Source organism: Mastacembelus armatus, chromosome 3, assembly GCF_900324485.2.
Source record: "Mastacembelus armatus chromosome 3, fMasArm1.2, whole genome shotgun sequence".
Classification (NCBI taxonomy): domain Eukaryota; kingdom Metazoa; phylum Chordata; class Actinopteri; order Synbranchiformes; family Mastacembelidae; genus Mastacembelus; species Mastacembelus armatus.
Genome location: NC_046635.1, coordinates 7,363,053 through 7,914,261, shown reverse-complemented (window position 1 = coordinate 7,914,261; position 551,209 = coordinate 7,363,053). Strand labels below are relative to the sequence as shown.

Sequence of the window (551,209 nt, the reverse complement as noted above, 5' to 3'; positions counted from 1 at the left end):
TTAAAACCTGTTTAACTCTTCTACTCACTCTTTTTCAGCTTCAGGTGCCCCAGCACATGACTCTAGAAATACTTGAGGTACGTTTTGCATGTGTTTTTTTTTTAAGTGTTTGCAAATTCTTCAGCTACGTTGATGAAATGACATTTCAGAGAATGATTTTAGGCATGATCAAAGTGGAAATCTTTAGATGACAGTCAGTTGTGTACAATAACATTTGGAAAATGTTGTCTATAAGTTAGTATAGTTACATTTTTATCGTGCGTAATTTGAATTTTTTACGCGTAAGCCTCCTAATAGAAGGAGATAGAGAGACAAATAAGAATGAAAATATTTGATGTGGAAAAAAAACTGAAATTGAAGATCAACTGTAATAATTTTCCAACCAATTCTCACAGATTTGCTTGATTTGTTTCTACTTATGTGGGACATTATTTTATTATTAAGATTCTTATATTATTATCATTATTGAACTATGTAGGCACGCACTTTCACTGGAAAAGGCAGTTTTCGGGACTAAAACAATCGACAGAGAAAACTAATGATTTTGGACATTCTTATTATAATTTTCTACTTCGAAAAGTAATTTGTGTTTGGTTGGTTGAACCTCTAATCCAAATAAACCCATAAACAAATCAAATGTTCCTGTCCAGATGTAGTAAACTAAATATGAAAGGACTGCTTATACTGAAACTGCTTACTATCCTATTGCGTCCTTTTCGTGCGTTAAGCAGGTCTCCATGACTGCCCGTTCCTAGCGGTAGACCGGTGCGACAATGACCATCCATGTAGAGGGGCTTGTGGCTATCGCGTTTTTCTATGTGTTGATCCTGTTCGTGGGCATCTGGGCAGCATGGAAGAACAAGCACTCCGGGGAGGCGGAGGGCACCGACCGCAGCGAAACTATCATGGTCGGTGGGAGAGACATCGGATTATTTGTCGGTGGATTCACAATGACAGGTGAAGTTGTAACACTTGGGTTGCAGTTGTTAAGACTGCTTCAAAATAGCACTTTAGTCTTTTTTCAAGAGAGTTTAACCTTTTCTTCTACTATATATAAGTGTCTTTATTTTGTAAGAGCATCACTCCACCGATTTGGACTTATAATTGGTTTACATTGCCAGAAATTGCCTCATCCCATAAATCCCTCAGAGGTGATACGCATTTCAATGTAATAGTTTAAATAAATTCTTTATATTCATTTTGCATAAATCACTAATTTAGATTTTTTTTAAATGTACACACTAGTTTAATATTTATTTACTTATATATGTTTGTGATTTCCAGCAACCTGGGTTGGAGGAGGATATATCAATGGCACGGCTGAATATGTGTCTCTGCCAGATTCTGGCTTGGCTTGGGCTCAAGCACCCTTTGGATATGCTCTCAGTCTTGTTGTGGGTAAGTAGTAACTTATGTTTAAAATAATGTAAAATACAGATTTAAAATAACTTATAAGCAGGCACATGATAAGAAATTTAGGTTTTGCAAAGTCATCAGACAACTTTTTACTCATTTACATTACAACAAAGAAAAGTAAAACCATAAATGCATATATTGTATATATGATGTGTACACTACACAAGAGGACTAGAAAAGGCCCCTGATGGGCTTTAGGGACGCTCTCTCAACCAGGGGCTCTGTCTGGTTGGTGCCTCAGTTCTCAGTGGCCACTTTTTATGCCAGGTGGTCTTTTTTTCGCTAAACCCATGCGTTCAAGGGGTTACGTCACGATGTTGGACCCTTTCCAACAACTGTACGGGAAGCGCATGGGTGGCCTCCTCTTCATACCTGCACTCATGGGTGAGATATTCTGGTCTGCAGCCATCTTATCTGCACTTGGTAAGTTCATGTTTCTATCTACAGCAAAATAAATGACTCTGGTGGGAAATAAAATCAAAATGTATTTAAGTTTTTGTCTGCATGATTTGCAGTGGCCATAATGTCCTTTCATCTGTTTGCTCATGATCCTAGGTGCTACTCTGAGTGTCATCGTGGACATTAACATTAAGATGTCAGTGGTTATCTCAGCGCTTATTGCAATCTTTTACACCCTGGTTGGAGGACTGTACTCTGTGGCTTACACTGATGTCGTACAGCTTTTCTGTATCTTTGTTGGCCTGGTAGGTTTCATACTGAGCTGCAGGTGATAGCAACTTGTGTAATTAGTTCTTGCTTTTGAGTAGAATTTCCTGCCATACTGACAACTTTCAATCTGAATTTATATTATGCCAAATCACTTATGACAGGAGACTGCTAAGATTTCAGAAGATTTGGTGTCCTGCTAGTACTGCTGTAGTGATAAATGTTCTCCTGCTATCAGTAAAGTTTGATTTTATTTTATCTTAATAACATGAGCGACAGATGAGGTTACTTTTGAGGGTTTTTGTTTGTAACGGTATGCTATACTTGATTCTGGTTGTCTGCAGTGGATCAGCGTCCCCTTTGCTTTGACCAACCCTGCAGTGTCAGACATCACTGTTACAGCAGTGAAAAAGGTGTACCAGGCGCCCTGGATAGGCAGCGTCCACAAGAGCGACACTTGGGTCTGGATCGACAACTTCTGCCTCTTGGTGAAGTAACCAAAGTTCTTCATCTCTCACCTTATTCAACCTTAATACACTGAGACCATTTTTCCTGTTTTTGCAAACTGGAAAACGGTTGGATTTTATTCCTGATCCAAAGTGCTATCAGACTGAGAGTACTAATTACTCTTGTAGTTGATGGTCAGAATATGATTGATAATTTTGCTGAGCAGCTAAGTCATTTATGAAGTGAAAATACAAAACTTTGCTAGTACATTCATTACTCTCATTAGAAGCTCTAGATAACCATTGTTTATTGCAGCCATAAATAAATAAATAATGATCGGACAAACCTCCTCTACTCAACATTTACTGTAGCTGAACCTTACTGCAAGGAGTTTCGTACATTCTGTTTGTGCGCTGCAATTTCTGTAAAACCGAATTGAAATTTGTTTTGAAATTTTTTCGGCGGTCTACTTTATCAACTCTTTGAGTAAAACTATTGATTTTGGTCTAGGGAAATAAAATTGTCTTAGCGTGACTATGTTATTTACTAGTGTGTAATTTTGCTACAGATGCTTGGAGGAATACCCTGGCAGGTGTATTTCCAGAGAGTGCTCTCTGCCTCCTCAGCTACCTACGCCCAGGTCCTCTCCTTTCTGGCTGCTTTCGGGTGCCTCATCATGGCTGTGCCCTCTGTTCTCATCGGGGCCATTGGGGCCTCCACAGGTTAGAGCGCTCACAGTAGCTTGCATATGCACAGCCAATGTGTATGTATGTATTTGTTTGAGAGGGAAGAACCTGGATGGGTCCATGTTGCCCTTAGATCTGAGAGCGCCTGGTAAATAGCAGCTGGTTCACTTCATTCATAATGAAACAGCAGACCGTTTAATAACACCCTGCTGCTGCCTGTGTAAATATTACATTAGAAGGAGGCAAGGGACCAAATTAGAGGTTTGATATCCAGATTTTTATGCATCAGGTTCGTCTGTGAACATGTGAATACACAAATCCTGTCATGTCTTTTCCTGAACTGAAATATGAGGTTAATAAAGAAAACAAAAGCTAAGAGGAACAAATAATGTTCCCTAATAATAATGTGCCCTAATGTGTTTCATTTTTGAACAGATATTCATGCCCCTTGCAGCTTTTCTATTGTAATTAAAGGGTTTCACTTATACATTGGGTTAAATACTCATTCAGTATGCAGTGTATTTAATGGAATGTTTAATCATCAGTCATTTCTGAAAAATTTGGAAATGCTGGGTTTCTCTGGAGGCCATGTGCTTATTTACAGTATGTTCTGTGTCATTGGTGTGCAGCCCTCTGGGCTATGGTTAATGGGTCTTATCCCATTCCTCATGCTAAGCACTGAAGAGAAAATTGTCTATGGCCACCTAGGCCTGGGCCCCACTCCATCTGAAGAGACCTCATCACATCCACCCTACCCATATATAAATGGCAGTTCAGGCCGTATCTTCCCTTCTTTTCTTAAGCTATTGCACTAAGAGTAAGTATTCTGTCTGAAGACTATTCATTCCTGTAAGATGGTTTTGCACAACGGTAGTGGTGCCAGGTTTGGCATCGAGTGTGGAACTGGCTGCATCTTCCTGAATGATACCACCCCACCCCCTTCCTCCCAAGGATGTGTTAGCAGTAACCTAGTGAGTAGGTAACACCGGGCTACCTATCTAGCTGAGGTCTATGTCTCAGGGTCAGCCCAATGAGCAGCACATATTAACAGGCTCGAGCTGCTCACGGTGTGGAAAGTGTTTCAGCATTTTCCTCTGTTTTTGAGCGGCTGTCAGGTCCTGATTTGGACGGATAACACAGGGCACAGTGTTTTTCTCTGCGGGCGCAGGGCAGTCCCCAGATGTCTATGATCCTGCCTCTGCTGGATCTGATTCAGGAAGAGGACTGGGGAGTGACCCTGATGTTTTCAGACCAGATCGCAGCATCAAGTTTTCCAGTTCTATAGCATTTTCTGAGGAGCACCCTTGTTAGTAGAAAGGCCCATATGGGTCTGGCCACCATCTAGATCATTTGCATAGTTTATATTACTGTTACATATGCTCTTTCACATAAATTTTCAACATGGCTACAGAGAAGGGCATCTCTCAGTCAACATGACCATTCCCTCTGGTTTTGTTTGAAAGAAATGTTTTATTTCCCTTGCACAGACTGGAACCAGACAACGTATGGTGCCATTCCTCCTAGAGAGAAGGACGAAGCAGACATGATCCTACCCATCGTGCTCCAACACCTTTGCCCACCTTTCGTCTCTTTTTTCGGCTTGGGTGCAGTGTCTGCAGCTGTCATGTCATCTGCAGACTCGTCCATCCTTTCAGCAAGCTCCATGTTTGCAAGGAACATCTACCAGCTTGCGTTTAGACAGTCAGTAAGTATACTGTGATCTAACAGTTTTTTTGTGTGTTTTCTTTGTTTCTAACTGTTCTACATTTTTCACAATCCTTTATACACTCTGCTTTGTCTCCTCAGGCCTCTGACCGTGAGATTGTATGGGTGATGCGTATTACTATTTTTGTATTCGGGGGCCTTGCAACAGTGATGGCATTGGTGACTGGGACAGTTTACGGCCTATGGTACCTGAGCTCGGACCTGGTTTATGTCATCATCTTCCCCCAGCTGCTCAGTGTGCTATTTGTCAAAGGTACCAACACATACGGCTCAGTGGCTGCATATCTTTTTGGCATGGTGCTGCGTATAGGTGGAGGTGAGCCCTACCTGCAGTTGCCTCCTTTCATTTATTACCCTGGCTGGACCACTGAGAAACGAATGGATCACATGACTGGAGAAATGGAGGAAGTTATAATTCAGAAGTTTCCCTTCAAGACGGTCTCTATGCTCGCCTCCTTCCTGGGAAATGTTGTTTTCTCCTACCTGGCCAAGTACCTGTTTGAGAGCGGCAAGATTTCACACAAATATGATTTCCTTGATGCAGTGGTGTCCAAGCACAGTGGAGAGATTATGGACAAGACAACGCTTGTAACTCGTGGCAACAACATTGGGTTATCAGAGATGGTGTCCGTCAAACCGCGGCTGAGTGTGACCTTGGCAGCCGCCTTTGCACGCCGTGACACACTGCCTACAGACACAGTAGAGGAGGAGGAGGAGGAAGAGTCTAGCCCTGACTCATCCCACCATGATGAAGAATGATGAATTCAGGATGTAAATATATATTAGAAACTTAACACATGACTGAACTGCAGGACAACTGGTTGATCAGATATTCCAAAAAGAACAAGTAACCACTAAGAGACATCAAGATCAACATCCTTTGCATTTACAAAGTACCACATTGCACTTGTGGTGTTTGGATAAGAGCCACATATATGGATATAGATATATAGTGTAGCAGCTTGCTGACTGTCTGGACATGAAATTGTCTCTGTCAAATATAACTACGCACATACACTTATATAGTACCTATATATATGTACTGTATAGTCATCCTTTTCTGAACTGGATTTACAGACTTAATTTGATCAAGTTTTTTTTTTCACTGATTAAAAAGCAGACCATTGTCAAACTGCAGACAAGTGGAGGTAAGAGATGCTCTATACAGTTTCTACACAGGACGGTGGTAAAATATTTAATAAGATAATTACATAAAATAAAAGAAGTCATTGACAGCACAACCATACTTTAGAAGGAGGGTATTTTCTCTGTACCAATTAGATTAAAACAGTAACACTTTCACACACTTTAACAACTGTACAATGGTGTTATATTATTAAAATCTAATTGAGTTAAAATGATGGAAGACACAAGATTTTATACACTAAGCCATTCATGTGTAACATAAGTCTCATATATGAAACTGAAATTATTTAGATTGATTTATAAATGACCAAATTAAATTCCTTCAGTGCCATGAAGTGATAATATAGTGTATATATATATATATATATATATATATATACATATATTTATATACATGAACCAACACCTAAAATAATTATGTTTGATATAGATTTGACAAGCAATCATGTCTCTCATTATGAGTATGAATCAAGAAAGAAACAATCCATGTATCATGCTGAGTAGAGTACTATACAAGTAATCGTGTTAATAGTTGACATTAGGTAATGCTCTCTTTAGTGTCAAAGCAGTTTGAATCATAAGAATCAGTGTAAATTAGTGTTTAAAATGATCCTGTATTGGACTGCCTTAATGACTGGACTGCTCATGAGAAGAGGTCCTTTAATTCCCTTGATTCTGCCTAGACTGGTCAGACTGCAGCAAACAAAGACTTGAATGTATCCTCTACATTATATGAAATAGTGCTGTTTGTGTATGTTTATGTTTGTGATTTGCAAAAGTCAAACAATAAGTGCAGACGGTTTTGATTTACAGATCTTTATTTGTTAAGTGTGCAGATTATTTTCTCTGTGATGTGTATGTTTATATACTCGAGGGAAAAATATATAGATAAATAATGCTGGTTAAGATTACTCATAGAAGATGCAAAAGATGCTGTCTAAATGTTTATTTATTTTTGATGTCAAAAAAGATGAAGCAATAAAACATTTAAGGAAAATATTTAAGATCGACTTTTGTAAAATAAGATAAAATTGGTATTTCACATTTTGTCTTCACTGATTTGTTAAAAATATACTTTAAAAATATTGCAGATTTACTTTTCAAAATTTTTACTGTATTAGATTTTAGTATCCGTAGTGTTTTGTTTTTTTTTTGCTGATCTGATGTTTTTTATTGGTTGTGAAGGTGAAACATGGGCTTTATGATTTTTAGCAAATATGACCAATATTTATGGCTGGTGGACTCTTAAAGGTCTTTTAAAAAAGATGCCCATAGACTTTGCATCTAGTCCAACCTCTTTCTTGTCCGCCAGGCCCTTTAGCCGGATGGAAGCCAGAGATAAAGAACGTCTCTGAAAACGTGACTGAAATTACAATCGCTTGGCTTGCGTCTTTGTCCCCCTCCATGGCCGCAGTGATGATGGCATCTTAAAATAGCTCTCTGTCTGGTTATGTACATTACCTAAAGTGCTGTTCTCTCTCCTTTAAGACTTGGGACGGAGCCACCCAGAGGTTGGTGGGGTTGCTGGTGGTGGTTAGGCAAAGAAGATGGATTTGGGTGGGGGCTAGAGGGAGTGTAACTCACTGTTGCCTGTTTCCAACCCTGATGCGCAATAGTGACGCAGGTGCCCCACCCATTCAACTGCTCCTCCCTCCATCGCCAGTGTCCTTTTTGATGCCCTTGAGAGCAAAGCACAATCCCATAAAAGCAGGGGGTGGATAAAGAGTGTCCCATCTTCATTCATAAAGTACAACAGAGAGCACTCCTGATAATTAACAATTATGAAGGAAAAGTCACCTGTCCAAAAGTCAATCCATTTATTAGAGTTTAGGAATGAGGAGGAGATTGTTGGGGGATGGTCAGAGAATGGCCTATGATATCTTCCAAGGAGCCAGTGATAGTTTGGACAGATTTTTTTGTCTTGAATTTGTAATAACCTATACATAGTGAATTTGCAGGCATTTTTTTTTTGATAGTTCTTCTAAATATTGACTTAATTTTTATACATTTCAGTGATTTTGTTGCACAGGTATATACATCCCATTACCCTTCCAACCTGTGCATGTACTGGCCCATGTGGTCCTGTAGCTTGGCAGCTATGATGTCTGATAGGACTGATAGAGAGCAGGTTATTGGCCTGTAGTTGGACAGTACTGTTCCCTTGCGGTGGGGGGGCTTTCATGATCTGCACTGTCCGTCCTTGTGATAGCCAATCCGGGTGGAGCTTGTTGCTTCTGCTGCTGGGAGTTTATGTGGTATTGATCATGTCTGGGCTACGAAACCCAAAAGACCTGATTGACTGATGATATAGACTAAGAATTATCCTCCCAAGCTGCATTATTTCTTTTCTTCTTGGTCTGGAGGAAAGTTCTTTTAATTAGATCCCAAAAGGAGAACCATTTGACTCTAAACTCTGGTCGATTGACTATTAAAATGTCTGTAATGTGAAATTAAAATGTTTTTCCTTCACTACATTTTATCTGCTACAGCTGTCAGTTCTACTTTCTTCTTGGACTTGTTTTCCCAGACCAACCATAAGAGATAAAAGTGTATTCTGGGAATTAAAGTGCCAGTAGACCACTTTACCTCAATGTGGACATGAGGAGATGAGATTACAAAGGGTGCATTCAGACAGACATCTCATGTGAGTCAGGGGTCGCTTTGAAGTGACTCTAGATAAGGTGATGTGAATTCATAAAATCATGCTGGTACAGTACATTCATGTTTAGCACAAAGAAATGTTCCATCTTTCTGGGTAGTAAGTCACACAAGTAAAGTAACAATATGCAAAACATATTTTTAAATGGAGCCAAATAGTGTTTTTTTATGTAAGCCCAAAATGTGTGATTTTATAAGGAGCATCCAACATGGTTTGTGGCTCAGTCTGTTCTCAAGACAGTGGGACACAAGGCAGCTCATATCTCATCTGAGATAGCTAAGGAACTGCCAATACATCAGCCAGCCACTATTTTTGTCCTTAAGTAATGTCTCCCATAATTTAATTTCAGGACGCCTAATTAAAACACACAAAGGCAAGGAGTGGAGAAGGGGAGAAGAAGAAGACATGTTGGTTTAAGAAGAAATATGTGTGTGTGGTTGGAAAAATATTTTCTTGGTTTTTGACATTGGAACAAATATGCAGTGTTTTTTTAAACACAAAGACAGACACATGTACCATATGATAATGTCATGTCAAACTGCTTCCCATATATCTCTTCATCTCCTCCATTAGTCCCTCCAAGCAGCTGAGGAGCATCTTCAGCAAAATGAATATAGCGGCTGGTCTAATCGAATCAGCCATGACAACCTAATTATAGATCCAGCTTTGTTCCACTCTGGGCTGGCTGCAGGTACACCGTCTGGGGGCTCACCACAGGAATGAGATGACTGCTACGCAATCAGCAAACCCACTGATTCCTAATGAGTCATGAATCAGTTTCATTCATTTGGAATTAGAGCTTCTGGTCAAACAGATGCTCAGATCCAGCAAGACAAGATTTTGCAAGGGTTTGTGAGTTGTGATGGATCAATGAATATTGAATTATTCCATTGGACATGTATGTGCTGAGAGAGTCAGTGGTGCAAAGGCTGAGAAAAAAAAGGTCTTGCATGTGAAATTCAAGTGGAAAAGTAACAGTCTTTGTCATGTGAAGATCCAAATTCAACCTTACCTGCAAAACATCAGTCCAGATCACTGAACTGATGCAACATTTTGTCATTTGAATATGACTGCTGGCTAGCACTGCAGCATAACTGCTAATGACAGTACCACATTTCAGATACATGGCAGTGTTGGAAAATAGAAGCAAATGCAATTTCTTTTCTCTGGATTACTTTCAAAATGTAGTTCACGTTACTTTAAATGTACTTACTAAAACTGAAACCTTGCTTACTGTATTTCAGATAAACTGATAACTGCCTGATATAATTCCTTATTTGATATAGACATTTTCATTTTGTGTACTTTGCAAAGTCAAATTCATGAATATTGTATATTGTGTTGAAATGTGAAAGTCTGAAACTTTAAAACAAACAATTTCTATATTCTGACTTTGTCAGTCTTTGTATTAGTGCTCCTCTGCTTTACAGCATGTTCTCCTCAGCCATATTTTTCTAAAGACAGGAATAAAGCGGCATGCAGGATGGACAGCCTTGTTTTTCATTCCATAGAAAGTCAGCAGGGAGAATAATGTACCAGCCACATACACACACAAATACAAAAACACACATTAGCCCCAGGGACCTGTTCAGTTTGAATGAAGAATCTGAGGGAGGGAGGGAGGAATGGACCCATGTGAAACATCCACATGCACACACAAGAGCCCTGATGAGGATGATGGTGGGGGGTGGATGACACAAAGATGAAGACAAAAAGAGGTGACATTTCTCATGAAAATGCTTTTTGTATATCATCTAATTTTATTTTTATGGAATTTTTAAGAAACACCAGAGATTTGTTTGAATTTTATTTTATTTTTTTCTAAATACATTTATTGGTTACTACAGAATTACTTTAAACTGACTGCAGGAGCTTTGAGAGATGGTGACGCACAAGAGAAGAAACAAAGGACAAAGAAAAAAAATGTTTGGGTGGCTGTCGCATCACGACGCACATCTGCCTCCTGCCCCACCCTGTCTTGCCTTGTGTGTGTGTGTTTAAGTGTACCACAATGAGCGCCCTGGCTGAGTCTGAGCCAGAGGATCCATTAGACCTAATTGAGAAGCACAAGGGTGCAGACGTAACCCTGAGAGAAGGTGACAAGAACACACACACACACACACACCCTCACACACACACACACACACACACACACGCACACACACACACACACATATTGAGTCCAATCTCATAAAGAATGAGTTCAACCAGTGCCACATGCAACTATGTCACAGGCGTGTAAAGACGCACGCAAACATAGAGATGGTCACATACAATTATATTCATCATGTACACTACAAAACAAAAACACATACTATCCAGATCCCAGTTTTTCATTAACATTTAACTTCTTCTATTAAGCTGCATTTACCACCTGTGGCCACAGGGATGTGCTGTTTGTAAATATTTCTATGGTCATGTATGAAGGGACAGTGACAAACAGTGTCACTTCATATTTGTTAGGGGGCCAGAAGCACATCTCCAACTCCATGAATGCTAACATTACTGTGTCTGACAGATGCATAAACAAACATTGTTCCCACACTATCTTTAAGTGGCCAATAAGATTTGGTTATTGCAGTTTTAAAGAGAAACTTTACAGCTCCTAAAAATGTTGTTTTTGCATAGATTTACCTTATCACCTTGTTAAAGATATATATAGGTGCACATAAAGTCCCCTGGAGTCACAGTTGTGTATGTTCTGGGTGTGACTGGTGCACGTGATCAGAGGTAAAACAGGACTGAACCTTTAGACCAGAGGGGGCAGTGGAACAGTTTGCAGGATTGTGTTAAACTACTCTTAATGTGTTTTTTTCAAAGGAGACTTGTAAGTCAACTTTAAACTGTGTTTTTTATTGGAATTTATTGTGTTTAGTACTTTTAATAACTGATTTACATGGTGAAACTGTCGGAGGAGGCTGAGTGTGCAGTGCCTTGCAATCACACCAATGTTATGTGGCTACATGGTCATGTTGAAACCCTTGTATGGTAAATAGGCACTGTCAGCAAATGGTTCATCATAAGATAACTGAGCGTATATGAGTTTAAATAGTTTGTGTTGTATTGTAAATAATTCAGGAAGGCACAGAAGTTATTTTAGAGTCACATGTTCCATATAATAGACTCCAGCAGATCCCTGTGACCCTAAATAGGAATAAGCAGGTATAGATTGATATTCCATTGATCCTTCAATCATATGATCTACCGTATCTCTCACAGCAAGTGATCCATAGAAGCATTTGGACTTTAGTGCCGAGCTATGTATCTTCACTGCTACACCATTCTATTAAAGTTCACTCTAACATATGAGAGTTATAATATAATATGAGGAATCAACCCTGTTCACAATAAGGAAAGCGAGTAAAGTACAGAGAGAAGAATGTGGCTACACTGTCTGTGTGTACTGAGGTTAAGTCAAAATAAGAACATAGTCACATGTTTTGGAGTAAAAGAAAAAGAAAGAATAAGAATGAGAGATTTCCTGTTGACAGTGAAGAGACGGCTTCTGCCTGCCAACGTGTCAGACGGGAAATACTAGAGAGGAGCTGAGTGAGGGCAAGCGAGGGGAGACAACACACTGGTGATGAGAGCACAGAGACAAAAAGAAAAAAAAGAAGAAAAAAAAGTCAAATCAGGTGACCTAAACCAAAACTTCCCTTAACATAAAACATTTTTTTCTTTATAAAGATAACAGTTTAGGGAGGCTTCAAGTGGCGTCTGTATTATAAACCTAAAAAGATCCAGAAGTGAAGTGGACTGGAAATATGTGTATTTGCAAGAGAAGTCAAATCTAAATACATTTACTTGCATTTACAGTTGTAATATTATTTAAATAATGTCATTGAACTCAGCCTTTATATTGGTTTCTTCTCAGTAAATGACCCCCAGCTACCCTAATTAATCATTCTCACCCTCATCATTTCACCAGTCTGAGGCTCAGTCAGCGAGTGACTGAGCAGTCCCACAGGTTTTGTCATCTGTAAAATTTTAATAAAAAATATAAATTAAAAATTGTAAGTAAATGAAATTACTTTACTGCTCTGAAAACTCACCAAACTAAGATATAAACCAACATGAACTAGTCATTAATATCACATAAGATTATAATCACATCAAAGGATGCTGATCTTTCTTCTCTCTACACCAAAGCATCTTTTGGTTCTTTGACCAAAGATGGTCTAACCATCAAACTTTTTACATCAAACTGAAAATCAATGAATAATACTTAACACAATGCATTTGCTCAAAACATAAAGTAAAAAATCTCTGGATAAATACATGAGCTGTCTTAGCAGAGACTGCTATTAGAGATAATGTCACGAAGAACTTTTTGCATATGGTCAGTAAATGAGCTACCATAACTTTCATATGCTCTATGGAAATTGTTGGACAGTTAAACTTTACAACTTCCTTTAGCCAATTATCTCCTGCCAGAGTGTGAGGAAAATGGTAACCTTTAACGGTGATGACACACACATGAAGTCAGAACTGGACAGAGGACAATTTTGCTTTGGTGTGCACAGAGACAGTGAGAGACTCAACTGTTTAAAACAAAAAGTGACCAGTGTTTCTGATAAATCTGCTTTTCAATAGCTGTAATAGATAAACAAACCAGTATCCTTCAAATAAACAAACAGACTGCTTCTATTTTATGCAATGGATAAAAAAATATAAGAACAACTAAATAAAAGCTGAAGTAGAGGAACTGAGTCAAATTACTTCTTTTGTTTTCAGTTTATGATGTTAATTTTGTACCTGTGGCTTAGTGCTACAGTAAATATCTCCTTCACAGAAACTTCATTTACTGTCCACTAGATGTCACTCTAATCCAACATTTGGAAGGAGGAAAGCCTCCTACCAAAGGCCAATTATAATGCCTAATATGAGGGAAATGGAGGTGTGCTGGGGAAAGGCAGACCAAGGCAGTCACACAGAGAGCAGTTTTTATGATGTCGACAGTAAGATCATGATAACTTTATATTTTTTGCCACTTGTGGAACTGAATTAAAGAAGACAAAGTGATGTTAAAATTTCTAACTTAGCAGAGAAAGTGCCAATATATTGGTATATATCACCATTAACCTTGAAGGATTTTTTTTTTTTATTATATCTAGAACAAAGTGCTCCACCATAAACACGTTTTAAAGTCAGTAATCCAAAAGTTTGTTTAGTGTATTTATATTCAGACCTTATTTAATTAACATTCAATTTGGACTGAATATTCAGATGTTTGCTTTTTGCTTCATAAAACGTTCCCACATGTGCACACTGTTTTATGCCCTTGAATTAGCAATTGGTCTATTTGTGTATTAGATTATCTAGCTGGCTACAACAGTTTGCAATTTGCAAAAGTTTATAATTATTGTGCAACTGTATCAACAGCAATTTTGCAGCACCACCATTCTGATTGGCCTTGATTCCACACTCAGTCATTATGATCCATTTATGCAGGCTGCAACTATATCTCTAAATATTTCTGTTCTCTCAAACCATGTTTGTTGCTGAGAGATATTATGAGGAGTTGTTTTCCATAATACAGATGGATCTTATCCACAGTCTCTCAAATGAATATTGATGCTGTTTGTGAATCAAGGAAAATTCAACATCTGAGATAACAGTAATTACATCTTCTGCTGCGATTTTGAGCGGTGATGTCAGTAGTTGTCCTCACCAGAGGTATGGCCTGAAATATGAATACACTGCACATCAAGACTATTGATCAGAGAGCTCTTCTGTGATAAGTTGAAATCGATCCCATTCAGACTAACTTTATTTTATCTTTAAAGTAGAGGGTTTTGCTTCTTTGTATGTGCTGAACTTTGCCTGTTATTCTGATTCAGTGCAGGCTCTCACCCTCTCAGTCCCTCTCAGAAAAACTGGGGATTCAATGGCAGAATTCCATTTGTTGTATTTCATCTTTAAAACAAGGGATTGACTCCTTGCTATAGTCATGGTTTTAGACTGCATAAAATGAAAGCAAAATTTATTCATTCTGTCAAACACAGTGCAGAGCTCAAATGCTCTACTAAATCGAGGCAGGCCTGAGGATGATTTAGATTCCCAGGAGAAGCCCAAGGGGAAAAAAATCCCCCTCCAGGGCAAATATGAGAAATAATGTTATGCACTTGCCCTCCTGAACACTGGAAATATAATCTTAACTGCTGATTCCTAAAATAAACCCAAGTTATCGCACACGTTGAAGCCCATACTGCATAACTGTTAACAAATAATGCAAAAACAATTTCTCCACAAGGCACATTTAGTAGCTGTTCAGGAGCTTTCAGTCATATCACAGTCTTCCTGACTGTGTATATACTGCTGTCTCCAAATTCAAGAGCAAATTTTAAACTTCGGTTTATATGATTGTTTATAACCATTCAACTCACATTCTATTAAACAATTTATAATGTGTTAGTAGTATCAGAGTGTAAACATAATGAGAGGAGAGTGTTGTTAAGGTTGACATTATAATCTCCTTATCTTTTTGTAGCCAGTTAAGTGTGCATTAATGCTGGTTCAAAGTTTCTGCAGCCACAAAAAAAGGCATGGTCTTAAAAATATGTTTTATATATATGTTGGCTTTTCTCACTGCCATATGTGGCAAAAAGACTCAAACATCCTGTTACAGAGCTTAACTTTACTTAAAACAGCCAAGGAACTGTCATAAAGGCATTATGGCAGGTAATAAAAACATTCACCGTCTATGATGATTACACAACATAAAGCAATGTTCCCACGTCTTTACAAACTCTTCTGAAAAATGACTTCAGTAAAGACCAAATGTATTACTTGATCTGGGTTGTTTAATAGGCTTTATAGCAATTATTAAACCTTAGAGGCTTTGATGCATATGTGACTTTCACACAAATTCATTGTTAAACAATTTTGAAAATGTTACTTAAGTAAAAGTAGCAGACATCTCCCTTACAAATAGAAGACCTGCATTTATAATTCTACTTAGGCAAATGCACAAAAGTACATGCAGTAAAAAGTACTCATTAGCAGGATGTGCCCTGTTAGAGTGTATATTATATTATCTATGTTTGCTTCAACTACTATATTTAATGCTCTTAGTTATAACAATGCATCAGATTTTGTGAGCTGTGTTTTGTATGTAAAATCGTAATCTGTACAATAACGATAGCTGTCAAAAATGTAATGTAGTAAAAAGTACCTTTTCCAGTTCCCACTGAAATGCACATTTACTCAAGACATTTTGAGATAGCCCTCTTGCTTCAGAATTTTATGCATGCATTAGTAGTTATAATATTTTTTTCTGAAACGAGCCATTTTTTTAATGATTAAATTACTTTCAAGTACAATGTACTATTTTAATCGAAGAAACGTATAGTAGCATAAATGGGCATACTCAGGTAAGGTATGAGTACCTTCAAATCAGTGGTGTCTTAAAATCTGGGCCTGTACATTTGCAGTCCAAGTGGGTCTCCTAAAACATCCACTTGTTGGACCAGTACATACTCAACAGGTAAACACACGTTTCTATTGGTATTTTAAGATAAGCTTGAACTCTGTCTGATTCTGACATTGAGATAGGAAGTACTGTATTTCAAAATAAAAGACTTTGCTGGAATCATGTCTTATTTGCAGACTTAAAGTGAATAATAACTTTATTTCAAATCAACCAGGTGCTGCCTGGGTCTTTGTAACCTAATTAGGGTGGTCAGTGTTTACTAGTCAGTTGTTCAAACAAGTCCAGCTGTGCCATGGGACTTTTTGACCACATGTAATTTTTGCAAAATGTCATCTCTCCTTTTTTTCAGTTCCATTAATATCTAATATTGTGACCTGTCTGCCTTTAAATTAGTGTGTTGCTGAACTGTCCTTAAATGAATTCTTGAATTATTCAGTTAAATGTTTCATGATTATTATAGTAATTTGTCAATTCTTATTTGGCAGTAAAAATTTGTCTAAAGTATAAAGAATAACACAGTTTATAGAGGCTATTTTGCATGGATATGAATACAGGCGCGCACTGATAATTTGGCTTGACCTTTGATGTGCAGTGGACACAAAAAGTTTCAAGTTTAAAAACCTGTTTCTAAATGTATTTTTCAAAAGTCTAACTATTCTTCGAAAGCCTATACGGACCTCTAGGAGGATATCAACATGGTGTCCAGGTGTTTACAAGTTTTAAAGTGGAAAGTGGAGGCTTACAGGGAGCCCCTGAAGGCAGCATTATGGTGTTCTTTTTTTTTTTTTTTTTTCCGCGGAGCTTTCCACGGAACAGTTAATGTCTCTGCTGGCCGTCCTTTTTTTTCTCCTCCCACTCAGCCAGCACGATATAAACATTTCTGTACCGTGAGGATACTCCCCAAACATTCATCCCTGTTAGGGCACGTACAGGGACACCACCTGGGCAGAAAGACTAAGAAAAACAGAGAAGAGATGGCACAGACCGACAGTCAAAGTTCAACTTTCCCTGAGATAGTGGAGCTAAACGTGGGTGGGCAGGTGTATGTGACCCGACTTGAAACTCTCACCGCGGTCCCCAACTCCCTGCTGTGGGCCAAGTTCAGCCAGAGCTCCCCGGGCGAGCTGCCAAAGGACAGCAAGGGCCGCTTCTTCTTCGACCGGGACGGCTGTCTCTTCCGGTACATTCTGGATTATTTACGGGACTCTGAGCTTTTCCTGCCCGAGTATTTCAAAGAGAGGAGGAGGCTGCAGAAAGAAGCAGACTTCTTCCAGCTGCCGGAGCTGTCGAGGCGCCTGGCAGCGGTCAGCAAAGACAGCTCGTACACGGAGGACAGCGGGGAGCCGGAGGAGGCTGAGCTCAGCAGCCCGGTCACCTCCTCCTCGGACAGAACCCCGGTTTCTCCCGGGGCTAACTCCGGGTACATCACCGTCGGGTACCGAGGCAGCTACACTATTGGGAGAGACATCCAGGCGGACGCCAAATTCCGCAGGGTTGCCAGAATAACAGTGTGCAGCAAGATCTCTCTGGCTAAAGAGGTCTTTGGAGAAACCCTGAATGAGAGCCGAGACCCTGACCGACCGCCTGATAAATACACCTCCAGGTATTACCTCAAGTATAACTTTCTGGAGCAGGCGTTTGACCGGCTGGCCGAGGCAGGTTTCCGCATGGTGGCATGCAACTCCACCGGGACCTGCTCGTACGGAAGTAACGACCCCGGGGAAGACAAACTGTGGACCAGCTACACCGAGTACGTTTTCTGCAGATGAAGGGCTGCAGGAGTGCATTCATGCTCACGACTCATTTCAACAAGCACTGGGAGAAATCATCGGCTACATTAGTTCTTAACATGCATTATTATTATTATTATTATTATTAACAGCTGGTAGATTCAGCCTAACCTAATTTCTTGTGTTTTTGCCACTCCCTGCTGTGTGTTAGGATAAGGTTGCACCCAGAGTTAACTTTTCTGCCATTTTCTCCTGTTGTGCAAGAGGAGGAACTAAAATGTAAATGGTTAGGGAGGAGCAAAAGCAAAATATAGCACTAGTTCCTTAGCTGGGTTAGTTTTCATGGCCCACTTGGCCTCATGGCCTTTATGACTTTCCCAAAGACTCTTAGTGCTCTTTAGTAAATGATCTAAATGGTTGCTCAGGGTGGCAGAAATGTTAGGAGCTGGTTTCCATCCGTCCTTACTGAGCTGTGCTTGCATTGCCATATAATTGTAGAGTGGCATATTAGAGTGATAAAATAACTAGGACATATGGATCTGACCTACAGCTCCTCCTGTATTCTCTTTTTAACTCTCAAGTCTTAAGTCTTGATAGTTCATGATGTAAGTTGCATCGTTTGTATGATACATATTTGATTTGATTTTGTTTTAATGAGATGATATCGACCTCATACAGTATCACTGCTTTCAAGATAACACATTTTACACTTTTTCACAACGCTACATTGCTATGTGCCATCTTTGAGCTGCTGTCATTGTTTTCTCTTTAGATATACAACAAATAAAGTGTGAAATTATAGCATTGTCTACCTCATGGTCCCCTTGAGCTCAGTGTAACTGCTTTAAGATTGATCATTTTAAAATACATTGCTGCTTCTTTTGAAGCTTCAAACAGATTTTTTTCTTCTGAAATAACCTGTGATTTCTCTGTGATGAAATGACCTTAAAGAGAGAATATATTTTTGAAGTTTACAAGCACCCCCCCATCACCACCAATAGAAAGAGCAATGACCTCTGTAGACTGTAATGCCACCAACAGGGTTTGACAAGAATTTGACCTGAATTAGGTCACATTATGTTGTTTTTAATATTAAATGTGACATTTATCATCTCATAAATCAAGAAGAGAGCGAGATGATGCTACGAACAACTTTCAGTTGAAGTGCAGCATAGAGTTGACTACACCATACATACATTATTAGGTATATATATATATATATATATATATGCCATCAAATCACATGTTTTCCAGGAAAGGCTTAGTCATGGTACATGGTACAAGAAGCAAAAATTGTCAAAGTCAAGTATTCTGATTTCTGCATTTTCAACATAATTCAAACCAAACTGAGGAAGAGGAACTTTTTGTGTTCTAATTTCTCCTCGCAGAGGTTTAGTCATTCCTATTAATTTTATATGTTTTCAGTAGAATTTAATTTAACCAATCTAAATTTACCTTAAGAGTAGATTATATGTGACATTAAAGTTAAAACCAAAATCAATGCAGTAAAATGCATCCCCAAAACAGAAACTGGGTGCCGATGTGATAGAGCAGAGCAGAGGGTTCTTCTCTACAACACAGAAGAGCTCTGTTATCTCTCCTGGGCAGGATGGGGAGGTGGAGGAAAGGGGGAATTTCTCTTTGGCTGACAAGTACAGTAATCAAATGTCTGTTCCCATGTGGGACCCTAGGGCACAAATCCAAGCTACAAAAAAAGGCTTTGTGTGGGCTGTGTTAGAGTGTACTTGAAAATACAAATGTGCAAAGAAAAAGCAGCAATATCAAAGATTTATTTGTTAGATATCCACAAACACTGAAGCTGTTACTGTAAAATAGATTTGGGGGGAGGGATTTTTCCCCAACTTTCTGCATGCAAGCAAAATGAAGGCCTATACGCCCACAAAGACTCACTCTAATGTGTACACACCCTTTCCAACAACCCAACCTCCCACACACACCGTTCTGCTACCAAGCAATGCCTCGTAAGAGCTTCAAAGATAGACATGTCTACACAAGAGACTTTGTATCTACTGTCAGCTGATGCTGCCATCTGGACAGGAAAAAGGAAGAATCGACCGCAGCTCTTCCTCTAGTGTGATCTTCAGAAACAAGACATAGTGTTCACTGTCCGCAACCAACAGGGGCCAAGCAAAATCACACGCATTTATCCTCATCATATGTTTTGTTTCGCATTATAATATGATGCAAAAACAAAATGGGTGAATACTAAAATTAGTTTCCTTTTTCTGTTCCTCTTCCACCAGGCAGCTCTTTCTAATGCAGGCTTGTTGTGTTTGTGCGTGTGTGTGCCCTTGGTGATAAAACACCTCAAAACACATTTCATTCGATGTGTGCTTTTTTAATGTAAGAGAACTCTGTTGGCCAAATGCTAAAAATGTTCACACACACATACACAGAGGAACACACAGAGAGCAGGAGGGAGGCAGATAAAGAGAGCCAAATTAGCCAATTTGTGGAGTTGGAGATAACACAGACATGCTGGCTTTCTTTATATCAGCCTCTGTGTGTTAAATCTTTCACACTCTCTCTCAGTCTCTGCTTCTAGCTTACTGTGACCTGCATGTCTTTAGTACAGCCTTTTTTTTATTCAGTCTCCAGCATTTCTGATAGAGACACATCACACTGAGTGTTCACAGAGAGAACACCACATGCATAATTAATACAAGCTGTGCTTGTCTTTGTTTAGATCAGGTGTGAGAGCAGAAAATGACTCAGGGTGGCTCTTAGATAGCTAAATGTAAGAATATTCTCACTTTATTTCCATGTTATTTTAGCTGTACCATTCATACTACAGTACAGGTTTGAGATTGGTCAGCACTCTTATCTATCACAAAATGATAAGCTGTTCCTTTAAAGGCACAATCCAAATGTAATAAAAAAAATCTCAAGACAGGAAGTTATCTCTCCCACTGATGATTGATATTTAATCTATTACTCAAACTCTTAATTTTTCTAAACCTGAAATATCTGTAGTCAAAAAATTGCGCCTTTAAACATCTTCATTTTCCGACATAAAGCTCTAATAATGGAACTAGTCAGAGCTCATTATTTGACAAAATTATCCCAACTTAAAGTTCACATACTTACTCCCTTGTTCTGGGTCTTTTGGTGGTATCACACAGTCCTCATTAGCCTATTGAGTTCAGTTTCTATTGAAACACGGAGACTGTCCATAAATCTGAGTGCCTTCAGGACTTCTCATCCATGTCCTTAAAAACTGAAACTGACATTTCACTCTTGACCTTGGAAACAGCATTTGACAAAACAAGCTCTACTCAGGGTCTGTTTAAATGTTCTTAAGCTTTTTGTAGATCTTAATCTCTTTGGTTATTGTGGTATTACAGCCAACACTTGTACAAACACACCCACTGAGTAAACCTTGAGAAGTTCTGCAGTGACTGGCTGCTAATGCAAAGTCCACATGTTGTAAAGAAAAGGCTGACTGTTTGCCAGGCACCCGAACACAGTTAAGTTTTTGTGTTACCAAGCAGTGAAGCCAATAAGGGTCCAAACAGCCCTTGAATCATTAACAGTTCTCAAAATTGTGTTCAACTAAAAATAACAAAAATAAAGGCTCTTGTGTATTTGTGCCCTATTGTAAATATGATGAAATAGTGACCTTTTCTGTCTCTCCAAAGCCTAACAGCACTTCACAAGAAAATAAACACCCTCTTTCACAAATTCTTCCCTGGAGCAGCGGTCTGTCTGAGCCACTAAAACACTGTTTAGAGCCACAATCCATCATTTGAAAGCTACACTCTTGAATTGTGACACTCTAATCCATAGCAGGTTGGTGCTGATATATTTTATTCAGTAGCATCATTCAACTTTACAACCTGTCAGTTTTATTAAATCATAGCTTATTTCCTCTTCAATTATAAGAGGTGAGCGATAAGCAGGGCAGTGCATTCTGGGGGTTAGGGTTCTTTACACCTGTTTGTGTCCAAGCATACTATGAAATTCAATCAGCACACTGTAAAAAAGGTAAAATTTAGGAATTGAAAGCAATAATAAAGGTTCATAAAAACAGCAATAACACATACACACCTGCACCCCTCAAGATTTTGTTATTCTACTGTACTTTTTCTTGCTTGAAATATAACAAAAAAAACACAAATCTGATTAGATCATGCTTTTAATCGTAACAGCCTCACACAAAACCTTCTTACATTACACCATGGTTTTATTTCAAGGAATTTCCTCATATTAACTCCAGTTGCAACATCACTAAAACTTCCGGAAACTTTGCCTCAAGATCAGGCTTTTGCAATCAGCGGTATGGAAAAAGGCAGATCACAAACAATCATGATTTAATTCATGGATTTTGTTTGGTTTGTTTTTTAATGTATAGTTAAAGCAAATGTTAACAAGACCCAAGAAGTACAACATTGTCTTTGGGTTTAATTATATTTCTTAAATCGTTCCTTGCCTTGAGCAACACTTTTCTTTTTTTACCAAGGAGCCGAATAAAGTGCAAATTATGCACATATTAATATGAAATAGGGCTCTGTGTGTACAGTATCCATCCTGAAGATTGCAGCTGCTATCAGCAAAAAGGAAAATAAAAACTCTGCATACAGATCTGTGATTCTCCAGTGGACATGTCTACTGCCACCTTCAAGGAGTCAACGTCAGTGCCTCTGACCATAAAGCTTTTTCTCCCTGACTGCTCTGTGTAGTTTTGTTGGGTAGAGGGAGGGTGTAAATGTCGCCAGTCTCCGCTGAGCTGCTTTCAGCGCCCAGCGGCAGACCGGAGATTGGTGCAGCTCCCAGTGACAAAGCTCAGCCTTGCACTGTACCGTTAAACTAAAAGGTAAAAGGCTGCCAGCATCAATCAGCTGCAGGGAACAGAGAGGACGAGAGGGAGCATCCTCCTCCCCTGCTGTGGCTGCACTGGGCTTCCTTTCACAAGAAGTGCAAACACCCCACTCCCCACTCCCCACTCTTTCAGGGCTGTCTGAAAGGGCAAGACACGGAAGAAGCTGATTTAAAGTCCATCACTGAACCGTCTTATCATCGTCTGTGTGTGTAAGTGTGCCTATCCATAGCGCTATAAATTCAAGCTGTTATGCCATCTCATGAGATACTACATTGTTTTTGTCTTTTGTGTAAGGGTTTAGAAAAACAATTTTCTGTCAGTAACCAGTAGTGGGGGAAGTATAATCTGACCTTCTTTTGTTTTTGCACTTGGTCTGGTTTCAGTGTTTTCATAAATTTCAGGCCTGTTCCTCTTAATGTAACATAACACATAATCATTTTAGCAGTGGTTCGGATCTAAACTGTCAGTCACGCAGTCCACCACTTGAGTGGAGACTGAAATAGCTCTTTTGGGTACACTGCTGTGAAATTTACCAACATTCACGAACCCCAGCATAATCAACCTAATGATGGTGACAATCCCTCAGCTTTTCTTGTAGTCCCACCAGCAGACTGACATGAGCAGACTGACACAACTACTGTTGGATGGATTTATCACACATATACATGTCCACATCAAGTTAAACTGTAATAATTTGAATCAACCTACTTCATGATACTTTAGGACCAAACAATGATTACCATCAACCTTAGCTATACTCTGCCTGTTTAGCCAATGTTAAAATGGAGAACATTATGGTGAGTGGCAGGAGAACATTAGCGGCTACTTGCTAAACTTAAACAGGGCCTTGTCAATATGAGCATCCATCCATCCATTCACTACACCAAGTCCAATTCAGGGTCATGGTCAGGTGAAGCCAATCCCAGCTGACATTAAGTGAGAGGTGGGCTACACCCTGGATAGACTGCCAGGGTGATGTCTATCACATGACTAACAAAGTACAACAATTTAGTCACCAACCTAAGCCCAGTCTGCAAGTCTTTGGACTCTGGAAAGAAGCTGGAATACCCAGAGGGGAGAACATGCACCTCCACAAAGATCACAGGTTTGAATGGGGTTCAAACCCAGAACCTGCTGTGAGGCAACAGTGCTAACCACTGTATTGCCATGCCACCCACATTATGGTTATGTTACCTCTGAAAACTACAGTGCCTGTTGTAAGAAAAGCCTTATAGAGTCACCACCATGCTGAGAGAAGTCTGGTAGTCGTTAACATTATATTACATATTTTTAAAAAACCAAGTGAATAAATGTTTTTAAATGTGATTAACTGACTTTGTTTGACTTTGTGTTGTATCCTGCTGAGTTGTGGCCATAAAACATCACAGGACTGCAGGTCGTCCAGCCAGTGTGTCTGCTGGGGCTCTGGACAGTGTCACAACAGCAGTGGTTCACTGAGGAGACACTCGGCAGATTATCTGCAAAGTGCAGACACAACCACGTCTTCCTCGCTGCTTCCTGCGGCTGCATCTCAGTTCCTTTAACTGCATCAACATCCCCACAATTGCACGTCCTTTCCACGCGTCTTCACGTAGGAAACATCATATTATTCATAATACATATTAAAACAGGAGTAGCAGGTGTACAGAATAGTCTGTCTAATGGTTGTTTGTCTGAAAACCAATAAAGGCTCAGTCTTGGCACTTTGGCGTAAAGGGTTGTCATGAATCGGTATTAGCGCTGACACAGGCCCCTAATACCGCATGTGAAACTTGAAACTCTTTCTCCCTGTAAAGTTCACTCTGACAAACAAACCGTTGAGGAAGAAAGGAACTTTCTCTAAAACCGTGGTTGAAAAGAATAGCCAAGAGGGTTACATTTGCAAATGTAAACAAACTTTAAAGTGGATGGACCCATACAGGACCAATAATAGTCAGGAAATGTTTAACTAATGCTAAAATATGCAGCCTACTGAACAGAGAAGCTATAAGGACACACTGTGGGGAGGGTTTTGCATGAAAAACAGTTTCCTCTAAAGCCAGCAGTGAAAGCTGTTTCGAATTAGTACCATAAATAACAGAGTTGGGGCATCTCTGAACTTCTCCCATGAAAAAATGTAATCTTGAGGTGCTTTCCTATACCCAAAGGAAGCAACTGGGTCTTAAAAATTCTTTGACAAAGACCAGGGTCATGATTTTCCATTTGGCTGCTGCACAATCACATCTTAAACACGAAAAAACAGCAACAGTAGCTCTATAAGCAAATGTTCTGGTGATGCTCCAGATCCCAGCATGTTACTTGGTTCCATTTACACTTGTCAGTTAGATTTAAACACTTGCCTCTGTCTGGCAGCCTCTCTAAACACAAACATCTAAATCAGCATTATTCAACAGCTGTCCATTTGCTTGTTGTCCTGGTATTTTCTAGCACATTAAGATAACACTGCTGTCTGAGCACAACCCTTCTATTAAGCCTTGCAGATTAGGTTTGGTTCATTTCTAAGATACAGACACCTAAACAACACTTAAGTGTTAAGTCTCTAGTAAGATAAGGGACAACATGCTGCAAACTGAAGATATCCAAACTGTTCTGCTGTAGTCTGGATTTGATTAACCCACTGAGGAAATAAGTTATTAAAACCTCACTGCTGAGGTGAGACAGTTTAACTATTACTGCAGGGGAATGTTTCGGTTTTCTGTAAACATCAACTACATGAACAATCTGGTTAATCTTTCAACTCTCAAGCTAAATCTGAAGTAACTAATGTCTCTGCATTTGCAGGCTGCTGTTCAGTGTGACCCTAGATCTTTTCCGGCTTACTGTACTTGTGGTATTTAAATGGGTCAGGCTGGAGTCATCCTAAACAGATGGAGCATGTTAGAAAATTGAAAAATGGCTCTACTTTTGCCTCTGGGGAACTGAACTCTCTCTTCCAAAAGGACCAGGTCACAATAAGCTATAAAAACATTTCCATCCGTCAGGCCAAGAGTGCTGGACTGCCAGGGTTTAAAGACCTCTGTCTGTCTCAGTGAGTTCAGTTCCCCAACAACCAATACAATAATTTCTGCAAAGTAATAAAAAAATAAAAACAAAAAACATCATATAGCCAATATAGACAATGAAGTAGATATCTTTGTGATGCTGTTCTTGCAGCCTCCTTTTCTCATCTTAGATCGCTGTCATTTAAAAAAAAAAAAAACAAAACAAAAAAAAAACGGCATATACCAGGAGTGTGGGCTGCTGCAAATGTATAATTTGCATTGCTACACAACTTCCTCATGTGGATGAAATACAGCTCATAATGCTGCAGTTGTGCTGCTTTAGTATGCAGAGTATTCTTCCTCATGATTCAAACAATAACCTTTTAACTTTTTTTTTTAACCACAGTGAGCAGACAAATGATTAATTTTGCCACTGATTTTTGCCATCAGTGCCTCAAACTCATTTTAGACCATGGCACTTCCTCCCATTAAAAGCTCTGAAAACAAACTTTCTCTTCCCTTTTGTTGCTTTAACCTTACTACGCACATTTCCCGTAAAAGATCAGTTCACTCAAGCAGCACATTTTCTCCCTTATCCTAACACAGGAGAAATGAATGGAAGTTGATTTCTACTTCTTGAATATTAAAAAAAAAAAATCAGAGCTTTATGAAGGATTCGATGTACAGGAAGAGCACACTGTTTATGCAAGTGGTTTACAGTCATTATAGAGCACTGTTATAACAGGTTATAAAAACATTTCTGTCCATTGGTAACTGTGGCCAAAAAAGGAGTTCAGAGCAGCTGGACTGAGTAGAGTAATGTCACTGAAGAATTACCTGACAGAAAATCTCTGGGAATAGTTTTGGATAAAACACTGAGCAAACACCACTGTAGTAGAGTCAGATAAAGAAATTCTCAAAGTATTTGATCAAAGGCATTTATTGGTGCTGTAATTCAGTGGCACAGATAAGGCATATTCACAACAGCAGTTAATTACAATTATATTTCAATTGGAAAAGTAGTTTGTAAATGTAAAATATAAACGACTAAATACTTACGCAGGTTAACAGTATAGATTTAGTCGCTGTTCCTTATGCATATTTTACTACACAAATAGAGAAGCAGACTTTTTTTTTCTCCAATTTTTATTTCTAAGAAAAGTTGACATTACACAAATGAAATATTTTTGTATTACACAGCAGACTGGAGGATTAGCCAGAGGGTATCCTCTTTCACATATAAGGATGGGGAGAGGATCTGTTGACATTTAAATAATTTTGTCCAGTTTTAACAGCATAAAAACACCACTGGTGTAAACTGGTGTATTACTGCAGCTGCTGTTAAACCTTTTCTGCTTAGTAAACAAACACCCACAACCTAAGTCTAAGTACCCATGCTTTCACCAAAATATTAGGCATAATAGAAAAATAGAAATATTGTACACTACAAACCCAAAAGATGTTAAAAATGTTGTCACTGCACCAAGTGTGATCTCAAACAATTTGCACATATTAAAATGACATTTCAACCAATGCAGCGCAAGATGAAATTTCCTCTTTACTATGAGACCAATGATGCCATCATGTGGTGCACAAATGAGTAACAGTAAAAACCCTTACACACCATATTCAGTCTGCTTTATTTACAAAACATTTCACTTAAGATGCCCATTTTCATGTGAGAAGTACATGTGTTTCATGTACTGTGTGTACCAGTGTATGCATACACTCCACTCCTTTATCCTCAAGTGCACTTGGTGAGATTACGATCGAATAGAAAGTGCACCAATACAATTTAGATTGTGCCTCCATACATAGGCTATAGAAACAAGACTGCTGATAACGTATATTGGACAAATATCAGACAGCACAAGGATATAAGGCATAGCAACACTAACATTAAAATCAAAGCAATCAAATTATTTCCATCATTACTTTATTTCATATATTAATCTAAATGACCTTGGAAATAAGTTAGCAGGAAAAAAAAAAGGACAGACAGTATCACATTAACCACACTTGATTAGAAACAGCCATTAAGAGTCTACCTTGCATCACGCACAAGATTGACAGTTTTACAGTTTTATCAGAAATTACTTTAAAACACAACCCATTGTTTAGCTTTGTAAACCATGTTTCCATTGTGTTATAGTTTCATCCAAAGAGGAATTCCCACTGATTTAGCCGTTTACTCTGCTATGTGGAGTATGGTATCTTGGTCACATGAAGGGGGCACCAGAGCCTAAAATATTAATGCATATTAAGAGCTTGTCTTTTACATGGCAAGTAAATGAAATGAAAGTCACATCTCCTGGACAGTAATTAAACAAACTGCTTCAGTGTTGGGTGCACAATTCATTCCTGTTTTTAATGGTAAAGAATGACCATAAAAAGTAAAAAAATATATAAAAATCTGGGGACGCTAATGACGAGGTGCAGAAACGGAGGTGTATGTGTTTATGAGGGAAGCAAAGTTATTGTCTCAAAGACTAATACTCACACTTGAGTTGGAAATAGCAGTGCTCACAGTAGGGCTTCTCGTTTCGGATTTGAACCTGGACTCCAGTCTCAGTTCCTTTGAGATATCGGTGGCAGCCCACACACTAAGAGGAGGAGTGAGAAAAAACTATTTAGGAGAAATCCACCAAACCTGTGACGTGGGTCTTTTGTATCCAAATCGTTTCAGCAGATTGTCCGACACCCAAACGCAGAAAAATAAACGAATAACCCTTGTGTTGGCAGAAAAAAAAAAAAAAAAATATATATATATATATAGAAAATGTTCTCCAAGTGCTATGTGCATCTGTAGCTCGTAGAGAACAGTGAGCTGCAGAGGTGATTAGACTTTACATTTACATGCTAATGAATCTAGGCAGCTATATTTGGGGAGTCCTTTGCCAGTGAGATTTTCACACATAGCTGATATCCTTCAGTCAACCAATTATATGCAGGAAAAGAACAAGCATGAGAGGACTGCCCCACCAGATATGACAAACATTAAGAAACAGACTGGATAGGAAAGAGGCATAGGTCAGAAATGATCCCTGCTGGCTGGTGCCTATACCACCAATATGACTAAGTCTACAGATGCCAGAAGTCTTGTGATGGCCTTATTAAATGTAAGATATGGTCAGTCTGTTTAAAGGTTTCACCATGATAAGCACCCACAAAAAGGGTTAGAGGTGTGATGCGGTCACTTTTTAAGTGAGAAATTAGGATCTTTTTGGGGTTTAGCTGCAATTTTTGTTTTCATTGATACACCAATTCTTCCACTTCAGCAAAGCCTAAAAACCTTTCAAGTATTTAGGACTTTTGTTCAATTTTCTATTAAGTTTTTAAATGAAGAAAAATAAAACCAAGTGTAAGGAAACACTGAGTGACCTTTGTGTATTGTAATATCAATCTGCACCTTAACCTTCTCATGACCTCTCACCTGCAAACAGGTGAGGTGGAAGCAGAGACTTAGAGCCTCTATAACCATGGCTGCCCCACTGCCCAGGGCACGCTTGCACACAGAGCAAGTCGTCCTGCCACTCACCATCCTGGGGCAGTACATGTTAATTGTGAGGCCAAAATATGTAGAAAAGATCTAGAAAGTAAACACTGCATGAGAGAGAAAGGCTTTATGTTACATAAATAGACCTGGCAGGATGAGATGAGTCTGTGGATGTGTTTCTCTGGGATAATATTGTTCCAGTGCTGTAGCGAGAGGAGGACTTCCTACTTGGAGCACAGTAACCGGCAGCAGCTGAGTGTGGGCGAGGGTAGCTGAATGTAGTGGCTGAGACTGGGGACTGTTGCAAAGTATCCAGATTGTCCAGAGAATCACACCTGAAGAAAATAAGACAGTTAGAAAATGGTAACAAAACAAAGGAAAAAGAAAAAGTTAAGGTACAGTTGAGTCCAACTTGAAATCCAGTTTGGAAGATGTACAAACACAGGACTCGCCTCTTCAGAGGAGCCCTGTTGCTACGCTGACGTATCCAGCTGTTGTCAGTCAGGAGCTGAGTCCTTTTCTTCATCTCCTCCAAAATTTGCTGCCTTTCTTTCTCAGCCTTTGACTTTGATCTCCTTTCACCTGGAGGAAACAAAGCTGGGGATTAGTTTATTATGTCAAAAAAAAAAAAAAAAAAAAAACTGATGTTGGAATTTTAAGAAAAAAGGGTGGACGAACCTCTTATGTGTTTGTTGGGTCCAGATAGTGCTGACATGGACTTTGACCTACAGCAGAAAAACAGAACAGAAAAAAAAAAAAAAAAAAAAAAAAAAAAAAAAAGACAGGTAACCCAGGGTCCACATCGACAGGTTGCATGCTGATGTTGGCTTATGCGTTCACAAGATAAACTACACTAGGAACCTTTTTATGGTAAGAAGGCCCAAGCAATACCAAGTGTCTGAAATTGAGGGGGAAGATAGCTTATTTTGATCTGACCTGTGAGCAGGAGACAGCTGAGCAAAGCCACATGAGTCCTCAGACCTGAGGTACAGCATGGAGAGAATTAAGGCCCAGAAAAACAGGAAGATGAGCAGATTCACCAACAGCAGCCAGAAAACAAGTAATGTTAAGAACTACTAAAATAAAACTTCCGAGGATGTATATACACACTATAGAAGACTATAGCAGCATAGAAAGAACAATTATTGCACTACTTATAAGACTGATTCACACTCAGTTCCCAGAGCTAACAATACTGGCACTGTTAAAACATTCATTTACCAGTTCTCATCACTCTGCGATGATCTAGCATTACTTTGAGGTTTTGATCGTGCTTCTTCCAGCTCATCTCTGTCAGAGCTCCACTCTGCTTCAATTTTATTTGCCAGTCCATTCACATGGAACTGGACGCTGGCGGGCTTCTCACCATTGCTCATCTCAGTGGTGTTCTGTAAATACATGACAAAAAATGTATTTTATCAAAACCATGTACAGCGTTGGGAGTTAAAGTAGACCTCAAATGGCACCAAAAAGACTGAAAATTGTTTCATAATGAAGCAACAACAAGAAACGTACATCTTATTAGCAGTAAATATGTTGGATAGCAGGGTGTACCTGTCAAAACTAGTCAGATGTAGCATAACTACTGCTAATAGCTCTTACTTTAACCAGCAAAACAATATCACAATGCTAAGGAAACCATAAAATCTTAATTTAGAACTACTACTATTAATAATAATACTACAAGCTCAGGTGGTTTTGCAAATGGCTACAAGTTGTAAAGGATTCACTTCAGCACATATTACCCCTGACTCTCTGCACTCCCCCACTGCATCTTCTTGTGCCTTCTGCCACTCTGCTTCCAGCCTCTCTTGATCCCTCTGGTACTGCTCCTACAGAGAAAAATAATGCATATAGAAGCACTATATGAAATGTGCACTACGCTTTAAAACAGCTTTCTTTAGTGTAGTTCTGTGTTGGAGAAAATGTCTTCACCTGTAGGAGGCGCTCCTGCTCTTCCTGCCATTTCTCCTGACGCCTGCGATCCTCCTCATGGTCCCACAACCAGCTGGATGAGGGGGGGCTGAGGGATGGCACCTTGAGCTGGTGATGTACAGACAGACTGCAGGCTTAAACATGATTACAGTAAAGTATGGTTCACAGACTCCTTCAACAAATATAAGTTTGAACATGCATGAACATATCTTTTAATGAAATGGCATGGAAGCTTACATCTGATATTGCAGATTCTGAACCTCCTGCAAGAGAAAAAAAAAATGTTCAAAGTCAATACCATAAAGTAGATGACTGTAATATCAGGTCACACATACACCACACAAAGGCTGGGGACACATTAGGAGAGTATTTTGAAAATCCACTGAATAACACTAAGGATAATCTTTGTCTCATGCATTGGTCTTTGCGCAGTTGACACCAGATAATAACCAACAAACTTTGCATTAAAATCAGCGGTGGAGGTTATTAAACTGCTTTATAATAACCAAACTCATTACAAACAAAAATAAATAAATAAATAATGTAAGATATAACATGATATGAAATTACTAGTGCTGTCAATGCAACAGTACTTGGTAATATTAACATGATGTCTAACTTGACCCTCATTTCCCAAACTAATGGTTGGGCTACAGGTCGTTATGTCATAAGACTACTGTAACCGTCTATGAGGGTGTTGAGTGAGAACTAGGGGAGGGAGAAGGAGGAGTAATGCCACTGTAGTGGAACATGGTAAAACAGGTGACTGGAGCGGAGAGGTTAGAAGTACTGCAGACAGAAAATTGACAGTTGCAATGTGTAGTGTGCATCTAATAAAAGCTACAGCTCCTCAACAGCCACACTAACTCTCCGTTTGCAGCACTGGGGAAAATATTTTGTTATAATGTTCGGGTGCAGGTAGCATGGTGGGGCAGTGATAGAGCAATGAAGGGACTTTCTTGTACTCCATTGTACATAGGTTCGCTCCAGGTACTCCAGCTTCCTTCCACAGTCTAAAGACATGCAGATCGGTGTTAGGCTAATTGACGACTAAACTGCCTGTTGGTTTGAATGTGAGTGTTTGTCTCTGTGTCAGCTGTGGGATAGACTGATCTGTTCAGGATGTACCCTGCCTCTCACCCAATGTCAGCTGGGACTGGCTCCAGCCTTCCTGCAACCCTGAAAGGATAAACAGTAGCTAATGGATGGAACTATCAGGTGGCTCTCATGTCTGAGTAGTTAAGAGCAGATGAGATTAAATCTGTGGAACACCAAACCACAAGACTGTATGTAACACACTAATCTGTTAATGTATCCCCAGCCTAAAGACACTGCACGCAAATACTGAAAAAAAAAAAAAAAGCCAGGCAGAGTTAAACATGCCACAGTTGTTAAAAATAAAGGGCATATTAGAAAGGAATCCCATGAAGCATAACAACAGAAATCTACTTCATTTTTGCTGATGAAGCTCCACAACAAGCAAAGCAAAAATATTTACCACACAGGTAAACCCATGAGCTGAATCCAGCAGAGCCTGGAGAGAAGCCATTGTTGCACGAAACAGATTCATTAACAACCACAAAGGACAGCACTAGAAATCAGTCACTGTGCAAAATAACATGGAAGTGACCAATTAAAAATTGCAACCCATGAACACAAAGAAGAGCATGGAACACTACAGTAAAAGAAGCATCTGTTGCAGCACACAGGGTACATTAGAGCCCCGATCAATGCTGTCAAGCTCTGTGGTTGTTAGGTACAGTTATGCCAAGAGAAGCAGTGTTATTTAGCAAATGCCACAAATGGTTTTTTGACACAGAAATATATTGAGCATTCATTTTTTACAGTTACTCTGGTTAGGCTGATTTAAATAAATTATTGGACCAGCCTAATGTTCTTATGGTTGCACTAGAGCAAAAGCTCTCCTCTAATCACTGCATACTTTCCCCAACCAGCAGAACCTTTTTAAAATTCTACTCAAAATGTGCATTTTGATTAAGCCAAGCATCAGCCACCAAAGCTGCTGTACAAAGAACCAAAGATCAAACTGAGATGTTACCTTTGTGTTTGAAAAAATCTGCTCTCTTTTTCTGATTTGTCCTAACAATTTTATTATCATCTACATGAAGAGGGAGATGGTTAAGGTAAGAGGATGTTACTGGATATGTTTCAATTTGTAAAGTTACTGCTATTTCAAACTTTATGGCTATTATTACCTTTATGTCTGGCTGTCTTGTGGATGTCCCCAAGCTCTCCATCCATGTCTTTACCTTGTAAAACCTGGGCAGGTGAAAGAACATCAATACTCACATAATGAGCACCACACACCTTTTATTAAGAAGCATCAGAAGAAAGCACTCATTTTTCCACTCAAGTGTTAATTTGCTAAAGCACTGCTCACGTCTGTCTGGCCATTGATTTTTGACAGTTTTGTGACTGTGGTGTCTGCGGGGGCAGCACTGATGGCATGGTGATCAGGGTATCCTGTCAGAATGGGTGCTGCAGCTGTCAGATTGAGGGTCATCCTGCTCTGGCCTGCCTGCTTGTGATGACTCCCTTCAGTGGTGCTCCAATCTAATGACAACCACCAGCCATCAAAACCAAGGCCATGCTGGGGATTAAATTATAGCTACAAATACTAAATTTAAAAAAAAAGTTTTTTTTGGCTCATTGTCTTACCCTTGTTGCCATAGCGTCGAATGTCCATGGTTAGGTTGCCAGTTTGCAGGGCATGTGTTATTTTATCCATCCACTGGCTGTAGCTCATGTGCATCACTGCAACGCCATCAACAGCCATAATCTCATCATCCACACACAGCTGGCAAAGCTCTGCTGGACTGTCTGGAAAGGAAGGGAAGGACAGTGAAGAAATATGAGTGCAAAGACAGCACAACATAAAAAGGTATCAGCAGCTTAAGGGTTCATTCGCTTAGCATAAACTGGAGAAACAAGGTTGATGCTCAAAGTTCAAAAGTAGGCCAGTAACATAAAACTACACAGCAGCAAGTGACCGCTTTCTCACATCTAATTAAATATTTATGGTTGAGTTTTAAATCACTGGTGACATTTTATAGTTTTTTTTTTTTTTTAATGCAGTCAGTAAATCCATTCTGAGATAGGATGTTAGGGAAATGATCATTGGGATGTAAATTTTCACAGCTCAATTATTCCAGTATTTAAAAAGAAAAAAAAAACTGACATTCTGTGTTAAAATACCAAATTACATCAGTAACCTAATATTTTGATACTGTTGTATCACTTTGCAGTTCTGCTGCGTCTTTCATTACTCTTCTTTTTCTAAATGCAGGCTGTAAAAGCACATTTGCTCCTGGAGGAGCCAAAAAAAAAAAAAAAAAAAACACAAGCACAATGTGGCATTACCATTCAGTCCTTGCTTCAGGCTACAGGGTTCAAAACAAAGACCTAAGTCTCAATGCTATGTCAGCCTAGCCATATAGGTGCTAAAACTGCAGTAGCCCAGAGTTAAGCATAGCAAATATTACATCTTACCAGGTTCAATGAGTTTTATTCTCACCCCTGTAGAGTCCCACTGACTCTGGAAACCAAAGTCTGGTCTGCTGTTGGGTTTCAGAGTAAGGCTCAATCTCATATCACTGTGATCCATCTGAAACACAGACAGACACGCACACCCACCCCCCACAGGTAAAGGTGACACCCTGTGATCCAATATGCATCCTGGGTGAAATTAGAACCCTCAGGAGCCTGCTACACAAATATGGTAAGGGATACACTAATTAACTGTTATCTGCAATGCTGTGCAATCATTATAGCAGTGCTGTAACAAAATGCCATCTAAATGAAGTTACTATTGTTCAGGTTTTGTTGACTTTGTAGACTATATCAGTTATTCTATACTATATCAAATTGTGACATAGCATTCATTATGTTGAAAGGTGTTCCTGACATGGACAAACTAGAACCAACATACATTTAAAAAAAAAAAAAAAAAAAAAAAATGTAACCATGCTATTTAGAAGCCTCTGAACATTCATAGAGAGTCCCCAGAGACTTAAGTCACTAAAAGCCAGTAATGACCAGTGCCTGATGAACACCGAGTACTATGTATCAGAAATCAGTAAAGTTGTTGATGGTTGCAGTGTAGAATTTCATACAGTACAGGATTCTTGGAGCTGAAACATAACACAACATACCTTTTTAGATGGGAGAGTTGAGTTGTTACAATTGGAAGATGGGTTTGAATAAGGTTGCAGTTGGGTTTGGTTGACAATGTCATAGTGACTGCTGTTGCTCTGGAAGGAGGTCTGGTTAGGTGAAGATAGAGAACCTTCTTTCTCACTATTTAAAAGCAACCCTTGGTTTTCTACCTGGACATGAACAAAACAAGACATGCTCAGCAGGGCAACATAGTTAGCCAGAATTGAACTGAGACTAATGATGTAAGAGTCTGTACTCAGTATATACAACCAGCAGATGTGAAAGAAAATGTATAATGGAATTGACACCATTTACAACAGTGTAGTGGTGTTTCTATTATTAATGAGAAGGGTGATCCAAGAAAACAAAGGTAACGCTAGATCACTGATGCATATGGCGTGTGTGTGTGTATACAGACGTGTGTGTGTGTGTGTGCCCTAACCCCCCCCCCTTACAAAAACTAAGCTTAATTCTATTTGGCTCTATTGCACACTATGCACCTTACTGAGCACTAACCTGCCAATAATCTACAATTACAATTGTCTAGACACCAAAATAAAATGAACAGTTGGCAGGTCTTTACACACTGTTAGATTTTTTATGAACACTTTAGAGACAAATCTCCAATTGTAACATTCCATTTCCAAAATACCTAGCGTTTTGAGATATTGTGATGTCATGGCTGAACACCGAGTTAAAACAGGTTGTGATGCAATTTAAGTTGGTAATGTAAAAATCCATTAGACAGTGTATAAGTTGAAGAGAGGGTATTTTTCCCCCACTACATTGAGCCTTACTGTGAAAGTCATTTGGTTAAAACTTACACTGGACAATTTTGGCAAAGAAGACACCCTGGACTGCTTGGTCCCAAAGGGTCTAGCTGTGATTGCAGAAGAGAGACGGGCAGAGCCCTCAGACCGCCGGTAACCACGAGGGAGGCTGGCTGAGCTGGACCATGACCCAGTTCTGGACAAGTACTTGTAGACGCCTCTGCCCTGCTGGCTTCTACCTTGCTCTACAGTTGGTTCCTGAGTTGCATTCTGTCTGTCTTCTTGGGATTTCTGGTGGGACAAGGCCTCCTGAACCTTAACTCCTGAATGACTAGCTGAATCAGGTAAAAAGGTGAAACCTTTTGGAACCTCCTTGTGACTCATAGATGCAGGAGAATCCCTGGTGCTGATTGTTTTTGTGGTGCCCTTTGTCTGTATGGTTGTGACCAGAGTGGAGATTTGGTTTGTTATGTTTTCCGGCTTGGTCAGTTCAGATCTGGGCTGGTAAGAAGCCTGGACACTCTGGGCTTTGACTTGGGTTTGGGAGCTAAAAGGGAAGTCTAGAGAAGGTGTGATAACTCCTGCTCCATCTGTGGCTAAGGACGCAAAGTGGCTCCCATCTTCCAAAAGGTTCCTATCTACAGTAGGCATAGCTCCAACTAATGATTCCTAAGAGGAAACAAATTAACAAGTGAAGTGAATGGCTATTGTGATAGCATGACAGTGTAAATGAAAAGGATGATGTTATACAACTTGCACAATACTGTAAACAGTCAGTCATTCATTAGTATCAGCGATGCAAAAGAGGGCATAACTAAACTTACCTGAGTGTCAGCTGAGTGATGGGGGCCAATTGGAGCTGTAGGGGTGAAAGGTGCATCAGTGGCATAGCTGCGGGCCAGCAGAGCTCGAGTATGTGGCTGGAGATCAGAGCTTGATGGTTTTGATGGAGGAATGTTGGAGGAGGAAAGGGGGGCAGGGTTACATCTGTGAGAAGACTGTTGGTCCCTGTGGAATTGACATGTAAGGCGAGAGCAGAATCAAAGAATGCAGGGAGAATGTGTCATATTACATACGTATTTAAAATAAATATGTGGTAGCAGCAGGGTGTAGGATTTAAGGTCATCAGATTTGAGGCAGGAGCATACTTTCTACATAGTCCATCTTCATTCTTCTCAAAGGTGGTAACAGCCCCATTGGTCATCTGGTTAACAACATGCTCTCTGTCCTCCGACTTCCGACGGAGGTCAGACTTTGTGCTCCTCCGACGATTCTTCCACTTTGTCAAGTCCTGAAAAACATATGAACCAATAATATATTTGCAATGTAAAATCCTAATTAATACAGGACTCAGATGCTGTTTCCAGTGATTATAGTATAATTTGTTCAAAACCTGAGTATAAAATTTATTTTTGACCTTGGGAAGAGGAGTTCAGAAAATCTGAAATTAGTTGACAGGTTTAATCAAGTCACATCACTCTCAAGGCTCCTTAAATCTTATGAACTGTGTTGAAGTTCAAGGATGATCTTAGAGAAATCCTTGAAATGCTCAAAGAAAAGGATGGACTTGACTTACAGCGTGCCACTGAGCTTCACCCTCCTCGGCAGAGACACTGCTCTTCCGTTTGTTTTCTTGACTCCCCTCCCTTGCCATATTAGCGTCCTGGCCCACATCATTAATGGTATTCTCATTAGGAACTTTACGCACAGGGTATACCATTGGGATGTCACTGAGCGATTTGCTCCTGGTGCAAACAGACAACAAAACAGGATATGGAAATAAATAATGGATATAAAGAGCAAAGAAAGACAGCATTTAGGACACTGCAGATTGATGTTGCATTAAAGTGTCACTTCAGCACACAATGGAGCAGAAGAAGCATGATAAATGGTATCAGAGCAGTGTGCAGAAGCATACAAATATGCTATCCAGTTTCCACGTGCACACACAAATATACATGATGGGTCACAATATTACCAGCTGCAAGCCTGCACATTCTGCATTCAAACACAACCCTTGGCCAAGTGCGAGTAGGATAGTAGCATGCAAGTCGAGTAACGCAGCAGTATAAATGGCAACAGATGTTGCCGTCTGAATAACACAACAGCATTGACTTGTAACAAGTAATAGCATTGCTGTGGGTAACAGAGGATGTCAGATGTGACATTCAAATAACTTACAGCAGCATTTAGCAGGTGGTATATCAAAACTATGACATTTGACAAGAGGAACAAAGACTGTGATTACAAACAATCCTGTAGTTTGTCATAAATTCCTCTGACAAGTCTCTGCCCAGAAAATTACTAGTGAGACAGATACTAAGAGCTCCAGCTTCAGGAACAACTGAATGCTATTTGCAGAATGACTGCTTTTGCAGCTAAGAGGAATACAACAAAAAGCAAACCCATTGAAGCAGCAACAAAAGCAGTTATGGTCAGAGCGGTTTCGGACACCTTTGCTCCAATTTTATGCCACAAACTATGACTTACCAAATCCAGCCAGGGTTGACCTGAACAGGTTTCTCAGGCTTGCCCTGGTTTTGATTTGTTCTACAGAACCAAAAGAACAGACATCAGGGCGGACGACTGCCATTACACACGCAATTTAACAGAAGTAATTGTCACCATAGTAACTAATGGTAGACGGAAGAAATGACGACACAAATAAGTGAAGAGGCCTTGCAAAGGTTACACAAAGATGCCAGTGTTGACAGTCAACACATATGGCTGCAGTGTCACATCTGTAGAATAAGCATACAAAAATACAAAAGATCTTGGCAGAATGAATGTGTTTTATAAACAAATTGCATAGTTTATTGACCCACTATGACAGTTTATTTTTCTTCACCAAACCGTATCATTGCGCAGACAGTGTTGGCACAGAAACCAGTGCTGGCACAAAGATGCTATAAATAACACCACTCTGTTATAGCTCCCAAAGTATGACATAGCACATGACTAATCTGTTTAGCTTATGAACTAATGAGTCACTCAGCATGATGCTGTCAAAAAGTCCTCACATCACCAGCAATATAAAAAGGTGCCAGAGCAAATGCCAGATAAAACATGCAGCACATCAGTAACTGCACAAAGTCTGTTTAACTTGCCTGATAATTTCATAAAACCCTATTTTCATAGAGTACAAATTTTGCATATTATGAAGTCTGCTGATGCATCAGAGATTTGCAAATGCAAAAATAACAGGTGCACTTTGCCTCTGTGGTACACTATGAGATAACGAGTAGGATGGCACATTAGAGGTTGAGTCAACAATCTGTACATGTGTAATGTTTGTGTGTGTCTGGGAGAGGAGCGCATATTCAGGTTTGGAGGAGGGCTCTTAGTGATAGGTGTGAGACTCTCCAGATGGGGGTGGAAATGTGCTGCACAGCAGCAAATGTCACAATCCAGGAAATGAAGTTTTCCCTAAGAAGAACCTAAAGTTTTATGGCTATAGACAAAGAAGGAAGAGAGGATGTGTGAAATGATTATGTAATTAACAATAATAAGTCTCAGACTAAAGTCTCCTAAGAATAATGTTATATATAACAAGGTTTAGTTTTGAGTGGTGCAGTGTAGTTGAGATGCATTTTTATAGCCAAAATCAAGAATCAACTACATGCCATGGATAATTTTGGCACAAAATCAGACTCAGTCCTGCAGACTAAGATAATTTAAGTTTTTTTGTTAAAGTTTTTTGTTTGAAACTAGATGCTAGCTGGTCAAGCACTGCATCAAATGGAAAAAGTACAAAACTGCAGTTTTTTTTTTTTTTAGTAAATCTGCTTTCACACTTGCACTGTTACACCTGCCTTGCATCATAGACTAATGAAAATAGCCAACAGCCCTTAAGCCTAACATTTTACAATACCAGGGCCTTCTATGGGAGCCGAGGCAGATTGTGCACACACAAATCTCCACTTCAGGTGTCTAATATCAAGGTAAGAAGCGGTCATAGTTGGGGTGGTACATGTTTGATGAAGGCTCTGCTGTACATGGCAGATATACCAGTGGTCTAGGATTGGGTCTGCCTCAGCATAATTGTAGTCTTCCTCACAAAGAGCCCACAGAAAAAACTCAGGAGTGTATCTTTGAATCAATTCCCTTAATCGATCATTCCTCACGTGATCTTGGGTCCAACAATTTGAAGACCATCCCAACTTTGGAAAATGCAGAAATTGTGAACAAAGTTGTACCCTGAAGTTGCTCAGTCTAGGTAGACAAGAGTAGTTCTAATGTACTGTACTTCCAGCAGGAAAAAAAAAAAAAAAATGCAAAGCTCAAGTCATAAAAGCATAAAAACCGATATCACCTTGGGTGAAAACAGCTTTGCATACAGGATCTTTGATGGATGTGTGCATTTAAACCATGCACATTCATACTAAGTTCACTGATCTGAGCTTAGTGCACCATAAAATGCTCTGACCTGTAAACTTGAATAAGAAAGTTCAAACTGTTTAGAAACAGAGCAGACAAACTGATATGACTGAACTCAGGAATAAAATTCTTCTTTGGTATTTCCAAAGTCCATTTATGCATTGACCATGTGCATGTTACTACTGAGGAAAACTGAATGTGGAAAAGAGTGAATAACAAGCCAGCCGCTGTCCACAGACAAGGCTGTTACATCAAGGATAAGTGAGTTAGTAGGAGCATGTAGACTTCTGTGTAAAGTGACAGAAAAATAGTACCTGGCAAGCGGACTGGGGCAGCCCTTTCCATTCTCTTCCCGTTGCTTTTTTCTTCGTAGAAGTGGTCTTGGGGTATAGCCTTTGCTTTGCTGAGCTGAAGACAATGCAGTCTCCAACTTGAACACCTGCTCAGCTTCTGCGTCACTTTCAAAACCTGGAGGCCGTACAGATGTACAGAAAATAGGCAAAAGGAAGGGGAGAACATTGAGGCAAAAATGCATTACTGTGTGTTTACAATAAAAAGAAAATCTAAATATCAAAAGAGGAACCTGTAAGTGGATGGATGGTGTTCCTGTAGGCATGCCTCAAGAAAAGTTTGTATTTTACCTTCTTCCCTAACACAAAAACTTATCACCAGTGTGGAACTTAGTCTATCATGGACACGCACTCACACCAAGCATGACAGAATGTAAACACCACACTGAATTGGCATCTGCTGCATCTAATAAAAGTAAGTTGATCCAGCGTAACATGGGTGCATATGAAATGGAAAGGTTATTTTTGTTTTTGTAATTTTTTCATCTTTGGGAAAAGGCAAAAATTGTAAAAGTGATAACTGATTCCTGTAAACTTCAGTGCATAAAGTTTGCAATCATTTATGCGAGGGTGTGTTGTCCAACTAATGACGTGAAGACTGTACAGAGAATGAAAACTAAACATGCCTTCGCTGTGTGGGCGGAGGGCCCTGGAGTCCAGAGAGTCAACGCCGTCCACAGAGTTCTCTCTCTTACAGCTTTGTCCCATGTGCTGACATTCCTCTCTCTCTGAGTACCAGCTGTCTTTCACAAACACATTGTTCCCCTCATCTAGAACCTGGATTCATAAGGCAGCATTAATCTAGATTTAAAAAGAAATGGTGAGTACAACTGTGTAAAAATCATCTAAAAGAGCAGCTTACCTTGGACAGGGCCAAGCCCAAGAGTCCTTCAAAAGCCTTGAAGTTAAGCTGTGGACCACTGTATGAGTCTAATTGAGCTTTACGGCCCAACCAGTAGATCGTGATCAGAACCTATACGAGTGGACAGAAATGTTAGGACTACACCTGCCACACACACACACCTTTGTTCTCACTCCCTGCTAAAGATCTAGGTTTACTAGAAACTGAATTTGTTCCTGAGCCAACTCATCTTGATCTCAAGTACAAAACAGGCTAATTTCTGATGTTAAATTGCCTGTTTAGTTACAATTTATTCAAATGATAATTTACAACAGGGAATGCCAGCATAAAAGAAACACAAATTTTAATAAATGAGTAAAAAGGTATGACCCTAAAATTCAGGAAACCATGCTACAATCACTTTTCAAACCAAAATAAACAGGAGAAAGAACAGTCATCTAACCGTCAAGCCCTCCATTATAAGTCGAACAAAAAAAAAAAAACTATCACCATGACAGAAGACTTTCTCCTTATTACAAAAAAGTGACATTAAATTGCTGCTCAGTGTGACACTATAGTTCTGCAGCCCCTCCTTTCTCACATAGCAGATTTGAGGAGTACCAACCTGAGCCTGCTGATTGTTTTTCACTGAAAGGGAAAGAATGGTATACTATGAAAGAAAGGCTGAGCAGTACTGTCTTCAGAAAATTTTTGAAAAAAGTTAAAATGATAATGTGTATACAGCACATTATTACATTAACACAGCTAGTCTACAGCAATTCTAACATCTGCCACTGTATGGCACACAGAGGAGTTTTAAGATAAATGCCGATATCAGCACAATGAACAGTGTTGACATGATAATGTTTTAGCAGGTATATTGTTCAACAGCTTAGTGTAGTGGATAATGCAGGCTAACAGTTCGGTTTTATTATGACAATAGATAAAAAGTCAGAGGCTTATTAAAGTAACAATTCACCCTAAGAAAGGGTGGGAATGTGTGTATAAAATTTCATTCAAACCACAAATGTCATCCTTGTAGTGGCAAGAAAGGAGATGTCAACAGACCTAATTGATTAGGGTCAATTCTCTGGGAATTATCTGTTTGTTCCAAATAATTTGTGTTAGTATTAGTAGTATTGTTATCTGCTATAGTGATAGGTCCCTGCCACTAACTTGGCCAAAGCTTAGCTACAAGCAGAACTACAGAATTTGCTTTTCCCATTTAATACTACAGCGTAATGGATGCTAATTCCCCCACAGCATCAGCACCAAGATGAACTGTTGTGATGAGGCGCTTGGTCTTCACAAGGCAGCTTACACTATCACTTTCCATGGTGCCAAACACTACTGAGAGACACACATCCCACAACCATTAGTAACAGTGGTGAAAAACAGGCTTCGTCTAGGCACATAGGCACATTATTGCAGCAACCAAAACATTTTGGATACAATCTATTACTCATTTGCTCTGAGGGGAGATAATATATTTTTGGCAGATTGCCTTTTTTCCTGGCAGTTCAGCAGTCTGTACTGAAAAGCATATTCAAAACACTACAACTCAAATTTTCCTGATCCACACTTTAACCAAGTCATCATAAAGCAGTCAGCAGAAGAAAGTCCATGTAGGGCCTTGAGAGATGATTAAAAAATGACTAAATATTTGACAGCACAATGCACGTTACATGAAAAGGATGAACATTTTGAATGGTAATTGACTCTACATGGATTCCAATTATGCTTCATAAGTCTACATAGCAGCTACCAATTGAATGCATTCAGAGATCACAGAAATGATCATTCTAGCCATCAGTGTCATTGTAGAGTAGCAATATGGTCAAATAAAGGGCTACCTAGGGATTTGTTATGGACAACTGATGTACAGAGACCCACTAAAATATCAAGCTTTTCAAAATAGGCATATTGTACAACCAGTCAGCATTAAGGGATTACTTCAACCTTAAGCAGATGAATAGAACATTATTATGCTCTAATAGCTATGACAAATATTTCATGGGAAGAAAATGCTCACTGCATTAAACATGTCATGGGTTAATCCTTTTCAGTGGTGTTTCCCACACATTTTTTTACTGTATGTGGGGAAACTAAGGAACCCTTAAATCACTGTGTATATAAATAAGCCTTACCAAATGTTGCTGCAACAGCAGTTTGTGAATTTTGTGCTTTGCCACCATGAAAACTGAAAATATCCTTTAGACTCCATTTGCCTCGGTGATATGGATATGCATATTAAGATAGGCGGCATGATGTAATTACAGGTTTTACCTAAATACCTGCCTGATTATTTCCCTGACAACTCAGCTGAAAGTTATACTTATTGCATACATCTTTATAGTGGTTAAAAAACAGAAATAACACTATAACACATTCTAAGAATAAATACTGGCAGCTATAACCTGTGTGGTATAGATATTACAAAAATAGTCTAAATTCAAAACTGCAATATTTAAGCAAAACATTTTAGAAATAAAAGCCATTTCAAAATGTATGAATATAATAACCCAGATTTTATGTGATCAGAAACCTACATTAAACCCTTGGGTTTCAATGGGTGCAAACTGACCCTAATTGGGTAATTCAAAGAAAAATGCTACATCCAATTCAAAGAAAGAGAGCTCTGACAAACAGCCTCATTACTGAGCTCAAGCTGCCAGCTATTGTGTGATTCGAATGAGGCTTCCCAGATAACCAAACAATTTCATAAGCTGTGGAACATGTAAAATACCAGCAGCGCACACAAGCATGTAAACAATTATCCACATGTTCCACTCACACAAAACACACCCACATCACAGTGGGGATGAACTGCATTACAGATACAGTATATGGCCTGGTGACAAAACATACAACTACATTTTAGCACAGGTGATTTATTACTAAAATTAATATTAATACTAGAATCACTGATTCTGGATGAGCCTGGATTCTTATGGGATGTTGGCATCAGCATCAAGAGCTGGAACTGATGCACTACAGATACTAGTGATTGGGCAGATTAAATGAGACATTTAGTACTGACAACTAATGTAGGCAACTTCAGTGGTAGCATTACAGTTCCCTTACAAGACTGTGGGTCAGGGTCAGTTGACTAATGCTTTAAAACTCATTGGGTAATAGAGGGAAATAAGGAAAATATTTAATAGAATAAAAAAAAAAAAATTTTTTAAAAAGCAGACAAAGCAGCAAACTTACATTTTTGAGTCTTCGGTTGCTTTCATCTTTCCTAAAATAAAGTGAAAGGCAAAAATAAATACTAAACGGATGAATGCTGACTGGATTTGGGGGGGGGGTCTAGTGACATTTCAAACCTTACTTGCAGTGCTCTACTAATCAATTGCTTATCAGAAATTAAAGTGAAGAGACTACCAGCTTGCACAGCATAAAGCAGCAGTTTGTCAGGCAAAGCTCATACCTCTTTAAATGCAAAGCAGCTATGACACAACTTTTACCAGAACATGAACAGAAGTAACAATACATCAGTGTTACATTTATTCACTACAGAAAAATAAAACATTTCAGATATTACAGACTTTCATTTCAATACATCTAACCAACCTGTACAGTTTCAGACAGTTGTTCACATACACTTAACCTGACATGACACTATTTCTTAAAGACAACAGTACCTGAGAGTTACACGGGTAGACAAGTCCTGCAGATCTCCTGGATGAAACAGCTGCGACTCATTCAGTCCCAGTTTCCCACAGGCTTTCAGGAATACATTCACATTATCCTGGTCAATAAAAACCACAGAAACAATATTTTATAAGGGTGTGTGTGTGTGTGTGTGTGTGTGTGTGTGTGTGTGTGTGTGTGTGTATATATATATATATATATTATATATAAATAAAGAAAAACATGTAGAGAAAACTTGTAGAGAATTAGAAAAGGTTGGTTACCTTACCACCAGGGTTGGGACCATATGTTTTAACAGCATTTAATACAACCAAAACAAGTAATAAATCTTTTCATTGGCTGAAATTACATATCTGAAGCTGTTTTTATGAGCCTGAGGCAATAAAAGTTGCCGACTTGTCGGAGTTGATTAAACTTGGCTGTTGTCTGGAAACATTAAGCTTGCTCTGCTAGGTGCTACCTGCAACATTATGTTAAAGACAGGGGTGGGGAGAACCCATATACCTTTTTTTATGTAGCTCTGTTAGCACCTAGCTAACATTCACCATTTGAGACTCACTCGCTGTGTCAGATCCACCATCCATGGCAATATCCATTTAGCTGTAGCCAAGACAGCTTAGCTAAACAATCAATCAACTGATCTTATGTATAGTTAAAAGCTTACACTGAAACATCAGGCTACAAAACTATCTGAGTATAACAAAAGTGAATCATCCTGCAATTCCCAGGGCTAATTGCATGATCAAGGATTTAAAAGAACCTGTGTGACTTTTGGCCAGTTTATGTTTAATGCTGTGCAGATCCAGCATTACTCTCAATGAGTAATAAACTAAAAACTAAGGACGGAATAAGGTACAGGAGCAGAACATTTCTCCACAGGGTTATGCACAACGGTATCACAAAACTTAATTTTGATTCATAACAGACTTTTCATAATAGTTGAATTGGCAAAATTTGCTTAATTCTTTGGGTTAAAAAAAAAAAGCTTTATTAAACTGACAGGATTGGCAACTTTACATTTTTGTGATGTTGACCAGAGGTTCACTAAACTTTGTTGCTTACTGTAAGTATGGAAGTTTAGTCACTAATGTTGTGGCAGCCTCTAGAGGTAAACTTACAAACTGCAGGGTGTAAGATGTAGTTTTAAAAAGAAAATCACATGATCAGTAATTTTGTATGTAAAATCTTTTTATTGTATATAATTTGAGTTTCAATGTAAAGATACTCTAACTACTTAAAAAGTATGCAATGTCTTTAATTTGAAGACTCTAGAAACATATTCCATTTTTCTGGGCAATGGCAGACAATCAGTAGACACCTATGTTAAATGTCAGCACTATTTAATTTCTAGTCAACACCAAAACTATGGTCCTCTTGGCTGTCAAGGTAGCTGCTGTTGTTCTCTGCTAGTTGCATCTCAAACCTCACCACCAACACCACTCCAGCAATGTTCTGTCCACTTACTGGCTCCTGATGGGTGGTTGCAATTGATCTTTCCCTGCTCTGCCTTTAGGCGGTTTTGGCAATTATACTTGTATGAAGCCATCAAAACACAGCCTGAAGCCAAAATAAAAATCTGCATTGCATTTATGCCCACAAAAAAAACAACAAAGAAAAAACATCACATATTCAGCAGTTGGTTTGTTGCATTGAGAGACAGTTTCAGAAACATTCAAGCCATGGTAACACTGTCTCTTGGTGCCTTTAACAGGAAACCACACTGTGTCAAAACTTCCTGGCTAACAGGTGCCTTATTTTCCTTTTGTGCTTGTAGCTTGTATTCTAGACCCCCCAAGATAAGGAAAGGGGAAAGAAAAGAAAAAAAAAAAAAAAAAAACATTCATCAATCTGAGTCTAAGCCTATAAGCCTCGAATAATATAATCTTCCACATTATGATATGTAAGGTAAAGAAAACAATCTGTCTCACAATATGGCTACATGCTCCACAGACACACACAAGGTAACTGTGAAATGTAACACTCACCAGGCCAGCAATGGGAGTAGAAAGCCTGTTCACTCTTTTAATGATGCCAGGTTTCAACTGGTTGATCAGGCTGCAAGTAAAAACAATACATTAGCCAATTTTACAAACACTCCAGATTTATACTGGACACACATTTAAAAAAAAAAAAAATAAAACATATGCCACAACAACAGTGTAATATAACAGTCATGCACCAAGTCCTCCTTCCATGAAAGTGTTAACATTCAGTTTTTGTTCTGCCATGTGTATTGTATCAGCAGGATCCAGTCCCACAAGAAACTAAACAGACTGGGTTTTAATAAGCCTGACTTCAGATACAGGAAGAGAAATTTGGTGTAGGAGAAAAACTTAAATGATCTGTGGGGCAGCAGGGTGCTGCACAGCAAGGCACATTTGATTGAGGGCATTTCAATATGGACTTTGCATGTTCTCCCTGTGTCCATGTAGATAAAATTACCATACAATTATACTGTATCTTTTCATGGGAATTTAACATTCTGAAATTAGGTGTGATAGAGTAAAAGTCAAATAACACATCTAAGCTTGAGAACCATTACTCACTCACAAAGCAGGACACCGTTCTCTAAGGAAGCACGAAAGTTGTTGCAACCAAATGATTTTCCAGTCACTTCCTAAAACAAAAAAAACAGCTATATTTAGAATTTAGCCTTTTTGCCACCATTAGTGTGTATATATGATTTTTTTTATGCAGTTAATTTTATTAGTGAGATTAGTTGCTTTCAAATAAGAACTTGAGATCCAACACTGTCTTCAAGCATTGAACCAAAATAGCAATGAACACATTTCTACAACTGCATTTTCAACTGTTCATTACCTGAAACCTGCAAATATGTCAATTACACATTCTTTTAATTAATGTAGGTTATAACAGCTGCCAAGTGGGATGCTGAAATGATGCCTATATTCTTCCCCCAGCAGATTTGGAGCTGCTTATATAAACTATATACAAGTTGATATATAACTTGACAGAAATATGAAATATATTAGTCAATAAAATCAGAAACAATGATACCAAAGTGTATGTCCTGCAGACAGCCCTGAAAATACATCAGACTTAAACCAACAGTCTAAATTGTAGTGTTGTTGAAACAGCACAACATTCAGGATATTTTAACATCCTGGCTGGTCCAACCAGAGCTCCAAAGCAAGTCACTACAAAATGACAAAAAGGCATTAAAGAATGTATACAGTACAGACAAGAAAAAAATGGTTTTGGTCAAAATAAAAAAAGAAACATAACCTAAATTATTTTATGAGCACAAGGCAAGAGGGCTTTGTAATGAGGGCATAAAAACGGGGCTATTAAGGTTTGGCTCCATAACTAACAGAGGGGCCCCAGAAGACTATTCTTCTCACTAATTAGTCCCCCCAGGAATCCACAACCACATATCTTTTTTTGGTAGAGCTGGCGCTTCTCAGTAGAATCTGACAAACAATGCAGTGGCAGGTTAACAACAAAATACAATGTGGTCAAGGTACTGTCTTCTTTTACAGCAACAGACTAACTGGTCATTTAAATAATTACCCTTAAGAAACTACAGATTTAATGAATTACAACCATACATTCTGAAATGTGACTTGCAAACTTCAGCAAACAGTCTGGAATGAAAATATGGGCATCATAACCCAAGCTATTCAAATCACTAGGTGATTAATGTGCAGCCATTTGTGTAACTGAATAATCGTTTCACTTATTTCTTTATTAAAACAAAATGCCAACTATTTGCTGGTTTCAGCTTCTCAAATATCACAAAGCAAATTTTTGAATTTTGGATCGTTCACCAGATAACACATCCACCACTTAAGACCTCATGTTGGTCTTTAAGGAATTAGAACCTGGATTTTGTGGAAAATCATTACTTTGTTACTTTTTTTTTTTAAATAATAAAATTAGTTAAGGAGATGCCTTGCTTTATAATTTGCAGACTGTGCTGCTCCTGTTTAACTAAATGGCCTGTTTACATAATGTAGAAGAGGCCAATCTATTATTCCTTTTTTTTTTTTTCCAGGAGTCCAGTATGCACAGAGCAAACATTTGTGTGTAATTGCTGCTGGTCCTGTGCCAATGATAAACAGCAACAATTTCTAGATACTTGCATATGTAATATATGGAGGCTCATTACCCTGCAATCTGTAACACTGAATATACTGCTAGCACATTCCCATTTGTCACATGGAAGACTTTATGACACCATTTAACAATTCCTTAAAACCAGCATGCCTTGCTTCTCTTTCTCTCTCACACACGCACGCACAGCCACGCGCGCGCGCACACACACACACACACACCTCTTCACTGCTCATCCATCCTTTCATGCGTCAGTGCAGGAAAATGGACGGGTAAAATTGGCATGGGCTTTCTGCCAGAGAGCTCTGGACAGAATACTCATAATGATCCACTCAGACACAGTTGACATTAATGGTCCCATTTAGACTTGGTCAACATTCAGTGGTCACAGTCTACAAGTTGTGTTCACTGATTTTAATTTGAGAATCACAACGTCTGCAAAGCTGTGACAGGATCAGCCAACAACAGCAACACAGAAAACCCACATCCGGGCGCGAGGACTTTTATACTGACTAACTGTGGCAAACCACGTGGGTAAATTTAACACATCCAGTACATGACATCTGAGCAGACAGACATTATAGAGAAGACATCGTATTGTAAGGCATGCCGTTTCCTACTTTCAGTTTCTTTTAAGCGTCATCTGCCTTAAGTTCTGTGCGCACTTTCCTCTGAAGCCCTGGGAGTCCTGCAGTCAGCTCATCTTTATCTAGTCAACCACAGGAGAGCCTCACATTGCAGCTGCCTGGTGTCAGGAGGCGAGCTCTTACCTCAGTCTTATCAAGTCAGTGCTTTGCATTTGAACTCAAAGTTAAGCCTGTAAATGCGCCTCAGTAAGTTTGAGCGTTGTGCCCAAGTCATTTACAATCACCACAAAGTCCTAAATATACAAACAAGTGATTTCTAATCAAACGACTGACACTGACTAATATAAGAACTTCCCTGGGTTGATAAACTGAGACTTACACCCCACACACTGTCTAACTTAGTCGCACGTCTCTGAAGCAAATAAAGCGGAAAAAAGGTGCAAGTCACACATGTACCTCAATCCAGCGTTGAGCCTCGTTAAACGCGTCGGCACAGCTTACACTGGTCTGCTGGCGCCACTCCATCTTTACCTCCTGCACAAAGCAAAAGGCACAACTCAAATGGAAGAGCAAGAACTAAACTAATTAAGCACTGAGCCACCAAACCTATAAAACCAGTTCACTCGGTGCCAGCAAATGGGCCTATGAGGAAAATGGATGGTAAAATGGAAAATCAAGACATATTATGGAACACTCACCTGCCGCGGTTTGTTCAGTCACCTTGTGCGGTGATCAGCTGCTCACAGGTGAAAAGTGTCCCCCTGATTGACACCCAGGTTATCAGTGGACAGTCTGCGCTCCTGCCACCCCCTTCCCATCGCTAAGTTTATTGGGTAAAGTGGAGCGGAAGGTCTCCGCCCACTTCAAAACTACAAAAAAAAAAAAAAAAAAAAAAGTTTTGAGGTCAAGTGATAGAAGAAAGATGAGCAGTCTTGTCGACCCTCTGCTGGTCTGTCGGTGAACGACACTGTGGCCTCAGGTTGACTGTGCGCAAAGGCAAGGCAAAGACTGTGCAGGATGTTCATGTTACCGAAGGCAGCAAAGCAGAAGTTTATCTTTTCATTTACACTGCGTTGCACAACGCGACGGGATGCAGCAGCATATTTACAAACAGAGGGAAATAAACAACATTCTAATACAAAAACTGTTGCTACGGTTTTCAGGAACAGGGTCCTGAGTGTTGTCTGTAACCCTGTCTACATATGACCAGAGAAAATGGCATGTTCTGGTTTGTTTTAGCAGGCTCCTCTGGTCTCAGCTATCAATAGAGCCTGTGAAACATAAACCCATTAACTCCAGATAATTACAGGCATTCAAATGAGTGAAATAGCAGGGTTTTTTTTGCAACAAATATGTAAAACAAGCCACCCTGTCTCTTTATTTGTTTTATCACCATATTCTCTGTCCTTCCTTAAAAGACAGCAGCAGCTTGATACTGTATGCAAAATAGGACAGCATGTTTCAAGGGCATGGCTCCTCACTCTCTCCTCACACTTTTTATATTGAAGGATGGCCTGTGACACCTCCATTTTCACACATGAACTGCATAAACTGCGTCTATGTCCATACAACTGTTTTTATTTATTTATTTTTATGTATTTGAAAGAAAAGCACACTCAGAATCTGGGGGCTAGGTCTAATTTGTATTACACCATGTGCTTGCTCCAATTCAATTTTCTGCCAAATGCCCGAAGAGGTGCACTATATGGGGAGCAAGGGCAGTGATGGAATTGCAGAATTTTAAAGTAAAATGAGGTGCAGAGGTGTAGGAGACTGTAGAAAATTTAATGAGAAACCTAATAAGTAGACAAAGAACATTATGGGAATCAATAATCTTCACAGACCTTAATAGCTCATTGAGAGAAATCAAAAGATAATTTCCTGCATCATCTGGTGTTATTATTACTCCAACGGAACGGGATTATCTTTTTTGCTCAAATCCAAAACATCTACTTCATTTCTAAAAGTAACAAATAAGAGTGAGAGGGTTCTGAGAATATTTATTGATGCAGTTCACGACACTGTGCATAAATCATCTTTAAAAATACACTTAAGGGCACATCCACACGCACACTTTGGCATTTCTCCACTCACTTCTGACAAAAAGAAAAATCAGGTGGACACCTGGAAGCAGTACGTTATGGTAGAAGGAGAAGTGCACCGTGTTCTGTGTTTGCACATTGTTTGAATTCACTGTGGTATTAAAGTGCAAAGGTTTCTGTTCACCTTTTGGTGTTGTTTTATAGTACCTGAATTATCTCAGGTTGTTACATCCCTGAACTGTTCAGTCTTTATGTGAGATTGTGAGCACAGCTGTCTTCAGTGTCAGCAACATGCACTTTCCAAACTGAAGAAAAACATACTCCACCAACTCTGGTGCATGTGATGCCAACTGATCTTGAAACTGAAGAGTGGCACACTTGAGAAAACAGACTGATGGTCTTTATTACGAGAGTGAGGGTTTGTTGCACATACTGATCAGCTCGTGATTAGATGAGGAATATGATTAGTCAACATCAGCCGGTGTATGAACAGCTCATACTGATGAGTAATGATCACAATAATGCAAGCAATATTAGCAGTCCTGTGACAATTCATTCAAATTCCGCACATTATATGATGTGATGTGTGTTTATTATGTTTGTTCAAGGGCAATTGTTTGATAGATTGATGACAAAAAATATCAACCCCTCAATCACACATCACGTAATAGATATGTAGTGCGTATGTCAAATAGTTTCTAGCTACTTGGAATAAAAAAAAAAAAATTCTCGTTGTCATTTTATATGCACAGTCTTCACCAATTGTCTGCTGTATCTGCCATTTTTGCTCCTGCGGTCGACAATGTTTGCATTATCTTATTATCAAACGTCATTAAAAGACTAATGAACAGCAAAAAAAGAAAGGGGTTATAGTGCAAAACATAACAGAGCAGAGAAGAAATGCATTTCATTTTATTTTTGTGGCAAGTTTCCCTATGAATGCATCATCTTATCAGTTGACGAAATTTTATATTGCATTTGTTCTTGACTGCCACCAGGTGTTGCTGTAACTCTGCATGTACATGCCTCATTTTGGGGGTGGTGTGGGAAGGTCTTGTAGTGGGTTAGGAAACTGGGGATGGTAGATATTGTAGAGTGAAATGGACAATGACGACAGTCACATTTGCCTCCACACGAAGCAGTTGTTTCCCATATTTTCCATTTGCATGTTCCCCTGGGTCCAGTCCAGAAGAGTGATGTGAAGCTGCTTAGAATACTCAGTTTTCAATTGCATCCACTATCATTACTGCTATCAACAGCAACAGCATGAACAGTTAATCTGCTTTCCATTATTTTCCAGATAGAATTTGAATTGAAAACCAAGTGATTTAGACTTAAACTCTTAACAATATAAAAGAGACATTTAGAATATTTCACACATGACTACTTGCATTTCTTTGCAATACTCACAGTCAAAACATTTTTATGTTGTGAGCGGGAATTTCCCCTCTATGAACTGTTCAATTTTCTTGCTCCAGCTCAGCACCCTGGTAGATGAATAAGTATACAGCAGTGCGCAGGATTGTGTCTATTGATTTTTTATGACCATTTGGGCCTAAATATGGCTGGGTTGGTAATGTGTGAAAACAGTGTGAAAGCAGAATATTTTTTAATTAATGGATTTTCTAAAAGAACAAAAATGTGTGGATATTGTTTTGAATATACTAATTGAATTTAGATCATTTTAAAGCTTTACCATGTGTTAAACTCTATGTCCATGTTACTGAATTGTGCCAATAGATAAGTGCTTTAACATTTTTTTTTCTCTTATTACAGCACTGAAAGCTTTCTCAAGGGCATCTGGTTTATGAATAATGTACTGTATGCATTAAATGTATTTCACAATCCAACTTCAAGACTTATACCACATCTCACTCCAGCTCCCGTCTCTGTGGATACTGGTGGCATCAACCTGATATGTCTGCATAGCCAAAGTACTTTCTGTACTGTGTTGTATGAACTATTTTACGAGATGTGAGACCTTCTGTTGTAATATTATACTTAATACAGAGACTGCATTAGTGAATCATTAGGGTCATGGTGCTCAAATCTGAGATCATTAGCTGAAGGGTTTGCCCTCTCCTTTATGAAATGCACAAGAGGCACTCTCCTCTTACACTATAAAAATCATCATTTACACATTTTTCATTGAAAATCATGGACCAAATTTTAAAAAGTAACATCTCCTTTTTCTTAGCCATTCTTTTTGTAGATCAACAGACCCATCAGCTCCAAATGGTTTGATGTTATTTTTTAGTCATCCAAGGAAATGATAACTGACAATAGCTATGAGTAAATATTAATATACTTGGCATGGAAGGGACTAAAAAAAAGCAAACATTTAATAATCCATGCAATGTAGCACCACCAGTATTGGTATGTATTTTGATTTCATATAGTAAACCCCTCAAAATTACAAAAAAATTGTTTAATTTGAAAGAGAAATGGGTTTTAATAGCTTCTTTAGCTACAGCCTTATGGTTTAGCCTTATAGTTTAGCTTCTTCACCTCCACTGCCCTCTCCTCCCTAGTGCCTGTGTGTTGTCGCTGCCAAGGTCTGAAACATTATCACAACAGGATGTGGGCTGGGATAACACTGAGAGTGCTTCCTCTGCAATGCCAGTCACCTGGGAGATTCTTCAATTATCATTGCATTTTAATGTAACTTCTGAGTCTGAGCTCTGCTGCAACTCAGAACAATCACAGGGGGCAATGTGCACATTAGACTCATGGGAAAAAGCTGAATTGAAATAGTTTTGTCTTTCCAATGGCCTTTAAAGTGGTTTTGAATGAGTGTTTTTAATAGGTAAGGCACTGTACTCTCAGCTAATCCATCAACATCTTATGAACTCCACTTCAGTCCAATCAACAGATATGCTTTAAGGTTGCATCTGCTATACACTGGGATGTACTGCTCGATATAGCTCTAAAATTATTACAGGGCAGTTTGGACAGATCACTTCTCAGGCAACTGGCTATGTAGGAGTGTATGCTATTAGCCCCTGTCCGAAGCAGGACTGTGTTTATGAATGCCTTTGTGGATTCCCATATCATTTTGTTTATAGTTTTACAGCAAATTAAGTTTTCTATTACTTTTATGATGTTTGTCCAGAATGAGAAAATGTACTCCTATTTTACAAAATCACACATTTAAATTGGGTATTCATTTATTGCCCTTGACCAGGGGAACAATACAAATTTGCTTTGGGACATGTTTACCTTGAGAGACCATGAGTTTTGATCTTTTAAGTTCAGTCTCAAAATACTGTGGGAGAACTAATGGCATCCAAAAAACAAACATGCCCTTAAGAAATGCAGACTCACAGCAGCTCAAAATATGTTTTCCTGTTTATAGTTTACTGCAAGGCCTCCTCCTGAAAAATAAGTAAGTAAGCTAAGTAAAATTTTTATTGTAGTGTGTTCACACAAAATAAAAATAAATAAATAAATACACATTCTAATGTACAATATCCATCCATCCATTACCTATACCCACTTATTCCTAATTAGGGTCACAGGGATCTGTTGGAGCCCACCCCGGCTCTCTTTGGGTGAAAGGCAGGGGTACACCCTGGACAGGTATGTACAGTATCATACAGTGTATATAATATATTCAAGTTATACAAAAAAGAGTGTTTAGAGTGGTAAAGTGAATAATGCATAGGTCCTTGATATAAAATACTGGGGAGGAATCCAAATCACACTTAGGTGTTAATGGCAAGTACAGTGTGTACTTGAAGGCGACGTCAAATAAAAAGAGATATAAATGAGTTAGTCAGATACTGTGCAAATTGTGCAAATGTATCTTATTATATATTATTATTACTTATGTTGTTGCCATGTTGCATTTGAACTAGGCTATCTGTATCTTCGTATCATGCCAAGATGGTAACACAAACAAACAAACAAAATAGACAAAATTATGATAAAGTTCCTGTCAGGAGCTAAGGAAGAGTTTTAAAATCAGTAGGCTGAGGTAGCAGAGGTTGTTGCAGTGTGGTTCCCAGTCACTGTTGGCATCAATGACCATCAGAACAGCAGTTAAGCTGGTGAGCAGCTAGAACCACTAGTCCTTGCTTTATTTGCCCATTTATTTATTTTGGTTAAGTGTGCTTTAATGGTTTAGTTGGTTAAATTAGGCTGAACAGTAAAGTTGACAAAAAACATAACAGTCAACTTTATTGTTAATGATTAAACATAAAAATACAAATGCAACAACATATTTACATGCTGTTAGAAAATGTGTTAGACGCATATTAAAAGTGCAGTCACTGAGGCATTTAGGTACTGCAGTTTGTCTGCTGTATGTAGCTCTGCTAGAGTTTGTTAGTACCAATGCATTTATGATCAGTCAATACCAGCCTGCCAGTACATCAGCTCAAAAACCAGACTGCTACACAGTGAAAAAGTGCATCAAAACAAAGGAGGTAAAATACTTAATGTGTTTGATGTATTATTATTATTTTATTCATGTTTAAAAATCTTACTACTGATGAATGCTGTCTGACATGTATGTTGGAAGCTCATGAAGTCCACCTATAGCCATTCAGATAGCGGGCATAGATTAATGCAAGGGTTTGCCTTAGAGAGAACATGTGTGGAATAGTAAGAAATGTGCTGCTGCTGCTCTGGGATAGTGAAGAGTTGATGCAAATTCTATATGATAATGACAGACCCAAGAAGAAGAGCAGAGGAGGCATTAGGATGTGTCAGCACCTTTGTGTCTATAGATGAAGGGGAAGTAGAGTTTAATATGGTAAGCCTTTTGTTTTGTTTTCCAGCTACACAGTGTAATTTTTGAGATAGTTCAAAAACATTTTAAAGTGTCAGTTGCATCTCAGGTGAGAGATAAAGCAGTATACAAAATATGATGCACCCACAAGTTCAGCAAATTAGAATTTTTGGTGCACCCTCTACTGCACACTACAGAGCGCCACATACACAACAATAGTAAGATGCACACAAAGACTTGATAGTGCCAATACACTTTTATTCAAACGGGCCTTCCTTAATCGTGGTTTACAGTTTTGCTGGTACCTGAAACAAGATGTAATGGGCTTCCCTTTTAAACTTTTTAAACTGGTTAACGTGGCTTATAGCAAGTTTTCATACCATTTATTACTTACAGTATCACTGACCTAACAAGTTGAAGAGCCAATACACAGAATAACATTAAATTACTAATATACATGGCACTGTCACTCTGTGCACTTTGTTTCATCAAAGCAAATGGCTCAAAACTCACGAATGTGTAGGAGGATCATTTTCTGGCACAGGTAAAACTGGTAAAATGATGGTTGGTCTAGGGGATTTAATCACCACCCCATGACTGTACCAGTTACTAACAGGGCAGACATTCTCTAAATACATCTGTCTATCAATCAATTAAAAAGGACAAATGACCACCGGACCACACAGAAACAGAAATTTAGATGAGTTACGTTTTTCAGAAGCAAGAAAACATGTTTTTGATTAAATTAACATGCCTTGGCTGTTTTGTTACAAAATGGAGTCAGCACAGACCTCTGCCTACGGTGTAATATTACAAATTCCAAACCAACAATTAAGTGTCCTACATGGCTTTTTGTTGGCTTAAGTGCAGAGGAGGGTTTGTTTTTATCTCCACCTAGCATGCGTGGGTAGCTGCTCTGTGTTCACTCAGAATGCTGTCATGCAGTGGAAAAATAAAAACAAGAAATAGGAGAGTTAATACAAGAAAGGGTGCAAGAGGGCATACTAACCTCTGTAAACTCTGCATGAATGATCTGAGCACAATGGTGAATAAGCACGTGCAGGATCAGATTTTAAAGAAGTGGGTAAACAGTTTTTACTTGCATTTACTCTTGAATAAAGACATATCTCTCATGGTTATAATTGGAGTTATCTTCTGCTGTCACTTCTCAGTGTTTGTGCTTCTCTGTTTCATAAGGAAACCTGCTTTCGTGTAGAATCATTATAATTTGAAAAATTACTTCTACTGCCTACAAGAAGAGCTGAGGGCCATATTTCATTAAAACCAATGATGCCTATGAGCTTGCACAGCAAATCCAAAAGTGAGGCAGAAATAAATCCATGCAGCTCACCAAGTAACCGAAATTATACAGTGCAACCAGAATATTGAATGTGTACTTAAAAGTAAAAATTAGTGCATCAATAACTTGCCACTTAAATTATGCAAAGAGGACTAAGTTGCTGCTTCACAATACAATATATCCTCAGAGGAATGAGGAACAGGTTGTTTTTTCTTGTGTCCAGACCAGGATTTGTACAACAGTAACGCATAACACAATGTAATAACACTGCAGTTCAGCTAATCTTGTGACTCCAACTGCTTTACACTTCTCAGAACATGTCCTGAGACATATGTACAGATAAGTGACAAATTAAAGGAAAAGCCAAGACGATTATTATATTCAACATACTTTATACTAAGAGAAACAAAAATGTGTTGGCCAAATTTAATGGCAACCCATGTAACAGTTGTAGAGACATTATGCTCAGCATCATAAATGTAGGTATCCCAGGGACCACTGTTGCATCTCCCTCTCATGTTTCCTGCCATATCTCCACTATAACTTCCTGATGAAGTGCCCCTGATGATCAGGCCAGTACTTTGCATGGCAGCATGCTGCCAGTCGTGTGTGTGTGGATGAATATCTAGATGAAAGATGTAATGAATACAAGTACCAAAATGATTGCAGTACTGAATACCAGTACTTATAGGTATACTCAGCATCTTGGATATGTCACCTGAGTCTTTGTCCTGACATGTGAGACTGGTTACCATGTGTGGCCATAGATCTGGCAAACTAAATAAATTGGGTTTCTGTATCAACATATAAAAGCTCAAAATGACTCTTTTTGTATGTGACCATGTTATACTTGTATTTTGAGTAAATACTTTACCGGTTTATAAGATAAAAATAAATGTTTTGATTTCCTCACCATTATTCAAATGCTATATGTCTAAAATCAATAAGCCACAGAACCCTTATAATTCAGTTTAGACACATGCCAGTAATATCTATTTACCTGATAGTGTCTATTGATTGTCTGGAAAATACAACAGCAGTAGGATAAATCAAGGCCCTTCAAATGGGCTCTTCTATGGCTTTTGGATACAAAACACCATGAGCCATTTTCATTACAGTAAAAGGAAAGTTGAAACTAAAGCAAAAAATGTTGATATTGGCTCTTGCTGTATTTGCAATTTTCTTCCAAGAATTTCTTGTAGCCTAGTCTGCAGTGAGACAAGCAGGGATCCATTATAAGCCAAATGAAAGACACATGACCATGTCAGTCAAGGGTTTCTGCAGAAAATGTTTGTCCCCTGAACAATGTTCCCACTTTTTACCAATGGGAACCTGCCAGAAAATTCAGGTAAACTTAGCAGTAAGGCTATAAAAACCTCAAAAGGGTCAACAAAATAAATATGGTGTGAATCTAAAGTAACATTGGAAATATATAGTTAATATATACTTATATCTGTAAACACATTGTTTTTTAAACTTTTTTATGACAATGGGGATACATTAAAATGTTTAAATGCAGCAGTGGGTTTCTAAAGCCTGTAGTAGTAAATATGAATTGACAGGGTAATCCAAAAGATCTAAGCTGTCAGGAAAATGTAGAAGTTTTGTTGCAGGTCACAGAAGAATTCCACATAAATTAATCTTTTCAAATTGAATAAATGTTGCACTTTAACCACTGAACTGTTATTTGGACACTATGAGAAAAAGCATCAATGCTTCAGCTTTCAGCAAACATAAATTGCAAGCCCATCCGAGACAGTATTAAGCACTATACAGTAACCTTTGAATGATAACAAGTCGATCAGGGATTCAGCCTGCAGCACATCCCGTCACTTACTTCAAAGTCTTCAAAACTTTAAAAACAGCTTACTGTGGTTTGGACGCTTGAAGCTCTTTCTAGCTCTAAATTCACATTCATGAGGATAACTGCAAGGTTGACACCCATGAAAGTCTTTCATTAAAGAGCAGCAATTAATATTTAGGTGGAGTTTTTAAATAAACTATGTTGGTTGCAAATATGCATCACAAAAGCTGCAAGACAGTTTAACATTTTCCCCGTTACAGCAATCTGGGTTGTTTCTGTCTTTAAGTGCAAGAAGGTAAAAAAAAAAGTGGCACATTATTTTATTTTGAAATTCTTTTTACTGTCGCCCCACTCAGTCACATAATTTCTACCGTTGCTCATAGTTTTTAGGACCACACACACACACATCCACATTGCCTCAAATCTGATGTTTTTATTTTGTGATATTTATCATCAGAGTTTAATCCAGCAATAATAAAATGTCTGTTTATTATATGAGTATTTCAGGTGCTTCATCATGTTAAACTCTTCATGCCTATGGCTTTGGCTATGTATCGTATTTCTCATGCAACACATTCATAAAAACTTCATTAATAGCTAGCGGTAATCACCTGACTGAGCATAGATTATTTACATCAAATAAGGTGATCCAGGGGTCAGTGCCTTGCCTGTGCAGGCAGAAGAAGAGTCGGAGGTAGATGCAGGTAGAATAATGATGCTGCTGTCAGATACTGTGCGTGTGTGTGTATGTAAAATGAAATGAGGCAAGGACAAAATGATAACTATTAATATTGAGTTGCTGAAGGTAAGCTCACTCTCTGTTTGGTTAATCTTGCAGAATAATAACTAGCTTCCACTGCTGACTTATACTTGTGATACTAACAGCAACAAATGAATATATGAATATTCAACCAGTCTGAATTGCACCCTTCAACTACAGCTACAAAAGTAAAAGGTCTGAGGTAATGCAAAAAAAGCTGAGTTTTACAGTTATATTAATGATAGTTTTGAGTCACATGGTTCTTTGCACTATGAAGCATCAGAATTCAGAGAAATTGGCAGGGAGATGATGGTGGAAGCAAAGGACCATTATAAAGTCATTTACCAGACAGCCCCCTGCACAGTAACTGGGTAATGAACAGGACTCAACTGAAGAGCTCACTACATTTACTATTTCCATTGAGACAGATGGAAAAACAAAGGATTACCCCTAGATTCAGTTGGGATGGGCTTCAGCTTATATGACACAAAGCTTGGAATAGGATTGTTACACCTTCTACTACAGCAAATTGTCCTCCCTAAACAGAAGATTGGTTGTTGTCAGGGCTTTTTAAAAAAAACACCAAAATCACCTTGATGGTTAAGGTATGTATGTTTTAGGCAGCTAAAAGTACTAGAAACAGAAACCATTGTTGATTGTATTCTGTGTCCAATTCAGATTTTTCCAGCCTTCCTTTCTTAACGTTTCTGCATGATTTTCAGCAATCACAATATATACTATCACAACAGTATTTATTTAAAGCTGTTGGTAAAAATAACCAAAACGGTAGATTTTCTAGAGAGGACACTCTGTCTGCTACATAGTGTATAATTATTTCATCATTTCACTCCGGAAATGTCTTTAATGAGGTAAAACAGTAAGTCTGTGAACACCACACTGTTGACTAAGAACAATTTACAGTCTGTAAGATCGAGACTGCATGTTGAATTATGTATAATGCTCCGTCTGCACTGAGGCCACACAACAAATGCACCACATCAGCAGCACAGCAGCAACAGCTGCACCCTCTGTCTGTTTGCAGCATGCTGCCACTACATGCCACGTTGAATTTAAGTCTCCTATGTTGCCTTACAGTATATTTTCTAAGTAACTCTTAATAGTATTAATGTCAACCTGAGATAGAATAGAGTCAGAGACAGAAGACGGCACTCAAACACTATTTGATAGGCCATGCGGTAATATATGTTGGTTTAATCTTAAAAGTCTAGCAAGTAGAGAATAATAACGATTTTCTGAGGGCATTACCAGGATCTCATTCACTTTTTAAAGTAAACATTCACATTCTTATAAATGCAAGCACAGTCCACGTAGCAGACACAAACTTGTTTAGCTCCTAGCAGGAGGTAAACACCTGTCCTGGTAATAAAACCATAAACTTGTCAAGTCATTCATTTCTCCCACCCTTACCTGTCTCTAACCTGTTTAATATGTTCCCTCAGCTCTGTTGGTGGGGGGTTACATCTGTGGAAGATGTGGGGTTGTCCCCCTCCTTGTCCCCCTGCCAGATGTTTCAAAGCCTGTAAAAGTTCATTAACACCAATCCCTACATTTTACTTTTTCACTCATCCTCAGTTTGACTTTGTTTAAAGTATGCCAGGATGATGCACATGCTATCCACTCAAAGTGAGTTAATGGTGGTATGAAAGCCTTGACCTATTGAACTAGGATCCATTTATTTCACTTTTATAGAAGGATAATGCTAATTATGTGCCAGGCCCCAAGACCATGTGTGAGACCACACTTGAGTACTAAGCACTGACTCTGACTTAGATATAAATCTATACTAAAAACATTGTTAAATATGATTAAATAATAGAACAAAGAAAACATTTTACAGACCACCGCATATGACAAAATACCAATCGAAGCTGTATCTTTCTGAAATACACTGTACACTGAAATAACACAAAAACAAGAACATGTTTATTAATTAGTAGTTTGTGCTGTTGAATGCAGGATCTAACTACTCTGCAGTTACTTTTGTTTAAGTTTAAAACATTTTACTAAGGCTGCGTTCAGATTTTTAGAACTGCCTGGCAAAAGGTAGCTACCTCATTTATATCAGTGAGACCAGTGCATGGTAATCTTTTGAATAAATAAAATGAAAGCCAGCTTCAATGTATCAGCCCTTGTGTGCAGCAAAGCTTTCCGAGTGCCTCTTGTTAGATCTCTTTTGTGCATTTTAAACTATGTAAATAATAAGTAAATCTGAAATCCTATAGGTTCAGATTCATAGCTAAAGCTTAGGATTGGGAACAAGGCCTCTCAGCTTTATTTGTAATGGAAGATTGTCCATATGAACCCTCATTTCTTTCTGATCGCCATTACAATCTGCTACTCCACCTGATTTTCAACGATGCTGAAAGGTTTTTGCTCATTCACCTTCTGACCCCCACTTTCTTTACTTCTTACTGTGTATATATTTTTGTACTACTGAACATACATCTGTTGTATTTTTTGTATTTAACAAACATAATGTGCAACAGAGAGTTTTTGTGCATTTAATCTCCAGTTCAAACACATTGCTGCATCTGTCGCATTGATCTGTGGGTGCTGGGTATGTACAGGCTGCTTTGTAATTGTGTGTGACTTTCTATGCATGCTTTAATTCATATACTCAAATCGTCATATTAAATATGATTAAAATACTTTTTAAGTGTAAATGGATTATTCAGTATGTTGAAAAATACATTAAAACTCCCATGAACTGTGTGATTGTAGGGCAGGTTATGTTACACTGGGCCACAGTCCATGCAATTAAAAAGAAATGAGAAAATAAAATCAATGCAGATCACTTACACTGTGGTGACAAAAGACTCAACAGGGGACAACAGAGACCTAAATCTTAATTAGCAAGACTATTGATGCTTTAGTGCAAAGGGCAGACCAATACAGGAGCACAATGTGCTTAAATCAAAGTACCTAGCATGTAATGCATGTTTTGATTCAGAAGTACTGTATCAGGTAAAGAAGAGAACACAATTTTGAAGTGTATGGTAAAATGAAATTTAAAGAATAATATTTAGTCTGTCCTATTTTATAAATGAAAATGAAATGGTGACTAAAGGTGAAGAGGTACTCCCAGAACTCATTTTTTTCACATGCCCCCAAGTGCTTGACTTGTAATAGAAAAATCTACAGTTTGAGTCTGCCTGAGCTATCTGGGCCAGCATGATCCAACACAGCATGGAGGAATTTGCTGGTTGAGACATGAATCCTTTGTGGGAGTTTAGGTTTAAGGTGTTAGCTCAGTATTCTGTTAGGTCTTGGCAGCCTTGTAGTTACCAAAAGGATACTTTTTGGTGAAAATCGCTCAAGCTTGGCTTTGTCTATCTTAAATTATGTTTACGATTAGATAATTTGTAAGTCTTTTTTAACAAGTGGTGAACTGAATTAGGCAGTGGTGTTACATTTCCACAACCCTCTAAGTCTGACAATTTCATAATTTGATTCCAGTTCTTGGTGTCGCATTTCTATCTCATCCGTGATATGAAACTATTTAGTAAATAGAACACTACATGTGACTCCTACTTCAGTGCACTGTTTGCTGAACCATCTGTCATTTGCCCATTGATATGCAAAGAAAACACAACTGACAGTGGAGCTATCTGGTTTTGATGATGGTCACTGTCTGAATATCAGAAAAAAGAGAAAGATATGTGAGAGAGCAGTTTTTGTTTGTTGGTCTTTATTTGATTTAACTGCAGCAACTTGGAAACATGTTACACATGAAATTGTGGTACAAAAAGAGACAGTAATGTGTGTTCTCTGTGGTAAAGACGGAAAATGTCTTCATTAGTTAGCACATACTGTAGTTAAAGTTCTTACGTTTAATATCTAAGTGAGTTATGTATCTGTTGTGGTTCGGCAGTAATTGGCTTAGCTGTTGACAGTGGCATCTGGTTTCACTAAGAGCGGGTGATTCTGGATATGTCCAGTGCGATTGGTTCTTCATTTTCTTCTTAAAATACCTTCATATTGTGGTAAATACCATCCCCACTGATTGCAGTCTGGTAATGAACTGTTTTCTGGTCAAGCATTATCCAACCAGTAAGCACTTGAAGCCTGATGGACAGAGACACACAGAGGTGAAGCTATCCTTCAGAATAATAAATCCCTGCCATGTGGGAACTACACTGGTCTAAAAGAGCCAGTTTTGCTGAAGGGAAGAGGTGACTATTTTAGACTATATTATTGTCATTTTGATGTCAGTAACAAAGAGTCCTTTCTCAACCTGCCATGTATGTTATAATATTTATTTATTTAATTTGAATCATACAGACATTCCCAGGATCAATAGATTAGATATACAAGGATTGGTAAAAATTTAGTTATATGTATTGTATTCAGACAGTTGCAGTTTAATTCTGTATATCTAGTGAAGGACAATTCTACTGAAAGACAAGAAGTAAAAGCTATTTCTGGCTGAAACCTCCTCTGTGTACCACAGGAAACTGAGGTACCCAGTATAATGACATGCAGGTCACACAAAGAATCAGAGATTGCCAGTGGAGCTGAATGTGTTCATCTATCTGTCCCTGTGAGGGACTGGGGAACCAGACCCCTCAGGGCTACATCTTCTTTATAATCAAAAATCCATGGGAGACACAGCTTTCTGTAGATTTTTACAGTGGTGCCAGAAGTTTGTGAACTCTTTAAAATGTTCCATATTTCTGCATAGTTGACCTAAAACATGATCACCTCCTCAAGTAAATCCTAAAACTAGATAAAGAAAAGACAAATGAATAAATAACACCAAACATAATACTTATACTAATAATTTACATTTTGTTCAAAATGTTCAAAATGGAATAAAATATTGTACAAATCCAGTAATCAGGTTACTGGTTTATTTAGAAACACTGTCACTACATACAATACTTTTTCCACCTGAGAATACTGACAAGTCTATTTGTAGTACTATGTACTATGTGCTGACAACAGTGAGTAGAAAACAAATGGAACTGCAGTAAAGTAAAGAGGTCTTAAGAGGGTTAAGGGCTTACTCTCATGTGTTCAAAGGTGCACACTGTGATGCAGGTTACTCTCACTATAAATGTTGCATTAATACAGTATGATTACCACAAACAACAGCAGCTCCCTCTAAGCCTTGTCTGTGGGCATGATATGACTGTAGCAAATGGATTTAGTCTGTAGGATTAGACCACCCAGACTGCCCAGCATATATGTCTTGTTGGCCAAAATGCCACTGTGCACCACAACATTTTTATTTGTAGTCATTTTTTAAAGATGGTGTGGCACTGTGTACTTTAAAGTGACTGTTTTTTATGGCTAACTAACAGAAAATAGGGCAACTTTGATAATGTCCCATTTAGTATGCGCCCTTATATAAAGTTGACTGGTCCCCTCTTTTTAAAGGTCAGTGTGTTGATACTGCTTGGACCTGTGTAAAAGACAACATCAATGATGCCATGGATCTCTTTGTATCATCCAGGACCTTCAAACACATATTCTGATAAGCCATGGCTCAATGACAGATGTTATGATGCTGTCAAAACGAAACAGAAGGCCTACAAACAGTGGCAAAAGAACTGCACAAGAGAATTGTGGATCCTATATATGGAGTCTGAATGCCAGCGTAGCATACGTGCATGCAGGGTTCATATGCAGTTCTCACAGCATCTAGAGGTGGAACTCAAGTATGCTAACAGCAAGCAATTGTGGAAATTGGTTAAATCTGTACCTGGAAGCAACAAAACATCTGCCGTTCCTCCACTAAAAAGCAATGAGGGACAAATCATCAATGCTAAAAATCAAAGCTAAAGACAAGGCTGAGCTCCTGAATGATACCTTCGCTGCTAATGCTCATCTTGATGACAATGACAAAGCTCCTCCCAAGCTACAGTCAAGAACCCATGAAGCAATGCTCAGTATGGGTTCTGTGAGAATAGATCCATGCTATGCTCTTTTACATCACCCAGTGGTGGAATGACTCCCTAGACTCACAACAAGAAATCAGGGTAATAGCTGTAGATATCAAGAAAGCCTTTAACCGTGTATGGCACCCCAGCCTTTTGACCAAGCTGATGCCCTTTGGCATACATGGACACATACATGGCTGGATTGCATCATTCCTAGCTAACGAGCATGAGGTTGTTGTCTTTGATGGGTTCACCTCATCCAAATTCCTATCTGCTGGAGTGCCTCAAGGAAGCATATTTGTGCCCCTGTTCTTCCTTATGTACAATGATGAGCTGACTTGGATCACAAAAGTAATATCGCAACTCTCTGTACTTTTTATCGACACTTCTTCTTGAAACCATCCCTCGAGTTGTCAGGAATACTACCCCCATTAATATCTAATGGTCGAACAACATGATCTTCTTCGGCAGCCCACCCATATACTGTCACCATACCCAAGTCCAATACAAATCTTCACCAGTCTTCTTATATATCAAGGACATCTCAGCTGTGAAACTTACTCCCTGTAAACATATTTCCTCAATATAATTCATATTTGATTAGTATGTTGTAAGAATTTTTACTAGCTCACGCATTTTAATTTCACATGCTCTTTTCCTGATTAAGGTGTAATGTTGAACTTTTGGACCACTTTTCATCAGATTCTGATGGTGTCATCTGGCCCAAAACAAGAAAAACAAACAGATGGAAAAAAAAAAAAATTTTGGGAAGAGAGCCCAAAACTTCCCCTCTTGGCTGTTGCTTATGAAGTGAGATAGTACTAATCTTTTATGGTGCTCTTTGTAACATCAAATGCACAATATACTAGAATGAGACAGTTACAAAGATGGGCACCAGAGTAGATGAATCTTAACAATCATCAGGTTTTTAACCACAAATTCTGTTTGGAATTAGAGAAGGCAGAGGTCAACATGTCAGATACTTTCACAGTTCCTTTAAAATTCAGTCACAGTGTAGTTTTTTTATCAGTGTAAAGAAATAATTACAGTTACAATACATCAGCACAGCTGTGTTCTGCTGCACATATTAAATATGTACGGGAAGTGATCCAACTGTGACTGTGTGACATGTGATGATAACTAGGAGTGTTTATGGCCTGACAGTGTAAAAATGGATTACGTTTTAAGTTGTCTTGAAGCTCTGACATCCTAGTGGAAATGATTTATTATTTCATATAATTCTGCATGTGCAAACCATGAAATAATGTTTGATCTTCCCTTGGGAGAAATGAAGAATGATATTATTGTAGCAAAACATGTTAGAGCTTCCATGATAGAATTTCAGAATATATTCACATATTTTTGATATACTGAATATTTGACTGCACAGGAAATTCAAGGGAAAAACATAACCAGCTGTAGGTAGCGGTAGCAACCTAGTTTTACTGCCCCCATCCATTGATTCGTTGACATGATAATAGTTAGTATAGGAACTAAGGCTGACTTTGACTGTAGAGAGTGTTGTTTTTGTCTCTGGGGTCATTGACAGCTCAGTCTGTTTCAGTATTGAGACACTCTGTGATAAGCACATTATGGTCAGCCAAAAAACTACCTATTCAAAGTACTTCATGTTTTTCAACTTGTCAGAGATAAAACAGGCTTACGTGTGCACATCTAATGAAATACTTTAAACAAAAGCAAAGGTTTAGGGTGCCATTAATAGTGGGGCTGCCCAGGTAATGGCCAATTCGTCTGAGTAGCAACCAGCCAAGCTGGCTACAGACCAGCCTTCTGACTGGCAGCTATTCTGGATGGGCAAAAACTTAAAGCAAAGGACTGCCAGTCTGTGTGTATATAAGAAAGTGCAGAGAAAATGCACAGCCTAATTTTCATTGGCATTCACTGATAATGTGTGCATTCTAAATCTGTGGTATTCACAATGCAAATAGAAAAGTAATGGAAAGGGTTCATTTACAGTTCTTTCTAGTGCCAAGACAGTTTATAGGCTTAGTATATTAAAACTGTACTTATAATACAATTAAACATAATAACATTTTTATTATATATCTGCTTACCAAAAATAAGACACTAGCTTAAATTGTGTAAATATCTTTTGTTGCTTAACTAAAAGAATATTAAGCTAAGACTAAAAAATAAACACTAAATAAAAAGGATTATACTTCTTTACATGAAGTGCTTCAGTAATATTGCCCTTGCCTTTGAGATATCTATATCTATATCAGTAATTTATAAACTTGTATCTCCTTCCAGCATATAATTCCAGTGTGTCACTACATTTCCCTATAATGGAAGAATACATTTCTAAAGAGCCAGATTATTAAATGTGAGATTTTTGCTTTAAAGTCATTATGTGATAAATTAAATGTAAAAGTAGGTAACTGTGCTTACCCCTATTACTGACATGAAAAGTGACACGTAGCCCTCTCTTATGTAGTTCCCATGGTCTTGTGTGTATGCTGATATGTTTTATTGCCCCTGATCCTGAGCTTTTCACTGAAAATACAGTTGCACACTTGACACTTGACATGACATATCCTCCTGAGAACCAAGGAAAATAAGTGTCTTCCAATTTCTTGTTTTTTGTAATTTCCTACCTATTTTTGGTTAAAAAAAAACATATTACAATTTAGACTTTTTAAAATTTATTTTTATTTCTAATTTTATAGCATGTCCACTGTAGTGGACCATAGGACCGTTTGGATGTGAACAAACTGTCCACTACAAGGGACACAAGTCAGTGGGCTGGGTCTCAGGAGGATAAAATGATCCTTGATTAAAATGGATGATGCAATTTCTCCCATATCATGGTTAGCAGTGTCATTACATCAGTATGTTGTAACTCAACCAGCAGCAATCTAGAAACTTAGAAACTTAAACTAGTGGCTGCTGTTTGCTTTGTGCACTCATTATTTACATGATGACAAATTTGTGCAGTTCTGTTTTTTAGAATTAAAAAAAGTGCAAAAAATAATCATAGACTAAAGAAAATACAAATCTTTTACTTGAATAGCGTTTTCCTACACTTAAGAGCACTCAGACTGCTTTTACACTATTTTCCCATTCACTCACCTACGCACACAATCACTCACACACTCATACACAAATGAAAACTGTCATTGAGGACAACCTTGGGTTCAGTGTCTTCCCCAAAGACACTTTGACACGTGGACTAGCCATGCTGAGGCTCAATCCACCAACTCTTCGGTTCATGGCCGACCTACTCTACCTCTTGAGCCACAGTTGAGAAGAAGATGAATCACATGTTGCATCCAGGTGAAGTTATTTAGAGGTTGAGTCATGGCAACTGGACTCAAACTAGAAGTCCAGTTGCCATGACTCAATCTTTAGATAAGATGAATTACAGAAATGTATACAATAATGTATTATAACAAATATAGATTGGATGTCTTGATAGGGTAGCACGGTGGTTAAGTGGTTAGCACTGTTGCCTCACAGCAAGAAGGTTCTAGGTTTGACACTGTCCTAGTGGGTCCACTGGCTAAAGTCATAGGCTGTGAGTGACAAATATTCACAGTCTCAAATGACATCCAAACTAAAAGTTTTTATATCTGTTCCAGGTTCTCAGGTCAAAAGACAAGTAGACATCTAGAAATTACTTTGTTGGCTGAAAATGGGGTAATAGATTTGATGAATTGGGTTAATGTAAAGCCAGGTAGCCCATAGACATTGACTCTAAATTGCTCATAGGAATGAGTGTGAGTGTGTGTGATTGTTTGTCTCTATGTGGCCCTGTGATGGACTGGTGACCTGTCCAGGGTGTACCCCTGCCTTTCACCCAAAGAGAGCTGGGATAGGCTCCAGCAGATCCCTGTGACCCTAAATAGGAATAAGCAGGTATAGATAATGAATGGATGGATGGATGGATGTCTCTATAGACAACTGTGTGTATTCATATTCAACCAAACAATAACAGAATTCACAGGAATAAGAATGTTAAGGTGAATAGTTAAAACCACTTATGTACAGTCAAATTAAATTCACTGAATTTAGTGTATACCACAACCAAAATCATTACATGAAATATTTTCATGTAATGAGTTTCATTTTAATGAGCACAGTGTCATAAAGACAACACATGACTCTCAGCCAGTTAAAAAATCTTGTATCACGATGACTGGTTTATGTTGAAACATTAATGACGGTGTCAAAGCAGTAGGCAACACTGTAGAACACTAACCAAGCCTTCAGTCAACATGTGCCCATATAAGTAATCCCTGTGAGACAGTCACTGGCAACATCCTTTCAACAAGTTTAAATCCAGGCCTGTCTAATGAGACAAATTGCTTGAAGTTTTTAAAAAAAAAAAAAAAACATTCTTGCATTGTCTGACACTTTCTCTCTTTCTGGTTCTGTCATAGAAACACTTTCGGTTTCATGTTTTTGTTTGATTTGGGTTATTATTATTATTTTCTTTACATCTCCTGCTTTATTCTATTTGTTTACAGTTGATATTTTAATGCCAGTTTGCTTTCATTTCTGTGTTTATAGCACAAGCTTTCATTTTTATTTGCATATAAAGAGATTGCACTTTAAGTTATTGCAAATGCATAAGTGGATGTAAGCAGTCATAGATTTGCACAAACAGACTTCAAAAGAATTCCAGGGGTTATAATCAAATAGAATAAATTGATATAGAATATATTAGATCAAGGAGAGAATTTTCTTGCTTTTATTCTGCCAATATTTAGTTTTATCTACATAGTAATAAACACCTATGCTGCCACAGTGACTCTCTAAACAGCTTCAACTTGCTTGCTTCAACTAGTAGAACGAATTGTTCAGAACTGATTTTAGTCACTTGATAATAATTTTATAATGTGTAAACTGAATGAAGTCTTGCTTCACTTCCCTCCTAGTTTAACACAGCATTTGGACATGAAGAGTAATAGCATAATATAAGCCTAGACTTTGTTACTGTACTAGACAGTGGTTCTGAGTGTTGAAACAATCGGTACTGCCCAAAACCTTCACTTGCAAGGAACCCTGGAGACTCTAGACTATTTCACAAACCATTCTGACCATGGGGCTTCTGTGTTGTTTTATGTCTGTCCTACAATGAAGAACAAAGCCACTTTGTAAGAAGTTGAATTGTCCTGCTGATTCCCTGGGTGTAGCAGAACATGCCTATTTTGTTGCCGGTCTACAGAAATGATGGCTGAAATGACTGCCTGATTTTTACTACAATTCTTCAACCCAATCTCACTTCAAAGCATACAAATAACACGCTTTGGAAATACTGTACAATATGTATGACAAATGCCCATTTCACATGCCTAACCTGTTTATGCTACTATAGGAAGTGGTTCTTATTAGGAAAAGATTTAGGGTTCGGGGCAGGTGTCATGGAGATTGAAACCTTTTGACCAAAATTGAATTTTGAAATTGACTTTTGATGTAGGTATTGCTCTCTATTTCCAAAGCATGTTATTTATACACATTAGAGTCAGGCTGGATCCCTTAAGAATGCACAACCACTGATAGCCATAGACACCGACCACCCTCAATTCATTGCACCCATCAAAGGCAGTGTGGTTTGGTTCTCCAGGTGGACATGCTGCACATCCAGACTCCACTCGGGGCCATGTTGGCAGGTGGTCACATGAGATCTTTTTGAGATCACTACAGTGTGCAATTATTTATCTATGTTAGACTCAGTCCAATATGTTTGGTTACTTGAGTGTTACACAAGTATGTGCTAATTAAGCTGCCAAGTCTTATAAAAATGACTGTTTTTCACTGTTTCTTACTGTTTCTCACTGTTTCTTACAGTTATTAACTTTCTGGGGAGAGGTTTGCACTAAAATAAATGTTTTGGGAAATTTTTTGTTGCAAATACTTTGTCTACTTTTGACTTTTTCTATTTTGGATATAGTAATATCATCTTCATAATCATACCTGACGTATTTGTTAATATCATTTGGATAAATTGCCATTTCCCTCAGTGATTGAGCTGATTTTCAAATTTTAAAGGCAATGCAGACTCTTACGGTTAAGAAAGTCCTCTGTTGCAGCAATTACCAGGTATATAATAGCCATGACATTTTTATTATAGCATAAATATCACCCTATCATGCACAAATAAAAGAACCAAAGTTTTTATTTGATTTTGTGCTCTTTGCATTACAATAGAAGATGTTCAGTATGATGCTGTAAGTTTAACTGTGACAGCTTCAACAATGACAGTTAGACAAATGAGGCAGAAACATCTAATTGTAACGGGAAACAAGATTTCCTGGCTGCATCAGTTAAGAAAGACTTCATAAATAATTTCTATTGAAACGACAAGTCTCAAAGTTTCAACAGTAATGGATAACATGACTGTAAGGAAACCACTTCTGGAGGGAAAATAATCACTGATGTACTTTTAAATTGAAGAAGGATGACACTGCTATGAAATGGTAATGACCCATCTTCTTCTATGAAAAGAGACAGCAACTGTTGCGGCCATGATAAGACATTAATGGGAGTGTGAAGGCCAGGGCTGATGGACATGAGCTCAGGAAGCCATATGCGGTCATTGCTCATGTGCATACATCCCAAGCATGCCTGGTTAAGGTGGTGAAATAAACAGTTTCTGTGCATTTTCAGATGTGTTTTGGAAGCAGCAGAGCTGTGTGCGCATAGGCCGTTTCACAATCACTTCTCCAGTAGTGATGAGACCATTGACGCAATAGAGGGACAGTGGGGTGGAAAATAGTAGCCTGGCTGACAATTGATACAAATTGACTGACTAACCTTTTTAGTCATTGTCTGGAGGAGTCTGTTAAATTACTCTTATTTATATGTAATTTTATGCAGTTGCGACAGATGCTGTATCAAGAATGATCCTCTACATTGGACTAGGGTAGGACACCACTGTAGTTAGAACTCCCAAAAGCCCAGTAGACAATTATTAATTATTTAATACAACTCATTTTTACTTACCGTGTGAGCCCTTGAACATTATGATAAAAAATATATACTTACACATTTATAATGTGCCTCATTATTACTTTTACTGTGATGTTTCCTCGCACCAGTGTTTCAAGTTTAATTGGAGTTTTCAATATGATGAATGCGACCTGTTGGGGAGGACCAGTGCGCACATAAGATCACACATCTCACAAATTGCCATTAATTGTCTGTACTGCTTTCTGTATGAGTGAGTTACCTTCACAAGTGTACAAAGTGTAAAAGACTTTCGTACAATAGAGCTTCAAGTTTCTGTTTAATGAAATCAAAACAAAATGTAAGCAGTTGTATGAAAGGACCTGCAACTATTAGAGAACTATTATGGTACAAAAAATGAATAATCAGAGTAGCACTGCACTGTGGCAGAAGAGGAAATGTTTTTACAGGTTAGATGCTGAAAATATGTTTCTAAAGGAAGCACTCTGTAACTGATGAGAAGTAATCAACTGCATATGAGATTGATGCAGATGTTAGACAAGAGAAAACTATACCCTATAGCAAGTCATGTTATACTGTGGGACTGTAAAACAGTGTGGTACCCGACAGTGTCCAGAACTGTAGGTAAGGTTCAGTGGTGAATTATGCCAATAAAAGTCTAAAAACAAAAACTCTCAGTAAAATGGCAAACTACAGTATATTCTTGATGATATTGTAGACAAAATGTCTATGGGCTACCAGGCTTGTACAGCAGTTCTTGCTTCTCCTAAATCACATGTATGTGCCACTTACAAATCTATTCAGTGTGATGCTCTGTCACCAATATGTAAAGTAAATATTTTAAATATACTGATACATGCCCTTAAAATCATTAAGGGTTAACAATACCACCTTTTAAAAAATATTGCAAATATTTTAAAGATTAATTTCCATAACCCTGAGGTGCTACTATGGTGTAGTGCTTATGAAAGCAGGAGTAGCTGTTCTTGGCTATAGCTAATATTTGTCTGCTTAAAAAAAAACACACAAACAAAAAAACCCAATCAAAAATAACGTCATTGATCATAATTATTGTCAAACAACTATTTTAATACTGCTATTAATCAGTCAATTTTGTTTTTAAATAATTGATTAAGTTGACTTTTAACAAAGACTACGAAGACATTTCAATATTTTATTGTCAAATTATGACCCTTAAACAGACAAACTCAAATTATTTCTGTTTGATGACATTTTATCAGAGCATGAATTAAATTAAATAAGGTACTTGTTTACTATAATTTCACACTGAAAGCAAAAGTTTCTGGCACACAAACCCAAAGGTAGCAACCTGCTTCCAGGTATGTACTTAATCACAGCTAGAGATTATTCTGTTTTTATCCTGTCCTGTCTTTAGAAATGCAGTAAATTCACTAAAACAGTGCAGGTTTAACATGGGTCTCATGCTGCATCTCAAGAGTCAGTGTGAACCGACATTAGACAAAACAAAAGTCTGTCTGCTCAGTGAGATGGCCAAGATACTGTGTCAATTGGCCTGAGAACTGCAAACATTTTACTGGATGACTGATTATCTGACTATAAAACAGAAAACCTACACCAAAAAGGCACCACCACAATCCACATGTAAAAATTATTTAATTATGAAAAACATGATTTTTACTCTTCTTTGCTCCTTCCATTTTTATCTCTGCAACTGCTCATTGTGTCACTGTGTGATTATAGACACCTAACATCACTGTCAGACCGTCTTCACGATGCACTATGTTAACAGCTGCATTACTAGATCTAACAAATCATCCAATGATCGATTTGTATCAATTTTATTGATTAGTTGCTGCAGCCCAACAGCAGTGTGTCCTCAGGTGAACTGGATGTGTTTGGCCTTGGCTGTGGGAGAAAGTCAATAGTGTTCTATAAGTTAGGCTGTTTACCAAGAACACTTTGCCACTGCTGCAGACACTGGAGCTGTGAGTCTGGCAGTCATCTCAAGCTACTGCATCTTTAAAATGCTTCATTGTGAAACTGTGATGACAGTCACACTCCATCTATATCTGCCAAATATATGTCGTTATTTCTGAGGTGAGGTTTGGTGAATGCCTAGTGACAGACTAATGAGTCAGAGGTTTCTGTAATGTGTCAAAAAATAAAGAGACTTCCTTGCTTACCATTTCACCAGACATAGTGCATCATGAAGAGGGTCTGACACTGATGTTAGGAGGCTATAATCTCGTTACTGCATATTTTGTAAAAGTCATATGGTACTAAAATAAAGCAAGCAACAATATGCTGGTTTATTTTTAGAAGCTGTAGTGTCAGAAGCTACAGACGGAGGAAAATGCTACGTGATCAATAATCCTCCATCAGGCTAATTGATTATTATTCACTGTGTATTTTGTGTTGCTACAAAAATCAATACATTTATAGTAAGTACTTGGTGTCTTATCTTTAAAATAAAAGATGGACAAGATAAAGACATGTATCAGGTAAAATATTCTGCAGAAATCAATGTAGGGCTTGAAATCTATGTCCTTGAAAGGAATGTGCTTACACAGACATGGATACCCAGCAGAGATACTGGCTTTAGCATGAGAGCTGGTCTAAATGCACCAGTATATGGGGTTTGAATGTTAGTTTATCAATAGGTAGCTCTCTAGAGTAGCCCAGCTTGAGCACAAGTGTGTTCACTGGGCTATCTAAAGTTCACCTGCAGCAACGTTTATGTGTTTTATGTACTAACTCAACACTATTGTGTTGCCCGACTGACCTGAAATCCAAAGGTTAGGTGATTATAAAATGCCAAAAATATTTCTGTATTGCTAATTCAGCTGCCATTTGTTGTCACTGGTGGGTTCAGCAGAATTTTAAGATCATGTTTCTTACCAAAACCTAACCTAACCTCAAACTGCATGTCTTTGGACTGAGAGGAAACCCAGTTAGACAGAGGGAGAACATACAAACTATACACAGAAAGACTTCAGGTTTAAACAGGATTTTAACCCAGAACCTTCTTGCTGTGCCAACCACCGCACTGCTGCACCTCCCATCATGTCATATTTGAGCAAATTATTTTCTATTACTGCAGTATTCACTGTTGGGTTTGTTTTCTTTTAGTGGGTATCTTGAAATATTTTGTCAAACTCCTTATTTTTGATTTATGGGTGTATAATTTAGAGAATACATCAGTGGTCCAGTAAATGCTGACCAAAATTATACATCTTAAACTATATGAGTCCAAGGCATTTGTTGCGAGCACACACACACACACACAAAAAAATCTCCCACAGACAGAATAATGATAAACAACACAACTTCACATTGTAGGGTCCAATATTGAAGTGTTTCCCCCTCCTATAACACACAGACTGTGCACCTCATTAAAATAACATTGATTAATAGATCAGAGATTGCTGTGGAAAATGAGCAGTCCCTTGGAAGACTACAAGTCTCACATGTGTAATGGGAAGGTTTATGCATGTCATCCTTATTAAGAAAAATGAATATACTTAACATCGTAGTAATTCTAACTAAGCCTGAGGCAAAGGGTATCCGTTGACAAGGTTATTGAGAGCTTGAACTTCATGAGTATATCTCTGATTTGGCAAAGTCTGAATGGTTTTGAATAATTTTTACAATAAACAGCTGAAAGTTGCCCTGGAAAAAGTACAATACCGCAAAATACACATGCTCCTAAGGATCTTTATCTTAAAAAACAGATTATATTAAACATCTCTGATAATAATACCAACAGTTGTATTTAAATGTACTCTACATAAGTTTGACTTGACTCTAATTGGTGTGAGGTTGATTTGTCAATTGCAGTGGAAGGTGAAGGTCTTGTTAAGGTTTTATGGTTGTACAGCAGCACAGAATTCAACTTTATATGGCCAGTTAATCTTTCTGGCAGTGATTAACCCATAGTTACATAATTGAAGTACTGTTCAGACTTAGTTTTTGATTTTATCTTTATTACAATGCAGTATTATGCTTTCTGGTGAGGACATAATCCAAGATAATTGGACGCCACAGCTTGCAAAATGCCCAAACTCTATGGAAACAGTTCATCAGTTCCATCTGTTTTATTTCTAATGGCTGCTGACCAAAAGGGCAAGCAATGATATATTCATCCCTGTCACACCCTCACCCCTCCACACAGCCGTAATGAGTGAGTATTCCTCTGAGCTCTCTCTCACACTTGCTCTGATGCACTTTCTTTCTCCCTCTCATCACACACACACATACAGTTATGTACTCAAACAAAGCTTGGCTAAATGTGGTTCTCCATCACATCTGCCACCATACAAGTCCCAGGTTTCTGCTGCTGGCACAGTGTCCAGCTCTCAAGCCCAGTGAGAAGCCCTCTCAAAATCAGCAATGTCAACAGAAAGGCACATGGAGCGCACACACTTTTTGGACAATTACCACAGCAGAAACCTTCCATGTTTCACTACCCTTACTCAAGAGATGCTTGTGTTGCATTGTCTTACAACATGTCAAGAGAGTTGAATTTACTATCTGGGGAAAGCTTAAATGGCAATAGCCTTAAACCTTTGCTTATGTAATTATTCTGACTTTTATTTACTATGAACTATGCATTCTTAATAGTTTGGAGGCTGAGGGAATGCTTTTTGCAGAGATGAGCTATTACATTTATAAAGACTCCACAACATAGTCACTTACTACACTTCCATGAAATATTACATGAAAGAAGAGGGGAAGACACCAGAGGCACTATCACGTAGCAGGGGCTAGGTATTGTGAGTGAGGCATTTGTTTTGACTGATCTTAAGAGACTGCAGGTCATCAGAACTCATCTCAGAAGATGACAGTGATTGATCGATCACATCCTAATTTGCTTCCAGGTAATTAATCAAAATGTAACAATGAGATGTTTGGTGAAAACGGGAATCTTGGCAAATGGAGGAAAATGGTTTAGTCACAGTCAGTCTGTGTGGTGAATAGTTATCGTCCAATGCAGAGAAACGCAAGTGCTGTCAGCCAAACACTAGGCTGAAGTTAGTTTGAATTTTGGTGATCATCAATCAGGCAACATTAGCCTTCACATGAAAGTAGCTCAAAGTCAGATATTAACAGGTTGGTGTTGACTGCATCAGTGATTCTCCTCAGAAGGTTATTTTAACGCACTGCACACAGCTCCGCCTCCCTGTCTGCCCACAGACATATTCTTATACACAGCCTCTTACTGTATAAACATACACACATATTTCTTACAATTCATTTTCTTGGACATCATTGATCCCAGTCATGCAATTTTCTTTGTAGGGATATTTTATTCGTTTGGAGGAAAATTACAATTGATCACTACACTGTAGCACTTTATTTTTATTAATGCAAATTGTATTTGATAAATGGATTGATTTCTAAAAGAGCCCAAATGCTTTAAATTGTAATTTTCATCATTTTCATTAATTATACAAATTCAAAACAAACCAACAAATATTAAAGAAGACACACACAAACACAAAAATAAAACAAAAAGCTGTAGGATAACACCACTGTGGCTTTCTGGATGTAGTGAGTGTATTATAGTGAGGCATAAATTCTAAAAACTAAGAATATGTTTAATAAACCAAATGAACTAATTATTATCATGTTGTGAAAACCGAACCAGTAAAGCACAACACACATCCTGACCACTATGGACATTTTTTCACTGAGCCTTTTCCCCAGAGTGCTGGGGACCTGATCTGATCTTAAACTAGTTTGAAGGCAGTGTGAAGATTGCATTCTCTGCTGCAACTTCTCTGTGGATCCTCCTTCCTTCGTATTATGTTTCCAGTGCCATAATCTCAAACCACAATCTATTAACAAGGAGCCTCATTACTATAAATATTGAGTGTTCTCTGGCATATCATACACATAGCATTTTCTCTCATATCCTCGATTCAATGTGTCAATGTTGACAGTTCATGGAATTTATCTTAAGGTGGAAATTTGGGAACGTTATTTTAGCACTGCAAGTTGTAATGACTGCATAGACTGTGAAATTATCTGGTACAGTATCTCTGCACTTCTAATGCTCATATGTCAGGATATGTTGTCAACACAAATTCAACTGTGTTCATAAAATTGTATGTGGATGATATCTGTGGGTTTAGTATTGTAATTCTAAAAATTTAACACTACCCTAGAAAAATCAATGGCACATCTCAAAAGGAGAATGGCTTAGAGCTTGAGGAAGCATAACCAGAGTACAGTTAAACAAACCAAAGCTGTTTAAAGTACAGAATCATTTCACTTTTTATGTAAAGAGGACTGTAGTCGCTCAAAGTAATTTTGCAGTCTAAGCAGTGTTTCTGGAAAGGGTGTTATTTGAGATTCCCAATCGGTGTAACTAAACATATTTATTCAAGTAATGTCAACTACAAATTTTGTGTACCTATACTTTATTTCTGTATTTCTGTTTTATGTTACTGTGCATTGAATATTTAGTTTTACTTTAACTATATTTATTTGCTTGTAATAGCAGATTTTAGTTTTGCTACATTTACTTACATATAGAATCTGAATACTTTCTACATCTTAAAAAGCTTAAATTATTTTTAAAAAGTAGCCACAGAAGAAACTGGCTGACAGTGGGCCCCATTTCAAAGGTCTGCTGGCCTTTCTGGGGGTGTTATTGATTGTATAAATAGAACCGGCTAGTTGCGTTTACTGTAAATATTTACCAGGCAGTATATTGAAAGATTCACCAACTCCATGCTATTAGATTTTTGAGTAATCTCAACATACTCCTCCACCAATATCTGCACCTTAGGAGCCTATAGCTGCCTGAGCATACACATCTCACCCTCTCTCACACACATACACACACAAACCACATCTTCAGCAAGCTTAGATGGTTTTCAATCTTTGGATGGGTCCTACAGTAACAATATGTTCTGTGCATGGTTAATGAGAACATTATGGAAGTGTCCACAAGTACTTAACAGGTTCAGTGTAAACATTTATTAATATAACAAACATATTAAACAGTCAGCATAAAATATCAATAACTGTGCTTTTGTTACAAGCAAATAACATCAGGCAAATGAAGCTTTAAAGCTCACCATTTACATCAGAGGTCATACAAAACTCATTAGAGTATTATGATATATGTATTGTTGCAGTGTTGCCATCATTTAAAAACCATTACTTCGTTAACACATTTTGAACAGTTCCATGAATAAATCTCCAGAAAACTAATTGGAAGTCAGACTCCATGTCCATGGTAGACACCCCTTTGGCTAAATGACAAGTATAGGTGTGTCAGTATTGGAGCACATCAGCACTATAGGGTGGCAATGATGCATGCACTGCCTTATATCGGATTCACATTTTATTGTATTCCTGCTACAAAGATACTTATCACTGTTTTATATAATAGATCTACAAAAACTATTGGGAATATGTATGAGACTGTGTTATAGTCATATGACAATGTTATGTGCTGTATGGCTTTGTAATGCCGGATCAAATTGGGGAATGCAGGGTAATTTGTGAAGTATTAACATCAAATGATAGTATCTAAACTTTAGAATCTGGTTGTTTTCTGTAATGAGCAACAAAGTATGATAGTCATGCTTCCACAAATGTCACCTCTTTCGGTTTCGGGAATTTTCTTCTGATTAAAAAAATTAAGGATAGCACCAGTTTGTAATGTAATTAAATTCTATTCATCCACCTACATGATTCAGTACACCTTCTTTGAATCTAGTGCAGTGTAAGATTATTTTCTGCTTCAATGGGGTCCATCAGTTAAGTCATTATGTCCTATTAGCATCACAAGTTTTGACTGATTTCTTGAAAATGTGAAAATGAAGCTTCATTACTTCAGCATGTGTACCAGGTTGCTGTCATGGTAATCAGTTTTCACAATTCCTTAAGGCTTTTGAGAAATAATGTTCTTTTCATTAAAGTGTGTTTATTTTTTTAATCTAACATCTGTTATTCTCCAATTACTGAAGTGTGAGTGTTGCTCTTTTGGTACTACTGTCATCTATTTTCAAAGTTACAATTGTAATGTTGTTACAGGAAGTGAATTTGATTCTTTTTATTTGAAATGTGCAAACAGTAAAGTATAGCAGCTGTAACTTACAGCCACCTAGAGTTAAGAAACACTTTTATATATATATATAAAAGTGTATATATATATATATCATTACATGAATAAAAACATATACATGCACAAACAATAAATTACTATATCATATAAATAACATATAGTCATTTTGTTAAAAGTTGTCATGTAGGAAATTATCTGCCAGAGGCTAAATGAGTAGTTTTCATTCTTTAACATGTAGCAATAGCAAAATGCCTAAATCAAATATTATTGAAGTATCTTTCTGTTCTTGTTTGACCCACTGCTGCGGACTTTCATTAATACTTTAACTAATAGAATTTAAGAAGTTTTTACGTTTGGCTATTTTGAAGTAAATTTTAAATTATTGTGTTAATATTGTACAACATTATATTGTTGGTTCACTCCATTCATGAAGGGAAAAGAATCCACATCTGTCAAAGCAGAGTTTGCTCATTAGTAGGTAGACCAGCAGATAAAAGGTTTTCATTTAAATGTAAATCAGAAGGTTAACAAAATCCATTATAGTCATTTGGAAGAGGACAGCTCTCTTTGCCTCCTATGCTATTTTTCTGACTCCTATTCCCAGTCAGAGTGTTTTTTACTACTTCTCATTCTGGTTAAAGAGATTCCGGTGTCTGAAAGCTTCAGTGACAACAAATTACCGCTGGATGGTTGTGGACAATGCTCTGTAGACGGATGCATTTGAAATTCATATTTCAATAAATATCTGTATAGATGGAGGCGGGCTTGTCATTAATCAGTTGTAGCTCAACAGCTCTGTTTTTTTTGTTTTTTTTTGTTTATTTTTTAAATGTCAGTATACTGTATGTGGAATCCATTAGTCTGCCCTGCTGCACATCTGAATAGCACTTTCTTTCAAATGGGTTCAACAAGCTTCTTCTTTGGGATGCTGTTTACACAGACATTAGCTTCTGGGTATTGCTGAATTGACCAGGTAATAAGTGATTCTTTACATCATTAATTATATGTAATATTAATACAACCTATTAGCATGATACTGTAACAGGCCAAACTAAGATGCTTGAACCTGATAAATGTTACTTGCTAAACATCAGCATGTTGTATTGAGGGCTGCAAAAACTTGACAAAATTGATAAAATAGATTGTAAGAACAATTGGCAGTGAATTTAACCATAACCTGGTTAGTTAGGTCTAGCCACATAGCTGTGTGACATGACAATGTGAGTGTGTCACTGAGATGATTCCAAAGAAAACCAGTGGAAGCGCAGGACTGTTAACTTGGTAAATCAAACAAAAATGTTCACAACCAAACTTGTTTAAAACTTGGAACCAGTTTGCATTAGACCAAAATGAATATTAATATGGAAGTCTGGTCTGCTGTGGCAGTGGGGGCATAACAGTAATACCCCTGAAGAGAGTTGGAGTTATAGACAGGGGATTCAGTTAAGCACAGACTTATCCTGGTGTTGGTCAGAAAACTATCCCAGCATAGAAAAATAAATGCGATTCTCAATGACTCTCTGCTAACTGAATTCTTATTATTAACTACAATACAAACTCAGACTTCTTCCTGGACCTCAACGTGCTGCTGTGAAAAATAGCAAAGATGAATATAATACCAGAGGCTGTAAACGGCAGATGAAGTAAGGATATGTTTGTAAACTTTACAAATTATCTTGTGAAAAAATGTTGCTGTGTATATGTGTCAATATAGCCTACACCATGTGGTTAAAATGTTTCATTTAGTGGTTAATACCTTCATGCACCAATCCACATATGCTCAAATAGACAGACACGTGTACATTAAAGTGGGCCCATTTATTCATTCAAATTCCCAGTCCAGCCTCTTTACCAGAGCTCCCCTGAAGGCAGATGGAGAGTGTGTTTTCCCATGGTTGTGTTAATAGGGTTATTGATCATTGTGGCAACCGCAACATTTCTATAAACCAAATGAAGGCCCTGCTCAAAGCGTGCCATGTCAGAACAAAAATGCATTTAGATTACTTCATTCCACAGAATCTCCTCAGAGATAGCTATCTCCTACAGTCACATTGCCCCTTACAAGATGCGTGATATACAATGTCCAAGATGAAATGTTTTGAAGAAAACCCTTGTCTTAAACTTGAAGTGTTGTTATTTCCTTTGGTTGGCTCTATCCCCTTGAGGCTGTGTTCAATATCAGATCATTATTAAAAAATAAAAGATTTGTAAGAGGACATATTAAAATGGTATAATTATTCACTGAGGACATGTTGGAGAATAATACATGTCACTGTGAGGATCACTGTGGTTGCATTTAATGTTATTTGCATGCATCTGTACAGTATATTGGTGTAATAAGATATAATAAGGTCAGGAATTTAAACATTTTCTAGGTAGTGCAATAGAAAAGCAAATGTAATATTAGTATTTGACCTTGCAGCATATTGTTTACACTGTATAATACAGTAAGCCCAAGATAGGAATGTAAAGGATGTAATTGTTTTAGCTTTAGCATTTTCACAAACAATGTGAAAACAGATACACACCTAAAACATCAGAGTAATAATGCATACAGAATAGTAAAATTATTAATCTCAGACAAGGTGGCCCAGAAATTGAAGGCCTGTTATGTTTATATCTGTGATATAACATTTATAACAACAAGGGCAGGGCTTAGAAAATCAAAATAATGGTCTTTAAAAGGTTTATTAAAACTCATGTTAGAGACAACAGGCAATTTGACCTTCCAGTTTAGCAGCAGGTTTAGAATAAATCCATGTAATTTCTATGAAGGTTGGAACAAGACTGCAAAAATGAGTCATCAATTTAAGTTTTAAAATCAGATCACTGATGCCTGGGTTATGTCTGGGAACAACACAACAAACCTTTGGCCCAAACATGCTACAAATTGATGACCAGGCATCACAAGATATTTACCTCTGATGTGTATTTATGTATTTAAGTGTGTGTGCATGTGTATATGTGACTGTTTATATACTGTATACATATATCTATTGTAAATTCTTACTACTGTTTATTTGACTCACTTTACTGCAATAAATATAATCCCTTGGAAGGCAAATATTAGCAGAGTGAGTAGTGGTGTCAGTTTAAACTGACGGCTGCACCAGATACAAAAAGGTGATGGGGACTTGGACTTGTTCTCAGAAATTTTCAGCCTCACGTAAAAAAAAAAGCACTTTCAGGATGAGCCTATTTTGAGAATGATGCAGCAGCAGTTCTAAACCTCTATGAAATCATAATAAAACATGTTAACATTATCTCTGCAATAGTTTAATCTGATAAAGTGAAACAGAACAAAATTTGAGAGGTTTTAGTAGAGTTTAGGCAGTAAAGGCAGTAAAGTTTAGGCAAGATTACCAAGATGGCCATTTTGGCACAGTTTGGTACCATGTGTATCATTTGTATTTTCTAATGTAAAAAACTATATTTATATAATTAAGTGAAAAGTGTTGAATCTGCGTCTCCTAAATCCCACTCATTCTCTTCTCTCGCCCGGATTGATTTGAGTGTAAGACGAGACATCCACCTAAACACAATGTAAATATGGAATATGGATTTACTGTTAAAATACAGCTTTTCACGGTATAAAGGCAAAGGTAAGACAAATTTTACAGTTATCGTTTGGCAAAGCGATTTCTGTGTGCTGTGTTTTGGCTTCTATCTTCCGAATGCTTTGTCTTACCGTTCTTCAGAAACTGCGGAGTCTCTGCTTTCATTTGAGGTGTATATTGTGTGTTTTGCATAAAGTGCCGTAGCAGTAGAACCAGAAATGTGGCAAGTGTGTTGAGTGTGGTATTTAGTCATTCATTTAGTTGTCATTTTATTTGTGTTTGGAGCATTATAGTCTTGTAGCGCAGGTTCTGCAGTCCAATCTGTTGTGAAACATCCTTATATTCTTTCAGTATTAGTGCATTGTTTCATGTTGTGTTTACTAACCTCTCCTCAAAGTCCCCAAATTTGGGTACCTTCTGGCTCAATGATACCAAACAACCAATCAATACTGATACTGTTGCTATTAGATAAAGGAATGATGACAATGCTTAGATATATCTATACTTGTGAGCATCTTTGGTGTTTGGTAATAGCTGATTGTAATATTTGATCAGTTTCTTGCTAAGATACTGTAAGCAAGCCTTTTTATTCTTCCATTTGTTGGAACAACTGACACTGGTAGCACATTAGCCTCTGTTTGTCATGATTTAGGATGATTATGCAAAAAAATGCCCTTTTACAGAGACTAAACATGTACAACAATCAAAGTCAGAACAAGGACCATTGGTGAAAATGGTATGATCACCAACATAACAATATATGCAGCTTATTCTATTCTATTCATAGTTTACTTAATTAGTAGTTGTGAATGCCAGCAAAATGGCAGAGGATTGTCTAACAGTTACACTTTATATGTCAACTTGAAATTACTTTTCTATTTCAACAAATAAATGAAAGTACCATGTTTATCATATGCTACTGCAAATGTCTTTGCAGTGTATTTCAATACAGTGTTTTTTGAGTCATTCTAGTTAATAAGTTAGCTTCTAATGCACAGTATTGAGTTGTTAGTTCTCATACTACCATTATTATCCTGCCCAAGGAGCTCATTGTAGACCTAAAGGCCAACAGAACTCAATTTCAACCTTTTTGTGTTTTTTTTAATGTCTTGCTGTAAGAAATTTGTTCTCACTAAATGCTCGCTACTGTCTTTAGAACAAAAAATGACAGCTGAACCCACAATGTTGCTTTTTAGTTGATAGTTTAGTAAAACAGGTTCATCTAACTGTTCAGGTCTGGGGATGATATGCATTTGCGTCTCCTCTGTGTTTTGCTCTTACAAATAAAAAACATTTTTGTAGGTTTCCTTGAGTTATAATGATTAATTCGTTGTATTGTGATGTTGCTGAAGAAAATAGTTGGATTAAGTTGCGATGTCCTCAGCCGTAATCAGTATAAACAACTTTTAAACACACTATTTACAACTGTTACGCTGTCATATTCTTCCTGAATAGACTGTGTTTTTCCTTGGAGTTATATTTGGTAAACAGTTTTTATTATCAGCAGGAGCTGAATATTGTAGTGGTGACTATGATTTTGCTGATTTAGGGGAGATTGGATCCTGGTAGACACTGGCTCTGTCTGAGCGAGAGGAGTTTATCCTGCAGGTGTCAGGATTTAAAGAATATTGTTTTGTTTTTGAAGTGTTTGTGCTGAAAATCTTTATAACCAATAAATAACCATCCTTCCAAGTTGTCTGAAGTGAATGCCCTCTTAACTTTATTGTTTGTCTATAACATTTTATACTTTAACACCTATTTGACTGCCAGGAGTTCTAACTTGCATGGAAGATCAAGAAGCCAATACTTCAACCAGCATCTCACGATGCTTTGCAAGTCCAGCAGGAAGCAGAGACCATACAGGAAATATGATCCCTGTCTCTGAAGGTGTCATCTGGCCCTGCACAGTTCAGCAGCAGACACAGAGACTGCTCATAGCGTGAGGGTTGTACTGTAAAAGATGTCCGCCAGACACATTGGCAGCAGAAGAGACACAAATCGATTTCCTTCAAGAAAGCACACAGAGCTGAAGTGGAGGAGGGCCTCTTTAGCAAAGCTCTTATTAATTAATAGTGTCTCGTGAGGGGATTACATGATCTGATTCCTGCTTCCTCATCACAGCGCAGCAGCTAATGATATCTGAGGGAGCTCTCCTGCACAACACACCTCCACCCGGCATTGTATATAATCATTACAGTGGAGTATCCAGCACTAGTCAAGCATCCTCTTTGCCTTATAAGTATCATATGATGAACATGCTTACATGTATTTCTCTTCACACTGAGAGCTGAGAAAATGAATAATGAAGTGAGCCAGCTTTGCAGTCCGTATAATATCAATGATCTCAAGGACATATTAAAGAACAGGCTCACTGAAATTCATAAAACCTTTTGTTATTAACATACACACACACACACACACATACACACACACACAGTAAGCAGTAAGGCATGTCAGATGCCTAGTGCAATGTCAGCTACCAGTTCGCATTGTACATAATTTCCCTTATTAACACATGCATATGTCAGTGTTGTAACACTGACAAGGTGCCGAGATGCTTTCTAGAAAAAGTATAAAAATGGGTTGCTTTTGTTGAAAATGACTAATTGTGCAATCCTTTTAATTTGTGGGGAGGTGTTTGTTTCTCTAAGGGCCAACGATGATGTGACACATTCTGCCCTAAACACACATACTATATGTATCATTAACAGTAACAGTTGTCACCAGATTGTAGTTGCAGTTAGTTTCTCATTTATGTGACTGGAATGTACAGCTCACTCCTCACTGCATATGAATTTAATGGATGATCAAACATATAATAGAAGGAGACAGGTTAGCACAAGATGATTATGCATCCTGCTGGATTTATATTTGTCACTATCAATATCAAGACACATGCATAAACAGTGCAGATAAGACTTACAAGAACCAAATCTAAGGTTGTAGTGGTGCAGATACATTTGCATTAAGTACAGTAAAAGATTAACCTTTATGTAACTAAGACCCAATTCTTAGAAAGAAAATGAAGCCGTTGGGTAAAAATATGCCTTTGATTTGTCTTATAGTTCATAGCCTTTTTGTTTACCATGAATGTCTTTGTTGTCTCCTAACAGTTGCAAATGATATATATGCCCTAGGTTATAATATAATAATTTATGAGTAATATTAAAAGTATAAATAATAAAAGTATGTTTTACTCGTGGGATTGAACTGTGGCCAAAATAAACATTTTGCTAGATCAAAATCACTATGTTATAATTTATTCTCTGACCTTACTAATCATATAGAAATGTTCCGTATTGACTGCATAATGAGCTCCTTTCTGAAGAAACTGAATACTGATCACAGTTGCAGTGAAAAGTCTGCACAGATTTGTGCCATTTTCCAGCCACTCTAGACAGCTATGTGAGCAACTCGCCAAATTTAGTTGAATGTTGCTATTGTTATTGTCCAGTGACTGTGATTCTATAAGTCTTTGTTGTATTGAAAGAAAGATGCGTGCTCTGTGTGAAATTTTGTTTTTTGAGCTATAGTGACAAACTAAGCAAAGGATGTGCTGACCAACACATCTTACTGAATGAAATGAACTGTTGCACAATGTAAAAGTTCATGCTGGTGTTATCATGATGCATATTATGTGTTTTATTTCCCCTGCTTACTTTTCTCCATCCATATTTCACAGGCAGGCTAAATGAGCTGTAGCCTGTTCACAGCAGAACACATCAGCGTTAATAAACCATGAAAAGGTCAATTACACGTCATTCTGTGAATTGTTGTGACCATTTTTAATCAGCCTTATGTCAGATCCACTGAAATTACCCAGACTCCTTACATCATTAGTAAATGAAAAGACCATTCTCTTTGCTTCCCAGCAGCCATTTTCTGCCAAATTCAGCAACTTGTGTCTCCAAAGTGGTTGATGTTTTAAACCCATCACTGAAACAAACATAGCGTGTTCTTCAGAAAAGGTAAAATATAAGTAGCTCAGTTAAAAGCTGATGCTCATGCCCTTTTTGGACTGTGGGAGGAAACCAGAGTAAACTCACACAAACACAGGAAGAACATGCAAACTCCACACAGAAAGGCCACTGCTGGGTTGCAAACCTGGGACCTTCTTGCTGTGAGGCAATAGTGCTAACCACTCATCCACCATGCTGCCTGAAACAAAACATGTGATTACAAAAAAAACTAACTAAAATTTCTTTCACCTGCTCCTTCTGGGCTGATGAAATATGCAAATATGCAATGGTGTTCATATAGTACAAATGCCATTACATGTATGTCAGCTATCTTATCTCCCACTCCTATCTTATCTCTCCCACTTTAAGGAATCCGACATCTCCTCAGCTTATGACACTACACCCTGACTCATATAACCTCCTATCAAGGCTTAACAGCCAGGACAGGAGGATTTGATGTTTGGCTACCCTCAGAAACATTGGGGTGAAGGGGTGACAAACACACACTAATGGTCACAAACAAGCACGTACTTGTATTAGTCAGACCATAAGCCCATCATGGGTACCAATAGGTCAACAGTGTGCTGATTCACTTTTTACATGTTAGATAAAAGGAAAAACTGAGTGTGGCCTTTAGTGACATTTGTTAGGTTGACAAATAGCTTTATAAGGACAGGTGACGACAGCCATTTAGCTGACGAGGGCTTTCAAATGAAGGCAATGCCCTAGAGAGCACTTCATTACATCAGTGTTTTCTTCTACTGGGCTTTGATAGGATGTTTGGCAACTTGAGTACTTGTACTTTCACACAGTGTCATGTTTTGCCTGATCAGCGCTGCTTAATGTCTATTCATTTGTTTTCAGTGCCATTGCCACTGAATAGCAAGAATGATACATTGAATTTTAAAAAGAAGTGACATTGCGCTGGCCTGTTTTTTTGTGTCGTGTTTTGTCAGTGCAATCTTTGAATGTAAAACTGCTGTAATTAATGTTCTTATATTAAATATCAATCAAGTGACTGTGGGCGCTCATTTCATGGCAGTGCAATGACCAGAGCAAGAGGTGCTCCTTCTAACCTTGGAAATCACCTTAACTGTTTATATGGCATTTTGGCAGCACACAGTGCAGAGGTGGGAGGAAAGGTGAAAACAGCTGGGAGCTGCATTTAAATGAGGTAAGTTGGTGCTGTGGTGAAATATGACATCAAATCATCATATGTATTTATTTATCACAGCAATCACAGTATTTGCAAAATGGTGCAAACACTTGTTTTGGATTTAGGATCTGTAACATTACCGTTTTGGTCCACTCTCACCACCACTTTATAGGGTGATAGGGTTTCCACTGCCCTGAAGCAGACAACAAAGAGTTAACGCAGGGTTATGACTGATAGATCTCATATAGTGTGAGTGCTCAAGTTTTCTTTAGTTTTGATTAAAAATGTATTACTTTAATAATTATTCATGCTGCTATCAATAATGCCAGACTTTGTTTCATAGAATATGAATATAAGAGCACAACACAGTTCGCTCAAAGGAGGCATCATTATGTCTCCAGCTGTCGCTTATTAAGTTCATAAATATGAAATTCATTGAGGTGAAGGAGCTGTCAGACGCCCACCACCCTTTTCACCAATGTGGCTATAACAGCATTAATAAATATGTGAAAAACACAAGATTGAACCCCATAATCCACTCATCAAATCAATTTATTGTCATGTATTACATGCATATTATTTGAATAGGCACTTCAGAGGGCATTCAACAAAAGATGGTAACTAACTGAAATCCCCAGAGAGGAGTTCCAGTTTACCCACTAAACGTTTTTCACTTGTCAATTGCCATGACTGAAAGCAGCAATTATGAGCAGCTCAATATGGCCTGTATGGCTGTCCATTAGCATTTTTCATTACAGATCCTCCAGGTGAACAACAGTTTAAACCATGGAAGCAGCAGCATATCAGTCTATTCATTCTGAGACTGTGACTGATCAATGAATTCATCCTTTTTCTTTTGGTTCATGTTATTATAGTACAGCGTTCTACGAATAATCATGGACTGTAAGATGTGATACGCCTTTACGATATATTTAACTTCACTAATCAGTCATGTTTAGGATGTCTTAATTGGTAAATCCATGGACCCATAATGCCCTTTTCCCATCTGCTTTAGTCTCAAATGAAAACAGGTTTTTTGCACATCTTATTCAATGGGTCAAGCTTCTTATTCGAGAAATGTGAGTGTGCTGAAAATTAGTCATCATTGATTAGACACCCTGTGATTTGAATCAGTCCCTTCTCCAGATTAGTTAGCAATTGATCTGTGACAGCAATTTCACACTTGCGACCAACCAATCGACCTGGTCATAATGTGTGGCCTCTGCCGGGCTTTTTCCTGACCTTCTCATTCATCAGAGTGCCATCTGCAGTCACATTTACAATGTCTGTGGACATACAGGGTGAGAAAAGTGCATATGCCTTTCTCTGCGTTAGAAATGTCCTTCTTTGTTTGTTTACAATGACTTATCTTTTAAGATCTAGCTGTTAACATTGTTGCTGTTTTCACCAGCTGGAAGTCAGGCTGAGAGCAGAACTGGACCCGGAGACCTGGTGCTTGGCAGCTTATGTAAGATTTTCCAATGTGGCACTAACCTTTAGACCCAGTACTGATTGGGTGACAAGAGTGCTGATTTAAAATTGCCTCTCAAGTGGCAGATTGGGTGGAATAACTGAATTATGCTTCTTTTGATTGCAGCCCCTATAAAAATAGACTTTTCCTTTGATAGAACATTCGGGCTTGTCTTTCTATAATAATGTACAACAATAATGTACCATGCACTTCATTATCCTATTGATTTATTATTCTATTAAGCCAAACACTAAGCCTAATCCTTTTTCTTTTTGCTGAGGTTGTTGCAAGTTGACCTAATTTAATTTAATAATTACTAATTCATGTTCTCATTCGATGTTTAGTGTGTTGGATACATCACTCGCTATTTCAAAATAAAAAAAAAAATCTACCAAACTGAAAATAGTCTAGGTAACATGAACATGATATCAGTCCACAAAATGAAATGAAATGAAAATTATGGTCACAGAACACCTGGGTCACAGAATACCTGGTTGACAACCATGGCATTATTTTCTGGTACTGGGTCACGGCAGTTACTTGAGGTTGGGTACAGGTGGTCCTGGGTAAATGTCGGAAAATTCAGCTGTGTCTTCCAAGCTTAAGACAGGACAAGTTTGTGTTTTTAACCTATAGCCACAGTCACCCTAATCTGAGCCAAAATACCTGTGTTGCTTAAACCTATGTCAAAGCAGAGCTCACTTCCTTTTGAGAATTGCATGTGACTCAAACACAGAATTCCTGCTCTGGAAAAAATCCTATTAGTAAAGCTATTCTTAGTCAACCCTGGGAGTATGTTAAATGATTGTATTGGCAAAAATAAAACCAATCAAATTCAAATTTGCCTTTACTCTGACTCTATTGCCACAGTTCTTAACCTGGCAGTCTCTACTTCTCTCTCTCCTTTCGTCTGGCACATCCCTCTCTTCCCTGTTCTCTGTGTAGACAAATAATGTAGCCTATCACAAATTAAACATTCATGTGCTCTGACAGCCGAATATCTATTGTCTTTGGGCTCTGAGGCTTCTTTGCAAAACCTGAACTCACATATGTTAAATAGAGGCTGCTTTTAGCTAGAGCTAGGCTGATAAATCTCCCAAGCAAATATACTGGCCAATATTTGTTCACTTCAGATATATTGGGGCTGGCATTTACGTTGGGCATTTGTTTCCTGACATAAATTTACCAGAGTCCACCGATGAGCTAATTTTTCTGTTGTAACATCTTCAGCTCAGTTTGCATTGGTCACAATTTTTATTTAACCAAAAATAAGGAATCCATATCCCACATTTGTTTTTTTTTTTAATCTGTAAAAAAATTAAAATAAATATGTTTTGTGCAGATAACTATGATGTGTTGAAGTGTTTATGTATGTTTGAAGTGGCAAATGGTCTAATAATTTAATCTATATATTGAGTTTAATTGTTGCAAAGGACTTTGTGGACAATTGTATTGCCTAAAAGCACTATATAAATAAATTTTGTTTAGATGTCTCAAAAATTTAACAAATGAAATGTGTTGATGCTTTCTAAATCCTTTAGATTATTTGTTTGTTTTATGGGAGCGCTTCTGCCATACAAGTCTGGGGTCTTTAGAAAATTTATTTTAGACTTTTTTTTAATTATTATTTTTGTGCCATAGGTCAGGCTCAGCCAGAGGCGCTAATGTCTGTGCTTAATTAAGTTGCGATAATGAAATAGTACTCTGTCTTGCTGTTCGGCCTGGGGAGTGGTGCACAGAGAGAAGGACACATCAATGTAGATTTAAGTGGAGTTATACTTTTAAACACAGTGAGTGAGTTGAGTGATGTCAAAAATGTTCACTTATGGCCTCCTGAGCACCTTTTACATGTGGCACATGGACTGGGGAGGTACCCTGAACATTTCTACTTGTCTTGGTGATTTGTTAGTGAGGGTCCTACACTCCCTGTTTGAATCACGACTCTGATGAAGTTGCATATTTGCACCCAATGAAACGTGATTAAACAAGCCCTAGTGTGCTCCAGTTTTCTCTTGGACTCAACAACCCATATACTGGGATCTGCTAATGTAAGTGCATTATGGTCACACATGGTGGGAGATATTTCTCTGTGCATGCGCTGAGTGAGCAGCTTTCATGGAATAAATTGGCCACCTTGTTAGGATTCCTCTTTGTTTAATACATCTGTGGATAACACTCCATTAGCAGCCTAATGCAGAGCAGTGTTTCTGTTTGTTTCTGAAACACTGGTGATGGTTGGCTGAAAATAATATCTGCTATACTGACAGCACTGAAGATTACACTCTGACTCTTTGTTTTTAAGCTCCAACCCTTGGAACTCTTGTCCTTTCTCTCTTCTATATAGAGAGGAAAATATCTGACTCAGTACTGTGATTCTGATTGAGTTTGAATTTTTTTTTTTATATATATATTTCATGAATGTCTTTGTTAAAGAAACTTGCACAGTTTTTTTGTACTTTATTCTTTAGCTTCTGTCTGATTAGGCATTGAGGCTTCATCTCTGGTGCAGGGTGGCTTGCCTTGATCTCACCTATGTTCTGTATCTGATATGTTTCAAAGTTTTAAAAAACAAAAGCAAAAACTGGGAGATTCCGACTACTATTCACCATCTGCCAGTTGTCTGGCATCTACGAAACTAGCTGTTAGATACTTAAAAATATCATATTGCCTGTAAAATGCAGGGACATGATCATAAGTACTGTAGCTACATAAACATGAAATATTTCTGCATTGTTGTTTTCATTCTGTTTTATTGTCAGGAGTGATGATTTAGCAATAGTGTTTCCTTTTTCATGAGGCTTTGAATAGTTGAGCAACTATCAAATACATACACACATATGAGTTGTTTAGTATGCTTACCATCATGAAAAGAATCTACTTCAGTGTCATTCATGGAAAAATGCCTGAAATGTGCTCTGGCATCCTGCTTGCTTTGCATTAAATTAAACATCTCCAAGCTTAGAAACTCATTTCATGCCACATTCCCACTTCTCCTGGGTCAATATGGAACATTTCTCTGTACTGCTGCTCTGACTCTTCCAGCTTACTCAACATTTATCATCCATACTTGACCTCTCACTTTGCTCAAGAGGCTCAAAGCACAGAACACATTGGCCTTCCTAAGGAAACAGCTGAGGAAAACTGAGATTTCAGATCAAAGTTATTCAGCTGTAAAAATGGATATCTCAGTCACCATCGTTGATCTGTTAATCGACAATCTGACATTCACCTTTTTAATGTTTAATATTCCCTCATCTATCTATACATTGCATTGACAGGTCTGTTTTGCCCATGTACTTTTTTTAAATGCAGCTCAGACTAACACTCTATATGACAGGGAAAGATAAATGGCATTTGTCTTGGACAAAAGACCAGGAATAAGAAAAAAAAGGTGCACACGCAAGAATGACATTAAAAGGATTATGTGAAGATTCCTACAAGAAGTCACACTTTAAATAAAGACACAAGAACCTCAGATTGACCGTGAGATACCCAAGAGACTGTAGAGAAATACGAGAGGAAATTTATTCACTCAATAGGTGAATCTCTCTTAGTTAAACCTTAATAACATTTATAGTATATCACCACTAGATCAAACATGTACTGTGTAGCATGTGTGCTTCACTCACTGTTTTTTTTACATGATTTGGCAGCTACACCGTGCATCGGTCCCCACAGGTTATGCAGTGGTCAGGTGGTTCCCTACAGCCAATCAGAAGCCAGAGCAGACAGAAGGCAATAAAAATGACAGAAGCACTTGCATTATGATCAATTTGTAAAATTTTCTCCTCTCCTGTTCCAGTCATGTGATGAACAGTGATCAACTAACCTCCTGTAAGAATGTTTTACTCATTGTTGAACATTGTGGAGCATTTAGCCAGCTACCAAGATCATCTAGTGAGGACCAAATGTTTTTTTTCTCTGTAACTGGTGGTGAATAAAAGAGATTTAAAAGCAGAGTGACTTGGATTCCCAACTCCAAGTGAATGCTAATGTAGCTCAGTTTCTGCTGACAACATATCAGCCCTTACACCTTTATGTGGTGAAAATATAATGCCATATAAAGGGAATATATTACGGTATATGTCTCCCTGTTTGTTGATGAATTCTTCTGTCCCTGAGTAGCCAACATATAGTAACATAACAACATAGTTATTTAAGGCAGTTTTGCAATCAAACCGAGCCCCAGTTATTCCATGCAACCACAAACCTGCATATGTTAAAACCCACCAGATCAAAAGAGGAGACAGGGTATGAATGTAATTGTTTTTCATCACCAAGCCCTGTGTTTATATCCTGTCAGTGCTTTGCAGATGCACAGATCAGAGCAAGGTTAGAACAAGATTATTCTCTTAATTCTTGTGTGATATGGACTGTTCACTTAGAGAGAAAGATGTTCCAACTATGCCCTTACTGTGACACTTACTGTAAGCACTTTTAATGTTTGTACGTAGGTGCTGAGATACTGAGCCTTTTTGACCTTTTCAATCAGTAATGCTAACCATGGTGTCTGGAAACTGACAGAGGATAAAAGTGAGTTTTTATTGTTGCATTAGCAGCCTTTGTTTTATTCCCTTGACCTATTCCCAGGCAACATGGACAGAGCCACAAAACATGAATATGAGAATCAGTGTTTTACCCTTAATAGAGTGATCTCTCAGAAAAATACCCCCAGTAATGTTACTGAAGAAAAAGCAGCATGTTAAGTTGTTATAGCTCAACACGTTTCTGACAGCAATGCATGAGTTATTAATTGAACTCTGTCTTGGTTTCCATTGTGAGATTACACAGAGGATATCACAGAAAGGCTGTTTTCCATCACTGAGAAGACACAGAGTCTCCTAAGCAGATGGAATTTTTAATTAACACAATGCCACTGACTCTGTTAAAACACTGGGATGTCTTATGGGAGCAATCACAAAGTAGTACTCTAATGTGCTGTCGATACTCCTATGTCATGTACATGTAAAATTATGTGATTTATATTTTAAATTCACTCTTTAAAAGTTCTAAATTTATACTAATTAAGACTTATGGTGGATTAGAAAACAATGTGGGCATGAAAAATAAAATGTGTGGGTATTTTGGAACATTTTCAAAACAAAAGGAAGTAAAGTTAGAACCATAAAGGGATCGTAGGCATGAAACTTGGTTAGCCTGGAAATAAGACTAAGACAAATGTTAAGACAAAATGCTAGGCAAATTTAGTTTAGTGGTGACACAATTGATGTGACTAGCTGCATATCAAGCTATTTTGCTAGACCTTTATCTTTTTTATGTAGAGGTGGGGTATATTAGAATGCAGATATATAACATTGAAAACAGTAAGCCTATACTCAACTAAAATTGACACTTTAAAATATCACTCTAACAACACATGTCCCTCGGTACCAGTCACAGTTCTTGAGTTACAGATAAATTATTATGCCGCAATTATGTTCACATACATGAGTGCTGTTGTCTCTGAGGTTCTTCTTGTTTCACAAAGTTGTCAGAGTAGGAAATTATAAGGCCGTTTACTGCAAAAGACCCCTTTAAGAAGGAATTTTGTCCTAAACAAGGTGCTTCAAATGTAAATGACTCTGCTTTGTAGCAACCTTTTTAAACAACCATTAAGGAACTTTTTCCCCAATGAGAGCTCTCAGAGACAAGTGGTTCCAAGTAGATCCTTACTTTGACACACTGCTAATCAGAAAGGAAGAACTGGTGGGCAGCATAATAGAAATGTGCATGAGCTTTTGTCTGCATGACTTACCCCTTTCCATCTTTTCTCTTTTTTCCTTTGCTGTAGTCAAAATACAACATTTACTAAGTGTAAGAATTCTCATATAAAGATAAAGTAGTTACTGGTTTTGATATAGTACATACACTGTATATCTACATATTAACATGAGCCAGATATACCTCTGTTCATATAAGACAGACTTGCTAAACCTGATTTAAAAAAAAAAAAAAAAACATTTACTGTATTTGGAGTGTTTACAGATGTTTATGCTAATGCTTCCCTGTATAGCAATGTCTGAAAGTACAATCATTAAAAAAGTCTACAAATTATCAAATAAATACACTTTGAGGAGCAATAAAAAAACAGTCAAACTTGAAATGCTGTGTGTAGGTGTGTGTGGAGTATTCAAAAACAGCATGCATGCTCAATAAATGCTCAATGGGCCAATAAAGCTTCAAAAACCCTTTACTATTCATTTTTATGAGATAGTACATGCAGTCTGAATGTAGGGTTTCTTCTCCTGCAACAGAGCGTTTCCTGGACCGGAGCCCGAATCTCGTATTCACAGATGCTCCGCTTGTGAGAGCTGAGCAAAGAGCTCCCACCACAGAGGTAAACTGAGGGCAATTGCTCAGTGTGAACACAGTAAAGTAACTCATCAGCAAAACAGCAGCCTGCCACCCTGGGACAGCAACCCGGTGTGCTCAGGTCACGCTTTTCAAGAAAATTACAATGGAGAGGTGTGCAATCTGTGAGGAATCTGTGGAGCATAATTCTGTTCATCAGCTTGAGCATCCCTGAGAACAAACTGGATCTGCCCTTGGGAAGTCATGCTATCAGCCGATGGCTAACTGTCGCTAACTGGGAAATATGTCGAGAACACACACATTTCTACATTTCAAATGCATATGTACCTGGAGTCTTCACTTTAACAAACTGTGTTTAATCTTTAGTTTATTTTTACACTGTGTGTATGTGTATAGTGTAGTGTCAGTGTGTATCACATTGTGCAGATGTTAGCACAATCAAAACATTAGTTAAAGTCACATTGAAATGGAAGTTAGAGCATTTATGGCTTCTGTAATATGCGTTTCCAAGTGAAATGGAATATGTGGGCAGAGTGTAGCTATGAGAGGGATTTAAATCAAATCCTTCAGACTCGGTCACTTAAAAGTTGAACATGGCTTAGCAAATATAGAGTGATACAGAGCTATGGTGAAATACAGAACTAAATATGATTGTTGTGATTTACATTTGCCATATGACCATAACTGCACATTTTACGTATGGACGCAGAAATAGATTTTGTATTTAAACATACTAATTTAGCGTAAATGAACATATTTACATGTAGTATATTGAAATAGATCATAACAACCTTCCTTAAATTCTCAATGGTTATAAACTGTTAAAGTCAGTGTATTTTTAGTACCTAAATGCAGTGCATTGAGTTAGCTGTGTTGTGTTATTTGCTTCGAGGCTTGCAGCTTTATGAAATTAGGCCACAGGAAAACAGACATGAAAAAAAATCATCAATCAATCATATAGAAGTAGAAAATATTTCAATTTGACCCCTTAACTATAAACTATTTTCAACCTAAAAAAAAAAAAAAAAAAAAATTCTTGCTGATCTCTAGTATAGAGGGTGATTGTTTCTGATCTAAGAATCACCACATCATTTGGATGGCAAACAAACTAGAATACTTTTCAAGCTGATGCAATTTGAACCCTGGAGAAGCTTTTCAGTGACCAAGGCAGTTTGCCATCTTTATCAAGGGAACACAGACTGTGATGAGAGACTCACGGTCCTCACAGGGTCTGTGCTTCTTGCAGCGAGAACATATTTCTTTTAACAGCTTCTCTGAAATTGGACCACCAGATGGCATCTCTGCATCTCTCTCGATACTTAATTAACATTCGATGACTGTGGTCTATCCTCTCAAGAATCAGGGCCTTCATGAGTGGAATCAATATTTGAGTTCCTCTTCTAAGTGGTGTTCATTGAAATATTTTTTCTTCATTAAAATCTCTAAGGCAAATACAGATGTTCACATGGTGAACGCTATATGAGCAACAGAAGCACTGCTTGAATGGAACTACAGGTCTATCCTTTTAAAGCAGTTGCATCTGAAGATAAAATGGTACATTTACCATGTAAACACACATTTACCATTTACCATACACTTACAGTTGCGCTACGAATCACCGAAAGTAAGAAACTGGGATTGGTAATTACTTGTGGAATCTACAGAAGATATATAGTCCATTTGTCTTCCTTATGATGGACAGAGCTGTGTTAGAAAGCACTGGGGTAATTTTTTTAGGAAATGATCCTTTCCCCTTCTTCGCCCGACTGGTGTAAAACTGAAACTCATTTCACATTAAAAGTACCATGTTGTTCTTAAAGGGATTATGGGATTCCAAGTGATGTGGAACAGGATCAGTAGTGATACATTACATTTTAAATGTCCTTGGCGGCTATGCAGTGTTTTTCTGAAAAACTGATAAGATGTAATGCATGGTGGACTAGCATTCTCAATGGTTAGCCTCCTTCGTGTGGATAGAAGTCTGAGGAGATACACTTTCTAGGATTCTTCTCCAGGATTACAGGTAAAAAGAAAAGGCTGTTTGGCGCAATGGCACATACATTGTTGTAGAAATTGCAGATTGTTTGTTTGCTGTTTGCTAACGAAGAAGCTGCGTGACAGTTTGCAAATGATAAGCAAGTGGCAGAGGCAGTAATATGTGATTTGTTTGCTTCCTGTGGGTCTTCATAGTAACTGTTCTTTAAATAAAGGTCCACATTTTTAAATGCATGCTGTGCACTGTAGAAATGTCTGGTTTATTTTAACAAATGATGGAGTGATAGTGATGCTGTACTGTGTTTGTATTTCAGCCTTTAGAGAGAAAGCCTAAAACAAATTCATTTGATAGCAACGCCACAGTCTTTTCATTTGTAACCAATAATAATAACCTTTGCTATATATGCAGAAATTGTTCATTAGAAGAAATGTTACATAGCAAAATCTTAAAACTAATACTAAAAATATGTTTTTGATGTCTTTACAGACTAAAATGTGAAAAGACAGTGGTGCTGGCTGTTTTGTGTTTTATGTTTGCTGTCAGGATGACAAAAATTCAAATGGAGACCATTTAAAAATACTTAGCAATGATCAAACCATAAAAACAGACCAAAACAGAGTGAAAAAGCTGTTGCCCATGTTTTATAAGGAATACTAAACACATATCTCATATAATAATGATAAGCCTTGTGAAAACATGCTTCTACACTTTATCAAGTGGGTTAAAGTCTCATGTTATAGTGTTCAGTTCTAGTCTTTTGTTATTAGTCATTCGCATTCATTTTTTTTTCTGTCTTCCAATGACCTTTGCTTATTGACCCAAACCTTACAGGTGTTGAATAATTATTTTCACCTTTTCACCAGCGAGCTCACTGTGGATGTGTGGGAGACGAGAAACCAATTTGTGATGATATCCATCGTGGCAGAGGATCAGAATGGCAGGTCTGGGACTAAGAGCTACTGGAGCACTGTGTGTTGACAAATTTTAGTGTTGAGAGCTAAAAGGTCTAAAGAAACCAATTCTTGTCAAACACAGTCATGCAAATGAACGACCTCCAGGGTCAAATGCAGCAAATACTATTTGAACAGAGTTGCTAAGTAAGCCAGATACAAAATGTCAACTGGTTGATAGTCACCATAGTTTTATTTGGGAACTGAGTAAACTGAGCTATATCTTTCTATTGAGAATCTCTCTGTCTGTCAGTTAAAAAAATAATTTTAATAATTAATAATCATTTGGGAAGGTATTGCTCTGTACAAGAACTGACTAGTTCTGCAACTTAATAGACAAAATATCTGATAAAATTAAACATATGCTCTACAGTGTGTATGTAAATGTAGCAGTCAATGGATATATGAACGCGCTTCCAGTACGTTGTTACTCTTACTACAAGGTAATACTGGCTAGCAAGTATTGTACTGTACACACAAGGAGGCTGTAGGGTGAAGAGGTCGGGGAAACATAATGGAGATGGAGGTGAAGAATGAGCAGAATTGTTCTTTTTTATTATCAGAATTGGATCCATTTGGTCTCGCACTTGTAAAGTCTGGGCTGTAGAATTATTCTATTTTATCTAATTAATGTGTGTGGGGGAACCAATGACAAGTCAGCTGGCTCTGTGGAAGAGTACACAACATGCAAGTAACTTTCATGCCAGAATTCAAATGTGTGAAGAGTGTTTTACCACGAGCAACTTTAATACCAATACTGTAAACAAGCCATTCTGTGACCTTTGCTGACACTAATTGGTAATTTATATATGAATAATAAATTATGTGGCTATGTGCCATGTGAAAGAGGAACCAACAAAATATACCCACTCTGCAGCATTTTAGGACATTTTAAGCAAATATTTTGGATTCATACAGTAGTTCACAGCAGTTCTGGATAGCTCCTTTTCACTATCCAACAGCACAAGATAAATACTAAACATGAGCATCGTCTGTCTGCTAGCTGTGTAAAGTTGCAGGCTAAAATGACTTCACAATGCAATGAAAATATCATGCTAATGGTTTTAAAAGCTTTGTGTTAACTTTTTTTCTGCCCTCAAGTAGCCTAATGGGATGTTAACATCAGTTATGCTTCTACACAATATGTTGATGAATTTGATCAGTGTTTCATATTATACAGTATATCTCATTGACTGCTCTGCATGCCCCTGGAATAATGCATACAATCAGTGTTGCAGGTAAAACCTGGAAGGTTGATTAACCTGAGATGATGCAAAATAAATATGGGACAAGCTGTTCTACAGTGCTAATGGAACAGATTTTCTGTACTCCTCCATGTGTGTAGACTTTAAACTTAGTGTCTTGATACCAGAGGAACATATAGACAGACAGCACCAACAGTGCTATTTCTTGGCTTCCCTACTGATCTAACTGTGTGCTTGAGAGTGAGTGCTGTTCAGAGCACATTATTGACCAGTCTTCAGATGTAATCATGGAAACAGTGATGGGATGAAGGAAATGAACTAGAGCTGCAGTAAATAGAAAATTGTGGTGGAGGAAAAAAATCACTTTTCTCTCTTTGTGTAATTTCATGATTTGTGATGGCTGGTACCCTAGATAGAGGTCAACACATTTTGTAGGTAGGTCAGTAGAGCTGATGTGCAGCCCACTCCCTGTAAAAGCACATTTTAAAATGATGGATAACCTTTGACAGGGAAGTTACTAATATATCTAGTGATTTTTAGGTATGGAGTTACTAGTGTGATGAGCCATGTGGCAAGTCATTCCACCAAATATGAAACATGTGCAAGCATTCATGTGGACGTCAGAATTTTCTATAAATAATAATGATAATAATAATAATATGTCAATCACACCTCCACACATATGACAACTAATTAGAGGAGAACCTAATTAGTGGAATAGTGTAGTGAAGAATGTCTTCTAATTAAGCTGGTAGTTGTGTTTATTGGTACTCACTGGAAAGACCACCCAGAATCTCTATAGCGCTTGATGTGATTTTAGCCCCTGCGCCATGTGTAGGACCCTTCAATTCGGGGAACTACAGTTAAAATTTATTTTTAGAAGCAGCATCATATGCATTTTTTTTAACATTCAGCAGCTCAATTCTAATAGTCACCTTAATACCTTCGCATTTGCTGTTCGCATGACCTATTTTATCCAATGAAGGTGTATAGCGTGAGCTACCTATCACATCAGTGAACATCCCTGGGGCTACCCTGCCTAAAGATTACCTCAACTTGCAGTGAGTGACAGGCAAAGACACAACTCAACCCAGGTTAAAAGGAAACTATAGAACTTTCTCATACTGTGCAGTTGTCTAGTGGTGTTTTGGGAGATTACATAATAAGAAGAAATGATGGCCTGATAAACAGGATCAATTCCAATAAAGTTTTTGTTTCCCTATTGACTGTCTCATTGTGTTCATTTTGCAGTTTTCTGTTCTGGTGTCCACATGTCAAAGTGTTTATGGGTGAGACACCGAACTCCAGGTTGCTCCTGGTTGATGTTCTATTGGTGTGTGTGTGTGCGTGTGTGTGCGTGTGTGTGTCTGTGTGTGTGAATGATTGTATGGCGCCATCAGTCTGTGAGTGTGTGCAAATGGGGGAATGGGCAAATAGTATAAAGTGCTTAAGTGTGCTTGATGCATAGAAAAGTGCTACATAAGTCCACTTATCATTGTACAGCAACATCAGAAATTTTGGTGGGAACAAATGCTGTGAACATTTTCTGAGATTTTCAGTATCAATATATGTGCATATCAGTGCTATACATGGTGCAGACTACATGCCATGTGAGTTATATTTATAGTGTTGCTGAGCACCATTAGTATTAATCTGTTCCAGTCTTAATAGCACCACCAACTAACATGACATGACTGCAAAGAATTCAGACAGTTTAAGAAATACATAATGTAGATCAGTCAGGCTCTCATTAGGTCATAACCTGTTAGGTAGAAGATTCCATAATCAGATCATTTGCACGTGGCAGTGATGATTCAGAAAGACTGAACTTGTTTTATGTCACGCAATTGGTGGGTGATTGGCTCTGATGTCGCCTCAGGGTGCTGAGCAGAATCCACAGTTTAGTGTGTCTCTTGAAAAAGCTTGAGGAAAGGCTTATTTAGGCACCATGACACAGTGAGTGAAGTAGGAGGCAGAGGATAAAGAAGCTAATCTTGTCAGCCTAAAGCCTGCTCCTCTTTCTGAATAACACTGCAGTTTGGTATTCTTTGTCCTGGCATTTAAATGAAAATATTATGAGACTTGAGCTTGTTGAGGAACATTTCGCAGCTGTCTCTGCCCTGAGAGAAAGCAGACAATTTGGCATTAAGGATTCTGAAAATGTGCTGCATGTGTTTATCTGTTCTAATGACCTTAAAAGTATGGATATTACCAGCATACTAATGACCTGAGTGTGCTCTGCTGCTGTTCTGCATTTAGGTAGGACACAACATACATAGCGGCAATACCATTTGTATCTATATTTTTCTCACCTTCCGCCTTCATTTGCTTAAATGAACAAGAATACAATATACTGCCAATGTCCAAGGAAATGCCACAGTGAACAAGGTAATAAAAATTTCCAGTGAGCTGAACCTCTTGTCATCATGAGAGAGGGGGTACAATTAGGTTGATTTGCAGCAATTAAAATGTCACGTGAGTGCATTCCAGTCACATCTTGTGGGTGATAAAAATATGACTCATACACACTGTAAGACAGGAGAACCTACAGCCTGGCCTGCTGTCACTTGGTGTGTGTTTAAGCTGAAAAACATTGGCTGTAGCTGCCTTTAGACAACCATTTTTCCACTGCGTACACTGTGGGGCTACTACTTCAGTCTTTTTTTTTCCCTCCACATTAATTGAACCTTAAAGAACCTTAAACCCTGTAATGCTTTTGTGCCTCCCTGATTATTTTGCCTTATAAATCACATGTACAATATTACAGCATTTTCCTATTAATAGCTTTTGCATTTCAGAAACATTCACTACTTTACCTTTTGTAAAATGTATGTAGTTCAAGATTCTTTCTTTTTTGCTCCATCACTTAGATGAAAGTATTGCTGGTCTTAATGCCACTTCAGTACAACAGCCAGAAACAAAAGTGACGGACCACACACAGACAAACCACAGATCCATAAAAAAATCACTATAAAAGCAGTACCAACAGAATATTTATTAACCTCAAAGGTGTATGATACAAGGTTTCATTTTAAGACACTGCAACATACTTTTTGCTACGCATGTATTATTCATACATTTTAGCAGCACAATAAGCAGTTTGTAGATTTCGGGCTGCCAATCATTGGCATTCTTTAAGTGGTCTGGCTGCTCATTGAGTGGGAGATACACAAGGATGGGGTGCTTCATCACTCTTCTCCTCTTCCACTAAAAGGCTCTGACATATCTCCCTGGAGGTCTGCAGCCAGCCTAGTGCTCTCTGTACACAACTTAATGGCTGCTGTCACTGCGCAACTCATCCATGATAGCCCACTCAGCAGCAGCCCAATTACCAGTTTTTGAAGACAGTTTTGATATGCATGTTATGTTATAGCAGTATTACACAATGAATGTCATTGTTTCCTTTGGTGTTGCCTACAACGTAAGAATAGTTAATATATGTAGATATTAACCCTTTATAGCTACATACAGTAGATAATTTACCAGATACACTGCCAAATTCATGTCTTCTAGAAGTTATGAATATACTTATTTGTTTTATCAATATTTTCTGAGAAAGAAAGATTAGGTTGGCTGACAACATTTTTCTATTCTTGACCTGCACATAAATTTGAAATTAGACTTCTCCATAGAAAGCCCACATCTGGATGTCTTTCTAAACCCATGCAAAGCATTCACATCATGTTGGGAGGCAGGTTCGACACTGGAACTGAAAAAATAATACTTCATAAAATCCTAAATGAAATGGTCACATGAATGTGTATAAGCCACCTCAATGCACATTGACCTATTCCAGTTTAAGTTTTAAGTTTTCAGGGTAGACAATTGAGCATTGTTTTGATGAGTCAGTCCCTGCTCTTGTTTGTATCTTGTATGCACAATGATGCACATACAGTATATGCCCATTTTTGTAGAAAACACAATACACATGCCTGGTGCCAGTTTCACTCTATTCCCCTGGTATACCTACCAAAGTGGTGGTAATCCTCTAAAAATGCAGCAATGTGCAAGGAAGAATGGAAAGAAGAGTGCAATTTTGTGTGTAAACAATACAGGTTTTAATATATTCAAAAATCAGCTTTACAAATGTTTGATGAGAAAGGAAGCACACTGACCTGTTTGTTAGGTGTAAGGAATACATACAGTCACAGTGAATGTAAACATACTTTGGTATGTTTACAAAAAAGATTTTACAGTGTACGTTGATCCAAGAATTTTGGGCACTACATAGCCATAAAAACAATCACAGATGCTAAGACATATTGCATGAAAAGCAAATGAAATACATACAAGTTAACATTTTGCAACCTTGTGGATATATTAACAGTACTGACAGTACAAACAGTCTTCTTGTGATGTTGATAAACTGTATTTGTTGTAACAAATTTGCAGTAAACGTCATCCTAAGGGGACAAGGTGAACAGTACAGTGTTAGTGGCTTCTGTGTCATTGTTGTATTGTAGATAGGCTCTTAAAGGGACAGAAACCCCAGACTCTATGGCCCAGTAAAGACACTCTAGGTCACTAAATGGTCTGAATTCAGAGAAGAGGGCTGCCAAACTATCTCTATGCTATACTTTCAAATAGCTGTCTTGGGGACTGTTCTGCACTGAATCAATATCTAGTTAATTTCAGGCCACATTCTCCTCCTTCAGCAATAGCTCATACATACAGGTCTCCTCTCTGGAGGAAAACTGTCAATGAGCAGAACACTTGTTGAAGCTTTAGGAGAAGAGCCAGCAAACATTAATGTACAAACATGATGTTTTGAACAGTAATGACCAGAGTTTGGTCAGTGGTCATGGTCAGTGTCCTATTATCAGCTGTTTTCTTTTGCTCAGTAATTGATTATTTGACATGGAACAGTCAAAGGTGTAGACCAGGTTCCAGTGTTTGCATCTGCTTAGCATCGTACTTTAACTACAAGGGATTTCCCTTCAGGGATGGATAAAGTTTCTATCATGTCACCTCACCTCATCTCATCTCACCTCATCTCATTTCACCCCAGACTTGTTTGAAAGGAAGCACTAAAACAATTAAGTTTCACCATAATTAATCCCTGAAATTCATTATTTCTGCCTTCACTGTGATTCACATCAACAGAATCATTTCTTTCCATAATCTTTAAGAACATAGGTTCTTCTGAAGATCTTAAGTATAGCTATAACTGTCAAATAAAATGTGATAGTTTGTTATTGCTGAAATGAAAAAAACATGTAATCTGCTGAAATAAAGCTGCATACATGCATATTCAGAAAAACATTGCAACAAACTTAACAAAATCTTGTTTAATCTCAACAAGACAATAAGGTACAATATTAGTATGAGATGGGAGCAAAACCTGATGTTGAATCTGTGCAGTGGTGAAACTAATGATGCAGCAGTTTGTTCTGATTCTTTCCTGAGCACTCATTTCTCTCGTATTGAATTTTTTGAAACTCATGTACTAAGTTTCCATTAATGATTAATTAAAGGATCTTTCTATTTGTAAACTTATTATTAATATTATTATTACATGTGTACATCACACAGATACAGTATATTGTACACATAAAATACAGGAATTGCCCTGTGAAAAAACAAAACAAAATTTCTTTTGTATGTAATAAATTCTTAATGTGAAATTCATGTTTATGGCATTTATTTTGAATTCTGAACTCCAAAAGGCAAAGTGGTCATAGAAGTTATTAGAAACATAATAATAAGTGATGTTTAAAGATATTAGATATCCTTCAGTATTTGTGGTTTTACATCATCTTAAAATAAAACACTGCGGCATCAGAGTGACTTTATATTGGAGAAAGTGTTTTTATCTGATTGATAATTGTTGAACTGCAGTGGCTAATGGGGTGAAGCAGGAAAAAGACAGGACAGGGAGAAGACAATAGAAAATGATTAGTCTTGCCCAGATGTTTGCCAAAGCAGGAGGTTTTTGGAACTATTGCTGATATGAAGTTGGCTTGGATCTCATCCAAGGGAGCTGAGTGTTATTTATGACAACAACAGGAATCACTTGCTCATCATCAGGTGGAGAAGAGACTTCATAAGGCAACAGCAGTATTAACTGAAGGCGAAGAGTTCAGGCAGTGTAGGTGGTTTGAGCCAACTCCATTAATTACACTTGCTGTTGTCAAATACCAGATCCACTTCTGCAGTCTGTGTGCCTGATGGTGTGGTAATGTCAAACACATTGTCCTAGAATATGAATTTTCATGTGGACATGCAGGTGCGAGCTAACACTAAGGATACTGGATTTCCACATGAATGTTATTTGTGTAGGAATAAGCAGGTATAGATAATGGATGGATGGATGGATGGATGTTATTTGTGCTAATTGACTTTGATATACTATCAAATCTGTGCTCATCTCTAACAAAAGAGATATCATAATTATAACTTAGAATTAATAAAAATCATACTGCCCATACTGTGTTTATAACTCATCATGTTTTAACTTCTGTGTGCAATGTTAGGATTTCATCAGTTTTATTACTGTGGCACATTCAGCCTGTGACTTGGTTTTTGATGTTCTTATTAGTGAAGTCACTGTGCTTCTTTTAAAGCTTGTGAAAGCTTGTTTTGCAGGGAACAGTTTATCCTTAAATAAGGACGTTCTTTCATTATCTGATCATATCAGTGCAAAGAAACCAGCTCTTACATTTTCATCATATTTTTTTGTAACTGTTGCTACCTTTTGGATTTGACCTGTATTAGGCTATCTGATCCACAGTCATAAACATAAGACCATTGAGGGCACCTTAATATCAGCAGGTCTATTGAACTATAAAACCAAACACATTACATGAATAAAAAGCAAAAATCCAGCCAAATGAAGCCAATGTTTGGATCATTGCTGGTGTGCTTTGTCTCTGTGTCAGACTGTCCCTTAGGAAACAAGCGAAATAGTCCTTTAAATATTAGATGTTTGCTGTGTAGCCTACTTGTCAGTTAAAGTAAAATAATAATATATAATATATGTGTATATATATATATATATATATATATATATATACACCCAGTGATCATACCAGATATTAGGGAAGGCAGTGTTTCATAGGTTTTTCCCATAACTACTATTTTCTCACTCTGCTTTTCAGTTTTATCTTGTCCTGGATTCATAACAAATGTATTTGTAGTCACATGCATACACACTTTTAAGCTGTATTCATTATTTTTCCACAAGAAAATAGAGACCTTAGAAACCTACCTTCATCCGGATTACTTTTTCACCCCGCTTAGAGAGCAAAGAAAAATAACAAAACAATAATTATGACTTATATCCTGTATATATATATATACAGTGGGTACGGAAAGTATTCAGACCCCTTTAAATTTTTCACTTTTTGTGTCATTGCAGCCATTTGCCAAAATCAAAAAAGTTCATTTTATTTCTCATTAATGTACACTCAGCACCCCATCTTGACAGAAAAAAAACAGAAATGTAGAAATTTTTGCAAATTTATTAAAAAAGAAAAACTGAAATATCACATGGTCATAAGTATTCAGACCCTTTGCAGTGACACTCATATTTAACTCACATGCTGTCCATTTCTTCTGATCCTCCTTGAGATGGTTCTGCTCCTTCACTGGAGTCCAGCTGTGTTTAATTAAACTGATTGGACTTGATTAGGAAAGGCACACACCTGTCTATATAAGACCTTACAGCTCACAGTGCATGTCAGAGCAAATGAGAATCATGAGGTTGAAGGAACTGCCCAAGGAGCTTAGAGACAGAATTGTGGCAAGGCACAGATCTGGCCAAGGATACAAAAGAATTTCTGCAGCACTCAAGGTTCCTAAGAGCACAGTGGCCTTCATAATCCTCAAATGGAAAAAATTTGGGACGACCAGAACTCTTCCTAGACCTGGCCGTCCAGCCAAACTGAGCAATCGTGGGAGAGGAGCCTTGGTGAGAGAGGTAAAGAAGAACCCAAAGATCACTGTAGCTGAGCTCCAGAGATGCTGTAGGGAGATGGGAGAAAGTTCCACAAAGTCAACTATCACTGCAGCCCTCCACCAGTTGGGGCTTTATGGCAGAGTGGCCCGACGGAAGCCTCTCCTCAGTGCAAGACACATGAAAGCCAGCATAGAGTTTGCCAAAAGACACATGAAGGACTCCCAGACTATGAGAAATAAGATTCTCTGGTCTGATGAGACCAAGATTGAATTTTTTGGCGTTAATTCTAAGCGGTATGTGTGGAGAAAACCAGGCACTGCTCATCACCTGCCCAATACAATCCCTACAGTGAAACATGGTGGTGGGAGCATCATGTTGTGGGGGTGTTTTTCAGCTGCAGGGACAGGACGACTGGTTGCAATTGAAGGAAAGATGAATGCGGCCAAGTACAGAGATATCCTGGAAGAAAACCTCTTCCAGAGTGCTCAGGACCTCAGACTGGGCCGAAGGTTCACCTTTCAACAGGACAATGACCCTAAGCACACAGCTAAAATAACAAAGGAGTGGCTTCGGAACAACTCTGTGACCGTTCTTGACTGGCCCAGCCAGAGCCCTGACCTAAACCCTATTGAGCATCTCTGGAGAGACCTGAAAATGGCTGTCCACCAACGTTCACCATCCAACCTGACAGAACTGGAGAGGATCTGCAAGGAAGAATGGCAGAGGATCCCCAAATCCAGGTGTGAAAAACTTGTTGCATCATTCCTAAGAAGACTCATGGCTGTACTAGCTCAAAAGGTGCTTCTACTCAATACTGAGCACAGGGTCTGAATACTTATGACCATGTGATATTTCAGTTTTTCTTTTTTAATAAATTTGCAAAAATTTCTACATTTCTGTTTTTTTTCTGTCAAGATGGGGTGCTGAGTGTACATTAATGAGAAATAAAATGAACTTTTTTGATTTTGGCAAATGGCTGCAATGACACAAAGAGTGAAAAATTTAAAGGGGTCTGAATACTTTCCGTACCCACTGTATATATATATATATATATATATATAACAATTTTATGTGGGCTTTTGGCTGGGTCACTCAAAGACAGCCAGAAACCTGTTCTGAAGTCACATAGACTTGAAGTATGTTTCAGGTTGCTGTTGTCGTGCTAAAATGTGAACCATTGCGCACCCCCACAGCATAATGTTGCCAACACCATGCTTCATTGTGGTGACGGTATTAGTCAAGTAATGAGCAGTGTCAGTGTTTGTCTGAAATAGTGCTTGGAGCTCTGCCCAACGAGTTTAGTTTTTTTCTCATAAGACCAGAGAATCTTCCTCTTGCCCTCTGGGGTCTTGACATGGGGGCTGTCATATGCTTTTTAGTCAAACTGACTAACTGTCTAACACTCTACCATAAAGGTCTGGTTGATGGAGTGCTTCTGAGATGGTTGTCTTTCTTGTAAGTTCTCCCATTTCTGTAGAGGACTTTTGAACCTCCACGAAAGATCAAGACACATATCAAAGTGTAATCAATGCATAAATGCTTGACTTTGAAATTTAGTTGGTGAAACCTACTTTCATTTCCAAACATCAAAACAACAACAACAGCAAAATTGCGACAGCATGAACCCTGGAGATTTCTTGTGTTGTCCAGATATGAAGGATGAGTGTACAAGCTGGAACATGAGTATAGACATGTCAGTGAGGGTTATAACCACTTCTTCTCTTACCACAGTGTTGCTAGTCAGATGGCTTGGGTCAGCTGAGTTGAGTGAGTTCTAAATAACAGAAGCTATAGGCCCTTGATGTGGGTCAAGCTTAAAGATGTCATCTAGTGGTGTGGGGACGAACTCTTAGGAGACTGGAATTGGTTTTGAACAAAATGGCTGATTGGGAAGAAACAAACTTGATATGAGTTAAGTAGACCTAAATGTCTAGTAAGGTTTGGAAAAGATAAGAAATTCCAATGTTGTGCAGGTTGTTTATGGCATGTATACCCTTTACCCCTATGCAAACTGTATTAGTCAGTGAAAGACTGGTCTGTGTTTCGAGGACAATAATTAAAAAATTTTCAGCTCTAATTTGCAGTTTATATAATGAGGGAAATTGGTCTGCACTACACTGCTGGACGAGTTCCTATGCAATATGCCAGAGGTTAAGATAACCAGGTCAAACATGCTGTTGCTTTTCAGTTGTCTTTACCTATTAACCTAAGTATTGCCATTTTTTGGCCTTTGAGCTAATTTTTATGGCAAAAGATGTGCTGTTATAAAATATTTCCGAATTGCAAAATGGAGGTACAGACACAGTTTTACTGACCACTAAAAAAGACACATTTTGTCATGACTTTCAAGGTATGAAGGCCCACTAACTCGACTGATGTCGCTGGGTAGCTACAGAACTTAAACTAAAACACCTTACATCAAAAAAGCCATTAGAAGGTTTCCACTCAGTAATTACAGTTTACACCACAGGATGTGAAAACGCCATATATGAAAACATCAAATTTAACTCCAATTTGTTTTTGACAGTGATTTGTGAAATGCGATGTTGCTGCTTGCAAATTGCTTTTGTGAAGCCCTTAAAAACTTTAGCCCACTTCATTACCCACAGAAAACACTGTAAAAGCGTTACAGTAATGTAGTTCTCTTTGCAGCACTGTTTATGTGTGTCTTCACCCACAGTAGACACGATGGTTTCCACTGATAACTGTGGTGACATACAAAACATTAAGCACCAAAGGAATTGGATTAACTGACCAGCCAATGATGTTTCCTGTTGATGGGTTTGTAGATTTATGAGTCTGATGTCCTCTGTTAAGGTCCTGTAATACAAATACACTTTGGACCTCTTCCAGCAAGCGTTGTCTTATTTTTACCATTAGTTTTTTCTGGGCTGTAGTCCCACTATATTGTGATACCTTTACTGGTTAAGGAGATAATTGACTTGGCAGAGACAGGACACATTTAATCCACCTCCTCAGTTTTCCATCATGTTTACATTTCTCACTGGACCACAGGGATGTTTTGCAGCAATGGCGTAGGTTTGATGTAATTTATGTTGTTTTTAATTATTATTATTTTTATTATATTATTTATTTCATTATATTATTGTTATTAAGTACATCAGGCTTTTGAAATTTTAGTTGCCCCGTAATACCTCCATGGATTTTTAAGCAATGCGGCAAAACATTTATCTGTCCTTTTTAGGTTATTTTAATTGCTTACAGCAGCAACCTCAGTATTAACAGCCATGGTATAATCTTGTCCTTAAGCTTAGCTTCATCAGCAGAAGTTTACTCAATGCAGATTCCCTGAAAGCTAAACTGTATTCACTTCACCATTGACCTGTAATTCTACTGCTTTAACAAGAATTCCCTTACAGCAAGCAATTTATTATGCTCCTTGTTATACTTTTGCAATTACACCTCCAAAGTATACAATCACAGCCTTTGTTATGTAGCAGTAAACAAGAAAAACTCAATTACCTAACTTGTGTGCACACAGTGCAGATGTTTTTTAGGCCTTCATGTCCTTTTAAGTCTTATTTGGAGGACCTGTGCTACAAATTTGTTGCTTCTGCTTTAGGAGAGTGACTGGTTTGCAGCTATAGTGAACAGATATTTCTCTGAGCAGACCTGACAATTGAAAGACTGTTCTTATTTGTCTTTTCTGACATTTTTAAGCCATCATTTTGATGTCATGTCTCTTTTGAGAGAGTTTTGTATTTACAGTGGAGAAATGTAGAAATTCAGCTTCTGATCCTGATTTTCAGGATATAAAAATATTATTATCATCTGTTATACTACAATACAACATTACAATACTACAACTACTACAATATAGTTCTATCTCCCCAAATGAAACTGGTTCTGGACTGAACCAATCTTTACCTTCCCAAGTATGTTTGAGAGCTCAGAGTGATGCATTTGAAGTTTAAGGTTTCCCCTATTGCATCTGTAAAGGTCAGTGAAATCACTGGAGTTCTGGGCCTGATCTAATGCATGCTTTTTTTTTCATTCATAGCTTCACAGAGTAGGAAAGGCCAACCATGTCATTATAAAGGAGATACAAGAATGAACCATTTCAAGTGGGACTAAATAAAAAAACTACACACGGGGAATGAAACTTGATCCCCTTCTGGTGATTTGATCTTGGGCCTATGGTTTCTTTTCTTGTGTTAATCAAAGCACTTATGTTTTGTTTTGTGTATTTTCTGTCATGTTAATGTCTTCTGCTTTATGGTTGTCTTATGTTTGGAGAAGCATTTTAGGTTGTAAATGTGTGCGTGAAGTGACATGTCATGCCTCCCGGGGGTTGTGTGGTAGTTATGAGAAGCCGTGGGAATGGATTACTAGTCTGTTTGCTTGGTTTAATAATCCGAGAGATTACCAAATAACAGACTTTTGGCCATTTTGTTTCAACAGTATTAATTTTATACATTTCATTAATCATAAGATTCTGTTGTAGGGAATACATTACTCAGTAGCTAGAGTCAATTCTACGAAATAATGGAATCACATTAACACTAAAGTTGGGAAACAAATTATTTGCAGTTAAACGTCGTTACACTTCAATAAAATTGTCTGAAATGCTATGCTTAAAACACATTTATTCTACTTCTAAAACACTGATGATTATATACTGGAGATTTTTAGAGATCCTTTATTTTCACTGATGAATGCAACAAAGAAGATTACATTGTTTTAATCACTAATTTACTTTAGAAAACATTACACTGCCTGTTATTTCTTTAGCTATGAATGCGTTTGCAATTGGTATACAAACTCTAAAACTGCTGGGCAGATATTTGTCAACCCTTCTTTTTTTTTCAGATGTCAAAATTCTCCCACATTTCTTCTCATATATGATTAAATTTCATGTTTTCCCTTCTTTCATAATCACAAAATGTTCCTGGTACTGTGTTTTGTAAGATTATTGTTTCCACCTGGACAACAATACAGCTATACCTTCTTGGCATGCATGCGAGCGCTGTTTGTACCTCCTCCACCCACCCCGAGTGAGAAACGGAGAGCAAAAAAAAAAACAAGTACTCATGCAAATTTCAGAGGTACAGGCTGCACGGCATTCCACTTTTAACTGCAATAAGCATTAGTAGATGTCCACAGAGGAAAGTCGTATTGACAGACTGTTCAAGCAGGCAGGAGAAAAACAGGAACAAAAGTTGCTACTGTACTGCAAAAACATCTGATTTGTAAATTGTTTGTAAAACAGGAGACAACGTTCTTTCACTTTAGCTCATTAGACTAATAAGAAGGTAATGGTTTATGCACATACTAATTCACAAAAAGCACCATTGTTGTATTGAGCTGAACAACATAAAGAAGTTAAAAAAAGAAAAACAGGGATGAGAATCAATAAGTCTATATGTTCGGTGCACTTCCACACAGACTGAAATTTTGGTATGCACACAGATGTCCACAGGGTTGGTGGATGAGGAACTTGACATCACACAGACCCTGTGTGGACACAGAAAGCATGAATTACACTTTCAGCTCAGACTTGTATTTTCCTGACAAATGTTCATGCGCATAACATCTGTTCTTTCTCGGAACAGAGGGCAGATCACAGAAAACCTCTTAGCTAAGAATTTGGTTGTGATGATCTATCCATCCATCCATTATCCATACCCATCCATCCATCCACCCATCCATCCATCCATCCATTTTTGATACCTGCTTATTCCTTAACCAGGGTCACAGGGATCTGCTGGAGCCTATCCCAGCTCTCTTTTGGGTGAAAGGCAGGGGTACACCCTGGACAGGTCCACAGTCCAGATTGGGATGATAATTTTTTATTTAAAATTTTGAACAAATTTTACTGTTCAGAATTTAAAAATTTCCAATAATGCCACTATTGCTCCAGTGCAGTACATATTATATGACCAGGATACCAGTCCTTTATGCGTTTAGGCAAGAATTATGAGGTATGGGCTGTTTTACATATTTTTCTGTTGACATTTCAGGTGAGGGCAGAGACAAAGTTAATAGAAAAAAGATAGGAAGTTTTTTTTTTGTTTTTTTTTTAATGAAATTTTGAGCCCAAGAGATTGAGTAGCATTTTAAAGGAGAGAGCCCATCCTGGCAGAGAAGATGAAATTTCCCAAGATGATCTCAAGAATTTTCTTCTTCCTGTAGGGTTGAGGGACGGGTGAGAGAGCCTAAAAGACTTACAGAAAAACACTGTAAAATCTGACTGGTGGAATAAAAGATGAGGTGGAGTTAAAAATTCCCTGCTTGTCATGATAATGACAGCTGTAACATTTTACCACAGCTAGCATCATCAGTATTTCATTTACTATAGTGAATTACTTTATTTAAAAAAAAACAAGACTACAGCACTTGTCAAAAAATAAAAAATAAAGACCCCAAGAAGTGCTTGGGGAAAAATTAAGGCAGCATTGACATTAAATATATTTAATATATATATGTATATATATATATATATATATATATATACATGTAAAATTTAAAAAACACAATGATAGTTAAAGATATACATTTAACACTTTTAGATGGAATCCAACACAGGATTTAAATGATTCAATATTAATGTAATAGTGTTGAAGCAGTCAAAAATCTTGAGAAAAACACTTAACTCTAATGTAGGCTAAGAGATGGATTCCCAGTACTCCATTCCTGAACAAAGACTCAAGTAGCAGTATCTGAAGCCGAGGGGATCAATACAGCACAGATTTACATTAACCCATCTATCCATGCATCCATCCATCCATTACCTATACCTGTTTATTTCTATTTAGGGTCACAGGGATCTGCTGGAGCCTATCCCAGCTCTCTTTGGGTGAAAGGCAGGGGTACACCCTGGACAGGTCACCAGTCCATCACGGGGCCACATAGAGACAAACAACCTCACAGACTCACACTCACTCCTATGGGCAATTTAGAGTCACCAGTCAACCTGACATACATGTTTTTGGACTGTGGGAGGAAACAGGAGTACCTGGAGAAAACCCACACAAGCACAGGGAGAACATGCAAACTCCACACAGAAAGATCACTGCTGGGTTTTGAATCAGGACTTGTCTTGCTGTGAGGCAACAGTGCTAACCACCAATCCACCGTGCTGCCCTTTTACGTTAACCCAATTCATCAAATCTACTATTCCATTTTCATCTAAAAAGGTCATTTCTAGATGTCTACTTGTCTTTTGACCTGAGAACCTGGAACAGATACAAAAACCTTTGGATGTCATTTGAGACCGTGAATCTTTGTCACTCACAGCCGATGACTTAGGGTAGTGGACCCAGTAGGAAAGTATTGTGTGTATATTATGTACTATACCAAGTAAACTTGTGTGCACCCAGAAAAGATACAGGGAAAAGCAGGTAAGGTGGTAAATACAAATATAATGTGCTGTCACAGGCAGGGGTAGAGTGAGATGGAAAGCTGAGTTATACTGTACAAGGATCTGGGTTTGGTTCAGTGTAAAATACCCATGACTTTCTGACCAGGGTGGAGTGGGAGTTTCATATATATATATATATATATATATATTTATACATAACCTGACACAGTCTTCTCATCTTGAAAAGAAAGTTGTACAGACCAATGTTGGGAGATATATTTAAAGGACAGGATTCCCTAAGCAAGAAATTACCAGACATTGCCTCACACCTAACTCTATCCTCACACTACAGCTCAGTTTTAGGATATATGAAATCTAACAGGCTCTGCTTTTGCCCACCTAGTTGCTTCCTCTATGAGAAATTTCACTACTCCCAGACACCTTCAAACCCGGTTATGCAGATCATCCCAAAAGACACTTCCACACCTGTGTCATTCATTTCCATAGAGATATATTTTTTACTGAGGTATCACTTCATTCTGCAGTTTGATCAGTTTAACACCCCTAACCTTGCTGTTAATGATTATTTGAATATGAATTGAATCTCATAGGTTGTCATAGACTGTGCATGTTTTTTTGCATTTCCAGGACAGTGGGTTCGACACAAAAGGTCTAATTGTGATAGTCTTTCCTGACCTTACCTCAGGATCTGAGTAAAGCTCACATATAAAGCAAAAACCGCAGCTTAAAGATTTGGCACCTAGGACCATTTCTCAACCTGACACATTTTCCTTTATCCATTATTAAAACACATAAATAAATGTACAGACAGAAAATCATTTTATGATGAATAGCTGCAGTTAATCTCTGTAGCATTCATGGGCATTTACAGTGCCTAAGAACAAACCCTGGTTGAGTTCATAAAACCTGCCATTTTAGTGTAGATTCATTTATCTGAGTGACAAGTTAACAGGAACAAATGCCTTTATTTACGTTTATAAGTTGTTGGTACATAGCAAAACTCAAAGGCAGAAATTGCTGCAGCTGAGCTACTACTTTTTTCATGTAATCAAAGAGGTAAATTTAAATATTGAAAGTCACACAAGCCTTTAACTTGTATGTCAGATATTCCTCCAACATATGTTGATGGTCAGTGACCCATATCACCAAGTTTTTCTCATAGACTTATTAAAACCTACATTAACAGATCTCTTGGGCACTCCTGGTTTGATTTAAGATTGACTTTGTTTTAAAAAATTGAAATGATTTAACTGTTCATTGTCATCTAATCTTCCTACTCTGGAGAGCCCATGCAATGGGGTGACAAACTCTGACTTCTGCTCTTGGACTGTGGAACCATTTCTCACCCGGTATTTTTTCTATTACTGGCATACTTCTTTCAAATTAAAAACTCATTTGCTCAAATTGACATGTTTATTGTATTGGCTTTGGTGTTATTGTGAGATGCCCTGTTCTTAGCTCTGCTTTCCTCTGTCCTGTGGATTTTACTATTGTTTAGCAGTTAGACTGACCTTTGTCTTGTTAAAGGCTATAAACCTAAAGTTTTTAAATAAAATTAAATAAAGCGACGGAAAAAAACAGCTGTTGTTAACTTTGTCTCGCTTCCATTTAGGCAGTGGAGAAGTGTTTTTTTGTTTTGTTTTTTATTGGTTTGTTTGTTTTTCAGAGCCTTTTTGCTACAAAGAGCTGTCTGTCAAAACTGGAAACACAGTTGGTGAACGAGATGAGGGTGAACCAAATCCGTAAACTAGTTGGTCAAAAAAATCAAAACAGTGAACTGAAAGATATAAGTATCAGGTTTGATAGATCTGAGGAGAGCTGCAAAGTTGCCTGATAATTCATTGTCACTGAGCAATGTGTTTCACCTTACACATAATCATGTGATTAATTGTTTATGTAAAAATATTGGTTATAGCTGCTTACTAATCATGCCATGTAGCATTAATAATTTGTCTTTAGTAGTACTATGTTTATGACTAGTAATCAGTAATGAAACAAGGTGTTTAAATTGTGAAAGAAATATTGTCTTTCTGTCACAAACATAAACAGTGGAGACCGTTGCTGGGGTTATGAATGTTAATGCTGTACTTTAGAGGTAAAGGTCACAGACTAATGTAGGATTCCAGTTAAGTGCGACTCTGTGTGCGTGTGTCTGTGCGTTCATGTTTAAAATCTTTCTCAGTGATCACCTTGATAAACCTGTTCTGCTGGCTGTTGTGTGAAAACAAGAAAACTGCCAAAGCTGAACAAAGTCAGTTTTTTTGTTTTGTTTTATTTTATATTTCAGACTCAAACCACTGGATCAGGTTAAAAGCATGAAATCTAAATTTAAACCTACAAATTCAACTTTTTGCCTTGAGGCAGAAAGCACATGTGTTAGTCCTGCATGCCACCACGTCAACTGGTCAAATATCCAGCACTTGTCACTTATTTTGATGACTTGCCATCTTTAAAATTACATTTATCCTGAAGTGTCAGGCATCTATAAACCACACATCAGGCAAAGGAGGCAAATTGCGTGTGTCAACCTATTCATGGGTAATCTGCAATAAAGCAAGGGCATTTTTGCTTTTGCATAGCTTGTCTGCCCATATGTTTAGCATGTAAATGGATATTTTATTACAGTTGTTATTTATTGCGCTTGACAGCACTAAAGGCTACGTCACCACTTTGTCTCCACAGCACAATCTGTCTTTTGGTTGAGGCTTTTTCGTGTTAAAGGATAGGTTCAGATCTTTAAATGGCTCTTAATATAATACTCACAGTCCATATGCAAAAAGAGGTACAGAGCAATGTAATCATTCCTCCTGTCTAAAGCAATATCACTGTGAAGTGTCTTCTCTGTTCAAAATTTTCCTTTTATGTGTCCCTAGACAGTGTTTCCTTGCCAGAGGGATGCATTCTGGTAGTTGCATGTGAAGGTGTGTTTCTGGGACAAAAAACAGGCATTAAACCTACACACGTCTGCCAGGATAAAGATAACTCACTTCAATTTGCTAACCTAGACCAGTGAAGCTTCCCATAAGCCTTGGCTGAAGTACCGTATGCATTTTGGATGGAACAGTTATTCTGAATTTAACCCCCATTTCTTCGGTTTCTTACAACAAAGGTTGTGCTTAACAGTCAGCTTGGACAGGAGGAGCATGAATTTTTTTTTACTATGCATATTGCTGGTTTGTGCTGTAGGCAGAGAAATATTAAAAAATAAAAATGAAACCCATCCTTATGCTATGTTATGTTGACATCCAAATGTAAAACCACAACAAACTATATTCACATCAATACATATTTTTACCTTTTACACAGTGGTTTCTTTGTAAAACATTTATGTGTAACATTTGCAACACTTGTATGTCAGATAATGGAGTATCATCTGCTCACTGGTTGCCATGGTAATTGTAGTACTGCATGTCTCCTGTGGGTAAACAAAGGTTTTACATTACTGATGTAAGAACAGTGATAACCTGAATGTTGGCTACGGTGCATATCAGACAACTTGCCATACTTACACAGATAAAAGTCTATTAGTTCTTCTGTATAACTGTAGTTTGTAATGAGGAAATTGTTTTGAAGTTAAGTTTTTTTGTTGTTAAATTGTACTTTTGAAACTTTTGTGTTGAATATTTAATGACGCCCTCATCAGTGCAGGATCAGGAGACACAGACAATAATCTCTTTTTTCCCCCAAAATTACATTGGAAAATACAATAATGTACATTTGAGAACTCGACTATGACGATTATTCACAGTATTATTCTTTGTAAATGGAAATAGTGTTTTTCCATAGAACATGTTGCATTATGGGTGCTTTGTGGCCTTATTGGTGTTCAGCTATGATCTATTTTTCAGGTTGGTAGCTAAAATTGTTTGGAAGCTCTGTTCAACCGACAGGAGTTTCTGACAGCTCCCATAATGTGTTTTACTGCCACAGAAGAAATAAATTCCTGACCAGTGAAAACAAGTCAAAAGCATCTCCCAGTGCCCTTACTGTCAAATCCCATTTCACAAATTCACATCCTGCAATGCAGTGTAAAGCTTGTAATACTTGCCCCATGTGTGATCAACAAGTCCTGTGTAATAACTAACATCCTGGACAACAAAGCTTTAGCTCATATATTACACATCCAATTATTATGTTGTGATTATTACGTTTCATCTTCAGCCACACTGTAAGTTGTCAAGTCCCTTTTACAATAAGATTCACATCCCTAATTACTAAGCCTTAGGACATCATTAATTAGTGCAAAACAATTTTCATCTCAGGTAAACAACCACCTGAAACTGTTTGAATTATGTATGATACAAAGAAATGACTCACACTGCAATGATTTGAATAAATTATCAGGGCTTAAACTGGTATCAGAGAAAATGAAGTGCTATGTTAAGAATCAAAAGAAACTTGCATTTGCATCACAGGATGTTAACCTGGCAAATTAAATTTGAACATGAGTAACATGAGTAAATAGTTGTTAAGATAGTGGAATTGGCTGTCTATTTCTAATGGCGCAATAAGTGGCAGGCAATGTAAGATGTTCTACTCCCTGCTCCTTTTCAGTCAGGGAACATGTTCAGCAAAACTGAATTACACTGTGTTCATGAAGGACATTTTCTTTTCTACATGGACATGATTGGAATAAAATGAATAAAATAAATACGCAGACAAAATTGTGATAGATGCAACTTACGTGGAGAACATTCTTATTAGGCAATTGTTTATGGATACTGATATTTTCTGATGCTGCTGAAGTTAATGACTATTGTAAAGTTCATACATTTAGTAGTTTCAGCCAAAGCCTAATCAGAAACCAAGAAATTTGTTGAAATAATAGGTGATCTGGGGTCTGCTTGTTAAATTAAAAAAATGCCTGTCAGCAGTGGTTTGATGCCTCCCTAATATGACATTTTCTGTGTTGTGTGAAAATGATTAAGGGCCGGGCATACTGTGATTTAACATTTGAGCCAGCATGTAGCTTATTGATTGTGTGTCTGCACGTCTTAAGTCACTATTGCAGACATTGTGGAATGTATTAGATTTTCTATAGATTGCTTTTCATTCTACATTGTTAATAAGACTCATAATATTCATCTGAACTGTTTAATTTCACATGCCTCCATATGCTAATGAAATATTCCGACTGTCAGAAATTTAGCACAAAATTTTCACAGTGCAATTTCTGTTGCAACCCACATAAACATATCAATTGAAATTGGACATAAAATTATGTGAAATCTATTGGAGGAAGCAGCTATATTATAAAAACTGTTGTTATACCTGGGACTATTGCCAAAGCTTGTTAATTGTTTGCTAAGTGTAAGAGCACCATAAACCAATTCATGCTGAAAACTGATATTTTAGAAATATTTATCTTTTAGTGTCATAGCACTAAAGTGCACTGAATGCCCAGTCTGACAATATCAGTACACTAACACAGGGCAGTTAGACATGGATTGACAGTGTTTATAGGGAACTTAAACCACTTTCATATTATCCATCTACCTATTATGTACAACTTATCATGTACAGGGATCCAGCTGATTGGCCGGGTGCAGCCTTAACAGATCGCCAGTCTGTCACAGACTGGTTGACACAAAGAGACAGACAGATGTTCACATTAACACCTATGGGCAAATTGGAGTCACCACTTAACCTAACCTGCATGTGTCTGGGTTGTGAAAGGAAGCTGGAATGCACTGCATGTAAACTCCACACAAAAACACTCCACTTCAAATGGGGTTCAAACCCAGATCCATCTTGCTGTATAATTAGAGTATCTGTCATTTTTGAAAGGTCTGCTGCTAAACTCTGGTGCAACAACAGCTTCCAACCATTTAAAACATTAAGGCCAGTGAATGAATGTGATGATTGTCCATAAATAGATACTGGCGTTTTCTCTCAGTGTGGCTTTTCGGCTTTGGATAGTGGCTGAAAAGATAAGATTGTCTTGGCAGGATGTCTTGTTTCAACTGTAGAGATAGGATGAGGGGACTGAACTGCTTCTCCATCAGTTTTAAAAAAAGTGTATGTTAAGATGATTTGGGCATTTAATTAGTATGTCTCAACATTTCCTCCATGTGGGGATATTCCAGGCATATTGAGCAGACAGGAGGCCTTTGGACAGGCCAGAGGTATATTATATCTGGGATTACAGGGGCTGGGAATGCTGATATCACCTGGGACATGCTGGAGGACATGGCTGAGGGAACTGGATGCCTGGGCTACACTGTTCATTTTGCTGCAACCACTAAATGTTCCTAGAAAAGTCACATAAAAAAGATGGATGGTCATTTTTATCCCAACACACAAAAGTTTCACAAGGGTTTCTTTAGGTAGAACCATTTAAACACTCCCCACCACAAATGAACGTACAGTGAGTGGCATTACATATTTGAGGCTCCTTGTTAAGTGGTATGATATTAATCCGAATGGGTAACAGTTATGTTTAAATTTGGCTAATGGTTACATTTCTGCCTTTTGAAAAGGAAAAACATCACGTGTATTCTCAGCTCTCCAACATTTTGTTTGCTGGATATTTTTGTATTTAGTACTGCCATCAAAAAGCCACAATCTGAAAAAAAGAGTTTACCTCTTTACAGTAATTGCACATATTTGTCTTAAACATTCATGCATTATAAATATATGATTAATTATTCATCTCCTTGCTTGCTGCTAATGTGAACAAAGTGACCTTATTCCTCATCTGCTTGCAGTGTATCTCCCATACAAGCTATGGCATTGCATGCCACATTGTGAAAACCATGCAATAATTTAAAACTTTAAAGTAATATTAATTATAAGCATCATTAGAGCAAACACTGGCATATATGTGTTGCTTGTTTGCTTAAGTACAGTCTTGCTTTTTACTTTAATGCATCTTGGGTTTTTTAACTATTGTAAGTCTTAAAAGACTTAAAATTTTAGATGTGAATGTTGCCTCTGTACCTACCCCCTGTTATCTCTAGCCTTTAATTGTTTCAAGAGCATGACAGAGAGTCATACGTTCATTAATCCATCTATTGGGTAACTGGCTCAGTCAGCTGTTTGTCTGACTGTGATCATTTGGTTGATATATCTTTAGCTCTGTCTGTTCATCTGCCTTGCTATAGATTCAGACTTAAAACGCTGGAACATTAATATACCATGAAAAGGTGAAATCAAATTAACACTGCTTTGTGAAGCAAGCAGGCCTGGATGGTGAAAGCTGAGTTTTCCCTGTGGTGCACTGAGTATGAGTCATGATGAACCCTGTGCTGACTCCTCGTGGTGAGCTATCGATCCACTACAGGGATCACCTTCTGGATATCGTCTCTAGGCCTCATTAGCAAGGGCTTATTAGCTGAGTAGGGCTATTACAGTGCTGTGCAGATGAAACCAATGTTGAATGGGCAGGATATATTTGATGTTGGACTTTCATGCTTTACTGGCATTGCTATTCTGAATAGAAATAGCTAATTCAATAAAGTCAAAAACAGTATGACACCTTGGATATCAGTGTGACTTTAGTGACATGTTGATCACAAACAACTGAGAAATCTAAATACTCCACACAAGCTGTTATTTTGGAAATCTTTATCTATTTATCTATCTATCTAAGTTGTATTTAATTTAGTTTAATTAATTAGTCCATTTATTGAATTAGTCACTTTTCACAAGGAAGAAACAATTTTTAGCTAATAAAAAGTTTAAAAATACAATAACTTCCCAAATAGAGAAAATGGAGAAATTATTTAGATACAACTGCCAAAAAAGATAAAAATATGTTTCTAAGACATCTCTAAATAATCACCAGTATGTTTATTTTTCAGCCAGTACTGATCTTCACAGTCCCCTGTAGACACAAAAACAAATTTCCCTCTTCATTCTATTATATAAAGGCCTTTATAAAAAGAATAATATGAAGCAAAATTAATTTCATTTCTATTTAATTTAGATCACACAAAAGATTGAGTCTGTTTCCCTCAGGAGTACTAAGATAATGTCCGGATCTGACGTGGAGGAGTAATATCCTCAGTCTGAGGTTGGCCCAAAGACATCTTCTGTTCTTGGGCAACATATCATACAATTTTTGACCAAAGTTTGTGTTTAATTTGTATTCATATATGTTTAAAACATTAATAAATAAATAAATAAAAATACAATTAGCCAAGTAGGGCAGGGCAGGTAGAGAAGGTTAAAGCTATAATGGCAATAGTTACTGTAAAATTACAATAATGACCCATTAATGACAGTGTATGTATTGTACAGAATTAGAGCTCCAAAGTCAGAATCACAAATCCACAACATTTGACAACTATGCATATCTTGCACTACAGTTTTATTCAGTGTGAAGTCTAGCTAACATGTTGTTTGCACTCTGTTGAGCTCAGTTTAGTGTTTTGGCAGCAATTACAAGTTTTACAAATCTAACTTAAGATTAATCCGTTTTGGTGAGAAATGATGTGAGCTAAGTGAGGGTGTTTGATGCTCATGGCTGACAGCATCACAGGCTACTTCATGTCTTCCTTCAAAATGGAACTCTAAAAAAAAAAAAAACCAAAAGCCCACAAAGTGTGTATTTAGCGCTGTAATTATCAACTTAGTAGAGATCAAGCTTTTGAATCTTAGAAGTATTTCTTTTCAGGAAAACTGTTATGCTGTATGCATCTTTATGCTTCTATAATAGGGATGGGAAGATTAACTGATTCATACTGATGCACAATGACACAGACATGATGTGTGTTTACTGGTGCAGCAGCTGTGAATGGATGTAGTTTTGGAAAGAAATTGAGAGTCATCAGTTATTATATGTTTGCATTAATAAAATCTTATCTGTATGATTATTAGATGCTTTACGCATTTCCTCCTAAAGTAGAACTACTATATATTAATGTGCCGTGGATGTATGCTATTGTATTGAATGTATATAGATATAACTGCTCCGGGTTGAGTTAGCAAACCTGCTGTTTAAAAAGTGTTTAGTATGTTACAGACATGGTATGTCATATCGCACTAAAGTGTCCTTGTTAATCTTGAGTAAACTTAAAACCCACAAGGAATAATTGGACAAAACTTGTGAAAAAGGCCAGTTTGTGAAAGATCTTAATTTTATTTGACTAATAAATAATCAAACTAATTGAACTGCATAGCATCATTACGTTGCATCATCGAGTCACATCATATCACATTGATTTTCATTGTGTTATTATCAGATTGCGTTGAACAGCACCACATCATGATTGGGGTGTTAACTGTATGGCAGTGGTAGCTGCTGCATATGTATCTTTAATGTATCAGTGTTTCAAGAATATGTGTCGTATTGGCCTCATACCAGAGATGTATGCCCAACCCCAGTCTCTACACAAAATGGATAACACTCTCTGTACAGTCACATTTTACAGTTGTCACACCAAGAAACTTCTATAGCAGAGGTGACCGTTTTAGGGTCTGACTCTGTTTGGACTGTGACCTCTGCTTTGTCTTTGAATGTATTGGTAATTGGTGAGCCGTTCAATGTACATTTTCTCAGCTAAAGCAGTTTTTATGCGTGGTAATTTGACTGAATTGAAGTCTTGAATTATTGAATTTCAATGCTCGAGAGCACAAATAGATAATTGCTTTTGCCAGTATTCCATAATATCTTGCCAAAATGATTTTCTATCGAAGCATTACTGTAGGTCTGTTTTTTGTGCTCACAGAATTGAGGTGAGCTGCCACTTTAATCAACAGTATGATTTAGAAACATACATTCATTTACCCACACTGGAGATTCAAAGAAAGATGACACACCTGTTGGAGGAGGTCTGGTCCACCTCAGCAGCCAGTCACCCAGGCCGTTCATTCTCTGCTGCTGACTTTACTGCAACTGAACAAACTGAGCTAAGGTGATACTACTCTGTTCTCTGTTCTGTAGATATTCTGCCGCATTCCCTCACACAATTAATGTCTGTATGACAGACAGATTCATGTGTTTGCTGTTTTGCTGTGATCTGGTATCTTTGATCAACATACCTTTGCAAGGTCAGTGGAAACTATTGAGCACTATGTTTGGAAACAGATAAATCATTATTCTAGCAACAGACTGAAGCATCACACATGCTGTTAACACTTTGTCATTGATCTGCTCAGTGTTTATTCATTACCCACATCAAGAACTGCAATAGCACAGGCTTTGCTTAGGACGTTTTACTGCAGTTTCATTGGCCTAACGACCAATGTGGTTGTATCCTTACAGAGGTAGCACCAATAATCTAACAAAGCTATTTAATTCGTGGGAAGATGGCTTGAATTATTTTGTTCATCATTATTTATTAACTTACCTGAGTTAACTTTTTATTTTTGTAAATTAATTTATCGAACACTTGACTCATTCTGCCAGAACTGAGCACTGAAGTCTTATAACTTCTACAACTCACTTTGCATGAGGACGACAATATTTTTGTATGTGCTCAGTTTACTTTAACTTCCTAAGTATTCATAGGGTTTGACCACAACTACTAGACTGGACAAATTTACACCGCAACATTAAAAGTTGAATTCCTTCAACATGAGGAACAAGGAGAGTTTTGTATTTTACACATAATTGACACTAACCGTGTAAATCCAGCATGCTTGATTTCAGACTGGGACCTCTGTCATCCTCTCTTTTTTTTTTTCACTTTCACACTTTTCTTTGTCTCTATCATCTATTATCTAATAAAGGCAAAATGTTTCAAATGAGATGCTAGGAACTACTTTATCTCAGTGTGACAGCCAATCAAATATTTAATCAAACATCTTGAATTACTTTGTCACCTTCTTTCTCAGACAGAGCTGCGGAGCAGACAGCATCATTCACAAATGTCCACAAACTGATGAATCCCATTATGCTTAGCACGAGCAACATTTCATAATTTATAAGCCCTAAAGAAAGGAAGACGTGATAATTTTCTCAAATTTTCATGCTCATCTATTTCTGTGGTTTAGCACCAGCAACATCACTCTTCTGATTTTCCTTTTTTTTTCTCTTTCCCAACCCAGCACTATAGCTAATTGCACTTTTACAGGCAATTTTAAAGTTGATTTTAACAAGCCAGCTGTAGTTCCCAAAACCACAAAAACACACTCTGAAATATTATAATATGCAGTCTACTTTTATAATCTCAAGAGAAGTTTTTTTCTCATTATAACAAGACATTTTTCTCGTTAGATTTTCTTTAATTACAATAGGAAAACTTTCCTTTCTTCTTCTAACAAAGAACTGAGAAATTATGTTTTAATATAGAAATGTGTTGCTGCCATATGTGATGCATTATTTGTGGCTAGTGAATCACACCACAAATCCAGAAATGCATCTGCCCTGTTAAAAGCCCCATGGTTTCATGGCATGAACCCTAAGAAACCCTGTGTAATTTGACCAACAACAGGCACAAAGAGGCCAAGGAAAATGATTGAGTAAAATTGGGGAAAAATAGCAGATACCTGATAGAGACAAATAACAGACAAATAGTGTATAGTGTAGGATAACTGTCAATGCAATCCGAAATGATTTGTGTGCATGTGCCAAAAACCTATTGAAAAAAGAAAAGCCGACAGCTGTTATGTGTTCTGCCCTAGGTCAGTTATCATATCTTAGGTATGGACAGAGCATGAGAAAATGGGACCCTGGCAAAGGCCCTTATATTGCCTAAATTTGTAGGCACAACTATGTGACTTGTCATCAGTTTGTGCCTCTTTGTCGTTTTGTGTCTTTTTTGCCTCTTTTGCATATCTTTATAGTCACTTGTTTTGTATTTATTTTTGTTTTCAATTTTTCATATTTTGGTCAAGTCGCAAATGTTCAGGTTGTTTTCTTTTTCATCCTTGTCTGTTTGTAGTGGTTTTTGTTTCTTTTGTAGCTGTTTTGCATCCATGTTTTCTCTGCATTTCGTTGATTTTTGTTGACTTTCCAAGGGAAAGGGCCCCTGGACCCCTTGCCCCCCCCAGGGCCTGTGCCATGTAGGTCCATTTAGTGATTTATCTGTGATGATTGGTTTGATTTGTAATCAAAAGACATTGAACGGTGAGGAAAGGCTTTGTGAGTATGTGGACTTGGTTAAAACCCACAACAAATAAACATGTGTTGCTCTGCGACCTCCGAGTTTCCGCGCGTCCAACATGTGCCTAACGCACTAAACGCGCTCTGGTGCGCATAACCAAAGACGCATAAAGGCAGAGGACAATACGCGCCCCTGGATGAGAGCTGCTGAAGTCGCAGCCACTCCACTCCGTGTTTTGCCCTGCCCTTGCGCGCTCTGCTCGCCGTGCAGCGTGTGTCTCCGCTGCATTTCTCTTTCCTCACGCTGACACAAACACGGGGCTGCTGTGTGTGCGGGAGAAGTTGTTGGCACAGAAAGCACCAGGTAGCAACTGCCTCCTCTGAACGGATTTGTTGAAGCAATCGGACTCACTGGGTTTCTTCTTTCTTTTCGAGTGGAAGACAAAGCTTTTGGGATGAGGTGGACGCACTACTATCTAAAGTGAGGAGTATTTTTTGTTGTTTGTTTTGTCCTAATCAACATCGGACATCGCGCTCAGTGGAGAAATCTTCCAATCATCCCTTTTGGATTTGTTTTATTTTGACGGAGCACGTATTTCCCCCCTAAACACTCAAGGATTTCACTGATGTATGCGATGTGGAGACTGCAAGTCGCCTTATGTACTCTGTCGGTGCTGTCCCTGTCATCTGGTGGTGAAAGCAAAGCGCGGAGCTGTAGCGACGTTCGACAAGCTTATAACGCTAAAGGATTCAGCCTCGTCAATGTACCTCATCAGGAAATATCAGGTAGGTGAACCTGACAAATCATCGCCCCCTTTTCACCACGTGTCATGTCTTCTTCCCCCTTTTAAAATGAACCTATTTGATGATCGACACGGATACCCCGAACTATTGTGTGATCTTTGTCCAAGCCCGGAGCATTTAATTCGCCCCTTAGTCTACTTACCCCCCCACCCCTCTTCACTTTCATCACGTTTTATTAGAGGATCCAAATAGAGTCCACCCTGGGAATTAAAAGTATGAGCCTGTGTTCTGCAACATGCCACGTTTCACGAGAGGGACTTTGCAAAGAATTAGTTTGAATTTGATCTATTCAGTTGCCTGGTTATTGGGCTTACTGTGAGGCACTTCAGATGATTTGTGGTATTTAAAGGTCAGTATAATTCCCCCTCATTTCCACATGGCTTACTGATAAATCACATTATCTTCAGACAGACTGGATTGAATATCCATAATACAGCTAAAATATAAGATCCTCCTGTGTAAAAGCAACAGTCTGATGGCTCTTCAGATGTCTCTAAAAAATCACAACTATACATCCCATAAGTTTCTATTCGTTTCAGAGGTTTCAGATGTGACATTTTAGAAGTCAAATTGATATTAGTGATAGTTTCGTACTAAAACTGCAAAACAAAATCACTTATTACATTTCACCTGTTTTTAGCCTTTTGACCATTAAAAGAGCAGTCTGCTTCTCCTCAAAGAAGTGACTTCACCCACAGGTTAGAAATTGCTAAACAGAAATCACCAGAACTAACAGCCCAATAATTGGATGGGGCTCAGCTGTATGTGAGCAGGCTGCAGTCACTCCAGTTCAGGATCAATTAGACTTAGAGCTGTTTAAACGGAGACAGTAAAAGACTGACTTTGTAAGAGTCACACCAGAAGATGCATTTGTAAAACTGGCTGCATACCTGTTGCTCATATTCAACAGAAGATCATTTAGCTTGTAGTCTTGTATTTGGCTAAATGGTAAATAGTGTTTACCAGTAGGGGGCTGTATGCACTCAGCACGAAGCCCTCCTTTGCCATGGGTTTCTTTTTTGTCTTTCTTATATTCCTCAAGGCTGCAGCTTAGGTTTTAATTCATGCTCTTTGGTACAGCAGAGATATGGGGTTTTATTATCTCTTGTGTGGTGGTAATCACATTTATGGTCAAAGCAGGAAAGGAGATTAGTCAGTAAACATAGTCTGCTTCACGAAAGAGAAGAGGGGAAGCAGAGAGAGGCCTGAACTTAATCCCTCTATTGCCTCTTCCAGACAAAATAGAGATGCTGTATTGGTAATTGACAGTGTCAGGCAGTAATGATCACAGAGCCACTTTATTTGTTTTTAACGTGGTCTTGCCTAGATGGGAATTTGAATTTGATTTACTGATTTAGCGTGTGTGTGTAATTCTGTGATGTCTGTGTGTTATGTGTGAGGGATTCCACATAATGCATCTCATTAAAATCCATATTTAGCATTGATGTCCTTATTGTCCTTATTCACCATTCAATTACTTCAAACAATGCAAATATCAACATTTACTCTATAAGTTCAGATAATACATACAGTTAAGCAGACATCAGAAGCTGTAGTGTAATCTGAAAAAGCAGAAAGCAAAGCTGCGCCCATACTGATTCTACTCCAGTAGCAATATATACTCAGTTTATCAGCATCTCAAAGGGAGATGTCTTCAGCAGACTAATCAGATACAAAGGCCAGACTATGGGGTTAGGGTAATTGGTCTGTTTTTCTTAAGCATGCACACGATAAGGTTACAGAAGCAGAAGCTGCTGCTCTGTTGTTTTTATGCCATCGTTTGTTTCTGATGTTACAGAGAACAGGAAGCGCAGACGTACTGTTGTCCTGTTTCCTTTTTGTCATCAGAATGCAAAGTGATGGTTTGTGATGGACTCGGCCTTGTACAGTGGATTCAAAAATGTAAAATAGCCCTGGATATTTTTTGGCATTTCCTGAATTCCTTGGTGGAGAACGAAGACTGCCCATTCACTGAGACTTTTGTGCAGCATATTTAGTGTTAAAACATTTACATGGTTCATTTCACAATTTTCCAAATATCTGGTTTATATTTGGATTTTTCAGTTCTGACACAGATTCTTGGACCTCACTTGAGCAGCTGTTTATATTTTGTTTGGCAGCTCCTGTAGAGGTGAAAATCATATAGTTTAAAAGTATTTGACCACAGAGTTTTTGCTGGCTTCCACCTCCCTTGAGTGCTGGACATGTTCCATTTACCACAACAAATATTCAGATTGTGTCAGATAATATTTTTTAAATCATCTGGAAATACTTAAATTTACTTTGATTAGATTTTGCAGAATTTTCCAGTATTTATTATTCTGTCTCATTCCTCAACTACTTTGAGTTTGATCAAGTAAAAGGGAGCGGACTGAGGTCTGTTGGCGATGTTACAGATCAAGATTTTTTGGGGCTATGGTCACTTCCTAATTACAATTCATGTACAGTGCATACACTATGTTTAATTGGAAGTTGTTGTTTCCAAATAAACTTTGCATCAACACAACAGGGGTTAGATATAGGCCTCAAGAGATAGCATAATAGAAAGCATTCAATTATGCCTGATTACCTATGCTAATACTAACATGAGGTAAGCTGCATGAGCAGCGTTGGAGCCCACCCCTCCATCATGTGCTGTGTCATGGCACGGCTCTACCCGTAGATAAAAGACACAGGTTTAATATGTCTGTAGAAGTGGCTACCTCAGGTTATAAGCTTTCATTTGCATAAGCTAATTATTTTTGACAGCTCTGTGTTACTGACAAGCTTAGCTGCATTATTTAAGTTGTGGTAAACAGTTAAGGTAGTTTTTGCATATTAAAGTGAAATGCTACTTATTAAATCTAAAGTTTATTTATACATATATTTTATAGCATGGGCAGCATGGTGGCTGAGTGGTTAGCACTGTTGCCTCACAGCAAGAAGGTTGTGGGTTCGCATCCCGGCCTTTCTGTGTGGAGTTTGCATGTTCTCCCTGTGCTTGCGTGGGTTTACTCCGGGTACTCCGGTTTCCTCCCACAGTCCAAAAACATGCATGTCAGGTTGATTGGTAACTCTAAAATTGCCCGTAGGAGTGAGTGTGAGTGTGTGAGGTTGTCTGTCTTTGTGTGTCTATATGTGGCCCTGCGACAGACTGGTGACCTGTCTAGGGTGTACCCCTGCCTTCCACCCGAGAGAGAGCTGGGATAGGCTCCAGCGGATCCCCGTGACCCTGAACAGGAAAAGCGGGTATAGAAGATGGATGGATGGATGGATTTTATAGCATTTCTAGTCAATAAAGTTACATATTTTTAAAGATAAAAATACACCTTTTGTATATATGTCTGTTCTGAGTTCTAAATAAACTTTTTTTTTTTATTTTGCTGCCTTTGCCTTTTCCATAAGTGCATTTATGCAGCTACTATCTATATTCTGCAGGGCATCCATTACTGAAGTATTACAGCAGTGTTTGAATGGGTCTCATGGGCTCCACAGTCCTAAACGGTATCCACAACATAAAGAAACTGGTAAACCATCATAGCAAAAACCCTAAATTCATATTTCAAGGATTACGCCCAGAGGCCAGGTCATTTTTTCTTATTTTGCTTTCTTTTAATCTAATTCTGTGACATTGTTGCTGTGGGAAGACATTTTTTTTTCAGTACTTGCCATTCACTGCATATAATTACCCCAATCTACGCAGTGATAGAGTGGTACAATATGAAATAACTCCCACAAATGCAAATGTTTCACTGTTAGAAGGCAAAAATGTTCATTCTACAGTCTCCTACTGCCAGTGACACAGTCAGATTTCAGCGTGTGATTTAGCCATAAAAAGACGTAATGCCTGCTCAGCAGGATAACACTTCTGTCATTCTGCTGCGCTTGGCGGATTGTCACCGTACAATATTTTTTTTTCTGAGATTGAAATAACTTTTTGGCACTGATGTGTAACACATGTAATTAGCGGACCTGGATAGAGGTGAAACACACTACCAACATCACTGATTAAAGAGTACTAGTATCTCTTCTTGCTTAAGAACCCTTAAGTGCCTCCTCTAAGATGAATCTCTTTGACTTCAGACTCGTTCCCATACAGTAAGCGGTCTCTTGGAGGAGTGCCAGGATTCTTTGCAGCGAGCAGGTGGGTAGGATAGAGCGGTTGTGCTGGCAAACGCATCTGTGGTGAATCTGAAAAATGTCTGAAAGTGGCTGGTGGACAACTTCATTAAACTCCACCAGAGTGAGCTTGTGATTCCTCTGCCCTTGTGTCCTTGTTGTCAACGTACCATTGCCTGCTTGATGTGTTGCACAGCAGTCAGCCAACAGTACAGCTTGCCTGTGAGGCTCACCCATGTGTGCATCTGTCAGGCTTTAGTTACAGTGTCAGGCAGACAATGCTTCTTGATTGTCGGCCCTTTGTACATAAATAAAACAGCCTCCGAAAGCTTCAGTCAGGCCGTGACACTGAACCGCTTTGCTTGTTAATATCAGCATCTACCTACACAGAGCTTTAAGATTCTCATGGGTGGACGCGGCTCTTTGCTAAACCCTGGAACCAGAATCACTTGTTGTGCTGCAGTTCCTATTAATGCAGTGCCTGAGCCTTCTATTTGCTTTGCCAAGGATAACAATTACCTTTGGGGTTCATCTGTGGCAAGTTTAAAGAATATTGTTTGATTTTTCTTAAAAGAAAAGTTATTAGCTGTTATACTATCCAGCATAATTTTTTCTCATGTGAATTCCTGATGCTACATTTCTCTCTGATCGTTGTGATCTGTACTTGGCTGTTTGCAGGTTGTGGGATGTGTGCAATTCCCTTAAACACAGCCCAGACATCAGAGACTTTGCTGTTTATTTATGTGAATGTTAGGGCCTTTCAGTATATAGCACTGTTATTCTTGCCAGTGTTCTGGCATCACTGTAGGTCTTGAAGAAATCAACACTAAACATCTAAATGTAAAATTCTTATGAGGCTGCTTAAGATTTAATTTAGCAAAACAAAAAACTGCAAAATGTTGCATTTATAAGTTTTTAAAGCCCAGTTTTTCACAGATTAGTAAAATATTTTAGGATCCCAGGCTTATTGAAATTACTGGACAGGGCAACATTTATAATTAAAAGTGTAAATACAATTTATCAGTGTAGTATCCACTTAAAAATGAATTGCAAGAATCAACATTTCAGGTTTTGAGCTATTTAGCAATATACTTCAGCATCACACACTGTCTGTCCTGTCATTTCTGTCAGGACGTCTAAACATAGTACAAGAAATTTGGCGACAGTTCAGCTATGGCTGACCTACTGGCTTCACCTTTTTGCATGTTGTTAGAAAACTGTGTGAGCAACAGTCTGTTAGTTACACTGATCTGTTTTTGCTGTACTTGCTGTAGGGCAGGTACGCAAAATAATTGGGGGTAATTGTGGATCTGTTCATAGCCAGATGCTTAATCACTAAATAATAGAATGACATGAGACCCTTGGTGAAAGTGTGGGAATACTACTCTAAAAGCCCTAGACCAGCAAATATCCATAAAAAAATTCAGTGGGGCATTTTTTTTTTCCAGAGCACATTAATATGCTTTTGGCTCTGCCAAATTGAAAGTAAGTCTCTTGCCAGCCTGTATACATCTTCAGAGAGAACAGTTAATGAGATGTGAGGGAGATTAGGTTGTATGTGTTTGTGTGTGTGCATTTCAGTGTGTTTGTAGTATTTTATCCTCTCTTTCTGGGTCCTTCATTTTCTTTGCATCTCTATTCTGGTAGAAAATGACAAAAGTCTTTTGTTTTTCATTGGACAAAACTGACTGTGTGTGTGTGTGTGTGTGTAACATCCAAATGGGTTTGATTGTGAATCCTCCAGTTGTGTATATATATATATTTTTTCATTTTCAGATTTGGTGAATGAAAGCATCTGACACTTGTCCTGACCTTAACAATGTATCAGCCCTCTGTAGGCATTCATGGCTGAAATGCATATGGTCTGCAAGCTTCCTGCAAGCCTTCCTCAGCACCATGTATGGTGTTTTCTGAGTAGTGTGAAAACCCTCCAGCTAGTGTCAGAAACTGCTATAGTACTTTTTCCAGTTTTCAATCAACTGCTGGCCTAAATCAGTAATGGAGGGATTAAAGATCTCTACCCTCTCAAGCCTCAGTAGGAACTAGGAAAAAAAAGCAGAAAGTTGAAATATGGGTGTGATTGTATGTTTAGGGATTAGCATGGAGAGTAAAGGGAGAGCACAGAAATATAAGCAGGAAAAGAAATATTTTTTACCCACTGAAAGAGACCATATCAGCGTGGAGACCGTCCTTGACTAACCATGTGTTTTAAAATTGTTGTTTAGTGGTAACTGTGTGCGGTGAGAGAAAAGCTCAGGGATACAGGGTGGGAGTCAGGTAAGGTGTAATCCATCTTAACTGGAGCGACTGGTGATCTGACTTGCTGTTTGCATGGCACAGAAGTATTGCTACATGCAGCCTTTTATGCTTGTTTCTTGGCAAAAAAGAAGCATTCAACTTTGCTTCTCTAGTTACATTAGTGAAAGAAGCAATGCCGCAGGAGGTAACAGAAGGAGAAGCTGCACGTGGGTTTCCTCCAGTGGGAAAAGGGTTTCCCCTTGGATTTCTCTTTCAGTTGGGGAGTGAGATGCAGGAATGTTGTTGAGGGAAGTGGGGGTCACTTTGGAACATAATTGTTGACAGTGGGGAATAATGGGTGGGCGGCTGTTCGCAATTATAGGGCAGATTTCATACTAATGTCTACGTAGGAGAGACACCTAGGATTGACCAAAAACCATATAAAACATATTGTTTACTACACAGACAACACTAATCACTTCCTCTCTGTTCACTCTCTAGCCAAGTGGGTGTTTGTGGTTTTTCTACTTTTATTCATTATGTATGGCAGAGAACCAAAGCATTCTGATGTGTTTATGATCTTTCTTTTTACCCACAGAGGATGTGTGCCTCTGGAGGGGAGTCTCTGAATAGAAGTCCCAAGCTTGACACCAACGATAAGGCTCAGACAGATGAGAGCCACACAGCGCTTTAGGAAAAGCCACATGGGTATATCATATCGAGGTGTCAGGGATGCAGATACATTTCACACTGGGGACTTTTTATTTTTGTTTTTCAGACACAGACAAGTACACATGGCTGAGGTGATTTGTTAAATCAGCTGCCCCTGAGAGACTTGGAAGTAAACAAGCATTAAGCACAGTAAACATGTTGTGTCACAATTGTCATGGAAACTTCAGATGCTGTCAACAAATGCAGACAATAATGGCAGAATTGGTGTTATAGACCAGGCACTGTAGATGACACTTGATGACATTTTTTTTTTTTTTCTGTTGAAGAAACAGTGGTGGCTTCACTACAGTGGGACCCTGGGGGGCTTTTGATGTTTCAAAATCAATAGTGCAGATGCTCCAACATGCAGACGTTTTTATAGTACAAACAAACTCACAGCAGTACATCAGTGGCTAACTTTAACGCCTCTGAACTTAATTCAAGTGTCTAAATATAGTGATACTTTTGTCGCTGAATTGTTGAAGCAGAAAGTTCAGTAGTACAGAATGAGATTTTTGTTATTCTCAAGAAATCCCATGCAAAGACCAAAACTGAAAATGCTTGTAGTCTGTCTTTCAATATTTTCTGAAATTCCAGATAAACCAGATCAGATAAACTGATGTTGCCTTGGACTTTAGATCATGGAGTGCAATGCCAAGTCACAGATTTTTCTTTTCGTTGTCACATTTCCAATCTGAAATGAGCCCCACCTAGAAAGTGAATCAGTGAGGAGTGGTGACTTATATTTTATTCTTCTTGACTGGAAAAACCTCTAGAAGAATGGTTACAACTTGGCACAGTGTTTCTGGTGGTCATCCAGGATTTAGATATGAATGTATTTACTGAATAAAAGGGACTTAGCACACATCATGGCTGGAATAAGGATCTTAATTGAAATATACTACATGTATTGAAACATTTTTTGGCTCTGTTGCTTTGTGGATGCTTGTCTTTTAAGGGGTTCAGTGGAGGTTCAGTTTATGAGATTCACTGGTAAAGAAAATAAGGCCTTTATGCCCCCAGCAGTATGTTGTGTATTGCTTCTATTTGAGTCATTATGGAAAATTGAACAGTAAGTCATATGCACATTTTGAACATGTAACTCACCCTCATATTCTGTGGCAGCATGTTGCAACATTTATCTAAATTATCTAATTATCAGTAAACTAGTTTTCACATTCAGTCATTTCATGTCAGCATCGCAGTAGGTTTAACAAGAGAGCTCACAGTGCAAAACTGCATCTCTCAAGTGAATAAATGATAATGACTCACCATGACTCCTAAAGATTTTTTTGGTGAGTTGACTTTTCAGAGAGCAGTACAGTGGCTGTTTGTCATGTTTGTCATGACATGAAAAGAAAATTAGCAAATTTATACTGATAACATAAGTTCATGACCCAATTCATTGTGATCTCATTTGTGACTTTAAGGTGGAGAGACTAATTGGGAATTTTTATTATTTTTATGTTAATGCAAAAAAAAAAAAAAAAATGCAGCGGCCTGATTTTAACCCTGGGCCATGTTTCTGGGCTTTAATTACGACATTAAATAATAGACTTTGCAGTGAAAGGCCTTGGGGGATAAAATGACACTGCCACATGTTTCAGAGGTCTGCCCTGCTACTTCACCCTGTGTTGCTTCATTTGCTTTTTACTCCAGTTTAGGACGTGTGTTCCTTTTTGCTCGGTGATCTGTGAGGCAAAATTATACTGATGTTAATAGATTTTATGATGATTGATTTAAACAAAGATGATGGTGAGGCAAAAGAGGTTTTGCAATTTAAGAGCTATTAAAGTTATGTTTAAACTGCTGTTAAAAGTTCAGTTTGCTTGTAATTTTGCAATTTTATTATAGTGACTCAAAACCCAGCGTAACTGGGTGCATTTTGCCTGATGATGCTGTATGTTGTTTTGATGTAATTGGCGTGTAATGAAGCATGCTGGATGTTTGACTTGCAGACTTCTGCAGGATGACATCAGTTCATCTGGAACAAGAGAAGAACAGCAGGGGTTAATTAACACTTCTTTAAATCACCTATCTTTGTAACTGATGAGAGTGCAGAGTGATCTTGCAGGAAAAGAATCTGACCTTACTAGGCTCACATCACTGACTTGAATGGCGCCCCATAGTGCATCTACAGAAAGATTTGCCATCAAGACAAATGTGACAAGCTCATATAATTTTAATGTCAGGACAGAACCAGTTTAAAATGTTATTGATCTGCGAATGTTGATGAGGCTTGAGAAAAAATATCTCCCACCTTCACAGTTTCAATTTCATCAGTTTAAAACCTAAGGGAAAGGAGGAGCCAAGCGTTTGGTGAAGGCTTGATATCCATGTGTTATTGAACCTATGTCCAGTGTTTACATTTGTGAGATCCTTGAATTTCTGTCAAGTGAAACATCTGCCATTGTGATGCTCCTTGGCACATCTTTGTTCTTTCCTCCTGATGCTTGAATCTAAAAGGAGCCAGTCTCATCTGCTCCTCCCAGGACTCCACTGTTTTCTCTCCCCTGTGTAAGTTGCTGTTAAATTTGTGGGCTGGTCATCTCACACCCTGGGGCTTTACCTCAGGCTCTTCAGACCAGCAGCTGTTGTGTTTAGGACTGAGTCATGCACCAGTTGGCATGATGAATCCAGTGCTTTAACCTCACCATATGTCTCTTTCTCTAATATGTAGCAAGTGTACTGAACTGCACTAAAAAAACTGGGAGATAATATGACGCAGTGCAATTGATTTTAGCAAACATCTGGAGCTACATTTTTATTGTTTCTTATTAGAGACTTCAATTATCAATGACTGTCAAAAATTTGACAGATCAATAACAAAAGCTTACAGTTAGTACAACCGAAATTATGAATAGTGGGGCATTGGTTCTGGACATTTACTCAGTTCCCAGTCATTTTGCTTTGGGAACTGCACCATATGCACTATGAGCTCTGGTTAACACAGCCTATCAGACAGGCGCTGCCTGAGCGGTTTTGATTCATGAAGTTTTTCTGGTTTTCAGTGTGCATCTTTTGGGCCACTAGACTGCAGGGTTCACTAACAGGGTGTGACTTTAAGGTGAAGTAAAGCAGCTTATCCTTCAAACAGATTATGTTCCAGGCTACATAGAGCCAATAGCTTAGGTCATTGAGTATTTGCTTTCATTACTGTATTGATTCATATTTCTCTGGTAACTAAGCAAAACAGCACATATGGATGAGAGTATTTCAGCACCTTAAAGGAAGGTAAACCCTGTACTTGAATTAATTTGTGGTGTACATGGTCCCATTTATATGGCTGACAGTTAATCAAGTAATTTTATAAAAGCTAAGTAGGCTGGAGAAGGTGACAGCCTTTGTAAATGTCGGAGTCAAAGTGCAAAGCTGTGGAAGTTGCTCGTACCAGTGTAGACCTGGCACAACCTTAAAAGTGCCTGCTGAAAAATATCTTGGGTTCAGTTTTTCAAATAACTGTATCACAGTTAAAGGTGTTGCTCTGATAAGATACATGATAAACTTATTTCAAGAGATAATGCTGCCACGAACATTTTTTTTTTTATTCATTTGAATTTCTAATACATCATTTAGCTCAAAGCATGTTAAGTTATTAAACACTTCAGGAAGAACTAATAATTTTGTTTCTGTACAGTGAAATAAACACGAATTAAACTCCTGCAAGTTAAATGTTTTAGTCAACCTCATTGGGTATTCGCAAAATATAGATTTGCATTTAGCAGATTGATGTGCTTAATACATATGACCTATTTTAATGTTTTCAATATAACGGTAAAAATAAAAAAAAGGATTCAGAAATTCTGAAACATTTCATGAGGGTATATGTAACATCTCTTCCCATGGGTGTGATTTGGAATTTCATATCGTGTCATGTCCTTGTTTCCCCACCCACGGTTCAGCCCATCCTCTGGTGTAAATTCTGTTCGGAAAATTGGTCACAGGCATTACCAATGGAAGAGGCATGAAGCTATACAATATATTAGATTTGCTTTAATAGACTGCATGCATGACTAAAGTGAGTGGCCTGCTGCTCCACTCAAGTGTAGTGTAATTTTTACTTATTGCAGTGTTTCCCTTACCATTCATTTGGCAGGGCCAGCCTCCTGCCCTCCGAAAAGAAAGGCACAAAGCAGGCGTGTCTACTAGGCATATTACTGTCCTCCTCTGTGACTGCTATTAAAAATGTAATATTTAATTATATGAAAGGTTAAGCTTTTATGGAAGATTAAAATACATATGAGTTCACACTTATGAAATCACAGACAGAACTTTTTACAGTGATAGTATTTTTGTGGAACTTGCTCATGCACAGCTCATTCAGCTGCAGTGCAGTTGCCTGAACGTGCTGCTTCTCTTTCCCACTCACAGGCCACAGTGAAGAAGGGAGTGACTTATTCAAGCTTATCCATAAGTGTCAGAAAAAAGTGATAGACAAACGTCATCCCCCAACCTCTGGTGAAACCCATGAAAAAAAAAAAGGGGGGGGGGGTTCAACAGATTTGGTGAACCTGAACTTTTTTATTTTTCATCTTTGTTGAGAACTGGGCACTTTTTTATCGTTTTATCTGTAGTCGTGATAAAGTCTATTCTTACTCAGTCATTAGAAAATGAGTTGATTTAAACATCGTGAACATCTGAAGTTCTTAAGACTAAATATATAAAATCAAAATAAGCCATGTTGTATGATTATGATTGCGGCTTTGAAGAGGGTCACTGACCTGTTACTTGATAAAATAATCAAGTTTGGAAAGATACAAATCATTACTAAATCTAACTCTTGCAATATATGAATCTTTGCCGTAATCTTAAATTTCTGTTGCTAAAAGACTTGCAATTGTTATATGTTTTTTCAGGACTGTTTCAAGAAGGTGCTGCATTTATTTTATAACAATTTAAAAGTAACTTAACATTACTGAATATGTTAACATTAGGTTAAATCAATTTCTGCATGATGTGCCTGAGGTGTCTCTCCAGGCTTGTGTTTCTCTTCCAAGTGATTTTGTAGCTGCAGGGCTTCTCTCCTGACAATATTACACACAGTTTTTCTAAGAGCGTTATATTTGTAACTTGTCCAATGAGAACCTGTTTTTTTCTAAACAAATGTCATTGTTGATGTTATGTTATGAAGTGCATACCATAGCTTAGGTTGAGGCTAGCACTGCTGGCACTGTGTTTATGCGTGTGGTGCTGGTGCACCTTGGAAATGATTTGGGTGTGTACAAAGAGAGATGTGACATGAAGCCATCTAATAAAAGTACATCTGGATATATCATTGTTTGGAAAAAGAAGTTCATTTAATTTTGTTCTCCATATTCATCAGTGATAAGAGTGATGGAGAGTTGGCTTTTATTTTTTGTCAGTGCGGATATATGGAGATTTAGTTAGTTATTGTTTCATGATGTATTTATCATCTTTTTTTTTTTATCTCATCTTTATCTCGGGATATAAGGTTGGTGAGTAATGTATTTTCTCACAGATTTATTGACAAAATGAACGCTGCTCCAGTGCTTGCCTTACAGAATATGATGGCTTACCTTTGATAACAGCCAGACAGGACAGGTTTCAGATATTACGTTTATAGTCAAGGAACTGTATAAATGCTCATTAAAGCATTAATGCATAAGAAATAGAGTTAAAATTAGTCAAAGTGCAGAACTGAAGTGTCAGATGGGAGAAAAAATTGTTTAAAAACAGCTCAAATGAGCGGTCCAACCTGTAAATCAGAGAGTGAGTGCAGCAGGTCTTATGCTGATGTGATTTCAAAGTGTATTTGAAGTTGCCTGACTACAGTTAATGAAAAATTTAACATCCGTTGCAGTATTACTTTACTGTAAAATAGCCAAGGCTTGAAGAAGTTATGTCTCTATACTGTACAACTGATTTGCTGTAGTAAAAATTCCACTAATTATGCATGGATAAAAAATAGAAGTATAAAATGATATCCACTCTTAGCAATTGCAGAATTGAGAAAGATAATGGTCTTGTTTTAATACCGATAAATGTCCATGACGTGTTTTCACATTTAACCAACATACCATACCACAATATGCAACATACCATATTCATCTCTGTCTCCTAGAAACCATGTTTATGTATGATTACTTTGCAAGAGCAACTATGTTTTTGCAAAAGAAACAAAATTGCTACTGCATCAAATTTTCTAAGTGTTAACTGAAAAAAGTTTTTTTCTTTTCTTTTTTTTCCCACTGGAATCTAATCCTGCAACGTAATATCCACTTGTAGTGACTACAGCATTATGTAACTTATTTACGGTTATGTTATGGTATTCACTCAGTTAAGCTCAGGGAAAGATTGTGGCCTTTAATACAGACTTCAGATGTGTTTATATAAATTTAACCCACTCCACAATCTGTCCATAACCTAATCTAAAAGGCTTTTGTTGCCTAATCCTAACCAAAGATGAAACTGCGGCTTTGGACTCCAGGCTTTGGTGTGGCCATTGTCCTCTTTGTATGCCCACCATCAACCCCAGTCATCTCTGAATGACTCTGCAGACGTTAATGCAACAGTTAATTTATTCATCAAAATACTGCCACTGTATGCAATCCAATAAACATTTTACAACTCTTACTTGACCAACATGTCATAAGCCCAGTAATGCAGACTTGCCTTATTTATGATTTACATATCTTTCACACACCTCTGCTAAATTCACTGAAATGTTGATTTCCATTCTCCAGCCTAGAGTTATTTATTATCTTGGAAAAATAAGTATACATATAATCCTTCCTTATAGGAAGAGGCTTTAGTAGGTTGTCAAACATATTTTCTGCTCATTGTGTAAACAGTGAGGGATTCCAATGATTTAGAGCAGAGTTTTTTTTTCCACACATCTTTGAATCATAGTTTAGCCCATCGCCTACAGTTTCAGATATTGCCTAGTCAAATTTTCAACTCAGTAATAGATTCTCATTTTAACCCAACTGGTTTTTCACTGAACCTGTCTGGTGCTTTTCTGTCATTATACAAAATGGAATGCCTCCAGCACTTATCATCTTTGGGGAAATTCAGCAAAAGATGTTTGGTGAACTGGTTTTTTCTTTCCCCCTTGGGTATTGCAACCCAAATAAAGCAATAGTATTTTCTATAATACTATACTACAATACTATATGTAGCCATATGGTAAAGCTGCTCCTTTGATAACTGCCATTCTTAACATACTGTAAATGTTAATTAAAACAATTGTTATCTTATTTTCTGCTATCCTTTTTATATGGATAGATTTTACATGCCAATAGTTGATAACTGTAAGTAAAAGAGCATTCACATTACATTTATGTGTAAATATGAACACCTACACTGCTGTCATGTTTCAAGCACGCAGGCTGTTGATCAGACTAAAACAAGGCTAGAGAAGACATCAGAATAGCAAATTCCTATAACATTATAAACTTGAAATGGCTGATTTTCTTCAGGGCATTAAGACTTACCTTACTGCCTTTATCTGTCGGTCACTGCCATGAAAATTTCCAACTCTGGAAGTTGTTTGAAAGTAAGAACATTTTTTTAACATATGGTCAGAGGGATTGTGGGAATTATCTGTGTCATCTTGTTTGCACATATTCAATTTGGGTCTCAAGCCCCAGTGGAAATACTGTAGTTGAAAGTGGGTGATTTGGGTGATGGAGTGCAGATCCAGATGGCAGAGCAGCAGTAAGATCAATCGAGCTTGATGCATTTTTCCCACTTCAACATGCAGACAGATGTGATTTAACACAGTAATTGGGTTTACTTCCAGTTCATGGCTTTTTGTTGACATATAATAACACCTTAGAAAGCATGTACAACCTTGTTTGTAAAATCTTCTAAGTATTTATCTTATTTCATCTTAATAATAAATTACTTTCCAGGCATAATATGCAATAGTATGCAACAATTGTTACCATATTGGTTTTACTTTTATGTGCAATTCAGCCACTCTCTCTGAGACACTTATTTATATTAAGATGTATGTGATATTAGTCCAGTAGTAGTTTCTAATACAGGGGTTCAGTCAACTTACTGCTGATCAGATACTTGTCATTTATAAAATTAATTTTGAATGATTTTGAGGTTAGAGGTCACTAGAATTACTGTAATTAGAATAGGTGATTAAAATATATTGTATATATATATTTTTTTTTGGATAGTTTTTAACAAGAACTGAAAACTACCCAGAGGATCATATGACATGCTTTTGCAGCTCAGGTGTGTTTAGAGGAAGATGTCATTCTGTTGCATTCACAGCATAGTTAATTGCGGGAATCCTTCATTATGCTGATTACCATTTAAATAGGTAATAAATTGGTAAGGCTCAAACATATCATCTGCTGTATGATGCTGACAAAGGTACCTACTCTTGTCAACAACAGTACCAACTGGTACATATGGATTTTACAACCAAAGCTGATATTTCTCCCCATTCATGTCACATAACAGCATAAAATCTTCCATCACTCAACAACCTTTAATTCCATTTGTAATGTTGGTTGAGCTCCATTTTGCCCTCTAATCTAGGTTGTGTCAGCTGAATAAAGGGCCCTTTAAATGTGCTGCAGCCCAAGAAAAGAAAGGACAGTCATAGCCCAGATGGTTGAGGAGCCCAAGCTATACCTGAGTCAATAGATCTCAGAGATAGAGGTGTCAACCTTTCACAGGGAGCTGAGGCTGTGCCAGCCATTTAGCTTTTACTGTCCGGTGTTCTGAAGTTGACTGAACCATTTATTCCAAAAAGAACAGTGATAAAGAAAGTGAATAGACAAAAACCAGCACCGTCAGGAACTGTCATTTAGAGAAAGTTTCGGGATTGTTCTTCCTCTTCTGGTCAGGTGTGGTTGTCTTTAAGCAGGGCTTTATTGCAAAAGATTCTGCCAAAGTGCTAACTAGTTGTAATTTTGCTACTTTTAAATGGCTTAAATCAAGTTTGGTTACCTTAGAAACGCAACAGCATCATCATCTAAAAACATCCCAAAAACAAGCCTTACCTGCCTTTTTAAAACAGTACCAACATTGTTAAATAATATGATAAAAACTGTAAATATTAATTAAAGTTTATTGTTTGCAACACTTTCCCATGGCTTCACACACTGTCGCCATGTCCAGTAGCATCACTATTTAGCAGTACCCTTCAACATCAGTATAAGACACAAGTGGGTACTTCATAAAAACAATATAGTTAGGTTCAAGTTTAGATTAGTATGGGCTGGTATGTAAGTACATACTGTACATCTATGATTTATGATAGCTGGACACCAACATAAAATAGATATATATTAAATATGAAGACATATTTATCAACTCTAAACCACAAACGTCTCTCTTTAATTAGTAAAACAAAGCAAGAAAAATACAGAAATTAATGGCATGAAACTTAATAACCATTATTTAAAAAGGGAGTATACAGACAAATATATGGCTGTCTGAGTTTGAATTGTTTGAGTAATGTTTTGCCCAGTGTGTATTGTGGAGGGCAGCATAATTCTAGGCGTGTAAACATTTTAGAAAGTGATGTATTTTGAACAGAATCAGTGCTTTAAACATTCAAAATAAATTGAATTATGGCTATCATAGGAGACGTATAGCTCGAGTAAACTCTGAATTTGCTGAATTGAAATGTCAAGCACATGGACCTGTTTCCACAGGCATCTGCTCTTATTTGAAGGCAACACGTTTCTGTGCACACTGGGGCGCTGTGGCAGCTGGACTACAAGTGCAGAGAGCAGGAAATATTCTAGAGGCAGCTCCGAATGATGCTGTAGCTGGGATCTGGTGGTAGATCAATGATAATAAGTGTGATTCATTCACGATTGTGCTTCTCTGTTACCTTGGCTCAGCTGTGGTGTGAAAATCCCATCAACAGGCAATGGTCTACGATATCCATGGAACCAGATAAAAACAAACCCCAGTTCATTCTAAATGTAGTTTATTGGCACAGCATGCAGTGCACTTTGACTCTTTTCAGTAAACTGTTCTCAGAAAAACTTGGAATTAAACTCAACCACTCACAGTACAATAGATTCTGCCACACTGCAGAAATTAATTTCATTTACTGCATCACTACACCTTTTTATGAATTTTCAGCATGGGTGAAAAATAAATTTTTCTCTCTTGACTTCATGATCTGTTGGCTTGTTTGGCATGAAGGTCTGGTGAGCACGTCCTCACTTTATAAATGCTGGCAAGAGTGGTCAAGGGATGTACCAGATGGCATGGCCCATATGCAGTTTTGCCCTTTGGCCAGGTAGACTAATGAATCCTTTCGGGAGTTAATCACACTATCTGGCATCAAACCTTTTATGGACAGAGAACTGACTTTTTACACGGCTTTCAAGAAATATCCTGGACCTTTGAACATTTGCCTGCAAATTACGTTTCTTGTTACGGGTATAAAACCGAAATAAAAATGTTTCTTTAGCATTTTAAATCACTCAAGCAGAAGAAATATGTGTGGTATGTATGTGCCCTTTTCAACCAGCTCTGTAAGTGAAACATGTTGACACTATTGCACTGGAACTTTACCTCTGGCGTTTTTATTCATTCTGTTTTATTTGATATGAGCAGTTCTGTTTCCTTACATCTTGAGGTTAATATCTGTGCAAGAATTCAGACTAATGAATGTTGCAGTCTCAGGCACTATAGCTGCTACTGCAGTGGCACCGTGCAACTGAACACATTCACCCTGATAGTTCAGAGATGTTTTAGGACACACACTTTGGTAAAATCTAACGTTTAGGTAGCATTTGTCTGACTTCCAAAATGCATATAAACTTGCTGTACGGAGAAGCTAGGTAAACCCAGCGTTAATTGCTTACCTGATTTCTTGTAATCTGGAAAATACATTTATTAGTATGGGGTGAAATAATTATTAATTTTTTTATAAAGTAAACTACATTTCTAAACAGGAAATGGTTTTGCACCATTTATTTTTTTATTTTGATTCTTGCTTCATATCTTCAGTTAATTTAATCTACCACATTGAAGTGGAAGCCTAATTATCAGCTTTGAAGCCTTATCTTCAGCGTTTCCTTTGAAGCCTTATCATGAGCTGGCAAAGTGACTGAGACTACTTGGAGGAAAACTTACCACTCTGACTGTTGAGGTCCTTCACACTGTAGCGAAACAACACATTATACAGACACACCTACTGAAAGCCATTTAGCAGATTAGCAGATGAGTAAGCAGAATGGCTATTCAGAAACTGCAGGATAGGTTTGCAGCCCTGTATGTTTGTGTGTGTGTGTGTGTGTGTGTGTGTGTGTGTGTGTGTGTGTTTATTCCTCCTCTGTGACCCTGAAATGATTTCGTCTCTTTTCTTTCTTTCTATACAAGTAGAAAAACATTTGGAAATTTGGCAAATTTTGTTAACATGGCAGCATGCCATTCACAGCTCAACCCCTGCTACTTTGCAATACATAATAATGACCAAGATGTTTTTTTGAACACTGAACGTTTTTCCCTTAGTGAAGCACCAATTTTGGAAAAATCTCTTTCATGTAATTTTCTTAATTTGCATTCTCTTGTGTTACTGTATTTAGAAAAATACTCTTATCAGTCTATAATGCTTAATATCTAATCTAAGATTCATAAATGTTGAGCTAGGTAATTTGCTTAACACACAAACCCAACTGATGACCAGATTTAGTTTTATAAAACTAAATGACCAGATTTTGTTTTATAAATATTGGTGCTTAAACAGTTTTTAAAAAAAAAAAGCTGTATATCCAAAGTTACGTTGCTGTGCAGCAGAGGCCTGTGCTGTGTATGCGCAGCACTGTGCTTCACTCCAGGCACAGTTTTTTGTTTTTTGTTTTTTTTTTTCTCTCCTGCTTCTCTCTGTGAGCTCTCATGGTTAAAAAAAGTTATGGCAGCAACTTTCTGACGATTTACGGTTTGTAAACAAACCAAACACACAAACTAAAATAAGGCATTATTCACTTACGTAGACGACAAACCCTGTGGACACAGCAAAGCCGATTGGTAAAAGACATTTCAAAGCTACACCAACTTTTCAAAGCACCTCCCTGGCTGATGTGCCAATTTGCATAAATTATTTAAAGAGTGATTATTGAATGTGAATCATAAGATTTCCTAAGTCAAAGGACTGTGCAGTGGTGTCATTATATTCTTTTGGGGCTTCAACCCTGAATATATTAAGCTGAACTGTCTGATTGAACTTTTTAGCCATCATTGTGATTAATAAAATTCACTCTTGTTTTATAGCCTCTTTTCAAACATTTCATGTTCTGTCACATATAAATCTATTGCTTTTTCCTGATGCTTCAATTTTTTTCTGTGATACTGTTTCAGTAGTGGTGTCGAGATGGCAGGTATTGGAATCAAGGTCATAATTTTGGTATTGTGACAACACTAATTGCATGGTAACAGTTGAAATAGTTAAAACTCAGATGAGTTTATCAAGATTTTTATCATCACAGCACATTTTCTTAGCTGATATAACGGCTTAAAATTTGTTAAAATACAAAATCTGTTTACAGTGCTTTTGTTTTTTTTTGTTTTTTTTAATGAATTGATATTAACCAGAGATTTTGGAACATATATTTTGTCCTAAAAGTGCAATGTAGCATCTAGTGGTGGAGATTAGCTGTCATCTTTAAAACAAAATGTTTCCCACTCTAGAGCCAGTGTTTAGTTTGTCCATTCTGGGCTATTGTAGAAACATTGGGAGCACAACATGGCCCTTCTATATGAAGTTTTAGCTTGCTAACGAAGGATCAAGAAAGCAAAAGAGGACAGGGGAAAAACAGGGCAAAAAGCTCAGCAACAGCGCTCCATTTTAGTGCATCTGAGGCATTTCTAAACTGTAAATCAGATACATGTCACCAGGGCATCAGCTTGAATTGTTGAGCTTTAACATCACACATTCAGCTGTCAATTTTAATAATCCGCTACCAAACAGTAAGAAAAAGAAATATGCCATCCTTTGTGCCTGCTTGTTAAACATAATTGCACCATATGCCTGCATATGAAATGTCAAACAGGCGGAATGTGTGCTTTAACGTCAGTGGATGTGAACCCAAAGGAAATAGGTGAATAAAATATACCGTATACTGTTTGTACCTCAAAGGTGGTTAAATATACTGTATGCATCTCACCTAACAATCTTAAAAGTAACATTTGTACTGGGTTTAGAGGCTTTGGTACCAGCATTACACCATACAGACACATCCTTGTCATTTCTTCACCCATTCGTAAGCATCGAGCCGCCCTAACTGAGCGTTCTCTGAAAGTGTAGTCAGCAGTTTCAGCTAATTACAATATTATGCTTCAGTCATGTTTTGAAGTTACTTATGCCACAGAGCCAAACACATCTGTGTATAAAAGAATCGGAAAACAAAACAATTATTTTGTGATTGAATTTGTAAGATGAACAGTATTTCTTATGCCTCACTTCCATTTGATTAGAAAACATTTGGGTTAATGCCAGAACATTCCATAATAAAATCCTCAAGGAAGATTAACATTTATCCTCAATAATTGTGCCTTCTGTAATTACATATATTTAAATCTCTGATCAGCTCCTTCTGAAAGATGGCAGCTCTGCCTTCTGACATGTATGCTCGAGGCAGCGACAAGGACGGAGTGCTACATTAGTATGCCGAAGTGGGTTAAGCATATGAGTGAAGACATTTATCTGCACTTTTCTCACAGCAATTACATAACGATTTGCTCATAAGTCATAGATAAACCTGTGAGTAAATAATGTATTATGTATCTGTGTTTGCGTGTTTGCCTGTGTGTGTGCTGATCCATGAATTTGTCATCAGGCTAGTGAGTGTAATGATTAATGAATGTGGGTGGATGTGTCAGACCTAAAGCTGAAGTTAAGATGCGTTGTTCTACATCAAAATGGATACAGGCGTCTTTGTGTGGAAAAGCTGATGTGACATGTATCGTCTTTAGTATATTAGCACTTCTGTCAGTGTTGTCACCCTAGGCTTACATACAGTATGCATTTGTCTGCTGCTCATTCAGTTCAAACTTCACATTCTCACTTTCATCCTTTACCTGATGTTTTGTCAAAAAAATAAAGGCTGACAGACAGAATATGTTACCAAAATGGATAAAGTGAAGGTGCTCCTTGGGTTTTTAATAAATATGGCAAAATTTCAGCAACAGTGAAAGATTTGGTTGCAGTAGTGATTTGGCAAGCATTTTAACAGATGCCATGGACATGTTCTGGGACTGTTCCCACTTGCCCCTCTTCACCTGCGGCCTTTGCAAACACCACGGTAGCAATAAAAAAAAAATTTAAAAAAAAAGCTTTTTGTACTCAGATTTCCACTTGCTAACAGCTCTGCCTTCTCAAAATCCATTTTTTTTATGTATGTAGGCCTACAGTAACAGCAAGCTTTATTGGTTTATATCAGTGTGCTCAGAGATATTGTTTGAAGTTGACTGATTCTGATTTTGTTTTCTCAGTAAATGAGATCTCAAGTTGAATAATATAATATAAACAGATTCCTACAATATACTTGTAAGTCATGAGAGTGGATATTTTAGGGTAAATCATGCACAAGTCTATTTTTTATATTTTAAGTGGGCAGTGTATTGCATATAAGAGCAATAAAGTGGAACTTAAATTTATAAAATCACATTGTATCTTACTGCTTTGGTGTCTGTTGGGTCCTGTTGAATTGTCACTGTTGCAGAGGTGCATTGATTCCTTTTATGTCATGTTTAATATAGAAAGTTTTATAGTGTAGATCTCCTGGAGTATCTTCCTGGAGGCTGTTGACCTTTCATGAATGCACACACAACCTTTGTTTAATTCTACCCTGGAACTGTATTTTCATAGCAACAGGGCTTGTGCTTTCTGCCCAAACAGACTTCTGTTGTGTCCACCTCAACAGCATGTCCCCATTTCTCTTGGCACTGTGGGTATTGAATCTTACAAGTTTAAGTCTGCCTGACAGTATCTGAGCACAACTGTGATCTTGCAAGCATGTATTGACAGCTTGGTTTCAAATTCCATTTTAGGTGCAAGGCAACCAAGTAGACTGCACAAATATGGTTTATTGAGCCAAACTCCCATGTAGGTTTGGGAATGATTAGTCTGTAAATTCACTAAGCTAGGCATTTATGTTTTGTTCTTTTTAAACAGAATTCACAATGAATAAACAGCAGAAAAATGGGCAGGAAAATTTTGTGTGTAAAAATGTCAAATATATTTGTCATGGATTATTTTGGTATTACAGTTATTTATATTCAGCTTTTTGTTTTGGTGTCTGTATTACGGAAAGAAGCCAGGAAAAATAGACAGGTGAGAAAGGGAGAGAAGAAATATGGTGTGATGAACTCAAAGAAACAACATCTTAAACATGCAGCTCACACTCCTGCCTGCTGCTCACAAAACCCTACTTTATGTCAGTTTATGTAACAGCAGAATCACAGTTTTCAAAACGGTGAAAATAGCTGGATACGTGAAATTATATGTTTATAAAAACAAGACTGAAAGATGAAGAGTGGTGCACAAACTATGAAAGGTGAAAGCACCAGTTTTCCTTTTATGCTGTCATTCACACTTAAAAGCAGTTTTACAGATTTTCTTTTTTTGTCAACTTTTAGTGACCAACAGAGGTATTCCACTTTTTTTTGACAAGTTAACTCAATTTATTGCATGAACGGAACCTTGAAATTAAAATTGACCTTCTTTAGAGTTGCAGGGGCTTCTTAATGCAGTAAGAAAATGTAATTTTCTAAAGTTATCCATCATTGTGACAATAAACTATTTACTCCTGTGCTAAAACCTTACTTGGGCATTGTTTCAATTATTGCAAGTTGCAGCTGAACCCAAGTCACTCTTAATAATCCCTCAACTCCTCGACATAAATGTCTTCCTCAAGAAACAAAATGTGATTGACTGCATTGTACTGTGCTGATACTTTAGTGATATATTTGTTTCAGTGACTGATAACTTACATGCAAGCAAAAGTGATATAATGTAAACAGTGACTGGGACATTGGCTGAAAAATAGGCAGTTGGGTTTTGATGAAAACACAAGTTACTGAAATTCTACCAGTATTCTACACTTCCCCAAAGCTCCACACAGTATTGCTTTCTCTGCAGGCATTTTTTAAAGTGATCACAGTTTGGTATAAAGATTTTCACACAGTGTTGCATCTACCCACATACTGGAAATAATTTTTAAGTTAAGAAATGGTGTTGTATTAAAGATTACAGCATTTGTGTTTAATAGAGAAGCAAAAAAAGCCTAAAAGAATCACCAAATAGAAATTGACTGTTGTATTTCAGCTTCATTTTGTTGTTTCAGAAAGTTTGGTGAGTGTAGCCAGGAGGCTTGTGCATTACTCTAGAGACAACGAGCTTGTGTTGAACTGTTGATGGTGCACCTCATTACTGTAGCTTGGTGCCTCTCTGAGGACTGATTAAGGATTAAGCACATTTGAGAGTGCCAGCACGTACATACTGTATCCTTGTTTCATTATCCATGCACACCTCCTCCATCTATACAGCTTACTGTATATGCATACAAATATCATGTGCTGCCACTGACTGCATATTATAATAGAATACATCACAAAAAATGTTCTGCAGTATGAGTATGGGGGGGGGGACCTCACAATACTCAAAATTTCTATCCAAATGCTGGACAGACGTTTTCTTTTTTTAACCTCTGATAATTATGTCTGATGCTCTTACATGTAGCACAGGAGAGGAGAGATAAAGAAAATGTGGCATCGCTAAAATTTCTATATTTATATCAGTAATAAAACAGACTAGTAAGTAATTATTTCCACAAGAATTTGCACAGCTACTTCCTTCCCAGACAACACTTTTGCTGCTTCTGCAGATGTTGGTGCCCAAACAGGCAAACAGATGAAAGCATACATTATGACCAGTTGTTTCAGAGCATCCACAGACTCAGTGTTGTTTGTTTTGTTTTTTTTTTGTTTATTGTTGTTGAGTTAAGCGCTCATAGATGTAACACTGAAATTCCTTTGTTAGAAATAGTAGTAAAATTGAACCTGTGATGGAAATCCTTAAAAATCTTGTCTCTAAAAGGAAAACATGTCTAGTAAGTTTGTAATTGAGCATGTTTTGGAAACGGGGTTCTCTGACTCTTTGAAGTTTTGTCACATTCATTTTCTCATAGCTCTGCAAGTTGTCAATAGTCAATTCAAGGTGGAATTTCTGGTGCATTTTAGATGCATAGCAGGCCATTTCTAAGACCTTAATGGCCATGTGTGATGAATTCAGATGCCATACCTACCATGATACTTTAACATCAGAATACACTGAAAATCAATACTTACTTAAATCAATACAATAGTTATACTACTTACTATACTTTTCCACTCCTAAAACTTTCCTTACCTTCTTTTTTTAGACATAGTTGTCTCAACCAAAAACCTTTAGCACACTTGATAGGTTTCCTTCTGTCTCATATCTTGCACAAATCAGTGTTAACTTCTAATCTCACATGTCTCCCGGTCCCTGACGCTAAAGCGCGCACCTGCCTGGCGAGGCAGCCATCCTCATGTTCAGAGACAGTGTGTTAAATGCATGATGGGCTAAACCTGACAGACGGTGTTGTACATTATTACTATAGAGTTAAATCTTTCATTTCATCAGACTTCAGAATAGTTCCCCCCACCACCACCACCTTTTTATGCACACTTTTGCACACAGAGAATAATGTCAAGATATGAGAGTAAGCCCTCCCTACAACAGCTAATTTTTAGGGCTGCAACAAATGGCCAATTTATAAATATTGTTATCCATTATCCATATGTTAATATCCATTACTATACACTGATGAACCTCTAAACCTGTGTGGCCAGACACCAAGCAGCAGTTTGTTTGAATACACAAACTGTTTACTCAAACATTTGCTTAAGAGATAATAATGTGTCAGTCTTTTGTTTACAGCTTGTTGTGCTGAACAAACATCAATTAATACAGGTTTAATGACATTTTGACAGATACCTACAATATTTTCCAGACTATTATTTGCACCAGACTATAAGTCTGTTTTAGCAAAAGCAGCCTTGTGGAACAAAAAAAAACATATAAGTTGCTTCGATGTATAAATGGCATTTCTAATTAAACCAGTTAAAGTCTAAATTAGCCTTTGAAGAACATAGGCTAGGTGAAGTATTATCTTCAGAGTCAAGAGTGCCATCTAAAGCTGTGACTACTTGACAAAATCACTGTAAATATACACATATAAGTCACTTTGCTGTATAAGTCTCAGGACAAGCCATAGGAGTAAAAAAAAGTGTGACTTATAGTCTGGAAAATACGGTACTACTTGGCATATTGTTATCACTTTTTAAAAATTCCATATAGTTTCTGAATGCACAGCCTTTCTTTTGATGTATATAATGCTGATATATTTATGTGCTCAATGACCATTATTGCAGCGCTTTGGACTGTGATATAAAGAAAATCCTGCATGAGGTGTATGCACTGCTGTATCAAAGTCTCTGTTTCACATGATAGCAAGCTAGCGACAAATATTATCTTTCCCCATTTGATACAGTCTGTCCCTCTTTGATAGCTTCAATGATGAGAGTTCCAAAATCACAGGAGAGTTTTGATCAAAGACTCAGCTCAGCCTTTTGAAAAACCGAATCCTGTGGCAGTGATGTGTGTAGAAATTCTGCGTCTCACTCTCTCTCTCTGTCGCTCTCAGGTGAGCACCTGCGTGTCTGTCCTCAGGGATACACCTGCTGCACGTCCGAGATGGAGGACAAACTCAACCAGCAGAGCAAACTGGACTTTGAGAACTTGCTCGAAGAGAGCAGCTACAACATGAGGACGACATTTGTCTCACAGCATAAAAAGTTTGATGGTAAGATAGTCTTTTATCTATTTAACATGCAGAGATTGTGACACATATGAGCTGGTATCCCAGATGCCACCAACAAGTGGATGTACTCTAGACAAGCACTGCCACACTTGTATACACAGACTACTGATGTCATGATTAATTAACACTATGTCTGCTATTAATAAGATATGACTGATTGACTTTAAGATAAAGTTGTTCTGGCATCTCATCTTCAGAAATGTTGTCTCTGCTGTTTTTTTAATACAGTGCTCTCTTCTGGTGCAGAATTATTTTTCTAGCTAGCTGGTATTTCTGCTTTAAGATGGGTTTTAAGATAAAGTTGTTCTGGTGGTCCCCTTTTCATAAATTTTTGCCCTTTGCCTCTTCAGTTCAGTTCTCTTGGAGTAGAATTTTCTTTATCCAGAAGACTGTGTAACGAGCTATCGTTTCTGCTCCTCCACCCTCACAAACATGCACTTTATGCTGACTGCTGGAGCGGTGCTTGCTGTGTAAGTGCTTTGTACAGTTTGTCCAAAATGAGCCACTGTACTCACATACTGAGAGAACAAGATGCCACTAATTTGGCTTTTGTGGTAAAAATGAATGTTGGTGTTCTGTTTATCTGAATCTGTATCTGACAGTCTGTAAAACTAGTCATTATTAATAGCAGAGCTCAGAAACAGTAAAAGATCAAGGTGCTCGTGTCTTCAAGCCACTTTCAGTTGGTGTGTGATTTTTCTACCTAATAATGAATCAGTTGCCAAATTTAACTTTTTTTTTTTTTTTTTTTTAATGAACAGGTTCATATCAATAGCACTGACAGTGTCTCGTTTTGATCAACAGAATGTTTTCCTTGCCTGTAAAGGCCAAATGAATTCTAGGTGCAGCTTAAAAGAAGATCAGTGCATTGCAGCTATGACCCTACGTACACTAGCTGGAAAAAAATCTGCTGTATGAGCCTTTTTTCACAGACTTCTGGGATTCTACACATGTATAATCTGTGGGCAGGTGGGAGAAGGAATGGAGCTCTTTAATATTAAAAAAGAGACACTAACGAATCTTGAGTCGGAACATTTTCCGTGGTCCTTGAGTAAACAGCATGTCTGAAATCCACTTTTTTTTTTTTCCTTTTATGTGACATCAAGTGTGATACAAACTAAAAACCGTATACTAGCATCAGATGGGAACAGCAGAAATGGATGTTTCACCTGTCCAAAAACCACTAAGAATAGATTCTTTTAACCTTGTTACTGCTGAGTGTAAAATGACCCATCTGTCAGGTTGGCAGTGTATTGAGTACAATATCTGCATGTCCCTGGAATTACAGTAGAGTTAGAATTCAGTTGGCAGGATTAGTATAATTGTTAAACTAAAGCTGAGGGGCTGATAAGTAGGGGTAAGTACTCAGTGCTCGAATAAAGACTCTAGCTAATACAGCTTATCCTATCCCAGTACAAAAAACTGCATTTACATGTTTATGAAAATTACCTATTTGAATCCCAAACACAGTGATTTCTATTTTTTATCATAATAGGTTTTATGCATTAAACTTTGAACTACATTTGTCAGAATTCACTTAAGAGTTTGTTTTTTTTTTTTCTCTGTTGCTTGCGAGTGAAATCCGAGCTATATAGATGGATGATTATTGCCAACAGTGTTGCAGATGCAAGGTCACTAGAAATCTAATCTGAAGAATTGGTGTCTGGACCAATCTGTGCATATTTTAATGGCTCAGTGCAACTAAAATGAAGTTAATTTTGATCCGTCCTGCTGGTGCTGCAGTGGCCCTCACTAGTAGATGTGAGTCAAGATTACTCTGTTAGAAACTAAGTAATGAATGATATTTCTTCAATATTACTCTTACTGTCAAAGCTAAGTATACAAAACAGGTAGCAGCTTAAGCAAACTTTCACCTTCACTGGTTAAAATGACAAATATCAGCAGCAGCGTGGCACATCAGCTGCTATTGAACGTTTATTGTGAGAGAATTTAACAACAGGCCAAATTTGTTGTCAAATTCTGCTGTGTGATTGAAGTGCTCTCCACACTGTGTCTCTGCCAAAGATTATTTGTGAGGGGAAAAGCTCCACATTGTAACACCACTGTACAACCATGTCTCTGACAGCTCCCACAGTCTCCCACAGCTCCAACATAGTGATACACATTCTTTCTAGCTAATCCCTTTGCACTTGGCTCTGGTCAAGCCCAATCTTGACTGTCCTCAGGAGGCAAGCAGGGTCAGGCTAGTTAGTACTTGGATGAGAGACAAAACACCATTCTTCATGGACAACACTGCAACATAAAACAGGCTACGACACCGCTCCTGTTCCTGCCCACCTCCCTTGGATTATGATCCTGTCGTCCACCAAGATGGCTAGTTAATCCTATGCTTGACCAGCCTCTATGGACTGGATCTGACAGGTCTGCTGTATGTTAGTGTCGCAAACCTGACATGCTGAATCTGGAAATTCTGCCAATTCTTTAAATTTGCATGACTGAAGTCACCACTGATAATGAAACATCTGTATGGGTGTGTGGTTTGTTGTTCACTGATTACTGTACATCCGTAGCAGTTCCTTTGTAACATTATTGTTTAAGGGTCATGTTTGTTAATCCACAGAAAACAGCTTTCCTTGTTGATGGAAATACAGTTTACCAGCACAAATCTTACTGGACCTGAGTACGAGGTGACCTAACACTGAGTCACCTCAGCATTTTTGAATTTGCAACTTAGAACCTTAGAACCTTAAAATCATATTGAAATAATAATAGTTGTTACTGTAAGATGTACCAGAAAGTCAAGAGACACTGAGTTTTAAGGCTCTTATGAATAATTGATGTAATCCACAGGATTAGAAAGAGCCAATAATTGAAACATAAAAAGGTCCGGCTCTTCTGTACTAATTTTAATTGGTAGCCAAAGATTATGTAAGCATTGGCAGATAAAATACTTAAAAGACTGGACAGTGTTTCTGCATTAACAGTACTGTTTCACAGACACCGCCTGTGGAACAATGTCCATATATCACTACAGTTACATGTTAACACTTGTGACACAAATCACTTGTGCAGTTCCATGGTCTACACGCCCATATCACCAGACCACTCAACATCACATTCCTTTTCCTTGCATTAAGCTCTCTCCACCTCGTGGGGTTTGAATCATCTCTCATCAATTTTTCATGCCCTCATTTCTGTCCCCTGTTATTTATAGGGCCCTATTATGAAAACCTTAACTTACTTTTTGATTACTGACTGCTTTCCCTAGAGGTCTGTGGGTTTTGATGCATTATTGAGCAATCCTGAAGCCATAAATGACTGTTGCACACTAGAATTAAGGTTTTAGTATTTTGAATGTCCAATCATCAGGCTGAAAAATCTTTTCCCTACAGTCTCTTAGTATGCCTTATGTTCTCCCAGAGACAATTGAAGTCTGGTCATAATCCATCCAGTAGTTGGCACAGAATGGAGGAGGAAATTCACAACCAACTATGTGGTTTGTAACTCTGCATTTCTTTGCCTCAGTATTCAACATTCACTTGCAACATTTTTTTAAATTAGTCTCTGAAACCAATCTGTTACCTTGCAAGTGCCCTTAAGTAACCTGAATTAAGAACAAGAAATTAAATAAATATTTACAATGTTTATGTGTGTGAGTGAAAGCTGGACAGGCAGCTGTAGATATGGAACGAGTGGATATGTGAAAGAGGCAGAGGGGAGAGTGTTCAATCACATCTGGTAAAGATTAATTGCGGTGGATGAACCATGATAAAGAGTGCCTCATGCTCAGTCAAGTGAGCTTGAAATCGCTGTACAGAGCAGTTTGTGGCTGTTGAGACTTTTCTTTTGTTCATCTCTTTGAGTTCTGATCCAGGCTGTGGATTTAAAGGGTTACAGTTTTCATGACAATTGCATTTTAAACATACTGTAATCAGTCTGTCTCTTATGGTCATTCTTGGTCTTTCTTGGTCTTTCTATGAGTCTCTTAATTCCATGGCTCTAATTGCTTACTTGGACATGTTGATTGAAAAATGCCTACAATGTAGTATTATGATTTAGAAAGTGGTTTTATGTCATATTTATGGTCAGTTGTGATCAAGAAAAAATGTTAAAAAAAACACCTGGTCAAATTACAGAAAGTGGCATGAATTCAAACCTCATGAAACTGGTAGATTAGTATATTCTGGCAGAGAAGGGTTATGTCTGTATTTTTGTGCCTGTAATGTTTTTTGTTTTGTTTTGTTTTGTTTTGTTTTTGGACTAAGGACTAGGGACAGCCATTCTGGGTCAAATTTAACCATATTGGAACTCATTGCATAGGTTTTGCAGAGATTGGCTCATACCAGGGAATCTGCCTATTTTTGTGCTCACATTGAAAGTGAGGTGGTACATAGCATGTTTACCTTTTTATTTTGTCTTGTTAAGCAATTTGTGTTAAGCAACTAAACTCCAATTGTTCTAATTTGACTTTGTTTTTTAACAAATCAATTGATGCAATTGATGTAAAGTACATGTGTAACATGGTGAAAGAAGATTTTCAGTTTAAATTTCATCTGAAACAGCTTCAAGGTATAGAAAAAATGACAATTTAATTTTGTATGTCCCTAAGCTTTGCTTGAATATTTCAACTTAACACTAACTGAAATAATAATGATAAAAATAATCAAATATTAACATTGTTTTGTAACTCCACCATTACATCAGTTGGAAGGCCTAGTTTAATCACCAGTGCAGTTCAGCAGTACTACCCATAGAGACAGAGACAGTAGGCCTGTAGGTCTGTTAAAGTTTAAAAGGTTTACTGGAGAACTGGAGAGAAGTGGGTCTACATTTTTTTCTTTTTCAATATTAACCTTTCTGCTTGTCATTTGTTTTTGTTGTATGGTAGGAGCTTATTAGATTCAGTTTGCTTAATGCCATTTTGTTCCCTTGTGAGACTTTGGTAAGAGATTAGTGTGAGTGGTTGGTTGACTAAAGTCTGGGTTGAGCAGCATCCTTGGTTGGCTGAGTTCTTTGATCCTGCCCCAGTAGAGCTTCTCTGCACAACGATGAGAGCTGCAGTGCCCCTCATACACTTCAACAATCCCTTGTTCACACCTGACTTAAACCAGAGCTGACTCAAACACAACGGCCCATTCTCTCTAATCTGTGGTCTCTACAAATTCTCCTTCTCTACAAGCTCCTAGTGAACTGTACATGCTGGCAAAAATACAGGGTTTAACACTACTCCAGTTATTGCATTTCACAGATTCATTCTTTATCCATAGCATTTTATTTCAAGGTAAAGTCCCACTGGAAAAAAATAGATATTTTTTGTTATTAGGTTTTAATTGAAAATAATAGTATCTGTCTTTCTTCTGTCAGATACTGTAGTGACAAGCATATTTTCCTGGGCTCATTATTCATTTCTATCTTGATAGTTTTGCAATTAATTGTTTAGTGTATTAAAGTTGTTTGTGCACCAAAAAAATAAAGTACAAGGTTCAATGAATTAGCACAAAACATATGCATGACAAGCAGTAAATGGGAGCTGAAATATTTTACTCTCCATAGTCAACGCATTGGTCCTGTGCCTGATACTGTGACCTATCTTAAAGAAAGAGGAGAAAAAACAGCACTTTGGTTGGAAATCATAGAGTGATGAGTTAGTCAGTAGTGCACTTCGAGATCTGCCCCATTAAACAGAGGTTGAGATAAGGATCAATTACAAATATAGTATGTGTGACATGTATTTGTGACCAGATTATGCTGTGTTTTCTTCTCATCCATTCTTGATGCGTTTAGATGTATTTTATTCGGTGATTATCCTGTTGGAGGAACCAGGACCTGTAAATGAGACAGAACTCTGACACCAGGCAGCATGTTTCTCTCAAAATGATTCAGTGTTCTGATTTCATTGTGCACCCCACACATTCAAGGTACCCTGTACCAGCCACAGAAAAAGAGCCCCATAATATAACTGAGAACTCCTTCATGCTTCACTGTGGGGATGGTTCTTTGCTTTTAAAGATTCATTTTTTTCTTCTTTGGACATAGAACTGATGTGACCAAAAAGCTGTAATTTTATTTCATCTGTCCAAAGGACATTCTCCAAGAAGCACCATGGCTTGTCAACATGTCTTTTTTAAACTCCAATTTTTTATGTTTTTCCTTGAAAAGTGGACATTTCGTGGGATTTCTTCCACAGAGCCACTTTCATTCAAAAGGCAATATATGGTGTGACTCTGACACTTTTTTGTTTTGAAGTTTTACACAATTCAATCTGTCCTTTTCAGTCTGTGGTCATATTTCTTTTGCAGCCACCTTACAGGAAGGTTATAGTCTCATTGGATCTTATAATTCTTGATATTAGTGGTCTTGAAGCCTTTACCTTGCTGGGCAATTATTTTCTCCCATATCTCATCAGAAAACTCTTTCTCTTGCTTTTCTTCATTGTGGTGCACAAAGTTACACCAAACAGAACAATGACTACTTTTCTCCATTCAAATAGGCTGAATGACTGATTATAAGATTGAAGGCACCTCTGACACCAATAGTCTGCTTGAAATGTCATTACCATCCACTTATGTATCACCACTTCTATGGGATATAAATAATTTTGTTCAGACCATTTTTGAAGACCTTTGTAGAACAAGTAAGAATTTAGCTTATTATTTTCAAAGCATTCTGTGGCAAACCAAAGCCATGCCAGTATGCCAGTTTAAAAAAAAAAAAAAAAAAAAAAAAAAATTAATTTCAGTGCTTTTCAGGAGGAACACACCACTGTTGCAGCTGCCACCTCTGTTTCTTCAGAATCAGAATCAATTTTATTAGCCAAGTTTGTGCACACAGACAAGGAATTTGACTCCGGTTCATTAAGCTCTCTCTGTAATATAAAAATTACACTTTAAAAAAGAAAGAAAAAAAAAAAGAAATCAGAAGTGATGTGTACAAGATTCTTAAATGAATATTTTTATGTATACAATCTTTGGACTCATGGAACTAGGAGAGTGAGGATTTAAGTATTACTGTAAGTATTACTGTAACAGTGGTGGGTGACAGATGTGTAAATATGCATGTAGTAGTATTGCACAGTGGTTTTTTTATGTCACTGCATGACATTAAAAGTTCATCAGAGCAACAGCCTGGGGGAAGAAACTGTCCCTGTGCCAGGTGGTTTTGGCGTATAGTGCTTTGTAGTGCCAACGGGGGGGGGGGGGGGTCTAATTGTTTTTTGTGGGACTGACAAAGAATATATGTTTTTCTTATGAGATCTGATTTAAAAAAAAAAAAAAAAGACTAAGTCAGACTACAGATTGATGGATTGTCCCTTTCTTCTTCATTGCATCTTGTTTTGTGTCCCTCCTAAAGAAAACAATTCACCCTTCTTCAAAAAGATAGTTTTTGTTGTTGCCTCAGTGTGATTGGTTTTTGTTTAATGTGGCTTCATAATCTAGATTTGCTTAATGCTCTATGTTTAATGCTGTGTCACAGAGAGCAAACACAATACAATAAATAGTTCTGACTTCCTCTGGCAATATGCTAACTTCCCCAGACATCACAAACTCAGTCTTTACATTTATTATTTATGTTTGACATTCATTGAAGAAGTACTTACAAAGTAAAACTTTGAAAATGCCCACAATTCATAACTGACATCAAATGGTTTTATCAAAACAGGATCTCAGAGGTCCTCATTACACTATACTTGCCCTAGTTCAGCTCTGAATCTATGAAATAGAATTATTTTTTTTTGACATAACAAGCATTATAATCCTTTTAGAAAAGTAAGCAATTCGTTGTCTTAAAATTTTGATAGATCATCCTTAATATACTCAGCAAATTATGTCTTGTTTTTGCTTCTGCAAACTTGAACGATAGCTTGAGCATATTTAATTACACCATGCACAAGCTCCACTGTTGCCAGCAGAGTACTTGAGTTTGTGGACTGATTTGTAATTCCCATTATCCTTTGTGCATAATATAATAGCTAACATTATTAATTTATGCTATGAATAAATTTAACATGGAGGTTACACTTGATACGCAGTGCAAGATTCTGAACAGATTTGGCTCAGTTTAGAGAGTACACTCTGGTTGAGAGTTTGGCTGCTCTGGTCAGTTGGACACTAATTTTATTACTGTCTACCAGCTTGCTAAATTACATGCCCTTACTTGTCATTGGCTTGCACTTAGTACATAACAATATAGAGAATCACCTCCTATAAACTAATAGTACTCAATTATTTATTTTAGTTAAACACAATGACAAAAGTAAAGCTCGTCATGCTATCTGTTGTGGTATGGTGGCATTAATTAATCTTGGACAGTTATTTTAGGAACGGAGCTAAGAAGTTTAAAGGTTGTTCGGAGATTATATTGATTCCACTGTAATGGGAAAGCCAGTTATTAAAATCAAGAGTTAATCATGTTGGGAACATCAGAACACATTTTGAGAAGTCCATGGTGTGTCCACAGTGAAAACCTTTTATCAAATAGAAAAGTGGGCAAAACATTTCATGGCATGCTGCCTCCTGGACTTTGAAATGTCTTGTGTGCAAGTGGACAGTTGCACAACATGGTGGTCCTAGATTAAATGTCTGGGTATCACCAAAGTAATGAGGAGATTTCCTCTGTGACCTGTCCAGGCAAATCAAATCAGTTTGATTTATGAAGTCCGATATCAGATACTTGACTCAAAGGGCCTAATAGTAATAGATCCTCCATTTTGATAAGGAACATCTCCCAGGTATGCCTTTTGAAAATTATTTGACAAGGTTTTTTGTTATTTGGTTAGAGAAATTGTTCAATATGTTACTTAAAATATGCCATACAGTGAAGTTCCCTTTTGATCCTCCTTTTGTGGTCACTGCTTTTTTTTATGTACTTTTTAATTGTTTTGCATTAAAACAAAAAGAAACCTGGGTCAGTGGCAAATTTCCTTTTGGCCTACAACAATACATCAGTGTATAGTCACCACTTATGCATCCTCCCCATTCGATTATGTCTATTTCAATGCTGTTCTCAGATTTTATAGCGGAGTAAGAAAAACAGGACTTTGAAATGAATACATTTCAGATAAAAGCTATAAACCCAGCTGGCATTAAAGGTGCCCTGTGGAGTTTTCTTGTAAACAGATGTTATGGTTACATTTAGTGTTTCATATCAAGATGCACTGTGTGTGACCTTGAGGCCTAACAAATATGAAGACTGCATTTTCTACCTCATGGAAAATTTGCATTTCTTTGTTTGAAACCTGAATTACATACCTCCATATTTATTAGAATACGGTCTCCTTTCTTCTCCTCTTTGCTGGCACATATTATGGCGCATTACTACCACCTGTGCCTTAGTATGTAGTGTGACACCATTAGCACAAATGTGTATCATGTCACCCATGTGTATGTGCATGCATGTGTGTTCTCATGTATGTGCAGACAAAATACGGACGCCCATCAGCAGCTTTTTTACATACATGTCAAATAAAGTTCAGTAAGTCTTGTATGCACAATCTGATATTATAAACACAAAACTGCCTCAAGTGGTTTTACAATGCTTATGTAGTATACGCCTAGTATTTATAGGCTTTTGATTGAAGTTAAAAGCCCCTGGCTCCAACCCTTTAAATGGGGAAAAAAATAGCAGAAACAATGACACTGAAACATACACCTTCTACTCCAGGACACATTATAGAAGACATATAACAAATGTGCAGGACGTGAAGGACACCACAGGATTTGGTGAACATCTGATGGTGCAAGACCTTCATTACACAGGAGATGACACTAAATTACACACACGGCAGGGCACTGGTGAGGAGAGGGCACACATCGATTCAACCCCTCCAGTCTGGTGATGGAGCTGAAACCTCTGTGACAGTTGCATGTCCATTTCTAATGAAATCTAAAACCTTGTGGACACGCAGTTCCTGGAAGTGTTCATAAATAAATAACCTCTGTTTTTGTGTCCCTGTGTTATCCTGAGTGAATGTCAGGAAGACTCTAATTCTCTGAGGACCGAGGGAATGGAGTCTGTCCAGCAGTGCTTCAACTGAGAGTTGGTGGCAGACTCCATCATCTGGCACAGGCTACAGCCTGGTGTCACTTTTGTACTTCAGGATGGATGGGTCTGTATGGCCCGGACACTTTTAACTCTGTCCCACTGGCAAGCTTCAAGGAGAAGCTCTATAAGACGTACCTTTCCACAAGTCACTGTAGCAAAAATGGAGGCGGAAAGCCATGGGCCTGGTGCAGCGATTCTTCTTTTCAGTATATTTATTAAATTTAAAACTCTGTGTCAGATATTGAAACATATATACCGTGAAAACTCACTTACAAAAAGAGAAAAAAAAAACTTTCCTCTGGATATTGAGTTTGGGCTACAGCTGAGATTGTGCCAGCTATCGAGACAGAAGAAAAATGTTACCCCCTCCTGCAAAGGTGCTGATATGCTTCCCTCCCAGATTCCCACTGTTCCATCTCCTTTTGATTTTCATGCATCATTTAAAATTGACTGAATGTGGTGACCGTGAAGATGGCATAACTTTTAGTTTAGCATTCACTTGAGATGTGACAGTGACTAATTGGCATGTCATGCCCTACGTATAAATTGCAGCAGGACAGTTTTGACAATAGTAGTGCTTAAAGGAAAGGCAGTGATTGATCTTGCATTGCAAAACAAACGCCCTTTTTTCTCACTTTGAAATACTTTTTTACTGCAATGTGTAGTTATCCATTCTACTGATGTATCATCAGTCTGTTAAATGTCATGAATTTTGCTGTTTACGCTGTTTGGTTGTTCTTATGATGAATATGTGAATTTAAAAACTAGATTAGGAGATACATCAAAGAAGCTCAACAGTACCCTGTCTATAGGATAGTGTTTTGTGACATATTTTGGTATTTTTATAAAATGGCTAAAAAGTTATTTGATTCTCTGCCAATGCAGTGATTGTATGTGTAACCTCCCAGATAATAAGTGGACAATGTTGGTGCTTTTAAGTTTTGAAATACATGTAAAATTAAATTTATGGTTCGTTTGTAATTTGATTGTAGGAATTTTCAGAGGTTTCTTCTTACTTTTGTGTGGGACATGAAGTAGTAAAATATTGTAAGTGAAAATGGAAATACTTAATAATGATGAATGACATACTGAAGAGCCAACTAACTCTTGACCAGCACTTGAAATGACCAAAGCAAACTGGCAGCCTGAATGTGTGAACCTAATTATACATAAAAATGTGCAGGGTGTTTTCATACAACGTCCTTGAGTGCATAAATGTGACCACTGAATGAATATGGTGTCTGACCATGTCAGCCGTCCTGCTCCTGCTTAGCCAAAAGCTAACCATCATGCAGGAATGACACAGCTACAAACATATAAATTAACAGTACACAGACTTTTTTTTTTTTTCCGTCTCAGAACCTCAATATCCTCCTCAGGCACAGGAGAGACTCTGCAGGTTGGATTAGTCTGACAAAACTCTGCATGGAAGCTTTCATGGGGAGAGGCACTCCAAAAGCCAGGTTGAGACAAAGCTGTTATCCACAGGGTCAGAGTAATGTAATGGTGTGTGCAACCAATTTGCTCCTTGCTATTCAATGGGTGTGAGTATCATCCATGGGAGGAAACCACTTTGATTTCTGAACCTTGCTAATTGACTTCTCCAGTGGCTCTCAACACCAAACTGTGTAAGATCTCAGAAGGCAAAGAGATGCTCTCAGTAAAGGCACCTTTTGTCAATATAATTAACTGTACAGATCAGACATAGCTTTGCTCCAAGTTTTTGTATGGAGCCAAGTGTTAGGAGAAAGGAGAGAGTGGTTAGTTAGTAACTATTTTAGATTTCACTGCTCAGAATTAAGTGTATCACACATTTCCTATAGGATAGTGCCTCACAAAGTGTAATTGAATTGCAAGGCCCTTGGCAAGACTGCTGATGAAGTACCATTATATTGTAGTATGGTAATTATATTAATTGTTTGTCATTAGGGTAAAATACTGTAATATTCTATGAATGTAAACCTTTTTTAGGATTTAAAGTAGGATTTAAACTGGGTTTCAGGAAGTGGTGCTACCTTCACCTAATCATATTTGGCTTGTTATACTTCAAAGAGTACTGCAAATGTTTAGCCCCGCATTCCGTTAGCATTGTTGGGCTCACAATGAACAGTTTTTAAATAAGGATCAAGATTTCTGCAGCAGATTGTCACAACCTAGCACCTACATTACCCACTGCAGTTTGGTGGGAGATTTGCATTTGTTACACCAGTAGTGGTTTATGTCACCACAAGCCATTAGCCTCAAGCAGAGAGGAGCAGAATACAGAGGTCTCGTAAGCTCACTTCTTTCTAATTCCACACCCCCACATTTTAAATCTTGTTGTATTTAGGCCCAACGAACTCTGACTGAAGTGACAACACTTCACACAGTTTATCTGATTTTTTTCATACCCCCTTTGGAGCTGCAAAAAGGCTTTGTACAACGTTTTTTCACATTTGCACTTCTAAATGTAAACAGAATTAGATGTGTAAAATCAGTTCTGCTTTCACGAAGCAAGAATCACGCATTTGATTAAATGAGACATAAATAATCTGCAGTTAAAAAAAAAAAAAATACTGGTATTGTCTTGAAATCCACACAAAATGTTAGAAAAAAAGCTTGAAGATATGCCATCACCGTAGCAAAATGCTATAACTGAATAGGCAGAATTAGACATGATATTTTAAAATAAATCAAACATTAAGTTTATTTACTTAATTATTAATTCATTCTCCTGTATACTTTAATATTCAATTTGCAAAGGCATAATCACCACTGTAATCAAATCATGTAATATTATACAATTGGTAGACAGTAATCGGTTTTTACAGAATTAATTTACTGATTGAAGGTATTCCTCATTACATGAAACCAAAGGCTTATTAGAGCAATTGTGCAGTAATAGAGTTGCTTGTAATACTAACACAAACTGAAGTCTAACAAGTCAGTGATGCATTCATAAGAATTGTCAGTATTCTCCACGTACTGGTTAGAGGACAATGGCAGAGCTTTGCTGCCTTCATTGTTTTAAGATTTTTGTTACCCAGTATATCAGTGGCTTGTGTGTGAGCTTTTTTTTTTTTTTTGCTAAACATTATCTTAATATTTATAATTAACATATTTATGCAAGTTAATGATCTGCAGGCAGCATGTGTATATTTCCTGATGAATGGTTCATAGCAGGGGTGGGATCCTTTACACGAGTATACATGTACACGACGCTGCCTATGGCGTAATCGTTTAGACAACAATCGGCTCAGCCGAAATGCTTTTCTCATTTTGTGAGATAAGTTCGTTTTTAATCATGATTTTTCTTCTTAGTAAAACATACTGTATTTTTATGTACAGCTTCAAAATCTCTGCAGTAGTTGCTGTTGTCATCACCAAAAGGTGTACACATATACATGTTGTCAAAAATCTGTGATTGTCCCCACCCCTAGTTCAGAGGAGGGTCAGTGAAGTATTTAGTGAAACAAAGTAAGATCATGAACCCATAACACTGCAGGTGTGTAAGTCAGTTAGCCTCATTTCTATCTTCAATCCTGGGCTTTTCACTGGCCTCCCACACTTGACACAGTGATTTAATTGCTCTGTTATAGGCTTTAACAAATCTCAAATTGATCCTGTCTTTCGTACTTCTCAGCATCAAGACTCAGGAATTTCTCTTTTATAACTTTTATTACATTTTACGCATTTAGTGTAACTGCATAATTACAGTGATGGACAGTCTTTAGACAACAACAGGTATGGTGGCCTTACTCAGTGCACTATGGAAACAACAATAGCTGGAACATTAATCTGGAACCTTCTACGTTTGATCCTATGAGCTTCAAACCCTTGGCAAAATAAATGCACCTTTTGCTGCCCACGAACTCCTTTGAGCACCCCAGCAGTGTCCAGCTTTTAAGTAAACTCTGAGTAAACTCAGACTTGGAGAACAAAAAAAGTGGAAAAAACATGGATCCACCATTGTCAGTATTTTGTCTTAATTCAAGACTCTATGTTAGTGTGTGCGTGTGTGTGTATAATGAAAAATGCTAAATGTGTGGTTAAAAATGCACTATTAGAAAACATCAACTCAACAATATCAGATCAGAACGTAGACCTGCCTGTCTCAGAACTCAGAAAGCCCTGTGATTAACTGCTCACTCACATCAAAAACTATACAAAGGTTTTCCACCTGAGACAAGTGGGAGTTGTGAGCCAAGAAAATCCTTCATCACCTCACTAGCTTGTGAGGAGCTCTCCTCCATCGGACCCCATCCAAATCCAGACTCCAGGCCACTCGTTCATCACCTTTCTGCATGATATTCTGGCCTTCCAAACAGCCCAGCACAATACAAACCCAAAGGGACTTATTGTTTGGAACCAACTTTGTATAAAAAAAAAGAAAAGAAAAAAAAAGACAAGTCCCGGGGTGCACATAAGTACTTCTTCAAAATCTCAGCTCAGCTTGTTCTGCCAATAACAATTCACAAGTATGCTGTTGTGCTATGCTGTTGTGCTATTTATTTCATCTGTTTATTCAGTCACCCTGTCCTTTTATTTTGACCCTTTACTTATGTGTCTTAGTTTAGTTGCAGTGTTTAGTATTTGTCACCATAGAGTTAGTAATATATGTGTGTAATCAAAGTGAGCTTGTTTGTGCTATTATGTGTTTGCATCATGGTCACTTAACCTGGAAACAATCTGGGCCTCAGAAATAATTAAGATTATTAAAGAGACTTGCTTTCATAAAAACATAATTGAGTTCATCATCAATCAGAATTTGAATTGACCTCTATTGTTTGGCCAGCAAGAAAGACTATTCCCCTATTATTATGCATATTAGGAGTTGCTGGACTAATCAAATTATGTATAGTCATTATTAATATTACTTCCTGCTTTCTTTTGGTCTATCAATGTTTATGGAAAACCCTAAGTACTATCTTATATAGGAAGGGAACAAATTCACAAATTTATGTTTCTGTATCTGCTCTTTTGCAGTCCATTTGTCCTGCAGGCTGGGGACTATCACAGCATAGCACATCATAGAGCAAAGGGTGGGGAACACCCTTTATTAATACTAAATGTAGATCTTAAATTTCTCGTCTTTATGTTTTTGCCTCACAGCATTTATTTCAATAGCCAAATATGCACACTGTCTCATTAAATCTGAAGCAAAGTATGACCTTATGCAGACACAGAATAGTGTCCATTTCTCACTACAAAACTGAGGAGGTGTGAGAATGTGCTCTACTTTTCTCATTTCTGAAACTCTTCAGGCCTCATTAACTAGGAAAACAAGCCAACTAGCTGCTGTGAATGGTTTGTAGCATTTTCTTGAGCCAAGAAAAGACTCTCTACCTCGCAGAGGGAGACAGAGTTCCTGCTGGATAAGGTAACCACTGAAGCAGATTATAATGGGAAAAGTTTTATGTGGTATGTGCTTCTAAGTGGTAATGGTTGGAGTTCACTACAGGTGGGGTAGTGAAACTTTTTGATGTGTTGTTAGATCATAGGCGAATATTTTCACATTTTTAAATATAATGATGAAATATATAATATATAATGTTAGTATATGCTAAAATGATCATATTTAATGTGATAATACCTTAGCATATTATTAGCATGCTAACATTTTCACTAATGTTTCACCTGATGATGGTGCGTGATTAAAAGTTTACTGTATCACTAAAGTTGTTCATCCGAAATGGGATATAAATGGATGTATCCAATTTCATGGCAATCAAGAAAATTAGCTTAACTGTTCAGTACGTTATGTTTACAGCAATATAACATTTCTAAATATGTTGTCATTAGAATAATGGTTGCATTTTCTTAATCTTAGAATGAGCCTTTTAAATTTAGGGAGCAGGTCTCCTTTCACAGAGGCAGACACGTTGTGCCGTCATGTTTCTACAGTAGCCCAGAATGGACAAACCAAACGCTAGCTTTAGACAGGGAATCATGTTTTGTTTTAAAAGTGATTGGGGATGAGGAAGGCTCAGAAGGTTGCATTCTGCATTCTCAGCATTAGAAAAGTTAGGACATCTGCAGTTATTACATTACTACATTTACTTTGACCCATCTTCATAAAGTTTTGTATGGATGCACGTTGTAGTTGTCTAGAAAAACAGACAGAATGACCCTGCCATCCCAGGAGCCAAGGCACAAGTAAAACCTGCTTTAAAACCTAAAACTTCAGACCTTGAATTCAGCATTCGACATTCGGCTGCAAACAATGACTGAACTTTTCACAACTGCTAAGCAGGTGGTTCTCTCAGACAGTCTTATGCACATCAAACTCTCACCAGACTTACATTTGTCACATGTCTCAAAAAATTTCCAAGCAAAAAATACTTCATGTCTGCATGTCCAACACAGACGATGACGAATGTTAGAGAAAAGGTTAACAAGTGTTCTCTTCCTCCACTACCCTTTTCACCAGAATGCTCACCCCTCATGCTGTATCTGTATAAGCAGAGAAAATTAACATCCATTGCTTGCTTTCATCAACAGTCCACTCTCATTTCTTTATGTGTCTCTAAACCATATAAATTCACAGCTCATGTGAATTCACATTCTAGTTTTATTTGCTTTGCAGCTGCACTGATGTATTGGTAAATCTCAGTTTACTGAGTTATCCAGAGGCTCCTGTAGAGAGATTGGTGAAAAGTCATAAAAATAGTGTTTGGTGGTGTAGGGAATGAGAAAAGGGTCTGCATGGATAAGATGTAATGCACAAGAAAAATGAAACTCACCAAAGGTTAAACAGGCCAAAGAAATGTCATCAAAATGCCACTTAGACATGATTTGGCCTTTTGGATTCTTTCATCACATCAGACTTTGTGCCAGCACAGTGGCATGAATATGAGAGAAAATGCAGCGTGGTCTTGAAAAGGTCGATCAAGATCTGTTTTGAAGCACAACCTGGAATTTAAAATAAATAAAATTATAGACAAATATATTTTTATATTTCAGAATGTGTGTTAATTGAAATTAATATGTGGAATTTAAATTGTCAGAAGACAGTGGGGGGAAGAAAACAACTTATAACAATCCATGTCTTTTTTATATTAACAGTACAAAGGAATGGATGAATGTGTCAATCATTTCTTTTTTTATGAATTGCCCAAGAGATTATGTTTACGTTTATCAATAATAACTAATACACAACATCTAATGCAGGGCTTAAGGATGCTGGGTTCTTGCAGCTAGGCAACTGAGTGAGAGGCACTGAAATGACTGGTTAATTAAATGTTTATACATGGGATTATTCTGCCTACTCACATTCACCAACCTGCTCAGGGCAGTGATGTTCTAAACACAAGCATGTAGGTCTGGGGGGACCAGGGAGGATCAAGACAGAAAAATAATGGCATATTTTCTTTCTCTCTCTCTCTCTGAATACAGCATATTTTCAGGACTATAAATTGCACCAGAATGTTAGTCACTTTTACCAAAAATACCCTTGTTGAACAGGAAAAAACATGTAAGTTGCTTCCGTGTATATCTTATTATACCAATTATAGTCTAAATTTGCCTATGAAGAACCTTGGCTAGACATAACAACAAGCAGAAGTGCATTACCGAGTTCATTCATCTGTGTCAAATAACGTTAAACAACTCCGCTTGTATTGGCTGCATACTTTTTTATCTGCACTTGGAGGTCTGCAATATAGCTCTTTCTTTGGAGCGGCATTTTCATTTGTGTTATACTAAGAGAACATAGTTTATCATGAACAGGTGGACACACATCTGGACAGGTCACCAGTCCATCACAGAACCACATAGAGACAAACAACCACACACACTCACACCCACGGGCAATTTAGAGTCACCAATCCACCTGACATACATGTTTTTGGACTGTGGGAGGAAACCAGAGTACCTGGAGAAAACCCACACAAGTACAAGGAGAACATGCAAACTCCACACTGAAAGGCCGGGTTGCGAACCCACGACTTTCTTGCTGTGAGGCAACAGTGCTAACCACTCAGTCACCGTGCTGCCCTTTCTGAAAACCTGTTTCTGTTTATTATAAATATTACTGTAAAGTTGGGCAGCATGGTGGCTGTCTACTCCGGGCACTCCGGTTTCCTCCCACAGTCCAGTTACATTTGCCAAAACATTAATAATGCTCATACCCTACTGCCTGGTAACAACTGTAGCTGTTAGGAACTCCAACTCCATTGATGTTCTCCCATTCAACACAGTCCGTGCTAATTAGGCTATGTCTGGCAGTCGTCCCTTGCCCGCGGCCACCGTATCTATCCCTCACCTTCATTTCCCCTCAGGTACTAGACACAACAGTCACTGAAAGTGGATGATTTCATCCCTCCATTCCTAAGCCTCAGGCTGATGGGCCCTATTCACAATAAATAGGAGGATCAAACTGAAATCAGCGTGGGGGTACTGCAGTCAGTCAGTATATCAGGAGGGGAAAAAAAAACGTATGTATATACCTGTTTTCTCCCAAGTTGGATAACATTTCTAGAAGCAGTTAAGTGTGGTTGGGCAATTTAGAGTGCTATTAATAATAGCACTCAATTCTTTCCATGTCTTTTTGTATCTTAATCATCGTGCTGTACTTGATTGTTTCCATGATGGACATGTGTGATTATGTGAGGGTGCAGTCTTATCATCCAGTAAATAGTTCATACTAATTTCAGATTGGCCTTAACTTTCCCACACTGGTACACTGCCTGACTGGAATACACTAACAGCAGGTTCTTAGATTTTTTTAAAAAGTCGACATTTAGCTGAGACAACAATATGTCACATCCTTCTTAATCTTATCTTAGTGTAATGCAGTTGGCCATCACTGATTCCATTGATCTCTTCTCATTGCTAAAATTCTGCTTCTTTGCTTTTTTTTGTCACATACACATCAAACATGAACCTAACTGAGATGATTTCATACTCACAAGATGGCTGAAGATATATTAAATGTAGGGTTTCTTTTGTTGTTGTTTTCCCCCCTAATTTTGACAACAAAAGAGACAAAACAAAGAAACTGTTAAATTCTCATGTGCGCAGATATGACAAACATAGTGTGCTTTGGAGCAGCTTGGAGTGACCTATTAGTTCAGCTGACTTTATTAGCCTGAAAAAAAGGGACAGTGGGGGGAGATGACAGTACTTCAGCTTTCATTAACTCTAAATCACTTTCTACAAACAGTGCAACAGTGCACAAAAGTAATTAATTTCCTGAAGGACGGTTATTTTAGTGCTTTGAGATAATGACAAGAACTCTTCAAAGTTCAGTCTTGGTAGATACTGTAGGTGATTTTGAAGGGAAATTATCCCCAAAAGCCAAATTGAGAGTTAATATTGCACCATCTCTAGTGACGAAGTTAATTCACCATGCAGCTAATATTTATTTGAGCTACAGTGTTTAATGACTTATACATTATATGCACATTATTATACAGCAATAAAAGCAATTATCATAGTTACAGTATATTGATACATGTAACAAGGAACGCAGTGCATAAGTAGACCTACTTCTCACAATAGCGTTATCTTCAAGTAGAGTTCCAGTGTATTGTGCTAAATACTTTATTTCTACCTGTTGCCCTGTTCTTAATCACTCAAACCAACTTCCTCTGTCACTACACATTCATTTTTAAATATTATAATTAGTAATAAAATGTTCATGTTCAAATTTTTATATATTTTTAATGTATTTTTCTAGTTGAGGAATAACCTCAAGGGTATGCTACCTGACATTTCACTGTACATGTGATATGACCATGTGCCAAATAAAAGTTTCATTTTTTTTTTTTTTTTATATTTATCTGAGGGCTTAGTAAAATGAAAGTATGAAATGTAAGACTGAAACACACCATCCACAGTAGAGGTTTTATGTGTTAGCTGGTATGGCCTTGTTTTGTGAGGATAAATCAGGGGCATATTCTCTCTCCCACAGTGAATGCTACATCACAACACAAGGCAGGGTGGTCATGGTTGCTATTTTTGATGATGGAGACTCACATCACACCTGCAGGGGGGGAGTAGGTTGGGATAAGGAAGAATATATTATCAATTGCTGTGTTAGGGCATATTAGCATCAACCATGGTCTATCAGATCAGTTTCCTTTCTTGTGAAAAAGCAGACCTCTTTCCTGTAGTACATGGCGTGCCACCAGTTTTGCAATGGAGGGTAAAATTAAGACTGGATTCTCTGGAGAGAACAGATGTCTGTTTCTGAAAGTTACAGGGCACAAATGCCGTATATGGCACATACAAATTCAATTTAAATTCACTTTTCTGAAGATAATGAAATCACATGTTCTCCACATGTGGACATTGACACCAAAGTTTTTGTCTGGATAACACTGCACCACCAAATGAGATACCTTAACAGAAAAACAGCATTGTTTTTTATGGTTGAGATGACAAGTTTACAGTTTCCTAACAAGCAGTAGAGAAGTCGGAGTGGATGGTTGCTCAGACAGTCAACATTTGTTTCTTTCTCCCATGAAGGCAATCTCCCCCTAATCTTTTCTGCCTAAATCAAATCATCCCTGATCTGATTTGATTCAGGCAGAAAACTACTTGTTGTATGAGGTTGTTTTCAAAAGGCAATGACAAAGATTTCACATATAATGTATAGTATGTATAGTACTATGCAAAGGTTTTAGGCACTAAAACTTAGAGAAGCTGCTGCAATTCAGGCTGTCTCAGTGTCTTCGGTCTCTTCATTTGATCCCAGACTGAGTCCACACTGCTGACGTCCGAGCTCTGTGGGGGGGGTCAGACCATCTGCTGCTGGACTCCTGGTTCTTCTTGCCTCAGAAAATAGTTCTTCATGAACTCTAGTGTGTTCTTTATGGGCTGATTGTCCTACACAGTGAACCTGGGATCAGACACCTTAGAAGAATCTAAAATATCTAAACAGATCTAAAGTGTTAACTTCTGCACAGTACTGTCTGTATTGTATTTCAGCATTTTATTTAAAAACCTGGATTTTAAAACAAAACTATCCATACTTCATAATATTATTTGACCTCCTGAATGTAAGGAGGTCTGTGGTTTGTAATGAAAGGCCAATGTAAACGCCATAAAGAGCTCTTCTGCTTCCATCCATCACACTAGCTGCTGATGGATGGCAGTACTGATACATGTGGGAATGGATTACTTCTTTCTTTAAAGAACTTTCTAGAACAGCTGCGAGTTGTTGATTTTGACACAGATCAGAGAAAAAGGTCCAAGCTAGAGGGGAATGTAGGCTAGCCTAGTAACAGCCATCCGAAGGATTTAAGATTCATCACTGTGTGTGTCATCTTCTCTGTGTGTGCTTGTTAATAACACTGTCCAATGTTTTTACTGCTTTGTTGGTTTGCTGGTCTCCTCTTTTTGATGAGGTTGTCAGAAAATGTTGATGTTCTGGCATTTAGATTGGATTAGACAGTTTGCCAGCAGAGCTTCAGCCATGCCGTAGTCACACAACGTGAGGGAGGAAAAACAAGCCGTTAAAATATGATGATGGCATTAGCAATTACAAAGTTTAATATGTCTGCCAAGAGCTCATTTTTAAAGATGTATTCAGGCTAACATTGTATGTAAAGCTAATTAGTTTGTAAGAGTCATTGTCATCTTGCCTCATGCACAAGCATCAATAAATATTGTTTTGGTCATATTTGGTACTACTGCAAACTATTGTATGTGAAAGCATTAATAAGTAAAAGACAAGATTGTCTGCATTCATCAGACCTCCATGAAAGATCAGTCAGGGAGACTACTTCCTTCTCTCTCCTCTGCTTCTGTCATTACAGCAGCTAAGCCATGCCTATTGGCTTCAGTCCTTTCACACAATTTACCACCATCCTTTATTTAAAAGGCAACTCCCTCCTGGTTCCCGCCATCATTCAGAAAGTCTTAAACTATCATTGCCTTGTCTTATCCTCACCAGAGGCAACCACAAATCATTGTTCTCTTTAAATGATTTAGTTGTCCTTTTATCATCCTGCCTGCTGGGGCCACCATCTCACTATATAGGTTTGGGTTCACAGGTTCTCTGAAATGGAACCAGTTTCAGATTAATAAAAACCGGAAATGTGAGAGCATGCATTTTGGCTCCTGCTTGTTAATTCCTCAAACAGACGTTTTAGTAAGGAAGGATTCAGATCTTTTACTGAGGTTAAAAATCAACGGTACACTAAAAATGATTCAGACAAACTGAACTCGGAAGTCCCAGTCTCAAAATACCCCAAGATTTATGTTTTATCCCAGCCTAAATTTGCTGATTCAATGGATTTTAGTGCTCAACTACATTCTACTCATATAACCGAAAACAGTAAGTAAATTCCACTTGTATCAGACCATCACCAACCAAAAGTTTCTGTATTTGTAGTAGCTGAGTATGGCATTCATTGCCAAAATCAAATTTATCATATTTATGTAAAACTAGTCTGGAGTAGTTGGCTTGTAAAAATGTAGGTCTCAAATTCAGTAAATCACCATATCTGGTACAAGCTATAATCAGGGACTGAGCAAGAAACAGGATGTAATACAGGATCAGTCCTGTTCTGGTTTTGACAGTGTCACTGAAAGTACAAATCATTGCCTGCCTTCAGGGAGCCTGTTGAACTGTACAGTACAAGTTTTTTCTAGCATGTAGCTTCTGTGTATCTCTCACAACATACAGATACTGCAAAGCTAACAGGGTCTTATATATTTCAGTGATTTATCCTCTTACTGAGACATCCTGTATTTCTTCCTCTACCTATGCAGGTATTACTGTCGCATGGAGGAATATAAATTCAGAGTACAAGGCATCAGGATTTAATGACAGCAATTCTTCATGTAGAAATGACGTGTGTGAGACTCTACAGTGATTATTCTGTACATATCTTTATTTATACTGCTGTTGTGGATAGATGAACGGAAATGAAGAGTTTCATCAAAGAGGAGTAATGAATCGTTATCTCAGATTTTTTCACGTCGCCATGATTAGTTACTAGATGTAACATAATTTATTATAATTCATTCTCTAGAACCTCACATTATCCCAGTGCATGATGGCAGAAATGGCATTAACTTTTCACGTCACGATCATCAATCATCATAGAGCCACAAGAACACAAGACGGTGCCTTTGTTTACTTCAACTAATACTAGTATTGTCATGTCTTTACCAAAATGGGTTTGTGATTACATTCTATCATCATGGGATACAAATGATCTCTCAACTAACTTAAAAAATCTGCAGAAGAAATTGGCATGGACATGCACTCATGCTTTATTTACAAAGCCAGATGGTATGTTTGGATACAGTCAAGCATCTTTTACTATAACAGATGCTGAATTGCAAAATTTCTCTGTTTTGGCTAGCTGGTTTTGTGCCATTATGTCTAAAAGCCCATTATCCAAGGCAAATATGTGACCCCCCCTCTCTGCTGCTATCAGAGAGCATCAAGTACAGCCAAAGTTATTTCTTTGAGAACAGAGACCAGGCTCCTTCTCAATTCACTCTGTCAGCTCTCTGCATAAAAGTCTCCTACACTCAACCTTTCTCTTAGAGATTTCAGCAGAGATTCACTTAGCTGTCACAAAACAATTGCTCTTTATAAAAAGCAGTGACTGGTGCAACTTTTATTTTAAAGATGTTTTAAATGAGCTGCCACTGTGTGATTGATGGGCCATGAGAAACTTGCCTTCCCTTCCTCTATATCCTACAACAGAGGGCTTTAATTACAAGCTCCTTGTATTGATGCTGTCAGCTCCAGCATAATATGCATCATGCATGTGGGGAGAATGGATTTTTCCACCTGGACACCAACTCAGGGCACTATCAGGGCCTTTGGTATTCATGTATTCACTCATCTGTTAAGATAGGTTTGAATATGATTGATGAACAATCATGCATGAACTGACTTAACATTTATGAATATCTATTTTATCTCTAAGAAAAAATTATCAGTTAAAACTCCCTGTCCATCTTTAGGACAAATATTTAAGTAGTACGAAAACAAAGGTGGATAACCTGCAAATGTCAGAGTTGAGTATCTTTTTAATCATTTCAATTTGACACTACTGAAAAGCCAATAATGTGGCTGCTTGAATACATTAAAAGATCAACTCATCAAGTGTATCTTTAAATGTGGCCATTGCCCTGCCAGAATCATTTCCTTTGCTCAAATATAAAAAGTATCTCATGAATTCTCTCACTGTTTGGGGATAAAGCTCAGATCTCAATAGCTTTGAATATTGTACTGATGTTGATAAAATAAATACTTATGGAAAATTTAGTATGCGTCTTTGTAACCTGACATTCAGTGTAAGGTTGAGCTCCAGGTGCTGGGCTTTGACCACATATTTTTTCACTGCTCTAGATACTTCAACATTATCCTCATCCATTTTTCCTTTTGCTACAGCACTGAGTTCCTGTGCTATAGCTGCAAAAACTAGAAGTTCACGCGGCACTTTAATATTTACTGAATATTAACAATTACATTACTGATGTTTTGCATTTACCTGAATGCAGATTGGTTGTTGCACCACTACATGTTAACAGTACAATGTTGTATCCTGTACAGTTAATAAATACTGGATGCAAATACAGTAAAAACAAAAATGGTTTAAAATTGCAAGTTACAGTGAAAAGAAAATCTTGGGGTTTGTTTTGCTGTCTCTGTGCATAATGCATAGTGCACATATTGCTAATGAATGAAATGGATATAGCAACATTATTGAAGTGAGTGAACTCAAGGATTTCATAGACATTTTCTATAATATAAAAACGGATAATTGATATGACCATATTATTAAATAAGTGATCATTTAGTAATACAGAGCTACACTCTTGAAAATGACGTATTGTTTGATAGTTGGCCGAATTCACATTCTTTTTGAGGGTGGTAAATTGCTTCTAATCTCTTTGTTTTAACTTTCTTTGCAAAATTTCATAATAAATGAAAAGAAGCAGACAATAAAGATCAGGGTTAAAACTTTATGATATGAACATCTGAGGTACATCGTACATATTGTGTGTGTCACAACACAATTTTAAACATCAAAGGTAACCATTGTGTTTCTGTGTCAGTCTCTTACAATCTAACAGAACATGTTTTTTGTAAGATACCAATTTCTCCACTAGCAGTGGCCTCAATAGACTATGATGCAATGCAATCACATTACGTGTTACTGCAGTGACAGGTGCCACTGTAGTGCTCTCACCCCTTACACTATAAAGCTAAAACGAAGAGCAAATACTGTAAGTAAAACAAGGAATATTTGCTGTATTGATTTCTGATCCACCGCCCTCAGTATTTGAGAGACTATCTTCACATATAACAAATATTAAAATAATTACTCTTGTTTATGTTCAGCTCAGGTACAATAATACATTATACGTCACTGGATGAAATGTGTCACCTTGGTCTTCAATGTCAAATATGGCATACCTGTAAGAGGATATGGATCATTGGGGCTGACAAGGTCGGAGATGTGGTCAGGTGCTAGTCCAACACAATTTACTGGTCAGCCTTGAAGGTGACCAGTAAATTCACAAGATCAATGTGACTGACAAGTCTTGAAGAATAATATCTGGTTAAAGAAGAATAAAGCTGTCAGGATGTCTCTACAGAGTTGCTTGTCGGATGGTCAAACAGCTTCAGAAGTGCTTACCCCCAAAGCCTTTCTGACATTAGATTGCAAAGAGGGCTGTGTCTAACCATTCCAGTAATTTTCTGAAACTGATAAAATGACATTCACACCTTCTCTTTCTAACTGCCTTTGTTATCACTTTTCATGTGAACTGCAAAGTGCAACACTATGGATGTATTCACAGAGGCTCATTATTATCTCTATATTTAAACAAGAGCTTGTGGTCTTTCAAAACAACTATAAGTGCTTTTCATTTCCACATTTAGATGGATTAGTTCTGTTCAGGCATAACCCTCAGTGTGTACAGCCCATGGGCCAACATGTGCACCTTGATAGGAACATGTCATGTAATATTTAGGAGATAGGATGGACTGGTGACCTGTCCAGGGTGTACCCCTGCCTTTCACTCAAAGAGACCTGGGATAGACTCCAGCAGATCCTTGTGATCCTGAATAGGAATAAGTGTGTATAGATAATGGATGGATGGATGTTTACTATGTTCACCAACTTAGTTTAGTGTGTTAGTATTTGCTGATTAGCAATGAACACACGGTATAACTAAAGCTGATAGGCTCGCCATTAGTTTTACTTGTTAATGAGCTAAAGAAATGCCCAAATTTAATGGATATTTGCCACCTCTACTACCAGACCACTATCAAGTTTCCATGTCATATTATACTTTTAGGTTTTATTGTTCCTGTGCCTCCAGTTTGGTCCACATTGTGTTTCTGCATTGAGAAAATCACCACAAGAAGGAGCAGCAGTTACTACAATTTCAAATCATACTTGTCCCACTGTCCCTAAGTACTACAGTGATGAGAAGGTTTTAATGACTACTCAACACTGTTACCTTGCAGCTGAAGTGGATCATTTGAGAAAAAAAAAATCCCCATTTTCTACTTTGAAATACAATGCCTTTGAATTATGGCTGGCGTTAACAAGCTGTAGAGTATAGAGAGAAATTCTGATCACTATCAAATATGCATATATGATAAGAGCCCTCTGAATGTATTGGGAGATTTGTATATTTAACTGTGACAGTGTTAATGTGTTTACATGGGTTTACAGCTCAGTATCAGAGGTATTTATGAGCCACTCTCAAGATTATGTGGGAAAATGTATATAAACTTGTGTTTTACAGTTTTGTTTTTTTTTTTTAAGAAAAAATCTATACAGGAAACATCCTCTTGCCATTAGACAGATAGTGCTGTGTCTTTCTAACACTGCTAAAAATGTATTACATTACCAGGCTAAAAGCTATAAAATGCTATAATATCCATGCTAAGTTTTGTGCACTAACTACCCTCTGGTCATTCAAGATTGAAACATTAATTAATAAATTTGGTCTTAATTAAACATACAACGAATTTGAGTCTGTTGTTGAGCAAGTAAAAAATGAGTAACTGACTTTTCAAGTAATATGAAGCCAAATGAATGGGCGAGGGCGAGGGGATTTTTTTTTCCCGTGGATATCAAAGCAAGAGAAAGGTCACCTTTATTAATCATAATAATTATTTACAGTAATTAGGCCAGATATAAAAGGAGCACTTTGTGCTGCTCTCAGAGAAAATTGATTCTTCACACTCAAAATTACTTCAAGGGTATTAACACACTGTATATTTTGCACAAAAAAAGAGAATTAAAACATCCAACCTCAACACTGACTGGAACTAATATAGTGGTTTATTGTTATATTGCTTATTAGACTTTGTATTCAGTGTGCTTACTGCTAGGAAAAAAAGAGTGGCAAGATGATAAATAATGGTTATTGAAGTGACAGTAATACAGCAGCATTATGTAACAAACCTGGCACTGTGCACTTCATGGAACTTAAAGATATTGTATGTTATGTAAAAGTGAATCAGTGGAACAAAAAAGAGGTTATTATGAGAAACTCTGTTAAAGACAGACCTAATTCATTTAGCTTGAGCACCTTGAGGAAGTTATGGTATACTCTTGCAGAAATACTGTCACTGAGTTTGTGTTGTACTAAATTTAGACTCTTTTGTAAAACTCCGGAGGTATTCATAATCTGGTCTTATGTGTATATGCAGGTGTATGCCAGTGTGTTTCACTAAGTGTTTACTGCAGAAATTGAAGTCCTCTTAAGTTTGTTTTTTTTTTTTCCATTTTCTTGCTCCATCCATATAATCTTTTGCAACTTACTTACTACTTATTTGTACAACTTTTATTACTCAAAATCTGGATGTGAGATGATTCCTAAATGTACTGTGTCAGTAAGCATACACCCATATATTGGCGTGTTTAGTAGTTTTATGACCTTTAAAGATGGATAGTTTGGATGTTATCCAAAGTCAATACCTCTCAATGATTATTTCCCTGGCCAAATATGTATCTTGGCCACCAGAGAGCAATTTGCTTTTCATGAGTTGGCAAACTGTAGCTGCTTTGTATGAGTGTGTGTTGAGCAACAAACTGTGCTGTACGTGTATACCTATATCTATCTATATAGATATGTATATATATTTGTGTGTGTGTATATATACAGCACAGTTTGTTGCTCAAACAAAGGGTGTGATTTTTAGTGTTCTTGCTAACTAGTTCAAAAACGTTTGGTTCTAAAATATATAACTTTAAACTTTCCTCAAAGGTAACTTTCTAAAATTTGACTCAAATTATTTAGGTCCAGAAAGCAAGTGCTAAGAAAGACATTCTCTATAGATAAATATTGGCAGAGCTATATCATGATCAGTTTTTACAACAGAACCATTTCAATCCATAAAGGCCTGAATAACAGAAGCCCAGTGAAAGGAGTCACTACACAGTGATTCATGATCAATAACCACAGTCCAGCAATTGCACTTGTTGGAAGAGCTGGTTTTAGTCAGCAAGATATAATCATAGAAATCCTAAATGTCATTGTGCTGTGTCAGTCACCATTGGCTTACACATACCTAAAAGTAAAATGTTAACCAGCCTACTTATGAAGTCTGGGTAGTCTGGTTGTTTTAATGGGTTAAGTGATCTAATTATTATCTATTAGCTGTCTTTCACACTAACTGCACTTCACTTAACTTCACAGCAGAGAACAGTGTGTGATCTTTTAATAATGACCACTTATGTCATTGTGTGGGACTCCATTAGCCATTATAAAACACAAATTTGTCTTTCTTGTTTTAGTATTTAAATTCTTTCATGATACTAATTGTATATTAATGGTATTAATATAAATGTATATATTAATTGTAATATGATGGCAGGACAAGATATTTTGAACAACAGTTTTATTTTTTTCAGTAAAATATGAATGCTTATCATGACCTCCAGTATTTACTTTCATCTGTTATTGCAAAACATAATTTGTATTCTCAAGTTATAGGCAAATATTTTCAAATGTTAACTTAAAATTATTTGTTAAATAAAATGTGATTTTATGAATTGCTAATATAACTAATATAGTCACACTTATTCCCATATTCATTACCCATTACACACTTTTTTAAATGGTAACACAGATACAATGGTGCATGCACAATACACAGGGGCTTACACGTCCTTGATCCAACTCTAATAGGAAAATTTGAAATGACAAAGGCCCTGCAGGCTCCTAATATTTAAACAAATGTTGGTGTAATGGCAGGTCATTCAGTTGCAAAGAAACTAGAATTAGTGACTAGGGATTGGTCTCCTACTGGACCTGTCATAGATAGATGGAAAGAAAACAGATGTGGCTAACCAATTTTCAAAGGTGATGAATACAAAGCTGATCACAGGGATCCCAGAGCACAGTTTAGCATGAACTGTAACTCTCACCAACCTTGGATGTAGTGCACAAGCAAATCGCTGGTAAGATTACAGCAAATAGAGCCAGAGGATATGCAGATATAATATGTTACTGTCTCAGCACTCATACTCATACTGCAGAACAGTTATCATGTCAAGATCCAGGATTTTAGTCTCAGTGATGTGACCCTTCTCAGAGTTTAACATTTCACTCTGCTGGCATTGTTATTATTATGATTATTATTAATAATCATAATAACAGCCGCACCGGAGTGCGAGTGCCCAATAGCGTCCGCTCTTGGAAGCTAAGCAGGGCCGTGCCTGATTAGTACTCGGCAGGAGACCGACTTGGAAGACCAGGTGCCGCTGTCCTCAGACACTGAGGTTGTGTCAGGAAGGGCATCTGGCATAAAACTTGTGCCAAAATGATAATATGGATCAATTGATCTGCTGTGGTGACCCTGAATGGGGGTAAGCCGAAAGAAAAAAAAATCATAATATTAAGAATAAGAGTACTTCATTAGGGTTTATTCTTTCAGATGACTTTTAACAAGCTCCAATTGAATCAAAAGAAAAAATGAAATTAAAATTAAATTAAAATCTCACTTGTAAAATGTGTGCAATCAGAGTTTCTATGATTTATTTATTGATTTTTCATATTTTCAGTTTCCTGAGTTATAAGCTAAAAAGTGTCTTATGGTCATATCAGAAAATGGAAACGTCTTATTGGAACTAGATGTGACCGCATTGTTATTACAATCAATGTGGAAAACAAAAGAAATATCAATTAGACACAGAGGACACCCCTGGATGGTTTATTAGCAAGCATCATAAGTCTACAGTGTGAATGTTTACACTGTGTATAGGGTGAATGAATATTTGACATTTGTGCATGCAGAAATGTGTTATGATCTTCCAAACATTTACGCCTGTGCTCCCATGTTCCTCTGCGCATCCTGTGGATGACTGACTCTCTTCAGGGAGACTCCGATTCGATCAGGAGCAGTAAAATAATCATATTGACACCTCACACTTGAGGATTAGTTAGACAAATAATTGGTTGCGACAAGTCTTGAATTGGGCCACGCCCCTACGATCACTGTAGGGGGCAAAGTCAAGGAATGTAACAAAAAAGGCTTCTCAATTTGCTACCATTTGCAACTTGAGTGGTCCTAAGTGCTGAAAGTTGTAAATGAACAACACATATCCATTACTACATAGATGAAAATGAGGAAGAAATTATTTGAAAAATTCCTCAAAATTGCAGCTCGGCTTTAAAAGGGGGTCCAAAAGACAGTTGTTTGGAAGTTTTAATTTTTGAATGTCAAGGCTAAGCAGTGTACCTTGTGTGTATAGAATCAAAGGCAAATATATTAATAGAAACAGAATTGTGCTTGTTTCATGGTAAAATTTTGTTATTTAACATGCTCTTCAGATAATTTGACTCAAATGAGCCTTCTTTCAGTATAGTGTAACACAATATTCAATTATAGGCTCATAGGCCAGCACACTCAGTGGACAAATAAATTGTTTCAGTGAGAAACTAATGCGTCTGGGAATAATGGTGGGTGCTCAGGATGATAATGTATACCAGTGTGTGTGTGTGTGCGTGTGTGTGTGCGTGTGTGTGTGTGTCTAAAACTTATGAATATTTTGTTACAGTATGCAATCAGAACCTTTACATTAATCATTCATAGTCCTTGTGGCCCATTATTTCTGCTTTTAAATTATTAATGCTTTGGACTGACTTTCTTCACATAATCAAATACCTATTGCTGGCTGCTATACATTGCTTCACTGTATATGAAGACAGAGCCATAAAATAAGACATTAAGTAACAGCATATTTAACAAAGGCATTTATGCTTTTGAAGCCTTTTGTCTGGCTTACATTGTAGAAAAAGGATACTGATCAGATACTGTTATTGTCTGCATACTGCTGACCCAGCTTTGTGTCCTTTCTGTCCCTGCCTCCTCTCCCCAAACCATCCATCCACACAGAGTTTTTCTTGGAGCTGCTGGACAATTCTGAGAAGTCTCTCAACAGTATGTTCACACGGACATACGGGAAGCTGTATATGCAGAACTCAGAGGTGTTCCAGGACCTGTTCACTGAGCTCAAACGCTACTACACGGGGGGCAACGTCAACCTCGAGGAGATGCTGAATGACTTCTGGGCCAGGCTGCTAGAGCGCATGTTCCAGTTACTCAACTCCCAGTACCACTTCACAGACGATTACCTGGAGTGCATCAGTAAATACACAGATCAACTAAAACCCTTTGGAGATGTCCCCAAGAAGCTCAAGGCCCAAGTCACCAGGGCCTTCATTGCTGCACGGACATTTGTCCAGGGGCTGATGGTGGGTCGGGAGGTCGCCAACAAAGTCGCCAAGGTGAGCTTAATTTCCTCCTTATAGCTATTCTGAGTGTTGGTTGTTTTTGTTGCCTGTGATCTTATGCTGTTGAATATTGTTATATTTTGCTTTAAGATAAAGCAAGGAGCATTGCAAATGCTGTAAGACTTTAATTGCCTGCAGTGAAATATTTCCCTTCTAAAATACTGGATGTCAAGTCAAGTAGGTTTTATTTGTGATTTCATCCATGTACAGTATGTGTAAAGTATATATAATCTTACCTTGGTCTTGGTCTCACATCCTTAAAGTTCTGGTCCTGGTTTCGACTGGCTCTCACCTTCTTAAAGTCTTAGTCTTGTCTTAACACAAAGTGATGCTATAGCCTGTATGTGCTGTATATACACCAGTGCTGTGGTTTGTACACCTTTTTGAGTTCCCTACACTGTCCATTTTATATGTTCTGAAATCTTTAAAAATCTACCTGGACCAGTTGTCATAGTTCTTTAGAATTAGATGGAATTTGAGCTGAATGATTTATTAAAACCTCAGAGATAAAGAACAAAGTTTTTCGTTCTATATGAAGCTCAGTTTTTGGTCTTGATCTCCTTGTGTGAGACATTTTTTAATACGACTGGTGGAGGACACAGTACACAGTGTATGCCCCACATTTCAGGAGAAGAACCCGCAGAGAAAAAAAGCTTTCCCAAAGACGAAAGATTAAAGCACATTTCCCCTGAGATTTGTGATATGTTTTTGTATGTACTGTATCTCTTTTTGTTTTTTGAAATTTTCAGCATTGCAGATCAGGGAAATTAGTGACATTTTCCATGCTGACAATTAATATAAGTGATAATATTAGTAATGTTCTTTTTCTTTCCACTGGTTATAAATGATTTGTTTAGCAGATTAGAAATGGGCTTAGTGGATTTTTTCTTTAATTCTGGGTTAGACAAAATATTATGCCAGCTTTTTTTTTGGAGATTTAACTGTAAACAAGTTGTTTCTATGAATTAAAGCAAAAACTTGATAAAAGTAGTGGTCAGAGTTGATTACATTCACATTGTATTATTTAATTGTCATTTATGTTAAAACCATTTTGGCTTTCCTGGAAAAATCTAACATGGTGTAACATTGTAAGATGATGGCTTAACTTAACAAAATTAAATTCTGAAAGTTTTTTCTTCCTTCACCTATTTCCATCACCAACATGTTTAGTGTTTATAGTACACAATAAAAGCCAACTAAGACATTTAGGAATTTGCCAAAAATAAGCAAAATTCTCTCTGCATAATTTGTTAAAGGCTTTAGACATGCTGCATAGACCATATTTAGGCATACAGCTGCAGATGTTTTTAAAAATAGAAACTAACCTTAGGAACCTTTCAAAACCTTTCATCTCCTAATTTCACTTAATTACTGATAAATCATGATGACAGTTTCAGTCTGGCAGCGTGCTAACTCTACCAAAATCAGTGTTCTTCACCTGCTATTAGACATAATTATATAAAACTGCAATTCTCATGAATTCCAGCATCAGTTTTAAGAATGTCTTCAGAGTTCAGCGGTGATATGAATCTGTTTTATCTACTTTTTAGCTGAAAGTTCACTGTCCTTTCAGTTCAACAGGGGAGACAAATTGTCTGAAGAGGAAAGAAGAAAGTAGGAGTAAGAGTGAGAGTGTAAAAAATAAATCAGATGTGCTCAGTTTGAGAAAAAAACTTTAATCTTATGTTGGAGGCTTAACCAACCCCCACTATTAAACCCTGGCCTCCAGAGACAGAGACAGCAGATCATAGAACTGGGCAGATTGTGAAGGTGCAGCAACTGAATGCATTATGTTACCTAAGAACCAAGCGCCAGCATGTGAGCACATATGAATAAAAAAATGCAGTTTCAACAAAAACTATACAACAGTTCAGCAAAGACTAGAACTAATGATTATTTTCATTAACCTTATCTGCTGATTATTTTCTCAGTGAAATGCTGTATTCTGTAAAATGTCAAAGGGTAGTTAAAAACACTTGTACCTGGTTCCTACAGTCCAAGATAATGTATATCTCTAAATGTCGTTTGTTTTATCCAAACCTGAAGATATATTATATATATTGCAGAGAAGGAGAGCAAACCCTCACATTGCAGAAGCTGCAACAAAGCACATTTTTGGCATAAGAAATAAGATTGGCCAGCTAAAGAAAATAACAACATAATGAATAGCAAAAACAAAGTAGCACAGACAGTGTAGTGTGAATTCAGACAGTACAGCAACATTTGCAGAGAAAGTCAAATTACACATGATGGCTCATACATACATAGTGTACAGTCTTCAAAAACAATAAACAGAATATAAAACACTTTCCTTTTAGATTCCGTTCAGTATTATTACATGTATCTAAATCTATTCAGTGCTGGTCAGTGTTCTCTATTCAGAGTTCACTGAACTAAAAAAAAAAATCAACACTAGGGAAAAACTCAATTTAACACTAACTCAGAAAAAATCTAATTACCCTCGGGGGCAGTGTAATTAGGGGATGTGGAGGGACCTAATGGCTAAGGTGCCTACTACATAACTGTAATGTCCATGGTTGGACTCTCGGGCAGGGCACCCTTACTCTATGCTATGTCTTTCTCTATGCTCTTTGCGTCCTATCTCTACTATGTCAGAGGAAGGTAAAAATTTCAAAACAGTTATTTTAAAAACACTTGCGTGCTTTGTATTGTGTTTAACTGCTTATTTGAACGATCAAATGCAACCCAACTTAGACTGTTACAGTACTTGCTTTTTTATAGAAATACTAGCTAAAAACACTTCTGGCTATTGTTAAATATTTAAACTGCGTATTAGATTGTTAAATTTTTTTAAATGTTTTTTCAAGTATACATATACAGTATATATATAGAACAGTTTAGATTGTTTTGTGTCTGAAGCCGTCAGCTTGATTTATTTTTACTCTCCTCCTGTATACATTGTACTCACATAATTATGGAGCATTGTGGGAATTTGCATTGTGATAGTATGTACTTACTGAAGAACTACATTGTCCTTCTGTACCTTTTTGTCATATAATTTCTGAAGTGTCAGCCATCTGAAATTGTTTACTACTGTCTTTTAGCCTGCCACTGAGCTAGTCTTCCACCAGTCCTCAGTGGCATGGCTTTATCAGATAAAAGGTTAAAGCATCTCTATACATCTGTCCTGGGCTTAAAAGGCACCGTCAGTCTGGATCAAGTCCCATATTCCCTGCTTTCTCATCAATTATGAAGGGGAGCCAGGAAACAGTGTGGCATTGCTGAGAGCTGTCAGGTTAGTGAACAACCATAGAACTCGAGGTGAAAAGTTTCTTGACATGACAAATCACCTTGACCTAAGAATCACCTTCAGTACTTGCTGCTTTCAGTCACAAAAGCCACTTGCATCTGCTTACTTCACAGTCTTAGAGCTCATGCCCATGTTCACTTCTTATAAACGCAGTACAATAAAATGGATACTTTGTGTTTCTATTTCCAATCCATGTGCAATGAGGAGTTATATGATTTCTACCACCATGCTTTTTATGGAGCTGCTGCTCCTGCTGCAGTTACAGTTTCTTTACTGTTCTATCGATGTTTTGTCATTTCGTCGTCAGCAGTTTGTGTTTGGTTTAAGAGATCAGTCATGAGCAAAGAATGGTCAGACACCTGATTGTAAGAAAAATGTTAGATGTGGCCCTACTGCGATTAGTTTGTCTGTGAACATTTTGCAAAACAATTGCTACTTTTGGCCAGTGGTTATATAGTTTAATATTACCTTATTATTCGTAATGCATTAAAGTTTAAGTAGACTTAGATTATGACACAATCTTTCTTAATATGTATGTTGATGATGGAGTTTTTTTTTTTTTTTTTGAGTACAGATTTCTTGTTGATGTGGATGTAGAAGTTGAAATTTAAAGATCATTGTTGATATTAGAACACTTGTACTTCTTTCTTTACCTTGGACAGCCGCTAATTTTAACTGCCGTATTTACTGGACTATAAGTATAACTGGAGTATTACTCGCTTTTAGCAAAACTGACCTTGTTGAATAGATGTGGAGATGAAGCAGTGTTTCCTCCTCCTCCCTCAGGTTGTCTGAATGCCGAGACTTGCCAAACTTTGTTTCAGCTGCATACTTTATCTGCAGCTTGAAGTCTGCAGTATAGCACTTTCTTTCCTTCTAATGCTTTTGATTATTTGACAAAATTACCGCGGTACAGTTGCCTTTTGGGATAGTGTACAATATATCAATCTAAACTCATCAAATGATTATAAAGAAACGTACAAAGAAAGTAACATAAAGTAGTATATACATGTAGTGTAGTGAGAACTACAATACTGACCTGTGAAATATGGCAGAATATTAGGACACAGTAGAATACAATATACTGCAAATACTGCAAGTATAAAGTACATTGTCAGAGTAATAAGTGCAAGAGTCTCTGTGACAGGTCTTTAGTTCAGTTTATAAGTGGTGAGTCTTTTCCCAATGTTGTGTGCAGTACATGGCACCTAGTGAGTTGCTCTAACTGGCCACTATTAAAACTTAAATGACTAAATCAGCAGTAAAATTCACATAATTTCAGGCTTTAAAAATGACAGATTTTTTTTTTTTAATGAAAGTACTCTTTTCAACCATCTGTCTGCTCAGTTTTCTATGTTACCTTAACACAGGACAGAACACTGGCCATGATGGGCTATGTGTAATTATTTCTAATGGACAGCTCTGCATGCAGTAGAGTCAGATATCAGTCCATAAAATGGCATCACACTCAACTTGCACTGAACAGTTTCCTGGACCTCGATCCTGAGAGATTAAGAGCAGAATCTCTCTGGATTACAGTTTATGATGACCACTAAGAGTTTTATCCTGAGGGTACTTAAAACACAGTCCAGCCACATTAAGACCTGCTCAAAGAAGATTGCAGGGATTTGGACTTTGAATAGTTTAAAGTTCAGGCATTTAGAGCACTTATCACTCACTCTGCATACACATGGGAAGCTGGCCTAGTCCATGGTGCGTATTTAGCCGTGATGATGGAAGGAAGGAGGGTATTTTGTACTGAGGGATTTGTTTTTCCTGATGGCTTATACTGTCATGTTGATCTCATTATACACTCATTTCCTACCACGAACTGTCAGATAATTTAACATTCAGCTCCAAGGCAGTTTCTGATCTTTACACAACATTTACCTTAGATTAATGCTCTGCCAGATTACTGAGCCCCTACTGACGTGTATGAAATACCAGCATCATCATCTTTGGTGGCTTTTCTACTTTATGTGCTCACTGCTTTATATCAGTTTAGCCCACTCACTGTCAAGGCAAAACAGTAAAGTGCATTCAATACTCAGTATTACAGGCTCAAACATCAGACTCAAAACATGTTTATATGAGTCAGTGGATAAAATGAATGAGACTAAAATGATCAATCAGAGAACTAATACACTGTGTGCTGCCTATTTTTATTTAAACAGCAAAATCTAATGAAACTGTAATATTCACTTCAGCAATGTAACATAATTTTAATATATTTTCCCTTTATTTGTAGTAATTTCCTGTCATGTTCTACATGTGTATACAGCTTGTACTATGCAGTGTACAGCGTTTGAGGTTAATACATAAAACAAAGTAAACTGTCAATTAAATTTCACCAAGACATGATGGTGTACTCCTTATTGTTTCTTTCAAAGAACTTTTTTGTGTCCCTTTGTGTAGATGTCCCACCACCACCTGCAATTTATTTTAATTTTATTGCAGCTGTTAGCAGCTCCATCTCCTTTCTGCAATGAATAGTGTCCATCAAAAGCATTGTGAAAAACCAAGCAATTTTTGTGTGCACACTGCACTTAAATGAATGAAATCAGCAGGTGTGCTGGAACACACCCTTTGTGCCATTATAAGCTTATATTCGTATTGTTGAGCTGTTGCGATAAGTGTTATCAGAATCTGCTACATAAAAACTAACAAAACTAGCTTCACTAAGTTGCTGGCGATCCTGGAAAAACGAGCAAGAGGAAGCTCGACTGAAAGTAGGCAATCAAAGAAATCCCACTCTTTGGGTCTAACGTCTCTCCTGACCTTCAAGAAATGCAACAAAAAAATTTCCGAAACAAATCTGCAACTCTACCTTTAAATTATATATAAGGAGCACATTAAGATTTTGTGTTGGATTTTGGGCATTACAGTAAAGCTGCAATGATTAGTCTGATAAATGATTAATAATTACAGTTTGTTTTTTTTTTTTTATTCTGAAAAATGCTAAATTCTCTCTGGTTTTAGCTGATCCAGTGTGAGGATTTTCTGCTTCAGTCTGATGTTTAAATGTCTTTATTTAACTGAATATCCTTGAGTTTATTATTGTCTATAGTGTTTCCCTCTAGAAAAGCAGTTAACACATTTTCAAAATATTAATCATTTAATTGGAAAAATGTTATGCTTGATTCAGCAAAAATGTTAAAAATTTTTAGGAGCTAAATTGTAGTTGAGCAAAACAAAATAATGGGAATTTTGAACACAAACATTTTGTGACACAAAATTCCACACAGTGAGGTACCTATAAGCCATGTTTTGATACAGCATACTTACTACAAGTTCTGTTACTAATTAAAAACACATCACTGCTAAGAGGCAAGGCAGCTTTATTTATATAGCACATTTCATACACAGATGCATTTCAAATTGCTCTACAGAGGGTAAGCAAACATTAACAACATTAAAAGCAATATGCAGTAAAATCCAGAATAAAATCAATTAAGACAAAATAAAGATAAAACATTAAAATGAAATAAAATACACAAAATGAGAATAAAGACAAAGGATACATCTACAGTGCAGTAAAAAGCCCTCAATGCAACACAAGTGCAGCAGGGAAATCAATCAGTCAAAAGCGACAAGGACAAAATGCTTGTTTTAAATAAGGAGGTGAGACTATTACGGTTTCCCTCACTTATAGTTTAGTATGTATATGTGAGGGGTATGTTGCACAAACGCATAGTGGACCAGAACAATTTGACAGCAGATTCTGTTCGGACAGATTAAGTGACCTTCTCCATGTGATGGTATGGTCTGTCCATGTTTCTCAGAGACCCACTTATACAGATGCACTGGAAAAACTTGTCTCTTACTCCCTTTCTCTGTCTGTCTTCTTTTCTCTCGCTGGCTCACGGCTCACACAGCTTGCTGGGGATAAGGCCTCAGCCACAGTGCTGTGACGCCAGATGGCAACTGGCTCAAAAAGGTTGGCACGTCATCGGGAAATGTGCTGCACCAAAGATGTCCTTTTTAATTAAAAGATTTTGATCTGTGGTGAACTGCAGAATGTTGGGAAAATGAGAGACAGCATGTGGTTTCAAATACAAGAACATGAAATGGAAGGATAATAAAGAAATATACTGTATATTCCTCTACATTATATGCTGTCTTCCATTTTACACTGAGAAACTCTAAAAGAGACAGACTTAGTCAGCCTGGCACTGAGTGGGAGTGCATTTAGAACAAAATACAAAAGGATGGAAGATTGGCAGAAAAATGAGGAAAATACAGGTATTTTATCATGTTCAAAATAAATCCTTATTTTACTTGTGTGAAAATATGTCACATCCTCTGACTGTACTAATCACATCTCATGACTACATTTTGCACCTTGACTTAAAGTATATAGGACCGCATCTTTGTTAACTTAGAGAAAGTTGTCAGCACTGATGTTGTGACATTTGTCCAGGGGTTTCTTGGCAGCATCAATGGGCCTGTTTGCCCCTGACATTCGGGCTCAGTCACAGTCAGATGGACACAGGGTGAGCACTGTGCTCCACATCAGATAGATAACAATAAAGTGTACGTAGGTCTTGTACCCACTAGTGATGGTGAATGGCTCATGGTACACTGTGCCTAGTGAACTATCAGTGTGGGCTTTGCTTTTAATATGTTTGCACTTGTCTTGGTAAATTAAAGAAACGGTTCCAACTGCTGCACCAGACATGCCACATAACATGGTATATGTCAGGGTAGATCAACAGCCAATCCTGTGCCGCGACAAGGACAGACACTTGAGCTGACTTGTGTAGGTCACAGGGGCCTGCCAACCACCACTGTGTTGTTTCGGGGCGACACAGCTGCTCACATGTGGATTATTCTGTCAGTCTCAGACATTCATTGATTTGACAGCAACTGATTTTAGTGCAGCCTCTCTGGAATTGTCGTTGGCTCCATCTTACATTTAACATGCTGAGTGGAGGGAGACTCACAGAAAGGAGATGTGATTAGTGAAAGTACAAAGTGCTACAGACCGTGTTTTATTATCAATGACAACTTCAGTGCATGTGCTGCCGCACTGTGCTCTGCGACTGTATGTACTAAAGGATTAATAAGCATGTCAAGTTAACACATTTGCTTATCTTAACTACCGTCTCGTTCTCTAAATGTGTTTGTAATATAGCATATTTGAGGTTTTTTACAGAAAAGATATTTCATCATTTCTCTGGACACTTTGTGATCCTGCTTATCAAACTGTGTAGCACCAACAAATGCACGAATGCAATTCATCTGGACTGAAACCGTGCTGGTTTCTAAATATCTGACAAACCATCTATTGTATTCATTTTTAAAATATAACTTCAATCGGCATTTCATAACGTAAACCAGAACATACTTTTTTTTTTTTTTTTTTAAACAACACTCAAAAATGTGTGCGTAGAATAGAACATTGGTGTCTGTGTTCAAAACATCTACACAATTAAACAACAAAATAGGGCATTTTGTCACCACCTTTAATAATGACCCATATCAGCATTTTCTGCTCTGGCACCTTTGTGATAAAGATGTGACTATGTTTAGGCAACTAAAACTACTTAGTTAAGGTCAGATCACCTTCATGGTTAAAGGAAAGCAATACTTTTCTATGGAGGACAGGTTTTCCAAGGCATTACAATAGAGCTCATTCATCACCACAATTGTTCCCGTGTTCCTATTTCCCCCTTTGTTACCTATTTGAACAGCTCATTTCTTTAGCACAAGGACTCAATGTGCCCAGGCGTTATTAATGTGTTTTAGTATGCGATGTTTGTCAATTTATGATCACTGTGCTGAAAAGTTTTTTAAATAATACGAATGTATTTCTTGGTTTATTTTTTCATACATTACAAGCAGCTAATTTTTTCAAAATATACATATACAAATATGTATCTATTCATGGGAGCTCTTCAGATGCCAAATCTGTTTTTTAGTATTGAGGAATTAACAATTTAATCTGAATTTTGACTTTGACAATGTTTCTTTTCTTTTTTTTTTTTTCCTGGATTGGCCACAACTGAACTCATCATTGTAACATAGCATTGCCCCCTTACACTTTTATGCTGTCTGTGCTACCTGCACCTTGTGTTTATACTGGAAGGAACTTATGACAATTATGTGATATATCTGCTCTAAAAAACGTGGCATGTTTTCTGATCTTATCACATGCGTTAAAGTTGATTAAATGGGATAAACAGCAAATACAACATTACTTTCTGAAAATTTCTATGAGACACAAAAATCTCACAAAATGAAATATAAACTTCTACTTAATTATAATTATTTATATAAACTGCCGTTCTTTTTGTCTAGCAGAAAATGCTTCTTTTCACTGCAATTTGCTCATCTTTTCTGTCTTTCATTCAATATCTACCAGCATGATTGAAAAAAATAACTCATTGGCCAATGTACAGTATAAGGTATACTGATGTTTTATGGTTAGTTAAGAATTTGATTTCATATTGCTGTTGCAATATCCCTTTATTTGGTTAGGAAAAAAAATGAAATATGTTTTTACCCAGATGTTTAGTGCAGCCAGGCACATGTTTCTCTTAGTAGCAGATGGTAGTCTGATTTACAACGTGACAGATCACTCATATTGCCTTTGACACTAATGGCTGTGGAATTGAGTGGGGACACTGGGGCAGCAATGCACTCTTACATCCATGTCCAATCAATGCGAAGAAATGCAACTTGTCACAATAATTATGACAGAACTATTGAGACAATTTTTTGGCGACAATCTCACTGTCCCACTAGTGTTCCCCTTGATTGGCCTTGGTAGCTTGCAAAGTCATTGTCATTTCTCACAACTTCATTACTTGGTGGCACAAAGCAATTTCCATCGTCTGTGCTCTTCCCACATTGTTACTCCTGAAGGGAGTTCACGCCATATGTGCATGACAACACCCTGTCGGATAGACTCAGAAGGTGATGCTTTCCAAGAGTGTCTGTTAGAGTTAACATTTATTATAATACTGAGCCTTGTCTTTTTATTGTAGTAATGTCGGTGTCTTGGATATGTCTGATTGCTGAATTCAGGTGTGTAACGACTCCCGACTGTGGGTTTTATGAGAATAAATTAGAAATGGCTTGCTTTGTTGTTGCTCTTTTAATTATATATACATTTTTAAACCTCAGTAATGTAAATACTCACAACAGGAATCTGGCTACACAGCTGACCTCATCTTCAAGCTTTTATCTTGAAACATCAGGCAATTGAATATGCCACTGTATATGTTTTACCCCATTCTCGTTTCTTGGAGTACTTTCACCCAAAAACTGTACTTCAGTAAAGCTAAAGGCAAAGGCAAATTTATTTGTATAGCACCATTCATACACTACGCAATTCAAAGTGCTTTGTACCACAATGTAACAATATTGCATTGCATATAAAAGCCTGATATTCAAAATATTACTTAGCAAAAGGTATAAATAATTTAGAGCAATATTTCTGATATCTAATAGGCAGGATTGCCCTTTAATTAATTAAATTACAAATCTGAGATCCTTGTAAATTGCTTGAGTATTTTCATTCTGCCCTGTTTTATATAAGTACATTTATCTAATAATAGTAGTATTACATAAATGACATTATTCCTTACATGCCTTTTTCTTGTAATGGCATATTATGATATTGCAGTATTACCATTTTTTTGTAGGTGAAAAAAATACTGAATACTGCTGCAAAGCTCTCACAAAAACACATGACTCCCATGCAGTGTTCTCATAGCACTTAAACATCAGATGAACAGATTAAAGCTTTAATCTCACTCTGCATCTGAGGCATCTCTCTCCCCAGTCCTGCCCTCAGCCTGCTGTGAAATATTCCATCCACTCAACTGTAAATAAGTGCTAACAAGATTATCAGATTACCCTTCATCCAGGGCACCCAGTGACTGCTGGGCATAGTAACTGCCATAATGTAAAAATCTCTAAGATAATTGTGTTAGGAGGCACTATTTTAATGCAAATTTTTCAAAGGCCCACAAAGCTCAGGGGCAGCTTAAAACACTTTTTCAGTTTGCAGTATGTAATATATTTCTTTGGTTGCTACTAAAAAGCTACACTGAATATAAAGAGTGTAGTTGGAGCAGGTCTGTACTTAAGAACATTTTCCCAGTATTGTCTTTTTGTTTTAAATGGAATGTCTAGAAACTGGGCCATATTTAATTGAATTGACAGGAACAGATTAATCCAGGAACTTTTTAAAATGCATTTAATTTTCTCATGAATATATACTGTATTTTATTGTACAAGTTTGAAGAACTAGTATAATGGCATTAAATAGTGCAGAATGATATTTGCAATGGTTTGCTGATGTTGAGTAGATACGGCACTATATATTCATTAAGCTTCACTGGACTGTCGCCATCATTTATAGCATAGCAGTGGAACAGCAAATTTATTAGGCGAATATACTCCAAAGTCATCCTGTCAACTAGTTTTGTTTTACGATTGTGGTTTGAACTGCATTTAATGTCCTTGCCCTGGTACAGGGACTAAGCTAGACTGAGCACACACACAACACAACAGGGAGAGGCCCTCTCTCTGCCTTTCCTCCTGTCACTATTGCAAAAAAAAAAAAAAAAAAATATATATATATATATATAGCAAAAGGTATATATATATATATATATATATATATATATATGTATATATATATGTATATATATATATATATATATATATATATATATATATATGTATATATATATATATATGGCTGCGTGGCCTCACAGCAAGAAGGTCATGGGTTCGCAACCTGGCCTTTCTGTGTGGAGTTTGCATGTTCTCCCTGTGTTTGCGTGAGTTTACTAGGGGTACTCCAGTTTCCTCCCACAGTCCAAAAACATGTATGTCAGGTTGACTGGTGACTCTAAATTGCCCATAGGAGTGAGTGTGAGTGTGTGAGGTTGTTTGTCTTTGTGTGTCTCTATGTGGCCCTGTGATGGACTGGTGACCTGTCCAGGGTGTACCCCTGCCTTTCACACAAAGAGAGCTGGGATAGGCTCCAGCAGATCCCTGTGACCCTGGTTAGGAATAAGCGGGAATAGATAATGGATGGATGGGTGGAAGATGGATGGATGGATATATAGATATATATGTAGATAGATATGAACTTGTCTAATAAAACAAATTGATTCAAAAAGCCTGATGGGAAAAGTGTTTTATTTAATCTGTGGTGTTTGAGTCATTGATGAGGAAAAAAGGAGAGAGAGACTGTGGGAGACATATCATAGCGGTGCACATGGAAGTGGAAGAATCTAATCTAAAAACTGCTTCGTCCTTGTCCCAGTTACAGCAGATTGGTGAATGGCATGTAGCAGTCATATTTGACTTGTGGGTTTATATGTGTAATACTGATTTTTGTCAGCACAGAAACTACAGTGACTTAAGTGAAGGCCCAGAATAACTAGTCTGAGTTCTTAAGGTTATAGCTGCATGTGGGTTTTGGCTGACATTGAACTGTACAAGCTCTGTGATACATGTAAATCAGTAAATTAACAGACATTAACACCAAAAGTAGGTGATGGTTGTTTTCATAATCCACTATATAATCCAAAATATTACATATTATTTGAAAATACATTTCAATTACATTTTAATCAAGTGTGTATTAGCAAGTGAAAAAAAATTGAGAAATCAGAGGCTGATCTCCACAAAGCAAACACTGTGACTGGCATTGGTACTTGGTTCTGGTTCTCTGTCCAAATGTGGCCATAGCGCCTGCCTGTTCCTTCTGTTTGTCTGCCTGTGTCTAGTCTGGTTTTTTCTCCGTCTGTTTCATCTGTAGCTGCCTCTCTGTTTCCTTGGTGTTTGTTTCTGTGTCTTTGGCAGTGTCATTTGCTTTCCCCAGAGCCTCTTCTTTCTCAGTTTGCTCTGTTTTCACTGCCTGTGAATAAGAAAATATATAAATTCAATGCTAGTTAATGTACTACATAAATGTCAGTGGAGGATCCCTCAGGCTCATAGCAGACACCTGCAGACACTTAGGATGTTCTCTAGAATTTTAACATTTTTTCTGTCTATTCAAATATATATACTGGATATTTTTGATTGGCTTATTGGATTAAGGTGGGCTCCAGTTTTATGATCTTTCCACGGACTGATCTGCTAACCTTCCCTTACACACACAAACACTCACACACACACCAACAGCAACAGTCTCGAGTGTGGGCTGGACAGAATCTAAAGCCAGGCATGAATACAGAGGCTGACAGGCCAATTATCAGATGTACTCTTCGTTCTGCATCCCCACCTCTGAGGAAAAGCAGATGTGAGAATTCTGTCGCTTTCGCTCAAGTCGGTATGATGACATGACCCAACAACAAAAGGCACATTCTTCACAAGGAATCAAGATGGACTGAGTTGCGAACGTTAACTTGTCATACTGTTTTACCTGGTGGTTTTTTAGTGATATGTATCATAAGTTGAAATGTGTCTGTATTAAAATATTTTATCCATCCTGACTCTGGTATGTAAAGGTTTCTGTGGAAACCTTATGTTTTGTGAAAATAGGAAATTTCACTTCTCTCTCCTGCCATTACTTTTTTTTTTTCACCGTTTCTATCAATTGTGCAGAATAAATGAAGATTGTCTCTTTTCTTCATAGGTGAATGTAGTTCCAGCTTGTGTGAGAGCCTTGACCAAGATGCTGTACTGTCCGTACTGTCGAGGCATGCCTGGGCTGAAACCCTGCCACAACTACTGTCACAACGTTATGAGGGGCTGTCTAGCAAACCAGGCAGACCTTGATGCGGAATGGAACCTCTTCATTGGTAAGGAGAAAAAAGATTATGATTCAAATCGTGCATCCTTGCACCTGGTTTTCATTTTCTCTTTGTAATCGTTGTAAGTGTGTGTGTGTGTGTGCGTGTGTGTGTGTGTGTGTGAGAGGGTGTGTGAGAGGGTGTGTGAGAGGGTGTGTGTGAGGGTGTGTGTGTGTGTGTGTGTGTGTGTGTGTGTGTGTGTGTGTGTGTGTGTGCATGCCCTTGAGCTTGCACTTCGAAGAATGCGTGTTACTTTTCCAAGGCAGTGTCTTTGAATAGTCTCAGTGGGAATTCAGTAGGATGTGCTGTGTTAGATTCAGCTTTAAAGGATTTACAGAGACAAAACTGAAATCTTATTTGTGTGACCATTTCTTCTTTTTTTTTTTCTATCTGAAATGTTGTTTGCTGTTGCTGGAACCCTGGCATAGTGCTTAAAGCTCTGGTCCCTGCTGTTTGGGATTGATAAAGTAGAGCAGATCCTAGGCAAACACATTTTCTATAGTGTTTCCAGCTGAGCTCGGTGAGTAATATAGCACTTCAGTTAGGCTGTAAGTAGCTGGCTGCTGTAAGCCTTCCTGTTAAATGGATACCAAGGAGGCGCATTGAGTGTTCCCTCTGGATCTTCTTTAGACCGTTGCTTTATTTGTTATGTACCCCAATCTCATCCTCCCACCCACACTAACAGATTTTTCAAAAATGGGGCAACCTTTTTTTAAAAGACATCCCTGAAGACTGTGTGTCAAGTGAAGTGCACTTCTAAGCTTTTGGCTGTTTTGTGACAAGCCTGTCGTTCGAGAAGCCATCAGATGACGTGCCGGTTGTTCTCTCCAATGGCACGTCTGAAGTCTCAGATCAACACAGGCCCCTATGCACTGAATGAGATGTCTCACAGCTTTATGACATGTGTTAAAAAGTTAGTGTCTTGTTCGGTTGTGAAGAGGCAAATCTATTGCCGCAAAGGGACGCTGTGCTTGACAGTAATGGGGAAAGCTGTTGTTTCAACAGAATGATGACAAAAACACCCTTGAGGTGTAGAAAAAGTGGATTTTTAATTTTGAACCAGCTTTTGTGAAGGCACTGTTTTGCTTTATAAAGACGGTGTTGCTGGGGGTATTATAATTTGAAATGTAGAACCCAAGGGATGTTTATTTTCACCATGAAAGACTCATTTTTGATGTCTAGTGACATTTTGTATTCATTATCTGTTGCTAAAGAATTTCGATTTGCTTACTATGCAGCTAGTAAGAAATATTGATTTGCCTTTCAGAGACAACTTCTTAATGCATCACAGGTCAGTTCTCACCACTGGAGCACATCTTTGCATTATAGAAATTTATGGATTGAGCTCATACACAGTCTGTCACTGTCATCCCTTGAGATGATCACTTATTAGAAGGTTAGATTAGAGGCAGAGCCTTCAATTACATTTTTCTGTAGACTTTGTTCATGCTTAAATGTCACTATTGACACCATTGATTGGTAAGACCATAGGAGAAAGAAGACTGGAGACTATTTTTGTTTTAAACTTCCACAGCAGGAGAACAGAAAATTCTTTCTTGCTTTCATTAACAAAGGAGGTGAGGGCCAGTTGCCTGTGCACCATAAAATGTGAACTAAACTAAAACCAGGTAATAATACAGACTTTAGCATAACAGCATACCTCACTGTTAGAGGCAGGCTTGAAGCAAATCACAACTGAAAAGGTTGTTACAGTATCTGTCTCTATAAAATAAGGTAGATGGATTAATGTTAATATTTTGGAATAATAATACTAACAGCCCATAATACAGCACCCTCTTAACAGGTTAACCTTTTAACATCAATAACACCTTGTAACTCCATTCTGCTATATAATACAATATGTACTGAGCTACAGACATGCGTGTACCCTTTAGAGTCCTTTTTATATGGTGGGAAAAAAGCATAAGTGTAATTAATAGCCTTAATACTGGCTGCATTCAGTTCATTTGAACCGTTTCCAGAGTCCTACCACTGTTCCTTTTGGATCACTGGGATCGGTAAAAATTGACTAAATATTAATTAATTGTTGAATTATTAATTATTTATTAATGACTAGTGTTATTCTGGCTATTACAAGTCAAAATGTGCTGTGAAAGAAAGAAGAGTAAAAATATTTTAGACTAATTAGATAAAGTTGCACAGACCACTGAAAAAATGTATCATTAACGTTAAGTCCTTTTAAATATGTCTTTGAGACAAAGTAAAACTATAATATACATACAGAAGAACTAATAAAAACAACTGTTGGTTAGAAGCCACTTTTTTAATAATCACAACATGGAGTTCTACTGCTGTGAAAGAACTTAGTGCTGTTTTCCTGTTTCGTCTTTAAAGCTTATAGAAATGTTTTTTTTTTTAATCCCAAACCACAAGGCACATGATGACATTGCCTACTTTTTCTGACATGTTTATAGACAACAACTTTTGGCAAGCACAGAACAATAAATGGAGCACGCCTTATTTTCTGTGTCTCTCTCTGTCAGCACATGAAAGTCACATCACATGGCTGATTTTCAATTTTGTTGGGAAACTGAAGATCAGGGTTTATCTGTCATCATTTTGCTACAGAAAAAATCTTGTGATGAAATAAAACAGAGGGTGCATTGTGTTTCTTGCCTCAGCTGAAAATGTGAAATAGGGAACTCTAGTACCAACACCCAAATATGTCTTCTGGGTCTTTTTTTAGGGCTTTTAAATGTCTGTAGTCCACGTTTACCAATCAAACTAGCTTCACTTTATCATTGCATAAAAGTAAATAAATGATTGAGTAAATTGACATTATAAGGCACTAAAGTTATCAATAACAGGTCCGTTCGTTGTAAAATAAGATTAAATTCATGTAACCTGTGTAATTTTTTTTCTTTATAAAAAGAGAAATTTATAAATCATTTTATTTCCTCTATAAATGACATAGAACCTTTGACTTTGGGATTTATAGTAGAAAATAAATGTATAAGAGCAGAGGATGAAAATTAAAAATACAAAATACAATAACAAAAGTACAGGATTTTAATTGTTTACATGTCAAGACAGTGAATCCAACTTTTTGTCAAGTGCTCCAAATGCCCTACAATGGCATTAAAATGTCACTTAACATAAAGCATTTTAACAACACAAGCAGAAGAAATTATGGCTACCAATGATTTAAATATACATATACACATGTAGTTTGGAAACTATGCACAGTGGGACATTTATAAACCTTATGGGTAGAAAGTAACAAATGTACCACTGTTGTTTGTGCCTAAAACACTGAACACAGAAACTATAACCCACCATAGTGAATACTTTGATGAAGCCTAACAGAAGAAAAGTGAATGAACACATCTATATCCATGCCATACCTTTCACATTACAGTCACAGCAGAGTAGTTTGTAAAAGTTACTTTAATGACTCCATGTCTTTGCAAATGGAAGGCAGACTGTCAGTGAACAATGAGCATAAACCTGAGGAAGGATGAGATTCACCTGCTCGCACCTGTGCTGAGTGACTTTTGTCATCCTGAATTTTACGTGTGTGTGTGTGTGTGTGTGTGTGTGTGTGTGTATGGTCTGGCCATGATACCAGACCATTAGTCACCTGCCATCATGACAAATTTACACAGCTCTGCACCATGACAGACACATCATTATCATTTTTCTTTTCTCAACCTTATTAAAATACCCTCAGTGATAGAAAGACAGGCAGACAGACAAAGGACAGACAAACTGAAAGAGAAAGCACTCATGCTGTTATTCACACACTACTGTACTGTAGCATAGTCATCTCATTTTTTGACAGGTATGTGACATCAGTGTGACATAATCATTTCATCTACACAACATTTACAGCAGATTATAGTTAACTCCTTGATTTAGGAACCCCTTACCCAAACAACAATTATCCAATTATATCTTTGCAACTCAAATTTAGCACAGCAGGTCTGTCAAGGTTTGGACTTCTCCACATGTTGGGCCTGTAGTTAGTCCAACACTTGGCATCTGCAGAGTTTGGAGAGTGTCTTTTTTTAGCCTTTCCAAAAGCAAAAACAGAAGAGCTAATGTGTAACGGATGTATTTTTTTTTTTTTTTTTTCTGCTTTAAGCTTCAGTTGTTTGCAGCAAGTCCAGCTAATTAGAGTGCTACCTACAGTATTAAGGAAACGTCAAGAATTACATATCATTAACTAACTGGTTAGACTAGGTTGTGAGCTTACAAGTTGTTAAAAAAGCCCTGGTCATTGTATATTACATGGAGACTGTGTGAAAGCTGATTCTGAGTTTAAATGTTAGCAGCTGTTTGGCCCTTTATTGAATTTGAGAAAGATTTAGCTACAGCAATGTCCGCTAATGTTACCGCTGATTGTGTTATATTCAACATGATGGTTAATCTTCATCCTGAATGCATTTTTTCTCTTGCTATATCAAAATATCAAGTGCAACCATAAAACCATAAAATCAACTAAAATATAATTACATAAAATTACACTGCAATAAAGAATGGTGTATGCGCTTTATTTCCTCCATTTTTAGCATGATATCATATGAGTAGCCATTACGGGCTTTTTAAGACCACTCTTACAAGATTTCAATTAAAAAGAAGACAGCTGAAAACACCAAAAAGCAGATGGGGCTGTTTATATCCACTTCTGTCTGAAATCAAGAGCCATCTCTTTCAAAAATGAGTTATTTTTTAGTGGTAAATTGATAACTCATATTATTGTACACTACCAGTCACAAGTTTGGACACTGTTTCTTTTGAATTGAATGAGAAACTGTGTCTAAACTTTTGACGGGTAGAGTATGTGCTATGTGGGAATGGAAAGATTGACAGGTGTAGCAATAGTAACTAAGGGAATAGGGCTTAGAAAGCAGTCAGTACACTGTATTGAATTTACAATAAAAGAAAGGAGCTCCTTCAAGTGTTAAATGAGAAGTGATTTGTTAATTCTGTTGTATTCCCCTGTACTATATGCACATATGCACCTGTTTTTCAAATTAAGCTATAGATTTGTGTTGCCCTCTGTTGCGTCTTTTGACACCACTGTGTAAGTGATCCTCAGTGATTTTATTTGCTTATTTCTGTTTAAGTTCATGCATGAATTGTCCTCCACTGTAACTGGACCTCCTCATCACACCCCAGTTTATGAGAATTCAAAGCTGCTATTTTTCTCTTCACTTTGTGGTCTATGTGAAATTACAGAGATGAAAACCCTGCTAGTACTTTCAAAGATTTAGATGGCTTGGCACTAAGCTTAAAGAAACCAAGCTTGTCTCTGCTTTACAGCACAATGTAGCCTTGAAGATGGTATTTACCTTCTTACTGTAAAAACTTCAGAGCCATATGCTTTCACTAGTCATACTCTGTCTTTTATATTCCTTAAGTATAATACTGAGCATTAAAATACTGAATCTTTAAGTTAGATTTGAGGCATTAACAAGCACAAACAAGCACACACATGCACACGCACTCGAACTGGCTGAGTATCAAGCTTGATGGTCCCAGTAACAGACATGACAGGAACAAACAACTTAGCTGGCAGGTTTCTGCCTGTCACTGAGCAGAAGCCTGGATGACTCACCGAGCTTAGTGTAAGTAATCCATATCCTCAGCATCATCGTGAATCTGCATCGTTTCTTGCTGCTGGCTGTAAAGAATCTGCAGATTGCTGGTTTACTGTATACTGTATATGTAGCAGGGGTGCTTATGCAGCTACACCTTTCTAAGCATTATATCATTTAGCTAATGGTCAGCTATGTTTTATTTAGTAATGTTATTGCCTATTTTATTCTTGTTTTTTATATTTCTGGAAAGCATATTGTTAAGCACTGTTGAGTGTATTATTTTACACCATTAAACATTTTTATGTCATTGCATTCTTTAGGCTATGAATTGCATATACAGTACCTAAAGGACCACAGATTTGGGGAAATGTGCTTGCCAAGAATTACTTGATGCCAGCACCTTTTTATGTTGTTTTTCTAATCCATACAATAAACATCAATTTGTGGTGTTACAGGAAAATGCCATGTTAGCTTTTTCCTGTCTTTGTGCTAAACTCAGCTAATTACCTGCTGGCTTTAGCTGCATATATAATGCATTGATATGATAGTGGTGTCCAACTTATCAAATTATCAAGAAAACAAGTAGGTGTAGTTCCTAGAAATGTAAAACTATTCCTTTAAATTTACTTGTAATCAGTATTATTTTTATATTTCATAGCATGGCTCCTATTTTTTAACCTTCAGGGGAGCCACAGGTTTGCATCCATTTCATTACTGTGTGACATTCAATTTGCCTGCTTCACTCGATACTTCAGTTTACTTGGTAATCCGTCACGATGAAAATCACATCTGTTTTAAATGTTTGTTTTTTGGGGTTTTTTTGCTTTTATATATTTATTTCCCCCTGCCTTTCCTGAAATATGATCACACACTTTGGTGTAAGAGTAGGCAACTGAATGAGTAGCTGAGAGGCAGTACAGGAAAAAGAAGTACTGTCTTGCAGCTGAAGTCGAAGAGAAATGAGACATGAGAGCTCATATGTAAGGAACAAAGGATGTACGATTTGAGACTTCAGATGAGCTAAAATAATTCAAACGCGTGTGACAGCCCATAAAACAGAAAATAATCCCTACCGAGAAGTATTTGTAAGTGCTGTTACTGAGCTACAACCCAACTGTAAGTGCATAAAAGAATGTGTGTCGAGCCTCCCCAAAGACAAACCCATATGTTGGCAAGTTAGTGACTATTTTGCAATTGATTCATCTCTTGCAGCTGCAAAATGGAGAAAGCGTTACATGAAACTGACTCTGACATGTCATAGCAGATTAGTTGTGGTGCTTGTGTTTAAAATGAAAGGGTAAGTTTTGTCTAGTTTGTTACACAGACGCTGAGCATCTTCACCATAAGCATTGCTTTGTGTTTTGACGTGCCAACTTAACAAGAGTGAAGAATGCAAGTTGTAATCTTCTGAAGGATATTGATATTATAATGGGACAATGACTGAAGGAAAAAAGCTGACATGGACTTTCTTCACTTGATTTTCCTTTTGTACTTTGGTACTTAGAATGAATATGCTCAAACGTGTTGTTATACTATCGAACTCTCTTACAGCAAGTCTGTGGTTTTGCATTTACTTGGAATGAGACTTTAAAACAAATCTCAGAGAGCTTAGAGGTCAGTCAGGACAAAGAATAATCGATAGCTTTACCCCAGTTAGTCTATGTAGGGTACTTTTAGGGTGTGGACTTTTTAAATTCAGCTGCTGATCTCTGAGATGTTGTGTCATTATCTTTAAAAGAGCACTTTAGCAATTCAGAACTGGTGGACTTGAGATGCACTGTTCATCAGTGGCTTTTTATTTCACTTTCTTGGTCAAAACCTGGTGCCCACATTACCCAAATAATAATGATTCAGATGTATTACACTAGTAATGGTAAATTAGCCTCAAGCAGTGATGAAGAGGTTAGAACTTTTTCTAACTACCCATTTTTATACACATTGACTGCAAAATTAGCACTGGAGTCCATCTTGTGTGGAACAATTGACTAAAATTAGCATTAACTCACACCATAGACTATGTGTAAACATACACCTATACTGGTGAAAAGGGACTTTGACCACATCAATGTGGCAAAGACATTACATTTCTACAGGCCTGCATTGTGCTTGTTCAAAAGGTGTTAGAGAAATTGCTCATCTCCATTACTGACAGATTTTGTTGCATGTGTGGTTAAGGAGCATTGTGGTCGACACAAGTAAAATATAACCTCTCCTTTGCTCTGCTGCACTCTGTGTCTCTCTGAGACCATGTCACCCCTCCCTGCTCTACAGTGGCAGCAGGGAATGGGGGGGGGGACTCCTGAGGAGAGGAAAATGAGTATAGTGGAGACCCCAGGCTAATAACTGTGGCAGTAGAGTTAAAGTACAGAAGGACTTCATCATTTGGTCAGTTTTATTTTAGCCAGTAGCAATTCATTACAAATATGCCCAGATCAGCCAGGATACCTATCCTTAGAATGAGCTTAGGACAGTTTGCCACAAATCAGACTCGCTGTGGAGCTACAAAAAGCTTTACACATGCTTTTTACATATGCAGTAGCACCTCACCTGTGTACAGGCTTTGATGTGTAAATTGGTAAAGTTCCTCCTTGAAGAAGAATGTTGACTGAAAGTTGGCATTTAGGCCATCAGCTAGTCTATATTTTATCCTGTGAAATCGACTGTGGTACATTAATTATTTACACCAGATGGACATTGAGTTAGTCCTAAATACTCCAATCCTAACCCAAATAATTTATATTTGGTTGCTATTTTTCTTCGCACAAAGTTTGTTTTTTCACCACAAATACAATGCTGTTGTTTTTGCCAATATTTTGGCAAAACTTCAACTTGTCTGTCAGACAACATGATTGTACATACCATATGTTGTGTTTACTATTGTCTTAGTTCAGTTGAATTAGATTTGTTATGTTTGTTTGTTTTTTGTTACTTGGGTAAAATAAAGGCAAGCCAAATTTATTTACAGTGCACGTTTTCATAATCAATTTAAGTGCTTGATAAAGTGCCAAATAACTATGACTTAACATGTATTAAAAAAACACAGCTAGTTTTAGTTATTTATTGCATTGTTTGAACTCCTCCTGTAGCTCATAATTTCAACTTCATGTTCTGACTTTAGGTCAGAACAATTCATGCTAGATAAAAAGTAAAATGTCTATATTTATATTATGTTAATGAAAAAATCTTAGTTGATTCCACAAATTTCTTGCACAGTGTAATGATTTAGAGTCTAAATGCACTAATCATTGGCAATGGTCAAGTCATGCCTTTTTGGGGATATTTTATGGGAGTTTTATGGGAGCCTATTACAACATTCAGTATGTTATGTGGATGAACTCACCAGTCAAGAATCAATAGGTCTCCAAACCATTATTTGCTTCTTCTGAAATGTGGGAGTTCACCCATATTCATGGCCTAAAGTCAAAAACCAAAGTATTACTGTAGTTATGTAAAACAGAAAACTACAGAAACAAATAAAACAGCTAAATTGAACTAGTAAATGCACACATACTGTTGAGGCATTGAAATATGAACAAATGGCTCATTTTTTTTATCACCGTCTAGATTTCTTTCCACTTTTATTGACACTGCATTTTGCACTGGCAGAACCTCCAGAGGCTCTCCATGAATTCTTCACAGGTGTAGCTGTTATGGACAAAAATATAAAAAAAAGGATAAAAGAGTGCAGCATCAGAAAGAACATCAAAGAGACAAACTGTTGTGTTTAGGTGACACATTCCCTCGCTGAACAAAGCCAGTGTGTTTTTTCTCTCAGCTTGTCATGTAAACAAGGAACCAGAGTATGTGCAGTGACACAGTCTCCCTGACATGGTTCCACTCTTCAGATTAAAAATGCAGTTGCTGAGTTGTTTTTGATATTAATTGATATTGATTTTTATATTCTTTATGGTTTGCATATAGAATACCATTACAAAATGGTAAACAATATAACTACTAAAGGGAGTTGTAAACTTAATAAAAGCTTTTTGTAAACTTTGTCATTTCCATGCAGGCATTATATTTAAATCATAAAGCAATGAAGTACTGTATTTCCCATTTTAAATTCTTTTTTTCCTTTTTTTTTTTTTTTCAATCTTTGGTGCACACATTTCAGTGTCGTCATGACATTTATGTAAAGTTTATCATAGTCAGTTGTAGAAAGGGTTTAGAGAAAATGATCTAATTCAGGCACTGTTTGTACAAACCATTTGTCATGATGAGTGCAATTTACAGCATGTGGAGAAACACCACCATTGGCAATTAGCTATCACTGGCAATTTATGCAGGGTGTCATCAACTTCTATTGTTGGATACATAGTGTTTGTATGCAGACATTTTCTCCAGTTTGCACTGACAGATGGTGAAAGTTATTCTTTCCATTTTCATCATGGTAAATCTGAATCATTGGGCTGACTTGTATTTGTGGGGGCTGCGCAGCAATTCCTTTTCCATTATGTTGATCATTTCCAAGAAAACAGAATTATCCCCTGATTAATTCAGATCAACAGTAGAAGTTCAATTAACGTGACTATTACTGATGCTCAGTGGAAACGTACAGCCAAAGTGAGTTCTCAAACTTGCTGTGTTTTCAGACTGTATTTGAGAATCGCTGCTTTATTCACCCAATAAATAAACTAGTCATTGTGTCTTAGTGAGTGTTTCAAACCTTTTGTTTAGCCACTGAAGAGAATGATAGACCATATGTGACCCTGGAGCTCTCACTTTACATAACTGGGAGAGTGATATGCTTTTAAATCCAGAAGACTAAGTCACACACTATGATTTTGTAGACAGTATAAGCCTGACTGGGCCGTACTCTGGACATGACACTCTGCTCCTCCTGTTCACTCCAGAGTTGTCATGTAGAGCACAGTGATTTTGTTTTTAAATATGTGTTTCATTTCACTCAGGCCAGTCTGGTCTATGTTGTGTGAAACAGTCTAAAATTATCTATCATAGAAATCTGAACGTGATCCTAGGGTCTAATCGATTTCATTAGATTTTTCACTCTATCATTCAGAGACATTATTTACAAAATCATTTCTCAAGGAAAAAAGCAATTTGCGTGGATCAGTACTTGTCACTAAAGTCATAAATGAAGTGAAAGTGGCACTTTTACAGATTAACTTTTCATCATTTTTACTCTTGTCAATATTTTAAACTATGTAGTTTTTTCTGAAATGGGCAAGAAACCAGAGAGCAGATATATTATAACTGAGTTTACGGATCAGGATCAATATAGCAGTGTGTGACAGGAATTGATCTTATGAGGTGTGTATTTATTGAACACTCTAGTGCCACTCATCACATAAAAACTATATTGACTAGTCAGTGACCAAAAGTAAAAGCAGTTAATTTTATATACTAATGGGATCAGGAACTCAGAGCAAAAATGCAAATGAGTCAATAAAAAGTGTAAAATTAAAAATGATCATAATCATTAGGAATTCCCTTTATTGGTTTTGCAAGATGTTCATACATCTGATTTTTGATTTGTCACAGATTTATATATGAATTACTTCTTTGTCCCCCAAGGCACTCTGCAGGTAGTTGAGGTCTCTCCAAATCCCTCTGGGTGAGGAAAAATGAGTTTTCTGTTAGAAAATAGCCAGGCATGCAGCCTAAGACAAAGAGGGAAAAAAGCTGGCAGCACACATCCAGCAGTAAACAACCATGCCAATACAGACCACTGTTAGTCGATGGATAGATGGATGTTTCTGCAAATTGATTGTTTTTTTAAGAGACTTGGAAAATAAATTGTTTCATCATTATGTTAAATTTATCTCAAAGCAAATATATATCACTGAAGATCAATATCAGATAAATGAGGAAACAGACATTTAAAACCATATGGATACTTTTCAGTTAATCAGTTTCTTACACCATTAGGAAACCTCTATTATTTAAGTTAAATATATAAGTAAAAATTTTAATAAAATCTTTTTAAATGCTTGTTCATTATCCAATCGTCATGCTCAGTGGGCAGACAGATGGTGCAGCCATCTATCAGCTAGATCCTGTTGAGGGTCACAGGGGGCTGGAGCTAATCCCAGCTGGCAATTGGCAAGAAGCGGGGTACACCCTGGACAGATCACCAGTCTATCACAGGAGTGACACATAGAGTAGAGACAGACAACCAGTCACATATTCACACATACTGGCAATCTGGAGTCACCAATCAACCTAATTACCCTGCCTGTCTTTGGACTGTAGGAGGAGGCCAGAGCTCCCGGAGAAAACCCACGCAAACTTCCCACAGAAAGGCCCCAGTCAGCTTTGCCGTTCGAGCCCAGAACACTCCTGCTGCGAAGCGACCACTGCAACACTTTTCTATCCCAGATGGAGCAAACTGAACAAAAAGTCAGAAAGTCAGAATACTCACAAATGGAATTTTAAAAAAAAGTACCGCCTTAATTGTTTGCAAGCCAAAAACAACCAGAATACAACTGAACTTTGATCCCTTAAAAACCAAACAAAGTTTTTCAGTCTACATGTAAGTCATACCAAACCAAATTTACAGTAAAAATATGATTTAATTTTTTTTTAAATCAATTTACTATTTTGCCTTCTATGCAATCTTATCACAAAACAAGCGATTCAGTGTTGCAGAGATTTGTGGATCTTAAAATTGTTTTCACAAACATAATCAGAATTTGCGCTTTAGAATAGCGTGCAGTCTATTATGGTTTAATTTGGAATTAGCCACTCCCAACTCACTGAAACTGCCAAACATGGTCCAGGAAATCTATAGATAATGTGGCGACCAAATTACATAGAAAAGAGTTGTGGTACAGATGGTTTGAGTAAAATGCAAAAATAAAGCACCAGAGCCGGTGCTTCTTAATGATCCTTTTCTTTGCCTTTCCAGTGATTTATGGTTAGAACAGATTAAACTTTGAGATGCTTTTTATCAACAGCCCATCATTTTTAAAACTGTTCCTATACAATATGTGACAAAATTTCAGAAGTTATTTAAGCTTGCTTCCTCATAGCGATTCATATGGCTGACTAATACTCATAATCCATCAAATATCCATTAAGTTCTATGAAAAATTGGTTGTCAGAAATCAACTGAGGATATCATTAGGTTTCTGAATGAGAAACATAATTGGTGCCAGTTTCTGTTCATCTCTGACTGAATTCCACTGAGGCTTTTTTTCTGCGGTAGCATTAGAACAGTACTCTGATAAACATAGGCAGCCAAAGACTTCACAGGACTTGAGGTTGGCACCCTGCAGTGACCTCCAGCTAGCTCCTGATGGAAATCTAACCAAGCATCACGCCCAATTTGAGACTCCAGAGTAAACAAACAGGAGTGCTCTTCAAAGGCACAGCCACTAACAGGCAGGAGAGAAGAGTCTATCTAGCTGTATTCACTCATGCACAGCACAACACATGGACCTCTTTCTTTGGAAGAATATATGTATATTTGAACGAAAACTAAATAAAAAGAAACAACAGAACAGAGCTATTATGAAATGTATGAGATTTTTCATCAATGCATACAACCTAAACCATAAGTTGAAAGATGGATGGATGGACATGAAATCGTTTGCCGTCATGCAGTCTTATTCAACAGCCTACCTGCATTTGTGGAATCAAATTGTAGACCTGCAGTACTGCCTTTCATAAGAAGCATTTTTTTTTATCAAGCGATGTTCTGTCCCTTTGTATCAGACGTTACTGGTTCTTTCAATGAGTTCATGAACTAAAGAGGTTATATATACCTGTACCAAAATGCAGGAAACATTTATAAAAGGGTAAGATAATTTAACTCTGAATGATGATGCTGTGAATATAATGTAAATGTTAGTGTTATATGTTAACATTCATACAGGTATCTTTTGTGTTGCTTTAAAAAGAAACAGTTCCAGAATTAATTTCCTCAGTCAACCATCTAAATCTTCCTGTACATGGAAAGAAATATGTTATCTGTCGATTTTGCTTCTCGTTTCAAGCTAAACCCAGTGAACGTTCAAAATGTGAGTAAATTCAGCTCCTGAATCATTTGCTGCTCTGCACAGCAGAGGGATGTGGTCACAGTTGAGTGAAAATTGCTCATTTGTTATATGAGTCAAAAAAGTTTTCTGTGTTTGCTTCCACGCTTTCTCAGCACGTGTTTTCCCCCCACAGCCACACTCTGCCATAACTTTACAGAACTAAGCATGTGTGGTGGCATGCTCAGCTCTTTCAATACTAATCTGTGTTTTCCATTAACATCTTAACATCTGTCACCACGGTAACCATACAAAGATGGCAACAACAGAAACTTCACAATATTGATGAAAACCAGACTGATCTAATGTTTTGCTAACCCTAACAAAAATGAGTAAAATGACTAAAACTAATATACATTTTTATCAAAAGACATCTACCAAAATTACCACTGATATTAACACATCAAAGTCCCAGGTGTTAGCCAAAATCACCACCAAACTCTCATCCATTGATTATAGTTCAATGGTCTGTCCACCAGCTTTGAGTCTAACTGGTTAGTAACCTTTTCATGTTAATTAACATCAAACAAAAATCTTTGTCCTGTTTTGTTGGCAAAGGTATCTGTCTATACAGTACTTAAATACCCAATATTACTTGTTTCTTTTGTATCGAAGCTACTATATTAGACACATCTGCTTGGTTGAGACCAGGCCCCTGGATATTATTACAGCTTATTTTAATGTTAATTGGCAACACCAGTTTGCACATTAATCTTTACGCTTTTAATTCACCTCTCCTCAAACAGGCTTTCACTCTCTCTTCTGTACTCACTTGTCCTCTAAATCACTCCCCTCAGTCAAGTCGGTGAGCTTAATATCCTTCCCTGTCAATAGCTACTGAGAGGAGGGAAACTTTATGTTCTTTAGGTCTCATGACAGGCACTCTGAAATGCTGGCCTGAGGGCAGGAGCTCAAACTGATTCTGCAAGGGCTGGTCAAGACAGACTTGAGTGGTATTGGCTTTCCTCGGTGCTGGCCTGTTACGCTGTAATTGTTAGAGTTATACCTAACTTGCCCCAATGATCTTATTTGTCAATTTTACAAGGCTGCAAAGCTTTTCTTACTGAACAAGTTAAAGTTTCCACAGAAGGCTACAATACACAATTTTAATCATCAGGCTTAGACTATCAACAGGGCCATTTCTGCACATTTTGGTGCCCTAGATGAAATGGCCAGTGATGCCCCTGGAATGACCTTTTGAAATAATAATTATGTAATATTTTTCAATTGAGACCTTATTCAGATCCACTCAGCTTCTTCTGTAGGTCATCAGTGCCATTTGTATTACATCTTTACATGAACATTAGTTTCTGTTAATGTCTCATCCTGGTTTTAGTCATGATGGGTCTTATATAGAACATGACCTGGTTATTCATATCCATTATGGGATCTTTGACTTTATGTTAAACATTAACATCAAATTTTTTCAGTCAGTTTTGTACTTTTACTTGTCCTGAACATGTTTTATGACCCTTGTTAATTTTTTCCCTTAATATTAAGGACACGATCTTGGCCTGCATCTTAATTAGTCATTTTATATATGTGCTTGTTTACTATGAAGTTATTTTTAGTAAAAATAGATATATCTTATTAAAATAGATATTATTTAATCCATCCATCCGTTATCTATACTTGCTGATTCCTAATCAGGGTCACAAGAATCTGCTGGAGCCTACCCACCTCTATTTGGGTCAAAGGCAGGGGTACACCCTGGACAGGTTACCAGTCCATCACGGGGCCACATAGAGACAAACAACCTCACACACTCACACTCACTCCTATGGGCAATTTAGAATCACCAATCAACCTGACATACATGTTTTTGGACTGTGGGAGGACACCAGAGTACGTGGAGTAAACCCACACAAGCACAGGGAGAATATGCAAACTCCACACAGAAAGATCATCGCTGGGTTTCGAACTAGGAACATGAGGCAACAGTGCTAACCACTAATCCACCATGCTGCTCTAAAAATAGGTATAAATATTTAAAATAGATATTATTTCATCCATCCAGCCATCATCTGTACCCGCTTTTTCCTATTTAGGGTCACAGAGGTCTGCTGGAGTCTATCCCAACTCTCTTTGGGTGAAAGGCAGGGGTACACCCTGGACAGGTCACCAGTCCATTGCAGGGCTAGATATTATTCCATATAAATACTTTTAAAAAATCAGTTTTCTAATTACTTTTTTCTGTGATATTCATAAAATCTGCTTGTGGTGCCCAAGATGTAGATAGGTACCTCGCCGATCTCAGTGTCAATATTGGTTAAGCACAAACGTGTGTTTACCTGAAAGGAAATGGACACATAACAACTTTTTGCTTGCTTCATTCACTACTAATGTTTTCATATAATTAATCAGAACTGACCACTGTTTTTGCCAACGATCACTGATGACTGGCACTGCAATTCAACTACTTATAGAGACCCAGTGGGGTAGGAACTGTATCTTTGATGTCCTTTTGTAGTGAGCAGCTGCTGTAGACCTGTCTGAAATTGTTCAGATCCCTGCATTTGTCATTGTGCAGAAATCTTTGTGATGTCACTGACCTCCCACTTAACCAGGATTAACCCCTCAAAGAAGACTTGATAGACTTTTAATTAGTTCTTTTAAGAGACAAGTTTAAGTCTAATGAAAATATCAAGCACATTATTTTCACCACTGACATCTCCCAGTCTGAGATAATCAATAGCACCATCCCTCTTTATAAACATATTAATATCACATTGTTACAATGAAAATGAAAAGTGGCAGTTGGGTGGGCAGTTTGTTCCAGGTATCGATTCACAGTGAGACTCATCCAGACTTTAAGCTCAACATCCCTCTGTTGTTTATTGTTTATCATTTTTGTTTTTCTGTGTTTATTGTAACTGTTTATTAAGTACACAAAACAATTTCATTGCTTAGATGTGATGTGAGACGTTTGAGTGTTTGGGGTTATGATTGTAAACTGGAGTATTTCAAGCCTTTTTGTCTTATGTATTTTCACTATTTAAAAATGCTTATGCAAATAAATAAATCAAGTCTTTTCATTTCCCTTCTAACTGCAGTAAACTGCAAATATACAAATTGATTATTTTTTGTATAACCTATTTGTAAGCTAAGCACATTAAAATTGAATTTCTACTTGATCTTGCACACCATCCGACAGAGCGCCTTAAGTATCAAGTGGGAATTATTTAGACTTTGTTTTTCGTTACCTCGCAATTCTTTTGCATTACCTCGCAATATGCGGTACCTCGCAAAAAGATTTGCATTGTGTGCATTACATTGGGTTTTCTGAGCCCTTGAACGCAGCACGCATGACACATTCACTTCCGTCACATTTTGAATGGTAGCTATTGAGAGCCACTTCCAGCTAAGCCGGCTGGTAAGAAGACGAATGTATGGTTAAAGAAAGACAAAGCCAGTTTAAAGTCAGTCTGCGACCTCAGTGTTAAATTACGTTTTCACCTTGATAGCCTACACGGACTAAACGTGACAACAAGCAATGGGTTGTAATGGGACGCATTTAGCAAGTGGCTAATTAACGTTGTTAATGTAGTGTTGGGTAAGCTAATGTAATGCACACAATGCAAATCTTTTTGCGAGGTAACGCAAAACTATTGCGAACAAACGCAAAACAAAGTCTACACTGTGTGTTTGGAAGAAGGAAGTGGATGTTTGTGTTGTGTAATCACCGCATTTGAAGAAAACACAGTTTGTATTCTTTGATCCAGTCCAGTTCCGTGATAAGTCCTAGCACCCTAAGTTTGCGCTGATTTTTGTTAATGTTCAGAGATGTTGTGAAGGTATTGATTTGTGTGTGTGTGTGTGTGTGTGTGTGCGTGTGTGTGCGTGTGTGTGTGTGTGTGTGTGTGTGTGTGTGTGTGTGTGTGTGTGTGTGTGAACAGATGCCATGTTGCTGGTGGCAGACAGACTGAAGGGACCATTCAACATTGAAGCAGTTATAGAGCCAATTGACATCAAGATCTCTGAGGCCATCATGACCATGCAGGACAACAGCATGCAAGTGTCAGCCACGGTACTGTATCCTCAGCCTAGTTCACCGTGTTATGAGTCGTTGCTAATGTCTTAATATTGAGAACATTATATAAATCAACTAATTTAAAACTATTTCTAGTCCATTTGACAGTTTTTTTTCTGTTATTAATTACTGCTACAACTATGAATAGTGTAAATGACACAAATATGAGACATATATATGGCAGAAACCAACATACAGGACAATTACATTGACTCTACAACATGTAAAAATAAAAGGGGGAAAACAAGTAATGCATGTTAAAATATAAATACACAATATTGTAGGAAGCCTTGGATGCTCGTAGAACACAGTAACAGACTTCAATACAGTCCTGCATCCTTAAAATGTGAATCCTACAAATTTACAAAAAGAAGCAGTAACACCACACACAGCGTTTTTTTTTTAATCAACATAGTGGGAAGTGTATAAATAAATGAAAGTCTCAACATCGTCATCCTGAACACTTACTATTAATGTATTTTTGTTTCTGACAATGTCCTAAAGTGGTGTTTAATTTTTTAACATATCTAAAACTACAATTTCCCTATAACCTACTCATAACCTAAGCAGGCCTCAGATGCAGGACTGGATCTCTTTCCTCCAGTGTCACAGTTGCCTCTAAATGTATTTGGCAAATCATTTAGTGTTATACAAAGGTGTTTTAGGTGACAGTTTAACATAAAAGACATGGTATTACTTTTCTCTTTAGCCTCTTTAGATTTTAAATTGCTGATGAGTCATAGAGGCCTATTTTCATGTCAGAGTTACAAAAGACATTGTCACTTACAGATACAGCCATTATAAATGGCTGTCTGGTCCGTGACAGGTCCCCACCGATGTCACATTCTTTTCCATATAAAGAGGGCTGCAATTTACAACTTTACCCATCATCTATGCACTTGATGCTACATCCCTTCAAGGCTGCACTTGGCTGACAGATTGCTCTGAGATTACAGCCTTTCCCCACATTCACATTTTAATCACACGTAGTCTTTCCCCTATCTTCAAGCTTTGTGGAATATCTCAGGCCATATTACATTGAACCATCATTCCTGTGGCACGGACCTCTGAAATTAGTTCTTTGTGTGATGTACAGGATGATGGAATTGTAATCATATTGAAGAATAGACAAATATCAGAGAAAGGATAGTGTTCCAACACATACTGAGCCAGGGGCCAGCAAACATGGCAGAGAGGAATGCTAAGAAGCTGTGTAATAGCCTGTAGAGTCCAGACCACGTGAAAACAATATATTCTCACAATGAACCCTTATGAACTAAAAATTAAAACAATAACTTTATTTATACAAAATACCACAGAGAAGACGGGATTGCAGGCTGACCTGAAGAACTACAGTTAAAAATAAATTAGACAGAAAGCAAGAAAAAGCAACAGTGGTCATAATCACATAAAACAAGGCTAGAAATAAAAACAGTATGCTACGAATTAAAGACATACTTTTTAAAAAGAGAAGATTTAAGATGGTATTGGACAGACGTCATTTATTCTACAAGTTTCAGATGTGCAAGTTTCCAGAACTGAGGGACCCTGAGTGCAGAATGGCCTGAGGGTCCTGCCTGGGGATCTGAGACTGCACTCTGGCTTGTATAGAGGAGCAATAGCATAGTAATGTACCCTGGAGCTAGACCACGAATTACTTTACAGCTAATCAGTAAAATCTTAAAAATCAATTCTAGAGCTGACAGGTAACCAGAGAAGACCACTCAAAGCATAACTAAACTAATATGATTTTGTCTGCAAGTAAGTCAGGAAATTTTGTTAACTTTCTGCTAGTAAAATCTGTTGTCTAACAGTTCAGTGCAGTCATATACAGTTATTTTCTACGTATGACTCAAAAGTCTAATGCTAAATGAAATACATTGTATCATCATGATTGGAATTCAGAATGACATGGGTGGACCAGACTATAATGTTAAAAACAAATATGCTCATTTCAGTCATGCACTCTATTTTATGCAGTACCTAAAAGCGTCCTTTTGTGACAAATTAGCTGCAGTCTTTGCCAAAAAAGATTTCGGCCTAGAAATCATGCTCAGATGTAATATATATTTAATTTTGTTTTTCATTTTGGGGATACTATGCCATGTTGTAACAATGGCTTTCAACTGCAAGTGAGTAACAACATACCAAGGGTCTCCTTTTGGGAATTTTGTTGAAAACATTATGGCACTTTCTGTAAAAGGAGACTCGGGCACTGATAGAGAGCATCAGTTCCAAGCAGCTCTGTGTAGTTTTCTATCAGGAATGGTTCTGTGACCAAACTGACAGTGACTTTTCAAGGGAAAAATGTAAGTGGTGTAGGCAACTACAATTTTGGGGGGATCAAAATGGATGTGTATTGTACAAAGACATACTATTAACTTAGCCTTGGCTCAGTGCAGAGTACATGTGGCTTCAGGCTGCTGATAACCTGTTTAGTGCAGCAATAAGAAGCTCACCTCTAATAATAATGAAGAAATACTGTGTTAATGTTGCAGAATGAAACAATTTTCACAAGGTATTGTGTATGCTAAACACAGTCTGTGTCCTTTTCCCTTGTGGTGACCACTCTCAATACTGTCAAAATTGTCTCTCCCTATGTTCATCTAGGTGTTTCAAGGATGTGGCCAACCAAAGCCATTAGAAGTAGGCAGGTCTGCACGTGGCATATCAGACGTGTTTAATGCTCGCTTCAAACCCTACACCCCTGAAGAGAGGCCAACTACAGCATCCGGAACAAGCCTGGATAGACTGGTATGTGCAGAACCAAGATAAGAAGAGTGATAAACTGTGACTGGAAAATATATATATGCATAAATAGTTAAATGAAGTAGATGAAATAATTCGAACGCAACTCTAAAGGTCCTTTTAAATTTGATTGATAGCACTAAATGTTGAAATGGTTAAATAGTAAGTAATACACATTATAATGCAGTATATGTCACAAACTTAAAGCAAGGTTCTTAGAGAGAGAGATGACTGAACCTGTCCATTCCTCAAATGAATCTCTAATTGTGATTTTTCTTTAATGCCAAATTAAGGCTGGAGTAGCCAATTCCCAATGATTTTATTAGAAAACTCTAAGTTGCATCAGCAAATGTTGCTGAACACACTTTCTTTCTAACTCCATATTTCTGAACTGTACAGAAACGTGTTGAGAATCCGTGAAATATTATTGGTGGAGGCATGCTGAGCTTAAGGTCGACTTCCCAGGGCTCAAGGCAAAGGCCAGAATAGAATAGAGGCCTAGGTTCCAGGGAAAATATAGTCCTTATAGACCCTAGATCCTGTGTGACTTCCACCACTGTTCTACTCAGAAATAATCAAAGAACTCATCAACCATATTATTTAGGCTAAATCCCTAAAAGCATAAGTTACTGCAGTGACAGAGCAGAAACCATTACAACAGAATGCTTTATTAGAAAATCATCATATTCAGAAAAATGGCCTATTCCTTATGCCAGAATTTGTATTAAATTGAGAGTCAGACTTCAAGAGGCTAAAACTAATTCAACATCCACCCACCACACTTCAGGATGATGAAAAATCCCTTGACATTAATTGAGGCTATAAAAAGATCTATTGCACCACCCCATGCCACTGAAACACATAGTGTGGGAGGCTGTCTGTGTCAAGCTTCAATATATAGCAACACATAAGCAGTTTGACACATGTTAATCCAGGCCCAACAACCCTACAACATTTAGTGTTCAACCCCCATCCCCCTTTGCTACACTGCTGTGATACCTTCAGGTGCCTAGTACAGCCTACTGAACATTACATTTGAGATATAAAATCATAATATACCTATTTTCTATCAAGCTGTATTATTGCCATATATTTTATTTATGTAAGGCATCTGACAAATCCTTTTAATAAACACACATTTGTCCTTTTAAATGAAAGATAAAGTTAATCTGCTGCTGTGTAAGTTGTTGGATATGAAAAAATGGAAAATATGTAGGAGCAGTGAAGCAGATTAAAGATTGCAGTGTACTGTCTGTCTTTATAATCGGCCCGTGCTCCCAGATTACTACAGTAGCTGTAATTGTAAGAAATGAACAGTAGTTATGTGAACTATGAATTCCGATTCTTTCAAATGTTATTCTTGAATTCAGCACATTTTTGTCTCGTTTGAAAACTCAAACCAAACCCTCCTCATTGCTTTGTAATGTGCACACTTGTGAAAGGAAAAAAAAAAAGCTAAAAGACAGAAGTACATTTAGAAAAACTCCACAGGTTTGAGTATCTTTAATAATTCATCTTTACACACTCTGAGGCCTTTTTTTTAAAAAAGATGAGAACATTTCATCTAAGAAAAGTGAGGTGGATTGTTCAGAGTGAGACTTCTTACTGACTTGATTACATCTCACTCACTGTATCTGCATGTAATGAAGCAGTTTTGGTACAATGCTAAATATATCTGTGCTAGACACAAAAGCGCTGTGTATACTGTGCTAGGCTGAGTTGAATAAAGTAACTACTGTTATTAAACCACTCCAAAAAAAAATTTCCACATAATGCTGCTGTTTGTATGCAGGCTCTGATCTTTGCGTTGCTTCGATTTGAAAGCAGCAGATTTTAAATTGATTTCACAGTGCAAAATTCATTGGGAATAAAGTGGTTTGAGGTGTTGAATCTCATAGTGAGATGAAGCTGGAGGATGGGGTTTTTCAGCTGCACCATTTATCATTTAACTTTTTGCTTCGCTAACTAATAGACATTCTTTTGCTCCTATTTTCTTTCTCAGACTTTCTGTTTCTCTGATGTCCAATTAAATCTCTTTCTTCTTCATTTCTTTGCTGCTCCCAGAGGGTTGTCTGGAGGACAATGCAAGACAGTGTAAGGCTTCCATTCCTCCTCTTAGCTTCACCAAGTCATCTGTTATGCGGTGTTTTAATCAACCTGCACCACTTCTCTACACTATTCAAAGTTGATATTAATTGCTTGCTTGTGACATGGGTGTTTCTTTGTTTTGGTTGAATATTTTTTTTCCTCATATGCAACTGAACAATAAGGTGCTGTGGCTTATATTTGTAATAGTCTTTAGCCATTTTCTTTTTGTTTTTTGTGAGAAAAAGTGGACTTGGCAGCATGATCATTCAGTGTTAAGGACTGTTATTGCCTTATAGCAACAATCAGATTTAAGTTTGAATCTCTGCCAGTGATCAATTTAGCATTTTCTCTTTGATTTCATATTTTTCTCGCTGTTCAGAGACTTGCAGCTCAAGTTGATTTGACTTTAATTAATTTGCCCATAGGTGTGATTGGCATACAGTATGTTAAGTGTATTACCCCGGGACGACCTAGCAAAGAATCCAGCGTGCCTTCTTGCCTTGTTCCCAGTGCATGCTGGGATAAGCTTATCCACCGGCTGTGGCCTTGTATAGAGATAGGAACAAGTATGCCCTGTTGTTTTTGCTTATTCCTGTGGATAAATGTTGTAGATGTCAAGAATTGGTGTAAAAGTTAATCTAAAGCTAAACTATCAGTTGATTATCATTTAAAAAAAGAATCTAAAGCATTTTCTTAAGCATGTTGTTTGACTATTTCAATAATATCTTTAATAATTTGTAATGACATCTTGAATGTTGTATGTTTCATAATGTTTATTATGATGGCTTTTTTCTATACTTGGTCGATCCATCACCCACCCGTAAAAATCAGTTGCATCACCTTTTGGCATTAGTGCAAATATAAATTAAGCTAATAGTAACACACTGTCTTAATGTGTTGCACACGTAGTGTGCATCCTACTATGACTGTACTGCATGCATATGGTGTTAATAGTAATACTTGCTTCTTCTGAAAGTTGTCAATCAGGTGGTATGTTCACACAGTTTGTTCAGTTTTTTTCTCACATGTTGTGTGTGATTAGGGTCTGATTTGCTACTGGAGCAGCTAATTACATAATAACGGACTGGGATAAATTTGTGAGTAAATGAAAGGTCAAGAGGTGCAGTTCAGTGGCAGGATTTGTCCGTGATCAGCTTAAAAAGCATTGAAGAGCTTCAGGCACAGAAACAATTTGTAAAGGGTTTTGTAAATGTGACATTGATTCAGCATTGAGATTTATGGTTAGACATCATTCTATATATGGCACATTATGTTTCAGTTAAGGTTTATTTTTGAATTATTTGGGCTAATGTATCTTTAACATCTTAGTCTGTCTTCTGGCAGGTCAGAACTGAATAAGATACAAGTCCTTAGATACTGTCTAATTCACTTTGTTTCCAGCTGCTCATTGCTAAATGATTTAAAGCTGCCAGAGGTCTGTGTTGGTAGATTTACAATAAAGCCTTCTGCTATCTAGGAGTTTTATTATCCAAAAGTACCAGGACTACCAAGACAGTAGTACTGACTTACTGTAAATATTACCTTTTTTGAATATGAAAAACAGCTTGGTCTGTTTTATGTGCTTTGAGACTTCAGTATGACAATCCCTCACCACTCACCTCCCCCACCCCATATAGTGAATCCCAATTCACTGTATAATATTGTATAATATATAATTATTGTATGATCTTATGACGTTTACAGTGAAATCTATCTTTCTGTCATTCTCGTTTATCACTGTGACTGAATGGCCTGCTCCTTCTAATCTCAAGAAATGCTACTTTTAAAGAAGGGCTTTTATACTGTCCCTCTATATAGTACAGACCAGAGAAAAAATGCCTGCTCAAAATTTCCAGGAATTCTGTTTGTGTGCATATTGTTTTCTGGCATACTAACTTGTTAAAAAACATAAAACTGATGGCAGCCCCCAGAGGTAGTGTTTAATTAAAAAAAAGATAACATTTTCAGCTTCCACTTCAAACGAACTGCAAAATTAGAGTAGAGCCTCACAGGACTAATAGCATGGTTGTAGTGTCTTAGCCTTGTTGTACAAAACACCATCATTAATTAGAAAGCATTAACAAATATGATCGAGACACATCTTTACTTTCAAAATAAGATGCACTGTCTAGCATGTAAAATGTGACATTATTAGAAAGTAACTCTTCTGTTCATTACTGTCTAGTACTGGAGTACTGGAACATGGTTTCCACCTTGTGTTTCATGTTCACATTGATATTCTGAGAGAGTCAAGAAGTCCATACGATGAGTGTGCACCATCATTTATGTTCATTAATTATCATGCCAATAATAAGCAGATGTCTGATGGCACAGTTGTGACAGAAATCATTTTGTTATCTTCAGCTTAAGCTAACATTGCTGACAGGACTTTACTGCCAATTTCTCCATAGCACAAAAGGTTGCAGGAAAAAATGTAATGCATGTCCACAAAGAATTCCATTATTGACTCATTTGACCAAATTCTAAATATTCTGAACCTCTCTAATGGGTTGTTTGTTGTTGAGTGCTATTGAAATTGGATGCAGTTGCAAGGAAAGTAAATCAGTCATTAGCAGTGGCCAAGATGCTCTCCATGCTCTGTTTCATGTTGTTTTAGCAGAGTGCCAGGAAACGATTGGCCAACAACTATTTTTCTCAGGAAAGAAAAAGTGAATGATGAGCATTGTGTTTCTTCTTTATCAAATGCAGTAATCCAATGTTGATTGGTCCAATGCACTTTAATGTGAAGTTGTTTTTTTAGCCATATTCTACTTAGAGGAATAAAACATTTTATCAAGATTTAAGGAAAAACGCTCAGGATTTGAATGTGTAGAAAAAAACCCATAGGGAAACTTTTTAGATTCTGAGTGAGGGTAGAGATCACCATTCCCACATGAAAGTTTCTTCCTGCCAGAGTAATCAATCATTGATAAATCACTCCACCCAATGCAATTGCAGACACAACTCCCAATTATAACACTATGGCCAAATTGGTTAAATTCATGACTCATTCCATAAAATGGATTCAGTTACAGCTCTAACAAAATTCTGGCATGTACAGCAAATCTGTTCTCTACAGTGTTTCTCTTTAATGGCCACAATTTCTGTGCAGATCAGCAGGCAAAAAAAGTATTACTGGGCATGCTGAGCTAATGTTTTAGCAGTGACAGCCACGTGGTGTGAATGCTGGTGGGGATTTCTAAACAACTCTATATTATATTGTGCTGACAAAGTTCTTGGGAAAATGAGCTGTATACTTTGTAGTTTATAGACTTGACTACATTTTGAATTAATAATGACTGTGGCTGTCGGACAGTGGAAGCTTACATTACTTGCTTTAAGAACTTGGTACTTAATGATATGTGTGACTAAAGCACGTTTTGTGCTATAATTATCCCATATTATGTCTGTCTGAATTGTATCTCTACAGGTAGTCTTAGAATATGGTTATTATTTTTAATTGTTTCAGTTAAGGATGTGAATCTAAAGGTTTGGCCTGAAAGCAGTGAGAGCCAGATATTTTTTCCCAGTTGAGCTCCTTTGATACACAGTAGAACTGCAGCATTCAGCCACACTTTTCTATGAGGTGACTTTACAAGGCTTAAGGCTTTGTTCATACACTGATGAGTATAAATTCATTTAAAATAGATCTGGAAAGTCTATTCATCATTCCATTAATTTGCTTGAGTTTCCATTTGATACTTATTGCTGATGCATTTAAGGTAATGGGATAGTGTGAGATGGGTTGCCTGAGTATTCACCTCCATAGCCTTACAGAGATCAATGAATGGGTCTGTCCAGAGGTGTCTGTCAAAAGAGATGGAAATCTGACATACAGTGAGGTGTAATCAGCCGTGCTCGCTCAACAGAGACTGCAAAATGAATAATGATTCTTTATGGGCAGACACAACAGGTCAATGTGGACTCCTGTCATTGTTTCAAGGCAGCTTAATCACTTTATTTATCATTACATCCATGCCTTCCTCCACCTGCTTCACTTCTTCAGTGCTAATTTGGTGCAGTTTGCACTTCTGCTTCACGTGTAGTTAGACTTTTATGTCCTGCCTTTTTAGTTCAGTTTAGATCATATACGTGTTCTACTGCTGAGCACAATTTACAAAATTGCCCAAAGGCGTCTGTACTCTTCTTATTAAACACCTTTTACAAGTACTTCCAAGCAAGTTAGCAATGTGCACATGAACCTATGCATCACAGACAGTGCAGTAAGCAGTATAATACTCTTCATAGGTGTGGTTGCAGTTTTAATGCTTCACTCTCACAAAACACATAATTGCGGAAAAATGTAGCATAGAAGGCCGAGCAACGCGCACACTCTGTGTCTGTGTGTCTGTTTCTGCTGAAAATAAAAAAGAAAGCTGGACACCTACTGTGGTGGACAGCTGCTTGCGAGCTGTGCACAGTATGGAGCGCGCTTCAGGGAGATATGCTTGTAAATTACAAAAAAATGTTTTGTAGTTTCCAGCTCCTATGTCTGGCCTCTTTGCGGGCCCTTCCAGACTTTTGCTGCTCACTCTTTTTGGAACTACAAAACCTACTCTAGTGCTGCATGAATTTTATATCAACAAAGATTCTAGTATACAGTGTATAATGGCACAAAGATTCCCCACTCAAACATAATCATAACATCATTGACAGCCCTACACATCTCAACCATGTAGTCCTTGTTTCAAATTTCAAAATGATGCCTGAGACAACCAAGTCTGGGCTTGTGAAGCATACATCCCCCTTCACTACACAAATATGATGATACAACAGAGGCTATTTCATTTGTTGATTGTTACCAAGTTGCTGTTTTTTGGAATAAGTGTAGAGGGCAGGGGTTTTGTGTTTCCACATAAATTTAATGATGAACAATAAAGCTGGTAACCATGGGAGCTGGAAAGATGCTGTTATAGAATTTTTTTTAGATCAGTACAGTTTTGTGAACATCAATTATTTCATCACATGTTCTTTGATATAAGTGTCTAATATAAATGCAGAAATGGATAATTAACGTCCTACTGCATGTAAATACCTACATTGTGGGTATAATGCATTGTGATACTGCACACAAACTATACTGTAGCCTTTTCAGGATGCTGGCCTGGAGGCAGTCTGATTAATTAACCAATCATGACTCCGTCATGTAGCAATGCGATAAAGTTGCCTTGTGAAACACCGACAGATGGGATGTAATCATCTCTGTTGTGCTTATTCATAGCCAGTGCCTTCATAGAAGACCTGAACCTGCTGATGTCTCCATGAGGTAAACAAGGAGACATCTCCTTTTATATATTCACTGGATCCTCACAAAAATACAAGGAACCTAACTTAAACCAACCCCTACCCACTTGTATAGCATGCAGTGTGACCACTACATTGTCTTCAGTTTTGTGTAAATTAGAGTAATTTCCCATCTCAAGCTAAATTTGGGTCCAAATTGGTCCACCAGCCCTGGCTGCGTTACCCTCTGAGCAGCTTGTCATTAGATACTGCCAGAAAGTCTCAGTGTGTACTGGAATCTGTTTCTCATCAGCACGCTCTTTATCCCGCTACCTTTTCTCAAGACGCAGTGTTGTTAGAACGTCTGCCTGAAGGTAGAAGGTGTTTACCTCGCTTTAACACAGCAGAGTCTTGTGAGTTAAACTCATCTACGTGAGTTGGCAAGCCAGCTGAAATGAACCAGTGTGTCCAAGGAAATCCTATTTAGTGCATTATTCAAAGCACTGAATCACAAAATGCAGGGTCATTGTGTCTGAGGTAAGCTAGCCCAATTGTAATGAGCAAAACTAGGAACTGACCATTTTGTGCTGCCTTCCCTTTGAGATTCCCCTACTTTTTTAAAATCTGTCTTAGCCACACTTTATATAACTTAAATCCCCCAATGCAGGGAGGTAGACTGGTTTAATCCATGATACCATTACACAGTTCCTGTCAGTGTCCAGGTGGCCAAGATAGGGAGGACTTTTAGTGATCCTGAAGTCTATTCTTGCATAAGTATCAAGGTTAGATAACTCTTAGTGGTGGAGATTCTTCCATGCAGTGCTACAGTTCTACAGTTCTTAGTTGCTACACAACTTACAGGATGTGACATTTCTGCCTGTTTATGAACTTTGTGCAAAAATGACTGAAGTTTACTTTGATGAATGGTGCCGGTAGTACTTTGATAGTGATATTAAAATAGTGCCTGGGTTTACTCTGCTTACATTTTCTGCATTTGAACTCTGTGTTCAAGTTTGGTTGAAATCACACATTTGCATTTTTAATATTTAAAGTCTCCCGAGTCAAGAATTAAGTGAAAAATCAAAGTGACACCAACATGCCAGGGATGTAAACAAATTTATTCCATGAATTATGTGTGGAGCAGATTTTTTTTTTCAGATTATGCAAGAGTTTGGAGTTCAATACTGGAGTGTAAAAGTGGATTAATTCCAGTGTCATATCCTGAACACTGTTGAATAGTTATACTGCTTTTTCCATTTTTGTCCATATGTTGTTACATACCTTTTTTAATACTTTAATGTATTTATCAAAACTATAACCAGCTTATTCATAAAGTTGCTTTAGTAGCTTTACCTTACAGAGAAGCATCTGTTTATACAGGCGTTTTTTCCCCCAAATGATGTGTTTACCCTTGGGTAGGGACACAAAACCAGCTGTGTATGAAACTTCCATCTGTGCTTACATTAGCCAGGTCATGGTTTGTTTAGCTTGAATGTGCTGTACTAAAACTGTTCAATATCACTTGAGGTCCAATTTTACTGCTTTATAGTAACATGAATTCAGTTTTGTCCAATATAAAAGAATAGACTGAAAAACAAACATCAAGCAGTCATTGTTTAGTTAGCATTGTGTGTGGAGTCACAGTGAAGAACAACTTGGTTTTTAGGCATATGCATATAAGATATGTATATGCTCTCATACTATAGAATATACATTACAATGCACTCTAAGCACATAATTTCACTTGTAGACAACTGCAGTTTGGTTATATGGATGCACATGAAGAGTGTAGGCTCACATTCTTGTTCTATATTTCCCAGATTTATACTTTGTCATTGTGTTTAAATGTATCGCTGTCAAAAGCCTCTCAGTAGTTCATATGTACACACATTGTGTAGGAACTCACATTTATATTGATATTGGTGTGGAACAAAAGTAGCTCTGGAAAGTCTGAAATCAATATCTGGTTTGAAACTCAGTTCAGCCAAAGCCAGAGAGATGATGACTAGATTGACAGACAGTTGGTTCTAAAAAAAAAAAGGTTGCTTTTTCCTGTAATGGGTCCAACAGTTAGGCCTGACTCTTGATGGTTTCTGAGTATATGCAAGAGTTCTTAATACTGGCTGCTTTCTTGTTATTAGAAGGTTTCATGTTTTTTGAGCCTCATTATAGCTGATAACTGCTGATCGTTTCCACACTGGATCAGACACAGATCATCGCTATAATGCATATTTGAAATAAATTCTCTCTTATTAATTGTATTCTAGTCCATAGAGCAAGTGCAGAAATGTGAGTACATTTTTTCCCATGGTTCTCAAAAGAGGAAATATTTGTATGTACAGTTTGTGAAAACATCCTTCTAAAATGATAACAGATAAATGAAGTGGTAATATTTCTTGGGTTTATCACATTTCTCATTTCTGTGTTGTCATTAAAGCTGCATGTCTAAAGATTTACATCTAAACTGTGAGATTATCTTGTCAGGTAAATAGTAAATACAGTGTAATATGAGCATGACTTTGTTACTTTATTGTAAATAGCATTACCATGATAACAAATACACACACACATGCACACATGGTGCTTTAAAAAATATGAAGGTTATTGAACAAAGCAGTTGTGATGGGGACAGGTTGTGAATTGCGTAAGAACCTACTGTGTGTGTTGGAATTAACAGATGTGTGGGATGTTATTATGGTCACAGAACCTCCACTAATTGTATAATTAGCTCTAGACACAATCAGGAAAGGGATAAAATATTGCATTAATCAGTTAGAGTAGTAGTAAACCTTGTTGTGCAAATGACCACTATCTACACTGACTTACCAGCCACTGAAATGTGTTTATACTGTATGTTTAATTAAGACAAATTTGTATCTAAATCCTTGGGCCAGCATCAGTAAAAACAGTGGCGAGTTACCCATAAATCCACATCACTTGGATGTAATATTGAAAGCAGAGATGGCAGTTAAAGGAGGCCTTAAGTTCCTACAAACTGCCCCTCTGATACCTTCTTATCCTGCCAAAAACCCAGCCTTCTTAAAAGAACTCACACTGACCGGATATTATTATTTCCCATGCCACCCATTCATCCACGCACCTCAATACCTGGCTGTGACAACCTCTCTAGTTTAAGTGAAGCAACAAAGGGGAAGTAGTGAAGCTCCTGGACTCTCTTGGTTTGTAGACAGCAGTACCGCAGCATGGCTTGGCTCATTTCACCTATAAAAATCTAACCGCAAAACATATTTATTATACTTAATGTAATGGCCACAGAGTTGTAGACTTCTGAGCTCTTAGACATCTCTCTGTGCAGATATTACCTTGACCTCCATACTTGTATAGTAATCACCTTAGTCCAAGACATCAGACTGCCAAAAGCCAACATTGTTGCACCTCTACATACAAGCCACTACGTACTACTTTAGTTATTATGTAGTCAGTTAAATAAGATGAGCCCTATCTATTAATCAAAGTCACTTTGGGTTATTCTTAATACATATAGATTGGTGGTGTTTGCACCAGTGATTTGAATTTGGTCATAACCTAAGCCCAGAATTATGAAGTTGTAATTGTTTACTCTGAAGACTTTAAAATTTGCCAATATAATGTTAATCACTAACAAGCAATTAAAGTTCTGTGTAAAAAAAAAAAAAAACATTTTTGGTGTACTATATTAAGAAGAAGAAAAGGTAATATAATTCATAGAAACATGTAGGTATGGCTTGAGCAAATCTGATAAACAGTGGCCATGCATGATTAGCAATCAAACAGATTAAAATTTATTCCAATTAAAATTGTATTCCGTTGCTAAAGTATGATGGTGCACATTTTTTATCTACACTTTGGTTCTCCAAAACTCCCAAAAACCTGTGCTTAGTTTAATTCTGTTTTAAAGAATTTAAACCATTTGGGGGTTTAAATCAACACAAGGAGCCTGGATACAGCTTGAACTTACCTTGCAAAGCCCTTATGTCTGTTCCAAGTGGTACTGGATTTCATCTTGCAGTGCCCCGTGTTATGTGAAGCTAAAGTTGTACCCCTTTATCATCCCATTAGAGTTTCATCTTTTGTAATCAAAAATGCAAATGTGGCTTTTATTTCACCGCTTTGCCATCTGCTTTTATTTGTATTTGTTTTAAAAAAAAAAGTTCTTTTTTTTTCCCTAAAAGCAGCTATTGTATGAGTCATTTGACAAGACTGACAAGCTGGTGGTGCGTGCTTTGGTTGCGATTAATGCTTTCTTCTAAAACACAGTGAGTCAGAGTGGATCACATTGTTTTTGTGAAATCAATTAAGATGGGATTTGTTAGAGGCCCATGTGTGTTTTTCACTTTTGTTAACGGAGATATAAGCAAGAGCCAACCACAGTGTTTAATCCTTGTTTCATTGCTTTTCGGCTCCACATATACCACTCTTCCCAGTGACAGCAAGGTAGTTTGAAGCTACACAGAAAATATGTCCACATAGCACTGATTAGCATTCATTGGTAAGTGCTTGCCAAGACAAAAGCTTAACAAAACAAACAATGAAAAAAAGATTATAATGAGAGGCTGGACGGATGGCAAGTGGAGATGACCTGTGAATGTCCTAATTAAAATTACTTGCATGCATTGCTGGAGGGTGCCCTACATGCTCTGATAAATCAACAATCACTTGATACCATTTCCAAAACTAAGCAAACCAAGGAGGAGGCGTGTTGTGATGAAGTTTTGTCTTTTGTCTTTGGTTCAGGCAGTGCTCAAAGGAAAGAAGGAAATAAATTAGAGCCATACTCATCAGGGTTCTTGACTGTCAAATCTGCAGGTTTTGAGATGTTTCTCTACTTTCTGTTATCACAAGGCTATCTTGGCCGTTTCGTCTTGGTTCACAGCATAGATGCCAGATGCACATAATTGGTTTTGAATAAGTTTTAACAACCCTGAGTGAGCCCAAGTATTTTAAAATGTAATCTTTTGATCACTGAAATCACCCGTTTTCAGCATGTCTCTTCAACAGAAAACTTGTGAAAACTGTTAAAGGATAGTGTTGAGAGTTATAGAATTAAGTCATCATCCACCATATATGCATTGAAATAATTCGAAGTGAATGTTATCTTCACCTCTCTTTATGTTGCCTATGGAGAAACACTTTTGCTGAGCTGATACAAAGTGAGCAACAAGCCTCTTAATGTACAAATGGTACAGTATTTGAATGTAGCATCAGGTTGGACTTGACAGGTTAATGTAGGCATAACTGGTGTTTTAGACAAATGACCTTAGCTTGGAATAAAGTTGCTTGTATGAGGTTAATTAGTGTTGAATAACACTGATGTCAGTTAGGATGGCTAGTTAGGCTAATTTGACAACACACAACAGTGCATAAAATTAATAAACACAAGTTGTGCTCCTGTTAAAACTGCATACTTATTTTTTAGCTTATTATCAAGATTAAGAGGTATAATTTCAGCATACTGCATGTGGCTGTCATTATGAAATTAATAGATCATTTTAAATCTGAAAATAAACAGGTATTATGTGCCTAAATTTTAAAAAAAAAACTGCATCAGTGTTCTCGATCTTGTCTACCAATCAATCTGTAGTTGTTATCAGTTATTTGGAGGTTTCTGAGAAGTAGGGCAGCAGTGAGGTCTACCAGTGAGTGGATGAGAAACACTAAATGTTCAGCTGCATCACATCCTGCGGCTGCAGCAGCAGCACAGATGCGATGGAAAGTAGTCCCTGTTGTAGCTGGAGTCAGAGTCACTGCCCTGAGCACTCATGTAAAGGCTCAGGGTGAAGTTTTAGTCTTCACCATTCAACTGCAAAAGTGCTTGTGTGTTTTTGCGTGCATGTGTGCATTAATATGTTTCTAAGGGTCTACTGTGTTTGTGTACAGCTGTAGGTGTGCTGTACAATAGGCTGTGCTTATACTGAACTCTTGACACTGTTTATGCAGATTGTACTTTAGGTCATACAGATCGAGCATGCTGATTTATATTTTCATAAGCACCAGTTCCAAAAATATAATGGTTTTATTTACATACAGTAGAGGTTTATATATGAGTTATTCTTCTTCTCTGGTTAATATGAAATATCCCTGTTCCTGCAGACACTCTGCTGTCAGAGTCGATCATATCAATATCACTATCAAGTGAAATTCTAAATCACATTTTAATCTGATCCGTATTTTGTTGTGTTGCTGTGGGCCATCATGAATCAGAGCCACACCAGCAGGTGTTAAACCTAACCAGCTTTGGTGTCTCCATGACAGGATTACCACATCAAATGCAAGGGCAGTCTCCTGCAGTGGCATCCTGTTGGTACAGGCCCTTTCATGTCCTGTTAAGACCCAAGGCTTCGCCTTGTGCACTCTCCCAAATCCCCAGTGTAACTAGGACACGTTGAGGGTTGTGTGTTCAGTTGTCCACTTTTAAATGTGTGTGCTTTTGCTTATATTTCAATTCTATTTTCTTTATTCTACCTAAAGAAAAAAGGCACACACATCTAAAATGTAACATGTAACATGTAACATAGGTCAACAAGTGGATTTCACATTTGTTTCAGATTTTTTGTTTATGGCTCGCAGAGTCATAATTAAAAATAGCCTCTACTTAATCTTTGTATAGCAAAATGTCATATCAGTGATCAGCTTTCAGTTTCGGCTACAGTTCTCAGCCTAGCATAACCTATTACTATTATTAAAGAAGCAAAAACAAAAATTTCAAAGACCTTTCCATGTTAGGTGGCAGAGAATATAGTGCAAACTGTAGATGGGAATGTAGCAATTGCAAAACATAAACAGAAAGTTGTAGCAGTTAGTAGAAATACAAAATGCAGCAATGGGATTATAATTCTACAATAGGATTAAAACCCATTCAATACTAATGTAGTAAATCCAGTTTAAATTCAATAAATTTAATCCAAGAAACAGCTACAGAGAAGAATCCAGTGAAATATGTAAATCCAAAGAAACATTTCCAGTTTGTCACATGATTCAGATTTCAGCATGCAAATGAATTGGATAATGTGTAAGGAATTAGTTAGTATTTTAATTAATATAAACATAAGACTGACTTCTCCATTTTTTATCTTTTAATTGTTTAAATCTCAGTAAGGGCTAACAACAGCTGGCACATGCAGATGTGTAGCACTGTTTAATATTTAGCATAAGGAAAAGTACTCAAGTAGTTGTCATACTCTTGGCCTCATCAGTAATAGGTGTCTGCTCTATTCAGCTATGGTTTTATTAAATAAACCACAGGCTACATTGCTGCTCCATGGGTTATTGGCGCAGGGTTGCTAGAGCTAACCTTATAGAGCTAACCTTATATAGCTACTGTTCTCTCTCTCTGCTGTCTCCCCGCCAGCAGTGCATTCAGTCCCACCTCCTGACCTGACCAAGAGTGCACCCAATGACTGACAGCTGACATTACTGAGAGATTTCCATTTCTATATACTTGTATGTTAACAACAAAGCACTGTTAGGTTTGAAGTATTATATCATGTATGTATCCATGATGTTCATGCAGTATCCAAAAAGCTGAGTACACTCTGGGTTAGTGTCTCTAAAATATTAAGCAATTACAAACTTTACCCATTTAATACAATTTTCTCAAGCTAAGGAACAAAAATAATGACTCCAATTAGTTTGAAAAACACAAATACTTTGTATTTCTGCCTTTATTTTACAGATACAGATTAAATCATCCTGTACATGAATGATACCAGTCAAACCTGTGATTCTTCACAGATGATTCTTTTCAGCTGCTCTTTGCTGAATGGGCTTTACTGCCCTACCTTTTGTAAAGTACTCAAAAGAACTATCTAATACTCCAGAGGCATGTGGATTGTAGTCAAGGAAAAAATGTTGCCAGATATTTAAAATGTCTTGTATATTTTCATTGTGTTTGGTATCATTGTCATGCTGACTGAGTCATTTTTTATTCAGCATTTGACTTAACAGGCTTACATTCACACTTGCATTTCAGGGTCCATAACAAACATTCTGGACCTCTTCTGATCCAAACTAATTTATTTTGGGTTTGTTTAACCAGTGACCATGCTGCTTATTTTTTCTTATTTTCAGGTTACCGGCTACATGAATCTTGCAGGCATTATTTTTCAAGTATGCCCACTGTGCTCTCTACTGTAGGTAGCATGACTCTTCCCTTCTCTTTTTATCATTCCTACCTCTCTACTGCAACCATGGTGCGGTTTATTAAAATTTTCAGTTACTGATTCTCTTGTATTGTCTTACAAGGTCTCCCTATCTGGTTTTGTACTTGTTTTGGCACGTGGAACCAAGTTGCATTTGCCACAACCCCAGCCAACACTGAGAAAGCTGTGATGTTCACTCATTATTTTAAAAACTTACTCATACATTTAGCCTCAACTAGAAATCAGAGGTGCATTTTTGCCATGATCACGAGTAAATTGTCTTTTGTTGTGGAAATCTGTGATCTACAGTATATTTCTAATGTATTCTAGCTAGCCAATTTATTTTTAACTATGCATAGGATCAAATGCCTGTCACTTCGAGTTAAAGACAAAATATGTAAAATTATCAAATTTGGATACTCCCCAGATTAAAAAGTCATGTAGGCTGCATTAACTGGCAACTTTAAATTACCTGAATGTGAGTGTAATTGGATAATCCAGCAGGTAAAATCTGTTAGCAGGATGTATGGTTTCAGCCAGCAAAATCAATGTTTGTGTACTTTTGTGCGAAATGAACGACCCATTTTTTGGAAGAGTAAAAAATTATTTGAATCATTCTGTTATTGTAAATTGCACAGCATATGTGACATCATAGACTGGAAGGCTTGCATGGAAAGTAGCACAACAGAAAGAGGGTTTAAGCAAGGGTAAATGAAAAGCTGCATTATTAAGAAACATACTGCTAACAGTACAACTACGAGTCCATGGATCTGTATATAGTTCGAGTGAATGTTTGCTGTAGATATTCTATCTCAAATCACTAAAGATTTGAAAGTGTATTGTCAAATAGGAGTGAAACTGCAACCTTGGAGAACAGTTACTCTGACTTGTGATTTTCAGCATAACACACTGTGCCTGATCTGTTAATGGCTTGCACCTGTAAAAAAAAAAAAAAAACTGTTAACAGTTAGCACTTGTAAGAAATGTATGAAAACTGATCTGTTAACAGGGTGTGCAGGTGATTACATTTATTAATCCCTGTACTGTTAGAAATATGCCCTATGTCTGGAAAAAGCATAAAAAATATGTAGGGAGTATATGTAAATAGACTATTAATGTGACAGACTGCTGGAAGTCACTGCTGGAAAGGTAATTGTATGATGAAGTACAGAGGAAGTGTGTTAGACATCTACTCATAGATATGGTAAGTCGGCTGTGAGAATTTGCTGTAGTGATATCAGTATCACTAAAATATTAAATTATTTATAATTATATCCTCTTCCAGTAACTGTATTCTTTTTAAGTTGAAATACAAGGCACTTGGGCCCCAAAATAACCTACAAACACCACAGCTTTCTGTATTCTTTAGTCTCTGTTTCTCTATGTTAATTTCTCTAAGTAACCTGACTCCACATGGTAAGGAAGTGCTTGAACAAGTAAGAGACCAGATTGTGAGGCTTCATAAATACTGAATACTGAACATCAGCCAAAACACAGTTGCAGGATTATCTGTGGAAATTGGTGTTCATGGACTGCTCAGACAGCGTGACGGACATTGCATTGAGTCAATCTCTATGGACAGTTTCCAAGAAGAAAACCACAATTCACAAACCTGCAACATTAAACTTAGCCAAAGAACATAAAAAGAAGCCTAATGAATATTGGCAGCACATTTTTGGTCAGATGAAATCAAAATAAATTAGTTTGAATCAGATGAGCTCCAGCATCTTTGGCATGGACCAGACTACCACAGTGACTGCATATTGCCAAAAAATGAAACATGTAGGTGGCAGTGTACTGTTATAAGGTTGTAGGGTAGATGACAAGTACAGATAACACTGTGAATATAAGATTATAAAACTGAAGGAAAAGATGACTTTGAGGCTGAAGACACAGGCAGAAGAATTTTCCAACATGATGTCAAACACATTGCAAAAATCTCAGAAGCATTTTTAAAGTCGAAAAAAAAAAAAGTGTAACCTGACCAAGACCTCTACTGTATAACACCTTTGGAGCAGATGGTACAGTAGAGCAACAAAATGTCTGCAGCAAAGAACAAAGAATAACAGAACATCTCTCTACAGATTTGTGCAAAAATGGTATAGTAAAAAACATATAAAATACTTGGAAAAATAAAGGAATGCTATTATCGAAGGGTGTACAGATTTCCTTTGTAGGTCATTCTTAAATATGGACCATTCATCATAGTTTAATTACTCACAACATAGCTAAATTCTTTTTCCTGTGCTTCAACAAAAACCCTTTCCACCACAGATGAGAGGCCTGAGGCATTCATTCATTTCAGGCAATAGTTCATTCATGGAGCAAGAGGAAGAAGGAGTAGGAAGTGTGTTTTTTGTGTTTTTTTTTTTTGTTTGTTTGTTTTTTTAAATATATTTTTGGAGATTGTATTTTGTTTCTGGCAAGTTACTACTACAGTACTGTCCATACATTCTGAATGAAGTCCTTACTTATTAATATCACACCACTTTGTTTCTGAAGTTAAAGCAAAATATATCTGTATGTTGGGGTGACTCAGCTGAAATACTACTAAGATTAAGAATTGGGACACTGGGCTTTATATTCAATCAGAAGTTGTTTTTGAAATAAATTGAAAGAAATCTATGTTTTTCAGGCCCTTGAAGAAATTCAGCAGCTGACATTGGATTAAATCCAAAACAATTTAAAGAAAAAATTGTGACATTTTTGAAAGCAGTGAAACTCCAAAGGGATGATCATTGACCTATCAGTAATCTCTCTTGCTAAAATATATGTTAAACCCCAAAACACCCAAATACAAACTAACAATGAATATGTCACCTGTCTAACACCAGGCTCAGTTGGCGACTCTGCTTTGTTTTGTGAATGTGAGTTATAATATCTATGGGATTAGTCTTTTTGTTTGGAATTTTTAAACATAAGGTAACCTGTGTCACTGAATTCATCAACCCAGGAGTAAGCAAAACCATACTACAGCCAAAGTTTTCATGAATGTATGTGTACAGTATGTGACCACCGTGAATTTCTGCAGCATGAAATTTATTTGTGAGTGTACATAAACACCTGTAATTATTGACAGGACATTTTCATTTGTTACTTTGTCTTGAAAATACACAGCAAAATTAGTTCTTTGTTTTAAAAAGAGAGGAAGGAAGGAGGGAGATGATGATGTTCAAACCTCAGTTTCTCTTCTTTTATCTCCTGCTTGCTGTCCAAAATTCTTGCTGAGTAATGGAATCAGGCAGGGCTGACCGCTCATGCCAAATATTAAATTTGAAATCCCTTGTCTGTCTTGTAGGAATCACAGATGAACACAATATGCAGGGAAGTTGACAAGAAGAAAAATGTGAAAAAAAAAAAAACTCCAGGCAGGCCAACAGAATTTCTCTCTTGATGGAATAAATAATTAGAAATGGCTGAGCAACTACCCAAATTAGTCCATCTGATCCAAACTTTCCACATTTGGAAACTAATTAAGTTGTGTGTTCAGTACTCCAGTGACACTGTTATTTGAGCCATTGAAGTAGAAAACTATTAGCCTAATATATTTCTGTCCTCTGTTTTGGCCCATGGCAGGTGATTGACATCAAAGAGAAGTTGAAGGAGTCCAAGAGGTTCTGGTCCAGCCTTCCAGATGACATCTGTGCCAAGGGCAAGCTCACCGAGTCTGATGAGGAGCAGTGCTGGAACAGCCACACTAAGGGCAGGTGAGGACTTCACTTTAAAACCTAATAAAGCCAACCCCACTCTCGGGTTATCACATTTTGCCTGCCAAGGATTAAAATAATCAGACAGTGTTCCCAGATTAACACTCTCTCTATAAGTACAATAGTTAGTGCTTATATGGAGAACTTCAATACAGCATAAGCACTGAGGCTCTAATACCCAGAGGACTGTGGAGTTTCCAACACCCCTTATCACACTGCAGCATGTAGAGTATCGCTGAGCTGTACAGTAGATTGGACAGTGAGCTGTTTTCTCTGACAGTGAACCAGAGATGCTGGCAGAGAAAATGTATCACCCTATCACTTTGGCCCTGTCCAAGTAACAAAATCACCAGATGGTGCAATAAAAGACATGTCAATTTCTCTTGTTTGTGCCAATACCATTTTTAAGGATAGCTCTAAATCTGGTAGGTAATTGACTGTCTAGAGACAAACAGTCAGACCATGTTAGGCGTGTGTTATGAAATCATTGGATTCTCCTGTTACTTAAAGTGTGAACACCACTCCACTTGTTATAAGGCATTAATGAAATGCATAACTAATGGTTAAATAGTGACACATAAACACACATGCACTACACATGTGAAAACAAGAGTGCAATTACTGCAGCCATAAAATAATACACATGTATTGCTCTTTTTCATCTACCACATTATTTTCATTACATAGCAATTAAATTGCACTTGAATTAAGTTAAAAAAGTAGTCATTTGTATGGTGCAGGCATGTTGAGAGCTCTCTGTAGCAAAGGGCAACCACTTCCAACATGTAATAGTCTCTTAATCTTATGTTTTGTCTGACTTAAGCAGCTGCTAAAAAGATTTTGTTTTATTTCAGTTGGTCTGTGTTGTGATTTCCCAGCGTGTTACCTAAGATCATGAGATATTCACACGTTCCAGAGTTTCTAGAGATTATCTGTCTGTGGTGCTGTGGAGGAAGCAAAGATGTCAAACCCACTTCGGTGGGTGAAAGAGATGGACACAATAGCTGGATAAGAGGCTGACACTGCGGTCACACTGACAAATAACAGGATCAGCTCTGTAATCAGTAATTAGACTGCTCTTGTGGAAGACGTACATCCACATGCAGCAATTTACATATACAACATGTACAAATGGACACAACACAAGTAAATAAAGAGGATTTCCTGACCACTTTGACAACATATACATGCTGCAAAATACTGCACACTGCAACTATATAAAACACAAGAAAACCGAAGGATGAATTCTCCAATTTCATCACAAACTTGCAGCATAAATAAACATGTTTTATTCCTCTTATTCATTCTTTGTCTAATATAGACTATTTAATGCTTATTTTACCTTTAGCAGATTAGCTTTGACTGAACATGTTTTGTACAGACTAAGGCATGTGAATTCTGTGCCCCATTTCCTATACAACAATAATTTTAGGACATGATGCTTTTGTAACCAATATCAAGAAGAAAAACACTTCGAGCCACATTTCCAATGTACACATGGATCAGTACTGTTTCAAGATAGATTTGAGAACATATAAACCTGGCAGCCAGTAATATAACATGGAGATATTGGATGCTAAGTTACGGTTTTTGTTGTGTGATCTATCCAGATATTTTCCTGAAGTGGTGAAGGAGGGTCTAACCAACCAGATCAACAACCCAGAGGTGGATGTGGATATCACCAGGCCTGATACATTGATTCGGCAGCAGATCATGGCTCTACGTGTCATGACCAACAAGCTGAAGAATGCCTACTATGGAAATGATATATACTTCCCGGACTCCAGTAAGTAGCTCTAACCCCTCAGGTGTCTGGAAATGCATGTGGTGAAAAGAAAATAATAAATATAAATCATAAATCATTATCATTATTATTATATGAATATTATACAGTGAGAAATATTTCTGTGGCTGCATGTTGGTTTTCATTTGGACAGGGTTAGGGTTAGGAAGCACTATGACAGCACTATGCACACACAGGAACACCACTGGAGAAATATAAAAAAAACTCAAGTGTCATTCATGTAGCATCTCATCATACAACTCCACAGGATGCAGCAGTGATGCAGTGAGCCAATTGGAGAAGAAATAGCTGTAGGTACGGTGACACAGATAGACAGCCAAGCTATGTTTAGCATGATGTACGTCTAAAATGCTGGCGCAACAGAAGCCATTCTTTCTTTCTGATTCTGTGAGTCCCCTTGAGCTGACAAGATGGGAGACTGTCTTAGCTGCAAGTAAAAATGTGTAGCTGAATGACATCTGTCACCAACTTTTGTACCACAACTCAGTTTTTTTGCTGTCATATTTGTTTTTCTATTAGGACTGGTGGCTTCAATTTTAGAGACCCAATGCTGGAGCAACTAAGATTGTTGCAAAGTTTACAGTAGTATAATGTCTCACAGAAGCAAAATGTGTGTATTATGCTCCTGTGCTTTGGTAAGGGAATATCTTTGTTTAAATATTTTACACACTGCTATTCATAAGCATCTAGCGGCATCTAGTAGTGAGTATGTCATGTCAAAACACAATTCGCTATTTAGAGCCAGTGTTTGGTTTGTCCATTATGGGCTACTGTAGAAACATAGCAGCACAACCTGGCTGCCTCTGTGAAAGGAGACCCGCTCCCTATGTAGATTGAAATGGCTCATTCTAAGATTAAGAAAATGCAACAGTTGGTATTTTCCAGTGATTACAGAACAGAGTTATGAATACTACATTACCTTTCTGCTAATAGAATACTTTAAATGTTACAAGTTGTACCTTGAAATCAGCCCAAAAAGCAGATTCATTCAGGAGGATTTACTAAGTCTGTTCACACTGAGGTCTGTGGTTTTTGGCATGCAAATTTGCACCACTGCCTAAGGGCAAGCTGTCTTAATGCATTGAATGGAAAACCAAACACAAGAAGGTGTCATAGCTGATTAGCTATCTTGCAGCATCTGCTTTTACTTGACTTTTCTTTGCCAAATTATTAAATGCTTCAAAGAAGAGGTATGGAAGTTATAAGGCAAGAGTTGATAGTACAATCAAATAAACTGGGTGAACTTATTGTCCCCTTAGCTCTTAAAGCTATACTGACTGATTACCACTAGCATGTTCTCAAAGTGTGTTAGTACTGTATTTAGTTTGCCAGGTACAGTAATTCAGTGGCTGCAGTAGCTGTGAAAGTAGTCACTGGTGGAGGAGAGAAAAACACATATATTTTCAGAGGTTACTAGGGTAAGCAATAACAAAGTGCTTATTGCACTTTTAAGAAAGTCCAAGCAATGTGAAACGTTGCATATTTTCAGCCCTCTTTTCTCAGCATACTTTAATTACTGTGTGAAGCTTTCACTACGAAGTCTGAAACATTGTAAAAATTTACTTCCCTCACAGTGTTTTAAATTTGCACTATACCCGGGGCATTACACAGCAATACACACTGAGAAAGGATTGCTGTATTTCATCCAAATAAGACTTGTCTTGTTTTATTTGCAGAATGAAAGTTTATTAGTTTCCAAAAAGTGCTAACAAAGTTTGTTGCAACAATGAAATTGCTTAATAAACCTTAAAGGCACAATCTATTTACAGTATACACAAAATCAGTACTTTACTTCCCCATAAAGACACAAAGACTATTATAATGTGATAACTTTTATAAAAACTTTAAATAGTGCTTGGTCTAGTTTTGATTCTGTATGTTAAGCTGCGGATTGCTGTAGAATTAACTAAGAGCTGCTTGTGACATTATTTTTATGTACATTTGAATTTGCATGATTTTTCTTTTTGCTGCAGGTGACGAGGGCAGCACTTCTGGCAGTGGCAGTGGCTGCTCTGACGGCTGCACCACAGAGTTTGTTTTTGTTGGAACAGAGGCTCCTGTGATCGGAGCTGACAGAAGCGACGAACGTGCAGCGGCTGCAGGCAAGTCACTTTCCCTTGGACCCTCCCTACTGCTGGTGATGACCGCCCTCACACTTCCACTTTGGGCAATCCAGATTCAATGGAGATAATACACGAGTGTGGCCTAATCACTGACTTTTATACTGTTACATACAGTATATTTAACAACAAGTTCTACTGCTGTTCCCTCACTGGACATGTAGAACCTCCTGGAAACCCGATGAGGAAGGCTTAATTGGTTGGATGGTTGGACTGGAAGTGAGTGCAGTGCTGCATCCTGCTCGTCCCCCAAAGAATGCTCCGTGCCATCACTGAACCAGCTTTCACATCGCAGAAACAAGAAAATGTGGTGTTTTCTTATTATTCTAAATGGGGGTTTGAAAAGCCTCTCTGTCAGAAAGTGAAACAATCTTGAGATTCTTTCAATGAGTTTTTCATTTGTATGATGAAGTTGTGAAAAAAGACAACACCGATTTTATTCTATTAGTCTTCTCCCCCTCACACAAAAGGAGAAAGTCTTAACTGTGTGCATGCGTGGAAATGATGTTAAGTGACAATTTTGTTTTTTGTTTTGCTTTTAGTGCAGGCTACACAGTTTTGGATTGGTTGGTACAGGATTGTATAGTGCTAGCAGTTCACCAGTTTCGTTTGGTTATATCAGTGTGGCTTCAGAAAGCAGCAGTTCTTACAGCCACTTTAGAGTTGCACATTTGATTATCTCTTAAGAAAGTGCTCATGTATTGCACTAAGAGATCTACTTTGCACAAATTATTTTTGTTGGCTTCATAAGTTTATAAAGCTACAGGAAACATCCACTCCATAGAGAAAGAAGATCTATATTTTCAGATCATTTAACTGATTGTATTGTACTTATGAACAGCTACAGTATGTATTTCACTAGAAGGTACTGTAATACAGTCTTACTGGTTAATTAATGGCTACATTTTTTATATTTACAAGTTATTTAATCACCGTAAAATAAGAAGTTTTCACATCAACACTAAGCCATTATAATACAACTGCCTGTTTAACCATGTTCAGTTACTCTCACTGTTTAAGTACTTATGCACTTAAATGGTTCATTTTTATTCCTCAGAGGACTCAGAGTATATTAGTGATATTAAATCTATGCTATTGAAAATTCCGTTTATTTTCTTTAGTTATCATTTTGATTTATTTTGCTACTTGTGAGCTACCATGAGCTCACACACAGCCCTCTGACAGAACATTTACCCTTCACATCTTATTAAGCATCACACTTGAATTAGCATGTTCTTGTTTGGCCAGTGAGAACAGACCCACCGCCCTACAGGCTACAGGCTCTATAAGTGTTCATGTACTGTTACAGGACATGTACAATGTCAGCAAGTGGAAAAAAAAAATCAGGGTGCCAAGGTTAGAGGTCTCTGACTGTACTAGTGTTACTATTCATAACCTCCAATCTATCTCTTATGAGCTTTGACCTCGAACAGGCTCTAGAGGGTTAGAGAGCAAAACCAACATCCTCCACTCCTGCAGTACAAAACAGTGGCCAAGACCTCTGCCCACACAGAGGTAGGTTCCAAAAATGTTACAGGCATTCTAGTGAAGCAGAGGCAAATATTCATATGAAAGAGTTGACAGCCATCTCTTATGTGTGTCCAGAGGAGCCAAACACATTGGATCATAATCATCTGAAGTGCTTTAAATTAGCTAAGAAGCAGGTCTCTTGTCTCAACAGGAGTCTTACTCACAATCCATCACTGTAACAAATTTACAGCTGCTGTGTGCATCTCAAAGACAGTGTGTTTCACGTCGCATACTAAAGCAAGCAGGGGACATGAATTTTCCAACTATGTCACCAACATGAGAAGGGAGTGGGGTGGGGGGGTAGCATTAAACTGTATCCTCCGAGATCTGAAAAAAATCTTTAATATTCTTCTGCACAAATGACAGGTGCTGGGGCTCTGTTGTGCTCCTGTGGTCTCTTTAAATGAGCAAACATTTAAATTTAACTGATACCTGCATTGGCAAAGTTTGTGCCAACATCTAAAGGGAAATCCCACCTTGTTGGGCTCATGTGGTTCACAAGACAGATCCAAAGCCCCACAGGAATCCCACTGCACGTCAGTTGACCTCTGATTGCCTCTTTCCCTGCAGAAACTATTATAGCAGAAAGTGACTGAAAAGCAGCCACCCACCAAAAGCAACATGGGACAATTAAATCACTCATGCATAAAGCTTAATTGTAGAATATGACAGCACTGTATAAAAACAGGCCTGAGGAAAGACAACACTAAACTGATCAACAAAATATCTGGTTCCATCCACCTGTTTTCAGTTTGCCAAGATTATCTCCGTGTGCACAACTTCTCATATTCCCATGGAGTTAATAGAGGGAAATGGTAACATGCATTATTCTTTCTTTCTAGAAATTCAATCAAAATTGACACTACATTTGGATATAAACCTGACTAAAGAATGGCTAGTATAAAAAAACATCACTATCAAAATATCAATATTACAGCTGCAACACAGTCACTGATGAGGTCAGAAGTATAAAAATAATAAAGGAATTATCCAAATGCCACAAGTTCTGCATAACTAAGAGCAGGATGAGAAGGCCTAAGAAAGAAAACAGGTACTTACCAGCAAAGCAGCATTGGGGGATGACCACCAAGTCCATAATCCACAGAGAAGTAGAAGACGAGGAGACCTCATTTCCCAACTCTTGACAAATGTCATTAGTTCAGTGCTCTAAAGGGCTGGAAAGTGTTGATTTGGGGGTGCAGGGGGGTATGCATAGGATCCATTCACAAACTCCATGCTGTGGTGATAGCTGAGCAAGAGGGAAAGGAAGGTGTTGCCATCTCATTGGTCCTGTTGCTGTTTCAATCAAGATGGAAAAGTGAATACTTGATTAATTTAACATGCATTGAACATTATGAGGTAGGAAGAACACTAAGGAAGTCTGTGGAGCCCTTTCGGGTCAAAGCTTGTATAAGATGGAACTAGGGGTATAGTGACAACATACAAAAACATTTACCCATCTTTCAATATCTAAAATAGTGTTTTCTTAGCCATTTATGCAAAAGTAACATGGGTTACATTCTGCCATCTTTTTCTTTTTAGATTATGTCGTTTGCGAGATCATGGTGTGTTTGTATGAGCACATATAACCCACCACCTGACTGTGTTAGATGTGAAAGTGAAACAACAGATTCTGAAATGGACTCACGGTTTCATTGGGCCAGGCAGATGAGACAGATGGGCGATAGTTAGACATGATGGGCTTCCAGCAGTTTATAGTGTGCTGATTATTGAATAAAATACAATGAAAGTCATTAGCTGTCAGGCCTGATGTGCAGTAACAGTTTTCCTGAATAGCAGATAATTGCAATGAAGAAGATTTTATGTCAAAAAAGTCTGTTATGCAGAGCCATTGGCCTGATGAAGACTTTTAGCTTCAAACACCTACATTCCTTACAGAACATACAGTATTGAGGCCCCTTCACTTTTTGCACACTTTGCATTGTACATGTTATTTTAAATTGCTAACATTTCCAGTTCCACTTTTGCCCACCAATCAACACTCAAAAATCCATAATGGGAAAGTAAAAAGTTTAAGAATTTTCATTTTATTTTATTTATTGATTTTGAGTGCACCTGTGGCAAATCCAATTGATTGGACATAGTTTAGGGCACTGTTTAAGGTCCCAGGACAAACGTAAAGCCATAAAGTCAGAAGGAATTCTAAGGACCATCTGGCTAACCTCAGTGACACGGCAAAAAGGATGTTGTTCAAAGAATTGACCAAAAACCAGTCAGAAAAAACTGTCCCTCTAGCAGAGCTTCAGAAGTCCTCTACAGAGACAGAACTGGCTGGAAGGTGGACTGAAGAGACAAAAACAGTCTCTCTGGTGTAGACTCCGAGCACTATCACCCAGTCCTACAGGGTGAAGTATGGTGGAGGCAACATCATACTACGTGAGTGTTTTTCAGCAGCAAACACAAGAACATTGGTCAGAAGTGAAGGAAAGATGAATGCAGCCAAATACTGTCCTGCCACCTGATACTGGGGCAATGCTTCACCTTCAGAATAACAGTGACCCAAAGGGTACAGCCAAGATAGCACCAGAGTGGCTCTCCAACAAGTCTGTTTGTGAGCAGCCCAGTCAGAGCCCAGACTTTACCTCCACAAGTTACATCTGTGGAGTGACCTGAACATGACTTTTTACAGTCAAGCTTCCACAGAGTTACCCAAGAAAATGTGATACTGTGATTGTATCAAAGGGGCTTCTACAAAATACAAAGTTAGCCCCTTACCAAAAAGCATCCCATGCTCTGGTTGACCCTTTCAGATAGCACCAGGATTCATCCCAACTTTGACATGCTATTCACAGTAGTTCTCATTTTTTAAGCTAGTTGTTCCCAGAGTGGGGAGCACAACTGCTACAAGGGGTGTGGAGATATTGCAGGGGGGGGGTGTGAGGCATGCCTGAGTACTGATAGCAAACACTAAGCAACAACAACCATCCATACATCCATTATCTATACCTGCTTATTCCTATTTAGGGTCACAGGGATCTGCTGGAGTCTATCCCAGCTCTCTTTGGGTGAAAGGCAGGGGTACACCCTGGACAGGTCACCAGTCCATCACAGGGCCACATAGAGACAAACAACCTCACACACTCACACTCACTCCTATGGGCAATTTAGAATCACCAATCAACCTGACATACATGTTTTTGGACTGTGGGAGGAAACCAGAGTACCTGGAGTAAACCCACACAAGCACAGGGAGAACATGCAAACTCCACACAGAAAGGATCCTGCTGGGTTATGAACCCAGTACCTTCTTGATGTGAGGCAACAGTGCTAACCACTAATCCACCATGCTGCAGCAAATGGAAAATATGTAACATAGATTTCTCAAATTAGTTACTTAGTGTAGACCAATAGACCAAAATGTTAATTTTATCCATCAAAAACACACACAAATACACACAAAGTGAAGGGGTCTAAATACTTTTTTGAAAGTATTATCAACACATTTTTAGAATTAAATACAAATATGTTTTTTAATCAACATTTTTATTCACATTCACAGTGAATAAATTGTTACTTTAAAACTAGATTCATTTGGGCTATAATGATTATATATAGGATATATAGGATGATTATTATATAGGATCTTTATGCTTTGGTGATTCTATAACTGGTACATTAAGCAGCTATAGCACAGGAAGAGAAAAGAGGTAGGAAGCGCAGGTTAGTGGGTATATATCGCTCCAGCTGAACACAACCACAGGACTTCAGTTTGCAAGTATTACAAAACATGATGGCTTCTGAATCAAGGTTGGGAGTAAAGTTAAAAAATCAGTACAGTTTATGTTCAGTAATAAGGCAGGAAGTTTTCTGTGTGGCTTTAGATACTGACATTATTTAAGCTTTGCCACTGCAGTCTCCTCAGTGAGTCTTAACCACTCTGTTTGTGAAAGTGTAAAATCTCAGCAAGCATCTGCAGCCACACAAAGGTCGAATACACCTTATAAAATCTGTGATTACAGCAACAAGAGTTTTGGATGTTGGTGGATAAGGCAGGGAGTTTGTGGTGCTCCTGAAAGTAAAGAAAGTAACTTAAGAAAAGACTGTTTCAGCAGTTGGTCCAGTAAATACAAATAACAGTCTCCTCTCATTATGACTAGGGGTAACTTTGCCATTCTCTACTGCCTTGTGTATTCCTCTCTCACTATATTCCTCTGACAAGCTTTGTTACTCTGGTCGGACATACAGTATCACTGTCTGAGATGCTTCAGCGCTTAACCTAATTTGTCTGTGAGGCTTTTTTGTCCCGTTCATTCTCCTTGGCATTTGAAAAACTTAAAGAAAAAAAGAGTTTAATCGTGGCGGGTTGAGGTTTTTTTACAGAATGTTTAGAACTAAATGTGTTATGCAAGGTCTTCTCCATTTTGATGTTAATCATTTGCTGCACTTTGGCAAAAACTTATGCTGTGAGTGTGATTCTGTTGTGATTTGCAAAATCAGATAACTAAGGAGCACATTAAGGTTTTTTTAAAGCTGTCAGTGCACGCTGTTTAAAGTGTTTTGGGGGAACGGACGTTGATTAAACAAGCAGACATGCCTTACCATTTTTTAAAAGACTAAAATGGATTGCTTCTCTGGCTTTTGTTACTCATTCTTGTATACAGAAAATAATACAAAGGTAATAATAAACATTTTATTAAAAAATTGTTTTTGTTTACTATAGTTTTTTTCTGTCATGTCTCTATTTTAATTATAGCCCTCAGAAAAGCATTTTCACAAAGCCATGTACTCTGCCCCAAACTACAAACTTTCAACATGTAAAATATATGTATATATAGTTAGACTGCAAAAAATTTTTAAAAAAAGGTAATTGATATAAATTTATAGGGGAATTTCATTAAGACATGAAATGATATGAACTCCTTGAACATATAGGCCACAGTATGTGGTTTGACTTTTCTTGACACATTTGACATATTGTTTTAAGTGCAGTGTAAGTGCTGGCTAGTAAGGCAGTGGGGAGGGGAAATAATCTTGTCTCGTGTTTGAGTTTATTTGCATTATCTCAATACTAATTCTCTGTTACAATATTTGCAGCAAATTACAGCACCTTGAATTGAGAAACTTGAATGAATTTAATGCAAAAGCTTAGTGCACAAAAAGGGAAGCTATTACCTCTAAAAGATAAAGCGGAAGAGAAGGAGGAACAGGAAAGAAACAAGTAGTGCCAAGAGCAGTATTAACTGCTACCTGTTATCCATCGGTCCAGCTGGGCTCTGTGTCACATTTTGTCAGGGGAGAAGACAGTCTGGCAGAGAGAGAAGACTGAGACACAAAAAAGATTACTGCAATGCCTCATTCAATACATCTTAGGAGCTCCTCCAAACATCCATTTCTTTCATTTTCACATGACACCATCAATGGGGACAACACAGAACGGCTTCACATCTGAACCAGAATTATTCATTATAATCTCTCTTTCTCTCTGAACAATTATTTATGTGCTTCAATTATGAATACAGCAGTGTAAAAGGGCCAAACTCCAGATGAAATACAAAAAATTTATGGATTTGAAAGATGGGGTTTTATGTGGAATCCACTTCATAATTTTGGAACACTCTGACTGTAAGAAGAATTAATTCTGCTTTGCAGTACTGCTGGAGAAACACTCAACAGTGTGAGGGCTCCAACTGCAGCTGCACCATCGGATCTGCTGGCATAGAGTAAAAAAAAAAATTATTGAAACCATTTGTCCCACATTTGATCTTTGCATTCAGAATATCTGACTATTTAACTTTCATACAATTGAACAATTTTAGAACTAATTTTAGTGATTAATGTTTGCTGCTGTTGTTTGGCTAAGGCATGCAGGCCATAATGTTTAGTCTGTGGTGTTTGTATTTAGGGTCTATGATTAATATTTCAATATTTAAAATACATTAGAAAATTAATTCAGTATTTCAGCATATGTTTTATATTGTGTCATTGATTTTATGCAGCTGTCCACACATATTGCTTCCATTTAAGAATACAAATTATTCGATTATTCATATATGGGGCAGTTGTGGCCTAATGGATCGAGAGTCGGACTTCAACCCGAAAGTTGGGCAGGAATTGTTGGTGGGGCGGAGTGAATAGCCAGCACTCTCTCAATACTCTCTTCAATACCACGACTGAGGTGAGACCCTTGAGCAAGGCACCGAATCCCGAACCTGGGAGCCACAGCAATGGCTGCCCACTGCTCCGGGTGTGTGTTCACTGCTGTGTGTGTGCACTTTGGGTGGGTAATGCAATTTCCCCATTGTGGGACTAATAAGGGTAAATAACCTCTTTAATACAGAATGTTAGAGACTAACATTCTGTATTAAAGAGATGGATGCATTTCTTGTACATGTACTGTATAAATAAGTCTCTCTGTGTTTGAAGAGTTTTATGGCCCGTGTGCTTAAGCAGTTTAAGCTACATTTACGACAATGGTTCCCTCATAGCATGTGTTTAGGTAAATCTGAGGAGTCACAAAATGGTTACAGGTTTTTGTGGGTTTGTTTTGTTTTGTTTTTTATGTATAACCACTTGTCTTTTGAGATGCTTAATCTGAGCATACCCATAAGCTAATAGGAGGGAAACACTACTAAGGCCTGTGTTAGAAAAACAACTGAAAGTTACAACTGTATGTTTCACTGATTTGTCTTGCTCATTAAACACTGTTGGCAATGGTTAGTGTAGCAGAAGTGGCTAACACAAACAGCTCAAGGAGGATATTAAGGTACTTTAACGTCTTTAGCGGCAGATTGCTGTAATTCCTGTCAAAAATTGTTCTTCCTCTCAGCGTCATAAGTCAGATCATACACATAATCTCATCAAATGTCTTTGTATCCATTAAGACATTCTAGAAAAAAACACTTTTTATATCCCAGAATTTGCCTGAGAATCATCACGTTTTAAAAGTTTTTTTGCGTATTAATGTGCCTACTGTTTAAAAGCACCCTCATAAAACATCCATCCAGTTCACTTTCTCTTCCCCCATGCCACCCTGAGATGGTATCCTCCAGCTTCTGACTGGCTGAATACACCTGATCCAGGTAACCAGCAATGAGTAGGGCAGGGACAGTTGGAAAATAATCATGTACTAGCTGATTTTATGCTCTATTTTAAAATGTTTCCAATTCAAACTATATATATATTAAAGCATCTGTTTCTTTTTTCTAATACTATGAAAGACCATGTTCCAAAGACCACCCTCAGATTGGTACACAAGAATATTAGTAGTAAAGTATCTATTTTTAATAGTTAGCACCCCACATGAAATTTGAATAATCCTTCAGTTCACCTCATCTTTCATTCACTCCAGTGACAGTAAAATGAGGCACTCTACGATACCAAAAATACATCATTTATACGTCACCTAAATAGTTTTGAGAGTCCATCATCTCAATACCATGAAAATGTGTCATATACAGTGCCTTCAGAAAGTATTGTTTCTATTTTATTATGTTGCAGCCTGATGCAATGACAATGTGTATCAGAGCAAAAACCAAGCCATGAGGTCAAAGCAACTGCCTGAAGAGCTCAGAGACAGGATTGTTGATAGGCACAGAGCTGGGGAAGGCTACAAAAAACATTCCGGTGCCCTGAAAGTTCCCAGGAGCACAGTGGCCTCAATCATACCTGAAGAAGTTTGGCATAACCAGAACTCTTCCAAGAGCTGGTTGCCGAAGCTACACTGTAGGAGAAGGACCTTAGTAAGAGAGTGACCAAGAACCTGATGGTCACTCTGACTGAGCTGTGGAGAAGGGACAAAGTTCCAGAAGGACAACCATAACTGCAGCCTCCACCGATCTGGGCATTATTGCAGAGTAGCTAGATGTAAGCATCTCCTCAGTGCAAAACACATGAAAACCCTGGGGAGTTTGCAAAAAAATAGCACCTGAAGGAATAAGAATTCTCAACATTAACGTTTATCACGTTTTTCAGTAGCAGGGACTGGGAGTCGGGGTTGAGGGAAATCTGGATGGAGCAAAGTACAGAGATATCTTCAATGAAAACCTGCTCCCCAGTGCTCAGGACCTCAGACTGGGCTGAAAGTTCACCTTCTAACATGACAACGGCCCTAAGCACACAGCTAAGACAACACAGGAGTGGCCTAGGGACAACTCTGAACGTCCGAGAGCAGCCCAACCAGAGCTCTGACAATGGCAACAGCAGCAAGTACAAATACAAGGCTCAGGCACAACAAAGATATACAAACCTGGATAAGTGTATTGTAACAATATAATGCAATAGCACTGCAATAACCATCTTTGCAATATCATAATTGCCTCAAATAGACTGCCTAACAGATCCAACAATGAGACCAATGCCTTTTAACTGTCCTTCACAACTCATAAAACTCAGTGTTGCCTCTGAAACTAGGGTGGTGACTGTAAATATTAAGGTCTGAGGACATTGTTAATGGATTCTCTGATGACACATTTCATCCAGGCACTGATTGTAATTGCTTTTTACATGACAAGTAATAGTGTGAGGGCTTTAGAGACAGTTAAAATCCCTTGAAAATAGAGACCTATGAAATTAAACCTTGGTTTTCAATTTTAAGTCCCACAAGACTTGAGCAATTAAATGGATTTAACCCAGTACTGTGTAATAATACATAAATAAGTTTCAGTGTGAATCTCAAGTATTATACTGTATTTTCTTAGGGAAGAGGCTTCATTAAAAAGTTGCCTATAAATGAAAAGTACTTCATGCTTTAACAAAGACCAGATGTTGGTGTTTTCTTCACCGACTCTGTGTGTTTACTCTCCACCTGAAAACCAAGACTACTAGTTGAATATAACACCACCCTCGGCTGGCTCATCTGATATTTGTATGACCTCGGTTGGCAGTGTTTTATTGTCTTTGAAGGGCTCATTCAATTCCTGCAATCTAACTGTTAAATTGCTACCATATATTGGTTGTGTTTGTAGAGGTAAATGTCACTATAAAAAGAGTCTTTGTGAATGTATTTCCATTGACTGTGTCTCAACTGAAAAAGGTGTCCTATTGTCAGTCTCCAAAGACCTTTGCAGCAATGTTACTTGTGCAGATACAATCCAGCTTTTTTCCCCTATTCATGCATCAAAATATCCTTTTGTCTCTTTCTGGTGTCTCTCTCGCTCTCTCTCCAGATGAAAATAGAATTACACAACATAACAGTCCTGGATAGCAGAGACAGAGATTACCCTCCCTGATCTTTCTACAGACAAGAAATAGTTCAGCGCAAAACTTTTCCCGAGGGTCTTCTCACCTCACTACTGACAGACTACATATTAGCATGCATCAGAGAAGTGAAAGAGAAGAAAGAAATAGAAAGAGAGTTTTATCCTTTTGACCTACCATTTGACTCGTGGAAGAGAGGAATCTAGTGAGCTCATGCAGTGAATGTTAGGCCTGTCACCATGTGGATGTGTACTCTGGAAAAAGAAAGACAAAACAAGGTTTAGCATATTGCCATGTCAGAGGCATAAAGCTACAGTGCCGTAAAGCACATCACCATTTTTTTACAACTGAAAACTAAGAAAAAGGCTTAATTCCCACAGCAGTTTCAATTTGCTGGCTCTAGAAATACATAATTTGCAGCCAGTATTTAACCTGTAGTTAATATGTTGATGACTAGCTGAATATTGTCACAAGCATAGATCCAGAACTTATCATTTTTCGAAGTTTTACTAATAGTTTCCCAAATAAAGAATAAATGAAATTACTTTCACATGAAAAACATTCATTGTCCTCTCCCCCACTATTACCTATTTTAATATTTAATATTGATATGATGATATTACAATTGGAGCTAAAATTCCTGATTATATAATTAGTAAAATAATTTGCAGCTCCTAAAATAATTAATCAGTATTGGCCTATCAATGTTGACTTACCATATACAAACAGAAAATCATCATCTGCTTCAAGATGTTTAAAAAAAGTCAGCAAAGTAGAAATAGACTATTTGATTTTTGAGACGTCGAACATTTTTGATTTGCCAAACTGAAACTGAAAAATCACTTGGGAAATGGGAAAATCCACGAAATGGAGTTCACTGCTGTTTCCTGTGACGAATTTAACATATTTCAATCAGAAAAACATATTTTCCATTCATGCATGAAGAGCATTTGAAGTAATTTCCTGACTTCACCATGAAGAGAAAACATTTTGTTGTTTTTTTATCTTCAGGTGTTTTGTGTGTTTCCTGTATTTCTAATCTTTTATGTGAATTTTACTTGTATGCACTGTTTCATGAACACTCTGTACTCCACTGCACCTTTCTTAAAATAATATCATTACTTGCAGCTAAAAATACTTCATCCTCTCCAACCCCTGTCAAAACACCATTTCTTATCATGTTGCTTTTGTATTTGAGGGCAAAGTCATGTTGAAAGTGGCATCCAAAACACCTTATCTAATAAATGTCTCATTTATATAAGCTGCCGCTTCGAAGTATGAATAATCCATTGACTTGTCATACATGGAAACTGGCAGTACTTCCACTCTGGATGCAGAGAAAAGATGGGTCAGACCTCAGTCAGGAACTGATGAGAACTGGGACGCCCACCTTGTTGCACCAGAGAAGTATGACGAAAGAATATTAGTGGGAAGTGCGCAAGGGGGATATTAAGTTGTGGAGTGCAACAGAGGAGAAATATTAGGGAAGAGATTTAAGCATGACTTATGTGATGTAAAAATTCTTAAATTTTGACGGTTGTCTTGGAAATGGGTTAGTGGCCATGGGAATGGTCCTAGCAGTAGCAGCCATGCTTGTTGGAGCTGTGATAAGTGGGTCAGTAAATAAAATGGACCAAAATTCCCCAAAAATGATTACAAGTGGTGATGGTAATGCTAAAGCTGATGCTTGGATTAAAATGTAAGACTATGATTCATTATTACAGTGAAATTAAATCACCTGTTTTCTTTTTATAATCTATTCATGAACTGAACTGATTTGATGTTTTTAGCAGTAAAGCATAAACAGGGAGGAGATTAATTCAATCTTTCCCTCCCTTCTAAACCAGAAAGTATGCACAGCACATGATTTTTCACATTTTAAGGATTAGTGACTCCCTGTGAGCCAAATTAGCCCTCTGCTGTGTGCTACACAGTCGGCAGTATTGCACTGTGTGGACAAACTGACCTTCCAAGATCAGACATGGTGAACTAAGCAATAAAGATGACGAGGACAGTCTTCTCTCTAGACCTCTAGAACATCTGGAAAGAATCAAATGATTTTTTTATGTTATTTTTTGACATTTTTGTTCAGAAAATTGTAAACGGTGAAAGAAAATACTATTTGTGTTACCTTTGCTCAGAAGGATAAACAACCTTACTTAATTATGCCTCTTTTCAATCCTGTCACCATTCGCTATATTTTTCTATTTCTATTTCTCCAGGTCCTCTGTTTTTATGTTTTTAGATCATCTGCTGGTGTTTTTCAGTTCCCCTTTAACTACTGATTTCTTTTCACCTGACAGCAGGTTCACTTGACATCACAGCAGTACATCAAATAATATTTTCATAAATGTCATACCCCAGCACACGTATTTCGAGCTTATTTATGGTCACTTATCCTCACACCTGATCCCAACTCTCAGCTCATGGAGAATAAATCCAACGCTCATGGCACATCCCAGCAAATTTAGATTTTAGGTCAAATTGGCAGGCACCTATGACCGATGCTGTGGCAGCTGAGATATATTAAACTCATGCATAATATAAAACATAGGAATATACAATATTACTTAAGTTATTTTTATATTCTTGTTTATGTCATAGCTACAACCACCTTGTATAGATATGAAAATTATTACTGAAATAGTATAATATTGTATTGTGAAACTAAACCTTACCTTGGAGTGAGAATAAATTGCAAGAGAATGAGGAAGAGTGTCAGAGTAATGAAAAAAGAAGATGAGTGAAGGGATGAGAGGATTTATTGTGAAACCTGTGCTGTAGTCCTGTCTGATCATCTGTAAGCAGTGGGTGGGTAGACAGCAGGAAAACACTATATTGATGGGACTGTTTACCACATTCTCAGAGAAAAAAAAAACACTTGAACACAGACACTAAGAGTGTAAGAAAGCACACAATGCTGTTTCGAGGTGAAGTGAAAGAGGTGATTGGATGTGTAACTGTGTGGGCCAGGCTTTCAGCTTACCATTAAGTTTTCAGCTTACCATTAATGTCAGAAAACACACATCAAAAACTTTAAAATGTACCCACGGGGCAGCAGGGAGGTGCAATTTGGTGCTAGATGATGCTGACTGTTCTCTGTCAGTCTGTAAATGAAATAAACAAATAATACAAATGATATAGTGCACCAATGAATAATTGCACATTTTTAACCTTCCTGTGGGATCCAAGCTGTGAATGTTTCATAAAATATACCTCTAAGTATCTACGAAGTCTCTTTAATTGAGCTTCACCTTGTACATTACAATAGTTCCCAATACTTAATTTGTGATAGTAGTTGTATTAGCACATGTTCTCAACTGTGCACAGTAGACAGATACTGTATTTGGGTAAGGTTTGTGAAGGATGGAAACCAGGATGGGGACGGGATAGGCTTTCCTAAAACTGGCAATCCTTGGGATCTAATCCTGTGCTTTTGTGATGCACATCTTTAGAAATTGGGGAAATACAGCAAGCACTGCAAGAAAAGTTATTACTGAAGATTTGTGACAAAACATATCAAATCAATGCACATGTATTTTCATTTCATGCTTTTCAGACATTATAACAAAACTAAGAATCTAAGACCAGGCTTGTGAGAGTGTACATAAGAGCAATGATGATTTAAACTATACTAATGTCAGCATGCTAACAAACTCATTTTGGCAATGTTAACATCCTCATGTTTACCATGATGATGATTGTAAATGATTAGAAACCATAGTACTAAAATTTCTTTTCTTACCTGAAAATGAAACTAGGTAGAAAGTTCAGGGCCCACCAAGGTTCATCCAATAGTTGTAAATATTTCACACACAACTACACAGGTCAACATCATGGGAGAGCTAGAGGAAAAGTCAGGGCATCACTAAAGTAAGTATAACAAAATAAAGGCTGTATCACTTCAATTCATTCGATAGTTTGTTGAGATACTTGAGTCTGGATGAACGAAATGGACCCATCACTCATGGGTAATTAGGGAAATACTGCAAGCCAAGGAAAAAAGCTGATTAAACACATTTAATTAATATGGTTTTACATAAATTTACTGTTAATACCATTTATACTTAACAAAATACCATTTAGGCCAATAAAACTTGCTCACAAAATTCAGGATAATAAGCCTTCTTCAGTTTTAAATCACCTCACAACAATTTATCTCCTTGACTCATTTAAAGGCACGTCCTGTGTTCAGAGTTAAGCTTCTGAAAACAATGGCTTCACCATGAACAACTTGAAGAATGACACAAAGGCCTGTCTGCATCTGCACTGTGATGATTAAAGCTTCCGTCTTAAGTTGATGCTAAACGTCAGCCGTTGTCAAGGTCACAGTAATAACTTTGAGTGAAACAGAAACCTCGGTGGGAATATGAAATTAATCTCTGTATACGTTTAAGCAGCGCTCAGCACTGTTCCCCTCAGAAGGTCCCAGGAGCCGTTCTTCAGTATGCAAAGATAAAAGACTCCAAAGACAACAGTTCATACTATCTGAGACTTTACCTCTGAGTAATTTTGAAGACACCAAAGTGCATTGTAATTGAACTCACTCAAAGAGAAACTGCAGTAGTGAGGGCTATTCAAAAATATCATCTTCACCTTTTTAAAATGCAGGAGTTCATTAACATGACTATTTTTTGGGGTCTCTGTGTGGGAAGTTAACAGTGTCCTTTTACTGTCCAGGTTTCTCAACTCCCAATTACCAGCAACAAAAAATGCCAAAGGCAGAATATCAACAAAGAATGACTACACTGTTCAATATTAAACATTAAATCATTCTGATTTGTCAATTTCCTTTGACTTCGGCATCTCACCAGGCAACCTATCCTGTTACCCAGTACTTGGATTAGTCAGCCTTTTTAAAAGCTTTTCTGAGGCTAATTAGAACAAAAACAGTACAGACAATCATTTAAATCTCTGGATAGTTCTTTGAAGATGTTTCTGCATATTCGGTAAAAGTTTCAGGTTGGTTTACAGGTGATTCTTGATAAAAGAATGTCACTTTTGGTCTGTTGCTCACATGAACACATAAAAATTGAAGACATGGGTCAGGACACATTTACACATTTAGTGACAGAAAAGCTAAACAAGACAGGAACTAGATGTGTTCATGTGCCAGAAAAAGCCAATTCTGATCTTAACCCTAGCAGTCCAAAAGTATGATTGGTCCATATGCACTGACCAACACCTTTTGGACTGCCACTACATGTTTAAACGTCTCTACAGAGATCACACAGGTTTGTAGTGGCTAACTGTGTCATGTCCCCTGAAGGATCCATGATGATTAATTTTAGTGTTCACAACAATTAAAATACATTCAAATCATCCAAGCAGACCTCAGCCAGCTGAGTGCGGTGTAGATATAAGACACCCCAAAGTGAAGGGTATCTTCATTTTGGGGTATCTTATTCAACACTGTGTAAAGTCGGTTGCAAGACCAACTTTAAATACAGACTCCAATGCCAATGAATTTGCAGCTCAAATTTGAGCTCCTTAATGTAGTCACAACTACCCAAAGCATGAGATCATAGAGGGTGTTGAAATGTGGGAACAGTGTGGCAGAGTAGGGGGCTCCCAGATTGTGCTGCTCAAACCAACCAACCAACCAACCAACCAACCAACCAACCAACCACAACAACAGGATGAAATCCTCAACAAAACTGCTTCATCTGTTTAATTCATCATCCAGGCCATTGCACTCACTGCTACCTCAAATCAGCACTAAAGAAGCTGGTCAATTATAATCAGGAATTGTTGTATAATCTTTATTTTTTAACATTTTATTATAAAACTATTAACATTTCAGTGTAACATATGTATAGGATAGGACTTTTTAATCATCTTAAGTTTAGTATTTTAAAATCTAATTAGAGTTACAAGGAGAGTTCTTGGCTTCAAATGAAAAGCAGTCATTTATTGTGGAGAAGAAATCCTTTCTTAGCTACGAGAAAATGCGGATAACATTACCCTAACTAACCCTAACTTGGATGTCAATCTGTAATCAGTGTTTACAATGGACAGATTGAGTCATCATTTATGGTCTCATTCAGTTTTGTTTCCAAACAAATTTATTTACAGAGGTTTGTTTACAACCTGTCTGATCTCTGCAATTACTTTGGTGAATACAGCACAAAATGAACTGACATCCCAAGCCATGAAAATTGAACCTATACAGTAAAAACAATGGTAATTTTTCTTTAAGTACCATTGAAAATGTTTTTGCCTGTAGGATGACAGCTGTCTGGATGTAGGCACAGTATCAACAGGATCTGGCCATTTTCCTTCCTGTCTCAGTAAGTAGCTATAGTAATTTCATAAGACATCAAATTAAATGCTTTTCTTTAACTACAGGAGACCCAGTATAACATGACATCTATATTTAGTCTCAAGACACCTTTGTTCCTGCTGGCAGTTACCTAGTTACAGATTGAAGTCTAGTGTCATTAACAGAGTTCTGAAGTGACAATTGCTCTGACTTTGATGGCGTCAAGCTGTGATATAGCTATAGCTGGTTTGGCGGCACAGTCATTGTTAAATAGTTAAAGAACTGCATTGTAAAGCAATGAGTTGCTTGGCAATTTTGATATACAATTTCAAAACAGTCACAAATTGTGAGACTAATCAATCTTAAAATCACTTATAGACCTGCAAACTGTAGTTAAAAGAGTTCAGAGCTATTCAAGTGGTTCAGATGCTCCAACACCGTTGACTTTATATCAGGTTTAACCTTGTATATTTAAGGTGAAAATGACTAATGACAACAGCTACTAGGCATGCTTTAGTACAACTGCAGCATGAGGAAGGTTGCAGGCTTTTAAAATATGACCATATATGATCCAACAGGAGACTTTACCTGTCAGAGTTAAAATATATAGCTCTAGCTCATTTTAAAAAGTACCTAAGGTGAAGTTAAACATTAAATTCAATTTACACTTTGCTTTGCTCAGTTCTATATCAAGAGAAGTAGTATACTAAATGGTAATGGGCTTACATACACATTTGTAGATAAAGATGAATTGTAATATTTCTTAATAAATTAAGGTCACATCACTTCTTAGTAGTAATGTTTATACCATTTTAGTTTATTACTGCTATTACATCATAATGTTGTATAAATCTTTCTGTACAAGTTGAACTCATATGGATAAAAATAACTCTTGAGCCGCCAGTGAATGTCTCAGTTAATTCTTTTGCTCATCTACAGAGTTTACAGTAGTAGCTTTTATGTGCTTTCTTATATCTGTGCTGTGTATGTGTATAAATAGTGAAAACTGATTATAAAGGTTATGATTTTAGCCTCTGCGGCATCTCGCAAATATTCAATTTAGATTTAAAAATGGTTCCTCAGCATATTTGAGCCAAAGAACCAATGTTTGGTACTGCTGAGCAACTTTCTCAATCACTGACCAAATTATGGCATGTGTGAAAAACCTAATTATACTTTTCTCTGCACAGAAACCTGCCACAGACACACCAGTGGTGTGCAGTCAAGTAGCAGGTAGAAGCAGTTGGATTCTTCCTCAGTAGTGGCTCCAGGAGCTATCAGCTCCCATCCAGGCCTAAGAAGGCAGAGGAGGATTGAGTTTGAAACATGATAATAGACTCCTGAGGAAACTAATTTCTATTTCTATGAAAGAAATGAGTGTGAATTTTCTCACTTACTCCTGCTTCCACCTACCTTTTTTTTCCATTTTATAGCAGTAGCATTATATATAGGTTAATTTTGCAATTAAATGGGCTCTGGAAGGCATGGCAGCAATTACAAACAAATAGAAGTCCTAAGGTTTTAGCAAATTGAATAGGAACATGCAATACAGTGCTTGTCTGATAACTTACTGTAGTGTTTCTTCAATGATCTGAAGCACAATCTGAAGCAGTTTTATATGAAATGATGGTTTTAAAATCAGGTGTATACTCAGAAGGGATCCCCAGAATGATATACTGTAGGAATAACAGGCATTTCAACTATTACTTTTTTCATACAGGTTGTAAAACTGGATTGAAAAAAAGTACCTGTGCTCTACAGAGTGCATCAAAGTGTGATATGCAGTAGCAAATTAATTCTTATATCTATCTATAGATCATATATATTATGTGCAGAAATACCATTAAATTATTACCAAACTTTTACAACATGATTTTCTTTTTATAAATGGTCATTATAAATAAGTCATTATTAACGTTAATGAATGCCAGGTAACTGATAAAAATTATCAAATAATATTTGCAAAGCTGAACCATATGCTGTTTTACAAAAGCCACAGTGTCTTGTCATTTTCACACAAATGTATTAGCTCTTACTGTGTCCCGCACTGTGTGGAAAAGATGCTCCGTTACATGTTAGAACTCGTTACGTCCACTGGCCATTTCATTTCTGGATAAATAAGCTTGAAATCAAGTCTTGAAAGTTTCATGCTGCAAAAAGGCAGCTGTTACAAGGCTAGGAGCATATGTAAACAAGGCAATATCAAGACCCAGATGGCTCCTGTCGGTCTGCGACTCCTGGATCTGACCTCCATTTCTGAATCCTCGGCAGGTGGGGGATGATTATAATGATGTTTGTGATCACCAGTCACATCTGGACTCACTGAAGAGAAAAGAAACCAGCATGTCAGTTAGAAAGATGTTTATTGTCAGTGTATCATGGAAGATGTACAGTGTTATTGTTCACCATGTATACCTTAGAAGGACAAGGCTGTTTTTTTCCCCTATATTCTTAATGTCAACAAATGTCACAAAAAAGAAATTAAAGTAAATACATGAGTTAGCCTGGCTCTCAAAAGTTTTGCTTTTTTGTATTTTAATTGTTTCTGGCCAACCATTATCCATGGCATCAAGAAATAAGTGTTACCAGGCTTTGGCTGTACAGAAAATACTTAAAGCAGACTGAGTTGATCATTGGATTTGGTCCTTTAATGGAACTATCTGGCAAAATAAAAATATGCAAAAAAAAAAAAAAAAAAGAAAAGATGATCTTAAGTATAAAACACTGTCAATTCCATTTGCTGCAAAGATTTACAACATTCCCTATACATTTTTAACTAGCATCTATGGTTTGGGGTTATGTTTTTATCATACTTACTACAACCATAATACTTTACACATTTTCACAGCAACAAAACAGTGTTCCCACTACACCATTAGGGGAGTTTGTTAATTTTCCACAACCCTATTTATAGTGAGCTGATGCAACCATAAAGCACATTCAGCCTCCATCTCCTTCCCTGAGGTGCAGCAGGGAGTATCTTGGGTGCTCCTTTGTGTCAGCAGCCATCACTGTTTGTGCCAAGGTGTTAATTCTGAATACATACAATGTTAATACAAACTGTAATATTTGAAAATAGCAATAATCAACAGGTAGATTGCTTTACAAGGAATTTTTTTCTTTCAGTTCACTTTAAAAAAAAAAGAAAAGCAAAATCCTTTTTTACTATTTTTTGTTATTTATATTAAGGAAAAAGTGACATCTAACCGTGACGATCAGGACAGCTACAGTATATACCAAGTGATATATCAGTCTCTGTTCTCAATGGTGTTGTAGTACCTGCTTAGTTACTGGTATTATTTTTTTTGTAATTCGGTTTTGAAAGAAATACAGATAGCAAAGATGGCAGGAGAGGGAGAGGAAGGATACAGTATATGGTATATGTCTTAACCACAAGGCTACTAGCATGCCCCAGCTGGTAACTCCTAACCCATTCTCTACTCTCCATATTACACAAAGTGCACCACAAGAGTGATTTCTGAGGTGTGTATAATGCTTCTCTCTCTTTCAATGCTCCCACTGAGTCAGAATTTCTAACACAACACAGACTCCCTCCCTGTAGATGTTAACCTAATAAGCCTGACTGGTTTTGCTACAGAAGTACAATTTAAATATCATAACATAACTACTAGTTGTGGAAAAAAGACCAAAATCAAAATATCACATAAAAATTAGATTTAAAAAAAAAAAAAAAAAAAATCTGTCAAATCAGACTATTTTTAAAGTGATTTGGGAAAAGGTCCATATTCTAACTATTTCAATGGTCTGTGGAGTGTGCTTTAATTGTGGCAGGGTGTCAGGAGCCACATTTTGTTATTACTAAAATCCCTACTTTGTTAAACAGTTACATTTCTCATTCAACCTTAGAAACTCAATTATTACCATGTTTGTGTTAATACATGAATATTCTGTATGTACTCTCTCTGGTTCCTCACACTGGTATGACTGAGAGGTGCACCCTGTGCAAAACAAGTCAAACTGCTCAATAATACAAGTTAATGTAGTTCTTAGGTAAAAGGACAACATTCAAGCAAGTCAAGAAAATGAATATACAGCACATGAGATAATGACTTTAAAATTAAAAGCCAATCTTTCTCCAGTCTTTGACTTAAATACCACATAATGCCTGAACTAGAACTGAAACACCCACAGATAACACCTTTGAAATTGCACTTTAAGAGCAACAAATATCCATTCAGACAACTGCGCCACACCAGCTGTCAACATCCATCTTGCTGTTTACATCTCTTTGAGGGCCTCGAGTGTTGAAGGGGGAAATGCAGCGTCCCTTGCTGAGTGAAACAGTGCATCCTCTTTAGTCCTGCTGATGTTACCTCAGAACACCTCAGACTCCATTATAGTTCAATCCCACAGGGAAGAAGGGAGGCTGAGCCCCGACAGATGACCAGCTGCTCCAGGATTTTCCAGTTTTTCACTTAGACCTGGGGGTCATAAGTCTGTCGCAGGCAGGATTACTCTAACCCAGACCCTTTCAGAGTCTATAAAGGCTATGTTATCAAACTTTATCTTACTAGCAGAAAAATAAGACCAGTTGCAGAGGCCATTTGTACTCTGTGGACTTTAATTTCACTTTTTATGGTGCAGCAGAAATAGCCTGCAATTCCTTTCCCCACAGCTGTATCCACAACAATTACTTGTTGCTGTAATGGCTGAATTTCCCAACAAGAATCAATCTAATCTAATCTAATCTAATCTAATCTAATCTAATCTAATCTAATCTAATCTAATCTAATCTAATCAGATTGTTTGCATTAAAATTAAATCACATGAGGGGCCATGCAAATTTGCATGTAAAGTCTTCACAGAATGTAAAGGCACATACAGTATATAAACTACTGATGAAGACTGGTCTGAAATTCACTGCCTATTGATTCACTGCTGAAGACTCCCCAGGACGTCTATTTGAAGGTGTACAACTCGCAGAGTTTTGCATCCAAGAGCAACGAACTTCAACACCTCAATCAATTCCTTCTATTGGAGTTTCAAGGTTCAAGATGCTGCAGCAACAAGCTGGAGACAGAATGCATCTTACTGAATTCTGCAACAAAGCTTTTTTTAATCAAACTATAGTTTTTTAAGCCCAATCTTATGTACAGCAGTAGAAACGAAATTTAAAACTGCATGGTACACAAGTGTGTTCTTGAAAAACAAGAATAATGTGTAAATACATTTGAACAATTAAATTATGTGCATCAATGTCCTAAGAATATCCTGTAGCTATATCCAATGCCTGAGACGGACTGGTTACCTGTCTGCCTGCCTTTCACCCAAAGAGAGCTGGGATAGGCTCCAGCAGAAGGATTGCTCTATGCATATACTGCATACATGGCTTCATTCATGTTAAAATATCAGCACTGATATATTGCAGGAGATTATGTAAATATTTTTGTCCACCTTGTTTATATACATTATCAAGAAGAATGTTAGAAACTGCAAAAAATTAACACCCATGTAAATAAAAATGGAATATTAGCATAATGTAAGTAGAGTTTATGCCAGAACAGCTTTACTGGATTGCAACTAATTGTTGAAGTGTATATAATAATGCAGCCTCTAGTGTTTAAGTGTTTTTACTATTATGTGATGTGGATGAGAGGTAGCATAATACTGCATTACTGACCTCTACCCTGCATTTTATTTTCTGCAGTTAATCACAGGGTGTTGTGTATAGCCTAACCATGATGGTTGGAATCCTCCTCTGGAGAAAGAAATGAAGCCACAACAATCACTTTAGCTTGCCAGGTTTTATATTAAGGCATTATTAGAGTTCATATGTGCACAATCAGACAAGGGCAGGATGAGATTGAAGGAGGAAAACAAGATGTGCAAGATCTTGAAATAAATTCTCATTTCATGTGGTGCCCAAAAAACACACATCCTTAATACAGTATCTCACTTATACACACAGAGTATTGACTGACTGCAATGCAGCTATTAATAACCATCATCACTGCTGTACCTTCTGGCTAAAAATGGTTTCTTTTCATGAATGATAATGAAGGTCCAGGTGGAGGAGCATATCATCCCTCTAAAAGCACAATTACATCCTCAATATAACAACCCGACAGAGCATGTGTTTCTTGTGCAACTGAAGTGTTTGAGGCCACAGCAAATTAAATCTCCAACAGCTAATGGCCGAGAAGAGCTATAACAGTCTGTCCATTTTTTTTTTTTTTAGATCCACACACATCTGGTTTTAAATATTTGCTTGGAAAGTGCTGCAGTAACAACATGTTTTAGTAAACCCTCAGCAAGGGGTTAGGATGTTTGAAAAGGTGCTTGGTGTGGAGAGAGACATAGGTCAGAAAGACAGGCTTACAACTGAAGTGAAATCAATAGAAGCTGATTCCTTAGGACTTGGACCAGCAATGATCAATACCACACTAACTGCACCAGGAAAAATACCTAACTGCAGTGATGGAAAGTGCCTTTTGTGTGATTATAGGAGGGTCAGCCTTCAGACCTTTATATCCACATCTTGTACTCTGTTTGAGTAGGAGGTTTGTTATAATCAACTCAGGTCTGTCAAGTTTGTTTATTACAGCTTTCGTTTCTTCAGTAGTTTTATCACTGTTATGGAAAGCATCTCTCATGGAAATGTTCATCTTATCTTCATCACTTTCTGATGATTCCAGCTTGGTACTAAAGACCATACATTAAGTTATAAGATTCGTAGCTAAGCATCAGAGATAGTGTGGTGAGAGTTTGAGCTTCCAGTGTCTCCTGTCAAATCGATTTAAAAATAGATTCAAATTTTAGTATTTGATCAGTAAAATATACTGGATCAATAAAATAGTCTTTAACTCTATCTCTACACAATATTTTAATGAATGACAACAACGTTGATATACACTGATCGGCCACAACATTAAAACTACCTGCATAATGTTGTGTAGGTCCCCCTCATTCCACCAGAACAATTCTGTGGAGGCAAGGACTCCACAAGACCTCTTTAGGGTTTCTCTGATGTCTGACACCAAGAAGTTGCAAAGTGGGGCCTCTGTGAATCACACTTGTTTTTTCAGCACACTCATCTCTTCGTCCAAACACACACACACACACACACACAAACAAGCAAAGAAGCTTCAGGGTCCAGTTCTTATGCTCACATGCTCATTGTAGCTGCTTTCAGCAATGGGTAGGGGTTATCATGGGCACTCAGCCTAGTCTGCTATGCAGCCCCATTCACAGCAAGCTGTGTGTGTTCTGACACCTGTCTCTCAGTCAGGTTTTTCAGCAGTTTGCGCTAGAGTAGCTCCATGGTGGGACTGAACCAGACAGACTCCCCACTCACATCAATGAAACCTGGGTGTCTGTTACCCTGTCGCTGTTCACCCATTGTCTATCCTTTGACCATTTTTTGTAAGTACCGACCACTGCAGATAACTATAAGACCTTCTGTTCTAGTAAAGCTGTGACCCAGTCCTCTAGCTGTCACAGTTTGGCACTTGTAAGTCTCTTCCTTCTCTTCCTGTAAGATCCTTACACTTGACTGTTTTTCCTGTTTCTAACACATCAACTCCAAGACCTGTTATCTAATATATATATTGTAAGAAAATAATCCTTACAAATAAATTCATGCTTTGGGATCAGATAACAAATGAAACGCAGATCTAATATCAAACAGTCCTTTTCATCAGCCTGAACCAAGGCTGCTGACATTTCAACAGTACAATTTTTCAAAAAAGTTTCTTAGGCATTTTTACGATTATCATATAGTAGAAAAATATTATGAGACTAGAAAGACTGAGGGATGTGACACTATCTGTGATGATAATACCCAACAAACACTCCCAAATGCAACTGAACACTGCAGTAACATTGTATACTACTATATATCAAAATTTTGCTTCTGTAAGTGTACTTCAGTTATTGCCACCTCTGGTTATTTGGCAAATGTTGTTGTAACCTCTAACAATAATGTTCTTATTTGCCACTACACTGGTCTTTATATCTGAATAAAAACTGGTACACAGATATTTATGATGAACATGAAGATCAGAAAATGTAAATTTCTGTGAAGAGGCTTATACTGGGGTAAAACAAACTATCATATGAAAGAGCTGGGACCCTTCAGCTTCTTGTTGACTCCCACCTGGGACAGGAGCTTCTCCACCATTTAAACACATTGATTTTTGTGTTATTTGACCGCCTGCCGCCAGAAATAAACCTGAGTATTGAACTTAAGAAAATCATAGAATCTGCTTTTCAGTATGCTGTGAGAATGAGGAAAAACCAGTGATTCAGTTTATACTAATGGAAATACAATGAGTAAATAACGGCTCTGTATCCAGACTTTAAAAGAGATTTTTGGGTACATTTCAACACTAAAGATGAATCCATCATCAGCAGCATTGTGTTTCCTGCTTACAAATCCTCTTTGATATCATCTCTAACACTGATTGCACAAATGCTTAATTGTACAGTATGTAGTGATTCGTGTTCAAGATAGCAACAGTATTTTGCACAAGCAGATGATGCCTTTCATTGATAGAAAATTAAAACAGATAACAGAAGAAAACATGAATGCTACAGCTGGGGAATCTATTAACATTTGAAAGTTGAATGAACAACAAAACACAACGGGGAAAAACACTTGCAGATGTTTGATAAATCGTGCCACAAATGTGTATTTTACCAGCAGCTGCTGTTAATAATGATATTAACAAAAGGCTGGTTGGCAAATTAATTTCTAGGTTGTGTGTTGTCATGCTATTTTTTTGTAAACCAATGACAAGGTTTTTGTTCTGTGTACCAATTGTATATTAATGCTGTATACCAAAGGTGCTCAAACTCTTATTGGAGGAGGACTTATAAATGTTCTAATTAGTAAGAGATATGGAACAATGCCAGCACACACAGAAACAACTAAAACAAACAAACAAAACAAACAAAAATTACAACCTGAAACATAATGTGGCACATAGACTAATATAAATGTAGTGTTTATTTTTTAAATTGTTTTAATCACATCAGATACAGAACTCATGTGGTTTCACCAGAAAAATCTCCTCTCAAGTGAATGGTGACACCACGACTTCTGTCTAACATTGCATGCGTGCAGATATGCAGTTAGAATTCATTGCATTTGCTACACATTTTAATCTGTGGAGCATATAGCCATGTGCCTGACATAAACTACAAAATCATCTCCAGTATCTCCTATAATCCTGTTGAAAAATGGTCCTAAAAAGTAACCTATTTCTGGAACCTGGCACCATCATTTGACACAAATGGAAAAATAAAAGGGCCTTCTGTCCCCTGTCCTGTCCATCAAATCAGTCAGCATGTTTGTGTTTACTGTCACCACGTCTCCAGTGAAGATGCTTGCATCTTGTTTTAGCTGCCTGTGTAGTTGCAGATTTCCCTTGAACAAGTTCTACATCATTAGCTGTACTGATCGCTATCAATATCTTTGTCCAGCACAACTGAAAGATACAGAAGATACTGTGGTAAATTATCACTGTCACACCTTGAAAAACCACATAGACTACATGCAGGCACATTAACATACACATTTTCACTTGGCGTACTGACTGCACATGCTTGTAGTGAGTGGAGCTGAGCTTCTTAAAAGGAGTTGTAATGATCAGAGTATAACCCAATCTATGTACAGTATATGGAGCATGATGAGTAAACTAAGTGTAAATAAAAAGACACATGCATATTTCCAAACCAGCTGTTTCCCCCAGAATTGTTTTGTTTACACAAGAAGATCAACTGAGGAGAGCAGATAAATGAAGAGAAACCACCTGAGACCTCTTGGAGAGAAGGCTGAGTGCTCCCATTCTCAAACAGAACAATTTAATATAGCTCTGTGCTGGAGATGGCATTCAGTAAGATTCAGACACCCGGAGAAAATGCAATAAATTAACTCTTTACCATTCAAAACTGGCATAATTTTGTGCAATTTCTTTCATTTACATCATCCTCTCAATTACAGTGTTGAATAAATTTCTAGTTTATGACGACTGATACATCCTGAATTTTCCTCTTTTTTTTTTTTCTCCATTTGTCGGTTTCAGTGTTGACAGTGTTTTAGTTTCAGCTGTGTTCACTGTATAGCAAAATCAGAAGAGGAGGCAACGTTAGCGTGCAAGTGGATTCATCAAATCAAATCAAATCAAATCCAAACACTCAATGGGGATCACACACTTGCAGCAAAAATACCCTTGGTATTTTATAGCACCTGCAACACAGAATCACCTGTGCACACATTTACAGGTTATGTATACAGCATACACAGTCACACAAATGCATAATTTATGGTATACAGCTGTGGTATACGGCTGGTGGGCTCTTGAGATGTTAGTTAGTGCACCACTCTGGTCCAGACTAAAATATCCTGACAACCATTTGATGGATTGCCATGTAATTTAGCACAGACATTCATGGTGCTTAGAGGGCTAGGTCTAATGACATTGGTAATCCTGTGACTTTACCTCCAGCAGCACACTGAATTTGACATTTGTGGTTTCAGGTGAAATACCTCAACAATTATTGGGTGGATTGCCCTAAAATGTGACATTCACGTTCCCCTCAAGATCAATTGTAAGTCTCTCTACTTTCTGACTCTCCTTTCCTGTCTGTAACACTGGACCCCAGTCCTATTGGTTTCTACTGAAGATGTTAATCTCTCAAAATGTATGACAAACATACAATAAAAAAGCATAGTAGTTTTCAGAAAATATTCCTCAAATCAGAATAAATAATGTGTCAGAATTTTGGGCAGCAGGAAGAATTGACAAAGTAAGATACAGTCTGTTCATAGCAATGAAGGAACATGTCACACAGTACAAGAGTAAGGTATGCTGATGTGTTTAGGACAATTAGAGACATCAAATATGCTACATAAGAATATGGCTACAGAGACATACCGAGGCAGATATAACAAAGCTAATAGGATGCATGCTGTATTTCTAAGAAATAATGCATTTCAGCCTGTCTCCTAAGCAGCAGAGTGACAGCTCTCTCTCTCTCTCTCTCTCTTTATCTCTCTCTCTCTCGCTCTCTCTCTCAGCTGAATTCCTTGATGGTAAATCTATTGTGCATCTTGTGGTCTTACTGAAGAGCAATCAGAGACTGGCCAGGTTGGTAAACACAGACATACTGAGTTTACTGACAAGGCAAAACAATAGTATTTGGTTAGTGCAGCTAAAACAAATATGTATTGCCTTATGTGACTGCCATCATGTGACATTACCTAGCACAGTCAAGTAACCACATTGGAATAAACAGATAAAGTAATTATACTACCAATAACTCAGTTGAGCAAAGTAAAATGATTTATAAACGTCTGAATAATAAGGTGTTGAATTACTAAAACAGACACGAGTTTGCTCCCCAAACTTCATCTGGCAATATCTAATAGTTCAATCACCTTGAATCAGTTCAACGTGGCTGTGGTCTGATTTAATTTACACCCTTTACTTAAAGGTAAAGTATTTCAAATGTCTGGTCTGACCCCCAATAAAACCAGCATCCATCCAGTTTGTGCAATTATAGAGAAAAGCAGGATCAATGGAATCTAATTTAAGAGAGAAGCATTATTCTAAAACACAGAGCACAGTGCATCTCTGCAAAAAGCCAGGAGAATGATTAAGTGCCTTGGTTATATCCTGTATAGCTCTGCTGCACATGCCACTGTGAGAGTGTTCCTGTCCTGGATCCCATCACCTCAGCCTCTATTACATCCTCAGAGCAGTCAATACTGGGCTCTGACCGCCAGTCAGTCACTCTCAGGTTGCACACACAGCCAGAATACAAATCAGCTTGGAAAACTCAAAGCTCTGCATTCATTCTGTCCATACCTTTTACTTAGTAGGCTGGTATTTGGACAAACCTGTCCCCACACATTTGGTATGTCACAAAATCTATCCATCAATCGATAAATAGGGCACAAAATGAACACACAAGCTGTAAATATGAAATACTTGTAACGAAATGTACTTTGAATAGATCACTGCATATATATTAGTTTACAATTCATATTATATCGTGGCAAAATATATACCAGACAGGACATGCAAAGTTATAGAACTGAACTAATCAAGTCAGTTGTCAGAAATAATTGGCAGCTACTTTGATTTTTCTTTGATCATTTTAGTCAATTTTCAAGCAAGTGTCTGTTTCAGCTTTAGGCATTTGATTATTTGCTGCTTTTCTTTGTGTTATATCCAAAATATATTTGGATTTTGGGTTGATATTTGAATAAAACATGTCGGTTACATCACTTTGGGTGTGAAAGATTACGCTAAAAATAAACGACCAACCAATTAATTGATAATGAAAATGATAACAACCTAGAATATTGTGATGCACTACTGACTCACCACTGTCCTTTGTAATCTTTTTTTCATTACCAAAGATTGCAGTGTGTCAGTGGTTCATTTGCAAAAGTTAAAAAAAACAAAAAAAACATTTTTGTGTTCATTCCTGGGAAGCGATAAAAGACAAGCTCAAAACAACCCCATTAATATTGTATCAGATTGAGTCAGGAAGTGTTAACAGAAGGAGGGGATGTGTTCAATTTTTCATGCACAGTTCCTTTTTCCACTGAGGAAAACAAAACATAAGGGCCTGATCACATTGACATGGGCTGGTAAAGGTCTCTGCAAAGCTGACCTTCTCCATCTCCCACCTTCTTTTTCTGTACCAGCAGCTATTCACTTCCAACTTCATGCAGCACCAAAATATTTGGTGCCACATAGACAGGACAATGTTATTTTGCTGTTTCATCTCTCTATTAGCAAATCTGCATCATACAATTATGAGTTACATTGTTAAAAGCTCTGAAAATCTACTTATGAGACACCATCTAAGGTTTTCTCACTGGTTTGATGTTGGCATTTCTGTAGTCACTTGTCAGAAAATTGCCAGGTGACTGTCAAACAAATCTGATCACCCACACAGTAGGAGTATTCCATGGTTTTGAAACCAGGAGTGTTTCAGTATGATCATTCTTTGGGTGCTTGAATACAGGAAGCATTGGTCCTCCTTAAATTTCCCATGTGATTAAAAATGTATTTGCAGCTATAATCCAAAAAGTATAGAAAAGTTTCATAGGATTTTTTTTGTCAAGTGTATAATTTCTTCTATGGCTGTATAATTTCTTATATGGGTTTTGTTGACTGTGAAAGAAAATCAAAGGTGTAATCAGCGATGTTTTACACTACTGTTCCAGCCACACATCATTATGTAGATGCTGATCTCAGCAGCAGCAGCAGCCAATAAGAATGTACTTTTCCCACTTTAAATTGTGTACATAGTAAAGCATGCAGAGAGTTTATTAAGCTTGCTAAGCCGAGCAGCTCAAGATCAGTCTGCAGGTTTTAATGAAACACCTCGATCAAGAATTATTTCACATTTTGAATAATCAGCTCATGTTGGCCTCATAATAAATGAGATCTATTTTTCATACCTCAAAGTTAGGTCTGTTTTAACAAGCTTTAACCAGATGATCTGCTAATTAGCATGATTGCACCACAACTGGATATTAGTCTTTTCAGAAAACCCAATTTGCATAATAAGGTTTTTGAATTTGCGCTGTTCCTTCTCTTATTAACCTCCCATTAACCTTTAGATAAACATAGCAGCTCTGAGCATTATTCCCAGGAATCACACACCAAAAGGCTTGGCCCAAATTCATCAGACCAGCTGCTGGAATTGCTTATGGGTGATTAGGCCACTGATAGCTACTCGCCTCACTGAAGATGAAGATCGTGCAGAAGCTGTTCAGGACTGAGAAGGTTACAAAAAAACTAGAGCTTGGTTTGAGTCTGTTCTCTTACCTGCAGGTAATTTGAAGAACTGTATTGGTAACTAGTAAATCAATATAAGAAGAAGCACTGATGGTGAGAATTTTGAACCCTGTAAGCTGAGGCCTTTATTTTATTTTCTCTAAAACAGTATAAAAGCAAAAAATCAGAATCTATGTTGTTCAAAGTACAAAAAGAAGAGAAAATACTTTGGTTTCCAAGATGATGTTTTCATGTTAAGGATTATGAGAACAAAAAATAAATAAATAAATAAATAAAATCATGAAATATATAATTATCCAGAATAAGAAAAGAGGCTCATCAAAAAGTGTGATTAGTTTAGACCTTACTCGGCTGCATCACTTTAGAAACTACAGGATATGGACAGCATTTCAAAGCTAAAGAAAAGCTCTAAGACTAAAATAAACAAAAAACACAAAAAGAAAGACCTGCTGGACCTTCAGGATGCACCATATAGATTTTTTATGGAGAAAAACATAAAAAACGATTTTTATGAATGACAATAAATAAATAAATAAATAATAACCAAATACATACTAGTGACAGACAAAACAGACAAGAATGATCACTAATTCTGATGCATTAGAAATACAACTGACCGGAGCAAAGAAGAAGAAAACAGGTCCTCCAAACTAAAGCTGTGAAATATGTCACCCATATAAATATCACTTTCCAACATGGCACATAAGCATTTTCTGATCTGAAGTTTCTACTGGCACATCAACACAGTTTGTCAGACAAAACTCATCTTGCACTTCTATGCCCAATTTATTTAGTCCTACCTCATATTTTGGCCTTATGTGGGATCAACTTTGGCATTTAGTATATGCTGGTGCACCAAACTCTAACAGGCTCAATACCGAAGTAGCACTACATGAGTGGTAGCATGTAAAAGCATAGTTACAGTGCTTTTTCCCCCAAATTAGCCACATGAGGCTGGAGTGAGACATACAAAATTACAGTTAATGCATCATCTGACGTGTTTTCAGAGAGCATTTTTCAGTAAAGGCTCCTAAGAATGAAAACTAACTAAGCACTCTATTGGTTTGACAAATACGCATCTGACTAACTTCCCCACCTCAGTGATAAGGCTACTTCTCTAAGCTTTTTTAGTAACCATCCAGGACCATCTCTGACACACTTATTGAGATAACGTATAGAGACATTAGTGCTATAAACACATCACACTACTTTCATGTTGCTCCTAAGATTCAGAATTCACTAGTAGGTTAATGTCACATAAATGTAAACATGATTGTTGTCATGTTTATTGTGTTAACAGGCTGGATAGGGGTGTCACATGTAACCAGCCTGCAAAAGAAACCGGCTGTTTTATTCTAAAGCATGCAAAAATAACTAAATAAATAAGTAAATAGCAAGTGGGAAGATTGGTCCCATATGTGTTTCTTTTTCAGAGTAACAAATTTTATGCTTGACAGAACAGAGGTGCACGTCTTTTAGGCTATTATTATGGCAATTATATGCAAATCCTACAGCTTGGAATACAAATAAGTATTTACTTGAATTGCACTTCTTGTCTTAGCACATACAAATCATTAGACTTGCAACAGCTTAAGCCTGCAGACACTTGATTACCAAGCACATATACAACTTGCATGGAATGGAGTGTCTTTCAGTATAAGACTGTGAACCTGAAGTGAATGAAGTGTGAAGACTTTAATACAACCAAACGCAGAACGTTTTCAATGGTGGCAATTAAACTACAAAGAAATCTGAAATCACTTGTTGTGGATGACTTTATTAGACTAAAATAAAAAAGAAAGTTCACTTATTACATTGCCTCCTTATTATCTAAATTGTATATCTCACACAATGTCAAATGTTACTGCTGATTTTTAATTACTGTGTTGTACATGTGGTATGAATTACTCATTTTACTCCTAGTTGTATCCTAATTCTTATGCCAGCTCTGATTATTATGCTGACATTACTGTATATTACAGCTCTGCCATCTATCGATTTACATTAAGTTGCCAATTCATAAGAAACACTTCACTAAATATTATGATGTCTAATACAGTAGCCTTAAAAAATCCTACTTTCATGAAGGTTATAATGTTCAAATTTTATTTCAGAGAAATGATGAAATTTTATGGTTATTTTTCAAGGTTTTGTTTATCGTGGTGCTGAATTATATTGTGTTTTACATTTAGATCTTTTAATATTTAGAGTACACTCATCACTATAGAATCTACATTAAGTTAAATTAGTTTTAGCTGCATGTATGTAATAAACTGGTAACTGAGTGTTATTCACTGCTTTGAGAAGTGATGTGTGTGTTTGTATTACTCATCTTGTGGGAGACATAAATCTGCCTGCATAGTTACATTTGGGGTCAAAAAGCAAGTGCTCAAAACATAAATCATTAAGGTGTAGTATGAGGTTTTGGTAAAATGTATGGTAAGTTTAGGTTTAGGTTGGGGTTAAGCAGGTAGTAAATATGGTTGAGTCTCCAGGAAATGAGTGGAAGTCAATGTAATGTCCCTTGAAGTGATGAAAGCATGACTGTGTGTGTTTGTGTGTGTGCATCAGAGGACTCCAGTTTAGTCGGGCTCTCCCTGCGGCTGATTAACTTTGCGATCCATTAAGTGGCTTCATACCCTCAGCAGGGACAAACTGCACCCCACCCTACACCCTGAGGATTAGGGGAATCCCTCAGACATCATCAAAGGTGAACCATGCTGCTGACTTTCTATGATGCATCAGTGAGGAGAGCAGCAACTCTGTTGAGCACATTCAAATCCACTGCTTAAACACTAATTATTAGGTCATCATCACAATCACGCCATGAAAGTATTTACTCACTAGTATTTTCATCAAGCATGGCAGACTCAAACATGTACAATTGTTCAAACATTATTTGGAAAAAAAAAATATTTAGGGTTTCTTGCAGAATTACTGTTCAAAGACACAGTTAAAAGACTGGTGACAAAACAATGACTTCTAATGTTAAAACACTGGATATATTAAACTCTTATTAAAGAGAATAAAAAGAAACAGATAGGCAAAATATTTGATTCTAAAGCATGGAAAAAATAAGTAAATAAATAAGGAACATTTTTTTTAAACCTATGACACTGGCATTTCATGTAGTAATAAACCTCCAGTACAAGGTATTTCATTACTGACAAAATTTTCTATGGCGTTATATATGTCTTCATACAAAAAGTAATTGCCTCCAAAAAGTTTTATTTTTAATATCCAGGCAGCCACTAAATGTCTAGTCATTTCAGTGCAGTATGAAAATCAACTTACAAAATTGCTTGAAAAGGGAATCCATCATGGTGGATGATTTGTTTTCTTTATCTTTGTTCCCCCATCTACAATTTTTAAGCCAACAACCAGCTGACAAAAAAGCATTATATTTCTGAGCTGTTCTCAAATAATGAAACCTTGACAAACATTTAGCTCACATGAACAGTCTGAAAAACTTTGATGTGTGACAGCTGATTTTTAAACTGCAGATAATGATTCAGAAAAATTGTTCAAAATTTTCATTCATGTAGACAGTTTAATTCCACTGTAATGAAGATAAATCTACCACAGAAAGAGATTAACAGAAATTGCAGAAATCTGATAAATACTCAGTACAGAAGCAGAAACACTTTGATCTGTGTAATTTTGATTTAATTAAATTCATAATTCAGACATTTTATAAAAAATAGGAAACATCTGGGCTGTATAAACCACAGTTTATGATAGGAGGCAAATGTTTCATCACAAGGCACTTATTCAGGTTTCCTTTAAAATGTGAACATTTGGTGGATTAAACTACACATCAATTTATTCTTTCAAAATAATGACACAGCCTTTTTTATGAAATATCATTTTGCTTACATTCCATGCAATAATTCATTTCATCAAGACAATGAGGCTCCAAACTAGCTATCAGCTGCAGTTCTTTCTCATATTAAGTTTTCCTTCTCCCAAGTAGAACATTTTACTGTATATAGGTTTCATTCGAGCTCTGAAGTTTTTCTTCACTCCCTGTAGAAATCCAAATTCAGAGTGTTAGTGCCTTGATGCTTGAGCTGAGCAGTGCTATGAATGTATGAAGCTGCAAGGCCACAACTTTCATTTTAACTTTTCTTCAACAAGCCCAGACAAGGTGTGAATGTGGCATGAAATGAGGTACGGAAGCAGGGCCAATTGATATTTAATTAATGCTAGGCCTGACTGGAGGGCCCAGGCTCATCTGCTGCATGTCTCATCCAATATGCATGATTTACAAGCAGGTTTCTTGCCACAGCAAACTTTCCACGCAGTAAGGAGCATCAGTGTGAAGAAGTATATACAGCCAGCACACAGACAGAAAGCAGCTATTCTCGAGCAACACTCTGTAAATCTTGACAAATGCTATGTCGACTATGCCAACATACAGTATATTTTATGCATAAGATCCAAACACATCCCTGAATATCTGAGAGCACTAAATGCAATGAAATGTCAACGAAACTCAAAGTGTTTAGAAACTGCTTTATTCAATCTTTGTATATTAGGATGAAGATTTGTGTTAAAAGGCCTTTGTATTTTCATTTGAAATATTTATAAGCAAAGCAAAGCATAAACACCTTTGCTGTTTTGGGAAGCACTGAGTTGCAGAGGACAACTTTTCTTTTATAAACCCTCCTGTTTTATTAATGAATATGCTCTATAAAGATAAATCTGGTGCTGCCTGAACTAAAATAAGATTTTACAAACTTCCTTTTTGCAAGATGGAATGCTTAAACTGCTTGACATTCATACTGCAGTAACTCAACTACTGTTATTATTATGGACCCAGGACTTGGCCATTGCCTCTATCCCTGAATCTATGGAGGAGCTGCAGGTTCTGCCAAAATAATGTTCACATAATGCAATGCAACACTCAAAACACTGCACAGAGATTGTACAATATACTATCAAACAGAACTGCAACTAAAAGGCCTGAGTGTGTTATCATTGAAGAAAGAGATATGCATAGTTTTTTTCTGTGTTTACAGAGTCTGAATGTGTATTTCTATTGCCACTGGAGGTTGACAGGAAATACTGATTTGAAATTCAACTTCATCTTATGGATTTATGGTTCAGGATGAGTCAGGTGATAATAAGTCTTAGGCAAATCCATGGAGAAGCTCTCGATATAACAAAATCCAATTCAATGCCACTGCAAACTATTCTATAAACTTAGTTATTAATATATAGTTAAATTAATATACATCAAAACTGAATAACACTATATTTGCAAAGAATTTATGGCTGAGCTGTATTGGATTACATCACATTTTATAGGTGGCCACAACTGCAGGCTTCATTAACTTGAAATGGGTCATGGATAGTGGAATTTAGACAGTTCATGATCGTATAGCATTTATCACATTCCCAAAAATACACAAAAAGGAATGAAGAGTCAAATTCTTGATTTACGTTTAAGAGTTTAAGGCAGCACTTTGCTCCCCAGGCTGTTGTCCTATATGAATTCAGCAGGTAGAGGAAACATGATATCATTTTTTTCTGCATGGACCATCTGTCAGTCCCCCAATATTGGCCATGTTACATTAAATAAATGCCTGGCTTTTCTCAGGAGTCCACAGCAGTGTTATTAAACTGCCTACCTGTGTTATGATGATAGATCTCCTCCAAACTTTAGACCTCCAGCAAGCCCAGGTTACCCATAAATGCAGAACATAAAGAGATTGCTTGTGCGAGTAACTGGTATGAGGAATGAATTCAGGCTGGACACAGGTGGCTGGGTCTCTATTTGAACAGATATTTACTGGAGGGCATGGAATGATAAGTAGCCAGCAATACAAGGACTTTCATAGTAACATGTAAAAGGTAAAGAAGGTAAAAAATAGAATAATAGGTCCTCATGATAATATGTGCCAGTAATTGTATCTTTGATTTCTTTTTTAAAAATCCCATAAAATTCAATTTAAATATTATCCCTAAATAATAAAATTAGAAGATGATGGGGAAACACTGTAGAAGGTACAGAACTTATGTGTGTCATTTACATTTATCATGATCAATATAGTTCAAAAATGATTACATTGGTAAAAGGATGCTGAGGTTAGAGCTGACAGGAAGGAGGCCTAGAGGAAGACCAAAGAGGAGGTTCCTCGATGTAGTGAAGGAGGACATGAGGATAGTTGGTGTGGGTGAGGAGGATACAGAGGATAGGGTTAAATGGAGGCAGATGATTCACTGTGGCGACCCCTGAAGGGAGCAACCGAAAGGAAAAGAAGAAGAAGTAGGAAAATACTGAGCATTAATACAGCCAACTGCCTGGGGTCCAAAAACCACATATGTCAAAGTGTGTCAAATAAAGTTGTGTTTTTAACACATAATTCTCAAGATTTTCTATGAAATTAAACTTTGATTTACTGGTTTCAAACAGTATTTTTGCAACAATATCCATTAAATAAATTTTCCATTCTATCATTACTTTACTCGACTGTAAATCTCTTATGTATCACCTGCTATGTGTGAGTGGATGTGTGGACAGAGGGTGGGTGAGCATTCAAGAGGGGCTCAACAACAAATGTTTGCCCTTGGGCCTTCTGAAAGGTTAATCTAGCCATGAGCACTGCAAATCCAAATAAAGTCCCAGCATGAGATATATAAATATTGTATGGATGATACATATCAATATTTCTATTCAATTCTAAATCATAACCTAAGGAATAAAATGTAAGCGAGAAACATTACAAAAGACACACAACATTTTAAAGCAAAATCCACAAGGTAATACACATTGCACTATACTGCAATACAAAACAAGCAAACTCACACACATAAAAACAACATTCATACATATTCTAAACTCTAACAACTATAGGCTATGTCAATTAATTATGCAATAGCCTACTAGCAGAAACTGGAGAACCTGAATCTGCCTCTGCCTCACAGTCACAATTAAGTCTGCTTGCCAATTTTCTAGCAGGCCTTAGTGACAAGCCTGTGGATGGCGAGTGTGATAATGGATGGTTCTAATGGTCAAGCCTGGACCGCACATTAGGAATCTGGTCGATTCTCAGTATTGCACACAGGAAGTGCTGCCAGCAATCAATGCTAGGCTAATGTGCGAAAAGGAGTAAGTTGAATGTCAGTGTTGCTAATCAATAACTATTCATTTTCAACAACCACATTTCCACAAATAGGACACTTAATATTGTGTGATTGGATAATTACCATGCCCAATTAAGGATGCGTGACTCTAAGCGATGGATGGTGGATGGAAAACATCTGCCACAAGGTGCTAATGGAGACTGTGATCGACAGTGTGGGGATGGATCTTGATGTCTGGAAACTGTGGGACGCCAGCTAAACCTGCAGGAGTCAGATAATCCTCTCCCTACCTCCACAGCACAGGAGATAATGGATGTCCATCCCCTCAGATTTTGCTCTAACAGGAATACACTGCTCTAGAAGGACAAGGACACAACCACTTTATGAACACTGCATTTGTTGCTAATCCTGTACCTTTTTAAAACCTTTCCCCTACTGCTGACTTCTTTAATTAAAAAAAAAATTATGTTGCTGCCAACCACAATAAATTAGTTAAAGGCTGATTTTTACAGAACCAGAAAACATCTGAATTTTTTCACTACTGAAGCCTCTTTTGCCAACAGAGTCTGAGTTGACTTAAACACATTTTGGGACCAAAGCAACAGAAGGTCAGTATAGATTATCTTGTACAGGGGTGGAGCGACATCTCAGTCTCATTCTAGGACTGCATGCCAGCAAGACACTGAACCATTTGAAACTACATGTAGCCCACTCTAGCCCTGAGGTAGATCTGACTTTCTGGCATTACATGCAGTGAGGCCCATGCACATAACGTCTTGCCAAAAACTCTCAAAAAAAAAAAAATCTTATCTCTCCAAGCAATCCATAAAACTTTTTTTCTCTTAAATTCAGAGATTTCAACCTGATCAACTGCCTATCTGTACTGTAAGTGACCTACAACAACAGTTAATATTATCATATTGTTAGTGTGCGTGTGTGTAGTTTGGTCAGTTAAGGCACAAACAATATATGCAATATACTGCAGTCTCACAGTATCATAGGAGCACTTTGTCTTACTCTGAAACTTACAACGAACTCAACTTGACTAACCAGGGTACAAAGACAAGACAGAACAGCAAAGCTGGCTCTGAAAGAAATAACGCATAACAGAGCCTTAAGATGCCCCATGCCCCCATTATAATAAATGTCAATTACATTACAATGTCATTTGAGTAATTTCATCATTTTGGTAATCCGACTTCTTGTTGTCTACCCTCAACTAAAATGTTACAATTGGATTAGATGCATGATGTGATGAGCATCTCTGAGACTGAGACAGGGAGCATTTCAATGTACCATCACTGCCTCATGCCCTTCTGAGGATGCTGTTACCAAATAACATATAATGTTTAAACTATAACATTTTAACAACAGTCTTTATACAATCATTTTTTGGAATAAAATGCCCAGACTGCAGACTAAAAGCATAAGTATAGAATAAAATAGCACATTGGTAACCTAAATTAAATTTAAGATACATATATTTGAACAATTTTCACATTGAATTTAGATGTTACTTTTTCAAATTTCTGAAGCAATAATCAGAGCAGTCACAGAATTTTTTTCCATTCATTTACTAGCAAAAATGTGAACTGTAATGAACCCTCTTCAATATGCAGTACTTAAGGAGGCTATATTTAGGAAATATATAATTAAGGCAATGCCGAGGCTGCTTTCTACGGCATAATTCAAAGAGCAATTGGAATGATAATAGACACTTTCAACATGAGTCTTAATGGAGATTTTAATTGCTCAAAACCCTCCCACAACATTATCTTTGACTTTATTTCACTTTCACTTTGCAAGAAAACGTGAATAGCAATGAAATCAATTTTAGATAGGGTGGTCAGTGAGGCATAACTGTGATTACTCTAAAGGAAATTTGGAATTGAATGATGAGGAAAACATATTTATAGTTCCACTGTATTGAGTGTCACAAAGGATACACATTTCAACAATGAATATATTGTGATAGTACTGTATATTTATTATATCCCATCCTAAAAATGTATTTACGTCAGAACATTAGCTTCTTGTTTGTGACAGAACAATTACTGGTGAATAAATGTCCATCATTGTTTGCCAGCAAACACACTGAAACCATTAAACAGCTTGCAGAAGTTGACTTTTTGACAGGTTTTCACTGCCTTAAAGTATTAAGAGAATTCATTTTATCACTGTCTTTACCTTGGTACCTTTGGTAAATGTGAGCGTGCAGACTAATACAATAGTTTGTAATTCACATTTTTAAGAAAAAAAAGAATCTGGTATTACCAGAATGTTTTATGTCTATCCCATTGTTAGCCACAGCCTCAAACCCTCAAAGGTAAATGTAAAGGAATAAAGAAAAGACTATTGTAGAAATCACACACAAAAAATCTCTTTAGTGTGCCAATCTGCTCCAGTTTTGGAACGTTTGCATTTTACTGTGGGGGCATTCAGACGAAATTATGAATTTTGTCCTGGGCTGAAAATGAATTGTTGCCTTCTCCAAGAAGGGTTTAGTGGTTCACTAAAAAAATACAATAGTTCTTTCTCAAAACCTAAACTGCTGAATTATTTACAACCCTTTCTAATTTCATAGTCCTTTTGCTACATACCGGGACAACATGCATTTGACATACTGACAATTAAACCATGCCTGGCCTGTTGTCCAAAACATCTAAAATATATGAGGAGATATATATATATAAATATATATATCTCCTCATATGTCTCTGTGTGAGAGACAGTAAGGAGACCAGGCAAGGGTTCAACCAGGCATAAGTTTTGATTTGCTGAAAGGGACCTTCTATTGGTGTACTGTACAAACACAATTTCTCTGTTCATCAGCCTGTCCCATGCACTGGGATCAGAACTCAGAGTGGCCCGTTAGCAATGAATCCAGTTGGTCTTATGTTCTTAATAGATGAGGAGGCTACATATGTACATGTGTATGTGTATTTTATTCACTCTTGTTCCTAGACATTAAGCTTTTAAACTTCCTTTGAAATGATGAAACTGTTGTGGCATTTTTCTCACTCTGGCAACAGACTATCATCATGTTTTCATCCTACTGGGTGAATTTGAAGCACCTATGAACAAGATATATCTCTGTTCCAGCTTTGTAAATTGTAACAAGCATGAGAGTGAAACCCTACATATATAATGAATGAGCACAAAAGTTATAAATTGTCAATTACTTTGACAAGATACAGTGACTTGGATTGTGTGTATTCACTAATGTGAAATGCTTAATTTTTGTATTTACTGCTGTTGTTTACCACAAGAAAATAGTTTACACCATAGATATAAATAGTCATTAATTGTACATTATACGTGAAATATATATGTTAAATACAGATTTAATGTTGTTGTTATTTTGTTTCCAAACATATAATTCAGCCTTATATTGCTCAGGAGAAGCTTGTATAGGAGGATATACATCTTTATCGATGGCAGACTCTATTGTGTGTGAGTTAAGTGTCTGAGAGATGCACAGTGTTGTGACATTCAATCACTCTGACGTGGAAAATGAGTCATTGTGGGTTTTTGAGGAGGCAAACCCAGGAAAAAAATGTGACTCCCACAGGGGGATCACAGATCACTGACACGTCTAAGCTGTCTGATATCTGACTGATATGATCGTATGGTTGCCACACTGTTGATGCTGGTACACGTTTCAGATGGTTATCAATGTCAAATGCTCAGTTTTATTCTCAGTCTCTGCAGCTCATTTTTCTTGTTTCTTAGTGTTATATTTTTGTGAGAGAGTTTTTGCACAAACAATGAACTTAACATATAAAAGCATGTAGACAGGGTCAAGAAGTCAGTACTGCATTGTTAATCAGAAGAACAGGAAGGACCTCAGTTACCAAATCTAGCATATCTTAGATCTTTGTGCACCATGTCATCTAGAGTTTATAGCAAATGAAACAGTAAATAGCAGTACGCAGTCAGCAGTAGTTTTGTAAATGGAAACATCTCATCACTAAGAAAGGGCATACAAAATTAGAAAGAGTTGTTCAGGGTAACAGAAAGGCCATAGCACATGAACAAAAGCGTAGCACAACAGCAAGGTGCAGCAGAACATTCTGAGGCCACGTCTTGTTGGACCTTGAAAATGTGTAGGTTGCTGCACTATAAGACCCTGGGTGGTTCCATTGCTGTCAGCTAATGAGGAGAAATGAGGCTACAACAGACATATGGTCACCAAATTTAAATGATCACACAGTGGAAAACCTTTTCCATGCTAAAAACATTTAATTTCTGTGGCAAAATGCTGGTGGAAAGGTGGAGATTTGTATTAAACAGTATCCTAGAGGAACAAATTAGTGATGGTACTGTCATTCTGAGCATAGCGTTTCTTGGCACACATTAGGCCCCTTAATGCCAACTGAGCATCATTAAAATGCTACACCATTCTTAGCTGCTGACCAGAATCGTCCCTTCATGGCCACAATTCACCCTTTTTCAAAAGGATACTTTAAGGAGGATAATAGATGTTACAAAGCAATCATTACCTCTGAAAGCTTCCAAGAAAATGATAATAATGACTTAAGCCTGCTCCACTGGCCTTAACTGTAGCTAATATTGTCCAACCCAACACTTTGAAGATGAGATGGAATGAAGGACTTGCAGAATGAATGCATGACTTTCATGAACTAAGTGACCCTATCAACTCTGAACTGAACTGAAATTCCTGACAAAACAACTTGTGAATATATGCCTGGTGAGTACATTTATTCCTAAAAACCCCCACAAAAACAGCAGAATAAAAAAAAGCTAAAATAATCCAACAGTCATACTAATTGTGATTATGTAAAAAAAAAAAAAAACAAACAAAAAAAAAAAACACCTCTATTTGAACGGGATGATTTTTATGTAATGGCATTATTACAGGAACTGTTTTTATAGGACTACGTTAAACTAGACAACAGCATACTGAGAACCTAACCTCAAAATACGTCAAACCTCTTCTCTTCATTTGTGACCATGACCAAACATCAAGCTACTGTGGCAATGTTTCCTGTCCAGATATCAGCCTTTTCCATTCTTTTTCATCCATTATCACTGAAGGTCAACACAGAACATCAGACTGAGTGAATTCCGACACCTTGTTCCTGTTGGGTGACTCAGATTTTCAGTGGTTCACCAGACATGTTCTTGTCAACGAGTGCATATGTGAAGTGTGTGCCCGTGTGCCCATGCATGATTGTGTATACATGTCTTAGAGGGTGAGCGGAGGGTTTTTGCAGCAGACATACAATACATAGTGTAGGATTTTTTTTCTGCCTGGCAGGGCAGGCAGACACAAGGGGAGGCTGATGGCAGAGCAGTGCGTGGGTCTGCCAGGACTGCCGATGCACATCTAAGAATGACCTTGGAGTTCTGACAACGAAGTGAAGTTTTCAGAGGACATAAAGAGGAAGGAGACACAACCTGTCTGTCATGTCACCATGTTGACAAGTGGTGTGGGTCACATGAAGTCTACTTTCATGTTGCCACATGCTGCAATATACAGTTCTATGGGGGAAAAAAAGGGCTGGGGCAGTACATTACAAGTGACTACAGTGTTAATTTCAAAAGCCCTTTTCCAAAGATAGACTATATTTCTAAACTTCTTGACGCAAAGAGAAGGACGATTCGTATTATAGAAAAAAAATAATAGTGCCTTGTGGTAGCAAAAAATAATTTTAGTCACTATGTTTTTTGCGTCATGTTAAATGTGTGGCTCAGGGGATAGCAAAATCCAGTCCATCATTCCACCACTTTGGTCCAGACTCAAATATCTTTTAAAGTAAGTCATAATTTTTCTTTATCACTTTTGATAAAATACCTGCAAAACTACACAAGACATTGTTTACAGTGCTAATGTTAGCATACATGGTGTTTAGCTTTATTTACTACATGGAAAAATATTACAGTATTTCATTCAATATTTGTCAGTGACAGAATAAGTTCCTGGACTCATTTCCATCATAGTCCACCAACATGATAAAGGCAGCAACAGGCATCCAGTGTCCTACATTAAGATACCAGAAATTAAGGCAAAAAAGTAGGACTAGATGGGCAGAAGAAAGAAGGTCAAAATGGAATGGGTGATGTTTCATCAAGGAAATAAGATGTCTTAATGAAACATTCAGCATCTGTGCTTATTGATAGAGCAGAATCATAGGTGTCTGGGCTGTGGGTCTGACACAGAGCTGATTATTAAAACAGTTCACACAATGGTGTGCTCGCCCTTTTCATGGTTCATTAACACAATGAGATGTCCTTCCACATGCAAACTGCAGCTCATTAAGCCAGCCATTAAATCATGCAAGGTATGAGAAAAAGATTGAAAAACAGGAATGTGCTGTTGAAGATAACGACAACGTACTGTGGTTAAAAAGCTTTGTTTAAAAAAACACACAGCCCTGGAAGCAAAATGATAAAGAAAATGCAAGGTTTCTATTATCTTGCAATAAAAATGTCATTATGTTTACTGTGGCAAATCAAAAAGCAATTGCATTTCATTTTCATCCAAGCATGGTTTGAGTTAGAGGAGGCAATGAGGATCAAAGCACATACACTAGGTGTGTATTTCACCTGAAATAGAATCCAATCTGAGCTGTGACCATATGTTAATACACAACCGGTATTAATCTGTATGCTTTCATCTGCCTGCTTGGTGGCTAATTTATGTAAAACATACATGTACCATTTTCATTTTTTTTTTTTTTTTTTGTAAACAACCTGTGACAAAATTACATTTTTTTCTGTGTACTTGAACAAGGACATAAAACAATGAGAAAAGCCCTGGGGTATGTGGAAAGTAGAACATAGTCTGGTAATACAATATGAGTGACCTGATCTGTGATCTACAATCTATGTTGCTGCTGATTGACTTGTGACAAACACATGTTGTATATCCCTTTGGGTTATAAATATGAATTAATTAAGATTGGCTCGGGCTCTTACAGCATTATTATGGAGAAGTCTGCCTTAAGGTGATATGTTAATTTGCATTTGATTGCAGTGTCATACTACACATCAGTAACAAATAGTCACTTTAAATTTAAATGATGTCAGAGTGTACAGCGTCATGTAACATATTTTTTTTATACTATGCTTATATTTCTTCCCTGATTTCAGTTTGATAAAAACAACTACTCTGATAAATCACTCAGCTCTATTATTTTGGGCAGATGAAAGCAGGCTGAGTTGGAGAAAGGTGTATGATTATCCATGAGTTAGATAAGCCCACAGCAAACGGGGGAGGCATTCATGATGAGTCACAAGAGACTGATTACATAAACTAATCCCACAGTGAAGCTAAAACCTCAAACAGTCTGTGGGTGAGTAGGAGGCAGTGAGGTTAACATGTTGTTTAAGGTAGTTTAGTGATCTAGGGCATGTCAAGGCAATAAAAATTCATGAGAAAGCTACATTAACATAGAACATGTCATACACCTAAATACAATAATATACGAGGGTTATACCGAGGCCCATTCATAGCTTTGAGGAACAGTTTCTTTTATAATGTTGCCATTTTGATATTATTTTAGGTGACATTTTTTGTATTCTATATCATTAAATATACAGTTATTAGCAGTGTTAAGTGACCAAAACAATATTGGTTGCGTTTATATTTTTCCTTTTTCCTCTCTTACCAGTGCTATGTAGCACCAAGACCAGAGGTCTGAAAGCAACCAGTCTTGGATCTTTATCAGAGCTTTCCACCACTAGTTAAGCAGCAAAAGTTGCACAGAACAGCCAGTGGTGATATGAGAAATAGTGCGTATGTTTGGCTAATAACTCCTGAACTGTGAGGGCAAGAATGAAAAATATACTTTCCTCCCGGGTCCTTTAGCTCAGGATGAATCCAGTGGATATAGTGGTTTTATTTTGGTCACCTGAGTTTTGAGTATCTGAGAAATTGTTGTGGTTTGGTCTGGTGTAAAAAATCAAACTGACTACTGAAGCATATTTCCCCAACATTAAATTCTATAGCAATGTCCATCAACTTTTTTTTCCTTTCACAAAATTTGCAACTCGTCTTTCTACATGACAACATTTGGACACGTGTAAACATAAATAACAGACCACCCACTTCAGGCCAAGCATTTTGCAATGAGCACACCAAGGTGATAAAACATAGCAGGAACTTTCCAAGAAAACAATCATTTGAGGACATTTAATTTTATGAAATTACATTAAAAACAAAGTTCAGCTTTGTTGTCTGTTTCCTGAGTAGGTAAAAAAGGGTACTGGGGGACATGAGCTGAGGTAGAGCACATTGATGGATACCATCACCACCCTGATAAGTTGCACATTTCTAAACAGAAAATTGTCAGTAACCTTTTTGCTTGCACTTGTAAAAACGTCATAAAACACTGTGTATGTGTATGGTGAAGAGCAATTTAAAAAAAATGCTGAATTAAGAGTATATACTTGCTATCAAATCATTTGCTTCATGAGCTCTGGACCCCACCAATGACAGATGGTGCCTTTTTTCTGGAAATTTCGGGGCAGCCATCTCATCTGTCTGCCACTGACAGGAGGCATTACACTAATGTACTCATGAATGTGTTGGGTTTCATACAGTGTCCTTGATGCTCACCTCGGCTGTCTCCAGCTGCATTAAAGGGTGATGGAGTTTGGGAGTTTGAGTGGAATCCTCCATAAAGTACGAGGATTTTTTATTTCCAAATGCCAACAACTTTGGTATGGTTTCAATCAATGTACAGGCCCAGCTGAGTATCTGTCAGCATGGGAATACTGGGTGTTAAGGTGATACTTGGGCCAACTGAATATCACTGGGGTAACTTCTAAGCCAACATTATGAAAGGACATCAGAAACATCTTCGCAGCAGTAGAATAAAATCTTACATAATTATTTTTTTTTTTAGTTTTTGTACATTGGTTAAAAATATTTATTTTACAACACAGATATGTGAATAAAATATTATATCATCCAGATCTAATCCAAGGGGTGAAAATGAACAGAGTACATTTCCTCATGTAATATAGGAATTTGGGGTATTTTTATTTTGAATATTTTTTTGTCACGTTCTATGCCTCTACTTAGCATTTACTATGGAAATTTATTTTAAAAATGTATATAGAACACGTGACAAACGTAATTGCATTTATAAATTAAATGACTAAACTGTATATGTATAAGTACTTAAAATTACTGCAGGTTGATAAAAATCCTTGCACACTTCTACGTGACTTATATTTTCAGCTGAGGAGTATTGTTACTTTTGCTTAAATAAAAGATCTGAATACTCATTTCAACACTGTCTAAGCTTCCAGTGTCCAGCTTCATCTGTTTCAACTTGCACCCGCACTGCATAGTGACAGCTCTGTCTTCACTAGCTGATGCTTTAGGCCTCTGGTGTTGCTTCCACTGCTCTGTTGAGCTTTGTATTGACACACATGTCCCTTCAGTTTCAAAACTTTGTTGTCTGACATGAGGTTCCACACCAGACAGACATGGTGAAAGTCCCTCGTGGGGATCTTTCATGATCCTGCCATGATCATTGTTCAGGCTTATGTTAGACAGACGGGGTGGGAGTCTCTTCAATGGTTCATTTGTGCTCACTGGTGTTAATGGAGCACTATTAGTTTGTTCAACCACTGGGTGTGGATCATTTAAGGAACCATTTGCTTTTGTAATGGTGACTAGATCCTGCTCTGGAGGATTGTAATGGTCTGGTTTTGGTTCAATTAGTCACTGTGCATTGGCGCTACTTGATTATTCCTTCACCCAAAAATATATTTACACAAATCTACAGTTCCAGTTCCAAATGTGAACCATCATAATATTTGAACAATAGCTATTAAAGCTTTAACAACAAAAAATTCAACAACAGCTGCAGCAGCAGTCTAAGTTACAGCAGCTCTTCAGTCAGAGACTGACATCCAACACAACTTGACCTACTTCCAGACTGAATACAAAAAAAAAAAACAGCACTTCCATTCTTCTGTCTCCATAACTACTGCTGACGAAAGGCTCATCACTGGTTTTTACCAACTTCCGATAAAAATATATATCTTTTTTCAACAAGGAAATGCTAGTAAATTGATTTTATTTGCTGATAAATGCATGTGTTCAACACAGCTTTTGGTAAATCAAATCTTATAATGAGGACATCACAGAATATGGATTCATGAAACCCAAATAATGAGGAGAAACAGGAAGAAAAAAACTAGCATTTTCCAATAATCAAGACAGGTGGTAACAGATTCTGCTTTTTAAAAATCAAAACCTGAAACTAATGAACTACAGATACAATATACAACATAGTAAACAGTAGTAATCCAAATAGTTGATACAAATTTCAACTATTTACCTGAATTTATCTAATTTCTAAAGTTGTAGTTACTTGCTTTACTATTTGTAACTCCATTTTCTTATTAAAAACATTTACTTACAACTGAAATTTTGGGGGACCACGAAACTGTACTGGAGCCCTGACACATGGCAGTCTTTGATGACAGTTATTAATTAGTTCAGTAGCTTAATTTAATCGAGTGATAATCAGGCGACCCTGGGGTCCATAAAATAAAGCTGGCTGGTCAAAAACATACAAGGCACACTGCTCTAAATGACTCTGATCCCATTTTCAGTGGCACAGAGCAGGGCAGGAGTCACAGCAGGTGACCTAAATTGATCTCACACTGTAATGAGGATAAAGATCTCTGTAATAGGAACAGCCAAGTATTACAGACCCTGTTAGGAAAACTCCAAACGGCTCCCAATGATAGGCCTATTACAGTACATGCTCAACAAAGTGGCCTTGGTGTAATTCCCTCTCTCTCAGATGTCTCATTTAGAGCTGGAACATATACAGTACCGAAAATTATGGCATTAAATTGGTTTTACTAAATGTGTAGTGATGCCCCATTGAATGCTGTTATGCCTTATTATCACTTCACATTAGATAGTGGAAGAGTTCTACATGCAACAATTACTGTATGTTCTCCATTCATTTTACTGTCCTACAAGAGAGAGACTCCAATAACACCAAATACCTCCTAGTGAGACACTATTAGTTAATCAGAGTCATGCTAAAGGAGCCTCTCCCCTTCCCATGATTGTGCTTACCTGCTAAAAATTGATTATGTCTCTCCTGCTGCCACTGTGTCTGAATAGCAGTCACATTGTCTGCAGCTAAACAACACCAGGGCAGATAAGACCAACTTCTTAGTTAACCTACACTGCAGGCGTAGTTGAAGGGTCACAGGAATCACAGCAGTGAAATATACAAAGGATAGATACTTGTATTTATTTTTTATTTTTGGATGGATATATCTCAAAAATTCAAAAAGGCATTGTCTTTAAATTTGTAAAGACATCATGCCCAGTTATCCTCTGACTAACATCCAGAAGCTTTAGTAGATAAAAAAAAAAAAAAAATTCTCAAGTAATCTGTAAATATCTGTTGGATGCACTGACCTAGAATTGCTTCCCAAACGTTTGTGTTTTTGAAAGAAATGTCTTCAGCTTTGATAGACTGCTGTGAAATAAATAACATTGATGTTCTGCTGAATTTTCTCCTAGTGTCATCTTCAGGTCAGATACTTCTAACTTATGTTTTATCACCATATACACAATACTAATCCCATTAGCCTCAGCTGTAATTTGTTTTAATGCTCATCAATAATTATTATCAGGATACAGTGGCTCCCAAACTGGTGGGCTACCCCCCTAAGTTACATGTAAATGCACGGTATTATACGGCTCTCATGGAGGAGTTTTTGAAATGACTGCCAAGTAAAGTGGCAAACAAATCAACATCAACAGCTCCAAATGTAACAGTTACCAAAACACAGAAAATGAAAGGTGATGAGGCAGATCTCACCCTCAGTTTCACCAGTACTATGGTTGGTAAGAAAGAATACAGTGTGCTGTGCATCTCAAAAACATTAGCTTCTGATGGTATGAAGCCAAACACGTTAAAATGCCACTTGAAGACTTTATATCCTACAAAAAAACAAAAAACAAACAAAAAAAACAAACCAATTGACATGTTCAGGACCTGGCATGTTTTTTTTTTTAAAGACATTTGACTTTCACTTATTTACCAAAATGAAGTTCTGGATATAAAAGCTAAAATTTCTCTTACTGTTCTAGTTAGGGAGCGTAAATAGCCTCATACACTGCACATACCCAGTACAGCTCTACAGACATGGGATTTATTATAGCTTTTTTTAATGACAATTCCAATTATAGCTATCATAATTTGTCATTGCTGTCCTGGTTTTGATGCTTTTTATCCACTGTAGTGGGCTGCAATGCACGTCACTGTGATTACAACAATTATGACACTGAGTTGTTAAATGTTCTTTTCATTTAATTAACCTCCTAAGACCCGAGCTTTGGTTTCGCTTGCATTTTAGATTTCTTCTAGCTATTTGGGGTTAGATGTACCCAATAAATAATGTGCTTATGTTTTGTTATTGCTTTTGTTTTTGTTTTTTTGTAATGCTCCAAAACTACTACTCCAAAATAGGAATGTCCTTTTTGTCTGTGGGAACAGTTGGATCACACTTGACCTTTGTGAAAGACAGAAAATGACACAAAATGAAGTTTTACAGTGCAGATAACAAAAAATATGATGTCCACGTTTGTGGACGCCAGGTCATAGGAGGTTAAAGAAGAAAGGTTAGATGTGTTTGTGTTTATTGAACCCACCAGCAGGTGTGTAAGTACAAATATAGAGTCTCATATGGGAGGAAAATGCATGAAAGCTCCTGGATACATGCTCTATCTGGTACTATATGTGTTGGATTCCAGAAATTTCTTTAGTCTGTGTCACCTGACGAGCAGCAAGAAGCCTCACCCACTAAACAAGGTGAAGAGGATCATTCTTTTCATGATTTTGCTGTGTACTTTCAACAGTTCTCGGAATTTACAAAAAACAAAACAATCATCTAAATTGCTTTTTTTAAATATAATTAGACAACCAGCCCAGCAATTAGACAGCTCAGCAAACTATGGTGCAATGCAGTAAAATACTACACTGCTGCATTTGCTAATCATTCAAAACTCCTTGAAATCGGATGAACTGCTCATATTATTCCTTCTTGTCACATACAGAAAATTCTCACACAGTTATTCAGCTTAATGGGGATAATCCCCTAAATCAGTCTTGCACTGTCAGTATTGAGCTTATCACATTTTATTTCCTTATCATGCCGATCTATCATCAGCATGTTCTGCTGATAAACATTAAAGACAAAAAGACGGATTATAGGTAATTGCAGACAAATAAATTAAATTATACACTTTAACTATGATGGCAATGTCACTGAACTCTACTTTTATAGACTGGCATTAATGTCACTGTATGGTAGAAGAAAATAAATCACACTCTTCTATAAAGCCTGGGTCTTAAACAACTACATCCCATATTTTTCTCATTACATTATTCAACACACTCTCTCTCCCACTTTCTTGTGATTTACTCATGAATAATCCTACAATGAAAGTTGTTATTTAAAGTTCGTACCTTTTTTTCTTGATCACATCTCATTGGTGAAATGTAATTATCATATTGATTTTTATCTCACTTTAATAAAATGTTATTTTTGTTTTCCACTTGATTCTATGGTTGCATTTGTTTCATATTCTTCAGTTGTATTCCATCCATCCATTATGTATACCTGCTTATTCCTATTTAGGGTCTCAAGGATCTGCTGGAGCCTATCCCAGCTCTCTTTGGGTGAAACGCAGGGGTAAACCCTGGACAGGGTGTCCATCACCAGTCCATCACAGGGCCACATAGAGACAGACAACCTCACACACTCACACTCACACTCACTCCTATGGGCAATTTAGAGTCACCAATCAACCTGACATCCATGTTTTTGGACTGTGGGAGGAAACCTACACAAGCAAATTCCACACAGAAAGGCCCCTGCTGGGTTTCATACCAGGAACCTTCTTGCTGTGAGGCAACAGTGCTAACCACTAATTCACCATGCTGCCACAGTTGTATTCAATCTGTCTAATGGGATTTGTGGATTTCTGATTGGCACACAAATTGAAATAAAACTAAAACCCATGACCCTGGTTAGGAGTAAGTGGTATAGATAATGGATGGATGGAACATTCATTAATGCATCTCCACCACAGCTAGATGGAATTTTTCAATTCTGTAGCTACAGTAATATGCAGTAACTTACTATTTCACTTGCCACTGTATATTTCTGGTAACAAACAGCACAAATTCAACATAAAGAGAAAGAAAGTGCCAATTTAGCAACACTGAAATCAAAGCTTTGATTTTTCCATTTGATAAATTCAAATTGTATGAATTAATTTAATTATGTTGACTCTAAATCATTTAGCAACTGCTCAGTACAGCTGAAGCCAATTTGCACTACTTGCTGGTCTGCTTTGAACAAACATGATGATCATAGTGCTCCTTAAATACAGAAAACCCTGTCCCAGCACTAAGGGTATTGCACTGCAAAGCAGTCAGTGTGCTATTAAGCCCGTGATCTGGCAACATCTAGTAACTTCAGCCAATGCTTTCATTAAACAGGCAATAGTGTTCAGGTTGCCTAGTATAATCAATGTTTTTATGATAGCTCACTCTGACTGCTGTCTTAGCATCAGCAGCCAGCAGTTTTTAGCTCTAAACACCCTAAACAATATCTGGTCAGCATCCAACAAAGCCACAGGAACTTGCTGGTGAGCACAGTCAAACATGTAGAAGCTACAGAGCCAAATATTTCCTGCAGGAGTTGGTAGAGATCAAAATAAAGCTAAAACAGTATAAATATTGGACTTACATTTACCACCTTTGTACAGTTTCTTTCCGCTCAAGTGGCCAAAAAACTATTAGTGGAGGTTCGCGGAATCAATATATCGTTTTTCTCATGTTGAGAATTGCCAAATCAACCTTACATTATTTTGCCAAATAATTTTGCTAAATTACTGCAAAATCACTAGACATCTTGTGATGTCAACCATTGTATTTTTTTGTACAATATGAGCCCAACAAAGTATTAGAATTGGAATTTGTCATTGGGGTTCAAGGATTAAACTGAATACAACATCAACATGGCCTTGCAACTTTGCTTGACTGTCTGCCTCTGATATGAAAACCGGTCATAGAATCTGTTCTCATCAATGGTAAATTATTGTAAATGTTCTTGTAGCATGTGACTTTTGGTTAGCTGTATTAATTTAACTGTTTATTCATGGCTAACACTTGCTAAATGAGAGTTTGATTTGTGTCATATGCCAGTTAGTGTCTAAATCGGTTAAACTACTACATTAATTACAGAAAAATATGATGGAGAATGATGGATCCCTTGTTTATGACCGTTATTCACTCCTACAGGTTGAAGAGGTGTTTTGGATTAAACCACCTTTATTATGCGTTCCGTTTAAATGTTGCCTGCAAATAAACACAAAAATTACATAACTTATGCTCAGGAAAATCATTAGATGGCCTGATTTCATTTGTTTGGTAAAGATTAAGCTCAATTAAATAGCAGCATTTTCTTTTGGTATGATTTGAGGACACATTTTTATTGCTGTTCATAAAATATAATGGATAAGCACTTACAATTAGTATGTACTGTACTGGAGCAGCTTTTTATGGTGTAAGACTCAAGTTTCAGTTAGCGAGAGCAATAAAACATTATGGTGCACATGTATTAAGAAAGCAGCACTGTTCATTGGTCTAACTTGTCCAACATGGAGCCATCAACCAATATAAAGAGAAAAAAAGTGCTAATTTAGAAACACTGAAATCAAAATTTGGATTTTTCCATGTAATAAAAAGATGCTCCTGTTGTGTGGAAACTGATCTGTTTACTGGTGTACCAAAAGGGGTGCATCCAGTACAACTGGAAACGCATGACTAAATGCAGATTGTGATATGCAGATACTCAGTTGAATATTAAAGTGATCCCATGTCCAGCCAGTGTTGCCAAAATGTTTTGCCAATTCCCAGAATGGAATGGGAACATTGTGTAGGAGGTTAGAAATCGTCCTTCAGTTCAGGAGTTTAATAATTGCCTGAATTGACAGTTTCTTGTTCAGACATTTGAAATAATGTAATCCAGTTTGCTAATATTATTTAGTGTGCTGTTAAGACTTATGCCTGTATGCCTGCATGTTGCTAAAATTATTGCTGCCATTGTTTAGGAAAGTTATCTTCACAGAAATCCGTGTTTTTATAGGCAACTGCAAATTATTACTTGTCAGAGGCTGAGCATTTTTTCTTCAAAGATGGCAGCTGCAAACTGCATGACCCCAGTAAATCCAGTAGATTACGTAATCAACCGCTGCTCCTCCTCTTATATTTCCTTGTCTCATTTGTGTGATCCTTCCTTAAATGCATAAACATCAAGGAGTGAACCTTAAACTGCAGAAGCTCAAAGAAACAAATAAAAACCTCACCCTACTGCAACTGCTTTTTCAGAACAGAATGTGTCACAAAGCCTTCATACTTATGTCCCTATGTTTTCAATGTTGCTCTATCCATGGCTTGCTGGCTCTATTAATTACCTCAACTGTACTACAACAGAAAATATCTACAAAAATCTTCATGCTCAAAAAACAGTGTTCTACATTAAAAAAAACAAAAAAAACCTGCAGAATCCTACAAGGACTGACCAGAAGTCTTGGCTCAGGTGGGGAATCCTCAGTGTGTGATGGCCAAGCAGCAGGGGACAGATGCTTGACAGAGGTCACAATAGACAGTGGGTCATAAATATGAGAGACAGCCTGATCTAGCCTTTGACAAGGAAAGCGCAATTCTACTGTAACAGGTGATAAATGTCAGAGCTTCCCTACAGTTCATCCTCGGATGATTGTTAAGCAGCTTCCCTCAGCCTCAGCTGCTAAAGCCTTGAGACAGACTGACAAGCAGTAGAGGAAACATTTACACAGATAGAACAGCTTGTTTGGATGACCCCCCCTTTTCTTGCCATTGCCATAGGCAAAATGAGACAGGTGATTAATCACACTGTTAGCAAGTTTGATAGAGAGCCGAGGAGAATAAGAGTCCATGCGCTGAGAGGAGTGTGAACGGTAACAAAATGAAGAGGAAATCTCTGCAGTCATGATTCATCAGGGGTTACACATTCTCCAGGGAGCAGTAATTTTTAAAGTAACAGGCCTTGATTGCAATAATGTCCCCATAGCAACCATTATCTTTAATGACTATTATTATGGACACCATAAAATGAACACTGGAGCAAGTGTTAAAATACAGGATTATGCAACTGTACCTCTGAATGTCGTGTCTTGTCAAAATTAAATATTCAAATTCTTAAACTTTAAATTGTAGATGAGTAACAGGTTACATTCATTTGTTATGCTATATTTATTCCAATAATTTAATCAGTCTTGTTTCATTATTTTCATCTGATGTGCTGTGTGGATGTTGAATATTATGTCCATAATAGCTACTCTTGTCATTGGGCCACAAACACTGAAACCGATACAATGAATAAATATAAAAAATCAAATTACAGTAAATATTAAATGGAATCATATACCTAAAAGAATACTGAGTCAACAAAGTACATGTTTTAGGTGATGAAAAGAAGTATCACCCGATCACTGAACTGCACATTTATTTTTCTGCATGCCTAAATAATCTTTAAAGTGACTCTGTACAATACCATGTTAGCCATCTGTGAACACACCTCCAAAAGAAAGTTAAGATCATAGCAGTGACCATACTGAAAGAGTTAGACTTCACTGAATTTGTTGGCGTTGTTGCAGCTTTCCAAACTTCAAACCTTCTTTTTTACATTTCTAGATGTATTATTTAATATCGGACAAGTACTCTGCAAAACTGTATTCTTATCATACAAGCTGTCATTACATGGACGATTGTCATTATAGTTTTCTTCTCGCTAACATTTAGTTGAATGAAGAACTGAGTTGTTTACCGAGGTCTGACAGTAATGTTCATTCTTGGTATTGACAAAAACTGTTCTATGATACTTACAATATTTTTCTTCACTAATGTTCTGATGACTATAAAAAATACTCAAGTTTTGAGGTTGATGAAATAAAACTAATCCTTTAAACTGTACAGATTATACCCCCATTCAAATGTTATACCCCCATTCAAATGTTACTAGGGCAAATTATGGGTAGTTGGGGGATACCTGCTGCGTAACAATGTTACCATGTGATTAATTGGCTACTTATTGAAAAAAAATTTGAGACTTACATTTGGAGACTCTGGAGAATGTCCTCTTAACCTCACCACCTCCTGAACCAGCACAACCATCCTCATCGTCACAGTCGCCGCTGTAATGTCCCTCTGCATCTCCACTTCCTGTTTCTATCTGGTCCAGTGAACCCAGTTTAGGAATGGATTTTCCCTGCAACAGCTGGATGTGGAAAACAAACACACAAGTTAGTAAAAAAAAAAATGGTTACCAGCTTGTAAATTGGTTTAAAGTGGTTTCAGCTCAATTATTTGATCATAATATAAAAGCAGCTTTGTCTCCTGCTGCAAGAGCCATGAAATCTACATTATATGTCCAGCATATCATATTCACATTCAATATTCACAGCAGGATAGAGTGAACAAGGTCCAGGCATGGCAAGGACAGTACAGAATATGCAGTCAGAAAATGCAGAGAACAGCAGGAGCAAAATGCAAAGGAGCTGTTGATTACATTGCTGATCAGCCACACAGCCCTTTAAATACTAAGAATCTGTGATTGCAGTGCAAATGGCAGAGAAAAAAAACTCCTGGATTTTGACATGACAAATTTTCATTCATATTTATCAGATTGAGAATGAACATCAACAATTCTACTGATGAAGCATACTTAAATAAATCAATAGGATGAGTTTACATGATGCTCACACTTCTTGGCCGCAGGTTTCTGCTGTATTGCTGTGTAGCAGAAGCTCAATCAAAGACTTATACTGTGAACTCTATACCAGGGGAAGTGCATACGCTAATTGGCTTATTTAAATTCATGGTGCATCATTGGAAATGAGAGAATGCTTTGTGTTGATCAGAAATGTAGTGTCTATGCTAATTAGTTACTGTTGTGGTTCAGTGCAGGGGAGCAAAAGTGTCAAGGCTGTTGCCATGGCTGAGCTGGGACATACTGTATCTGTGCTGGTAATTAGCCTGTCTGAGTCTCTGCTCCTTAATCGTAACAGGTTAGAAGATGGAGAACACTGACAGTCAGAGCAATCTAAGCAAGCCTCCATCTGGGTAATTGGCATGATTTTATTTTGGATTATGTGAGAAATATGATCAAACCTTTAACCCATTATGTGGAGTTCCTGTGGTGTCTGAAATTAACCTGATATGGGAGTTCGACTGAATTGGATCTTTGGGCTTTACAGTGCAGGAGTCAGAACATTGCTTGAGGGCTCAATATGTTCAAAGACTGTCAGCTCTAAACTACATTTACAGAGGCAACAGCATCTTGCAATAATTAGTCTGCATATGGAATACAATAAGCAAGATTCATGTGCAGTTTGCAGGAATGTAAAATAATTTCACGTGTATGTGTGTGTGAGTTAAAGGAAAATGTGCCATTTTCTTTTTCAGCACATAAATTAACTCAATCACATGACCTTAGGTCAAGTCACAAATTTATTCTGTAGAAAGTCTGATGCATGAAGCAAATCACAGGAGAGTTGATTTGACCTCTCATTACACATGAACAAGAAACATTATTTAAGGTAAGAATTATATCCTGTATTGTTCCCATAAAAAGACAGAAAAACCAACACAGAATTGATCCAAGTACTGCTTGGTGTAGCTTTTCCCTGTGTTGTACACTTGTTCCTTCATTAATGTTGAATATAGAGTTAATATAAAGATGAGATAATAGATCATGGATAGGAGAATGAAACATCCCTATTAATTCACTTATCTCAAACCAGATCTGTATAAACAGCAAATGTTTGCTATGTTCTGCTGTAAGTTAAGAACCACACCTCTATAAATTATAAACGGGCAGATGAAATTCATGTTCACACACGAGTAAAATTTGCTTTCACATCAGTAACAAACATTTTAAAAGAAAACCTAATGCTTTTGGCTTTTGAGCAGTTCCTGGCAGACGACATGCTCTGTAGTGAATATGTAGTAATTCATCGATCAAGTCTGACTAATATTATTTCACAAAAAAACCCATTTTGTCAAGGCTGAGGATACATGTTTAGCTATCTCATTTTAGAACTGTTCTGTGTTTGATTATATTGAACAGCTGGGCAGTCCTTTTGGATACACTATAAAATGTGATTAAATGAACTGTGTCATTAGCCTCACTTCTTTGAATGACATAGGGTTTTGTCTAACACTGGCCATGAAACAGGTGTTCTGATTTATTCAGTACATCTTCAGATGAAAAACAGCTCTGAGTGGCTCTCTTGGGCAGGCCACTGGGTGTGCGGTATGTGGAGAGTTAGTGACAAGCAAGTAATACCAATTGCAATATTCAGATGAAACTGCCCAAATGCTAATAAACTGCATCACTAATTTCACTATATAATGATGAACAACACCTTTCTGTGCAAATACTAAATATACTAAATAAATATAAAAACTCCATACTACAAAAGCTCTTGGTCACCTAGATGTGATATATATATAGGCATTAGTGTAGGACACCTGCCTTCACTCCACACAGCCTCTCATTACAGACAGGTCTTTATAACTGACCTTTCTTATTAGTAGATATATTTTTCTCCCCAATTTTTACATTTATTTTACACTAAAAATGTGATGATTGGAAGAAAAGTGAAAAATACAGGGTCTTCACACCAGGTTGACATTATTTACAATGGATATCATGTATATCACGACACTGATTTACCACTAGTTTCATTGCATTAAACTTTGACCCCCAAATACACCGACTTGTGCAACATGCATCCAAATGCATCCTTTGACAAGGCAGAAAAGTGATATTGTGTTTATTGCATTCTGATGTAGCATGTCGGTAGGATTTTGTGCTGCACTTAAATTGTGCACAGATTATTTAGTTGATTAGTGTGTGACTTGTGTTACACAATATTAAGTTTCCTATGGATCCAGAGGCTTTCAGCAATTCAGAAATCGCTTTTATATATTTGTAAGTTACAAAAGCTCATCTCAATGATCCCGGCACTGATCCATATCCCAAAAAGTAAAATGTGAAGTGAACGCATGGGCATAAGCCACAGTGGTAACCACGGCAAACACTATGCAGTCGGTTAAGATTTCATCAGCTGTCCTCTGGAGTTAACTCTTTGACTGATGGCAGGAAACACACTTGGTTGAAAACTGCTGAGTCTCTGCTGTTTACCGTTAGTAATAATGAAGATAAACAAGCGATGGCTACACGAGGTGAGAGAGGACCCACATGAAGTGTAGTGGGAATTACATAAGTGGCTGAATATTAAACAATACCAGCAAAGTAACAAAACATTATTTATTTTCACTGTTACACTGTTCACTATGCTGCTTGGGCTCCAGGCTGAACCGTAGGAGGTCCAATAAAAAGTTGAGAGTTATTGTAGAGAGACTGTCTTTTTGTCATTCACTCACCCACACATAGTGTACATTATCACATCACAAATCAATCAATCAAGAAATAACTAAATAATGCAGGTTCACTGCACACTGACACTCACAACACAACAAAGCCACACTTTCAGGACTGCCAATTATCATTTTCTGTCAACATTTTGCTCTTGAAAATTACTCTTTTGATTGGTAATTGGTCTCAGGACAACTTTTAGTAAATTCACCATGTATTTCATAGCACTGCCGTGCCTAAGTGCAGCATCACACATAGTAGTAATAACTGTATATATATATATATATATGTATATATATATATATATACACATACATACATATACACACGTGTGTGTGTGTGTGTGTGTGTGTGTGTGTGTGCGTGTGTGTGTGTGTGTGCAATATGTTGTTTAAATGCATTCAGCATGCCTCTGCTGTCTTTAGTAACCTCTAATCCCCAACTACAAAACCGGTCTGGCCACCTGACATGTTTTATAAACTTCTAGCCTCAGTGCTGTACACCTCACAAACCTTTTCATAATACCAGCTGCTTCATCGGGGAATCACGACAAAGACTGTAGTTTGTGAGGCGTCTCAAAAGACTTGGCATGGGAACCAGGTTTAACTTTCATTGCAGAGAAAGTGCATTCTGACAGGCCAAATCACAATATATGGCTTGGCACATTTGACTATACACGACAGTAAAACCAGCCTTAAAAATGTACTGGCACAGACCTACTACAGCTCTGTGATGTCTTCATTACCCACTGCATAAGGAAAATCCAAAGCATCATCAAGGACACCAGTCATCCAGCCCACACACTATTCTCACTCCTGCCATCTGGAAAACACTACCAGGGCATTAAATCACACAGCACCCATTTCAGAGACAGTTTCTTCCCACAGGTAGTCAGAATAATGAATTGCACCCCCACACACTAGACACTAGAACTGTGCCTGCAAGACATATACTTCTATACGTATTTGGTCATTTTTGTTGGTAATATTTATATACTCTCTATTGTGATTTTTAAATTTCTTTTCCAAGATTAAAAATACCAAAGTGCTTTAATAAATAAGGTTTATTTAACAAAAAAATGTAAAGTTCTCACAAGGGAAAGGCCTAAACCTATGTAAAGTATAAATCAGTGTATATAAAAATCACCCTTATTTAAAGGTCAACCTGATATTGGTTTCTGCCTCTAGAGAAAACAAAACAAAGTATTCCTTTAATTCCCTTTATATGTATTTCTTTGAACTATACATTGAGTATAATATTAAACCACAGCACTGAGTCAGGATTTCATGATCAAACAAAACAACGGTATAAAAAATGCTGTTTAAATCCTGAAATATTCACTCTGTCTTCAAATCATGAAGATATATATGTTAGCCGGAACGTGGTGACGGCTATACTCTTAGGGCATTATCACTATACTTATCCTGCCTAGAGTCTATATTTCCAACTATAGAAAATGGTATGTCTAGTTTCAATAAAGGGCAAAAAATTCAAAGTAATAAATAGTGAATAATAATAATAATAGCAGCATCTTCAATTAAAATGTAAAGTGCATATATATATATATATATATATTACAAACCCTAAAGAGATGTAGTGTGTGACAAAATGAATCACTATCCAAGAAATTAATGAAGCTGTGAGTGGATTTTTAAGCTGATTAGTATTCTCTTTGTAAACCTTCTTCTATCTGTAAATAGACGGTGGACGGGGGCTCTTGCAATGATCATGTTTGCCATTCAGAGAGTGAAAGTGTCAGGACGTGAGTCAGCCAAGACACATGCTGTCATGTTCTGTCTCCCTCACTCATGCACTCCAATCTAAAAGGGCCAATTGCAGCAGCAGCAAAAAGGCAGCAGGTTAGTTAGTGAGGGTCCAGAGGTGAACATCAAATATAATGGAAGTTTTAGGATATTATCATTAAAAATAATCATCTTTCCTATGGTTAAACATTTCTAAAATGCGCTAGTGATATTCTATATTTTTTTAATAATAATATAATAATATATTATTTTCTAGGTAAAGAGTCTCCAACACATACACTAGTTATTTCTGTTTGAAGAAATTGAAATTTGAAATTCTCCAACCACTTTTCTCTATCAAGTAAAACAATTCATAACAGCATTTCTACAATTAGAGAAATATCATATATAAGATATTGAATATGACTGTTGAAAAGTTAGCAACTAAACATTTAATCCTTTGACTATGTTATAGTAAAGGTTTGTTTGTCTTCAGGCACAAAAACAACTTGTTTAGGTTTAGAGAAAGATTGAGGGTTGTGTTATAATAAGGTCAGAGGACGTTTACTGTTAGGATCATAAGATTGTGTTAAAGTTACAGAACGATTGTTTTCCTGGTTAAATAAAAATGCTGTTGGTTTGAAACAGCAGTCTGCCATGTAAAAGTCCAATATTATGTCCACTCGTCCACCCACCCCCGACCTCCTGTCAACCTGTAGCTACATATCATCACCTCACTTCCACCTTTATTTCCGTCATTGTCACTGGAACATAAGCATGTTGTTTTGCAAAGACGACTACTGGTAGATGTCACTTAACAGCAAAACATACAACTGCAGGTCACAATTAACTTCACAAATGATCTACAGGGTAATTTATGTGAGACAAAAGTGTCAGATGGTCATGAGTTATTTACACTAAAAGAAATGTGATATAACACCAGTGTAACCAAGTATTTTCGCTGTCTCCTAGAAATTTTATTCTTATAGCTGTACAAATAAATTACAACAGCAAATTCCTTTTTAAGGAAATTAAATTCTGACTATATTACATTTTCTATGAATATAATGAAGAACTTTTATTCATTTGGGTATTTGGAAAGTGGCAAACATATTACTGAAGTCAAAAGCTAAATCTTTAGTTAGTTTTTTTCCACCAAAATATCCCCTTGTAATAACTAGAGCATTATTACATTTTTTATAGTTCTGTTTAGCCACTCAGTGCTTAGTTAAGGTAAAAATATTGTGGTCTAATTTAAGACTGAAAAAGTTAACAGGGATTTCAGACAGTGGGTTTATTTCCCATTACTTTTCTTTCTGTTTCGATAATGGATGACACTGTGGATGCAAACCCCATCTTTAAATCGACCGTCCTGCACTTTGCATGCCCACGATCTACTCTAGCCTCCTCCTGTTCGTGTTGCTGCTACTAATATGGTAAACAATAAAAATAAAAAATACTGCCCTTGAATATTATCCCATTGGCCATTTCATCACACTCACACACAGTGAAAATGTAAATATACACATATACATAGCAGTGCATTGAACAAGCTATATTCAGAGATTTTAGCAAAACATATTGGCTGTGAATATAGAGAAAATATGTTCAAAATAAACATTTTTCTGAGAATTTGAATTGTACTACATTACATAATTTTGATTACAACTTTTTTTTGTACAAAAAATGTGAAAAGGTTGTTAAAATGTTGTTAAATGTGTGTATCTCTTAAATATGGCTTTGTTATATTTTGTAATATTGACAAACCCTAATGCAACTAAGGACCAATTACACAAAATGGATTACACTATAGTTGCTCACACTGGATTTAAACAGTGTGTGCAAACCTTTAAGATAAAGATAAGATAAAAATGCAGCTTAGGTGGATTTGATATTTTTCTGTACTGCTTATACCCTGTGGTTACAATCAATGAGTGCCCAGTTACGACTCACTTGCATCATCGTGACTTACTGTATCAGATACAGATACAGATTCCTTGCTGGATACCAACATGTATTAATTAAACAAAAAATTAGAAAGCCATACACAGTTGGTGTGGTGTCTTGGATATCTCTTTACATCTACAGAGCAGACTGTCTGTTCTTTAACTGGACTGCTGTAGCAGTCAGATGTTATGATGTGGTATGCACATTTAGAGGCACAACACATAAAATGTTAATATATTCTCAGTGTTAATCCTTTGGACTAAGAGGAGAGATTGCATGAATTATTCACAAGCAAATCTGATGGTCAACCATCACATCAATGACTGGTAAAAAATTTAGCCTGCAAACTGCGTGAAGAGTCTGACCCTGATTTTGATTGAGAGACACAGGGACAGGACCTATTTATAGATTCATGATGGGTTTTACCACATCAAGAGAAGTGAAAATGCAAGGAGGTGGGGGGAGCCAACAAATAATTCATAGGAAGGAGATTCTGATGAGCAAGATGATGAAATCTAGAGTTTGTACGCTGAGATTGCATGATGAATTTGTCAATAGCTGCATCACTGCTTCGTGTTTTCTGTGGTTTTGACTGTGGAATAGTAATGATTCATTTCCATTTGGCTCTGGGGAAACTGGGAGCAGTTTCTGCCCTTCTGTTAGTCAAGGGCAGGGACAAATAACTGAAAATAATAAAGAACATTTCTGATATGTAGATGAAAAACATGAAAATCAACATTTGCATGGACACATCATTCTTATCCTCATAAAAATGCCCATAGTGGCATCTTTAAAGATAATAGAATTTCACCTTTTGCCTTCATCCATATTTTAATGTACACATTCCTCTTTCTCTACAGCATTTCAGAGAGGAAACTTGCCATTCACGCACACATGCACATGTACTTTGAAGCAGGTTTTAGCATATTAATAAGGTGCTCCAATACTATAGTGAGTTATAGTAATATACTGTGTAACGTCCATCCACATTTGCGCACAGTCACTCATGTGTACAATGGAATGAATATATGTGTGCACTGGTATATGTAATTGATGATTTGCTGGTCCCCTCCCCTAAACACTCACTCACACACACTCTCTTACAGCCTCCTCCTTAAAGCCAGTTTTCATTATTTTTAAATTTCACACAATCCTGCCACAAGACCCAGTTTCCACCTTTAACAGCTGCACTGCCAGTGAGTTACATGATTACCGCTTCCTGGAACTCTCTTTTGTGTTAAAACATGCAGTGTGTCTCATAACACACACTTTTAAAACAGAAGAGAAACAAAATATGAGGGTTGAAAATTAATGTTAAATGACAATTCAGGTCATGCACACAGGCTGATACTTGTGCTGCACTTCACCAGCTAATGAGATGCCAATAAGAACTATTTGCAAATCAGGCTCATTTGCAAATCAAGTCCCAATGAGATGATAATGCAAACTAGACTCAAGGACTGTGAACACACAAGTTGTTAAATGAATTGTACCAGATGTATAATACAAAAGGTCAGTCCGCAAATCTTACCTTCCTCTAAGCTGATTTAAACACAAGAAACTTTTACAAATTTTCTGACTCTGGTGCACAGAACAGTATATTTTAGACTACAGGAACCATTTTAGATGCTATGTTGTTAATTAGCTCTTAAACACATTTCTTGCTTCAGGGCTTCGTGGTATAAGTGTGATAACTTCTGGCAGCAGGTTTTCTCTGAATAAGACAGTCTGTCTGATGAGGTGTTTTAAATGGAAAAAGTCCATATAAATAACTGCACAGACTAAAAGAAAAATAAGTCGCCTGTCATTCCATTCTAAAACATCACTAATGATTGTTTTTAAAATTGTTCAGTCCAATAAAACTTGGTTAACATTAGGGAAAGATCATGGTCTCAGTAAAAAAAAAGAAAAAAAGAAGAAAAAAAAAATCCATATTTCCTGAGATGAATCATCTAACCTCCTCACTGCCCTCCTCACTAAAGGGCAGTTCGCACCAGTTGCGTTTTATTATTTATTTTTTTCAGGCATTGGTTAAATGTTTGAACTAAAAATAATACATATGTAGAAAAATTGCTCTCACACTGACAATGAAATAAAGAGGGTCTACAGACATAAAAAGAATAAATGTATTCAAGCACAAAAAGTGACAATGAAAGAAATATAAATAAAAGTAATCCTATATTTCATTGGCAGCACCTTGGGCTGGACAATCCTGCACTATTTACCCCAAGCCCTCAGTGCTGGTGACCCATTGTGCCAGAAAAATACAGTAACTCTATTCAAATGTTTTTTTTTTTTATCCACACAGAGCCCTAGTCGGCATAATTATGACCTTAGTTTATTTTTTTCCCTCTGACACTGACGTCTAATTTCCACAGCCACCAATCAAAATCATAATTATACCTTATTAGTATAAATTCCATTAATTCTTTTAAATACGTCAGTTTCAGATACGCTGGAGCAATTGGAATAAAATATACAGTCTGATAAGTGATTTTGCAAATCAGTGCATTATGCAAGTGACTTGAGGCTTGAAGTAGCACAACAAAGCACTTCCCTCTGAGAATCAGCATGACCCAGTGATTGAGTAATTTGGCTGGAGTGTACTCAAGCTGTGGCTACAATTAAGTTTTGTTTATTTGCATTCCCATAAAACCCAAACATATTCTTGGAGGTTTAGAACAAGGTGCAGCTCATTGAACATACGATCTGGATGGTTACCAGCATGACTACATACAAAAAAAGTCAAAGTTCACCATTTACCCTACTACACAGGCACAGTAGCTTTATTTTTATATTGTCTGCATGTGCTGGAGGCATTGCTGGCACAGACAATGAGGATTTGGCAAATGGCACAGGGCAAAAGTTGAATTTCAACACAAGTAAATTTTAACTACAAAATCCAATACTGAGGCCTCTCCTTTTCACATAAACTGCTTTTTGAACTGCAGCCTCTGTTACCAGTGTCTGCAATTTGTGTATTAAATTGGTGAAGATGACTTTGGTGTTTGAAAGGACTTGCTTTTTGTTTTGGTATCATTAGAAAATTGTATATAAATTTTGGTTGAATTAATTCAAACACATAAATGACAAGATGAAACCTACACCAATATTTAAGCTAGTTTATTTTTCATGTCTGACCTGTGACTTTGGTTTATGTTTATTTCAAGTGATATTAGCAATGAATTTAAAATTTATAGCAAATAAAAGTTCATTCATTTTGTTTGATAAATACTTATATTTCGATGCCAAATGCGTTCTTACTCAAATATTATTAGACAACCTTGACTGCTAATACTTCCACTTTACTACATTCCAAAGAAATATATTAGACTTTTTACCCTGTTGCATTTAGTTTGTAAGTTAGTTACTAATATACAGCAAAGAAACTGTAGCATTATCATCATATACAAAAACTGGGATAGCATTGTATTTTATTCTGTTGAATTAACAGAAATATTGTCATTTTCACAAGGATTTTATATGGATATTTATATTCTGTGGGACTAATTAGCAGTATCTTCTATCTGTTGTTATTTAAAAGTCTGTGTGTGCAGCTGATAAGCTGCTAACACCTTTGGAGTGTTAAACGTGAGTGAAATAGTGAGTTTCATTGCTGTTAAGATCTGAAAAAAGTCGTACTTGTTGGAAAATTCTGTGATTTTTGACAACTGCCTTGACCATTTATTATACTTATGGTATTACATTGACAGACCAAGTTCACTGTTGCTGATTAATTCTGCTAGCATCCAGAGTCTGAGCGAAGAATTGGAAGCTATAGCAAGCCATGTGAGGTTATATTAAATACAGTGGTTCTTTGAGCTCATTCTGACATGCTCATAACAAGTATTACATTTACCATGCTCACCAGCTTAGTATACTAAAGTATACTATATACTATACTAAACACACAAAACACAGCTGGCATTAATATGAACATCACTGACTTCGTAGGCAACAGGTCATAAACCAAAATACTGAACACATCAGTTGATGATGGAGCTAAATGCTGGAGTTAATAGCAAACCATCAAACAGTCGTCAAAACTTAATTTCAAACCACAAGTCCACATCGCTGTACCACCGGAGGAAAAGTCAAGGGATCAATCACTTAGAAATTATGACTTGTTTTTTAAAAGCCTTTAACTCTCACATTAATTTTTCACACACTCGGGTTTCAGCCTACAATACTAATTATAATTTTTTTTTTTAAGGATAAAAAAGAGACAACCTTGACTGCTAATACTTCCACTTTACTACAATCCAAAGAAAAAAAATAGACTTTTTACCCTGTTGCATTTAGTTTGTAAGTTAGTTACTCATTACCTTGCGGTTTCCGATTTAAAATATATATAATATATTCATAAATAAACAAGATAAACAAGAGACTTTACTGATTGCCTAAGGAAAATTGGGTGTGAGCCACCAGTATATAAAGTACCAAAAGTTAGTTCTACCTTTACCAGCTGCAGCACTGATGTATCTATCATTAATGCAGCAATAATTATAATATAATATTATCATATACATTACCATACTGCATAGTGAGTATTTTTACTTTAGTACTTTGTGCATATTTTAGCACTGATACTTACTTTAACTTACTTTTATGTACTTTTACAGAGCTCTTGCTTGTATTTTGTGTATTTCTACACCCTGATATTGTTGATTTTCCCTAAAATTATTTCTACATTACTGCTTTGGCATCTCAGTGAAATTTAATGACAGTCTACAGATGGATAACTGGATTCTAGAAATTGTGCCTGAGCAGATGGCAGCAAAGTCTTGAAGCTCTTGAAATTTTCCCTCTTTTTAATATATTTTTGAAAGCTACTGTTCTATTCGCTTAATGACCTATGGATATTACTGTAGGGAGAAGAATCTATACAAGCGATGACCTCCTTTTATTTCAATGGAGCAAAGTGTTGGAGCGGCCAACCACACTACACCGAGACGAACAACAAAACAACTCACATTACTATGCAACATGCTGCTAGAGTGGCTTAAACTTAAACTGTGTCTTCCCTTAAGCTCTGTGCCCTTTGCAAGGAAAAATATTCATGGCTCTCACGACATTTGGTGATGTTTTTTGAACAGCCATTTGTTTGTTTTCAGACATGCTTGCTGAAATGAGGGATCATGGCATAAACAACCTTCATAATAGGATGAAAAATCCCATGCTGTGAATTAGCTTCTCTAAAGGCATTTCTATTTCAGTAAATTCTCAACTGACTGATTTGTAAGGACAATTGGCATCCAGTGAGTAAGTGCTAGATCTCTGATTGTTATTCAACTCATACCAAACATTCTTATTAATGTAATAATAAACTATGTCTATTTCATTTCTAAGTAAACTTGGTAGAAGGGCTCCTGGAAGAAGTCATATAACAGAAACGTAGATATGTTTATTAAATATATATATGTTAAATTATAGTAATCAAGTGTCACTTTTGGTCTTTGTTTGTAATGATACCATCAGGTTCACACTCAAACCTTCTCAAAACTAAGAAAAGGAAGTGTAAGTAAAAAATCTTAGGATATGAATGAAATGAAAAAGAAAAAGACAAGTTTAAAAACTCTACCTGCTCAGCACCAAACAGCAGACAAGCTAGTGACTGGCTGGTGAACACAGTGGAACATTAACCAACATAGATCTAAAAAGAAGTTAATATTAGACAAATCCATCAGAGCAACACAGGCTTGACTGTAAATAAATGCTAATGTTGCATTGTATCTGCTGGATGTATAAGTGTTTGTTAAATATTAGCAATATTAACAAACTAGTAAGTTCATCATATGAACTTCAAAGCTGGAAATATGTCAATGATGTTTCTGTTGCTCTCAATTTAAAAAATTTGCAGGTTAAACAAATTAATTTGGACAAATGTGTTGTCAGGTAGATATTGATCTGTATGTATTAAAGATGCTGATAATATTGAAGTTAAATCTCAAAGTCCCTAATTAATAAAGACATGAGATTCTACTAGAGATCAATGAAGGAATCACTGTGGATTGATTGGCTATTAAAAGAGTATGCAAGAACAAGAGGAGCAGGTTAGAAACTATTGATGCGGATTAAATCATTTATATTAAAATGAGTAGTTAGCAGAAAATGAGATGACCAGAAATTTTGGACCAAAACAGATGACTGTGCAAAAGATACTGAGGTTTAAAGTTACGCTCACTGAAGGACTTGCTCTCAGCAGATTATAAATGACTGTGTAATCTGGGCAGAGCTAAGGATCATGATCTGTTTCATAGCAGTAACAGTAAATCATATGCAGCAGATAAAATCAAGTTCGTAAAACAGTCGTTCTGCTGTAGGTACAGTAAGAATTCACAGAATCACAAAGACACGCATGTAAAAAGAACCACATTTAAGATAAAAACGGCAGAAACAGACATACACGGACACACATACACGTCAACATGGCAGATCAATGCCCTGAAATGGTTACGATATAGATTTATGTCTCATGACATCGCACAGATGGTGTGAATTAGTGAGGGCGGAGGTGCCAGCATGAGGTCAAGAGAGATGACCTGGCCTTCAGCCCGCCACTTGGGAACCCAAAGCAAAAGACGTGAAGCTGCTGCTGCGGTGCAACAACCTAGAGGCAGCCACAGCAGCTGTTCCTCAAGCCATCGAAGAGAAAGTGCTCCCGTAAACTGCACTAATCTCATCATCCTGTGAGATAAACAGCACTGAAAGGAGCCACAGCAGCACATGTGCACAAAAGCAGACTGGGTCATTTCAAAGTTCCACTAATTTTGACAAAGAGCAGAAAATAAATTGTCCAAATATGAAGACACACCAACCAGACCAAATGGGTTTCTAAATGTGTAATGATTGATTTTTTTCATTGCCTGGAGATGATTTTGCATTTGATACCAGTTTTCTTTTAGCCAGGGCTTTCTGGTAATATGAAAATTAATATAAAGTAAATATTTGATAAAATTATTTGTTCAAAAGTTAAAGTGTACATGGCTGTAAAAGCTTTGTGAGCACTGCTGTTTCTTTACTGTTTACAGTGTGTGTGTACCTTTATTAACAAGCCAGAAGAGATACTCAGTGTTCATAAACTAACGAAGGAGCACTGAGAATTAACAAACTGCCTAAGGAGACATTCACCATACAGTGTGTCTGACAGAATGAAAGATGGAAATACAGACTTAAAAGAGAGCACAAGCTGCAATAAAATGGGAATACACTTCCACTCGACTGGTGCTGTAGTATGACGCACAAGCAAATAAGAAGGAGAGGTTCTCACCTGATTGATGTGTTTCAGTTTGTCAATGATCTGATTTATCACAGGGTCTGCTTCTTTCACTTTGACTTCAGGGTTGGCACTCTGAGCTTTGATCCCATTGCCCACCACACGGAGCGTGTAGCTGTGAGCAAAAAAAAAAAACAGAAGGCAGTCTGTAATCATATATCCTCCACTTATTTCAAAGCATAGTACAAAAAAAAAGACCATGCAAGTATTTTCATTTTATGATACTTTACAAGTCTTCTAAAATAAGTGATAATACATGTTGCTTGTCCCTTTGAGTACGACCCATAAAGTCTTTATGATCATGGAAACATCACATATGAACACACAGTCACAATTATGGAGCTGTCACAGTCTGGTGATGTTTAGCCATAAAAACCTGGTTAGGTCTAGGAAATGGTCATGATTTAGGTTAAAATAATTACTGCAGGATCTTTGTTGTAATGGTTAAAGTAACAAAGGTAAGTTTGTGGATAAGTCATCAAACGGGAATCAAACTCTTTGTTTTCTATAGTCTGCATCTGCTTTGCATGTGTCATAATTACTACAGTCACCAGAGGTTGTCTAATATTAATATGCTACCATGAGCTGCTGTTACAAATTAACTATGACACCTTTTTTTTTTTTTTTTAGAAATACAGTCTCGATATGTCTATACACATCTACAACAATACCATGCATGTGGCTTATGATTCTTAACAGTGTCCATTTTCTATCAACTGTTCCACCTAAGAGACATTTCCCCTCAAAACCTTTCTGGTTTCAAAAGGTACAGCTCTAAAAGCAATAATTACAGATAAAAAACAGAAAATAAAGATTTATAGTTTTTTTCTTCGTTTTTGAACCATTAAGCATCTCAAGTCCCCTCAGAATCATCTTGTGACCTTTACGTGGGGCTGGACCCACAGGATGAGAATCACTGCACAGAAAAACTACAATTTGCTACAACAGTAAATTGCAGCTTACACACTGATGCATCACCATTAACAAACTGATAATGTAAAATATAAGAGGTAGCATTTTTCCTGCATAAAGAATATTTTTACTTTGGATGCAAGTACATTTTGCTGACAGCAGCAGTAGTAGTAGTAGTAGTAGTAGTAGTAGTAGTAGTAGTATTTTAAACACAAGATAATGAACTTGGAGTATTATACATTCACATTTACTTAAGTAAAGGTGGTGAGTACTTACACCACAAAGAAATACAGTGTCCTAAAGCAAACTTGACACTCTTGCACTGAATAAATCTACTACCTATTCCTCTCTTGAGGCGCAATAGTAAAGGCTCATTTGAAGTCAGACAAAGGTGATGGGGTAATTCATTTGTAGGCGTGCCCTGGGGTTGAAGTGGGATTTGTGATGTGGGGGAATTGAGCTGCACATGTGTATGAATGTGAATCTCTGCTACAGTACTAAGGTTGCTTATTTCAGGTATTGTTTATGAAAACTACATATGAAGCCCTTTATAACTCCCCTAGAAATGAAACCATTAAATCACACACTAACAGAAGTACACTCATTTCAACTATTCACTCACTACATTTCAATATGCAGCTTTAATTCTTGTTTAAAAGCCATTCATTGTTGTTATAGCTAGTAACAGGCTTCAGACCACCTCAAGGACTCCACACTTCTTAGTTTCAGTACAGTCTGTTGCCTGTAATGACTTTAACCATGGCGGCTGGTGACTGAGCACAATTCATTCACATCTCACTCGCTAACATATCATTTAATCAAACCAGTAGATCAAGGTAAAGTCTGCTGAGCTCTTTTTGTTTGTTTGTTTGTGTGTGTGTGTGTATGTGTATGTGTGTGTGTGTGTGTGTATGTGCGTGTGTTTGCAGCAGTTGTGACAACAAAGTGCAGATGGAGCTCAACATCAATGTGTCCGCCAGATGCCAGTTTGATTTTGTGCATTGGAGAATTAAAAGCAAACATAAAAAAAAACAATCAGCGGCTACAATGACTGTAATTTTGTAAGACCAAAAATAAAACAGTTGTGATCTTCATGCAACACAAGGTCAGGTAGAAAAAAAATGTATGAATAAACAAAGTGCAGGAAGCACCTAATTTGTTTAAAAGAAATGGTGGGCATCGGAATTCAAATTCAGTCATGATGTCTGCGTTTCTACAATGTAATTTTGGATGGTAATTTCAGCAAACTTAAGCTCCTAAATGTAATTAGTTTTAGAAAGATACCATTTTGTTCTTTCTATTTACCTTTTATCAGTAAGGACTCTGTTAGCACCAACATTTTTCTTATTAGGCTCTTTATTTGTGGGCATTTTCCTCTCTGTCTCTTCTTCAGCTGCTGGCTTTCGCCTGGCAGTCGGAACAAATGAAATATTAAAGTGGACACTAAAAATTAGACTACATTAGCAGTGCTTTGATTATTCAGAGAACAGATGCACATGCTTAAACTATTTTTTTTTTTTGTCAAAATGAATAAACAAGATTTAAAATTCAGGTTTTAATTATTGGCATCATTTGGGCTCAAATTTCCACCATCATGTGCAATTTTTGTCACTGTACTTCCTCTAAAATTCATTTTAACATCATATGTCATAATAATTCATTTATTCCAGCTGCTAAAGGCGACACTGAAAAATATTTGAAAGTGTGAACGTTTTGGTCAAAGGTTATTGGCAGCACAACTTATAAACCATGTCATGTATATAGATGAGCTTTAAAACAAAAGCCAATGATCAAACACTAGAAGGGAGCGAAGAAACAAAAGGTGTTTCACGTTAACTCAGCAGTAAACACCATGAAAAAGATCATTTTGAATCATCTTTTACCTTTTTTTCAGCATGCAGGAAATTCTTTTGTGAAATGGGTCTCTTGACTTTGGCTACAGGCACTTGACATCTTTTGAAAAGCTCGGTTTTAACAGCACCAATTCATTCACAGATTTGATAGAAATAATATGAAACAGCTCTTTGAGACTTTGATTTTAATTAGATCAAATAGCTGTAATTGTGAAAACCCAAATACTAGTTTTAGAGTACTGACATTCAGCAAATTTACTTCACTGTTCTACAAATGTTTCTTTACAAGGCTTGGCTTTCACAAGCCAGTGTTCGCAGGTCGCTATATCTGCATAATGATGAACAAAAGAGAAAATATCTGTATCACTACACTTTGAAAAGACAACACAAAGTCAACCAAAGTTTATAAGTCATCATTTTGGTAAACAAATGAGTTATAAGTAATCAGTGCACTAAATTGTACACTTGCAGGAATGCAAAGAGTTTCATTAGGTTCCTGAAATCTTTCAGGAGCTCTACCCTGTGGTCATACTTTTATTCTGGCCATTTTAATTTGTTGGTTTTGCTGTCTGTAGGCTTTGTTTTTCTGGATTTTTAAGATAAATGTTATTGTATTACAGTTGAAAAGCTCATGCAGAGTGCTCTTCATTTTTGCATTGCATTCTTTGTCATCTTCTAATGTTGAGTAATGAGTTAAAAAAAAAAAACTTTTACACTAGGCCAGCACTCACACTGTGAGATCCTGTTCAGCTGGCTTTAGGTTTAACAGATGTGTTCTTCACAATTGATTACTCAACCAGATGATCTTTACTTTGCTCGTCTGATTTAAAACTCATCTTTCCACCCAGTATTGTAATCCATCCATCCATTATCTAGTCCGCTTATCCTGTACAGAGGCTGGAGCCAATCCCAGCTGACACTGGACAAGAGGTGGATACACCCTGGACAAATCACTGGTCTATCACAGGACTGACACACAGAGACAGACAAACCCTCACACTCTAGAGTCACAGAACAATATAATATTATACAAATTAAAAGCATAAAGGATAATATCATATTGGTTAATAGGTTGTTATAGAATAATCAACCCATTTCAATCTAAATGGACTGTTTCATAGGTTAACTAATCAGAAGAATCTCTCTCTGACTGTGTTTTAAATATAGATGTATGTGATTACTGTACCTGTTTTAAGCAGCCAAACAATGCACCACATTCCCAGTCCTGTCAGGAACATGAGCAGGCTTTGATCAAAGTTATGGTGGGTTGACCTTTCTCTAACTAACAATTAGGGGAAAGTTGATGTGTTTGAACAAAGCTTCACCTGTGTCATGTATACTGGAGCTGTCTTCAGGCATTTTTAATCCTTGGATGCAGCTGTATGAATCGGAACAAATTTAATCTTTGTTGGTACCGATGCTAAACATTTAAGGGTCCACCTTTTAAAAAAATACAGAGTAAAAAAAAAAAATAGCGAGGTCCTGTCGCTTATGTAGCCTTTGATAATCTCATAGTGTGGTTATAGTTATCATGAGACACAATCCTATGTAAGAAATAGCATGAAATTCACCTCTTTATGACCTTAGTGCAGTCTTTTTTCCTCCTTTCTGTAGAGTGTGATTAATAGCAGATTGAAGAGATTACATCAGAGCCATCTGTGCCCACTTCTCCCCAGTGAAAATGTGTACGTCCACACATCTGTATAAAAAACTATATGTCATTATTGAGGAGTTTTATATTGCGAAAACTTCAGAGATGCATGAATTTAGATGCGGTTAAATGTAGAAGAGCTTATAAAATATCACTGTATCCATGCCAACACACACAAATACAGAGTGTAGTACAGGCAGCTCCTCTTGCTTTCAGTAAGCAACATATTTCATTACACCATTGGGATTCATAACCTGAAACACATAAGATCTCTGGTAACATGCTGCAGGGTTTGCAATGCAACACAAAGACTCTCAAGGGTTTGCAACACCAGAAAGCATGGGTCTGCTCCTTAAAAGGTGTCATAGATAAAAAGCATTCATCATATATTCTTCATGGTGAGTAAAAAGCACATAGTAACATCTAGCACAACCTAGAAGAGGATATCAAACAGATGAATGATTGCCTGTGTCTCTGTGGACCAGCAGCAGGATCCTATAATCCATATCCTTCTCCCCAAAGGGAAGCTTGGTTTGCATCTCATCTCTGCTCACACTGCTGTTCAGCCCTAGATTGAAAATTTCAATCATTTTATTCTCGGCTCTTATCCCCATCTCATTCAACTATATTTGTCTGTAGGTGCAAAACCTTCAAGCCTGGAACAAAGAAATTTGAGGCCTTCTTTGCTTTATTCCTTGACTTCAGGACAGAGCAGGATTGGTATGTCAAAATAATTTACTCTGATCATAGCACAGAAGAAGCATGAATCTTCTCCAAACATCCTCAGTTCAGTGTGCTGCAATACTGTGATTGTGCATAAAACACAAATATGGGCCACTATAAAGAATGTGATGCTTTCTTCTTTCCTATATTCCTGTATGAAGCATATTGCTTTGTTTAGGACCATTAGGTTGCAGGAAGTTTAACAGTTAGGCATAAATTTAACTATCACACAAGATATTCAAATACACAAAAAACACTATAACAAAGCAAATATTCTTAGAGCATAAACCATTCTGCAAATCACAACCAAATACCTGAAGTTGTAAAATGAAGTTTCCAAGAGAAACTAAAAACTAATGAACACCAAGTTGTTGTAGCTCCTGGAGTTATTCTCCATTTACTTGGTGTAATAAATGTATCACAGACACCATATACACTTGCACCTGTGAAAAGCAGTCACCTGCAATACAAAGACAGGAAATCTAAAATAAATCTAAGCCTGAAAGACTAAGTATAAACTTAAATTTGCATTAATTGTTATTGCAAATGTAAGTTAATTTTGGAATTTGTTTGTTTTTTTTTTTAGGCCATCAAGCGGCAGCAGAAAGGTTGTGAACACAGCAATAGTATATTGCAAGCTTGTTAGAAAACAGTTGGTTATTTGCACATGTAGTAGCTACAGAGCAACATTATGATTCATTTGGAGTCGTGTTTCTGGCCATCTGGCAAATGTCAATCCAATATTCTCTTTTAGCTCTGTTTTTGCCTTCTACCAACTCCTGGGGGAAATGTCTGGCTCTTTAGCTGCTAAATGCTCCACTATGTTCACCAGCTAGTCTCTAACTGGGTCTGTCTGCTGTTCAATGCTGAGCAAATAGTGTACAGTAGGTTTATAGAGCTTTTTCACTGAAAATTGCACTTGTGAGAGTGTACCACAACAGTAAAGTTTCAGGCCGGACAGATAAACAATGAGCTGAAATACATTGTAAAACTGGGTAAAGCTGAGAGGACCTACAGATTCAAGTTCAGTTGTAGGTTCATCCACACAAGCCACCCCTTGGACACTGCAACATTGGTTTCATATTGTCATTTGATGATTTGTCATAAAAAGAAATGAGTCCAATTGTTTGCAGCATTTTCAAAATATGCTGTTGTCAAATTGGTGAAGAGGTTTTCTTCACCTTTTTTTTTTTTTTTTTTGATTCACATGGCTTCTTATAATCTCCCAGAGCCACAATAATTTCATTTCACTGATTGGAAGAATCTAAAAGTGCCTGATTATTTATTCTATAAATTTTCCTTCAACTCCAAATTTACTTAGAGACTTAAAGCAACACTTACAAAGGAAGACACAACATTTCAACCTGCCTGATGTGATTTCTGGATGCAGTATAATGATGACTGCTGAGCATTCACATCATTATTTCTCTAACAGGTCACAGACAGCTCTCACTGTTTTTGGCTCTATTAGTGTGCTCCTGCTCCATTTAAGGTATCAATCATGTGCTGCAACTAAGCATGCCTGTTAATTATTGGCAATCACACCATCAGTCTTTCAATTGTGAGTTCACGTGAGTAATTATTACAGTGATAAATACTAAGGTGCTGTTTTAAACAGACACTGTCTTATAATTGTTTCTAGCATATATGCAAAGCTGCCTAAATAAAAGCTTATACAGGAATAAAAGCAACAATAAGGAACCAATTTTGCTCATGTAAATTTTAATTTTAAATCAGTGTCTGCCATCTATCAACCTATGTGATTTTTTTTAAAGATGCAGTCTAAATGTAAGGCTATATTTTTCCTGAGATCTTCATCATCAAAACGAAAAATGGAAAGAGGAGTTCAGTGGCTCAGGATATGAAGGAAGGGGACAATGCATACTGTTCACGGTTGGCTAAATGAGAAACAAAGCAGGCCTGTGGTTACTAGGCTAGAAGGCAATACCTGCCTGTTGTCACTGAGGAAACAAAAGTCCTTCTGGCTCATTGCCGAGCACAGAGAGGATCTGCTAGTCTGCTACTTCAAAAACAGCTTGTTCATTTAAGCTCAAAACGACAGAAGATACTTCAGGCAAGACAATGGAGCATATGGAGTTTAATGTGTAAAATCAACAAGAGGGGCATGTTTCAAACAAACATCAGATTAAACAATAACCCAGGGTTAATATGGTAATAAGTGAAGCAATACGCACAGTAACACAACACTGTAAGTGAAGTATACGTCAAACCATCCACATCTGTGTGCAAGTAAAGTAATTCCAGGGTGTTCTGGCCAGATATCTGTAAGAATGTCATTTTTATTTCTGCACAAATTCTGAATCAGATAAATAAATTGACTGACAAAGCTTTCACAGACAGGTTGTCATAAGGTATTTTCATAAAGGATTATTATAATCAGGATTACATGGTTTGCCCGTATGTGTATCTAGAAATGTGTACCTTTACTGAGAGCTGTGACAAAGAGGATAATACAACAACAGTCAACAGTGCCTCTGGCAAAGATTTAGCTCCAAACATCACTATTGCTATATTTGTTCCAATTACTAGGAAGCCCTGAGCCTTGAAGTTGTATTGACTTGTGCCAGACTGACGCTATGGCATTAGCCAGACAGAGCTGTTTGAACAAGGTGACTGTTGTAATTACTATGGTCTGGTAGTTGGTCGGTGAGTAATGGGCATTTTGTGACAGGAATCTGTACTTTCACTGTTGTATTGAGATGCTGGGACTTGCTTATGAAGAAAAAAAATAATTACTGATTTATAGTCACAGTTTTTCAGAACAAAGGAAAGTAAAAATGTGTGACACTTTACACTAAACATATTTAATTTACTTTGTATTTAATTTACTTATGCTCGGTATGCGGGAATTATGTTACTGCAAAGTTAAGTCGATTATTTCGCCTATCCACAACATTCAACTGTCAAGGTTGGCCAGGAACTTCCTGTGTTAGGCTTTTATTTTGGTATATTTCCTGTTTGTCCCTGACAATTACTTTAAGTACCTTTAGTTAGCTGTAATTATTGCAAAGTTAAGTCGATTATTTCGCCTATCCACAACATTCAATTGTCAAGGCTGGCCGGGAACTTCCGGTGTTATGCTTTTATTTTGGTTTATTTCCTGTTTGTCCCTGGCCATTACTTTAAGTACCTTTAACTTCTTTAACCAAGTTGCTCTTGTTGCCCTATGCCAGATCACTGTCATCTTTGTCATCATGTAGCATCTACCAATACTCGTATCGCAATGCCCTGCCATTAAAAACGGTACAATACCTTATTTCATAAGTATTGGTACTAAACAAGGCTGTATATCCAAAGTTACGCTGTTGTGCAGTAGCGGCCTGCACTGTGTGTGTGCAGCACCCTGCTTCACTCCAGGCACAGTGGGTGTGTTTTTTTCTCTCCTGCTTCTCTCTGTGAGTTGCAGGCAGCTTTCACGGTTAGAAAACAGGCATGGCAGCAGCTTTCTGACCATTTACGGTTTGTAAACAAAGCAGACACACAGAGTAAAATGCAACATTATTCACTTATGTAGCCGACAGTCAGGGCAACCCCATGGACACAGCAAAGCCCATTGGTAAAGACGTTTTCAAAGCTACACAAACCAAGATGTCCAACATGTCCAACTTTTCAAAGCACCTTGTTGACATACTTGCCGACTTCTATAAATCATTTAAGAGTGACACAGTAGTGATTAGTGAAAGAACATTTTGCACAACTCTTTAGCTGTCATTGTGAATGACATAATTCACTCTTGTTGTTTTACAGCCTCTTTTCACATTTTCCATGGTACTGCCAAAATATTTTTTCATTTTGTGTTTATTAAATACCATGTTCCATTACTTTTTCCTGATGGTATAGTTTTTTCTGTGGTATCGTTTCGGTAGTGGTATCGAGATACTGAGGCAGGTATTGGTATCAAAGTCATAATTTTGGTATCGAAGAAACACTATCTGTTATTCAAAGTTTTCAGGACTGTCTTTTCCAGCATTCACAAAGTTACCTGCAGTTTGCTCTGATCAAGGACGACTCATGGACAAGCTTTTTGAGATGAGATAAACTCTATTCATCCCCAAAGGACATGTGAAAGTAATAAGTCGTCTTTAGTAGGAGTCAGTAACAGTCAAGTTCATGTTGGTTGGTCATCAGCCAACCTTCTTGTTTGTAACTTTTCATGTAAGTGCTGTGGCAATCCAGCTTTGTATTTAAATAAATATGCAAAACGTATCCTCACTTGCTTCGTCTCTTCACTTGGCTCCAAACCATAATTCATAACTACATGTTCCTGATAGAATGATCCGGCCAACCATGGACCCAGCAAACAGCAAAAGAGAGGCTTTAATTTTTGGCCAAGTCCTTGAGTTGCTTTATGAGAGAGCAAATACTGTGGATCCCAAAGATGGTTTGACCATCTGCTCTTGAAAGGTGAAACTCTGATGAGTGTCTCTGGGTAATGCAGTTGCCACAGTCGTTGCCACAACCCTAGCCACAGCATGCTCCTCAGCCAGTGTCTTCATAGCAAACTCCTGCACAGCCCACACCACTGGTTGCATTACTGCCAGGCACTTTGCTACTTCATGGTAAGTCCTTGAGAAAATGCCACCTCCATGTGCCACAGTCATTACAACAACCAGTTCACCAGTCAGCCACCCAGTCACCTTCCAGTTCACTCTCCAGCCACCTCCACAGCCATCTTCAGGGGTCCAGTTGGCTCCTACTGCTGAGGCCTCTGCCACCAAGTCCTGTAGGTGATATTGCCACTAAGTCATGTCAGTACAGGAACCCCAGCTCTCAGCAACGACAGCTTTGGGGTTTTCTCCTGCCACACCCGAGTCTCATGTCATGCCTCAGCGCAGGTCCACACCTCTCTGTTCCCAAGCCAATATTTATGTCTGTTTCTGTTCCTGCCAGTGGTTTGGCCCCTTTCCTGGTGTGCGGATGACAATCCAAGGTTTCTCTGTCCTGGTGTGCAGATGTCAACATTTCCTCCAAGATCCCTGCTTCCTGGTGTGCCGACAATAACGTCCCCACCAAAGTGTCTGTTCTTGAGTCTTCCTGTCACCCATGTCAATCCTTCCCTCTGCAGCCTTCTGGGCTGCAGGTTCCTGACATCAAAAGCATGTTTGATTTTTTTGAAGACTTTAGATAATGAATGAATGACATGACATCGTACAAGCCAACATAAGAGTGTAACATATAAACAACAGAAAGTTTAAAAATGGAAAACCAACTTTCCTAGTGAAATATTCACAACCAAAAGTAATTATATAGTTCGGTTCAAGCTTTTTTAGACAAAGTAAACGACCACTGCAGTTTCAATTTTTTTAAAATTATTTGCCGTTTAAAATGTGAAAGATTTAGTTGCATCTAGTGTTGAACCTTCTGAGCACCCCTCACACCCCAACCCCTATTTCCAGGCATGAAAGGAGGGTACATTCGCTGTCACCTGTCAGGAACAAAATACAATTCCTTGTCTACAGCCAGTTTTTTGTTTGTCCTTTTGGGGCTACTGTAGAAACATGGCAGGGCAACAAGGCTGCTGCTGTAAAAGGAGACCTGCTCCGTATGTAGATTTAAAAGGCTCATTCTAAGATCAAGAAAATGCATCGGTTGGTATTTTCTGGTGCTTCCACACTAATGAGATATTTATGAATACTATATTCCATTTCTGCCATTAGATGACTTTGAATATTAAACATGATATCAGACTAATGTTCCCAGCCCATGTCAGTTGTTGGAATAGAAGCAAATATGTGACCCCACAGAAAGCACCGCAGAAGTCTATTTTTCCAATCTGCTTTTTACTTGAAATGTGGTATTAGATGAACAAAAAAAAAAATTCCTGCTAACATTGGAAACCTTCAGGTTATGTAATTTAGATATTTCTGTTTGTGCTTTCACCAGACTTCTTTTCACTGATGTCAAGTGGGGACAACATTCAGAAAACAGGCTGCTACGCAAATTTTTGAAATCAAGATAGTAAAGAAAACATATTGACTGAATTTTTAAATTTTTCTGTGCAACATATAAAATGCGTACTGTCACTGTACTATATATCACTTGTTTCCCTACAAAATCCACTTGCGACAACTGAAACATGATTAATGATTTTTTTAATGGTTATGTTTAGTTAAGTGGGCATACTGGATTAAGGCTGGGGAAATATAGTTAATTATTGAAAAATGGCAACTCATGGCATTCATTCATTTATTGTGGAACTACAATATGGACTCAAAAACAACTTTCCTCACAGGGACACCTTATATGGTATACCATTATCTTGAAACATTTTAAAATACTAAGAATGCTGCCAATACATCCATCCATTCTCTACACCAGTTATCCTTCCAGGGTCATAGGGGAGCTGGAGCCAATCCCAACTGACATTGGGCAAGAGGCAGGGTACACCCTGGACAGATCAACAGTCTATCACATAAACAGTCACACTCGCATTTACAATTCAGAGGAGCAATTTAAATTCACCAATTAGACTAACCCCAACCCGCATGTCTTTGACTGTGGGAGGAAGCCAGAGTACCTGGAGAAAACCTGCACAGATACAGGGTTGAACAAGATAAGAACCAACAACCTTCTTACTGTCAGGAGCCAGGACTAACAACTGTGCTACCCACAGCCAATACATTTCCTCAAAAATATATCTGACAATGCAAATTAGTAATACATAAACATTTTATAACAGAAAGAATCAGACTACTATTACATATATCAGTGTGACCATAAGTATAAATAAAACATTTTTTTTCTGCTTTGAGTTTTTCACTTGATTACATTTCTAATGCTTCTGACCTCGGGTTTATGAGCCCACTCAGTCTCTTTAAAAATAACATAACAGCTTAGGAGGGGCACTTTGTGCACTTGGTGTTTGTTCCTTTATTCATCCATGTTTTTACAGCACACAATGCTTGGGGAAATTACGACACACTCTTTAAATGGCACAAAGCCCCAAGACCCTGCGCAGGAGGAGCACAGGAAGGGCTAGTATTGCAGACAGTATCCTGAAACTGCAGTGGTCAACTCAATACCTGAATTTATTTATTCACAAATTCCCTAAGCAACTCTTTGCCACCAGCACACTTTGAGATTGACAGGTGGTGAAATCAAAGTCAATGACACATTTCAATAATGCACCTGAATTTTAAATGGTGCTCTGTGTCCGCTAGATGTGTGCTAATGTCCATTAGTAGCTGAATGAGCATTGACTGCTGCATAATTAGCTTTATTATGTCTTTTTGTTTCCAAGCCTCACCTTGATAGCCACAACACTACCTGCATACATACAGAGCAATGAGAATATAACTAGCCTTCCTGGTTTTATACACATTTTTGGGTATGTATGGTGTGGCTAAATTACACCTACTTCACATTCACAGAAATATATTAAAAGGTTGTAAACAGCATGTAATATGGTGTTGATAATTTCCTGGTGAAACGGCATATGAGCTACAGTACTGCATCATGCATGGTGTAATGCCAAATAGATATCAGAAGTCCTCAAATTGCAATGTAACTTTTATAACACCTCTTAAATATTTAAGCTTTATGGAAGGTAATAAGGAAAATGGAAAGGTTGGCTATCTAGGAGGTACAATGGCCTCATAAAAGCAGATGGTCACCGAAAGGGAATTTTTAAAGACATTAATGCTCCATACGGGCAGTAATGTTCAGGATTAAACAGATGTGGCAAGAGCAGGGCAGATAATAAAAGACTCATCAGAGCTTTTTTGATATCAGAGATCAACATGACCACAACCAAGATAACGTTTTGCTCTGTTTTCTTTACAGTGCTTTAATACTGTATCTTTTATCTGATTGGATGTTTTATTTTACTGCAGAATACAAATAAATATTTTGGAGAATTGTGTGCACTGATTTCTTGGTCCCAGTCCAATGCAGATTATTAAAATCATCACTCTGATGAAAAAATATTTTTTCCCTCTGGCACAAAACATAAGAGGCTTAGTTGGCTTTGCCATCTTCATCCACTGTCTGAGCTTTTCCAAATTTCAACACCTGCTTCATGAAGATGCACAGAAGAAACACTGAGAGGATGATTATGAATTTATGAGGAGTTCTGTAAACACATATAAACAAATCAACAACACTAGAGCAACAGCCTTATTCCAAGGCTATCAAATAGTGGAGGCAGTGAGGATGTCAAGTTTAAAGTAAACACTTGAGCAATGTCTGGTCTTCTTCCCACAATTGCAATGGTTCATAACAAGATATCTGTGCAGCCAAACAGTTGAAGCAAAGGGGCACAAACAGATTATAATAAGGCTTGAAGAAGCATGTTGCAGCACTCTTGTCTAGTCATATTTATGCAGGTTATTAGCATGTAATTTGTCAACACTTTGCTCAACAGCACTGCAGACCACATTGTCTTTACATTCAGACACTTTAAAACACATAGAGGGGAACACAAATAGATCTGTGCCATTTTTATGAAATGAATGAAAGTAAATATGAGTACAGTAAATATGGATATAGTGGGGAATCTCAATTGTTCAGTCACAGTCGCATTGGGCCCTTAAACAAAGCAGAGATTAGGACACCCGTCTTCAGCCAAGCAAAAATTACAAAGTATAATGATATTGGGGGAAAATATAGAAGAGCAAAACTTCACAGGTTTCAAATGCATCTACATATGGTATCCATGTGTATGAACAGTATGTTGAACAGGGTCACGGTAATCATTTCATCTGTCCATACCAAGCATGATGTAAATCTGCATTTGAATGTTTAGCTTTCCTAAAGAATAGAGTCAGTTAAAATAAATATTTAAATATCAACCTATCAAATGATAATGTGAAAGGGGTCGCTTGTTATGATGTATCTCAAGAGAATTATTTCCTGAATAGTTTCAGATTTTATAAGTTCCTGTTTGTTGTACCTGTTTAGCCCACAACTATTTGCTTCTTAAGCCCCATCACTCTGATAACACTTCTTCACTTCTTCCAGCAGCAGCAGGCAGTTTTTTTTTTTTAGTAAGTATTAATACTGCAGTGTTCACCACCTGCTTAGCTCCAAACAGCACACAGACACAGGGTAGCAATTAGTTAATCAAGATAGAGGAACATTTAGCATTTAGACAGTGAATATTGCACTCACATTTGCCATGTAGCCAGAAACATCACCCAATATGAATAATAATGGCTGCTCTGTGCCTGCTAGATGTGAAAGTAGACAACTGTTTGCTAGCAGATTTGTGATATCAGCTTAGAATGGGATGAAACACCAATGTTGTGTTCACAACTTGTTCCTGCTGCAACACTGTGGCTAAAAAAACCTTATTGCACATTTAAGGAGGTACTTTGATTCAAACATAGCCACTGACAAGTGAGGTGGGTAGCAGACAACTAGGATTTCTATGCATTTCAAGGTCCTCACTCCATGCAGTCATGTTTCTGGGCTGCACTACCTGTAGAATAAAGCAGGAAAAATCCAACAAAAGAGACTTATTTCACAGTGGAAAACCACAAGTGAAACAAATTTCATTAACAATGGATTAGAGCTGTATTGTGTATTTGGGTCACATGAACATGCAAATAACATCAAATGTTCCTCTGCCACAGCCCAGCAAGGAGCCAAACACAAAATCTTGATACCTGAGAATAAAAGTTACTTTTGAAGCTACCAGCTTGATTTGACTGATTCAGACTGTAGAAGACTCATAAGAGCTTCAGTTCTACGTTAGAATGCACTTTTGCACAAAACAAGGACTGTGAACTCTGCCACAATGGAGTCATGCTCAAAGGTGGTCTCATCAAAAGCCCACTTCAAAGCTCCAAATTGTACTGTATGCCTAGACCTTTGTCCTTATATCTGATTGTTTTTGCCACAGCTGGCAGGAACAAGTACCCAGATCTGTTGTTCCTCCAGTCGCAGACACTGAGAATCTCCTCACTGTCACTACACCACAGAGACACTACCATAGATCCACAGTAGTAAACAACACACCGGCAACAGACACCAAAATATCAGCAGGATAATCACCCCTGTGAAACTGTTTGTGGACATTTGCTCTCACCACCAATCTTCTCTTCGCTCAATATAACAGTGCCTGAATGAGGAAAGCTGTTCATAAATTTCTTGCAGGGCTTTAAAATCTCAACAAAACAGTGAATGATGCCTGCAAAACATGAGTTAGACTGACTTGAGATGTATGAACAACTTCGTCAGATTAAGAAATCTGTGTGTCGCCAAATTTAAAAGGATGACATTCATCACTGGGAAGCAAATATATGCAGCTGCAGAGAAGCGTAGGGTTGGTAAGGTTGAATGGAAATGTTTTAAGAGATATATCAAATATAGCACTGTATCAATTTGTTTCTTGTTTATTAATATGCATAACATAAGAGACAAGACAAAACAAGATGCTTTTGTTATTTCATCTATCCTGTTTTATATAAATCTAACTAATAACACTTTACAGTATAGCATAATGCAATTAAGCAGTAATTGCACAAACACTTTTCTAAAACAGTTTCAATAAAACCGAGCATTTTAACCAGGTAAACACGTAACTGCTGGAATTAAAACAAACATTGTGTGAGTTCTAGAAACAGGTAAAGGAGGAAAAAAAGTCAGGAACATGTTCAGAAGCAGCCCAGGAGTCTGGTGATGCTGATATACATCCAAACCAGCAGCACGAGACAGAAGAACTGCTCAAGCTACATCTCTTAAAGGTACAATCTGAAATCTAAATGTAAACAAAAGGGCAGCCCCACAAACAGACTGAAAACAGAAAATTGAAACATGCTATAAAATAGCTGACATATCTTTTAATACATCTTTTCTCAAGTCGTTAACAGGAGACACAGCAGTAACACTGAAATGCTGATTGCAAGTGGAACTGGTTACTTATGTGATGTATCTTTAACTTTAAATGCATTACCGATATAAGACCAATAGACTGTGGGTGAACAGAGATTGTTTTTTAGATACAAACTGGTAGGCCCACATCAATCCACTGTGGCCAACGTGGTCTCAGTAAAGTAGCTGAGGAAAGGTAGGGTTTACCCAGCTTTTTATTTACCACGACAGTCCTGATTATAATCTTCATGAAGGTAGGATTTATTGTATCAGACTGCATTAACTCTAGCTACGTGTAGCTAATAACCTGGAAACCGATAGATTTGGTGTTTATCTGACTACACTGAGAGAGCTCGGAGTGAAGGAGATAAAATATAGCAGGATTATTTAACATTTTCTTTCCATGTCATATCACCAATCTTTCTTGAGAGACAGTAAAACTGCTTGGTCTAAGTCAATTTTATAGTTGACTGATCACATAGTGTCTCTCCCTTCACCCTCTGATGGGCTTATCTGTGTTTGTGTTTCCACACAGTATCTCCCCACACTCATCTAATGTACAGCCAATCGCAGGAGAATAACACAACTGCAAAACCCCTTACCGCTTGTACAGCTAGCCATACTCCCCCAACGCCTATCCATCATAATTACACCTATCTCTCAATCTCTCTCTGATGATAAATCAGTCAATATCTTTCCCCTCATGCAGGCCTCACTATTTAACTTGCTTTTGTAATTAAAGAAATGTTTAACAAACTCCAGCTTTTGAAACCTGTGCTCACAGCAGTGATGCATTCTTTTTTTGTTTGTTTGTTTTGTTTCATTTTACCAAAAGGCTTTAAACAACACATTTATTCATTTAAAGAGGGATGAGGAGTCGTGCGTAAACAGCAAAACCAAGAGCAGTTGCTGAAGACATATTTGATGCATGAGCTTTTGTTTCTAATTCATTTTTAGTTTATTCAACAAACAAGCCCATGCTGTTTTGGATGATGTGTCTGCACCATTTTGCAAAGTAAGATTAAAGCTGCATGTTGATCCATTTGAAGAGCACAAATTGGGTTGATCCTTATTAGTACAAACTATGATGTGCTTCCTTGTTGACTATAGATTTTAGGGGAGAGGACTAATTCATCTCCCTACTGTTATCCTTGTACAAATAGGCCTATTCTGCACACTCTTAGGATCATCATAATTGATCCGAGGAAGACTGTTATACTAAAACCACTACGTTTCAGTTACATCACAATTAACAGTGCCTCCTGTTTATGAGCCAAAAACACCTACACATTCATAAATACCACTTCATGCCCTCAGCATTGGCTGTATGCCAATGGTTGGATGGGTTAAGTCATTAGGTGACATTTTTGAAGAACAAGCCCTGAGGTCGGCCATCAAGTTTTGTGATTGTCATCTGTCCTGTTACTGTGCGTTGACAACATGCCCTCAGTGCTGGGCACAGCGATTAAGATTCAGTCGTTTCTCAAAGAGACTAATTTACTGCTGCCGCAAGGTTCTTTCACGTCAGTGTAGTATCAGTGCAATTTAAATGTCAAAACAATGCCTTCATTGTTAATTCACATTGAAGGACATAATCATTTCCTTTAACTAATTTTCACTAACCTGACAAATTTAATTGTAACAGCATTTTTACTAAGAGACTCCAGTCAAAAAAAAAAAAAAAAGTTTTTTATGATTAATTTTATAATTTATTTATTTTATGGTGGTGTTTACTTCATCTTTTCCTACTTACCTACACTAATTAGCAAATTCCTAAAATTTCCCACAACTTTTAGTAAATCACAGACTGCAGTCATTAGAAGTTTAAATTTGACAATCGAGAAGTCATGGATTAGTACTTCTTCATATAGCCCAAAACCTGAACAGGGGAATATACAATCTGTACTACACACAAAGGCATCAATCCTTAGATACTGGACAGATTAGATTAGAGAATTTAATTAATCCCCAGATGCAAAACACAAGTTTGCACAAATGCAAATAACAGAAGGACACAGCAGATAACAAACAGTATGGAACTACCACAACAGTGCACAGCATACTCATATTCCAAGAGGCTTGGAATGGTATAGTACAACAGAAATTAAACAATAAATAAAATTAAACAATAAATAAAAAGCCTGCCATGGGTAATGCATCTGAAAACCAGGGAAAAAAAATGGGCAATTCATATGAAATTAAACCTTAATATTAACAAATGTAAATCTGATGCATATAAAATGAAACTATGGCTTACTCAGCACAGTAAAAATGCATCAAACTTCAGAACAAAGTTAAAGTATTCACACAGCATGAATTCAGGTGTTATAGATGTGTTGTAATAAGATATTCATCTTATTTTATAACACTAAAAACATTCCCCTGTGCAATTCTCTAAAACGTCAGAGTGACGAATGGACCATGCAGCATATTTGGGTTTGGTCGTTTTTGACTGAAGCAGGTTTCGAGGCTATGCAACAAGCAACAGCACTAATCTTCACAACCTCTTCACACTTCTTCAGCTTGTGTCAACAGCACAGTGAGTCAGTTAGCCATTCATATGCTGCTACAGATGGTCCCATCCCTCTTCTTCAGCTCAGCTGCTGACATGATTCATGGGGCTCTGTGTCTTGATTTAGGGTCTCTTTCATATTTCTTCTCACCCACAGCAGAGAAGCATTTCTCTAAGATACCCCAGAGGCAATGACCCCGGCCTGTCTGCCTCACTGAGAGGAAACAAAAAAAAAACAAACAAAAAAAAACAGCTCTGCTGGGCAAATGTGAACTTGACACAAAACAACACACATACATGTACTCTGGATAATGTGCACATATAAGCTGATTTGAACTTGCAGTCTCTTTGCCTTTCTCACAAACAAAAAATCTCCTATATAGTCAACAACAAAATTATACGTCAGGACTAAGTGGACAACCAGAATTGTGCAAATAAGCAGTAATTTCTTGCTATGGCCAAGGTCTACACCATCTCATTAACAAACAACAAAACAGACCACTCTACCCTTCACTTTCCGCCGCTGCTATTACTCTGCTGTTATTTCCACTTCCAAAGTCAATGGAATAAGCACGTTGCTAAAAATTAAACCAGCAGTCACCGGTGATTGTTTCCAAAGTCAATCTTAGTTTGTTGAATTTGTATAATAATAACCTTGCATGTTTCCCTTCTATCTGGAGTCAAAATTTTCCTCCAATTTAGTCTCTTTGGGTTTGAGATTGCCCTGTCAGAAAAGACTATAACAAAAGACTGTGTGCACCACTTTCTTATCGCTACCAGTAAATTACCTCAGGATCAGATACAGGCTGCCAACTCACAGAAACTCCACTCACCAGACACAGAGGGAGAAAGAGAGAAGGAGATAAAAAGAGAGAGAGAGAGAGAGAGAAAGGAAGAAAAAAGTGTCAAGACATGACAAGAGGAGGAGAGTAGCCCCATGGAGACTGACAGTTTCAGCTGCTCTCTAAGGTCATCTGATGTTATCTAAAGATCATCTTCAGTCACCAGCGTTCGCCTTTTTACACGCTTCTCACCGCTGAAGTCAAGAACCTGTCAATCAAAACTTTCATAACCTGCAGCTAAAACAAAGTGGCTTTCTCTTCACAGTGTAATCAATCTCAAGCCAATTTTCACTGAAGCCGGCAACTTACTAAGTGAAAGAAGGGCAAACATCGCCTGCAGGAGTTAGGCATGAGAAAATAAAGCAAAAATATTAATATTTGTAATATGTACTAAAGACATTTCAAAAGTAAATAGGAAAATAAAACAACTGAATCAATCTGCAACTTGTCACTCCTCAGAATGAATCAATCATGCTCACTATTTTTTTTTGTTACAATCTAATAGTGTTATTTTCACAAAAACACAAAAATATTCACATCTGAGTGGTAAATAAATCTGTAAATAATATACATAAATCTGAAATATTCCTATGGTTTGAGAGTAATTAGTAAAAAACTATGATACAATGAATTCTGAAAAGATATTTGATTAGTTATTCAAAAGAAAATTAATAATTCTGCTACTGTAATTAGATAATCATTTAAATCATCTTTTGAGCAAAACTGAAAAACATTCTCTGCTTCCAGCTTCTAAAATGTGAAGATGTCTTTGAACTAAATGTATTTTGGAGTGTTTGTTGGACAAAAGATATGTGAAGATGTCAAATTGGGCTCTTGCATATTGTAAGACTTGTTTTTCACTAATAACATCCAACATTTTACACAGTTAATTGTAAATAAAAATAATCATTAGTTGGAGCTCTTTCTCTTATCGAAATTCAGACTGGTCGTTTTGGTGGAAACAGGGCTTTATGTGAAACAGACTCATATTTCTTATCGTAAATTATTGAAATGTTGAGTCTACTGTTACTGCAACAACCTACAGTAATTCTCCAGTGTAAGCAAAATACATAAATACTAGAAACATTTACACACTTTCATACATTCATAGAAATCTGCACATTAATTTCTAGTAAACCCTTAAGTTTCCTGATTTTTCTTCAGTGCTTTTTCAGTCTTTAGACAGACTTTCAACTGAATGGCTTTCTCTAGCTGCTATCACTAAACAAAAGAGAAACTGAAAAAAAAAAAATCAATTGTAATACATAACTTGCAAACAAAACCAGTCAGGGGTATTACATTTATTTTATCAACATTACCATGTGTTGGCTACTAACATTTATGTGGTTTTCTTCAGGTGACTGTTGTCAGCTGACTTGTCCTGGTTGCACAGGTGATATAAGATAAGCGTGCTCCCAGACTAGTCACTTTGATGCACGATGGTATGATTAAAGTTGCATAGTCTCATCTGGATGCAGGCGGCGGCGCTCTTTCACGTGTGTCGAGGGACACTTGTTCTGCGGTACAGACGTGCCTCAACTTCTCTCTGCAGCATTGTGCAGAGCAGCTCCAGCGTGGTGGAACCGAGCAGATGGTGAACGTATGTGGCGCTCATGCATGTCATCATCACCTTCATTAGCTGAAGGTGACATATGACATCATCTGGCTTGCGTGCATTATGGGGGCCAGAAAGAGTTGTTCACTTCTTTTTTTCTTCTTCTTTTTATTGCAGCATGGTTCAAGGTTGTAGATGGGAGGTATTGTAAGTAATCACAGCTCTCCCCCCCCCCACACACACCTTCTGCTGGCTACTCCTCCTCAAGCCTCCCCCCTACCCTACTACCTCCCAGCATTAAGGTAAATAAGGGCTTCCAGCAGAGAGCCAATGAGCATGGGCCAGTGAGCAGAGATGCATGTTTGTGTTGCCTTCCTCCCAGGACCCTGCTCGTTTATCTTAGCTGTCAGGTAAAGGGCAGACTCAGAGAAGGTGAAACTTTTTTTTTTTTTTGTAATAAGGCCGACTTGGTTTCTATAGAAACTGCAGGACAACATTACAGGGACAATGATAAGACAGCAAAGCCTGGTGTCAGGGCATCCCACAGTGTGCCATATTGTTGTTGCACACATTTGTGTTTGCGTCAGAGAAATGAAAGAGCTATTTAGATTAAATCTCCAGGAGCCTCTAGACTCAGACCTTTTACTGTGGGAGGTGAGATTAATGAGAGCATATTCACACCTAGCTTACAGCTTAGGTCAGGAGCTAAAAGGGAGGTTTCCACTTATAAAGAGGTGCTGAGTCTTCTGTGGGCACAAGCTCCTTGATAAAGACCCAGAAGATGACCTCCAATGACTGTCATGCATTTTGTGTTGTTTTTCTCTGATAATGAAATCATATTACACAATCTAATATTGGAAAAAGATTTTAAAGAAAAGGGGTACCTTCACTGGCTATAACATATTTGTGAGGTAACACTGAATAGCATAAAGGTTGCTTTCTAAAACTGTCAAACTGTCCAAATGAGAACTACTTATGCATTCAGAGTATTCTGCAGGCTAAAAGTGCACAAAGAAGAAACAAATTGCACAGGTAATGAATACTTAATGACTACTACATTTTTCACTTTGTTGCAGTAAATGGGAAGCATGTTTAGTTAAGAAATGAGTGCAGAATCAAATGAACAGAAGGTACCACATGCATTGTCAAAAGCCTGCAGCAGTGAGATAAACTGAGACAATGATATGAAGATATGGAAGTCTTTGTTTCCAGCCACACTCCTGCAAGAGCGAAATGAAGTCTCCTCTGCAGAAGGACTCAACATGGATATGGTCCACATGTAGTCATAAAGTCAATATGAAATAAAGCACCCTTGATAAGACAGTACACAACTCTAACTCATGTGCTCACATGCTTAGAGCTACTGCAGCAAAGTGTTGAACTCAACATTAGACACTGAGCCTTTATTCTGTATTCATCCCAACATTAGGGTTGTCTCAGTAAAAGAGAAAAATACTTAGGGGAATGCACTTCCAGCTCTCCATACACAAAACAAAATAAGAAAATAAATATCAGTAGCTTTATTGTAGCTGTCCATTACTGAAATTGCTCTCTTAGTCTGTTCTATAGTGCAGAACTAGTTCTACTAAGAACTGTGAGAAACTGCTTTTGTTATTAAAACAATATTGCTGTGTCCTTGTGATTTAATCACAAGGCAGAACTTTTTTGTCAGCTCCTTCAATTCTTTAACAGTCCTTTATGACAAAAACCAAAACATCCGCTCACACAGACGGTTTTTCTCACCAAAAACGTGCTACTTCTGTGCTTGCTTATGAGTATTAACTCCACACTTTTCCAACTCTTTGGTCCCCGTTTTTCAGCAGCCTCTGATTTATATCTGAGGCAAAGAGGAAGAGTGCTCCACAGGGACCAAGTGTGTGTGCTCGACACTAGATGGAGGCAGGCTGATATCACACATGGGGGTGAAGGTGTGTGCTCTGACAGCTCATCAGTGGACAATAAGGCCTTGGCTGTTAATGTCCTGCTACCTGGCACACTGCAGGGTCACAATCTGCTCCAGATGCTGGAGGCAGACGTCCAGCTTGTGGTGGTGCTGGTGGGGGAATCAATACTCCAGAAGCAAAAGGGAGTGGACTCACTGAAATGAATGAGACTACAAAGATACACACATGTACAGACATGCACCATCTACAACCAGCCAAATCTGAATTTACTGTCTCTTCTGCACGGTGGTCTCACTGCCATTTACTGTAGCAATATCAGGGATAAAATCTGAGCACAAATAAACTTTCCAGAGAGCTAGATTGAAAATATATCTGTTCTGAGCAATCATGCATAATACAACAAGGTGGGGGAGGGGCTACAGCAAAGACACACACACACACACACACACACACATACGGGAGGGACTTATGAACTCAATTTAGTCAGCCAGGCAGAGTTCTTGATTCTGTCACTTGGGATAATCGTCAGGATGTGGTACTTTTACCAAGCCTCTGCGTCTAAACCCAGGCAGGATATAAGGTCATGTTGGAGTGGAACTCTAGCCATGCAGCACCCAGACCTCAAGTGCTCCAGTGGTTTTGTGGTTATCTGCAGTAGCCAGCTGTCGCAATAAAGAGGAGCTTTTCAAGAACGTCCCCTCTCCTCTGCCTCTCATCATCTTTTTCCCATCTCACTCACACTCTCAATCAAAACTGTCCAATCTGCCCACCCATCTCTCTTCTTCTTTGTTTTGCATAATTTTGTGATTTATACATTTGGGAATTATTGCTTGTTGCTACTTCTATTGTGAAAAAAAAAAAAAAGCAAAATAGTTTTTCTAACAAAACTATTTTGCTCGGTGTCAGGAATCTGAGGTTTAGGACAGGACTCTAAATTACTCAGTTGGTTCCCAGGCAGGAAAAGAGAAAAACATCAGCTATATTTGTATTCAACTTGCATAAACTGTGGGCAACCTTTGAGGTAGGGAGGATTCTATACCACATTTATTTCAAGTTGTTTTTTCATGTGATAGAGGGAAACAACTCTCTTACTTCCACGCATGAGAGTGACTAAGAGGACAGCTATGCATAATATATTTGACAGTGCATGTTTAAAAGGTTATTCCTTTCCGTTCAAAATTAGGTCAGTTCATCACTGCAAACAAACGTGGAGGAGGAGGCGGGAAGACTTGATGTTCTGCTGTGTCGCTGTTTATCATTTAAATTTTGTTTTCTGTCTGTCGCTGTCAGGGACAACATGGATGGAAACCACCACACCACAGCATACATCACCAGAAGTAATGCAGGGGACTCAGAGGAATGATCAGCAATCTGGTATGTTTTTGACGTGTGTAACCCAAAGTCCAGCACTCCACCTGCTGGTCAAAGGGAGCGATGGCAGCACTAAAGCAGACCTGAAGCACAGGCATTTAGAGTTGAGGACCATAATGATCACACTCATTTTGCTGAATGTCACCATAGCTTTGCCATCACATTTATTTATGGATCAACAGCGCACATTAATATGTGCACCGAACAAAGATAGCAGCCTATATCTCAGGCTGCACATCTGGAGAGGCCATATGGACACGTAAGCATTTTGACAAGTTTGACATTCAAGATCATTATTTTCCTTTATTATTGGTGGATATTGTTTTCTAAATGGTCTTTATTTATTATCTGCAAACCCACAGACCTGCTGTGTAGTAAATGGTGTCAAAACTACAAACAGATGCTGATCATATGAAAATCCACTGCATTTCACCCCATTTTACAGCTAGAGTCCCACACAGAAGCAATTAAATTTCAGTAATTTATTTGTGTTTTTAAACAGCTCTCCCAGAATTAGGGAAGCATCACAAGGTATCAAGCTACAAACAATGTTAAATATGTTTTTTGAGCTGACAAATTGAAGCATCAATATATATATATATATATATATATATATATATATATAAATATATATAAGGGTATTAAGGGTAGCAGGGCAGTTCTCAGAGGGCATGAGATGGTTACACAGTAGGAAAGCAGAGCAATCCATTTCATGCAGCAAGAATATGTCTAACAGACTTTGTTCAAATGTTTGCGTTCTTGTGCATGAATCATTTAATTGTTTTAGCTACAGATTATTGATATAAATCAAAGCAGGAAGAAAAGTGCTCACAACTAGACACATATAAAACATGCAATGAGGAGCCACAAATGGTCATTGCTTAGTTTTATGAGGTCACAAGCTGAAAAGGTTGGAAAGCTGTGCTATCTTTTATTATTCAACACATTCTGTCCCCTGGTGGGAACACCAGGTGGATTTTACAATGAGGCTCAGACAACCCTCAAATACGGAAGTATATTCCCAGAGCAGGCTGGGGTAACCTAAGCTCTTGATGCTTCTTCAGTGGATTCCTGTTAGCAGAGCTTAAATGCTGTCATTTCAGTTAAGCCAAGGCAAATCACCTGAGCTTCACATCTAGTGGGGGGATGGAAGGGAAAATAGACAAATGATGAAATAGGCTAGTGATGAAACACTGGTATCAAGAATGGAAGAGAACAAAAATGAATAGGGCAGCATGCATTTACAGAATCAATACCCTCCACTGCCACACACTGCGAAGAAGCCTGCTCAACGAGTCCAGGGAACTTATTACCATGTGATTAACCTCTTCAGGATTAAGCGGGCAGCAAAAAACACAGAAGGAGTCAAAGGTCAATGCTCAGACAGCTACGTGAGCATGAAGGGTGGCCTCTTAAATGAAAGGCCACTCTCAAATCTGCCTGTCTGTCTTCAAGCATCTTTTCAATACACAGTGTAGCACTCATCCTGCAGTACTCATCCCTCTGTGTTAAATTCCAACAGCATGCAAGGTCAGTTGCCTTATTATCGTAAAAATAAAAAAAACTGTTGTACTCAATTAGAAAAAGGCACTTTGAAAATATAAACGCACCGCCAAACACCTGTGTGTGTGTGTGTGCTGGCAGCCATGAGACAGACTGCAGGTGGGGAAGAATTAAAGCGAATCTACACCGGAGGAGGTAATCATGAATAAAACATCACACTCTCGTACTTGTTGAGGCTGTAGGTTTTTAGCACTGCTATAACTTCTGGTTGTTGTCTCCCATTGGCAGGGAGAGTGGGGAAAGAAATCTTTTTTTTTTTTATACTAAAATTCATTCCAAAATAGATTTGCTGCCATGCAATGCTCACATATAACTTTTAAGATCAGGTGTCAAACTGAATTTGCAAGCAAATGTGTGACAGCTGAAAAGGAATGAGGATCCCTCTAATCCCATGATTAATGCAACTTTGTCTTTGTCAGTGAGTTACTCCAATAGAGAAACAAAGAAAAATTGCAGTTGGAACTAGGGCTTGTTTTTGTTTTCTTCCATGTCAACATAACTGTGTGTGTGTGTGTGTGTGTGTGTGTGTGTGTGCATGCGTGTGTGCTCATGCAGAGGGGGCAGCTCATGGAAAACTGGCATTCCTTCAGTGCGTCTGTATCCATGACGGATGGTGAAAGCATGTGGGAACATGTTAACCTTTCTGCCCAGACGAGGAAAGTGTCTCCAACAAAGACTGCCATCCCTTCCACAATTTGAGGTACATTTCTGTGTTATTTTTTAGCTCCTGTTGTCCAGTAACATAAATCACATTAACTTCTTCATCTGTCCTGCAGTGTGGCACTTTATCACTGAGTTCTTGTAGTTGTAAAAAAAAAAAGAAAAAAAAAAAAAGCCTTTTCCCCCATTCCTCTAAAAAAAAGAAACCAGTTTGTTTCTAGTGGCTATAATCAAAATGTTTACGTTAACAATAAATCGCATTGCTATTTGTATGTAAAAGAGGTCATTTGAAGTGAAAAACCCACACAAAAATATCCCCCACCTCTGGATTTCCCCTTAGCTCTATAGTGCGTTTTAGCATCCTTCAGCTAATTGGGTTTATGGCCTGTAACTTTACTGATTTAGTTCAGTGTTAATTTCAATTGCAGCAGGCAGCCGTTTTCAGCACCAAAAGTTTTGATAGCCTCACTCTCTGCTACCTGCTCCTCACTGAACTGTATACAAGTAAAGTTTGCAATTAACTGGTTAATACAGTGAAGCAATTAAAAGGTAAAGACCCAAATATTTCCATGGATTAGTGAGGTGCAACCTGGAGCATGAAGAACAGTGGATATTCGACTTATATTTATTACGGGGACACAGTGAATACAACCCCAAACAAATGCTAATGCTGCTCCGTATCTGGTCAATGTCTAAATAGGAATCTCTTCAGCTAAAGCGGTAATTATTATTAGTGTTTTGTTTATGAGTTGTTTCCAGTGCCCCCAAGTGCAGGTCTGAAAAGTCTAAAACTCTATCAAGCTAAATTTTACATTAAATCTGTAAAAGCTAAATTAATAAGTAAATAAGATGACAAATTTTACAAGGTGCTAAACATACATTTCAGATTTTTCCAAAACAACGTAATATCCAGCTTTAACATCTTGATAATATGTTACTGTATCCACAAGCAAAACAGCTAAAATCTGCCACCGTTAGTTCTGCAGGTTTTCTAAAGTGAGTCTCGATTTTTTAATATCATTTCACATTATTGCTGTGAGCAGAGGAAACTCTCACCAACCTGCATGTTGCTTCAGGTCATTGCAAAGACTCAGTGTGGGATTATTTCAGGTAAAATTAGCTGTCACAGAAGATGACAAAACTGTTAATAAGCCATAATACTAATCAGAAAATGTCATGTCATCTTTTTTTTTTTCCCCTACCAGGAGACAGAGTAAGGCAGAGAGAAAAAATGTGTTTACCAAATCTCTCCCTGCAGCAAGACCCCATCATGTACATTCACATAGATATTGAGTTGAAAGCTGCTTTTTTATTTCCTTCCTCTATGATCTTATCTGATTGTTCCTTATCTTTTTTTGTTTACCCGGGACCCAGATGAGGATGTGCATTAAATCTTCTTTAAAACTCAAGCTCCTGTGTAATGTTTTTTTGTGCTTGTCCTATTGTATTAAATAAGACCAAGCTCTGTTGGAACTTACTACCTCTTTAAAAACATAAAACAGTCTGCACCAGCATGTACAATACAAAGAGCGGTTATAAAAGGCATCTTTACACACTCAAATGTACAGCCTCACACACACATACAGTACACACAGTGCAACTGAACCAATCTTTTAAGGTCTCTGAGGCCTCAAAAAGCTTCTGTAAATCAGCCACCATCCGGCAGTGAGTTTTATCCCCTTCTCTCTCAATGGATGTTGGGTTGTGACCCGTAGGCAGAAGGTTATTTATTGCTCTTGTTTCAGCTTGTGTTGACTCCCAGTCATTCATCTGTGGTCCTAGGCGAACAGAAAGCAGCACAGGGATGTAGATCTGCAGGAAGCCAGCTAAGCTGCAGGGACTAGACTCAATAGTTTCCTCAGAGCCTCTTCTCCCCAGGTTCTTAATGTCTCATAAGTCTTAGCTTTCTTCCTTAACTTTTTTTTTTTTCAAAATAAAAACCTGAGCGTGACCCTGAGGCAAAGGAGTATCTATCAGTAAGCATTAGTGAGAATTAAGAACATAAAGAAGTGAAAGGAGCCCACAGACCATAAACACAAGACAGCCCATAGCCTGTTGGCCGCCCTCTTTCTCCAACACATAAGAAACATTTCTATATTCAGAGATAGCTGCCTCTTTTGTAATGGAAACTTGGGGTGTTATGTTGGAAAATAAGAAAAGATGAAAAGAGTAAACTGTCAATGCCAGAATAAAACTTAACCTTGATGCTCTGTCTCCACAGTAATGCCATTTTTGATGAGCTATACCCAAACGCACATTCTGTGAAGTCTGTGAATCTCTCGGGTTCCTAAGATGGTGATAGACCTTGTCTTCTGCCCCCCGCCCACCCCTCATCTCTTACCAACATACTGCAGCCATGAAACAATCTGAACAAGGCTGTCATCCTTTACAATGGACCATCTAACCTGAATTGGCAACTACAGCCTCACTGTGGTTTAAAATACGGGTGCACCTGCCATTTCTACAGCGCTGACAGCAGCTGACGGTTAAGAGGAACAACCACAGACTGAGGATATATGAGGGGGTCCTTGACTGATGACAGCATGGGTAAGATCGAGAGCTGTGATGTAATGGAGACAAGGCAGTTGAGTGAGATACTAAGAAAGAGGCCAGTTTTCCTGCTTCAGTTCACAACCATTCATATCTGAGATCTATGTCTGTGGGCCCTAACCACTAATAGATGAATTCTACGTTAGTGTCAGCTTGTTTGTGGGGATAGTATATATATGTGAAGGAGGGGTGTGTGTGTCTGTATTAGGCCAGGGTCAAATGGTGTACGAACACTCTACTCATGCCAGGATACTACAGTGACATATCTCAGCAGCTAAAAACCTTTGGCCTCAAACTAAAATTGAAAGGCCCATGCACATGTGCACATTAAGATAATATTAGCTCTGCCAAGGGTATGTTTCCATCGCTGTTAACTAGTTTATTTGTTTATTTATCTGACAGAAGAATAAAATCTGAGGGCCAGGATGGTATAGCAAACCAAAAAAAAAAAAAAAAAAGATCTTTGCCACAGCAGTCTTAATTCCATATCCTACTGGTATGTTTTCAGAGACAAGAAAACAAATCCTACTTCTCTCTCTCTAAATATTCTACTATTTTCATTCTATTGTCAGGACTTCGACTGTTACCAGAGGATTAAAGTTTCCACATCACACTTGCATAAGTTTTATAATACACTAACAACTGGTTTCCAAAGTAATTGTGATATCACAGAAGCAGTTCACACGTACAGGTCAAACTTGGATTTAGCACAGAGAAACTTTCCTCCTTCAGCAGATGAATATGAAAACAGCCTTGTAGCATCAAATGGTGCAATCAGTTTGCACAGTGATGGAGAAACATACAAAAGTGAATTAATAATAAGCAAAAGACATCTTTGAGTGGAGGTGGAATAAAAGCAAGATCAAATGTATTCTTCAACTTGCATAATTAGAGATGTGAAAATACTGCATATATACCACTGTCTGTACTCTGAATAAGGAGTCTGAAACATTGACTCATTTCAGTAGTAGTAAATTGATTTGTTGAACAGATACATAAAAAAATCTGTTTGAATGCTTCAAATAGGAGAGAAGATAGACAGCTACATCACTGTTTAGACCTCTAAACTATCAGTGAAGAATATTGATGCCATGTTTGTCATAAATAAATACAGATGAGTGACAAATTAAAAATCCTAAACATCATTCCATACAAACCATAAGGGCTTGTCGATGGGTTCAAAAACATTCTTCTATGGCTTTCAAACTCATCAGATCTCATCTTATCTGGCCTGTGGAGAATTTACACTCTCCAATTATCATCATCAAAACACCAAACATGGGGACATCTTTGGATGAATCCCTCCAACTGTAATTCAGATACTTTCAAAGACTTGCAGAAAATAGTCCTGAAGCTGGTTTGCAGGATTAAATTACTAATGCACATTATGTTGGCATTATTTAATTTGTTATCCATCTGTATTATTGACTTCTTTAAAAACAAACCTTTTTACAGTGTCGGTTCCGTTCCAGCAGGACAGCCCGTCACCAGAGGCCAACTCGCTCACACACAGCTGATCTGCCAGGCCACCGTAGTAGGTACGATAGTGACGTAGACTGTTCAAGAAGTCCCTGAAAACACAGCCACACGAGGCACACTATTGAAGAAGTGATGGTGTAATGAACTTAAATCAGAAAATCAGATTCTTTCTACGCACATTTGATATCTTTCACCCACTTACCTTCTCCTGACAGTGAGAGAATCTCCTGAGACTCTAACAGGAGCTTTAAGGGGGGCGCCTTCCCTGCTGCTGCTGTGCTGTATGCTGACTGAGTGTGCAGGCTTTCTGCTTGGTTGGCCACACAGGCTGTGTACCTATTAACCAATGATATGGAGAGAAATGTCGTTCTAAACACTAAGGGAGGAGACATGCATTTGGAGATTTTGTAAATGTTGTTAAACTGTAGTAGTGCATGACAAACTGGCCTTATTTTAGAAGGGTGAGTGACAGATGTTTACATTTAGGCCATTAGTGCAGTCAATCCTGTCATCCTCAATTTCTGAATGTGCTGCATGTGCAGCCTATCAAGCCACAGTCACACTAGCCAACCACTAGATGGAGCTGTGGTCTCTCAATCAGTACATCATAGAAAGTGTAGTTCAAGTTATGGAGCATTTATATTACAACACACAATGTCATTGCAGGCAGAAACTTGCATGTGAAGATAAAAACTTTACACCTGAACTTTAGACTGTGTGCATTTTATGAATAAAGGCTTCCTGGCTAAATAATTCTGATGAGCGGCTTTTGACAATCTGGATTAAGCCTAAATTCCTTCTCGTCTCACAGTTTCCAGCTGCCTTAGAGGTGCCCACATAGATGTATTTCTGGAGACTGTTGGTTGGTCTGACTAAGCTGTTGTTGTGTGTGGTATGTGCCATTTCAAGCAATTCATCTCTGGGCTCTTCAACTACATATCTACAGTATCTGACATGAAACCAGCAGCTGGAACAACAGTGTAAGTCAGAGTAAAAATGACTCCAGGACATCTTTATCCATTATCTGTTGAATCCCTATCAGATTTACTGACGATACCACCCACAGAGCCCCAGCACAATTTCAAATCTACCATTCAAAACAGAGGTTAAATCTTTCCTCAAAGAATGTCTGACCTGTGCTGAGAGTTGGGGTCCATTTTTCACAGCATGTCCAAGAGCATCTTTAAGCAGAGTGTGAAGTCCCAGAAGCACTTGTTCTAAATCCTGAGGTCCGTGCATCCGTGCCGACAGACCCTCCAGGGAGTGCACAAATTCCCTCCAGTGGGTGTCAATCTCAGCCATGCTTGCCAAACAGCCACGCATCACATTGAGGCAGTAACCCATGCAGGGCTTGGACTGGGTTAAGCCCTGTGAATTAAATTACTTTGAGATCAGTGACTCTGGGGAAGACTTTCATAAATTCAGACAGATAAAGTCAGTTCAGTGACACACATCCATACCTGACAGTGGGGACAGTAATGCATCTTGAGCAGGCCCCGTCTGCATTCACGGCTCAGCTGTAGGTGGTCTGTAGTATTGATTACCTCAATGCCGAGGTGCAGTGCCTGAAGAAGAAGCTTCCCAGAGACCCCAGAGCGAGAAATCTGATCAGCAAGAAGACTAGGCACTCCACCAAATGGTCTCAGATCACGGCTCAACGACCTCACACATTCGGAGTAGCCTTGTGTTATGTCGCCAAGACCTGGGGTGATGAGGTGATTGTAGACCAGTGGAAAGAGGGCATCAAAGAATCGCTGCACAAAGTCATCAACACCGAGTTCTGACCCCAGCAGGAAGAGGCCGATGTCGGTCAAGAGTTCCCGCACAGGGGCCACAGCCCGATTAGCCATGCTGGGATACGACTCCTGGAGGAGGTCTAGTGTGTGATTCTCTGCTTGCCTCAGCAGAATCTCAAAGGTATCTGTGAGATGAAGAGCAGAAAAGAGAGTGGAACACAAATTTAGTTGCTCCTCGAGATCGTATCACTCGAGAACCAGAGATGCAAATTAAAGCCTAAATATTCTTTACAGGGTGCACATGACTAAAGACTAAAAACTAGTGTGCTGTAAAATGAACAGGGATAAACGGTACAGAATGACGACCAGAGAAAAAAGCAGAGAAAAAGAGTCCTCAGGGTCCCCAGCAGGAAGAGTAGAGTACTTGAAGGGGAAGCAATTTGTTATCTAATCAGAAGTTGAGCTGACAAAGAAAAATAGAACAAGACAGACGTGATAAAACACTGGAGTCAGAAGAGCTGTGATATAATATGAGCAGAGCTACAGCACAGGTACTGCACACAAACCAACCACTTCTCTCCAAGCAGAATGAGCATAGTCAAGAAGAGGTCTCCTTGTGTTGTGGAAGTGCTTTGAGTAAGGACAAGTGGCAAAAACAGAGAAGAGAGATGAGAACAACACAGACAAAAGGCGGAGGTGAAATTAGGTAGAAATAAGGTGAAGGGAACAGGATGGAAAACAAGGAACTTCATGTGGAGGAAAAAAAGCATATCACGCTGTTGCTCTTCTGTTTGCCACATCAGAGTATATAACAGTATTAGCAGTATGTAGTTTTGCTTGCAAATGTTTGTGCATTTAGGAACAATTATTTGGGAAAGATTATGGATTATGCAGCATTAAGGCATTTCACATAACAGCATGACAAACCCATAGATAAAAAGAGAATGTTTTGCATCTCTTTGTAGTTATTTTGTGTCCAGCCATATTCCTTATCTCTGTTGTTCTTCAACCCTTTTGAGTTGTTTTGCATCTATTTTGAAATCTTCTTGTGGTTGCTTGTAGGCCCGGCAATAAGCCACGCCATGAATATGAGACTAGGATGGATCTTCTCATCTAACACAAAAATTGAATAAGTGATTTTCCAATCCCATTTCTTTTCCCAGTTTAGTGAAGTGTTCCAATAAGCCATGTGACCACACACAACACTGGATTGCAGTAACTCACCTCAATGGAATATAGTCATTCATCAGTTACACCTTGTTTTTATAAGTCAGTCTGAAAATTTGTATGAATGTCTTTCTTAGGTTAGCATACTGCTATAACTCTGCTGTCTTACAACAGTAAAAAAAAAAAATCTCCTGTGTATTAGTCATCTGAAATTCAGCTTCTAGGTTCTCAGGATGTAAATTGTTGCAGTCACATTATCAATGACTTCCCCACACTGCTTACCTCTCCAAACTGACTGCAAAATTCTACTGCTTCATTTTAAAGCCCAGAAAGATCTTGCCCAGAGTTATATTTCTCACTGTTGCCTTAGGTCCCCCTACTGCCCCAAAGATCCTCAGAGGCCTCTCTTTTCATTGTTCCAAGGTCCAGATTTAGACACAGAGGTGATAAAGCCTTTGTAGTCAGAGCCCCTAGCTTACGAATGACATGTCTGAAGAGATTAGAGCTGCCAACCCAGTTTCATCTTTTAAATCTCTTTCAAAACCTATTTTTTACAACTGCTTTTCTGTGAGTTATTTATAACTTTGCTGATGACATATCCAGCAGACTTGCAGTTTTATTCACATTCCATTTTCTGTGCTTTTAATTGTGCCCTGTTTTATGTTTTTTCTGTTTTTTTATTATTGCAAACCACTTTGTACCTATACTATGATTTGAAAAGTGCTATATAAATACATCTTGTTATTAAATTAGCATTACTCTTGTACAGATACAGAAGCATACAACAGATTGGTCTGGAATAAAAACTTAATAGTCAAACTAATGGTCATGACATTGAGAAACACGACAATGTGACTGTGTGATTTCAAGACATTTTACAATAATTTATACCAGTTTTCAATTAATTAATTGTTTTAAAAAGTATGGTTGCTTATACACTTTTACATGTTACAGTATAATTTCCCTGAAACATAATATGAGAATATGATAAGCAAGCTCTACCTGTTTGCCAGGCATAAAAAAACCTTGGCACAATAGAAAACGTTTCACCAGTGCAACAAGCTTGCCTTTATCCCTTTGTCTCTGTTTTTTTTTTTTTTTTTTTTCCCCAAGTTTTTGCCTCAGCTACTACCTGATCCATGGCCATTCTCACGTCATGTGCTTGTCATGAGTTCTGGAGAAATAGACAGGGTGAAGGCCTGGAGCTGCCTAGGGGGCTGTGAGTCTGAGGTCGGGTGACCAGTGTGATGAGGGCTTAGACGGTCGAGTGCTGTACAATTTGCACCGGCGTGGAAATACTGACTGAAAGCCCCCTGGAGAGGGCAACAGCAATAGGGGAACAGAGAGAGGTCTGGCATGTCTACAGGCAGCGTTAAACACAGAGGCACCAGAAACTACATCTGATCACAGGTCTTCTCTGGTCTCTCACAGACGTGACAGGCCTAACCAGATCTAAGACTCAAAGATGGGTGTTTAGTGTGAATGATAAAGACAGCTGTACCTCCCACACAGCCAGTACTCTAGTCAGACACTGGCATGAAAAAACAGAGCAAGACTGTGTAAGAATGGCAAATACAAGAATGGCAGCTGCAGTGGAGATGTGCTCATGGGGTACACATAGGGACTGTTGTAGCCCTTGGGGCGAACGAAGCAGAGTAGGGAGAGTTATGAAAGGTTCCACAGGGATTATGCTTCAGGGGTTTACCACATTAGATTCTAGAGGTAATAAATCTCACCTGTCAAAGCACATATCTCTTCGGTAAACCAATTTGTTGGTGTTTAATCTGTGTTCCTCACCAGTTTCTTTTTGCACTTCCCAGAATGTAGATCTCATTATCAAATCTTGTTACCAAGTCACTGACTGATTTTCCAGTCACAAGTACATAAGCCCAAACTCAGCGTAAGATCCTGGTGTCTGAAGTCTAAACACACACACACACACACACACACACACAATTCAGAAAGACTAATTGTGTGCCGTAGTAATGTAGTACAATAATAAGGAGGAGGAGGACGAGAAGAAGGTATATCTTTTCTCTTTTGTGACATATTCAAGCTTATGTGACTTCACATTTTGAGACAGGCCAAACCTGTTTATTTAAAAGTGCTATAATCACTACTTTGACATTAACAATGGATGAATGACTATACAATGCGAACGTAAAAGGTGTCGCTCACAAGGCCACAGCAATTTTATCACCTGTTTCGACACTTTCCCTGATCTCGGTAAAACTTTTTATCGTCATCCAGCTCACCACTTAGGAACAGCAAGTAGCCATTTTCAGCTAAAAAGGTTCAGATACACCCATTGTATGCTACCTGCTTAGCGCCAAACAGCATACAAATTTAGTTAGGAGGTGTTGGAGACTGAAAACAGAGCTAAAAAAAAAAAAAAAGAGTTTCAGCTACCTCTCTGAACTTTCAACACTACATTCATTATATTTTTTACATTATCTTTCTATTTAAAAATATATTTTTACATTACATTGTGAGATAGTCTCCAGAAGGGTTTCTCTGTGTTAAAAACAGATGTAGTGTGGATGCTACATTGTGCCTGTTTTGCCTGTGTTGGCTCTGCATGTCAGTGGCTCAGCTGGTAGCAACAGGAAGACTGAGAAGAGGCTGAGACAGCAGGATTGAAAACTGTCTCACCCTGTGAATTAATTTCTAACACTGTTACTGAAAGTTCAGTCTGCTTCAATTAGGCCTAACTATAGCCGCTTGATGGTGAGTATATAGAGTTAAAGGGATAAAGTGTCCTCTATACAGTATGTTAGACAGATATTCAAAGATAATTGCTTAATAACAGGGCAGCATGGAGTTACAGTGGTTAGCACTGTTGCCTCACAGGAAGAAGGTTCATTTGAACAACTGATCTTTCTGTGCAGGGTTTGCATGTTCTCCCCATGTCTGCATGAGTTGTCTCCAGGTACTCCCACAGTCCAAACACATGCAGGTTGGGGTTAAGCTAATTGGTGACTAAGTCGCCTGTAGGTATGAATGTGAGCGTTTGTCTGTCTCTATGTGTCAGCCATGTGATGGACTGATCTGTCCAGGCTGTACCCTGCCTTTTGCCCAGTGTCAGCTGGGAGTGGTTTGAGCCTCAACATGTTGTGTAGATAATGGACGGATGGATCTTGCAGAAATATCTTGTAAATACTGTATAATTTAACAGTGAACTTTGTACATGAACCAATTTCTACATTGTAAAGTGTTTTTTTGTACACAGTACTTTTCAACGGCCAAAAGGACTTTGAAAGGCATTTTGGCACTATTGTATTTTAATTTTTCGTCTCTGTTCTGGCAGAAAAAAAATAACAGACTGGTGAAAAACATTACCAGCTGTTGACCTGACTCAGTTTTAAAACTGTTTTCCAGCAGGTTTATTGTTGTCACAGTGAGAACACATAATGATATATAAACTATGGATTTATTAATTTATTGTCTTTATGTCTTTTATTAATTAAAAGATGTATGTAAGTATGTAAATAAAAATAAAATCCTAAATCAGTTTGTGTATTTTAGAATACTTTATTTTTATCTTATCATTTTTAACTGGCATTAATTTCAGATGAAAGTTGAAGAAACTAGGAAAAAAATGCAGAACTTTCAGGATTTACGGTCATTATCAGAAGCCATTACAACATACCACCCATCATCCTGTATGGGTTTTTTCCTCGCCTGCTAGCATGGTAAATAAATTCTGATATTCGAACAATTAAGGTTTGAAAGCTTGGAAATCACTGGCTATCGTGCAGATATATTGGCTATTATACACCAATCACAATCCCCCTTCAGTTAAATTCCTCCATAGCTGAGCTTTTCTCAATGGCTAAAAGGCTTTTATATTTAATCTCATTTTCTTGCTTTCTTCCATAATTGCTGCACATTTCAATTTCTTTTATGTCGGATGATCTGGTTAACTGTGACATGGGTAGCTAACTGAGTGATGGGTTATACTTAAGTCAGGGCTTTTGGTAGCTGGCACCCAAATAGAAAAAAACTGTTCCTATTTCACTCCATTATGCCATCCCCTCTCTTTCCATGCCACTTTGCATTCAACTGCTTTGGGAAGCAACAGTTATATTTTGACATAATGTAAGCTGATCATATTAGATTCATATATAAAATGAATCACCAAGCAATCTGTAATGTACACCAAATATAGCACAAATAGTACAGACGGAATATGTGACCCCATAAGACAAGGCTCAGTGTTGCTTTCTCCACCAGAGGGAGACATTTTTCATAAATATGGTCCTACAGAAAGTTGTATCATAAGAAAACATTGCAACCTGTTGAAACCAAATGAACGTCTTATATGCTGCCTCCAGCTGCTGCCCACCAACTACCTGAGAAAACTGATACAGATATTTTGTTTTTTGACTGTACCTCAATGTTTTACCAAAAAAAAAACTTTACAAAAACAGATTGTAAGTGTCAGATCTGCACACAATCCTATTCACAACACCTGTATTTATATCAATATTTAGAGGGTTTTACTCACCAGTTAAACAGTGCTCAAAAAATAGTCTCGCTTAGTCACCCAGATTTGTTCTGGAGTGACAACTAAACACCTACAAATAACAAAATGTAGCCACAGAGCATTCAGACAAATAAAATGTCATTTGATATCAAGGTCAACCCAGGCTTAGTGGCACAGGATGCCTGTGCTGGCAGTAAAAATAATTTGCCTTCAAAGACTTTTCAGGAGAAATATGGCTATATGATATATAGCTATAATGAGCAAGGCTTCCATAATCAAAGTGGTGCTATAATTTAAACCAAGAGATTAGCTGATACAATGGCTTAACAGGTATTGTGCGTCACCAAGCCTGTTCTTATTTCTGTTAGTGTGTGTGTGTGTGTGTGTATTCATAGACGTGTCACTGAGGGGAAACGCTCAGTCAGCTGGATGAGAAATAAGACGAGCCTTTGCAGTTTAAAACCCTTTTAAAACAGACAAAAGACCCAAAGCTCCTGTCCTCACCCTCACACTTTTTCATACACAGACAGACATGCACACCGACACACACTCACACAGACAATAAACAGACGTCTGGCTGATACAGTAAATGTATTATACTGCAATGCATCCCTAAATGTGCACACAGATCACATCAATATCAGATACTTTGTTTGAAGCTTCCCGTGTTTCCAGGTTTAGAGCGCTCAAATGCCACCAGCCGACCTCTGCTGAGCTGTTGAGCAATGCAAAGATGGCTTTTATTAATGTAATTCATCCTCTCTGAATAGCTGTGACCACAACAGAGGAGCCCAGTGACATCTGATAGGCTGCAGAAAAGGCCATTCTCCATCTAGAGAGGATGAGTCAGTGGCTCTGTTGGTTCAGCTCATCCCAGAGCAAAAGACACACAATGAAAGTCAATGACTTACAGGGTGGCAGAGTCACCACAGTCAACAGAAAACTATGTCTTCATTGCAATTAAAAGATGAAAAAAGGAACCGCATGCTTTGATGTTACAGGACATAGTTTGATTACATTGGTTTCTCCACATGTGTTTGTGATAACTAAAAGGAAAGGTCAGACATTGATGGCTGGCAGAGCTTCTGACTATCTGGCCTTCATCCTATGCAATGTAGAGCAACATGCACAGAATGTCTTACTAAATTTCTTAGTCATCTCTTAAGATTATTCTGTGGGAAAAAAAACTGTGCAGCTCCCTTTTAGAATTATTATCCACTTACTTTTCGCATTTCTTCATACTAGTTAAACTGCAAGCACATTTTTACCTTGTTGAATGTTTAACTTATCTGCTCCACACTGACCAAAAGACTATCTAGGTTATGTTTGCAAAATACCTGGAATGAATAAATCAGTGTACAAATTTCACACTGCTTCTATTTACCCTAAAACTAGCAGCAGCAAATTACACTCATTCTGTGAAAGTAAAATGAAAATAGTAGGGAATAAATGAGGAAATACAAACCCTTAAAATAAAGTGCTCTCTTTAAGAGCCAGAAGTTACTTTCACGCTGCCTTTATATACACACATGTATTAACATTTCCATAAAATGCATGTAATGAGTGAGTGCAGACATGTTTTAGACTTAGACGATCTGACTTCCAGAGTGTAAAATTGAAGTTGGTCTGGTCTGACCGAGTTTTCCTAACAAACTGACTCTGAAGCTGCTGGATATAGAGTGTAAAAATAAAGCTGCCTGTAATCTCTGCAAGAAGCAGCATGTTTACATGTTTACAACATTAAAGCACTAACTCACCAAAATCTACTGAATGCAGGAGTGTCAGGGATTTGATAAGAGTTTTAAATAATCTTATTTTAGGTTCTCTGGCAAAACCAATTTTCACACAAGTATGTTTGTCTGTGAAGAAGAGCAGGCAAGCTGTTATCACACAACACAGGTTTGAGCTGATGTGCTGCTGAAATATCTGACAACCATACATCTAATAAAAGACAAGCTGCTAGAACATACAAATACAAATGAGTGTATGAAAAGAAAACAAATAGGGCAAATGAATGAGATTTGAGAGTATCATCATCACAAACACGCACACAGCTCGATTTAGCTTGAAATTGAGGTGTCATTCAGTATGAGTAAGAGCACTGAGTGTATACCTGCTTGCTCTGATCTACAAACAAACCACCAGGTAAAAACTGCGCCTTTTATGTGTGTGTTTGTGTGTGTTAAGACATGCGCAAACATGTTTACCAGAGATGAGGGAGAAATGCATAAAGATGGAAAGGCCCTATCGACCTGTTTCATCTCACAATGTTCTCTACAGAAGTTTTGACATTCTGGATTGTTAATCTGCCTCATTTTCAACTTGGCAACAGCAGCACTGCAAACACCAACAGACTGACCACTTTGACCTGCAGACGGCAGAGAAAAAGGTTCCTGACAAAAGCCCTAAAAGCTAAAAAGCCCTGGGATGTTTTCTTTCACCACCCGCCCTCAGTTGCAATAAAAGGGGGTATTGTTTTAAAGCTGAAAACAGTCGCCTGCTCAGAGGTGTTACAGAAGTATGCTCTGGATCCGGCTTTCTCTGGGAAGGAAGGAAGGAGGAGAAATGTGATTTATTTAGTTAAAACTATTCATGAGGAGAGAAGAGAAAAGGTTAGAAAGTAGAGGAGGAGAGGGAAGGAAATAAGAACTGAGGAATAACAGAGAGAAGGGAGAAGGAGAGAAGAGAAAGGGTAGCAACGAGAAAAAGGAAGAAACAAAAAAAATCCAAAAGGAGAAAGAAAAAGAAAGAAAGAAAGAAAAGAGGAGGAGATGGGAAAGACTGGAATGGAAAGAAAGAATGAAAGGAAGGAGAAGAAGTGGAAGAGGAAAAGAGAGGAGAGGCACAATAAGGCTGTGAGTCATTTTAATCTATTTTGTCTGGAGACAGGCTCAGCTTACCATCAGCCCTTATCTCCGTGTACTTCCTCCTCCACATCAATAAACACGCTCCTCCCCACATGTACATTAAACAGTTGACAAACACATATTTAGCCCCAGCAAATTTAGCCCTCCCATCATAAATCTGACAACACCCACCTGAATTACAACAAAGATGTTTCCCTCTCTCTGGCTGTCTCTGCATTTACCTTATCCCTCTCCATCGCTTTCAATTCTCTCTCTGCTGCTGCTGCTCTGTTTTCCCCCCAGAAGGCTTAAAAGTCAATATTTGAGGATCTGTTGCAGCTCTTGAACACTTCAGAGAGCACAGAGCTCTGCTGTGAGCCTAGCCTTTAGCATGCTGTTTAGGAAAAGAAGCAGAGAGGGTCAATAAAATGGGACACAAGTGCTTCTTGTAGGGAAGTGTGTGTATGTGTGTGTGCATGTGTAAGTTAAATATCCTTTTGTACATGCTGCACATGTCGAAACGCAGGTCAGGTTTAGCACACATATATTAGTAAGGGTTTTCAAAACGCACACACACACTGAAGAAAAAAAAAAAAAAGAGAGAGTGAGCTCACAGATTTAAGAGCCACAGTGAAAATAATAATATCATAATAAAGCTTTCATTAGCTTTCAAAGGTGGCTCTGTGTCAGGCTGTAGAGGGTTTCCTGTAGCTGGCCTTAGGGAGCTGTTAGATGCCAGTGATGGAGCCAACAGGGCTGTCATAAGCCTGAATAGAGGGTCTAATGCGCACAGCATGCCGGTGATTACTCTACTGAACTGGATAATTACATTAGATTTATAAAAAGATGATATGGAACATTAGGTTCAAAAGTCTGGTAGTGGAGAGCTGTGTAATTTTACCCTGTTGACTGGCCTACAAAAGAGGAGTCATTATGGCATTGATGAACTTAATTACAATAGCACTTAACTAATAAATAATTGTATAAAATCATAATGACGCAGCAGCATCCCTGGTAACTAACTATTTAAAGGTGGTAGACATGTCTGACACAGTGACATCATAGATCAAGCCATCCATTAAAGCTTCTCCATACCTCACATATCGATTATTACCAGTGAGTCCTGGCAACTGGTTAATATTGCAGCCTCATACCTCTGGAAGCTCTGCTTTCCACAAGGGAATTACACTACAGATATGTTTGGATATTCAGGCTGCAAGTCAGGACAGGTAATTAATATAAAACTGAAACATCTGACATGTAACATTCATTCATTTGGTCTGTTTCATGTGTTTGATAGAGATTTAAAAAAGTTAAATGTTATGAGTCTTAAATTTCTAATTAAGTTCATTAAAACTAAGCATCACTTAAAGTTTTGCAATAGCTGACCTGTCCAGAGTGTACCCCTGCCTTTCACCCAAAGAGAACTGGGATAGGCTCCAGCAGATCCCTGTGATCCTAATTAGGAATAGGTGGGTGGATATGGATGGATTTGCAATAGCAGGTGAATGTTTTTTTTAAAATCAGCATATTACATTTATAATAGTAATAAATAAATGTGTGCTTAGATAGCATCTTTCAAAACACCCAGAGCAGTTCAACATACTGATGCTGTCTGGCAAAGTCATGTTTATTGTGTATATGAAAAGATGAGCAAAAACGCGAGTGATGCTAAAATTGTCCTCTTATCTGCACACCAAGGGACAAATTAGCAGGGAATTAAAAAGTTTATATCAAACAGATTTATCAGCAGTAGTGAACAGGCCAGACACTGAACCCCCAGCAGTAAACACAACATTCACTTGTTTCTCATACCAGGATACTAGTGATAAGCAGGACAATTATGCCATTATATCTGCCATGTAGGAGAGAAGGACAGGATGAGGGGGAACAGAATGAGAGGGGAGAGTGGGAGTAGACAGTAGGTTTGGTGTGTTGCTGTGTTTAGGATTTCATCGCCCAGACGACTACAGCCTAATCCCTAGAGACTCCTTTCTTACTTAGGAAATACTTCCTTCCATCAGACTGACAGAAGAAAAGATTTCTCGTCTCCAAACAGCTACAGTGGAAAAGAGAAGCACACTCCTAAGAAACATGCCAAAAGTCCTAGAGAGCTAAAAAAAATAAATAAATAAAGACACTGATGTTTTCATAAAAAGCTGCAGTGTGTTTGTGGTGAAATCCTAGCGGTTTCCTCTAGTATCAGTTTAGAAGGAATTTTTTCAGTCAAGCCTTCTGCACCAGTGTACAGCCCTAATTTGTGTCTGGTTTACCCTTGAGGTGGACATGTACATTATTTAAAGAAGTTTGGTTTAACTTGAGGGCTATGTCCAGAAAAAGAGTCTACTATGGCCTAAGCCATTCACTTAACATACCACCAAATCAAAGTAACATGGTTTGTGAGGAAAGCTCTGATTGTCTGATTGTCATGGTTTGTGAGGAAAGCTCAGTCTTCACTGTACACTGCTAACGTCTGTAAATCTTTTTAGCTGCACAGTCAGCTCTCCTACGCAAACATCACATTGAAACATTACTCTGCTGGTCTTCTCATAGCTCGACACTATGTAACGCTCTAAAAGCTAAAAAAAATAAATAAATCAAGCAATTTTGTCAAAGACACAGTTCCTGTTTTAGGGGTGTGCTGTGTCATCTAATCTAGAAAATGGCCCTAAGACAACAGCCAGCAGCCATAAATCTCCATTTCAAACGGGCACACAGGAGACAAACAATGTAAAGTGCTGGCAAGTGTGTGTATTTTTAGGGCTCATCTCTATGCAGTGAGTGGCTACAGTGCAATGTGTAGAGAATATAGATGTGTGTTTGAAAGAGAGAGAATTTAAGGCAGAGAAAGTCAGTGTGCATCAGTATTCATGTTGGCAGCTGTGTGTGTGTGTGTGTGTGTGTGTGTGTGTGTGTGTGTGTGTGTGTGTGTGTGTGTGTGTGTGTGTGTGTGTGTGTGTGTGTGTGTGTGTATGACTGCTGACGTCCACCTCTGGGACAAAGCAGAAGTGAAGAAGTATGTCACCCGATCTGGATCTCCTGAGGAGCAGTAAACTCAATGCACACACCAACATACATGCAGACTGAACGGGGTCATCAATCAGCCTCAGGTCAGACACTGTAACACTCTCCTGGATTGTCAGATGAGGATACTGGGTATGGAAATGACATTTATGGAAAAAAAAAAATAATAATAACTGTTTTGCATGTTTTGGGTTTGTGTTTTGAAATATTTTAACTAAAATAAACATTTAAAAGAGAAAAATTAGAGTTATATACCCCACTGTAGAAATGTAAGTGCAAATGACATATCAATAGATATAGGTTTTCAGAAATACAGTTATTTGCTTTCTGGATGAGACTGATGAAAAGATTAATTGCAGTCTCAAGTTTGTTAAATATTAAACTGTAACAATCAGCTGCTAAGATCTGCGTATCCTGGCCGTGTGAACTGACAAAATCCACCTGCCACCACCTCTCAAGCTTTATTTTTATTAAATTGGCTAATCTGTGCAAAAGACAAGGTGATAAAACAAATGCTGTTTCTTGGATAATATTTTTTGAGGCAACCAGCAGCCACTGCAGGAAGTCACAGTCACTGCACAATAAATAATCCAGCACATAACCCCTGGAACACCACACCATAGTTTCTGTATGAATGTAACAAAGAAGATATGTTAACTAGCTTTGCAGATGCTGATATGTGGAGTTTGTTACCCTTGAGAGCAGCTGCCTATCTGTTTGTCCTCACTTCCCTAAGCTAAGTTAACATGCTGCTGGCTGTATGTTAGATACAAGCCAGACAACTAATAAGCAGATCCTCCAAAATGTCAAACTACTCCTGTCAGTGCAGAGAATGATAATAAGATTAGAAAAGTGCGACGCTAACCAGCATGTCTTACACAGGAGCTGCAATGGAAGACATATGGAAAAACAGCCATAGTTAGTCTGAGTACATTGTCTCTTTGCAGCAGCCCCAAACGCCTGGATTGTTGAAGGCTATTGACTCTGAATAATGCTGCTTCCCTCTAAATCCTCATCCTCTGACTTCAAACAGTGTGCAAAAACTTTCAATAGAATCTGGCATCCTCCCAGCTTTCTCTCCATTAGTCGCTTATTCTTCTTCTTCTTCTCATTCTTTTTCACTCTGTCCTCCCCTGGATCAACTGTCCAACCCTGAATCACAAAACCAAGTCCAAATTCTGTGGGAATCTCAAGGAGAGGCCCCTGCGTTGGCTGGCATACACACACTCCTTTTCTAAGAGCAGCAACAAAGAAGGCATATGCCTGTGGACCCATTGGACAAAAAGTCTGCTAAATAAAAGGTCCCACACAAATGCACAGGGAGCAGGTTAGAGAGGAACAGAAGGCCAGATGTAAGAATCAACCTAAGAAATCTTGGAAACAAACACAGCTTCCACTCAGTATATTTCATTTATTTTTAATGTATTGATCACATATTTATCTTGCCAGGTCTGCATGGCTGATTGCTACTCGAATCAGTGTTTTTACTACAATTCAAGCACGTACAACATGCAAGAACAAAAACATCTAAGAGTATTCTCTGTGGACAGACTGGTTGTTTGAGAGAGTTGTGGGAAAACAAGACTACACAGAAACAGTTTCAGACCCTTTTTTCAGTTGCCTGCCTTACATGAGCCTGATGGACAGCTGTCTAGACAGGCCATATAAGAGCTTTCTTTTTACTGGCACTATACGTCTGTAAATACAACAATCTGAGCACATGTTCCTGCATTTTACACCCAAAACTGCAGTGATTTTCAAATGAGCTCCGAGTGTTTCGAAAATACTGTCTGAACACCAGACAAAGCAGCAAAGCTGCTGCTGTTCTAGAATGGTGTTCATGCTGCACCATCTGTATAGACATAAACGTGTTAACAATAAAAAGTGCTAACATGTGGTTGTGTACCATGATCAACCTAATTTTGCAAGATAGCTAGGACACATTTTCTAATGAGAGCTAAACACAAGTACAGCTGAGTCCATCATCAGGTATTTGGTCGTAAACCAAAAGCACTGGCCAGATTAAGGGATCAACAAAGATATTTCAATTCATTCTGTTGATTGACATGTGACTGTTGATTGTTTTGACATATCTACTGTGGAGATATTTTACTCAAAACCACAAGTGTCAACCTTAATCAACCTGGCACTACAGCACAGGATCAATAATCTCTGTCTTCTCAGAGTCATCATTTTTCCAATCCATCTAATATATGCTGAGATATTTCACACAATAAGTGAATGTTTCAAATGGATGGCGGCACTGGAGGAACATCAGGAATTCACCAAAGTCATAAAGGTCATAAGGAGTTATCAACTGGGTACAACGAATGCTGAAATATTTACAAATATGTCACTTGGATGGCATTACTTGATATCCCCAAATAATTTGTATGAGGTGAACCTGAACATAAAATTCATATCAGTTATGTCACACATCTTATATTATGGCATCAGGTGTTTTTTTCCCCATAACCGGTATCACATTTTCTTTTGACGTAATAAAACAAAAAGCAGCTTCCATGTAAGACAACCTGGTGTTTCTTAAGGGTGTAACATGAGGAATGTTGATTTTCAAGACAAAAGATCCTAAAATCCGGAGCCCTATAAAAAGCAGCATATTTTCCCTGACTAAGGCGAGCAGCCAAGTTGTGACCAACTTAGAAACTTTACTGGAAGAGAACAGTATGTTACTGTAGTCAGTGATGCAGCACTGCTCAGGGCTGGTCACAGCAGAATATCTGTGCTTGGGAAGAAATTACTGTTTTGAACGGGAAATTCTTGGAGAAGTGTGGATTGCAAAGATGCAGTTAGGTAAGTGTGGTGACTGCTCCGGCACTGCTTTTGGAACAACTTTTTGTGCAACATCCCATGAACAGCAGTCTGGGTAATACAATGAAATATTAAAGCAAGAAGTGTGTTCATCCAAAAATTCCGATTTCAGTAACATCAGTAGAAATGAGCCAAATTAAATCTTTGATGTCATTAGAAAACCATTTTAGGCAGTATTATCCACGTGCCAACAGTAGAATTATTTACTTTTACGACACCAGTTATTCGGTGTTAAATATATAATTATGTTATACCATTACTTTTACTGAAACAATTGCACGGAGTAAGACGTGTTTACTTTTCTCAGTTTGACAACCATTTTACACTTTAGTCCTGTAAAGTATATGTTTGCATGTTTGTTGATACAGATTTTTTAGTGCAAATCATTAGCTGATTAGAGGATCATTATCTATTCATGAAAGGCAAAGATAATGTTATTTCTACAGGTACATGCAAACTGGGTTATATTAGCAATTGTGTCCATTCAAGTGTTGCAATTCTTTCATGTGTTGCACCACAAAGAATTCTATATGTAGTTCTGGTGACTTTAAAGCCTGTTCTACTTTTGGCAGTTTTATTGTGGCTTTAAATATGTTTGCTCAAACTCTGTGTCTCTCAAGATGAGGAGTAGGATTGAGATCTTGTTACTGAAAGGCGTTTTCATGATATCCTGTTGTGACAGAGACAAAGGTTCAATTTTGTGGCACAACTATGCTCAGATTGCACTGCTCCAAAAACAGCTGTATTCTAATGAAATTCTGCAAAGAAACGATTCTCTTGTGCAGGGCCAGTGGAAAGCTTCAGCCCGTCAGCAGTGTGTGCGCCCAACCATGTTCTGTGTAGACACTCTTTAGGTCGTGCATTTGTTGACACTTAGATTAATGTCTATTGTAGAACCTGGGCTCAACTGCCTATCTAAAAGAGAAGGGTAATACTTTTAAAATATCCTTTTTTTTTCTTCTATAGTGTGTCGTTCACAATTTTTGTGGAACAATATTTTTTGCTGATTTTGCCAAAATAAATGACATCCACACCCAAAAAAGTTTTCAGTTTTGATATTAAAGTCATGAGTGAAACACGGACAAGGAATATTTGCTGCTTAATCTTCCAGACACTGTCCAGGTAAAATACATAAAAAACACAAACAAAAAACAGCCATGTGCAGACATGCTCTTGTTCTTTCGTTTTGGTTTGGTTTGGTATTTGCAATTTTCCTCTGAAGTGGAATGTAGCAGCTTCAAGGCACAGAACAAACCATTCAGGAGTAGCAGGAAAAGCCACAGATAAAGTAGCCATGTGTAGTCATATCTGGACATCTGGTTTGAAGCTAATTCTTAGGGTTACTCTTCACCTGTTCTAGATTTCACACCAGAATAAAGTACTTTTGAAATAAGGATCATCAAAAATATACTTGCAAAGATGTACCATGTAAAATTCTCAGGTGGAGAAGACGGGTTGTAATGCAGTACCTGCCTCAAGGCCCAAACAACTTTGCAATCAATAAACATGGGCCGTGGGAGCCTCCAAGAGCCTGCAGCCCCAGGACAGTTGCCCAGTTCATCCAACTGGTAATCAAGCTTTTCCTCGAGGGACTAGTATTTGGCTTGAGTCTTCTTATCAGGTATTAAACAGTACAACATGAATATAGTGCATGAGCCAAATACTGTTACATCAGTCATCAGTAATGACCCAGATTAATGATTTCAGTCCATAAATTCAAGCAGAACAGCTTTACCATTCAGCTCCATTCAGATGTCTAAAATATATTCAGATTGTAAATGTGGAAAAGCTCAAAATAAAAGATGAAATGTTTTTTTATGAATTGATAAAATTTCTGTTCCTACAGTGTTTTAGCATAAACTTTAAAAGGACAGTTTTTCTGAACTCATGAGGAACTGAAATTTTGTAGAAATATGGGTTTGACAGAACAGCAATCTAACCTGGTATCACCTCCCTTTCAGATATCTTGCTTGTGGCAGATAAGTTCTGGCATGATCACAGTGTACAGTTATACATTCCTGGTTTTCACAGCATTGAATTTTCATTTCTTTATAGTCAAAATTGCCAAAGATAAAGCTCCAACTTATCTCTGTGTCTTAACGCCACTGGATGTGCCTCAGAGAGAAGCATATTATAGATAGTGAAATATGTTACGATCCGAGATGTACCCCTTACATAATATGGGTCTCTGTGTGCTGACTTTACTGGAGTAAACACAACCAAAACTTATGGACTGGAATAGAAACTCCACTACAAGAACATCATCTGTCTAATCAGCAGCAATCAAAACAACTTTTTCCTCTCCTCCCTACTGAGAACTCCTTGTTTGGCGCTGAGTGTGCTCTACTAATTTGATAACTGTGGGGCGACTGCCATTCAACCATGTTCCTTTTTCCAATTCAAAAGGGTAAAGATGTGCAGTGGATCTTTTAAAAGCTGTCAAACAAAAACACAATTAACAGCTATGAGTGCGAACAGCAAGTCTCAAGAACAACAGGCCTGTTTTCCACTTGAGTGACACCAATCCTTAGTCCAGACTGTTGGATCTTATATTCATCAGCGCCACTTGCATCCCCAACAAAACAGTAGCGGGCAATTAGAAGCAATAGAAATAAGGGAGAAAAAAGCAAAGGCTGACTGACTGCGTCTGCTGGGCTATTGTTTTGGATTCCTGTCATGTCAACTTTTTTTCTTCCCAGGCTAGAAACCAAAATGACACCCTGACTGGAAAGAAGACCTCAACAAGAGAGTTGATGGTCACAACAGCTTCCTGCCTCAGACATTCAAGTGACAGCAGAATTAAATGTACATATTTATTAAACAGCTGGTCTCAACTTGGTGATGAAGGAGTCAGTGTTGAAGGCCTTAAGATGAATTAAAAAAAAAAAAAAAAAAGAAAACCAACAACATATTATCCCCTGTATCAATTTATCACATTTTGCCTGTTTTCTTATGAAATACTAAGTAAACCTTTAAGTTTGACATGAAATCAGATCCAGTCTAGCTGCTTCCGTTTCCAGCCTTTATGATATGCTGAACTAACCAGCTGCCGGAAGTAGTCCGTTATTGAGCTTCGAGAAACAAATTGTTCTTTTAAAAGTTACAAGCCAATGGTTAGCACTACTGATTTTAAACTACTAATAAGTTTATGGTTTTGGTGACATAACAGGACATTCAAATGTTAATTATTCAAATAATTAAGTTTTACTGAGTGTAGGCAGAAATGTGAATTCTATCATCCAGGTTCAACGGGACTATGACTGACTGCCACACCAGGCAGATTATAACAAAATGCTTCCCTTACATGACTTAGGAAAAGAAACTGATTACGGTTTCTACATAAACTGGAGTATCTATCTGACAGCTTTCCATATAGTTCGTCCCAGAGGAAGAAATTGTTTTGATCTGGTGATCTCAGTTTAGCTGTGATTCGAGTGGGCCTCCTCAGACACACTCTCAGGCTTCTCAACAGCTGATTCATAAAGGGCTCTGTTTAAGTTTTATTTGACTCCTGCCCCACAGGGCGCTGGGATTGCACAGGCTGGTTGCCATGGATGTAAGACAAACCTGTGCTGGATGAAAAAAGATCTCCCCTGAAGCTCTGCCCAGCAGGATGCATACTTGTGCATTGTGTGGACGACGTGCAGAAACCTCACAACCAGTGAATGAAAACATGCAGTCCTGAGAGACTTACTGGCAGCCGAGGAGAGGGAGGGGATATGAAGTGATGTGCTGGAAAGCTCAAAGGCCGTCTGCTTGACAGTACGCCGTCAACTAAGACTTTGTTCTTTGTATTTTTTCTACCCATGTTGCCCACCTATTTTCTGGCTGTGAAATGACTTGAAAGGCAGCGGTCAGGTTCAGTTAAGGACGAGATATTGAAATGTGTCACATTTCTCTGAAGAAAAGATGAAAATGTAATGAGCTATTACTTTGAAGCTTTACTCAGAACTAACAGCTCAAACACTTGTTTTCATTATATTAAAGTATCGAGTGTTTTTTTACACAAAAGAAAGTCTTGAAGATTTGTTAAACTGTGGCACATTACAAGCAAAAACGATGAGCTTCAAGTCCCCCAGCAAAAAATATTTTAAAAGGCATTACACGGGTAAGTTGTATTTCTCGGTGTCTCCGGAGTGTTTCAGACTGTTATCCATCTGCATTCCTCTAATTTCTTTATCCCCAGCTGCATCATATAAAGATGCCTAATTGAAGGCTTTGCAAAACAAATGGCCACATTAGCCTGCCCCCTTTTAACTCGTCCTCCTTCCAGTCAGTGGCCATAATGCATTAGACACTCTGCTCATTCTCTGTTATCTCTCAGATTTCAGTGCGGGCTGCCAATCATTTGGAGACTAAATCTATGAGACTTACCGTTCTGCACAATCCCCACCCAACCACCTCCTAAACAAAATCTTTCCTATTGATTCTCCTCATGTGTTCCACAGAAAAGTTTATGGTGATGCAGAATAGTAATACTGCAAGTGCTGAGAGCAGCCAGTCAACATAACATTTTGCTTCTATATCATGATGATCCGGAAGGTTATTGGCCCTTTTCCACTACTGCTATAATCTCAAAACACTCAAAACAAAACCCGTAGCTGAACAGCATTAAAAAAACAATTCATCAGCAGTGAACACTTCCCATACAAGAAAAACAGATTAAATACGTAACTTGCCTCTTTGTGCCTGCAGATTAACAGCAAAACTGTTTCTCCCTGCTTCCCATTCATGGAGCCACATTGAGTTCTTTCCATGTCACAGATGCTCTTAAAACGTCTTGAGCCAAATAGGACAATGCCGCATGGGTGGCTCTAAGTATGTGTATGTGTATGTGTATGTGTATACGTGCGTGAGCAAACTGACATGGTAGTCTCAAGTGAAAATGTTCGCATCAACATTCAAACAAGTATCAGCTTTCATGAGCACAGATTTACTTAAACAGCAAGTCAAACAATAACAAACAAGTGGGAAGGAATCGTTTAGTTTGTTGTAAACATTTTCTACATATGAAAATTAGTTGACATTACAAAAAAATTTTTGTAACCCTATGTTGTCATGACTACACACATATATCTCTCAGATGATGTGTGTGTGTGTAGTCATGATAACATAGAGTTACAAAAATAAATAAATAATAATAAAAGCCCTAAAAGGGCAGACAGAGGCTTTTTCACAACAGAGCAATGTGACCTGAATTCACATCTCAGATATTTTGCTTGTGACAGATAAGTCTTGGCATGATCACAGTCTGCAATTATTCATTCCTGCGTTTCACAAAATTGTACTGTCATTTCTTCTTTGCTGTTAAAAATATTAAAAGAAAAATTTTTTTTAAAATTGCTGAATTTAAAAAGACTAAAAAGATGCATACAGTTCTCATGAGAAAGAAATGCATTGAGCACTTTTGTTAGACATACAAGGATACACATAATTTGTCTTGGTGTGTTTGGTTGGCTGCTAAAAAGAAAAGTCCACAGAGGACATTTAACTGATCACTTTTTTTGACATTCTTTTGATGGCCAACATTTTTACGAAGAAGTCGTTGGTTAGGTCATTTTTCCAAAAAAAAAAAAAAAAAAAAAACAAACATTCGCTACTGTTTTTGAGGGGAAGGTGTTAGAAGAATAAAGAATAAAGAAACAACCTGAGCATGGCAACTTGCATGGCAGCTTTTCTTTGGGCTGAAATCACAGCAGGATAGTGACACATAAATAAATAAATACATAATGATTTTACACATATAAAAATCAGCAAAGTTAGAGACTGATGTTGTGACTGCAATATGTGCCTTTCATTTCTGAACATCTGTTGCCACTTGAACTACTGCAGCCTGTATGTTGGGAGCAGCCGCCAATGTTTGTTGACTGATGAGAGCTGATGTTGACAGGGAACTCTGTTTGATTTGGCAGGGGCGCACACTGGCTGCCATTTCACAAATGAAACTGCAAGTGCTGCTTATTTTATAACTATTTTCAAATCACCACCAGCTCCTGCAACCTCGTTTGACTGCTGCCCCATGTGGAAAAAATTCTTAGTTTCTGCAATGTTAAGAGAACTTTAAGAGACAGACAGAAACACATGCATTCAGAAATGTAATCAGGAGTCTAAATGCAAACGACAACTTGATCCTATTAACAAAGTTAAAGTCAAAGCTAATATACTGCAGATTGTGCCACAGGGCTCCATAAACACATCAGTGAGCCACATTGTTGCAGTGTGCAATATGATCCCTCATTACAATGAACATGGGCACTGTACCTTCATTTTAATTCAGTCCTGGAATCACTATCCTGCTGCCATAAAAACCAAATCTGTAACAATCATTGCCCGAAAATAGTCCACAACAAAAGCACTTTCTACACCTGTTTGAGTAAAGTTTGACTAAAACAACAGTGTATTTGCTTATGTAGCAACTAATGGCCTTGGGAATGAGCACAACAGAGTCAGTCGGAAAGGACTGGGAGATGAAGTTGTCTTGGTATGGTTCTTTTCGTGACATTTGTTGACAACAAACATATAAAACACCAGTTTTGTCCTTTAAAACCCCTGCACGCCAACAACATTCATAAGGTCAGCAATGTTTGCAACTGATTCACGTTTACAGTATTTTAAAAGTGCCATGCTTCATAAACTTCAGCAGAAATGCTAAGTATTTTAGTTCAACTTCAAAAGCTGAGCACACACATCAAACATCTGATGACAAAAACAGGGCATTGCCCCTGCAAACCACAACTAAAACACTGTGATCATGTGAGACTCTCCTATAAATCATTTGAGTTTAGGAGGAGGATAACAGCACGTCTTTAAACTCAGAGACATCGTTAAAGTGAATTGGCTTAATGATACGTCTGAGATGTACATTCAAATCCTAAGCTCTGTATTTGTTGCCCACCCAATGCAGCCGTCATATGACAGCTATCAGCTTAAATAGCCCACACTGGGCAGGGAGAGCACACAAACTGACTCATTCACTGTTTTTACAGCACCCACACAAACGCTAGCTCTTCGACGTACACTCCGACTTGGAATCACACAATCATCGTCACACACTCGATTATCCACATAAACATTTGCACTCTCTGCATGAGCATGTGTTTACGAAATTTTAACCCTTACAACAGTGATAAACACACAAACTAGTTAACTCTTACCTTGAAAAACGGCCACATAGCGTGAGATGAGAAGTTTGAGGCTGATGCTGGATGTCTGGAATAGGTTCTGGATGTCCCTTCGGGCCGCCACCTGATATTTCTCCTCCATCTTTTTGGTGCAGCACGTCAGGTTCTTGGACATGCAGACCTGAAGATCTGACCCTAAGAGTCATTGAGTTTAAATGTTATGATGTGAAAACATTATAAGCAACAGCTTGGCTTAAAAGGTATAGTCAAATATAAGTAATGTTAAATGACTAGTTCACCTTTAAGACAGTGTGTCTAGTTTACTGCCTTATTAACCTGCATTTAAAAAGTAATTTAAATGTGAGGTGAACATCATACTTTTTATCAAGATGAGAACGCATTTGGATTTTGAAAATGCATTTTGGATTTTGTACCATCAGTACAGGTGCAGGATGTTCTAGGTTTTTCAAACATCAAGTACTGAGTTTGCAGAGAAACTACTGCTTAACTGGAAGACTGGAATATAAGACTAACACATGGAAGTGTAAATTAGGGCAAGGGATTTGCACTCTCTCTTTAGGGTGTTCCACTTTCTTTTACACATTCCAAAGAAAGTCAAGTGGATTTGACACCCTAAACTGCCTGAAGGTATGGATAAGTAAATGTGTCTAACTATCTCCTGTATTATCTGTCTGGCAAACTGGCAACTGTCCAAACTGCCAAGCATTTTTCCCCTATTGAAGCATTCATCTGTTGATGTCAAAGTGTAAAGTTATTCTAAGTCATCCTGTGGGAAAACATTATGGTCTGATTCAAATTATATGCCAATTTATCGAATAGCTGTTTTGACATTTCAGAAAAAGCCAATGTCAACCTGTTGTCAGGGGAGAAATCAGGGGATCACTAAAGTCAGGAGCATTCATCCTTTGGGAACTATTAATGTCCGTACACAATTACATGACAATCGATGTATCTATGATATCTCACCCTGGGCAAAACAGCTTGACTGCCATCAAGGAGACACACTACCAACTAAACTAAGATCAAGTTGTATACACAGCACAGAAGGATGATGCCTTCTATTACAATCTGTTCGAGGAACGGGAAATTAATTATGCCTGTGAAACCTCAGCAGTTGATTCCAAAGCCAAAATGGTGGCAGACATATCCAAAACATCAGGTACAAAGACATACAACACGTGTGTTTTTCTAGCAGTGCACATGTTAGAAAAAGTGAAGAAAGAAAACCCAAACATCTAGATCCTGAGGGAAGATCTGAGTCTGGGTTTTATTGCCCCACCAAGTGATGTCTCAGATTTTCCACTACGAACAAATGTAAGCAATTTGCGCACATAGGGGACAATCAAAACATCTTAAAAGTGACCAAAAACGAGGCAAATGCCTCTCCGACATGCCCAGGCAGAGCATGTAGAGCTGCTGCCAGAGACCCTATCAGCTCCCTGCGAGGTTTGAGAGTGATGAGGGAGCAGAACAGGCAGCAGCACACATGGAGGAATTCAGACTCTTCTAGATAAGACAACATGAAAGCACCCTAGGTCCTGCTTTCTTAACCTAATGCACCCAAAAACTATTTCCACTTCCAACAGCTTTTATTTGGCTGAGGTGATAGACTTCTGACTTACTGTGCTCTGACCTAAACTGAAGGCTGTTTGGCACTTCTTATCAGGCAGGCAGCATCAAACATGGAAACAGCTCTCTCTCAGATTCCTCGAATTTCTGGAAGTTATTTTTCACAACACCAAACTCAATTATGTTTAACTTCTAACTAGAATTACCTCTACCTCTTACTATCTCCCGCTGCACTATTTCAGTACATTAATCTGAATCCATCAAGGAAATGATTTACATGTTTTCAATGTCACCACACACACTTGGACTTAGAAGACCTTTCTGCTACTGCCAGAAAGGTCACTAGTGTAAACAACAGTGGCTTTACAGGGTCAGCAGTTACTGAATCAGGAGCTTATCATTGCTTAAGCTGGCACCCACTGCACAAAATGTATTTCAAACTAAGTGGGTTTCAGCTTGCAGTTCTGCAAAGAAACAGCACAGAGATGTAAATCCATGAAGTCACACAGGCTCATTTAAGGGGCAATAGTGGGTGATGGCATTATAAGGGTTATTTAGAGGTTTAGGAGGCATTTGAGTTTTTTTTTTTGTTTGTTTGTTTTTCTCAGTTGAATCTGTTTCCTCCAACCAGCTGAGGAAATGAGTGACGGAGTTTATAGTGAGGAGTTTGTGGCAGAATGGCAGTCAACAACATTAAGATTTACTTTTCCCAAGAAGAGCAGAGACAGCAGCAGTAGCAGCAACAGCAACATGCCATCCAGTCAGTGACAGCCCATTTGAAATATCCACACCCATAATTCACTGCAATCTTGTGCAGAACTATCATGTTGGATTACATTACGGGTGGTGTTTAGAAAGTTAAGTTTACCTAAGTTTATACAAAATAATTCCTGTTTATCCGCACAAGCCACATGCCTGCTTCAGTCAGCTGAAGAAGCAGGGCTTGGTTTCTTTTTCATCATGACCAACAAGTCATCGCAGCAGCTTTAGTTCCTAGGACTAAAACAGCATATTTTACATTAGCCAGTGCTAATGCATGTTATATAGTGAGGTAGATGATAAGTGATGCCTTTCACAGGCTGTAGAAACCTATTTCTATTGCTACAACATGGGTTGTATATTATCCAAAGTAGTAAAGATTTCAACATATACTATGAATCTGACATATTGTTGAACATAAATTACAGATACAAAGATTAGATAAGAGATGAACACATTTCTGTGAGTTGTGCTCTTACAATAATTTAAGATACATAGCCAGTTATATTTCCTCTAATGAGTCTAAAAGTCACACAACCAGGTCAGATTAAAGCTCTCCGGTTCTGCTGTGTATATTATTATGGTGACACGAGTCTCTAAAATGTGTTTAAAGGGGTGTGTTGTGTGACTACAAAGAGCACTTAAAGTAACCAGAAAATGACTAGTTCAAAGGCAGTTAATGACCTCTACAGAAGGTAATATGGTGCCGACTATATTTCGCAGTCTGACATGTTGATGCAATGGTTGCTATGAAAATGTAGAGTTTATTTAAAAAAAAATTTAAAAAGTAAAATAAAATCTACTTGTTAGTTTGTGTGAATTTGACAAACAAACAAACAAACAATACACTGGGAGTCAAACTCCAACATACCTGGTCTGGGACTTAAAGGCAATAACTGGCTTGGTCCAATTTGCCTGAGTTGGAAAACTTTGCGCACTTCGTCGCATTTGTTGGGGCTTCCAAACCCTAATCCACAGCACCACGCTAGGAGGAAGATGTAGTTCGTCCACAGCACACCCATTTCAATAAAACACCGGGGTTAGACTCTCAAATAAGAAGCCGGTTTGGAAGTGAAGGATTCGCCTAAACGTACAGACCAGGTCTCAGGTGAGTCCCCTCCGCATTTCAGGATTCAGCGTTGACCACGTGGTGTTAGTTTCTTTCCAGGAAACTGTGCAGTTTATCATTTACATCCAGACAGGAGGCAAAGTTGCTTCAGCGAGACTTGTCTGAAAACGAAATGTTGTACAAGTTGGTTGGACCGACGACAGAGGCGGTACCGTAGCGTTACCTGCACTCATCGCCTGCATCTGCGGCAGACCCGCAGTCTGACAGCGCCATCGAGTGGACGTGTTTTCAAGACCGACTTATCTTATATTGACAGGTAGGGCCTACTATGTATTTATGTAGTAAATCCAAACACACAACTCACTTTAAAACAGAAGGGATTTTATTGCTTTAAAGGGGGATTAGTGTCGTGGATTTTGAGGAATTTATTCCTGGCTGGAATTATAAAGTTTTGTCATGTCGATGTAAAATCTATCCATTACCTATACCTGCTTATTCCTAACCAGGGTCACGGGGATCTGCTGGAGCCTATCCCGCTCTCTTTGGGTGAAAGGCAGGGGTACACCCTGGACAGGCCGGGTCCCTGTAAAATCCACATACTAAATGGCATTTGACTTAAATGCCTCAAACGGTATTTTTGCAAGATTTTAGTTACATTCTTTGACTATTGACAACTGTCAGACTTAAGACGTTAAAAAATAGGTTATTCAATTCAATCCCATGCTCATGTGTTATTTAAATATTTTACTTATTAAAAAATAAAATAAAGGGCTGTTTTCCTGTACAGTGCATAGAAGTTTTGTCATTTATCAAGTCACAAGCAACTTTTAGGAGTTTGTGTCAAAGGTTTCTGTACATTTAGAAGAATGTGTTTATTTCATGAAACTGATCAATACACTTGGTTCACATATTGAGCCCAACTACAAAGCTATAAGCCCAAACCTAAAATCAGTACATTCAGGCACTATAATAGAAACTTAAGCTCACTTCATAAACGTATTGTGCTTAGTATGTTAAGTGCTGATATACAAAATTAATGTTTGAGTGCTCCACTTAGTCATTCTCTATAAGCAATACTGCATTTGAGTGATAAACTGGTGACCCACAGGGCATATCTAAAATGTCTACCTGTAAAGATTAGAGCATGCAACCTGCAAAACCAGTTGGGTTGCATGAGCTTAGTGTGATCATTTTTACACCACTTATAATTCTGGTAAACTCTGATCAACTTTACAGACAACTTTTGACTTATTAAAACTATGTTATCAAGGATTCAAAACTCTGAAAAACAAATTAAAATCCAGTTAAGATATTGGCTACATCAACTACATTCTAACTCAAAACATATGTAACTTAACACCCGCAACTGTCAACCCATGAACAGTAAGAACTGAATAATAAAGCAACCAAAGAAAGTGCACAGATTTTATTGTATTTCAAATAGCATTACAATTAACCAATTTAAGACATCCTCCACTTCAGTAACTGCACATATTTCACACAAACTACACTAGCCAAACCATATATGAACATTCAAATTTAGTGCTGCATTTTTCTAATCAACATTCAGGTCAGGAGGATCCAGGTCAGCTTCATCTCCTCGTTCCTACACAGGCCGGGACAAGTGCAATACCTTCAGGTACACAGCATTGCTACTAATCCCCACCTGCACGGGAAAGGACATTTCCAAACATCCAAATTGTCAAAACACATACAAATACGTGCAAACATCCACTATGTAGTTTTAAAAAAAATAAATAATCCAACTCAGAACACAATTCATCAACCTAGTCAGTTTTGCATGGATTTGCACAGCAAACATCAGTTAAAGCTGAATGCAAACCAGCAAAACTGACCAAGTGACGATCAACAGATAAGTCTTGATTGCAGATGCAAACTTCAGGAAGATGCAGTTAGTTAGAAATACTTCAAGTGCTTACATTGCAGTAGATAAGAGAAATACACTACCTGCACTATAAGCACTTTAGTACTGCTGAAACTGAGGTCACTGCATGAAAAACTGGCAAATACTCCTTGTTTTCAAACACCATTAAAGGTGTATTATGCAAACAGATTGTGTTTAATGTGACACCCTCAAAACCAAAATCTAAACAGGTGGAGAGCAAGCAGGCCACCATCAGTTTTGCATAGATTTGCACAACTCATCTATTCTTGTAGTGCAACTATGCAAAACTAGCAGAGAACTGCAAGATATTTAAGCCCAATTAGAAATTAAAGATTGTGTGGTGCCGCATATCACAGCCCCTTATGCCAGAAGGAGCACTTAGGGCAGTAGGTGCTAGTCTATTTCACTATCTGCACTAGATGCACCTTAGCACAAAGACAGTACTTCAAATGACAAGTAACATCAATGAATCCGCACATCAGTGTCAGGGTATTGCTGTAAGTGCCTCCACTGCAGTAGATATTACATAGTACTACCTGCACTGTAAGCACTTTGGCAATACACAAGACATTGCTGCCCCCCAGCATCATGGGAAAGGCGGTCACACTGCCCCACATCTAGAGCCCTGCACTTCATGGTGAATCTGAAAAGAAGGAAAACAGAGGATGGCTCATTAGAGACAATGAAGACGACTTTTTTTGGAACAGCAACAAGTTACATGCACAACTTTGGTGTAAGACGCATGAGTAACCAACTACAATCACAACAAAAACAACAAAACAAACAATAGGGAATCGCATTTCCTAAAATAAAGTGTGGCTGGTTAATCGACGATTGCCATGAGACTGAAATAAGACGCTCTGGTTCGCCGCAGCAGCACGAGGTCAGTGAAAACATGAATGAGCAGCTCAGCCTGCGGGACGTCTCGGCCCGCGTTCCGGGCGACACCAGCGCGCCTGCGCAGTGCACGGTGCTGTTCACCCCTCCCCCATCGCCTTTAACATGGCGCCGCGAAGTGCGCCAACCATAGCATAAATTACTCTAAACAAATCACGCTAAACGCAAACATAGCATCGCACACTGAAACGTCCAACCGTATGTAGTTTGTGTTGGGGGAATAGCGGGGCCTGCGGTGCTGGAGCTCCTAGAAAACGAGGTTACAGTCCATGCAGGCACGGGTGCTAGCAGCACACCGCAGGCTGAGCCTAGCAGCTGCGAGCTGGGTTAGCCTGATGAAAACTCGGTAAACCGTGTTAATGGTGCTACAGCTACCGTAGTCTTCACTGGAGATGGTATACGAACAGCCAGGGTGTTTGAAGCAAAAAATAAAAAATAAAGTTAACTCAATTTGTACGTCGTCTTCCCAAGCTAATAAAATTAGCATGGAGTTAGCGACACTGGTTAGCCGTTAGCCAACAACAAGCGAGCACACGGTAGAAAATACACCAAAGGCTGGATCAGCAGCTCTAACCCACTCTTCCCTTCACCACATGTCCTAATAATGTCATGTTTGTGCCCGCTACACCAAACCACCACCCTCAGCGTGTCCGGCTAGGCTAGGCAGGCTAAGCTAAAACGCGCGGCCTAAAGCTGCCCCATGTGCTGCCGCTTTGTTCTGGGGGGCACTTTAACTCACACACCACTGAGCAGCAAATTAAGCACATTCACAAAGCCACTCTTCAAATATCGGACTAGCGTGTTGATACAAACTCAGGGGGGTGTTTTAACAATGTTGGATGTTTTTCCGACTCGTTGCCAAAGCGCATCGGGGAGCGCTCGGGACAGCTTTTCAAATCTCCCTCATTCCCTCAATGGTGGAGCCGAGGGGGCTGCCATGCGCCTCACGTTACACTGTTTTCATCGCCAACACATCGTTTATGTGTTAGTGTTTGGACATCCCCGCGGACACGACATCAAGACGCGTTAAAAACAGACGTAAAACACACCGTTAAGTATTTCATTCACCAAAGCAGGGGTTCAAACCCGAACAGAAACCAGACTTCCTCGCCGATAAACATGCGCTCGGTAACGTTAGACACTCACCAGCCGAAATCCACCATCTTCGCTCACTTGCTTGGGCTGCCGTGTGCTCTCCTACCGACAAAAGAGAGAATAAATACGTAACTATCCCGAAAACTTTTCTACCGGCGGACAAAAACGGAACATAAGGTGAAATCCGAGCCGATCGTGAGTCAATTTATGGCCCAGAAACGCTGGTTAAAAATGATTGCGGGGTTAGGAAAGTGGCGCGAAGGCGACCAGTTGGTAACCATGTGGGTGAATGAAGGGCGGCTCCCACTGAACGTAAATATCTAGCTACAACCCCCAACTCTCCATTAGCATACATAAACTACGGTACTTCCGACACACAGCCCCATCCAGCCTGCCTCTCCCAAGGAAGGATCAGATCACTGCTGTTCTCCTTAATTAGAAATATTATGCACATGTATAATGCTAAACGGTCTGCTTAGACACAAACTTTCACGGCTGTTTAAAGCAGTGTACTATAATGAAAAATACAGCGCCTTATATCGTAGTTTTCTATTTGATCGAAATAGTGCGGTTGACTAGTAAAACTGCTCTCTGCTGACCACGTTTTACTCAGTTTCTGTATGCTCGGTAAACTGCAAAAATAAAACCACTAATTAACCTGTTGCTCCTCCAGCACATTGATATCATATATAAAGAAATCATGTTAAATAATGCATAGGCCTGCTAATAAATATGTATACATGTGTTTAATTTTTGCAGAGAAAAAAAAAATTTTGTCTTTCTGAAATTATGCACCTTCAAGCCTACAGCTTTGTAAACTGATTCAGATCATTTTTAATTATAAAACTATTTTAGTTTTGCTCTTAGAAATGTGAAAAAAATATAAATTAAATAAACAAAAAAGTATATACTATAAAAATACAATAATGAGTGCATTCATTGCATCCATTACCACCCCAGAGTCTGTGTGAACAGTGGGACTGAGGTCTGTTAAAAGAGTTTATTTTCTGGCAGCAAATCTTTTCTTCTAAAAAGAAAAAAAGTGCAAATTTTCAAAGAAAGATTTTGTTCATAAAATCGTGACAGGTTAACAGTGATGTCAGCTTACAGTGGATCTTTTAAAATTTGATTTTGAAGAAGTTATTTCAAGATGATCTGTAAAGAGACAGCAATGAACACGTAGTTTAAGGGTGTAAAGGTGTAAAGGTAACTTTTTAAGGAACACTTCAACAACAAAAAAATGTCCCCAAAATATGTTACTGGAGTTTTACAAAATAAGCTCCAAAAACTGATTGGAAGCAATATGACTTTGATGCAATAGCAAATCTAAAGACACAGTATGTAAAAATTAAAACTGAACAACATAAACAAGTTTTTAAACTGTTGACCTTAGTAAAACAGCTTTTAACATTAGTCTGGGTCAAGGCAAATTACACCAGTACTTGTCTTACATTTGTGATACAATTACGATATTTGGCTTGTGCAGTGTGAAAAATCATGGTAATTAAACTTTTAATTGCCATTTGTGATTATTCAATTTAAATTTCATCTTGGCCATATATTCACAGTAAAAAGGCTCATGTGCTGGTTTTATATTTCTCTCAAATTTAAAACAAAAACCTCTGGTTGTGGAGACTTTATGACCAAAGGCATAAGTCAGCAGAAGAGCAGTTGAGTACATTGACAGAGTAGGTCCTCAGACAAGATATAGGGCCTAGACTGAACACACCATACTTTACTGCATCTGATTAAATGTAAAATCTTTCTGAGCACTTTAATAGTAGATTCATGTGAATGTGTGAAACTAAAGAATTGTTAATACTTTACACTCTTTATGAAGCAGAGACCACCGGCCTCCAGTACATGCTTCAGATGCTTGCTACACTCTATAAAATTGACTTTTCTACCTTTTTGCACAATAAACTGTTTGTGGACAGTTATAAAAATAAGCTCCCAAAATCAGTGTTTTTGTTTTTTTTGAGGAGTAGACCAGGATTTTGAATTTACACTTTGATCAAAAAAGAGTTAGAAAATGGTGCATGTAAAGTGCAATGTTGTATTTTCATTTTATTATACCTCCCCACATTTCAGAGGGAAATATTTTAGTTTGTACTCCATTGTGTTTATCTGACTGTTAAGTCTTACATTAAAAAAAATCATATAAGCTTATAAAATATAATACAACACAAAACCACTTAGAAAAAAGAAGCATTGCTTTTGGGTTCACTTATGTTTCAGCTCTTTATGAGACGCTGCATTTCAAACAAATGGACATTTCCCTTCTAAGTTTCTCATGTGGTTTCATTTAAATAATTGTTAAATGCACTAACAAGAAATAATAACAAATATTTCCATTGTTGCTGTGTTTTAAAAAGTTTTCTTCCAGCACTGAAAGTTGCTCTACAAGTTTCCCTGTACCTTTAAGAACACCCCATCAAAAACATCAAAAAAAAAAAATCCTTCCAAGGTGTTGAAACAATTATATAAATGATAAAATAAGCATTTTTCAACAACATCCAGTCTATTTGCAGAAGTCTTTAATTAGAATAAAATAGCAGATTATTTATTAAAAACTGGAAGCTTCAAAATTAATTTCAGTCTTTCCCCATCACATCTAACCACTGAGCGATTGAATATAATGGAAATATGATGAAATGCAGTAAGGAGGCTTTATCTTTTACTGTCTGCTTAAATATACTGAACCCAGTGAATAGTCAAAAACACGAGCATGTGATACAGTGTGGTATTCAGCCAGCAGAGGGAACCAGCAAGCTAAATCCTGCACTACAATGAATGATTGCTTTTCAACTGTAAGAGGAAGCTCTAACCACAACTTCCCTGTCACCATACTTTCTGTTGTGTTAAAAATGTCTTTGTGCAATCCACAGAGATTTAGAGAAAAGGGGTAAGACTTTACACTGTCCCAAAGCTTACGCCTCTTACACATCCACCCCCCTAAAACCTCTACGCTTTCTTCACGAAGGATTGTTATAGATTTGTCCCCCAAGATCAGAGCATTATCAGCATCAAAAGCATTTAAGATCATTTTTCCATGTCAAGGTAAGGGAAAAACATGCATACAGTAGCTACATGTAGACCATACAGAAATACACACAGACCTGAAATGATTTGTTATTTCTGATCTATAAAACTGGGCAGAGAAAGATTTCCCAGGTAAAATAGGCAACTTAAAACACTTGAGATCTAAAACCTTCCCTCCAGTACAGCACCATTTCTTCCCCCTTTTTTTTTCTAAGATGGCCTACCATAGCCAAGCCCCTCCCATGACAGGGGCCATGAGCCTGGGGGTCTCTGTTTTGTTCTTCCTATAGAGGAGGCCAGGCCACTATTGTCTCTGTGTGACTCTGAGGTCAACTGAACTCGCCTTGGCCGACCACAGCCCATTCAGCTGTGAAGCTTCACACAAGACAAAAAAAAAAAATCTCACAAGAGCAAGGATCACTTCAAGTGAGGGGGTGGGAAGACACACACACATGCACATGGACAACAGCCACACTCGGCAGGGCCTCAGACACCAAAACTACTTTTTCTTATTTTCTTCTAATGTAGTGAGACACAAGAGCTGTGTACAAGAAGTTCAAAATGGGTAAAAGTCTTATTTCAATGACCCAGATGAAATCAGTTGTAGTTTGGTAATTTGAGTTGAGATTGTTTAATAAGTTTCTGCAATGAAAAAAATTAAGTGTGGTTTAAGTTGCCCAAGAATCACTGGTCTATTAAAGGAGACAATTATAGACAGGACTAATGAAGTTATCTTTGACACATTTTCTATTAATTCTCCATTAGACATTTTAACATTTCTTGCTAGAGGGCAAATTGCATTTTGCTGCAGGATAGGAATTAGGCCATCCATGCCAATTCATTTAAAGAACAGCAGGTGCACTGTCGTAAACAGGACATAATTCACTCCAATGTCATCCAGCAAGATGTGGTTAAAAAAAAAGAAGGCGGCCAATTAGCACATTGTTTTCTGTAGTAATTTTGACTAGATGCCTTGTTCAAAGCTCAGCGCACATGTCTTTGAGACACACTAGTCTGGTTTTGTGCTTTCAGACGCAAGAGTGTCCCTAGTGGAGAGAAAGATCATGAAAGCTGACAGGTTGAAAATGTGCAGCATGATGTGGCTGAAAGAGCATGAAACATGTTCACACATCAGTGCTGTGCACAGCATCGCAGGAGAGACTGTGAGACAATTAAATGCCCAGTGTTTTTAGGTTATTTTTTTACCTATACATATAGTTAGCCTGGTTATAGGTAGAATAAACACATTTTTTGATCTGCAAAAATGACACTGCAACTGTAAAACATTTTTATTAGTAAAAATTGTAAAAAATAAATACATAAAATAAAACATGCCATCCTTTTTGTATCCTGTGGACTATTATGACTGTTAAGATCCTTATTTAGTTACAAAATATTCCAGAGAGCTCTGCACTTTCCAATTAACTGTACTGTTCATTTTAGCCATTCAATCTTATAAGACATTGTAAAAAAAACTCATCATTGTGCTGTTAACTGTAGAATGACGGTCAAAATCCCAGGAGCACCATTAGACATCTAATGAAGAGACATGCTTCTTTGGGTAGCGCCTAATTTTCTGTCTCCAACCTACAGAAATTATTCAGACAACTGTTGATAGTTTTATAGTAGTTTCACATCAACCATAGCTGGTGGTTATATTACAGTATTAAAATGTTTAAAAATGATGACTGACTTAAATAGTTCAATAGAAGCTAGACTGAACAGAAAGACTGATTGTGGAATCACTTGAAATTGTTTCACTTTAATGAAAGTCACAAAATCATGATCTCCTTTTCACTGAATGACATTTGAAACAAAGTTCACACAATTCAAAGTTATGAAGAATCTACATTTTGCTCCACACAAGTTTACTATCGGAGTGCTGCCTCGATCTTTTCCCCCCATTTATCAATAAATTAAATTAAATACACATCTATTGTACATCTGAAGCAGCCACATTCAGTGGCAGAGAGAAATAAATTCAAAATAAAAAAACGAAAACAAATTGGCATTGGCTGCACAGTTCAAATCATATCTCACAAAAGTGAACACAACTACTGAAACATCAATTTACTCTGATTGTCTCTTCACTAAGAAAACAAAATGCTTAAACAGCTTTTTGTGTACTTGGTTTAGTGTGCCCCAAACAAAGTCTGTCTATTCTCAGATAAGCTCTCCACATTTCTTCACACACTATAAAATCTACATCCATGGAAGCACTGTGTAATAGACCAGTCTGTGTCTGTCCATAGTGGCACAATGAAATTTATCATTATCACCATGTTAGCAGAAGACTGCATTACAGCAACAAACATTAGACTTTGTAGTAGAGATTGGTGGGAGTCTGGGGTGTTATCTCCTGAACTATGTACACAGGGGGCCCATAGTCGCTGCTCACACGTTCATAGTGACGACAGATCATGCTGTCAGAAGCTCGCAGAGGAAAGACAACATCACTGCGGTCTGAGCCATTGTTGTCACTGCTGATGCTGTCCCGCTTCGGCACAGCCAAAGTGTTGAGTGACACGGAGGCAGACTGCTGGCTATCTGGGACACAGTGACGATGATAGTACCTCCACACCAAGACCAGCACAATTATGATGACCAAAAGGAGAATCACACAGCCAGAGACAGCCCACATGAACAGCGCTGACTCCGAGCCACCACTGCCACTAGGGTTTGTTTGTCCTGTTTCTGAGCCCGTGTCTGTAGCAAGAATTGGAGGACAGACAGAAAAAAGGAAGGACAAAGTGAGAGAAAAATGTAAATCAGGACACGCGACACAGAGATTTAAAAACAATTTCACTCAGTTTATGCCCTGGTACAGCTCTTTCACTATGTGTTAACATGAAAAACGTCAAAGCTGGACACAGGAGAGTAAGTTCTAATCTCTAGTGTCATAGTGGTAAACAGCCTGGTGCCTTTCCATGGCACCGAATGACAATTGAATGGGCCATTTAGTCATTGTTAAAGTTAAAAGTTTGATTACACATTGAAATGTAGTAAATAATATACTGTAATCAGACGATATAGAAATTGTTTCTTGTTTTTTCAAAATACAAAAAGTAAAGTTCATCAGTAAACCTCAAGTGTTATTCTAAAATCTTCTTCAGCAAATCTCATGAAAAGCCCAGTAAAAATACTACTAAATACTAATTCAAAATAGTCCTCAACAAATTAAATATTTAGTCCTGTTTGAGAAACAATTGCTAAAATCTACAGTTCCAAATTGTTTTAGGAATAAATCATTTTGTATATATTTGTGACCTGTTTGTAAAGATCTTCCATAGGAACCAATCAGCTTTGGGCTGATTATCATATATAAGGTAATGACGTCAGAAAGTATTCAAAACCAAACAAACACATTGTTCTATTTTCATGAAGTTTGTTGACAGTACCAATAATATATGATATTACTGGCCTTATGCTTTAGGACAATATTGTAGTTAATGGGTTACCACATGCAAAAGTATAATTATGGTCTCATAATGGTAAAGATTGTAAAGTGGAAGTGAATGTGTAAAAAAAATCTAGGATTCCTCATATTCTCCAGTATTTTTGGTTTGTCTTCATACCAGTTTTACCTTTTATGTCATTCTCTGTCATGGGGGTCTCCTTAGCCTTGGACTTTGGTCGTGTGGGTGGAAATCGGGTTGGGGACTCTTGGAGAGTTGAATGTGGTTCTGAGGAGTCTGCAATATGAAGCAGGACAGTTGAGCAGCGAACATAAATAAAATCACAACACGTGAACATGTCTTCATTTTCACAGTAAAGTGGAGCTCTTGTCATTCCTGTGTAGATAGGGTTGTGTCAAATTGTTCCTGTTGAAACTATAATGGTGTTTATTGAATCATTAAAGTTTGGTCAGCCCCTCAGAATCAAAGCAAGAAGATTTTTTTTCTTTTTGGACACATTATTTTGCATTACAGTCATTTAGGTAACAATGCATCACAGAAGAAGTGAAGAAAGCAACTTTTAGTATAAAAGAAGTTGTGTTCTGAGTCATTATTTTTCTTCATCATGACGCTTTCACTGAAAAACACATTACAAAGTGCAGACACGTTTTCCTGGGGTTTTCCCAAATGGAATTTGGGGAAAAAATAAGAAATCAAAAATATAAAAGTGTATTCCACTTACAATACAATTGAATAATGCCTTTTGTAACTTAGAGTGCTTTGCCAAGTAAAACAAAATAACATCAAATGACATAATTTATGATCTCTGGTTTCAGCCTGGTATTTTAACAGTGGAGATTCAGTTAACCAACCCAGTAATCTATATAAAATATTTATGTAATTAAAGAAAACCATAAGATTAAAAAATACAGCACATTCTTCAAGAATAACCAGTAGTTTCAAATCTGTATGGCCTGTGCCCCCTCATAACAAAGTTTCTATTAGGGGCCCCTCGTCAAGTTTCTGATGTCTATGTTTTGTGAACAGTACCACCAAAGCTTTGCAGTGTTTTGCCTTTTTAAACTTTCCACGGGGTCTCACTGAAAGAACCACTCAAAAAAAAGGAGAAAAAAAAAATCATCCAAAGTCCAATTACCTTTTGTAGGAGCTTGACCCCTATCTTGGATACCACTGGACTAAACTATCTAACTGTATACAGTGCAAAGCAGTTAAAATTAGCTCCATTTTGGCCAACCACCTAATAATGTCAAATAACGTCAAATGTATCAGGAACAGGGATGAAAGAAGCAGTTTTCCTTTGATTTTACTTCTTAAATTTTGCTGTCTGCTGGTCTAGTTCTATACTTTATTTTAGTTTCATATTTCATGCAGGACATTTACTTTTAATGAAGTATTTTTTTACAAGCTTACAAGACCATTATACTTGTACTTAAGTAAAGGATTTGAATATGTTTTCCACAGCTGCTTTTTAAGTCTCTCACAAGTCCCTCGGCTTCATGCAAGCGCAATCCTAATTTGCATGAGTGCAATAAGGTGAGAAGGAAAATTATGCAGAATGGAAAAGAGAGGCAAGAACAAAAATTCACAAATCAAATTTTAAAACAGAAGATTAATATCTCTTGGGTGCCAATGACACTGAGCAACCAAATACAAAGAGGAAATGTATTATACATGCACATAATGTACTGTACTGGACTTTCAGTAGACTACACATAAAAATTTTTTTAAATAATTTATTTATAGGGTTTTAGTCAAGATTTCTATGCATTAATTTCATATTTTGACTTACACATTATTTAACATTTCAGTACGTTCCATTGTTAGTCAGCCAGAAACTGCAATCTGCAAAGTTGTGTCTCACTTCATTAGCATGCATTCACTATTTATGTTAATTAAATGAATTCGCAGCACTTTTACCAGGAATGTACAAATAACCATGTGATTATGAATTCAGTTTTAAAGGCACATTCCATAAATCCAAACCTAAAATGAAAGGTAATAGCACTACAAAAAAAAAACTAAACACAGGACTGGAAACAGGAGTCCTGTCAGTCCAACACTGATTGGCAGGACCTTTAATATATGCAGAGATTAACAAGAGATTACAGTTAAATTTGAGTTATTAATGTTTACATCCAGTAGTGTTTGTAAACACAGCAGGAAAACAACCTCATGTTTGCATTTGTGATCACTTGAGAAACACACAAAATGCTGATTTTTCATCACTAACTCAAACTCTTGAATAATTGATATGAATAATATTTCAGATTTTGCTTTTAAGGTTTTAGCAACACACACAGAAACACAGCATCTCTCCAATTTCTCTGATTCTGTGCAGCTCAATACCAGACCAAAACACATCACATGTCAAAACAGGTACACTATGAATGCTAGTTTTTCATGTAAAAGGTTTCTTGCCTGATAACAATATTGTATTAATAGCTTATGAAATATAAAACTTTTGTGTGAAAATGATTTACATGTGAATATTGTATTATAGACTGATATAACCTCAGGACACTTAAACTCATTGAAGTGAATATGTTGAGAATCTGCTCTACTACATTTTAATCTATATGATAAGAGCACTAAATGATGAAAAAGGACCACCGGCTATTCTGATGTTAATACGAAATAAAAAGATTGGCTGCCACAGCATACGACTGATCATATGCAAGATAATACCAGTGGCCTTAAGCTGCCAGCGGTCTGAATTAGGGTTTTGAGATAATTCATGACAGGAATGTCTCTTCAAGAGAATAAATAGATGAACGAGATTGCATTAGCACTTCATAATTCCAGAGAGGATGTGATATTATTGCATTGCATCACACATTTGTAATTTTTTTTGTTGAGCAGTGTTTGTCAGATATGTCATTGTGTGTGTGTGTGTGTGTGTGTGTGTGTGTGTGTGTGGTTTACTAGAGCATACATAAAAACACAAAGTACTTACTTTGGCCGACTCTCAGCACCAGCTTCATGGATTTGGTTCTACACACTCCTCCATTAGTATTATCCAGACCCTGCAGCACGCCTGTGGAGGTGGCTGATATACAGAGAGAGGTAAACATTACATTGCTTAGGTTTGTATGTCATGTAATCATCATAACAACAGCATCACAAGATTACCAAGCAATGCATAGTTACAGTATGATTTCTTTGCAAACACTTAAGCCAGTTGCTGGATGTTGCATCATTGTATCACTTACGCAGGAAAAAGCAGATGCACATAAAACAAACTGTGACTTTTGCATCTATAATATGTCAGAAAACAATTAAAATGCCCATCACAACTTCCCAGATCCCAGTGTGACATCTTCATGTTGTTTGTTTTGAGCGAAGAACAGTTGAAAACCCAAAGACATTTGGTTCAGTATCCCAAATGACAAATAAAAGCAGAGAATCCTCATATTAGAAAAGCCGCAGCCAAAGATTTTTTGCGTTTTTCCATCATTGATAACTTCAGTGAATAATTCATTATCTGAACGGTTGGTAATTACATTCAGTTGTCAGTTTATTAGGTACACCTAGCTAAAACCGATGCAATAGTTCTGTAATAAAATCCTCCTTTGATGAAGGTGACAATGTTCCCATTTGAATGACTGTTGATTTAACTGTTGTAGCTTGTTGTGCGATACACTTGATGAGAATGAATACAGTACAGTTCAACGGCCACTGCGTGCAATGCTGTTGTTGAACTGGTTAACCAAAGCTCTTAATAAAACAGGTGCTGTAAACAAAATGAATAAATAAAAACAAAACTGAGTCGTTAGCCTTTTTAAAAATGCAGTCATAAGTAAAATACATTCGAAAACACACATACACACACCAAGAACTCTCGTTCACCCCTGTCTCTCCAACACACACACACAGACTTGTTAGCAGCATTTAGGTCAGATAACAACATCTCACAGGCTACAAGCCACGTTGCCATGAAAGCTCCCATCAAATCTGCCTGATGCTGTAAAAGCCTTGTGTGATTTGGGGCATGTAAGCCCTTGGAATCACACTGGCCTGTCAGAGCGAAGTGTGCTGTCAGAGCGTGGCGAGGCGGATGAGGCTACACGGTCAGACTTGTTCTCTATCTCATGCATCACTTGCCACTAAGATGCTGGTTTAACCGACAGCGGTCCAATAACGAGGCCACATTTTTTGACTCTCACGCAAACTGACAAATTGGGAGGGAGCTGAGGATGATGGCTTCCTTTTCACCCTGGAGAAAAAAAGAAACAGTTGCTAGTATAGATTCAAATGCTCTTCCACCTGTAGGAACCAGCAGCTTGTGTCTCAGTTTGACAGATCTTAGGATGTTGCACATGTTTATATGCACTGAGACATACGTGGCTGACAGCTACAGCAGATTTTATCTACACTGACTCACAGGTGATGTAGTAGTCTCTCCCCTTGAGGAACTCCAAACCCCACAGGTTGGGGCTGAACTCCTGAAACTTGAACGTGAATTTGACATCTCGGTGAGGCTTGTCACAGTTCAGCAAGGGTGTGTCTGTCTTGTCAATGGTGCAGCTCTCCATCTGACTTCGAGAGACGAGGTACACTCTGTAGAACTCCTCCTTTCCTGAGGAAACGTCTGCCCGGGGACACACAATGTCCATCTTGTCTCCTATCTGAGGATACAGGACCAGACCTTGACCCAGAGCAAATCTGTGTGGAAGAGGGAGACAGGACAATAACTCTTTGTTTGAACTAATGAACCACAACATGGCATTATCTGATGAATGAAGAATTAGAAAACAGAATAGTGAAGAAGGTCAAAACCCAAAGATATTCCGTTTTAAAACGGAAAAGATTAGTTTTTTGTTTTTTTTTTGAGTTTAGAGGCTCTAAAAAAAAGTTAGACCGCAACAATAATAAGTGAGTAATTGTTGAGTCATTAAAAAAAAATCTTGTCAAAAATCCCAGAGTCTCAGCTTCTCAGAATTTCTGCTTCCTTTTGTCTCATACTAAACTGAATTTTTTCGGATGTGTAAATGGAACAAATCAACCTGGAGAGCTCACTGTGGGCTATTGGGATTTGTGAAGTTAAGTGCACTTAACATCCTACAGATCAAATAATGAATTGACTCATGTAGAGAATATTTCATCCATTCAATTTCAAATGATGTGCCACAGAGAAAAGCTCTACCTCCATATACTGTAGAAGTTAGAACACAGAGCTGTTTGACATTTCTCCTTTGCTCAAACCTCAAAATGATCTTTTGCTTTTCTTTCAACCAAATATTCTGAACAATTAATCAACTAGTTGTATCTCCAGCTTTTGATTAAAATGTTTGCTTCTCGCCTATGTGCCTTTATCTATTAGGTTACACTTCATGCTCAAACCAGCAGCACAAAGTTCAATCCATCCATCCAGCGTGAAACTGATTTATCCACCTACTTTGTATTGGAGCTACTCCAGTGGATGGCCTCCAGAGTGACGGCACGACATGAGCAAACGATGGCCAGCAGGATCACGGCACAGCAGCTCCGTGTGCTTCTCCCCATCACGGGCATAAATCGCAGCGGCTCGGTATCATAAAACAGAGTGGAAACAAGTTAAAATCTGTTGCCTGTGCATGTCCCCAGTGGCTCCAGGTGAGCGCAGAGGACACATTCCTGAGTGAAATCCCACCAAGTTGCGAAGCTTCCTCCTGCAATTCAATGAAAATTTCCACATTGTGCGTAATTGGCTCGAAAATCATTCGTGTGACGAAATCCATGTATTGAGGACAGAGATCGTGCGGGGTATTTAGTGATCAGCTGACCGACCGATCCGCCCATACACAGGCTCCTGCGTATGGGCGACCGGGGCTGTTGGCACATTTTTTTTTCTCTCACTCATGGAAAACGTTCTATTTCTTTGATAGAAATAAAAAAAGAAAAGAAGGAGTTGGTCTTATCCTCTCAATACTTTGGACAGATCAGTCTGGAAAAATATCGTTTAAACTCGAATTTTAGTCATAACTTCCTATTTTTACCCCAAGAGGCGTATTTTAATATATAATAAACACCTCTGTGAGCTCACGTTTAATTATAGCAACTATTTTATTTATAGGTGAACAATTTCTTTTTCTGTTAAAATTGGTTTTTCCTCATCTGAATTAACAGTCTCAGGAAAAACTGTTAAATCCCTGAAGACAAATTTATAATTTGGGGTTATATAAATAAATGTGACTTTACTTGACTGACAGTTTATGATGTAATTGGTATTTTATGAGGAAAGCTGTGATTTGTACACAGGATAAAGTTATTTATATGGCTAAATATCTCAATAACGCTAAAGAGTATTTCACAGAGGTGTCATTAATTCTACCATTTTTGGACATTGTTAAACACACACACACACACACACACACACACACACACACACACACACACACAGACAGGCACACACATACAAATTTTTTTAGGATTTTAGGTCAATCCTATCAGGCCTACAAAAAGAACCAAAATAATTCAGGATTTCAAGTCTTCTCCATGAAATTTAAAAGCATGAGGCATGAGAGGACAGCTTTCACTGACCATGCACTTTGCGGTTTCTCCTCTTCAGCGAAAAAAATTGTTGGTGACTAAAAGAAAAAGAAGTGAAAGCTGTGACTCAGTGATCACCTCAAATAACTACTCAACCCAGGACTAAGCAGTGAATGAGATCAGGTCATAGAGATGACCATCTACTCCTTAATGTTGTGCACACTACTCAAATAAAAAATGGTAGAGTGTTTAGTGTTCAGTGGCCCCAAAGATGCAGTATGGTTTGTAGGAAGCAAACATCCTGAAATCCATGTTTTATTATTTTGTTTTTTTTTTTATCTCAATATGGATCAATTCGTTTCAAACCAACAGTGGATGGATGGGTGGATTTTCTTTAAAATCCTGTGTATTCTGCATTTAAGGAGCCAAAGCTGTAATCTCCTCATTTTCAGTGAATCTGAACTAATGACAAAGTGGTTTAAAAGATTACACGGGGCTTCTGTCACAAGACTAAAGCAGCACAAATGACAGCTGCACTGCACAGAAATGTATGTGTTTCTGGTGGAAGCAAACTGGGCTGCATGCGTTCAAAGTGCTCACAACATTTTTCGTATTTATAATTCATTTAAACCTTGAGTTTTGTTTACATGGATGACACAGAGAAAGTAGATGTAAAGATATTTTCCCACAGAATTAGACAGATCAAACTTTCACTTTTACTAAAACAAACTTCAGACACACAAACTTCAGATGTTTATAATTTATTTGAATGTCATGTGTTCGGATGCCACAAATACAAGGGAGATTCCCATTATAACAGATTCAGGTCACACAGGGTGAATTCACCTGTTGTTTGCACTTTCCAACTAACCAACAAATCAAAAACAAAAGGCAATGAGAGAATGTGCAATAATAATCATAGTTATTTAACAAAACAAATCTTTCCATGTCTTTGGTTAAACAATGAAGTTAATGGTTTTAAATTGTCAGTAGATGAACTGTGAAATTTTGTTTGTGTGTATTATGTTTGGAGGAGCCAATTTACCCAGGATAGCGAATAGAGGAAAATTATGATCTTTTTATCTAATTTCAGTCACCATGACCTAAAGATTCAATGTGATCGTCAGTTTTTCACAAGGACTTTTTCATCCTTGTGAGAATGCATTTATTGTCACATTATCATCAGTGGTTAATTTAGTTTGTGAAAATGTAAAAGAACAATCATTTGGTTTTTTAGAAAGAATTTACAGGTTCTAAGTGTCAAAATAGTGTTTGCAGTATTTTATATAGAATACTAACATATTCCTTTATAGTATGGTCCAGTTCAGAAGGTTTAAAGCCCGTGTTTATGCAGAAAGCAGTTTAATTGTTTTGAGTGAAAAGAGCATTTTGCCCTCAATATGTGGACACTATTTTTTCCTTCGCTGAACCTGTTGGTCTGTGATGTGCATTCAGCTCACTGTCTGTTTAGTTTTGGGTGACCAACCAGACCTTCTCTGGTTTATGGAGCTATGCTGCATCTATTCAGTGGAAAACAAAGACACCAAAGAAAAGCCAGTTCATCAGGGTCTCAGAACTGGTCTAATCAGATTTTTAAAAAACCTACAAGAGTGTTTACAAAAGAATGCCATGACTGCAGTATCTTGACAGCTTCAAGGAAAATGTCTAATGGCCAGTGACACAATGTGCATGTGTCTTAACAGTAAGTCCGTAGCTACAGGAATCATATTCCACAGTTGTAATGATGAGTCCTTCAGACCAGTACCAGCGGTCTCCAGTTAGTTGTTTGTGAGATCTCCCAAAGTGAAGCTAATGCTAACATGTTAGGTGTCTGGTAATGAACAACCCCTATCACGATTAGCATTAACCTCAATCTGGGACTAGTTTTGGTGGCAGTGTGATTCTCACATGCTTACCTCGTTTTTAGCTTGTTACCATACTGTTGAAAATGTCCTGCAGGGGGTGACAAAAGCACTGATCAGACTGAATCTCATTTACACATTACACAACTGAACTAGCTATACATTTGTTACATAAGATAATGTAGATGAAACACTCATGGTGTTGTTTGAATTTGTGGTAACCCAGGCTACTGTTATGACACCAACGAGTTTAAGTAACAGTTTACCAGGCAACTGTTTCTCATCAAATAAAACAAAAACACTCTGATTAGATGCTTTGCATATATTTCAAAAACACATTTTGAAGGAATGTCTGTGATGGCAGTTCATGATTGATCAGAACAGTGTTCACTATCTAAACTTGGACTTTATTGACACAATAAACAAAAGTTGCAGTTGTTTTAAATAATGTTGCCCTATGTGTTGTGTTGGATATGCTGGCTTTAATATATCTATTAATGTAACTTTTTATTTCCATAAATTGTTCACATGGCTTTTTTGTAAGAGATGTTGATCTCAGTGTGACAACATGTTTAAATAACATTTAACTAACAGCCTAATGAATTAGGAAACAAACATTACTGCACACTGAGTAGTTTGAACCCAAATACTCTCCTCTCTCATCTGTATATTTTTTAATGAATAACTTAGGTTTCAAGTTTAATGATTTAGTTCTATTTTAAAGACTTCTCCATTTATATGGTACCTCTTGTAATTTCAGCCTGACACGTCTGGTATCAGTAAGTCTGAAATATATTTCTGCAGGCTTGAACCTCTGTGGGGTTGACGAGTGGAGACTCCTGAAGTAAATCAAGTTTTACAAGACTGAAGAAGTTCAAGAGAAGCTGGAACTACCAGTAAAGTTCGGAACTATTATTTCTCTCCAGAGACATTCTGAACAATAACAGGACGCACCAGGTGCTGTTATATGTCGACTCTGGTTTAGACTCAAGATACTAATATGAGTTGTTTTCAGGAAGTAAGTTTGTGTGCATGCCGTATAATGATAAGTATGTAGTTACTGACCTGTCTCCACATCGACACTTCCTCTTTCAGCAACTGGTGCTTCTCTCTTTTCTGACTTCTCTCCACCCTCTGTATCTGCCTCTCTCTCTCCTGTTGAGCATTTAACCAAAATGTGGGTTTACATCTCATTTATACAGTGGCATGAGTCATGTAAAATCCCCTTATAACCGAATGACTATATGAATAAGAACATCACGCAACAAATTTCAGTAAGATGTCATTTATCTTTTATGTAAATTCTACCTACAGAAGAAATCTATTCATTTCTTGGATTTTAACAGGTTATTTACAGTTATGCCAACTATGATGATGATATATGTTGATGTTTATATAAAGATAATGGCAGTTTGACATCAGAATTTAAAAAGTCATTATATTTTCAAATGTGTAACAAGTTAAAGATCTGACAGGAAAATAAGCACAATGCATGGATGCGGTTGAATCTCCTACTTCTGTTGTATCATAGTTTGAACAAACCCTCTGGCTCTGGAACAAACTGTCAAAAACTTTTTAACAGTATCTCAGTTTTTAAAGACACTACATGGTAAATAAAGAGGTTTTAAATACACAGAGTTCGTATCTTATACTTCAAGTGGTATCTGAAGAAATAAGCCTGAAGCCATAACCCAAATCCGTACGACATGTTAATTCTTTAAATATGTACTGCATGTTAAGTGACATAGAAAAAAGTCTTTATTGTGTCTAGTTTGATTATACTTTATGTAGCCACTTTTACATATTCAAAACATAAGCCTTTAGAATGAGGCATGGAGCTGGGACATGCTATAAGTCTACAGCTCTGCTGGCAGCTTTTGAGGATATACCTGGAGACATGGTGCTTCGAGCTAAATGCTAACCTGCTCACAGTGACAATACTTAAATGCTACAGTTTACCATGCTCTCTGTCTTAGTGGGGCATGTTAACCTGCTAAGACAAAGTTCATATCAGGTCAATGGCAGCGTCATTAGTGTGTGTGTGTGTGTGTGTGTGTGTGTGTGTGTGTGTGTGTGTGTGTGTGTGTGTGTGTGTGTGTGTGTGTGTACATATATATACATATATAAATGTGTGTGTGGACAGTTTGTCTTTGGATCTGGATGCTGGATAAAGCAACTTTTAATCAATTTTCTGTGTGATCATTTCAATGAAGTACTGCTAAAAACTATCACATTTTCATATTTACACATTTACTCACATTGATGTTAAGCATCAATTTCTTACCAAGCCACCTGTAGACTGATCGCTATGACTGTGCAGGGTACCGAAATGAATAGGATTTCTGTTTGTCAGTTATGGGAGAGTCCTCAGTGGGGAATTTGAAAGTGACCCTTTTCCACTAAATGACTGATTCTGCAAACTATCCTAGTTATATTTCTCAGACACCACCTCTAAACTGGCACAGAATCTCAATGCCTGCTATGTTTGCTTGTGGTGACCAAGTAACCAAGTGATACTGCACTGTTTCTGAGAAGACAAGGTGCCTCCCCCATCCATTCTCACTACCTATCCCCTCCCCCCTCCTCCCTACCACTGAGAGTATCACTGTTTGACTTGCTGGCAGAGCACTTTGGCATCAAGCAAGTCCTTTTCAAACCTCTCACCACTGGACTTGTGTCATGTATATCACATTTGAGTGTGCTGTAGAAGAAACACATTAGAAAAGACAGGTTGATGATGTAGAAGTTAAAGGGAAAAGGTTGAAAGTACATGAAGAGGCGGGGGAAGAAACAGATATGTGGCAGGGAGACCCCCCCCCTCCCTTTTCACATACTGGAAATTCAGTGTGTAATAAGCCAGAGCTCAAAGATAATACTCACTTCTGTCTGGCTTTCTGTCTCCTCTTAAAAACTGTAGGTCACTTCATTAGTTTCCATTTACATTGTGTTGTGTTCAAATATGTGTGAAAAGAAAACCTCATATCAGGTTAAATCTATACATCACATCAAAGAGGAACTGACATCATATTTAAATATTAAAGGGAAAACAGATCCTTCTAAACGTCACCTGAAGGGACAAAACATAAAATTTTGTCAAGAAAACCTTTATAGTCATCATCACCTTCACTCATAACCTACTTTCAGTTCTTTTTTTAGTTACTGAGGAAACCAGAAATGAAAGACATTTCAGTTTTTTAAAGCACAAAAAAAAAAAATTTTTGCATGTTGTATTTATGTCTAGTCCAAAGAAAAAAAATTACTTTCTTTTCTCTCTGTATCGTAAGGGCAAAGGTGTTTCAGTGTTTCCACGTGGGCAACCCGACGGCCTGTCTTCACTGCTTTCCTGTCATATGTGGGATATGTATGAGAGAACCGTCAGACATACAGCTGATATGATCTGATAATATTTCCAGCTCTCTATGCCGTCATCCTGTCTTCGTCTGTGTGACATATGTAACACCACAGGGAAAGTTTCACAGACGGCACAGAGGTTTTTGCTTTTTTATTTTATTTTCATATCATTGCCAGCAGCTGTTGTTTTACTCTGAAACAATATTAAAGAGCTGATTATTGGATAAATTCTATGAGCAACACTAGAAGCATCACTAAAGTACAAAAAGGTTAATTTCATTCCTCCTCTTTGACAGTGACATACAAACACTTGGTTTCCCCGATCAAACCCTTTGCATCTATAATTAGTGGCGTTAAAGGAAGTGTGGGTGAGCTTCTGAGGTGGAAAGACCAACGTTGGTTATGATTCAATTCCACAAATTAGCTTAAACATATGCTCACATTTTGGTTATTGAAACTGCTCGTGAACATGTTTCCATGTAAATCAGTGTTAGACCTGGTGTTGATAATTTCAACATTGACTCCACAACAAATTCAGCTTTTTCTCGATAAATATAAACAGTTGATCATTTCATTGATGATTTGTTAGGCCCAGTTTCTATAACAGCTCATTTCCAAAACATTGTAAGTGTCTATTTATCAGTGGAGCAAAGTCAACTCAGAAACTACAGTTTGGAAACCTCTCTTAAAGAAAGCTTGTGATGCTGCTTTGAAACGGCTGTCCTTACATCAACCTGATTAAACTGAAAGTCCTCCATCATATCCACTATTCAACAGCCCAACTGTAAAACATTTCATAATTTAGACAAAGCTTTAAAATGATTTTATGGTACTCTAGCAGAGTTAACTTACATGACTTATTATCTACCCTTATCTTACCCAGTGGGCATGTAATTTTGAACATCTCTCCAATACTACAGGTAGAAAGGGTGGGACAGTTATTTTGTGGGGTCCTGTCAATGATCAAAGCAATTATTATGGATGAAACTAAGAATTTTATCAAATTGGAAATAACCATTCGCTTCTAAGTTACTCCTCAGGCTTAGGAATCTTGAGAGTATTGTGAGACTCACAAGTTTTATTCCCCCATATTCCAATATTTTCAATTTTTCAAGAGTCATCCTAACTGTCTGTGAAGGGATTCATCTATGTATCAACGTATGTATTTGGATGGATTATCATTACACTTAGTTGTTTTATTTTATTTTTTTCTCTTAATGATAAAGTATATAGGATTGTCAAAAAATTAAAGAAACACCATGTCAACTTCAGGGACATCAATCTGCCTATGTAAGAAGCACAAGTGATTGTGAACCTGTTTCACCTGCTTTGGTGCAAATAAAAGTGACAACAGGGGCAATGGAGAGACTAAAGCATGACAACCCCCCAAAAGGAAATGGTTTTTCATGTATTGGTCAAAGACAAATGACCTCTCCTTATGCTTCCTGACTGAGTCTTCTCCAGTTTTGTTTTGCTGGTGTCCTTGTCACTACTATTACCATGAGCCAGTACCTGCAGCCCAATTTAGGTTGCACAGGTGGTCCAGTTACTTCAAGATGGCACATCTATACCTGCAGTCACAAAAAGGTGACAGCACAGTTTCCAGAGCATGGAGGAGTTACCAGGAGACTGGCCGTTAAACCAGGAGAGCTGGACAGGGCTGTAAGACAACAAGCCAACAGCCGGAGGAACCCTACAAAATGCCTTACTACAGGCTACTGGTGTGCATTATTCTGAACAAACTGTCAGAAACAGGCTTTCATGAGGGTGGCATGAGGGCCTGACATGTTCAAGTATGACCTGTGCTCACAGCCCAGCAACATACAGTTTAATTGCCATTCACCAGACAACACCTGAATTGGCAGTTCCACCATTGGTGCCTTGTTCTCTTCATAGATGAGAGCAGGTTCACACTGAGCACATGTGACAGGTGTAAAAGTCTGGAGACACTATGGTTAACATTATACTGCCTGTAACAACATTAAGCATGACTGGTTTGGTGGTTGGTCACTGATAGTCTGGGGAGACATATCCTTGGAGGGCGACAGAGACCTCCATGTTATAGCCAACAGTAACCTGACTGCTGTGAGGTATCCTCAGAGTAACTGTCAGAACTCACGCTGGTGCAGTGGGCCATGGGTTCATTGGTACAGGACAATGTCTGGCCTCATGTGGATCCTGGATGACAAAGACATTAATGCCACTGACTGGCCCTCACATTCCCCTGACCTACAGTGAATTCAATTAAGCACCTATGGGACATAATGTCCCATAGGTGCTGGTACAGTGCTGGTACACCACCAAGTACCAGCGCTGTCCTGAAGCTCACTAATGCCCTTATCTAGGTCTGAGAGGAGATTCCCCAGGACACCCTCTGCCAACTCATCACAAGCATGCCCAGAGGTTGTTGGGAGTGCATACAGGCACACAGGGCTGTATATACTGAGTCACATTATGATGCAGCTTGGATGAGCCTGTGATTTCAGTTTTTAACTTTGATTATTAATGTGATTTTGAATCATGAATTTTGTATCCTTGAAAAAGCTGTTGCTAAGCAGCTATCAGACCACTTACACAGGAATGAACTATTTGAAGATTTTCAATCAGGATTTAGAGCACATCATAGTACAGAAACAGCACGCTTAACGATTTTCTCTTAGCCTCAGATAATGGACTTGTTTCTATACTTGTCCTGCTAGACCTTAGTGCTGCATTTGACACCATTTTATTACAGAGATTGGAGCAAGTGACTGGTATCAGAGGAACAGCATTTACATGGTTCCAATCCTATTTATCAGACAGATTCCAGTTTGTTCATATCCATGATGAACCCTTCCGCACACACAAAAGTTAGTTATGGAGTTCCACAAGGTTCTGTGCTAGGACCGATTCTGGTCACCCTGTACATGCTTCCTTTAGGCAATGTCATTAGGAAGCACTCCATTAATTACCACTGCTATGCAGATGACACTCAGCTGTATCTATCTATGAAACCTGTTAACACAAACCAGTTAACCAGACTTCAAGCCTGTCTGACATAAAGGCCTGGATGACCAGTAACTTTCTACTTTTAAATTCAATAGAGCAGAAGTTATTATATTTGGACCTAAAAACCTCAGAAATATAGCCCTGGCCTCCAGCACTACTGTGAAAAACCTTGGAGTTATTTTTGACCAGGACATGTCCTTAAACTCAGACATAAAACAAACCTCTAGAACTGCCTTCTTTCACTTGCGCAACATTGCCAAAATTAGGAACATCCTGTCTCAAAATGACACACAAACACTAGCCCATGCATTTGTTACCTCAAGGCTAGATTACTGTAAATCATTACTATCTGGATGTCCCATATCTCCATAAAAAGCGCCCAGTTAATCCAGAATGCTGCAGCCAGAGTCCTGACAGGAACTAGCAAGAGAGATCATATTTCTCTTATATTAGCTTCTCTTCATTGGCTCCCTGTAAAATACAGAATAGAATTTAAAATCCTTCTTCTGACATACAAATCCCTTCATGACCAAGCTCCTTCATACCTTAAAGACCTCATAGCACCATATTATCCCAGTAGAGCACTTTGCTCTCAGAGTACAGGTCTACTTGGTTTCCAAAAGCAGAATGGGAGGCAGAGCCTTTAGCTATCAAGCTTAAGCTCCTATCAAGCTCCTCTCCTGTGGAACCAGCTCCCAGTTTGGGTTTAGAGGGCAGACACTCTCTGTACTTTTAAGGCTAGACTTAAAACCTTCCTTTTTGACAAAATGTATAGTTAGGGCTGGCTTCGAGGCAGATGGCTGCCCAAGGGAGTTTTTCCTCTCCACTGTCACCAAGTGCTTGCTCATAAGGGATTTGTTGGGTTTTTTGTTTTGGTAAAGTGCCTTGAGATGATTTGCATTGTGATTTGGTGCTATACAAATAAAATGAATTGAAATTGAATTGAATTGAATGCAGCCCTCCATATGCTGATGATTTCAGTTTCTAGTGACAGTTATGTTATTTTGTTCTGAATAGTGAATTTATTTGTCATCTTCTTCTAGTTGTGTCCAAATATTAGAATATTTATATCATTCAAACCAAGTGATAAATACACAGAGGACAGCATTAAGTGACTGCCACACATCTAAAGGTATATTTTTAAATGTCTCAGCAGAACATGTGGGGAATCCTCATACATGTTTTAAAACCCACATGTCCATTTATGAATATGATGTAGATGTTTCCTTAAAGCAGATAAATTGGTTTCTTTGTTGATGAGCAAACAAAATAACCAAGTAACAGTAAATCAAAACTGGCTGTGGGAATGCTGACGTTAATTCAGATTCACTCTGGCTTCTCCCACAGGCCAAGAGTGGTGGTAATATCAGACAACAATGTAACTGCTCCAAATTAAAATGTGTCACTATAAATTTGTAACAACCCTGTTTGAGTTCTCAAAGATTATTTGAAGTCAATGTCTGCTTCAGTGAAATTATGTTTTGTTAGAAACAGCCCATATTTCTGAAATGAACTCATTAAGTTCTATATATTAAATAATGAATTAAGTTATAATAACAAAAAAGAAACTATATTTTTTAAAGTCTTTCATACAGGCTAATGATCTAGATTGTCTTCATGAAGTTTGAATGAGCTTTAACGTGGCTGATTAACAAAATTTTTTTCAGAAAAGCAGCCTAGAAGTTCCCTTTGCAGCAAACAGTCAAATCAAAATCAAATGTCACATTTGTGTTAAATGTGACAATAAAATCCCCAAGAGTGACTGTTTAAATTAATGAAAATAGTTGAATGCTTTACTGCTCATGTATTCAGAGCTACATTGCAGTCCAATCACAAAACACAGCCTTAAAAAATCATTTAAATCCTAAAAACCACATCAAGACAGAAATGAATAATTGGATTTCCTAAGTTTAACAAATAAGCAGCTCTGCCATCTACTGGTCAAAATTAACTATTGCATCAATATTACAAAAAACATCCATCCATTCATTATCTATACCTGCTTATTTCTAACTAGGGTCACAGGGATCTGCTGGAGCCTATCCCAGCTGTCTTTGGGTGAAAGGCAGGGGTACACCCTGGACAGGTCACCAGTCCATCACAGGGCCACATAGAGACAAACAACCCCACACACTCACACTCATTCCTCACTCACACTCACTCCTATGGGCAATTTCGAGTCACCAATCAACCTGACATACATGTTTTACATACATGGACTGTGGGAGAAAACTGGAGAAAACCTACACAGACAGAGGGAGAACATGCAAACACCACACAGAAAGTTCCCTGCTGGGTTTCAAACCAGGAACCTTCATGCTGTGAAGCAACCGTGCTAACCACTAATCTACCATACTACCCCTTTACAAAAACCTCAAGGGTCCTAAGTTTTTCTCTACAGAGCACAAGAGAGAAGTTGTGACATAATTTTTTTGCATGAAATAAAATAAAAGGATTAGTGTGGTGATATTTAAATGTTTCTTATCTACTATCAACGATCCCACTAATAAGTAACATACATACATTTATAATTTACTACAAAGTATCATTTGTTAAAAACCACTCAGCTGTTTTAGGAAAATATCCCTTTCAACAATGAGCAAAAGTATATTTGTGAGAAGTTTACATCTTCTTTAGAAATAAATGAGCTTGAGGCTGAGAGTAACAGGCTAGGGAGAATGTACTGAGAGAATTGCAGTCAGTTTTGGACTTTTCTTGGGATTTGTTAACAATAAGAAAATGCAGAATATTTCCATCTTTTTGAATGACACTTAAAATCCATAAACAATGAGTTCCAATAGTACATTTCAGGGTTTCTAGTTTCTTTAGTGTCAAACATACAGTATATATGTCCTCTATAGGTTGTGAGGAAGATCCCTTGAATGCTGAGCTACAGCCTCAGCAAAGCACAAACACACATTTCACCAAACACCTGTGTGATGTGAATAAGTTAAAGGAAGACTATCCACACCATTCAATCCAACCATCAGGACCAGTGTTTTGGCACAACATGAAAGGTGGCCTATATGGGCTATTGCTCTGTCACAGCTTTATATTTAGAGGAGATTTAGAATGTGTCCTGCTAAAACTGGAACTTGCAGAAGTCTTGCAGTAGCATGCAAAACTGGACGCAACCACTGTTTCAAAACAAGGACAGTTCCAGCTAAATCAGGTGCCTGAGTCACCAAGGAAAACTGTGTCCTAATACAAACAACATCATTTGGCTCATTATCATTAGCAACTGTGCACAACACTTTGCTCAGAATAAGGAAGAACCTGTGTTGCGATGAAAGGGTGATGTGAAGAAAGTTTCAGTGACAGTGAATTTGACATTTCTCTCCCCATCAATTAAAGGTTCAACCTCAATAACTTTAATTCCGCTGGGTTCAGCTTCTACAGTGACATAAAGGAGTCTTGTGGTAAATTTATATTGTAGTATGTGTCTCTGTGCCAAGAGTTATAACAGAGAAAGCAGTTTTAATATTTTTTTAAAAAGCACAGTTTCACAATAATAATGCCATCTGCCACTGACTGTCACACAGGGAGCAAAACATGCAAAAAATAAATAAATAAAAAAGCCAAATATGGTGTGTCATGATAGCTTAGATGTTGGTCATGAAATTACAACATGCTCAGTTATAAAACAGAAATTGCATTTTTGTTCTTACAGTACATTTCAGCCCCTCTGTCTCCCCTCATTTGTAGTCACACAGTGGCCATGCTTTAAAATATGAAACCAATTTTTAAAAGTAGAAAAGTTTAAATGACTTAAGAAAAGTGTCAAAGTTTCGTCCAGAAAAGCAAGTAGAGTAATAAAGTAGCAAACTACAGAACATGAATGGGCATTACTGAAGCGAGCCCACTCATTTGACCGCTTGCTGATGCGAAAATTGTATAATTTTATCCTAGAAATATTAATATAATATTAAAAAGTTTTAAATGGTCTCTAGTTTTTTAACTATACATCAGTTGGAATAAGTTCTGTCAGTTTTGTATCATTTTCTTCACATTTAAGTTAAATGTGTACAGATACACATACAGAATAGAAAAATAAAACTGGTTCAGACACAAAGGAAATAGCATTTCATTGGCTGAAAATTAATCTCACCCAAACTAATGTTTCTGATGTTCTCTAGATATGCTTGGAGGAAGGAGTGTGTGTTGCAATCACACAGGAAAGACAGACTGAGACTGAGAGAGAGAGAGAGAGAGAGAGAGAGAGAGAGAGAGAGAAAATTGTTCATATAATAGCCAACAGGCACACCTTTTTTCTTCATCTCCTGCTATTTCTCCCACACACAAGGCAAATAAAGGAGGTAAGAAGCAAACTCTTTGAAGCAGATTTTGACACTGGCTTTAAGACATATGTACACATTTTGCTTACTGTAGAGTCTAGAAATCTGAACTTTATGTGCTTTTATTTACACAGTCACAACTGCTATCAGTAACTTTGGCACAGGTTAGCACTGCTACTGCAGAGACCAAACAAGGTGTGTTCCTTAATATAGGAGTGTTTGCGTGCAAGCTGTTCTCCTTCCACTTTCCAGCTGCACACAGACAGGCCCAGTCTAGATGTACATTCACACAGGGACCTGGGACAGTGAGGGCCGCAGGAAACAGATTTGTTTCTCTACAAAGTACCGCTAATACAACACCTGACATACATGTGTGTGTGTGTGTGTGTGTCTGTCCTTATTTTAAAAATGCTATGGGAACAAAGATTAGGTTGTGAAGACGCAACATCCACTAAGAGACAATGACCTAGTTAATTTTTGGTTAACCATTAATTTTTCTGAAGTTACTAATAGAGTTTGGGAGTGAGCGTGGTGGTTAATGTTAGGGTTAGGGTAAGCTTTGAGTCAGTAAATCCACTGTCCCTACCAGGTTTTGTCTAGTGGTTGCAAAATTGCAGTCCAGCACTCATTTACTTGCATAAACATACTCTACATTTATTCTGGAGACAGACAGGTTTTCAATAATGAAACAAAGCAGCTCATTTAAAAGGGAAGTGGGTCTGTGATGTGGACATCCGTTTGTGTATGCTTTAGGCAAGTGACTTATTCAACCCATGTTTATATATAATAATGCATGTTGCACATTTTTTCAACGTGTATGTCAATTGCAAAACTGGTCCAAAAATTTTCATAAAATATAGAAATGTATGCATCTGTGGCATCTAGTTGATATCTACTGTTTCAGCTCATCTCCAGTTTGACATCGCCTCAATGGCTGATATGAATGGAACCCAGCTTACTGGCCCTGTGAACCTGCCTCTAACCGGCCCCAGCAACTCCAGCAGCTCTCGGGAGACAGACGCAGCTGTGGCAGTCCAAATTGTAGCTACCTTGATCATTTTCCTGGTGAGAAATCCTCTATGGCTCAAGCGCCAGGTTGTGTCATAAATATTGCCATATTATACAGGATTTTAAACACTGACATTGAGGCTGCTATATGATAACTATAATAATGGAGCAATCAGTTGGTTATGGGTTTTTTTCCACAAAGGAAACATTGTTAATGGCCAATGACTGATTGAATAAATTTTATCAATATCTTGATTATAAATTCCACTTGACATGTACATACAGTAGCTGAACATAGGCTATTATGTTGCTTATAATTTAATAGTTCAACATTTTGGGAAATACACAAGTCACTATGTTGTCCAGTTAGAAGAGAAGATCAATACCACACTCATAAATGTAAAGTAGATGTGCAGCTGCAGTCAAGAGCTACTTAGTTTAACTTAACAAAAACTGGAATCAGATTCAAACTTCCTCTAGAACAGATTAATCGAACCCTTAGGCAACAATGTCAAATAAAGCTCAGCTTTTTCTCTACAGAATAAAGTTGTGGTTTTATTGAAACTTTGCCACTGTGGTTTCCGTTAATGAGCTGAAATATTACACACCACATGTTGGTTTTAGAGATGCTCATGGCGGATGTTTTTAATTTCAGGCAAAGTCAGACCCTTGATAAAGCCCTTGATAAAGGAACCTAGCATCAGAAGTTGATAACAGGAAGTTGATAACATCATTAGGTTTAGTCGTGAGTGTTAGCATTAACCTTGTTAACTAATGTTAACCTATGGAAAAAGTTTCTAATTTCCAGCTGAGGTTGATGTTCATCTTGAATTCAATTCAATTAAATTGAATTTATTTATATAGTGTCAAATCACAATACAATCATCTCAAGGCACTTTACAAAAAAAAAAAAAAAAAAACTCCCTTTAATGGAAGAAACCTTCAGCAGAACCAGGTTCAGTTTGGGAGGCCATCTGCCTCGACTGGTTGGGGTGAGTGGATAGAGGAGAGAGAAAAGAACAACATTAAACAACAAATAGACACTGCAGGTTGGTGGGACCAGTAACTGCACATCAGGAATATACAGCTCCAGGACCAGAGACACCTGCAGAAGTTACAGAGAGAGGACAGAGAGAGAGGGAGAGAGCACAAACTAGGGGAGAGAGAGAGCACAAGGTTAGTGACATTCAATGGTGCCATACATGTGAGGGCGGAGGAGAGGGTTGCAATGGTGGCAAAACCATCTTTGTCCGCCATCACTCAGCCCTTCTTACTTTTCCCTGTTTCCAATCTTTATGTTAGGCCAAACTAACAGGTTGCTGTACATGGCTTCATATTTGACAAATTTATTAATATTCCTCTAAATGTCAAGTTTTTAAAATTCTGTCTTCAGAATCTAATAAGCTGGTTGTTTTGGTTCCTGAAGGTGGGCGTACCCTTGAATGGGCTTGTGGTTTGGGCACTTGGATTGCGAAGTAATCGGCACCTGGTGCGCAGAGGCAGCAGTGAGGAGACACGTGCTGCCTGCAGTTTCCGTGTTTATGTGCTGAACCTGGCACTGGCTGACCTGGTGCTGCTCCTGCGTACACCTCTCATGATAGGATACCTCGCTCACCAGAACAGCTGGCCGTTTGGCCGTGCCTTATGCCACCTGACCGTGTTTCTGCGAGGACTGGGGTTGTATGCCTCAGCTTTCCTTCTTTGTGCTGTGTCCCTGGAGCGATGCCTTTGCCTAATGAGGCCTGTGTGGGCTGGATTACGCCGACCCTCCTGGGCTGTTCCTCTGGCCTGTGGAGTCTTATGGTTTTTAGCCACCGCCCTGTCTATCCCCTACTTCTACAGCGCCGTACTGAAGGAAGACAAAGGGAAATATCAGTGTCTGGAGAGTGGGAACTTTACCATGGCACTGTTTATTACAGAAACAACAGCAGGTTTCATCTTGCCCCTGCTGGTGTTCCTGGGAAGTAACTTGGCTGTTTTGTTCACCATTCAGCAGGCCGTGCCCCCAACACCCACCTCCTCCAGCCTTTCAACCAACCGCAGGATGACCAGAATGTACCATGTGCTGTTTTTCACCATGCTCCTCTTTCTCACCTGCTGGGTGCCCTATTTTGTATGTCGGTTTCTGCGGGCCTTGACCACGGGACAACCAGAACAAATCACACTTCATATCAGGGCATTTAAAGGCTCATACATCTCGCTGTTTCTGGTGTACATCAAGAGTGCTCTTAACCCTGTGCTGTATGTGTTTGCTGCCCGAGGCCTAGGCCGCGCCATCAAAGCTTCAGTCGTCTCCACTATTGAACGACTTTTCAGCGATGATACGAGTGAATCCATTCGACGAAAGTCACTTAAGAACTCACAGTTGTGAGGCGTCAACAATAATGTTTTTACATTTAAAGGAGCTTTGGTGTTTGGCCTTTGATAAACATAAAATGTCTTAAATATTACTTTTAACTGGTTATTACTCCATTTAAGCAATCTTCTCATATCCCCCAAAATGCGAGAGCAGAACAGGTTTAAGAGATTATTAAGATAAAGTTTCAAATGGATTTAAACAGCAGCAAACAGGGAAAGACTTTATGTCATTATTACATTCCTCCATGTATACATATAAATCTGTTAACTGATTTTATCATGACTTAAAATGATGTTAGTTGGAGTAGTTTGGATTAGCCCTTTTCGAAAGGTGTTTCCTCCATTGAGGGACCTGTGGCATGATCAATCAACATTTCAGAGAAACACAACTCAAATGGCACAATGTGTGAAAGTTACACACAGTGAGGTGCAGTAGGATACATACAGATATCATCGGTGAATCAGACTAGTTATCTGTACGGGCAGCTAACATGATAGCGTGCAGGGTCACATTGTAAGTGTCAGCAGTAAAAGCACATGACTAAATACTCCAAAAATGCTGCTTCTGTTGTGTCTTGCTGAAGGCAGGGTCATGATTGGCATTAAAATGCATTCTCTTGTCTACTGTTTTGTGGGAAGGAAACAACTTTATTTTAAATAAAAAGCACAGGTCCACACATTTCAGTGCAACATTTTGAGCTCCAGTGTAACCATATTTGAATACTGAATGCTTAACTGCTACAGTGAGGGGATCCAGTGGTTCTGTTATGCTCTGGGGCATAGTTCGCCAGCATGATTAGGGTTCATGTGTTCTTAGGGGGAAGAATCATTGAAAATCAAAACAAACTTGTTCTGCAGGTCTGATGTTTATCCTACATTGAAAAATTTCTGTCTCAATGGGAGTGGTCTTAGGACGACAATGCCCCCATCCACAGGGCATGAGGGGGTCACTGGATGGTTTGATGAATATAAAAATGATGTGGATCATGTGCTGTGGCCTTCACAGTCATCATACCTCAACCCAAATAAACACCTGTGGGAGATTTTGGACTCGTGTTGGTCAAACTCATTGGCCGAAACACCAATAGAGGGAGTATATTTTGGGATAATGGTGTTCTTCTTGGCAGAAGAGTTCAGAGACTTGAAGAATCAATGCCAAGTGACAATGAAGCTGTTCTGATGGTGTATGTTACAGAATAATTGTCTCACTGTCAACAGACTGTTTTGTTAGTTTTTTTGGTTAGTTATTTTTACCCAAGTGTGTTACAAAAAATGAGCTTCATATTGCCCCTGAAGTCAATGAGCATATGCACCAATGGCTTAGAGGAATGTCACTTTACAAAATTTAGTGAATGTAAGCAGAAAATAATAGCAGTAGTGTCTTGTATGCCTCTTGCTACTGGGGATTCTGGGCTGGGATAAACAGGATTTCACTTTGCTCACTGAAAGAATGTAGTACGTTACATGAAAATCTACTTTAGATTTTATTAGCAAAATGGTTGCTTCATGTTGCTTCATGTATTTTTACATGGTAAAAAAATAAACTTCTTTGAATATACATGCTGCCTCTTATGTTAAAATAACTATTTTACTGGCTGGTCTCATTTACTGTTTAAAAGAGCTGTCCTGTAATGATAGTGGCTGGTGACTAGACGTACAGAGATTGTAACAAGTAGCAACAGCTGTAACATCTACACAGTGCAGATCACAGCCTTTGAAGTACAGTGATATACTCCTGTGTTGGTAGAAGGGACAAATAACAGAGAAGACTTAAATAAAGCTGCACATAGCACAATGTCAGATTTCATAGTCTTCATGGTTGCTTGATCCACATTTACCTTAGTGCACACCCAAGAAGTAGAAAGGTCTCTATGCCTATTGCAAATTTAATTCATAATTTAAAACCTAGTAAGTCAGTCTCAAACTTAGATTAAAAAGATTAAAATGTGAACAGGTATGTATGACATCTGAAATCTTAAATATGGTCACTCCTTTTGTTCACTCCTCATTCACCATAAGACAGTACTTTCACCTGAAGAACACAGAAAGAAATTGAGCAGCGTGTTCAATAACTTTATTTTATTTGATAGGAAAATATAGAGCAGACTGAAAGACATACAGTAACATACAACAGTTCTCTCCCTCTCACTGTGTAGCTAAAGAGATTCATGGTTTCTTATTTTTCCAGTGGAAATTTGTGATAGTATATTTATTGATTTGAACCATTTGTCTGTGGAGGATGTTGGTGGCATATTTTCTTTAAGATGGAATAGCACTGACAACCCGGGGGAAATGGTGATACCTAAATATTTAATGGTGCCTATATGAGAGGAATAGGGGGTGCCCCTGGATAAAATGACTGCAGAGATGGGAGATGGCTGGCCAGAAGCAGAATGGCCGCTGAGTCTGCTGACGCTATTTAGAGAGGCTCAGGTGGCCATTTTGTTGCTTCTTGTCCAAGGCTTTTTCTGTCTAGTGATATAAATATGACCTTGGTTTGTTGTTTTTGGCTGAGAGTAATTAACTTTAGTAGCATGCATGATGTGGACTAAGTATGATCTGGGTGGATAAGTGCGATCTGGGTGAGTGTGACCTGGGTGGATTGTGTCTGTGGTGTTAGCCTTACATGCATTTGTTAGAGAACTGTCACTCATTACTCCTCATTTTGGTTTTGTGTGTTCAACAATAAGGTTGTGCAGACTGAGCTTAACTCATTCTATCAGCTTTTTAACTTACTGTGAATCTTATTCATAATTTTCTTTTTTGTGTGTGCGTGTGTGTGGCGGAGGGAAGTGGGGGGGGGGCAACTGGACTTTAAGTTTTTAGGTCAAAACGTTTCACCACTCAACCAAATGGCTTCATCAGTCTGAGAAAAAACTAGTATGGAACCTCAAATTTATCTTCCAGGTGGGTTTCACTCCACCCCTAGTCCCATAGGCTCATTAGGTGAGCTATGTAAATCATGTGAGTCATTAGACCCACACTCCTGAGTTGCTTTCACTTCACACCTGGCCTGAATAGAACAGAACACAGATGTATTTCATATAATCATGTGCATGGTGCCCTCTTACGATGCTTAAGTTGTCTTGAAGTCAAAAAAAAATAATTTTAAAAAATGAGCAGAACTTTAATTTTGAACAACCAGTTAGATTTTATTTGCAAGTACAGTACTTTTTTTAAAATCACACTGGTGTTCAGGTTGGAAAAATGGCAGAGACGAACATATATACACATCTGAAGATATCTGGACTTTCTGTCAAACCAACTTATTTTTTTAATTATGATTTTTCTTCGCTTTTCCTCAAATATGAACAAAACCTGCTGATTAAAATAGAGCAGCACTGCTATCTTTAGCTCTGCTACTGTTGGTACCAATGTTGCAAATTTTCTAACTCTACAGACAGTGGCTGCAATTTTTTGGTTGCATTGGTGTATTGCAGGTGTTCCACAACCACAAAAAGGGGAACTGAGTAACCTTAAGAGCATATGGAGCAGTAATTTCCTCATACATTAGCATGTCAAACAGTACATCCATATTTGCACACTTATACAGGTATAAAGGTTTTTTAAAAATCCAATCTGTATAAGGAGTGATTTGGTTAGGTTTCCCCTGAACAATTGACTGGGATGAAGCCATGAAAGAAGAGCTGATCAGCATGTTTGTGTGCCTGTGCAAGCAGTTTCTGGGCATCCTGTATGGCCTCTGACTGCAGGATTTCTCCCAGTTTGTGGGCAGTGGTCTCAGAATCATGTTGTGGAATCATTTTTCTAATCCGATCCTGAAAAAGACAAAAACATCGGTGATGTTGTGACTTTTTGTTTCAAATAAATGTGCAGCACTATGACAGCGTGTTGTAAATCATTGTCAAAACCAAAAATAAAAACAAAGCTTTGTGCTGTAGTTGATGAAATCAACCCAGATAATACAAAACCCCAAATGCCACACTGTCTCTTTGCCTTTCCTCAGACATATTTCATATATTTGCACAGCATGGCAAAGAAGTTGCACCACAGAGAACATCTTTAGACTTTCCAGTTACATAGTAGAGGAAGTGTCTACATTTGTTGCTTATTCATAAAAAAAAAGTGGTGGAACACTATGAATCTTTTTCATACTGAAAGCTAAAATTATGCAATATGAAAAGTCGAGTAGATACTTGATATTGTGAAAGAGTGTTTCTTGCACGTACTTCTAATGTCGTTTTGTCTTTTGGGGGATGGATGAACGGGAGATCGAGAACTGCTTGTTCAGTTATCTGTAAGAACTGTTAACACAGACAGGAAGAAAAAGATTGCATAAACAGAAGGTTAAATTGTTTTCACACAATCTACCAGGTGATGAAAGGCCTTAGTATTCAAATCTCTACATCTCTGCTGTGGTTCAAGTATATTACACTAACAAAAACCTTCAGACCTATTTTCTCAAGAGCATGGCTCACACTGTCATAACTTACATAACAGTCTTATTTCACCATGCTCTTCAAATGAAATCAACTAAACATGCCTGGACTCACATATGTCAAACAGGCTGATGATGTGGAGAAACCAATTCTGTCCCTGAATGTCCTCAGCTTTCATGTAAACAGTAATGACAAGGCCTCTCATGGCAGTAAAACTTTACCCTAAAACAAAACATTTCTCATCCACATACATTGAAAACAACGTAACTTTGCAGATAATGATAATGAGATAATGAGTGTAAAGCACTTGCTCTGTTAGAGAATAGAATAGAATAACTTAAACCAAAAACCAATTACAGAGAAACACAGTGATGTGAAAATGATACAACCAAATCGATTACAGGATGTGTAATGCTGGTGCTGATTTTGACATTTTAGTCTGCTCTAAACATTCAAAGATGTTCTACATAGCATTTTTTAAAATGCCTTCTCTTCTATAAAAAAAAAATATTTCTATAATGTTCATAATAGCTTTAAACTGATTTCTGATATTTACTATTGCCTATCAGTTACCAATATACTGTACATGATGGAATGTGCCAGGACTCTCTTCCTATGTAAGCTCCTGGTTGGCCTGTCATGTAGCCCAAAAGAAGTGGCTATCAGGTGTCATAAATCTTTAGTGCCATTGATGCTTTCATTTTTGTATGCTTGTGTAAGTGCTTTTTACCTCTTTAGCTTTTTCTTCCTCTTCCTGCACCTGGTCTCTCAGCATGCTGCATGTATGTTGTAAAGAGACTGTCTGCTCTTCTGCACTTTCCAGAGCACTAACCACAGCCCTCAAATCTTCCTGGAAACCCACACAACACAATATGACATCATGCAAACCAACTGCTGATAACATTTTTGTACTTATATTACAGACAATCAAATACACTGACTTGCACACATAATTCAAGATAACTGCAATACTTTGCAGCTAGAAAAGCTGATTAAAACTTAATTCAAAACATGTAATAACTTAACTGTAATAACTGTTTATTGAATTTAGGGCCACAGGTAATGATTATTTCTTTTACTAATTTTTGCATCGTCAATCATTTATCAAAGAGAAATTTTCATTTACAGGTATACAGTTAGCAGCAGCAGCAGAAAAAAAAATAGTAAATGAATAGCAAAGAGCTGCTAAAATTCACCTCTGAGAAGCCAAAACCAAAAAGTGTTCAGCTTTTTTTGAGAGAGGAAAATAATGGACTAGCAAAAATGTTGCAGATAAAATTCAGAAAATATCACAATGAATATTTCACAGCATAGCTGCATCTCTCTGCTCAGACTACAGTCTTTCTCACCTCCAGGGTACTTAAAGCCTTCTTTGCAGCCACTGACTTAGTGGTCTCCTCCTGATGGCGTTGAGAGGACCACTCCAAACGTTTTGGTTTCTGCACTGGAACTTTGAGCTGTTGGCACTGAACAAGGAACCTGAAAAAAATCAAACAAGATGTGTTTAAAACACAGACATATTCAGTGTTTTCTGTTTCACATTTTGAACAGCTTGTTTATATTAGTAAATGCTTTCTATACTGAATCTGAAATCACTCCTTCATTCAAGACTCCCTCATTAATGGACACTAGAAAGTTTAACCAATATTGAGCACTAAACTTAGATTTGCTTAATACTCATTTTATGTTAATACTTTCAAGGGTGTTGTCGCACAATGGTAATTTTCACAACTCTAAAATGCAGAGCATTGCATTGTGGGGTTACCAGAACTAGAAACAGATTCAGTTTTACTGACTTCCACTTAGCGAAGCATTGTGATAGTAAAACTAAAACATTCAAAAAGATTAATGTAATCACAGTCCTATTCCAAAACACTGTAATAGCTTACCTTTAACTTTCACAGTAGCAACAAAGCCTACAAATCACTTTCCAGTTAGTACCACATTAAAGAAAAACACTATGAATGAATTCTCTGTTCTGTGAGCGTTTGCTTTTAGATGTCACAAAATTGGCATCATATGTAATGAAGTGAATTCAGTCACAGCTATAGAGCTGTGGTGAAACTGGAACATCTGGGTTCTGCTATTGAAAAAGGTAAACCACATTCAAAATCTCACCAGGACTGGTAACCATGCTAACAATTACAAATACAGCCATAGGACAGTGCATCTCCTCAGTAGTGAAAATAAGTAAAAATAAGTAACAGAAAACAAACAGAAAAAAAACTTAATACAGAGACAGCATATCCAGCCTCAGGAGACTTGGAGAAAAAACAACATATTGCTTATGACTGACAAGACCAGATCTGAGCATGCAATGAAAATAGCTGCAAATATTAGAGTTATAACCTACACACTAATTAGTTTGTTAGAGATGCAAATATTAGAGTTATAACCTACACACTAATTAGTTTGTTAGAGACTACAGATATAATCAGTCTAATGCCCTCAGATTATAGGACTAATAATGGTACAGCTATGTAGCTCTGTTTGACAAACATAGAATGGAAAAGCAAAAAAAAAAAAAGAGTTATACTGGCTGCAAGGAATGTTTTCATGATTCGACACACATTTTCATGTCTTATATTTAAAAAAAAAAAAAAAAAAAAACATGATACTATTATTCCTGTTTTATCAGGTATGTTATCAACAGCATTACAAATCATGCAGTGTTAATAAAGCAAAGCTCAGATAGATAGTTAAATGGAAGTATCAGCTCATACCCTGTATCAGCAGATACCCATTCATAAAGAACTTTGACGGCACAGATAAATACTATTTAGCTTGACAACCGCTCATGTACAACTCCAGCAGCACAGACAAAGCCCAGTGCTTGACGTAAATAAAATGCAGGACGTTAATTAGATCTACTTGTTAAAGTAATTTTCATATGAGTTATTTATATATTTTTGTTATATTTATATTTTAGATATAGTTTATATTTTTTCCATAATATTTAGAGGCTGAGTCATGGCAACTGGACTTTTATAAAGCTAGAAGTCCAGTTACCATGAATAAGCTGCTAGATAATTTCACCTGGATGAGAATTTTCTCAGACATGTTTCATTATAATGTATTTGTCATGTGAGTAAATGTGGTTATGTCTAGTTGTATTTGTTTTTTGTTTGTTTGATTTTATTTAACAAAATTCACCTTCCTTGCTTTATTATTTAATCCTTATACAACTCATTGTAGAGTAGCTTCAGCATAGTATATTCTCTATTATAGACAATGGAAGATAACAAAAACAAAAGCAATGCTGGGCAACATAAACAACTTGTTCTTATTTGTAGCTGGATGGGCTAATAAACATATGAACATATGGAAAACAAGGTTTACGACATTCATTTGCATCTTAAATTCTAATTTACTTCTCACCTGTTTTTCATAATGTTCAAATGTTCCTGGCTCTCTTTCTTCTTAGTCCACTTCAAAGCAAGAGTTGCTCTGTGAATACATAAAGACAAAAGTCAGGTTGGCCGATATCGATACCGATACTCAGCTGAATTCAATTTACACATTTGTGAGAACCTTTAATAAAAAAAAAGCTGATTGCAGAAATGTCACGAGACAGCAGCTGGTGAATATGTGTGGCCACAATATTGTAGATTTCAGGGAGACACACATCAGCAAAATGACGGTGACTGGGCAGTGTACCAGGGCTCCATGTGTTCCATGAGACTCCTGAATTCCACATCCTCTATCATAGAGAAAGGCTGGCCATCTAATGCGATGAGCTACATAACTTTTTGTGTTATCTCTCTTGCTTTGGCACTGTCTGCTGGAAACTGTTTCCTATTCTCAAATCCTATGGTTAACAAGGGCTGAGTAGCACTTGCTTTTGCATTCTTCTCTGTTTTCATCTTTTCTTTTTTTGCTGGCTTTCACGTAATCATAGATTTCTGTCTTTTTTTTTTAATTGAGTGATTAGATTTGTCATGTTAAACATCTCTCGACAGAACATACGTTGCAAACAGCAAATCACTGCTCTTTCTTGGAAACGGTATAATATTCCCACACAGCTGCCATTTTCTCTTCCTTTTGCAAACTGTACTGCATGCATGGAAGATAACAAAAACAAAAACAATGCTGGGCAACATAAACAACTTGTTCGTATTTGTAGCTGGATGGGCTAATAAACATCAGCGCATGGGGCCAAATTTGCTGATAGCTGTCAGTCAAACTCATGCATATCAGCTGATATAATACTAAGCTGATGTACTGATGCATCCCTATTAGAAACATTTGTATTAAAAAGGAAAAATCAACATATCACATTTACATAAGTATTCAAACCCTTTGCAACAACTTTAAAAAATTAGAAAATTAGCTCAGGTGCCTCCCATTTCTCTTAATCAGGGCTAAGATTTTTCTACACCTTATTTGGAGTCCACCTGTGGTAAATTAAACTGATCGTACATGATATGGAAAGGCACACACCTCTCTGTAAAAGGTCTCACAGCTGGCAATGCATATCAGAACCAAACCCAATCCATGAGGTCAAAGGGACTGAAGATGAGCCTTCAGCTATTCAGTCTACCAGGCTGCCCTTTCATCTAATCCCAGAAAATTAAGGAACACATCAAATGTCACAGACAAACTAAACCAGTACTTAGTAGTCCCTGCCTGGGATATGTCACAGTTTGTGACCAAGAGTCTTTAGGAATTGTCATCCTTTCTTTAATCGTTACTGGCCTCAGCAGTAGCAGTACATGCTACAGCATGTGAGTCATATCTGTGCTTTGTCAGGGATATTTTAGGACTTGGTTTGCTGTTAATCATTTTTAACACTAAATCTCATCATTTAATTAATATTATTGGCTATTAACCTTCAGTGGTTCAGGAGAGCCAGAACTAGAAATGAATGGGTTTATGTGTAAATGACCAGGGTGTAACTCACAGTATTGCCAGGTCCATCATGTTTTCCAGAGCTATGATGGAGGACATCGGCATCTGCTTCCAGCTTTCACAACCTTTGGCTTGGTTAGGGACTGAAGATAAGCATTCAGCTATTCAAATGGGAGCAACACATAAAGTTAACAACAATGCATAGGTCATGTTTTGTGGTCAAACTCTCTCAGTAACATGAAGAAGTGGAACACCACACTAAAAGAGCTCTCCCAACCTTTCCTTTTCTGTCCTGCTCTTGGGTGGGTGCTCTGACCCTGGTTACTATCACTGAGCTCCTGGTCCTAAAGTAAATAGACGGCAAGTTACTGAGATAATGCCAGAACAATACGGACACTGAGACAACACCTGGACTGTGAAGTTATCCGGTCTTAACTTACCTGATTTCCTGTTGCTTTTGGTTTGGTCTTCTTTGTCGTTTCGCCCTTTCGTCCATCTGACTTATTATATTTCAAGTTAGGTGCTTTTGATGCCGCCCGGTTAGAACCTCGTACGGGCTTCATAATTGCCAGCTAACTTAGCTAGTTAACACGTGAACGATAACAAATATTTAGGTTAGCAAATGTAAACTCAGCGTAACGACGTCTGGCAACCCGAACGCCAACACTAACAGCTAACGTTAGTGAATTATTGAACCCACAGCATACGTCAACTTTCTTCGTGTAAAGGTTAAGAGCTGAAACAAGTTATATAAAGACAAAAAGGCCACGTTCAGTGTAGTGGATAAAATCACAAACTAGACACGGTGCTGTATTCCCGCGGCTTAACCTCTTCTTGCCGCTCTTGTTTTCGAACAGTTCAACGCTCAATGCGCCTGCGCCTACTAACAGCACTTAAACCCTGCGTTACGCTTGTCAGGCAAATGTTTATCAAAGGTTGTATTCTTGTGAACAGCAACCCATTCCGGAAATTTGATTGTTAAATTTCCGCCGAATGTTAGAAAAGATACTTCTTCTGCTTTGGGTTTTTAACGCCTTATAATATATTGTACTACTGTCCCTGGTCTCTTTACTCCTTAATGACCTTTTCCTTAAATCCATGTAAGCCAATCCAGTCATTCTTAGGAACCCAATTATAAGTTTCCTGCCCTCCATACTGTCACAATGTTTAATTACATCTCATACACTGACTTCTGCTCACTGTCTTTTGCAATGTTTTAATCATCTCCTTCCTCTTGTCTTCTCCTGCAATACCAGAATATGCCCCACTGTCCCTGTTTCCTGACACTGGTTTCAGTGTGCAGTTTGATGCGTTCCCATGATCAATCCTGTGCTCTGCAGGTTGATATATGTCCAATTCGGCCTTTCCTACCTGTCGCTGCACTTCTTGTCATACTTATTTTGTTCCTGAGTAAATGTCCTCCTTTGATTGCACTACAAGCAACTCTTTTGATAGCTTTCGTTTTTTTCTCTGCACACTATGCCTGTCCCCTTTGATTTAGACTGCTTAATATTTATTTCCACAGTATCTTATTTGTTATTCTTCCATTTCATGCTCAGGTATACCTGAATGTGCTAGTACCCACATAGAAGTGACATTTTCTTTTGTTTAGAAACAGGATGGTGAAAATAAGTGCATCTCTGTTGATAAAAGTTTTGAAGCACTCATTATTGATTATTGTATAAAATATGCACACGGTATAGTTACACATATCTTGGTCAGTTAGCAGTTTTTAAAAAATTCTTAAAACAAGTTCATTTGTAAGATTATCAATACTTCTTAATGATGATAAGTCTTATTGGGCTTATTTGTTTTTTGTTATGTGTTATCTGTCCAATTGTGGGTTGAAATAACATGTGGCAGGTAATGACATACTCTGGAAGCATGAAATACTGAAGTATGGCTGAAATAAACCATACCATAGAATAATATATTAAACTCTTAATGTCAACAGGAAGTGCCATTCTAACTTGTTTTACTCAAATGTAGCTTCCCCCAGTGTTGAAATTGTAGGGGACAGACACAAACATATTTACTCAAATGTTGTTCAGGTTCAGATTTATAATTTCCCTGCAGTCACATTGTTTTGAACATAAACCTCACCTGTAGCACCTCCCCAATGGTCAAAGTAAATTAACTTTTCATGACTGCACATGGGTTCCAGTTTTGATTCCTTTTAGACTTTGTATTGTGCAGAACTATAGCATTTTTAATAATAATAATTATTATTAATAATAATAAAGCTCAAAAAATGAGTTGTATCTGGTGTGGTCCACTTAGGGTATATACCTGGTTTGGTGAAGGTTGAATCAAATATGAATAAAGAGTGAAAAAAGAGTTTAGTAAAAAATCTGAGAAGGCCCTGGAACATTACTTACAGAAACAAATACATTTTCTTTGAAAACTGGTTTAATAACAGTATCAATTTTATTGGTCAGCTGTTTAAACCTAATGGTGAGTTATAATCCAGTTCATCTTATTTAATTGCTATAGGGGCTTTTCCTTTGTAGTCGATGCAGTTCTTTCAGGTATTGTTATGCTGCTGAGGTAGCTCCGGTTGTTTCAGACAGTGATCTCTTCAAGATGTGTGGAGAGACATGCTTTTCTGTCAGTCCCCATAGCAGCAACAACAAAAATGAGCTACAGGACATTCCTAATTAAAAGATACAACATACTTGCCTACATGTGGCTGTAAAACTGTGAGGAGAAAATTGCAAATTTTCTGAAAGAAAAATTGTGCTGCAGAAGAACAATACCCTCAGAGTGAACACACCTAAAATGGCACACTGCAATCTGTGTTAGTGTTGCATTCACTCAATTTCATATGCTAACTTCTCTATTCTCAGCAGAGGAATTCTGTCGTGACAGATTGATGATGATTGAGATTGTCAGCATGCTCTATGATGATTCACATTGGTTCTATATAATTTAATGTTTTTTTTTTTTATTTTGTTCATTTTTAATGGTTATATGTATTACATGGGATGAGATATGGGGTTATTTTATTTATGTTTTTGCATATTAACAGAAAATTGACAAAGCAGTAGCTGAACATTCCAAATTTAAGATGCATTACACCAATAATTACTTGCTACGCCTTTACATAGCTATATTTAAGCTGCATTCAGCCTATTATGCAATTTACAATACAGATGTAAATGCTTTGTTTTATATTTGTTCCTAATTTGGTGAAATCACTTGTACATATTTTTGCAAAACACAGAAAAGACTAAAAATTTAATATTGTCAAAAATATTTAAGCTACCATGTGAAACTGAAATACATTTTTCTGATTTTTAAGCACAGAGACAAATTCCTTGAACAAAATGTCAAATTCCCTAATACAATTTCATTAAAAAAAAAAAAAAAATGAAAGAAGGTTCCCAGATATTGGTGAAAGTCAGAAACTTCCACAGGTCTGGTTGCTTCTTCAATGGTGTGACACAGTATTCTTTTCTGCTTCTCAGGCCCATTACACCCTCCCCGGGAGGTGGAATTTGCCTGCAAAACGTCCATGATTGCGCAAGTCAAAAGGGCTGAGCACCTTCCTGATACCCAGCATGTTGCCTTGTGCTATCTGCTTAAAAGTCCAGGGATTCTGGTTGTTCTGCTCCATTTCAGCCTGTTCCTTATACATGGCTGCTAGACTCTCTCTGCTCACTACCTGAAATATATAAATAGAAACAACATAATGTAACATATAGCGCTTTTTTTTTTTAAGTAAATACAGTAAAAAAGTATTGCACATAACATTTCTATTTTAACAAAAACAAATGTTAAAAATTGCAGCTTGGCTTTTATTTTGTGAAATAGGTTTTGTGCAGAAGGAAATGAGCAAGACCTTTTGTGCAGACAAATTGTTAAAACTACGGGGTATGGAGTATGGGGTTAAAAGAGCTGTTACATCTGAAATTACATTTCAATTAAATACTTTCAGAAGACATTGTGTTTAATACAACAACTGACAAAGTTTATGTTACATCTATCATCTCACCTTGGCAGAAAAGGGAAGCTTCTTTGCAACTTCAGCCAAGATATGTTCAACCTCCCTCAGCTCTACCTTTCCTCCCACCTCAACGATTAAACGACCATAGCGGACTGGTGTCACATAGTGGTCGATGGCTCCCTTGCCCCCACCCATGCGCTGGCCCAGACCTTTACGTGTGATGGGTTTATATGGCGCCCTGATGCGCCAGTGAGCAAATGTAGTCCTGGAATCCATTTTGCGGTTGATGGTTAGACGCATCATCTCCATGTGACCCCAGTGGAGGTAGCCTCCTCCCATGGCCTGAGCATCACAAAAAAAGGCAGAGAAAGATGAAAGTGTCACTCTTCTTGCCACTTTTGTATATTTTACACAAAATTAGCATATGTTATGTAAATGGAAATATAATGTTATTGATAACTAAGTCACAAGTGCTATTGATAAAACCCTGGACACGTTATGTGTTGTAATAAATCATCTCCTGTTTTGCATAAATGTAAATCTCAAGTGAAAAGCTGCAGCATAATTTGGTACCACAAATAAGGATTACTTAATGTATTTGTAAGGCCTATGAAATATGTAATAGCTGGCATCACGAGGCTCATAATATACACTCATGGCAAATTTTAAAACTTTGACAGATGATATAAAATTCATGCTTCCTGCAACTGCATGACATCACTAAACAGCAGTGTTTTAAGTGCACTCACCACAATAGCATACTGTCCTGTAGTGAAGGTATTTTCTGTCTTAGCTGGGCCTCGGATATCCCGCAGATTCTTCATCTCTTTCTTGGCCTTTATTAAATCGGGCACCTTGTTCATAAACTTCAGTTTGGCTTTGTCTGGTAGCACCACATCTTTGGAGGTAAAAAATAAAACAGACAAACAAAAAACATGAACTCAGGCAAATGTCTTCAGTTGAACAAAGACTTTAAAAAAGAAACTAAAAACTGGACCAAAGACTGGTTTCTGAAGAACTTGTGCATTCTCCTGAAAACTTGCTTTCACTGTACACATATAACTGTAGAATAGATTAGTAGTTACAACTAAATTGAATCATATATAAACTGACATTTAAAAAATTGGTTAAATACATCATACATAAATGAGAGGAAAATGAATAATTACCATTGAAGTCTGGAGGAATTTCGTAAGTTTTCAGCCCTGAGGCCACAACTTTCATGTGGCTGTGCAAAGGACCTGTGGAAGAAACAGAAGCTGACATATCTTAGAAAGGTGTTTGACAAAATTTAGTCTAGTACTGGTTAGTATTCTTCAGACTTGTGGATTTTAACATAGCCAAAAAGAGACAAGAGACTGGAGTGATATTATGAGTTATTTACTGGTTTTCTGAAACGCAGGAAAGAAGTGTTAGGTTTTGATAGGCCCCTATTTCTGATTGTTTCTCAGTTTATGGACAAAGTTTTTAGAATTTAAGTTTTCAGTTTTTCCAGTTTTTTTATTTTGATATTGCACCCGGCAAATATTTGAAGCATTTTACCCCCAGCACCGGTAACTGCTTTAGTTATATGTTTCTGTTGCACTCCAGGAATTAGACTACACACTAAAAATTACTATTATAACTACATTAGCGTTAGATCTAGCTACCAGCTGACAGCTATGTGTATTAGCGTGCACTGTTAAATAAGATATACATCTCCACAGTAAATACAGTGGAGTCAGTTTCTGTAATATTTAGCTAAAAGTCACTATAACGTTAACTATGTTACCTTGCAGGTGACCCTGGGCTCTACAGATGCCGGTCATTCCGCCACCAGCAGCAGCCTTGATGAAGGAGAGCATGGTAATCTTTATACTGTGCGGCTTTATAAACACTAAACTATCCCTTCGCGTGTTTGGTATACCAACATTTTATGTGTAACTTAACATCTATGAACACCATGCTCTGTAAAAGGTCGCTGCCATTGCTGCTACGGCGCTTCCTTCACTGCTCGGGCCAGAAGAAGAAGTACTTCCTGCACGATTTCACAATAAAAGCTCTAAGAGCTAAACTCTGATTCCATAACCTTTCTTAATGACTTAGAAACAGCCCAGGAGTCAGACCTAATCTCACGGCTGTATTAGGAGCCTACCAACCAGTCTTTGAAGGGGCCCTAATATCAAGAAAATTTCTGTTGGTCTGGGTCCCCTTTTTTTTCTAAAAGAGAATCAGCTTTTTTGGCCAAGTTTTTGCATACAGAGAATTTGACTCTGGTTACCTAAGTTCTCTCTTTGTACAAGAAATAAACTAAAAGTTAAACCTTTTTTTTAAAAAAAGACGATATGATGTTAAAAAGAAAGCAAAAGAAATAAAAAAAATAAAATAAAAAGGCTAGAAAAAATGTTTTTTATATACAATTTGTGCACTAGTGGAATTGGACTGCAAGGATTTAACTATAACTTAAGTATAGTTTTGACAGTGGTGTCAGTGAGAGAAATAACCACTGTGCAATTTTAACACTGTATGCATATATGCACATCTGTACCTACCTCATACAAGGTCTGCAGAGGGTCATCAGGACCAGTACAGGTCTTGGATGTGTACATCGGTCCCGATGATCCTCTCTGGAGACTGAATTGTCTGTTGCAGTGTGTTCCTGTCTAGCTTGGTGGCTGATCCAAACCGGACAGTGATCAAAGTGCAGAGGTGATGGCCGTGTAGAAGGTGACCAACAGCTCCTATGGCAGGTTAAACTTTCTGAGTTGCCGCAGTGAGTACAGCCTTTCATGGGCCATCTTCCGGATCTCTCAGGTCCTGGGAAATTGTGGATCCCAGAAACCTGAAGGGTTCCATAGTACTCAGGGAGACTGTCCGATGCTCAGAAGTTTCTCTCAGGTGTAGGTGATCAGAGAGGGGCAGCAGAAAACAGAAAAAGCATACAAAATACTCAAAAACACACAGTACTCGAGAACATTTAAAATCATACCTCCTCCTTCCTTTTCCCCAAAGACAATGTCAGTTTCAGGAAAGCACTGATATAATCAGAGAGAATCTGGCTATGACAAAAATTAAATACACCAAATTACTTCCCAGTCCTTGCCTTTGAATGTAGTTTGATTCCAGGCCCAACTCTTTGGATGCAGTCTGGATTAAAGAAGGAACATGAACATTGAAAAATCACTATCTGATGCTGCCTCTTCTGGGGCTCAGTCATAAGAGAACACCCAGGGATGGAGAGTGGCGCACAGATCAATGTAAGCATGAAGCAGCAACCATTTTACAGCACATTAGCATGTCAACTGATTTAGATGAGCTATTATAATGTAAGACTGCAAGTAAGCTTTATTTTAGCCTGCTTGTGATATAGATCTAGACCAGGTGGGCAATTCCAGCCCTCAAGTGGGTAGGGCAGGGATACTTGGAAAACAAGCAGAGCAGTGGCTCTTGAGGAATATGGATTCCCCACCCCAAATCTCTTGATCTAGAAAGTCCTGCTGTCAATAACATTCAGAAATTGTCGGTTCGCATGAACTCAAAATAAAAAAAATAGACAAGGACACAATGATAGTGGGAAAAACCTTATGGTGCTTAATAAATTATAAAAACAGCAACAGTATGTACATTGGATAGATTAACTGGATCTCTGCTGATACACAAATGATTTCCATGGGAAATATCACAAAGGCACTAGACATTTTCACAAGGAAAAATAAAATCAGTAACACATTTGCAGAAACTCATTTATCAAGTTACACCATATCTGTTAAACATGAACAAATGACAACACTGAAAATACAAATGCCCTGGTTGTGTGTATTAGTCATAACTGAAAGTTTAAGCCTAACATTTGTATAAATTTCAGTCTTTTCTGTTTTGCATGACACTAATGGTATTTTCCAAAGATTTGGCTTAACAGTATTCTTGTGAATGCATATTCTTTAAATGTTTCCCATGGAAAGTTTTTGGAAATATTCTACATTACCCACCAATACAAGTTGTGTTCCTCTTTGTTTTTTCCTCAAAAGACATTTGCAAAAACATTTTCCTAAAAGTAAAAAAAAACCCTAAACAGAGATACTTTCTTTTAAAATGCCTTCAGAAAGTTTTCAAGGGGGTCTGAAAATTATAGCTGTTTGTTAGTTAACTGACCAATAGTGTTTGATGCCACTCAGAAAGTGAAGATTTTGTGTCTAAATTCCATGGTAGAGAAGATCATATTTGGGAATATTTTGGGGATCAATAGGACTCTGGACAATCATCTTTCCCCGCATGGCTCCTCGGTATATGACCTCAATCAGATCCATGAAGTCTTGCTTGGTCTTGAAACTGCCAACAAACTTGGTGTGATCTGGGGAGCTGAAGGAGAAAAAAAATCTAACATTAACAAAAATGATCAGATAAATAAGCTCAATCTGACTTCTTCATTAATGTATGTACATCTGTGATGACTTGAGAGTTTGTGTGATCATAGACTGGCTAGTAGTTTAGAGCTGAAACCTACTCAAATGTAAATTTTTAGAGCCGCAATGATTAGCAGAGAAATTGATTCTGAACTATTGGCTGGAAAAAGCATTTTAGGTTGATATTTTATAGACATACATACATCAATAATTAATCAAAAAATAATGGGTACATTAATGAGTAATAAAAAATATTGTTGCAATGCCGCAATATTTGTTGCTTTTCTAAACTGCGTATCTTTGAGATGCGCAGTGTTGGTTGGACGAATCCATTTGTCTATCACTAAAAAATTAACCTGTAAATGTGATAATTAATGGATTGCAATTTTATACAGCAAAACTTTAACTGAGAACATGATTGGCAGAGTAACTGAAAATAAAAATCTCTCTGCTTTAACCTGGAGATATAATAAATATAACCTAGCAATCAGAAACATCAAGTCACCAACCCATAATCCACTTTCATGTGTTGCCCGTTGAAAAAGAAAACAGTGGAGGGGATGTAACTGATGTCAAAGTATCTTGTGTAGACTGGAGCTTTATCCACATCCACGATGTAGATGGACGCCATGTTGCTCAAGTCATGGGCAGTTTTCGACAACTAGAACATAACAGGATAAATTAGCGACAGCAAAACATGATTTTACACTGAGCAGTTGATTGTTTGCATTAACGTTAATGGTTCTACTTACAATCTCATCAAGCTGGAGGCAAGCTGAGTCTTCGTCTCTTCCAAACCTCAAAACTACGACTTTTTCTGCAACGCCTTTGATGACTTCATCTATGTCTTTTTTGCAATTTAACTTGGGCAAGAACAAACTCATTTTTAGCGCTAAAACTTTAGCTGCCTTGTTTTGCTACATGGAGGAAATGACGTCAGTGTCACTGTACCACACGTTATAACATCCGCCTGGAAACGATTACGCGACCCCAGATCCCATTGTAAAGAAAATAATTTCTATCCACAGTTCTTATTAAATTTAAGCTAAGTGAAAATGAAGTGTTATCAATTGTAATATTTATTATCCGCATTTCTAAAATCATGTAAAAGCAGACAAGCAGTACGATTTAACTACGACACATTATAATGTGACACCGTGTAACAACGTGACCTTTCCTCAAGCATGGATTTCGAGACAAGTGAACACAAGTCAGTGACTACGGAAGATGTTATTTTTATGAAAATGGAAAAGAAAGTCAGTCGTGTTGGTGGTTCTTTTGTTTCGTCTCGATTCTTCAACACATTATAATAATTCAGATGTGTCAGGTCACGGTTCCGAGTTGTAATATTTAAAAAAAAAAAAAGTTCATCGCGATGATGTTGCGGTTCTTTACTACCTGGGGATTTTATGGACTGTACAAATGCAGTCATCCTGTGGCGTCCTGTGGTACCAAGTGTCCGGCCTTCAGTTTTCTCCCAGTCAGCAGCGTCAGTCATCACCGAGTGTCTGTCCCTACTCGCCGGTTCAGTGCTGGGACGCCAGTTTACAAAGACGCCCTCCAATCAAATAGCGACAAGACCGACGAAGTAGAGAAAATAGATTTGGAAAAATGGAAATCTGTGATGAGATCGAATGTGGCGTCAGACGAGAAACAGAAAGTAAACAACGAAGAAGAAGCAAGCGATGATGATGAATACCTCGGAGAGTCAGGGGGTGACGGGTCTTCACTGGAGACAACCCGGGAGCTGGTTGCCATGTGGAGGCAAGCTGGCAGACTTGTACCTCAAGAGATGACTGATGAACAGGTTAAGATACTGGCAGAGCTCACCACCAAGTCCTCGAAGAAGAAGTACTTGAAGTATTTGGCCATCAAGGAGGGCCACAAAAGGGCCCGTAAGGAAAAGCAGCAGCAGAGGAAGGCAGAAAGAGAGGCTGCGATGGAGGAGAAAAGAGGACAGGTCAGTGATGCAGAGGATGGAGATGGTCAAACACAAAAGCAAGTGAAAAACTCATTTCTTCTCCAGTTTTGGAGCCGCTCCCTGGACAAGCTGCTTGCCTGGAGGAGCGCCCAGTCCATGGTGTTCGGTCAGCCACTGGTGTTTGACATGAGCTACGATTCTCACATGTCCAGGCACGAGATAGAGAATACAGTGTCCCAGCTGATGGAGGTGGAAGCGTGGAACCGGCGTGCCGTTGAGCCTTACCACCTCCACTTTTGCAACCTGCAGCCAGATGGGGCTTACAAGAAGGAGCTGGTCAAACGTTATGGTGCAGAAACCTGGGACCGGCTGCTTATCACCAGCACTGACCGACAGCATGTCAACCTGTTCCCCCGCGAACAGCTCGTGTACCTCACTGCAGACTCCCCCAACATCCTCCGCAACTTTGACCATTCTAAGGTCTACATCATTGGAGCTCTGGTGGACCGGTCAATCAAGTCTGGCTTGTCGCTGGCCAATGCCAAGCGTCTGAAGCTGGCCACAGCCCGTTTACCACTGAACGAGTTCCTCCACTGGGAGGTGGGAGCTAAAAATCTGACTCTGGACCAGATGATGCGCATCATGATCACTATCAAAGAGACAGGCAAATGGGAAGAGGCATTGAAGTTTGTGCCTAGAAGGAAGCATGATGGCTTCTATCAGCAGGAGACACAGAAAAACATTACCAAAAACGGAGTCAGGGGTGTTACAAATCTTGGGCCAAAACAGGAGAGTGACAGGTTGTTAACATCTGGTCAAAGGACATTTAAAAATGCAGCCCCAAGTCTTTACAGGTTCGATGAAGGGCCTGGGTTCACTGGGAGAGCCAGAATGAGTGAACTGCCCAGTAACAGAGCAAACAAACCTGCTGCTACCAGAGTACGGACATCACTGAAGAGCAACATGGAAGGAAGAAAAAGTGTGGTCAGAAGCAAAACCTGGTGGGATAATGAGTGAAGTCAGCAAAGATTGTAACTTGGATTAATGAGGGCATGCTTACACACAGACAAATGTTAAAGAATGGTGGTGAATAAAATGTTGTAATACTTTGTTGTTGGTGCTTGTTGCTTCTTTGAGTCTCAATGCAGGGTCATACAGTACACAGCAAAAGAGAACTTTTGTTGAGTTTCGATCCTCTTGGGCAGGGATAATACCAGTCTTGCACAGAAACGTGGAAAGATGTTATTCTTTAAAGGTGATTCTTTGCTGTAGGGTTTATGTTATTTGACCTTCTGCTTCACAACACTAACTAACTGCTTCAATAACTCTCTTATTTTATACTGCAAAGAAAAAAGACATTTTAAAAAAAGCTAAGCTAGAAACTACTTTGGTCTTTATTTTAGTCTGATGTATAAATATTTTTACAGTTTTTCTACTGTAAATATCATCACTTTTTCACATGGATGAAACAAATGAAAATATCCATTATTTCTTTTACAAAACAGCAAAAAGCCATGTGCAACATATTACTGGTCATTTTCAGAGTAGTGCATTCTGAGGCAAAGAATCCAAAATCATTTTTCTGCAATTACAAAAATCATCACAGTAATGAATATGACATGAGTCAAGATGTTCATAAACAATGTTCTTAAGCTTACAAAGATTGCAAATAAGTGGATACGTTTGTGTGTATGTGGACATATCCCACCTTTTTTGGAAGAACACAAATGTACAAGAATAGTCCTGTACCATTGACCCACTTCCCAAATACTGAATGTATATTTCTTTATAGCATGCGGTATAGAAAATATATTGAAATTTTGAAAATATGATAGCACCACCACACAGATGAGAATAAAGGCTTACTTTTTTTCTACAGCCTCAGTGCATGGGTGACTGTAAGGTATTGCCATAACAGGCTGCAGTGTAAAGCCTTGTTTGCACATTTATTTATGGATATATGAAAATGTAAAAACTAAAAACAAGCTAGCTCAATATTCAAGTATAAGAGTAAGCAGACATCAGTGTCTGTTCACCATGTAACACTGACTCATCTTGACCTCACAGCCCAGCACAAAAAAAGCACTTTGTATGGTTCAGCCCAGCCTGAAGTGACTCCAAAATACATTGTGTTCATGAAAATCACACCACCATTCCTGTCTAAAACAACATAATTTCTCTTGTTTTTGGGTTAAAGAGAAAAATAAACAGCAAGCCGATGCACTTTCAAACCATTATCTGATGTGGAAACCAATAATCAGGCTGCTATGCAGTGAAGCTGGTTGTACTAACAAGTAGTACTAGGGAGTACTGTTCTTATTGCACAGCAGCAACATCATCCTGTTCGGACCATTTAAAAATCAGCTGGTGTCAGAAGGGGGACATTGCTGTTTTCTGACTGCTACAGCACCAAGATGTCTCCAGTGCAGCGCTCGCAGCAGTTAAAAGTAATGTTCTCATAACGAGTGTATGGGTGAAATCTGCCAATGCTCTTCTTACTGCTGAGAAAGTTTGAGGGAGGTGAGTCACTGAGTGGAGGATCTGCCTTGTTCTCTGAACAGGAAATTGGATCCAAAATCTTCAGCACCTAAAACATAACAAATAACACACTTATGACCCTCTAAATTTTATGATAAATCTAAACTTTTTTTTTTTTGTGTGTTTAGTCTGTACCTTTTCAGCCATCTTCTCAGCAGGTGTGCTGCAGAGCTGCTCAGCTGCTGTTCTGTTGCTTTTCACAACTATGCTGCTGCTTTTCACAACTATGCTGCTGCTGCTGCTGCTGGTGTTGCCCAGCAGGTGGGAGTTGATGGCATCTGCTAGCTTGTGATTGGCTGCTGCCAGCTCTCCTGTACTGAGAGGTTGTGCACTTGGGTAGTAAGTCTGCTGCCTGCCCCACTGCAGAGACACCAAGAGCTGCTCCAGAGATCTGATGACAGTAAAGGAAGCAACAAAACACAAACTGTTATGATTGTCATACATTCTAACAACATACCATAGGGCTGCACAAACTCTTGAAGGGCTTAAACCTCTGCTGTGCTTGCATCTGCAAACTAGCTGTGTTTCAGTCACGATGAGTTGCAATAATCCAATTTCTCCAAGTTATAATGGACATCTCTTCTGTGAGTGGTGATGTGGAGTTTGCTTTGTAGAAGCCGTGTCATTTTCAAATAATTTAATCAAATTAAACACCAAAGTCACACGTACTGGCACTGAGCTTTAACGTGGTACTAGAAATCAGATGGTGCAGATTTATCATCATATCTGTTACAACAGAGAGCAATTGCAATCTGTACAATTGACTTAATGTGGTAATTATGGATAAGTGGCTATGTTACCTGTGAGTGGACATCATGTCCCTGGAGAACTCTTCTCTCTCCAACAGCAGGTCTTGAATTGCTCCATGTGCCTCTCTGATCTGTCTCTGCAACGCTGCCCTGGCATTCGTTAGTTCTTCTGCCATGACTCTGGAGAGACAACATGGATTCAAGCATTTAGTAGTGGACCAGTTCTTTCACTGGAGAAGAATAATTTCGTGTGTTTCATTTGTTTACCATAGCTATCCTGAACAGTCTGACAATGACAGAAAGTGGCGTCCAAGTCCTTTCCACCTTTTCCACATAATCATAATAATTTTCCAACCATTTCCATATATCAGACAATTACTTTGTGCATTTCATACCTGCTGGCCAGAAACTTGCTCCTCCAAACATCGCACTGGATACTCATTCGCTCCAACTGTTCAGCCGTGTGTGCCAGAATCCGTCCCAGAGCCTCGTTCTCCAGGATCAGCTGGTTCTTCTCCCGTGCCAGACGCTCAAAGTGATACTGAAGGTCATCACCCACAGAGGCCACCAGCAGTTTCTTTAGCTCACGGTTCACCTGCCATATGGAATCAATAACTGTTACCAAGCATGCATAAGGAAATACACTGTTTTTATATTCATTTATAGTCACTATAAAGAAACAAAATAAAATAAAATAAAGAGGTCTTACTGCTGATAATAAGAAGCACTATATTAACTAATAATAATACCTCAAATTTGTATAGCGCTTTTCTGGACACTCAAAGACACTTAACAATGCAACAAAAGAAAAAAAGAACAATGAAATAAGATATGTATAAAATGACTGTTAAAGGTCATGGAACTACACTGTGCTATTCTATGTATACATACTTTCTGCATGTTTTGAGACATATAGTAGAAATAACACTGAATATGCAAACACAGCATACCTCATATCGAAATAAAATGTAACTGCGCCATTGGGGCCATACCTCTGTCTGTACCCGAAGTTGATTGGAAAGGCCTTCCTTGTCCTGTAGCAGCCTCCGTTCTGAGTTCTGCAGTTTTTCCAGTTGTCCTCTCCAGTCCTCTACTGGAGGCAGTTGGGGAGAGCCCTGCTCCTCATTCTGTTGCCCAGCCTCCCCCTTCTCCTCAACAGGTCCTGTACGGGTGCTCCTGCTAATAGCAGCACGTGGAACAATGATCCGCACAGCCTCCACCTCTGTGCAGGATTCTCGACTCACCTTGCCTAATTGGAAGACACCAAGAGGCTGAGGGGCAGCAGGAGGGGCAGGATGGGAAGATTTCGGGCTGTGTTTGGGGCTAGCCACCTTCAAGAGGGGAACTGCAGATGGACCTGACGGCGGTATATCTGTGCTTACTTCCAGGATTGCTGGGGGTTTTTCAGTTTCCATGCCATCACCAGCACCTCGGATAGGGACACTAGCAGAACCTGGAAGAAACATAAAGCCAAGTTTAGACTTTGCATTTAAATATATCCGGAGTGACCCACTAGACCACTGTACTAAACGCATGTTTGAACAAATCATTGGATCCAGTTGTACACATTTGAGGGAATGCATATGTTGTGATGCAGTGTTAATCCAGATGTGTCTCTGACCACAGTGAATTAGTGTCTAATCAACTTTGCACAACAAAACAACTGATCAACACAATGAACACTACCAATGTAGGGCTGGGTACGGCATTTCAGTAGTTAGTAGCCACAAAGACGTGTCTGTTGCATCAAGTAACAAAAACAGGTCAGATTTAGAAAAAAATAAATTATATACTCTCAGACTAAGGAAAGGAGAACAGTGGGCAAAATAATAACACCATCTACGTAACTTACAGACTTAAGTATCCCTCTGTGTCTTAAACCCCAAACAAAATATAACAGACGCAACATCACCGTCATGGACAGCAGTAGTGAAGATGTGGCAAATGTAACTTACAGTAAATCCCACAGGCTCAATGAGAACAATACAAACCTCTCACAGCAGCAGCCATGGTGGAGGGGGTGGGGGTTAGCCGAGTAGGCAGTCGGTAGTTTAGCAGAGAGCCAGGTCACTCTTCCTCCTGTAACATAAACATAAACAGTGGTTTATTGTTAATATTTATATATCCGTGTTTAAAACAGCGCCCCAATACAGCCACCACCCAAAGGTCGTGTTTATAGCTACGCTAACTTTTCTGATGACGTTACACGTTAGCCACAGCTAACATGCTAACGTTAGCTAGCTGTAAAAAGTAGCAGTTAATGTAGCTACTGTTAATTAAATGCTGGTGGTGTATCTCGTACATACAGGAAACCACTCAGACAAAGTTGTTCATAACCTACCGGTAGAACCAGCTGCAACGTCCTCGAATAAATCGCCGTAAGTTCAGTGTGTTTTGGCCTGTGAACACCGGAAGAACCTTTCTGGACCTCCCAGGCGAACTCCTCCCCCTTAATCTGCATACGACGTAATGTTATAGATCAAACCCATAAATCTCCAACATTATTCCTCAACATGAACTCCAAATATCGGTTTCTATGTTATTCTGCTAATATTATCGCTCCAGTAAATAAATAATGAAACCGATAAAAGAACGGGGAAGTCATGCGTCCCGATGCTGGTGGTGTAACAGCTAAATGCGGCCTGACTTGGAGAACTCGGAACCTTCAGACCTAGTCAAGATTTTCTTTCCGGACAAATATACTGTTAGAACAAAGGCTGAAATTGCCGCTGTATTGTAGTTTGTTTGTTTGTTTGTTTTTACACTGCAGCGGTTGTTTTACTTGTTGTCGTGTGTTTCAGCTGTTGATATCGACATATGTCTGGTGGGTCTTGGGGCTGCAGTTATCATGGGAGTGCACGGACTGTGGAGGCTACTGGAGAGCACAGGGAAACCAGTTAACCCAGAGACACTGGAGGGAAAGATCCTTGCAGTCGGTATCCTGATCCCTGCTTTATGGGTTCAAATTAATTATATGGCAGGTATTAAAAAGTCATGAAATTTCCATAACATGTACTGGAGAAGAAACACTGATCTTCTAGATGAAAGATGCATGTCTTATTTCTTGGGTGTACAAATAATTGTTGGCATTCATTCATTCATTCATTCCGATAACATGGGCTAGTCAGCATGGTCATTGATATTGTGTCATTTAAGCCATAATGTATTCAGGGTCCCTGAGTGATTCAGGAGTCTGTCAGATATTTAACTTCATCACGGCGCTTTGTCTCTCTGGCTGATGCATTGGTATTACTGATAGTCTGCTGTTTAAACCATAACAGTTAGTCTTAGACTTAACCAGATATCTCCAGACATCAGTATCTGGCTGAACCAGGCTGTTAAGGGGGTGAGAGACCGTGAAGGCAACAGTGTCCAGAATGCCCACCTCCTCACTCTCTTCCACCGCATCTGTAAGCTGCTTTTCTTCCGCATCAAGCCAGTCTTTGTGTTTGATGGGGACGCACCACTGCTGAAGAAGCAGACTCTGGTGAGTGGTTGCAGGGGAACCTCATAACTATTTTAGAAATGTTTTCCCAAGCGAGGTTAACAGATTCAGGATATTTCTACCAAATGTATGTTAATCTTGCTTATTTCTGTCACTTTGGTCACCGTGCCTCTGAAGGCTTTGAGAAGGCAGAGGAAGGAGGAGTTGAGTCGGGAGTCCAAACAGACCAATGAGAAACTTCTCAGAACATTTCTGAAGAGACAAGCTATCAAAGCTGCACTTGGAGACAGCAGGTAAGAGACAGGAGAAATGTACAAGTGGAGGGATGACAAAGAAAATGCAATGCTCTTGCTTGCTCTAAAATAATGACACCCCAACAGTAGCTGCAAAAACAAAGTCTGCTAAGACTTTCTTCCAGGTTTTCCAAGACTTTTCCAAGTCACTCTTTTTTGTACATATTGACCTGTTCTGTTAGTATTACATGTTATTTATATATAATTGTTTTTAAAATATTAATCTATGCCTTCCCAGATGCTATTTTATCATTTTAACAACAATACAAACACACTGCAATGTAAGAATCTTACTGCAACCCATTGCAATAAAGTCTTTTAATCCTGAATGTTTTTCTTCTTTCTCCCTCAATAGTTTCTTATTGTCTAAACTGATGACTTAAAAACTACAAGATGAACTCCCTGAGTGGATTCATTTTAGTTTTAGTGGTGGTGTCTGATGTAAACTTTGTTTTTACCCTGCAACAGTAAGGATCCATTACCCAGTCTCTCTACTGTGAAAAGAGATGAGGTGGATGACATGTATGTTCTACCAGCCCTGCCAGCTGCAGAAGAGAACAACAAAAGCAGGTCAGAAACCTGGGAAATTGTACTGTTCACTAGTTATTTTGGGTGAAGTGGCCAGTAATTCAGTCAGAATTTTTACAGTCCACCCTAGAATTTACAGTCACCCTTGTCTAAACAGGGAGGGGACTGGAAAATGTATTAGAAAGGAGACTCATGTGCTCTGTGAAAAGAGATCAAATAAATGAGTTTAAGGACTCCTTACTAACCAAACCAAGTTTTTTTACTGCTCCCTGTGCATGAACAGAATCCACAAATAAATACAAATACTCATTAACAAGTGAACATCAACAGTGCACATCTTGCTTTATTTAACATTATTAACTATATCACTATATTATCATTTTAACATATTTTGTTCTGCATGCAGTTCAGAGGATGAGGAGGAGAAAGAGTGGGAGGGCATGGTTGACAGTTATCAGGTAAAACAACATAGTATCATCACCAAATAATATGGCTTCTAATAGTTTGTGTTTGAGCTGGGTGATATATCAGTATTGTTAATGGTAAAATAATAAATAATATTTGGTATTTTTGTTTTAATATTATTTTAATATCACTTGGTTGTTATTCGTTTAGTCTTGGCTTGGTTTCATAAAAAATATACCTCAGTATCTCAGGGTCTTCCTGAAGGTAAAGTCATGGCTATAAAATGATCACATTACTGTGTCTTTCTGTTGGTTAGGTTTATCAACCTTTCTTTGAATGAAATGCATTTGAAGCCAGATTTCTCACTATCTCTCAGGGAGAACTGTATGAAGACCCAAACTCAGTGGACATCAACTCAGAGGAGTTTGCTAACCTGCCTCCTGAAATGAAACATGAGATACTCAAAGACATGAAAGAGTTTTCTAAAAGACGCCGGACCATGTACCACAAACCTCCAGAGGTACATTCTCACCTGTTCACTGTCACACACTCCTCCATTTCCTCCTTTCAACACAGACTCCTCTTTACTCCCTCTTAGCGTTCTGGAGACTTTAGCCAGTACCAGTTGGCCGGTCTGTTGCAGAGGAACCGGCTGAACCAGCGTCTGGAGGGTGTGGAAAAAGAGATGAGCCAGCAAAGTGCTGGTAGCGCTCCATACCAACAGGGCGGGGACCAGCAGAATCACAGCATTGAGTCACACCGACTCGTTTCTGAAGACAACTCCCACTATATCCTTATTAAAGGTAAGACAGCTACAATAGTTTTTCAGTGTGTTGCAGGCAAAATGTGTGACTTTGATAGAAAATGAAGCACTGTATCATTTTTAGGCTCCGCAAAGAGTGAGACAGACCCAGAGAGCCAACCTGCAGCGGCACCCTGGTCTGGGAGCTCTCTGTCAGGCTGCAGAAGACAAGCCGTGGGCAGACCTGAGCCCCTGTGGCGTCCTGTTTGTGAGGAAGGGGAGGAGGTTCAGGGTAGCTCCTCAGAAGACTCCAAACCCTCTGCATCAAAACCATCTCAGGGAGATGGGTCACCACCCTCACCTCGCACACTCCAGGCAATCCAGAATGCAATGAACAATAGCTCAGATGAGGAGAATGTGGACCAGCATAAGGAGGATGGTAGTGTGTCCCCACGAACCCTGCTGGCAATTCAGCAAGCTCTGGCTGAGGAACAAGACAGTGCAGCTCAATGTATGACTCTAACCAGTAGATCATCCTCCAGGCTGCCTGCGCCACACATGCTCATCAGCAGCTCAGAGGAAGAGACAGAACTGAATGATTTGAAGTCTTTACAGAGTGAAAAATCAGATTTTAAGGGCAACCCAACAGACCAAAGATTACTCATGAAAGATTATTTGTTTGTTAGTAGTTCTGAAGATGAGATGGACGAAGTGATTGGCCAGAGAAATAAAGCACTCTGCTCTGCTGCGCTGCAGCAAACTCACGAGAGAGAGATGAATTCAGAAGAGGAGAAAAAGAAGTCTGAGGATGCGAGGACTGGAAGTGGAGGACAGGCAGAGAAACAAGAGGAGCTGGAGAGAAGAGAGTCAGACCACAGGCTAATCATAAAAAACGGGGATCTGGTTCAATCACAGGATGCTGCTGCTCCCAGTCAAAACGCATTATCAATTAATTTTGCTGCACAGATAAGTGGAAAATCTCTCAGTGAAGAGAGAAAGACTGAAACAGATCATTTCCTACCAGAGCAGAGGACTAATGAGTTTACTGAAGCTCCAGAGCAAAGAAATGGAGACGACGTAAAGTCCGAAGGCAATGGGGAGAGTGAGTCAGAAGGTACAGTTTAAAACCACACTCACTTCTTATTCCTTAAACCAGTAAATGTTTAAAAACAGTGGCCATATGTGTTTTCTCAGAGAGCTTCATCGAGGTGCCAGAGGACGAAGGTAAGCAGGAGGACGCAGAAGATTCTCTTGTAATTATCAGAGAGAAAGAGTCTCCAGGTGATGCCTGGGGAGGTGGGACCAGCGAGGAAGAAAAACCAGAGGAAAGTTTGACTGAGACTCCAGCTGCTGTTCTGAAAGTTGAGGAAGAGGAGGACAAAACGAGACAGAATGAAGAGAACGAGATGAAGGAAGGAACAGAATCCAGCTCAGTTCCTAGATTAAATGAATGGGAACACTTGGATATGGTTAGTACTTTTATAATTACATAATTTCAGCTTTTCAAATGTGAGAAGCTGCTACTTTTTTTTGTCAGGTGTAATAATGAACTGGCAATACTGGAATTTTGTGTTTTCAAGATGTTATCTTGCGCTTTGATAAATTATGATGTCTCACTATTTTCTGACACCTGATAGACCAAACAAATCTTTAGTTAATCCAGAGAATAAGTGGAAGAATATTTTATAATAAAAATAATTGATAGTTTCAGTCCTACTGTTCATGCTTACTATTACTATTTGGAAACTTAGGAGATTGACTTTGATACCTAATTTAAAGGGTCAGTTCACCCAAATTACAAAGAATGTAGTTTGAACTGTTTTTGCATTTTGCAGCTCATGTTGTGCTTGTTGGTGGACAAACTGAAACATCTATACTTCAGTTCCTTATTACTTAGTGACTAAATGAATTATTATTTAATCACATCATTTATCACATTCATTTATTTAAGTTAATATGGTCCAGCTGATTTATCGGTCCAACTTTTGTTGTCATGTCAATTAGTTTTACTCTATATGTACAGAAGCTCAGAACTGAACGCATAACAATGAAAAGCGAGAGTCCACTGTTAATTGTCACTTAAACTTCCCGTAAGAGGTTGCAGCATGGCACAAGTGCAAGAAGTAGAAGAAATGTTTTGGAATGACAGTTTAATGCAGTGGCTGTGTGTGTGGCTCTGTGTGTGTTGTGTTGCAGGAAGAGCTGGAGGCCTTGGAGAGCTCTCTGCAGGTGGAACAGAGCAATCTAAAGGAGCAGAAACAGCAGCAGGAGAGAATGGCAAACACAGTCACTGGACAGATGTGTCTGGAGAGCCAGGTGCGAACCAAAGACATGATTTTTAAAAAAATATAAACATTTATAGATATATTGAAGTAAATAGTTTCTAAAAGAATTATGATTGTAAGAATATTATCAAATTGGACATGTAAATAGGCACAGATTTGCTCTGTCACTGGACTGAGTTGTGACAACCCAGAGCAGGTGTGAAAGAAGTATCGGAGGATAGGTTTCTTTGTGGTGTCTCAGCCAAACATTCTTAGTGCCATGGCGGGCAATCAATACCGTTTCATAAGCTGAGAGAATCTGGTTCTGTCAACTAAGTCACACTCTTAAATGTCAGAGGCTATCAGCACCATTTTCTCCTTCATAAAACTGCTGCTAATATGAAACCTATCAAGCACCTGATCTTTACTAATCCTCAAAGGTTACTAGGGTTTTGTTTTTTTTTGATAATGAGCTGCTAAGAGTAAAGCAATTTCTCAGCTGATTACAAAAATATGCATATAATCCTTCATGCATTTTGAGAGGAAACCTGCAAAACCAGCTGAAATTTACTGCTGAAATTTTTTAAAATCACAATCCAAAACATTTCAAAGGTATCATTGTCATCTAGATGTCAGGTAAAGTTTTAAAACAATAGGCTTCTAAAATGACAGAACAACAGAACAATCAGGATGCGTGCGCAAAAGACACAAAGAACTAGGTGCTCATCATGTGTTGTCACCTTCGATAAGTTTTGTGATTGTTTCCCGTTTGAAACCAGGAGTTGCTACGGTTGTTTGGCGTGCCATTCCTTGTGGCTCCGATGGAGGCCGAGGCCCAGTGTGCTTCCCTCGACCGTGAAGACCAGACACATGGGACCATCACTGACGACTCAGACGTCTGGCTGTTTGGAGGGCGACATGTATACAAAAATTTCTTTAGCCAGAACAAATACGTTGAACACTACCAGTACAGTGACCTGCAGAACCAACTCGGTCAGTGCATTTAATTTTCAAGGACTGACATACAGTCAAATAAATTTCAAAATTTTCTAAAAGATCATCACATGAAAGATGTTAATTCATAGGCCTGTTCTCTCTGAAACCTGCAGACTGAAGTATGTTAGTCTACTGTACATTTGAAAAGGGTTTACAGGCTAGTTTATGATTTTCACATTGTTGTTTGCGGTGATGTCATTTCTTGGAGAAAAGGGTACTGAAAAACTGCTATGAGAATACATCACAACCAAACCCTCTTTCTTTTCTTTCCACCTTCTGTCCTGTCTCATCTCTCTCAGGTCTGGACAGAGCTAAACTGATAAATCTGGCTTACCTGCTTGGAAGTGACTACACAGAGGGTGTGCCGGGGGTCGGCTATGTGACTGGTATGGAGATCCTGAATGAGTTCCCAGGGCCAGGTCTGGAGCCCCTGAAACAGTTCAGGTGCGTGTGTGGTTCAGGGTTTGCTTCTGAAATCTTTGACTCCCCACTCTTTCTACTTTGATAAATACAGAACAGGTGTGTAAAACACACATATTGTAAACACTTATTTACATTCAGAACAATTTCTAAATTAACTAAGGGTTTATATCTGCCTTTGTTTTAATTGAACTGAATAAATGTCACTTCAGTATCCATTATAACAGGCAAGTGTCTATGTTAAAATGTTATAAAGTAACTAGCCAAACGAGCCAAAGTCCTTATATCTGGCCTGTCTTTTCCATATGAATATATTATGTCCTAAAATATGTGGTCTGGATATTATAGTAGCTAGTCTTAACAAAATAGTGCACTTTAAATGTTGATGCTCTCTGTTCTTAAAGGTTATTAGTTTAGTTCTTGATATTGGTTCAGTGCTATGGTTACTGGGAAAGGCTACTTTTTTCTGCTCTAGTACATGGTGGTCAGAGGCTCAGGAGAAACGGCGTCTGGTGACTGATCCTCGGGACACAAAGGTTAAAAAGAAACTGCGGGAGCTTAAACTGCAGGCTGGGTTCCCCAACCCTTCAGTGGCTCAGGCTTATTTACAACCTGCTGTGGATCAATCAGACACCTCCTTCAGTTGGGGACGCCCACAACTTGACCTGATCAAAGAATATCCTTTCTCTCCTTTTAAATGAATGTGTATGACCATGAATGCATGAATTTGTCTTAACTGACTCTTTCACCTTCTGCCTGAGTCGTTTTGGCTGGAGCAGCCGGAAGACAGAGGAGACTCTGCATCCTGTGGTCAAGCAGCTCAACACCCAGCAGGTAACTAGTTTCTCAGCCAGTGATTCCCAACCAACCTTTTGCAAAGGTTTTAGATTCTAAAACTTAAGTGAGGATGCTTTCACAAAGTATGCCATGAATAGTTTTTATTTGACACATAATTTCATACAAAGTGGTAAACATCCATCCCTCCATGATATAAACCACCTATTCTTATCTAGGGTCTTAGAAGGGAACTGGAGCCAATTTCAGCTGACAGTGAAGTGCACTAAACAGAACAACTTAAATCAAATTAATATGTAGTGCAACAACACCCTAAACTTGAACTCAGTCTTTAAAGAAATCGGCAGGAAGGTTGTTCTGCAGTCTGGGGCCAGACATCAACACTATGGGTTACAATTGAGAGGATGAAAATGACTTAACAAGTGAGCTCAGGCAATGTGATAGTTGGCCGAATGCACTGAAGGATTGAAAGGATAAAGAGATGATATGGTTAACAAAAGTACTGGCTAAATTGTTAAGAAAAAGCTGAATGGTTGAAAGCAGTTAATGGCTTAATAGCTGCAATAGTTAGCCAGGTAAAGGTGATAGATAAATGGTTAGTGGTCCAGTTCCTGCCATCATGAGTGTTAGTACAGTTGCAAAGTTGAGCAAAGCAACCTAAACACTCAAAATTGTTTTGTCCTAGACTCAGCTGCGGATCGACTCATTCTTCCGCATGGAACAACAGGAAAAGCAGATGATTCGCAGCCAGCGACTCCGCCGAGCAGTCACCTGTTTGAAGAGAAAGGAGAGGGAAGGAGGAGAAGAGGATGAGGAAGACAGTGAGGAGGAAACACCCCCCCCATCCAAGTCTAAGAAAGGGAAGGCAGCAAGCAGGAGTCCAAAGAAAGGTGGAGAAGAGAGAGAAGAGGAGAGGTCTGTGGCAGGAGGAGGATTTCTGGGCTCAGAGGCGATTGTCGAATCTCCTCTTAAACATCTCAGCGATGGGAGCAGTACCCACCAAGTGTCCTGCTCACTGAAGGCTGGCCCTCAAACTGCTAAAACTGCACCTAAGAGGGTTGAGAGGAGCAACGGTAGCAGCAGCAGTAGCAGCTCTGGTGAAGACAGTGATGGTAACAGTGAAGTTGCTATGGTTACTGCTCAATCGGTGTTCGATAGCAGCCGACGAGGCCGTGGAGCAAAAAGCTCAAGAGGGAAAGGAAGCATAAAAAGACAGGGAAGGGGGAAGAAGTTGTGAGGAAAGAAACTGAGCTTTGAACGTATAAACTGTGTGAGCAATTGTAATATTATACTCACAATATTGATATTGTATTTGATATTTCTAAAAAATATATGAATGTGTCACTGCTTAATGAACTATGAAACATTGTGAAATTTACTTTTACCTGTTTTATATGTATTTATAAACTATTCATGTGACTGAAAGAGCTTAGTGGAATATTTTGCATTAAAGTTTTTTTTTTTTTTTACACAGTAAATGTTTTTGCTCAGAGTCGTTACTTGTCAAGCTGGTGTGTTCACAGTGAGACCGAGCTGCAAACCACACAACCCTGAACTTTCTTTCAGGCTGTGTTTTAACTGTCTTCTACCTCTGTAAACAAACAAACATATAATAACCTTTGCTCACATCAATAAAAGCGGGTATTTCTGTGTTTATTTCTGTTTTAACGTGTTAGTTAAATTGGGTATGTTTTTCTCTCTGTCTGTGTAAAGATAAAACATACTAGTCTTCTCCTCCTCTTTCCTCCCCAGCTCCAGTTTGGCAGGCTGCTACGGCAGCTGTTGCCGTCAGTCAGTTTTACTGCGTTGTAGAAGGGTTTAATCATGCCCAGATAGAGCCAGAAATGGTGGACAAGTGGTTGGGAATCACCTTATTTGTGTGTAACATGAGGTCGTAGACTGACCTAAACCTAAAGGACTTGTTCTGGGACCACTAACAAAGAACAGCTGCTGGCTGCTCTAGGTTTTCTGTTTTGGGCGCGTATACCGTCCTGCCTGAATCCTTTCAGTCATGGAGACTCAGCAGTCTAAGGCCAAACAAGCAGGTGAGATTTTGCATTAATACGCAACAGCAAACACAAGATTTTTCTTGGTTGTTTCAGTGGTATTGATTGTATGGCTTATTTTTTTTTCTAAATCAATGCTACACTTTGAAGCAAAAGTGTAGAAGTTGATGCTTTGTTAAAACGAAAAATCCCAGAAACCAGTTGAGTATGAATGTCAGAGCTTGAGAGACGCATGGTTGTGCTGAAAATATTTATTCTTGCAAAATACAGTTTGTTAATGACAAATACAAGAGAGATGTTTATCCAGCCTTTGCATTGCTGCTCTGTGGGCTCCCCTGACCTTTTCACTAAAGCAAGTGCTACATAACTGAAGCTGTGCCTGAGACGTGTGAGTTGCCGTCAGTACTTACAAATACCTGGAGTCTGACACACTGGCATGCCATTACTCTGCAAACAAATTCAACGGGATCAGGGAAACATTGTGAGCATCAGTGGGATTCATTTATAGAGCAGAGCTTCAACTGTTACCTGAAATGTGATATCGGAGATAAACAACAGAATTACGCCTGTGCTTGAATAAGGTTGGACTATTTCATTACCACTTTGAGGCAATGTGCAGTGGTAGACAAAATAAAGTAAGCAATCTTACACAATAGTCTTGCAGACTTATCATGTTCTTGTTTTAGTCTCTTGGCCTCATTTTGAAACTATTACACACAATCAGCCTTGATTTCATTTGGCCAGTTTTAAGATATCCATCTATGAGATTTCTGCTGTATAATAGAGGATTTCATTTAATTTGCTGAAGTAGCACTAAGTAGTTGGATTCTGTTTATTAAATCTTAATGACTTTTCCATAGTAGAAATTCTGACTTGTCATAGCAAGAAACACATGTACAATGAATAATATTCTAGACATGACAGGTTTTTCATCCTCCTCACTCACTATGCATACTATTCATACTTTCTAAACTCTGCTGTTAGAAAATCTGTATTTAAATATAATATAATATAACTTTTAATACACCAAACCTTTCTCCGATGGATGTATAAACAGATGCTGCAGCGGATGCAGATTTAGCCAAAGCCATAATGGCTCGACGATTCCACCCCTCTGTCATTGGCCCGGAGGCCTGGGAGGGATACATCTTTTCTGATCTGGAAATCCGTATCAAAGAGTCCACAGACCTCTATGGAGCAGTACTCTGGCCCTCGGTACTCACAAAGTCATCAGTGATTTACCAGTATTAATGAGGAGTTGAGTCCTGTCAGTCAACATAATGTTGTATTCTCCAACAGGCTATGGTGCTGTGTCATTTCTTAGAAACCAACAGAGACAGATACAACCTGACAGACAAAAATGTGATTGAACTCGGTGCAGGCACTGGGCTCGTCACCATCGTATCCAGCCTGTTAGGTATGACAGCAAACCAATCCAGGTATCAGCTGTAACCTACAAGAACTTTGGTTCTGTCTGTACTGTACTCTGCACTGTTTCTCTGCAGGTGCTAAGGTGACCTCCACTGACCTACCAGAGGTGTTGGGGAATCTCCAGTACAATGTTATGTGCAACACCAAGGGACGATGCAAGTACATCCCTCTGGTTGGTTTTTATACCTATATTTCATACTGTATGGCTGTTGACATAAGAAACATTTTAAGCTATGTTAAAATACATAATTAATACTGTATAAAAATAAAACCTAAACAATCTGCTGCCAGGTCACTGAGCTCACCTGGGGTCAACAGGTGGAACAGCGTTTCCCAAGTGCCACACATTGCTTTGACTACATCCTGGCAGCTGACGTGGTGTATGCTCACCCTTACCTGGACGAACTTATGTACACCTTTGACCATCTGTGCCAGGACAACACAAAGATTTTCTGGGCTATGCGTTTCCGTCTGGACCCAGAGAACAGCTTTGTTGATCGCTTCCGGCAGCATTTTCACTTAGAAGAGCTCTACGACCTCCCAAGTCTGAGTATCAAACTGTATCAAGCTTGGAGAAAAGACAAGAAGTGCACGGACCAAGGAGAGGCTGCTGCCTGAAGTGTGGACCAGACAGATTGTGTCTTTATTTGTGTGTGTGTCCATAACTGCTGAAATGGGCTAAATTTGTAAAGGGTCTTACTGAATTGCAGTGTGTTATTTAATGGTTTACATCAAGTGTGTAGATCCATTTATTTTTGGCTGGATCTCATGTACAAATGTCTTAATTTCTTTGCAGCTTTATGTATGATGCTGCATACTGCATGTATGATGACCTTGTGGATTTTATTCAGCAGGTCTGTTTCAGAGCAATTTCATAATATCATCAGGTTTTCTTGCTGTTAGAGGTGCCAGTTTAAAAAGGTTGGTTCTCATGAGAATCCTCTGGGCACCGTGAATGACTGGACCTTGAACACGCTAACATTATTAACAGCAAAGATCTGAACACTTCTATCCTATCTATTCTATCCTTCTATCCTATGTGAAAATACAGTGTACTGTTAAATCTATATGTGCTATACATTTTAAACTTAAATGGTCATATCTCTGTTTTTACTTTTTTTATCCACATCAACCAAAAAACTAGCATGGCATGACTTTCAACTTTTAACATAAGTTGACAGCAATGCTCAACATGACTTTGTTTTTATTCTGCAACATCTTGAACTTGCCAAGTTATTTGATCATGCTGGCATGATGAGAGACCCAGCCCGGATATATTGCACTTGATACCTAATTTATGGTTCCAAACACTCAGGCATTTTCAGGTTGATTTTCAGTCATGTCATTCATTGCCTTTGGCCATGTGATGGTATGTGTTATTTGGCTTAAGAGTGTTAAAGAGCTAGATTAGGCGAGGTTTTCTAAGATGGTGAAGCACCAGGTCTCACTGTCAACACACAGAAGTTTAGCACTGTCTGTGGTGTCAGTTCACTTTATAACTCTTTCAACAGTCTCTTGACAACAATAATAATAATCTTATTTATATAGCCCCATGTGAAACAAGGCTACACAGTGCTTTGCAGAAGAAAGATTACAATGAATCCACACCATCCCTTAAAAGCATCTGGCAAACATGAAACAACTGGATTAAATGCCTGAATATAAAGTTATCAAATATCAGAAAGTACAAACACAAAACAGGGTGGCTAGGAAGCTAAAAGAGCATTCAAATATAATAAAATGATATTTTTTAATATATGATTTAAAAATTGCTTTAAAAAATTATACTCAAGGTCTTCAGAAAAGGAGTGTCAAAGCTGAGGGCCCTGACAGAAAAATCCCACTCACCTTCAGTCCTGAGCCAATACTTAAGATGAGCCAGAAGAGTGCGCCTGAGGATCTGAGGCCGCACTCTGGGTCATAGGACTGCAGCAGTTCAGCAAAGTAACCACCTAGGAGCGGAGCCATGAAGTGCTTTAAACGTGATTGGTAACCTGACCAGTGAAGACAGTCTAAAACAGGAGTTATGTGACTACATAAAGACAAAAACATCTGAGTCCGTTTGAATTTTGATGCAATAATGATAATGTGTTTCAAGTATAGGTACAGATATGTAATCAGCACCGACCCAATGCAAACTCGCTATCCTCACAATATACATGAACTGGCACCAAACATCTGCATAACAGAAAATGTTCAAAGCACAAAATGTACGGGGTTATTGCCATGTGTAATCTTTTAGTTTCTAGCCAAGGATTATGCCTTATTGTCAGGTCACAATGTCCCTTGGCCTGAAAACTTAACCTACTTGTTTTGGAATCTGGAGGGAAATAACTATGTGTGACTTTATCTCCAATTGTACAGGTCCATTTATAACTTATGATGGGTCTCTCTTTGAATCATCCCTGCAGGATCATATTGCAGGATTTGCCAAATATTTTTCTCTGGTATGCTGTCACCCTGACCCTTGACTCTAGTGAGCACCTGTTTTGGTAGAGTGTGATTTTTATTCCAGAAAAAGAGTTTTAGTTTTGACTCTTCAGGCAAAAAAGAAACTTAAAGATATTAAGATTTCTAGCTGTTGGTTTGATGTTAGCTGAAAGTGGGCTCTCCGCTGAAGGAAGGGCATGGACTTAGGAGAAGCAAATAAAATAAATAAAATGTGTGTTATTTTACTTGTAGAATATTCTGGGACATCTTACAGTTAATGTTAGTGTAGTTTATTAAACAGCTTTACAGCAAGATAAATCTGTGTGTCCCCTATAATAATGTATATTTTGTTGGCAAATGATGTGCCCTACATAAATCGAAACAAGAGAGGGCTAAGGATGGAGTCTTGGGGTGCACCACAGGTTATAGGAGCCACAGAAGAAACATAACCAACAATAATTAAGAACTAAGTTGTGTTTAGAAGTAAGATCTACATTGGTCTAAAGCCAACACATTTTTCAAGGCAATTGAACAAAATCGGATGGTCCATGGTTGGTTACTTCGATGAAGGATAGAGTGAGGAAAAGTCTGGTTGAAAATTTGTTTACAAAGTTATTTACAGTAAGGACCTCCTTAACACAAGCCAGGGGCATTATAAATATATAATATATATTACTATTATATTATGGTTTCTATTATATAATATATATATTAATATACTATTATTTAATATATATTTAGAAGTTTAGATATTAAGAAAAACAATACAATGAACATATGTATGATATATATATATATATATTGTTAGGGGGCCTAACAACTTGTTCAAGGTGATGGCAGGTGGCATGAAAGACTTCCTGTAGTGTTTTGTGTCACAGCGGAGCTGAAGAAGTACTGAACCAGCAGGATGTTGAGGGGATGTGAGATGTTCTTCATGATGTCGGACATTTTGTGAAGCATCTTCCTCTACATGGTAAAGCTAACGTCACAGTGCCAGTCTTCCTGAGCTATTTGTTTAGTTTGATGATGTCACTGGCTCTGCTGTCAATGCCCCAGAAGATAGCAGCAAAAAACTATTACACTACCCACAACAGACTGACTAATCACAGAACTGAAGGTGTTAAAAGGACCTCAAGGGTTTTGATGGTTTTTGGAAATATGGAGCTTGAGAAAGAAGAGGATCTGGCCTTTAAGACAGATAGACATCAATCTCCTTATTCAATTTTACTGAGAGACAATACTTGACTCTCTGCCTGTTTTCAGGCTTAAAAATCTTCCATCCATATAAGGCTGCTCCGGAGCACCAGCAGTACAGTCAGGCAATGACCTCACCACTGTTTACTGTCCATTACTGCAAAGCCCACTGAGGTCTTGGATGGATTACTAGTTTTGGGATGAGTGGATTTAGATGGATGATACCTGAAACTGGGTGTTCATACTTCATGGTCAAAGGTATTTAAAATTTAACTGAGGGAGGTCTAGTTGAGATTTATGTTACAGGCGCTTCTTATTTGCTAGGGGGTTGATATATGTAGGCTGAATTCCAACCTGATCCTCTTACCTACCATCTCTGGTGAAGCAATTGAGGCCATTGCAAGAAATGCAAGCAACATGGTAACATTTCAGACTGCATTTGTAAATAGACCCTTGGCTTGATGATACCTCTTCTCATCTTTAGTTATATTTATGTCTGATAAAGGTTTAAGTAACACAAAATTAACAGCAATTAAAAATGTATCCCCGTTATTTCCCCGTTTCTTACTCTGTGACTATTTGTAGACTACCAGGTAAAACTCATGCATTAGCAGTGTAATGTGCAGTATCTGGACTTATTTTCACCCACAAGTTGTATGTCAAATGAAAAGAAAGGGTTTTTGATCATTGCACCTGGAAATAACTAATCCAAGAACCATTTTTTATAGGTTTAGTATTCTTTCACATGAAATCCAATCAAATTATATCCAGTGTGAGCTTACAGTCCATTTAGCACCAGGAGAAAAAGCCATGAGAGACACAGGAAGCAAAAATCCATGCCTGTTGATATCATCACTGTCATTCCTGCTCTCCCTGCTCTCGTTTTAGCTCCCTCACTAATTCATATTTGTTGTTGCTGTTGCTGTGTGTGTGTGTGTGTGTGTGTGTGTATTTGTATTTGTATCTACGTGCTCTCCACTTGTATCTTGCCTGTGTCTCATGGGCACAACGCTAAAAATATCCTCATGCCCTTGTGATGATGATGGGTGTATCCAACAGGATGCTGAGTCTCTATAACCTCGCAGTTGGATGTCCCCAGATGCATTCGTTTGCTCTTGTCAGCTTTCTTCAGAAAAAAAACCAGCAGGAGCAGCTAGGTTAGCCACAGGTAAGGTGCCTGAATATGAGGTTTTTAGTATATTTGCAAAAGTTATGGATGAAATACTTTTACAGCGAACATTTTAAGTGGAGGTTAGGTATTTTGTCACTGTATAGAATAGTGTCTCTGACAAAAAATACTCCTAAAATGTGAGTTTTTACATGTGATCTGTTGAACAAATATGGACAAATGTGTGACCACATAAATCTATGTTCTCCCTGACATGGTATCTATTTAGCTGGCTTGACTCTAAGATACTGTTTAAAACAAAGAAATAATGGCTGCAATCATATTAGTAGAAAATATAAAAGCAAAAACATAAAGACACAGATGAAATGAAGAAAATAAGCCAATAAATATTATTCAAGGGTGATTAAAAAAAACAAATATTATTAATGTATTTTCTCTATTTTACATGCACTGCTGATAATATCTGCCTATCCAACTGCACATAGCATTTTATATAGATACTTTGTCCATAAATTGTGTGGAGGAAACCAGCTTCATGAGAAGTGAAGAGTATGAGGATGGTGAGGAGAAGGAGGAAGAAATGGATGAAGCAGATGAAGAGGACAGAGGTAAATTAAACCACTGACGTAATCTTTTTATTGCACGCTATCAAACTACTGAAACCTATTTCTGTCTACTATTGATCTTATATTTCTCCACAGGACAGACAGCTCTACAACGGGACAGAGCACCTGTGTTTGTTCCCAGCATCTTTAGCAGCTTTACTAAAGATATCTACCATTATGTAGGGCAGGACATTGTCATTCATGAATCCATAGACTCCTATGGAGCAGTCATGTGGCCAGCAGTGAGTATTTCCGATACCCTGAAATTCTTTTTAATGACAAAATGCTACAAGCTTCAGTTACCTTGACATCATATCTTTTTTTTTTTTGATTGTGCAGGCAGTGGCTCTGTGCTCCTTCTTGGACAACAACAGAGAGAAGGTGAACCTGCAGGGGAAGATGGTGCTGGAGCTGGGAGCAGGAACAGGACTGGTAGCCATCGTGGCCAGTCTGCTGGGTGAGTTTTCACCAAAGTCATCAAGACACCAGATTGGACTCACAGTGTGCCAACTACACATTTATTATATATGACACCATGATCATATTTAATATCTATTCATTGTAGTATATTCTATTCTGGATATATTCTTCGATTTGTATTTCTGATATTATGTTTACTTTATATACTATCTATTATTTTGTACTTCTCAGTCTGTTACTACTGTATTTCTGTCATCATGCTGCTGCTGATTCTTCAACAACTGAATTCTGACCCAATAAAGGCTTATTTAACACTAACACACCAGTAGTATGTTACATGCATTTGATTCTTAAACACGCTGTTGATATTTTGTAATTATAATGTGGTAATTAATCACATTGTCGTGTCTTTTGAGAAATCAATTACAAAACACAACACGAATGTCCATTGTGAAAGGATCACAATGGTTTCCTCCACTGAAGGAGTTATCTTGGATGTACGTTGCCTAGTTGCTGGTACAGTTCTACATGGAAATCCAGGAATTCAGCACCTTTTGGTTTGGTTCTGCACCCAAACGCAACAGATACAGATTCCAGTGGACAGTAAGGGCTTCAGAAAGAGTCACTGGTGTCAACCTGCCCTCCATCAAGGACCTGGACAACTCATGGGTCAGAAGGAAGGCAGAGAAGGTTTCTGCAGACCCCTCACATCTGGATCACAAACTGTTTGAACTCCTCACAGAACATTGTGGGCCAAAACAAGCATGCACAAAGACATGTTTTCCCTGTGCCATCACACTGATGAGCACTTAACACTTAATCCATGTTGTCTGACAACAGAACACTGTGAACAACTCCCAGTGTAATACCTGTCCAAGTGCAATCACTGTAGTTAGTGCAATAACTGTGAATAACAACTGTAAATACTGTATCTATAACTGTAAATATTGTAAATATACAAGCTAACTGTAAGTCAAAAAACCTGATTCTGATGATGGTGACACATGTCATGTTTCTGAATCCTCAGGAGCTTCAGTCACAGCCACAGACCTGCCAGAGGTGTTGAGTAACCTCCAGGCCAATGTGATGAGGAACACCAGGGGGCGATGCAGGTACCAGCCCCAGGTGGCAGCTCTGTCTTGGGACTATGACCTGGAAAGCATCTACCCTTCGTCGGTCTACAAGTACAGTTACGTGCTGGCAGCTGATGTGGTCTATCATCACGACTTCTTAGGTGAGCTCCTGGCCACCATGAAGCATTTCTGCAAACCAGGAACAACTTTGATCTGGGCCAACAAGATCAGGCTTGAATCTGACCTGACTTTTATTGAAAACTTTAAAAAAGCCTTTCATACAAGTTTACTGTCTGAAGATGGAGACATGAAGATATTCATGGCAACATGCAGGGAGTGAGAGATAGGAAACACATGGGCGGAATATGTCAGAGGCTTCAATGTTTTCAACATTTTTAGTTGGAAAGTCAAAGTCAAAGAAAGGAGGTGACACTTTTTTCTGCCCTATCCCGACCTAAGGAGCTTTTACCTCTGTGTTCCCATTGTCTTATTGTCCTTAATGAGTAAAGTGTCACTGGTCACTTGGTTCATGTGAATAATATTTAAGGCTGTGAAACAGTGAAATATTGATCAGTAATTAAACATACAAGCATGGTCGCCTGTTTTAGGCTTGCTGTTTTAAGATTAGTAAAGTATCGACTGTAGAGATGGAAGGAAGATGAGATAGAGAGGGCTGTGCTGTGAAATACACCTACACCTACAGTCAAAGGAAACAAAGCAATGTCTGCATTTACGTACACTGTTCCTTTTACAGGTGCTGTTAAGCTTTTTAACTTTATGTGACTGAGGTCTGATACCAAAGTACAAAGATTTGGAAAGTCCAAATCTGTGCCACATGAGCACCAAAGAAGTAAATTGTTTTGTAAATCATGAAGATAATCAACAATCAGTTTATATAATCTCACAGTTTTTCACCGTGAGGGATTAAGGTTCGCACCAAGGTGTGGGAAAGTATAATGTATTTTCTAACTTTTATATTAGGGCCAATTAGACAAATTGATCAACAGAACATAATAAACTGATTTATTGATAGTTACGTCTAGCCCATGTCAGTGTGCCTGCATTATTTACAAAATGACCAGATTTGAACTGTAATTTTGTTTTTTTACATCAATACACCTATAAAATACTGAAAGAAAAACTCTCAACATGTGTCATTTCTGGACAAACACTTACCAAAAGAGGATACTGAGTAAAACCACAAGCTTGCAGCATGATGTGAAATGTGAACGTTAAAACGGTACAAAAATACTGAAGCTGTTAAAATATGGGTTGACATACTCAAAGCACATGAGGTTCAGTCCACTGCTGAAAATCTCATTTGCTGTATTTTGTTGTAAGTTTAAATTACAACCAGTCAACATTTTAATTCTTCCAAATCATTTTTATTCCTCCATTTTCTGTTTGTGACATAATTCCATGTGACCACAAAAGAATGTAACAATAGCTCGACTCTTTTCCACATCTCATCGAAGGAGAATGGGTATAAAATAATACTAAGAGCATACAACCATATCTCAAAACATTCTGTAAAATATTGGCATTTACCAGACTGCATGACTATACGTAGAACCACTCAACATCCAGAAGAAGCATTTTTGAAAACTTTCCTGACACCAGCAGAGTGAGAGCAACAGATATGAAAGGTCTGGTGCCAGAAATGGACGGCAGAGTCCTGTGGATAAATTTAAGGCCATTTTAACAAAGACTCTCATTGGCAATGCATACTGTAGAGAGCTAATCCCTGAACATAACATCTGTCTGAACCAAAAGCCAAACACAGGGAAAAGGGAAAGAAAGGATGAAGCAAATAAAACAGATGAAAAATGTAAACAAGTACAAAAAACAAAACCAAAACCATCTGATTCCAGTATATTCCTGTTCACTAGGAGAGACCTGCTGAGGTCTCGGCAGTATCTGCAGATACAAGTCATATCTAAAAACAGAAACATAAAGGTGGATAAACATTAGTGACCATTATTTCACTGAATGTTAAACCATCACAGAAAAAAAAATTAACTCCCATGAGGATGAAAGGCCTTATCTTTAAAACACCTGATTTTACATTCTTAAGAATTTCCATTTGTAAGAGGACTTCAAACAAGGAAAAACATCACTATAAACCAAAACCCTTATAAGTATACCAGTGGTTCAGTCCTATCAAGACTTCACTTAACAATTAAATTTAACATGGGAAAATCATTCTTTGGTTTGTTTACAGGTTTATGAGCAAAAAGGTTGAGAATCGCCAGTATAAAAGAAACACATTTCATATGTACTTAAGCATGGTCCTCTTCTTTACCAGCGCCATCAAGAGGAAGAGGAAAAAGAAAAAAAAAAAAAAAAAAAAAAATACACGCACACATTTCCACATTATTCAGGTGTGATATCTTAAAGGACCATAACAGTGTTTGTGTTTTAACTAAAAGTTTTTGCTGACCATTATAAAATGCATGCTCTTAAGTTCTGCGTTTCCATATGCATTCTTCCTGCCATCCTATACAGATGATGTGGCCCATAAATTTCCTAACATGAAAAATAAAAAATAGGAACTCCATTGATTTTACACATTAAACTTTACAGATAGATCCTAGGCAGGAGTCACTTCTAGATATGTAAAAAACAAAACAAAAAAAAAACTTGTATAAAGACTTTTGTAGTTCCAGAGGAAGCTGCATAATGTTGGATAAATTCTTTTCTAATCTGAAAACAAAAATAACTGTGTGAAGCTAGAAAGAAGTGATCATGCCAGACCTCTGTAGGCCACTCCTCATTTCTGCTTGACACTAGGGACTATATTAGCTGCTATTAACATACTACACTTAAATTCGCAACTTTTGTCAATCAAGTTGTATTGTGGGTGATGTAGGCGCCATGTTTTTTAAAAAGCAGACCAAAAAAAAACTGCCAACACTACAAAAGCTGTGCAAAATCAGTGGAACTCTCTTAAGCTGTTATCAAATCTGCAAGAATTTTTGCATTACTTTGCAGAGGAAATTTATGAAGATTTTTCAAATCAACATTCCACTGCTTTGCCAAGGACCAATAGTATAACTTTGATTAAAGAAATTACCTGAAATTGTTTTACATTTGAAGTGTTTTCTACATATAATATTGGTATAAACAAACACCAATTACAGTTTCAGTAAAAGGTGCGTGTGTGTGTATATATATAAACCCCAATATTCTTTATCTTCTTCAGCAGCATTGTGTGGATATGATTTGATAAGCTTTGACGGACAGGGAACAAACAGCACGCTAATAAGGTGATTCGATTCAAATATTTCTAAATCCCTGTGCTCTAAATGAGTCAAGCCAGCGAGAAGGGCTCAGGAAAAGAGCAGACGAAATTGCTCAGGTAAAATTATTAAAACTGTGCCAACTTTGCCAGAAAATTGTTTGGTTATGTTGAACCCCATAGCCTGTAGCCAAAGACGACTAAGACAGTTTTTGGGGGTCTTTAATGCAGAATTGAAATTTACTATGGATTCATTCAACTCAAGCAAGTTTCTGCTGTTCTTCTGTTATACTTGGCAGAAACAAAGCATAACAATTGGTCTTAATATGCAAAATAATTGATGTGATGTAACATATATGTGATTTGTAGTAATTCAGGCCAATCATATAAAAGCACTGGCATGTTCCCTTAAAACAGGGGTCTCCGATTCCAGTCCTTGAGGCCCACTGTCCTGCTTGTTTTCCAATTATCCCTGCCCTACCCACTGCTGATTATCTGGATCAGGTGTGTTCAGCCAATCAGAAACTGCAAGGGCAGGGATAAAATTGGAAAACAAGCAGGACAGGGGACCTCAAGGACTGGAGTTCGAGACCCCTGCCTAAAAGAAAATGTGTAAGAAGAAAGAAAAGCTTAACTGCCTTCTAAAATTTTGTCATTTCAGTTCTGTCCATGTACACAAAATGTCCTCACAAATACACATATTCATTCACAAACACACGCTCATGAAAATAAAAACTGGATATTGTCAAAATCTTAAGATTAAAAATCTTTCAAATTGAAACAAACTAAAATCTGCTTTCAAATAAAACTATTTTGTCATTACATCCTAGAAGACATGCATATATGCAAAATACATCAATTAGAATATTTGTATTATATACCTATTGCATCTTAATATTTTTTGTATGTGTGTATATACATTATTTTATGACACTGTACCAATGCAACATTTTAAATGCTGCAAAGAAAAACCTCTAATACTATGTGAACATTTTATAAATGTAATCTGATCAGAACATCCTTCCGCTGCCCAAAACTGTATCTGCTATGTTAGTGAGGTCTGTTAGGTGGTCATCAAATGTGCTGCTCAGATATGTGCAGTGCTGAAGCTGCTCCTCTACGGGTAAGGAGCAGCTTTAAAAAAAATAATTAAAAAAGAAAGTTTGTGGCATCCTATTGCCTGACATGTCACTGACAGCCAGCATACAATCCATAAAGAGGTCGAACTGCAAATATGAGCTTTAAAACCACATTTGCCACCACAGGCTCTTGGGAGAAATGACTGCAAATGGCTGACCTAGTCATTCTGCACCTCCCTGTGATAAAAACCTTCGCAGTTCATATTTCATTCCATCAGAAAAGGTAAGGTACATATGGAAAGGCACCTCAACTGTTTTGTGTTCTGAGATTATGCATGTGAGGCAAAGCCTAAAGAGAGAGACGTGGCTAAATGGTAACTCGGTCTGACTGAAACAAAAATATTCTTTTTTTATTCTGTCCAAGTCTGGTTTTAAAACTTGAGGATGAGGCAGACTGTGTGCCCTCCAACCATGTCCCAAAGTCATGCAGCAGCAAGTCCTTTTTGTCTTGTCACTTGAGTATCACTTTTTTAAAAACAGTGAGTAGATTGGGTCACAGCTGTTTTCAAAGACTTCATATGCAACTGTGGAGTCCAGATTGACCCATTTACAGTATTTACACAAGAGAATAAGGTTATTCATATAATATGAAATCCAGACAGCTGAAGATGGTGGGTTGATCTGAAAGGTCCCAGATGTGTAGATGACACCAAGATAAAGGACAACACTTAAATAAAATATCACTAAGCTACAGTATCAGTGTCAAAGCTTGGCAAAAGTTACAAATAAAATAAATTTAAAGGACAGAAACTGAATTATGAGTCTTCTATTGGTGACATTTAATTGGGCTGTGGAAATGCTGAGTTCACCGAGACATTAAAAGACAACCTCTGGTTTGAAAGGCTTCACCATAAGATGAATATCATCTTGCCTTATAAAGGTGTCAAGTGCATCAAACCGTTTACACTCTGCATCATCCTTCATTTTGGTGTTCACCTACATCTAATTTTGAAAAGCTAAAGAAAATCTCAGGAGGCAGCTGGTCAGCCAAATGCATGGACCATGTGACCCTGAGGGACTGACTGAAGTTATCATGTAATGAACCATGTATCGACATGTTGCTCATGCACAGCTGTGCATGTGTGCATGTGTCTGTCCTAGAATGGTGTGTAGTCTGCGGGGTACATGACAGGGAGCCAGTTCTCACTGAAGTTGGCGCAGTGTGTCCATCGGAGGTGTCGCATAAGCTGGAAAACAAAGAAATGTGATTCCAGTGGGAAAAAAGCTAATATTTGTTCAATAATAAATGTTTTTTAAAAATTATTCTACTCTGATTTTGAGGAGCAAGCATTCAAAACAGCCACTACCTTAATACGTGAAACTAATACTGGCCGTCTCTCATCTCTTACCTGGATGCAGTTCTTCATGTTGTCCTTGCTGGGCTTCTCCTCCACCATCTTTGAGGCATATTTTAGGGCTCGGCCATACATCTTGTTTGCCAGCGCATGTTTATATGAAAACATCAACACCTGAGTAATGGAAAAAGAGAGAATATAAACAAAATATATTAGCTTAACAGTTATTGAATGAATAAACAATGGCTGGCTGTATGGCAACATACAATACACTGAACAAATTAAAATTTTTACGAAAGAAATTCCTGCTGAAGTAATGTTTGCTTAAACCTACAGTCCCGGATGTCTTAAGACGTTACTATGTATTTGTCACTTGTCTTATAAACGTTCTATTTATATCTTTGACAGGAACCTATGAGCTTGGGGGTGAATGCTACAGCATAGCAGAGAAGTCTGAAAATACTGAGAGATCAAGGAACACATTTTTGACTTAATCTTTTCATAGCGTTTGATTACAATCAGAAAAATATATTATTGCTAGGTTTATCCTAAAGCTAATGATTAAGTGTCTTCCACTACAATAGAACAACTTTCCTCTTTCCTTAATTTTCTAAAAACATTTTGCTCACCTTGGAGTCAGTTAGCTCTGCCCACTTCTGCACCTCCCAAAAGGTGTCCATCAGGGCTTTAGCCACATTAAGGAGGGTGTCATCAGAACTGCTGGCCACCTGTTGCCCAGCCTCCTCTGCTGCTCCTGCTTCTCCTGTGGCAACAGCACTGGCACCCTCCTGTGGTGCAGGGGGTAACAGGAGCTGGTCAGCAAGAGCGCAGCCCTTTCTGCACAGAGCATCCAGCAGAGATGACTTCTGCTTCTCCATGTCACTGTAACACATATGTAAAGACAAGCCTCCATGTTCCAGCAGTCCAGAATTTTTGATGGGATGTTTTAGAGGAAATGTAGGCCACCCAAAAACCCTTTTATGAAATAAAAATGAATCCGTAGGGGGAAAGCAGCATTTTTAGATGTCTGCAACGATGAAAAATTTAAAGAGTTTTTTTTCTGCTCTGCTTGGCTCTTTCCTAACAGTTGAATATGATGGATTCTAACAATGTTCATACTTTTTCTATTAATTATATTCTTCAGTTTGACATACCTCTTTATAGAAGCAGCATCTGGTCGAGGGTCTGTCTTCATGGTGAGATAAACAGCCAAAGATGTCTGGTCAATGTGAGAGATGACGATGTCAGCTGCTGATACCACCTCCCTGAGACGTTTTACACGCTCCTAACCACAAACAGGAGAACGGATTATGAGGGGAGAGAGCTGCACAGTTGAAACTCCAACTTGGAACAAAATGATTCATTGCTCCTAGGACTGAATCCTGACAGAGTTCCTTGCATTTATCTTTCCTCTCACTGTTTCTTTTTTTTTCTTCTACCTTTTCTAAGTCCAACTGGTGAAGTCTTTGCACATGCAGTGGAAGGTAATCAGAGTAGTTTTCCATCAGTTCATCATAGATGGAGCTGGAGTCCAACCTGAACAGCAAACACAGGACAGGACAGGACAACAGGTTGAGATACAGCTGAAAGAATAAAGAAAGTAACAAAACAGATGAGAAACAGCACACACTTTGTCATCCACTGAATCTTCAAGTCTCTCATGGCTTCTGCAAACTCCTCCTTCAAATCTTTCTCTTTGTCTCCTTCCTTGTCTTTTTCCTTCCCTCCATTCTTTGTTTTGTTGGGAGCAGGAATTAAATGGTAGACAACTGGAACAATATCCTGTATGAACACAAAAAACAGTTTAGTCAAAAACTGAAACACTGAACAAAATCCATGACTTTGACTACTCTCACAATATCAGCAAAGCCCAAACGCTTCTTACTGTCATGCTCTGACATCAAACTCCCTATGGTTCTCTCTCTTTAAATCTTTTCAGAAGAAATGCCTTTTAATACCCAGTTATACAAGATTAAAGCAGAGCTCATTATCAATTGATGCTGATGTATTCAAAATTTTACTGACCACCAGAAAATTTTAACTATTTGATATCAAAATAAAGAACTACACGGATGCATATTTTAATATAGCAATATGTACATGCTTTGACATGATTATTGTAAATGTAATAAACCCCATCTTAAGGAAAGGAATAAGCCATTTCCAGGAAAGAGCAGTAGACGCTCTGTTGTAAAGTGTTTCTAGCTCATCCAGTACCTTTTTAAACTTTCCTTGTCGTTTTGCAGAGGCCTGCCCCTGGTGGTCAGAATAACACACAGTAAGGAAGAGACAACACAAACACACCAAAAAGGATTCTCTCTCTCTCTTCATGTCATCTTTCATCGACTCTCAGAGTTTATTGACCTACCTGTCAGGCTAAAAACATATGGGAAAGTAGAAAAACAGTTTTGCAACCCTTGTTACTGACAGGCTCAGGTTTTTATCTTAACATGTTCACATGAAACAAATTTGATCAACCTGTATTTTCTCAATATATTCCATATACTAAAAATTTAATAAAATCATTGTATTCGAAATGAATGTTAGAACTGAGACAAGTCTTGTGTGTGTCTGTATAATGAACAAAAAACAGGTCTTTAGCAATGCAAAGACAACAACATGAAAAAATAAAAAGTATTGACTTGTAAATGGTTTGAATGGAATACATTTGCACTGGAGCAAGTGAATAAAACAAGTTAAACCACATTCACAAAAGTTGAAAATTATTCAAATGTAATGTGTTATTGATTAGTATGTTTGCTTTATCTTTTCTCACTAATAATTTTCAAATTTTTATTTATTGTTTTTTTTTTTTTTTTTTAGCAAAAAATACTTACACTCAAAGGCTGAATTTTCAGGCTTCACATCAATAGGGGAAACTGCAGACAGGTCAGAGTACCTGTACCTGCTCTGTTATGTTATTGTTTTTTTTTTTTTTTTTTTGCATGCACTTGACATTCACCCTCAGTGGGGGCATACCATGTGTAAAATCTCTGATATGGAAAAGTGAAAACCATTATGGCTCTCTGAGTCCTGACGAGCAGGACTGACCATTGCTCAGAAGTACAGAGATTAAGAAAAGAAATATCACTCACTGCCTTCTTGCCATACTCGCTCTTGGGGACAACAAGAGAGCCTGAAAGATAGCATCCTGGACATGTCCCCTTAGGGATCCTGAAAAATGGAGAAGGGATGACAACAGATACCATGTTTGATCACTAATATAACAAAATACATTTTCATGGAGGAATTTTCTAATCTAACAGTCATTTGACTGTTGAGCAGCTAGAATACATTACAGTACCTCAACAGAATATACTGAAGAGAGGGAAAACATTATTGGTTTTTAACGAGAGACTAGTTTTGGTGCTCTGAAACCAAGCACCAGTAATCTAAGGCTTTTCTGTATTATGCATGAGTCCTTTTTTCCATGCTGGTTGACTCACTTGTCATCTGGCAGGGCCGTGATGTAGAAAGGTTGTCTGGCACCTGGGGACAAGGTGACAGAGTTTGCCTTTTTTTTGGCTACCAGGGCAGCTCGATGTGTCTCATAGACATCTAGACTGATTGTGGTGGATAGACGGTGAGAAACCACAAACGGTAGGTCCTTAAGTCGCTCCAGCTCACTCGACTGCTCATGGCGGACCTGCAGGCGTACAGTGTAGTCTCCCTTTTCCAGCTTCAGGGAATACTAGAATGATCAGACATAGAAGGGAAGTGTTTCAGTTCATGACATGCACACCAAGAGCACATCTTTCCCTTACCAAATTACACAGGTATGCAGATAACTGGAGAATATGTTTAGATGCACCGTAGTAACCTGGTCAATGTAAATCTGCATACATTGCAGCAGGGCAGTAATCAGTTTTTTTCCCTTTGGCTTGGCACTTATACATTTTAACTGTATTAGTGATAGAAGTTATGTCTTGTGAGCTTCCCATTCATTTAATTAGAACAGATGTGAAGACCTGGAGTATTTAAAAAAAAACAAACAAACAAAAAAAAAAGAAGCAAGCTTTTCATGAGCCTGAATGTACCTGATGTGGGTAGGCATCCCCTGAGCCCAGTAGCCTCTTGTTCTGATCAAACAGCATCCAGAGCTGACTGTCAAACTCAGACTCATACAGCAGCTCACACAGCATGGGGCAGCTGGGGGTAACCTCTCCACTCTTAGGCTGAAGGTCAGAAGAAAAAAAAAAAACTTTATACCCAAGCACAAATAAAGAGAAAAAACAGCGTTCTTTCTCATATGTTGTGCAGGCAGTACCTGGTGAAAGCTGTAGGTGAGAATAATCTCATACAGTTGTCTGTTGTTGGGGAGAATATCCCTCATTCCCAAGGCCTTTATCTTTGAACTTAAGGGCCTAAAACAAAAGCAGGGATCACACAATGAACTTCAGTGTTATCAAACAATAGAATGCATGTGTGTGTATCTGTCTGCACTTACCTGAGGGGCTGAACCCATGCCTTGAGGGTAATAGTGGGGGATACCTCCTCGTACCTTAGTGGCGATGACACATCAAAACTCGTCACTCCTTCTGAGGCATGCTATGCAGATATAAATGCAAGTTACACAGAGAGAACTAATACAGTATGGGTCGTAACTTACTTTCTCATATGTCTGTGCTCTTCTTACTATGTGCAGGGGCGAAGGAGAAACTTTGAGTCCATGAAACGAGATGCTGTAGTCCACTGTGACGTCGCCCAGGCTTGCCCACCACCGTGCAATGCACAACTCCACTACCCTACCTGACTGAAGAGGATGAAGAGGAGACAAAACATGTACAGGAATTACACCACCATTATGTTGTTATGTTTTTATATGTATACTTCCACAAAATACATTGACTTTCATCCTAGGCACTTATGGATGTCATCTGGCAGAGAACTTCTGATGACAACTAACTTTTGTTAGCTGAATATCATGTTTACTGAAATATTTAAGTGCAAAATTCCATTTAAAGTAACGTATATTCTAAATGAAATGTTCGTACCAGCACAGGAAAAGCCTCAGTTAATGAACCTCTTTCAAGTAGTGAAGAGAACTTGTAGAATTCATTAGCTCTGTAGGCCTTCTGCTTGACCAGGTGCACTGCATGAAGGACAAACTTTGACGACACATCTCCTGAGTTTGAAGTCAGGGTGATCTCTTTAGGAGAGACGGACAGAAAGATGAGAGAATGTGAGGAAGAGGAAAGAGAAAACTAATTATCACATTTTGATCATGCACAGCTATTGAACTTAGGTAATTTAATGTCACATCTTGCTCTACTGACTTGTGGGTAAATATCCTCACACTATCCATATTTGTTTCACAATTTCCAGCAATAAATAAAATTGACACCAAGGCAGGAGAAAGGGTCCTCAGCTGTTTTTTTGTTATACTGACAAGTTAATAGAGATAATGATACCATTAATGTGAGTAAACAAGCTCAAGATAACAGAACAGTTAATGTGTGATCTCAAGCTAATGGCATAAAATTTCCAATATAGCAAAACCATTGCCAAACTGAAATGATATTATTAATTTGTGAAACAATACCACCATCTGATACCTTGAGCAAACACTTAAAAACTACTGATGACTGTTCTCTAATTACTTGAGTAAAAGCTATCAGTTGCACAACAAAGTACAACACTTATCACACACATAGATACTGACCTGACCAAGAGGCTCCCTGAGGTACAGTAATGAAGTGGCGTCTGATCTGGCCAGGTCTGAAATGGATGTCTGAGAAACACAGCTCCTGATTACGACACTCTGTCACTCTGCCAGACAGAAGAAAGAGCTGTGAGACATACACACTTACACAAAATGCTTCCTAATAGTGATAGGAAATAATATAGTGTAAGTATGTAACTTACTTGGCAGGTATAATAACTGTGATTGGAACTCTGAATAGTGGGCCACAGGTAGGCGCTGCTGTATCATACCCACAAACCTAAAACCACATCACAGTGTTCAAATTTACATAAGTAACTACATAAGGAACAAAATCTCCATCTTTTCTTTGTCTTCTCTGGCTGAATCCAAATGTCCACCCTTCTGACCTACAGACAGAGTCCTCATGGGCTTCACTGTCATCACGGCAAAACTGCTAGAGTGCTGGACTGCACAGGGCTGAAATGCACTTTGAGAAGGCACTGAAGGACCTCGTGTTTCTAGGCAGATAGACAAAGTATTTTCCTGAACAGTTCTTTATGCTTGATGGCTTGTGGATTTGCACAATCCACAACACTCATGTACTTCCTGGAACTTGCCTGTTAAGTCAGTGAGTCTGCAAACGTGGTGAAATCTGGACATTTGGATTGAGCCTCTGTCTTGTCCCTACCTCTGTGTAATGCACTCCCTCTCGCAGTCCCACAGGATCGATGCGAACATTGACGTGACGACACTGGTTCATCAGCTCTAGATGGGTGGGGCACTGGACCCATGGGGCAGCACATGTGAGGGCCAAGTGTAGCTGCAAGGAGATTCGCTCAAAGTTTTCTGTGATGAACATTAAAGGAGAACAGATGGTGAAAAAAACATCCACACTCACAAACAAACAAAATGTCTCTGATGATGATGCTATCAAGCATGAACAGTACCTGTGTTCTCTGGGAAGATGGGTTCAATTCCTACTCCATGATCTGATGGTGCAAGAATTTGGGCAGGGTCCCTGAGGTAGATGCCTCTCTGCGTTCCCACACTTACTGAAAAACCTAGGTGGCTTGTGGGTAAAGAGGCATGCTGAGTGAGGTAGTCTAATGCTCTGTCCACCTGAGAGGAAGAAAGAAAGAAGACTACTGGATGGCACACAAAAAAAAAATGATACCATGCACCCAGCAAAAAAAAAAAAAAAAAAAAAAACATGCTATGACTGGATCCCTGCGGCAGCAACTGTCAAGTTACCTGGATTATTCCATGGCCCTGTGCAAACACCTCAATGTCATCAACTTTTAGAGCAGTGTTTTCAAGTGCTCTCCTCACAGCAGGAACAGAGGGCTGGATCCCATTCTGCTTCAGTCCTTTATCACACAAAAATCACATCACATTTGAATCCCATTGTATGCATGTATTTATTCCTGCATCTAGTCAATGACGCTGGACATACCTGAGAGGATAAGTGCAATGCCTCCACAGGCATTAGGGGATGACATGGAGGTGCCATTCATCAACTGGGTACCACGAAGAGTCCAGTTGGGTACAGATGCAATGGCACCACCAGGGGCACTGATGCTGACCCCCAGACCTCCGTCTGTACTAGGGCCCCTGGATGACCAGGTATACTGATTGGGAGGCAGCTTCTCCCTCAAGGAATACTCTGCCACCATCATGTCTGGAGTCACATAGGCTCCAACACCTGTGAAAAAAATGGAATTGGGACCAGAAATTAATGTAAATAACAAGGGAAAAAAAAAAAACAAACAAAAAAAAAAAAACAGTAAAATGCACTTTTTGGGGTGGATAATATGTATCAATATTCACATCTATTTTAATGCTCATTTCATTTCCCAACACACTGCTAAAATTATACTACTTGGACTTAAACAAGAAGCATTATAAACCTTGTGTGTTAACAGCGAATATTTAAATGAGGGGTAATTTATATTGGGGCCCATCACCTCCCTTGAGCAGTTTTATCTTATCTCATCCATGTACTCTGGATGTCTCCCTATATATGTGCATACCAATTACGCTGCTGGTGGTTCCTCCTGGGCAGCCAACTGTGGAGAGGCATGGGCCATTGTTTCCTGCACTTGAAACAAATATCACATTGTGCTTCTGGACAGCCTCTGTGATCACCTCACAAATTCTCCTGAAACAAAATGATAAAAATAAGTGGGTTTAAGTATTCAGAACAAGTTCAAAATTAACCCAGACAACCCTTTACTACCACAACACAGTACATACCCTGAATTGGGCCAGTGGGTGGCTTCCCCATAGCTATAGTTAACCAGATCACATTTGTAATTGATTACTTCAATCATCTGTAAGCGATATGAGACATAAAGAATGAATCAGTGAAAGAGCAAATATGTTTAAAAAAAAAAAAAAAAAAAAAGGAAAAGTGTAAAAGCTTCAAATAGTACGGTGGGTATACCGCACGGATGAGCCCCGTGCCCGTTTCCATGGTGCTGAGGCGGGTGTCTCCAATCTTCAGAGCCAAGATTTGGGCACCAGGGGCCACACCATTACGTTCTGGTTCCTCTGGGAAGTAACCTGCTGCTATGCTTGCCACATGTGTCCCATGAGCCCCTTTAACGGCACAAAAGCAAGTTAGACTGCAGACAACACAATGCACCTCTACACAACACGGTCCCTTAATCTGTGAACCTGCTGCTATGCTGATCATTTTTTTGTGTTAAGATGACTGAATCATAAGAATGTTTCCTTTCAGAGGAGCTGAAAAACAAAGTGCATTTATGTGATGAGCCTTGAGATCTCTCACCTCCACTGGTGACAACGCAGAGTGTATTTCCCTCATCATAAATATTAACAGAGTAGTTAAGCATCTCAGCATTTCCTATTGTGGCATACTCTTGTGTTTCTTTGTAGGAGCATAGCACAGTGCACTGGGACAGCTCTCCACACTCTGACGTGTCCACAACAGCCCTATGGAGATAAAACAGTAACACATTAGTGAAAATATTGGAGAGTAAAGTCAAAAGATCTAAAAGAACATTCATGAAGAGTGTTATTCATGGGTCAGGGTACCTCCATGTGATACCATCATGCCAAAGGACACAGTCATATACCGGACCGGGATCACTGTATTTCTTTTCTAGTGAGGACAGAAGCTCTGACTGACACTGCAGTTCTTCTTTCTGTAACTTCTCCATCTGGAAAGAGCAAGCAGGATGAGGGATAAAATAAGGAAACCCTTTAAATGTGGCTAGCAACTTCAGGGGTATGCTGATGAGTAAACAAAGAATTCAGTGACTTTGGTCTGACCTGTGAGGTTGTTGGATGAGCAAGGTCAAACTCTTCTGTCTTGCGACTAACCTCAGCAAGTGCCGCTCTGTGTGGCGGGTCCCATACCTTCTCCTTTCGCTCTTTCTAGTAGATAAAAGTAACTGTCTTAACAACACAGAGGCTGACAAGCCATCAGAATATCTTTCATCTTCTGACATGCTTGTTTCTCTAATATGATATAAATCTATACTATAGTGTAAAACACCATTGACTGCAAGAGCAGAAATTCTATCAAATCAGTTCAGTTTTTATTATTAGATGTGATAAGTGTAATATGAAAAACAATAATAGAAAATTAAACTTTTTCAAATCTTAATGAGAACCAAACTGTTTGAACTTCTGTTTTTGATCATATATTTTCATGTCTAAGCTGGCTTTTGGATAATCAGTCCCTGTGCTTCTAGTAGAGTGTACAACTATAATATTACAAAATCAAAAACCAAGAAAGACCCAGTACTGTAATAATGTCATGTCTTCCCACCTGTATTCTTTCTTTAAGAGCCTTAGGGAAGAACTCATAGCCATTTTTAACTCCAATGTGATACTTCCCTGATGGATTGACCCAGGCAGGAGGGATCTGGAAGACATGAAAAGACATAGTGAGACAAATATGAAGAAAACTGTGGGCCTATGAATATATGATATGATGTACAATATATACAGAATTACACATCACCACAAAACAATTTTACATGTGGGACAATACCTGCAACTGAACATTTCCCATATGATAGCTGTCATTTAAGTATTTCTCATTAGTCTTTATATCAAAAGTGTCTTCTGACCTTAAGTAGTCTACCAGAGAGGCCAATGATTGTCCCATCTTTAGGTTCTACCACTGTAGACATGTTCACGTCACCACTGCCTGTTGTATCGATGATATCAACAATCTTTGGCTTCCCCTCAGTTGTGACCTGAAAGAAGTAGTAGTTCAAGTCAATCAGTAATCAACTATGAACACCAGACAGATCAGATGCAAAATACACATTTGGTAATTTATACTAACCAACGAAGACTGTAGACATCATGAACTAAAAAAAACATATAATTTTTAATCGGATCCTAAACCTGACTATTATGCAAACCATCCCAAAGAGTAACAGACTAACAATGCTCCTAGTCAACAACACATACTGTTCAGACACATTGGAGGGGTCATGTTTGGTCTCTGCCCTTTAAAGCACGAAAACAGAAACATTACATCTGAGAAGATATGGTTGACTTTAACTCAGTACAACCCGAATGATGTTCCACCTAAATGTATAGTTACGTGATACATTAACGTTTTTTCTCTCGACTTATTTAGGTCATTACTGTGTAGTCAACTAACTAACCGGACTCCCATGTGACTTGGCAGTTATCTTGTGGCTAACTGCTAAGCTATTTCAGCTAACTAGTGCTGACTTGGTTGTAAGAGCCAAAACGTTAATTAACGCAGCGACAGGACGAGCTGGAGGAGAAAAGTGAAGCGGACAAATTCAAGCAGCTACCCTCTGCTCACATGCTAGCATGTATGGCAACAACAAGTAAATGTTTAATTTGTTGAATGCAGGTCCGGCGCTGAAAGAGGAAATATTTGGCAGTGAAGACTTCGTGACGAGCCAAGTGTCACAAAACCTCAACAGCTCATTATCACATTAGTTGGATGAGCCGATGATAGCAGGCTAACGAGCTAACTGGCTAGTCGTTGTCGTTTGGTGACTGGGGATGAGTCGGGCCTTTAGCTTTGCTAGCTAGCTCGCAGCTAACTACGGCGAGACCGACCTGCATGCCGGGGGCCCCGGGGTCCACACCGGTGTCGAGGATAGCGATGAGTACTCCTCGGCCATCGTATTCAGGGAACCTGGTGAGGTAAGACGCGGCACCGGTTTCTTTTTTGGGGAGCAGCCCGTGGAAGGGGAAGGGCTCTTCGGTAGAATGGGCAGCCATGGTTAAAGGAGCGACAATGAAAACAGCAGCGAAATGGGGAAGAGAACAACACGGTAAGAGAATTGGGGAGGAGACCTGGTTAAAGGGGCAGTACGGTTAATCTGCCGAGGCACATTTATTCGTAACCTGCAGTAACCCCATCACATCTTACTGATCATACCTGTTTACTCATTATATTCGATAATCTTTTCCAGGAAGACTTTACAAGCTGTGAAACCCTGCACTCTGAATTCAAGTATTCAATATACTCTCTGACATCTACTGAAAGTAGAGGTGTTCAAAACACACCTCCACTTTCTGTTTAATAATATGAAGAAATGGTTATATATAGTCTACTAGCCTACAATCTGCATTTTTAAGTGTAAGTTTTAGAAGTATATATACAGGCCTGTCAGACATCTAAATGTGACAGCTGTACAATGCTGAGTTGCTGTAAGTGTGGTTAAATTAACCACAAGTTAACCTAAAGTTAACCTAAAACACTATGACAGACTGAGAAACTGTGTCACACTCTTCAGTTCCATTCAATCCAACAGCCTTTTGCTCAAAAGTGAAACATCATTTCACTTTTGTATTTATTATTTCCTTGTTTTATTATTTTATTGATCCCTGGTATTTCTGTTCCTCAGAGGAGAGCCAGCTGGCTGTTCAGGCTGGAGGTCACCGACTTTTTAGCCCTAAACCGAAGCAGCTGGACGTCAGCAAAAATTAGAAGGACAACGATGGTGGGATGTGCCTCTATCCACTCCACCCCAGTCTTCAGTGGCTGTTATGATCTTTAACGAAACAGCTTCCTTTCAGCAGCCTCTAGAAGAGCACCGAATGCCTCAGCTCAGAGTTCTCCTGCAAAATGTCCCAGAAAGATGCAGAAAACACAAAAACAACCAGAAAGAGATGAAAAATGCCCTCAGAGACACAGAACGTCCACAAAGAGACACCAAACAACTGCAAGAAGCTAATTGATTATGCAAAATGAACTAAATGAGATATACTGTGACCATAAACAAATGCAAAATGTGCTTCTACAAGAAACCTCCACAAAGAGACCCATCAATATTTCAAGAAAAAGCAAAATAATTGCAAAGAGACACCAGAAAACCCAGAGATGCAAAAAGCCCATCATCGTCATCATCATCGTGTATGCCTTGCTTCTGCCTGAGAGAGTGGGGCTTTTGATATTTCTGTGGCCCAGGACCCATTGTGTCATAATCTGTCCATACAGACCAGTCTAACATCATTATAAAAAGAGCCCAGAAACTGCTACTTTGATCCTGTAAATCTTTAGTTACCTTCACTGACCAATGAGTGCACACTAGGTGGTGCTGTCATACTAATAATTGTATCCTTGGACTAGACTATACTGAATACATTGATGGTAAAGTCAAGCAAAAATAAACTGGTAAAATAACTGGTTTCAATCAGCACACAGGTTATGATAAACAATTTATGGGTTTCCCTTAAAGTATAGAGAACAAACTATCAGCATGTCTTCATGTGTTGCTTATTTGTTTATCTGTAATAACACTGTTAGAGGTCTGATTGCGCTGTTTTTCTACAGATGCTATGTTGAGAATGGAGGGGGTAGAAACAATCAAATAAAAAATAACAAATCCAATCAACAAGGATTCTGTGTATGTGAGTTAGATATATTAATGACTAGGTACCCAGAGACTTTAAATCAAAGCTGAATGTTGTATGTCCTCCATCGACCAAATCACATGCATTCTTCTAAGCTTTGATTCATGTTCTACTCAGAGAGATTGTAATTGTCTTTTCCATAATACCAGGATTAACTTTGCCATCTGTTCAGCTCAATATTCTGCCTCTCTCTCACATTTACCTTACCAATGCCATCACCTCACATGTGCCCTCTATGCCACAGTGCAGTGCAGTGGTCCTAAAACCAAAAACAGAAGGCGCAACCCACAGTAGGGAGGGTTAGTTGTAAGACTACAGTTATTTGAAGTGTGTTAACGCCCTCGAACCCTGCGAGCATCCTTTCACTAATCTGCTTAGAATCAGCATCTGCTCTCTCTTCCTCTTTTTGTCAATGGCTCTGTCTTATAATACATACTCATGCAGACATGTGAACAAAAAAACACACACAACCATACACAGTTTGAAGGCATGCTCATGGGATTTTTAAGAGAGATATGTTAGATTTCTAAAATGTGAAGAGCTGTGTTGTGTTTTAAACCATTAGTACAAACACACACACATACAGTTGCACACACTAACTTGTGGCTTACCACAGGGCGTAGCCACTGTAGCTAAACAGAAATAAATCTATGTCATAAACATCGAGAGCTTTATTTCCCTGTGACGCATACAGCTGTACTGCCCTCCTCCGATTTTAATTCAAGATACAACCTACTTTGAGTGCTATGTCATGATAGTGGCAACCCTTGACCCATGCATTGTACTCTTATGGTGATTTGACTGGTATTACATCTGTACATGCAAAGTTATATTCAAGAGAAGAGGTCTCCATTTACCTATGGGGCTGAATCAACTGTAAATGATGACAAATCGCTCTCTGTCTTGCTACTAGCTGCACAAACATGTAGCTGACAGGATGTGGTCAACATAAAGGACCTACATCTTTACTGTTTCCACAATACTATCGACACATATTTTGTTAAGACTGTCTTGTCTTTAGAGGTTAGTTATAAAACATGTGTAACACCAAGGTTATATTCTATGAAAATAGCTATAGAGTTTATAGCAGATAGTCAAATGCACACAACTGTGTAGGTGATACGCAAGCACAGGCATACTATTTGCATTCAGTCAGTGCTGTAAAAGGTATTCAAGCCTTTCATTTAAAAGTCCAATACAAGTAAAATTCATTTTTTATTCATCATTAAAGGAAATCTAAAATTAGCAGCAAAATACAGCTGCAAGTACCAAAACCAAAATTGCTGTTTTGACAAATTTGCCCATCTCACAACAATATAATGTTTTTAAATTATACTGAAATTATTTTTGCATCAAGGCACCACTATAATATTCCAGTGTGGCTAGTATTAACTACTTTATATTCATATTAATTTTAGATGATTCTATAACAATTCAACCATTTTAGAAGTTTAGAAGTGAAGTAGCTCTTTTTCTTATTTAATAATGGTCAAATGGGTTAAAAGGTCACAAATGTTAACTGCTTGGGAAAATTAAACTTAGTACAGTAGCCTAATTCAGTAAACCTAGTTAGCCATAGTGCAAGAAAGAGTTGTTGACTGTAATTTCTCTGCTTGAGGAGTAACTTAATTACATTAAAGCTTTTCTAAAGGAGTCACAGATAATCCCAACACCTTGGCCAGCAGCAGAAGTACTGTACCACAGTTCACTGTCATTCCTTCTGTGGAGACTGCCCGCCTGTTCTTTAGGTCCCACATCTTGTCTGCGTTGGGCTTGGCCAGCTGGGTTTGTAGTGCTCCAGACCAGAGCTGGGCTATTTTGAGGAATGTGGTCATGGTGATCTCAGAGGCATGGCCCCATAGACTCAAGTGTAGACTGATGACGACCCTGTGCCTTTCAAATGAATAGATTTGAAATCTTTTCCAGAACCCAACATACCACCCTCCCCCCCAACACACACACACACACACACACACACACACACACACACACACACACACACACACACACACACACACACACACACACACACCCAGCACCTTGTCCATTTTTCCATTATTACTAAAAAGAGGGAGCAGTTGTTCGTTTCCCACTGCTAAAGCCCACAGGAGTGAGTGTGAGTGTGTGTGGTTGTTTGTCCATATGTGGCCCTGTGATGGACTGGTGACCTGTCCAGGGTGTACCCCTGCCTTTGACCCAAAGAGACCTAGGTTAGGCTCCAGCAGATCCCTGTGACCCAAAATAGGAATAATCACGTATAGATAATGGATGAACAAATGAATATTCACCATCATTTTAAGATGACCTTTCCCTCTCAGACGGTGCATTCATTTCCTTGCAAGAATTAGCAGAGCTTCATACAGTTGAACTTTAACACCTGTAGCTAATATAAAGAATAAAAAACATGGCAATTAATGAACTTACTTTACTGCCCAGTAATGCTGATGAACACTATTTATAAATCAAAGTGAGGATATTTTAAAAACACAAGAACAAACAAAAAGTCTTTTAAATTTGAGGGAGGAACTTTGTTTTATTATTTATGAATTTTGTCTCTCTTTTCTGTCACTGTACTGTAAAAATCCCCAGACTCAACATAAATGTACATTTTGTTGTTTAAAACAAAGTGGTTAAACCAGTTATGGTTCAGGAGGCCAAAAATGTATTTTCTGAAAACCTGAATTGTCCTTTTGCAGCACAGTTTGAAATATCTTATTGTACATGTCTGGTCAGACTGTAGTTGAAAATAGACAAAGGCTAATCCTTGGTTGTTTACAGCCTGTAAATCTCATATCATGGGGATTGCAAAGGATCATTGTGCCACAGGAATAACAGCGTGAAACTGTTTTGTTGCTTTTTGAATCTGTACTCTGTTTGATGAAAGAAACAATCAGGGGAGATTCAGTGGAGTGAGACCCATGCCTCTGCAAGTGGGGCCAATATAGGGGGAGTCGCACTTGCTGAACAACTACAGACGAGAGAGACGGAGTACTAATAAAATGCTGCTGTACAGGACCATGGTGACTTAGCTCTGCAAGGGCCTACAATTATATTTAAAATCATTCAACATTATGGGCTAGCTCTTCTCAATTCAGAGTCTAGCCATCCTCATTACTTGTTACATGGTATGAAGGTTAATTAATGTCAAAGAGGAGCAGGGACTTTGCAGCTTGTATATGAGGAGCAATTAATGCCAGGAACGAGCACTAGGCCCTGGACAAAGGGATAGAAAGAACACACAAGACAAAAAGACATGATCAATAGAACAAAAGAACAGATCACAGAATTCATGTCAGATCAGGGAAGTCATAACCCAGAAATTAAAAATGTTTTCAGCTTGGATTTACAAAAGAGCAAATCAGTGATAAAACAAAGCTCTAAAATTGGGCCTCAAGAGGTCTATCAAACTTCTGAAAGTATAACAAATACAGCTATGTTGGGGCCCACCCATGTACAAACATCAGTACATATGCTAAAATACTAAACTCTACCCTTGCCTGGACAGGGAGACATGCTTGTGTCAGCTCATACTCACAACTATCAAGCAGAACCATTTTGGACAAGAAGATGAAGGCAAGTAAGAGGGGAAGAAGAAACACACTTATAAAGGTGGTAATACACTTACAAAGGTGCCTTTATCACCCATCTTGAGGATAAATGTAGCCTATAGGCTTTTGTGCACATGGCAGAAAAGAAAGAAACCATAGCTTCAGAAAACAGGTCTTGATTACAAGTTAATGCTAATCTGAGTCACAAACTTTAAACTCAACTTAAATACCCCAATTCTTGACAGCATGTTTAGGTGACACACTATGTGAGTCAAGGTTTCACAGAGTGAGGGCCATGGGGGCCAACAAACATACACTCAGTTTTCTTCTCATTTCTTCTCTCCTTCTTGAAATTCACAATAATAAAGGAAGATAAAGGGTCTTTGGGTTTGGAGATGGATTTCGGTGTGTACAGTTTCTTCAGTGACACTACTTTCTCTCCTCCGCACTGGCTGCCACGGATCACTCTCCATAGCCATGTGTGGGTGGTGTCCTACGGAGCCACACCTCCGCTGCTGCTGCCGCCGCCGCTGCTGCTGCTGCTGCTGCTGCTGCTGGTTCAAGTCGAAGCAGCTCGCTCGTTCTCCACCAGTCACTAGCAGGACTGATCTGATCGGGTTGTGATCGCTGTCCGGAGAGGATAGATGTGCAAACCCCCTGGAATATCCGTGAGCTGGAGAGGCCAGAACCGACCACCGTGGAGGACTGTCTTCATTTATTTGTCAAAAGGGAAAGAGCCACGGTGAAAGCATGGCGGTTGAAGAAGAAGGACTTCGGGTTTTTCAGAGCGTTAAAATAAAAATAGGTAAGAAGGAAAATCCCTACCCCCAGTCTGTGCGCCTCAATGGACGGCTCCAGCAGGCAGGCAGGCAGTGAGGGCTGGAGGGACTCAGATGTGTCTTGTTGTGCCTGATACTGTTATTACACTTCACACGTCTCTCACTCAGCGCACAGGCTGCACGGCGCAAACTGCACAGCTCCAAATGTAAAGAGCAAAATCTAGCGATTTCAAGCCCTGTGGGAAATGAGGGGGATTTGGCAGCTGGTACTGGTGTCCAGATCGTTTGTTAGAGAGAGCTACATATGGAGACTTGTGCAGACTGGGTGATTTTTAGCAGACCGTGCGACATAAAGGCTCCACAGCTGCAAACAATATATCCAGACGCGTTTCTGTGCACTTCGTATCAAATGAACCTTTATCACCGCTTAGCTGCAGCCACCCATTCATGTTATTTCTCCCTCATCCCTCCCTGTCCTCCCCCCACCAAACAGCTTCATGGTTGAGTGTCTAGCTATTGACTGTTGGTCCAGATTTCTATATTTAGATATCTAACTGGTCTCCAGTGAGTACCCTTGGTTTGTTGGAGACATGTGGTGCATGCATATCTTGTGAATGGAGCCATGAGGAGGTTGAATAATGGATACTTTAGTGGAGAGGACTGTTTTTATGCAGTTCAGAACTGGTTATGCTTATACAAGAAATGAACTCCCCCTATCATAAGTGAAAACTGTAATTACACAATGAAGCTGTAACTAACTGTACATAACCCAAAGTACTGCATGGATTCAGCAGCTACTAAAAATGCTGAGAATAGAATAGGAAAGAGGTAATAATAGTATAAAACAGGAGAGAAAATAAGGAAATGCTACTTTTAAGCTACACAGACTTTTGTCATGTCTAATAAACGATATCTTGAACAATGCAACACAATAATGCTATTTCACACTCCTATGTGACGTTTTTGTTGTTTGGCTGTTTTGTCTAATCAGGAGTTGAAAAGAAAATAATGTCTATTTTTAGTGATATAAAAGCAACAAAAACTTCAAATCTTATATTTGAGAAGCTTTGATCAGAGAAATAGTGGGACCTCTGCATGGAAAAGTATTTAAATGATGAATTCATAATTGCTAATTGAATTTCTATCAGCCAGCTACCTATAATCAACAAGCTGTAATTATAGTAAGGATTGTAATGTTTCTTTTGATAGAGGTCTACAGTGCTGGTGTCTAACCTGTTTGAGAACATATTGACATTTTTTCCTTTTAAATATCAAAAGTCAGAACAATCATTTTCTCTGTTGGCTCTAATCATTATGTTGGGTCAAAAGGGGACGGTTGGGATTGACTCCTTTAGTTTTCACTGACATCTGGCACCTAGTTCACCCTGGCCATGCTGTCCAGTTTGTTTTGACTCCAAACATGCGACAGAACGGATGATCAGAGAAAAAAAATGACAACAAACACACATACAAGCTTTGAGGCACTGTGGTAATGCCAGCCAGCATTAGAAAGAAACACCCTGGTGGCCCCTTTTTCAGTTGCTATACCAAATTAAGCTGTGTTTTTAAGCTCCTTACCTGCTGTTAAAATTGGCTGCAGAGGAAAACAGCTGGAGAGAGAACCATGCTGAGTTGAGTTTGCCAAATAGTCTGGGATAATATGCTCAGACCTGTAACTCTACAGAGATATATGAATGACTAAGGTCTCATTAGGTTGCTACATTTTCTGAATGCCTGTTCAGGAGAGTTTAGTTCCTGTGAATAAAAACTGAAGGAGTAGAGGACCTGTTTCCATCACAAATGACCTGCCTATAAATGGGCCAGCTTAATAATCATGCTAATGAGCGGTTACCTGAAAGTAAAAGCACTTAATCCAAAAAATGGCCCCTGTGAGTCTTATATGCCATTATATTACATGTCAATAAGCTATTAATTATGTATTCATTATGCAGGATTTTATTGTTGTAGCTGATTGAGATGGATTGGATTTTTAACTTTCTTCCTATTTTTCATATGTAAAAAATAATTTTAATAATCTTTACTCAATCAAATGATTTTCAAGCAAAAATAAAACAATGCAAATTTTAGCCTCTCAAGTATGAAGCTATTCAGCTTTTTTTTTCTTTGACATTTTTATAAACTACATGTGTTTGGGTTTGGATGAAACAGAACACCTTAATCACATGAGCCTGGACTCAGAGAAATACCAGGGCAGATGTTTTGCACTGTCATACAAGTCACTAGTTGGAAGATTAACGGATAATGACAAAAATATTTTACAGTTGTCAAATAAATGTAGTGAAGTAAAAAGTAAAATGTTTATCTCTGAATTTTAATAAAATACAAATATAAAATGGCATCAAGTGAAAATGCTCATGAAAGAGTAACTGAAATTTGTACCAAGTACAATAAGTGAGTAAATGCACTTAGTTACATCCCTCTGCTGGCAAAATGTCATTATGTCTCCTCCATGAGTTGTTTGCAAGCTCTGTCTATGTCATGACTTGTTATTTACAGTTTAGCAACGTTCATGAAGAACATTTGTGTTGTTGTCCAGACTCTGAGGTTCCTCAGTCCTTCTGTAATGTCATACAGTAATGACAGCTGGGCTTCCACAATGTAGTTTCTTTTAGGCAGTCTCTCATCCCACAATGCTCTACTCCCAGTAACATCTATGAAATGCTTGCATCACATTGTTTTCATCAAAGTCTTGTCCTTTGGCATCAGGCTGCCATTGGGTGATGACTCAGAGCTGAAAATCTGCCACATATTTATAGCTGAGAGAGAGGGGGTTTTATTGTTATGCTCTGCCAGGTAATGACTCTTTTCAGTTTCCTGGAGGAAAACATGAATTTCGGAAATTGAATGGGGCTACTGGACCCGATTCAGTACTGTCTGGGTAACACAGGAAACAGGAAACTACCCCCAATTCACTTCCTGATTGGCTGGAATAGACTACAAAAGAATTGTGTTTTTTCCTGCATGGCAACAAGTTAATACAAAGCAGATGTGGTGAGACACAGAGTGAGGGACAGAGGTGGTGTCTCACTCACAGGAGCAGTCTGTACCTCATCTGTCAGCGCTCGGAGAGACAGGACCTCTGAGAGGCACAGCTGGAGTCAGGACCTTCCACTAATTAACAACAACATATGTGCATTCGACGTCTGTGCCAACCACAGTTTGTCCTGGATAGATCAGTTTTATGGTTAGCTGGGCATCAACGTCTGTACATGCCTTTGAAGAAGTGTGTGATAATAAATTATTGTATCTGTCTCCTGACATTTGCCAGGAAACCAGTGAATACAAACAGCTAAATTTTACTTAAACCCACAAAGCCTGCAGAGGTTTTTGACAACTAATAGCAATTTTTAACATTATTTTTATATGTGATCGCTGTTTTGTTTTGTTCACTAGAACTAATGATTTTAGTGATTTTAATGCATTGTTATTGTTTGCTGCAGTCTTAATACACTTTTGGGAAAAAAATGAGGAAACTGGATGTTTAGTGGTTAAAGGAAGTGTGTTTTGAACACTGAAAGACAGAAGATGCATCAGCAGAACAATTAAATTTGCTAGTGTGCTATTTTGAGTGCATTTGCAAACAATCAGAGTTTTCTGCAGAAGTATTGTCTGTATAACTAAGTTTTCTGGAAGTTATTGGATTGGCCTGAGAGTTGGTCTCCACTGAACACGGCAACATCTAGCTTAAATTCTCTTCAGGCTTTAAAGTGTTGGCACAGCACTGGCTTGTTACTGCTGAATAGTATTGTAAGAAAAGTACTAAGTATAATATTGAATGTATGGAAAGATTGTTCAATGCCGAGTGGGCCACAGTGATTACTAGATTACATATTGTGTAGAGAAGGTAAAGTGTTTCACGACACAGGAGTGTGTGGCTGAATTCAGGCAGCTCAGGCTGGATGACTCAGATCAGCGAGACCCGAGAGGGAAAAGTTGGTGTGTCCCTACAAGACCCCCCCCCCCCCCACACACACACACACCCACCCCCAACCCTCCTTCCCTTGACAGCTGGCCAAGAGAGATTCCCTAACTTCCTCCTGACCAGACTGAATAGGAGATGCAGAGTGACAGGGAGTGGGAAAGGACAAATGTTTTAGAAACACTCACATATGTGTGTGTGTGTGTGTGTGTGTGTGTGTGTGTGTGTGTGTGTGTGTGCCAAGTTCTTCATTTTGTCCTACAGGACAAGCTGTGGTAGTTTGCTGTAAACATGTGTGTTGACTGTTAAGACTCAGACCATGTTGCAGTCCAGGCAGGTTTAAACTGGTGGACTACTGTGTGCTGGGTACAGCAGCTTTTCTCGCACTCAGTGGTGTCCTCTCCATGAGAACACAGTACTAGAACTAGTGGGGTAGTATTACCATGGGCCCAGCATACGGGGTCAGTGCAGGTAAATAAATGGCTGGAGCACTCACCCAGAATGCAACTCCTTCAGGATGACCTTCAGATACCCTATGGGAGAAGTTAACTTGATCGCCACTGCTGTACAGTAGTGAGAAAATCAAGTATCATTATGAGTTACCATATAATATCTATGTTGTGTAAAAGCAGAAATATTTCAACAGAAAGTGGTTTAACACTTCTGTAACAAAAGTGGCTCCACACGTGCTGTTAGGTTTTGCAACAGTGTTGGCCTCCGCTGGCAACACCAGCAGTGTCAGTTTGCCACATAACAGGGACTTAAACCCAACTTACTTTCCCTTTCCTGTGCTTGCAGAAGATAATCATATCTTGTCACTACTGTGTGTGCCGATCTGTTTGTTAGTGCGTGTTTGTAGCTGAGAATAAAGGGGGAGGGTTGTTACCTTATTTTACATATTTTGATTGTTTTTCCTACAAGTAAAAAAAAAAACAGAACAGAGTTTTCTGAGAATTATGCAAATTGATAAAAAGGCTGGAGGGAGTGCTGAGTTTAGATTGTGTCCTGACCAGTAGGTACAGCCTGTATATAGTTGTGAAAGCAGCTCCCTCCATTCAGCCTCTACTTATACTTCTCACTGCACTCCACCATGACACCACACTGCTTTGAAAGATTACACCCACATCCTGAATGAACATGCTAGGTTTCTGACCCTGTCATGTGAGCAGATTTTAATGTTGATTTTCCCCTTCACAGTGGAACTTCACTGTGTATGTCTCTGTGTGTTTCTGTGTATGTTTGTGACTATGTACTGTGGTTTTACTCAAGTTTGCTCAAGACTAACAGATCTTTGTGACCATTAGCCCTTGGCTGCACTAGACAGAAAGTGAGTTTGATCAGTAACTGAACACAGAGACTGTGGTGTGCAGCACACCCTGTCTTTAACTGTAAACTCTTTTTTTCCACCCTCTTTCCCCTAATGCTGCTCCAGCAACTGTTGTGCTTGTGTAGAAATTTCAGCACAGAACAGCCAATCTGCTTTCAGTGTCAGGTTGTTAATTCTGCTGGACAGTTTGTGACAAGAAGCATTACTTTTAAAAGTGTTATGTTGGTACAGACAACAGTAGATACTCCTGCTAATAAACCTAAACCAGCTGTTAAATAAAATGAAAGAGAAATCAACTATTGATAGTGACATGGAATGCAGAGATTATTGTTTAGTTTTGCTTCATGGGAAGAACGTCTGTTGTTTTGTGTTTGATATGCTGCTCAGTGTTTTAAAAAGCAGCAAAGTTATTGAGTCAATCAATTGAAAATTCATTTTTAGTAGTAAAGGAATCAATTTTTTCTTTAGGTTATTATCTCATTGTTTCAAATATATTTTGTGCTGTTTTGCTAAAAAACTATAGTATTCCTAACTTTCTAGAGAGTCTAAGTATGTCGATTAATTTCAGGACAGAGCCACACATAATTAGTATCATTTAATTAGATGGTTTGTCAATAAATAAAAGAAATACTGTCTTTGGATTCAGCTACAGTGACGTATGTAACAACACTTTAATGGTTTAACACTTTACTGTATGTGCGAAATACTGTTTGTTATGCAAAAAAGGGTGGGTTCTTCTTTACCTGACCTTTAAACTACTTACAATAATAACCCTCCCAAACTATTGTGTATCAGACATTTAGCTCGTACAGTCTTGGAAGGTGACTCTAAAATGTTTTATCCTTTAGAATGTCATGCTGTTGTTCTCCTCAAAGAGCTGTTGCATTCCATGAAACTGCACAACCACATCTGAAGACTTCAAGTCAGAGAGAGGCTGGAGTGAAAATTTAAAGAGGAAACCAGAGTTTTAGAGGTTTTAACAGGTTTTCAGGGATAGTGCTGGATAATGTTGCATTGCAGCAATAGTTGAGCCTGGTTCAGCTTTTTAGCTGGAGAAATAAATGGGCTTTAAATTGGCACCCCCACTGTGATGACTTACTGACATTTACAGACTTTTACACTGTAATTAGATTTAACAGCTCAAGCTGCTCAAATAGAGTCACATCAAAGTCTTTTCTATGTCTTCATTGTTTTACAGACTTTCTTTTTTGTGTGTGCATCTCATCACTGGTCTGCGTCTCACTTTGAAAGATGTGGGTGTTAAGCAGGCAGGTCAGGTCTAACAAAGGACACTGTCAACCGCAGGATCCATGTCCATAGAGTCCATAGTCCATGTATATTTTATTTACTTCTTATAGATTAAAGTATAATCAGATAACAAAACATAATTTATGTTTCAACCCTAGTTTCAATGCTAAAAAATATTTTACTGTGGGATCAAAGCCACTGCTGTGAATATCCACAGAGCAGGCCTGTGTGTGGGTGTAATGTTTTTATGTTTAGTCATTTTCAAAAAGACAGTAATGACTTAGAGTTTTGTTTCGGTTCTTGTTTTGATTCTCTACTTAGAAACATCAAAAGAACTGAACATTAACAGTGGGATAATATATTATTCTCACTCCTGTTTCACTCCTTCTTTCTGTTCTCACGATGTCTCTGTCTCACACATACACACACACACTCTCGCAGGGGTAACTGAGTTGCTGCTTTTAAACTACATCTTGGATCCAGTTGAAATTCCTTTCTCCTCATCTCATTTCCTGTTCTGCTCTCCAGTTTTCTATCACACTCTTTCTCTCTCTCTCTCTCTCTCTGTCTCTTTCTGTAGTCTTCCTCCTCTCTCGCCCTTGATTGAGTGCACTGCTTGTATTTTTCTCAGTAACACCAACCCCCTTCGCCCCTCCTTTCCTTAAAGCCACTGAAAGCATTCACGCCCATGTATCCTCGAATGTTTCCTTGTCAGAAGAGATTACAAGTCAAGCTTTAACTGTTCTACTAGTCATCGGAGGAGGAAGAGGAACAAAGCGTCACATTCACTGCGTCCATTATTTTGTTTCAATCACTTGTGCTTCCTCCTTTCTTCCGTTCTTGCCTCCTGTTCTCCACTTTCTTCTGTAGGAAAGAGCCAGAGAGTCATCGTTTCTCAGTGTGACGAGCTGTCTCGCCCTCTTTTGGGGTGCTCCTGTCGTCATTCTGCTTAATGACCCCCATGTGTTTTTTCATGCACACCATGCACACTCACACACATGTGCGAGCAGTGTGTCTTTGCAACATGTGTTTAGATGCCAGGGCAAAGTATTCTCCAAGGACAGCTGCAGTGATGCTTGGCGACAAGAAAAGCTGCTATTGCTGCTTTTTAAATTTCTACTCATTATGAGAGAGAAAGTAAAAGAGGGTAAAGGTAAAAAAAAAAAAGAAAAGGGGAAGCTACCATAAATAGAGCAAAATGAAATAAGGGTGAAGCTAATTTGAAAAAGACAAATGAAAGCTAAAGGCAAGCTATTCAAGACAATCACTACACAGAAGAAAAGCAAAATGGGGGCTTCAGACAAAAAGGAAAAAACAGCAACAAATACATCCAATGGATGGATAGGAGGAGACAGACGGACATACTGGCTTAATAATAAAGTCAGCCACCCACCCTGTTGTAAACTTCCATTGAAAGGACAAGCTCTCCTGTGGCTTATCAACTCATCCAGAAATATAAGACAACTTCCTTCTCCCCTGAACAGGAAGCTGTAAGATGTCAGTCCTGTTTCTGTAACAACAAGCCCTCCAGCCTAAGTGACCATACAGGTGATTTGTCCCTGGACTCTGGTACAACCAATAGGATTGTTTCCTGAAATAGCACCTCAGCTGTGTTGCTGTGTGCAAGGCCTTCGTCGTCATGGGTACAATAATAATGCGTTGAGTGACCAGACGGGATGTGAAAAGTTGCCGCAGGTACACATTCTTTCTGGAGTCACCTAGTTTAGTGGAGCTGGAGGATGTGTTACTTCAGCTGAGCAGCTCTGGAGCACTGGGTGTAGTCACCCGGGCAGAGCTCACTGCTCACTGGTCCATATACTGGTCCCAACTGTAGGGCTGCCTACCACTCTGTCCTTTCTGTTTTTAATACAGTGCAGAGGATTTGGAGGTGATCAAAGACAGAGCTGACAGAGCTGACAGCTTAGCAATGCAACACATTAACATGTTTCTTTTGCTATTGAGTAATTAGTAAAGTAATAAAATCACTGGTGTACTGGGTAATGAGTAATGGATTGCAGTTTTCAATTAACTTGGTCCACACTGTTTTAAGACACTGACTTTGTTTATAGGATGATGTTTTGCAGCTACTTGCATCAATAATTTTATAATTTTGAATCTGATTTTAAATTTTACATAGAACCCAGTGGATAACTATTATTTTAAACCTCAGTTTATTTTAAAATATTTTATTAAACCCCATATTATTTCAGAAATCTTAACATGAACATAAACAAGCATTTCTTGCTAAGGATCTCTTCAGTGTTGTAAACTATTGTGACAAAGACGTGTTTAATTTTGCTTTATCGTATTCTGTGGACCTCTACCAGGGTGACATTTTACAGATAAAAAATACATTTCTAGCTGATAAAGGCCAGACAGCAGTGAAGTAAACTGTAACATTTGAAATTAAACATGTGCTAACAGATGCTAAGTCAGTAAAACTGTTGTTTGAGTGTATGGGATATCCATGGATTCTTTTTTAATATAAACATGAGCTTTATGTCACGGAAATGTGGTCAAATATCCTTCTCTGTAAATGTTTTCTGTTCTTCAGTAACTCTTACACATTCTGTCACATTGTTTGACTTTACTTTGCAAGTTGAGTCATTAAACACACACACTGAGCTGAGGAAACTGGTAATCCCATGATGTTTTGGTGTTTGGGATGATCTGCATGTCGCAATCCAATTGAGGGGACGCATAGGTCATAAATGAGAGAAAGAGGAAAAGAGATTGGAAGAAATTCGGGAGCGCAGGGTGAGAAAGGAGGATTACAGGAGGGAGATATAATAAATGTGGGAGAATAAATGAGAGAAAAGTAGAGGCAGAAGGGAGATCTAATGACAGAGGGAAGTAAAAGGATAAAACAGAGATAAGAGACACTTACGTCATTCCTCTGTCTGCTTACACATAAACAAAGACAGTCTGAAATCACAAGTTGATGCGTCAGAATGTGTTTTACAGCTCAGGTGTCTTTCAAATTTGTGACTGGATGTTGTTAGTGTGAAATATTGTGTATCGATGCACCTATTATATGAATGACCCCTTCAGAGGTCAGAACGTTGGGTTTGCTCTTCTTTCTTGTTTATCCGTTCTTGATACAACTGTTTCTATCACTTTTCACATGGTCGGCTGAGTGAAACACAGTACATTGTCCTACAGTAGAGACTCTGTGCCATTATCTCTTTATTTCAGTATTTGTTTTATTTCTGCCTTTTATGGTGTTTCATCCCACCATCCAGCATGGCCTTATAAACACTTATGATTTCCAATATTACAAACATGTCATATGAGATAAAATAAGATAAACTTTCTTAATCCCCAAAGGGGGACTCAAGTAGTCTCATAGTAGTGCTCATGTTTATTGTAATATAAGGAGCAGCTCATTGAATTTTGCAGTAGATTTTGTTGGAACCTTGTGCCACATGGTAATAAGATATATGAAGCTTTAGCTGCAAAGAACTCACTGTTAATTTTTTATGGTATTTGTTGATAGTTTGAAAGGTATAAAAAAAAAACACCTTTAAGTTGCAATAAATCAGTGCAGAGTCTAGGTTAACTGGTTGATCTCAACAGTAAGAGGAACCTTACTAGTGTGTAAATACACCATAGGTTTTATCCAAACAGTGCAATGGCATATGAGAGAGTGCCTCATGACTAATGTGACTACTCACCTCCTCCCAGCTATGCCACATGATAGGTTTTCATTGTTGCAACACCATCTCCTCCTTCTTTGTTCAGTGATAAGACACAGCTCTTGGAAATCCAAAAACTTTCAAGCTCAGTGGTTGCTGTGTAATGTTTAGCATTAATGTAATTTATTTGAGATGGCAGAGAAAATGCTGCACTATGTAATAAAGCGGGCACAGGAAACATATTCATAAGAAAAAATGACTTCATTAATCTGGAAGCTATGTGTTTACACCTGGTTATTCAGTGTCAGATGTCTTCTCTCTCCCCTTCCCTTTTCCAGGATGAGCTACTGAGTCAGAAACAGTACAACAACATGTTCTACACTAAAGTAGCTGAAGATTTATATAGTGCGAGAACAGAAATGTTTTTATTTGAACAGACTATAGATATGATAATTGGTTAAAAGTTTATTTTTAAGCTTTAGCATCACTAACCAAAACACCATCAAAAAACTACTCCAATAGTAGAGATTCTTTATACAGTTTTTCTGGAGCAGTGGTTCCCAAAGTGGAGACTGTGTGAAGCTGCTGACGAGAAAGGAGAAAGAACTAATGTTTCATAGCACTGTTACATATTTTGTTTTGTTGTCATTTTGGGGCCTCTAAAAATGAAAAGAAGTAGACACTTTAAGTTTATTAGATCAAATATTGAATTCGCAAACAGCAGCACTCACCCAATGACTCATGCTGTGCAGCTTTGAAACCCAGAAATAAAAGGTGTTAGATTTGGTTTAGCTCAGCTTGTCTGTTGAATAGTAGCATCATATATCTGTGCCTATAATGGAGCATTATTGGAGAAAACAATGATGATGTTGGGCTCACAGATATGTAACTATAGACTACAGATTCCAATTGGTCCCCAGGGTGAAAAGAAACCAAAATGTAACAGAGCATTGACTTACACAGATCCATGGCTTCATAAAGCAGAATATATTGCTCCTGTGGGACCGGAACACCACCTTTGTGGTTTGTGCGTGTGTGTAGCTCGGTGGGTGGTTGGGCCACATTCTTGTGAAAGGGAGTGCTGTCTGTCACGCATGTTCAATGAATAGATTTTGCTTAAGTATTCAGGAAATATCAGGCAGTACATACGCACAGAGCCACACAACACAACTTACAAAAACAGTTTTCACATCTTTTTGAATGGGACATTGTTATTTGTGAGTCTGTTATGGCCTGATGTTTGTGTGTCGAGTGTAAAAGTAGTCACCCTGACAGAGCTAAGCTCATTATATGTGATTTGGTGATGTAATGATGATGAAAGTGTGTGTTAAAGAGTGATACACAGTGCCAGCTCAGCACTGACCTCCCTCTCCCCTTCATTCAAAGCAGACAGGTGTGAACTTATATGTGTGTCTTTATTTTGCATGTTTTCAGTGCTCATAACTAAATCACTTATTTCAGTCTGCCTGAACAAACACATTGCTATTGCCAACATCAGTGCTCATAAAAAGACAACTCATCACATCCTTCTGCTTTCTCTCTTTGCTTTTCTTTGCTCAGGAGAAGCAAAAAACATCCCTCCATATCCAGGACCAAACAAGATGAGGGATTGTTACTGCACCGTCAACCTGGACCAAGAAGAGGTATTCAGGACCAAGATCGTAGAGAAGTCACTTTGGTACGTGGAGGATCACTTCCTACATATGATTCTTTTTGTTTCTCATTCTTTCAGTCTACATATACAGAAATGTATGTTCATGAATGCAAAATCATTGACATGGTATAAAAATGTTAAAATCATGGATTACGGTGTTGGAAGGACCCAATCAGAGCCCTGATACAGTAGAGATGCTGTGGAATGGTTTCAAAAGATGTCCTAAGACTATGGCTGAGCTGAAGCAGTTCTGTAACAAAGGCTGGTCCAAAATTCATCCTGAACATTAAGGTCTGATTGGCAGCTAGAGGAAGTGCTTGTTTCAGGTTATTGCTGCCAAAGGAGGTTCAACCACTTAATTTTTCCACCAGCACTGTGAATGTTTAATGGGTGTGTTTAGTAAAGACACAAAACATTACCGTTTGTGTGTTATTAGCTTAAGCACATTGTGTTTGTCTATACTGGCGACTTAATTGAAGGTCAGCTCATATTTTATGAATAGAGAACCTGGTATTTCCAAATGTAAGATACTTACTGTACTGAATTGTGGAAATGAAATGAATGAATCTTTAAATAAATAACAATTTTTTTTTGTATTCTAAATAAAATTAAAAGATATGCCCTTGGCATTAACAGTAAACAGAAAAAAATATTCAAACACGACGGTTTCAACGTATTTGGTCTGTGTTTGGAGGTTGGCCTGTGGTGAAACTAAAATCATTTTTTGTACATGTTACACAATTTGATGGAAAACATGTTAAATATATTAAATGAAAAAAATAGGAATAGTTATTCCTTCTGGCTATTGCTTTTGTGACTGGGATGAATGGGCAAATATTGTAAAGTGATTTTATTGTGATTGAGTGTGTACAAAAGCGCTATTCCATTTACCATTTAGTAAAGTGGATACAAGTATGGCTTTTTTGGGCCACTGATCTTCTTTGTCATCTTTCCGCTCTCTCTCTCTCTCTCTCTCTCTCTCTCTCTCTCTCTCTCTCTCTCTCTCTCTCTCTCTCTCTGCTTTAATCTTCCTGTCTGCCCTTAACTGTCTCCTGTGTGAAATGTTTGAAATTACTTTATGACATAAAGAGTTTCAGTACAAATTTATATTTGAAATTATAGTGATATTGAGTTCAACCATATCTCTGAGTTGTTCTCAAGGCACTAATCAACTCAAAGTTTTCAAAGAATGCATGTTATTGATTGGCCTGTCTTAGAAACAGATGTCTCATGAACATTTGCCATCTGCACCGTATATCTGTTCACTCAAGAAAAAAAAAAAGAAAATAAAACAAAGAGCATCAAGCAGTTCATGTTCATGTACAAATACAACTACAAATACAATGAAAATGCTAAATTTTGTCTTTACTTGCTCAGTCTGTTATGAAAATATTATTGGTGTACATAAGTTTCTCTTCCTATGTTTTATATGAAAAGTCTTTTTTTGTATAGTACAAGAAACTGTTACTGTGAAATACATGTAATGAAGTAGAAATTACAATTTACCTCTGAAATATAGTTGGGTAGAAGTATATGAAAGCACAAGTGCCTCAAATTTGTACACACTTTAAGTACAGCATAAAAGTAAATGTACTTTTATCACAGTATTAATTAAGGACGTTGGATGGGTAAATAGACTGTTCTGCTGTTCTGCTGCTTTACAATTTGACTACACACAGCCTGGAGCATCTTTTACATTTTTGTTTGATTGGGTTGGTTATGAGATTATTGTTCTACAAAGTGATTTATTTATGAATACTGTTTTAGTGGGATTATTTATAAATGCATGCATTCTTTCATCCATTCATCCATTCACCCATCTGTATTTCTATCAATTGAGTAATAGAAGAAATCAGTAAGGATTGAGGGCTCAGCTCACGAGATTCTCATTGGTGTTATTGCTATGGTCATCATTTAGGTAAGGCAGAGTTTGGCAGGCTGATGGATCTTCCAGCCAGTGGTCACACAAACAGCCCTATTGTTGTAGGCTGAGTTCACATGATTCAACAAGATGTAAATACATGCGCTATTTATTGAATTTCTGCCTGAGGTCAAATGTTTGCATGAACGTGAAAGGAGACTCACAACCTATTTTTTCTTTCACAATAAAAAATATTTTAAAAAATACTGGCCTGTTCAGGGTGTACCCCTGCTTTTCACCTGAAGAGAGCTGGAATAGGCTCCAGCAGGTTCCCGTGGCCCTAAATAAGTGGGTATAGATAATGGATGGATGGATGTAACTTATAATAAATTAATATGTAATGTCTTTGCTGCAGTTAAGTACAGCAGAGTTGCAGATACAAATACAGTCTATACTAACTTGTTTCACAAAAAACATCTGGATCTTGTGATTATGAGAATAGATCTAATAATTACAGGAAAGCAGTCTCATAGTTTTGGCTCATATAAATAAAACTGAGCATCCACGATCTCTATATGGCTGTCATCTCTTTGCAGTGTAGTTTGAACAGAATATGTTACAGAGATGTGACTTCAGATGTTGTTTTTCCTAGCCTCCTTTTTTCTCATACCTTCTTGTCTTCTATCAGCAATTAGATACACAAAGTTCCATCAGTATTTGTGGTACAAAATCCCTTATCAGTGTCTAATCACAATTTGCCTGTGTAACATTTCACTTTCAGTCCATTCTATGGGGAGGACTTCTACTGCGAGATCCCACGTAGCTTCAGACACCTCTCTTTCTACATTTTCGACAGGGACGTCTTCAGGAGGGACTCCAGTATAGGTAAGTGAACAGTTTCTAGGTTTGCTTCCTTGTTGTGTGGCCCACTGTCCCATGGAGGTGTTTAGGAGCAGAAAAAATATTTTTGGGCTAACTTGTGTTACATGATGAACATGGTTGTTGGTGTGACCTGGCACTGTGTTCACAACAACCACTGGCCAAAAATGTGATTTTAGTATATGTGAATTTACTGTTTAGACTGTAATTAAAACATATGCCAAACTGTTTTGGCTGTCACTGGTGACTGACAGATATTTATATTTTGACAAGCTCTCATTGGTTATCTCCATCAACGTGGCATAAAACACAAATGTTACTCGCTTACTTGTGTCTGTACTGACCTGTCACTGGATGCTATTCTGACAGACCTACTGTGCTACATACCATAATAATAAAAGAAAACCATGCCAAATTTTTCCTTTCCAGGCAATCTACAATGTAGACTTTAGTTTCACAGTGAGGACGTAAAACAAGGGTCACCAACCCTGATCCTTGAGAGCCACTATTCTGACTGTTTTCCAGATATCCCTGCCCTACCCACTGCTGATTACCTGGATCAAATGTGTTCAGCCAATCAGAAACTGGAAGGGCAGGGATAGTTGGAAAACCAGCATGACAGTAGCTCTCAAGGATTAGGGTCGGTGACCCCTGACTTAAAAGTACGTGTGTATCTGTGTATGGGTGGATGTTTATGTCAGTGTCATTGGGTGTGTTGTTGGTAAGTTTGTTTTTGTATGTGTGTGTGAGACCATCAACCACAAACTGAAAAATCTTTCTCAAGGTGTGATTTTTAACTTCAGCACCACGGCAACTTGTATTTATCTGTGTGTCTATATAGCAGTGGGTGTTTATGGGTGTAACTTGTTAGTTTCAAGGTAGGAATGACAGTGACATTTGAAAACCACTAACATTGCACTTCGTGGGTTTTGCTGCAGCAAGTGCCTACAAGCATTAATAAGAGACTTGTGTGGTGATTTACAGTATGTGAGCAGGCATGAGTTGGTGTTTGCGTTTGAACACATGGGCTTTTTAGAAAGTACTATGCAAGTAATGTTTTGAACTCATTTGTCTTTGTTGTGTGTTTATGTGTGCGTAGGCAAGGTTGCAGTAAAGAAAGAGGACCTGCAGAAGTATCACGGCAAAGACACCTGGTTCCAGCTACAGCCTGTCAGCGCTGACTCAGAGGTGCAGGTCAGTACAGAGAAAACACACACTCATACAACACATCACCCATCTCGAAAACAAAGCACAGTCGCTTTGTATTTTCTACTTCTTCCCAAAAACTACATTAGCACTTAAAGGACTAGACATTGCTCCACCATACTTTTTCATACAGTATGAAACCATAGCAAACCATACACGTTTCCTCAGGTATAACAATAAAAATGTATTATTTGATCTTTGATTTTTGTGCATCTGGTTTTGTTTAAAAAACTTTTAAAGCAAAACTTACCTACCTAGTGGGAACAATTATAAAGGTGGCTTTCTTTCTAATATTCATTTTCCCCAGTTAATGCAAACTTAACACTTCCTCAGCATGTGAAAAAACATCAGGAAGTTTTGAATTATATGTGCTCTGCATTGTAACTTTTAATTGTCACATGTGGCCACAGATATCATCTCTGATCTCATCTCATCTCAGATTACACTGTATAGTAACTCACCTAACATTTGAGAATTTGGTATGAGATAATAGTATTCAGATTATATTCCTCATAGTAAGGTCCTGTTTTATTACTGCTTATGAAATTCAAGTATTGAAAATTAACTCATAAAGCAGTCCCCTATACTCAACTTTATAGAGCATAGTATGCAGAGATATTCAATATGTGTGTGTGTGTGTGTGTGTGTGTGTGTGTGTGTGCGTGTGTGTGTGTATGTGTGTGCATGTTAATGCCCTGCTTTAAACAGGGCAGAACCCAAATAAACAGAGCATGTGTGCACCTAAAACATCTGATCCTGCAAGTTAAAAGTCACCTAGCTCTGTGTCTACTGCACAACCAGGTTATTCATCTCAATCACAGCTCAGTTTGTGATCAGCTGATCAAAGAGGGAATATCACAGTCAAGATATTCTTACTAGTCATGAATGAATGACAGGTGGCTAAAAGGTTATTGCTCAATGTGAAAAAATTTCAATGCAGGGTCGTGCATACTTATTTAATGCCTGTGCAATATTTTCTAGCACTCACCCACATGCATGGTTGCACACACACATGCACACACAGGCACGAACGCACACACCCAGCAAAGTGTACTACGCACAGAGCGCGAGACACACAGTGAACAGTAACATCTGCAGACAGATGGGTGTGTGTAGCCCTAGAGCAGGGATCTGAAACAGAGATACATTCATCCGAGGAGCCGGGAAGAGGAAGGATGTGTGAGAGAATGAGAGAAAAGAGAGAAAAGCGAGGGAGACGGATCAAATGAAGTAGGAAGATAGAGTGTCTCTCTACTCTTTTCAATAGAGGACACATTGTTTGGCCTGTGCGCACATGTGTAAGTGCGTGTGTTTGCTCCCTCTGCTTGAATCAGCCAGAAAGAGCAATGCCTCTGAGTTTGCATACTGATGCTGTTAATTAATGGAGCTTTTCTAGACAGCTGAACCACTACACTGTCATTATGTCATTAATCCTAATCTTATCACTTTAGAGGGTAAATAACTTCAGCATGGCGTTGAGGATCACAGCTATTTTCATGTAGTGTCTCTTTGCTAGAGGAATTCAACTTTTTCATGTTTGTGAAATTTTGTTTTGGACAAATAAAAATTATTTATTAAAGAATTATTGTTTGCAGTATCTGTATGCTGCTGGCTTATACAGATCAACATTGGATCAACAGGTAAAAAAGACATACAGTTCATGCAGTAAGACGTAATATGTCTGTCACTACAGGTCTGTGGTTTTGATATTTGGAAGTACAAGGAGTGTTTTAAGTTCACTGTTAAATCTAAGAGCGAAGCAGCTCAATTCAGCACGGTCCAGTGAAACCATGTACAGTATCTCCTAGTTGGGCGAACTATATACATTTTCAGGCAACTTGAAAGATTACATGTTTTTTGATGCTGAGACTTGTGGTTGGCTCTGTTGAATTATTCATTGTGTAAACTGACATTTGAGACTGAATTAACATGTCCAGTTTAGCAGAAACCTGTCCTCCATCACAAGCCAACTCTTTTTCAAATTTGTCACAAAACAAATAGGAAATAAATACATGGTTTCCACTGGATAGTGACCATCCTTCCTGTCTCTGGGCACCCAGCTTTGTGGTGGACACTGGTTCTCAAATGTTTATCAGTACATTTTAGTACCTACAACTTTTAAACTATCTAATGTTGTTTAGAAAAAAATAGGTACATAAAAAATGTGTGTGTGTGTGTGTGTGTGTTTTCTGCAGGGAAAAGTGCACCTGGAGCTGCGTCTGAGTGAAGTCATCACAGACAGTGGAGTCATCAACCATAAACTAGCCTCACGGTGAGGCTGCATACACACACACATATACACACACTCTCCTAGAGTTCACATGCATTATGTTTATGCAAAACAATAGTATGCCCTGTGTTTTCATTTGATCCTGACTTTTAATTGTCATTATTTATTTATAGCTGTGTCTGTTACAGTGGTACACTCTGTAAAAATAGTATTTACTGTATATGGAATATACTAGATGTCTAACAAAGTTGTTGAATACTTTCATTAAACACTTGCAATATACATTTTTGGGAAGAATTTGAAACCTACATTGTTTACATGCTTGTTTTATTGCTAGCACTCTTCTTCTTCCTTACCTTTGTTGACTGCAATACTGCCACCATATGTGCATGCAGGTGTTCTGTCAGACATACTGTCAGATGGATGACTGAAAAATTTCTGTGTAAACGCTAAGAATTATTTCCACTAACAATACATCTGACAGTTATTTTCTGAAGGAAATACTAAAGAATTCCCATAATTTTTCCCTGAAGCCCAACATGTTCATGCATTTTTTTAAAATTTATCTATTTATCTATTTATCTATTTTTCTGTTAAACCCCCCAAAAACGTTGATTTCACTAGAAAACAAATACATAGCAGACTTTACTGTATGTTTGGGAAGCTGCTGGCAGTGACCTTTTGGCAGTTTTGTATAAAAAATTCATGATTAGTCAGTAATCTTAATTTATTTGATGATTAATCAGCTAGTCAGCTCATTTTTAGAGTATAGTTTGGTTTCTGGGTGTCTGGTGAAATAATTACGGTTCCATGTTTAATGGATGTAAATAACATATCTTTGCCTTAGAGACCTCTGGGAGGTTAATCCCACCATGACCTTTAAGTTAGGATTATTTTGTTTACAAAAATATACACACATCTTCAAATCAACACAGAGGCTGGTCTGACTCTGTGGTGATGTGGACAGATGTTATTCTGAAGTATGATGGCAAGACTTGTTGCCAGGCAACAGCTTTTAGATGGCAATGGTTGGAGGTCATAGCCTTTTGTGTGGAGTCTGTGTGAATCAGTAGAGTCTGTGTGTGTGTTGTGTGTCTAAAAAGTGACTACACATGTGTGACATGGATGGATTTTCTGTGTATATGTGTGTGTGCATGTTTGCTTTGCACCTCCTCTTCTGTAACATGCTACAGTAAAGTCTGATGATGAGCCAGTGTGGCACCATTCCCAGACCGCATTGTGGGTAAGGAGCTTAGAGCAGAGAGCAGGAGGTCATCTAGTCAGATTTCTCTAGAAAGACACATGTGTGAGAGAAACGGCATGACAGCAGTATCCATTCAGTGCTACAGATTCATGTCCATTGAAAGTTAAGTTGGTGTGACCTGGTACAGGGAACTAGCTTCATTCATTCTCTCTCCTGCATATGTCATACAACCTCAAAGTAGATTTGTGCAAGATATGTTATTAGCATTTGAAGTGTAAAATCAATGATAGATATTTTAAATGACCTTAGACTTTTATCTTGTAATGTAACATTTAACATGATATACAGAAGTATAATATCAAAGTACTTGTTAAACCAAGTGGAAAATGCTGACAGACAGAAATGTGGTAGGTTGTACAATACATCTGAGAACAAGAAGCATCTTACGTCCAAATGCACTGCATGGATTGATTACTGAATAGCCCTACTGGGCACAGGCCCAGGGGGCCCAAGGGGGCATGGCGCCCCTAAACTAGAAAATTATGTAGGGACAGTCAAACTTTCTTTGGGAAGTCAATCAAATGACTACAAAAAAACTACAAAAATCCACAAAAAAAAAAAAAAAAAACTGATGCAACGCACTAAAATAGAGACAAAGCAAGTAAAAAAGTCACTAAATGAATGTTAAGTTGTGGAAAACAAGTCAAAATGGACACAAACTGGCTAGAAATAACTATAAGATCACACAAGCTGATTACTAATCAAATGGTTGCTCCATGGTGTACTGTATAGTTTTGGAAGACAGTTCATTTAATATTTCATTTCACTTACTAGTCAATAATACTATTAAGTTTCTTTTCCCTGTGGACTATGATGTCATTCGTTTGAGTGAAATTATTTTTGACAGGATGCGTGGGTGTTGAAAAGAAGCACATTAACCTGATATGAGTAATGCCGACTAAAACAAATATGTCTGCTTCAGCAACACCATTTGGTATTGTCAAAGTTCAGAGCAGTGATGAAAGAGAGGGAAGAGGGAGAGGGCTGGATAGTAGGCCAAGCAGAGGTTATATAAACAGGCTTATTGGACAGGAAGCGCTCTGGCATTAGTGATGCTTAACCCAGCCCTCTCCTTATTCCTAAATAGGAACCTGTGTGTGTCTGTGTGTGTGTTTCAGCAGGATGGTGTGAGCTGTGTGTCAGTTCAGCTGTAGGCAGCACTGCAATTTGCTGTGTAATTCATCATGCAGTGTGACTAGTAGTGCATCATTGTGATACACAGGATGTGATTCGTCCCAGTGGGTGTCCTGTCCTGTTTGGGTGCTAATCCCCTTATAGTATGATGTCATGGGGCAGCGAGACAGTCATGACACAGAGATAGATAGATAGATAGATAGATAGATAGATAGATAGATAGATAGATAGATAGATAGATAGATAGATAGATAGATAGATAGATGTTAATACTACTACTACACTACACTAAAAACTCTCCCAGTTTATTTGCTTATAATTTACATGCATATGTATAAGTTTTGGAAAGAAGAACTTCTTGCTTTCTAAGACCAGAAATTAATACCTGGGTTCATACTCTTTCTATATTCATATCCTGCCTGAGTTTTGTTTTCTGTATCTCCCTCACAGTCTGTCTGTTTGCTCTGCCATAGTGTCAGGAGTCTGTCCATTGTCCTCAACATATCGTCTCTTGTGATTTTGATTTCATTTTTCTCCAGCCTCTCTCGGGTGTCGTTTTTGTTGTGTGTGTTGTTGCTGGATCATGTCTTTCGCCCTATGTCTTTTCATCTGCTCCTCCTTGTATGCCTACCAAATGACTCAAGAGGCAATTTTCACATGCTGCAAAAACTCTCAGAGAGCTCTTAAATAACAAAATTTATAGCAAGGACTCCCAGCGTAGGCGTGAACTGCAATATGAATGGACCAGATTTTTTATGTTGCATAAGAAGAGGGTGGTTGATTAACTCGCTTGAGAATAGCAATTGTAAGATAAGTTAGATTTTTTTTTGTTTGTTTCCAAATCTAATTTCCACTGAAGAAATCAACATTTGTGGGTTTTAATTGTTTTTGAACTTAAATACTTGAATGTGTTTGGACCTGGTAAAGCTAAATGGACCCTGTTCAAACATTTTTAATAGAACATTCATTGTTAATGTTATTTACACCTGTGCCTTTACCTGCTAAGTAAAAATATTTGTTGTGTCCACACTAAAAGCTTCAAAAATGCAAAGAACACAGCTGCCAAAAATTGTTTAAAAAGTAGGATATAAATTGATTTTTTATAAAAAATTTGTCTTTACTTCTTTATTAAAAAGAGATGTTCATTTTTGTCATTTAATGAGTACATTTTAGTACCCTGTGCAGAAACTTGCTTCCTACTTTGTTGTGTTTAGGAGAATTGATGAGAGCAGCTGTGTGGGTCAATGAAGCTAAAAGGTTTGCAGTGCTGTAGGACTGGGTGTCAGTTGTCAGTGCTCTTGGCACTGCTGGTGACCCTTTCACATCTGTCATTTAATTAGGTGATAATATAGAGCTTATATCAGCTTGAAGAGTCCTCTGAGAGGACTGACCTTTAACATCTCTTTCCTTTTTTTGTGCTGACATTTTGGTCTTTGCTTAGAAGAGCTAAGCTAGTGCTTCCTGAATTAGTTTAGTAACTTAATGTTTGCATAGTAAAATTCTTATACTCTGCTGTTAATAATCGGATGTGGGTGTGTTTCTACAGGGTGTTGGAGTGCCAGGGTCTTCCAATTGTCAATGGCCAGTGCGATCCCTATGCTGCTGTCTCCTTACTAGGACCTTCAAGGTCAAATCTCACATACAGTTGGACATGATTTATACACAGTTTTGTTCATGATGCTTAACTTCGGATAAACTGGATTTTACCTCTCTCTGACTTCTCTGCCTCCTTAGGTCAGATGCCAAGAAGACCAAGGTGAAGCGGAAAACCAACAACCCACAGTTTGACGAGGTTTTCTATTTTGAGGTATGGGGTTTCCTGTGCAATGTTAAAATAAAGGTATTTGTAAATGTAAAGGTGTGTTTTTATGTTAGGGATCAGTCAAAGCCAGAGTGTTAGTGAAGGTTCATGAATACATGGCATGCACACGTGAGCAATAGATACATATGTAGTAGTTGGACAACTCATTCCAAAACCACAGGCACTGATATTCAGCAGCTTCAGTCTTCTTGGAAAGCGTTTGGCCATACCCGATTGGGTAAAACATTTGTCATTGACCTACTTCTTAGTGCACAGGGGCATTACCATGATAAATGCAGAAGTACCTTCCTCAAACGTCTTCTAGAGTCTATGTAGAGTCTGTGGGACTCGTCTATATGTCTCACCACAGTGAAGTATTTTGTGCAGTGTTTTTGTCTGGTTAGACTCCTTCTTCAGTAGCATGTGGATGTGCACAGACTGTGCTGACTTATCTCTGACAAGCCCTTTATTTTTGTTTATTTCGGTTTATTTCTGATTTTATATAATTCCAGGACAGAACAATCCAACTTCACACTGAGCAGAAGTCTAATTAGCCAGAACGTGTGCAAACCCATGAGGTGTAGTGGGCCTTTGATAACCACACAACATCAATAACTAAGTTTAATAGAGAGCAGAAGTCCTGTCATCATGTTCAGGCTTCTGTTACACTAGCTTCTGTACCTCTGTACAGTCGCTCATTTAGCCAGTGTTTCTTTATAGAGAAAATGAAGCTTGTTGTGGGGTAATTTCTATCTTGTAAGACAAATCACTACACCAGTGTCAGTGCCCACAAGAAATTTAAGTTTCACAATGACAAATTTCCTCTTCTAGTTTTACACTTCATCCCTTTTGAATGCTCTTTGGGTATGTTTTGTATTCTAAAACTTTGTTCCTGAAGAAGCTGTAACTTGCAACACATTAGTTAAAAGCTTTACTCAAAATTTGGTAGTTAGTTTCTGTCTTTTAAAAACATATCACATTTATATTTATTAGTTCATATTTGTAGATATTTTTTATTCTCCCACAAAATCCCTTTCACACTGCCCCTGTTAACCCTCGCTCACCAGCAGCACTGCTCTGACATTTTTGTTTCACTCCTCCCTCTGGTCTCCATAGACAGCAGGACAAGAGTATGATTGATTCAGACAAGCCACCAAACAATCTGGCCCATTGATTTCTATCCGACAAGACAGTCTCATTTATCCCCAACCACCACATGAACAGGACTGTACATGCCCTGTGGTGCTTTCAGCTTGCGTGCCGCCTCTGTGTCACACACAGGGATCCACATCCACACACACTCATGTGGTTGTCCTTTTTTGAATTCAGTTTTTTTATAGCTCCAGATCTACATGGATCCTTCCGTATTCTGATCTTTAACAACTCGGAGAGTTTTATTTGGGTCAAGACTCATTTCAGACTAATCAAAAACAGAATTTCAACAAAATAATTAGCAATTCATTACACATTACAATTATAAAGTTGAAATAGTGAAAAATAAAAGTCAAAGATCTTAAATTTTGTTTTAGTTGAACAAATAAAATCCTTTCAATAAATAATAATAATCAAATCATAAAATCAATCACGTGAGAATTTGAAAAAACAATTGATTATTAAAATATTACAATTCAATGCTTTGGCTGATTGTTTCAGCTCTAGCCTCAGTGTGCTGTTTGGGATGTACAGTTGATGATTCTGCAACTTACCAGGAAGGAAATACGATTCCCTCATGGGCTATCCTAAATGTTTCCTCTGTGCATTTCTAGGTCACACGGCCATTAAGCTATACAAGACGCCAGTTTGACGTTGAAGAAGAGGATGTTGACAAACTGGCACTGAGGTGAGCCATAGTTGTCTAAGGGTCGTCAGTGTCAGCACTAAACTTGGTGCCGTTTAAAGCATTTCCTTCGTTTGAATGTTTTTTCTGTGGTCTGTGTTCAGGGTGGATCTGTGGAACGCCAGTAACCTGAAGTTTGGGGATGAGTTCCTGGGAGGCGTGCGTGTTCCTCTCCGGGTCCTTGGACAGGCTGGCGTCCACGACGCATGGTGAGAGGAACATCACAACATCTTCTTTCCAATGGTGGAAAGTACCCAATTACATTTTCTCAAGTACTTTGTTTGAATACAAATTTGAGGTATTTATATGTTACTTGAGTACTTACATTTTTTGACAACATTTCACAGGGAAGAAATCCAATTTCACGCCACTATTATCTTTATAACATTTTAATTACTATTTACTTTTTGGAGTAAGATTTTACATAAAGAGAAATATGATAACATTCTGAAATGCAACATGTTATGAGAGATCAAATCAGTGGTTTCCAACCTTTTTGGCTTATGAAACCTCATGAAAACTATTCTGTGTATGTTGTGTTGGTACGGTTGCTTGAGTAAAAGGTTTGAATGCTTCTTCCTTCTTTCACATATTCCCCTCTTGACTCATCAAATCTACTGGATGTTTTTCTTTCCATTGAACAAGTACTATATCCCTGCTAGGGTTGGGTGGGATTTGTTTCATTATCACTGTCTATAGTATGTGTTGCCATAGTAACAGCAGAGCCGCAACAGGCATCAACACAAGCAAAAAACATCAGACTTATTATTTAGCCAAGTCGTATGTCTTGTCTTCTAACAATTATTTTAAATAGGTCTTTACATGTTAAATGCCCCTGCATATGTCTACTTTTTGGTGTGGGACAAGTAGTGTACAGTGAGTTTTTAGGGCTTTTTCTGTTGCTGGAAATAATGGTGGTGCAAGAGGTGAGTGAACTGGAACTAACTGTGGGCCATAAAACCAAATATAACTATCTAAAAAAAGGTTAAGAAAAGAGTTGTGATGTTTCTTTATGCATTCATTACTACTAGAAACTATCTAGGCCTATCAGACTGAAGAGATGGTTGTCATTTATCAGTTCCTCATGTTTAGTCAGTGACAGACACAGACACATTTCTTCTTCAGGTACTTTCTGCTGCCCAGAGAGAATGGAGGGAAGTCAGTGAAGGTAGAAGATCTCGGCTCGCTACGGTTGAACATCGTTTACACCGAGGACCACGTCTTCCCCACGGAATACTACACCCCCCTCAGACAGCTGCTACTGCACTCTGCTAAAGTAGAGGTACAGTACAATATCTGCATATGAACAGCTCACTGCTTTACTGACAACAGTTGGCATCCTGCAACATGTTGTGCTGTGACCTCCCTTACACTTACACTGTTTGGATGCTACAAGTTTACACCTCGTCCTCTCTGCTCAGCCTGTGTCTGCATCCACCGCTCATATTTTGGGCGAGGTGTGTCGAGAGAAGCAAGAAGCTGCCATTCCCCTTGTGCGTCTCTTTCTTCACTGTGGCGAGATTGTGCCTTTCATCAGCGCCATTGCTCACGCTGAAGTCAATCGCACACAGTGAGTTTTTGTCATGTCTTTTTTAAGTTAACACCAGAAACCACTCAACAACTAATACTCGTCACAGTTCAGTCCTACAGATGTATCTAAGAGAGCCTGTATTACAGTAACTCTATTTATCTCAGGACAGGAAGATGCATGTCCTGAATCCATACACTTTGCTGTGCTTTGGCAGATATATATGGTGTAGATTTATCATTGCTATCAATAACATGAGAACATTTGTTCAATATAAGGAATGGAGTGTTGCATATTTCGGATTTGGAATGAAATTGGCATTACTAATTCAGGTACAGATATATTATTGAATCGCTGTTTTTTAAATTTTTTTTAGACATGATAAATTAAAGCGGCAATGGAAATTAGGTCATTGGGTTTTATGCAAATGTCAGCAAGCTTAGCATTTGATCTGAAAATACACACTACCACTGTAATATCATTTGCTTTGGATATTAAATCACTCTCAGAAGTCTTGTTTATTTATTTTGGCAAGCTTTGCTGTTGGTGTTTGAGACAGAAGCTGCAGTTTTGTACTGAAAAAAGCACCACCTCCTTTTATAGGGATCCTAACACCATTTTCCGGGGAAATTCGCTGACTTCTAAATGCATTGATGAGACCATGAAGCTTGCAGGAATGCACTATCTGCAAGTAACACTTAAGCCAATCATAGATGAGGTAGGACACCAAACTCCCCACTTCTTTTTTTTAATCTCCTGATTTAATTTATCTTACATCTCTCTCTGTGGACCATCTAAGAGTGATGGTATCAATTACATATTTACATTACATATAAATCAATTACAAATAGATAATTTAACGCTTTTCTAAATTTTCACAGATATGCACAGAACACAAATCCTGTGAAATCGACCCAGTCAAACTTAAAGAGTCAGAGAACCTGGAGACCAACAGGGTAAGAAGATGTGCTTATTTTTTTTTTTGTGTGCCGTCACTGTCTGTGTTATCTGACACATCTGTTCTGCGTCCCCTCCTCAGGAAAACCTTCGTCATTATGTAGACCGTATCTTTAACGTGATCACCACCTCTGGCGTTCGCTGTCCCACCGTTATGTGTGATATCTTTTTCTCTTTGAGAGAGTCTGCTGCCACGCGTTTCCAAGGTAACTCACCTCCTGAATCACTCACAAAAGATGGAAGAAAGAAAGCAGGCTGCTTATGATGAGCAGGAAGTAGACAGTAGAGAGCAGGATGTGCAAGATATTCCAAGGACACTTTCTTCTGTTTGCCCAAAAGACACAGAAAAACTTGTGCTCTGCTATTTGTATCTAAGTGGAGGTCAAGCCTCCTACACATTTTCTTTGGTTATGTGTGTAGTGTAGCTTATGTAGTACCATATACTGTGCTGCCTCCTGTTGGTCATCACATGGCACCACAGTCATACAAGGAACAAGTTGTGATAAATGATAAAAAAATCTAGTTTTAATAACTGTGTCCTGACAGACATCTGGCCCATCCCCCATGGGAAAACATGCGTCTTTCAGTAATACAGATACATCTGTAAAGAACATCTGTTAAAACATTAATAGTAATTTTATTTGCTTTCAAGGACCACAGTTATGTGTGCAGAAAATAACTGCTGCATTTCCTATGTTTATTCTTATTATTGGGCTTTTTATTCCCATCTTTCAGGCTTTTTTGAAGTAACTGACTAATTTGTGTGTGCCAGCCAACCATGCAGCATCTATATTTACAAAAACATTTTGTTTTTGTCATTATATCTAAAATATTGTGCAGTTCTAAGTAAAAGAGAAACATGCTTCACATGTAAATGTTACATCTTTATAGACTTTAAGAAAATATCCCTGATTTTGTTTCTGCTGTCTAGTTGACCAAGATGTCAGATACACTGCAGTGAGCAGTTTCATCTTCCTGCGTTTCTTCGCTCCAGCCATCCTCTCCCCCAACTTGTTCCATCTACGACCGCACCATCCCGTGAGGCTTTTTTATATTACTAATGATACGCTTTTATGATGTTGTCCAGGTGGATTTATTTTTATTTTGCATATGTATGTCTTTTGTGTCTCTAGGATCCCACCACCTCACGAACCCTCACCCTCATCTCCAAGACGATTCAGACCCTGGGAAGTCTTGCAAAGTCTAAATCTGTGAGTTTCGGCCTATATCTTTCTGTTTTCATTCCTGCGACTAAACTAGATAACATTTGTATTTTCAGTAGAAATCCAATCGTTGTCAACTTCTTTTGATCCTTTCAAGGCCAATTTCAAAGAGTCTTACATGGCTGCATTTTACGACTACTTCAACGAGCAGAAATATGCAGATGCTGTGAAGAATGTGAGTGTTTTGGTTTTCTTTCCAATAAATCTCAGGCAGTCTGTGGACACATTATCAAATATTCTCTTTGTTTTGTATCATTTGAAAAGAAGTGCAGAAGTGGAGTGAATAGAGGGATACAAAAGCATGCCTTTCACAGTTGGACAAAATTGAATTATTTAGATGCCATATGAGAGTGAACAGACATTATCCATAATAAATATATGAATACAGCTTCTTTTATTTCTTTCTACAGTTCCTGGACCTGATCTCTACCTCTGGCAAATGGGATCAGAAGAGTATTGAAACACCAATCATGCTCAAAGAGGGGTAAGCAGCCAACTTGTTCTTAAACTGATATTCATAAGAACACCTCAAAAATGTATGCCTACAATCAGCTCTCAAAAAACTGCACATAAGAAATCCTATGTACATGAAATTACATTAATTTCATTAAATTAAATGAATTACATTAAATCATGTAATTTTTTATTTTATAATTGTGGTGAAACTGTCTTGTATATTGTGGTTTACAGCATAACAACATTTTTATTTCTTTAGTGTCGCTACCATCTCATTAAGGCTGTCGTGGTGCTTTTTTCAGGCTGAACAATACACATTCAGAGAAATAACTTAAAATTAAATAATGGCTGGGAGGTGTAGATGTTTAAAAAACGTTTAAAGTGACAGCAATTTTAGGTATGCATGCTACAGGTATGAATTACTGTAATACAGATGTGATTTGAAACACGTTAAGTAAGAATATGTTTGCTGTCATAGATTAACAGAACAAAATATAATTTAATAGTAAGCTTCAAAGGTGTTGGTAAGTGGATTTTGTTGTCTCACATTGAACAGACAAATGCAAGAGTGTTATTTTTTTCATCTAACTCTCTGAGAGGAAATAGGCTACCAAGAGGAAATTTTCCAAATAGTCCAACTGGTCCTTTAAGTTGTTACTAAGTATAGCTGGATCTGACCTTCACATATGTGACCTGTCATTGTCCAGTTCATTTACAAAGATACCCTTTACAGTAAAGCTACCCCTGAGACTGTAATTTGAGCACTTTCTAACAACACATGGGCTGTTGTTTTGATCATATGTGTAATGAGGCTGAAAAGGGGAGGGAAGTTTCCAGTTGACAGTAGTTCTGCAAGCACCTCTTTTATCAACATCCCCATCCTCTTTTCTTTCTGCTACCGGTCAAAGGAGTGTAAAACTCACTATAAAGAGGGTTGATGGGAAGGGGTCAAAAGGCACAAAGGGCAGGTAAGAGTTTCTCTATAAAAAGGCTTTGCCCTCCTGACCCTCTGTGTGTGCACCATAACCCTCCAAACCCAGTCGGCATATTCTCTCCCACCAACATCACAGAGACTGCTTTCCTTTACTTTATACTATACCTGGCCCATATAGAAGCACCTTATCAACCAGCTGTTACACTATCTGCCACTGTGTGATGACTTTTCATCTTTCTATGCTTATATAGAAATAGACTGATGCTTACAGTGACTGTAATGGTTTAAAGTAAAGTACTTAACAAAACATCACCAGTGCTGATAGTAGCACTTGATCTCCGCCATGCCAGACATGCTTGATGTGACAGTGACAGCAGAGGCTGGTTACTGTACAAACATTTCTGGGATTCCTATGTCTGCCCACATCCTGACCCTTTATACCCTTTGTCCAGGCTGACAACATCACTACCATACACTCTAGAGTTTCCAGCACAGCCCAAGGCGTTATGGCAGATGTGAAACCAGCACATAATGTGAAAAGAGATCTTCCAGTGGGAGAGTAGTAACTGATGATTGTAATGATTGTGGTGTTTACTTTCCCTTAACTGACTATACCAGTGGTTTTACATGTTTTAACAACCGTAGTATAAACCCCTAAAAACATTAGGTATCTATACTGTGTTATTCATCATATGTATAATAGTATGAACATTGTATCTCTGTCAAATATTTTCCAGATCATACCCTAATTTTGTTTAGACTAATTTCAAGTTCCAGGCAACCACTGGTTTCATTCCTTAATTATAATGTGAAAATTAACTACATTCATGAGCTTTTGGATGTTGTCAGAAAATTAAACCTAGAATTTTAAAGGTCTGTGCACAATTAAATACTGTAGATAGATTAGATAATTAGCTATTATAGACATATAAGGGGTGCATTGTGCCAGAGAAATAATAATAGTGTAATCTAAACATTTCTGTCACCTAAGCTTGTCTGTCAAGGTTTTCAGTGGTATTTCTCACGTCTATTTTTCTTCAGATTTATGATAAAGAGAGCACAAGGAAGAAAACGATTTGGAATGAAAAACTTCAAGAAGAGGTGGTTTCGCCTCACCAACCATGAATTTACCTACCACAAAACAAAAGGTGATATCAGAGGTTTCTCAGGCTCTTCTTATAGCTGCATTGTTTCATTCTGTTTGTGTCATTGTGCAGGATTGTGTTAAAGTCAGCAGGAAGGGGAAGGAAGGAGAAAATTTGCTGAGTGTACATTTAGACTGCACACATGATGTTACTGAGCAGACATCCAAACAAGGTCCCACCCAAAACATACTGATATTGTCAGCTATCGCTAAAGTCTGAACTATGTATGAATTTTCAACAGACTTTCAGTAATTAAAAACACAATGATCACATTCAAAGTATCCTTGAGTTATTAACTGTGCTGTTGAGGTGCTTTGTAATGCAAAAACAGAAAATCTGTTGTAGATAATGCTGAAAATTTTCAGATAGATCTTGGAAACACATCAAAATTAGTTTTCTTTTTTGTGTGAAGTGCAAATAGCAGTGTAATACAAAGGTAGCAGGGTGATTGGTGTATATATTTGTATTCAATTTTCCAATATAGCCGGACATGGTCATTGTGTTAAAACTCACAATCTTCTCTGGACTCTTACCTTCCAGCCTCCATATAATGGGAACTCTAGTTCCAAAACTAGAACTAGAACATGATTATCAGTCAATCAGAAGCTGTAAGATACCATCTCAGAGGGAAGATAAAGTAAAATTTATTAACAAGAATTTGTATCTTCAAGCTTTTGATTGACTGAACACCCCTGGTCCAGGTAATCAGCAGTGGGAAGGGCAGGGATAACAGGAAAACAAGTGGAGCTGGCCCTCAAGGAGCAGGGCTGTCCAACCCTTCTGTAAATGACTTGAAATTTCACCAGTGGGGTATTTGAAAACTGTTGCTGTATAATTATTAAATTAGTATGGAACAAGGTTCTCTAATGGTATATAATCTAATAGTTTTATTAAATAATTAATAAATGAAATTATCATTTGGTGAATTCTTCTTTTCTTTTTCTTTTTTTGTAATTTTGGATGTCTGATGTGTTTCCTTTTACCTCCAGGTGAGGGAGCTCTGTGCAGCATTCCCATAGAGAACATCCTGGCTGTTGAAAAGCTGGAGGAGGAGTCTTTCAAAATGAAAAATGTAAGGACCCCACACACAAACCCCAACGAATTCTCTGGAGATGTGAGAATTTGGCCCAAATGTCTCTGACAAGTATTTAGAGTCTTAACTCACTTGCCATCTTTTTTTTCCTTCTCCAGATGTTCCAGGTTATCCAGCCAGAGCGGGCACTCTACATCCAGGCCAACAACTGTGTTGAGGCGCGTGACTGGATCGACATACTAACCAAAGTCAGCCAGTGCAACCGCAAGCGCCTGAGCACCTACCATCCCTCAGCCTACCTCAATGGCCACTGGCTCTGCTGCAAGCTCTCAGCAGACACAGCCCCTGGGTGTACGCCCTGCACTGGGTACGTAAAGTTGTCTGTCCAGCATCAGAGTTGTTTATCAACTTTCCACTCGCTCTTTCATTTTTGCTGTATGCCTCTGTTTTCAGTGGTCTCCCAGCCAACATCCAGCTGGATGTAGACGGAGACAGGGAGACTGAGAGGATTTATTCCCTCTTCTGCACATACATGACCAAGCTGATCAAGATGCAAGGTCAGACAGTGACGAGACTGTTTTTCAGTGTTCATGTTCATGCTTGTCTTCTGTGTTTATTTTCACTTATTATCAGTTTTGTTCGGTCTCTCACTCTGTTGACCATCTTATCCTGCAGAGGCCTGTGGTAGTAAGTCTGTGTATGACGGGCCTGAACAGGAGGAATACTCCAGCTTTGTCATCGATGACCCCCAGGAGACCTACAAAACCCTGAAGCAGATTGTTTCAGCTGTGCAGACCTTAGAGCAGCAGCACACCAAGTACAAACGGGACAAGTTTAAGAAGACAAAGATAGGCAGCCAGTATGTGGTTGTGTTTTACTTACTTTATGCTTGTAGCTCCGATTATATTATATGTTGTTATAAACTGCAGTTATTGTGTATTTGATGCAATGAACCCTGAGAATCGGTGGGTTTCGGAAAGTAGAGTCTAGTTCAATACCAAACAGCCTCCTTTTGGTACCAACGGGTGGCGCAGTTGTACAGAATTTGTATGGTGCCCCCCCCCCCAAAACATTTGATTCACTGACAAGAAAACACATGCAAATAGATGGAACATAAATAAACATAAGCAACATAAATTCTTGACCAATTGTCCAACACAGGTGAAACATTTAAAAAAGTAATCAGCACATTTAGAAATGGGCTGCAAATACAACAAACATAACCAAATACAGAAAAGCTGCAAATAACACAGACAAAACAAATGTTTCCAGGACACAAAAAAAAAAAAAAAAAAACCCGGCAGAAACACATGCAGAGTCAACTTGGTTATGGAAAATAATATTATGATAGTATGACTCAGATTTCACTTGTAATATCTGCTTTTAACCTGACAGCATTTTCTGGTGGTTTCTGTTTTTGGTTGAGTTTTCTTTAGTTGCAATACACTGAGCTCTCAGGGCCGAGGCACAGTTATTGGTTATTAATGTAAAAGAAAAAAAAGTTAGATATTAAATTTAACACTTTCTTCTATTTCAAAATACTCTTAACATCATCGTTACGACTGTGACCTTTATTTTCACTTCTGTTCAGGCACAGTAGCCAGTGATCTAAACAGAAAATGTAGTTAGATGAAAATGTAGTTTTTCCCATATGACTGTCTTAAGCTTTACCTTCTGTAAACAAGTAAACAACATCTTTTTCTTTGTTTCCTTAGGGAGCATCCGATTGGAGACAAGAGTTTTCAGTGCTACATACGTCAGCAGTCTGAGAGCTCCACCTACTCCATCTAGCCGTGGCCCTGTATACTGTTTCTATGATGCCCAGAACCAGCATATATTTCTTTACTGCAAAAAACCTCATCTGAACAATGCTCTCTCTAGTATTGAAGTTTAAACCTTTATTTTCCCTTAAAACAAGATAGAAAAAGTCATTAAAGTGACATCACTCGTTTCCAATGCAGTGTCTTCATGCTTGAACATGTTCTTCAAGAACATTTAACCTTTTTTTAAAAAAAAAAACATTTCTGGAGGCTAAAAAAGATACAGCTGTTTTCTCATTTACTCATTTGTTCTTTTTTAAGAAAATGAGAGTTTAAAGACCCACTGCCAGAGTGAATATGTTGTGTAGATGAACTTTTTTGCAGTGTCTCAAGGTGCATCGCTCCAAATCTGGAGAAACAGACCTCAGATCAGCAAGAAAAAAAGTGTGACAGTTGTTGAGGTGGAAAGGAGGTAGACGAATGAAGAAGATAATCATGCCATACATCGATTTGGGTTTCCTTTATGTTATGTGATGATAAAACTTTTCACTGGACAGTTTTGACAGTGACCAACACGCACTTTAATTGTCTCCAAATCTATGGATGAACAAGCCTCGCAGCACACTTTCAAAAAGCATATTTTATCTGTTTGTGTTTTGTTAGTTTAACTGTTGTTAAATTGCTCTGTTGTATTTCATGTCTGACAGACCAAACTCTTGAAGGAAGGAAGGATTATTTTTTCCCATTTTGTGTGGTGTTTTCCTCATATACCTGTGGGTTTGTTTTTGTTTTTTTGTTTTTTATCCCTATCTTCCTCAGGAAGGCTGTGAGTGTCAAGGAAACACAAGAAGGGATTGTGAGGACTAAGCACAGCTTGATATTAGCTATCAAAATCACTCCGCAGTCTGTTTTATCCCAATTTTTAATGCTTAGCATCAGTGCTACTAGATGTATAGGTTCATGTCATGTTACATTCGAAACTCTGTTGTGTTGTGGTTGTATATTGTGCCCCTGTGTAACCAGCAACTGAGCTGAAGTAACAGACTGGTTTTGGAGAGTTTTTCTTCTTATTCTCTTTACACTGAGACAAACCCCTATATGCCTTTTTTGTATCTTTATGTGCTGTTTAAATGCTGCTTCTGTTTGAAGAAATACACTATATGCTGATTCACTGAACTCAAGGAAACAGGCAAATTGGATTATGTCCCACTTCAAACCCTACAAGCTCATTATGTCAGTTTTTAGTAAAGTTGTCAGAAATGTGTAAATTCAGTTCTATGTTGATTACTCAAGTTATAGTTACAGGTGATGTTTTACTAGATTACATTTTATTGAAGTGTTTCTATTTTTTGTCCATCACATTTACAATGCAGTCCAGTACTAACTATGGGCTCAATGCAAAGCATAGATTTGAACACTTCTATAACAATGTAAAACTCAATATCACAGGCAGAAAAAGGTAGAATTAATGGCAGTACAGTTGCATTTGACTGGGCAAGTGTACCTAATAAAGTGGCCAATGAGTCTATAAAATATAAAGTCAGCATACAGATTTCACAAACTAATGTTTAATTGAGCCCATTTTACCCACTTGGCTTTGTTTGATTTTCACACATGTAATTTCTGTGAAGTAGCTTTATCCATAATGTACAGTAACTATTACGCATGGCAAGCAGGCTATTTTGCTGCTTGTTTGTAACATCCAGTAAATAAACTCAGCGAGGTTAAGACATAATAAAGGCATATATTTGTTTCACTCAGTGTAAAAAGTAACCGAAGCCAAACAATCCTTTCAGCTTTCTCAAAGCAGAAGCTATGCTCATGAACAGCTCATTAACAAGGATGGTTTTTAGCTTCACGTTTTATTAATCCATATACTAACATTTTAACCAGTGTTGCAAGTGATGATTGTGAAATAGATTGTGTGTTACTGATTATGCTGCCATGTTGGCTGCCTAATAATGTAGTTCTTCTGTTTTGTCAGTTAGCTCCATCTTATTTTGGAAAAGCTGCCCCTGTAGTTTAAAACATATGCATTCCTCTGAGAAACTGCCTGCTGTGAAGTTTGCTGGGCAGCACCACAGAATATGTTGAAGGTACAGAATTTATTGTTCACCAGTTGTGTTGTGTTTTTAATGGTTCCTGAAAGGCAACCTCTCACACTGGCATTCATATTCATTAGCACTCTCTCTCTCGCCAAACCAGTGCATGTGAAGTATAACTATAGTCACAGTAAAGGTAGCCTCCACAGTCATTGTGGGAACAGGTGACTAAAAACCAGATGAATTTTGCATTTTCCAAAACTATGTACCTGATTATGTAGCGTCATGGGTGCTCCCTTGATCACCATATTACAAAACAGTGCCAGTCATCACTTTTCTAAAATTATCTTTTTGAAAAACAAACAAAAAAATCTATTGTTTAGAAATGTTTTTTTATATCTCAAAACCTAGAGCTGTTTTAGAAACAGACGAGCATTTATTCCGATGGCATCTTTTTTTTGTCAGATATGTTGAACTGTAATGAAGGTTCTCAACTATTTGACTGTTTTCTATCTTTGTCTTGTCATACAAAAATCTGTGTAGCTGAACTGAATGACTGATGTGTGCGTGTTTTGCGTGTTTGTGCGTGTTTGTGTCGCTATGTGCATGAGTGACTGACATGACGGGTTGTGTTGCCAATTGAATTAACCAAGTGTTACAGGTCAAGGAAGGCAGAGTCCCACTTGTTGAAAATAATAATCACTGCCTGTAATTCTACTAAAGATGGTAGTAGGACTGTGGAAACACTGTAACTCTACTCCGGCCTGGTATAGTCTATCTTCACTTTCCTCCTGTGTAGAACCACTGTTCATTTTCAAGAAACTTTTGCCAATATATTTTCCCCAAACATTGTATGTATGTAACTATTACCAACATTGATGCAACATTAAGAGAAAAGCATTGCTTTAACCCCTGAACTTTGGTGACTGTTTTTTCCACCAGTTACTAACTCAACTCAGGTTTATGGAACTCAGCGCTCCATGTTTTTTTCCAAGTCCAAGGAGACTCAAAACTAAAACCATCCAACTGTTCTGTCTAACATGGAAATCATATTTATTAACATTTTCAAAGAAACTTTCCCAGAAACATCAGCTGAGTTGTTGGGATAATGGCATTTACAGTAATGGCAACTCCTCCACCCCAAAGCCCCGAAATGGAATGACTTATGCAATAATGGTGATTCAGCATGCAATAATATTAACAACCCCTGAATAAACCCATCCGATTATCGCAAATTAACAACGCACATCTGCTGACTTTTTGCAGTGAAATGCCTCTAAACATGTATTATTAATGGAGAACAGTGTATTTTGTACAAATATTTCAAAAGTATTAAAATAAGCCTGTTATATGTGTACATTAAAAAAAGCTGAATGAATGGTGAAAATGTGATGTTTTTTTTCCTGAATAACTAAATGAAACCAATATTAATGCAAATGTGTCTGTGTCAATTGTTTAAGAATTTTCTTGTTTTTTTTTTTTGTTTTTGTTTTTTTGCAAGTCCAAGATCTCACATCTCTTATGGTTGAAATGAGTGTTCGATCATCTGTTCAGACTGTTTAGAAAACAGCACTGATTTATGTATAGCATGTACTGCATTATCATCCCTTTATCTATTGGCAAACAGTATCACACTGATTAGACATTAGACTGGCAGAAGGCTACTTTAAACCTACTATTACCATACAATATATAGAAAAAACACTCAACAGCTACAAAATCAGGTAAATAATGTACTATAACTATTTACCTTAGTTCATTCCATATTTGTATTTTCTCCGTCTGTGTGACTGTGACATATCTTTGAGCGTTAAGTCACACATGGGAATGATATTCAGCTCATTAGACATTTGTGCTATAGAACAACAAAAAGTAAAATCAAAGTTGTTCTCAACTCCCAAATCTGGAGTCCAAACCAAGTCCCAAGTATTTAGAGGACAAGTCCAAGTCGAGGCTCAAGTTACACTAGTGTAATGAGTCCAAGACCCCATCTCTGCTCTGTAATACATGTAGGCGATATACGTTTTTCTTCTCACTGTGCATTTCTGTATTGTATGTCATGCATGGTCAGGGTCGGAACAAAGGATCTTGTTCAGATATGAAGAAATGTTGATGAGTAATTGTACATTCATTTTCTAAAGAGCTGAATCTCTTACATGGCACATTTAAATTGCCAGTCAAGCAAATTATCATCATACCGTGGGCACGATGTGGCCGAGTGAAAGGAAAGTGAAAGGAAAGTGTGTGAAAGGCCAGTAAACATATTTTACCTGGAGTAGAAATGTCACACATGTACCTAACAGACTGAGTACAGCTGTACCCTGCTCCACTTTTGAAACCCTGTCGTGTTTTGGAGTTTGGAAACCAATTTTCTGCATGAGCGCAGTAACCAACCAGCAGCGACACGCACAGCCAGTGAACAATGACAGTGTGCGTGACTGCGTCTGCAGCGCTCTCTAGCTGCTCCCCTCACACCCCGTGTGTGTGTGTGTGTGTGTGTGTGTGTGTGTGTGTGTGAGCTCCCCTGGCCGCCCCCCCCTCTCTCTCTCTCTGCGAAAACACTTTCGGGAAGAATAAAGTTTCTCCCCCCTCCTCACACGGACCTGTCGTTTCTCAGAGCCAAACCGTGGCCTTGCACGAAGAACAGCTCGACTATGTGGAGACAGAAACGGGCACTTGGGGAGTCCTTGGCTTGTCTCGTATTTCTTGTGACGCTCGTCGATGCTTATCGATGTAAGTGTTTTTGCGGTTTACGTTTTCAGCTCCACGTAATGAAGTAATTCATCTGGATAGTGCAGTTCCAGTCTGTTCAGTGTTTAGAGCCCCAGATTGAAAAGAGCAGCTTTTTCAGCCTGGATGTGAGCAGTTGGTTTATAACGTTGAACATGAGAGCAGCAAACGGAGAACAGAAAGTGAGTCGGGGTCATGACTCCTCTCTACACACTGAGAATGCGCTTGGACAACATGAACTACTTGTTACTGCAAGTAGGGGTCATTTCTGGGAAATAAAAGTTTCGCAATGACCTTTTGTCTTTTTTTTTTTTTTTTTTCCAGGCCAATTCATAGAAGAGTAAGGTTGTCCACTTTGTGCATGCAGGCACAAATCACATCAGCCATCTGTCATGTGGAAACACAGGACTTAAATTCCTGCAGGGATCAGTCATGTTACTGTAATGTTGCTGGGTGTATTAATTACACATGTAAGAGTAGCATAGTAACCTGCACTAACTAATAGGTTTGTTTGGTTCTTATTGTTGTAAGCACGCAAACAACAGACGGGGGAAATATAATATTACAGATTAGGTGTATGTCAGTGTTTCTATACCAATTTTCTGTCCTAGTCCTGAGCCAGAGCACAGCCGCCCAGTTCCTGAGCAGGCAGAGGAGAGCCAACTCTCTGTTTGAGGAGAGCAAGAAGGGCAACCTGGAGAGGGAGTGCATCGAGGAGCTGTGCAACAAGGAGGAGGCCAGGGAGATCTTCGAGAACCTGCCAGAGACGGTATGACCCCTGGGCTCCCTGGTTTATGTGTCCTGAGGGGAGAGTAGCCTGGTTTTAGACCGGTCTGACGTGCTGACCACATTTCTGATTTCTGGGTATCCAGTTAGGAGAGAAGCAGCACGGTGGTTTAGTGGTTAGCACTGTTGCCTCACAGAAAGAAGGGCATAAGCAAGTGTAGGTAATGGATGGATGGAAGTTAGGAGAGATAAGGGCTATATGAGGGCTATAACTACATTGTTTTCTGGATTAATGATGGTTGTGGACCGCAAATTTTCAAAAACTGCAAAATATGCCGACCTGGTTTTAGAGGACCAAGAAAACCAGCAAATATTAACATTTGAAAAGTCAGAACCAGGGGTTGTTTGCACCTTTAGCTAATAGTTTTCCTTCAGTTGACTAAGCATGTCATTTTCTTCTAGAGCAAACAAACCTGCAGTGTTGCTTCACTGAAGTTTAGATTTGGAGCATGGCTGACTGTAATCTCACCTATTTTTCACTCTCTCCTCTCTTTGTTGTTTTGTTTTTACTGTGAATTTTTAAATCTTGTATCAATCTTCTTTTTTTTTTTTCAGGAATACTTCTACCCCAAATATATCGGTAAGTTTGTATTGGTTGTGTTACTGAATATGCATGATATAACTTTGTGTTGCCTTTATTACCTTATTGAGATAAAGAACATTTCTTCTTGCAGTGTGTCTTGGTTCACATCGTGTCGGCATCAACCACAATTCTGCTGTCCCATCGGACCTTCGTACCTGTGTGAATGGTAAGTGGTTTACTTAGACATTTCAGAGGACAATGTTTTTTCTGTCGATTAATCCCTTTTCTGTGTGTGTGTGTGTGTGTGTGTGCGCGTGTGTGTGTGTGTGTGTGTGTGCGTGTGTGTGTGTGTTTCCAACACTGCTTGTTGCATACAGATATCAGAAACCAGTGCTTACCGTTTCCATGTTACTTGGAGGGTACAGAACGCTGCGTGGACGGCCAAGCCTCTTTCACCTGTGTGTGTAAGACTGGCTGGAAGGGCCAAAACTGTGCAGATGGTGAGTACAACATTTTAGACTTTAAAGATTTAATGTGTATTATTTAGAGCAATCTATTAGCAGAAATGGAATATAGCATTCATAAATGTTTTGTCATTAGTGTGTGATCACTGGAAAATATGAGCTGATACAATTTTTTAATCTTAGAATGAGCCTTTTAAATTTACATAGGGAGCGGGTCTCCTTTCAGAGAGGCAGCCATGTTGTGCTGCCATGTTTCTACAGTAGCTCAGAATGAACAAATCAAACACTGGTTTTAGACAGGGAATCATGTTTTCTTTTTAAAGGGATGGCCACCGTACCCTCAATCGCACCTGGAAATGGGGTACAGGGTGATTCTGGGTTTCATTCTGCAGTCTCACCACTAGATGCTGCTAAATCTTTATTATTTTAAACATTGCACCTTTAAAGGTTTTAGTTTAAACGTCCTAAATCAATACTGTGTCCTTAAAAATTTTGCCTAATTTGGTGTAAAGCTGATAAAATGAAGTGTAAAAATGACTAACAGATACATGTTGTGTAATGTGTTGACTGTGCAGATGTCAATGAGTGTTCAGATCCTGAATTCCCAGCGGGATGTAACCAAAAATGTTACAATGTCCCAGGGAGTTTCTACTGCATGTGCGAAGATGGTTACTTCCTCAATGACAAAATCACTTGCATGGGTAAGACTTCATTCTTTTCATTTGCAGTTTTTGTGGCTAAACTGCAATAATACTATAAATCATTTCATTTTTAATTCACTTCAATTACACCAAGAAATAGAAAAGGACTGTTTTATATACTTTCTCTGTGTTTGTTTGTTTCAGTAGTTCATGTCACATATGTAAAAGCATGTAGCTGTTATTGTCCCTACAGAAGAGGAATAATAGGAGCTGAGCAAATCCAGATGTATCTTCATGGTGTATTACTCTTTCTGATACTTCCTTTCTGTTTAGTCAGACTCAAGCTACACATTTCAGAACAAAAACAGTTTTCCCAGCTGTTTTTCTCAGAGCCTGCACCATTTGTTATTTATCAAGATGACCTGAAGTGACCTCTTATGTAACGTAATGTGAAAAGATTTTACCATCTGAAAAGAAGGTCCATCCTTCTTTCTGTAAACGCAGTAAGAGTTCTGAGCTATTATAACCTACTTATAGCTTTTAGATGCTTGCTGTCTCATTTCCGCATTTTTGTATTGGTCCTATTTGGCTGGGCATTCAATGTTTATCTTTGAGTGTGCTGAATGCGTGTTGAGTACAAAGTCTTCACAAACATGGGCTGAATCTGGAGTCTGTAAATTTGCTCATTTCTTTAAATTAGCTATGCATATTTACAAAACCATACAACTGTACACCAGTTTTAAATATTTCATATTGATACTTTTCAAAGCATAGGCTTGTGAGCAATCACAGTTAGCTGTAATTACACTTATTTTAAGTTAATATATCAATAATTTTAAATAAATAATTTATTAGTGTATGCAGTTTCAGAAAATACTGAACAACCATCACATTTTCCACAAATCCAGTGATATATTATACAAATTATAAATGATACAATTTTATTAGGGAAACAGTATAAAACCCAGACATGACATGACATACAATGGGAATCAACAGCAACAATTTGAGAAACTGGAATCTTTATAAATAATGGAAGTAGGTAACAGCTGAGAGTTAGCAAATATAACTCAATTGTTTTTTTAAGCTTTTTGTGTCCACTGCACACCAAAGGACAAGCCAAAATCTCAAAGCACATCTAATAGTTCATATCCATATAAAATAGTCTCTATAAAATTCCACTCAGGTAGACATTTATTTTTATTTACTAATGCCAAATTTCACAAATGACTATATTATTCATGAAACATTTAACACAACAGTTTAAGAACTCATTTAAAGTCAAATCAGATTCTCACACTTTTGATGTTCTGTGTTGTAGATCTCAATGAATGCCTGTTGTATCACAGTATCTGTAAAGAACCCGCCAAATGTGTCAACACGCCAGGCATGTATGACTGTCAGTGTCCACAGGGATTTAAATATAATTTCACTTCTAAAACTTGCGATGGTAGGTGACAAAAATAATAATTACATTAAATAATATTTTATATGATCAAATAGTACGGATACTTTCATATTAAAAAGCTAATGGAGACATTTAACGGAAAGGCCTGTAAATGTTTCTTTTCATGTGGTTGCAGATGTGAACGAGTGCGAGTCGACTGTTTGCGATGGCACTTGTATAAACACAGCGGGCAGCTACATGTGCCACTGTGATGGTCGTCAGGGGCTTCGTCTGGCGGCGGATGATCGATACTGTGAAAGAATCCCTGTTTGTGTGGATCTGTATGACCACAAACACTCTGAGATGCTTTACCTGGGGGAGCAGTTCGCAGGCCTACCTGTGATCTATCTACGCTTCCGTCTGCCAGAGAACACAAAGTGCCTATCGCACACACATACACTTGAATAGAAAAATATACTGTACTTGTTTTCTGAAGGGTTTGTAAAAACATTGTGTGTTTTACCTCATATAATGTAAATCATCTATACTGTAGAGGTTTTCCTGATTTCTGTTGTTGTCAGTTAAGTGTGAAAATTGAGTATTGATGGTTGGGATTGATAATTGTTCACAGTTAGCATCATGTATGTATTTCTTCCAGTGGAAGGGTTAGGTAATACATCTAAAAATGATGTTTTTAAAGTATGCCTCTACTAAATTACATGACAACAGTAATGTAGTGATTGTTAGTTTGAACATGGTCTGCTTTTTAGCCCTTTTTAATTTTTCTGAACATCGTCATCTGATAGTCGTGTGTAGTCGAAACAAATATGTTCTTTTGACAATGATATTAATGTTTACTTATTCCAAGCAACTTTAAACCTATAGAAGTTGATTTTCTTACTACTTTGACATTGGATGGAAACAAATCCCTAAGTGGGAAATTGGAAGTTGTGATGAATTTGGTGTGAATTGTGCATTTTCATTTTTAGCATAAACATATCTAATGCAGTTACATTTGATCTTAATTAGACAATATCACTGTGCAAAATCATAATACTGTTTCATGTCATTAGGTTTGCAGCAGAGTTTGACTTCCGTACATTTGACCCGGAGGGAGTTGTTCTGTATGCTGAGTCGTCTCAGGACTCGTGGTTCATGCTGGGGCTGAGGGACGGGCGGATTGAAGTCCAGTTCAAAAACCAGCACACATCCAAGGTCACCAGCGGAGGAAAAGCTATCAATGATGGACAGTGGCATGTGGTGAGACGCAACTCATGTGGACACTCAACTTGTTCCATTGTGGCTAACGTAGTTGTAGCTGAAGTAACAAACTCAATTGGTGAAAAAATTGATTGTGTAGTAACCATGTGCTCTGATGCCCAGCTATGTTGAGTAAAGTGTTATAATAGTCAACGTTATGATATTATTGTGTGTAACCTGCAGATCTCTGTGGATGAACTGGTGAGCAGCATCAGTGTGAAGATCAGCAAAGAAGCTGTGATGAGCATCAACAGCCCTGATAGTCTCTTTTCTTCAGTTAATGGCACACTGGAGACTAAGGTGTACATCGCCGGTCTGCCCAACCGCACTGATAACATCATCAAACCTGTAAGCTGCTCATCTGAAAGTGTGCACACAAAACTAAATCACCCAGAAGACATGATGGATTCTTTTTTCCTGTCAGCACAAGACTTTGTGTTAAAACCCATTTTATTCAAATTCCTGTATTGTTTGTGTTTATATTCATCTGTCAGATCAACCCTCGACTTGATGGCTGCATCCGGGGCTGGAACTTGATGAATCAAGGAGCGTCTGGAGTAAAGGAGGTTATCCAAGAGAAGAAGAGTAAACATTGCTTTGTGTATGTGGAACAAGGATCTTTCTTTGTTGGGGAAGGACTGGCACACTTCAACATTGACTACAGTGAGTAAGTTAAGTTACACTTTATTAATCCCTATGAAAAGATTTGGCCACATCTACTTAAGAGTTGTAGTGCCATGGCACAAAGTCAAAAGTAGTTTTGAGCATGGTGCCGTGGCTTAAAAGCAGTGTGACAAGAGTGTTACCAAACATGCATGTGTTTGTGCAGGAAGGAAACTGCAGCGACACATGAAAAAAGGTGTAATAAATTCCACATTATAAGTCCCCAGTTGACCTAATGGGTTTCAAAACAAATACCTATTATGTAAGAACATAGACCAGTACAGGTACAAAGTAGATATCTATGACAGGTTCCACTGTAACTTAAGATATCTAAGTTCCTCTTATTATTCCACATCATGATAGAACTTTTCAGGGCAAGAGTTGAATGAGCCTGGAACCATGGCATCCATCAATGCAGTTAAAAACATAAGAAAATTTCTAAATTCCCATACGGTGTGTATGTAAATAGGTGATTCTAGGAGCTGGCATGTGGATATAACGATGAGTATACGTCCATCAACCAGTACAGGGGTCCTCTTTGCTCTTGTCTACAAGGACACTGTCCCCCTTTTGCTTGCTGTGGTAGCGAGGGGAGAAGAAGATGCAGTGAGTTCATTCACACTTTTTTGGAAATAAGCACATACATGCATGGATATTAAAGGTGGATTTAGACATAAAGTACAAGAACAAACATATGATTAAACTTTGTGATGTTTTTTCTCTCCACACTCAAGAGCTTGCAAGTGTTCCTGGATGGCATGTTTGTGGCAAGGCTTGACTCACTGATGCTGTGTTATCCCGAGCGGCTGATGTTGCATCTGAGCGTGACTCCCACAGAAATCCAAATCTCAGCCAACTCCTCTACTGTTGCCTACATTAAGTCTGATGCCCTGCAGGAGGCACTGAAGCACCTCAATGCCACAATGCAAAACTCTGTCAGTACATATATTGGTGGGATACCAGGTCAGTAAAAACAAACCTGAATGGAATATCCTCTTGTTTATGCTGCATTTCATAACTATATGCAAATGAGAGCCACCAAGGTATATTTTCTCATAAAAAAGTAAATAGGCCTAAAGAAAAAGCAACTTAGTGGTGTGTCAGGATGGTTAGTGTTCACCTATTGTGAATATGTGTTTCTGGAATCCCTTTTCTCTTTCTCTGTGACTTGATGATTAGCGATTATAATATTATTTCTTTTATTATTTATATATATAATATTATTATTTTAGCATGCTAACGTTTGCCAATTGGCACTAAATACAAAAGTGCAGATGAGGCTGTTTTTCAGGATTTGGGATATAATCCAAAACACTGGACAATTAAACTTTTTTACTAGATGATGGCACTAGAACAAAAGTTAAGTTACCAAAGTGAATGAAATATTTCACTGAAATGTAAATGTAAACCTCATGGTGGTGCTAATGGCGAAACGTTTGCTGGGAACCATGAAGTTTTTCATTGTGTACCATGTTATATCTTTGCTTTTAAAAAAGAGCTTTTGTAACTGACTGTTGCAATCTTTCTTTCAAGATGTTGTCCCATTATCTGCCACCCCTGTGACCGCTTTTTACCACGGCTGCATGGACATCACTGTCAACGGCCAGCAGCTAGACTTTGATGAGGCAATCAGCAAACATAACAGTATTAAGTCTCATTCCTGTCCTCCTTTCTCCACCCCCTCTGAAAGTCACCATGATGAGTTGCACCTGCACAGAAAGTGATCCTAATTCACAACAGCATCAACGGGGGCCACCTCTTGGAACATTTTGGGAAGAGCAATGTAGTAGGCAATGGGAGGAATGGCATGAGAGAAAAAGTGACAGAGGAAGAAGGGGATACAGAAGTAAATAGTTCTAGTTGGCTTTGTCAACTTTTCTCAGATGGGTTTGTTGTGAGCTTTGTCTTGTGCTTTTATCCCTACAGTATTATTTTTGGGAGCATTTTGTTCAGTTTATGTTTTTTCTTAGTGAGGCACCATGAAAGCTGGCTTGCCAGTGAGCTAATCGGAAACTGGATGGCTGGATGAATTGGTCATAGCAGCTAGCTGCAATGACTTCAGTGCTTTCCAAGAAATTTTGTAAAGGAGCTGAGCTCTGTAGCACATATACCACATGTTTGGAAAGAGATGTCTGTGTAGAAAAATACACAAATTGTCACTGTTGATCAAACTATGAGACCACCTGCATCTTTTTCTCTTTTGTCAAATCATAGTACCGTGTCTAAATTCTCTTCTGTGGTGGTCTCAGGGAGGCAGACAACAGAAGACAGCTGAAACTTTGGTGGTTGGTTGTGGCAATGAAACCCACAGAAAGAAAGCTGAGCCATTTGATCCAAGGCTGTTGTATTTTTTTGATTGAATCACCATCCCTTATTGAAGCTCTGCCCTTATAAGATATTGTGTTGTTTTAGTAGCATTTAGAAACATGGTTATCATTTTATTGTTCCCAGAAGTTGTTTCCAGCTGTATACATCTGTCATTATGGCTGGTCTTTCCAAGACTATCTATAACATCTGTTTTTGTGTTTCTTTTCTCATCATCAGAGCTCTTCTGGTTGTCCTGTGTTCAGAATTCACTATGTATATTAAATAAGTAATAAAGGTAGTTGTCTAGTGTTGTGTTTACTGTATGTTTGTTTTACTAAAACATTATCAAAGCAACTTTTTGATACTACATCTTCTTAGAGAATACATGTATAGTAATAGTACTGTATTAAAATAATTTTTGGTAACAACTGTATATGTTTAAAAAAATAGATTAAAAAAATAGGGTTGAGATATGTGTATATATAAAAAACTAGAACACAGGCACACAAGCAACGCTGGATATACAGTGGGTACGGAAAGTAGTCAGACCCCTTTAAATTTTTCACTCTTTGTGTCATTGCAGCCATTTGCCAAAATCAAAAAAGTTCATTTTATTTCTCACTAATGTACACTCAGCACCCCATCTTGACAGAAAAAAACAGAAATGTAGAAATTTTTGCAAATTTGTTAAAAAAGAAAAACTGAAATATCACATGGTCATAAGTATTCAGACCCTTTGCAGTGACACTCATATTTAACTCACATGCTGTCCATTTCTTCTGATCCTCCTTGAGATGGTTTTGTTCCTTAATTGGAGGAAGAAGAACCCAAAGATCACTGTGGCTGAGCTCCAGAGATGCAGTAGGGAGATGGGAGAAAGTTCCACAAAGTCAACTATCACTGCAGCCCTCCACCAGTCGGGGCATTATGGCAGAGTGGCCCGACGGAAGCCTCTCCTCAGTGCAAGACACATGAAAGCCCGCATAGAGTTTGCCAAAAAACACATGAAGGACTCCCAGACTATGAGAAATAAGATTCTCTGGTCTGATGAGACCAAGATTGAACTTTTTGGCGTTAATTCTAAGCAGTATGTGTGGAGAAAACCAGGCACTGCTCATCACCTGCCCAATACAATCTCTACAGTGAAACATGGTGATGGGAGCATCATGTTGTGGGGGTGTTTTTCAGCTGCAGGGACAGGACGACTGGTTGCAATTGAAGGAAAGATGAATGAGGCCAAGTACAGAGATATCCTGGAAGAAAACCTCTTCCAGAGTGCTCAGGACCTCAGACTGGGCCGAAGGTTCACCTTTCAACAAGACAATGACCCTAAGCACACAGCTAAAATAACAAAGTAGTGGCTTCGGAACAACTCTGTGAACGCTCTTGAGTGGCCCAGCCAGAGCCCTGACCTAAACCCAATTGAGCATCTCTGGAGAGACCTGAAAATGGCTGTCCACCAACGTTCACCATCCAACCTGACAGAACTGGAGAGGATCTGCAAGAAAGAATGGCAGAGGATCCCCAAATCCAGGTGTGAAAAACTTGTTGCATCATTCCCAAGAAGACTCATGGCTGTACTAGCTCAAAAGGGTGCTTCTACTCAATACTGAGCACAGGGTCTGAATACTTATGACCATGTGATATTTCAGTTTTTCTTTTTTAATAAATTTGCAAAAATTTCTACATTTGTTTTTTTTCTGTCAAGATGGGGTGCTGAGTGTACATTAATGAGAAATAAAATGAACTTTTTTGATTTTGGCAAATGGCTGCAATGACACAAAGAGTGAAAAATTTAAAGGGGTCTGAATACTTTCCGTACCCACTGTATATGTGTATATGTATATAGACGCCTGTGGGTACCTACGCCAAGCATGGGTTGCACCAGGGGACCAGGACATCAAGCAGCCATTAGTTGGCCTGTGAGAGGCTTTGAGAGGCATGGGCTGTACCACAGTGACCATTGGTTCTCTGGATCTTCCCCACTAGAAGGGGACCGGGTCGTCGGCCTGTGAGCATCTTTGCCCCGCATGGGCTTGGCCACGCTGTCCCTGGATTCTCTGGTTCTCATAGTCATTCTCAGTAACCACTGAAGTTTGGTGTTTATAAGGGAATGCATTTAAAATTTCCTGTTTATTTGGCGAGATGTGTAAATTCATCATAATTCTATTTTGTCATATTTCAACATATGAAGAAAAAATGCTCACAATTTGACATCTGCAATATGTTGAGATCACGTATACTAAATTTGACACAAATCTCATGAAGGATGTAAGAGATGTATGTTAAATGAAACTGTGAAAACACACAAAATCACAAACACCTCACTTCCTGCTGGGTGTGACTATAGCAATGTATGTGTAAAAAATGTTCATACTGGATAGCTCCATGCACTTACAAAGTTTGGTGTGTGTAGCTGAAACTAAATGCTAACCATGAGACTCACTGACATAGGGGGGTGCCATGCAGTCCCTGGGCCACACCCATGGCTTAGACTTTGATGTGTGTGGTAAATTTCATGACTTTTCACCCATGGGAACCAATTCAAAATGGCCTTGTTCGGCAGCAGGAAACAAATTTGTAGAGTGTAAGTGTAGAGAAATTGAAAACAGGAAAGGACTCGAAAAACAAAACACATTTTGAATCAGACAGGATTAATGAAAAGTACTTAGGAAAAGAATGTAGGGCTCCAAAAATCTGCCCTAATTTTTTTTTTCTTTGAGCCGTGTGGCTGTGTACCTGATTCTGCCACTAAAGTGGAGGAAGAGGCACTTTTTGTAAAGAAAGGAAAAGTAGTAACAGAATTTAAAAATACCCCATTACAAGTAACACACCTGCATTCAAGTAAGTCACTACATATACCCCTTTGGAAAGACTTACTCTATTATGGGTATTGTTATAATAATATTATTCATGTATATATGTGTGACCAAAAATCATTTTAATATTAAATGTGATATTGTTGTATGTATATATATGTATATGTATATATATATATATATATATATATATATATATATATATATATATATATATATATATATATATATATATATATATACATAATGCTGAGATATATGACCTAATGCATTAGTGAACTGGCAGCAGTAGTATTAAAGCATATCAATCATTGCTTACCAGTGGGCTGCAACCAACTACTGCATCAATATGATGTCTGACAATTTAGTTCTTTAAAAATCAACTGTTTAAAATATTTTACATTTTTAAAATATTATTGAAATAGTGAAAATGTCTGATATTGTTTCCTGAAGTCCAAGTTAGCATTAGCGCTCTGGTACAGAGTTTCAGATCTAGTACTGGTTAGTTTCTGTGGGGAGGGGGGATTTGCTCTGTTATGCATGGCAGGGGGCCCAGAGACCAGTCTCTTGCACTGAGGCCCCCTAGCAGGTCAAAGCGGCCGTGGGGAGAGGTGTTTGGAGGCTGCATCGTGACAAACTCCTGCCTGCACTCCTCAGAGCGACTCCCCCTCCTGTAGCAGCAGAGCTGTGCAGGGTTTCTCCGCAGACTGGGCACTCGGTCCGGTCAGACAGAGGGCTCAGCAGGAGAGAAGAGGCTCAGAAAATAAAAGTGTCAATAAAACCGCAATGGGGACGAGCTGAACCGCAGAGAAAAGAGGACGTGCCTGTGTTGTTGTGAACGGTATGCGGGAGAAACAGACGACAGCTTAGCACGAAACGCTCCGCGGCGACAGTGATTTCATAAAAACACTACGGGTCTGAAGTACCTGAGTACCTGCAGGGTTTGGTGCAGACAGCGGTGACATTGAGAGACACCGAGGGACACAGAGACACTACGACACGGGACAGGAGAAAGTTTGTGAAGCTCGGCGCAGGCACAGCGGTGAACAATGCGGCTGAGCCCGACAAAGTCCCTTCAATGGGCAGCCCTACTGGTCCTGGTTGTCCGCTGGTCCGACAGCAGTGAGTAAACAGTGACATGCTAGGCGGCTAGCTAGCAGACATCTGATGATACATGCCAGTTATTAACGCCATTAACGGGGCTGGCCTTTCGCAATCTTTTCTTAGGTGTTTTTCGTCTTTAGGAGCCAAAATATCACCCAGGTCCAGGGTAGTTTGACCTTCTCGTGTTCTTGTAGGTTGATTAACTTAACAGTGTGTTTTTGGGGGGTGGGGGGTTCTTTATTTTTTAGTTTCCTTGTGTCCTGAAGAGGCGAACCAGTTCCTGAGCAGACACAGGAGAGCTAATCAAGTTTTCGAGGAGACGAAACAAGGACACTTGGAGAGGGAGTGTGTAGAGGAGAGGTGCACCAAAGAGGAGGCCAGAGAAGTGTTTGAAAACGACCCAGAGACCGTGAGTAACTGTATTAACAGCTTAGAAACAAAAACAAACAGACAAACCAATCTGATCACTCTAACTCTGTGCACCTTGTGCTTGTCATTTACCATAAGGCTGCAGTGTTGGATGTTTACATCATGTTCATACTGACACCAAATTAATGACTGTAGCTTAACACAACACTGATGATTCATTGTCTGGTCTGCTGGTGTTGCTATGCTTCCAAAAGTTCGGAGCTCACAGCTATTACTGCACATAATAGTCCCATATCAAGGACAAGGCATGTTTTCTTCTCATTCTGTTTTTCTGTGTGACAGTGCGTCAGTGTGACTAAATTTTTCCTTATGAAATACAGTATAATCAAAGACATTTCAGTCCCTTCATATATGCCTACATACAGTAAAAACACATAGGTAACTTGTGTGCATTTGTTAAAATTTGACTCAATCTGCTGGAGATGTACTTGGCTTAGTTGGGTCCCTGCCAAATATGGGAAACACCTGTGCATTTCTTTCTCACTTCTCGTCATCAGCGTTGTTTTAATGGTTATGCATGCATAGCCTTACATATCTTTGCACACAAATGAATTGCATGATGCACGTCAACGCCTCTGATTCTAATTGGCCTCTTTGGGAGCTGATTAGCTGTTTTCCCTGAAAGAATTGTGTTTCATTTAAACACACAAATACCCTTTGCCTCACTAATCTATTTGTATTCTAGTTGACATTTAACAAAATCCACCTCACTGTGTTCTCGGTAATATTCACCGCAGATTAGTCTTTATTCTGTATTAAGGAATGTGCAGATCAGCCTTTTTATCCATGTGTAAGGCTGGTGAATGAGGATGAATGAGTATGCAAACAAGCTGCAGAGTTATACATAATCTAAAGTGTCAGAAAATGTAAAACATGGACAGTTGAATCAAGAAGTGTATTTGTTCATTGGTTGCAATTGCAGGTTTTTAAGTTTTCTAAAACACATCTGTGTGTGGTGTGTTGAATGTGTTGTAATAGGGCTGTTTATATGCAGTCTTCCCCCAACCTCTTTTGCATGTTTTCAGTTTGACTGCTAGATTTGTAAGTCAGCAATTTAGCTAAAGTTTTAACTGTACACAGTCCTTGTTAGCATTGCACTGGTGATCCTCTGCTGTTGTAAATTGTAGCAGAGATGGAGTAACTGTGGAAAATTGATGACTCAGAGATTACTTTTAAAATTAGCCAAGTAGATTGAGATGGAAGCTCAGGGACGGAGGAATAAAACAAAGCTGAGCTGGGTTCAGGTGAAGTCAGGTGATGTTCCTTCTAATTGAGTTTGAATCAGCTGGACGCACATCACCAACACTTAGGAAGTGTTAGTGTCCCTGTAGTTTCCTGCCATGTCGTGACACAAAGCTGCAGTCTCATTCTTAGCTGCATTATTCATTCTGAAAGTGCCCATCTCTGACTCTGCATTTTCTTCTGCTGCAGCTTTCTGGCTCTGCAGCGGAAGGGAGAGTGGGGTGTTCCTGGATTCTCATGATTATTCTTGACAACAAAAGCTTTCACTTCAAGTTTCTGGTCTCTCATGAGTTAGGTGTCTTTAAAAAGGGCCAGATAGTCAATTAAAAGGTATCATAACTAAGTTTTATGCTGGGCTCAAGTTTAATAATAGCCCAAAATTTAATGTGACTGGCCATCTCAAGACAATATTCCCATCACATCTTGGTTACAATCAAGTTTCCTTTTGTATATTAGTGTGATTACTGATTCTTACAAGACACATTTTTTACTGCAGTAGAAGACCACTAAAGTTCTTTTCATTGGTTCATTTCTCTAAATTCTGACCTATATGTGAAGGAATACTGCAGCCAGAAGTGCAGGAGAAATGCTGCTACTATCAGGAATGCAGAGAATTCTCCAGAAGCCCCTGGCAAAGGGCCGCACCCATTAGAGAGAGCGTGCACACACACAGATTACAGTTTAATCCAAATGTAATCTCAATCTAGATATATCAGATGCATTGAAATTAATGATTGCTTTTCATAGCCATCAATAATAACACAGTTATCAGGTATAAAAAAACAAATACTAGATTATGTCAAGTCTGCATAACATTATCCCTCTTGCTTTTTTGGTCTCTTTAGGACTACTTCTATCCCAGGTATTTAGGTAAGTTATCATTGAGACTAAAACCCTTCAACTCTGATTACAGCAGGCAGCTTTTTTTTTGGTTATGTGCATGTAGTGTCTCCATTTTAATTTGACTTTTGTTTCTGTCTAGCCTGTATAACAAAGTTTGGAGATTCTGAAAAGAAGAAACAGGATCTAGTCACGTGTGTCCACAGTAAGTTTTCCTATCATCTTCATGTTAGGCTTGATGGTAGGACTGTAAATAGCCTGAACTCCCCTTTCTTCTATTTTAACAAACTGTCTTTCTCTCATGGTTACTCTCTGTCATTCCTTTCACTGAGGAAGTATTACTGCATCCACAGACATTCACCCGGTCGTGTTTGGCTGAGCTGCACTGCAGCATCACTGCCTTGCAGTATCAGTGCCCTGCATCATGCTCACACTCAGGCATACTCTCTCTCTAAGGAAAAAGGAAAGATGATGAAAAGTGCAGAATTTCTTTGGCAGCTCCAGGTCAGCTTTTACAGTGTGACACACCAGACCTTGCTTTGACAATGCTTTGACTTTGAAGTAGTCTGAGTGAGGGATGTGTGCGTGAGCCCAGGTATGAGTAACATTGCAACACTTTGCTACAGTAATGACTGCACACTGATGAATGAGTAACACGCCCCTTCATTCGTCACATACTTGCTCATTCACTCTCTGGGTGACTGCACCAGCTTCTTTCATGAGCTGGCTCAGTGGAGGAATGATGTGAAAAAAAGTCTGACGTGAGAGGAAGGCAGGTTTTCTGCTGCGTCAGGATGCAAGTGATTAGGACCAAGCAGGGGGTTCAAAGAACTCAGGTCCACAATCATGGCACTTAAAGATATGGTGGCTCTTTTTATCTGTCTATCATCACACCATCTCTCCCTCACCACATCTTTTCCTCTCTCACATCACATCTCTGCCCATCTGTCTCCTGTCTCAGTGCAGTCTTGTGGTGGGTGGTAGATCAGTATCAAAGTAGATCATGGTATTCTGCTAATTCCATTAATGTAATATTACAGATAGGGGATATGGTCATAATATGGAAGACTATAGTGCTGACTTTACATTTGCACATACCAGTAGCTGATTTCATTGTAAGCACAGCAGACACCCCTCCCTCCACTTTGCAGAGGCAAGTGTTCTGAGAATCACTCTGCTGAAAAACAGAATAATCAAAAGCACATTTCCCCATTCTCTAGGCTTTACTGTATGTGACAGAAACTGTTGCTGTTGTGTGAACTTGGCAGGGCTTATCTAAAAAGTTGCTGTGGTAGTCTACAGTGTGTGCTTTATTAAATTAAATACAATTTTTTTGTGCTGTCAAGGGACCTTTTTAGGATGAAACAAGTGAGGCTACTGTGGTTACCCCTGCCTGTTTATAGTCCCCAATATGTCACTAACAAGGAGCCTGAGCTAATTTGGTTAGATTTTTTTGTTTGTTTGTTTGTTTTTAAGGACTTTGGGTGGGGAATATGGTTGCAATATCAGCAAGTGTGTACTGATACTGGCTTATAATAAATGTTTTCTATTCCATTCCAATGATGCTTGTTGCTAGAAGCTTTTTTGTTTGTTTTTATTAGTCAAAACAGAAAGAGATCAAGATAAATAACTCACAGTTTATTGTGTTTTTTGTAAAGCAACTGGATTCTCCCGAGCCTCTGTAAAAATGGTAACTGTCAACAAAATATTTGCATATATACAAGTCCACTGATTCAGGACAAATGTTTTTACAGATATACAAAGTGTAATTAACAGCCTATTACTGCACATGTGCACTGGAAATAAACATATCATCCATAAAATAGCGTGCCATTCCAGGCATATTTAAGGTAATTATATCCCGATAAATAAAGATTGATAAGCTTTTAACCTCATGCAATTTAAATGTTTCTAGTGCTGTAGTTTCACAGAGAACTTACATTTAGCTTCTCTTTGATTGTCTTATATTATGGAAACTCAGTGTGTGATTATTTATATTATTTTGACGTCAGACATTTTCACAATGGCACATACATTTTGGTGTGCATTCACTCAATTCTTTCTTACTTTAGACTTATTGTTATGAGCCTGTTGTCAGTGTACATGCAGACTGCCCAACATCAGAAGTATATTTTAAACTTGAAAGTATAATACAGTATTTAAATGTATAGTAATGTTCCATTATCATTCAGTGCCGAAAGGCCAGATTTGAAAGTTGTGCCTTTGTGTTTCTTTCTTGCTTCCCTCATGCACTTCAGACCTTGTCCTTTACTGTCTCTGAACTCCAGATAACATGCCCAGACTTGTCTTGCACAGAAACTCCACTGCTGGGAAAAAGAAACTGTACAGGGAGAGTGAAGATTTACACATGCTCACTTACACAAGCTTCTAAAAGTAAATGAGTGGGCTAAAAATATGTGAAAGTGAAATTAAGTCAAAATATTAAATAGAATAATTGGACAAATAGAAATGAACAGATGAACATCCATTTGACCTAATTTCTTATGGGTTAGAGGACAAGTATGCTGGGAAGGACTGAATTAGGACATCTCCTTCAGGAGAGCTTAGCTAGCATTAGGCTATTTATATTGAGCTCCTGATATGCAGAACATAAGAGATGCCCTTTCTCTCCCTGGTATGGCTATGCAGTACTCACTGTATGTATCTGTTTTCTACAGATTAAATTTTAAAGCAATAACTTCTTTCTCTCTATCTTTGTTTTTTTTTTGTTTTATTTTTACTCTTGAAGATATTCCAGACCAGTGCTCTTCTTCTCCCTGTAATGCCGAAGGTACAGTGCGCTGTGAGGACAAAAAGGGAGACTTTCTCTGCCACTGCTTTACAGGCTGGGCAGGAGCCAGATGTGAAAAAGGTATTCTCATCAGTATGGAAAACAAGAGAGAATATTTAACTGCAGACTATGCTGGATTTCAGCAAAGGTTAAAATTTTGCATTGTCATTGAATGCCATGTCCAGTGTCCCTGGATAGACCTGTGACCTTGGTTCTGACAGCCATCTGCTGTACTGTCCACTGATAGAAAGATCTGGCTTTTCATTGCTTTCAGTGGTCCTATATTTGAGCAGTAATGTTATTGTTTCTCACCATGGTGTATCATAATAGTACTGGAATGAATTTGACCTTGCAAACTCAATTTCTAGTGTTGCTGTTTACTTTTATCTTACTCTTGTACCTAGGTGACATGTATCTCTAATATCCAACTGCTTCTGCAGTTATTAATGATGTGTGAATGAAGTGTCAGGTTAATATGAACAGCCTGTACGGGAAGGGCAGGTCACAGAGTCCACAATGTGAATCCACGTGTCTTTCAAGGTCAAAGCCAGTTACTGTGCATTGGTAGGAGGGTAGCCTGGTGTCTCTTCTGAAAAAAGTGAAAGTTAGAGCAAGAATTCCATTTTATAAGGAGAATGTTACAAATATTCAGTATATAGGGGGAACTGTAAACCACATGTTATACACACTGTGAAGGCAAGGGAAACATGTTTCTCTGATTTATGGCACATCCACCGTTCCACACATTTCCACTGTGACTCATCCTGCCACCTTACTGTGAGAGGAAACCAAAACAGATTTAGTTTGACTTGGTCTGAGCCTTTTCCACTTGACAACCGCACTCCTCCTAAACATTGAGCTCAGCCCCAATGACATAGTGTGTGAGATATTTGTAAGGCGTTTAACAAAATACAAATTCATAGGATATTCAAGTGAGGTTTTCAAACTGTATCAGCCTGACAATCCTGACTTGAAATATGTAACTTTCAAAATTTGTTACTTTAAATAAAACTTGATCTTGAATTATCAGGACAAGGTTTAACACAAACTGAACAACCCGATGCTGTACACAGCCTATGATAATATTTTTCCTGCGCTGACATTGACTGTAGTTACCATCTTATTTGCAGATGTTGACGAGTGCCGCAAACGAAATGGAGGGTGTGACCACGAGTGCAACAACACTATGGGCAGTTACCGCTGCTCCTGTCATCAAGGCTACATGTTGGTAGGACGCCACATGTGTAGTGGTAAGTTAACCATAAATATAGATGCACATAATGTGACAACTTCGCATATGTCCAATATGCCGTCTCATACATGTTGTTTTAAGACAAAGATGAGAAAATGTGCAAATAGCCTCCTCACATCATGTCCTTTCAGCTGAGGAGTTAACTTGATATTCCTCTTGGTGTTGTTGAATTTTCCCCAGACTTTGGCCTGTCCAGCTGACAACATTTTATCTTTCAGATGTGGACGAGTGTGAGGACCCAGGTGTGTGTGGAACAGCACAATGTGAGAATAAGGAGGGCAGCTATGACTGCTTGTGTGATATCGGCTATGTCTATGACAATGAAACAACGAGCTGTGTGGGTAAGTATTTATAGACACACACACAGTTTCATGAGAACTGACAAAGGAGTAGGTTCAGCCTCAGCAGGGCTTGATGCAGCTGTGTTGTGGAGTCAGGAAAGGAATGCAAATACATTAAGAGAAATACAGCATAAGTAGGTAACAGGTCACAGTCCACTGTCCAAACTTTCTTGTTGTCTTTAGAAAAAGATCATGCCAAATCATGCTTTACACAATGTGTCATTCTGGTTGCCTGTACTGTAAATGTACGATGTGCTCCTTTGTGTACACACATCTGTCTGATATGGAAGAGTGATCCATCCTTTGTTGCACTTCCTGAGATTTTTTTACATTTTAAAGAGTTTTCGGGGGAGTTTTTCTTTTATGCTATTAAAGGGCAAAAAGTGTTGTAAGATGTACAGATTATGCCCCTCAAAGCAAATGTGTGATGTTGGCCTTTAAAAATAAATTGTATGAAAATACCATGACAGCCATCTGTACAATCACACACAATCTTCAAGTAATCTTGGAGTTCAATGGCCAAAATTAAGAGTTCAGAATATACAATATATTATACATGTCAGTATACTTTTATGCACAAGGAATAAAAGGGTTTCCTGTGAGAAAGCCAAAAATACATTCCTTTTATAATATAAAATTACCATAACATCACATCTTTTGGCAGCAACATAGGAAAAAAATTGCAGACTTAAGCCATTAATCACTTGTGTACTCTGATTTACTGTGTCGTGGAAACCAGACTTTTCATAACCTCAGTGTCCCTCCTCAGAGAATTAACATTTATTGTGGCCAATCTCTTCATGGCCATGTAAGGGTATATGGATCAGGGAGATACCACCCAGTCAGTTTTAAAGAACACTTAAGTGTTGTTTACATTCGCTGATGCAGTATGTTGATAGGAAAGAAATGTGAACTGATGAACTCATGTTTTGATCCCTGAAAGTTCATGTTTTGACTAATTTCACTACATATGTGACTTTGATAATTCAAACCCTCTTCTTCTCTGTAATCCCTTGTTATCTCAGTCATCACTTCTTCTCTTTAATTTCTTCAACCTGCTTTGTCACTTGTCAGATGTGGATGAGTGTGAGACAGGTGTGTGTGCAGAGGAGTGTCTGAACACTCCAGGGAGTTTCCGTTGCTTCTGTGATGGTCGTCAGGGCATGAAGCTGGGCCAGGACCTCAGGAGCTGTAAGGTGAAATACATTAACTGTTGCATATTAACCAGACTAGCCACTTCAAGTTTTATTTTTACTTCTATGTACTGTAGTTAGTAATAAGCTTTTTATGTATCCCTGTAAGCAAAAAAGTGGGATTGTGGTGACAGTGGTTTTTGTGTGTTTTGTTGAGCTTTACAAAGCACCATCAACTCTGTTGATTAATTGTTTGTAGATGATTAATCCGTCAATATACTTACTGCTGCTTGTCCAGGATTTTGATTTAAATTATTATATAATTATTGAAAAAATGCTGATGATATAATAATTCTAGTCAATATGGTCCCTTCTTGTTTTTTTTATTAGAATTTCATATTTTACATATAAAATGTAAATGTTATGCATATTAAACATATTTAATTAGATTCTATTAAAGAGGTAGCCTGGTCAGCCAGACTAATGTTTTCTCTATTCTATACAAAGATTAATATATGTATATTACATTCTTTCGCTAAGAAAGGAGTGGGTCTGGCTGGCGAGGCAGTTAAAAAGGACTTAAAGTCTTAAATTCGAGAAACCCTGCTGCATGAGTGAAGTTGCAGCTTTTATCAGAGATGTGGACTTGAGTCTGCGACTTAGACTTAAGCCACACACAGTAACTTTAGACTTGATTTAAGACTCATCCTTAAAAGACTTGAGACTCAACTCAAACTTGATGTTTGGGACATAGGAACAATGTTTATATATTTATTTTAGTGCATTAACGTAAATTGTCGTGTTTACTATTTTATCCTCCTTCTGGTAAATGAGTGGCAGAATAGATCCAGCAAAGGCATATTGCTGCGTGTATTGGTAGTGAGCACAACCCATTCATGGCGCGCCTTGCCATCCGGTGACTGTAAACTGCAGTAAAGTGAATTAGTGTCGTGAAAATGACAAATGTCCAGGCATGTGCAGTCTGGTTTGTTATCCTATTTGGTTATTATAACTTCATTTAAAGCCTAAACAAATGAGCAACAACATGCAAGGTGTGCAGTATAAAAATAAAAGACATTGACTCAACCACATCAGGGACCTTAAAACCAGGACAGGTCAGTCACTTGTCATTTGGCTTAGCTCAACATCAGCTATCTAATGTTAGCTTGTTACTAGCTTTGTAGAGCTTGGTAGTCTGCACAGTATGCAACAAGCATTGTTCATTGCAACCATGAGACTTGAGGCTTGACCTGGACTTGTGTGCAGAGACTTGAGACTTGACTTGCAGATGTGACCAGAGACCTGAAACTTGACTTCGGCTTGTGACCAGAGACTTGAGACTTGACTTGGATTTGTGACCAGCGACTTGAGACTTGATTTGGACTTCCAAAAATGCCCTGTGAATATCTCTGGCTTGTATACTTGTTTTTTTTTTAATATATATTCTTAAGAGGTGGCAAACTGTGATATCTCTAGATTTTTGTTTTGTCTGTTTTCTCATCTAGCCTGTAACTCCCTGTATGTCACCATCCCTAAAAAGGAACTCTCGTTCTCTTTACCTGGGCCGCATGTTCAGCGGAGTGCCAGTGGTGAGGCTGCGTTTCCGTAGGAGGATTCACACTGGGTGAGAAAGTTACAATACATTCATGTCTTTTCACGCCCTGTCATTCTAGTTTCACATACAGTATTGATAAGCATAGCAGTGAATTGCTTACAAATTTTTATTATTCCAATACTGCCTGAGAAAAACAATAGAACTTTCTGTATGTTTGTTGATTTTGTTAAATGGAGTAGGAGGTAAAATAACTCACTTTTTAGAAGCACTAAGCTTCCACTTGATATTTTTCATGGGACATTGTTTCACCTACAAAATGCTTCAGTCAAATCCTGTTGTAAGTCTTAAGAGAAAATTACTTTATTTTTTACCATATATAGTAACTCTAAAGATGTGTCAGCTAGTTCTATAAATGACCTACAGTATCAGCAGGGATGAAAATGCCACTCATTTATGTGCCAAGTGTGTGATAGATAAAATTACTTTGGTGACTTTGGAATTTCCTGTTTCTATCTAATGTTAGCTTGTTTCTAGCTTTGTAGAGCTTTGTAATCTAATTCTTTCTTCCCTTTTCTTTAGTCCCTACTTCACATATATTCCTACCTTTATTTTACATTATTCATTCAAACACATATACACATAAATACATCACTGCTCAACAATTCTTACAGTTTTTCAGCAGAATTCGACTTCCGCACCTACGATCCTGAGGGGGTAATTTTCTTTGCTGGAGGTCACCTAAACAGTTCATGGATAGTGCTGGCAATGCACCATGGGAAACTGGAGCTGCAGCTGAAGTACGGCAGCGTCAGCAGAGTCACCAGCAGTGGTCCCATCGTCAGTGATGGCCAGTGGAGAAAGGTTGGAGGATTCTGCCATAAACAGAATAACAGTGTCTGCATTATCTTCATTTGGTGACTGAAAGCCTCTCGGATGTCTTGTTTTTTCAGATCTCAGTGGAGGAACAGGGGCGGAGTCTAGTGATTAAGATTGACAGGGAGGCCGTCATGAAGATTGCAGTAAACGGTGATCTGTTTACGCTACAGAAAGGCATGCATGAACTCAACCTTACTGTGGGAGGAGTCCCATTCAGAGAGGATGGCCTCGTTAACCAAGTGTGTGTTTGTATGTGCTTGTGCATTTTGTTGAATATGTACTAAAAAGAGATGTTCTTTAAATATTTGACTGTTGTTACATAGATAAACCCCCGTCTGGATGGCTGTATGAAGGAGTGGCGCTGGCTGACTGGTGAAGACACCTCCATACAGGAAACCATTCAGTCCAATGACAACATGCAGTGTTTCAGCACTGAAGATCCAGGAGCATACTACCCCGGCACAGGCTTCGCTCTCTTCAACATCAGCTATGGTGCAGTGTGTGTGTGTTTGTGTGTTTGTGTTATGCATAGTATTTTGGGGGCTTGCATAACATAGCATAAGTGCTTCTTCCTGAAGCACTTGTTCAGTGTTTAATTTAATTGGTTCATCATTAGCTGTACTCCTGTCAACTGTTAGCCTCATTTTTGTTTGTGGGCAAGGTTCATGACCTGCTGTTCTTTTTCTTCTTCTTCTCCTCATTTCAGAATCACAGAACCTAAGCATCAAGTTAATCTTGCGTCCAACTTCTGGTATCGGAGTGCTGTTTGCACTTATTCACCAGGACAGAGTCCCACTTTCCATAGCCTTAGCTGACTATCATCCCATCACTGATGAATGGCGAGATGTGAGTATGTTAAAGCTCTACCTGTTTGTAACATTTCTTAGATTTGAACACTGACTTTTTTGTGTCTTTTCAGTTTGTTTTAGTATCTGCAGGTGATGTCATCATTGCCAGCTCTCCGGCTCCACTGTGTGATGGTGACAGTCATGAAATCAAGGTGACAATCAAAGGCAACCAAACCCTTCTGCTGGTCGATGGCCAGTCTGGACGAAGTGAAGACATAGAAATTCCTACTGACCTCCTGTCTCAATCCAGCACCTTCATAGGTGGCCTTCCTGGTGAGGACTTGCACATTTAAATACACATTTTACTTAATGTTATTCATACAATATAATACTGTCTATTTTCAGTGTTCAGGATACTAAGTACTTTAGAGGTGGAGTAGAGCCATCTAAAGCTGTTAAACATTTTTTATATTCAGGTGGAAGTTATAGTTACATAATTGACACATTAAAAATTTTCAGTGAATGCCAGACATTTTTTTTGTGTATATGAGATGTTTGCAGTTTAACAACATGCACACGTTGGTTATTTATGTATTTTGCTTTAGTAAAAAAAAAAAAAGTGTTGGTTTCCATATTTTGCATATGCAAAGCCACATAAAGCATGTTATATCAAGTTCTCTTGAGGTGTTGGTTAATAATTTGGCTGAGCTTGACAGATTCGACATAGTGAATAATAGAGTTTAGATAATAACGGTTAGCTCACAGGCACCAACACAGTCCATATTGATCTCTGCTGAATCACATGCTGTCATGTTTTCCCTCAGATGTTCCTCTGGTGTCCACACTGGTGTCAGCTCCCTACAGCGGCTGTATGGAGGTCAGTGTAAATGGACAGTCTCTGGACTTGGACCAAGCCATTCACAAACACAATGATATCCGCTCACACTCCTGCCCTCTGCTGGACTCTCACCAGTGACTGGCGTGTCAGACTGCCAAAACCGATTCATAAGCAGTTCAATGAGGCAATGGGGATGATTTCTGTTGTATTTATAAAAGCTTTGACCAGTGGAGTGATGTTTTAGATCGAAACATAAAACAACAACAGCAAAAAAACTTGACCAGGTGTTGTTGTACAGCTAGAACCTTAGCGCAGGATACTCTTTTACTGTAATGACAATGCTGCCTAGAAGTGCTTGCAGGGATTTTCACAGTATTGTAAATTAGTAGGTTGCAAAATCCTTGTACTTGGCATAAGGTATGGGAATAATTGCTGCACAACATTGCCTCAAAAACTGCCCATGTATCACAGCCTAGTAAGCCACACAGGGCCTTATCCGGATCAGTGTTAAATGGTTGGTCTTGGGTCAGCCTATTATGCCTGGCATCCTGTGCTTAAATGTAGATCTGACTGGAGCTGTGTAAGCAAAGTGACTTTTCACTGCACCAACTCAGCTGTAGAGCTGTGGTCATGTTGCTTACATCCAGTTTAGCTGTGGTCCTTGTTCAAAAAGCTTGAAATAATCAAGCATTTTTGTTGAATCTGATGAAATGAAAAAAATTAGGACCAGATAAGTAGTCCTACATCAGACAAACAAGGGCACAGATCTTCAAGAGTTTTTGGTGCATAATGATTTGAGGGTGCATTGGGGCCTAAATAAATCTCATTTACCCCTAGCAAGCTGAATCCCCTCCTTCACCTTAGCAGGGAAGTGTGGTATTACGTACAGTTTTGTCTTCTGTAAAAAAAACCTTGCACATTGTTGCAGGTAGACATGGACTGCAATGTAATTTTTTCTTGATAAAAGCACTTCATGACTACCTGCAACCTAAAAATCAGCTATGTGCCTACTAAAAACAACCAACCCAAACTTCTTGACAGCTTCCCTGTAAACAAGCAAATCATTTCACAAAAGTGCAGTACTGTAACACACAAACAGAGCTAACGCTTTTGAAAAGTTAATACACTATGCATTTCCACCTGTGCATTTTGGTATACAGTCTTTGCAGTGTGTTAAACAACTGAGTCACTCCATGATTCTCAATAACCTTCAATCACTAAACTCTGTTACAAAGGCCCCTTCCCTCAGAATCACCCATTCACAGTTAATACTTGCCATATACCAATCTGAAGATATTAGATTAGTCACAGAAGCACAGGGAGACAGGAAGGGGCCCTCCCCATTAAGGAGAGAGAGAGAGCAAGCACTGCATTGACGCACCACACAAGCTACTGAGAGTAAAAAGAGTGAGCTGTAATATACTGAATATGTAAATAATGTGATTGTACAATGCTTTATAGAAGACAGAAAACAAACACTACCCTATGTTCACTGAGGTTGTCTGCGCATTTAAGTTGATCCAAAGCGAAATAATAATTTGAGTCTCTCAGCTTCTTCTACTTTCTAAACAAATCTGAATGATAAACCCCCGATTCTTCTCTTAATTTGGGAATTTGGAGACTGTGAGAGCAATAGCCAGGGATCAAATTACTGTAAACCTTTATTGACTTTTAATTAGATTTTATAGGTGCTGAGAAAATCCAAATGCAATAAAAACAAAGAACTTCACAGAAGCATTGTGATTGAGAATGCCAAAAGGAATCCAGTGATAGCTTAAGTCCCTCTGTAATGTATGATTTTATAGTTTTCTGATGAGTGAATGCCAGTATATAGATTGATGTATTTTTGTTTTTTATCAGATATGTTGTATATTGAACTTCTCTTTAGTTTTAGCTTTCGTATTTTTCACTTCAACTGCCAATATGTGTACAATGCTGAATGTGGTCTGCCTTTTGAGTTTCCACTTCCTTCAACAGTGAAAATCCTATTTAAAAATAAAAATAAAAGCAGTTGTATGAACCTCATAAAGTAAAATGGTATTTTCAATGTGGCGATGTTAAGGATAAGCACTTGTGGTTAGAGGTGGTAACTGCACGTTTACAGCAAACACTTGTTGAGCAACTACTGAAAGTGGCTGCTTTGTCTGACATACAACACGAGAGCAGCTGTTTGTATTTGCTGCACAACCTAAACTGATTTAATAAAGAAGCTGTGGGTGTGCCGGTCTTCATGTACTGTAACAGCTCACTGTGGTTGCATCTTGTTATCACTGCTATATTTAAAACTGCTGACAATGCCAAAAACAACCATTCCTGGTTTTGTAGTTGTATTTTTCATTTAGACAACAAAGTCATGCTTCCCTTCACCAGTTGTTATCGTGAGTTCTTATTCGGGGGTGGGATGAAGGGTGGTCAGTGGTTAGATCCCCAGCTTCCTTACCCAGTCCACACGTTGAAGTATCCTTGGAGAAGAAAAGTGTGTGATTGAATGAATGATTGTGTGTGTCGATGGATGGATGGATGAATGGACAGACAGTGTAAATTGCTTCGACTGCAGTGGACTATACTATAAGTCCATTTACCCTAACCCCCTAAATGAGCTGAACAAAAGCATGTTTTATTGCTTGTTCATTTTTATTTTGTTAGAAGAAAATTCTGTGATTTCTTCTTCCAGAAGTTACACAATATCACTTTAAGGTGAAAGACTACAGTGAAAACACTTGGAACAGGTGCAAAAGTAGTATGTGATATTTCACATTTGAAAGAAAAATTTGATATTTTGGGGAAATGCACTGTTTTGTTTTCTTGCAGAGAAAGAAGATCAAAATTGAACTCCTTTACATCAGAAGTTATGAAACAGCCCTTACTCCACATTCAGTTGCATTTGTATGCATCAGTGAATGTATTCATTTCTTATAGGTGCCTCTGTAATACATAACGTATTTTATCGCAGTCACGGATACATAATCCCATCCCGAAGCAGTTGACATGCATCCTCAATAATATATATAGTATATTAACTCTAAACTGCACATTAAATTATTCACACAAACAGCTCAGTAACAGCAACACCAGCATCATTTACTTTTCACTTCACATAGTAATTTAAGAAAGCCCTTGTGATTGCTTGTACAATAGTTAGTATAGAGAGACAATACACAGGAATACCTGTAATCCAATCTACAATCTAGTATTAACAAAAACAACTATCAGACCACAGTCAAGTGTACAACTATACACTTTTTATATATATGCAAGCATCTGAAGTCCAGTTTTAGTATTAAAGGAAAAGTTGGACATTTTGAAAAATACGCTTATTTGCTTTCTTGCTGAGAGAATGTAACGTGCTGTAAAACACTGATACCACTGATAACAGTTTTTACACCTCAGGTTTGTTTAAATAATTAACGTGTTTAACTACTGAACTTTAGAGACGCTGATTTTCATTTTTTTATCTGTTTCCAGTATTTATGCTAAGCTGTGCTAAACATGTTGGCTTTATCTTCATATTTGAGTCATATCATTCAAATAAGCATATTTCCAAAACCATTTCCTTTAATGAATACACATTTAATAATTTGGTCATAATCACACTACATACAGTAGCTACAAATCTGTGTCTCTTGTCAGTCCAAGTTTTTTACTTTCCAACATGCCCTAACAAACAAAAGACATCGGAGGGCTCAACAGGCGTACGGTGGAGGTTTTTCAAAGGGACTGTAGGCGGATCCATAAAGGACAGGGGCATTGGGAGTGAGCATGTAGCCTCCTGGTTCCTGGGTGCCCCCTTGAGCCTGGGGCTGGGTGGGCGTCTGAGAGGGCGGGTGGTTCTCGTCAGATGGGCACGAGGTGGAGGCAGGGCCTCCGTCGGGGATCAGCTGGGGTGTAGCAGGTGCCTGGTAGTTGTTGTTATGCTAAGAGAGAGGATACCAGATAGGGAGTAGTAGGTTGTGATAGTACGTGGGACTAGAGCCAAGGATACCTACAATTATTTCTGACATTTTTATGTGAGGTGTGAAGACCACAGCACCTCACTGTTTATAGTGCCCATTCAGAAAACACCAGTCAGCTGTTGGAAAATCAGCACCACAGAAAATAAATATTTAATTCGAAACCTGAGCAGTAGAAGCATTTACAGTCCTGCTAAGCAACTTTGTGAAACCGCATGTAGGCACAGTGCTGCTTTGAGATAAAATACCAGCTGTTTTAAAGGTTAAAAGATTAGTTATTTAGTATGCACACAATCAGAAAATAGTAAAATATGAACATAATCATTTCTTAAAAGACTGAGGTGATGTTTTCTAAAGCTTTGCATTTGCCCATGATCTGTTTTTCAATTTCACACTGCCATCTATATAATACTGAATATAGCGTTTTATCTTTCAGTAGACCTGTAATAGTACAGCTGAGGATATACAGTTTTACTCCAGTTTTGCAGGTATTCACCTCAGTAGTGCCATGTGGCAGCAGTGCAAATGAATAGTTTTCTTTCAGCTGAAGTGCTTTGACGTTGCAGTGAAACAGCTGTGTTAATGCAGGAGAGAGATGCTCATCTGGTTACCAAATTAAAACTGGAATGAAAGACAGGCCTTTTAACAGCAGAAAATAATCAATAACATTAATGATAGCTCTGTTATGTTGATGTGCCCCAGTAAGTTGTGAAGAGTGAGCCAGCAGGCACAAATCCATGAACTGAAGCAGCTAAATGGAATTTAGCCACCATTAATTTTAAACCAGTGCTTTTCCTAGTGTGTAATTGACATTTTATTGGCTTTTTCTTGTTTTGTTCTTGCCCCTTACCTGCATGGGTATTGGATAGTTGGGGTAGGCAGGCAAAGTTTGTCCTGAAGGACAGAAGCCAGCGTAAGTGAGCATGTGCTGAGTGGGGTTGTACAGGATGTGAGGTGGCGGCGCTGGACTGGGAGCCATCTGAGGAGTCGGCTTCTGCTGCAGGAAACAGCAAAAAAGTTTGGGATAAAACAGTAAATCATTAAATGAAACTGCAAAGCAAATGTAAACGTTGCACAGTATCAATAAAGTCAGGACCACACCAGATGAAATATTTTCCTCTTTGAAACTTATTACCAGATCCCAGAGAAATTGCATTTTTGAGTTTTTAGTGAAGCAGTGAGACAACACAGTGGGACATACATAAATCAGGGTTTCAGTCAAGTCAATAAAACATTAAAAATGCTGTTAATTCAGTACTGAATTGATGTTGATCAGACTCAGGCAGGAAGTTCCAGTGAAAGATGTTGTAAGTCAATAAAATAATGTACTGTAATGAAACACATGCTGGATACCAGGATTTTGTGGTGTACACACAGGCAAGAAACAGATGTTAGGGATTTTATGTTCTTCAGTTGCTATATGAGGCCTGGGGGCAAGACTTTTTTTTTTTTTTCCTGCTCACCATATCCTTGTACGCTCCGAGGATGGCAGCAGCTATGATGCCCAGGAACAAGCCGATCACATTGAGCACCACTGAGGCCCACAGCAGACGGTACAGATGGATCACGTCCCAGCAGCTGCTGACCCCGGTGAACTCATAGTACTGTCTGTGATACTCTGTGCTGGAGAGGTCAGGCTTTTAATTATTAAGTCACAGAAAGACCTTTTCCTTTTTCTGTCATAGCAGGAGAATTTTAATTATTACAATTATTGTTGTAGTTTTCTTCTATGACGTCTGCTGAGAAAAGCCTTCTGTATGGAAACCACTTTTGACTACAGGTCACATGATTTCAAATCTTCCAGATTAGGGACAAAACAAGGAACCCTGCACAATTTCTGTCAGTTGTTATGTAAAACAGTGATGTACAGTTTGCTGTTCTGCCTCTATTACTTATTAATCCATCCAGGCTGTGAATAACTGAGTATTAATGTAGCTGCAAACAGGGAAGGACTTTCTGGACAGCTCATTCTCTTTGTTGGTTCAAGAGCTTATGGAAAACCTGAGATTTGAGCACTGGCTTTGGTACAGGAACTTTCTTGAATGCAAGAAAGCATTATAAGCCAAATCATTTTGAGTTGATTTTCCTGTAAATGCTATTTTTGGAAGCCAGCTCAGAAATGTAGAATGCTGTTTTTCCACTAGCCCCTGATCTACTGTATTATCACACAATTATAAGATTGTAACTGACAAAATAAACATGCTTACTATGATGGGAACAGAGATTTTGAGATTTTACACGAATAAAAAACTCTTTATAAGTTCTCATCAAATACCAGTGACTAAACTTTATGCATGTTTTTATAAAACAGTGCAATCTGTATCTCTGATGTATTAGCATACATAGGAACACTTGAAAGATGATCTTTAAATTTACTTCTAAACTTGTCTGGAAGTAGGAATAAGTGACTTGATAAATGTACCCACCTCTCACAGTTGTACAGATAGCAGCAATAGCAGGTATTGCTCCTCAGTCTCAGCTTGCATGGTTTGCTGAATGGACACGTCATCTGCAGGGTCAGAGCACTGATGAGTTAAACAGGCACTGGACGAACAGTTTGGACAAAGAAATACATGACCTGTAGGTAACTGTCCACATGTAATTTATATAACTTTTATTTGCTTATAATTTAGTTAGATGAAAAGTTTTTAAAAAAAATAGCAGCAATTTATTTTAGTATATCATTGCAGTATCATTATTTGACCACTAGATGTCAACATACAGTTTGAATTAAACACCAAAAGGCTGCCTGAACAGAATAAAATCCTGCATTGTCCTAAAATACATTTAAAGAATCATTTACTGTATTAAATTACTGAGACATAAACATAAATTACTGTGCAGGAGGAGGAAGTCTAAAACTACATTACACAATGTTGCATTATGTATTTGAATTATTATTCCAATTTTTAAAGCTATATTTGCTCCCTGAGAAATGACAGGCAACACATGATGTGTGTATGCAGTATATTTTATGTATGACAGTCACCTCAGTGTAGTAGCTATCATAGGCATAGCCTGATCCACTGGTGTAATATGCACATGTGTCCTCCTGCAAGGGTCTTGTGTCCTGTGTGAGAGTTAGATCAGAAGGTGAGAAAATAGTTATTAAATTCATAAGCCACAGTTTTATAGAAACAGGCAAACTGACAGGGGATTGCGACCACTGATGTATGTTTAACACACTAGTCATGTTTTGAAGTGCATCCATAACAATTTTAGCCTTTACACTCTTTGCTTTGTTTGTTCCTGTAAAATGACATGTGTATCAGTTCGAATCCTTTATCCTCCAGGTTCTCTGTCGCTGCAGCGGTGACAGTTTACTGCGGCTGCTTTAGAAAACGTCTACTGCACCGGCCTACAGAACCTACAGCATTAAAACCTCTAGGGATTCTACATTATGTGAAAGGTAATAAAATCATTTTCATTGTCGAAAGCTTGAAGGTGCAATAAATATCATTTTTATTGACCCGTGAGCACAAAACAAATATATCTGCAGAGGTTTGATAGCACTGTTGATCAATATCAGTGAGTCAGTGCCAGGTGCTGAGAGGTCCAGCTTTTTAAATGCTCTCTGGTCCATGGTCATTAAGACATTCATTAAAATTCAAATAGGCTGATGTGACAAACTGAGGAGTTCGTGTCTGGGTATCCAAGCATCTAAGACAGCAAGGAAGCAACAATGTCCTTTTTGACCTCTCTGCATCTTCTTCGTCTTTAGTTTTCAGGTAAACAAATTCAAATATTTGCACAAATTTAATTTCACCTGATAATATATTGAGAACTGACTTAAAATAACTACAATGATAATTCCTAGTCGTTAAATTAAACATTAAAGATCATCCATATTTGGCCCAGTTACATCTGTATTTATGTTTTATAATGAAATTATTTTAAACAGTGTTTCAGATACAAATGAAACCAGAGGTATGTTTGTTTTCTACTCCAGTGTACCTGTTATAAGTAGCTGCAGTGTTGGACAAACATGCTGACTAGTAGTAATACAGTATGTGCTGCTTTTCCCCCCCTTTTGAATTTTTAATTACCCAGTAAGAACACAATTCTAAACACCCTATTTCTTAAACTTTTGCTTTGTTAGCCAGTGCTGTACTCAGCGTTTTACCTGATTCATGCAACAGACCTACACTATAAACGGCAGTGTACATTAGTACTGTAAAGATGTTTCCTCAAAAATGAATTGTCAAATAAATTATGGATTGAAAGGTTCTATGCATCTTTGGGTGTTGCATATTTACTGTGTTTTTGTTTGTATCGCAATGCAACTTAGGGTAATGTGGGTAATGTGGACATGTTTAATCAGCCCTGTTATGTTGAATTGTTTCCCTTGGTAAGCCAGCAGCTCTCTGCAGGTTGGACACTGAGATGAGTTGGCCTGATTTACCTGCTGACTCTGTCTGATTGCATCTGTGAAGTTCCAGCCTTCTCCTGTATTTCTGTAAGAAAATATCCTGCCTGTTGGCCTTAGCATTAAATTTATAGTAGTGGTAGTGTGAATGTGTGTCAGGGTTTGTTCTGACAAAAACAGGTGGATTACTTTAAATTTCTTTCTTTTCATTGCAGGGATGTGAATATATGTGATGCTTACAATGAACTCTGAAGCTATGATCCCATCCACAATGGCACAGAAGAAAGATGCGATGACTCCGATGCTGATGAAGATGATCGCTGCCACTAGCTTAAAGAGAGGTAGGACAAAGATGAGGAAAATGTAGAGGTAGAGAAAAAGATGGTACCATCAGACATGATGTTGAAACAAAAAGAAAAGCTCCGGTAAGTATCTTCAGATTAAGCAGTAAAAAAATGTAGGAGATTATCATCTTGTGCTTTGGGTTATTTGAACTATATGACTTGCAAACACAATCCTGATATTTCTAAATAAATAAATAATAAATAAATGTGTCTAAATGTTGACGCAAACATCAACATACTTAAAAATTCTGCTTTATCGAGTAATCAACAATAAATATTGTTTAGAGAGGCCCAGGGTAAACATAAAGACAAAGGCCAGGCTGCTATAGATTTGCTGTAGTTTTACTTTTTTTTTTTTATCACTTATTGTCAAATATACATTTATTTCTTATTATATGAATCAAAAGTCAAAATTAAACCACAGTCTTGGCATACACATCCGTTTATGTAAGCTCAGGCTCTGATGGTGTGTGTCCTGATTGGTCATCTGCAGCGTCTGGGCTGCAGGACAATAAAGGAAATGTACGGCTTCTTGCTCTGCCAATGCAGAGGTGCTTGGTGGGTAATTTATGGGGAAAGAGACAACGTACAGGACAGAGGGACGGCCCTTTGTGCCAGCAAGGTCAATCTAATTCTCCCAATCTGATAGATACACACACATACACACACACACATACACACACACATAGGACATGCACAGAACAAATCCACATCTCACACACCATTCTGTAAATACGCCCAAGAATCTGATCACTGATCAATAAACTCTAATAATTACTCTTCAAACGATCTGAACAATGTGACACACACACACACATACCTCTTATATAAAGCTTCTACAGTTAGACACAGTAATTTTCTAATGTTACACACACACAGTCCAACAGAGCCAGCTGGCTGATCACAGATGTATGATCATAAACTTTATCACTGAGCATCGTTTACTGTCTGTTCAGTCGCTCCTCCAGGACCAAACCTCCTGTTCTGAAACAGGAAATTAAACACACACTTTTTCCTTCAGCTAATAAATGTATCTAAAATAACAAGTGGGATCCAGCAGTTTGTCACAAAAATTAAGAACAAATAGTAAAAAGGCAGCTTAGATCGAGTGTACAAACTGCTCCTGCATTGACGGGAGTGACTTGATTCATGAGAGACTTTTCCATTCATTGGTTTTTGTTGCCATTTAAAATCTTGTACTGAGACTAAGTATAGATTCTTTAATCAGTGAGAAGTCATTAATTCTCCAACTTTACTTCTGTTCAGTTGACAGCAGTTCTTGTTTGTGACACTAAAAAAAAGTCTTGGTTTTTTTATAGACTTGTGTTTAGATTTTGACTAGAACAAAGAATGAGAATTTAATATTTGAAGTCAATAAGCTTTAATATTTGAAGTCAATAAGCTTTGTGTACCACTTGTTTCATAGTGGCAGGTGCGGAGAAACCTACTCCCAGTAAATTGAGTGTAGACGGCATATGATGATGCAGCAGGTACGATGTTAAACCTTCATCAGGCACTGGAGATACTGTCGTAACCTTTCATTTTATTTGTGCTACTTTAAATCATTGCTGCAGGCAGTCCAGCACATTTTAAATTTGTTTTCAGCCAATTCAAGCCTTTTGACATATGTGTTATATATGGTCCCTGATCTTGCAGTATGATAACTACTTGTAGGGCTACAGAATTATTAAGCTTTTTATGGCTATGACTTTGTGGTCTGGTTTAATACAGCAAATGCTCAGTGACTGCAGATGCAGATGTTTATTTACATTAGCCCAGTTTTTCTGTGACCAAAAGAGATCCACCTCCCAGTGACTCCAGTGCAGTTAATAAATGTAGTTTCATTGTTAAAAAAAAAAAACAGACAGATTATATTTGGCATCACAAAACTATTTAATAGCATATAAATGTAATTTCACAGGGCAGGGTTGAATCAGTAATGTGTATATTAACTTTGTGCTAATTCTGGCATTATCCATCAAATGACAATATTTAGATACAAATAATAATAAGTAAAACTAGAAAATACACACAGATCTCCTCACTAATTTGCAATCAGTCTGTTGATACATAGTAAAATGGGTATTTTTGGCAGCCCTCAGGTGACCCTCAGGTGGCCCTCAATGACCCTCAGGTATCTGGGGCCTCAGGGCAGTTCTTGGCTTTGCTCACTGTGTAATCTTGTCTTGGGTTTTGGCGTACACCCATGACAAAAGTTGTTTAGCTCTAACAGGTGGACAAAAGATAAAAAAGTGCGAATACACATACTTATTTAATATAGAGATGTAAATATTTAATATTCAAAGTGATTTATTTGGAAATCAGTTTCATTCAGGCCATTTAAAGTTAAACTGGTTGATAACTGAGTGTTATCTGAAATGTCTCACTGTACAGGTGAAAATAATACAATGCGTGGTGAAAGAGATATTAAATACTGTAATTTTAAAATGAATTTTCCTCAACAAAGTGAAATAAGACCCAGGCTGAGAAATTAAGCCTTTTCTGGGTGGGTTTTATCTGCCACTGGTCCAGACTCTCTGCTTCATTAGCGGTTTAAATGACTTTGCTTTTATGGGCTGCAAGTGGGAGATGAGGCCAGCAGCAGAGACAATAGAGCCTGACAAGTGCATTACTTCACATTACCTTAGCACCAGCTGCCAGCACATAAAACATGTCAGCACACACCCTGTCGCCCAAAAAACCCCAAACCCACAAACCTCCCCTGATATGACTGAGGCAGAAAGATCAAATACCGTAAAACATTAAAGACACACAGACAAATACTATTCTCAGGAGTCGAGTTCAGTGTGATATGTTAAAAACACAACAGTAGCCGGAAAAGTACTAAACAATACTTATTTTATAATTCGACAGTACTACATTTAAGGAAAAACATATTGTACTTTTTGTGCCCCTCCAGTAATGTGTGTAACGTGGCTAATTTTGCTTGTGACTCAGTTGTCTTAGGTTTCAAATGTCTGATAGCATTTCCACCAAAGACCCAAAGTCCAAAAAGTCAGTCAACAGGACACGTCTGCACAGAAATACACTCAGTGACATTTTTAAGCTGAGTTTTATATTTACACATCAATTAGTGGGAAAGTCATGTTTTTGTCCACCTGATGAATGTAAGTCCAAGTGTAGAACATATAATGTATCTCTAATTTTTTGAACTTTTATTAAAAAATGGCTACCGCCATAAACTGAATCATGACTGAAGCAATGTTACCAAAATACTGTAGTAAAAAGGAGGCAGAATACTTAAACAGAGAGCTGGAACTCACTATAAAGCACCGTAAAGCTGCTGGGTAGCAGCAGATTCAGATGATAATCCCCGGAAGGCTCATCACTAAGACTGACCTCTTTCACACTGTCACCCGTTTTCACTTTCTAACGTGATGCATTATTGCCATTTTAAGTAAAAGATCCAAAAGCCTCTTTCACCACAAAATAAAAGAGAAGACAAAGAAACACATGATGAAAGTTTTAGAGAAGAAAATGCATCACTGATAAAGAGACAAAGAGGAATTTTATAGCTCCAGTAAAGATACCTATCAGGTTATGTAACTAAAGTCGCTGACTGCTGCAAGGTCTTCCTCTCCTGCTCACAGGTCCAGTGACCAATCATGACCACAACTGGACACACTGGTAATAAGAACTGATGGTCCTACGGCCTGTTGGGTAAAGTACGGCCTTTTAAAGTTCGCTGTTCTGCTCTCCGAGCTGCAAGGTGACCAAAAGGACAACAGCCTGTGACATACAGGCACTAACTGCAGAAGAGGCTGCTGGAGCAAAGAACATGAGCTACATGAAGCATTTAGTCATAAAGAAATTTCACAGTATATCAGGGCAGTGAAGCCTGTTATAGAAACTGAGGGGTTTTTTTCTCTCTCTCTTTTTTGCTTTTCATGCTCCAGGATCACTTTAAGCATTTTGGAGGACAAGATAAGACAAAATGAAGAGTTTCAATGTTGGGTCATTAAGTTTTATCCAAGAAATGTCAATGGGGCACAAATGTGTATTTTACATATAAGTCTCTCAATCATAAAAAGGGCTCTCTGCAATATTAGTGATAGGAGCACAGTGTCTTAAAACACTAACATCTAGAGATATAAAACTAAGCCACGAGACACAACTAGACAGCGGTTTAATATGGATCTGTGGTGGCCACCACATTTTCTACCATACATTTTTTTGTGTTTGAAAAACTGTTTATTAGAGCTCATTATATACAGACAGTTGAGTTTCCTGTTCTTTCAATAAAAATGCATTATCTGTCTTTAGTACCAAAACCTAACTGCAGTTTTAACCATGCACCACAAACTACAGACTGGCGGTGACGTCGTTTGTTACGTTTATTTAAGGTAAGTGAACTACAAAAAAAATCTTATCCCTCCAAAAATGTTGCACAACCTTTAGCTAAACTGTACCCAGATAGATGCACTATGAACTGTACTAACCCTTGCTTAAAGTTCTTCATCTTTGTATTAGGTTTTCTCCACTCAGACAAATAGGGAAGTTCTCTGTCTGGCAGATGTTTACAGTTCAAAGCACATCAGACCATCATATCATCGGCTGCTTTGCGAGGTCAGAGAGGCTTCTAAGGTCCCTGAAAGCTGGAAGTAAGAAAACTGTGGATCCAGGAAGAATGAAAGCTTTTCACAGCTCTCAGGTGTCTGTTGGCATTGTGGTGCAGTTAGTTGTACTTTAATGAGTGGTCTTGCTCTGTCAGCCAGCTCTCATGTTACAGCAGGAGCCTCAGACACAGGAGGGAAGAAGACACCTGTGTGAGAGCGAACATTGTGCCACATGTGTCTCATGAGATACACTGTAGGGCAGCACCAGTGTGGCAGCAATCACACCATTAAAGTTTAAAGCACAGAGCTGGGAGCGATGCCGGAGAGGCAGGGAGTGAATGTCTTTCTTTATCTTTGCTCTGTGTTCACACATTTGCAGCCAAAACTGAAATACCAGCACAAAATACTGAACTTCTGAAATATAAAACTGGTCTTGTCCATGTTAAATTATGCTTTATATGGACATGTCAGCTGCACACACACGGACACACACAGAAAGAGAGAGGGAGAGGAATTGTATCTGTGTGAACAGGTATCTGTATAGACTGAATTAGTACACAGTTGTGTAACATAAGACAAAGTGATCTGACCAGGCGCACGACACCCTGCACGCCACATGAAAAATTTACAACACACACTCATGTCAGAGAGACAGAGAGCGAGGACATGTTGGCTGTATATCTCTATCCTCTATCGAGTGTCCCTAAAATGTCGATCAAGTAATATTAGAAAAGAAATAAACATTTCTGAGCGTTGCTCACCTTCCATACCCAAGTCCAATTTCAATACCACAATTTAAAAATACTCATATTCATGTCCTGCATGCAAATTCCTAGGTAGGTAAAAGTACAGAAGTAGTACCAGTAAAGTATATGTGAGATTGCTTATTATTTAAAATGATCTATTATAGATGGTTTAATTATCTTTAATTTATAAAGTTATGAGCCTTTAGGATGAGGACTAACCAAAGTGCTTGGTGTATGCAATGCAGTAAGGTGGGCTGGGGTTGCAGGAAGGCTATAAAGGGTCCAAATGTAACAGAGCAGGACAGAAACCCCAATTTTAACCTGCACTTATTAAACTGGGCTACATTTAGGTTGTCAAAAGGAGGAATTCAGTATTTTCTCCCAACAAAATGTTTTCTTAGATTTCAGTTTTGATGTCTCATCTGGTCAGAGTGGTGGTGTATTTACTTGGATTCATGGTCTCAGTATTTCTACCACTGACCCTTTAAAGCTTCAATGTGTAATATTTAGAGCGATCTATTAGCAGTTTTTATGGTTTTATGGTTTTCATGACTATGTTGTCATTAGTGTGTCACCATCAGAAAAAAACAACTAATGCATCAGAATAAGGGGTTTAAATCTACACAGGGAGCAGGTCTCCTTTCATGTTGCGCTGTCCCACAGCTGGGCTTCATAAACTGTCAGTGTCACACTCATGATACTACTTAAATGACATAGAAGAGTTATTATTATTTTGGAGGTCAACTCAGCAGTGTGGAGCTTTCAGTTAGCACATGAAGAAAATTTGTGAAGGCTTTATAAACAATAATCTTCTCAGTCAGGTCTTTGACCAACCTTTGTCTCTACTCTGAAGTCATTGACATTGTTTGAAGCTGCTGTTTCATGTGAGTGATGAACTTTGATGATATTATACTTTCCATGTGACACTGAAAAAAATGAGCCCTGTCAGCGACTGACCAAAACTAATGTCACTGAAATCCAGAGCCAATCACATTCACATGTCGCAGCCGCAAATCCAGTGATGTACATTGGCCTGGGCTCAAAGATCATAAACACATTACGGCCCCATCAAGTAATTAGGTTTGCTTCTTGCTCATAACGGAGCGATTTCCAGTAAAACACTTTAGTGAATTTACAAAGCCTGTAACGTGATCCTCTAATTTATGGTGTATATGTGTCCCACGTTCCAGGAACAAAGCTTCATTTTTAGAAGATGAATTGTATGACATTCCAAAAGCTGACAGGAGTCACCTTGAGAGAGGACAAACTGGAGGCCATAGTGTGAATGTGACGCTGCACAATTCAAGCTGTAGTAAATTAAAAATGGGGGTCAACAATCCTGCATTTTTTTAAAAATAATTTTCAAATGCTTTAATGGCCATGTGGGTGCTGCAGAATAAGCCTCTATCAGAAGACTTACGGTACATGTTATCACCTTTAAAAAGTAGATATGACCTACTTGTTGCAAAAAGTTAATGTAAATGTCCAACAGTAAAATCGGAGCAACATGATTGCAGCGAGTCGCTAACTTAGTCCACTGTTTAGTGCTGGGTAGGCGGTCTATGGTGAGTTGTTTTAGAGATTTTTTTTTTTTTTTTTTTTTTTTGCTGAAAACTGCTGTCGGCCATGACTAGAAACAAAGTTGGAGTTAATGACATCTCTGCTTTTTCATTTTCTTTTCATATCTTCTCGTGGTGTGCTTTAAATCATATAATCACAGTGCACTTTTTCTGCTATGGTTTAGGCACCTGACTGGAGAATGGAGCCTAATTACTGTAAATCTCAATGGTCTCAATGAAATGAAGGACAGCACACACACCTCTGTTTCATTTGTCAACATATTTGGCTATTGGTTGGCTTATCCATCTATATTTACCTGTGAGTCTGCAATGATCTAGGCAGGTCTACCCCGCTTGTCCTTTAAAAGCATATATTCCTCTTTGCCTACAGCTGCTAATTAATGAAATACCAGGCAGCCATGCAACAATAAGACATTTCTTCAAGTCTGATTTACAAATAAATACATCTTCACTGTGGAAGGTAGTAGAGTATGAGTATAAAATAAAATAAATAAAATATAAGAAATATAATTAAATGAAACATAAAATATCCAGTGTTCAAATGCTTTCCATCTCTGCAGATGACTGAAGGAGACACCTTTTTGCTACAGGAACACGCATAAATATAGACAGATAAGCCATCATCATAATATAATTTTAAATGTTACAACAATGATGTGATAGTGAGAGGAACAGACTCACCATAGGTCTGCGGTTTTCTAACAGATGGATGCCAACAATTCCCAGAAATGCTCCAAAACTGAGCTGTGGGAGACAGAAACACACACACACACACACACACACACACACGCACCATGTCACAATTATAGAGTGTTTGAGGATTTAATAACAGTGAATTTCAGGCATCAGAACAAATAAATGTAAGGATTGTGTCACTCACGATGATGCCGGGGTAATATCCAGCGACGGGCACATTGTCGGTGCGAGTTGCAGAGAGCAGACCCACTGTCAGCACGAGCAGCGCCAGAGCCAGCAAAGACACAGTCACCCACAGAGCTGTTCTCCTCCGACGCAGGTACTGAGCTGGGGGCATATGAGAGGAAGACATGGGGTGAGAGGGGGACTTCACTAACTCCCCTTGTCCTGACCGCTCAGAATTACAAGCCAACCTGGACCTAACTCAGACCACAAAATCCAAAATTAAATCTCCTTTGTGTGAAAGACAACACGCACATATTACAATTATTTTATTACAGTCCTCTTACATTTGGCTTTGCATTTTTATCCTCAAAGATGAGCAGTGATGGAATACATTCAAAACATCAGTGTAAAAATATATCCTAATTGCCCCTCTGCTTGAATGTATGTTCCAAATCAACAGATGAGCTGTGTGAGAAGTATTTCAAGCATTTCTAACAATTTTTTTTTTTTCCCTGTCATCTAAAAGAAGAAAGCTGTCTGAGAATTATCCATATATCCCTGAATTCACGCCACCAATTTTAACAAATGTATACACACAGAAACATCTCGCTTTCAATACATTTAAACACAAATCTAACTAGAAAACAATGAGAAGTCACCTTTACAAAGGGTTTATTAACATTTAGAATTTACTTTTGCTGATGGCTTAGTAGAAATACTAACTGTACACCTGTTGACTTATTAATGTTTACCAGCATCTAATTACACTGTTTGTCTTTATTCAAACTACAGGATGGAAAATTCTAAGATGGAATAAAAATAACTATAGTTAACATTTCACACTGTGTTGTTCTTTCTACATTTGTACTTTTTTGTTTTTTGCAAGCAGATGAATAGGTCAACAGAGAGTTAATGATAAACTAAATGAGCCAGAATTTGTAAATGGTACTAAATTGTTAATAGGGAGCTGTTGGTGTCCTGATGAATTAAACTCTGAAAGCATATTAATGTCATTATTCAGGAGGATTTCCACAACCTGGCAACCCTAAATTGTTCTTATTAATGAATTATAACTGATCTATAAAGCATTGGTATAGGTAATAATTGTAACTGTTAATGAATACATTGACAACAGCTTACAAACCATTTACATAGTGAATTGTGAATCTGAATCAAAAAACAGATTGAAATGAAAGGATGTTATTAATGTTAAACCTTCTGTGGCTTTAAGCTTGTGCAGAAACTCGACAGGAGATCTCAGGATGAAAGTTGACAGAACTGTACCTGCTGGATCCAGGGTTTCTGTCGATGCTTGCTGACTTGTCTGCTGGCTTTCAGACTGCTGCATTTCCACTCAGTCAGGACCAAGTCACTGGAAAATCAAGAACGAGCTCAGACAACGTTTGATTGAGGTTATTTTATATCCCTGTTGATTCAAAACAGAGTCCTCATCCTCCTCGAAGAGTGGCCACAATAAGATTTCCCTTTTCCTAAAATCCAATCATTTTTTTCATAAATAAGGATGCTGAGGTTCATATGAAACTGACTCTGAGCTCAGATGGGTTCAACTTTTGAAAGAGACAGACAGAGAGAGAGGGAGAGAGAGAAAGAAAGAGAGCGAGAGAGAGAGAGGCAGAGGGAGAGAGAGAGAGAGAGGCAGAGGGAGCGAGAGAGAGAGAGAGAGAGCGAGAGAGAGAGGGTGAGAGAAAAAGAGAGACAGAAAGAGAGAGAGATGGACCAATCAGCTCCTGCTCTCATCTCAGTGATAAATTCTGAAATAATTTATCTTAAATAACTTTAGCACAGCTTAGATTGTTGGCTTATAATTTAAACACACACACTGTGTGGCTAATAAAACAGTAGGTCTACTGATTTTTGGCTGTTTTAATATTTGCATCCCTGACTGGTCATGATGCAGCAGTGTTGATATGGAGGAAACATTATCTACCTGAGTTTACAGCGCCCCCCAGTGGACAATAATTGGTTAACACTGTTGCCCCACAAGAAGGGTGTGAATCCCATTGCCCCCGAGGCCTTTCTGTGTGGAATTTGCATTTTCTCTGGTGAATCGAAATTGCTTGCAGACATGAGGTTGTTTTTTTTTTTCTTTGAGTCTTCCCTACAACTGACTGGTGACCTGTCCACTGTGTACCCACCTCTTACCCAGTGTCAGCTGGGATTAGCTCAA

At 38.1% G+C, this 551,209-nt stretch overlaps 20 protein-coding genes and 1 long non-coding RNA gene across 33 annotated transcripts; 11 read left to right on the top strand and 10 right to left on the bottom strand.

Moving 5' to 3' along the window:
- Positions 1-773: 773 nt before the first annotated feature.
- On the top strand, positions 774-5,876 carry LOC113138073 (high-affinity choline transporter 1-like). 2 transcript variants are annotated; one of them, XM_026320203.1, is made up of 8 exons: positions 774-957; positions 1,285-1,398; positions 1,684-1,839; positions 1,972-2,120; positions 2,427-2,570; positions 3,098-3,251; positions 4,703-4,920; positions 5,022-5,876. In XM_026320203.1, the coding sequence occupies exons 1-8, from the start codon at positions 774-776 to the stop codon at positions 5,697-5,699; spliced, it is 1,797 nt and encodes a 598-aa protein (XP_026175988.1). In that variant the 3' UTR covers positions 5,700-5,876. The 2 variants fall into 2 exon arrangements, with proteins under 2 accessions (XP_026175988.1, XP_026175990.1); XM_026320205.1 differs by lacking the exons at positions 774-957; positions 1,285-1,398; positions 1,684-1,839; positions 1,972-2,120 and having other exon boundaries at positions 2,534-2,575.
- Positions 5,877-17,021: 11,145 nt separating this feature from the next.
- LOC113138133 (BTB/POZ domain-containing protein KCTD12-like) lies at positions 17,022-18,716 on the top strand. Its single transcript, XM_026320303.1, has one exon. It carries the CDS (start codon positions 17,152-17,154, stop codon positions 17,944-17,946), a length of 795 nt encoding a protein of 264 aa, XP_026176088.1. The 5' UTR covers positions 17,022-17,151; the 3' UTR covers positions 17,947-18,716.
- An 8,150-nt stretch (positions 18,717-26,866) lies between these two features.
- Positions 26,867-50,816, bottom strand: LOC113138017 (LIM domain only protein 7-like). 4 transcript variants are annotated; one of them, XM_026320117.1, is made up of 30 exons: positions 50,690-50,816; positions 50,448-50,525; positions 47,877-47,947; positions 47,316-47,385; positions 45,321-45,427; positions 44,887-44,917; positions 41,695-41,805; positions 41,459-41,609; positions 40,797-40,950; positions 38,596-38,655; positions 37,682-37,850; positions 37,254-37,396; positions 36,930-37,113; positions 36,160-36,774; positions 35,332-35,505; positions 34,670-34,784; positions 33,839-34,000; positions 33,561-33,733; positions 33,376-33,439; positions 33,219-33,278; positions 31,397-31,422; positions 31,160-31,267; positions 30,970-31,056; positions 30,446-30,612; positions 30,161-30,205; positions 29,903-29,949; positions 29,677-29,806; positions 29,371-29,559; positions 28,229-28,331; positions 26,867-27,970 (listed from the first exon to the last, which is right to left on the bottom strand). In XM_026320117.1, exons 2-30 carry the CDS (start codon positions 50,514-50,516, stop codon positions 27,917-27,919), a joined length of 3,639 nt encoding a protein of 1,212 aa, XP_026175902.1. In that variant the 5' UTR covers positions 50,517-50,525; positions 50,690-50,816; the 3' UTR covers positions 26,867-27,916. The 4 variants fall into 4 exon arrangements, with proteins under 4 accessions (XP_026175902.1, XP_026175903.1, XP_026175904.1 ...); XM_026320118.1 differs by lacking the exon at positions 30,161-30,205; XM_026320119.1 differs by lacking the exon at positions 33,219-33,278.
- Positions 50,817-129,664: 78,848 nt separating this feature from the next.
- On the top strand, positions 129,665-246,124 carry gpc6a (glypican 6a). Of its 2 annotated transcripts, none has more exons than XM_026320452.1 (9): positions 129,665-130,144; positions 155,890-156,048; positions 187,385-187,776; positions 201,657-201,822; positions 219,271-219,401; positions 222,015-222,158; positions 241,178-241,308; positions 242,919-243,094; positions 245,086-246,124. In XM_026320452.1, exons 1-9 carry the CDS (start codon positions 129,985-129,987, stop codon positions 245,301-245,303), a joined length of 1,677 nt encoding a protein of 558 aa, XP_026176237.1. In that variant the 5' UTR covers positions 129,665-129,984; the 3' UTR covers positions 245,304-246,124. The 2 variants fall into 2 exon arrangements, with proteins under 2 accessions (XP_026176237.1, XP_026176238.1); XM_026320453.1 differs by lacking the exon at positions 129,665-130,144 and adding an exon at positions 137,131-137,206.
- A 15,628-nt stretch (positions 246,125-261,752) lies between these two features.
- On the bottom strand, positions 261,753-372,710 carry gpc5a (glypican 5a). The gene is made up of 9 exons (XM_026320101.1): positions 372,366-372,710; positions 369,179-369,340; positions 347,394-347,854; positions 347,068-347,301; positions 346,136-346,269; positions 345,900-346,025; positions 315,520-315,640; positions 301,233-301,395; positions 261,753-264,502 (listed from the first exon to the last, which is right to left on the bottom strand). Exons 1-9 carry the CDS (start codon positions 372,514-372,516, stop codon positions 264,348-264,350), a joined length of 1,707 nt encoding a protein of 568 aa, XP_026175886.1. The 5' UTR covers positions 372,517-372,710; the 3' UTR covers positions 261,753-264,347.
- Positions 372,711-373,974: 1,264 nt separating this feature from the next.
- On the bottom strand, positions 373,975-376,803 carry LOC117152625 (uncharacterized). Its single transcript, XR_004463026.1, has 2 exons — positions 376,513-376,803; positions 373,975-375,112 (listed from the first exon to the last, which is right to left on the bottom strand). It is a non-coding gene; the product is annotated as an uncharacterized LOC117152625 (long non-coding RNA).
- A 4,106-nt stretch (positions 376,804-380,909) lies between these two features.
- Positions 380,910-388,671, bottom strand: LOC113138267 (ephrin-B2a-like). The gene is made up of 5 exons (XM_026320585.1): positions 388,315-388,671; positions 387,301-387,581; positions 385,873-385,965; positions 383,088-383,195; positions 380,910-382,209 (listed from the first exon to the last, which is right to left on the bottom strand). The coding sequence occupies exons 1-5, from the start codon at positions 388,428-388,430 to the stop codon at positions 381,818-381,820; spliced, it is 990 nt and encodes a 329-aa protein (XP_026176370.1). The 5' UTR covers positions 388,431-388,671; the 3' UTR covers positions 380,910-381,817.
- A 13,096-nt stretch (positions 388,672-401,767) lies between these two features.
- On the top strand, positions 401,768-406,807 carry LOC113138225 (C5a anaphylatoxin chemotactic receptor 1). 3 transcript variants are annotated; one of them, XM_026320512.1, is made up of 3 exons: positions 401,768-401,904; positions 402,788-402,948; positions 404,318-406,807. In XM_026320512.1, exons 2-3 carry the CDS (start codon positions 402,814-402,816, stop codon positions 405,260-405,262), a joined length of 1,080 nt encoding a protein of 359 aa, XP_026176297.1. In that variant the 5' UTR covers positions 401,768-401,904; positions 402,788-402,813; the 3' UTR covers positions 405,263-406,807. The 3 variants fall into 3 exon arrangements, with proteins under 3 accessions (XP_026176297.1, XP_026176299.1, XP_026176298.1); XM_026320514.1 differs by having other exon boundaries at positions 401,776-401,904; positions 402,799-402,948; XM_026320513.1 differs by having other exon boundaries at positions 401,846-401,904; positions 402,769-402,948.
- Positions 406,808-408,378: 1,571 nt separating this feature from the next.
- On the bottom strand, positions 408,379-415,374 carry cenpq (centromere protein Q). The gene is made up of 8 exons (XM_026320628.2): positions 414,938-415,374; positions 414,775-414,841; positions 414,550-414,658; positions 413,028-413,096; positions 410,999-411,128; positions 410,380-410,499; positions 409,440-409,514; positions 408,379-409,028 (listed from the first exon to the last, which is right to left on the bottom strand). Exons 1-8 carry the CDS (start codon positions 415,058-415,060, stop codon positions 408,849-408,851), a joined length of 873 nt encoding a protein of 290 aa, XP_026176413.1. The 5' UTR covers positions 415,061-415,374; the 3' UTR covers positions 408,379-408,848.
- Positions 415,375-417,482: 2,108 nt separating this feature from the next.
- mrpl16 (mitochondrial ribosomal protein L16) lies at positions 417,483-420,442 on the bottom strand. The gene is made up of 5 exons (XM_026319613.1): positions 420,215-420,442; positions 419,613-419,684; positions 419,193-419,341; positions 418,492-418,785; positions 417,483-418,161 (listed from the first exon to the last, which is right to left on the bottom strand). Exons 1-5 carry the CDS (start codon positions 420,285-420,287, stop codon positions 417,970-417,972), a joined length of 780 nt encoding a protein of 259 aa, XP_026175398.1. The 5' UTR covers positions 420,288-420,442; the 3' UTR covers positions 417,483-417,969.
- Positions 420,443-421,990: 1,548 nt separating this feature from the next.
- On the bottom strand, positions 421,991-423,786 carry txnl4b (thioredoxin-like 4B). Its single transcript, XM_026319751.2, has 3 exons — positions 423,578-423,786; positions 423,335-423,486; positions 421,991-422,781 (listed from the first exon to the last, which is right to left on the bottom strand). Exons 1-3 carry the CDS (start codon positions 423,707-423,709, stop codon positions 422,616-422,618), a joined length of 450 nt encoding a protein of 149 aa, XP_026175536.1. The 5' UTR covers positions 423,710-423,786; the 3' UTR covers positions 421,991-422,615.
- Positions 423,787-423,920: 134 nt separating this feature from the next.
- On the top strand, positions 423,921-425,855 carry trmt10c (tRNA methyltransferase 10C, mitochondrial RNase P subunit). Its single transcript, XM_026319747.2, has one exon. The coding sequence runs from the start codon at positions 424,201-424,203 to the stop codon at positions 425,761-425,763; it is 1,563 nt and encodes a 520-aa protein (XP_026175532.1). The 5' UTR covers positions 423,921-424,200; the 3' UTR covers positions 425,764-425,855.
- A 262-nt stretch (positions 425,856-426,117) lies between these two features.
- On the bottom strand, positions 426,118-430,498 carry blzf1 (basic leucine zipper nuclear factor 1). Its single transcript, XM_026319749.2, has 7 exons — positions 430,375-430,498; positions 430,025-430,112; positions 429,026-429,486; positions 428,429-428,628; positions 428,085-428,213; positions 427,420-427,675; positions 426,118-427,333 (listed from the first exon to the last, which is right to left on the bottom strand). Exons 2-7 carry the CDS (start codon positions 430,041-430,043, stop codon positions 427,148-427,150), a joined length of 1,251 nt encoding a protein of 416 aa, XP_026175534.1. The 5' UTR covers positions 430,044-430,112; positions 430,375-430,498; the 3' UTR covers positions 426,118-427,147.
- Positions 430,499-430,648: 150 nt separating this feature from the next.
- ercc5 (excision repair cross-complementation group 5) lies at positions 430,649-439,513 on the top strand. 2 transcript variants are annotated; one of them, XM_026319745.2, is made up of 15 exons: positions 430,649-430,969; positions 431,345-431,520; positions 431,656-431,771; positions 432,240-432,341; positions 432,706-432,757; positions 433,081-433,224; positions 433,303-433,507; positions 433,592-434,560; positions 434,641-434,915; positions 435,643-435,762; positions 436,490-436,703; positions 437,006-437,150; positions 437,602-437,802; positions 437,876-437,960; positions 438,607-439,513. In XM_026319745.2, exons 1-15 carry the CDS (start codon positions 430,882-430,884, stop codon positions 439,156-439,158), a joined length of 3,444 nt encoding a protein of 1,147 aa, XP_026175530.1. In that variant the 5' UTR covers positions 430,649-430,881; the 3' UTR covers positions 439,159-439,513. The 2 variants fall into 2 exon arrangements, with proteins under 2 accessions (XP_026175530.1, XP_026175531.1); XM_026319746.2 differs by lacking the exons at positions 437,602-437,802; positions 437,876-437,960 and having other exon boundaries at positions 438,607-438,809.
- Positions 439,514-439,740: 227 nt separating this feature from the next.
- Positions 439,741-442,459, top strand: mettl21e (methyltransferase like 21e). Its single transcript, XM_026319750.2, has 5 exons — positions 439,741-439,966; positions 440,985-441,142; positions 441,227-441,344; positions 441,433-441,530; positions 441,650-442,459. Exons 1-5 carry the CDS (start codon positions 439,933-439,935, stop codon positions 441,974-441,976), a joined length of 735 nt encoding a protein of 244 aa, XP_026175535.1. The 5' UTR covers positions 439,741-439,932; the 3' UTR covers positions 441,977-442,459.
- A 3,533-nt stretch (positions 442,460-445,992) lies between these two features.
- mettl21ca (methyltransferase 21C, AARS1 lysine a) lies at positions 445,993-449,357 on the top strand. Of its 3 annotated transcripts, none has more exons than XM_026320340.1 (5): positions 445,993-446,150; positions 446,597-446,719; positions 446,813-446,958; positions 447,056-447,173; positions 448,164-449,350. In XM_026320340.1, the coding sequence occupies exons 1-5, from the start codon at positions 446,072-446,074 to the stop codon at positions 448,547-448,549; spliced, it is 852 nt and encodes a 283-aa protein (XP_026176125.1). In that variant the 5' UTR covers positions 445,993-446,071; the 3' UTR covers positions 448,550-449,350. The 3 variants fall into 3 exon arrangements, with proteins under 3 accessions (XP_026176125.1, XP_026176126.1, XP_026176127.1); XM_026320342.1 differs by having other exon boundaries at positions 446,078-446,150; positions 446,635-446,719; XM_026320341.2 differs by lacking the exon at positions 446,597-446,719 and having other exon boundaries at positions 446,011-446,150; positions 448,164-449,357.
- Positions 449,358-452,069: 2,712 nt separating this feature from the next.
- tpp2 (tripeptidyl peptidase 2) lies at positions 452,070-464,819 on the bottom strand. 2 transcript variants are annotated; one of them, XM_026320226.2, is made up of 29 exons: positions 464,605-464,819; positions 463,626-463,754; positions 463,322-463,417; positions 462,820-462,924; positions 462,583-462,707; positions 462,317-462,480; positions 461,969-462,123; positions 461,779-461,855; positions 461,556-461,683; positions 460,979-461,227; positions 460,777-460,892; positions 460,473-460,644; positions 460,214-460,371; positions 459,747-459,823; positions 459,544-459,650; positions 458,876-459,030; positions 458,518-458,634; positions 458,329-458,429; positions 458,149-458,245; positions 457,919-458,056; positions 457,328-457,572; positions 456,977-457,055; positions 456,099-456,137; positions 455,512-455,663; positions 455,321-455,417; positions 455,036-455,166; positions 454,511-454,763; positions 453,936-454,055; positions 452,070-453,773 (listed from the first exon to the last, which is right to left on the bottom strand). In XM_026320226.2, exons 1-29 carry the CDS (start codon positions 464,767-464,769, stop codon positions 453,684-453,686), a joined length of 3,837 nt encoding a protein of 1,278 aa, XP_026176011.1. In that variant the 5' UTR covers positions 464,770-464,819; the 3' UTR covers positions 452,070-453,683. The 2 variants fall into 2 exon arrangements, with proteins under 2 accessions (XP_026176011.1, XP_026176012.1); XM_026320227.2 differs by lacking the exon at positions 456,099-456,137 and having other exon boundaries at positions 453,635-453,773.
- Positions 464,820-470,487: 5,668 nt separating this feature from the next.
- On the top strand, positions 470,488-507,265 carry rasa3 (RAS p21 protein activator 3). Its single transcript, XM_026319878.2, has 24 exons — positions 470,488-470,760; positions 482,445-482,562; positions 485,181-485,284; positions 486,378-486,472; positions 488,680-488,756; positions 492,659-492,739; positions 492,847-492,919; positions 494,680-494,753; positions 494,855-494,959; positions 495,876-496,032; positions 496,172-496,320; positions 496,882-496,996; positions 497,160-497,234; positions 497,318-497,441; positions 498,167-498,273; positions 498,369-498,446; positions 498,556-498,633; positions 498,869-498,942; positions 500,890-500,996; positions 501,983-502,065; positions 502,185-502,393; positions 502,480-502,583; positions 502,702-502,885; positions 503,742-507,265. The coding sequence occupies exons 1-24, from the start codon at positions 470,706-470,708 to the stop codon at positions 503,815-503,817; spliced, it is 2,502 nt and encodes an 833-aa protein (XP_026175663.1). The 5' UTR covers positions 470,488-470,705; the 3' UTR covers positions 503,818-507,265.
- A 1,100-nt stretch (positions 507,266-508,365) lies between these two features.
- pros1 (protein S) lies at positions 508,366-516,897 on the top strand. 2 transcript variants are annotated; one of them, XM_026320301.2, is made up of 14 exons: positions 508,367-508,561; positions 509,170-509,327; positions 509,900-509,924; positions 510,019-510,093; positions 510,245-510,367; positions 510,907-511,032; positions 512,294-512,422; positions 512,556-512,796; positions 513,433-513,619; positions 513,803-513,967; positions 514,114-514,282; positions 514,752-514,888; positions 515,017-515,245; positions 515,816-516,897. In XM_026320301.2, the coding sequence occupies exons 1-14, from the start codon at positions 508,483-508,485 to the stop codon at positions 516,004-516,006; spliced, it is 2,034 nt and encodes a 677-aa protein (XP_026176086.1). In that variant the 5' UTR covers positions 508,367-508,482; the 3' UTR covers positions 516,007-516,897. The 2 variants fall into 2 exon arrangements, with proteins under 2 accessions (XP_026176087.1, XP_026176086.1); XM_026320302.2 differs by lacking the exons at positions 515,017-515,245; positions 515,816-516,897 and having other exon boundaries at positions 508,366-508,561; positions 514,114-514,286.
- Positions 516,898-519,986: 3,089 nt separating this feature from the next.
- gas6 (growth arrest-specific 6) lies at positions 519,987-534,843 on the top strand. The gene is made up of 15 exons (XM_026319918.2): positions 519,987-520,530; positions 520,761-520,921; positions 523,029-523,053; positions 523,166-523,228; positions 525,773-525,895; positions 526,945-527,064; positions 527,285-527,407; positions 528,482-528,603; positions 530,046-530,164; positions 530,767-530,956; positions 531,046-531,210; positions 531,295-531,463; positions 531,678-531,817; positions 531,891-532,092; positions 532,584-534,843. Exons 1-15 carry the CDS (start codon positions 520,458-520,460, stop codon positions 532,733-532,735), a joined length of 1,947 nt encoding a protein of 648 aa, XP_026175703.1. The 5' UTR covers positions 519,987-520,457; the 3' UTR covers positions 532,736-534,843.
- A 1,437-nt stretch (positions 534,844-536,280) lies between these two features.
- Positions 536,281-550,369, bottom strand: tmem255b (transmembrane protein 255B). The gene is made up of 9 exons (XM_026320313.1): positions 550,306-550,369; positions 549,041-549,183; positions 548,842-548,904; positions 541,154-541,243; positions 539,537-539,617; positions 538,974-539,056; positions 538,011-538,170; positions 537,398-537,544; positions 536,281-536,511 (listed from the first exon to the last, which is right to left on the bottom strand). Exons 1-9 carry the CDS (start codon positions 550,367-550,369, stop codon positions 536,281-536,283), a joined length of 1,062 nt encoding a protein of 353 aa, XP_026176098.1.
- Between the last annotated feature and the right edge of the window lie 840 nt (positions 550,370-551,209).

Bases quoted from the DNA above. Each gene is read 5' to 3' on its own strand.
- LOC113138073 (XM_026320203.1), top strand. From the start codon at position 774: ATGACCATCCATGTAGAGGGGCTTGTGGCTATCGCGTTTTTCTATGTG. The intron at 1,840-1,971 runs GTAAGTTCATGT...TCATGATCCTAG, and splicing joins AGCCATCTTATCTGCACTTG to GTGCTACTCTGAGTGTCATC. The intron at 2,571-3,097 runs GTGAAGTAACCA...ATTTTGCTACAG, and splicing joins TCGACAACTTCTGCCTCTTG to ATGCTTGGAGGAATACCCTG.
- LOC113138133 (XM_026320303.1), top strand. From the start codon at position 17,152: ATGGCACAGACCGACAGTCAAAGTTCAACTTTCCCTGAGATAGTGGAG.
- LOC113138017 (XM_026320117.1), bottom strand. From the start codon at position 50,516: ATGGAGTGGCGCCAGCAGACCAGTGTAAGCTGTGCCGACGCGTTTAAC. The intron at 33,279-33,375 runs GTAATAATAGCC...CTCTTCATGTAG, and splicing joins CAAGACAGCCAGACATAAAG to ATGATAATAAAATTGTTAGG. The intron at 30,206-30,445 runs GTAAATGAATGT...GCTGTACCTCAG, and splicing joins TCGCAGAGTGATGAGAACTG to GTCTGAGGACTCATGTGGCT.
- gpc6a (XM_026320452.1), top strand. From the start codon at position 129,985: ATGTATGCGATGTGGAGACTGCAAGTCGCCTTATGTACTCTGTCGGTG. The intron at 187,777-201,656 runs GTGAGCTTAATT...TTTTCTTCATAG, and splicing joins TCGCCAACAAAGTCGCCAAG to GTGAATGTAGTTCCAGCTTG. The intron at 222,159-241,177 runs GTATGTGCAGAA...GGCCCATGGCAG, and splicing joins GAACAAGCCTGGATAGACTG to GTGATTGACATCAAAGAGAA.
- gpc5a (XM_026320101.1), bottom strand. From the start codon at position 372,516: ATGGGTGTGCTGTGGACGAACTACATCTTCCTCCTAGCGTGGTGCTGT. The intron at 369,341-372,365 runs GTATGTTGGAGT...AATGACTCTTAG, and splicing joins GCCTTTAAGTCCCAGACCAG to GGTCAGATCTTCAGGTCTGC. The intron at 315,641-345,899 runs GTTTGTTTTTAA...TTTTGCTCACAG, and splicing joins GGAACCGACACTGTAAAAAG to CTACACGCTCCGTGTGGTGG.
- LOC113138267 (XM_026320585.1), bottom strand. From the start codon at position 388,430: ATGCCCGTGATGGGGAGAAGCACACGGAGCTGCTGTGCCGTGATCCTG. The intron at 387,582-388,314 runs GTAGGTGGATAA...TCTTCCACACAG, and splicing joins TGGAGTAGCTCCAATACAAA to ATTTGCTCTGGGTCAAGGTC. The intron at 382,210-383,087 runs GTAAAACTGGTA...TTCTTGCTACAG, and splicing joins GACAGAGAATGACATAAAAG to ACACGGGCTCAGAAACAGGA.
- LOC113138225 (XM_026320512.1), top strand. From the start codon at position 402,814: ATGGCTGATATGAATGGAACCCAGCTTACTGGCCCTGTGAACCTGCCT. The intron at 402,949-404,317 runs GTGAGAAATCCT...TGGTTCCTGAAG, and splicing joins CTACCTTGATCATTTTCCTG to GTGGGCGTACCCTTGAATGG.
- cenpq (XM_026320628.2), bottom strand. From the start codon at position 415,060: ATGAAGCCCGTACGAGGTTCTAACCGGGCGGCATCAAAAGCACCTAAC. The intron at 413,097-414,549 runs GTGAGTTACACC...ATGTATTCACAG, and splicing joins ATGATGGACCTGGCAATACT to AGCAACTCTTGCTTTGAAGT. The intron at 411,129-413,027 runs GTGAGAAGTAAA...GATTTTTTTCAG, and splicing joins TTGAACATTATGAAAAACAG to GTTCCTTGTTCAGTGCCAAC.
- mrpl16 (XM_026319613.1), bottom strand. From the start codon at position 420,287: ATGCTCTCCTTCATCAAGGCTGCTGCTGGTGGCGGAATGACCGGCATC. The intron at 419,685-420,214 runs GTAACATAGTTA...TTTCTTCCACAG, and splicing joins AGCCCAGGGTCACCTGCAAG to GTCCTTTGCACAGCCACATG. The intron at 419,342-419,612 runs GTAATTATTCAT...TTACCTCCAAAG, and splicing joins AATTCCTCCAGACTTCAATG to ATGTGGTGCTACCAGACAAA.
- txnl4b (XM_026319751.2), bottom strand. From the start codon at position 423,709: ATGAGTTTGTTCTTGCCCAAGTTAAATTGCAAAAAAGACATAGATGAA. The intron at 423,487-423,577 runs GTAAGTAGAACC...GTTATGTTCTAG, and splicing joins GCCTCCAGCTTGATGAGATT to TTGTCGAAAACTGCCCATGA. The intron at 422,782-423,334 runs GTTGGTGACTTG...TTTCTCCTTCAG, and splicing joins CACATGAAAGTGGATTATGG to CTCCCCAGATCACACCAAGT.
- trmt10c (XM_026319747.2), top strand. From the start codon at position 424,201: ATGATGTTGCGGTTCTTTACTACCTGGGGATTTTATGGACTGTACAAA.
- blzf1 (XM_026319749.2), bottom strand. The intron at 428,629-429,025 runs GTATGGCCCCAA...TCCATATGGCAG, and splicing joins AACTTCGGGTACAGACAGAG to GTGAACCGTGAGCTAAAGAA. The intron at 428,214-428,428 runs GTATGAAATGCA...TTGTCTCTCCAG, and splicing joins AGCAAGTTTCTGGCCAGCAG to AGTCATGGCAGAAGAACTAA.
- ercc5 (XM_026319745.2), top strand. From the start codon at position 430,882: ATGGGAGTGCACGGACTGTGGAGGCTACTGGAGAGCACAGGGAAACCA. The intron at 430,970-431,344 runs GTATCCTGATCC...AGATATCTCCAG, and splicing joins GGGAAAGATCCTTGCAGTCG to ACATCAGTATCTGGCTGAAC. The intron at 434,916-435,642 runs GTTAGTACTTTT...GTTGTGTTGCAG, and splicing joins AATGGGAACACTTGGATATG to GAAGAGCTGGAGGCCTTGGA.
- mettl21e (XM_026319750.2), top strand. From the start codon at position 439,933: ATGGAGACTCAGCAGTCTAAGGCCAAACAAGCAG. The intron at 439,967-440,984 runs GTGAGATTTTGC...ATGTATAAACAG, and splicing joins GTCTAAGGCCAAACAAGCAG to ATGCTGCAGCGGATGCAGAT. The intron at 441,531-441,649 runs GTTGGTTTTTAT...ATCTGCTGCCAG, and splicing joins GATGCAAGTACATCCCTCTG to GTCACTGAGCTCACCTGGGG.
- mettl21ca (XM_026320340.1), top strand. From the start codon at position 446,072: ATGTCCCCAGATGCATTCGTTTGCTCTTGTCAGCTTTCTTCAGAAAAA. The intron at 446,720-446,812 runs GTAAATTAAACC...ATTTCTCCACAG, and splicing joins AGCAGATGAAGAGGACAGAG to GACAGACAGCTCTACAACGG. The intron at 446,959-447,055 runs GTGAGTATTTCC...TTGATTGTGCAG, and splicing joins GAGCAGTCATGTGGCCAGCA to GCAGTGGCTCTGTGCTCCTT.
- tpp2 (XM_026320226.2), bottom strand. From the start codon at position 464,769: ATGGCTGCCCATTCTACCGAAGAGCCCTTCCCCTTCCACGGGCTGCTC. The intron at 463,755-464,604 runs GTCGGTCTCGCC...TACTTCTTTCAG, and splicing joins CCGGGGCCCCCGGCATGCAG to GTCACAACTGAGGGGAAGCC. The intron at 458,057-458,148 runs GTACTGCCTGCA...TCTGACCTTCAG, and splicing joins TCACCTACAGCTTTCACCAG to CCTAAGAGTGGAGAGGTTAC.
- rasa3 (XM_026319878.2), top strand. From the start codon at position 470,706: ATGGCGGTTGAAGAAGAAGGACTTCGGGTTTTTCAGAGCGTTAAAATA. The intron at 488,757-492,658 runs GTGAGGCTGCAT...GTGTTTCTACAG, and splicing joins AACCATAAACTAGCCTCACG to GGTGTTGGAGTGCCAGGGTC. The intron at 496,997-497,159 runs GTAGGACACCAA...AAATTTTCACAG, and splicing joins TTAAGCCAATCATAGATGAG to ATATGCACAGAACACAAATC.
- pros1 (XM_026320301.2), top strand. From the start codon at position 508,483: ATGTGGAGACAGAAACGGGCACTTGGGGAGTCCTTGGCTTGTCTCGTA. The intron at 509,925-510,018 runs GTAAGTTTGTAT...TTCTTCTTGCAG, and splicing joins CTTCTACCCCAAATATATCG to TGTGTCTTGGTTCACATCGT. The intron at 514,283-514,751 runs GTGAGTAAGTTA...GTATGTAAATAG, and splicing joins ACACTTCAACATTGACTACA to GTGATTCTAGGAGCTGGCAT.
- gas6 (XM_026319918.2), top strand. From the start codon at position 520,458: ATGCGGCTGAGCCCGACAAAGTCCCTTCAATGGGCAGCCCTACTGGTC. The intron at 527,408-528,481 runs GTAAGTATTTAT...GTCACTTGTCAG, and splicing joins TGAAACAACGAGCTGTGTGG to ATGTGGATGAGTGTGAGACA. The intron at 530,957-531,045 runs GTTGGAGGATTC...TTGTTTTTTCAG, and splicing joins GTGATGGCCAGTGGAGAAAG to ATCTCAGTGGAGGAACAGGG.
- tmem255b (XM_026320313.1), bottom strand. From the start codon at position 550,369: ATGCAGCAGTCTGAAAGCCAGCAGACAAGTCAGCAAGCATCGACAGAA. The intron at 538,171-538,973 runs GTGGGTACATTT...TGACCTCTCCAG, and splicing joins TATCTGTACAACTGTGAGAG to CACAGAGTATCACAGACAGT. The intron at 537,545-538,010 runs GTGAGCAGGAAA...TGTTTCCTGCAG, and splicing joins TCGGAGCGTACAAGGATATG to CAGAAGCCGACTCCTCAGAT.